Source organism: Rattus norvegicus, chromosome 5, assembly GCF_021556685.1.
Source record: "Rattus norvegicus strain SHRSP/BbbUtx chromosome 5, alternate assembly SHRSP_T2T, whole genome shotgun sequence".
Classification (NCBI taxonomy): domain Eukaryota; kingdom Metazoa; phylum Chordata; class Mammalia; order Rodentia; family Muridae; genus Rattus; species Rattus norvegicus.
Genome location: NC_141538.1, coordinates 170,429,375 through 170,996,877, shown reverse-complemented (window position 1 = coordinate 170,996,877; position 567,503 = coordinate 170,429,375). Strand labels below are relative to the sequence as shown.

General features: G+C 51.9%; 12 protein-coding genes, 6 long non-coding RNA genes and 1 other non-coding gene across 68 annotated transcripts in view; 9 read left to right on the top strand and 10 right to left on the bottom strand.

The window, feature by feature from the left end:
- LOC148006193 (uncharacterized) overlaps positions 1-1,350 on the bottom strand; it is a 12,058-nt gene extending 10,708 nt beyond the window's left edge. The window contains exons 1-2 of the long non-coding RNA XR_015621377.1: positions 1,134-1,350; positions 657-869 (exon numbers count right to left, since the gene is read on the bottom strand). This is a non-coding gene — a long non-coding RNA (uncharacterized LOC148006193). The remainder of the gene's footprint in view (positions 1-656; positions 870-1,133) is intronic.
- Positions 1-51,708, top strand: part of Prdm16 (PR/SET domain 16) — a 324,217-nt gene extending 272,509 nt beyond the window's left edge. Inside the window, 14 exon segments of one of the 15 annotated variants that reach the window (NM_001427303.2) lie at positions 1,900-2,037; positions 14,336-14,438; positions 20,483-20,693; positions 22,254-22,401; positions 22,904-23,057; positions 26,299-27,715; positions 30,380-30,464; positions 32,818-32,987; positions 33,605-33,682; positions 40,049-40,218; positions 40,468-40,642; positions 44,425-44,658; positions 45,412-45,586; positions 46,855-51,708. In NM_001427303.2, the coding sequence (NP_001414232.1) occupies positions 1,900-2,037; positions 14,336-14,438; positions 20,483-20,693; positions 22,254-22,401; positions 22,904-23,057; positions 26,299-27,715; positions 30,380-30,464; positions 32,818-32,987; positions 33,605-33,682; positions 40,049-40,218; positions 40,468-40,642; positions 44,425-44,658; positions 45,412-45,586; positions 46,855-46,989 (3,393 nt within the window). In that variant the 3' untranslated portion in view covers positions 46,990-51,708. 15 annotated transcript variants of the gene reach the window in all.
- A 13,641-nt stretch (positions 51,709-65,349) lies between these two features.
- Positions 65,350-87,460, top strand: Arhgef16 (Rho guanine nucleotide exchange factor 16). Of its 3 annotated transcripts, none has more exons than XM_087551119.1 (16): positions 65,350-65,619; positions 72,190-72,299; positions 73,581-74,192; positions 76,825-76,864; positions 77,712-77,881; positions 79,661-79,717; positions 80,192-80,352; positions 82,568-82,720; positions 82,822-82,951; positions 83,406-83,480; positions 83,657-83,749; positions 84,196-84,347; positions 84,637-84,825; positions 85,294-85,367; positions 86,203-86,304; positions 86,872-87,460. In XM_087551119.1, exons 3-16 carry the CDS (start codon positions 73,599-73,601, stop codon positions 87,009-87,011), a joined length of 2,130 nt encoding a protein of 709 aa, XP_087407245.1. In that variant the 5' UTR covers positions 65,350-65,619; positions 72,190-72,299; positions 73,581-73,598; the 3' UTR covers positions 87,012-87,460.
- A 4,980-nt stretch (positions 87,461-92,440) lies between these two features.
- Positions 92,441-193,333, bottom strand: Megf6 (multiple EGF-like-domains 6). 5 transcript variants are annotated; one of them, NM_022955.1, is given in 37 exon segments: positions 92,442-93,073; positions 95,456-95,584; positions 96,259-96,387; positions 96,480-96,608; positions 96,986-97,114; positions 97,266-97,394; positions 98,278-98,406; positions 98,912-99,040; positions 99,180-99,311; positions 99,406-99,534; positions 99,662-99,790; positions 100,372-100,500; positions 100,744-100,872; positions 101,209-101,337; positions 101,564-101,692; positions 101,781-101,909; positions 102,919-103,050; positions 103,163-103,291; positions 103,383-103,514; positions 104,022-104,147; positions 107,033-107,167; positions 107,259-107,393; positions 108,006-108,134; positions 109,683-109,811; positions 110,910-111,041; positions 111,280-111,453; positions 111,737-111,859; positions 112,415-112,534; positions 112,989-113,126; positions 113,288-113,410; positions 114,108-114,230; positions 115,311-115,436; positions 123,534-123,656; positions 142,687-142,809; positions 181,770-181,879; positions 186,625-186,762; positions 192,971-193,323. In NM_022955.1, coding segments are annotated over 37 exon segments (4,725 nt in total). In that variant the 5' UTR covers positions 193,090-193,323; the 3' UTR covers positions 92,442-93,005.
- Positions 193,334-206,317: 12,984 nt separating this feature from the next.
- Tprg1l (tumor protein p63 regulated 1-like) lies at positions 206,318-209,525 on the top strand. 2 transcript variants are annotated; one of them, NM_001110318.2, is made up of 4 exons: positions 206,318-206,760; positions 206,848-207,024; positions 207,639-207,792; positions 208,483-209,525. In NM_001110318.2, the coding sequence occupies exons 1-4, from the start codon at positions 206,486-206,488 to the stop codon at positions 208,675-208,677; spliced, it is 801 nt and encodes a 266-aa protein (NP_001103788.1). In that variant the 5' UTR covers positions 206,318-206,485; the 3' UTR covers positions 208,678-209,525. The 2 variants fall into 2 exon arrangements, with proteins under 2 accessions (NP_001103788.1, NP_001258014.1); NM_001271085.1 differs by lacking the exon at positions 207,639-207,792.
- Positions 209,526-210,030: 505 nt separating this feature from the next.
- On the bottom strand, positions 210,031-225,503 carry Wrap73 (WD repeat containing, antisense to TP73). The gene is made up of 12 exons (NM_001014262.1): positions 225,411-225,503; positions 222,745-222,897; positions 221,607-221,723; positions 219,463-219,535; positions 216,619-216,722; positions 215,991-216,077; positions 215,717-215,851; positions 215,517-215,594; positions 214,157-214,262; positions 211,491-211,616; positions 210,570-210,761; positions 210,031-210,321 (listed from the first exon to the last, which is right to left on the bottom strand). The coding sequence occupies exons 1-12, from the start codon at positions 225,477-225,479 to the stop codon at positions 210,176-210,178; spliced, it is 1,386 nt and encodes a 461-aa protein (NP_001014284.1). The 5' UTR covers positions 225,480-225,503; the 3' UTR covers positions 210,031-210,175.
- Positions 225,504-225,807: 304 nt separating this feature from the next.
- LOC148006192 (uncharacterized) lies at positions 225,808-228,672 on the bottom strand. Its single transcript, XR_015620568.1, has 3 exons — positions 228,568-228,672; positions 228,321-228,472; positions 225,808-227,625 (listed from the first exon to the last, which is right to left on the bottom strand). It is a non-coding gene; the product is annotated as an uncharacterized LOC148006192 (long non-coding RNA).
- Positions 228,062-310,301, top strand: Tp73 (tumor protein p73). Of its 4 annotated transcripts, none has more exons than XM_087550162.1 (14): positions 228,062-228,125; positions 263,405-263,488; positions 264,006-264,126; positions 284,924-285,166; positions 298,771-298,957; positions 299,408-299,523; positions 302,263-302,372; positions 302,574-302,716; positions 303,047-303,135; positions 303,887-304,014; positions 304,398-304,546; positions 305,265-305,403; positions 306,021-306,114; positions 307,275-310,296. In XM_087550162.1, the coding sequence occupies exons 2-14, from the start codon at positions 263,406-263,408 to the stop codon at positions 307,608-307,610; spliced, it is 1,938 nt and encodes a 645-aa protein (XP_087406288.1). In that variant the 5' UTR covers positions 228,062-228,125; position 263,405; the 3' UTR covers positions 307,611-310,296. The 4 variants fall into 4 exon arrangements, with proteins under 4 accessions (XP_087406288.1, XP_087406289.1, NP_001102166.1 ...); XM_087550163.1 differs by lacking the exon at positions 228,062-228,125 and adding an exon at positions 239,035-239,324; NM_001108696.1 differs by lacking the exon at positions 228,062-228,125 and adding an exon at positions 250,562-250,680 and having other exon boundaries at positions 307,275-310,301.
- Positions 310,302-312,888: 2,587 nt separating this feature from the next.
- LOC102551562 (uncharacterized) lies at positions 312,889-332,198 on the bottom strand. 3 transcript variants are annotated; one of them, XR_015620567.1, is made up of 4 exons: positions 331,818-332,198; positions 331,503-331,577; positions 328,954-329,115; positions 312,889-313,039 (listed from the first exon to the last, which is right to left on the bottom strand). It is a non-coding gene; the product is annotated as an uncharacterized LOC102551562 (long non-coding RNA). The 3 variants fall into 3 exon arrangements; XR_015620565.1 differs by lacking the exon at positions 331,503-331,577 and having other exon boundaries at positions 328,954-329,118; XR_015620566.1 differs by lacking the exon at positions 331,503-331,577 and having other exon boundaries at positions 331,818-332,197.
- A 105-nt stretch (positions 332,199-332,303) lies between these two features.
- Ccdc27 (coiled-coil domain containing 27) lies at positions 332,304-346,393 on the top strand. Of its 5 annotated transcripts, NM_001191063.1 has the most exons (12): positions 332,413-332,598; positions 333,213-333,339; positions 333,958-334,059; positions 335,081-335,235; positions 337,191-337,370; positions 337,986-338,078; positions 338,331-338,703; positions 338,865-338,995; positions 341,510-341,587; positions 341,844-342,056; positions 345,037-345,141; positions 346,178-346,393. In NM_001191063.1, the coding sequence occupies exons 1-12, from the start codon at positions 332,413-332,415 to the stop codon at positions 346,298-346,300; spliced, it is 1,866 nt and encodes a 621-aa protein (NP_001177992.1). In that variant the 3' UTR covers positions 346,301-346,393. The 5 variants fall into 5 exon arrangements, with proteins under 5 accessions (XP_087407109.1, NP_001177992.1, XP_087407111.1 ...); XM_087550983.1 differs by lacking the exon at positions 337,986-338,078 and having other exon boundaries at positions 332,304-332,598; positions 346,178-346,389; XM_087550985.1 differs by lacking the exons at positions 332,413-332,598; positions 333,213-333,339; positions 333,958-334,059; positions 335,081-335,235 and adding an exon at positions 335,451-335,537 and having other exon boundaries at positions 346,178-346,389.
- Positions 344,213-346,899, bottom strand: LOC120103048 (uncharacterized). Its single transcript, XR_015620563.1, has 3 exons — positions 346,525-346,899; positions 345,821-346,359; positions 344,213-345,045 (listed from the first exon to the last, which is right to left on the bottom strand). It is a non-coding gene; the product is annotated as an uncharacterized LOC120103048 (long non-coding RNA).
- A 222-nt stretch (positions 346,900-347,121) lies between these two features.
- On the top strand, positions 347,122-352,351 carry Smim1 (small integral membrane protein 1 (Vel blood group)). Of its 3 annotated transcripts, none has more exons than XM_087550786.1 (4): positions 347,122-347,182; positions 347,463-347,586; positions 349,226-349,430; positions 349,676-352,351. In XM_087550786.1, the coding sequence occupies exons 3-4, from the start codon at positions 349,321-349,323 to the stop codon at positions 349,800-349,802; spliced, it is 237 nt and encodes a 78-aa protein (XP_087406912.1). In that variant the 5' UTR covers positions 347,122-347,182; positions 347,463-347,586; positions 349,226-349,320; the 3' UTR covers positions 349,803-352,351.
- Lrrc47 (leucine rich repeat containing 47) lies at positions 351,504-361,169 on the bottom strand. 2 transcript variants are annotated; one of them, NM_001135666.1, is made up of 7 exons: positions 360,522-361,139; positions 356,201-356,653; positions 355,008-355,124; positions 354,149-354,264; positions 353,653-353,755; positions 353,032-353,121; positions 351,504-352,899 (listed from the first exon to the last, which is right to left on the bottom strand). In NM_001135666.1, exons 1-7 carry the CDS (start codon positions 361,137-361,139, stop codon positions 352,654-352,656), a joined length of 1,743 nt encoding a protein of 580 aa, NP_001129138.1. In that variant the 3' UTR covers positions 351,504-352,653. The 2 variants fall into 2 exon arrangements, 1 of the variants encoding a protein (NP_001129138.1); XR_015619940.1 differs by lacking the exon at positions 354,149-354,264 and having other exon boundaries at positions 360,522-361,169.
- Positions 361,170-364,417: 3,248 nt separating this feature from the next.
- On the bottom strand, positions 364,418-396,920 carry Cep104 (centrosomal protein 104). 6 transcript variants are annotated; one of them, XM_087660360.1, is made up of 24 exons: positions 396,511-396,920; positions 393,060-393,210; positions 390,913-391,086; positions 390,480-390,618; positions 389,339-389,401; positions 389,016-389,101; positions 387,523-387,691; positions 387,098-387,256; positions 386,017-386,232; positions 384,322-384,516; positions 383,479-383,646; positions 382,812-382,985; positions 381,161-381,337; positions 379,486-379,692; positions 378,663-378,770; positions 377,759-377,795; positions 376,850-376,916; positions 376,201-376,309; positions 370,774-370,912; positions 370,579-370,646; positions 366,812-366,902; positions 366,345-366,425; positions 364,689-364,828; positions 364,418-364,515 (listed from the first exon to the last, which is right to left on the bottom strand). In XM_087660360.1, exons 2-23 carry the CDS (start codon positions 393,170-393,172, stop codon positions 364,821-364,823), a joined length of 2,748 nt encoding a protein of 915 aa, XP_087516486.1. In that variant the 5' UTR covers positions 393,173-393,210; positions 396,511-396,920; the 3' UTR covers positions 364,418-364,515; positions 364,689-364,820.
- On the top strand, positions 373,278-376,284 carry LOC148006191 (uncharacterized). Its single transcript, XR_015620564.1, has 3 exons — positions 373,278-374,214; positions 374,457-374,567; positions 376,119-376,284. It is a non-coding gene; the product is annotated as an uncharacterized LOC148006191 (long non-coding RNA).
- A 133-nt stretch (positions 396,921-397,053) lies between the features above and the next one.
- Dffb (DNA fragmentation factor subunit beta) lies at positions 397,054-409,218 on the top strand. 8 transcript variants are annotated; one of them, XR_015620094.1, is made up of 9 exons: positions 397,054-397,257; positions 397,429-397,555; positions 398,954-399,142; positions 400,460-400,547; positions 400,983-401,062; positions 402,036-402,159; positions 402,859-403,029; positions 403,961-404,061; positions 407,922-409,218. XR_015620094.1 is itself a non-coding variant. In XM_087551411.1 (7 exons), exons 1-7 carry the CDS (start codon positions 397,075-397,077, stop codon positions 408,178-408,180), a joined length of 1,113 nt encoding a protein of 370 aa, XP_087407537.1. In that variant the 5' UTR covers positions 397,054-397,074; the 3' UTR covers positions 408,181-409,218. The 8 variants fall into 8 exon arrangements, 2 of the variants coding, with proteins under 2 accessions (XP_087407537.1, NP_445814.1); XR_015620092.1 differs by having other exon boundaries at positions 398,951-399,142; XR_015620091.1 differs by lacking the exon at positions 400,460-400,547.
- A 2,436-nt stretch (positions 409,219-411,654) lies between these two features.
- Positions 411,655-416,100, bottom strand: C5h1orf174 (similar to human chromosome 1 open reading frame 174). Its single transcript, NM_001009711.1, is given in 4 exon segments — positions 411,655-412,145; positions 412,630-413,067; positions 413,699-413,812; positions 416,046-416,100. Coding segments are annotated over 4 exon segments (669 nt in total). The 5' UTR covers positions 416,061-416,100; the 3' UTR covers positions 411,655-412,043.
- A 12,692-nt stretch (positions 416,101-428,792) lies between these two features.
- LOC102551503 (uncharacterized) lies at positions 428,793-440,982 on the top strand. Of its 5 annotated transcripts, none has more exons than XR_015620559.1 (5): positions 428,793-429,021; positions 429,728-430,075; positions 431,748-431,901; positions 436,768-436,837; positions 437,752-440,982. It is a non-coding gene; the product is annotated as an uncharacterized LOC102551503 (long non-coding RNA). The 5 variants fall into 5 exon arrangements; XR_015620558.1 differs by having other exon boundaries at positions 428,795-429,021; positions 431,748-436,067; XR_015620562.1 differs by having other exon boundaries at positions 428,795-429,021; positions 439,738-440,418.
- Positions 440,983-501,913: 60,931 nt separating this feature from the next.
- LOC120103342 (small nucleolar RNA SNORA17) lies at positions 501,914-502,047 on the bottom strand. The gene has a single exon (XR_015621617.1). It is a non-coding gene; the product is annotated as a small nucleolar RNA SNORA17 (small nucleolar RNA).
- Positions 502,048-567,503: the final 65,456 nt, after the last annotated feature.

Here is a 567,503-nt window from a genome sequence, read left to right as displayed (position 1 = left end):
TCCTGCCTCTCAGAGAGCAGCCCGACCCCCTGGGCTGCCCCCTAAGCTCAGAGAAGAGCACAGATGGGTTCCACACTTTGCCCACAGTGTGTGAGTCCTAGCGTTTGGGTTCTGAGAGGAAAGTCGGGACCCTAGGGCGGGGTTGTACACAGCGTGTGCTCTGTTCGCTGAACCACCTGCCCTCGGGCATCTCCCACCCCCTGCCTTCTTCAGGCACAAAACATAGTTGCTTCATGGCATCATCCACAGCCAGCCTGGAGTGATGAGTCCTTTGAGCTGATTGTGGGCCAAGAGGGGACATGGGGGCAAGTGGTTGAAGGACTCGGTCACTTAACCCATGTCTCTGCCTGACAGCGTCGGTGCTTACGAAAAGCTCCCAGGGAATCTGCTAGTCACCCAAGGAAGCACATGGGGTCCCGGGAGCAGGCAGTAGGGAGTGTCACTGTCACATACACTGTCAGTGTCACAGAGCCGTGCTCTGGGAGCTGCAGGATTTCCTGCTTCACATTCCAAGTTGCTGCTACCTGGTACCTCCAGACGCTCATTGCCACCCTCTGTCAGGAAGCCAGGGGGGCTCACTGATGGGTATCAGATGGGAGATAAAGCAGCCTGGAGCGGGGGCAGGGGGCGGGCAGGGGGCGGGGAGAAAGACTCACTTCCTAACAACGTGCTCAGGGTCTGACTTTGCAGCAAAGTCCTTGGGGACGAGGGAACAGACACGGAGTGCTTGGGGCTGTTGCTTCGTGCTGACTTCGTGCAGAGAGCTTTTCCAAAAGAACTCTTCCAGTGTCCGCCCCGGGTGTGCAAGGATCTTGAAAAGGTGTGCAGTGCTGAATGTGAAGGGACGATCCGAAAGGAGACCCTCCTGCCTGCCAGGATGGAGGCTGAGTGTAAACCGTCGGGGCGGAGGCCCTAGGCCACCTCTGATGGGTCCACCGGACTTGATTACCCCTGCCTGCTTGGACTCTATCCTACCCACCTGGTCACTCTTCCCACCTGGAAACGCCTTCCCTAGGACACCCCTGCCCTAGGAGACCCAAGCCACCAACATCCCTTCGGCCATCCTGCCTTTTGCATGCCCAGTTAGCCACCCCAGCTGCTGCTGGCTTCAAATTCTTTGAATTAGAGCTTACCACAGAAATGGGCAAAGCAGGCAAGAGCTGGGAGGGTCTATTGCACCTCCAGCTACCAGCCTGTGGTCCAGGTCTTCTTGCAAGCAACCCTCAGGTTGGGGGTGGGGAGTGGGGGAAGAGTTCAGCAAAGCAGTCTCTGAAGCCAACTTCAGAAGATTAGCAGCAACTAAAGACCAAGCAGAGAGAGCAGAAGGCTGTGAGGAAGCAGGACATCTGCGTGCAGGCCAGGGTCAAACTGAAACTTTTTTCCAATTGAGAGGAAACAAATATTTTTTCTGGCACTCAGGTGGTGCAATGTCTGACAGGAGCAGGTACACCCAGGCACACGTGTGCTCACATAGGCTCACACAACACAGACTCAGGTGCAGCTACACACCCTGATAACACCTTTCCCTTCAAACCTGCTTTTTCTAGCTCAACGCCCCCACCATCCTTAGCAGAGGGCTCGTGGCAGACACAAGAAGGCTCTGCTTTCTCACACCTGGTTAGCTTACTGGAAGGTTTTTTACCGTGGTAGAGACTCATCATTGCCTAACCTGAGGGAGAGCTAGCTACTCTGTTACGAACCAGAAAAGCCACCGTGCTCTTCTCTCCTCCAATCTCCCAGAGGTTCCTAGGACCAGCCTGGGTGGACAGAGCCTCTCCTTGCCTAGAACTGGCTGACGTCTTAAACAGCCTACTATCCGGCCTGACCCCTGAGGCCAGTGTGGTGTGACACAGCGTGCGTAGGGCGGGCACCACTGACCTCAGTTTGCTTCTACTCCAGCAGATCTCTGAAGATTTGGGCAGCGAGAAGTTCTGCGTGGATGCCAATCAGGCGGGGGCCGGCAGCTGGCTCAAGTACATCCGTGTAGCATGTTCCTGTGATGACCAAAACCTCGCCATGTGTCAGATCAACGAACAGGTAGGTTAGGCCGCTCACGGGGCCTCTGTGTCTGCAAACTGTCCTTGGGGACTGCACCATGGTGCGTGGGTGTTAAGATGAGGGTCAGCCGAGCCTCTGATAAGGTCATAGGTCACCTGCTAAGCTGTCCAGTCATAAGGGGTGACCATTTAACACCTGCCCAGCATGGGCTACCGGGAAAACTCAGCTGCCCCAGAACACCTCAGAAAAGCAAAGGACGGGAGAACTTATCTGAGGCACATGGCATTGGAGAACTGAAGGCGTGGTTTTAAAGGCCAGCAGGAGTAGACAGGACCTCGAGTCATGGGGTCCGCTTTCCCTACCAATGCCTTGTGGACAGGAATAAATGATCTTGCCTAAACAGCCCTGGTCAAACAAGGTTTCCAGAAGGGTCGGCACTAGCCGGTCTACCACCACACAGGTGCCTTCTACACCAGGCTAAGGGAAAATATCCAAAGCCCACAAGTCGTAACCGTGGCCTGACCTACTGCCAAGAAAGTGGTCTCACATTGGCAGGGCCTCCCATCTCTCTGGGAGTAAACCGAGCTGAGCTGTCCTGACTTAAGTCCCCTCAAAGGCCCAGGAACCTCCAGTTCTGAGCTCAGCTTCTCAGAGCAGAAACCCTCCTAAGTTCACTGCGTCCTTCAGCTTCATGGCTTGTCAGCGTGTTCGCAGGGCTGGGGTCCAGACCTGGAAGCCCATCAGGAGAGAAGACTTCCCATTCTTTCCACTGTGATGGGCACTGCATAGTCCCTTTTTGTAGCTGCAAGTTTGATGCTGCAGACTTAGTACCCCAGCAAAGCCACCTCCCATTCTCAGAGCACGGGTGGGTTCCTCTGGCTACCAGCTCCTGGGCAGAGCAGTTTATTCTGCCTGAGTCTTAGGGCTACATGGGAGATTTTGATGAGAAGCGGGGGAAAGGGGCTCCATTTACTTTAAAAAAAAAAGATTCGTGAAGACCACGTAACAAAGGCCCCATTCTTGTGCGGCCTCTGCAAGCTCTCTAAAGTGGTTCAAGGCTCTTGACTCTAGAGAAATATTTTGCATTTAAAAAGACAACAAGGAAGCTGTGGGGAGACCCCTGACCCTGCACACTGCCTCACGGAACTCCTCGAGAGCTTAGTCTCCTTAGATCTTGGGCTCAATTTGGACCTAGCAGTGGATCCACCGGACACCAGACACCTACTGGTTCCAGACAGCCAGGACCGGGGCCTCTGTCATCAAGACGTCTAAGACTTTAACTAAAACCATAATAGTGAGAGCAGAGAAAAAGGACTTTCTGACCAACTTAAGAGCACTGAGTACAGAAATAAATAACCATGACGTTAAAATGGAACATAGAAGGAAAAGCTCCAGCTTCTGCAAGAAAGAGGCAGGGTGACGGAATACTGGATTTCGGGTGCCACAGAGCTTGGGCATGCTCCTTCTGAGGCTCAGGTCTGCAGAGCACCCTGGCCTGGGGAGCACTGGGGGAGGGGTGCGGCTGGATGCAGGGGTGGCCTTCTGTGAGGTGCCGGTAGAGGTTTTGTTACTTAAGAAACAGATGCTAGAACTCAGGTGCCCCAAAGCAGGGAGGCGTGAATCTTGGTGGGGGCACAAACTCTTTAGAAAACACAGAGTAGGGTCCTGTCAAAGAAAAACTGGCCTGCAGAAACCTTTACAAAAGCCATTTCAAGGAAGCTCATTTCTGACTACTACCTTGTGGGTTTAGAGAAGGGATTGCCTGGCGGGGACTTCTCTCCTCATTTCAGACCATGGGCAAGAGTGCTCCAGGATAGGGAGATTTACAGCCTTAAACACCCTGAATCTCTTTAACTCAAAGCCACTGCATCCCCAACCTTGCCCTGCCCTATGCCCTGTGCCCTGTGCCCTGTGCCCTGTGCTCACACACCTGGCTATACTGTGTGGCTAGCATCAAGTCAGACTTAACTGGCTCCTTACCTGCTGGTTGTCTCTCCCATGTAGCCTTACAGTGTGAATTCTCCCTGGTTTATGGGACAGGTAATAAATAGTCTTGCATCAAAAGGAACCAGAGAGTTAGGAAAATGCCACCTTCTGGAGGGTCCAAAGCCAAAATCACCCCCAAACCTGGGGCATTTCCTGTTCTAAACCCCATGCTGAGACCCCTCCATTCTGGGGAGAACAGAGCCCCTTCCCCACTGAGACCCACAGACTCACAGCAGATATTCACCAGTTAAATTAAATGACTTCCTGAAAGGAAAAATACACTTCAAGCTAGCCCTTATTCTCCCCCAAAACAGACACAGAGAGTGCATATACACACACACACACACACACACATGTGCACACACAAACACACATGCACGTGCACATATACACACTTATGCATACACATGCACATGCACACACACGTATACATACACATATACGTATGCACACACATGTGTATGCACACATACCACATGTGTACATATATACGCACACACATGTATGTGTACATACACACATATGCATACACATACACATGTGCATACACACACACACACACACACACACACACACACACACGCCTGTCCCTCTATTACTCCCTCTTCTTTCTGCTCTCTTTCCTCCCAGAAGGCCATAGCCCCCATATAAGTATTTCTACTTCCTGGTCATCCAATGGAGATAGTTGTTCCCACAGAGTAGTGCTTTGGTCCTCTCTGTGGCTGAATAAAATTTCCTAGAGATCCAGGACTTAAAAAGATGCCTGAGGACAAGCTTCTCTTTGTGAAGGAAACACTAAAAAATGTCGGTAGTGTTTCTCAGATTATTTTCCCCCTCCCAAGAGTGTCTGCAAAGGCTTCTAGGCAGTTAAGAATGCCAGATACCCACAGACAAATGCACAATGCACGTGTGTACACATGGGGTCATGTGCATACCTAAACGTAACAACCATATGTGTGAACACACGTACTGTGAGCACACACATACGCACACACACACACACACACACACACACACACATGTACACACACACAGCACTCCCAGGATAGCACAGGCCCTGAAGGGGAAGAACCCATGACCCAACACTTGCATTGCAGAGATGGTGATGTGCTATCTGGGACATTTAGTGAGGAAAATACGTCAGATCAGAGATGAATAGGCCTTGTTTCAAGATTCATGATGCATGACCTCAGCTCCCGTATCCAAAAGAGATGCAAGAACAGAAGCTCCCAACATCTTAAGAGAAAATTCTGGGAGCTACAATTACCAGAAGAGAGGAGCTGCTGCATACAGAGGGGAGATGGCTCTAAATTGAAGACACAGGTCAGCATGGAGAACGGGAACTCAGGATCCCTAGGCCCTGTGCTATTAATGGTCAGGACTTGGGCTTGGAAGAAGCCTGGATTCCTGGAGTCCTGTGTCCTTGGGAGAGACGACATGTCTGCTGCATATTGAAGACTGAGGAAAGTGGTCTCTCATACCATCACGGGGCCACATCTGTCCCTACGGCTGCAGCAGAGATCCCTGACCCAGATAGGCACTGGAAGCCATAGCCTACCTCTCTTCTGATGCTGAGAGTCCTCTCAGCCCAGCCATGCGCCCTCACTCCAGCCTTACCTGACACGTTCAGACCTGCCTCTGGCCAGAAGACAAAGGTTATTTTATTGATCGTCTGCAGCCTTTTGGAGCTGGAGACACCGGCAGAAGTGAGACCAAGGCTCCAAGGGACTCCGTTCCCATCCAGCTTTTCTGAAACTTCCCTCCAAGGTGTAGCCTCCCGGTGACCTGCTGTGGGTGGCTGTGGAACCAGTGGCCCTTTACTCTAGTAGAGTCAGCCAGGGGCCATGCACCTGTCCCTCTCAGATCCCACCTTGCCCAGTGACGCCACAGGAAAGTGCTCATTGCCCCGTACCCGAGTTACCAACTGAGCTATAAGATTCCCCTCCTGGCGCTCTGTGGTTCTAAGAGTCCTCTTTTAAGGGTTCAACCTCAGGCTCATGAGAGGGACTTCTCATCATCCTCATGTCTGCCTGGGAATCTTCCTTATGGTTCTGAAAAGGGAGGCAGGCAGCTAAGGGAGACCATGCTAGGCCATGAGTATTCCTCCTGTACACACAGAGAGGACAAGATGGCCTTTGGTTAGCAGTACACCTGACCCCAAAAGATCCTGCTTTTGAAAATCAAAGGCTTTGGGCTGGTCCATCTGATCAGAACGACATAGCCACTGCAGAAGTCAGGGGAGTAGGGCTTCGCCCTGGTGTGTGGGGGGAGTGAAGTTACAGCCTTACAGCATTCCCAGATGCCAAGCAACCATTTCTGGGTGCTTTTGCTCTCTTCTAAGGACAAACAAGCACTCACAGGCATCCCAGTTCACTCTGGACACCTCAAGTGGAGCTCCACCCACCCTTTCCGACATGTCCTCTCTCTGGAAAATTCAAAACATCCAGGTCACTCCTGGGTGTGTTTTTTTTTTTTCCTCCTGCAATTATGAACAAATGGGTTGGCTTGAAGCCTTCAGGAGACACAAGCAGGGTCTGTTGCCGAATTTGTTTTAATGTTAAGAAAGTAAAAAGAAAGCTTGGAAATGCTGTGCCCACAGGAAGAAGCAGGGGTAGGCAGAGGTCTAGTCACAGAGGGGCTATTTTCCCTTTTTTGTGCACTGCCTCAGCGTGAGGGGGATGTGGATAGAGGAGCGTTTACTGGTCAGCAGGCTGAGGTTGGAGGACTGAGCGAGGGTGTTTTCCAGCAGCTCTGGGAGAGGCTGCGAGGCTCAGCCATGCTGCTCCGGCTTCTCACTTTTCCTCTCGTGGAGCAACACCCTGGTATTCCGTGGCAGGGTGAGCAGCCAGGATGCCATGCCTAGCCTAGCCTGTGGCTACGAGGCAGAGCCAACCATAGCAACGAAGCTCAAAGGGCAGGTCTGCCCCCAGCAGAACAGTAGTCCCTCTTGAGTGAAGTGTTTGATCAGGGGACCTGGTAAGGAGCTGTACATTCAAGTGTCCACAGAGCCGTCCCTGCGTCTTAACGAAAACCCTGATGCTGCTGGGGCCCAGTGGAGCCTGGTGGCCAACAGCTGCTCTCTCCCTTCCATTTCCCTCTCCCGCCACAGGACCTCCTTTTCCTGCAAGGTGCACGATACACTCAGGCTGATATTTGAAGCAGGGTCATCAGGCTCCGAGCCCCTGACCTTTCCTGGCTCCTTTTCCTTTCTCCCTACATCCTTTTAAATTAAAAATCATAATTTTTTTTTGTTTTGGTCCTTTGAAGGGGTAACTCCAAGTAGGAATGTGCCGTTTTCCCTTTGAGAACAAGTAAGGTGTGACTGGAGAATTTGTTGAGCCTTTCCTAACCAGTGAACAAAACATGTAAAACACTTAGTGCAGGATGGCAGGGTCTCTGCAGGAAAAGCACTGGCCACCTAACTCAATGACCTGAGTTCAATACCTTGAATCCAGTGGTGAAAGGAAATAACAAACTTCTGCAAGTTGTGTTCACACACACACACACACACACACAGAAACCATACACACACACACACCATATGCACACTCACACACACACACACACACTCAGAGAGAAATCATACACCCACCATACACACACTCACAGCACTCACAGAGAGAGAGAGAGAACCATACATGCACCATACACACACTCACAGCACTCTCACACACACCACACATACTCTCACACACACATACACACAAACTCCCATACACCACACACACATATTCACAGAAACCATATACATACACAGACTCACACACATATACACTCTCACACACACTCACATACACACATACCATACACACTCTCACGACATTCACATACTCACACACTCACATACACACACTCACAGAGATCATACACAGACTCTCTCTCTCTCACACACACATACACACACACATGCACACATACACACACAGAAACCATACACACACAGACTGTAACACACATACACACTCACACACAGACTCACATACATTCTCACACACATATACACACACAAACACACAGGAACACATACACCACACACAGACTCTCACACTCACACACACACATACACACACATTCACAAAACCATACATACACAGTCACATACACGCACCGCACACACACTCAAACTCTCACACATATACACGCATGATGTAATTTATACTTTTTTAAAAAAAACTTTAAAAAAATCACGTCAAAATTTGTTTTAATTCAGAAAAACTCACCATCAGGGGCTCTGCGGTCCAGAAGGATCCTCTGTTTTGAAGAGCAGTTAGGTATAAACTCAGCTTTCTGCTGTGGTGCTATAGTACAGCCATTTGTCATAGTTGATCTCCCATTAACTAAATGCAGTGCCTGTCGGAGGCCATGTAATGTTGCTGACTATTTAGCTATGGGCTAATTACTTTATATTTTTATAACCCTTATCCAGACTTTGCAACCAAGGAAGGGAAAAACAAATGTGTAGGGGTTTTTAAGTTTTCGAGTGGCAAATGTATTGTAACAAAATTATAAAGGCTTGGGCACAGGAGAAGCTGGCCCAGCCCAGCATGAGTGAGAACCATACAGATTTAGGACGGCCGATGAATATCGCCCTGGCCATAGAAAGGAACCACCTGTGCGTCCACGGTTTTAAACCCGGACTCCACTCGCCTCCTTCCGACGTCACCTGCTGGGGGTTTCATTTGTTAAAATAGTTGGAATCTAAGATTAAGCAGGCCCGGGAACTCTGGGGCTTTAGTCTTAATCACTTAAACAGTGTTTTTGGTACAGGCCCAGGGCTCTGAGGAGCTGAGAGATGGCGGTCATTCTGCACTGCTCTGGTTGTTCATTTGCGTGAAGAGCTCCTGGACTTGGAACTGATCCCAGAGCAGGTGTCTGTCTACCTTTGGGGGGAGACAGTCAGTCCCACCATTCTCTTTACGTACACGGAACCGAGTCTTCGTGTCTGGAGTGTGGCAGGGGGGGATAAGAAAACACTTGGGCTGAGCCAAGTATAGTTTACAAGTGAGGGTGTTGGCCCAAGGTCTGCTGGATGAGGGAAGCTGGGAGAAAGAATCAGAGGCTACACTTCGGGCTCTGTCTGTGTGCGTCCTTATTTCGGAGAGTCGCCGACAGAAGCTTGTCACCTCAGCGGTCGGGGAGACGGTTCCCACCCTCAGGTTCTTAGAGAAGGAGCAGCCACCACACGTTCGTTCGGTGACAGGTCCCCAGGACTGGGGTGCTGTGTTTTAGAACAAAGGCAGTTTGCTTCTTCCCTGCAACGCTGCACCCCAGGATACTTTGGGGAGGCGGTGGCTAGAGGGTATCAGACTCCTGGTTTCTTATTCTCCTCTTGTCTTGTGAAACTCGGTGGCAGCTCGCCTGTAATGCTAATGGTCGGGGGTCCGGAGCCGTCTAGATGGAGACTATGTCATAAATCAAGTATAAGAATCCTAAAGGTTGCAGTTACAGGTTTATTATGAGCCAGGCACAGAGGGGCCTAGAGCATACAGTGGGTGGCAGTGCACAAACATAGGATGCCACACCCCCGGCCCCCTCAACCTGGCACCCCTGCCAAACCCCCCCCCCAGTTCCCACCGAAGTTGGCCTTTGTTAAGGGAAGTCACCCAGCCCCACAGACCAGGAACTGGCTTTCTCAGAATTCCTGGCTGATAAGGCCTTTGTGCCACTTGAAACAGGTCATAAAAGCATGGGTTGGCTTCTGTATGTGCCTCCTGTGGTTGCCTAAGGCAGGGCCAAGACTTCAGGAAAGGCAGAGGCTGTGAAGACTCCTGCTCACTTCCTCAGACTCCCAGGCGGAGGCATGAGGAGACACCTCAGGCCCCACCCGGCCTCTGCAATTAGCACTAATAGGCACTGATTAATTACATAGGGGGCTCAAAGTCCTACCGGCCACAGTTACTGAGCTTAGTGCCTTGTGTCCCCAACATGTCCCTGACAGGGGCCCTGGTGGCCATTCTGTGAGGCTGAGGAAGGGACGGTTGTTAGCCCTGCTGTGGCTCTTGTTGCTGTGTCCATGCTGGTGGGAGGGCCCCAGCAGGCTCCTGTCTTCAGAACTGGAGTAGAGGTCCGTGGAACCCTGGTGAGCCCAGGAGCAGAGGTGTGGGAGGGTGTGGAGTCCCGGGATTCCCTGTAGTCCTCAGAGGGGATCAGGAAAGGGGACGTTGGGCAATCCCTAGAGCCAAAGTGGGGGTCAGTGAGGCCCAGTGTCCCCAGAAACGGGCTTGGGGTGGGCAGGAGTGTGTCCCAGTAGGACTGGCTACCTTCAGAGGTATCAGGAAGGAAAGTAGTGGCCATATAGCTCCCAGAACCAGAACCGGGTGGCAGAGCTCCAGGTTCCCGTAGCCCAGAGAGAAAGGAGTGGGGCGTATGTGGGGAGGAGCCTTGGAGGTCAGTCAGCCTAGCCAGGGGTGATGTGAGAGGCAGGCAGGCTGGGAGGAGTGTGGGTGGAAGGAAGGCGACTCTCCCCTCTGCCTTTACTTCCCGAGATAGCCTGGTAGAGAGGGTACACGCTGTGCCATGGCCGCCATGGCCACCACGGCTTCATGCATTCTGGGTAATCGAATTTTGCAGATGGGAGGAAGGCCGGCTGGTAGCAAGTTCTGACTCAAAGCAGGCCCTCCAGGGGATGTGCCTTCCTTCCCCTCTCTTTCAGCCCTGGTACCCAACCCTTGTGCTGCTGAGCCGTGGTCGTGAAGCCTGTATTTGCTGACCACTTCTGAATGCACTCTGTTCTCGAGCTTGTTAACGACTGACGCACACCCTCCGACTCAGGGGGCACCCGGGTGGCCGCAGCTCCTCACTCTGGGGCAGCTGTGGGTGTATGTATCCTCTTCTGAAGCAAAGCCGCTCGGAGTCTGACCTTCAGAAAGATAAGCTATTCAGCCGCCGTGTGATGACGTAAAGCTGAGATCTTAGAAACCACTGGCTTTATTCCAGAACTCTGCTTGATCCTCATTTCCAGCCTAACTCCCAAGTCACTACCATGGGTTGCTGTGTGGAGGAATGCCACACTGATAAGATCCCTATGTCCACCTGCAGGCCCCCACGTGTGCACTTCTGCTATCTGATGTTCTGGGAGGGACAGCCACTGGGCACTGGGGACCCAGTGCAGTTCCTCTATGGCCTTTAGTGACATCCAGGAGTCACTCTGAAGCTAGTTGCCTATAGCACTAAGTAGGGCTGTATTCTTGGGATGTAAGCAGCTGTCCCAGGGAGGGCAAACCTCTGCCAGAAACAGAAGAGTTGTTTACTGTTTGTGGCTGGCCTAGAGGGTCACCTCCCCTCTTGTCCCTGTGTCTAAGTTTGTCTTCCCTTAAAATGTTCTTTCTTCTCCCCTCCCTCCTGTCCCGAACCCTCCAGCAATGCAGAAGGCTAGCCTAGGGCAGCTGGGCCTCTGCCAGGCTTCCCCAGAGTAGCAAGTGTCTCTGGAGTATTTCTCCCACATCAACCAGTCCTAGCATCAGGACAGAGTCCCCAGCCATAGTAGGCAGTGAGTTACTGTGACAGAGAAGAGATTCCACATGTCTGACACTTCCAGATCCAGCTGAGCTCCTAGGAGGCCCAGGACCCCGCACAAAGACTTGGGCCTCTGGTGTCTCTGAGGCAGAGTGAAGTAGAAATTTAAGTGTCCTTTGGAAAGTCAGTTGTGTTGGATGGTGCTTTGCTGGGGCAGACCGGTGAAGGAACGTTTTGCTGAAGCAGACACAGGTGAAAGAATGTTCTGCTAAAGCGAGCATGTGAAAGGACACGTGATGAGGGATTCTTCGCTAACGACACGCATGTATCAGTCCGTAGTGTCGTTGAGCTGCGAATGTCGGGACTCCATAGAGAGAAGCCTCACCAAAAAACTTCTGGTGGTGTGCCGCAGTTTCTTGCCACTTCTGCAGACTCGGGCTGATTGGCAGAGTGATGTCAGCTGAGGCAGACGCACGTGCTGAGGCAAGACCCGTGGAGGACAGTGACGGCAGCTGAGCTTGGCTTGCTCATAGAGCTAGCTGTGCAGTGCTTGTGGGTCTCGTGTCTTTGTTGGTCTTCAGTTGGCTGAGAGAGGCACAGCTGAGAGCTTCTCTTGGCATCCCTGTCGGCCCCGGTCCTTCTTGCTGACTCGAGCCGAGGCTGAGGCCTGGCTGTCTCTGCTGGGCAGTGCCACCCCTGCTGATTCCTGTTTGCTATCCCGACTCTACCAGACTGGACTGCTGGTGTATCTGTTAGGTGTTTGGGATCGAGCTGCTGCCGGTGACTCCTGTGAACTGAGCAACACAGATAAGACGTGTTCTAAAGAACCTTTCTAAACAGGTCCACGTCCCTGCTTCTTTTCTTCTCTACTACCTCTGGTGGGTGGTGGGCTAGAAGGGGAGGTTAAAGTGCTTAAAAACCATCATTAAAAATAGGGTTTAAAACTTGAAGTCACAGGAGAGTCTGGCCAAAGTCAAGAAAGACACCCCCCAAACCGCCCAAACCCACGGTGCTCTGGAGACTTAGCCTCCCCAGCAGAAACGTCGTCATCTCCGCCACTGAAACAGGCTGGCTCTGGCTCTGGGGAAACAGGATAGCAAGCTGCTCTCTATGCTATCTACATGTCAGACCATTCTCTGAACTGGATACACTAAACGTAGCTGTCTCAGCTCCAGACATAGAACCTAGACCCACACACATGCACACACACACACACACACACACACATGCACACACACATGCACACAGATACCACAATACATGCACACAGACTCATACATACCACACACATACACAAAGCACACATACATACACACCACACATATGCACACACACACAGACACACTCATACCACACATACATACACAAAGCACACACACCACACAGATGCACACACACATACCACACATACACACACAAGCCCATACACAACACCATAGACACACACATATACACACATACCACATACATATACACACCACACACACACACACATCACACATACACACATATGTATTCACATCACACATACATACCACACATGCACATTCACACACCCCACAGTTACATAAACACACCCCACACATACATACATACCATACACACACACACACACCACACCATACAGTCTCCAAACCCATGTCACCTGCTGAATGCAGATCCTGACAGGCATTCGCTCCATCCTATTCCTGGCCTTCCTGAATGGCTACCACACTGGTGTAAAAATCACAGCCTCGCATCCTCACCCAAGAGCCTGTGCCCAGCTGGAAAGCACCTTCACAAGCAACTGCAACTCTGAGCCCACCCCTGCCCCCACCCCCGCCCCCAGCCAACCCTCCTATAGCCAGGTGTCTCCTGCTCACACTAACAAAGGAGATTTGAGAATAGACTACAGCACTCCAATGGGAAACCCCTGGTTGGTGTCTTGATGCAAGTATCACCTTTCCTTTCTATCAGAGCAGAGTACAACAAGCTAAGATGTGTTGTTTCTTTCTTTCACTCGTATGCTGCAAACGTTCCTGCATAGACCTTCTCCACTGTAGTTAGCAGCTGGATCAGGCCGGTGTGATGTCTCAGCAGGCATCACCAAGCCTGAGAACCTGAATTAAATCCTTAAGACCCACATGGTGGGAGGAAAGAACTGACTCACGGAAGTGGTCCTGTGAGCACCACATTTTGCCCCCAATACACACAGAAATAAATATAATAAAACCTGTTTTCGATAAAAAAAAATAAACAGTTTGGGGTCTGGGGAGATAGCTCAGCAGTGAAGAGATCTTGCTGTTAGAGATCAGTGGTTTTCAACCTTCCTAACTCTTCAGTACAGTTCCTTGTGCTGTGGTTATAAAGTTATTTTCATTGCCACTTTGTAACTGTAATTCTGCTACTGTTATGAATGACAATGTAACTATCTGAAATGCAGGATATCTGATACTAGACTCCTATGAAAAGGTTGTCCCACCGCCAAAGGGTCATGACCACCAGGTTGAGATCCTCTGTTCTAGAGGGTCTGTGTACCCACCTGGCAGTTTCGAAGTCCAGTTCCAAGGGATCCAATGCCCTCTTCTGGCCTTCTCAGGCACTGCATGCATACGGTGTATATACATGCTGGTAAAAAAGAAAACATGCATACACATAAAATAAAAATAATTCTTTAAAAAAAAATTAGGGGTTGGGGATTTAGCTCAGTGGTAGAGCGCTTGCCTAGCAACCGCAAGGCCCCTGGGTTCAGTCCCCAGGTCCAAAAAAAAAAAAATTTAAACATTGGTCAAGAGGCTTCCTCGGGATAGCCCTCTCTATGGGTAGCAGTGCAGTGGGGCAGAGGCTCTGTGGGCCCCTCGACGATGACAACACACAACTTGAGTGTTCACTGCTGTCTTTAACCTCTCTCTCCTAGATTTACTATAAAGTCATTAAGGACATCGAGCCTGGAGAGGAGCTGTTGGTGCATGTGAAAGAAGGTGCCTACTCCTTGGGTGTCATGGCCCCCAGCCTGGATGGTAAGACCCTGCTGAGCTGTGGCCCTGTGCATATATGTATATTTATGTACATATATGCATGTGTGTATATACATGTCCTCACACATATAGAAGCGTGTAGTTGATGCTGAGAGTTTTCTCTGATCATTTTCTATTTTACTTATGGAGGCTCTCTTTGAAACCTGGAGCTCACCAGTCTGGCTAGTCTGCCTAGCCAGGTGGCCTGAGCAACAGTGTCTCAGCTTCCTGAGGCTGGAAGTTGCAGGCGGCCAGCTGCACACCTACCTGGCTTTTATCTGAGTGCTGGGGATCCAAACTCTGGTTCTCATGCTCCCACGGCAAGCCTTTTATCCACCCAGACTTCACCCAGCCCCAGGAGGATGTCTTAAGTGTATTACAAACTTTCTGTAGTAAAAGGACCCCAACCTAGTTTGCCACTTGGGAGAGAAACTGGTCCGTGTAAGAGGGGAAGGAGCCAGGCTGTTTCCAGAAGCCCACCAGTAGTTACAAGTCCTAGAGAGTCACAGAGGGGTCGGTGTTTGGTCAGAACCAAGCTGAGGGCTGAAATGGATCCCACAGTGGGATGAGTCCTTAAGCTCCTCATACAAGTATGTGTCCAGCTGTTAGGGTGTGTCCAGCAGGTTCTGCCTGACAGTCTCTACCTGAGCATCTCTGAGGCAAGGGTAGAGAGGAAGCCAGTTTCACACACTCTGGGCTTTCGACACATGGATTTATACTCCATGTGGACTGCTTGGGGCCCTGACACAGCTGTCTTTTCAAGAAGGCCATGTTTGTAACGAAGTGTGGGTCTGTTGGCATTGCTCACCAAGGGGTTTCAGGATTCATGGCTACTTTCTCATGGGGCATGGTGGGGTGGAGGAGGGGGAGGTGTTGTTCCTGTGTGTACAGGAGAAGTACACTTGTATGGGTATGCATCTAGAGGTCAGAGGTCCACCTTGGCTGTTCCCCATTTGGTGCTCTCTCCCTTGTTTACTAGCCTGGAGCTTGCGGTAATTAGGCAGGGCTGGATGGCCAGCAAATCCCAGGGATTCTTCTGTCTCAGTTCCATTCCGGGCCATGCACGACATAGCAAGCGTGTTGCTCAGTTCTCTTTCCAGCCATCTTGTGTGGCTTTTTTTATTTTTCTAGGATGAGCTGCCAGTGGAACAGAAAAACACTGGCCCCTACCTGTTTTCTAGAGTCTAGAATAAATCCTGTCCCCTTCTCTGGGAGGCCAGAGCCTCGGATCCCCGAGGAGACACAAAGATTCCAGGAGCTGGATGCTCACTGGAAGTCTCTGTGACCACACCTGTGGACTCAGCCTCAGTTTATCTGTTGACCCTTCAAGCCCTCCAGTGACCGGAGCGCCCCCTTCTGGTGGTGGTGACTGTTTCGTTTTCCGTAGTCATACATATCTCTATGTCGTCAGACAAGACATCGGGGCGGAAGGACCATTTTACCAGCCAGATCCTCTCTGACTCCTCCCCTAAAATTTCATTTCAATCGGGCGGTCGCAAAAACAAAAACAAATTGCCGAGACTTGCACAGCAAGAGGGGAGGTTTGCTTTCCCTTTAGATGATCCTTGAGAGGGCCTGTGAATCTGGGCCAGCACCTGAGAACCACAGGAGATAAATACTCTGAGCCCAGAGGAGAATCCTGAGCCACTGCGTTTGTACGTTGAAACCCCTTTCTTCCGAAAGGTTCTTTTTGGGGCTTTGATTCTTGTCCCCCTACACACGCCTCCCACCCCCGATATTAAATAACCCGCTTTGAATTTTTTTCTAATAACTGATCAAACACTTGGGAGCTAATTACTTTCCACGCATAATAGCCTGACATCAAATATTTGACTTCCCTAACCTCCGCTGTCAAGATCACTTTTTTCACCACCCCAACAGCTACCCCACCCCCCACCCCAGGCACACACCCTAGTCAAATTCCGAACCTCACAGAAAGGGAATGCAAACGCGTCCCTCACTAAGATAATTATCATAAAAAAAAATCTTTTATCCCAGCCCTGGCTAAATGCAGCCAGCCCCTTTATCGCCGCAGGAATTTGGAGTAGACTCTTGAGCGCTTTTGAGCTGGAGTCGTAGATTAGGATGCGGGTGCCGCCGCGTAATTGTGAGCTCCTCGGTCTTCAAGCCATTAGGCAGGGATTTATTTTTTTCTGTTTCGTTCCCGTTCGGCCGGGGGAAAGTCGCTGATGGAACCTGAACTAGACAAGCAAGGTGCAGGTTTGACAGACAGGCACTGGTATGGGATCATTTGATGGAAGGTTAATGTACCCAGCCCAAGACCCACACCGCATTTAGGGTTTCTTTCCTTGTGCTTTTGTCGGGGATATGGAGGTCTGGGTCGGGATTGTTGGAATGAGGATGAAAACAGAACCTCTGTCTTGCCTGATGACAGGTAGGGGACAGCATTGTTCCCCCAAAGTTGGAGCCCTGTACAGATAGCGCTCCTCACGGGCAGCTGGATGGAAGGCACAGCCCACTCCCTGGTCACGAGGCCTTATTAAGTTTTGATTAGGAAGACTTTTTTTCCCCCCTTTTTCTGAGAAGTACTTGCCCTTTGGAGAAAAAGCAACCGTTTGCATTCAGACCATTTCTTCATTTACAAAGCCTCCTGAGGATCCACTTCCCCTCTCCAAGATGTGGCCATTGTGTCGTGGGCACAGAAAAGACTAGGGCAGTGATAGACATGACATCACTATAGCCCGTCTTTCGGCGGTGCCTTACATGGAATTCTGTGTGCCGGGAAAATGAAAAGGTCGTGCTGAGTGCCCCAGGTGTGTGCCCAAGGCTACCCGCTCCCTGCCTAGAAAAAATCTGAGAGGCTCTGCCACCCCACTCACCCGGGAAGACTAGACCTAGGCACATCCTGTTCCCAGCTCTGTCCTCCTACAGGGACAAGCTGAAGTCCAGAAGACACAGGGCCAGAGGAGAAGGGTAACTGCAGTCACCAAGGTCATTACCACCGTCCAGGGTAACTTCTAATTCATCCAGTAAGAATCCAGCTGAATTTTCTTATTGAATCCCTACATTTAAATGTTTAACCTTAAGGCCTGATAGGACGGCCCTTAAGTTTGATCCCAACACTCAGTGCTGAGGCAGACAGATCTCTATGAGTTCAAGGCCAGCCTGGTCTACATAGAGAATTCTAGGCCAAGCGGGGCTACGTGGTAAGACCCTGCCCACAAACGACTTTTTAAATTTAATTTAAAAATAAAATAATGTTTAAAGCCAAACTCCCAATCAGAACCAGAGGCCTTGGATAACCAGCAGTATGGTGACTGATGTCAGGTTCCTTTTCCTCACTGGAGGAAGACTTTTCCTCACTGTCAGACTTTTCCTCACTGAGTCTGGAAAGCATGTCTCATTCCTGACTCCATGATCGTCACATCCAATCCCTTCTGGTTCTCAGGAGCAGCTCTGTGGAGCCACAAGGGTTCCGTGAGTAGCGTGTGCCTGGCGTGCCCGGACACAGGATCCTCTCCTGTGGGGTTCTAACTCTGAATACCAGGGTTGGCTTGAAGGGTGGTTGTGAACACCTTCGAACTCTTGTAGGATCTGACCGTTGCCCTCATAACCCTCTGTGGGAAGTCAGAGCCCTGGTACCCGGCACCTCACTCCCAGACGGTGAAAAGGGCCAGCCGCAGCTGTGCACATGTAATTCCGTGGGGGTTTTTCTTCACCCCCTTTTGCTCCTGAGTCACCACAGGGTGTGTCTGTACCTGCTGTAGCCTGTTGTAGCTCTCGAATGAATGGCACAGAGACCTAATAAATTCATTAACAAGCTGCAGGCACTGTGTTGGGCAGACATTTAACTGTCTGTGGCTGCCGACTTTCCAGCAACATGGTCCTTCACCTGCAATCTGAGTCTTGCCCTGGCTCACTCTGCTCCATGTGTACCCTCATGATGAATCCCTAGAACGATCCCCCAACACAGCTAACTACCCTGGGTAGTTAGTCTGAGTGGAGGGTCTCCAAATATTGCCTGCCCCAAGAGTGCCAGCAAGCCTCCCCCCGGGCATTACTGTTCACAGTATTCACAGCCCGCTGCTCTGAGAAGAGCTCCTTTGAATTGCGTTTTATCCCTCGGTTGACGTGGAAGGTGGTTACTGTGTGTGTGGATCGCCTGGGCCTGCCTCCTCCCGACCCTAAACTGTGAGTTGTGTCATCCACCTCTGGCACCTAAGGAAGGGTTCGAGGCCTTCCCCGGAGATGTTAGGGGTGGAGATCTCCAAGCCAAGGCAAGAATACAATCCTTGTTTTCCCGGATCAGCACAGAAGGGTACACAGCACAGCTCAGCATGGCAGGGCTATGTGTAGGAAAGAATTCCACTGACCCAAAGGACCCACAGCACCTTCCTTCCACAGTTTCCTTTCCCCCACTGAAAAGAGGTCTGGGCAAGGTAAGCCGGTGGGGCCAGGCTGTCTGGCCCCTGGCATAACTGGATTACCTGGATCAGAAGTGCTGCCCACCCAGTCATCCCTAAGCACACACATGCCTATTCCCTGGCACCCAGATATTACCAGCAAGCACACTGGTGTCATGGTGGGTATCAGGGCACAGGCTCAGCGCACTGCACTCGTTTACCCGGCTCTGCAGGGTGCCTTGGATTCTGAAGACCCAGGGTTAGGATTGCCAGGTACAGCCTGCGATTACTACACTTCCACTCAAGGCAGCAGAGAGGCTCTCTCCTCAGAAGCCTATGCTGTTCTGGGCCCAGAGAAGCTAACCATATCCTGTAGAGTCGGAAAACAGCCTGTGGTTATGGTGGGAGTCTCTCTCTGATGGGAGATGGGGTTGGGAGCAGCACATCCCTGCCGTAACCTAAGTCCCTGCTTGGTGCTGGATACCAGGCCAGTCCTCATGACCATGTACCTTCCTACACATTTGCACCATGCACACAGATGCAAATATACCTCCCACATGCAAGCATATATAAGCACAGACACACATTCTCGCCTACAAATGCAAATCCCTAATACATGCCCATTCACACACATACAAACTTGTACCCACCTATTCACAATGGCATATAGGATGACAGGTCCATATATGTACACACAAATACCTCACAAACACTCATCCGTGTCTTTGTATGTATAGAACTCAAACATACATGCACACACAACCCATAAGAAGTCATATACAGAGTCACACGAAGGTGTTCATGAATGTATAATTTTTATGCATATATATGCACACTACATGTGTGTTCACACATGTAGTTATATGCATAAACATGTACCCACATTGATAAGTAGGTACACATATGCATGCATACCCACTCGATAAAGTCTTAGTGCAGACGCCTGGGAATGCCACACACACTTTACAAACATGGATGCAGTTCATGTGAGACGCTTGTGAAAACACAGTTGTATGAGCATACACATCCACCCACAAGGTCAGAGTGTGTCAAAATGCACACGTGCACGCTCACGTGTGCAATAAGCCCTCTGTGTGCAAGGTCTGAAAGCAGGTGTTCTCTCTCCAGGCCGGGTTGAAAGCTGAAGGGCCTGAAGCCGCAGCAAGGCGGGGCAGGGCATGGAGACCCCGCCCGGTTACAGCTCCAGGCTAATTGTTTGGTTTGGCACTGTGCTCGGGATGCTGCCTCATAAACTTAATAATAACTGCCCCCCTTTAATTTGTTTGACCTTGACGACAATAATTTATTATATGCGATGGAGTTCTGCCTTTTTTTTCCTCCTAATTCATAAACAAAGCTCTTGGCCTGGCTTCCTTCTCAGTTCTGAGGCAGGGCCTCCTTGAATCCACAGTGGCCGCTAGGGAGGCAGGGAGGAGCCTGACTTCGCTCAGTGTTTCCATGATGAAGGGATGGGGTCCTCCAGCGTGGCTTGATCTGTCCTGTGACCTTTGCACCCCTGGGCAGCCAGGACGAGGGCTGGAAGGAAGCTGGTTAGGATCAGCCCAGGGTGAATCGAAGCCCTGGGAAGGCAGGCAGTGAGGATGGGCTGGGTCTCTGGGCCCCTGTGGATCCAGGGGTGGGTGTCTGGCTCTCTTGACCACCTCTTTGCCCTCTGTCTTGCAGAGGATCCCACGTTCCGCTGCGACGAGTGTGATGAGCTCTTCCAGTGCAGGCTGGACCTGAGACGCCATAAGAAGTATGCATGCAGCTCTTCAGGGGCCCCGCTCTACGAGGGCCTAGGGGAGGAGCTCAAGCCTGAGGGCCTTGGCGGGGGCAACGATGGGCAAGCCCATGAATGCAAGGACTGCGAGCGGATGTTCCCCAACAAATACAGGTGCCACCTACCCCGCCTCCCATACCCCTTGATCCCCAGCCCACCTCCCTGTCAGGCCAGGGCTCTAGGGCTAAGAGACTAAGGGCTCCTGTATGCCACCGCCCTAAACGGAGAACCATGTGTGTCCACGTGGCTGGAAGCCACAGCCGGTTTCTGATTCTTACCATAAAGGTCCTGGTCCCCAGCGGGGAGACCTAGGGCAGGCCACGGGCACCACCGCTCTACACAGTCAGGGCTGTGGAGACATCTCGAAAGATAGAAAGAGTGCGGACCAGCTTGGGTTTGGCCACCTGGTTGGCCCTAGTGCTACTTCTGCAGTAAGGCCCCAGGCTGGGAGGCACGGGGCCACAGTACCCACTGTAGAGGGGACGTAAGTCAGCCTGGCTCTCTAGACATACACAGTCCTTCTTAGTGAACCCAGGAAAGATCGTGCAAGGCCTTCACTTGGGAGATTTGCCCACCCTTACCCCATGGCAGCTACCTGCCTAGGAGTGACTTCAGAGGTATCCTCAAAGAGAGCTTCAAGCTCAGCTGAGTGGCAGCCACACTCAGGCAGCTGGAGCGGTCCCAACCTGTCCTTCTCTGAGGCCAGGCAGGATTGAGGACCCAGGCACCAGGAGCCTTGGGACCTATATGACCCCTGGGACAAAAGAGCATCCTCAGCTGTGGGTAGGGAAGCTGAGACCTCTGGCCCTAAGTGGTCCGAGGAGTGGAGGAGTCTGGGAAGTTCTCCAGGCTAAACGCCCCTGCATTGAAGAGTTTGCTCGGGACAACCTCGCAAAGTCAGAGCAAAATCTCATCAGGCCGCTAACAGGCCTGTGATTACAAGGGATTTACCACCAATCCCATCACGGACTCCCCGGGGACAGCAGACCCTCCACCCCGAACAGATGACAGCGAATAAACGCGTGGGCAGATCCCGCCTGAGCGCTTAGCGGAGAACAGGGCTGAGGAGGGTCCGTGTTTTCTTTACATAAACACATAAATCACAATTAACAACGGGGAAAAGATACAATCTCTGGGAGCCAGAGGAGCAGGCGTTCCTGCTCTACGCGGATGGCTGGGCCCCGTAATTAACGGGCCGTGATATATTACTGCTTTGCTCATGAAGATTAACGGTCATCCCAGAGACAGAAGAGACAGAGTCCCCAGGGAGGAGGGGATTAGGAGTTGCTAGTGCGGCCGAGAGGAGCGCGTCCCCCCCACCCAGCCCCCAGCATCTGTTCTTAACACTGTGACATATCTCATTTAAGACCCTCTCTACCACTACCCACCGTACGTGCTCAGCCAGAGAGCTTCTCAGGGGGCTGCCTTGAACCATGGCCCTGTCTTACTCCAGGACTTACAGCAGTGTTGATACCCTGAGTCAACCCTAGGAAGGTTATCTCAGCCCTAGTCCCTGTGACCCTAGAACAAGGGAGGGTATGCATGCACTCCAATCCCCCTGCAGCGTGATGGGGCCTCCAAGGGGCCACATACAGGCGAACAAGCCATATGGGGTAGAGGACCTCTTCCTCCAGACAAACGGACCCTATAGTGATTCCCATCCCCTGTACACAGCTTGGAGCAACACATGATTGTCCACACAGAAGAGCGTGAGTACAAATGTGATCAGTGTCCCAAGGCCTTCAACTGGAAGTCCAACCTCATCCGCCACCAGATGTCTCACGACAGTGGCAAGCGCTTCGAATGTGAAAACTGCGTCAAGGTACCAGCCGCGCTCACGTGTATACGCTCCCTCCGCCCTACTTTGAAATGAGATGAGATGTCGTGGATTAGGGTGCCCTGAGGTCCTTAGGTTCTTCATGACTGGGGAGGACAGGAAGTCCCAGAGAATATGCCATCCAACAGCCCTGCAGGAAACAGAGGCAAGACCAGGGTTGAGTCTTCTGCAGGGCAGTCCTGTGCCCCTGCCAGGGTGTAATGACAAGGGTTGCAGGGGTGAAGCTCTCAGACCCGTGATCTCCCAGGACAGTGCTCTAGAAAACAGTGTATATCTTTCAGAGCCTCAGGGCCACTGCAGGGAAACTGAGGCCAGGAGAGATCCAGCACCTCGCTGAGGCCCTCTAATAATCCCTACTACAGCAAGAACCATCCCAGCTAGCTAAGTGCAGGGGCAGCAAGAAAGAGGGGCGGGGCCCAGCTTTCGTACCCCTAGGTTTACAGTGGAGTTCATTAGGGGCAGGTACTAATGGCTTCTATCTCCCCAGGTGTTCACAGACCCCAGCAACCTCCAGCGTCACATCCGCTCACAGCACGTCGGTGCCCGGGCTCATGCCTGCCCTGACTGCGGCAAGACCTTTGCCACATCCTCCGGCCTCAAACAGCACAAGCATATCCACAGCACGGTGAAGCCATTCATATGTGAGTGCCCAGCCTGGACCCTCTGGCCCCTGCTGAGGGTGCTCCTCCATCCAGACGCCTTTATAGCTGGTCCTGTGACACCATGGTGTTTCTCTGTTGGCTGGCCACCTCCTCTCCCCTTCCCACCTCCACATCTCCCCCATACCTCTGATGTAGGCAAGGGGTTCTCTAGTGATGGAGATTTCCGTAGAGGGGGTGAGTTATTGCTCATCCTGTGTTTTCACCCGGCTCTCCCTGGCGCCCCACCCTAGTCGAGCCCCAGCTGGACCTCTGAGTGTGACCGTCCCAGCTGACATGTTCTGAGCATCGTGTCTCTTAGGGAGCCCCAAATGCAACCATCCCTCGGTGTCATACACTGAACATGGCATCTCCTAAGCCTCTCCCGGCATCTGTGACCCCTCCTTTGTCTGTGGTCTCTGCAACCTTGCTTTGACCAAGGGTAGCTAACTAAAAGGAAATCCCCAGCAGTGGACAGACAGGCCTTATGAGCAGTTGGTGTGCGGTATAAGTCTGAAACTCGAGGTGCATCGCTGTGCATCCTGCGGACCATGGAGTGTGCCTGAGAGATACAGAAAGCTAGGAGAGGAAGCCATAGTCCGCTAACGGGGATGTCCAATGGTGCAGCTCTTCCAAGGAAGGATCTGTTATTTGAAGAAGAGTTCCCAGTGACCAGGCACCAGCCGCATGTCAGCAGACCCTGTGTCTACCTGACGATTGATACCTGGGTGTACAACCAATGTCTGGACACCCCACATCCTTACCTCACTGAGCAGAGACCGGGAAAGAAAGCATATTTCTGATCGGAAAGCTCAGATGTGCACGTGTGTATGAGAGAGAGGGTGGTAAAGAGAGAAAGTGTCTGGGTCACAGAGCCATTCTCATGGACACTTTCCAGAAAGGACTCTTGGAAGGAATGTGTATCCCTGTGAGAGAGTGTATGGTATGGGCTAGTGAGTTGACACTACTGTCTTACACACACACACACACACACACACACACACACACACACATGCATATATGCCAGTGCTTGTGCATACCTACACACATATCCCATGTGCATACATATCCCAGAAGTAAAGTGAACTTCTCCTGACCGGGGTCCCTTCCTGTTCTGGTAGCTTCATCAGGTTCTGCTCCTCATATACCCAGCATAATGTGGTAGCCAGGACACATACTCACTCTCTCTCCCTCTGCCCAGCGGCCATTCTTATAATCTAGGACCTACCCTTCCTGGGACTTGCCCAGATGTCTCTGCAACCCACATACCACAGAGCCCTCATCCCCGGTTGGAGAAATAAGTAGAACCAAGGGTCCCTCTGTCCCAGAAGGCCCCCAAGTGAGAGGCTTCCTTCGATGATGGCAGCAGGTGATATCTAGGTACCATCAGGGTCCCCTGGAGGCCCAGGAACATAACAGAGGTCTCAGGGGAGTTGCTTGTCTAGTCTGTCTGAATAACCTGAGCTTGGAATCTGCCTGTGGTTCCCTGTGGGCAACCAGGGGTAGGGGAAGGTTATTTATAGCCCACCTAAATGTGGTGCCTCTCCCAGAACAGTATCCCCAAAAGGGAAGATTTGATTAAATGAAGCGAAATTTGTCTCCTCTCAGCCAGAAAATGTCCTGCCATGATGACCAGGAGGGCAGGGCCGCTAATATAAATAGATATTGTGATTAAAGTGTGTGATAATCTCAGAGAAAAGACACCCCAGCTGAAGGCGCAGATGTAGGTTTGCAGAGGGCAGGAGAGCAAGAGACAGGCTACAATCACTGTTTCTACCATGCTGCGGAAACAAACTGTCCTGTGGGGAGAGTCAGAGAGGGTGGTGTGTGTGTGTGTGTGTGTGTGTTTGTGTGTGTGTGTGTTTGTATGTATGTGTATATGTGTGTGTCTCTGTGTGTATGTGTGTGTGTTTGTGTGTGTGTGTTTGTATGTATGTGTATATGTGTGTGTCTCTGTGTGTATGTGTGTGTGTTTGTGTGTGTGTGTGTTTGTATGTATGTGTATATGTGTGTGTCTCTGTGTGTATGTGTGTGTATGTATGTGTGTATGTGTGTATATGTGTGTCTGTGTGTCAGTGTGTGTGTCTGTGTGTATGTGTATATGTGTATGCATGTGTATGTATGTGTGTCTGTGTCTCTGTGTGTATGTATGTGTGTGTATATGATGTGTATATGATGTGTATGTGTGTCTGTATGTATTTATGTGTGTATATTTATATGTTTGTGTGTATATGTATGTGTGTATCTGTGTCTATGTGTATGAATGTGTGTATGTATATGTGTCTGTGTTTATGTATGTGTGTGTCTATGTATGTACGTGTGTGTGTGTGTGTGTGTGTCAGTGGGAAGAGAGAGATTAGAGATAGACAGGATTTAAGAATATGAAGGAATGTGCAGCATATACACATATACCTCTTTTTCTTTTGGTGAAAAAGGAGAAAAAACAGTGGGGGCTTTACTGGCCTCCAGTTCCCAGGCTTCGGGAAGATGACTGTGGAGTCTTCTGAGCCTCTGAGCTAGGGTGAGATCCAGCTGGTTTTGTCCTGCCCTGTAAGAGATCACCTGGTATCTGTCAGCCAGAGCAGACCCTACTGGACCCTCCAGGATGTCAGCTCTTAGCCAGTAGGGTTTCCATGTTTGAGAGCATAGCTACCCAGCCCTTTCCCTAAAGGTCATAGACAGAGCCTCACCCATACTTGGCCAGCCTCCAAACTGGTTAAACACAATCAGGAGCTCTCCTTTCCAACCCAGGCCCTAACTCTAGGGTTCCTAAGGACTGCTGGGACACCCTGGTGGCATCTGGGACAGAAAGGCAGAAAGCAAGGAACACTTTAATCTAGGAAGTAAGAATGCTCACCTTGTAGAAATAGCCATCACTGAGGTCACCACCTTGAGGCAAGTCGCATGGACGTTCTGAGATGCCATCTCCTAGCCAGTGAGACTGGTACTGTGTACCTGTGCTCTGTCCTCACCCAGCCTGAACCACAGACAGTGTCTTAGTCAGGGTTTTACTGCTATGAACAGACACCATGACCAAGCCAACTCTTGTAAGGACATGTGACTGGGGCTGGCTTACAGGTTCAGAGGTTCAGTCCATTAGAATCAAGGCAGGAACATGGCAGCATCCAGGCAGGCATGGTGCCGGAGGAGGCGAGAGTTCTACGTCTTTATACCTTCCTCTGTACCTGGGGTTCCTGGTGATCTCACTCCGCATCTGTGTTTTCGCCTCCTGTGGTTGTTCTAGGTGAGGTCTGCCACAAGTCATACACGCAGTTCTCCAACCTGTGCCGGCACAAGCGGATGCACGCCGACTGCAGAACGCAGATCAAGTGCAAGGACTGTGGGCAGATGTTCAGCACTACCTCCTCCCTCAACAAGCACCGGAGATTCTGCGAGGGCAAGAACCATTACACGCCGGGCGGCCTCTTCACCCCGGGCCTGCCCTTGACCCCCAGCCCCATGATGGACAAGACGAAGCCCTCCCCAACCCTCAACCACGGGGGCCTAGGCTTCAGCGAGTACTTCCCCTCCAGACCTCATCCTGGGAGCCTGCCCTTCTCGGCTGCCCCTCCGGCCTTCCCCACGCTCACACCAGGCTTCCCGGGCATCTTCCCTCCATCCTTGTACCCACGACCACCTCTGCTACCTCCCACACCGCTGCTCAAAAGTCCCCTGAACCACGGGCAGGATGCCAAGCTACACAGCCCGTTGGGAAACCCAGCCCTGCCCCTTGTCTCTGCGGTCAGCAACAGCAGCCAGGGCGCCACGGCGGCCACGGGGCCGGAGGAGAAATTCGATGGCCGCCTGGAAGACTCGTACGTAGAGAAGGTCAAAAACAGGAGCCCTGACATGTCGGATGGCAGTGACTTCGAGGATATCAACACCACAACCGGGACAGACTTGGACACCACCACCGGCACAGGGTCTGACCTGGACAGCGACCTGGACAGTGACAGAGACAAAAGCAAGGACAAAGGGAAGCCAGCAGAGAGCAAACCTGAGTTTGGGGGTGCATCGGTGCCCCCCGGGGCCATGAACAGTGTGGCTGAGGTACCGGCCTTCTATTCACAGCATTCCTTCTTCCCGCCTCCCGAGGAACAGCTGCTGACAGCCTCGGGGGCTGCGGGCGACTCCATCAAGGCCATTGCGTCCATCGCAGAGAAGTACTTCGGTCCCGGCTTCATGAGCATGCAGGAGAAGAAGCTGGGCTCGCTACCCTACCACTCCGTGTTCCCCTTCCAGTTCCTGCCTAACTTCCCCCACTCTCTCTACCCCTTTACGGACCGAGCCCTCGCCCACAACTTGCTGGTCAAGGCTGAGCCAAAGTCACCCCGGGATGCCCTCAAGGTGGGCGGCCCCAGTGCGGAGTGCCCCTTCGACCTCACCACCAAACCAAAAGAGGCCAAACCTGCCCTGCTCACACCCAAGGCCCCCCTCGTGCCCTCGTCTGGCGAGGAACAGCCGCTGGACCTGAGCATCGGCAGCAGGGCCCGGGCGAGCCAAAATGGAGGCAGCCGTGAACCCCGGAAGAACCACATCTACGGTGAACGCAAGCCGGGGGTTGGCGAGGGGCTGCCTAAGGTGTGCCCAGCACAGCTACCCCAGCAGCCTTCCCTGCACTACGCCAAGCCCTCACCCTTCTTCATGGATCCCATCTACAGGTATTGACATGGCCCTCCCTCGCTCTCCACGGGGCAACATCCGAGGAGCTAGGCGGGGACTCTGTTCGTCTCGCTTTCTTAACCTCCTAACTCAAGGTTCTTCTGTGTTCATTCCCTGGCATCAGGGCAGTGCCTCAGCCTGTGGGGATCCCATGCCCCTTCAAATGGAGCCCTGCTAGGAAGGCCAGGATCCCATCTCCAGGGTGTGTGTGGTTCCCTTGCACCAATTACAACTTAGGCATCTTCCAACCTACTTTGAGCCTTTCGGTTAGACCCTGTCCACAGCACCTTCCCTCATCAGCTGTCTTTTCTGGAGCAGGTCTCTGCCTCCCACAAAGGCCAGTGCACCCTACTCTGCCTTGAGCCCTACCCTGGAGGGTTGTGGGGTTCTGGTAGCCCTGAGCAAATCAAAGGAGTTACTGGTCCTGGTAGGGTGAAATTCTTGTCTCCCAGACACTGGTTCCAATGAAGGGCAAGTTGAGTCTGCTCCCTGATGTATGGAAAGGGGTTGAGCCTCCCAAAGAGGGGAGTGGGCTTGGAAAGCAAGGGTGGGTTTCATGTCTGATCCCCACTCCTGCCAGCATATAACACCCACTTTGCCATGGGAGGGAGTCCCGGGGAAGAAGTGGATAATCTAGCAGAGAGCTGTGCACTTGACATTGACCTTGTGTGCTTCCTCAGGCACATCGTGCACCTGTGTGAGCATGCATCAAGAGACTCTCAGGGAACAGGCCTGTGGGCCTGCTGTCTCCTTGGAGCTAGCCATGGTTTGGGGATGGAGGGGAGCGGGGTGATGGGCTCACAGTTCTTAAAGAGGCAAGTGGGTGAGGAAGAGATAAAGTTGTAAGGAAATCCCAAGTGAAGCAGACTACACAGCTGCCACCCAGAGGACCCGGCCTCCTCTAACACGGGTACCCACCCAGGGGACATGGCCTCCTCCCCACAGGTACCCACTCAAGCTTCTGTTTCCTGTCGGATTCTGGCTTTGTAATCCCAGGGAACAAGAATGATACTCATCAAGGTGCCTCATCGGGAAGTACCGGGGCTCCAGAGAGGGAAAGAGACGGAGACCGGTACTCTGCTGAGTCAGGAAGCAAGAGGCACCTGCTGCTCCTTGGGTTCATACAGGGCGTAGGTAGTTGGAGACAAACAGAGCCTTCTGGTTAGACCCCACGATGGAGGGAACTTTGCCTAAGCCTTTGCTTCTGCCCCCTGCCTACCCCTTCTACCAACTTGGGTGACCCTCCTACATTTTCCTGTAAGCTGCAAGGAACCATGGTCAGTCTGGGAAAAGAGAGTCATGGGAACTGACCACAGGGCCCCAGGGCCCTTCCCCCCTTATGGTCTCATGTGCTCTCTACTCATAATGTCAAAAGGCTAGGCTGAGCATGCATCCTTAGGACCTAAGGTCTGTGGCCACTAGAGGACTAGCTGTACAAGCCTCTGCAGATAGTTCTCTGCAAAATGGGTCCAATCCAGGTGGGCAAATAAGTCTGTGTCCACCCCGAGGTGAAGGCAGACTGCAGCCTGAACTGAAGGAGGGTCCTGCACTGCCACAGGCTGGCTTCAGAGAGACTCGTAGCTCAGCCTGAATCTGCTACCATCATCGGTGCCTTCCTCCCGTTATTGCAGGCATCCCTAGATGATTCAAAGGCTGAGCTCCTGTCATGAGAGACCCCCTTCCCTGTAGTGGATGGGCCCTGGTTCCCCAAGTGGAGCCCTAGGCTGACAACTCTTACCAAGAGCCAAGTGCCTCAGGGTTCATTTCCACCCCTTCCCCTGCCCCTGCCCCTCTGGCAGCCACATTGACTTGTCCACTGCTGTTCCCTGGAATGCAGGGGGACAAAAAGACTTCAACTGATGGAATGGGGCAAAATGACAAAAGGCCAGGGCCCAGGCAGGATGTGACTTAGGAATAGCTTGATCTGTTCCGGCATCCTCTGGAGCAAGAGGGTGATCAGGTTTGAATAAAACACCTCATGGGGCTTCCACCAACCGTGGGGGTGAAAGAGAGGACCGGGCTACCACCTGCTCTGACCGTGGAGATGTGTTTAGCAAGGTGTCACTGACACTTGAGGAAGATTCTAGAATTGCAGTCTCCAGCAGCCATTGGAGGTTTTCAGGTACAACCCATCTGGCTGCCCCAGGACAGAAATCAGCCCCACGCATTCGTCAGCAAAATAGGCAAAGTGGGCCGTGCCAGTTTCCAGCAAGGACAGCGTGTTTCAGGCATAGGCGACAAGCCTTGGGGTGATGCAGAGTAACTTGTGGGTGTGCAGGAGACCTCGAGGAAAGCCTCACGATATGGGTGTGCAAGCCAGCAGGCAGGAGGCTGATGCACACGGAGCCTTCAAAGAACGTTCTAGACTCCAGCATTCCAACACGTTCCAACAAACACAGGAGGTGGTAACTGAGGGGAGATGAGGTGTGTGGAGAAACCACTGAGTAAGTAAAGGAGCAGTTAAGGAACTGAGGTGTCTGGGTAAGGGAGCCTCTGGGGCTTGCCCCACTGGCCTGGAGGCCCATTGGCATTCAGGTAGGAGTTAGCTGGGTAGGCCCTGCAGTGGCCTCCACCGCGGTCTGACAATCAATCCGGCACAGGCAGGGTCCTGAGGAGCAAGTGGCTCAGTGGGGTATGTAACCCTCTGTGTTGCTGTCCAGCAGGGTAGAAAAGCGGAAGGTGGCGGACCCCGTGGGAGTCCTGAAAGAGAAGTACCTGCGGCCGTCCCCACTGCTGTTCCACCCCCAGGTAAGAACCACCCTGGGCCTCTGAGATTGGAGTGCTTAGAGACGCTGTACGAACAGGCCTCTGGGCCTTGGGTTTCTGGTTCCCAAGAGGCAGGGGGTGCTTTCTGAGACCCCACAGGTCATTGTGGACCTGGAGCACATAGGGGCTTCTGGTCCGAAGGAACCCCACATATGTGAGGGCCCTGGGCCCTAGGAAGGAATGTATGACTGACTGGTGCAGGCGCCAAGAGGAGCAGAGCCTTGGACACAAGGAAACAGATGCTGGGGCCAGTATTCCTGCAGTAGGCAATACCTTAGCATATTTCAGTGAAAGGGCCAGAGAGAGGGGGCTCTTTTTGGGAAGAGGCAGGAAGAAACCCTCCTAGGAACACTAATGTCCCTGCCTGTGCCCCCAGGCCACATGCCTCCTGGGGAAGCCACAGCCCAAGGCAAAGTCCTCCAAGTGTCCTGGACCCCTGTCCTCACTGCATGAGGTCTGTCCCCCACTGCACCCCTCCTAGGAGCTCCAGGTCACAGCCCTTAAGCCTCCCTCACTGACAGCGAATCTTCAGGCCAAAAATCCTGCATGGGGTATTGTTCTTCCCTGAGCTTCCCGCCTTGGGTAAGCCCTAGTCTGTGAAACCTGCACCCTGGCTGAGTTCACAGCTAAACTTAGAGCCTCCCATTGTTCCACTGGGCCTCAGAGTTTGGTTAATAGCTTCCCCCAATTTTCCCAGGCCCCGCTGGAAAAAGTCGACAAGGCAGCCAGGCACATCCGGTGTTTGTGTTTGTGCTAGGAGCTCACGGGAACGTCTGATGGGGCAGAGCAGACCAGGCAGGCAGGACCCGCCCGGCCTGAGGAAGAGAGGCCCGTGGGGGGCCAGCTGCCCATTGTCCCTACTGCCCACAGCTCCCATGAGCCTACATCCTCTGCCTGCCCTGTGTCCCAGGGCCAGGATGAAGAGGCAGAAAGGGGGTGACTTATGGTCACCAATTAAATGGTCTGAGGCTAGCTAGGTTGTCTTGTCACTTGGGACAGAAAGAGCCTGGTAACCATGCAAAAAGAAGGTTTCTACAAACCTATGGGAAGGTAAACAGTTCCCTCTGTGCCAAGGACTTCAGTGTCACCCTGAGGTCCCACCTTTCAGGTGTTGGAAAAGACTCTAGAGAGGCCAGGTAGCAGCCTAGACAGTAAGGCAGTTTCCATCTGCCCACCAGTGAGCATGAGCGCAGAAAGTGTGTGCGGTGTGTTCTGATGAGGGTCGTGCCCTCTATGAACAGGGCAAAGCCTGCATCTCTGCAGCCTGGGCAAAGCCGCCCAGTGGCCAAGGGGAAGCCCCACCATGGTGGCTGGGTATAGCATCCATCCATTTTCCTGTGGATTTCTGTGACAACCATACCGCTGTTTCCCCAGATACCAAATGTCTCCGCCACTGTATTCTGAGGCTTCCAAGTAACCGCAGTACAAAGACTCCCCCTTCCCTGTTGTCAGTGCCCAGCAAACAGCCCACAAGTCTGGTTCGGGCATCCCAACAAGGTGCCGAAGGGCTGAGTGGCTGGAGCCATGCGGAGGATTGCAGTCACATGACATGCTGCAGTCACATGACATGCTGCCTTCGGTCCACCGTGAGCAGCTGGGTCCCCGATTCTGACATCAGTGAACAAGGGCCTTGTGGGGATGGGGTTGGGGGTAGCACTAAGCAATAAACACTCCCCAGAGGCAGCTGTCCATGAACGAGGAACGTGGGTCTGGAAGTGATTGATACCTTGTCTCCTCATTCATCCATGGCCCACTGGTGTGGGCAGTGGGGCCTTCATCTAGGTCCAGTTTCTCCCAACGTTCACAGCACTCTGAGAGGCTGGACCTTTTCCCTCTATGCCTTCAACAGTCCCTGCCCCACCCCACCTTCCTTTGCTTTCCTCATCTGCCCCCCATCTCTGCCAGATAAAAACCTGCCTTCTAGGATAGACATTTAGCAGAGGTACGGAGAGAGCCTCCCATGGTGCGCCCTTGGCACAGGCAGGAGAAGTAGAGCTTCAAGGTCAGTGTCCCTGTCACCGAAACCTGCAGTCTCGATGGAGCCTGCAGAGCCTAGAGTCTTAAACAAGTTCTGCCTACTAGACTGAAAAGACCCACTCCAGATGACCCTGGGTTATAGTCCCAGTTCTAAGAAGGACAAGGGGAGAGTAAAGTGTGGCTCTGGTTCCAACGGCTATCTGAGGAATGGCTAGCCGAGGGCTGTCGAGAGGACTAGACATGAGGACCCTGGGTGTGCACTCTCTTTAGACAGGTGGCAGTTATGCTGAGTCATCAATTTCTCCCTCTCCACGACTGTAATGCTGAATCATCAATCTCTCCCTCTCCGTGCCCACAGATGTCAGCCATAGAAACCATGACGGAGAAGCTGGAGAGCTTTGCAGCCATGAAGGCCGACTCAGGCAGCTCCCTGCAGCCCCTGCCTCACCACCCCTTCAACTTCCGCTCCCCACCCCCAACACTCTCAGATCCCATCCTCAGAAAGGGCAAGGAGAGATACACGTGCAGGTGAAGCACTGAGGGACCCTTAGGGGCTCGTGGGAAGGGGCCGCACACACACCTGTGGCTGGGAACCTGCTTCTGGAAAAGCCCAGAATTTGCCATTACGGTGAAGCAGGGCGAGCGTTCTGGGGTGCCATCTGCCTGAGGTCGTGTTTGCACTGGAGTGACCTGGGTAGGCTTCTAGAACCATCCTCTGTGCTGTGTTATCTGGGCCCAGCATGGGGCTTAGCTGAGTTCAGAGGCCAGAGAATGTCTGCTCAGCATCAGCCACAAAACTAGGAGGGATGGTGCACCCAGTGCTGCAGCCATTGTTCATGGTGTCGGGAGGACATGCTCCCATCCCAGGCTGCCTTTGCTGATCCCAGCCACTATGGCCCCCAGACTGAGGGCAAGATGCTGATCCCTCTACTCTGTGCTTTGTGAGCTTGTCTGGGCTCAGGGCAAAGAGAAAATGGTAAGGATTTTCATACTGGCGAGACCCCAGGAGCTTGTCTGAACTCAGGACAAAGAGAAAATGGCAGGGATACTGGCAAGACCCCGTTATGAGGCCTTTGAGCTGAACTCTGGAGGGACAAATTTGGGCCACCCTTAAGCCTCTCCTACTTCTCTTCCCTCGGCCTCAGGTACTGTGGCAAGATCTTCCCCAGATCTGCAAATCTCACAAGACATCTGAGGACACACACGGGGGAACAGCCATACAGGTAGGAGCCACGCTGCATTGTTATCAGAGTTTCTGTGCACCCTTAGTTCCCTCCTTTCTGGCAAATACCTACATTTAGATAGACACACCCACAGCTCGGGGGCCACCAGAAGGACAGTGGACAGTAGCCAGAGATCTGGCTGTGACATTCTCTGCCATCTCTCATGTCCGGAGAAGGCAGGAACTACCCAGGAAATTTATGGAAGGTTTCTTCTGTGCTCCCAAAAGAGGATTCGAGAGAGCCTGTCTCCTGTAGCTAACATATCAACCAGGGTAGGCGATCAAAATCAGAGAGGGGTGTGACTTGAAGCTGGGGTCTCCACGGGTCTCTGGGAGGACCTTAGCTAGCCAGCCCCCATCTAATCTTGTCTGTGTCACGATGACCATCAGCCACCCCCTCCCCAAGTATGAGCTCTTAACAAACATGGGGTATCCTTGATTCTCTGCAGCAGCCCCGAGTGGGAGACTATGCATTTGTTGTTAAAGGGTCACCTACACGGTCTCTTGGGATATGTCATTGAAAGACATGGAGCAGCCTCCCAGGGGATCTTACTATCCCTGCGTCAAAAAAAACAAAAAAAAACAAAAAAAACAAAAAAAAAAAAAACCCTAGGAGCTACACCTTAAACATGTCCTGAGATTCTTCAAGGGTTGGAACCGATAGCCACTCCTACCCACTCTTCTGGCCCCAGGGCCCCTGTCCTCTTTGTCCTTGAGCCTTTGTTTTTGCACCAGAAAAGATCTGAGGAGGACGCCTTTTCTTGCTCCTAGCTCCCCATCAGGGAGTAGGCCTTTTAAAACAGAACTTGGGCAATTGTCACCCTGAGACAAACAGGGAAATGGCCACTTCTCTGCCAGGACCAGTTTAGCAACACATTCTGGGGTGTGTCTGGCTGGCTGGGGCTTTGGGAAAGAAAAAGACTGGCTTGCTTTTAGGCCAGTGACATTAGACTCCTATACTGTGCCCACGCATAGCTTATGCCACCGGGATGTAACCACGTGGTGACAGGACTCATCCGTGTGCCCCTCCCTGTGGCAGGGATCCCATGTGGGTGTGTACATGGTGTGATCCCCAAGCCCCACTCGGGTACACAGAGCATCCCCGGTGACCACCGGCTCACATCTGTGCCAGTAAACGACCGTTCTTTCTAGTTCTGTGTCCCAGGCTCCCCAGCCCTCCCTGACATGCAGCCCCCCTTGTCTGCTCTCTGAAAATAGTGACTTACAACTTAACAAAGGCAAGCAACAGAAAGATTTATTTGGTCTGGTCCTCGCCCAGAAACAAGCCCTGTGTTTTTTCTGTAATGAGAGCCGACTCCTGGACAGCGTGTAGCACTAAGAGCCCCCAGAGGGTAGGGGCCGTGTTTATAGAAGAATTTAATTATCATTGATTTCTTTCGCTCCCTCCAATCTGAGAGTTTCGACTTTGGTAACAATAATTGCTTTGCAAGTTTGTGTTGCAAATCCTGGCTTTATCTGGCTGGAGGCAGGCCTTCGCCAAGGGGTTTAAAGCGTGCAGCGTGCCTCTTGATACTGTCAGGGACTTTGCTTGGTCTTTCTTTGATAACTGGAAGGAGTTTAAGTGGGAACTGGAGAACGTATAGCCCAACCTAGCAATCCACTGCACAGGGCCCAGTAAGAATGCTTGGCTCCTACCTAGGTATGATGCCCACTTTAGTGTCCGTACACGTGTGCATGGTCACTGTGTGTACATGTGTGTGTACACATGTGGGTATATGTACCCTGCAGAGGCTGGGACTCTCCAAAAGGCAAATGAGGAGGGGTTACCTTGCGTTATCAGGAAGCCACTATAAGTTTCTCAGTTTCCCGCACGTCCCTGTGTCCTGACACGGGGTGGCCTCTGCTTTTCCTACACGTTCTAGACAGGGAACAGTCCTTAGCACTTCTCTTGGCTTTGACGTCTTTGCCTGGAGTTGGAGAAAACATACCTAAAACCACTCTTACGTCCTAAAAACTCCAGCATGTGAGTTTTACAGAACTCAGATTGCAGAGGTAGGAAGACCTGACCAGCTGCGACTGGGGAAGACCATTTTGCAAACATGAGACCTGCGGTCACATCCCCAGGACCCACATACAAGCTGAGCAAGGCTGTACGTCCCTGTATTCCAGTGCCAGGTGGGCCAGGACAGGAGGAGCCCTGGAACTTTCTGACTCGTCAGTCTAGCCAAATCATTGTGCTCTAGGCCCAATGAGAGGCCCTCAAAAACAAAGAACAGAAAAGCAGTAATGAACCACACTCGGTGTCAACCTCTGGACTCCACACAAATGTGCACACCTATGCCTATATAGTAGCATGCACACACCAGCACATACACAAGTATGCACACATGCACACACACACACAGAAGCACACACATGCACACGCACAGGCACACACACACACATACACAGGTATGCACACACACACGCACACACACATGCACACACAGGCACACACACAGGCACACACACACAGGCACACATGCACATGTGCATGCACACCTACACACACATAAATTTTTAATTAAAATTTTTAAATGGAAAAATTAAGAATTGAGAATAAAGGGGGTCTACTGGGGGTACAACTTTGATGTAGAGGCTCTCCTAGCTGCCGGGCACAGCCTGCATCATACTCAGATGCCAGCCTTCCGGGACCAACCTGGAGCTCCTGATCAGACCCGTGATTTCCGCTTTGTGAATGTGCACCTTCAGTCTCCTCCCCAGCACCCGTTCTGCGTCCTGTATTAAGAAAGCCAATGTGGTGTCCAGTGGAGGCTACAGGTGGCTCCTGCAAGACTCCTCGCTTGTTTTTATTCTTAGAACATTTTTCTTTTTTAATTTATTTTTTATTGGATATTTTTATTTACATTTCAAATGTTATTCCCTTTCCCAGTTTCCCGTCCATAAGCCCCCTATACTATCCCCTCCCCCTTTCTTCTATAAGGGTGTTCCCCCTCTCCAACCACCCCCCTTCATGCCTCCCCACCCTGACATTCCCCTACACTGGGGGGTGCAGCCTTGGCAGGACCAAGGGCTTCTCCTTCCTTTGGTGCCCAACAAGGCCATCCTCTGCTACATATGCAGCTGGAGCCATGGGTCTGTCCATGTGTAGTCTTTGGATAGTGATTTAGTCCCTGAGAGCTCTGGTTGGTTTGTGTTGTTGTTCTAAAAGATTTTATGTATCTCCTATGAATATACTGTAGCTGTCTTCAGACACACCAGAAGAGGGCAGCAGATCCCATTACAGATGGCTGTGAACCACCATGTGGTTGCTGGGAATTGAACTCAGGACCTCTGGAGGAGCAGTCAGTGCTCTTAACCGCTGAGCAGTCTCCCCAGCCCTTCTTAGAACATTGTTTAGCTCTCTTCTTTCCTTGCTTTTTAAATGACGTGGCAGTGGTGGTTGACGGTAGCCCTCCTGTGTCTCATCCCAGGGGCTGAGAGGCCTGGTTTCATCCTCTCCTGCCCTGTGCATCCCTGGCTTCTCTGGAACTGCCATAGGCATGGTCGCAGCAAGGTCCTGCTGGGCTGCCCGTGCCCTCTCCTCTCTGTGAGCACAATGGTGTGTTGCTTTATGCGGTGCAACTGTAAATTTCCCTAGCTGCCAGTCAGCTTATTCACAGTGCAGAACCCTGCTGCTGGGCAAACTCTGCTCCCTCACAGCCCTGGGGCTCTCTGCTCCCCTAAATTTCAAGTGGATGTCTCTGCCTGGGCCATTTATTTAGATTAGAACAAGGAGAGGCTAAACTCAGCACCCAGCAAGCAGAGCTCTGCACAAGCCTCTGCCTCTCCAACCTCCCTCCCCGTCCCAACATTCCCATGCTTAGGAGTCTGTGCCAGAGCTGCTGCCTAGAGAGCGGGACGGGGCGGGGGGGGGGGGGGGGGGCTGTCCGAGGGTCTCTGCATTTCCTAAGGAACCAAAAAAGAAAGAACTAACTATATGAACATGGACAGGCAGACCAGACCAGGGCTGCCCGAGTGACCTGTGGCATCTGCAGGGGACTCCTGCTGTTGAGTGAACTCCTAGTCTTATGGGCAGCTTAGCCTCAAATCAAATTTTCTTTTCCTGAGCAATCATCCCACCCCCCAAAAAAAGCAGGAAGAGCTGGGCCTGGCCCTGTCAAGGTGTCACTATGTTTTAGAGTGTGTGGGGAAAGCAGGTGAGAGGTGAAATTCCTTCCGAAAACGTCCCATCCACAGGGGGCTCCGGAGCGAGCAGGACTGAAGCCTGTTACTGTTCAGGCTATGAGAACCAACAGTCAGGCACCCAGGCATATTCTGCAGACGATCATGTGAGTCAGGCTGCTTTGCTTCCCAGGCTGTGGGAAGAAAGGCTGTGTCCAAGGACACCCAATGTGCCCTCGAGGCTACTCAGGACTCCCTGAGATACAGTAGAGCGGCCCAGACCTGTGATTAAAAAATCTGGTGATGGGGTTGGGGATTTAGCTCAGTGGTAGAGCACTTGCCTAGGAAGCGCAAGGCCCTGGGTTCGGTCCCCAGCTCCGGGAAAAAAAAAAAAAAAAAAAAAAATCTGGTGAGGCGGTTAATATAAAAGGAGCTGGGAGAGCCTGGCCTCAGACAAGGCTGGAGGCTGCGGGAACTGACTGAAGAAGGGAACCGTAAAGGGCGACACAAGAGCTCAGGGTTGGAAGGTCACACATGTGGTAGCCGCACCTGAAGGAACAGCCTGGGCAGGAGGAAGGACCTCTCTCAGAGCAGCATCCCTTTCTCTATCTAGGGTCTTAAACTTCCTCGGTTTTATGGGGCTTCCAGGGACCAGAGGACTCGCAGGCTCTGAGAGTCCAAGGGCAAAGTCAACTGCAGCCCTGAGGGTTCTGAACTCAACAGGGACAGAAACACAGTCAGATACTCCGGGGAGGGGCCCACACAGACCTCTAGTGTCTGTCTAGAGCTTGGCTCCTCCTGTACTGGATAGCACAATGCTGTAAAAGCTGCTTTGACACAGCCCCTCCTGGCTGCGCCCCTGGTGTCCTCAGGCACGTCCGCAACCACGTGACAAAGGCTCGTGACCAGGGTGCTACTCTACAGCCTGCCACCAGCCCCACATTGCAGTAGGGTAGGGCCCATAGGAATGCAAGGCTGCTGTATTTAGAACGATCGCACATCCATGTGGGTGAAAAAAAAGCCCCCCATCTTTGCCCTCACTGAGGCCAACATCACAGGCTCTGGCTCCAGAGAGGAAGGCAGCCTGTCTCACGGCACTGGCGCTGGAAATCTTATGTATTATGTTGTCACCCAGTAGGACTCATTTCCCAATTATGAAAGTATACAGTCACACAAACAGGGTTTTCGAGTGCTGTGTGCCTCCGAGATCCAGATAAGCACCCAAAGGCATTCTGATGGCCGTTTTTACATATATGTGCTCAAATACCTGAGCACACACATACACTTGTACACATATACTGCATGTATGCACACATATGCAGGGGGGGGGGGAGAAAAAAACACCACGGAGTCAGAATCCTTGCTGCAGGGTCTGCCTGTTTGTATTGGCCCTCAGGGAAGCCCTGTCAGCCACCCTGCAGCTCAGATTCCCACAATGCACTGCAGCTCAGACTCCCACAATGCACCGTGTGCTGCTTTTTCCGGGCATCCCACGTGTGCTGCGGAGCCTGGAAGGTCCTTTCTTAAATCACTCTCTGTTCTTTGCTTCGGTCTTGGTTTCTTTATCGTGGGCTCTGTTATAAACTGAGGGAGAGCAGGCCTCTGTTCTCTGATGTTAGGGCCACCGAGGTCACACCTGGAGGACAGTCACACAGCAGACATCTCTCACTGCCCACAGCTTCTAACGGTGGCGCCATGCTCTCTGGTAAAATGGTTTCCCAAGTGCTTGTTTGGTCAACCTAGTGGGAGCGTGGTATGCAATACTCTGAGCACACAGGAGCCGGTAGTAGCTTGAAGGATTCAATATAGCTACTAGCGGGCCTCAGCATCAAGACCACAGACCCAAAATCCCTCACCTGACCTTCAGGGTTACTAAGAGCATTAGGCCCCCAAGTGAAATGGGACTGGCCCAGGGTCTTCAGTCAGAAGAAGGCTGCTTTCCCATCTCAGGGTAACCAGCCAGAACAGCTTTCTGCACCTTTCGGTGGCTCAAGGCTGCCCTCTTGAGGCTGAATAAGGAATGTCATCTCGTACCGTATCTCAGCATCTTCCGCCCTCCACTAGAATGCTCAGGGATAGTTTAGGGGCAGAAATCCTAGGGCACGTCTGAACTCTCCAGCTGGGTAGTCAGGTGGCCTCAGGGGCTGCACAGTGGACACAGATGCAGTGGCGACAGAGGCCAGGCTATCTCTCACCGCACTTGATCTCCTCTCCTCTGAGGCAAGGCGCACCTGTTTTCCAGGTGCAAGTACTGTGACCGGTCATTCAGCATCTCCTCCAACCTCCAGCGGCACGTGAGGAACATCCACAACAAAGAGAAGCCGTTCAAGTGCCATTTGTGCAACCGCTGCTTCGGGCAGCAGACCAACCTAGACCGGCACCTGAAGAAGCACGAACACGAAGGTGCACCAGGTTGGTGGGGTGTGGGACTAGGCAGACGAGGGGCGTGATGGGGACATGGCGGGTGAGGAGCGTGGCGGGGAGGGACGAGGAGGGGCGTGGCGGAGGAGGGGCAAGGGAAGAGACCTGGCTAGGAAGGGCAATATGCCCTTCAGATAACTCTCTAAGAAACAGTTCCTGAGATCACCCCTAGTTCACATTGGAACTGAGTGAGGGCTAGATGCCCCGCAAGGATGCCCCTGACACTCAGCCCATCCACAGTGAGCCAGCACTCCGGGGTGCTCACGAACCACCTAGGCACCAGTGCCTCCTCCCCCACCTCCGAGTCGGACAACCATGCACTTTTAGATGAGAAGGAAGATTCCTACTTCTCCGAGATCCGAAACTTCATCGCCAACAGCGAGATGAACCAGGCGTCCACTCGAATGGACAAACGGTAAGGAAAATAAGCCAGCCCCGGCAGATCTAGACTCAGCTGCTCCAATGGTCTTGCCCAAGATGCATGTCCCCCTCCCCCCCGGGTGGCATTAGGTCCCATATGGAGGAGGTCCCAGGCTCTATTGCTAGAAATAAGTAGAGTCCTCCCCGCTAACCTCTCCATGTGCACACCTGCAACAGTTTTTCCACTAAGAGAGAGGGAGAGGGAGACAGACAGACAGAGACAGAGAGGGAGAGAGAGACATAGAGACGGTGGGAGGAGAATTCAACCAGGCTACAGAGGTGTTCTCTGACACCTCACATCCAAGCGTCAGTGTGTCCTTTACGTGGGGACTCTCCCTTCTGCAAGGACACTCCCATATCCCAGGAAATGAAACCGATCAGAGAAGTTGCTGAGATAGAGAAGTTCTCTAAACCCTACGAAACCCAAAGAAGGGTCTCCAGTTTTGTAGAGAAGAACCAGAGGCTCATAGAAGTGGCATGACTTGCTGCCTCAAAACTGGCCCAGGTCCTAGAGCCAGGACCCAGCCATTATTGCATGAGCCACTGTGGGCCACATGTCTGTGCCACCAGGGCAGCTTGCTCCCGTCTACTTTGAGGAAGTGAAGGAGGGTTCTCTAGAGATGTGTTCCCTCAGGCACCTGTTAGCTGCACCTCTGGTGTCTCTGGCGCTTTGGGGAAACTGTGAAGACCAGACCAGTCCACACCATCAGTGATGACATCTTGAACTCTATTGCTGCTCACAAGTCTGTGGTCTCTCGGGGCGGGGGGGTGTATGATTGCACATCAGGGCCCAGGCTACAGCCCACCAAGTGCCCAGGCATACACATCCTGGCTTTAGGCACAGTGCTCTGAAAGGAACCAGACCCTGTCCCTCAAGATGCCATGTCTTGAGAGCCACCTACTTGTCCAGCAGCTTGATGCCCTCCCCTTCAGAGGAAGCTGTGTGTGAGAAGGTACCTTCCCAGCAGGCCTTCCCTGATCCCTCAGAGAGCTAGAGGACAGATCCCCATTGCTGAAGGCAAGCTCAAAGTGTAGCTTCCACAGACCCCAATACTCTGAGTCACAGTGGCAGGCCAGAGGACCCTCCATGTGCCCAGCAGAACAGGAGACACTTGTGGAAGGAAGAGGAGAAGCTGTGCCCCATCCTCGCAACCCTAACCACATCATGGGTGCTCTGACAGAGCTCCCCGTATCTCCTCCCTTGCATTCAACACTGATGATAATGCGGGCGGACCAAGAGAGGGCCAACCCCTCTCAAACCCAGCCTGTTTTGCTAGCGTCGATGTCTCCCAGGTCCCACCAGCTTTGTCCTGAGAGCCGAGGAACTAAAGAGAGGTTCCCCATGTCACCACTGTTGTAAGAGTGAGTGTATATGAGGTTGCCCCTACTTGGCAGTCTGGTGCAGAGGGTAGCAGACTCAGCTGGGGCTGGCACCTACATTCTCTAGGTCTTTCTCTGTTGAGTCCTCCCTTTAGTGATCAGTGAGAACCCAGTGGCTGCCAGGCCATCCCAAAGGATTGTTCATGCGCTGAACTGTGTCCCCAAGGGCCACATGTAAAATCTAACCCCATCCCTCAGATGGTGACCTGGGACAAGGGTCTCCCTTGAGGTGATAGATTTATAGCAAAGCCCTACTGGACGGTGGAGATGCTTCTACATGCAACACACACACAGACACACAGACAGACGCACACACACACACATACACACACACACATACACACACATACACACACACACATACACACACACACACACACACACACACACACACACACACACACACACGGAGATATAGTGGAACCCACATGTTGACCAAGGACTGTGGGAGACACCAGATCTTATCTCTGATTCTGGGACTGCAAACCACCATCAGTCAGCATGCTAGCATAGCTCCCATCCAAGGCAGCTTTCCCATCTCCAAGAGAGAAGCTGCCCTCCTACTTGCTGACACCAACCAGCCTGTCAGGGTCTCTGCTGGACAGCACATACCACAGAGTAAGCATGCAAGAAAAGAGCCTTGTCTCTGCTTACAAACAGCAGGGCTCCTCCAGCCCCTCCCAAGACCAGCCGGCAGGTATAGCTTTACCATACCAGCTACCTTGGTGAGTGTGACACCCAGGGCCAGGCTGGGCTCCCTGCCCATGCCTTCTCTTCCTGTCCTTGCAACTGTGGGGACTGAATTCTCTCCCACTGCCACCGCACGGTGGCAGGATCCAGGCCCCACCTATCCCAGAGCCTTCTGTTCCAGGAAATGAACTCAGCATAGTCTTGGCTGGCCCCCAACACGGGTGACTAGAAGCCTGGGGCTTAGGGAGCCTCAAAACCTGTCAAGATTCCACCTGTCCTGGAGGCATGGTGGGAGATAGTGTCACGGGTGGAGTCAGCCTGCAGCTGCAACAGAATCTCCCCAGCTCAGTCCCGCCTACACAACCACAGCCTTAACACCACTGTGCAAGTCAGTCCACGAAGATGCCACCTTCGGTGAAAATGACCAGACCCCTCTCTTCCTCAAGACCACAAGCACTGCCTAGTCAGGCCCCTAAAGCTGAGTAGAAATGAAGGCCAGGAAGAGTTGGGGGCTCTAGACATGGGATCTAAGAATTGGTCGTCTTTGGCTGCGTCCATTGCTGGAGTGGACCTGTCAAGATAGCCACAGTTCCTGGCACACAGGTTATGGTCATTGACTGGAACCAAATCGGTGGTGTTCCTTGAAGGGAATAGATTTGGCTTGCTTACTCCTGTTAGTAAGGAGTCAGTGCACAGAAGTCTTTCCCAGGGCCTAGATGGGTAGGACTCCAGCTGATCTTGCAGAGGACTGGGATTTGCTTCCCCAGACCCACACCAGGCAGCTCACAATCACCTGTAACTACAGCTCCAGCTGATCCAACACCCTCTTTGGGCATCCGTGGGCATCCACACATCCACATACAAACATACAAAAGGATAAACAATTTTTTTTAAATAATCTCACCCAGAGGCTTGAGAACATAGCTCAGTTAGCGTCATGTCCGTTTGTTGTGCAACCATGAAGGGCCTCAATATAGATGCATGTGACTACACTCAGACACTCTGTGTGTGTGTGTGTGTGTGTGTGTGTGAGAGAGAGAGAGAGGGGGGGGGTGGGAGAGGGGAAGGAGGAAAAGGAGAGGGGAAGAGAGAAAGACAGACAGAATGACAGACAGACAGAATGACAGACACACAGACAAAGGACCAAGGACTAAGAGACTCAAAGACAGTAAGAGAGTGTCAAAGATCTGCTGAGGCTGCAGAGACCCTAGGGGCTGTTGAGTTAGAGCCTGGGCTTCAAGCCCCGACCCACATTCTCTGGCCCATCCTGGCAGTGCATCCTGTTAGCAGCAGCAGCCTAAGCCCAGCCCTCACTCCCCAGGCTCTGCAACCTTAGATCCTTGCAGTTGGCTGGGAGATGCAAGCATAGATGGGTAACGCAGAGTCCTGAGCAGGATGGGCTCTGGACACTTTCTCACACCAGTGTCCTAAGGGCACCTCGCCTTCCCAGACTACTCCTCAGGGACCCTCCCCTGAACCCCGTCTCTCCCTCAGGATGCCTCTGTCTCTTCTGGATTTCCCGGCTTTTCTCCATAACTCTTACTCCTCGAGGACTGAGCAGATGGTTGCCTTTGGACCTGTAACCACCTCTTTTAGTCACCACAGACACCAGTTCTTTTTGAAGGGCCAGGAAGGCAAACAGGGAAAGCCACCTTTGGTAAGAAGGAAGGCCCTGAACACGGCCAATTTCTTCGCCTGTCATTATAGGCCTGAGGTCCAAGACCTGGACGGCAACCCACCGTGTCCAGGCTCCGCCAGTGCAAAGCAGGAGGACGTAGAGGAGGAGGAGGAGGAGGAGCTGGAGGAAGAGGATGATGACAGTTTAGCCGGGAAATCACAGGAGGACACAGTGTCCCCCACACCTGAGCCCCAAGGAGTCTATGAAGATGAAGAGGATGAGGAACCACCCAACCTGACCATGGACTTTGACCATACCCGAAGGTGGGCGTAGCCGGGTGCCAGGGGGTGGTGCTCGAAGGTGGGTGTGGCCGGGTGCCAGGGGGTGGTGCCCAAAGGTGGGCGTGGCCGGGTGCGAGGGGATGGGCTGGGTGAGAGGACCTGAATACAAGGTGACAATTCGGGATCCGTGTCCCCCAACCTGGTCTCATCTCTGCCCAGCAGGTGCTACTACCACAATGCTTTGGCGCTAGGCCTAGGGTGATGCTAGCCAGAGTTCACGGCCCTGTGTCTCTGCTCCCTGTAGAGTGTCTAGAAGCTTGGAGTGGGGAAAAGGAGAGGAAGGGTGTACTCTGCTGACCCTGACTTGGGAGTCTGGCTCTGCTGCGCGGCTGTCTACATCCACCTAGGGCAGCAGGGCCCAGCACCCATGATTTTAGAAGTTGGGCAGGCCTGAGCTACTTCTCTATGTCCTAACTGTTTACCAGTTACTTTCAGCCTCAGAAAAATTAAAAGCCTCCTTCTGAACCCTTTATCCCTAAGACCGGATTGCCTGCTGCCCGTGATAATGTGTGCACGCACTCCTCCTTCCCGATCTCTGCCTGTCCACTCTCCTACATCTGTGTGGCTTCCTCTCTGGGTGTCCGTGTTGTCCATGTGTCTGTCTCCTTGTTGCATGTGGCTCATGGAGACCCGTGGCATGCATGCAGTCACGGGGACCGGCCATGAATCGCCAGAGAGATGCCACCAGTGGCCAAAGAGCTGACCCCAGGCCCCTTTCCCTGGTCCTTGGCGCAGGTGTGTTGAGGAGCGAGGAGGCGGCCTGTTAGCTTTGGAGCCGACGCCGACCTTTGGGAAGGGGCTGGACCTCCGCAGAGCAGCTGAGGAAGCATTTGAAGTTAAAGATGTGCTTAATTCCACCTTAGATTCTGAGGTCTTAAAACAAACCCTGTACAGGCAGGCTAAGAACCAGGTAGGTACCCAGCAGAGCCCTGACCCCTCCTCCCATTCCCACGTAGGCAGCAGGCAGCCCCCGGTGCCACCCCCCCCACCACAGGATACCCGAATGCCCTGGCTCTAGCTATCCCGTGGTTGACAGGCATTCAAATCCACAGCCCCCATGCCTGCTTCATTGTCCAAAGAGACAGGCCAATAGCTTCGAGCCCCCGGCAGCCTGGTAGAGCAGGTGGGGCTTTGAAGACAGATAAACAGGAGCTAGCTCTTACATCCAGAGCGGGGGCCGCTCTCCCAGTCTTCCCATCCCCAGTGGGAACATCTGGATCAGGTTCCATTCCACCAGATGCTAGGTCTCCTCATCTCTGGTCCGAGCCAGGATGGGTGACCACCCTGCTGTTTCGGGGACAGTCTCTGTCAGGTGGCCCCAGCTTCTAAGATGTAACTAACACAGGTCCTCGAGGGTGCAGGCTTGCCCCAGGCACTTTGCATGTTCGCATCTTGGGGACAGTGGCTGCAGGACTCTAGACCCCATTGTTGGGACATCTAAAGGGGCCTGGCTCTCGTTCCAGCCTTCTCGGCACCACCCCGAGATTTTTTTTCACCCCAACTCGTCTGCGTGTCTGTCTTCGTCTCTAACTAATTCTGTCCAGTGTTTGCTCCAAGGTGTAGGGGATCCAAATTGGGCATCCCCAGTGCCCACCTGTAATTCATGTGCCATGCTCCACACAGCCCTCAGCCCTGGCACCTCCTGCCCCGGGCTTGAAGCAGAAGGATGCCCCCATGGTTGTCTGAGGCCAGCAAACACAGCAAATCACCCTATGATCACAACAGCTCAGAGACACTACCCACTCTGCTCCAAAGAGTAGCTGGCCACACTCATCCAGAGGCCCCCCAGGCCTCCTGCCCACTAGACAAAGACAGTCTCCCATAGCAGACATAGAAGCCAAGGGTGGAGGGGGGACGGAGACACAGTTGCAGGGGAGCACCCCAAGAGGTCAAGAGATCTCCATGGGCACAGAGGGACTACTGTGAGTTCTGGTGTCACTCTGGGCAGGAGAGGTCCCCTCTGCTCGCATGTCCTCCTATGTCCTTCTCCCAAGCCATAGGAATCTAGGCCTCTCTAGCACCTTTGTTTCTGTTTCACTAGACAGGACGGTGGGGCAGGGTTGGATGGGGATTGGGGGCTGGACAGGCTGGGGACAACTGGTGAGCCAAGGCTCAGGCCTACCTATCTGGGATGCCCCTCATCTGTCCTGTGTGTGCTGTCCTTCCTCCTGCCCCCAGGCATACGCAATGATGCTGTCCCTCTCTGAAGACACTCCTCTTCACGCCCCCTCCCAGAGCTCACTGGATGCTTGGTTGAACATCACGGGACCCTCGTCGGAGTCCGGAGCCTTTAACCCCATCAACCACCTCTGAGGACCTGGAGGCCCCAGGGCCAGAGTCCAAAGCCAGGGTACCAGCTGTGGGAGACAGAGAAGGGGCCAGGGAGCAGCCCCCCACCCCCGACACCTTCTGCCTCAACTCTGCTTCCAACCCCAGCCGCCATGGCTCAAGCCCAGCTTCTCCAATGAAACTCAGAACCCGAAGGTCCCTCGAGTAGCCGCTGACTTTCAACACCTCTCAGACCTGGCCTCAAGGACATGATCTGCAGTGGGCACGGCGCACGGCCACCCAGGAGCTGCTTGCAGGAGCTGTGGATCAGAAAACTCATGGGCGAGGGTGGGGGGTCTCCATCCGGGCAGGAGCCAGTTGGCCACCTCCGGGCCGCCGCCTGGTATGAATGAAAAGATGGGAAAGAAGTGGGCAAGTGCTATGGAGAGAGACCTCGTGAATGATTTTTATAACAAGAATCACATGATTAACCCTTTTGGTAATCTTAATTGACTATAGAGTCTATTTAAAAGCATGTGGGTTTTAAAAAAAAAGACAGTATTTTTTAAAAAAAATCAGAAAAATGACTTGCAAAATGTTTTTTTAAAAGTAATTTTGCATTGCTTTGGAATGTTGGCTTATTGGCAAACCCACACCTGCAGGGGCATCCAGCGCGGCTCAGGTGTGCCCTTTATAATGTAGATAATGGAGAATTTCTTTCTTATCTCTGACCTGTTTGTACAAGCCAAGGTGATTCTGGTGCGCCCGACACGGGATAGGGGCATGGAAGCCACTCGGCTGAACAGGACGCTGACTACACAAGAATCCTTGGACATGGTGCCTGGCTGAAGGTTTGCAGAGGCCGGAACAGAGAGGTTGCCTTGCCCTGTATGGTCTGCAGAGGAATCCACGGGTTCCACCCAAGACACCCCAATTGTATGGGGAAGTCGGGAGCTAGTGGCTCAGGTCTTCCATGCCGGACACCTAAGGGTCTTCCCCTTTCAGCAGCCCTAGCCTGGTCTTGACTGCTGCTCTTCTGAAGGCCATATCCAGGCCTCCAGCCTTCAACCCTCCCCAACCCTGGCAGGATGCCCTCCCCATGGCCACCAAGTGTGGGAAGCCTGCTCCTCCACTCCAGGACACCAAGTACTACCTGTGCCTAAGACTCCAGATCAGCCGCGTAGCCGCCATTTCTGCTCTCTGTGTGGGTTCCTGGCGAGGTGAGGTCAGGAACAGGAGGAAGATCCAGGGGACCCTGCCACAGCAAAGGACAGAGACAGTACAGACACCAGGACCGGATGCCTCACTCCCTTGGGACAGTCGGGACGTGTCTACTTCTCTGCTCGGATGGGCTTTAAATTATCCCATAGGGGCCAACTTCAAATAATTTCTTTCCCTGATGGAATTTCCCTTAATCTGTATATAGCTTGTAATTTTTTTCTAATTCATTTCTTTCCTTATTTTATTTCTTCCTTAACAGTATTTTTTGGCATTGGACAACTTTTCCTGAAGAAATGATGTTAATATAAGTATGTGGTGAAGGACCAAAACCGTGTGATAAGGTCGTGTGCTGTGTGATCGGTGCCCAGGGAGTGGGGCGGTTGTTAATGTGCCAAATACCCCTGTGTCCCTCCCTCCAGGAGTCCCGCGGTCACCGCCGCCCACTTACCAGACAATCATATGATTTTTGTTAAATTTGAGTCTCAGTTACATTTTAAGACAAGTGTTCTATTTATTTTGTTGTTCGGAAGGAGAAAAACAAAACAAAAAAAAAACAAAACAAAACAAAAAAAAAAAAAACAAAAGGCAAGGAGTATCCCACCAAGATAAGAGGGACCGGAAACAACCCGGGTTGTCATTTAAAAAACTATGAGAGATTGTATCCGCGTCAGCAAACATGGTGTACGCGTGTCGGTGCCGTGGGCCTGCGATCCCCTCTGGGAGAAACTCAAACCTCCAAGCGCAGATGTTTTACACTTGCTGTGGCTGTTCTCGCACCAAGACAGTCCTCTTTGCTGATGCTGAGTGGTCCAGGCTATGCTGAGATCCGTGACAGAGATATCCCTGAAGACACCCCCTGCAGGTTGCAGTGAATCGCAGGGACATAACACAGAATAGTCCTCAGAAGCACATGCCTGAGGCGGCGGGGACACTCTGCAGAGGGACTTACCATGGTCCTGTGGTGAGGATTTGCAGGCCTAACTGCTCACGCTCCTCAACGGGACTCACGACATCCTCTCCATGGCGGGCTGGACCTCAGCTTAAAACTTCCAGTTTCCTCTAGATGGGAGCTAGGTGGGATCCCTGTATGAGTTCAACCTCAGATATTACATACCCCACTTTTGTAAACCCCAAATTACAAGCTTTCTTCTCAGAAAGAGCGAGGTGTGTGCTTTTTTATTTTTCCGCGATGTGACTTTCTCCAGGACAGGGAGTCTGTCTGAATGGGGGACCCCTGTGGACCTTTTTGGGCTCCCTTCTCATCCTCTGTCACTCCCAACCTCTGTCGACCTCTGACCCAAGAGTCCCAGCTGTGCTGAGTCAAATGCTTGGTCCCCCCTCCAACCCCCATGCACCCCCAACCTCAGTTTCTCCTGGACAGACATCCCCTTGGGCCCAGCACTTGGAGTTTGACGGACTCTGTCCTTGCTCACCACCCCCGACAAAGACAGCACTTGATTTTCTGCACTGAGTTCCCGACATTCTGCATCTGCTCTACATTGCCCTCAACCAGTGAGTTCTGCCCGCCCGGCCTCTCTGCAGTCTTACCGTGCCCAACTGGCTCAAGCAAGCATCAGGTACAGGAGAGCCTCTCAGGGTCAGGGAGCTGGACCAGGTGTGAGTTCAAAGGTCTCGGCCACCGGAGAACCAAACCCTAACAGGGCTGTCTTGTCTGTTGCCACACAGTGTAGAAGGGCAGGACAGATGTGCAGCCATGATTGCTTGCAGTGATGTTTTCCGTTGTTTGCACTTGCCTCCCCAAATAGAAGTTCATAAGGAGGCCTCCTAGCTTGCATTCCCTCCAGCCCCAGGCAAGGCCACACTTTGGCCCCGTCATTGCTGCCATACCTAGGATGGTCAGGTAGGAAATACGGGGCTTCCCTGTCCTGCAGGAAGGCAGATCCTGCATGACTAAGACCTCTGTGCAAACCCAGGGTGTAAGTCTCAGTAACCGGCGAGCACAACATGGGCCCAGCCTGCCCAGCCTGTGGGGTCCTACTTCCCAAGGCCAGGAGAACAGGTGATCTACCCAAACCCAGACTGACCTAACCCCTCTGCCTCCCAGAGTCCAGACTCAGAGCTCGTGGCTTCCTCTGCTTCATCCGCTTCCCCAGAGAGTGTTTGTGAAGGAAGCACTTGCTCAAATACATATCACGTGTTTTAGACGAGAAGCTCAAAGCACTGGATCACGGTCCCCTGTCCCTGCCCAAGTGACTGAGATCTACTGAGCTGTTCACTGTGCCATTCGAGGTAGGGAAGAGAAGGCCTCCCATGCTGTTGCCGGGATGGGAGGGTGGGGAGGCCTGGAACAGACAGCGCTCGCTCCTGCCGGTGGACACTGGGACACTCCTGTCCGTGGAGATCAGCCGGGTATCAAAAGCCATGAAGACTGTCCCTAGCCCTGAGCGATACTGTGACAAGACATTCTTGAACTCTTACCCAGACAAGTTCACTTCCCCCCCCCCACCATTCCAGCCATTGTCTGTCACCAATTCACACCGCCACTTCTAGGAGGGAAAAGGTTGAGCCGAAGGGAGGCAGCTTGAATCTCTAGGTGTGCGATCAATCGATTCCCTTGCAACTGGGAGAAGCTGGGGGTTTCCTCAGTGTCTCCCGCAACGTAGCTACTCTATTCAGTGTTGGGGAAGCGGGGCCCTGGTGTCAGGATACATAACTTAAAAACCTGTGCGTGTGGGGTTGTGTGTAGTGTGTGTGTGTGTGTGTGTGTGTGTGTGTGTGGGTGTGCATGTGTGCTGTGTATGTGTACTTTGAACCTATAGTATATAAATATAAATAAATAAATATATATATCCCTGACACCCGCGAGAATCTCCGACCTGTATGCGTGTTGCCATTGTTACATTCAGATCCCATTCAGTTTGTTTCTGTTTCTGTTTTCGTTGTCGTTTTTTTTTTCTTCCCCCCCTTCTAGAACTATATAGTGTTGAGAAAGGAATCAAATGTAAATGTCTGCTCTCCATATGATGTTAAAAAAAAAAATTAAAAAAACCATGGAGGAGGGGGCCGGCGTTTGCCCCGCCCCCTTCCTTTGTAAATTGCTGTTGTGTTGATAAGCTGTGCATGGCTCGTGTTTAGCGGTCATTACTGTGTCTGTTTGTGGAATTCTTATGATGAGGAGAAAATCCCGTAGATGCACTTACTGACTATGTGATTAGGTCTAAGTCAGGGCCAGGAGTCCCAAAAACGCCCACAAAAATTAAAAAAAAAAAAAAATTAAAAAAAAAAATGGACCGCAGTTCCTGGTGACTACGGAAATCGCCGTGGGAGAATCGTGAATCGAGGAGACACGACTTGAGAATAGTCAAAAGTGATTTTTTTTTTTTTTGGCAGATCTCATTCTGAGGCTTACGGCAAAGAGAGATGTACTTGTGTAGAGATTTCTGTAAGGCGAAAGCCAGGAGGGCCTGGCTTTGAGGTCAATGCTGTAGAATAGGTCTGACTGGATACCAAATGTAATCTTTCCGATGCTACAATGAATTTATACACGAGATTGATATGCAATAAATCTGTGTGTTTTTCTAAGTTCTCGGTGCCTGCAAGCTTCATTAAGGGGAGCCCTGGCCTCTGGAGGAGGATAGGAGGGGTGTGACACCTCCCCGCTCAGAAAGCTTAGACTCCGTGGGTCCGGGCACTACGCAGAGCCATCCTTCCAACCGGGGCACACGCCCTGCCAGTGCTCACTCGGTTCGTATCGCACCCAGCTAGGCCTGGAGCTGCCCCAGCAGACGAATCGGTTGAGCAAAGACCCTAGGGAGGCAGGCGAGCAGCCTCAGCCTTCCCCAGGGGCCTCTTTGGCCTCACCCAGAACGCATCTCTTTTGGAGGATCAGGGATAACCCTCTGTAGTCTGCCTCCTCCACTTTCTGAACCTCAACATGATTCTGCTCTGGTGGAGAAGCCTTAGGATGAAGGAACCTGAAAAGGTTAAATGCCAAAGGTCTGAGCGCAGCTGTCCCAAGTCAAGTCGCACAGGGCAGGCTCTGCTCTGCTCTAGGTCCTGCTCCTGCTGCTCCTCCCGCTCCTGCTCCTGCTCCTGCTCCTGCTCCTGCTCCTGCTCCTGCTCCTGCTCCTGCTCCTGCTCCTGCTCCTGCTGCTCCTCCAGATCCTGCTCCTGCTCCTCCTGCTCCTCCACCTCCTGCTCCTCCTGCTCCTGCCCCTTCTCTGCACCTCGTCAGGCAGGGCCAGCTCACATCTCTGGTGAACAGTCACACCTGCCACCATCCACCTTTGGTCAGGGTCTCTGGTTTCCCCCCTGTCTCTTGGCCCTCCTTTCCACTTTCTCCTTGCCCCAGGTGAGTTACCCATTCTCTTTTTCTTTTCTTCCAAAGCAGGCCTGGCTGGTTTGGGGCAGTAGTGCCAAGCAGTAAATGCTTTTGATGCAGAACCAAGGTTGCAGGCCTGCCTTCCAGCAGCCACCCAGGGTGACCTCTTAAGAGAACTTGTTTAGGGCTGCTGAGAAAGCTCAGAGGCAAAGGTGCTTGCCACGAAGCCTAACAGCCTGAGTTTGATCCCTGGGAATCCTCAGGATAGCAGGAGAGAATTGACTACCTCAAGTTTTCCTCTAACCTCCACACGTATGCCACGGCATGCACACACTCATACACATGCACACATAATGTTGCTTACTAAAAAGACCTTGTTTCGAGTGTCCCGGGCTAATGAAACTGACCTTGAACACACATGACGCCTAGAGCTGCCCTTTGACCTCCCACCACCCTTTGCCTTCTGTGTCCTTTTCCCTACCTTGTATGTTCAGTTGCCTCAGCATTCGCTCCAGCCACTGGCCTTGCCTTTGGCTTTTCCTCTTCTGTCAGACTTCAGTGATGGGGCACATGGGCCTCACACCTCCCACCCCAACTCACAAAGTCACCACCCTTCCCCAGGTGTTACACCAATACACTGTTGGACACAAGACAGGTATCTAGACTCTAATCAACAGCATAGAAGTACTTGCACGTGATTGGGCCCCAGACACAGAGGAACTCTGGACTCACAGCATCCTCTGCTCTTCCTTGCAGCTCTTGGTGCCTACGGCAGCCTGGATACATCCAGCACCAGTGAATGATTGGGTGGAGGAGTGAATGGTGGATGCAGGGATGGAATGGACAGGGCAGTGGAGGAGTGGACAGGTGGGTGGGTAGGTGGATGGATGGATGGATAGATGGATGAGTGGTGGGTGGGTAGATGGGTGGATGGGTAGGTGGATAGATGGATGGATGCATGCATGGATGGATGGATGCATGGATGGATGGATGGATGCATGCATGCATGCATGGATGGATGGATGGATGGATGGATGCATGGATGGGTGGATGGATGGATGGATGGGTGGATGGATGGGTGGATGGATGGGTGGATGGATGGGTGGATGGATGGATGGATGGATGGGTGGATGGGTGGATGGATGGGTGGATGGATGGGTGGATGGATGGATGGATGGATGGATGGATGGATGGATGGGTGGATGGATGGGTGGTTGGGTGGATGGATGGATGGATGGATGGATGGATGGATGGATGGATGGATGGATGGGTGGATGGATGGGTGGGTGGATGGATGGGTGGTTGGGTGGATGGATGGATGGATGGATGGATGGATGGATGGATGGATGGGTGGATGGATGGGTGGATGGATGGATGGGTGGATGGATGGGTGGATGGATGGGTGGATGGATGGGTGGATGGATGGGTGGATGGTGGGTGGGTGGATGGATGGGTGGATGGATGGGTGGATGGATGGGTGGATGGATGGGTGGATGGATGGGTGGATGGTGGGTGGGTGGAGTAGTAAATGATTTGCCCTTTGAACCGTCCCTAAACAGTGATTCTGGGACTTCCAGGATTTCCAAAATCTCTCCCTGGGACCAGGACAGGCTCTGATAAACATCAGAGCAAGGCTCTGAGGTTCCCTAATCAGCAGTTCCTCGGGGCTGCCAGAAAAGAAATGGAAGTTGATCTTGGCGTAAGATCCTCTACCCAAATCTGGGATGCCGATCCCTTACATTTTCTTAACACCATCAAGTGGAGGGCAGTGTGCATGGGTGGCACTAACTGCCTCAGGTTGTTTCCTCCCCACCATGATTGACGAACTGCCAGTGAGATCTTAAGCTTGGATGGTCAGCTTTGGAGCCTGCCCAGGATGGCTTGAAACTCTCTCGGGAAGTACATTTCCGTTCACTGTGAATCTCAGAGCTAACTGAAGGCCACACTCCCAAAAGTGCTTCTCCCAAATGGCATGGCAGTGACCCACAGATCCCCCATAATGGTGCTTCCCAGAGCTCACCACACTGGGGCTCCAGCGGAGTGAAAACTGCCCCATTTTGTCCAACCTGGCAGCCTCGTTCCTCATTAGCCCTGGAGAGAGGAAAACTCAATGGAATCTGAGAGGGGCCGATAATGGCTGTATTGTTGGGAGAACCCCAGAGGGAACGGGAACAGGAGCTGACAGAAGATTGCTGACAAGTGGACTTTGTCTTCTCACAGCCCAGTCCCCACATAAAAGACTGAGGAAAAAGGCCCCATTTTGGAAAGGGGGAATGGGGTATTAAGAGGAGGGAAAAAAATGTGTCAAAGAAGAATCTGTTTTCTGGGAAGAGAGGGGCTTTTCATTCCCCTTCGGCTCCCCTCTGGGCCAAGGAACTGCTGGCCATTTGCAGGGAAGCTATTTTAGGGAGCCCTAAACCATATTTCTCATGCAGCAAAAGTTTTCCACTATACAAACTGTGTCATGCTTTGGGGTACAGTAGCCACGGCCGGGGCTGTGTCTTTCTGCAGTGGAGAAAGCGAAGGCCTGCTGTGTAGACTGTCCAAGAGGTTCTGAAACATTAGGGGTCCCCAGTCATGAGCCTAGACTGCAGCCCTGCTGGGGAAAAACCTCATGTCTCCCCTCCAGGCTGGACGAGGCCATTCCACAACTCCACCTATTCCAAAAGGCAAAGGGTAGAGGAGAAAGTGTGTGTTGGCGGAGGAGGCTAGAACCAGATCCCACAAATCCAAGATAGAACCAATGGCCCTGCAGAGGGGCTGGAGCCCCCATGACCTGGTGAAAGGAGTAGACCCTAGGTGGGTTTTGTAGTTCTTGTGTTCTTAGCCCACACCCCAGAAAAACAGGCGGTTATAGAAAGGCAGAGGTGGCAGCGTGGATCAGGGACCAGGCTTTACAATGTGAATTCTTCAGTCAAAGCTACCCAATGCAGTGTGCTGTGTGTGCATGACCCCAGGCTCTGCAGGGCAGTGTGCTGTGTGTGCATGACCCCAGGCTCTGCAGGGCAGTGTGCTGTGTGTGCATGACCCCAGGCTCTGCAGGGCAGTGTGCTGTGTGTGCATGACCACAAAGCTCTGTAGCACTATGAATTGAACTTGGGTCCTCTGCAAGAACAAGTGCTCTTAAGCACAACCATCTCTCCAGCCCCAAGAATTAATATTTTTAGAGCTGTTTTAGTCTTACAACAAAGTTGCCAAGAAATAAGAGAGATTTAGCTCATACCCAGGCCCCTGAACCATTCCCAGAATGGACACAAGACCTATCAGTGACTAGTTTGTCACAAACACTGCCACGATGTCACCTGTACTTACTGTAGGGTTCTGCTGCTTATGTAAGACCTGTGGACAACTGTTTCAGGGCCATCCTTTCTGGGAACCCTATAGCAATTCCTCTCCATAATTTCTGATGACACCGGTCTTTTCACTTTCTCTATGATTCCATTGTTTCAGACTGTCGCGGTGTGATGTTCACGCAGCGTGCAGCCAAGCAGCCCGGCCTCTTGCACTTAGCAGCATGCACTTAAGATCCCCTGGTATTTCCCATAGTTGGACTATGCATATCTTTTGAGCACTGAATGATATTCCACACTGTGAGAGACCACAGTTTATTCATCCTCCTGACTGTTGAAGGACACCTCGGCTGCCTCCCATTAGGGCAATATAAATAATGATAACATAAACGCCTGAGAACTGGGGTTTACGTGGAATGGAAGTTTCCAACACCCTTGGGTAAATGACGAGGGTCACAACCGCTAGATCAAACGGTGGATGGATGCTTCCCATCATGGTTGCACAGACTGGCTCTCATCTGCAGCATGGGAGTCTCTACTGGCCCACACCCTCGCCAGCACTTGGTTTTGTCGGCTCTGACTTTGGCCATTTGGCAGCATACAAAGCTATCTCCCCGTCGGTGTGATTTTCAGTCTCCTTTTCTCCAGCGGAATGGAGCCAGTGTGAGTCACTGCAGTGTGGCTGACCCTCTCACATGGTGCTGAGTTGAAGGAGAGGGGCAATGCTATTTAGCTGACCCTCTGAAAAGGGCACACAAACGGGGCCTAGGTCCCCACCCCTAGGAACAGTGTGTGCCACCCAGTCCTGCCATAGAAAATGAGTCCAGAATTCACAGAGGTTCTAGTGTGACTACAAGGTTTGTGTCAGGTTGTCAGGGGCCTGCTGAGCCTTGGTCTTGTACCAGCCTCCCCTAGCAAGCCATCCAGCCCTCTGTGGAGGATCCCTGCGCCCCTCAACACTCAAGCTGCCCAGAAACGAATCAGAAGTCTCTTGAGAGAAACCGTGGAAAGGATAAAAAAGGGCAGAGGCGATGGGGAAGGGACAAGGGAAGAGGAAAGTGTGAAGAAGAAGACGGGAGATCGAGACCATGGGAGGAAGGAAGGGTGATCGGTTGGGCATATGATTCTGAGAAGTCGGCTCGGCAGCACCCCAGAATCGCTCACCCTTGGCTACCCATGTTCTGCTCAGATTCAGCCAGCACAGGGTTTGTGTGCAGGGATTTTTTCCATCTGGTATCATCCACAGAGTTCCAGAACAGTCCAGACGAGAACATAGACTTTATGGGTATGTGTGCAAGATGCCTAAGAACAAAGCCATATGTGAGATGGATATGTTTAATGTAGAGGGGAGAAAAGGAGAGAGGTTGAAACTGGAGAGTTGGGGCTGGAGAGATGGCTCAGCGGTTAAGAGCACTGACTGCTCTTCCAGAGGTTCTGAGTTCAAATCCCAGCAACCACATGGTGGCCCACACCCATCTGTAATGAGATCTGATGCTTCTTCTGGCCTGTCTGAAGATAGCTACAGTGTAGTCATATACATAAAATAAATAAATCTTAAAAAAAAAAAAAAACAAAAACTGGAGAGTCTGGGGGGGCGGGGTTCAAAGTCACCTGCAATGCTTTTAGGGCATGGGGGAAGGAGAGGGAGGACTTTTCTCACATTTGCTTCATCGTGTTGTAAAACAGCTATAAAAATTCCCCAGTAGTCAAAAATGGCCTGCAGACCTCTCGGTTTTGTCCAGAGCCTAAGAACGCAGCCAGCCTTTTGTCACTATTTGATGTTAGCTATGCTCGCCCTCATCTGGATCCCCTTCTGTTCACATATCGACGAGATTTCCATTACTAATAGCTCCTGGGTCCGATAGAATGCCTTTTCTCCACCTATGTGAAATAGCTCACGGCCAGCCTCCTTTATTGTGAATATGGTGAATGACATTTTTTTAAGACATGGAACTACCCTTGCATTTGAAAAACAAAGCCCGACTTGATTATTATCATCTACCGCACACATCACCAGATTTGACTCATTGATATTTTGTAAAAGCCTCTATGTTCATGAAATCTATTAGCCTGCAGTTCCTTGGGGGTTCTCACGATGTGGCTAATATTGACTTTAGGGTGATAGCAGGCACGTGAAGTGTAATCTGCTTCCTGGAGTCCTTGACACATTCTATACAAGGTGAGTATTATCTCTTCCCTTGGATCGGATGTTAAGTCGGATCCGCCAGCAATGTCTTCAGGGACTGGAGGTTTCTCTGCAAAAATTGTGTGTTTGTTTCTTTGCTCTTTGAGTACAGGTGCTTGCTGACAAGCCTGACAACTGAGTTGGGGCCATAGGGCCAACATGGCGGAAGGAAAGAACTGACTCCCACAACATGTATGTTCCCCACACTAAGTAAACAAATAAATGCAATTTAACTTCTAACTCTAATTCTTCAATAGATACAATTCCATTTAGATCAATTATTTGTGCTTGGGCCCAGTTTGATGGATAGCACCTTTAGAGGGGCTTGGCCATTTTCTATAAGCTGTTGAATCTACTGTAGTGATGTAAGATCTGTAGTGATGGCTCTCTCTTTCTCTGTCTCTGTCTCTGTCTCTTTCTCTCTGTCTCTGTCCCTCCCTCCTTTCCTCCCTCCCTCCCCTCTTTTTGAGAGGTCTCGGGATATCAATTCTATTGAGCTTTTCAAATCATATCTCTGCAGTTTGTTGGCTTGTTTTTTATCTTGTAGATCAATTTCCTATCATACTAGCCTCTGATAATTTATTATTTGTTTTCTTCTACCTATTTCAGTTTTATTTTATGTTGATTTTTAAAAATCTTTGAAGATAAAAGGGTAGACCATGGATTTCAAATATGTCTTATTTCTCAAATACAAGCATTTGAAACTAAGCATTTCCTTGGAGATCCAGGTGATATGGTTCCTGTCTTGGTTGGGTTTTCTATTCTGATAAAACACCATGTGACCAAAAGCATCTTGGGGAATGGAGAGTTTAGTTTCTTTTGCAGATTATAGTCCAGGGAAGTCGGGGCTGGCCCTCAATCGGCACAGGCCCTCTCTTGCATTTGGAACTTCTGCTGTGATTCAATTTATCGTACTTCCCAGATACCGGAGTTATTTTTGTCTTTAAATTAATATTATTTACATTTTTAAAAAATACCATTATTTTTGTTTTTAAAAGCATTCTTCAAAAAAATTTAAAGCACAGAAAAAAGATTACTTAATATTTATGCACATGCTTGCGTTACCTGGAGGGCTCCTATCCCGGTGCGGATCTGAGATTACATGCAGCATTTTAGTCTGAAAAACACTCCCACCAGCTCTTGCCCAGAGGGTGTGATGAGATAACTTCTCTCAACTTCCGTCTTTAAAAAAAAAAATGATATTTTTTGAAGGATATCTTCACCAGAAACAGACAACACGGATGACAAGATTGTTCTTTTCCGCGTGAGAGGTGTCCATCCTGCCCCTGGTGTGCAGACTCTGACACCCGATTGAGTTTTTTTCTCTACCCCTAATGACGCTCTGCCTGGCTTTTTATAAGTCTACCCAGCATGCATTGCTCTGAACGTCTGCTGTTCTGGGGCTCTTTGATTGGAGGATCTGTGATCTTTCCTGTTTCGATTGATGCCATCACTTGGAAAAGCCAGGAGGCACTTAGAGGCAGGCCCGTGCGCATGCGTGTGAGGATGCTTCTAGACTGGATTGACAGTGTGAGGAAGACCACTCTGGGCATGGAGGCGCCATGCGATTTACTGGGATCCCAGCGTAACAAAAGAGAAAGGGGGTTGAAGACCAGCATTCATTGCTCTCTGCTTGTGACTGTGGTTGTAATATGATGCTGCCTCGCATCCCTCCCGCCATGACTTCTCCACCATGACAAACTGTCCCCCAAAACTGTGAGCCAAAGTAGGTCCTTCGTTCCTTATGTTGCTTTTATTGGGCATTTTGTCCAGAAACAAGGACAGTAACTAATGCAATTGTAATTTGGAGTGTTTAGAAGAATGTGTGTGTGTGTGTGTGTGTGTGTGTGTGTGTGTGTGTGCCCTCAGGAACTAGAGAAGGGGATTGAGTCTCTTGGAATTGATGTTTCAAGCACCCCAACACTGGTGCTGGGACCCAAACTCAGGTCCTCTGGAAGAGCAGCAAGTGATCTTAATCGCAGAGCCATCTCTCCAGGCCCCAAATTTTGAAAGTCTTCTCATATGTATTGAAAAATATATTATTTTATACAATACATATCCATCACAGCTTTCTCTCCCTCCACTCCTCCCAGCTTCCCCCTCACCCGCCCTCTCCCCCTCTACCTCCTGTGATGGTTTGTATATGCTTCGCCCAGGGAGTGGCTCTATTAGAAGGTGTCGCCTTGTAGGAGTAGATGTGTCACTGTGGGTGTGGGCTATAAGACCCTCACTCTAGCTACCTGGAAGCCAGTCTTCTCTTAGTAGCCTTCAGATGAAGATGTAGAACTCTCAGCTCCTCCTGCTCCATGCCTTCCTGGAGGCTGCCATGTTCCCACCTTGATGATAATGGACTGAACCTCTGAACCTGTAAGCCAGCCCCAGTTAAATGTTGTCCTTATAAGAGGTGCCTTGGTCATGGTGTCTGTTCACCAAGGTTAAACCCTAAGACAGAAGTTGGTACTGGGGACTGGGGTATTGGCTGTGATAGGCCTGATTATGTTTTCGTTTGGAAGAATGTGGATTTGGGGACTTTCGATTTGGAAAGCAATTGAACGTTTTAAGTGGGACTTAATGAGCCATCCTAGTAGGATAGGATTATGGAAGACTTTGTTGCTTAGGGTGATTTGAAATGTGTAAACATGGCCCAAGAGATTTCAGTAAAGAAGAATTTCGGTATGTGGCCTAGAGACTGTTTTTGTGTTATTTTGGTGAAGAAATATGGCTGCTTTTTGCCCTTGTCTGAAAAGTCTGCCTGAGGCTAAAGTGAAGAGACTCAGATTAATTGCATTGACAAAGGAAGTCTCAGAAACGCCTATCACAGACTTTGTTCTCTGGTTAAGTCTCGTGACGAGTGTTTTAAGCAAGTGTAGCAAACTAAGAAAGGAAAAATACAAAATACATGATTTGAGTATTAAAGGGGCTCTAGGAAGTGAAACGGAGCTGAATCCTGTGTTGGAGGATATTAAATTGAATTAAGGGAGAAGTGACCTTGGGGCAAGATCCCACCCAGCTAAGTTTAGGTCCAGGCGTGATGGTACACACCTTTAATCCCAGGAGGCAAAGGGAAGCAGATCTGTGAGTTCAAGGCCTGGGACAGAGCAGGTTCTAGGTGAAGAAAAGCTTAAGTCCAGGCATAGTGTTACACTCCTGTTAATCCCAGGAGATAGACATGCAGATCTCTGAGTTCAAATCAGTCTACAGAGCAGCCAAGCTTAGGCAATGAAGGAGCTGGAGAGCAGAAAGTGATAGTGTAAAAGAACAAGGAGGGCAAGCAGCAAAACTCAGCAACTTTGGCCACGTGGCTCTGGCTTTAGAGTCAAGAATAGAAGGGACGACTGGGACAATTGATGCTTGGTCAGCTTGAGCTAAGAAATTAGTGGTGATTAACAAGAGACCAGCATCACTGAGGTGAAATCTTCAGGGAAGTGTTTTCTGAGAGCACAGAGAAGCTGTATTCCAGAGACGGCCAAGTTTGTACCTCGTGCTGCAGCTGTCCTTGGTGATGTGTAAGAGTCACCCAGGTGGGACTGGTTTTGAAGGTATGAAGGGGTCATGGAAAGCAGCTGAGGCTGGGCACTGTGAGAGGCCAGGGAAGGCCATTGGTGGAGGTGCAGCCTCAGTTGCAGTTGATGGCCCAGGACTGAAGGGGTCATGCAAAGAAGTTGAGGCCTCACACCATGAAGAGACCCTATGAGAGGCTATTGGTGAAGCCTTCTTTTGGCAGAAGACCCCAGGGTTTTGGAGATGACAGTACCATGAATGACCACCAAGAACAGCAGCAGCAGTGGAGTGGAGTCAACCAGAGCCTAGAGTCCTACAGAGGCTAGAGCTGGAGATGTGACCCGAGTCCTTTGGAGAAGCCCAGAAGCTCGTGTGTCGATCCCAGACATTGGAACAAGAAGCCATGAGACTGAAGTTCCCTTGGAGACCTCAAGATGTTAGAGATGCCAGAGCCGTGAGCTATCTGCTGAGGGAAGCTGCTAACGGGGAGTGGAACCAGCCCAGGAGAAAGAAGTGTGTTGCAGTCAACAAAGATGAAAAGGAGTTGAGATCTGAAGACGGCTTTGACATCAGACACGGAGATGGCAGAGTTTGGAGTTTGCCCAGCTGGGTTCCTGTCTGGCTTTGGGGATTATGGTTAAGCGATTGGATAGATCTATCTCAGAAGAGACTTTGAACTTCAGACTTATAACATTGGTGAGACTGATATAGACTATGTGGCTTTGACAGTTGTAGTAAATGTATTTTTGCATCATGCTATGTTTAGGTATGGCCCCTTAGATTCATGTGTTTGAACAAGCCTACGGGGGCCAGGGAGTGGAATGTTATGGTTTATATATGCTCAGCCCAGTGAGGGGCACTATTAGGTGTGGCCTTGTTGGAGTGGGTGTGGCCTTGTTGGAATGGGTATGGCCTTGTTAGAGTGGGTGTGGCCTTGTTGGAGTGGGTGTGGCCTTGTTGGAGTGGGTGTGGCCTTGTTGGAGTAGGTGTTTCACTGTGGGCTTGGGCTTTAAGACCCTCCTTAGCTTCCTGGAAGCCAGTATTCTTTTAGCAGCTTTCAGATGAAGATGTAGAACTCTCAGCTCTGCCTGCACCATGCCTGCCTGGATGCTGCTATGTTCCTGCCTTGATGATAATGGACTGAACCTCTGAACCTGTAAGCCAGCCCCAGTGAAATGTCCTTATAAGAGGTGCCTTGGTCATGGTGTCTCTGTTCACAGCAGTAAAACCCTGACTAAGACACTCCTAAAGACTCTTCAACTTTTCAAAAATGGTGCTTGAACATTACGGTTGAGTCATAAATGTAAGATGTACATCTCTATACAAACATATACATATATACAGACAGACACACAGATGACACACATAGACACACACAACTGGGCTCAGACACACGTGCACGCACACACGCCTGACAGACAGACAGACTGAGAGGGATAGGCACACCTGGCTATTGCCAGGTAACTGTGGGGCAGAGCCTAGAAGGAATGCTAACACAGATGTGTGCGTGCACACACACCTGGGCCCCAGACGCACATGCAGGGATAGTTTCAGGCTTCTTCCTTGCCCTCCTGACCTGAGACAAAGGCATGCAAGGCTTTTCCTAAAGAGAGAAAGGTGACCTCAATTCCAGCCTAATATCCTTAAAACACCACAGTCCTCCAGGAGAAGGCTAGACTTCAACTTCTGAGTCGTCGTCGTCGTCGTCATTGTGCGTCCCCCCCCACCCCCGTCACCCTCCCCCGCCTCCAGCCCCCAGCTCCCAGCCCTGGTCTGTTTTTCTGGGGATCTTTCTCAGTGCATGCCTTGCTATGCGCATTTCTGTCAGGCGTGGCGCTGAACACCTTTGGTCCCAGCACTTTCGAGTTAGAAGCAGCCAGATCTCTATGAGTTTGAGCCAGATTGATGTGCACAATGATTCCAGGTCAGCCTGGACTACACAATGAGATCCTGCCGCTAGAAAAAAAGGGGGGGGGTGTTTTTCATCTGCTGATTCTGCCTGCAGAGTCTGCATTTTTCCCTGACGTTAACTGCCATCTTTTAACTCTTTAGGAGTCAGATACTAAGGGGGCAGCGATGAAACAGTGCCAAGCAAGAGCTGACCTGCGAGATCTTGCTGGGGAGGATGAGTTTGGTGGGTGCAGTACCACATAATGGCCTCGAGGGGTCAGCAACGAGCCGCTTTTCCCAGGAGCCGTCTAGCAATGTACCACCTGAGACCAGGGGAGTTCTTCCTCCAGTGTGACTGACACCCGTTTGGGCCTGGCCCTGTGGCCAACTCATGCCCTGCCCGGGTGATATCACACCGGAAAGAGCAGAGGATGGCACAAGCAAACCACCCAGCTTCAGAGCTGAGGTCGGAGGCTGAGGGCATAGGAAGACCAGGGCACAGGTAGTAGCTAGGCAGGAGTGTGAGCAGGGCATACTCCCCACACTGTTGGCCAATAAAATGCCAACCCAGAGTCCCCGGCACCACCTGTCAGAGGACCGATGTGTGAGGTCACAGGTCTTTCCTGAAAAACAGATGACAGAGATGAGTCAGGACAGGGACTAGTACTGACTGTGTCTCAGGACCTCAGGTTACAGCCAGGTCACCAGACATCCACTGTGTCCCTGTCATACACAGCCCAGGGCTCTGCCTGAGGGAGCCACAGTAAGAGGTGGCTGTATTAACAGATAAGGTCTCCATGGACAAGCTTCTCGCCGTTTTCTCCTCTTGTTCCAGCATGGTTGAGGTTCTGCTCTGATGGCCATGCTCTGAGGTGTCTTGCAGATATCAAACCAAAATAAAATGCCAGTTGTAATGGTGTCTGCCTTTAACCCCGGCTCTCTCGGGAACCTCGAACAGCCTGGGGAGGGTGAGTCTGACTGACCATACCCGGCAGAGGCAGGATGATCAAGGGTCGGGTCATTTCAGTCCTGATCATCCTGCCTCTAAAAGGACCCAGCTCTGGGATGGGAGCTGGACGCTCCCACCCTCTGCCTCCACCCCACCCTGCTCTGTGCTCTGTTCCCCACCTCACCCCCCCCCACACACACACACATGATTCTTGGCCCTTGCACTCACTGTGACTCTTGCCTGCCCAACTCCTCTCTCCCTTGATCTGAGCCACCCTTGGGAGCTCAGGTTTGATGCCACTTTGGAGGGTAATGGTGCAGGCCCCATCTTCTCCCACACAAGGAGCCGGACCCCTAAAGTCCACACGGGGGACGTTGTTATGTCCTCATTCTTTTTTTTTTTTTTCTTTCTTTTCTTTTCTTTTTTCGGAGCTGGGGACCGAACCCAGGGCCTTGCGCTTGCTAGGCAAGCGCTCTACCACGGAGCTAAATCCCCAACCCCTACGCTCTCATTCTTGAGGACACTACAAAGACTTGGTATCCAATTTCCTGAGCTCAGGAGAATCACGGCTGGATCCGTGTGGCTAGCAGAATTTCCAGCCGTCAGAGTTCTCTGTAAAATGGGGTGGTAGTGGTGGATAGGGTAGACCACGAAGGGTGTTCTGGAAGATCCTGGCCAGAGCTGCCCTGAAGCAGCCGGGAGCAAAGAATGCAGTGGGTGGGGCCTTCTTTCAACAAACAGGTTCCCGCAGGCCTGGGATTTCTCCGAAGGCTTCCTGGAGGAGGCGTCTGAGCTGGGAGAGAGGCGCAGGAAGGAAACGGGCGAAGAAGCCAGAGGGAGGAGGTAGACAGTACCCGAGGGCGGACTCCGGCCTGAACCGCCAGAGGGGTCACGTGAACGCAGGCGGACCCAGGTAGTGCAGTGACGCAGCTGGCGCGGCCAGGTGAGGCGGCGGCGGTGCTGCAGGTGCGGAGCAGCCACCAGCGGAACCCACCTGGCTGCGGCTCCGCCCGCCAGTTCGCTCGCTCGCCGGCTCGCCCGCCAGCCTGCCGCGCAGGAAGTAGAGAGGGCGGGACCGGCTGGCCCCGGGACGCAGGGACCCAGCAGCACTACAGGCTGCACCCTCCCGGCCGCCCTTCCGCGGCGCGCACAGGTGAGCCTGGGGACCGAGAGTCAGTCGAGGGGAAGACCACCTGGGGCGCCCGGAGCACCTCTGCTCCACTCTCCCTCTCCGTTCCAGCTCCTCCCGACCTCGGGGACAGCGTCGCGCCCCGCCCTCTCGCTGGGGCTGCAAGCCGGGGATCTGGAGCCTAGCTGCCCTGAGCCACGGTCCAAGGGACACTTCGCAGCGGACCTGGTTAGACGCTAGAACGCAGAGAATCCTGGGAAGTCCTGGGGGGCGTGGAAGTGACTCTTCCGGGAGCTAGAAAGACGATCTGTTTAGATGGGCTCCAAACAGGAGGGGTCTGACCCCCTCTTGCCCTTTCCCCACCTTGGTGGCTAGTCCTCTAGCCAGATTCCACAGTGCCTTCCAGTGGGAGAGGGCTTCCCCGGAAAGCAGCGGGTGTCACTTACAGACTGGTCCGTGGTGGGCACCTGTCCCCAACCCCCTACCTTGGTCCCCATATCTGTAAATCAGGAGCAGAGATCTATTTTGAGGTTGAGCAAGAAAGATGAACCCTGGCATGAGCCGGGATCTGAGTTGGTAGCCGCCGAGATGAGATCTTAGCGCCCTTCACATCACGCCTGGAGCCCAGACAGGAGCTGGTGGCCCCTAAGTGGATGCTTCCGTTTGTCACTTGAGTGACCAGCCGCAGGGTCCCAGCTACCGTGTGGGGCCATTCGTGACTATATGCTGGTTTGCCCTGATAGCATTGACTTCCTATTCAGGTGTGTGGGCACCCGGCTTGAAAGTTGCTATTTGTGAATTCAGACAAGCAGCTTCAGCCTCCGGTGGTGGGCCTTGGGTGGGCCTCGGGGCCTCGGTTTATCCATCGAATTCGTTAGTTGAACGTGCCGCTGTTTTGTTCCCATAGGCTCACAGAACGCCTGGTAGAGGGAAGGGTCTTAGGGCTTCTTTGAAAAAGTAAGAACTCAGCCAGCCAGGGAACAAAAAATGGAGAGAGCTAGGTAGATGCTCCCTGACATGCCCTTCTCCAAGCACCTAAAGCCAGAAAACCCTGGCTGGTTGGTTGGGTTTTTTGTTGTTGTTTTGTTTTGTTTTGTTTTTTAAAGATTTATGTATCTGAGTACATTGTATGTCGCTGTCTTCAGACACACCAGAAGAGGGCATCAGATCCCATTACAGATGGTTGTGAGCCACCATGTGGTTGCTGGGAATTGAACTCAGAACCTCTGGAAGAGCAGCCAGTGCTCTTAACTGCTGAGCCATCTCTTCAGCCCTGGTTTTTTTTTTTTTTTAAAGATGTATTCATTTTATGTGTTTAAGTGTTGTGCACATATGTATGTGCACCATGGGTGTGCCCATGGAAGTCTTAAGAGGTCATTGGATCCCCCTGGGGTTAGGATGAGTTATAAGCTAAGCATGCGGGTGCTGGGACTTGAACCCAGGTCCTCTGCACGAGCAGCTGGTGCTCTTCTCTGTTGAGCCATCTCTCCAGCCCAGTAGCAAGAAACTTGTTAGGGTTATTCCAGGATGAGTATTCAGTGTTATACTTCCCACAGGGCAGTTACTCTTCACCCCCCATGTAAAGAAACTGAGTCCAGAGGTGAGACAGTTGCTTGAAGTTCCTGGGGCTTGTCTCTGCAGACAGACTGTAGCCACCTAGGTATGCTACATGGAAGGTGGTAGCTGCGTTTCTGTTTGACCACCTGGTCTGGAGGTTTTGGTTTGGTTTTAGTTTTGGTTTCCAGATCCATCTGCCATTGCCTGAGTTCTTTCGATCTCTGTGGCATCTTGCTCAGGTGACTGCCCCCACACACCCCCTCCCCCACTCCCAGCATCCTGAGTCCAGAATCCTGTCATCCACATCCAGTTCCTGGTTTGAGGACAACCATCTAGGTCAAGATAGGGCCTCAGAGCTTGGCTCCTCCCTTGTGCTCTCACCGGCTGGGGCTTGACCCAGGCAGGTTACATTCCCTCCTCTAATACCCTCCTCGGGCTTCTAACTGCCTGTGGGAGAAGTTTGGGGAGGGGCTGAAGACACAGCTGGCTAGAGGGCACCTTTTGTGGGCCCGCTTTTTTTTCAAGCTGGTGAGCTGGGCAGCGGAGGCCCTGGCCGTAGGCTCCTATCAGGTCAAGACTCTGCTGCCCCAGAGTCAGGAAGCCTGCCCTGAGCTTAGGCTACTTGGGCTTTATGGAACATGCAGGGGATGATAGGTGGGTATCTTGGGCTAAGACTGGATGCGCCAGCTAGGCGAAGAGTGGCTAGCTATGATCGGGTTTTCCCCACTTCAGCTCCGGGAGCATTTGTTCCACTTGACTGTTACCGGCTGCTTTGTGCTCTGCAGTATCCTGGCCTCTGGCCTCAGACTGCCAGTGGGTGTAATCAACAGAGATGTTACAAGTTGACTCCAGGTGGGCAAACTGCTCAGATGAGCCTCTGAGCTCAGCCCCCGCCCCGCCCCGCTACCGCCCGCCCCCGCCCCGTCCCGCCCCGCCCCGCCCCCAGTATACACCTGACAAATGGAGCTAGCTGGTGTGGGTTACAAACAAATTGCGACTCCAAGTCTCCTGCTCAGCCACGAAGGATCACCCATACACAAGGCCATCATTGTGGGTTGGCTGAGGCTGATCTTGCCAGGTAGATTGCCCAGCCTCGGAGCTGGTGATGGAGGGGCCTCCAGCAGGGCTTAAAGTCTCAGATCCAAGGTGGTTTGGGTTCCTATGACCAGCTGTAACCAGCTGCAACAGGCTCAGGCTAGGAAGAAATCAGGCTTAGGGGATTAGAAGGCAGCATAGGTACCCACAACATTTATAGGAAGCTGATCTGCCTGAAAGGGGAAGGGGGCAGTGGACCAGGTGCAGAGAGACAGAGCCATCCAGGACCACGCCCACAGCGGTCCCCTGAGCTGTCTGTCAAGATCTCACTGGGCTATAGGTTCTGAGGCCTCAGTCATGGGTCCATTTCCTGCCCACTCTGAGGAGAAACAGCTCGGAGTCACCTTCCTAAGGCACGTGGGTCTGCTGAGTGGCTCTGACCCAGTTTCTGCTCATTTTGATCAGAACCTCTGGGCAAGTTGGTTCTCACAGTGCACCAGAGCCTCTTCAGTGAGACACAAGGTGGGCCCAGGACAGAAAGTGCCAACATCTGTTCGGGAATTGAACTCCGGTGTTTGTGGGGGTACATGGAAGAAATTGTCCCTGCCTCCCAAAAGCTCAGGCTTAGGGAGGGAGTGGCCAGGCACCCAGTTAGAGCTTCTGTAGAAGGTGTCTTTGGGGGTGCTACCATGCTCCCTATCCCCTGAGCCTGGGGTGCTTTGGAAAGGGAGAAGACATGCCCCTGGCCCATAAGGAGCCTGCAAGACCTTACGTCTGGCTACTGGTGGGCAGCCATGGATGGTATTTTCCTGGAGCCCACTAGAAGAATCTGAGGCCCCTGTGTGCCAGGGTCTTGGTGAACCGAGAATAAGAAGCCAGCCAGTCTGGAGGAAAGGCTACCCCTCAGAGACATGGGCTGGAGCAAGGACACACAACCCCACCCCACCCCCAAGGACAGAGCCTATGCTCTTGGGTCCCATGGGCCTCCCATCGGCAGCAGGAGAAGCCAAAGCAGCTTTTTGAAAGTTTCATGTCTGAGAGAGCAAGGCCAAGGGGAGACAAGACAAAGCAAGACAGGGAGTAGCCAGCTGACGCCAACACTGTGCAAAAGAGAGCGGTTAACGGGAGGTGTTGCACCTGTGAAACAAGAACAGGATGTTTGGACTGAAGTGCAGTGAGGGGTGCGAGGGTGCGAGAAAGGTGGACAGGGAAAGTAAGTAAGAAACTGGGGCCGTCGATCAATCCGTGCTACAGAAAGGAAGGACAGTGCAAGGGGTTGCCTTTAAAAAAGAAAAATAGCCAGGCCCGGTGGCCTGGTGGGCAGGGCCGGAATCCCAGCACTTGAGAGGTTCAAGCAGGAGGAGCAGAGATTCAAAAGCTGCTTGGGCTACAGAGTGGGTTTAAGACCAAGCTGGGCAACCTAGCAAGACCTCGTCTCAACCAAACCAAAATTAAATCGTCATAAGGTGAGGAGGGCCTGGGGATTTAAATAGATCAGTGGTCTGGCAGGTTTCTGGCATGGGTGCCGTCCCAGGGTCGTCTCCCTTTGGAGGTGCGGTGAGGGAAGGGAATTAAACTGTATGCAGACACGGGCAGAAAAAATAGGGACATGCTGGCTAAGAAGTCTACCTGGCACCTCAGTCAGTCAGTAGATGGAGGACCCATTTACAAGGCTGGGTAGGGTACAGAGGACAGGTCACCGTCCAAGGAAGAGAAGTCCGGAGGGTACCAAGAGGCCTTAACAACAGCAAGAAGAGTAGAGGATGCTTCCAGATTCTAGAGGGAAGTTTAAGGCTAAACCTTCCCAGCCGCCAGTCCAGAGAGGAGGAGAGAAAGCCCCCTTCTGACAGTCAAAAATCTACCCCCCCCCCCGCCCGGCCAGGCTTGGTGGCACACACCTTTACTCCCAGCACTCAGGAGGGAGGGGAAGGCGGATAATCAGGGATGGATACACAGTGAAACCTTATCTCAAAAATTCAAAAAAAAAATCTGGGGCTGGAGAGATGATTCAGTAGTTAAGGTCACCCCTTCTTGCAAAGGACCTGGGTTTGGTTCCTGGCACAGACGTGGTGGTTCACAACTATCTTTACCTCCAGTTTCAGCGGCTCTTAACCACCCCTCCTCCCCCATTTCTGGTCTCTGCAGGCACTGAGCTTGCATGTGGTGCCCAGACGTGTATACATAGCATGCGTACATGTGTGCACACTCACCTAAAATAAGTAAATATTTTCCAAAAGTATTTAAAGTCATCAAAAATCCGCCCCCAACTCCTTCCTGAGACAACGCCTGGGTTTGCTTTAGAGGGTAGCTCCTGGTGGCCAGATAGCCAGAGCCAAGCCTAAGGAACACTACCCACCCACCCAACCCCCACCCTGAGCTACGAGAGCGCCTGGGAAGGCCCTGAAGTGTCATCCACACAAAGGGGCCAGACTCTCAAGGAGCATGGAGCTGAAAAACCGGACGGCGGGGGTGTGGGGGGAGGCAGAAATTAACAAGGGAGCTGGCTGGAGAAGGAGTAGGAATGGTTAACAACCAGGTCAGCCTCAGGTCCCCTGAGCGTAGAGCGTACAGCTATGCAGCCCAGCCCCCTCCAGACAGTAGTGATCAGAAGAGCTGCCTGGGGACTGGGCAGCTTTAGGATGTGTCCAGCAGGTATTTCACTGCTGTTTGACAAGACAGGTACCGGAAGTCACCAGTCCTACTCTCTGGGGTCCCAGACAGACTGTTTACCAGGCCTATGGGTGTGGGTGTGGTGCCAGCCTGGGAACAAAAGCCACTCCCAGGAATGGCTCACCCAACTGGTTCCCTTTGGGCACCTTCTGGCCCAGGAATGGACTTTGCCCTCCGCTGGGTGAGGCCACCGCCTGCCAGGGGCCACACTGTCCTGCAAGCATGAGCTCAGGAAGGATGGGTGTTTGCTGGTAGGAGAGGAGGCAAACCCTTCTGTGTGGTCTGTTCTTTCTTATTGAAAATGATCCCTGTGTAAGCGGATCGGCGGCGAGGAGTCCCGTTCTAGGCCATCCGAAGACAGCTAAGCTAACCTCTCCAGGCTTCGGTAAACCAGACAAATTTAATAAGGGCGTGGGACCCACACGTGTGTGACAGATGCCAGCTCCCGGGGGAGGCCTGGTGTGACTGGGACTTCGACTTGGAATGTCCTTAGGAATGCAACCTCCCTTGGGGTACTAGGCCCCAGCCTGCCCCTCCCTGGGGCCAGCTAGGCTCAGCTGCACACAACTTCTTGGGATAATTTTAGCCGAGAGCTAAATGCTAGAAGAACCGGGGGCTTCCGGGGGTGAGCTGCGACATGACCAGCCTCCTGGGTGCTTGCGGCTTGCTCTAGCTGTGTGGCTCAGTATGAGCAGCGTGGCCAGTCCTGCCCTGTCCCCTTCAAGGAGGGACTATGGGGCAGTCTTGGCACCGTTCTGGGGTCTGGAATGTGGGGTAGGATGGAGCTGGGTGACCTACCTGGAGCTCCAGGGTGGGTATGAGCTTCCTGAAGGCCTGAGAGTCCCTGAACCCATCCAAACAGCCCTGGTCCCCACCTGACTCAGGTCGGGTAAGGGGTTACTGTCCCTTCCCATCTAGTTCAGTCTGTCTGTCAGGCAGGGCAGGTAGGCACACCCCGCAAGCTGATCCTGGGACAGTGCCCAGGGCAAATGACAAGGGGTCATCGTGGCCAACGTGAGCCTAGATCCTCACTTGTGATGTAGGCAAGTGACGTGGGTTCCTTTAACCAAGACTCTTTATCAATTGGGCCTTGGGGTCGCGGGTTTTGATGAGATGGTCTCACTGTGTATGTGACCCAGGCTGGCCTCTAACTCAAGAGCCTCCTGCCCCAGCCTCTTTGGTGCTGAGATTTTGTGGGGTACCTCTAGGCTCAAGTCATTTCAACCTATACAGAGTTCTGAGCGCATAAAAGGCTTCCTGTGATGGCTTCTTTGTTTTTAGGGAAAAGGGGGTAGAGGGATTCTCTTTTCAAAAGGAAGTTTTCCCATGGAAACTCCCACAGAGTCTCTTGAGTGCTGGCCTGTCTTATCAGGGCAGTGTCAGACACCAGGGATGCTGTTTGGTTCAGAAAAGCTTTAGCTGCTGTCTTATGGCTCCTTGCAGCCACTTGGAGATGTTTTAATGGATGTCTGCATTTAGGAACCCGTTAGGATATCCTCAGGTGAGGACATTGTTCTTACTGAACCCATTTTACAGATTTGAAGATTGAAACCGAGAGGTGGCGTCTTTAATCATTGAGGACACCAGGTTTCCAGCCCCCCAACAGGGCAGCTCCTGACAAGTGTGGAGGACCCCCAGTCACGGAGGTAAGTGGTAGCGCTGTGGACAGTTGACCCTCAGCAGATTGGTCAGTGTCAATGACTGGTCTCCACACAATGCTTCCAGAACAGCCTTTATGCTGGTTCCTGCTGTATCCAGACCATAGCTCTGTTCACCTCAGTCTCTGGGATTCCCTGCCCAGGAGGGGCACTTCTTCCTCCCAGTCACCTCTCTCCTGTTAGCCAAAGGCAGCCGTAGACTGTGTTGTACCAAAGGAACAGAAAACGTTAGTGCTGAAGGAAATAGAACATTCTGGAAGCCACTGCTCAGGAAAGCCTGCAATTGGTAGGTTAGGGTGGCAGGCTTGGGGCAAGTCAATGCTGGAGTCAGAGACAGGCCTCTGTACATGGGCTGCTGGGATGGACCGGTGGAGTGGCTGAGGAAACACATGTCAGCGGTGGCTGTCTCCAGGCAGTGAGCCCCCACAGCCATGACACTCAGGCTCCTACTGTCTCACCTGTTCTCTGACCCAGGGTTCACCTTGGGTCTCCCAAGACCAGGATTGTGGACCCCAACTCCAGAAAGTACAAATGTGTATTGGAGAGCACAGTGAGGGTAGGCTTCGGAGCCAGCCTTGGCACTGTGGAAACTGCTTGGCCAGGAGAAGGGGAAGTAGCCAGGCTTTGCTTGGATCCTAGCTCTGCTGCTTCTGTTGTGAAAAGCCACTGAGCGGAAGGCCACGGTCGGGTGGAGAGTCCTCTCTTTCTACCGTCCATCCTGCTTGCTCTTTCTCATGTTCTCAGGGTTGGCGTTCCCTTGGCAAGAGTGCAGAGCCAGGCAGGGCCACGGTCACATCCACGGCATCTGCCACAGTCTCAGGAGACCATAGTTGAGCCAGGACCCCGTTACACATACACAAAGTGCCTATGTACAAGTAAGGGGCCCAGCCGGAATTCTGGTCCTGGTCTATGTAGCTTCTGGGCCCAGCCACAGATCTGCCCTGATTCGTACCCCTGCCCAGGACCTAGTAGTTGTATCAGGGATATCAGGGTGGTCCCTGAGGCGCATTCCAGCCACACAGCAGCAGGCCCTTCATCTCACAGAATACCTGTCTGCCTGAGGCATATAACCTCCATCCTCAGGTAAAGCCCAGCTATGCCATCTCCCAGGAGAAGGGTCCCGGTAACCAGCCACAGCGAGCCCTGTTCTCCCTGTCCTTGCCTGGGAGCTGTTAGGTGAGGATGTTAAACAGAATCAGGATTGGACACAGATAGGCTGCATGCAAAAGGCCCCTCTGAGCCTTTCACCTCTTGCTTGCCTCTCTCTAGGCCTCCTCTGTCACCAGCATGTCCCAGAGGCATTCTGACAGCTCCCTGGATGAGAAACTACTGGAGTACCGCTTCCACGCGGAGCTGCGACTCGACGCCAACGGGAACCCCGTGCCTGGACTCCCCATGGTCCGGGGTTCCTTGAAAGCCAGAGCCAACGCTGCCTTTGAGCCCGATGCCCCAGAATCCTTACAGCCGCCACCGCCTGGAGATGAGGAGCCTCGGCCCATCATCCTCAGCACACAAAGCCCTGCGGCCCTCAAGATGGGCACGCAGCAGCTCATCCCCAAGAGCTTGGCGGTGGCCAGCAAGGCCAAGACCAAGTCGCCCGCCCGCCACCAGAGCTTTGGGGCAGCTGTGCTCAGTAAGGAGGCCGCGAGGCGGACTCCTCAGCTCCTCCCAGCCCCCAGTTTCTCTCTGGATGATATGGACATGGACGCCGTCACAGGTGGGAACCTGAAACGCAACCTGAGGAACCAATCCTACAGGGCAGCCATGAAGGGCCTGGGGCCACCCAGTAGCAAGGAAGACTCAGTCCGCCTCGGCCCCAAGCTCCAGGCCCTCGCTGAGGAGGCTGCTCAGCCTCCTGCCCGGCACCCAGCCAAAAATAAGGTACGTAGGGGTCTGGCCTGACAGCAGGATGGGCAGTGTGTCTAGGGGCTCTGGGGTTCACAGGCAGGGAGCCAGCCTGGTCCTGCGTCCCTCACACTTGGCATCATGAATGGCCGCTGTTACTGAGCCTTGCTGGGTACAGGCTCCTGGGCATCTTAGTTTAACGGAATCCACGCGAATCTCATTGCTGCGGCTGGAGGAGGTTGAGTCAGGTTCTTGGGACTCTACCATCCCTGTTTCCATCCAGAGTGGACAACAGAGGGAACCAGCCATTCTTGAACCCAAGCAGGGAGCCAGTCTGTCTAATGACATTTTCAGCGAGGCCAGGCTCAGGCTGCCAGTGGGATAAGGAGGGTCAGTGGGTGGCCTGCTGCTTCCCTGCCTGCCCCTGGTGGGCACAGCTCGTCCCCTAACTATCGGGTAGACCAGGCTGTTCAGAAATAATGGGGTCCTGACTCTTTGGGTCTCCAGGTATCTGTCAGACAGACAGCCACTGGGCAGGAAGGCCATGGTCAGATAGTGCCCCCCTCCAACCTCCTGCCCCCTCATCCTGCTCATTGGGGTCAGATGGGAGAATCTCTGTTTAACAGTCATTCAAGGCTTCCCAGGATATAGAACTAAGAGGCTTCTGGGCCTCTCTGCCAGGTGTTTCCCTCGGATTTGCTCAGGGACATCCCAGGCACAGGGCTCAGCCAACTTCCATGAAGGGCCTAAGATGGGCCTTTTTGGCTTTTTTTTTTCTTTTTTAAATTATATGTCTATGAGTACACTGTCGCTGTCTTCAGACACACCAGAAGAAGGCATCAGATCTCATTACAGATGGTTGTGAGCCACCATGTTGCTGGGAATTGAACTCAGGATCTCTGGAAGAGCAGGCAGTGCTCTTAACCACTGAGCCATCTCTCCAGCCCCCTTTGTGGCTTTTGGACCCCTCACAGATTCCTAACACTTCTGAGTCTCAGTTTCCCCATACCTAAGTGAAGATGGCCGCCATCTAGCTGTAGCGTGCTCCAAAGACGAGTATGTGCCCTCTGTTGCCTAGAGCTACACACAGCATCATGGGAAGAACATGCTTAGAGCTGTTTGCAGCAACATGGGAAAACTATGTTTAGAGCTGCACTTGGCATCATGGGAAGTGCACACTTAGAGCTGTATGTGGCATCATGGGAAGAGCACACTTACAACCGCATACAGCATCATGGGAAGAGCATGCTTACAGCTGCACACAGCATCATGGGAAGACCATGGGAACAGCATGCTTAGAGCTATATGCAGAATCATGGGAGAGCATGCTTAGAGCTGCACTCGGCATCATGGGAAGAGCATGCTTACTTGGGCATCAGAACGATAGCCGCCAGCACACAGCTTCTATGAAAGCCAATAATGGCCAAGGCAAGGCCTCTGTCTGTGGTGCTGGCCACCATTCTTTCTCACACATCCCGTGCCACATCTATCCACGATGCCTGGGTCCGCAGGAGTGGGATCAGTGGCACCACCAGGCCTGCCAAGGTCTCACTCATCCATGGCTCAACTCAGTAATGAGTCCATCTTCAGCACCCAACCCTGAGCGTCTGCTGCCTGCCTCAGACTGGGGTGCCAACCTGGGACTGCCCCACGCCAAGAGGGCTGTGCAAGGGTGTTGAGGGCTGGCAGGTGACTGAGCAGGAGGCACAAGGATGAGAGGGCTCCCCATGGTCTCAGAACCAGGAGGGCTTAGGTAGGGACTGGGAAGGATTCAGAAGGGAAGAGAGAAGGGGTTTGGCGATGGGTGAAAAGGAGCTAAGCTAGGCTCAGCTGGGAGTGTCGCACACATAGAGACACGTACACAACACATAGAGACACACACATGGAGACACAACATACACAGAGACACTCATATGGAGACACTCAGACACATAGACATAACACACACACACACACAGAGACACAACACAGAGACACATACATAACACATAGAGACACACACTCACACAGACACTCATACCAAGAGACACACAGACACATAGACATAACACATACACACACACAGAGACACACAGAGACATAGAGTCAGAGGCTCACACAAAGACACACAAAGACACATAGGCACACAGAGACATAGACACACACAAACATGTACACACAGATAGAGACACACAGACACATAGACACAACACACACAGAAACACACGCATACATGAATACATGTGTAAGCGGAGTGTTTTAGGCCCCAACTGGTTCTAAGGAACCAGAAGCAACTTTCTTTCCTGGAACCAGTGTGCCTCTGAAAACCTAGTGTCCCAGCCAAGAGTGGGGATTCCCTAGAGCTCAGTCCTTCCAATTCCCTCCCTCAGTTTCTGAGGCCTCAACCTATACCAGAGCCAGACTAATCAGCAGCAGTCTGCATACTTTGGTTTTCTCCAGTCCCCTGCTCTATTCCCATCATGCCCCATTGTCAGGCAACTCCTGAGCTCCAACTTTTACCCATCATGGTCTCTACTTTGTGAAGCTAACGTTTAATGAGCACTCTCGTCAGCAAAGCCCACTCCCATTGGGCACTCTCTTACCATCTGGGCTACCATAGCAACAGAAAGGAAGCTGACCCACACCTCCTTCTCTACTGACTGCTGGGGTTTCTATTTCTTGTCTGCAGAAAACTTGGAAACGCGCAAACAAGGGCTCGTTCAAAGATGGTAAGTGGTTCCTGAGGAAGCCGAGGGCTGAGTGTGGCCAGGAAGGGCCAACCTGGGGACCGCATGGGTCTGAGAAGGTGAAGTCAGACTGGGCAGGACATTGAACACAGACCCCAGTTGTTGATGTGACTAGTAGAATTCCCTTGGGTCCCTATGTGACCCAAGGACAGACCAGCTCCCCACTATCTCGAGTATCTGATGAGACCTGGGTTCGATTATAGGCATCAGGCCTCCAGAGAGGCAGACGCTCATCTCTGTTCTTGGCATGGAATATTCCCAGTCTGAGGAATGCATCCTGGGTGCTGCAGCTTATGGGGAAGTAATAGCCTGGTTTGTTGTGTCTACCTGGTCCCACCAAGGCTGTGAGGCTTAGAGCCTGAGAGGTTCCAAGACACAGTGACTCCAGTAAGAATGTCCCTCCCTCCTGGTCATCTCTGGGAAACTCCCTGTGTGGAGCTGCAGTACTGTTCGGATCTCAGAACCATTGCAACTGCACGGGCTCAGAGGTGCCCTCAACCAGGTTGGCCCATGCCAGACTAGGCTGGTGGTATTGTTGGCTTTGGGCGGCAACCAGCATACTCAGGCCCCACCTGAGTACCCCAGCCTTCCTTCCTCTGTCAGACCAGGCATAGCTGGCCGCACAGGGCTCTGGTTGGTCCGCTTGGCCCTGACCTGCAGTGCTACATTCTACACCGGGCTGCTACACTCTTCCAGGCTGGTCTCGCACCACTGTAGGACCCAGTGGGTCACGGCGGAGCCTGCATGTTTTTGAGAACTTTGTGGGGCCTTTGGGAGGGTCATGCCACCCCCAGACCCTCCTGCAGACAGGTGGCTCTTCTCTCCCCAGACCCCCAACTTTACCAGGAGATCCGAGAGCGGGGTTTGAATACTAGTCACGAGTCTGATGATGACATACTGGACGAGCCCTCCAGCTCTGGGGGCACTCAGAGAGGGGACACCACCATTGTGGTTAAGACCTATCGCCCTGCTCAGCTCACCTGGAGCCAGCTCCCAGAGGTAAGGAGTCCCACACCCATCCTGAACACCCAAGAGGACCCAGGTACAGCAGGGGGCCCCCTGGCTTTCCTTCTCCCACCTCATGGTGGCCCAGGTCCTTAGAGGGAGTTCAAACAGATTCTAGAGCCCCAGGGATACACAGCTTACCCTCCACTAGAAGTAGAGCTGTAAAGTGAGTGTCCTCTGTCTGTGTGGCAGGAGGCCCTGCTCAGTCTGACCCAAAAGGAGCCCCTTTCCTAGGACCGTCATCTCTCTTGGGCAGGAAAGGGTCACAGAGAAACAGAGACTTAAGGAGGGTAGCCTCTCCACTCTCCCCACGTTTCCCCGCATCTGAAAATGGAGTCCTGTCCAAGCTTTGAGGGCTCAGTCAAAAGCAGGATCAGGGTGGTAGTCCCCAGCACACAGGGGCTACTGCACGAGGGATGTGGTAGCTGCCTACCACATGAGGCATGAGAGGCCTGTCCCCTGCAGCCTGTGGGTGTGGCAGGCAAAGGGATGGTAGACCTAGCTTTCCCTTCATTTCAATACAACAGAGTGTCTTTGCCTGCCTGTGGCTCATGAAGGTGCGGGACCCCAGCTGGGGAGGGCTACAGCAGGGCAGACTGTGTGCCTCACGAGTTTAAATAAACGTGCACAAGTATACATTTATTATTGTAGGTTGGTGCCAAGGCGATACATGATTGGACAGTAAAGAGTGGGTCGGGGACAAAATTTTTGTAAGGAAGGAGAGAGATCAAGATGGAGTCTACGGAGGGAGGATGGTTCTGATTTAGGTAAACTAGATTGATCTTTATTTTGTCTAGGTCAGCAGTTTGTATCTTTATCAAGTTGGCAGTGAATTTATTGGGTAGATGAATTGCGGATTGAAAAATTAACATGTAAACCTGCTTGCTAAATTACAAGTTTCTGGAACTTTGATTCTACCGGGCTAAAGAGGACAGACAGTGTGTGAAAGAAATGATTGAGAGGCAGTTGGGGCGTGCAGATCTGGTTCTGTTTCCTGCTTGGAGTGAGAACTGGCAGGGCCCGCAGAACGAGGTGTGTGTGTGTATGTGTGTGTGCGTGTAGCTTGCGGACTGTGTAGCAGAGTAGCAGCTGGGGTGAGCAGAAAACGTTCCTCAATAAATTTTAGTGCAACGTATTATCCTGCTAGGTGCTAGGAACCGGGAGCAGGGAGGAGGTGATTTCCCCCCACATCTGGGATGGGGCCCAGCACACTGTACCCCATAACATGGCCCAGTATTTCAAGCCTGACTTACCCAAGCTCGAAAGCTTCAGAGGGCCCACGCATCGTTGACAGCACCTCTCTCCAGCCTGTGGGTAGGAGAGTACAAATGGATCCAGTTCTCTGTTCCGCAGACACATTGTGTCAATCCAGCCTGCCCTGGCTTGCTGTACTGCGATAGGTATGAAGGAGCCACTCTAAGGCAGTCTGGGACCACTGGCCCCACGGGTGTGCAGAGTGCAAGTGATAACAGTCTGTACCTTCCCCTGACAAGACTCTGACTCAGCTGCCCAGGTGGAGTCTGACTCACTGTTCCTCTGGACTCCCTGTCCACCTTCCTGACCTGGCCTAGGGCTCTATAGATGGAGTAGCATTATCCCAGGAAGATAAGCTGAGGCAACATAGTTGAAAGTTTCTGATGGCGGCTGCTCTGCCTGGGGCTCCTCTCTCCGTCCCTCCAGTCTGCTCTGTCCTCCTGGGGGATGGGTGGAGGTGGGGACCACTTCATCTGTAGGACCTGTGACACACAGCTCATTGGCCCATGCTCTCCTCAGGTGCTGGAGTCAGGTATCCTGGACACACTGTCAGTGGAAGAGCGGAAGAGACAGGAGGTAAGGCCACCAGGTGCGGTGTGCTGAACAGGCTACAGCCCGAGCCCTTGTCCCTAGACAGGGAGCGGGCCACACAGTGCCCTGGAAATTAGAAACAAGAGTGGTAAACCCACCATCACCACACTACGTTGGCCAGGTACAACGATGGCTGAGGGCCGAACCCCTTCACTGCCTTCTAAGTCCTCAAGCAGCATCAGGGAAGGACTAGAGTCCTGGCCAGGGATGAGGAAAATGGTTCCATGGTAGAATGTTCACCCCTGTGTTCACTCCTCCCCACTTCCCCCCAAAGCAAAGTCCTGGCCACTTCTGTGCAGCTTGAGTTGGTGAGGCAGCAAACACAGAGATGTGGACTTGTAGCCTATGTGGGCAGCCATCATGGTAGCCCTCTGAAGGAGCCCCACACCTCAGTCTCCCCTCCCTCCTAGAGCAAGCATATCCATCATTCTGAGCACCGTCTTCTGTCTTCCCCCGCAGGCCATCTTCGAGATCCTCACGTCTGAGTTCTCCTATCTGCACAGCCTGAAGATCCTGGTGAATGAATTCCTACAGTCCCAAGAGCTGAAGACCACCATGACGCAGACAGAACACCACCACCTCTTCTCCAACATCTCGGATGTGCTGGCTGCCAGTCAGAAGTGAGCTTTCCTGTCCTTCCACACCTATGTCCCCTGGGTCCTCAAAGATGCTACTTTACCCTGCCTCAAAGATGCCTTTATCCCTGCAGTGATATCAGTGAGCTCTGGGTGTGCCCTGGGTTGCACCCGTCATGGGAAGCTTGGAGCAGCCGTTGGCCTGAGAGAAGGCATAACAACCTATAAAAGCCCTGGAGGGTTGGCTGTGGGGACACCATGATAGTGGGCATCCTAGACTCTCTCTCAGGAGAAGGGGAACACTTCTCTTGTGTATAACCCCATACTACCCATGGGTATCTCTCCCCAGCCCTGGGCAGCAAGAGAACCCACAGAATCTTCACCCACTCAGCCTGGTGAAAGCCTCAAGTTGCAACCCCAGGTCATGTTCTTCCCAGCAGTGTTTGGTGGCCAAACTGGGCTCTGGTTCGAGGGCTTATAATCAGAGGAGGTCCAAGCATGCAGCTGCAGGCTGATGAGGGTGTGTGTATCTTGTATGTACGTGCAAGCACGTCTGCATGCTCTGTACATGTGCATGCATGCGTATGTATGCTTGCATACTACCAGTGGATCTCTTGCCTCAACACCAGGCATAATGACTTCTTATATGTGTTTGCACACACTTGTGTGCATGCGACCTTGCTACTGCTTCGACCCAGGAGACCCCAGACCTCCCAATTCCTTTAGCCTTGGCTTCACTGTTTGTCCAATGAGGCTGGTGCCTGGGCCTCGGTGGGGTCAAAAAGAGTAGGTCACTGGGTGTTAGTTCACAGGCTGGGCCTTCCAAACAGGATGCTGGCTCCTGGGTGTCAGGATCAGGCCCACTCAGCCTGCTGCTGTGGGTGCCTTCTCCCTCAGGAAGTTTCTGAGAAATTTAGACAGGGGACGGGACTGTCACATCCCTGGAGACAGAGGCTTCCTGTAAGGGATTCAGCAGCTGGCTCTGGGAATTACCCACACATGACTCATTGGAGGGGAAGGGTCCCGGGAAGTGGGTGACCCTCATGCAGATTCCTGCCCCCAGTGTGGTCCTTTGATGCTGTGCAGCCTCTTGATTGTCCAGCATGGCCATCGCTGTCCTGGGCTGCAACTCTCTAGCCTCCTCCCTAGCCGTTCACAGTGGTCTCCTCTGAGAATTGGCGCTATTTCGGGCCAGTGGTGGGAGGCTGGCCCTTGTAGACCTTTCCAGGAAACCCTAGGAATTAATTCATTTCGGCTGAGTGGACTAGCCTGCCAACTTGTGCATGGTGGGCCTGTGTCCAGGTAGCCTTATCTTCTGTTCATTTATGGGGCCATGTGCTTCTGAGCCTCCCTACTAGAGTTTCCCAAGGGCCAGTGGCTCTCAGAGTGTACTTCCTTATAGGAAATGAGATCTGAGGATCTGTCAGGTCCAAAGGGCCCATGCCCATATCCAAGCCTGGGAAAGGTCTTCTTAGACACATGGAGTTCTCCCAGCTGCCTGAGCCAGGGCCTAGAGAGTTGGACATAGCTAAGGATCGGCCACTGACCCCACACACCAGGCAGCCAAGACCTAGAGATCCTGGGCAAACCTCTGAAGTCACTTGTTCACCTTGTTACCATCCTGCCTGACTCACTGGAGTCAGGCTAGAGGTTTCTCTGGGACCTCCGCCAAGAGCACAGGCCTCTCAGCTTGTTCCCGTATGGGCTGGACTCCGTGCGCGTGGACAGTTTGTGAAACCTTGCAGGGAACCTGGCTGGCAGAACCACCTCAGTTTCAAGAGCCATCCCTAGAGAGAGGTGGCTCTCCCTGGGTCCCTTAGGGCCCCAGCATATCATAGGATTGCTTGAGCTCACACCCAGGGACACGCATAGGGGTGGGTGTTAACAAAGGCAGTATGAAGAGCTGATCTGTCACAGGGTCCCCTCAGGGTTGCGGGACAGCCCTCTGAAGGAAAATGTGACCTAGCCTACACAAGGTTCTGCCTGACCCACTAGGCACCTGCTACATACTGCCTCCGAGAGTGGCCTGTGCGGCCATTTTTGTCTATATATGTGAGTCTGTGTAGGTGTGTGCACACGCCCACCAAAACTGAGGCTTGGGGCTGGGGATTTAGCTCAGTGGTAGAGCGCTTACCTAGGAAGTGCAAGGCCCTGGGTTCGGTCCCCAGCTCCGAAAAAAGAACCAAAAAAAAAAAAAAAAAACCAAAAAAAAACTGAGGCTTGGCTTCCCCAACCTCGCCTCACTTCGACGCTGCTGCAGGTTCTTTGAATCCCTGGAGCAGCGGCACAAAGCTCAGGTGTGTGTGGAGGACATCAGCGACATCTTGGAGGACCATGCCGAGAACCACTTCCACCCTTACATCGCCTACTGCTCCAACGAGGTCTATCAGCAGCGCACCCTGCAGAAGCTGTCGTGAGTGGGCCCTCTGTGCTCCCAGCCCACCCCACACAGGTCCGTCCCACCCACCCGACCTCCGCCCAAAAGTCGGAGTGACTCAGTGCCCCGTGTTGCAGGAACAGCAACACAGCCTTCCGGGAAGTTCTGAGGGAGATAGAGAAACTGCCTGCGTGTGGGGGCCTGCCCATGATCTCCTTCCTGATTCTCCCCATGCAGAGGGTGACCCGGCTGCCTCTGTTGACGGATGTGAGTACCGGGGAGGCTTGGGTGTTGCTGTTGCCGTGGGAACCCACCTGGAGGCTCCGCCTTCAGTGTTGCCTCTCTGACCTCTTTCCTCACACTCCCAGATCTGTCACTGGGTAATTACAACTCAGGCGGTGTGATTAATCTTGCTCACATGGCGGTCGCTCACATGATACTGTAGCCTGCAGACACACACTTAGGCATGTACACGTACACCCCGCACCCTACAGAAAGAGTGCTTCTGGGTCCCACACTGTGATTCCCCAGAATGGCAGGGGCAATATGTGTGGTACCAGCTCTCCTTGCCTGGCTTGGCCCCAGAGGTTCAGAGGCCACCTGTGGGCTGAGGACATACTGGTGGGCCCCAACAGGACCCTCTCTCACACTTCCAGATTCTGCCCCACATAGGGCCTTCCTGGGAGGGGCTCGGGTGCTTCCCAACTACTCTCTCCTCCAGACACTCTGCCTGAAGACACAAGGCCATCCCGAACGGTATAAAGCCGCCAGCCGCGCCCTGAAGGCCATCAGCAAGGTAAGGCAGCTTCTCTGACATGAGAGACCCTGGGTGGGGCAGGTCTGTGGTGCTGAGAGGAAAAGGGACTAGATCCAGGGAAGGAGGGGAGGCACCCTGAGGACTAATCCCTGTAAACTCAACCCTGGCACCCTGTGGACCAATCCGTGTAAACTAAACCCCGCTCCCGCATACAGCTGGTGAAACAATGTAACGAGGGGGCCCACAAAATGGAGCGCACAGAGCAGATGTACACACTGCACATGCAGCTGGACTTCGGTAAGGTCAAGGTAGGTGCCCCACCAACCCCACACCTCACTCTGCAGTCTACTTCTTAGGAGTCACAGGCTAGTGCAAGAGGCCTTGCGGGGAGTTGGGGAGGGTGGGGTCTGCAGGGGGAGGGAGGGCAGCTAGGGCTGTTGATCTTCTTGGGCCTTGGACTCCATGTAGGAAATGAGGCCTAAGCATCCCTGACTAAGAGCCTCTCCAGGACTGTCCCGGCCCCCAGCTTAGGCAGAACATTCCACAAATGCCCAGAAAATCAGGGCTGGCCCCGGCTGTCCTGTTATAGGTAGAACACAGTACCTTTGGGACAACTCAGTGGCCATCCATTAAGGTTCCGTCCTAACAGGGACAACAATCTCAATTCAGGGAGGCAGGGACTATCTCTGCCACACTACCCCCACCTCACTGTGCCCATTTCCTTCATCTGTCTGTCTGTCCGCTCTATCCCCAGTCCCTCCCACTCATCTCTGCCTCTCGCTGGTTACTGAAACGTGGAGAGCTCCTCCTCTTGGAAGAATCCAGTATCTTTAGGAAAATTGCTAGCCGACCCACGTGCTACCTGTTCCTATTCAATGACGTCCTGGTTGTCACCAAGAAGAAAAGGTAGGCACTGTTCTGCGGGTGTCAGGCTAGAGAACGGCTGGGATTTAGGACGAATGGAGAGCGGCTCTGAACCCCTCCGACCTTGGCATTCAGTGCCATACCTCAGTTGATCTGAGGTGGCTAGGGACTCTATCAGGTCTCCGCCTTCTGCAGGCTGGGGTTTCCCTCCTTGGCCTCGGAAGCTCCCGACAGTTCCGTCTCCAGGCCCAGGAGACAAGCATTAGGAGCACTTTTGTGGTCAACCGACCCTGGCAGAAAAGGCCCTGATGAGTCTCCTGTGCCCCCACAGTGAGGAAAGTTACTTGGTCCAAGACTACGCGCAGCTAGACCACGTGCAGGTCAGGAAGGTGGAACCCTCGGAGCTCCCACTGCCAGGAGGCAGCAGCCGCAGCTCTTCCGTGCCCTACCCTTTCCAAGTGAACCTGCTACACAACAGCGAGGGCCGCCAGGAGCAGATACTGCTGTCTTCTGACTCCGCGTAAGATACGGGGCTTACCTGGAGAGGAGCGCATGCGCAGGGGTGGGACATGCCGAGCTGTTTTCTGAGGGCTTTACTAGTCGGCCAGGCAGGGCCGGTAAGCAAAACGCAGCAAAGAAATGAATGGCTGTACTGTCCAGTAATCAGAGAGGAAGCTTCAAGCAGAAAAAGGGACGGCCGTGCACGTTACTGATGGGCGCATTGTGGAGGTAGCGCTTTGGTCTAGACCCCAAGGGAGGGAGGCAATGGGGCAGCAAACACAGAGGAACAGTGTTCAGCCAGAGCACACCAGGCAAAGGCCCCCAGGCAGGAGCATCCTGCTATCAGGCACCAACATTGATGCCAGGGGCTGAAGCACAGCAAACCTCAGGACAGTAGGCGAGGTCAGACAGGCAGTGATCATAGAGCAGGGGCTCATGGACCCCGAGAAGGAAGGAGGGCATCAACTACACTCTCTGTGCCCTCCAGGAGTGACCGGGCCCGGTGGATCACAGCACTCAGCTACAAGGAGAGACAGTGGCAGGGCATCAGCAACAAAGGAGGTGAGTGTGGGTTACACCACAGCCTGAGGTCCAAGGAACCATCTAGAACAAGACTGGGCCATCACAATGTCACCTCTGCTCCTGGGTGTACTCTTAAGGGGGAGAAGTCTATCTGTGGGTACCAGGTGCCTAGCCTTGGAAGGCCAGTTATCGTCCTAGGGAAGCTGTCCATCTTGTGCTGGGACAGCTGGTGCCCTGCGTCTACAGGAGGACTGCAGCGGGAGGGCTGCAGCGGGAGGAGTACTGCGGGGGTTGAGGGATGACTGCCTCAGGAGGAGTGCTGCGGGAGGACTGCAGCAGGAGGAGTACCACAGGGGTTGAGGGAGGACTGTAGCAGGAGGAGTACCATGGGAGGACTAATGGAGGAGGAGTACTACCACGGGAGGAGTACCACAGGGGTTGTGGGAAGAGTACCATGGGAGGACTGCAGTGGGAGGAGTACTGAGGGAGGAGTGCCATGGGGGTTGAAAGAGGACTGCAGCAGGACTGCCACAGAGGAGTACCATGGGAGGACTGCAATGGAAGGACTGCAGCAGGAGGAGTACCGTGGGGGTTGAAGGATGACTGCCTCAGGAGGAGTGCTATGGGAGGACTGCAATGGGAGGACTACCACGGGAGGAGTACCACCACGAGAGGAGTACCACCATGGGAGGAGTACCATAGGGGTTATGGGAAGAGTACCATGGGAGGACTGTAGCGGAGGGAATACTGAGGGAGGAGGGGTTGAGGGAGGACTGCCAAGGGAGCACTGCTCCGGGAAGAGTACCGTGGGAGGATCACTGCCTTCCCAGGGCAATAGAGTACTCTTGGCCTAGCTCTCTCCATTTCCCCCCAGAACTGCCCCAGGTGGAGGTCACCAAGGCATACTTTGCCAAGCAGGCTGATGAGATCACACTGCAACAGGCAGACGTCGTCCTGGTCCTGCAGGAAGAGGATGGTGAGTGTGGGTGGGGCCACACCTGACACGGCTGCAGAGTGTAGGTTGGCATAAGGACCTGATTTGGGGTGTGGCGGCACACGGCCGGTGGCATCCCATTGCCGGAGAAGCAGAGACATGCAAGTCTTAAGGGACCCTTCATCAGCCAGCCTAGCACCATTGGCAAGCTCCAATGGTGACAGAAACGGTCTCAAAAGACAGAGTGGACTGTACCTGAGGAATCGACCACAGGTGCACATGTGTGTGAATCCACACGCATCCTCCACACATATACACCACAGTCAGTTTCTCCAAAGGGAGGAACCACTACAGACAGGTACTGAAACCATGGGATCAAAATGAGTTCATCACTCTGGTCCCTAAGTGAAGCAAACAGATGTCTACTCCCCGAGTGGTGCAGTCCCCAACCCCCTCAGGAGCCCGTGTGGCCTTGAGCAAGGCCCTCCCTCCTTGGTCAGGAGTCAGGAGAGGTGGTCAGTTCCAACCATCACCCACACCCTAAAGCCCTCGAGAGCAGAGGCGGAGACGAGAAGGCTCCCTCTCTCATATCTTCCTGTCTGCATTCAGGCTGGCTTTATGGTGAGCGGCTTCGGGACGGAGAGACCGGCTGGTTTCCCGAGAGCTTTGCTCACTGCATCACCAGCCGTGTGGCCGTGGAAGGCAATGTGCGCAGGATGGAGCGGCTGCGGGTGGAGACAGATGTGTAGCTGGACAGCTCGGAAGCCAAGCTGTGGCAGACACACCTTCAATCCTCCAACCAGCAAGCCGAGCGGTCCTGCCTGCCCCCAGGAGTGGGCGGGGTTCATCATGGGACGCAGATCCTTCTCATGGGCTCACGGTTGAGTGCAGAACACTGAACTTGTATACATTCGCTTGCCTAAACACCTCTGAGGCAAGCTCCAGGGGCCCACATTCTGGAAAGAGCCTTAGCCTGGCCTCTCACTGGACACCTGAGCTACACCAGCTAACAGTGATACAGGACTGTTGCCTTCATTGAAGACACCATAGGGCCACCTGACAGCTGCACCCCTCCATCCCAGGTGGGACCAAAAGGGGCCGGTGCTCTGAGAGGACAGTGCTGGTGACAGGTGACCTGAGGTACCAGCAGGGATGTTGTGATTTACAGAGTTCAATAACATTAAAATATTTCTTTTAAGATTTTGTTTTACATGTGAGCCACCTGTCCCAGTGAAATCCAAGGAGACTGGTCTCATGTCTGTCCTAAGCTCTGGTGTCTACCACCCACAGCAAGGCTCTACTTGTGTGGTCAGGGATGGTGACAGCCAGACCTTGCCAGCTTAGCCTGGACCGGGCTCGACCTTGCTACAGAAGTGACAGGTACAGGTGAATCTCCCCTCAGTGCAAGGCACAGACAGTGATGACCCTCAGGCCTGGGGAAGAGCTGTGCACCCCGACATCTAGGGCCAGCCCCTCCCCATGGCCCAAGGCAGCCAGAAGAGCCCCAGGCTCAGCCTGACAGGAGTCCTCAGCAGGACAAGTCCTCACCCACTCACAAAAGTCTTTGCTTTGAAAGGAAGGCCAGGCCAGGCCAGAGTTCAGTGAGTAGGCATGGCTGAGTTGACGCTCTTGGGGGGGGGGTAGTACCTACCACCTCCTTCAACCTGAAAGAGATAAAAATCTCCATCTTCCTCACCCCCGTGCCATGTTTTCTTAGAGCTGCTGTGTGTGTGCGCATGTGTATGACAGCACACCGGTGGCTGGGGAGGGGTGTGTGTGTGCGCACGCAGATGCTGTGTGTACGCTGATGGGTGCCTGTGGCAGAAGCCAAGGCTCCCTGGTGTAAACCCACTTCCTGTGGCCTCTGGTTTGTTCCCTCTACTGACCCCCGAGGAGGAACAGGTCAAGGAGAAGCAGGCTGGCTATCACCAGGCACACTCAGTGGCTACAGATAGGTAGACTGGAAGGCTGAGGCTCTGACTCTGAAACCATTGTTACTACAGCCACCTGGGGCAGGTGACCCGCAAGTGGTGATGCCGAGGGACAAAGACAGTGCAGCCCCTGGGGGAGGGTGGCCAAGGCTAGCAGACAGTGGGCAGTAGGCAGACATCTCATACTAGCAGGTTATCTGGTATAGGCCCAGGTCAGGAAACCTTCCCCCAGTGACGGACAGCACCAGCCTCCTCCCCAGTTGCAGACAGCACATTCTCTGTGTTGTGGTGATACATTTCCACACTCCTCTCCAATATGGGGGTCATATGGGATACCCTTCCCACCTACTCAACTGGGGAGACTCTCCACCCCTCCTGTCCATCCGGGCTGCAGGGATTGCATATCACAGACTAAGAAGACCCCCTACCCACTCAGGGTCAGGTGCTTGCAGGAGGCCATCAAGGCTTCTAATATCCTAGCCATCTCTAGAGAGGCCTGTGCCCTGGTTGGGGATAAGTAGGACCAGATCAGGACCCCCGGGTGTCCTGAGCCACCTGCAGTGACTTTGCCAGTCATGGGTGCTTTGACGACTGCTGGCCTGAGAGAGTGGAAGACCAGAGCGCTGGCCCTTCATCTCAGCAAACCACGGTGCCCAGCCTGATATGAGCAGTGTATTGCGGGGTAGGACCTGAGGGGACACCTTCGCTTTCTGAGGAGACCAGAGTAAGAGGCATGTGATGCACAGAGATGGTTTGAATGCTGTAGACTATTTCCAGAGACAGGCCAGGCCTCTAGACTTTCCTCCAGGGAGTGTGGGAAATGGTCCGGCCATAAAGGTGTGCGTACAACTTCATCTTCAGCCTCAGGACTGCTGTTCCCCCCTGCACATCAGTCCTTCAAGTCCTTCCAGAACATTCCTGACTCTGCCCTGCTCCCTAACTCCTATCACCAGCGTACACAGGGCAAGGGTGTGTTTCTCTTTCAGGCCTCCTGGTGGCTACGAGAGGCACTAACATGCGGGCCTAGACCCCAGGAGCCCGGCATTCCTGCCTCACTTAAGACTCTGGCTTTGAGGGGTTGGGAATTTAGCTCAGTGGTAGAGCGCTTGCAAGCGCAAGGCCCTGGGTTCGGTTCCCCAGCTCCAAAAAAAAAAAAAAAAAAAAAAAAAAAGAAAAAGAAAAAGAAAGAAAAAAAAAGAAAAGACTCTGGCTTTGACCCCAAGAAAGTGAAGCTATAGTCAGGACTCCCACGCCCTTAGCCAGTTAGTGTGTAGGAGCTCTCGTTCCTGGACTTCTAACCTCTGCTTGTCCAATGACAGCTGCCACCTGACCCTAATGCCTCACCTGTCCCCAATGCCCTACCTGTCCCCAATGCTGTACCTATGCTGGGCCTCTGAATAAAGGCTGAAGTCAACTCCGTTCAGTTTAGCAATTATTCCTTCAATCATGCCACAGTGACCCACTATCTCTCTCTTTTTTTTTTTTTTTTTTTTTTTTTACTTTTTAAGAATATATGTTATGTGAAGAGGTGGGGCGCTTTGCCTAAATGCCTGGTACCCTGCTGAAGCCAGAAGAGGGTGTCAGAGCCTCTGGGACTGGGGTTGTGGAGGGTTGTGGTCCCCCATGTAATTGCCTCGGCAATTACTGAACCCAGGACCTCTGAGCGTCTACAAGAGCAGCGTGTGCTCTTAATGGCGGAGCCAGCTCTTCCGTGTCCTATATTTCCCCCATGTGGGTCCTGGGCCCAAACTCAAGTCACCAAGCACCGTTACCCACACTACCCACTGAGCCATCTCATCAGCCCTCAAGTTCCTTTAACCTCTACTTACACCGACCCTAGCATTTTTTTTCTTTTCCCAATTTGTGCCCACATTCCTGCTGCAAAGGTACTAGCACACAGCTGCCCGCCACATTCTTTGTTAAGTCTCTGCACTGTCTGTAGCTGCTTCTCCCTAATTCTTCCCACTTCACATTTAAAAACACATCAGTCTGGTCAGGCACGTGGCGCATGTCTGTAAGTAATCCCAGCACTTGGGAAGCAGAGACAGGACCTGAGTCCAAGGTTTACATAGCAAACTGGATTAGCCAGGGCTAACAGCAAGACCTCTCTCAACCAATCATCAATCAATTAGGCAATCAACCAACCATGGTTCGATGGGCTTGTTAATCTTCAAATATCGGCTTTCTTACCCGTCGCTAGTGATAAGAGCATCTGCCTAGTGTGTGAAGGGCCTGAGTTGGATCCCTCCCCTTTATACACATGTGTGTGTATGTGTGTGCGCCCATGTGTGTGTTCATGCATGCCTATGTGTGTATGTGTATGCATGAATGTGTATATATGCCTGTGCATGCAAGTGTGTGTGTCCATGTGTGTGTGTCCATGTGTGTTCATACATGTGTACATGTATATTTGTGTGTGCATGTTCATGCATGTGTATATATGCGTGCATGTGTTCTCATGTGTGCATTGTGTTCATGCATGTGTACATGAGTGTGTGCCTGTGCATGTGCGTCCATGTGTGCATGCGTGTGTGTGTGTGTGTGTGTGTGTGTGTGTGTGTGTGTGTAGCTACAGTGATTTGCACCTTGACAACAGTAAAACTCCTTCCTCATGGGCTGAAGAGATTTCCCAGTGGTTAGAGCAATACTACACTTCCAGAGGACCTGCAGTCAATTCTCAGCGCCCATATCAGGCAGCTCATACCCTGTAATTCCAGTTCCATGGGATCTGATGCCTCTGGCCTCCACAGGGAGCCTTGCGCACACACACACACACACACACCCTTCCCAGATCTTCTTGCTATGGTTGTATTTCTACCCAGCTGAGTCTTACAGGATAGATCCTGTGACTTTCTTTTTTAAAAAATGTAATTACATGATTTGTTGGGGAGTATATATGAGGAGGTCGGAAGACAACCGATGGAAGTCACCACGGGGGAAACAAACTCATGTTTTTAGGCTTGGTGGCAAGGGCCTTACCCCCCTGAACCACCTTGCCAGCCAAGATCATATGACTCTAAGCAAAGTCTGCTTTTTCTTTCCCTGTTTCTCTCTCCCTTCCTGTTCCTGGTGGACCCTGGTCCTCAGGAGGGCTAAAGTGGGCCATTCCATCTGTTACTTCTGCTGGCTACAACTGCTGCCTCCCAGCCTGTCACTCACAGCACCAGTGATACCCTGTCTCCAACTTCCCTTGCGCCTACCCTGTGGTGAGCCAGTCTGAGTTTGACCTGTGGTTTAGAAGGATAATTTCAGTTCTCCTCATGATGGCCATGTAGGAAATGTGCTGTGAGCTTTCCCATGGCTCCCTCCTGGCCTCTTCCTAGGAATATTTCCAAATTAGACAATGGGTGAAACTGTGGGTATGGTGATAGTTTAGCTGGGCATAAAAACCGTTTGGTTTTTCAATACCGGTGACAACATCTCCATTTCCTGGCTGTCAGCCTTTCCCTTGTAGAATTTCTGGCCAGTCTTGGTTCATAATCCCTTTGGGAAACTTTAGAATTCCTCCTCTGCTCCCATACTGCCTGCTTCACATTCACACAAAACTCTTCCCCATTCCATTCTCTGCTCTGCCGTCCCTCTGCCTTTACTCAAGTATCTGTACAGTGACCAACTGACCTGCTCCCACTACTGACCATCCCACTGAAACCCTTGAAGTGTCCCTGGAGGTTTCAGCTACCTTGGATGCAGCGGGAGAGGGAGGAGGCAGCCACCACCCAAATCCAAAACAAGGGGCTTCTTTGGGTGGAGCAGAGGCTCAGGTCTAAATCCAGCTCTCCTCTGATTTCTGCTGTTCTCAGGGCCCTTCAGCCAACCCTCCTGCAGGGTTCTGTGCTCTGAGCTACAGTTTGAGGTATCAGCCTCAATCCACAGGGAGCCCCAGCTCCTATGATGCTGTCTGCCCATCACCCTATTAAGGTGAGGGCAGGCTGTTCAGGTTAAGCATGAATTTCCTTCCACACCAGGCCTGCCCTGCTCCCAGTAGAACATTCTCCCTTAGTCTCTGGACAAGCCACCTTCTAGGTCTCAGAGGTCTCTCAGGCACCAGTGTGTTCTCTGGGACAATTCACCTTGACCAGTCACTGCCTCATGCCCCAGAGCCAGAAGCCAGGAAGAACCCCAATGTAACCAGAGTGGCACTCCCGCCATTAGAGAGGGGATACAGGAGGTTCCCATCCAAGAGCCCTCATGCCAGCTGCTCTTGGAAAGACCCACAGAGTCTACAGAAAGCACAGAAACGCAGGCCATGAGGACACCACTGTGCCTTTAACTCACTGGGTTTTACAAAACCCTTAATCCCACTTGCTGGCAAAGCCCCCCACCCCACCCCAAAGCCTTCTGCCTGAGTTCTGAGATCAGGCAGCTTCCAGCTGACCAGGGTCATAACGGCATGTGGAATTGCCCATAAATACCTTACATAAATACAGACTGGACTACATTTCCAGGTAAACAGTTGGCTGGCCGCAGCAGTCCATGGCTTAGCACCAGAAGGACCTAGCAGGCAGGTGGGGCCTTGCTTATCCCCACCCCAGATCCCTGAAGAGAGCCAGGATTCCACAGCGCAGCCTGCAGGGTCCCCATGTAAACAGCGGCCTGAGGCCCAGTCCACTTCCCTGGATTCCTTATGTTCAAAGGAGGCCTTCTTCCCCATGACCACAGAGCCCTGATGTGTGGCTGCGTCCACAGAGATCCATGGCTTTCCAGGAGAGGCATGGACTCAGATGTCCCACCTGCGTCTTCTCAGTCTCCAGCAGAGGCCTGGGTCCCTTGGGCTGGAACACAGTAGTGGACATCTGTGGGTGTTCCTCTGATTTAGTGCTTCATGGCCCTGCTGCTGGGGTGCTGGGGTGCTGGTCTGCTAGAGGATATCTGTGTGGGCACTGAGGACATGTGAAGAAAAAAAGGGTCAGCAACCAGGTGGGGTGGGAACAGCCACCCTCCAGGCTGACATTGTCTTCTTCACTCATCAACGAAGCCTGGTTAAGGCAGTAGCCTATACCCCCACGCCCCATGGTCCAGCCCCATCTCCAAGGTTCAGGTTCGGAAGGTATAGGGAAGCAGAAATGTTCACCCTCGTATGGGTCTCCTCCTCCGGTCTTAACCAAAGAGCAGCCCCTGGGCAAGCACCTATTGTCTAAACTCTGGGCTGGGAATGGGCTCCCAGGGATCTGCGTGACAGATAGCTGCCCCCAGTAATGGGGCAGTAAGGCCTCAGTCACCTACACTCACAGGAACCAGCACAACCTTCTCCATCCTACTATAAGCAGTGGGAGTGGGGGTTGAGGTCTGAGCAGCTCCGATCCTGCCAACTTCCAAGAGGGGTGGTAGCAGGGCTCTGAGGCTGGTGGGAAAGGCTTCATCAAAGGTTAATCTAATGCCACCCCAGGGAAAATGGCTGGCCCAGGAATCCCAATGGCCACAGTACCCTCCCCACAGTCCTATTTTCAGAGACGTGCTAAATGTCTATGCTCAATGCACGTGGGATACCCTAGGGTGTAGTACCACATTTGACCACCGGGGGTCACTGTGGGTAGCATTATGTACCCAGGCACCAGTCAGCAAACTACACCCTAACCCCAAACAGCTCCCTTGCATAGTGGCTGTTAACAGTTTGAGGCCGTGACCACCTTGGAGAGCCTAAAAGTAATTCACTTAAACACAGTATGCAGTCTACACTGGGGGTCGCCAAGCTGAGGACTCCTGAGTCTGGGTCCTCACCTCTACCATGACCCACACTGTAGAGAACCATAGCTAGCCTCCCTCCTCCCTCTGCAGAGATCCTTCTCAATACCTTCAGCAGACCATGGGGAGCCAACAAGAGAGCCAATAAGGGCTTGGGCTATCCGCAGGGGTGTGGTATTCCCAGCTCTGCCTTGCAGGTGGGAGGTACAGTGCTGCAGAGCCTTGGGGACAATGAGGGTCGAGGAAATACTGTCTCAGCTCTGCATGTGGATACACACAGGCACAAGTACATAATAAGTCATAAGTACACACATGGACTGGAGCATACGTGCCTGGCACAGGCATCCACAGGTAACACATGCATTTGAATTCAACCCAGTACACATACCTGGTGCATAGACATCACTGGAACATGCATATGTTCATGATGCACAAAAAAATGTTGGCACACACATAGACCTGAAGTCATGTACACATGGAGCATACACATACCTAAAGCACGCATATGCCTGAAGAATGTATACATGGGAAACATACCCAGAAAATGCATAACTGAAGCCCATGCACAACCCATAGAACATGTACCGTGAGCACACACCAGGAAGATGCATATCTGCTCTGAGGGACTGTAAGGTATGGAGGTTGGGGTACTGCACCCCTGTGGATAGCCTAAGCCCTTATGGTATCTCTTGTTGGCTCCCCTGGCCCAGTTTGCTGAGGTTTTGGGAAGGATCATGCATGTACCAAGAGGATGTGTGTATACACATCTGGAGTGCACACACACCTGGAGTAGGCACACACCTGGAGCATGCACACACCTGGAGTACACACATATCTGGAGTACACGCACACACCCGGAGTAAACACATACACCTGAGTGTGCACACACCTGGAGTGCACACACCTGGAGTATGCACACCTGGAGTGGACATACCTGGAATGTACAAATATCTGGAGTGCACACATACCTGGCGTACACACACACCTGGAGAATGCACACACCCGGAGTGCACACATACATACCTAAAGTGCACTTACACCTGGAGTGCACACACACCTTGAGTGCACACACCAGCAGGACACATATCCAGAGCGCGCGTGCGCGCGCGCACACACACACACACACACACACTCATAGTGCATGCATAGTTGCCCCACATGCTTGTGTCACTGCTCTGATGTGCTGGCACATGTGCACATGAAATAGCTCACACCACAGGGATGTACATGCATATACTGGCTAACATACATCTTTGCTCACAGATACGTGGGCATGCATGCATTCATCACCCCCATACTGAATGAATCACCCAGTCAGGCCTGCATATGGATCTGTGTCATCTGCAGTATCACTCTGGAGAAAGCATTGATGCTCTAGGCTGGCAGTGCAACCCGTTCCTGCCCATGAGAAGTGGCTTGAGGCCTACTCATCACCACGGGAGCTGTGTGGACTCTGGGTGCCAGGAAGGGATGGCCAAGTTTCTCACTGATCTGACTCCACCACTTGGTATTGGGACAAGAGGGTGGATGCATGGCCAGAGATGGGAGTCTTCGACTCCTCCCATGGGGACCTGACTCACCTTCCCGGCAAGTGGGTCCCATGTAGCTGTCCACACAGTGGCACTGCCCACTGATGGGGTCGCAGTCGGCCCCACCCCCGCAATCACAGCGCAGGGCGCAGCCCGGCCCAAAGCGGCCCCTTCTGCAATCTGTATAGGCAGGAGGTAGGAGAGAGAAACGTAAGCACCATCACGTCTGCCTGGACCTGCGTAGAAAGCTCAGGTGGGATGATGTCCTATGGGGAAGGAGCAGAGGAGACCGTGGGCCTCAGTTTCCCCTGAAGAGGATGACAGTTCCTATTAAAAGTATCTGTGCTCTACAACCTTGAGCTCCTAAATGGAGGAGCACTAGTCCACACGTATCCCTGCCTGGGGCCTGAGTTGGTAAAGCAGTAGCCACAGCTGCTGTCCCCAGGGCTGGATGAATCAAAAAGTCACTAGGTCAGTTTTGCGACCCCAGTGCGACAGCCCCCATCCTCAGGCAGTCTGGTCTGAAAGGGTAATGGCAACGACTGTTAGGTCAGGAACATATTTCTACCTCACTGGGGCCATTCTTGTGATAGCCAGACAGAGTCCCAAGACTCTAAGCTACCGCAGAGCAGGACCCTAGCCTTGGCAGCCCTGGTGGATGTCTATGCTTGTTCTGTATCCTGTTCTGGTCACTGCCACGGCCCTCAGAGGTTGCAGGATGAAGCAGAGATTACAGGAGGGCACAGTGCCTAGTCCGAGGCCTGGCATACATGCAGTCAACCCACAGGATTGATATTTGCTATTGGGGTACACCAACCCCCACGTCCCGTCCTAGGAAGGACCCCCACACTCACCCAGGTCACATGCGGCTCCTGTCCGCCCAGGCGGGCAAAGGCAGAGGCCGCTGATGGGATCACAGGGCACACCCGTGTCGCAGTTACACTGCTGCAGGCAGCCATCTCCAAAAGAGCCTGACTCACACCCTAGTAGAGGCAGTGGGATCAGTGTTCCCGTCCCCCAAATTAACCAAGACAGGAAAGGGTATAGGGGTCTGGTGGGGGCCGGGAACACTCACCCTTCTCACAGAACTGGCCATGGAAGCCAGCAGGGCAGAGGCACTGGCCACTGACAGGGTCACAGGGGGCTCCCTGTTGACACTCACAAACTCTCTGGCAACCAGGTCCATGGAAGCCGGAGGGGCAAGCTGGAGAAGGATCCTGGTTAGGCCAAGTCAAAGGCAGCAGAAACCCCTCATTTTCCCGCAGTGGGCAAAGGACCAAATTCCAAGAGCTGAGAGAGGCCCTTTCCTGTGTGTCCTAGCCTCCCTCCCTCCCTCCCTCCCCACTGTATGCTCCAGCATGCCAACCAGGGCTCACAAGGTAGAGGCATCAGAAGGAGCTGGCATGGGAGCCCATCTCTTCCTGTCCTGTGTGACCCTAAGCAGGCACCTCCAGCCTCAGAACCTGGTCATCCCATCACTATCTCTCCCCCATGAACAAGGCCTGAGAAGATGGCCACTGTTCTCATGAGCCAGGACCAGCCTAGATAGTACACACAAGGGAAGGGGACAACCCCACTCACAGTGTTCACAAGCTTGACCGTAGAAGCCAGGGCCACAGAGGCAAGCGCCCGTGGTAGGCTCACAGCTGCCATTGTTCTGACAGAAACACTCCAGGAGGCAGGCAGCACCATAGCGCCCAGCAGGGCAGGCTGTGCACGGATGGGACAAAAGGATTCTTAGGTATTCCCCGACCTGCTGCCTCTACACAGACCCACAGACCCCCAAACTCTGCCTCCTCCTCAGGGTCCAGAGCAAGGCTCTCCCTGTTCAATATTCAGTCCAGCTGCCCCTTACACTCACCGTGCTCACAGTGAGGCCCCATCCAGCCCAGGGGGCAGGAACAGCTGCCGTTGGTAGCATGACACAGGCCCCCATTCCTGCAGGCACACTTGAGTTCACAGCCCTTGCCAAACCGGTCCTGGGGACAGCCTAGGGGCAGATGGCAGGCGAACTGAGGACTCTGGTCAGGGTTGTACATGTACACAGACTGATGTTCATTCGACAAATGCTTCCTGAGCTGCCTGGAGCTGGTTTTTCCTTCCATCACAGAATCCATCCTTCATTCAGAATCCTGGGCAGCCAGCATGAGGTCTGATCTGAGGGTCCCTCTAAGATAACCCTGTCTTCAGGGGACTGTAAGTAAGCACCCGCACAGCCAGCAAGGAGTCAGGAAGGCTTCCATCACACTTCCTCGGGGCTGAGAATGTGTGCCCGGGAGACGTGTACCCAGGACCAGGCATGGCCAGCCATGTTTACTCAGAGGTGGCTTGCTGACTACTTTACACGCTGCTGTCTTTTCAAAGAGTGAGGTGGGACCTGGGGACATCCTGGCTTCAGCCTGGCCTTGGACTTCTAGTTTTTGACTACACCAGTCCTAGGCTGAGAACAAGGGTTCCTAGAACAGCCTTTGTGAGGACTACAGGAGGAGCCTCTAGTGTGCCCCTGGGGCTGGAGAAAAGGACCAGAAAATGTCCTTCCCAGAAGACATCGCTATCAGACTCGGGAGGGGTTCCACTGGCCACAGAAATGAGAATAGGCCACGAAATAAACCAGCTCTCAAGAGTGCTGAGTGGGTGGGGACCCAGTTGGCATGGGATGGCCAGTTTGCCAGCAGGGCAGACTGTCCACGTGGTAAGGGACTGATCCCCAGCCCCAAGGTTTCCAGGGAATTCACAGTGGCTGCGAGTATAAATGTGTCCCTGAGGAATGGGCACACCCCCTCCCGTGGTGAGCTCACTTCAGCAGCCTGCTCCATAGCTCGATGACACATCTGTGAGCTATGCACACGCTCAGCCCCCCAGCAGACACTCACCATGCTCACAGCGGACCCCCGTCTTTCCGGGAGAACAGATGCAAGCCCCCGACACCGGGTTGCATGCCGCCCCTTGCCCGCATGCACACACGTGGGCACAGCTGGGGCCAAAGCGACCCTGTGGACAGGCTGTGGAGAGGGGCAGATGAGTCGTTGCTTCTGCTTTGACCACACCCGTCCTAGGCTGTACTGGCCCCAGTGACAGGACAATAGAGACAGGGGTCAAACCACCAACTCCCGGCATCACCCATCTTCCTCCATGAATAGGTTCTGCTGGGAGCTGGGCCCCAGGCCACCTCTACAGAGACACACTGCCACAACACTCCAGCTCTTCCTCGATTCCAAATGGGAAAGGTCCCATGTGACCCAGGGGAAAGTCCCTTTCCTGGACAGGATGCTTAGACACGGGATTGTGCTCAGGTATCTGGGACAAAGCTAGCCAGAAGCCGGGGCCCTCTGTGGTCACACCTATGCCTTCCCAGAGCCCTCAGTGCCACTCTAGCTTAGATCAGCAATGGGGGACTCGAGAATTAGGGAAGCAGATGGGCAGGGGGCTGTGCTTCTATAGGCTGGCCCCACTCCCTTCCCTAGAATTCAGCAATACACTACCCAGCCCTGCAACCCGGGTCCTCACCAAGGCTGCAGTCGGCCCCAAGGAACCCAGCAGGACAGTAGCAGGCTCCCGTGGCTGGGTCGCAGGTCCCACCATTGAGACACTTACAAATGTGTTCACAGCCCGGCCCATAGCGCCCAGATGGGCATCCTGCAGGGAGAGAGAGGGTCTGCTACACAAGCTGGATGCGGACTCGAACATGCAGCACCCCTGAGCAGGCCAACCTTGGGAGCTGCCCCCTTCCCCTTGCATATCAGTGTCAGACAGAACCCCAGATCCCCGGACTCACTTTGCAGACAGCCGGTGCCATGGTAACCAGCGGCACACGTGCAGACCCCTGAAGCAGGGTCGCAGGCCCAGGTCTCACCAGGACACTGGCACAGGTGCTCACAGTCCTTTCCAAAGGTGCCAGGCTGACAAGCTAAGTATAGATCAGATAGGGTCAGGTCTGGCTTAACCCTCAGGGATCCCCCAGTTGTCCCTCACCACAAAACAGAAGTTAGGGGAGCACCTACCCTGCTCACAGCTAAGCCCAGTAAAGCCGGGTGGACAGCGGCACTCCCCAGTGACATGGTGGCAGGAGGCATTGGGTGGGCAGAGGCAACGCTGAGCACAGGCCTCTCCAAACCATCCGCGTGGACAGGCTGTGGGAAGCGTAGAATGGGGTGAGTTTTCTGGGAACTGGGCAGAGGGGAGCCCTGAGGTGCTTATGCAGCACCAACTTCCTCCCAGCGCCCTCCCAACGGTCCATGAACGGTTATCTCTGCTTACCCTGCTCACAGTGTGGGCCCCTCCATCCTGGAGGACAGAAGCAGGCCCCTGTGACATGGTGGCAGGAGGCACCTTTCCGGCAAGCACAGTGTTCCTCACAGTGAGCCCCAAACGTGCCACTGACGCAGGCTGTAGCATGAGAGACAGAAGGCTTGAGATTACAAATCCAGGGCCTCTGCCTCTCTGGAGGGCGAAGGAGAGGCAGGGAAGAGGCACTGGATTGCCCTGAGGCCCTCCTGACTTGGCTTCCCGGCATCAGCAGCCCCAGGCTTGGTTCTGAGCCAAGGGTTCTCTAGGCTGGGTCTGAAAACCGCAGTAGCTATGCAGAAGGGGGAACGGAGAGGGGAAGACTCAGAGAGGACAGATGGGTAGTATACAATCCAGTGTCCACTTGTCCAGACGCTGAGGGGGTTTGAGGCCTGGAGGGAGAACAAGGACCATGGGCACAAAAGCCACAGCCTGGGCAGCCTCTTGTGATCATAGAGCCTTGGGCGGTACAGGCTTCAAATCCAGAGACCACGGCTTTCTCGCTGAAGCCTCTCTCCAAAGTAGAAGCCAACCAGCCAATCAGAATAGCCTCTTAGGTCCAGCAGGAAGGCCCTGAACCCATTTAACTGTGGGCTACTTGGTGAGAACCAGCCCCGGTCCATATCTTCAGTAAAACTGGGTCACCCATGGCAGAACCTCCCAGCTTCCCGGACCCCACTCACAGCTCTGACACTTGTCCCCAGTCCAGCCAGCTGGGCAGAGGCAGTGGCCGGTAAGCCGGTCACATATGCCCCCGTGAAGGCAACTGCAGTTGAGCTGACAACCGGCTGCATAGTGTCCAGGAAGGCACTCTGCAAAAGCAGGGGTAGCGGTGAGGGTCTGTCTAACTTTCTGGGCTAGGGCTTTGCCCAGGAGATACCAGCTCCACCATCCTGCACCTTGGGTGGAAGGGAAAACACTACAGCCACCAGCTCCACCATCCTGCACCTTGGGTGGAAGGGAAAACACTACAGCCACCCCCCTAGGATGCTGCCCCTTTGACAGGATGTCCTTCTGTCCTGAAGGATGTCTACCACCCAGGCTAGATAGCTCACCGTTCTCACAGGCCAAGCCGGTCCAACCCTCTGGGCACGTGCACTGGCCCAAGATGGGGTCACATCTCCCTCCGTTGCGGCAAAGACAGGAATGCTGACAGTTCTTGCCATACAGGCCAGGAGGGCAGGCTGAGGCCCAGAAAGCAGAAGCAAGCCTCAGCATCCGGCCAGCAGAGACCTTTGCAGTCCCGTAAGTTTCCACACATCCCCAGAGCCCAACCTGACTTTCCAGTTGGAGCCTTACCAGGCCGGCTCTATGATGCCAGAGCCCAGGCTTGTCCTAGACCCACCAACTTAGCCTTAGGGGCATGACATTAAAGGTCACGGTCAAGCTCCTTTCTAAAAGCCATGCTGACCGATGAACGCGCTCTACCTACCCACCCATACTATGCACACACGTCCCTCATGGACCTACTGAGAGGCCATTACCCAGGACTGGACCCTGAACTCCCACGCAAGACTTACCCTGCAGGCAGGTGGGTCCCATCCAGCCAGGGGCACAGTGGCATTGCCCTGTGACAGAGTCACAGGAGGCCCCATTGAAACAGGTACAAATCTGGCTGCAGTTAAGCCCGAAGGTGAGGGGTGGGCAACCTGCAATAGGAGAGGAGCCGTCAGGAACAGAGCCAGGGGACTGAGTAGATCTGCCAGTGTTTCAGGGCCACCTCTCAGCAGAGCAACCATAAGAGCGGTGGACACTTGGGACCTCATGGACAAAGTGATGTTTTCAGTCAGATGCCAGGAAGGGGCCCCCAGCGGTGTTCCCTCCAGTGAAGGACCCATGCTCCCCACAGTACCCAGGATGAGCCCCCTTACATACTCTGGGCACAGCGTGGGCCCCAGCGGCCAGCTGGGCAGATGCATGAGCCGGTGACAGCATCACAGGGTGCCCCGGCAGAGCAGTTGCAGGCACTGTCACAGTCTAACCCAAAGAAGCCAGCAGGACAGGCTACAGACAGAGGTGGCAATCACAAGAGGCTCAGAGCCAGAGATCCTTGCCCAGCCTGCACTCAGGGGCTAGCCTGCACTCAGCTTACCATGTTCACAGAAGCTTCCCCTCCAGCCGGCTGGGCAGGTACAGGCCCCACTGACATGGTCACAGGCAGCCCCATGCTCACATCTGCACTTCTGCTCACAGCTGGGCCCATAGTATCCCTGGCGACACGCTGAGACACAAAGGCCAGTCTCGTGTCAGATTGGGACAGCAAATCTGGCCAGAGCCCCTGACGAAGAAGGCCCTCCCAACACTGGGGATGCCTGGCCTTACCACACACTCTCCCTACCCTTTCCTGAGATGGGAGGTTAAGAGTCCCAGCCCTTGTCTTTGGGATTCCAGTACGATCTCACCTAGGGCTGTCTCTAAGGCCAGTTACCCTGACCCACTCACAGCCCACATGCAAGTCTTGGAAGCATACAGGGGCCTAGGGACCCCCTGCTCCTCCTCCCTGGCTGGGACAGTGTAGGCAGAATGTTTTGTGCACTGTGTACAGATTATCCTTGTATCGTTCAAATGCTGGTTTCTCCACCCCTATATCTTGGTGCAATCCGGATGTGGTATTGTAGTGCTTACTCTAAGTCTCTCCTGTTTCAAGTTTGTGTAAACACTGCTCCTGTTTATTTGAACAATAAAAGCTGATCAGGGCTGGGCAGAAGAGAGAATAGATTCCAGCATTGAGAGGGAGGGAGAGAGGGAAGTGGGGGGGGTGATTCTCCATGATGTGGGGGTTAAGAAGACGTCATGGAAAAACACACGGTGCAGAAAGAGTCAAATCAATACTAAAATGAAAAGTATCTCTGGGATTTTGGCTGGAAGTAGCCAGATTAGTTTAGAGGATTAGACCAGATCAATGACTGGCCATTTCCTGTGCCATAAAGCTTATCAAATAAATCTTATAGGCTCTGTCTCATTTATTAGGGAGTTAGCCGGGATAGAGAAAAGACTAACACTTTCAAAAATGAATTCGCAGGACCTCCCTGGCTTCCCATCTGCTACTTCAGGTGAGCCTTAAGTCCCACTGACTGGTGGGAAACAGTACATGCACTAAGCTTGTGCGTGCGTGCGTGTGTGTGTGTGTGTGTGTGTGTGTGTGTGTGTGTGTGTGTGTGTGTTTACATGCATGTTCATGCCTATGCACACACTGAGAGAGGAGGTACAAGTGCCAGGCCAGTACTCACACTGCTCACACCGTGGACCTTCATAGCCGGCCTCACACAGGCAGAGGCCACTGACGGCGTCACAATTCCCATGGCCCGCACTGCAGTTGCAAGGGTGGATGCAGTCGGGCCCCCAGTGTCCACTGTCACAGGCTGCAACAGAGACCAGCATCACCCTGTGCAATCTGCACAGCCACGTCAGAACACAGGGCATCGGGGAATAGGGTCAAGGAGGTCGGGATCAGTGGACAAAGGACCTACATACCTCTCTGGCAGCTGAGGCCAGTCCACCCGGGGGCACAGCTACAGCGTCCGGTGGTTGGGTCACAATGCCCATCGTTGGCACAAGCACACCTCATCTGGCAGCCAGTCCCGTACCAGCCTGCTGAGCAAGCTGTTGGTGGTAAAGAGGGTGAGCTTAGCAGCCTGGTGTGCCCGCCCAGGGCCGCAGGCTGAGGCCGAGGCCAGACGCGAGTTATACTTACTGTCCTGGCAGCGGCTACCAACAAAGCCAGGGAGACACAGGCAGGTTCCAGTCTCAGGGTTGCAGCTGGCTCCGTGCTCACATGCGGGGCAGATCTCTTGACAGCCGAGCCCCCAACGGCCCTCGGGACAATCTAGAGCCCACACCCAGGGTTAGTTATTCTTTTCATAGCGCCCTAGCCGGCACACTGAACATACCGCTGAAGCTCCCTCTTGCCACAACCGGAAACAGACCACTGTTGCCGCAAAAGACTGCCCAGGAAAGAGGCAGCCTTCAGAGCCCCAGGGCTGCGGGGAACCCACCCATACATAAGTACACCCAACCCCAGGAATAGCTCAACAGCAAAAAGAGCCTGGTACAGATACAAATGCTCCATGCAGGGAGCGGATGGTCCAGGAGGGTACAGTGCAAAGCCACGGCTCTGCAGAGCAGCTGCAGACACCTCCCGTATCCCAGCTTGTCCCAGGATGAATCCCCGAAGAAACTATGAAGGAACCTAACACTTCAGGGTCAGGGCTAAAGTCCTAAATGGTCCATGACCACCCAGATCTTGGACCAGAGGTCCCTAAATATGGTCTGGGATGGTATTTTCAAATGCAGTCCAGGGCTGGGGCTGCCTGGGCATGTAGCTGCCACTCACCAGCTCCACAGTCCTCCCCAGTCTTCCCTGGTGGGCACAGACACTCCCCTGTGACTCGGTGACAAGGCGCTCCAACGCAGGAACAGGAACCCGAGCAGTTCACACCAAATGTTCCCACCGGGCACTCTGTAGCGGGGAACAGGTGGCTTCAGGCACTCTGCATGCAATTGCCAAGGCTAGGAACTTTCTCTACAGCTCCAGGAAGACCCGAACAGGTTATGAGGATAGAAACATGGTGGGGTTGGAGTTTGGGAGAGATCAGTCTGGACCATAGGCAGGGCAGCAGAGGGCCAGGCAGCCTGTCTTGTCTACCAGAAGCTAAGGTCATCTAGGACCCTGGAGAGCTCCCAGGAGCAAGGGATCACTCTTGCCCCTGGGTAGTCCTCCCAGGGGACCACCTCTAGCCAAGTCAACCAAAATGTGCCAGTCCAGTCCCCTCCCTTCACACCCAGCTCCATGGCCCCAGAGCTGTAGTCACTGCTGGCAGGATTAGGTTAGGAAGTGGTAACTGGTCCATACACGGATTAAGGAAGGACCCCAGATGTCTGGACCCTCACACTCTGCAACTCAAGTCACAACAAGGAATACAGCAGGGCAGGAATCAGGGTGTCCTGGACAGGAATGAACCCAAGAATGTATATGGCCACTCCCTGGTACCTGCTATGGCTCTGGGCACCAAAAAGCCTCATTTGGTAAAGCACCTCTGTGCTCCCTGTAAGAGCCATGCTCTCAGGGCTGGAGGAGAAGAGAGCATGAAAATGGAGTAGGAACTTAGGATGCATGGAAGGCATCCTGCCTGCTTAGTCTCTGCCCACTCTACCCTTCCCTGGAATGAAACGGCAGGCCTGATGCAAAGGTCCAGCAGGCAAGCAGCCATCACCAGGGATCGGGCACAACATGTGTGCATGCTTTAGGTGCCTGAGTATAACACACATACATGCAAACACATATACACACATGCACACGCGCTCATGCACACATACATGTGCACACACATGTGTGCATACACCACAGACATACACACATGCACATGCACACACACCACACACATGCACACACACACATTTGCACATGCATGCACAAGGGGCAAACACACAGCACAGACCAGGGAAAGAGCTCAACGCTGATGGTGAGGTGGTCCCTCAGAGCCTCGGGAGCTCTCCCCACTAACTGAGCATGGCCTGGTACCCAGGGCAGCAATACTTTCCAGACCTAATAACAAGAGGAGCCATTTCTGTAAAAGTCTGTATGTCACTTCCTGTGGTATGACCTCAGGGCACTGGAGGCTTTAATAAGTAAAGAAAGAAAAGGGGGTTCCTTTTGGTTTCAGTACAGGGGCCGACCCGAGGACTGGTGGGAAGGAGACTCCCCTGCACACCAGGCCTGAGATGTGGCAGGGAATCTGGAAAAGGAAGACATAGGCTTGAGGGGAAGAAAAGTGTGTGTATGTACAAAGGCACATGAATGTGTGACTGTGTGTGTGTGCATGTGTGTGTGCATGTGTATATGCGCGTGCATATATTTGTATGTGTGTGTGTTGTGTGAGTGTGTGTGCATGTGTGTGCATGTGTATGTGTGGGTGAGTGTATATGTGCATGTGTCTATGTGTGCATGTATGTATGTGTGTATATGTATATGTATGTGTGGGGTGTGGGTATGTGAGTGTATGTACATGTATATGTGCATGTGCATGTGCGTGTACATGTGTGTGTGTGTGTATGCGCGTGTGTGCGTGCTCTGGGTGGCTCTCTTAGGAGCCTCAGTCCTGTCCACTCCTCAGATGCTTGTACAAATAAGGACACTCAGAGCAGGTGAACAAAGCCTGAGACCATAGAGTCCTGAGAGGAGGTCAGGTCTGGAGATTCTAGACAGAGTTAGAAGCCCGGTGTATTCTCTCTCTTGTGTCATAGAGACCTGAGAGCCCTCACCAGGTCTCATCTCACAGATGGGATTCTGCCAAGCTGACCTATGACCCTGGCTGGTGATGCTGGGGACTTCTCTGCCTTTTTCCCCGACAGGGAAGGAAAAGGAGGGGGTGGCTGGTGGCTCCTGCATTCCTCTCCAACCTTGCCCACCCTAAACTGGTCACACTCTGGCCCTGAAGCCCCCTTTCCATCTGACCAATGGGTATAGACAGCCAATGCCAAGAGACGCTCACCCCTCCCAGCCTGTTGGCAGTGGCTATACTGACCCAAATACACACACCAGGGCCCTTTGCCCCCTCCCCCCCCCCAGGGACCTGTGACTACATGGCTGTATCTCCCCCTGGAAAAGAAGCTTTAAGCCAAACGTCTGAGTGTCTAGCCTAGCATCCCACACGTTACACAGCCTTAGCCTCACTTCAAGGATCCTAGCCCTCAGTACCCCGTCACATGTCCCCTGCCAGTATAGACCACAGCACCTTATTCTCCCTCCTGGTCCTCTAGAGCAAGCTCTCAGCCCATATGTGCTGGGCTGCCAACCAATCAGGATGTGATTTACCAAGCCACCTGCTCCCCAGCCCTGCCTCGTGCCTCCCAGTGACACCTAAGGACCCACGTCACAAATGTACCCTCTGGTCTTGAGGCCCATTCTTCTACCTGCTAATCGTCATTGTCGGGGCTCTGCGTCCACTCATACACCCAGGACTGCAAGTGCACAGGCAGAGTAGGACTCTCTGAAGCATCCCTGCCCCAGCAACCACTCTGCTCCTCCTCACACCTCCCGTCCTCTGGCTCCCTTCTCATCCATCTTGCCCCAGACTCCAGCACAGAGCTTTCCCAGGAACTTCAGTGAGGCCAGTCGTGAACAGTCCTTCCACAGAAGTGCTGGCCCTGAACCAGGCAGGCAGACCAGCTCCTTCCTTTAGCACCTCTACGACAGTCTGGGAACAACACTACCACTGAGCTAACAGTAGGTAAAGGGGCCATTTACACCCAGGCACTGGACCGGCAGCTTTTAGCCATGCACTTTCAAAGCTTCCTGATACAAGGAACCCCAATCACCGGAACCCCCAGGGGACAGTCACGCACCTTGGCCACAGTCTTCCCCCTGGTAGCCAGGAGGACACTGAGTCCGACACTCGCCACTCACAGGGTCACAGGCCACACCTGGCTGGCAGGTGCAATGGTGTCTGCAGCCTGGTCCAAAGAAGCCTGACTCACACTCTGCAGAGCGAGAGGCAAGACAGAATTGTGAGATGGCCATGAGGTTCTCAATGGCCTTGGGACACCCCCACCCACCCACCTAGAGACTCACCTGCCTGGCAGCGCTCACCCTGGAAGCCGGCCTTGCAGGAGCAGCTACCGTCCTTCGGGTTGCAAGACCTTGTGTGTGACTGCTCACAAAGGCAGTCCTCAGAACAGCCTGGCCCGAAGGCCCAGGGAGGACAGGCTGAGGACACAGAGCCGTAAGGAGCCTGCCTGCTACAGCACCCACCCCAGCCAGCTGGAGCCAGCAAGGGTGAGAAGGGTATGCTGCTATAGCCAAGTCCCTTTCCAGAACCTTCTAGGAATCCTGCCATATATATCTGTTCGTGGCCCGGAGACCTAGGGCTATCCCTAGGGTCTGCACAGCTGACATGCTATCCCTAGATCGTACGACTTTCCAGCTAAGACAAACCTGATTTCTCCTCTCAAGAAACTCTTTCACAGATATCCAACACTACCATCGCCCCCTCTTTCTGCGCTAATCCACCGTTTCCTTCCTTCCCTGAGAGTCAGTGTACCCAGAGATGTGAACTCTGCCAGGGGCTGGGGAGTTGGTTTTGTTGCACAAGCCAAGAGTGTCCCAGAAGCTCCCTAGGAAGTCTTGTCCTGTTTGCCTGCACTGCCAGATGAAAGCTAGGAGTCACGCCAGCCTAGGGTCAGTGCATCTGATATACCTGGAGGCCAGCACGGAAGTGATATAGGACTCTATATAGCTGATCTATAACCCCAAGCCAACCCATCCACAGAGGCTGCCACGGTGCTCCCCGTTCACAGAGACAGATGTAGAGGAACTCACCAAGGTGGCAGAAACGACCATAGAGCCCTGGGTCACAGAGGCAGGCCCCATAGAGGCGGTGGCACCGGCCCCGGTTAGCACAGTGGCATTTCTTACGGCAATGTTTGCCGTAGAAGCCCTTGGGGCAGCCTGTGGGGGACAGTTTAGTGAGAATTGAAGACAGAAGTTGGCCCACCCAGACATGGTCCTCAGATGAAGGGACGCTTTCAAGGCCTAATACCCGGGACAGGAGACGGGAGCAGCCATGCCCAGTGGGCACAAGCTCAACCTCCTGAGGAGGCCTGTTGGTTGGGCTGGCCAGTCCCGCAGAGCCAGCAGCACTGTGCACACTCACCAGCACGCAAAGCTCTAAGTATCCTGACCTCTGTCCCACACAGAAGGCTGAGCCCAACCCCCCCCCCTCAGGGAACATTGCAAAACCTCACCTGGTCAGGACCACACCCAAGCCCGGGAGGCCTCAGGGCTAAGGCTGCCCTTGACCCTCTGGCTCTGCCCTGCCCCATGTCCCTACCGAAAGGGACATAGATAATTGAATCCTTAAACACTGCCACATCCTGATCTCCAGGCTCTTGAGAAAAGAGCACCCCATTGCCCAAGGGGGCTCTCCAAATACAATGACAGAAAACATCCTTAGCTTGCAGGAAGGAAGCCCCGAGACAGAGAGAGGAAGGCAGTGAAGAGGTATGAGCAGATAAGGTCACAAGAAGAATGTGAGCCCAAAGTAAGGGACACCTAGGGTCTGAGAAACCAACACAAGGTCCCCAAGAAGTCTCCACCTCCAAAATCTGCCTGTCTCTCCCCAGAGGCCCCCCTCAACTCACTACACCGGTATATTTATTTCACTCACTGAGGTATGTGGTGGCTCTCCCCCCAGGACTGCAGAAGAAAAGTATCTGGGAAGTGACATAAATTCAGGTCCTACACCTGCTAATGTCCCTGAGGCAGTCTGGAGCCTGTCCTACCAAGAGATGGTAGGTGGTAGGTAGGTGGGTAGGTAGGTGTCATGTGGCTGCCTGGCTGCCCTATTGTCCTCACACTACCCTGGGGCCTGTGGGCTTGGTTCTATAGACTGTACCCTCTTGCTCAAACAGGGTGGGGTTTTCAACCTGTGGATTATGACCCCTTTGGAGGTCAAACGACCTTTCCACAGGGGTCACCTAAGATCACCTGCATATCGGATATTTATATTGTGATTCGAAACAGTAGCAGATTACAGCTATGAAGGAGCACTGGAAATAAATCTACGGTTGCAGCATGAGGAAGGTTGAGAAGCACTGACCTAACAGGAGCAGTTAAAATGGTTGAATAAAGTTCTGGACACCCAGAGATAAAGCCATTGCCCCTGAGAAGTTTATTCCCATGAACAGTGTGGAAGCTACAGCTAGACAGGAAGTTAAGCATCACCCCATGCAGCCACCAGCAAGGACAGAATTCCTTCTACAAATCCCAGCTGGCCACCACCCAGATCTGCTTGAATGCTCCCAATCCGAAGGGCTCACCCATGGAGTTGAGCCTCAACCTTCTATGTGTAAATCCCAGGAAATGGGCACACAGCCCCCTAAGGCTCTTTGTCCCCTTTCAGGCACAGCCTAAAGCCCTGGAGCAAGAATCAGAGTCTGCACCAAACTCCATATTACCTCCCTTTCTTTAGAGTTCCCAGAGGGGGGTTACACGCACCATCCTCACAGTGGGCTCCACTGACGCCTGGAGGACAGCGGCAGGCTCCCAACACCGGGTCACAGGTCCCACCATTCTGACAGGTGCAGGGAGAGCTACAATTCTTCCCAAAGGTGTCTGGAGGACAAGCTACAGGGGACAACAGGGAGACACCAGGATTACCAACCAGTAAGAACTCAGGTCCTCCTGGTACTGAAGACGGCCATTTTAAACAGCCTGGAACAGGAAATGATACTATCTGTACCTCTCATCCCCAACCACACTCAGGGCAGACATCACTAATCAATGGCTACATCATGACATCTAACACTCACACCCCCTGACCCTTTAAATCAGATGGCCTATTTCAGGTGATCCTCACATCCTGAAGGGCCTGCCTGGTGCCATCCTGGTCAGGAGGCCTTGGAAGGGATAAGGAACAGTGATGGATCCATTTCCAGGGTGCTTCAGCTACTAAGTTGTCCTATCAGATGGTTTCAGAGTCCCCACTACCTGTAGGAGAGAAGCCCGCCCACCGGTTCTCCTCCATAGTTGCCTCCAAAAGTCTTATCAATTTGTTGACCTGTCATTAGATTCCTGGAGACTGACTGGGTGCATCACGCAGCCCAGCCCCTCTGGTTCCCAGAGTGCACCATGTCTAGTGCAAGGGGTAGGGGTGGGGGTGGGGCACAGTCAGCAGACACTTATCAAAGGGAAGGAAGGACTGATAAGATAATGAATGGATAGGATTAATGGGATGGATGAGTAGGTGTGCAGACATATGGTTGGGTGGGTGGGTAGACAGAAAGATGGATAGACAGACAGATGTATATGTGGGTGGGTAGACAGGTGGGTGGGTAGACAGACAGATGGATGATAGGGTGGGTAGATAGATGGATAGATGGGTACATGAATGTGTAGAGGGATGGATGGGTGGGTGGATGAATGGATGGATGGACGGATAGATGGACAGATGATGGATGGATGGGTAGGTAAACAGATGGGTGGGTGGGTACATGGATGGTTGGGCGTGGAGACAGATGGAGGATGGATGGGTGTGTGCATGGGTAGGTAAATGGGCAGGTAGATGGATAGACAGATGGGTGGGTGGATAGACAGATGAACAGAAGGGTGGGCAAACATACTCAGATTCTTCTCCCCAGAGCTAGGCAGGGGGAAGCATACAGAATGGATGCTCACAGCTCTTGGGGTTCACAGACTCTGCCTAGACCCCACCAGCAGCCTCACTCTCATTGCAGATGATTCCAGTCCAGCCCTCTGGGCAGTCACAGCCGTCCTGGCCCGGGAAGCAAGTCCCCCCATTCCTGCAGTCATCGCAAGTTAGGCTGCAGTCATGGCCGAAGGAGTGATCCAAGCAGACTGCAGGAAGACAGGAAGAGGAACTAACCTCAGGCCCTTGGGTCAAAGAGGAGAGAGCAAGCCTCTAAGTTCTAAGATACAGGATCCCCACCCTGGGAGCTAGGGGCCGGTTGAGTCCTGGAATCGCTTACACATTGTGAGGGGTAGGCCCTTCTGGGACCCCTTAACATCGTAGGGCGGCCTAGCTCAGGAGCTGCCCTCCCCAAGGGGAAAAGCCAAGGGCCGGCTCATGTCTCACCAAACTTCTCAGTGAGCGTGTGTTCTCCACGCAACTCCGCTGCTGCCGCCTCCTCCTCAGCCCCATAGTCATCCTGGAAGAGTCGGGGCAGCTCATCCCTCAGCACCGCAATGTGGGGCAGGGGCCGCACAAAGGGCAGCTGGCCATCCAGGTCCACCACAGATTCTTCTAGGGCTGGGGGAAGGACACACAGGCCTCTCAGCCTCTGCTGCCCACTTACTCAGCAACAATACTGCCTTAGGTCTCAGCCCTTCTCTTTCCTTGTTATCGAGAAACGGGATGCCCCGAGACCCCCCTAACACTGTGCCCTACCTATCTATCACTTACGTGACCAGCCCTACAGCAGGAGACAGGACCACATGGGGCCCACAAGGCGGAAAGCCAGCTAGACTGCAGGACAGTGCGGGTGACTGGGAACAGCCACCCAGAAGGTAGTGGTGCCTAAGGGGAAGCTCACAAGTGCAGCCCCTGCGGTCCTCATCCAACCGGTAACCGGCCTCACAGAAGCACTGGAAGGAGCCCGCCAGATTAGAACAGTGGTGTTCGCAGCCACCGTGACCAGAGGCGCACTCGTCAACATCTGCAAACAAACAAGGCTGCTGGGGTTGTGCTCCCATGGCTGGAAACCTGGAGGACCCTTCCTGCCCTGCCTGCCAAATGACAAAGTCCTGAGTTCATCCCTCTAAGTAGCTGGTAACACTACCACCACCCCACCCCACCCCAGCCACAGTGACTGCTTTGGGAGTCTTGCCCCTCGAGAGTGAAGGGACAGCGGACATCTGCCACAGGAGAGCCATTTAAGGAATGTCCCAACTCAGTGAGGGGAGACTATAGGCCAGAGGGAGAGAGGGAGGGAAGGAGGAAGGGGCAACGGTGTGTGTGATTTAAGGAATAGGACTGTGTACAAATGTACGCTCCTGGCGCTATGTGAGACTGGCTAGCTGTATGTACGGCTTGTGTGTAGTATGTCAGATCATAAGCAAGTTTACATGTGGCCAGGATGGGTGTGCCTGAGCATTCAGTAGGCACTTAATCAATGTCCACAAGCGGGAAGCAGGTGGATCCCGCGTCCGTCTCAACAGGGCCAAGGCTGACCCCCTAACCACCCAGCTGCTTCCGCACGGCATGCGCTCACCCTCACAGCCACAGCCGTCCGTGTTGAGCCGGTAGCCAGCGAAACAGCTGCACTCATACCCACCAGGGGTGTTGGCACACGCCTGCTGGCAGCACGGAGAGTTGGCGCAGTCGTCGATGTCTGTGGGGCACACGCAGGAGACTACTGGTACCACGGACACACATACACCCTCCCGCAATCCACACAGCAACCACTCAGGCACGCCCGCTCCCTTGTGTACGTGTCTGTACGCGATCCTACCCGACCACGTGTGAGCCTGTACACAATCACTGGCACACTGCATACAGTCATGCATACAGCCACAGAACCACACACAGGAACAGTTCCATGGACACCTCTCCCCCTCCCCCTTACCCCCCTCCCCCCCCCATGCCAACCCAAGCACTCAGACTCCTTCTGAGTTGTGATGCAGACTCTTGTCAGCTCCCCTGCTGCTCCTGCTAAGCCCAGGCAGTCAAGAGCAGCAGAGAGAGGAGAACTTCCAAGCCATGGCACCAAACAAGTCCAAGACTTGCTGTAGCAGCAAGCCCTGGGGATGGAGGGGCAGGGCAGCCTGGAAGGAACCGGCTCGCACCGATACAGGTCTTCTGGTCTTCATCCAACTCGTAACCACGAGGGCAGGTGCACAGGGGCCCAGTGCTGGTGTGGCTACAGCCGTGGGAGCACCCGCCATTGCCAGCCTCACAGCTGTTCACAATCTCCATCTCGATCCCTGTGAGGACATCGCCGCTGGGATGAGGGGTTAGCATTCCCTCAGCAGACCCTGGGAGGGAACCCACGTCCAGGGCTGCCCAATTGAACCTGACTTTAGGGTCTTGGGGAGCCACATTAATGTCCCAAGCGTCCCCAGTCCACTCCTCACTGCCTACTCACGGTAACACTGCCGGCCATCGGCGCCCAGTTCATAGCCTGCGTGGCACACACACTTAAAGGATCCCTGAGTGTTGAGGCAGCCATGAGCACACTGGGCCAGCCCCAAAGCACATTCATCCACATCTGCAAGGGAGAAACAGGGAAGGGGTGTTAGGGGCTCCCGACAGTGGGAACGTGGTGGTGGCTGATGTCCCTGGGCACATTAACAGCTTCCTGGCTTGCATGACAGCATGCTGTCCCAATACCTGCCAGGCACAGACAGGGGACGGAAGAGACCGAAGTTGTGTTTCATATTGAGGGGTCTTTTCTCTTTCTTTGTTTTTAAATGTACGTGAGTACACTGTAGCTGTCTTCAGATACACCACAAGAGGGCATCGGATCCCATCACACCTGGCTGTGAGCCACCATTGTGGCTGCTGGGAACTGAACTCAGGACCTCTGGAAGAACAGTCACTGCTCTTAACCGCTGAGCCATCTCTCCAGCCCTGTTGTACAAATGGGTGTGTAGCTACTCACTTCCCCACTGACTCGCTGGGATACTTTCTGGGGTGTATAGGTGGCCCTTTTCCCCTCCCCCTTGCTTATCTCTCCTGCCCCCTAAAGGACTGGGTGCTGGTTGGACAATATAGGAAGTATGTCTAAGGCAGAAATCCGAGTTCTCTCCCTTCTGCAGAAACACTGCTGGGTTGTAGACAGCTCCTTGGGTGCCTCCCTCCCTCCCACCCACTGTCAAGGAGAGGAGACTAGTCATCACTCTCGGTCACCCAAAGACCCATCCAACAGGTGCCTCAGGGATGCTGGGCTAGACAAAGCATGCTACCTTCACAGGTTTTGCGGTCTGCAGCAAGCTGGTAACCGGGGTGGCAGCCACAGTGGGCAAGGCCCCGGAGTTCCTGGCATATATGCATACAGCCACCATTGCCTTCTGCACACGGGCTTCTCCCTGGACACCAGAGCCAGAGGGGTGGAGGCAGAGAAAAGAGATGGGGAAGGGGACTCTGACAGACTCAGAATCCCCCCCACACACCAGTGCAGGAATTCCTCTCAGCTCCAGCTTGTGCCATGGTCCCCCAGTTGTAGGCAGCTCTGAGTTCCTCCAATTAGTCTCCATAGCCAAGATTGTGGCTTCGAAGGCTCTACCAGAACAGAGTCAGTACCCCACTACACCCACAACTTTCAAGTGTCATGGCTCCCGAAGAATGGGCACCATGTTAGGAAGTGAGGCCTAGCTTAAGGCCATCCGGCAAGGAGGTGGCCAGCCCAAGTCAGCTCTGATTGTGAGCCTGGCCTGCACCTCCCAGAGCTCTTGCTTTGAGATACAGTGTTGAAACAGACACTGAGACTGGGAGCCCCAAACCTTATGATTCCCCAATCCTCTGACCCAAGGATCCCTCCCATATGGTCAGCCAAGCCTATGAACCCCCAAGGCCTGGTGCCCCTCTCAACCCTGTAACTCTCTCAGCCCTGTGAAACTCTCACCATTTTTATCTTCTAGCCCCACGGCTCCAGCTCTGTGATTCCCTCCATCCCTGAACTCCTGACAGTCCCAGCTGTGTAACCTACTCAGCCCTCTGTCCCCCTAATTCTGTGATCTCCCAGTCCTGAGACCCCATGCCATTCCACCCACGTGGCTGGCCTTGGCCCCCTCACATTGACACTTGCTTCCTACTGTGCTGGGGGACACCTGATGTGTCCCACTTCCACATCTGGGGGAGGGGACTGTGATCCTGCCCCACAAACTCCTTCAGCAAAGTCTTTTTCTCTTAGGCAAGCCCAGAGTCCCAGAGCATGCTGGCCTGGCTATCTCCTCCATCCAGACCCCAGACAGACATCTAGGGAACCACGGTGCTATTTGCATCCTGAGCCTCCTGCTCTGAAGACCTGAAATCCCATAGCACTCACCAGGCCTGCAGCTCAGGCCCCCAGCAGCCCTCACCTCCCTCCTCCCACCAGGCATCCTCACATCAGCTTCTTCCCTGGATCCTGGAGCCCCTCATTCGTTCTCCAGCTACACAATACTTACGCACACAGCGCCTGCCATCCTCTTGCAGCTGGTACTGGGGCCGGCACTGGCAGCGGTGCTGTGTCACTGTGAGCTGTACACACTGGTGCTGGCAGCCACCGTTTCCCAGAGTGCAGGAGCTGATGGCTGGGGACATGAAGAAATGAATAATTTAGATCAGACCAAGAGTACAGATCCTTGTTCCCAGACAAGCAGGGCCAATGATGATGGGTTCCCACATGAAACTGCACCAGCCTCCCCTTTGTTCTCAGTTCCCAGAAAGCCTGACTTTGCTTCCCCAACCGCCTACAGTACAGTGGATCTCTCTCTGTGTCTCTCTCTGTGTCTCTCTCTGTGTCTCTGTCTCTGTCTCTCTTTCTGTCTGTCTCTCTCTGTCTCTCTGTCTCTCCCTCCCTCTGTCTCTGTCTTTCTCTGTCTCTGTCTCTCTGTCTCTGTCTCTCTCTGTCTGTCTCTCTGTCTCTGTCTCTCTTCCTCCCTCCCTCTCTGTTTCTGTCTCTCTCTGTCTCTGTCTCTCTGCTTCTCTCTGTCTGTCCCTCTCTCTCTGTCTCTCTCCCTCCCTGTCTCTCTCTCTGTCTGTCTCTGTCTCTCTCTGTCTGTCTCTGTCTCTGTCTGTCTGTCTCTGTCTCTGTCTGTCTCTCTGTCTCTGTCTCTGTCTCTCTCTCTGTGTCTGTCTCTGTCTATCTGTCTGTCTGTCTGTCTGTCTGTCTCTCTCTCTCTCTCTCTCTCTCTGAATCCTCTAGACACAGCTCACTTAAGGACTGGATACAAGGCAGATCATCCCACCTTGACGGAAGCCCAGCGTTCCCCAGCACAAAACTTGAAACAGCCAAAGGCTGTTGAGAAGTAGATGGCTCGCTCCCTCACAGCAGGCTAGGAGGCAAGGCAAGATCTACCCTACCATCTTGGTCCTCCAGCCAGGACAAAAGGGCAGGTGTGGAGCCTCTACAAATAGGTGCCATCTCACCTCACAGGCCAGGCAGGCCACACCTCACACCCTACCAGAGTGTCCAGACTTCCCAGCATCCATAGGTCCTCAGTGAGACCATGTCCCAGAGGGCAGCACCCTGTCCCTCCTTATTGGACTGCTGCTGAGGTTAGAGGGGATGGGCTGGCCTGGTAGGTGCCTGAGCACTCCATGGATGAGATCCTTCACAACCTCAACTGCCCTGGGAGACGGGAGAGATGCTCTGCCTGGCGAGGCATGGAGGATGAACACAGAGCTTTCGCTGGCAGTGGCAGCCAGCTCCTGGTATGGATTTGGTTATGATGGAGTCTCTGGCAATGGCCTTGTGGTTAAAGGAAGTTAGCCCTAAACTCTGGAGGGAAGCCGCAAGAATGCTGTCCCTGGCCTGGGAGGTAAGGCTGTCTGCCCGCAGGCCTGAGCCCAGAGCTGTGTCAGCGAACCTGAGATCCATCACTAAAGTACTGTGGGTAGCGATGCTCAGACCTAAGATGCTACCTGGATATGAGGACACTGTCAACTTTAAGCAGTACAGTCCCTGGCCTAGCTTGGAGATATGGTTAATGACTGCCTAGGAGTTGGGGTCTGACACTGCTGGGGTCAGCATCGCAAGGCCCAGGTGCTGGCAGCTGCACGGACCTCGTGAGATGCCTCAGGGATTTGAGAAGGCTGGGCTTCCTTCAAAGCTAGCTCGCTTAAAAGCCACATTGCTCATACAACAGCTCTCCTCACATGAAGCACAGCCAGAGGAGCACGTGGAAGCCCCCCCCCCTTCTCTGGGGTGAAGCCAGCCGTGGGGAGGCAGTGACTGATCTCCTGGACACTCAGGGCCGCTGATAAAAGCTTCAAGGGAGAAGCTGCAGCAATTCCCTACAGAGCTGAGGCAAGCCCGACAAACTGAGCTCTTCCCCATCTCTGCTCTGACCCCTAAACTGGCTGTAAGCCATGCTGACCCCAGGCCTGGCTGACCTCACCTGAGTCAGCTGTTCAGCCACCAGCCCTCCCTCCTGAGGCGTCTGGGCCCATGCATGTGGCCTCAGCTGGCCCCACATTCCTGGGGGCTCTGTTTACTCGTGCTCACCACACCAACTGCGTCCCTATTCGGGACACGTAATAGGAACCAGAAGCCCCATCTGGCAGGGCCGGGTAGGCACAGGGGGGCATGATGTCTCAGCATCTCGGCAGGAAGCACCGTCCACCAGGAGGGAAAGGTACCTCATCTCCAAAGCAGCCATGCGGAGCCCACCAAGGCTGGCATTAAAGGCTTGGAATTCCAGTGCAGCTTCACACCCTCAGAACCACCCCCCCCCCAGCCCTTCGCTCCACAGGACTGTGTCTGCCCAGATGCTCCCAAGCTGTGCACACCAGGGCGCCGGGCCAGCATCACCCAGCACATCCTTTATGGATTCCCGGAAAGCTGAGCCAGGCAGATTTTTCTCCTCTCTGTGCTGGACTTCACAGCTCCAGGGTCTGTGTCTCCAGGCTCCTCAAGTTACTGAGGCACAGCTGTAAGACACACACTCAGGACCTCAGCCAAGACCAAGGCCAGAGGCTCCCATCTGGTTGTGGTGCTAGAAATCAGACCCAAGGTCAGACATGAGCAAAGCTGAGTGAGTGACCTTTGGGGCAGAGGTCAGGGACTGAGTGACCTTTGGAGCAGAGGTCAGGGATTGACCTCCCTGCAGGGAGTATGGGTACATACATACTCATAAACCAAATGCCTCAGCCAGAGTTGGTGAGACACTTAAAATCACCGTACTGGATATATAGGCAGGAGGATTGAGAACCTCGGGCCATCTCAAGCAACAGGGCAAGAGAGGTCTGGCTCCACAGTATCCCCTTTTACCCCCGCACTCGGCGGGGGGTGGGGGGGTCTGTGATCTGTATACAAGCCTGCAGGACCCAATGGTCCTGCCCCATAAACCCATTCCCCAATTCCCAAGGCATCACTTAGGCCTCTGCCCACTTCCAGATCAGGCAGAAATGACTATAGTATTAATGTCTGTGTGTTCCTCCACCACCTCCGCCCCTACCCCTTATATCTGCACCCACCCTGCCCCACCCCGCCCAACTCAGGCCTTGCCCCGCCCCATCCCACTTCCTCCTCTCCCCGCCCCTGCCCCGCCCCATCCCACCCTCTCCCCACCACAGCCCCGCCCCTGCCCCTTTCCCCATGCCTGTCTGGCCCGGTCAAGTCACAGGCTGAACCCCTCTGATACGACAATGTTCAGAGGCTGGGTCCCGTGCCTTAATTAAGGTTGGAAGTGGCCCCACAGATGGGGCTCTGACCGCACCAGGGACCAGAAGGTCTGACACCTTGCTTTTGGACTTGCAAACACAGCGGGGCTGCGGCTCCACTCACGGCCAGCAGGAGTCGCACTACTCAGGGTAGGGCGTGAAGTGCAGCGCTCTGAGGGAAGAACCCGTTTGGTGGAGGAAAAGCCCGGACCTCATAGAAAATACATTTCCCATAGGACAGAGGGCTGCTTGCACCAGCCTGTTGAACATTCTTGGGTGTATGGCACCCCCAACAAAGGGCGTTCGTCCAGTCTCAGGAAGCAGCACCTGTACTCCAACCTTAGATCTCGAGCCCAGGCCTCAGAGCTTGGCATCAGGAACATCCAAGGGTCATGCAGTTGGCTGCATGTCGGGTAGGAGAGATGAGACACCCACACTGGGCCTTGGGGTGGCTTCAGGCTGCAGACTATAAGCTCACCACTATGTATGGACCATACAAGAGCTAGGTTCGCCTCCAGCCAAGCCAAGCAACCTCCAGATCACCCTGGAGGTTGGGGCAGGCTGGAGTCCTCCAAAGCGTTTACCAAAATACTGGTGGGTTACGTAGATGGCAGATAGATCCCTAAGCAGGACCACTCCATATCAAAAACAGTGTCGGCCTTGTTGGTATTGCAGCTAGCCCCTACCCCCTTCAAGCTGGCACCACTGACACCCACCAAGTATGCCCCCTGTAGCATGCCATCTCTCTGCATTGTGGCTGCCTAACCTCCGCTGCTGGGTTCTGCACCCAGTCCAGGGTTTGTACTCTGTTTCCCGGCGTACTGGGTTGGGAAGAGACACCCAGTAGGGGCTACTTGACCTCAGTACCCTTGTCCCAATCTCAGCCTGTTTCCCCAGGCCAAGTGGAAGCAGTCCTTGCCCTGCGGAGAGCCAGGGTAGGATCATGAGACAGAGGAAGGGACTGACCATAGCAGCTGCTTTCTCTCTTCCCACCTCTCCCTCAGGCCAGGCCTCCTCAGGCTCCTCAGGGCTGGGAACCTGACCCCTTGTGCAAGGTGACCCCTGCCAGGTTTTGGAAGGACTGGGAAACACGGGCAGGGCTGCATCCACGGCTCCGTGGGGATGAGTTTTGCAGAAGAACCCGGCAATCTGCACATTTGAGCTGCTTGTGGCTTTGGCCCCAGACCAAGCACACTGCCAAGCAGCAGTCTCCAGGGTCCAAACAGCTTTCTTTGAGGCTTCTCCTCCAAAAAGGAGCCTTGAGGACAGACTGGACCCTGTAAAGTCCTTTACTGTCCCAAAGCCTGGAGAGTGATGACTCTGTGTACCGCAGGTGTATACAAGTAGGGACAGCCCAAGGGCAAGGCTGGGCAGCTTTCCTTCAGTCATGTGACTTTCCTTCAGTCATGTGACACTGGCGGCGGGACTACCGTGGGTATGTATTGGCAGCAGAGCCCCCCCCCCCCCCCGCCAATGGTGTCCACCCAGAGCCAACAGGTGTAAGATAAAGAGAAGAGAGGCCTCTTTTGTCATGGGGCTAAGCCAGCAACAGCCACGGTCCCTTAGACTGGCTCCATTTGTCTTTCAACCCAGAGGCCATAAAGAAGTTTCTGCACACAAGACCAGTGCCCAGGTCATACTGAAAGCCACTCGGCAAGCACATGCCCCTCAGAGCACCCCTCGGAGAAGGAGGGCTCCCCTTGTGCTGTTACGATACCCTGAGGCTGCCCCCACCCCCACCCCCAGAGCTCTGCAAAATGTCACGGGAAAGCAGGAACAACACTCCTGGACCATCAGCCAAACCACCACCCTGGGCAGGGCCTACTTTCCATGGCTAAGGAAAGAAGGAATTGGCTCTGGCCCAAGTACAGAAAAATCTAAGCAGCCTCAGGCCTGATTGTCCGTCCCCCTGTCCCCACCTCAGAAGTGAAGGGAAGACAGAGCACCCCAGGAGAATACATCCCAAATCATGGGTGGGGCACGCTGTTCCCACGGGAGTGTTAGTCAGGACAGAGGACAATGTTCTTACTATAGTGGGTTGGTAGCTTAGTCCTCAAAATTCTCATTTTTGTGAGCAGGGGAGGGAGGGCTCAGCAGTTAAAAGCACTGGCTGCTCTGGCAGAGGACCTGGCTTTGGTTCCCAGCATCCACTTGGCAGTTCACAAACATCTGTAACTCCTGGTCTAAGGGTTCCAACGCCCTCTTCTGGCCTGGAGGGGTGCCCGGCTTATGCATAGTGTGCACACTTACAAACACACACTCATACACATAAAACAAAATTTAAAGAGAAAATGGGAGCAGGGATCTTTCTGGTTTTTTATTTCTGTGCTTGGAGTGTTTGGTGCAGGGTGTGGTGGTTCATGCCTGAAATCCTGACACTTGGGAGGTGGGGGCTGGAGGAACGGAAGTTCAATGGCAGCTCTGCCTACAAAGTAAGTTCAGGTCTGGTGACACCTTAGGAGAAAAGAAAGGAAGACAGGGAGGGAGGGAGGGAGGGAGGGAGGGAGGGAGGGAGGGAAAGAAAGAGGGTGAATGGATGGAAGGAAGGAAGAGAGGGAGGGAGAGAGGGAAGAAGAGAGGGTGGGAGGAAGAGAGAGAGGGAAAGGGAGGAAGAGAGGGAGGGAAGAGGGGAGGGAGAAAGGGGGGAGGAAGGGAGAGAGGGAGGGAAGGAGGGAGGGAGGGAGAGAGGGGAAGAGGGTGGATAGATGGAATGAAGGGAGAGAGGGAGAGAGGGAGGGAGAGAGGGAAGGAGGGAGGGAGAGAGGGAAGGGGGGAGGGAGGGAGGGAGAGAAGGAGGGAGGGAGGGAGAGAGAGAGGGAAGGGAAGAGAGGGAGGGAGGATCAAAGGGAGGAAGACGCGGCACCAGAACTTACACATTTCCTATCCTGGTCTACCTTACCTGGCCTTGGAGGTGAATTCATGGCATGACCTCCATGGGGTCCTCCACAGGGCCCAAGACAAATACCACCACCCTGGCTCCCTCAGGCAACCTCCTCAGCCACACCCAGTGCTGCTCAGCCTCCTCCATCCCAAGCCAGCATCTCAGGGCAACCACAGCCAAAGCAGTTCCCACAGCGACTGGAAGGGCCACGGGATAGGGGTTGAGGGACACACAGGGGCTCCTAAAGGAAGCTCTCAGGAGGCCCTTCAATGTCTCTGGAACCTTCTCAGCCCCACCACCACCAACACCAGGGAAGGCAGTATCTGGTGGATCCAAACTGACACATCTAGGCTCGTCTCACACACACACACACACACACACACACACACACACACACACACACACACAAATTCATCACCCACAGCCAGATGGGAGGAACACAGAGAGTCGGCCGAGGATACAGGATGAGTAGGGACCATAGCCTCAGGGAACACTGGGAAATGTGTCTGTCACAGGCACAGCATGGGAACAGATAATGCTCAGGGCTTCCCAGAAGACCACCAGACACTTGCAGGGAGAGCAAGGTGTCCCTAAGGCAGAGGTCATCAGAGAAGAAAAGCCACCGTGCCTGGAGGAACCAATGGGGAGAGTTTGCACACTAGCATCTCTCAACAGAGACAGGGGCCATTATCCTGCTGTCCCCAGACAGAGTAAGCCAGGAGGCCATGATCTTAGGAAGCTTCCGTGTAAATCCCTTGCTGAAAATTGCAGTTTACAAAAGAGAGAGAGAGAAAGAGAGAGATCCTCTGAGGCGCCACATCCAACCAATATCCATCAAGTCAGGTAGGAGGGGTCAGGAGGCAGGCATGGGCATGTGGAAAGCGCAGAAGCCCTGAGAACCCATCCATTTAAACAGTGCTTGGGAGGAACAGTCACAGGAACAGTAAAGACCATCAGCTGCAAACACATGCCATGAGCCCATCCTTCTGGGGCCCCAAGGGTGCAGAATCTAGCATATCTGTCTCCAGCATAGCAATGGATGGTGTGGGCACAGGACAGAGGCAGGGGAAAAGGATATTCCTCCAGGGTTTCCTGAGGCCGGCAGCTCAGTACCTCTGAGCCGTACCACCGGTCACTCCGGGTCTAAGAAGCATCCCTCCTCTCTAACTGTTATGACGCATGTCGCCTTGTTTCTTGATCCTCTCAAGACTTTTCAGTGAGAGTAACAATAGAAGAGTGTTCTAGTCCTGGAGCCAGCAGCAGGGGGTCATCACTCACACCAACCTCCAGGGTCACCTTTCTATAAGGAGTACCCTGACTGGCAAGGGTGCCTAAGACTAAAGAACCCAAGCTACAGACTCCCAGAAGAGTCAGCAAGCAGGCACTGGGTTCTGGTATCACAGTTACCATGCCCAAAACACATGGCAACATTTCTGCATCTGCTTCTGCATCTGCTTCTCACTCGGGCAACTGCCTGGCTCCTGGAGTGGAGAGGACAGAGGCTGGGACATGTGGGTAATGGGGTGCAACCCCCTCCTCTGGGGGTTGGCACATTGCCAGCCAAGACCAGGCTGTTCAGAACTGGCCCAATCTGTCAGGGTCTCCAAAGTAAAAAGTAGGGGTGCCTTCCCCCAACCCCAGAACAACATAGAAACAGAGGGAGGGATCCCACTGTGTCTTACTCAGGGTGCCTGTCCCCAGGCCCAGAGTGCACTATGAAGCGTCCTTTGTCTAACCTGTGTGTTTCTTCAGCTCTAACCTGTCCTTGAGAGGCGGCTAAGCCCTTCCCACATGGCTAAGTCTCAACCTTCCTCCCTACCACCCAAGAGCAACCCAAGGGAGTCCACCACCCCATGTCTTGGTGGTAGCCCAGCTAGACCTGGTCTCCATCTCTTAACAAGACTCAGCGTGGTTACAGAACATGTACAGCCTGGGGACACAAGGACCTGGGGGGTTCAGCAAAGGGTGCAGTTAGGACTCCCAGGCAGCCATGCTCTGCAGGAAGGAGCTAATGAGTGCCAGTGCCAGCCCACTCAGGCCTAACTGGGCCCCTTCTGCAGATAGGAGTACATTCTAGACAGTGAGTTTCACCAAAGGATCAGAGCCCTGGCAGGTGACACTTATGCAGGCAGGTGACACTTACCCAGGCAGGTCCTGCCATCTGTGTGGAGCCGGAAGCCAGGTTTGCATTCACAGAGGTAAGAACCGGGGGTGTTCACACACCTGTGTTGACAACCACCATTGTGTGCTCGACATTCATCCACATCTAGACAGAGAAAGTGGAGTTACACGGGCTAGGCACACACTGGGACAGCAGACGACGCACGAACTCAAGACCTTCTCAGACTATCTATTTCCCTCATGACCCCAGATGTAGTCAGTGCCCATCTTCCATGGCTGGCATGCTCTGATAGAAGAGCTACCAGAGGAAAATTCAGCACGGGCCATTGTCTTCTTTATACCAAGGGCACACAACCCCAAGGGTAGGGCCAGTCCCGGGAGGGCTCCTAGGAGGAGATTCAGGGTCAAGCATGGACTCAAAGCATGGACAGTGTCTCTCTGTCCAGGCAACAGCCTCCTTTCTGTTTCTCAGTGCTTCCTGGGACCCGTCTACTAGGAGTGTACCCCTCACTCTGTGGTGCCCCTTCCAGGAGGATTTTCTGAAGTTTCTATGGTGAGGGCCACCAGGTATCTCTGATCAAAAAAATGGGGGTGTGGCAAAGAGCTGACTGTCTGGGTGACAAAGGGCTCACCTGGAGCTACATGAGGGTGACCTGCTCTGTGTATCTGTCACAAGAGGCAGAAAAACAAGGACACAGCCCCTGCTCCTGTTTTACAAGGCCAAGGTCACGTGGGTCCTGAGCTGATGTGAGAACACAGGCATCTGACATACTCGGGGAGACAGAAGAGCTGGGGCATGATGGGGGTTTCAGGCCCCACACTAGAGGAGTTGGGGTAACAACACCCATCTCAGGGGGTCCAGAGAGGAGTGGTTCCTGAGCTCAAATCCCATTACAGGAGCACACACAGCTCAGTGGAGGTAATGTCAGGGACTTTCTCAGCCAGCTGGTCTGTAAAATCCCTGACAGTCTGGGCATTCATGGGCGTCACTCCTGTGCCCCAACACTGAGTGAGGATACTTAAGGGTAATGACTGAGCCACTCTCTGCACCCTGGCAAGGGATTTTAAATCCTCCTGGGCCAGTCGGTGGAAAGTAATCAACCTGCAGGCAGCTGCGTGCTCAGGGGCCCTGCTGAGCACAAAGAAGGTAGCTTGTGAAGAAGCCCTGGGTTTGGGGCAAATGTTTCTCACCAGGACCCCTCTGTTAGCCCTCCGTACCCAGACATGCCAGCTACGGTCTCCCTGATCACACACCCATGCTAGCTCTCCACTGTCCATTGAGACAGGGACAGTCACCAGCCCCGCTCTGTGTGCAGCCGACTCCCCACAAGGGTGCCTGATCACTATTACACACCTGCCATGCACAGATAGGGCCTTTATCACTGTCCCCTGAGTACCTCTTAGGAGGGGCTGGCACACTGACTCCAGCTTCAATCGCTTCCTGGGTGTAAAGATGCTTCCTGGACATGGAGGGTGTATGACTGTGGGGGCGATAGCTTTTAACAGTGTGGGACGGAGCTGCGTATCATCACTACGGTTCTCAGCAGCCGTCCCTACCCCCCCCCCCCACACCCCACACCGGCACCACCACCCTCTAGAGCCAGTGTCTGGACACAGTAGGCCCATTCTAGGATGAAGGTTTGCCTGAAGCCCTGACAGGCTGGTGTCTTCTGAACAGAGACAAACCCTTTTACAGAAATGATTGGCACCCTGAAAGCAGGGCAGGAAGGACCCTGGGACCTAAACCCTGCTCGCTTCAACACAAAGTGGGCCACAGGGCGGCAGCACAGAGCCATACTCATCGTGGAGGACCTCTGAGGAACTTGCTGAGCCTGCAGCTGGAGCTTTGGCCGTGACCTGAGGAGCCACAGGTTCAGCAGCCCTCAAAGTTAGCATGGTAGGCTAGAGGTTCCCACCCAGAACACTACACAGCAAGATAAAAACTGCAGACAGGACTGAGCAAAGGACCTTGACTCGGGAGAGTGTTCCGGGCTATCTGGAGGGTCAGAAAGAGAGCAAGGAGTGGTTAGGTCTGCTGCCTCGGCACTTAGGAGGCCGAGACAGGAAAATCATGAGTTCCAGGCCAGCCTGTGCTACACAGTATCACCCTGTCTCAAAAGTTAAGGACAATAATAATCGACAAGGAAAGTCAGAATAGGAGGGTGGAGCAGGTATCAGAGACTAGAAGACATAGTGTGGACAGCATTGAGGATGGAGGACTGGCGGTGAGCCCAGGGTATGTTTGACCTTTGCCCTGGAGATGACAGAGGTTGGCCCAGGTTTGCTCTCTGCTTACACATCACTTCTAGCCTCTTTGGACTCCCATTTCCAGAGCCAGCACATAGTCTGGTGGTGGTGGTGGTGGTGGTGGTGGTGGTGGTGGTGGTGGTGGTGGTGGTTGAAGATGGGGTCTCACATAGCCAAGGCCAGCCTCAAACTCACTATGTAGCCAAGGATAGCCCTGAACTTCTAATCCCCTGCCTCCGCCTCCTGAGTGCTGGGATTGCAGACATGCACCACTGCATCTCGTTTTTAATGCAGTGCTGGGCTGCAGGCCTTTGCCTGTCGGGCAAGCATTCTCCCAACTGAGTTACACCCCCCAGCCTGGGTCTGCATTGTTTTAAGGCTCCGTGTGGAGACTGATCATAAGAAAACCAATACAGGGTACAGACAGCTCTGTTGTTTGATTCAGGTCTCGGGAGCTGCTGTTCCGTGAGACCACAGCTCCACATGACTCAGTAGTGCCCTGCTGGAGGTCACCTGCATGGCCAGGCTCGCAGTAGCTTTCTGTCCCCTGGCATGCACAGAGGCTAAGTTCCCTGGAATTTCTTATCCCACAGGCCTATGCCCCAGGACTATGCTAGACCTCCCACACATAGACAGTGCAGCTGGGGTCACACTGCAGTGGGACCATCCTGAGACGCCTCTGTAGCCCGGACACCCTCCTGCTAACCCAATAAGAACAGGCCTAAGCACCTACCAGCGGGACCCGGGAGTTGAATGGAACCTGCTTGTTCAAGGGACTACTTCTGGTGGCAGGCAAACCCACTGATTTCCTACTGAATTCCCAGGAGTACCAGAGAAGGGCCATCAGCTGGGGGATCAGGGGAGGTCATTTTAAGTAGTTCTACCCCACTCTGCTGTTGCCAGGCACTGGGGACTTGGCAGCCTCGGGGCAGGATAAGCTGCACATGCTAGCACTGCTGTACCAACCTGGGCCAGTTCCCTTGGGAGCTGGGAAAGCCTGTAAGGACCTGCTTGGCTGAGCCTGGTGGTGCTTTTGGGGAGGCACTAAGAATGCTATCGGGACAGACCAGGGGTACCAATCCTTACCCAACCCACCAGTTCCTAGCCCATCAGCACCTAACAGTCAGAGCTAGACAGCCACCAAATGTTGCCTCTGCGGAAACCACCTCAGAGTTTCTTTCCAAGCTCCACCATGGCTTCCAGAAAACACAAGGACCTCCAGGACCTTGCCAGCAAGCCCAACTCACTCTGCCAGGGGCCAAATGAGAGTTCTCTGTTGCCACAAACAAGACACCAGGTTCTCACTCTGATAGCCTGCTTCCTCCCGCTGCCCCTGGGAAAGCCTCAAAGCAAGGACTGGGCTCCAAGCTCTCCAAAGCCTGGACATCTCCTGATGCTATGCAGGCTCTCAAGGGCAACTCACAAGGCAGTGACATACCAGTCTGACTTGGGAAGGACCACTGAGCAAGAGGTCTGCTTGGAGCAGGCTATTGACCCTCGGGTCAGGCGACGCAGAGCCTCGAGGCTGACAGCATCTGGATTTTCCTTGGTGGGACTCTCCACGGGGACACACTACAATCCCGAGTCACATTCCTGAGGGTACCAGCTCCGAGCTCTGTATAGCCACGTGGAGGGAGGCTGGCTCAGACGAATCAAATCCCAGATCTCGGGGTGAACTAAATAAAAGGACTCCCATCCCAGCGGCTACTGGAGTCTTAAGCCCAGAGTCTCTAAGTGTTCTGCTGGCTGGAACTGAAAGGCTTGTTGGGAACATGATAACACCTACCACACTCACGCAGGCACCCCAAAACGTCCAACTTCTAGGGGCGTGGTCCCTGAGCACCTCTCTCCAGCCTGCCTTCCCACCTGACTCTAGAGTAGCTGCTGATACAGAGGAGGGGACATAGGAAGCTTAGAGCGAAAAGCAGGAATGTTTGCCTCCTCCAGTCAAGTGACCTCCCTGTTCTTTGTTCAGGATACATCTGGGCACTGTCTCAGCAGCAGTGACCGCTTGCTGGGAACTTCTGGTCCTGCTCTCTCCAACCCTGTGTGTGCTGGGTACCTGACACTGACAGCACTTGCTGCTCAACCACAGGACCTGGATTTGATTCCCAGCACCCACATGGGGCTCACAACTATATGTAACTTGGCTCCCGAGCATCTGACACCCTCTTCTGGCCCCTGAGGTCACTGCATATACAAACACATACATGCATGCAGACAAAACAAGCCCATCATATGCATGTAACATAAATAAATAAATTAGGGAGAGAGAGAGAGGGAGAGAGAGAGAGAGAGAGAGAGAGAGAGAGAGAGAGAGAGAGAGAGAGAGAGAAGAGAATGCAAAGGAATCATGCTAGGGTGGGACATCCTGATCCCACCCACCCCTGCTCCTGGGGTGCCCACCTGGCCTCTGGTCACTGGCGCTCACAGGATAGCCGGTCTGGCTCAAGTGGCATGGGTAGCAGTTCCTCCATAGATAGCGGTAGTGAGTGCTGGTGACACCCACCAGACTGCCCAGAAGCCACCAGAGCCTTGCCAGCCCGCCCCAGCCCCGGGACACCTCCATGCTGGGTCTGTAAAGCAGCAAGCAGCCTGAGTTCAGGGATCTTGTTCAGGGCTCCAGCTCCAGGCTCCAGTGCACATCCAGCGCAGACACAGACAGTGGGACACACTCCAACTCTGAGGCACTAAAGCTGTGTGCCGGCAGGCAGCAGCTCTGGGTCTGGCAAGCCCCGCCCCCTTTGCCTTTACGGTCTCAGCTTTCCCTCCACCCCTTGCAGGTAAAGGCCAAATCCTCAGACTCCAGAGGGAGCCACCCCCGCTCCCAGCCCCGCCCCAACCCCCCAGGGGGGCCATGCTGGTCCTGCCGCCCGCCAGCCGCCCCTTGAATTCCTACTGGCGCACTCACAATCAAATCAAGATCCGCACAAAACCGCAAGCACATACATCCACATCCACAGACACGTGTGTGTACACAGCACACACACCCGTCCAAATGCATACAGAAGACATACACACAGATATGCAACTTCAGACAGAGAGGCACACACAAACGTGCATGGACACAGTCGCAGTGTCCTGGCCAACACTGAAGAGAAATCAAAGTGGAGAATGAAGCCATCCTGGCGAGGCTGGGAGGCCCTGCTGAGGAGGCTTGGTGGGGAGTGAGAGGAGGCGGGGCAGGAGGAGGCGGGGCAGTGTGAGGCCCTGGTACAAAGCCAGAATCCTAGGCTTGGAGACGCTACCACCATCCCCCTTGCCCTCTGAGCCCCATCTCTTCTACCATCCACTGGGCTCCAAGAGGAGAGCCTAGAAAGAATCCCAGCTTCCCTCAGCACCAAGAGAGCTAGAGTGCAGTATAGATAAGCTAGGGGGCTACAGCCCTTTACACAGGTGAGAGTCCGCAGAAGATGCCTTCTCTAATTCTAAGAAGCCACATGTTCAGACCCTTAACCAGGAGCCCTGTAGCTCATCTTGCATGAGAGCCAAGTCTGGGATTCCAGCTTGAGCCTGCACCTTTTCTGATACACCCTCTCAATCACAGACTCCCTCCCTTTTCCCAGACCCTGCCTAAGGAGATGTGCCCAGCCAGCAAGCTGGAACTTGGATAAGATAGGATGCTTGGTCACCATGTAATCCCTGTTGGGAAGGTACTCCAGCTCTAAGCTGAGTCCCTGAACCAGAGTGGAAGGGCAGGACACCTGTCTATGCATACTCCCAAGCCCTTCTAGGCAGCCCACAAAGGAGGCAGCAGTGACATCCTAAGAGCATAATCTTCTCTGCTGGAAGCTACCTGTGTCTCTGTGTGAACACTACAGACAGTGAGCATAAGGCTCTGTTAGCCTAGCTGCCGGGAAGGAAGAGGGTTCATGCTCCCTGGGTCACCAGACTACGGGTTGGAAACATGCATGGTCCATCCTCTGACCCACTGGTCACATAAGGCAAAGAGAAGTTCCTGCTGGCCAGCAATCTGGAGCCTCCAGGAGAGGCAGCCTTGCAAGCCCACAATATCCCACCTGCCCTGTCCTTTCTGGAATCTGGGGCCCAGCCTACCATATCACCAACCTGCTGGGGCATGACAGCATAGACATGCCTGTCTGGGATCTGCTGGTCTGCGGGGTAAGCCCCCCTCTCCTGCCTTCCCTGAGTGGCACACCTCAAAGACTACAAACCCTCGCCTTGGGGTACTTCCAGAAACCTCCCCAAAAAGCAGGCTGTGGGCAGGGCTTGGATGGCAGGCAACTCTCGTAGTATGGCCCTGCTTGCTGTTCAACATGTACCCCCTTTACCAATGGAGATGTGAGGTTCCCAACCTGTATTCTGGAACCCACTGACTTCTGGAAGGTAGGGTGCTAGCTGAGTCAGAGCAGCACGGGATGAGGTACCCATCTCACTTAGAGAAACAGGACTCTCTAAGTCAAGTCATTTCACCAGTGAGTAATGAGCCAGGGCTTCCTCTGCTGGCACCCTTTGGGCTGAAGATTAGGTCAAGCAGCAGGCCAGGTGACACTAATTCCTGCTTAGGCAAAACACACTCTGACATCTCCCAAACCCATGCCCTGGAAGTAGGCCACCACTTACCTGGTGGGTTTTTGCTTGTTTGGTTGTTTTTTTTGTTTTGTTTTGTTTTACATGCACAAGTGTGTGTATGCCCACCCACACACACATGTGTGTATACATTTGAAACAAGCTACAGTTATCTGGAAAAAGGAACTTCAATTGAGAAAATGCCTCCATCAGATTGGCCTTCAGGCAAGCCTTTAATTAGGCATTTTCTTGATTAATGATTGATGTAGGAGGGCTCAGCTCAGCATGGATAGTACTACTCTGGTGGTCCTGGGCAGTATAAAAAGGCAAACACAGCAAGCCAGCAAGGGGCTATTATGTAGCAGTTTCCTAGAGATTGAAACACTCTATCCTGGAGAGACACTCCTAAGGATAGAAAGTAACAACTAAAAGGAGCTTCAGGAAGTCCCTGAAACTGATCAGATTTACTAAGCCCCTCCCTCCAAAGGGTAAATAAGACTGCTGAGAGTCACTCTCAGACAAGCTTCCTGGAAGGGTAGCTTAGGCCAACTGGAAAGGTACTTGAAAAGCATACTCTCCAACCGGTTGAACTGCCTGCAGGCTATGCAGTGTGTTTCGTTTCCAGCTTTTGTGAGCTGTCACCCATGCTGGGGTGGGCTTTTGCGATGCAGCTATCTTTGAGACATTTTTTGCAATCCCTCATCTATATTCCTGTAAGTAGCCCCCAATAAAATTTTTCTGTTTACCAACTTGGACCTTGATGGCAACTGTACTTTAGTTTGTTGTGAGCTCTCCTATCTGTAGACACTATGCAGGCGGCATCTCCTCAGGAAGTCTGTCACACAGCAACAGCTCTCCTCCACAGTCTCTGCTTCAGTTCCTGCCTCCAGATTTCTGTCCTGAGATCCTGCTCAGACTTCCTTCTGTCATCAAATATGTCCTGAGAGTTGTAAGCTGAAGTAAACCTTTTTTTCCCCAGCATGCTTTGGTCATGGTGGTTTGAAAAAGTGATGTCCCGCTCTCTTGTTCTTTGCTTCCACTCTCTCCCTATTCTCTCCCCGCCTCTCTCTCCACGTGCTCATGGCCAACTTCTACTTCTCTTCTCTTCTCTTCTCTTCTCTTCTCTTCTCTTCTCTTCTCTTCTCTTCTCTTCTCTTCTCTTCTCCTCTCCTCTCCTCTCCTCTCCTCTCCTCTCCTCTTCTCTCTCTCTCTCTCTCTCTCTCTCTGTATGTCTTTCTCTGCCTCTATTACCCTCCCAACTCCCCTCCCCATGCCCTGAATAAGCTTTATTCTATACTATACCGTTGTGTGGGAAGGAATGCCTCTGCATGGGCCTGAGGAGGCACCCCCTTCCCCATATCTCACCACACATCCACCAAAACACATCCCCTCTAAAAATTAAAAGAAAAGAAAAGAGATGTTCTCAGGCATTTGAATCCTTGGTCCCCAGTGGGTGGTTGTTTGGAGAGGATTGGGAGGTAATGGCCTTGCTGGAAACTGTATCACTGTGGGTGAGACTAAGGGTTTTCAAATGTTGCCACTTCAAGTTAGCATTCTTGGCTTCCTGTTCTTGATCTGGTTGTGAGCTCTCAGCTGCTGCTAGGGCACCATGCCTAGTTGTCTTCCCTATGCCCCATCCCTGCCATGACACCTCAGTTTCCTCCTCTATAATATAGAGTGACAGTGGCAGCACGTCCCTTCTGTGGGTGAAGGGTGGAGGTCAGGCTTGGACCCTTTAATAATGCCAAACCCTAATGCTAAACATTGTCAGTGGTAGTGTCCAGAGCTGGTCCTTGAAGAACCTGTCTTTCCCCATCACACCTAAGGATCCAGACAGACTGGACTGAGATGATCCCCAGCCATATCCATCAGTAGCCACGCGCTCACTGACCACCAGTGGCCTCTCATCCACACACCCTCAGCTACTGACTTCAGCTCCTACTGTGGCCCAAATGGGGACATTCATTCCCATGTCTTGCATCTGTATAGCCTGACCCAAATCGCAGCCTGGGGACAGGCAAAGCCACCCTACTGTCCCCACCATCTCCCTCGCTGTCATTAAACATATCCAGACATAGGACTTTGGGGTCTGGATGCTGTTTGGGAAATGCCTTCCCAATGCAAACCCGCTGTGGCTCTGCTTGTGGAATGTCTGTGTCAGCAACAGGGGCCACTCCCACCTCCAGCCAGCCCAGCTCCCTCCCCAAACCATCAGCCACCAGTCTTCTCTGTCTTAATCCCCCCACCCCCAAATGCCACTATGACTCCCCCAAACAACACTGTTTCCTTCGAAGCTTGGATACCCTCACCATTAATCTTTCCCTGCGGCTGGCCCAACTCAGATATCAAATACCCAAGTGCATGTTACTGAATCCCAAAGAGATGAACAGTACCCCTCGCCCCAAGGCTGAGCCAGTGTAGTACTGGGTGAGGTATAGCTGTATAAGAGCATGATGGCTGAGGGTGTAGGGGTCTCTTTAACACCTCCTCCAGGATCCTAGGAACTCAGAGATGACTCCAAGCGACCAGGCTTTCTCCCTCTACGACGCCCACCCATGTTCCCACTTGGCAGCATCCTATAGGAGCAGCTCTGGGTGGAACTGCTTGTGTAGACCTCGTGAAGGACCAAGCCAGTAACCAAATCCATGGCAGGCAGGGGAGGGTATAAACAATAAGAGGAAGCACAGACCTTTAGAGACAGTCCTAATGAGATCTAAATCTGATGCCCTAAGCCACCCCGTGGTGGGAGAGGTACTTGGTTGGGTAGCCATGGTGCCCATAAGTATCTTCATGTGCCTACTGTGAGAGCCAGTCCAGGCATGCTCCCGAGTGGACCTTAAGAGAGCTGGGGGGAAGGTCTTCCAGCCCATGCAGACAGAGCAGCAGCATGGACTGCCAGCCAGGTACATCCCCATACTAACTGCATCTCCAGCTGCAGGGAGAAGGGCCAGGAAGAGGCTTGGGACAGTTATCTTTAATTGTCAATATGACTCAACCCAGAATTATCTGAGAAGAGTCCCGAGGAAGGACCGTCAGAGTTGACCGGCCTGCGGGCATGTCTGTGAAGGGCTATCTTAATTGAATTCATCGCAGTAGGAAGACTCAGTCTGGTGTGGGAGGTGCCACCTCCTATACAGTGAGGCCCCAGTGGCATGACTGAGCCCAACGTGTTTGCAAGATTTTTTCTCTCTACTTTTGACTATGGACGTGCTGGAACCGGCTACTAGGACTTCTCTCAGTGACGGCCTGCAACCTGGAATGTTCTCTTAAACAAACCCTTCCCCCCATAACTTGCTTTTTATCAGCGTAGTTTACCCAAGCAGGAGAAAGGAAACCAGAACAGGGCTGGAACCTGCATTGGATCAAGACCTGAGCCTCTCTAACCCAGAGGACCCCCCCCCCTTATCCCTGAACCCACTCCTAGACCGGACATGCACCTGCTGGCTGTTCCTGACCCTTCACCTCCAGAGGAGGTCAGTCTGCCGGCTGCAGCCAAATACAGCTCAACCCACTTCCCTACAGAGCCCAGACTCCGAAGCATTCTTCCCAACCCCTCTCCTACTGTGCTGTGCGGAGGTCATTTCTAGAGCAGAGTGTGCCAAGGCCCCCGCCCAGCCTCAGAGCACACAGGGTCTGGCTGAGCCTCCTGGAATCACTCTGAACCAGTTTTCTGGTAAATCCATTACCAGTCCCTGCTCCTCACCCAAGCCAAGGAAGAAAAATGAATCCAGCTGCCTTTCCTGCCTGCAGCCATTCCTGGCAGGACCAGGTGGAAATAAGGGAGACAGGCCCCTCCCCTTGGCAATGGAGGGCCTCCTGGGAGAGCAGTTCTGACCCATGGCCTCCTCCAGAGGCCATACATCCCAAGGAACTCCAGACCCACATGAAGACCCCAAACGCCAAGAGGCACTGCACTTCAAGGGCCTGACAAGAGCCACCCAGGGACCTCAGATCAAATACCTCCAGTGTGTGTGATCACATTCTCAGTGGCTGCCTGTTGTTGTGTCTCTCTCTGTCCCTGTGGTTTTGTGGGACCCAGAACATCCTGATGGGTTACACTACCAAAGACACATTCTCACCCTAGGGGCGGTCGGCCATCTCCCGGGGCCCAAGGGAGAGCAGTGACCACAAGACAGATCCGAGTGTCACATTATACTCAGAGAAGGGGACAAACTGGCTCTAGTGACTAGGGAAGCTTCCTGGGGGAGGGAGGCCTGAAGTGGCCTTTGGAGAAGGTATTTTCAGGACTACAAAGCTACCTTGTCAGAGAATGTGAGCAGGCAGGTGGAGGTTGCTAGGCGATGGGGAAGAAGGGCCCTGGATACCAGGCAGCCAAGGTGAGAGACATAGACAATGACTGGATCCCAGGGCCAGGGATCCCAGGATCACATCAAGGTAGAAGGAACCAGGAGACTGTGGCTTGGGACCAGCAACCTGTCATCTATCTCCATGGCCCAGACCAGCCCCCCTGGCCATTCTTCCCTCCACCTGCTGGATGCTACGGCAAAGGTTAGCAGCCAGCTTTTGCTGGCCACCTGCAGGAGGCCCCAAATGCCACTGCCCCACAATACCCATAGGAATCTACTTGGTCGTTAATTCTTGTGGCGTATATGCTGCCTAGACTCTAAGGAACAGTCTGCATCCACATAAGATTCATAACAGTGACCTCTGACTCAGCAGGGTTTCCACTACTCAAATCCTTACACTGGGCCTGAGGTGGTGCATGGGTCTTCTCATAGCAGCTGATCATAGACATCTTCCCCATTCCCCTTGTCCCCCAAACTGACTCTGTCTAGAATGGTAAAGGTCTCTAGGGTCTGAAGTCTGATGGTTCAATGGAGTTGGGAACCCAACTACACAGCAGGGTGTGAAGGCGGGGCAGTGAAATTGAGAGGGGTGGGCGGGGCTTAAGACTCACTTCCCAGGGTGCTGTAGGGAAGACACAGAATGGGGCAGGGAAAATATCCCATGAGGCCCTGGGTGGTAGGTGTAGCCTTCATTCAAACCAATGCACTGAGAGAAACAGTAGCTAGAAGGCACGGCTGTACAGGGACAAGGTAGGCCACAGGCCACGGGACAAGTAGAGATTGGTCCAGTATAGAAATAGAGGCAAGAGACAAAAATGGAGACGAGATACTGCTGAGACTAAGTACAGGTTCCCTCTGCCCTCCATCCTGCCCCTGTCCCTACTCCTGTACTGCCCTTCTCCCTGACTCCCTCGCCCCAACTCATGTACCGCCCCCCACCCCCCACCACCCGACCCCGGTCCTTGCCCCCACTCCTGTACTACCCCCGCTCCCTCCTCTTTCCTGCCCCTCCACCTGTACCACTTCACCTCACCCCCGCTGCACCGCCCACACCCTTGCCCTTGAACCCACTGCCCCACGCTGCACCGCCCCCACGCCCACGCCACGCCCACGCCACGCCCCCACCCCATCCCTGTCCCTCACTCCCCTCTCCCTCCCTGGTCTTGAGGTGCAGGTCCTGTAACCAGGCCTCTATGCTCTGCCATCTGCTAACCAGGAGAGCCCAGTCTGTCAGCTTCACTCCCAGGAGACATGAGGGAATGAGTTGTTCTAGGTCGCACAAGACATGACCACTCTTCAAGGCAGTTTTAGTATCCCTGTTATCCACCAAATACTCATCAATTAAGGAGGAGACCTAAACCACTAGAGAGTAAAGCCTCAGAGGTACCAGGAGGACAGAAGAGAAGGATTGCCTGCATTGTCCCTTTCTCCAGCCCAGAAGATTCCTAGTCCCATGTAGAAGCTTCCAGAACCAAGGAAAGATCTTCCCTACGTCAACTGATGGTCATTTTCTCAGCTCAAGGGCTTACCATCCCGTGGGATACTGGCCAGGATTCCTACACCTCTTTGAGGCCCTCCATTCTACTGTCTGCTTCCTTTCCCTAGGCTTAGTTTGAAAACACAGCTGCTTGTAATTGGGGGGGGGGGGCTGTTTTTAGAAAACAGTCCCTATAGCCCCAAGCTGGCCTCAAAAGTAAAGGAAGGTGACTTTGAACTTCTGGTACTCCCCCTGCATTCCCTCCTGAGTCTGAGATTGTAGGTATAAACAATCAGGACATCAGGGCAGTCTTGGGGATGGAACCCAAGTCTCTGTGTATGTTAGGCAAGTGCTTTTAGCCCCAACCCTGGAACCGGGGGACTCTGAGTCATGCTGTCTTAAGTCAGCACTCAGGGGTGGGGGTGCGGGTGGGGGTGTGGGGTGGGGTGGGGTGGGGGGGATGCTTTCAAACCTTCATGACCCTCATGTCTAACTCTATTCTGCAGGTCTGCCTGAGCCCACAAGGACTTATGCCAAGAAGGGGGTTGGTGTTCACCAGAGGCTACCAGCTGCCTGTGCTGGCGTCCTCCAGATATGCCCCAGGGCCTTTGATGTTGGGGAGGTGGGACAGGCCTCTCCCACTGTTGCCATCGGGCTGGCAAGGCACTGACCTTAAAGGCTATTATTTTCTTGCCTTGGCCCCAATCAGGGGTTTACCTGCCAGTTTGCTCGCTGGAGGAATGGGTGTGAGCCAACATAGGAAATAAGAGCTTTCAACTCTCAGCACCTCTGATGGAGGAAGGCCTGGCCACGGGCATCTCTGGAAAACCTGCCACTGGCCTGGAAGGATCGAATTTGTAATTGGGTTTTCCGGCCATATCCAGACGACACCGGACTAGGAAAGCCCTAGTTCTGGCGCCAGAAAGAAGGGTGTGACTCTGTGGCCGGAAGCCCAGGTTCATGGCTGACCCTAGAGCCCACAGGTGTGTGGCCCCATCGCCAGTCTCGAGTTCTGTCTGTGCGGCAGGCCGCTCTCGCCACTATAGCTGAGTTCCTCATCTGACACACAAGGAACTGACTAATCACTAATCACAACTAACTAATCACTAACTTAATTAGATATTAAGCCAGGACAGGGGCTGGCATCTGGTGAGGCCCGCTCCTCCTTGTCGGCACTCGGGTCTTCCTTAGAGGGTAGATGGGGCGTCAGGCTTTAAGCTCTCTTATAATCGCCTCTCTTCATGCTACCACACCGCAAATTGCATGTAACATCCGTCCGAGTTCACAGAGGACATTGGTAGACACAAATGCCAGTTGTGTGCCAGGTACTGCTACCAGAAAGATGGGGAAGGAACACACGTCTCTTGTGTTCCCAAAGGCCTGGGAGAATGGAGGGATTGCAGTGGGAGAAGGGGCCACGCAAGCGGCCAGCTGGGCCGAGAACAGGGCCCTGCAGTCGCCAGTCAGCCCTGGGATCACCATCCCTGCTTGGGACCCAGCAGCCACTACTGATCCTCTCTGTCCTCAAGCTCAGCTCTTTGACAGTGGGTGAAGCTTGGGGGGGCTTTTCCTTAACATCTGCCTCCTTGGAAAGGAGCCTCCTTAGAATGATCACAGGGTCCCAGCATTGTGAGTGTAGGGTCACGGTTCTCCCTGTCCTCCCTGTCTGCTGAGGCCAGGCCACCCCAAGAAGTACAAGATCCACAGGTATTAGAGACTTGGGGAAGACTCTGCAGTAACACTGCTTCCTGGGGTCCAGACACTGCCTAGCAAGAGAGCCAGAGAAAGCTCTACAGGCACAGACACACAGCCACCCCAGGGGTCAGTCACAAGAATGGGGTCTAAAGGAACACTGCTGGTCCTCCCTTATGGATCAGTATAAACTGGCCTGGGTCCCTGCTGTGAACCTTTATCGGAGCTGCAATTCACTTCCCACGTTCCTTCCTCTCCCTAGGGATAAAGAGGACCTGGCGATGAAGCGATGAAGCTCTCGGGCAACAAGCCTGCATCAGTGGGTGTGACAGACATGGGACTGGAGCCACTGTGACAGCTGAGAGCGGGTGAGACAAGCTTCTTGGGAACCCTGATTTGGGGGAGCCTCCTTGGGGACAATGACATAGTGTCCATGAAGAGTTGGAGCCTGCGAGCTTCTCACGAACATTCCAAAGCGATCTCAGCTCCACTCTTAAAATCCTACAGCTGGGGGAGATGACAGGAGCCTGGGTCTTCATCAGGCTAAGCCTCCCTGCTACGGGGCATCTCTTGCAGAGTCCCAACCCCGCATGGGAAGGCAGGCCTGGAGACCTGAATCAGGAAGGGCTACCAAGCACCCCCCACCCCCTACCCCCACCCCATACTCCCATGAGAAGCCCCAGCCTCCATCCTGACAGCACTAAGAGAGAATAATTAATTCGCCCTGTTACAGCATCACAAGAGCCTTCAGGTCAGTGTAAGGACTGGACCCATTTTACAGATTGGAATGTTTTAGAAATGAACTCCAAGCCAGAGGGCAGCCGAGGCAGGAAGCCAGGTAAGGCAAACTATGGCCTCGGAGCTTGCCTGAATTTGACAGGAGCCCCAGGCCTGATGAAAGACCTGCCCCCCATTAGAACCTAGGTATAGAGAAGGCAGAGGACTGTGATCACCCAGGACACAGGCCAGCCCTCCAAGGCAGTGCTGGTAAGCAAGCAGAATCTCTCCCCCCATGATCTGCCTCTAAAGCTGGCCTGGTGGTTGGCAGGAGGGATGCTGGTCCTGGTTTCTGAGCATTTCCTGAATCCTCTAACGACTCACGAGCCAAGAGTCCTATGTGTCATGCTTTGCTGACAGAGGCCCAGGTTCAGACACACACCTTCCTGAGGGCTTAGGGAGATGCTCAACCCTCACTGGCACCAGAGGAGAGCCCTGGAGTGGCTTTGCCAATGCAAGACATACAGAAAGGAACCTTTTTGGGTCTGGAAAGATGGTTCAGTTGTGTTTGCCTCATCAGTGTGAAGACCAGGCAGGGTGGCCTCCATGAGTAGTCACAGATCTGGGAAGGGGGAAATGGGGAGACTCTTGGGGCTTACTGGCTGCTGGCCTACTTGGTGAACTCCAAACCAGTGAGAAACCCTGTGTCCCAAAAGGAAGTAGACAAGTATCTAGGAACACCACCACAGGTTGCACGCACGCACACACACACACACACACACACATATATACAAACACACACATGCAAACACACACATGCATACACACACATGCACACACACACATGCATACATACATGCACACACATACACGCAAACATGCAAACACACACACACACACACACACACACACACACACACACACAACAAACAAATGAAATAAGTTTCATTGAAAAGCCTGATAGGTCTACCCTACACAAGCCTGGGCCCACCTGTTCAGAAGGACTAGTCCAGAGCAGAGACCAGATGCCACCCAGCAACACAGAGGCAGTGGATAATATTACTATGGCCACCCAGTCTAGCTGAGTGGATTTGGCCCTGGCTCTGGCAGAGCCTCCTAGAACATGACATATACCAGCCTGGACCAGCTCTCAGGGCCAGCCAGGGCCAAGACACCTCCAGGCAGGCTCCCTTGCCGGTTCTGTTTCACGGCGACAAATCATCCCTCTTGGTAGTTTCTGAGCTCACCCTGCCATCCACTCTGCACACACCTCCCTGCATGAGCAAGCCAGGCAGTCCTCCCCTCCTGGGACTTGTTCATTTCCTGCAAGTCCATGCTCACACGCGCAGGCAGCTTGCGCCCCACGAGCTGTGCTGCCTCGTGTTTGCCAGAGGAGGCTGGGCTGGCAGGGGACACAGAAAGAGCTCAGCAGGCTCCTGGCTCTCAGCAGCCCCTTGGCCATGAGGTGACTTAGACCTCCAATCATCTGAAACTCGAAGAACTGGGGCATGAACCGGGGCAGGGGGTGGGGAGGCAGGGAAGAGGCAGGAAGAGGAGAGAAGGCAGTTGCTGCTGGAATGCAAGGTTTGAGGCCCATCCATGTCTGAGACACCATTCCGCCTCTGCCTAAGACTTGGTTCTTTGGCCATGCCCCCTGTCTCTGCCCACCTCTGCCAGATTGCAAAGACCTGGGCTACCGTTAGAGACCCCAAACAGAGACGCCAATGCCTCACACCGTAACACAGAAACAGGCCTAGAGGCACAGGCCTGCAATTCCAGCTTCTCTGGAGGCTGAGGCAAGAAGATCCCAAGTTCAAGGCCTGCCTGGGCCACAGAGCAAGGTCAGGAGGAGCCTGGGAAATTCAGTCAGACCCTGTCTCAAAGGCAGCTGCCGGTAAGGCTTAGTGGTAGAGAGCTTGCCTTGTACAAACAAGGCCCAAGTTCAGCATCCCCCGTGGATGGATAGCTTAGGCCTTAGGTCATTACCCTCTCTTGCCTTCTGTTACCTCATCCCTGGGGGCACGCAAGTGGGAGCCGGTCTGAATAGCTTGCTGGCATTGTGCTCAGCTCCCAAATGTCCATGTCCCACTCAGAACAGGCATCAACACAGCACACCAGGTCCAGAGCACATGCTACAAACTCCGGGCTTCTGGGAGGAAGATGATGGGACACGCCCTCTAAGCATACCTGAGATCATCCCTCTCCCAGACAGGGTGGGTGTAAATGGGATGAGAAGATAGCAAGTCTTCTCTGGGGCTCCTTAGGTCTTTGGGGGCGGGGGTCACCCTTTCCGATGGCTTAACAATACCTGTCTAGAACCCCACCTTTGTACAGAGCTCCCACCCAATCCACTCTCCCGGGCTATAGGAAATATGGGGGTCAGCAGAGCCAGGTTCTGATCCACTGCATCAAATGACCAGAGTCGGGAATGCTAGACAGAGAGGCCCCCGGGTGGTAGGAAGTACCTGCCTACTCCAAGCACCGTGGTGGCGTCCCGATGCTGAGGGCTTTGACCTACAATCTGATGTCCGTGTGAGGGGCTTCTGAGATGATTTCATGGCTATGATGAGCCTTCCGTGCAGGCTCTGGAAAGACCCTAGGCATGGCACCCCACTGCCCAGCCCCAGCCCCGGCAGATACTCTGGGAATCTGCCCTTGGGTAATTGCTGCCCGACAGGCGCAGACATCATCAGGCCGGGCACTGGTCAGCCCTACTGATGACTGCCACATACTCCAGAAGACAGACCAGAGGAATGCTGGGAGTCTGCATTGCCCAGCAGAGGCGTTGGCATGGTTTTCTGTATGCCACTCAAGAATGTCCCCAGACTCCCAGATACGGTGAGGCTCTGGGAAGAGTAGACAGCCACGTCAGACCAGCCCCCACCTGGGAAGCCATGGGGCTGGAGAGACTGATTCCACCTTGGGTGTGAAAGAAGCCAAGCCAAGGGGCAGGTGGCACTCGGGGCAGAAAAATAAACAACACTTGATTAGAGGAACTGGCTCACCGGAAGTGGCCCAGGGCCAGGCCTGTATCAGTCTTTCAGTTTGCTCCTTAAACCAGCTTAGCCGTCACCCCGTCCATTCAGAGGGAGATACCGCAGGCTTATAGTGACAAGGGAAGCTATCTGGGCTCTGTGACATGGGGACCAGTCAATCTCCCTAGGACATCTATAGGACACAGTGAGAGACTCTAACCCACAAAGGTCTTGAGCATTCGCTATGCACAGCCATGTCGCGGATACAAGAACGGGGTTGCAAGCTGCTTCCCAGGGCTGACTTACTAAGCCAGTTCAAAGCAGGAGCCATCTTTAATGCTTGGTTAACCCAAAATGCAAATCTCTGCTGGCAAGGTGACCTGCAAGCAGAGGGATGGGCTCTGGGGGCATCCACAGGGACCGGCTGCACAGGCATGGAAACACAGACACAATACTCATTAAACAATTGTCTGTCCTACCTCCCTTTAGGCTAGACATGTGGAGGGACAGCCAGAGGGCTGGGGCATGACACTAGTGTTTCAGCAACATTCCCCACCTCCAACCTCCTGCTGGTTACAGGAACAAGTTAGAAAGGAGAACATGGGAATCTATCCTCTAGAATGCCTCATGCAGAGCAGACACCCCCGCCTCAACGCCTCTCCAGACCCCAAGTCCGGCGGTCCAGGCCCCGACTTGTAGGCAGATGGCTCACAGATGGGCAGCTGAATAGCTGGAGATGGTGTGACATTTAGCTGAGGACATTCTAAGACGCAGACAGTGACCATCTGATACAGAGAGCAGAGGGCAGCCTGTCGACCCAGACCCTGACCACTGATGGCCTCAAACGCTCCAAGAGACTCAGCTGTTCAAACCAGCCCTGGGCTGAGATGTGAGGGCAGCCAGAGAATGCAGAAAAGGGAGGGGGGACTAAAGGGCTGGGGACAGGAGGGCCCCCTCAGCCCCCCTCCCTGCTCAGTTCCCTGAGTCTCTCCAGGATCTACTTCTGTCTGGTCTTGATTTTGCTGACAGACTGCCAGAACTGCTGGGGCGGAGTCACGGGGGCCGGTTCAGAGCTGGCAAGCTGCTTCCAGCCCCAGGCCTCTGACAGGCAAGGCTCCTATCAGTGTCACAGGGATGCGGGCCCTTCCCCCAGAGGGTCTTAGCTCCTAGTCCTAACTTGAGCTTGTCCCTGGCTCCCACCACCCACTTTGTCTAACAGACACGTCTTACCTTGGCAGGTTTTGCCGTCACCCTGCAGCTGGTAGCCGGGTGGGCAGCGGCAGTAAAAGCCACCCACAGTGTTACAGCATGGGCCCTCGCAACCCCCGTTGGCACTGGCGCATTCGTCCACATCTGCGGGGAGAAACGCAGATACGCACTTGGCCACGGAAACACGGTGTCCCCAAGGGATGGGAAGGAGGCATCAGTCAACAGGACAGACCCCATAGAGGGAGAGGAACAGACCCACAGTCACTCCACCACCCCCCACTCCACCACCCAAGCACCAGGGAAGCGGCTCTCCTAGCATCCAGGGAAACAGGTCTTCAGGACAGTATCTGAGCAGCCCCTTGAAGGAGATCTGACCTTCAGGAGCAGCTACAACCAGCCGTGTTGGCCCCAGAGCATCCTGTAGGCTCCAGGAAGGCCACCTGTGCAGCATTAGGTTTTCCTAAGAAACCAGCTTCCCTTTGCTCTGAAGCTAGGTGACCCCACACGATCCCTCTTCACGGAACCCTGACCATGGACTCAACACCCTGGTCACACCGTGACAGCTTTGGTCTTCCTTTTATGTTGTGATCGGGCAGAGCTGTGTCAGGTTAGGGAAGGCAGTGAGCATACAGCAGAGTTAGAGGACCATTACTGCCAGGGCCTGAGACCACAGCTCCTTTCCCTCTGATCAGCTCTTACGGGTACAGAGCACAGATGACCGCTCTGAGACAGCATCTGCGTAGCTGAGATTGAGGACTCCTAACAGGCTCAGACTTACATGGGAGAAACAGTGCTCCAGCCGCCGCCCGGTCTGGCCAGCCTGGGACTGCAGGGACCTTATTTATGAATGTGTAGACTTATCATGTGTTGAGTCAGTATTTGTGCCTCTGCCCACCCACCTGGTCATACCACCTCATCTGAGTCCAGGGAAGCTGGCCCTCCAGTGTCCCCAAACACAATCAACCTTAAGGCAGACTTAGGACAAGGGGAATCCTAACATGTCACAGGTACACATAGATAAGCCTTTATTCTACCTGACGTGTCCTGTTGCTAGGAGAGGAGCCAAACCCTTACCGACTACAGCAACACAGGAAGCTGGAAGAACCAGGTATGGGTACTCTCAGGTCTGAGATGGCCCAAAGCTTATCCAGTGGTTCCAGTATCTCGTCAGAAGGGTTCCTAGGAGAACCTCTCCCAGCTAAGCTAAGGGCCTCAGAGACACCGGCCGTCGCCTGAGGATGGTGGTGGCCAAAGGACACTGGCCGGCTGCCTCTGGATTCTTGGAACGCAGCCACCAGTCTAGCCCTGCGAAGCCAACGGTGGGAATTTCCTAGGAATTCCTGAGGAGTTACAGAGTCTCGGCAGAGGTCATGGCTGGGATGCCTAGGGTCCCCTGTCTGCTGGCCTGAGGAGACAGCACAAAAGCCTGGCTGGAGAGCCAGGGTATGAGCTAAAAAACCAGCTTAGGCCTGTCCTGTCATTCAGACCACTGAGTGGGAAACTAGAAGGGAAGCTGAGGGATCACGGGGACGACTTGAGGATCAGGGTCACAGTCAAAGAAGGTTCTCTCATAGTAATGTATGGATCCAGGTTAGGAAACCTCACAAAACCATATGTAGGCACCAGAGTAAGGATGCCCACTACAGCTCAGAACCTCAGGGGTCTTGAAAAACAAAAAAGCAAAACAAAATAAATAAAATAAAAGCAAAACACCCAAACAATATGAGCTCCAGAACACTCACCCTTACTCTCCCTCCCAGGTTTTGTCACAACCAGGAACCAGTGGAGCAGGGCAGAGTGGTCAGGTCCCTGGCTGAACACCCTCTATGCACACGGCCAAGGCCAGTTGGCCATCTGGACAGTGATGGAGACATTTCAGAGGTGGGGATGGCCAAGGAAGGTCTCCACACTACATTTGAAGTTCACAGTAAACTGCTCAGTAGAGAGAGCCCGTCACTCGTGTATAAACTGCCTCATCCCTGCATATGCTCAAGCCCTCTCCAGTGCACAAAACACCTGTGGGCACGTCCCATTTGTCACCTGGGAGTGCTGGTCTGCAAAGACAGGATCCCCAAGCTTTGGGAATGAGCCTTGAAACCTTCTCAAGTCAGTGCAGCTGGGAGGCTGTGACACTCATGCATACGTGGTGGCCTGGAGCAAGAACCCTCACAGCTGAATCCACCACTGGAGCCAGACCTAGTGCCTAGCACAGAGGTCCACCAAGTAGCTGCCCTTGCAGTCTGGGCTGGCATCACTCCGATGTTGATCTTGGGGGGCTAAAGATCATCATTTCAAGACAATATATGCAACCGCTGTGCATCTTTTAAAAAAAAAAATCCCCCGGGCCTTGGCATCCTTGAGTTCAGGAGGATGTTCCCCTACCACTGATGACTCACTAAGACACCTCCAAGGTTCACTAGGACACCCCATGGCTTACTAGGATGTCCCTGCAATGGGTCACCAGAACACCCCCAGGGGAGACCTTCACACTCCTCTTTGCAATGCCTAGCTGTCCGGCTGTCCCCATGTCAATCTGTCCTTGGAGCAGCAACCTAAGGATTCCTGAGAAGCCAACCCCAGGGGCTACACACCATGCTGCTCTAGTAGCATGAGACAGTCACGCTGCAGAAAAGAGATGGCAGGAGGGAGCTGGGGACAAAAACAAAGGGGCGGTGGTGTCACAGCTGGAGGAATACACCAGGTGCCACTGAAGCCTAAACCCAGATGGGTGATTTTTTTTTTTTTTTTTTAAGATTTAGAGACAGATCTTTATTTTAAACTCTGCTCTACCAAATTAGCATTTCCCACCAACTCGGGGAGCAGAGACCTTCACAGGCTTCACGGTCTTTTGTTTAGGGGCTGCCTTTGTGGGGGCCTTGGCAGCCAACATGGCTGTCTTCTTTGATATCTGCTTAGCCTTTTTTTTTTTTTTTTTTGCTTCCTTGGCAGCCCTGATAGCCTGCTCTCAGTGAGCTTTCCTGACTCCTGGTTTCTGAGTCCTCTTGGCCATTATATCTGCCCAGTGATGGCTCGCTGGAATTCGACCGCACGGTGGGTTCTTTTCTCTGGACCTTCTTCCTGCTGTACTTTCTATGCAGGACAATCCAGTCATCCAGGATCCCTCTGGGAAAGGAATGGGGACTCACATTCTGCATTAAGAAACTGAAAAACCTTCCGTAGATCCTGACTTAGTGCTGCCCCTGTCCCGGGTAGATCTTGTACCCGCTGAAAACGCACGGCACCGCCGCTTGATCTTCATGGTGGTAGACGGTGATTTTCATAATGTGAAGGTCACCTCAGTTTAAACAGAAAAGGAAATGATCCTCATACTGGGTACCTCCATTGCTTCTTGGATTCTCATGCAAAGGGAAAAGTGGGGCGTGGACCCCTCTGCAGCTCGGACCTCACTGTGGAGACTCCATGAATGAGTACCAAGCCACGTGGACACCTCAGCATCTCAGTGCTCGCCCTGAAGAGGCTGGCACACCCTCACCTGCCCATCCGTCAACATATGATGCTCCCGGGTATGGTGGTGAGGTTCTGAGATTGGCTGCCAGGACCAGGATCTGAGGGTCCTTCCAGACCTCAGGAGCGACACAGATGTGCATGTGCAGGACTCTCTCACACAGCAATCCCACCAAGCAGAGCCAAGGCTGTGGCAGGTGCCCGACAGACTCAGTCCTGCCGAACCTGGGCACAGCCTCCAAAGATGGCGAGACGCCGTGGAAACTTCTACAGGGGCCCGAGGCAAAGAAGAGAGCACGTTTCTAATAAGCACGGAGCACAGACAAACAGCCAAGGCCAATGCAGACCCCAGGGGACGGACTGCATGCTTGGCGCACTAGGCCATCATTAATCATCAAAGATGGTGGTTGGGAGAGACGGGGGGGACCAGCAGGAGGTGTGATGTGGGGGAACTCCTCTCCCCCTGGAGAAGTTGTTCTACCAAAAAACACTAAGAAAAGTATGAACACAGTCCCTGAGGCGGACATCTCTATCCACCCCTTAGGCCCCAACAGCAGCTGTGTAATAGATGGGCCTCTGGCAAGCCAGATTGGAATCCTTCCCTGGGGATATATGCCCCCATGCCCGGCTCCCCTTTCCTCTGTCAAGGTTAGCTTTCAACCTGTCATGCTAGCCCCAAAGGGTCTTCAGCAAACAGCACACGGAGGACCCGAGACTGCTGCTTCTCCCTCCTCACACATTCCACGGCCACACAGGATCAAGACAACGTTCACACAGTGTCCTGTAAGAAGACCAAGAACGGCTAGGGAGAATTGGTTGAGGGCAGAGGCTAGAAACTTGGAAGAAGGGGAGGTGTTGCCCCCCCCCACACACACACACAGGAGAAGCAGCCAAGTGGAGACGGTCCCTGCCCAGAGTCGCTATCTGGGAAACTGCGTCTTATAAGGTTTATCCTCCCTTCCCACTCCGCAACAGATGTAGGCTCCAAGAGCTAAGAGCTGGGGCAAGCGACATGCCACCGGTCTGTGCTGGACTCCAAGATGGACATCACCACAAGGTTACAACCCAGGAAACTTCCTCTGCACTGTAGTACCGTGGCTCGGTCCTACACACCCCACTTTACCAGTGGGAAAACGGCCTCCGTAGCACCTCACCCCACAAACCCAAACCTGGTCACAAAGGTGCCGATGACCGTGGCTTCATCTGTCCCTCCCTCTGCCCCAAGCAGCTAGCTGTCTTCTCCAGGCTCCAGGCTCTAAGCAGATAACTAGTGACCAGGACCCAGAGGCCTATGGGAACAAGATAGCATAAAAGTACCTGGGGCTGGGCCTGATGCCTGGGGGACAATGTGACCACAGTCTAGAATACATCTAGATGGAGCAGGGAAACCTGAAAAGGTGACCTGAGAGACTCCTGAAAAAACAGGAGAGCCTCAGTCGGGGAGAGCAGCCTCATCCGTCTAGCCCTGCCCCCCAGGAACCCCACAATTACTTTGCACCCCAAGCCAGGCAGCATTCAACAGCCCCCCACCAGTGGAGCTGCTCCCCTTTAAGCCCAGACAGTGGATGGAATCCAAACCCTCCTCACAACTCAGGCTTGGTCCAAGGATGGGTGTCCAGACGGCCCTGAGGACTGGCAGCAAGGCCCACCTAGCTGGCATGCTGGACTAGAGAATACAGTCTCTTCCAAAGGTACACAGGAGGGCCAACATGCACCCTGCTGGACTCTTAGGGCCTTAAGACTAGGGTTAACACACACACACACACACACACACACACACACACACACACACAAACCTTGATCAAGAGACTCATAGCCCAGAGGACCTTCCGCCTAGGCATAGCCTGCCCTTGGCTACTCTCACTCGGACCTCTGTAGATAACCTGATGACCTCATAGCTAGCCTTTTGGCATATCAGTACACCCATTCTAGAAATCTTGAGGAACAGAAAAGGGGGAGGGCTCAGCCAAAGGATGCCCCCCTCCAACATACACACATACACACACACACACACACACACACACACACACACACACACACACACACTGGCTTGTGAAGAATCGCTTCCCAGATCAGGAGGCCTTGCTATACAGAACATGTTCCGGGGCACCCAAAGGGGCTGCCCACGCCCACTGGATAGGGGGAAGACAGCCAGGGCCTCAACTTGTGAGCCTGTGGGGACAATGATAATACCCGATCCCTTCTGCCCACCTCAGGCCTCAGGCTGCTTGTCAGGAGCCAGGATTTATGAGGCCCTGCCTGTTCATGAGGCCAATAATCCCCTCTTCCTATAGCCAGGTGTCACCCAGACAGGCCGGGGCTGCTCCCTGAGTCTTAGCCAAGAGCTGATGCAGGCCAGCTGGACCAGAGTCAGCTACCCAGAGCTCCCGGGGGAAAGGCGAGGGGCTGCAGGTACAAGGGACTTCAGAAAGAACCCTAGGCCTGGGAGGCCTGGAAAAGCACCTCCCGTAGGAGGGGGTGGGCAGCCTCTCTGCTGTGCCAACTGAGAAACAATCTCGGGGACACCCCCTCCTCCGCCAACAACACTCCAGGAGGCTCCGATCTGAGGAGGATGCATTAGCTGGGCCTCTTTCCCACCTCCTTAGGAATGTTCTTCCTTAGGAATGTTCCACCTCTGAGTCTGGATGGGCCCCCTTCCCTCGGGGCAGCGGGACAATTGGGAACCTCTGTGTAAGCTTGCTCTGCAGGGCCAACATGCCCGCTCAACACTCCAGGCTGAACAAGCTCAGAGGTGTTGTTCAGGGTGGGGCTGAGCACCCGTGTGTCCCCCTCCACTCCCCATGGCCAGGAAGCCACTGTGCCTCCTTTCCTGTGTACCCTGCCAAACGCCACAGCAGGTGTCTGGCCTCAGGGATCAAAGAAACGGATCTTTTTAGGAAGAAGGTGGATGCAGGAAATGACAGTGACTGGGTAGTTAGCACCGTTGCTCAGCTGGTGACAAGAGAGGGCTGCTTTCAGGGGTGGCCGTCTGCGGAAGATCAGACATCAGACAATGAGGTAGGGTCTGGGGTGTTAGTCCAGCCAGATTGGAAGGGATGTGCATGGCAAATTCACGTCAGCAGGCGGAGGCTGAGGCAGTCTGGGCCAGAGGTTAGTAGTGATCCACACTGGGTCAGGTGGGGACTTCAAGGTACCCTGGAACTGGAGACACAGGTTCCATTGCTGCTGTCACAAAGTGCTCTTGAAGTGGCTTAGAGGTTAAGAGCACTGACTGCTCTCGCCGAGGACCCACGTTGGTTCTCAGCACTGATGTGGTCCCTGTAACTCCAGTTCCAGTGAACGCAACACCCTCTTCTACCCTCCACAGACATGGGCACATACACGCATGCATGCAAAACACTCATATAAATAAAATTTAAAATTCGATTCAAAATACTCCTAACCAGGTAGAGTAAACAGTGATTCTGTTCTCTCTCGCCTCTAACAGTCAAGGAGCCAACATTCCAACACTCAGCCAAATCAGGGCATGGGTTAGCGCCACGTTTCCTCTAGATCTCAGGCAGGTTTTTCCCAGCTCCTGTTCCCGCCACATCTTCCCAGCCTCTGCCTCCCAGGCCACACAACTTCCTCTCCGTGCCTAATCTCCATTCCTCCATTAAGCACCCTTGTAACGGCACACAGGTCCCTTGGGGAATCCTGGCCAGTTTCTCCCTCTCAAGATCGAAATTGATTACATCTTCCAAACCTCTGTCCTAAAGCCAGGGCTCCAAAATCAGCTAGGAATAGTAGGTACTGGCTTGGGGACTGCGGTTCCAAACCCCTTGGTTTGTTTGTGCTTCCTCAGAGCACAAATTGGATGGGCAGACCCCAAACTCTGCTAAGGCTTTCCTATATACTCCTTCAAAAGCAGGAGGGACCTAGGGCCATTCTCAAAACTATAGCCAAGGCACAGCAATGGGACGTTCATTCAACTAGGATCACTCAAGACATGACCTGTAGCTGTCTTCTGCTACTCTGTGGGTCTTTCTTTTCTCCACCCCTTTTCCTACTCTTTCAACCCCAAACACTGGATAAGAGAGAAAAAAAGAAAAGAGATCCCCGAATAAAGTCAAGGGTCGGAAAGGGGCAACATTACTGTTATACTGCTTCCTGTTGATTAGGGGTGTTGAGTTCCTTGGGGCAGGTTTGATCTTTGACGTCAGTATATCCAATTTCTTCTTGTTTCTTCTTTGTGTACAACTACTTAACAAACAGTGATCAATAACTACCAACAACCCATAGCCTCTTGGGACCCTAGCCTTTAAACACCCTTAGAAAAGTTCCCAGAATTCCAAAGGTCACACGGTCGCAGAAACCATCTGCAGCTGGCAAAATCACACCCCTGCTAGAGCATGAGGTAAATCATGGTCAGCTGCTGTGGACAGTCTGAAGCGGCCCCGTGTCCCCACACCTGTGGTTAAAACAAAAACACATACTATGTCTGTGCTTTTATAAACCAAAATTCCAGAATTGTCACTACCAGCCCCCTACCCACTTGGTCAGCCACCAAGCTACCTCTCAACTTGTCCCCCAAGCTGCTTCCAGGACCTGTAGGAAGCAGCCACTGTGGTCCCCTGGAGTCAAGGCCATCTGCTTGTACCCACATGAACGTCGGCGCAGGGTCCTGGACACCATAACACCTACATACACCAGGCCCAAGTCCTCTCTTGAACCTTGAACATTTCACGCCAAGGATGGTGTTTCATCATTACTGAGAAACTGGGGTTCCCTGGGCAAGAGTTCTGAACAGGCTTGAGCTCCAGGGGGACTATGGTGGTCCTCAAATCTTCATGATCCTTCACTCATTATCTCATCTTAAAATACAGGAACACAGAACAAGAAGACATAGTCAGACCACTAGAGTAAATCTATACAGACCAAAATCAGGAGCCACCGCAGCCCCATGGTCCTACCCAGGCCCAAGATAACCAGAAACAAGACTCAGATCATCATACCTGGTTGCAAGGGGACCCGGGAACTGTGGTAGGTCCCAGCAGCTGAGTCTCTTAGGAAAAGGTGGGGCCCTCACAGGGCTGCCTAGAACCCTCTCAACACCCTGGCTCTCAGGCCAGACACATGTCTTGGCTTGTGCCTCTGTTCCCCCTGGGGCTGCACTCAAGGTTATGCAGCGTGACTCTCAAGGAAGTGTCTGCTAGGTGGAGTGACGGGGAATAGGACAAGCCTCCCTGTACCTCTGTCAAGGAGACAGTAGTCACCAAGTGTGGGTACCCGCTGCTCACAGGAAACCTGCCTAAAATGTTCCCATCACCACCTGGGGAAGAGCCTGGCCCGTCCACTCCAGGTCTGCAGTTAGCATGCTAGCCCTCTGGGACTGACCCGTAATCCTAGAACCACATAGACCAAAGTCTTAACCAGCTGAGGCTGATCTCCAAGTCCAGCCAGGCCCAGCCTGTTACAAGTCACTGAGAGACAGAGATTTTGGCTGTATGTGCAGGCTGACAGCCTGTGCTCTGCCCTTCCAATTCTGACGGAGAAGAGGTTAGAGTGGCCTGTCCCGTATAACCAGAGCCTTATGTGAGACCCACAACCTTGACCCCATGAGCTCCCCGGAGGCAGGAAGTACCACTTTGGTTTTTATGAAGCACAGACAGTAACTGTTACATCCAAGACTTCATAGGGTAGGACTCAGCATTCTGTTACCCCTCCCAGAGGCAGCCTGCACCCCACCCCACCCTCCACCTACCCATGCAGTCTCACACTAGCCTCCTGCCTGCCATTCCAACAGTAAAAGCCCAGGAAGGGGGGAACTCTTAAGTCCTGGAACAGCCTGTGGGTCCAGCAAGAAACACTGTGTAGCAAGGGCCCGAGGGGCCAGCCTTCATCCTGCTTGGGTGCTTGGGTGGGGTACCACACACAATGGTTCTGGAGGCAGGGAGGCACCAGTCAAACTGCAGCAAGGCAGATAGGTTATGTGCAGGGCTCCAAAAATGTAAATGACCTGAGCTCGGCATACAGACAGAGCATCACACACAACTGCTCTCCTTGTGTTTTCCAGTGTTGGTTACTGCAGTGCTGGCTGGCCCCTGCCTGAGACAGTCGCCTCCCATCCCTGAGGCCTATAAACACGATGGTGCATCATCTCAGCAGGGCCGAGTGAAGTTAAACAGCCTACCCTCCAAGTTGTGAGAGGTCCTGTGAGTGGGACAGGAGGCAGGCAATGGGGTTAGAGCCAGGCATGGCACCCTGAGTCCGGGGACAGATAAAGGGACTGAATATCCATGTATAGGAGACCCCGGGAAGCTACACAAGGCCAGGTGTGACTTCCCCAAGGCCTCCAGGCCAGCCCTCAGATTCGGTGAGGGAACTTGTGCTGTAGAACCTCCGACCCCGCCCACCCCCACCCACTCCACTTGTGCCAGTCTGAACGGTAACAGAAAAGCTGATGTTGTCAGTAGGTGTGGATTGCCTTTAAAACAGAAGAACGGGAGCCAGAACTGGAGGAGCCTCTGCTCCGGGCTGGAGCTTGCCCTTGGCTCTCAGATCAGGAGAGGGAACAGTGCCCAGCAGAGCCGCTGTTGTAGCAAGCCTGGTTTCCACCATCTGCTTACCTTCCAGGGTAGTTATCGCTTTTCAGGAGTCCTGCCAGCCTGGGACAGCTACAACATTCCAGACTGATTCCCAGTGGACCCCGCCCCACCTTAACACAAACTAGTGGGAGGAGAGGCCGTCCAGTCCCTGTCATTCACTCTATCCAGATGCCTGGTGTCAGGAGAGCGAGGTGAGTTAAGCAAAGAATCTTGGGATGGCAAGAAGGCACTCAGGCAGTGCAGCCAAAGGGAAGAGCCTAGAGGGGCCTATGGGGGATGTCTTTTGGAAGGGGCATCCTTGGAGCAGAAATGGTTCAGAAGAAGCCAGTTCAGGCAGCTGTCCCAAGCATAGGGCAGCTGCTCCAGGGTGATCCAGTGCCTGCGTTTGTATAAGGATGCACACAAGTGAATGCTTCCCATTCTCTCAGAAAGCCAAGTGTACCATTGGAAGACACAGCAAAGATCCCTTCTAGTGGGAGGAGTGCTTCTACCGTGTGATTGGGTTTCTTCCCTAAGTGCTGGTTTTGATAGGTGAGTCCAAGGCCTATATTTGCTGGGATCCTCTGCTTTAGTCCTGAGGTATTGTGGGAGAAGTGTGTGTGTATGTGTGTGTGTGTGTGTGTGTGCACTCGCGTGTTCGTGTGTGTGCATGTGTATTTGTGTGTGTGCATGTTTGTGTACATGTGTGTTTGTGTCTGTTTGTGTGTGCGCATGCACATGTGCATGTGCATGTTTGTGTGCATGTGTGTTTGTGTGTGCATGTGTGTACATGTGTGTTTATGTCTATGTTTGTGTGCACGTGTGTGCGTGTTTGTGTGCGTGCGTGTGTGTGTGTGTGTGTGTGTGTGTGTGTGTGGCCTCACTGGATAGCAACCCAGCTCTCTAGCTTCACAATGCCACCTGGTAGCAACGCCACCCTGCTCAGCTTCCGACCTTTCACCTGAGCCTGTGCAGGAGATACCCCTTTCCAAATACCTCAGAAGAGCCCCCTTCACCATCCCTCCTGCACATGGAGGTGGTAACTCATCTCACTGCATGGTGATGCTTGAGACCCCAGAAGGAAAGCATCGGATGCTAACAGCATGTGTGCACAAGACAGAGGCATCCAGTCCATCCTAAAATAAGCTTCAGAGCGTAGAGAAGCCACTAATGAACCCTCCTCACCCTGGGTGGCTCTGCAGCAGATGATCGGCCTCACGCCACCGCCACAGTCTGCTCAGATACAGTGAGCTGGCACCTCAGCGTATGGGACCCTTCTTTATAAACACGCAGGCATCTGGGATGCCCACGGCCGCACACCAAACAGCTTGTGGAAGGGTGGAGACAGTCAGAGACCGAAGCAGTCTAGTCCATCCTCAGAGAACACAAGCAATAAGCAGCACCCTAAGCAACAAGCGGAAAAGCACAAAAGGGCCTTTTACAGGGGTCGGGGTGGGGCACTTTTCTCAGAGGACCTGAGTTCAATTCCCAGCACCGACAGCAAGGAGCTCACAGCCATTTGTAGGTCCAGCCTCAGGGAAAGGCAATGACTGTGGTATGTGTGTGTGTGTATATGTGGGTGGGTACATGCACACGTGCACACACCCACATATACACAAGTGAATGCCACAGCATGCGTGTGGAAGTCCCAGGAAAGTCTTAGGGATCTGTGTTCTCCTTCTGTTTTTGGGTCTAGGGACATGTTGACAAGCGTGAACCCTCTCGTCCACGGGATGGTCCTGTTTCCTTTCTCTTTCTTTTTCATCTTTTTTTCTTTTGTTGGGACAGTTTGGGGTTCGCAGAAAACTTTAGGAAGGGCAAGGTCCTTTTATGTCTCCTTACCCAGCTCCCCGTGATTCCCTTCTCAGTTTTGAGAATTACTGTTGTTACTCTATATTTATGGGTAGCGGGCTGCAGGCATATCTGTGCAACACATGTGTGCCTGGTGCCCAGAGAGGCCAGAGGAGGATGCTGGATACTCTGGGGCTGGAGTTACCATGTGGATACTGAGACTTAAAGCTGGCTCCTCTGGAAGAGCAGCCGTGCTGTCAGCCGCTGAGCCGTCTCTCCAGCTCTATTCCTTCCTTATTAATGTCACATCGGGGTGCGTCTGTGCAGAGGGCAGCATACCACCGTCACCCCAAACTCATGTCACATCGGGACTCACACCAGGAGCCCCACATTCCAGGACGTTGAACAGGAAGAAACACAGGTCCTCCGCTGAGGTGACAACAGCTTATTGTCAGCGCCCTCCACATCTCCTGCCTCCAAGCCCTCTCTTCCTGGTCCCCAGAAATCTTCTCACATTACAATTCTGTTTGTTTATTTCATGTGCGTGTCTGTGTGTGAACACTCAGGCCACAGTGCTCAGGTGGGAGTCAGAGGACAGCTTGCAGGACTCGGGTCTCTCCTTCCACCTCGTGGCTCCCTCCCGGGGATGAAACTCAGGTCATCACCTGCCCAAGCTCTGGCTGCTTTAACTTCTCCCCCTTCCAGAATGTCAGAAGTCATTAGCACAAGTATGTAGCCAGTTCAGTTCACTTCAGTGAACCATGCACAGTTGATGAGCCAGGGGTTTAATGATACTTTCCAACAGGAAGCTGGGGATGGAAAGAAGGCTGGGAGCCAACACACACACACACACACACACACACACACACACTCACACAGATACACACACTCACACACACATACACACACACTCACACAGATACACACACAGACACACACACATACACACACTCACACACACATATACACACACTCACACACACATACACACATACACATACTCACATACACATACACACACATACACATACACACACAGACACACACACTCACACAGATACACACAGAGACACACACATACACACACTCACACACACATATACACACACTCACACAGACACACACACATGCATACACAGACACACACAGACACACACACTCACACACATATACACACAGACACACACACATACACACATACACACACAGACACACACATACACACATACACACAAAGACACACATACATACACACATATAAACACACTCACACAGACACACACACACAGACACACACATACACACACACTCACACACATATACACACAGACACACACACACGTATATACACATACACACATACATGCACACAGAGACACATACACACACAGACACATAGACACACATATCACACACACATACACATGTACCTACATACCTCATGCATGCACACACCATGGTAACATCATACACACTAACATACCACACACATGCCACACACACATACAAATCAGACACATACAACACATACAGACAAACACACCCCATGCATGGCCTCTAGGACAACTTGGAGACAAGACATAGTGGCCCAGAAATAGCCAGTAAGGCCCTGCTCACCTGCCCAAACATCCAAGATCATTGGGTAATCTCTTTGGAAAAGCCACAGGCCTCCCACTGTGGCAGCCACAGGAGCAGCTAGGCAACAGCTCTGCTTGAGACAGGGAGGCTCCTCAACAGCTGGTTTCTCTCCCCGAGCCCCAGTGCCCTCAGGCCCACGCCTGTTCACAGTTCCAGGGTCTCTGGAAGGCAGGGCAAAAACCCAGCCCCGCAGTTCCAGGCATAAAGATGGCTCTGGGTGACATTCCTCAGAGGCTGCTAGAAGGGAAGGCCTTGTCCAGCAAGAGAGACAAACCTCACAGGGAACGGTAAGGTTGTGTGCAGTGGAGAGCACCACTGACTCTGGCCATGGGTCATGGAAGGTGCTTCCAACCTCCAGCTCAACATGGAGGGCAGCAGAGGGAGGACCACATTGCCCTCTAATGGAGCCTGAAGGCTGAGGAGCAACTCAGGGTTTCCCCTCAGCCAGGAGCTGAGGCCCAAGAAGAATGAGGGGAGACGTCATGGAAAGTCAGACACATTGGTGACAGGATGGGACAGGACCCAAAGTCTCCCATAGTCCTGAGACAGCTCAGGAGGGAGAGCCTCCAGACAGGGCCAGAAAGACTCCTGCTTCCTCCTTCCCTCAGCCCAGGACTCAGCCATCCAGGCACTTGGCAGAGGCGTTAGGAATCGTCGTGACCATGCGGCCACCTCACAGAAGGTGAGGCTGGGCCCCAGAAGGCTAGGTAGGGTGCATCTAGATTCTGCATGGAATAGATAATGCCCCTGGGTGCCCAGGGAAAGAGCCTCCACTTCCAGACCCCTGCAGCTGTGGAACCATGACCAAAACCAGGGGAGAGCACAGGCTCCTCAGGAGGCCTTCCCACCCCGCATTCTCCCCCAAACTGTCAGGTTCCCTGTTTACATAACCAGCATCCAAAAGTGTAAGAATGGGCTTGAATTTTTTTTCTTTCTTTTCCATTTGTTTCCCAGAAAACAAGACAAGATGTAAAAGGCTCAGAAGAAGCCAAGAACATTCCTCAGATCCCCCAAACGTCCAGGTCTTCACTCCCCGTCGTGACCGTGACTCCGGATTTTTCATTTCTCTGCCAGAAGGGCGGACTGTAACAGGGAGATCAACACCAAGCTAGCAGCACCCCTGGGGGGCAGCCAGGCATGATGGGAGCCCGTTTCCTACACGTGCCTCTGCCTCTACCTTGCTGTCTGTCCCGGTCTCCCCTTGTCACTCTGCAGGTTTGGAAGATCTCAACCCATGTTCCTCCCCACACACACAGTCTGGTGACCAACTATGACCAGCTTAGTTTCTGGGCCAAGAACTGGAGGGTCTGGGGAGCTCTTCATTCTCCTTTGGCCCCCTCCAGCAGAGCTCAGAATCCTGCCAGGGATAGGGCTGGGCCTGGCTGGGAACCTACCCTGGGTGTCAGACTTAGTCAGAGTTGGCCAGCTGGCCACTTACACTCCCCCGGTTTATGAGGGAGGGCTGCACACATGCTATCCTCTGGCCAAACTTGCCCTGTCCAGCACACATGGCCAGATCAGCAGCTCCTCCGTGCACTTGCTCCAGAGAAGGGCACTCTCTATACCCAGGAGCCCAGGACTTGGCTGAAGGCCTCTCCAGAGAGCCCACCCACACCTAATGGGGAAGCCACCCTCATCTGGTGATCCCACACCTTTCTTGGTCTCCCTGTCTGCTGACTAACCCTGATAGCATAGTCAGTATTGGCCCCAGGCTGGCTGAGTGTCTCTGTGATTGGCCTGTCCCATCTGCCCTCCTGCAGGACACAGGTCCCTGTGGACAGGTCACATCTCACACCTGTAGTAGAGCCATCCCTCTGACGTGTCAGGTGCACATAAAGGCCAACAGACACTTGTTAAGAGAATGCTTGTTGAAGGCAGGGAGGCTGAACCTGGATTTTAGTCTATATAGGATCTGATTTGGGCATAAGTTCTAAAAAAAGAAAAAAAAACACACTACAGGTGAATTGGAACTAAGAGTCGAGCCAGTGAGTGACATATTTGCTATGCAAGCATAAGGGCTGAAGCTCAAGTCCCCAGTGGTCATGTCAGCCCATCAGAAGACAGAGACAGAAGCCGTACTGGTGAGTGACCCTGCCTTAATGAGTAAGTGGAGGGTAATAGAGCAAGGCTTACGGAGTCATCTTCGAACCTGCAGGAACACAACCTACAACCCCCCTCCACACACAGACACATACACACATGCATGCACACATGCACATACATGCAGATACACAAAGAGATACAAACACACATGTACATACACACATGTACACACATGCACACATGGGCACACATGCAGATGCACACATGCATACACATGCAGATACACACACAGAGATAGGCACACACGCAGGTACATATATACACACTCAGACACACACAGATACACACGCACATATATGCAGATGCACACACAGAAACACACATGCACATGCATGCACACAGATGCACACACATATACATGCAAATACATACACATACACACATGTACCTATACATGTACATGCGTGCACACACAGACACACACAGATGCACACGCATAGACACACATGCACACAGAAACAAACATACACACACATGCATGCAGATACATACCCAGATACATACATACATGTACACACACACACACACAAAGAAAAGAGGAGGGGAAAGGAACTAAGAGGTAGAGAGGTTGGGGAGTGAGGGTTGTCCATTCTTCATGAGGCTACCTGGAGACAGGGTTTGAGCAGAGCAGACTCAGGCTGCACTGCCTGTGGGAAGGGAGGGCTGTGGCCCTGCCCATTCTGCTGAGCCTTGTACCCTGATGACTTGAGTCCTCTTCCTCGGGGCAATTCCCTGCCTCACCTGTTCACACATCCCCCAGCTAGCTTGTTCCTTCCCAAACCCTCCCCAGTTCAAGAAAGCTTCCGAAAACCTCCACACCCACACCACTGCCCTCACTGCCCCTCTCTACACCCTGGGCTCATCACCAATGGGGACTTACTTTCCCTGCCCCCATCACACTAGGTTTTATTTCTGTGTCCTGGACTACTGTCACCATAGACAAATCTAGCATCAGCCTCAACCCTAGCTACCATTTCCCCAGGTAACTCTACTGCTTCTCCCTGGACCTTCTGCTTCCCCACCCTCAGGCCCCCAAAACCAGAGGGAACCCCCAAAACAGGACTTTGTACCTTACTGTACCCTACGCCTGACAGACCTGTGACCAGCCCCTCCCCACCATGTTAGGCACAGACTCTTTGTCCTGATCACGACTGCTCTCATGACCCTAAATCCTAGGCAGCCATGAGCCTGCATTGACCTCTCATAGCCACCAGGGGGCACCAGCACACCACCCTGAATAAAAGGCACCAAAGCCAGGGGGACCCTTCAGAAGAGGATCTGTGAACCTCTAAATCTGCCCAGCGCTGGACCCAGCTTGGCTAAGGGCTCCTCTCTCAAGTCTTCCTGCCACCTAGAGAAAGGTCTTGAAGAGAAGCCAGGTGCGTCAGCTCTTGGGACAAGGGACTAGGGGCCAGCATCCCTAAGGAGAGCAGGCTTACTTTGGAAGTTCTAGACTCTTCCTCCAGAGGCAGAGAAGGCATCAACCAGGACAACCACAGGCACCAAGTCCTGTCCAGTGCAGTCCCCGGTCACCATGAGGCTATCTGAGCATCCAGGCCACGGGGGCTACACGAACCAAGGTCCTTTGAGAGGCTGCCCACTGGACACAGTGATTGAAAAAAAATCCCTTGGTCTCTCTCTGTATGGCCACAAGTACACAAACAGGTATTCCCACTCCGTAGAGCACACCCCTTCTCATTTCTGGGTGTTACCACACACAGCCACATGCCACCACGATCATGCCCATTAGCCATGGGTTCATAGGGGATGTAGTTAAGGTATGTCTTCCCAGACCTATCCCTCACCCCCGCCCAGCAAATTCTAGGTCTCACCCTGCATCCTGCATTCCTCCATCTCTGGCTTACAGACCCAGAAGCTCACAGGAAATAGCAACTGGTCAGGGCCAGGTTCCAATCCTCAGCACCTGACAGGCCCTGATCTGAATGAAGGTCTGATGGGGAGATCCTGAGTTGGCAAGGCCAGGAGGTGAGGGATGTTCCTACCACAGACTCCAGAAAAGCCTGCAGCCAAGCTTTCTCCACACACAGAATCCAAATGACTCAGATGAGCGTGCAGAACCGGGAGACAGAATACAGGGGGTTACAGACAGGGTGGAGACGTTTGTCCAAGCCCTGACCACTGTCCACACCAGCCCTGCAACTCAGCCAAGGGGAAGCAGGCCACCAGCTCAGCCCTGCACACATTCCCAGACACGAGGTGATGGACACTGACATCCTCTAAAGAGCTGTGTTTATGTCATTGCTGGAACATAACATAAACATCATCTCCATTTACAGAGTGGACGGGAGAATCTTACAGAAATCCTGAATGCCCCAGGATCCATGGGACGCCTGGCACACTGACCCCTGGCACTCTGACCCCTGGCACTCTGACCCCTGGCACGCTGACCCTGTTTTTTTTTTTTTGTTTTTTTTTTTTTTTGGAGCTAGGGACCGAACCCAGGGCCTTGCACTTGCTAGGCAAGCGCTCTACCACTGAGCTAAATCCCCAACCCCACGCTGACCCTGTTTTACAGGGTCACTTAACACCTATACAACTCTGTGTGATCCCACACAGAGTTCAATGGAGAGGCAGTGGGGGTTCTTCCTCTGCAGGAGCTGCAGAGAGGCTTTCCTATGTGCCCATGGATCACATTGTTCTGAGTACCACGTAGGTAGGGAGAGCCGTTCCTAGTGCCATACGCTCTCAGCTACACCTCCTAACTGAGGAGCAGCGTGCCTTCACCGTACCCTGCCTGCAATGGCCTCTCATCACCAAGGGAGACCCAGACACCACCCAGAAGCCATGCAGCCACAGAGGACTAGAGTAGACAAGCCGGCTACGGCATACACAGGAAGGCTCTCAAGAATGGGGATGCCGGGGTTGGGGATTTAGCTCAGTGGTAGAGCGCTTGCCTAGGAAGCACAAGGCCCTGGGTTCGGTCCCCAGCTCCGAAAAAAAGAACCAAAAAAAAAAAAAAAAAAAAAAAGAATGGGGATGCCCCTGGGAAACGGAGATGACTCAAGGCCCCGCAGCCAATCGGGGAATAAGGAACGCCGTTAAGAATAAAGTGGTATTGCAATCTGGATGGAGCCTGGGGGATGGGCACCCAGTAGTAGACAGGAGTCCACCATGAAAGCAGACAGACAGCCTCAATGGACCACTGATGTGTGTCAGGCCCTTTTACTGGGTGGGTGATTGGCCCACCCAGTAAACAAGAGGACCCAGTCAACAACAAGGACCCTGCCTGCCCTGTGCACAGTCAGTCCAAGGCACAGCCCAGACACAAAGGGAGGTGTCTTAGGACATGTAGCCACTTCCTCTCCCTGTGAGGAAGCGACTGTCCTGGGGTGCGTCTCCAAACACATCGGGGTAGAAAGGAGATGATGTCATTCTCACTGGCCTGCGGCCAGACCACACCTTTCCCTTTTCCTCGGCAGCAGTTTGGAAGAATCCTTGAGGGTTGGACACAGACTGCTGGGTGAACGAGGCCTTCTCAGGGGAGCCTAGAGGAAAAGGCAGGCCAAGTAGGTATAAGATAGGGGTTGAGGAAATGAACCCAGGAACCTGAGGGCCTGGGCTGAAGGAAGACACTGGACCCAGGGCTGCCAAAACGCATCTTGGATTCTCTCCACATTGGGGTTCAGCACCCAACAGCACCCACTGTCTACAAGTCTTCTGAGATGTCCAGTTAACCGAGTGACTGTGGGCTTGCAGGCCTCTCCGCCTCAGGGTTCCCATGTAGCAAGCACACTGCAGTTCCTCCTGAGAGCGGAGGATCCCTGACCCTGGTGGGTAGGGGAGTGGGCATATCCATTCAGGAAACAAGACCATGCTCATCACTCCAACCTGGCCTCGGAGGCTGGTGTTACTGAAACCTAGTGCCCAGTGCAAGAAGCTTATCTAAGGACAGCGCCTCCCTTCTGAGATCAGAGTCAGCCAGTAGAGGCCTCCACTCCCAGATTCAGGGGCCCACGAGCCTGCCATGGAGGACCAACCTCCCCACTGCTCTTGGCTCCAGAGAGATGCTGGCCTGAGCATGACCTAGCCAGCAGCTCCCTCGAGGTCAGCCCTGATTGGACGCTAACCATTTACGCAACCATCAGCACCCCAGTGTCTACTCCTCCTCCCACGGTACCTGTCCTGCTATCAGTTGGCCCAGATCCTCATGACGGTGTACAGGCCTGGCACCACTGGGCACAGAGGGCAGGGCCTTGCCCTGGAATGCTTAGGGCTAAGACCCAAAAGCAGATTCGGGAAGCCGCTGCCAGCCAGCTCCCCCACCTGCAGATTCCTGGTTAATTATCCTGCTGGAACAGGATACACGGACCCCGGGAATCTTGAAGATGAGCCATCAGCAGATTTCCCAGAGTCTGCCTCTCCAGCCAGTGCTGGCTGGGAATGGCCATGGCCAGGTAGAGAGGGTAAGTCAAGACGCAAGCAACCTTTGTTGTTTGAGCAGGCACGGAACCAGCTTCCAGGACGCTCTTGGAAACCTGTGTCTTCCGGCTGGAAGAAGCCAGAACCCCCTGCCTCTAGAAAGAATCTTTTTTTTTTTTTTTTTAAAGATTTATTTATTTATTATATATAAGTACACTGTAGCTGTCTTCAGATACACCAGAAGAGGGCATCAGATCTCTTTACAGATGGTTGTGAGCCACCATGTGGTTGCTGGGAATTGAACTCATGACCTCTGGAAGAGCAGTCGGGTGCTCTTAACCACTGAGCCATCTCTCCAGCCCTCTAGAAAGAATCTTAAACACACCCCCATCTCAGGCTAGGCCCCTTGGCGGTCTGTGGAGACTGTGATTCTTTCCCACCCAGAACACCCCACAGCTGTGAGCCCCCCAGGTCCATCCAACACTTTAAATCACCTGGGACTGGCTACCATGGACCAGCCTACGGGATCAGCTGATCCTGGGGTCCGGTGTAGCAGACATGGAGATACCTGGGCTGACAGACTAAGCTTAGGGGTTGGTGGTCCCTGTGTCACAGGTCAGGCAAGGCATCCAGAAAGGGACCTCAGAGCCACATAACAGGGACCTGGCAAGATGGGTCCACAGTGCCCAGCAAGCAGCCCAGGCTGGGAAGGAGGTGGTGCTCCTCTGTTGACCTCTGAAGCCGCCCACCCTCGCCCTGTGGTCAGACACTAGACTTGTTGCTTACTGTCCAACTGACTCCCGGACAGCTCTTTCCCAGGGGGGGAAACTGAGGCACAGTTGTCCCACCTTCCCAAATGTTAGGTGAGGTTTAACAGGTGAACCCCCTGGGGACTCCACACCAACAGGGACACTGGTGTTCACCGTACCCAGTGGCAGTCAAGAGGGCTCTGGCAACTGCACACATTTGCATTCCCTGGAACCTGGGGATGGAGGTGCTGAAGCCGGCTCCCTCCACGTGCCATACCAGGCAGGGTGAACCAGTCTGCCGCATTCCGGACACGAGGCACAAGTTCAATGAGCCACATAGGTGCTGCCTTTCAAGCCCACCCGCTCCTAGCCACAGGATCAAGGGCTTTCTCCTCAGAGGCCCTACTTGGCTCTGTCCCACAGCAGATCCAAACAGGCTCCACGTTAACTGACCACTGCTCAGCCCATACTTGATCTCCGTGGATGAGGAGGCCTTGCACGCACAGCCCAGGAAGGCAGGCTGAGGCCGGGAGCACTCTAGGAACGTCTAAGCTGTCTGCTCCAACGGCCTGTAGCACACAGGGAAATAGACAGGCTTTCTCCTCAGGTTTTAGGCTCACAGCTGAGTGTGCAGGGTGCAAAGCCCCTCTCTGCCTTGCTTGATCCACATCAGTTGACCAACTCCAGCAGACTAGCCTGGAGCTCCCAGCTCACGGAAGCTGCTGCCCACAGCCACTCACAGGTCTCCTGTGTAACGGACAGGGTTGGCCCCAGGCTTACTACTGAGTGGCCTCAGAGAGAGTCCTGAGTCTCTCTGATCAGGCAAGCTCAAGAGTCAGTGCATGCAGCTTCCTCCTGCGGCAGCCACAGGCTGCATCTATCTTGCTTACTCTTTAGGAATACACAACACAAACGGGCAAATGAGGCCAGCTCCTCTTGCTATCACTGGTTCCTGAGAATCCCTGAGTAACGAGAACATCGTGTTCAGGTCTGTCCGAGCAGCAGGCTGAGCAGCCTGGATGGCAGCCCTCTGTGTTGAGCACCACACATTCCAGGGGGGACTCGTGTTCCCAGTAACAGTGAGATTTATGTTTCATGGGGACCTTCTAGCAATGTCTGTTTGGCTTGAAGACGGAGAGGCCCTGGAAAGAGCAGTGCAGCCCACCAGGTAGGAGCACAGGAGGGAGCATGCAGATTGCAGAGTGAGCCATCACTACATCCCAAGATGCTGTCCCCAGGTTCGTCCTAATCAGTACCCAGGAAGTGAGAGAAAGCTACAACCACAGCCCTAGGCTGGCTTCTTCAGACTGACCCCGCTGCTCCTGTAACCATTGGTGCCTGTAATGTGGCTCCTTCAGTCCCTCCTGATGGGTTGCTTCCCACACAGGCCATGTCCACCTCAGAGGCAGATCTTGTGTCCTGTGAGCTTCCCAGAAGCTCTTAGAGGCTTGCCCTTCGACATCCCTTTACCAGCTGAAGAAAGGCAGAGCTGTGAGGGCATGAGGCTCAGGAAAGAGAAGAGGCCACCCACAGAGGGTAGAGGTTCTCCATCTTGTGCCTGGGCAACCACCCCTCCCCCACCCTTCAACTTAGTCCAGCCTTTCTTCTGCTCAGAATTTAAAAGCCCCCAGCCCTTATCCCAACCAGTGGGAGGTGTTAAATTGGCTCTGCGGCTTGACAGGTGGGCAGAATAACTCCACAGACACAATGGCTTCCAGGAAACCACTTACCAGTGGCCTAGGCACAGGCATGGTCCCTTAGCCTCCCAGGGATCCGCACCATACAGAGCTCCTGGCCACGGGGTCCTCTCACAATCTGGGTTCCATGACCCCAACCTTGCAGACAGACATGGGGATGGAATACCAGCCATTGTAGATCCCAAGCAACATAGGCACCCCTTGTGTGACACAGTATCTGCCTGCCACCCATGCACACACGGTATGATCAGGACGGAGGCACGCCAGGACTCGGTCCTGCATCTGGACAGTGTCTCCATGGTGCCTCAGACAGGGTCCTGTGACTGAAGCAGGGAAAGGACTAAATGAAAGGATTCAAAACACTGAGAGCTTTTCACATGTCCAGTCTGATAGGAGTGTCCTGAGACGGCCCAAGAAAACCAGGAGACTCGAACCTGGGGCAGCACCGAAACCCAACGGCCTCATATGTCCTTAAAGATGGAGCCTCCTGTTACTGCACCTGGACACTGTCAATCACGTGCATGAGACGCCAACCACCAGGCTGCCAAGGCCCAGACCAGGCAGCTTGAAAGCAGCATGTCTGGGAGTCGGCCTCTCACGGTGTCTGTTGTAATTATGTCATTAGAAGACCACCCATCTCTAAAGCCAGCCCTGGGAGACAATCACTCCAGACAAAGACAAACATGCTTTGTCAGGAACAGAGGGGAGGGGGCAAGCCTGGTTATTACTGAAACACTGGGAAAACATGACCTGTCCTCTGCTGACGCTGGGAAAGGTAGGATTTATGCAGAGGATCTGGTGGGGCTGAGCATAGCAGAGGGCCCGGAGCAGCCATATCTGTCTAGACCACTGTTCCCGTAAGCAAGGCCAGAGTGGGCCAAGTCAGAGACACCCACTCCTCTCTCTTCTCCACCTGGGACAGAGATGGTCTTGACCTATCGAGTCAGCAGGGCCACCACAGGCCACCAGCAATGGCTAATGCAGAAAGTGGGGCCTCAGGGATTTCAGGGAGTCATGGTCTTTGGGAGGGGCATGGAGTGCCAGCAGGCAGATTAAAATCAGAGGTGAGGCCATTCTGTCTATCTGGGAAGGGCAGCTGGAGGCTGGGCAGAGAGAAGGGTTCTGAGGGCCATCCCACGGGGAGAGGAGACCACAGCAGGCTTCGGGAATGGAATGTCTTTTCTTACTCACGGCCCTCAATGACCCGGACCTGAGGGTGGGTTGATGAAGGGTGAAGCCAAGAGGCATCTGGGCCCAGAACCCCCAACACCAGGGATCGGGAGCCACGTAACCTCCTGCGATAACCAGCACATTCCTCTGGTTCTATAATGACATGAACCACCTGTCAGAGGTTCCTGGACAGCCCATTGGCAGTGTTGCTCAGAGGGGAGGGTGTCAGTCCCTCTCAGGCAGCTATCACAGAGCTCTCTTGGCCAGAGATAAAATGTCTCTGGTTATCTCTGCTCTGAGAGGCCTGGCCCTCAGCGCGGAGCAGGCACAGAACACAAAAGGCTACACACACCCTGGAGGCTGGAGAGCTAGATCCTCTCAGAATGTGTAGGGTTCTCCAGGGTTGTCCCCAGGTGATGGGATCCGGGAACAAACAAAAAGAGTGCGCCTAGGTGTCCTCGTCACTAAGCTAGCTCTAACTACAAACAAGGGTTTGGCTGAACCCAGAGACAACGTAAGGATCAGCAAAGAGAACCTGGAATTACAGCCCATGCTGGGTCACCGGGTCACCGTAGTTACCGGCCTCAGTACAATGACCCCGTGGCAGGTGCTTAATGGAAAGAGCTTCAGTGACAGCCAGGGCAGGCCACTTGCATGTAAGAGAGGGAGGGACAAGGAAGGAGCTGTCCAGAGAAGCAAGGTCACTCCCTTCCCACCCTCCCCACCAGCCAGAGTCCCAGGGCAGCCACACCCGGGCCTCTGACTCAGGCTGGTGGCCAAAAGCAGCCCTGGGTGGCATCTGGACCTGAAGTAAGGGGTCAGTCTCCCCCCCCCTGAGACAGTGGAGGCATTGAGGGCATCTGGCAGGGTGGCTTTCCTTCTATTAATCAATTATCCCAGTTTAGAACCAGGCGCCCTTGAGCCACAGCCCACAGCCCAGGGCTCAATGGCCGCCCAAGACCTTCCCGGCCAAGCATCAAGTCTCCTTACCCCAGGGCAGCCTCTCGGGCCCCTCTAGTTCTCAGTCCTGGCACAGTGACAGAACCCCATTAGCTACCACAGAGACCACAGAGGAGTGACCTCCACCCACCCATCCACCCACACACCAGCTTCCCATCTCGTGACTCCGGAGAATCTCTCCCCAGTCCCTCAGTCCTCCTCGCAACTCCACTGCCCCTACCCCTCACGCTCTGAAAATTCACCCTGACCCCCGTCCCATTCCAAACCTTCCCAGGCCTCAGGCCCACCTCTACCTAGAAGCTCTATAGGCCATCCAAGTTCTGCTGGATGGCATTGCCGTCCCGACCTGGCCTCCCCAACATCCCAGAGACCGACCCTCTGAATCAGCCCATCCTTCATGGGAGAGGAAACCGAGGCCAAGGGGATCCCCAGAGAAAAAGCTCATCCGCCAAGAACAAGCCTGGCCTTGGGTCACAAAAGTCCATGGTTCCAATGGCTCCATAGGGCCGGCCACAATGGAGACAAGAGAGGGACAGTTGTCACCGTGCCACCAACTCCCAGGCTGAGCACAAGTTTTTGCCTGTCTTTTCCCTATCCAATGCCAGCCGTGCAAACACAGGTGGGCAGACACTGGGGTAGATGGAGGTGGTGCCAAGTCACCCACATAGAACAGACCCCACATGGCGATGACTCTGGGTGGGGAGACCAAGTGTGCATGGCTAGTCTGGTGGAACGGAGCCTCTGACTGACCCCAAAGCTCTGCAAAAGGGCAGGACATCATCTGGCTCTCCTCCCCCGCTTTCCTCATAGGACTGACCAAAGTGGCACAGAAGACAGAAGTCCTGGGGTCCTTCCTGAGGGAGAGGCAGCAGGCACCAGGTATGGTCACTCCAGCCATTCGTCCTTCAGTGTCACACTTTTTACCATAGCCAAAGTCCTTCTCACAGTGACCCTGCTTCCTGACCTCCACCGGGCCGGCCCCAGGCTCCACCTGTGCTGGCTGCTGACCGTCCCCTGCAGGACCGCAGTGACATCCCAAAGGCTGGGTGATGCTGGTCAAACGCATGCTAAAGGCGGCATGGGCCAACTGTGCCACTGATGGCAGCTACGATCGTGGAGAGAATCTGCTGCCCAGGGCCTGTGTCTCGTCTGCTGAGGTTGTCCCTCTGCTGCGGGCTGTGCCCAAGGCCTGTCTCTCCAACTCCACAGGCCTGCTTTGTGCTCCGGGGGCCTCCTGGGCTTCTGCAGACAGGCTTCCTGGCAGCCAGCATGTGGAACAATACGGCCAGGGCTGACTTGTGATGGGGGCGGGGAGGATGGCAAGAGGGAGGGAGGAGGAGGCAGAGGGTGAAGCTCTTGGGGGCCCCCCATTCCTTACGCTGCCCACGGGCACCACAAAGACCCTTCTTCCTCCATCCGCTCATTCGAAAGAGGAATTTGGGGGAACCAGAAAAATACAGCTTTTGTTTTCAAAACTGGAACCAATTATAATTTAGAGGTTAGTTAAATATCCCCAACTATGTTTGAGTCCAGGTCTGTAGTACCCAAATCCAGCTTTTGGAAGAGAGCAGGCAGAGACTGTGGGATTGGGTAGGGGTACGAAGCTGTCCCCAAAGCAGCTCAGAACTCACGCACCTGGCCCTGCCTGCTCAACCCTCATCCCTACAGGGCCCGTTCTGTACCGAGCACATTCAGGCCTCTATATCCAGCCCAGCACACTGCAGCTGGCACACCAGGCCCAACGGCTCTCATTCTGCACAGCTCGGTTTCACACAGCCAGCCGTCTCCAGCCCTATCACAGGGCACTTAACAACCGTCATCGTCAGCAGAGAGGGGTGACCACAAGAGATCGAACCTGTCAACTGTTGGTGTCCCCCTCCTGGAAAGGGCCAGGATGGGTCACTGGATCCTGATCTGAGAGCCTAGCCACTCCCTCCTGTGCCTCTCAGTCGTCTGCGTGCTATTCTGGCCTCAGTTGTGCTGAAGGAGTACACAGACTGGAAGGTTAACTGAGTGGAGGCATGCTAGCTAAACAACTCTAGGGAAGCTGTCCTCTGTGCTGGGTAAGAGCTTTCTGCAATATGGCTGCTTTGGTGCTGCCCACATCCCCCCTGAGTAACCTCTCACCCATTAGCCCAATAAACCCACTGTTTCCCCAAGCTGCATTTGACTTTGAGAATTACACTTCGGTTTGCCAGTGGGGGAGGCTGGAAGGAGGAGATAGGCGTTTATTCATCTCTTCCCAGAGAAGGAATTCTCACAAGCACTCCATTCTACCTACACAGCCTTGCACACCCAGACCTACCACCCAATTCTGCACACCCAATCCTGCACACCCAACCCTGCATACCCAACCCTGCACACCAATCCTGCACTCCATTCTACCTACCCAGCTGTGCATACCCAAATCTACAACCCAATTCTGCACACCCGATTCTGCACACCCAACCCTGTACGCCCAACCATGCACACCCAACTCTGCCCTCTGGCTGGACAATATGAGTTTTGGGATTACAGCTACAGAGCCTACCAGTGAGGCCCATGTCTCTCAGCGCCCCCTTTCCCATCAGCCTCAAACAGGCTGCAAAGGAGCTGGAAGAATCCACTAGAAAAGGCCACACCAAGAAGAGTCATCCCAACCCCATCCACATTCCTCTATCCACAGGCTACACACAGCCAGACCTGGTGCCTCAAAAAGGCTCAAGTCACCAAGCTGGCACACAGCAGCCACCATTCAAGCAAAGAGCACTGGTGCATGCCGCCATGGAGAAAAGGAAGGACTATGCAGAGGGATGCAGAAATACTGGCGTCCCTCCACATGTACAGCCCAGCTCCAGGAGCCTGTCTATGATCTGCTCTCTAGCCCTGGAGGGAAAGGAAGGGGCAGGCCCTGGATGCAGAAAAGCCCCCAACTCTTTAAGCCCTGGGAGACTGTCATGGCCTATGGCTAGTCAGCCCACCAGTCCTATGTCACACACAGTAACTCAAAATGTCCCCCAGTCATGGCCATACTGATCACAGCTAAATAGGACTTGTAGGTGGAACAAAATCCTAACTCATCTCTACAAGGTACCAAAGACAAGCCAAAGTCTGCTGTGATGTTTATATATGCCTGGCCCAGAGCATGGCACTTTTAGAAGGTGTGGCTTTGTTGAAGATGTGTCACTATAGGTGTGGCTTTAAGACCCTCGTCCTAGCTGCTTCGGAGCCAGTCTTCTCCTGTTTGCCTTCAGAACAAGATGCAGAACTCTCAGCTCCTCCTGCACCATGCCTGCCTGGATGCTGCCATGTTCCTGCCTTGATGATAATGGACTGCACCTCTGAACCTGTAAGCCAGCCTCAATTAAATATTGTCCTTATAAGAGTTGCCTTGGTCATGGTGTCTGCTCACAGCAGTAAAACCCTAACTAAGACACCTGCCATGCCTCTATGATCCATACATGGAAGTCTCCCTTGGCCATGAGGCTACTGAGTTACACATCTGTCAGAGACATCTAGGAGAAGCTATGGCAAGCAAGTGAGTTTTCTGGAGATGGCCCACTGTTTCACATGGCTGTGACAGGTGAGCTCTGCGAATGCAGGGTTCTTAGAGACTTCATCCCAGAATGACTTCTTGCTGCTGATATGCCTTTCTTGTCACTATTACATAGCCCAATGATTCCTGAGCATTTAGGCCACCCTATTGGGCAGATTTCCTGCAGAACCAATATGAAGATGTACTTTCATGTAATAATGCTATTTAAGCAAATTGATGATTTCATAATTCCTGATAATGGATTTTATAGAATTCCTTTATTGATACAAGTAATCCCAACCCCCCCCCCCATAGAATAAAATCTGCAAATAGAGCTCTGTAAATCTTCATATGTCAAGGGCTAATTTGCACTAGGGAAAAGAAGCAGGCTTGGAATGAATTTATGATCAAGGGAAACATTCCTTCTAGGTTAGGAACAAGTCCACTATCTGGTAACTTAAGGCCATAAACTGGAAGTGGACAACTTATTCTAGGTGCAAGGACAGGTAATAAAATATTGAATAGTCTATCTATACAAGACTTCAAAATAACGAGACACAAGGCGGATGATTTGTCTGTCAACAAAAACCGAGTTAAGACATAAAAATTATTGTTTAAACTTATAGTGAACTTACAAAGTTAGTAACAGATAATGAATGTTATCTGTTTAGTCGGGTATCAGTCTTAACGGAAAGACATGTAAACAATTCTGCTGTTAACTCGTCAAGCCTTATTGATTTATGACATTGATTTATAAACTTACTATGAACTTATGAAGGTAAAGGTGTTTAGAAAACCATGTAATCAATTATCCCAAGAAAGTATAAATACTAAGAACAACAGAAAAGAGGTGATTTTTGCCCTCCTGTTCAGTCAAGTATGAATGTCTCAGTGTGTATCTGAACTTTCTCTCTTTTCTCTCCTTTCTTCTCTTTGCTTTTCTCTCTGGGTCAGGAAGAGTTAAGGAACTCTAAGCCTCTCACCTGGCCAGCTAGAGGCCTGAGTCAAAGGGAAAGGAACTCAAGTAACTAAGCTTTTTTCTTTTCCTCTGCAACTATCAGCGGGAGTTAAATTGCCACAGGTCATCAGCCTTTGGCCCTCGGTCCACACTATGTCCCACCTCAGTACCTGAATGCTTGGGCTGGTCCCCAGCACACATCAGAAAAACAGCATTGAACGGGGTAGAGAATAAAATCTGTGGCTCCATAATCTTTACACTAGAGTATCAGTCTGGACTTGCAATTTCATGAAGCAGGAGGCCTAATATCCTGAGACCTCCATCCCAAAAGAGTCAAGGTGGCCACCCTTGGGTGGAAAACAGGTGCCAGCCAGACACTTGACTCCTTGGTCTCTGTTCAGGGGACAGGAAGGCCTGTCACATTAGCTCTAGTGACCAGCACCCAACAGCAGTCAGTTTTAGAGTAGGAGTCAGGGAACATGGCCTGCCCCTCTCTCCCTCCCCCTCCACCCCCTCTCTTGGATGCTAAGGCAGGTAGTGTCTTCCTGTTTCCTTCAGGCTGAGCCCAGCTCCATATTAAGGGCCTGTTGCCTACACTGTGTCCTCAAGAGTCCCTTGTCTCCCTCCCAGGCCTTTTCCCACTCCCTCCCCCAAAGAAGCATCTAATTCTGGAACAAAGAGAAAAAGAAATGGCTTCTAAACACTCCAACCAGACTCACTGCCTTGTCTTTGTGGGCATCACTAGGCAGTCCTTGCCAAAAGACACGACCTATAAAAAGTAGAGACCTCTATCCAGTGTACTGCAAGTTCAAGTGTGCTAAGTTCAAGTGTGCTCTCCCCCTCACCTCCCCCTCTTTCTCCCCCTCTCTCCTTCTCACTGTCCCTACCTCTCTCCCCTTTCCCTTTTCCTCCCCTCTCCCCCTCTCCCCCTCCCTCTTTCCCTCTCTTCCTCCCCCTTTCCTCTCTCTCTCCCTCCCCTTCCCTTCTCCCTTACCCCTCTGTGTGTGTGTATATATGTGCTGTGTGTGTTCTGTGTGTAGTGTGTGCTGTTTGTATGTGTGTAGGGTATGTGTATTGTATGGTGTGTAGGGTGTGTGTGTGTGTGCTGTGTGTATGTGGTGTGGTGTGTGTGTGGTGTATAGTGTATGTGTGTGCTATATGTGTGGGGATGTGTGTGTATGTGTATGTGGGTGTATGTGTGTATGTGTGTGTATGTGCGGTGTGTATGTGTGTGTTGTATGTATGTGTATATGTGTGGGGGTGTGGGGCGTGCGTGTGCGGGTGTTTGTATGTGTGTTATATATGTGTGATGTGTGTGGTATGTGTGGTGTGTGGTGTGTATGTTGATTTAGCTCAGTGACAGCGTATTTTCTCAGCAAGCATAAGGCTCTGGACGAAGTCCCCAGCATGGGCAGAGGAGGAGGTGGTGGAGAAGGGACCATCAGGTAGGCACTGTTGACCACAGATTACAGAAACGGAACACAGCATCAAGTATAGTGACACGCCGTGCGTCATGATCACTATGAAAACACCAACCAATCTGCTGAACACTGGGCTGGGCTGTGGCAGGAAGCCTGTCTGGAGGGCCTCCTCCTAGCTGCTGACTGAGAAGAGACCCTTGAGAACTCCCTCAGAGTCTGAAATGCAAGGTCAGGTGGAGGGACTTAAGATCACGTCCTCTGATGCCCAAGCAGGTGGAGGGACATTCTGAGTCCCCTGTAGTTCTGGGATCACTCTGGCTGATCCCAATTCCACCCCTGCTGACTCCATCATCGGGACTGCTGACACCTGAAACTTGCTGGGGCTGGTCTTGATCACATACTCCACCTACAGCCTCCTCTCTACCAGGAACCTTATACATAAGGAACCCACTTCAGATGCCCCGTGCTGTGTACTGCGGCTCTGGATCTCCAGGGAAGGGCTGGGCAGGAATCACAGTGTGCTAAGCCAAGCCCTCAGATGGGCCACAGAAGACAGAGGCGGGAGCATCCCCCTGCCCTCTGACCTCTACCTAGGGTCAAGCCACCCGCCAAAGCCCTCACAGTGAGGCCATACCAAGCTGGAGAGCCTGAGTTCTGTCAACAGGAAGGACGAGAGGAAGCTCTAGGGACACACACGTCATAAGGTAGAAGCCTACAGACCTCCGGCCCACCCAGCTACCCAACAGCATGATAGAGCAAAGATAGATAACATAACCCGAGCCTCCCGAAACGAAGGGCTCCATCTGACACTCAGGACCACGCTGGGCTCCAGGCGGCTGGTGTCTGTCTCCTCCTGATGGCATGGCCTGTGTACCCCACCATGTGCCTGCAGACCCCAGAGTGAGACTCATCTTCCCTGTCAGGCCATAGTCTCAGACTCCAAGCACAGTCACCATCAGTAGCTCCTGGAAGGGCTCGGGAGGATGACTCAACAGTGTAGCCCTTGCCTGGTATGTACAAGGTTGGGAGTTCCTTCCCCAGAGTGACAAACAGCTAACCTGACTAAGTGGATAAGTGAATGAAGTTCCTTCTCGCACCACCCTGCCTGCCTGAAGCATGAGGGAAATCCCTCATACCTCGGATAACAATGAGAGACCCCCATGTAGATGTCAAGCAGCTCTGAAGAGGCTCCCGGCTCTCACAGCTTGTCAAGGAAGCTCCTTTTCCTCCTACTGGGTTGCCCCATCCAGCCTTGATGTGGCTGTAAGTGCCTGGTCTTACTGTAACTTGTTATGGGAAGCCTGCTCCTTTCTGAGGGGAGGCAGAGAGAGGGGTCTGGGGGAGAGGGAAGGGGGCAGGGAGGAACTTGGGGAAGGGGAAGGAAGGGAAACTACATGGGATATAATATATGAGAGAAAGATTTTAAAACAAAATCTGCATCTAACCAAACTGTAAAACCTAAAATGGATGGATAAATTTCTTGATTAAATAAATAATTCTTTTTAAAAAAAAAAGTTAAAAAAAAAAAAAGTTGCCGTGGTTGTGGTGTCTCTTCACAGCGTTGGAATGCCAACTAAGATAGGAAGTGTGATAGAACACGCATATGCGTGCGAGCGTATGCCATACAAGTGGGCACACAGTTACACAGGCAGGAGTGGGTGAGGCATCTCAGTGTACACGAATCTGTGCAAGGCAGAACACGGCTGGTTCACCAGAGTGGACTGCAGTCTGGGTACATATGCATGGGAATCGTGCCATGGGAACCTAATAGGGGTGGGGGGTGGGGCCAGGGTGTGACTCTTGCCATGGGAACCTAACTGGGACTCTATGGTCATGCGACCCAAGCTACTTCAAGGAAATAACAAGAGAAGGTCACAGTGGCACAGCATGACCCTGTGGGCTCTGAGAGCAGCTCCAACATCCATGTGGAGGAGGAAGGGAAGCCCAGGTCCTGGGAGTTGGTATATCCAATTCCCACACTGGGGTGCAGCCAGAACGGAAACACAGAAGAAAAAGCAGCAGCTGAAGCAGGAAGCAGACGGGAGCTGGGGTCCAAGAGACCTTCCTGCGGCTCCTCCTGCATATCCCTGACAAGCCATCCAGAGAGACCTGGAAGTCCCAGGAGAAGACCTGCAGGAGCCACCTGCCTGACACACCAACAGCTGGACACCAAGCCCAGGCCTCATGCCTAGACATCCAACTGTCAGTGCCACACTGCTGGGACACCCAGGTGGTGAACAGGGTCAGGGTCTCAGTGCCTCCCGGTCCCCATAGTGACAAGTGCCTCCACCTGCCACAGATCTCAGAAAATGCCTGACTTTTTTCCGGACAGCCCTGCATGTCACCCTCTCTAGCACCAAGAAGGCAGCAATGGCCATGGAAGGCCAGGAAGCAAGGACGTCTGAGTGGTCACATTACAGTGTTCTCCAGACTACAGTTGCCAGGGCAGAGTCAAGAGCCTGAGTTCTCTTCCTGTGTACATAGGAACCAGGGTATGAGAGGCCCTGGGCGTCCAGCTTCTCGGAGATGGAGTAGGTCTGAGTTCCCATTTGCCCAGCTGCCTCTCTCTCCCTTGGCTACTCTGACCATATCCCAGCTCAATGCTAGAAAAAGAGTTCCTGCCCAGGCCCTACCTCAGTCCTCCACAGCTGTCTAGGCTCCCTCCAACCCCCACCACCCTGTTCCATTCTGCCCAGCGGTTGAGGCCCTGCACTATGTGGTCTGTTAAATGGAACTTTGTAGCTGGTCTTTGCTACTTTGTGGGTCCTGGACCCCAGATCATGGTTACCAGCTGTGAAGGCCAGTCATGCAAACTTGGCACAATCCAAAATCACCCTGGTAAGAGAGCCTGAGTGAGGAATTGTCTGGATCGTGTTGGTGGGGGTTTGGGGGGTGGTAGGGGTATGCCAATGAGAGATTTCCTTGATCCGGTTAACTGAGATCCACCCAGAATGTGGGCTGCATTAAAGTATTTCATGGACAAAATATAAGTCATAGCTGAGCATTGACAAGCATGTATGCACTCATATTCTCTCTGTCTGTCTCTCTGTCTGCCTTTCTGTCTGTCTCTCTGTCCCTGTCTCTTTGTTTCTTTGTGTCTGTCTGTCTCTGTCTGTTTCTCTGTCTGTCTTTTTCTCTGTCTCTCTGTTTCTCTCTGTCTCTCTTTCTGTCCCTCTGTCTCTCTGTCTGTCTCCTGTGTCTCTGTCTCTGTCTCTCTCTCTCTCTGTTTCTCTCTCTGTGTCCCTCTGTCTGTCTCTGTCTCTCTGTCTTTGTCTCTGTCTGTCTCTGGCTCTATCTCTCTGTCTGTCTCTGTCTCTCTGTCTTTGTCTCTGTCTGTCTCTATCTCTCTGCCTGTCCCTCTGTCTCTGTCTCTATCTGTCTCTCTCTCTCTCTGTCTCTCTCTCTGTCTCTCTCTTGCTCTCTCTCTCTCCTCTCTCCTCTCTCTCTCTGTCCCTCTGTCTGTCTCTGTCTCTCTGTTCTCACTCTCACTCCACTCTTTGCCATGCATGTAACTCATTGCTTCAGTGAACTGCCTGCCAGACTTCTCTACAGTGATGGACTGCAGTCTGGAGTTGAGAGCTGAATGAACCCTGTCTTACACAGGTTTCTATTGCTGTGATAAAACACCACACCCAAAACAACCTGGGAAGGGAAAGAATTGTTGCAGCTTACAGCAGGCTCACACAGGCGAGGTGTGTGGCCCCTGCTAGCACGGATCTGCTTTCTTATATAACCCAGAAGCACCTGCCCAGGGTGGCACGGCCCACAGTGAACTGGCCACTCCCACATCAATCATGACTCAAGAAAATGCTCCCCCTCCCCAGACTGGCTGACAGGTCAGTCTGATGGAAGCATTTTCTCAATTGAGGCCCTCTCTTCCTAGATGACACTCTTGGCTTGTGTCAAGTTGATAAAAAACAAAACAAAACAAAACAAAACCCTGAACCAGCACAAACCCTTTATCCCCTAAGCTAATTTTGTTTTTTACCATTTTATCAGTGAAACTAAGACTAGTATGGTCGTCACTATAGATGCCAAGGTGCCATAGCTGCTGCCACAGACAGCCACAAGGAGTCCCTTCCCTCCACCACCCTGACGCCATTCTGTTAACTTCGGCCTCATTCCTTGGTTCTGGAACTCCTACACAGGTCCACACAAGGCCACCTGCACACACAGGCTACCATGGATCTGGGCAGAGCTGTCCTAACCCCTAGCTTCATCCTGCTCCTGATCTGCCAACATACTTCTCACTGGAGAGAACCCCTTGCCCTCCCAGGAGGCTGTGTGCCCCATTCCTCTCTTCGTCTGTTCCACAACTGTGGAGTGTCGTGCCCACACTGGTGCTCACTGATACACGCATTGAGGCACTGTGCTGCCTTAATACGGTGCTTCTCTTTCTGAAGACAGCCCTTGTCTTCAGTTTGGGGTACCCTATAGTAGGGAATCTGTAATACATATCCTACAAAGAGCTGAAGGTCCAGAGGCATAACTCGATGAGTACAGTGCTTGTCTAGCTACAAGGCTTGACTCTCGACACCACATAAACAGGGCATGGTGATGCATGACTTTGATCCAGCACTCAGGAGCCAGAGGCAGGCATATCTCTGTGAGTTCAAGGCCAGCGTGGTCTGCATGGTGAATTCCTGGCCAGCCAAAGCTATAGATTGATACTCTGTTTCAGAGCAAGAGAGGGAGAGAGAATGAGGGAGGGAGAGGAGGAGAGAGCCCAAGGTTACAGATGGATACTCTGTCTCAGAGGTGTGCCTGAGAGAAAGAGAGAGACAGAGACAGAGAGAGAGAGACAGAGAGACACAGAGAGAGACAGAGACAGACAGACACAGAGAGAATGACAGAGGGAGAGACAGAGAGACAGAGACAGAGACAGACAGACAGAGACAGGGACAGCAAGAGCAGCACAAGCTGATTAGATACCTTGCAGAGTTCTTTCACAGTGCCCTTCATACCCCCTGGACCTGAGGCAGCCTAACATTTGGCCTCCTCAGCCCTGTGAGGCAACACTCCCCAAGCTGAGCTGGGTGAGGATCACCTTGGATGTAAGCGGGGGTCTAAGCTAGTGCCTCATCCCACCAGGTCTCTTAGGGAGTGGACACAGAGGTATGGGGATTGATTAAGGACAGGCACCTCGTTGGCTGTGTACAGAGTCCCCTCCTTCGGAGGAAGGGGGGGGGAGTCCTAACATAGACCCCCGAGCATCTATGGCTTAGCAGTTAGGAGGGTCCGAGCAAAAGTTGTCACCTACTTGGGATAAGAGTGGAATTCAGAGAAACAGGAAGCAGAAGGCAGAACAGCAAAAGGGGGTGCGGCCCAGCTGCACCCACGTCATGGGGCCACAAGGGCTCTCTCGGGAAGCCTGGTAATTGGCCCCAACACCCCACCCAGCACTTTTTCTTTCTGGTCACCTCCCAGCCACAATCCCATAAATGGTCCTGGGAGAAATCACAACCCGATTAGCGGCTTCCTGCCATTCTCTGGTCCCCATCCCTCTATCAACCCTACACAAACACCGTGAGGCTCAATGACCCACAGGCTGACACCGTCCTCCTACAATTTCCAGGTCGCATGAAGAAGGAAACTTCACAATGGCTGGGGAGGGGTTAGAGTTAGCAGCCAGGGCACTGCCCTTCCCACTGGAGGGAGCTAGAGGTGAGAGAGGAATGGGAGGTGTACCCCAGCCCTTGAAATAAATGTGAATCTACCTTTCCTGCATGAGGACTTCTGACCCCAATTAGTTCTCACTGTTCCCCATGGCATGCTGACTGGGAGGGAGCTGAGGGCAGGGGCTTATCTCCACAGCTGACTACAGGGACCTAGACCCTCTAAGGGCTCCAGGTCCTGACAGCATCCAGAGACTTACACTCTAAGGCAGAAGCCCTCTCCACCTGCACCCATCCTGGCCTCTCACTCTCAGCAGTGAGAAGCAAAAACAAAGATGGAAGGAGGCTTCCTAGCATCGGTCCCTAGGCCACAGGATGGAGAAACACAGAGCCGGACGGCTGTGGGGAACTTCTGAAAGTATCTGAGTTCCACAGACCTCACTAAGAAGGGAGGAGCTACCCTAAACAGCTAAGCCATTCCAGCAGGTAATCCCCAGGCCCTAGAGGTCACGGCTTGACATGGATCTACCTGAACCTTTAGCAAAGTGACCCCGTAGGCAATCGTCCCCACTGACAACAGGTATCTATCTGGTCATCCTTTAATAATAGCTGAACACGGGTTGGGGATTTGGCTCAGTGGTAGAGCGCTTGCCTAGCAAGTGCAAGGCCCTGGGTTCGGTCCCCAGCTCCGGAAAAAAAAAAGAAAAGAAAAAAAAAATAGCTAAACACTGCTTGAGCTCCTCCTGTATATCACCCAGTAGTGCTCATTACACCCGTGGTTCTGAGACTAGCATTGTCGTACCTGTCTCACTAGCCCAAGTCAAGGCCTTGGGGGCTTGTGACACACCCCCACAGGTCACAGGGCATGGAGGGAACTAAGCCAGGGCTCCCTGACTCCGTTGCCTGGCTCCTACAGGGTAGGCACCACTTGTCCCACATTCCTGCCTGGTCCAATGCCTCCACACGCAGGCCTACAGAGAGGCACGAGGGCATGGCTCACAGCATGATGCCAGCTCCAGAAGGACAGCTTTGAGAGGGAAACTCAAACTGGATATGGGACACAGACCATGACCAAACCCCCTGCCTGCCCTGCCAACCAGCCACTCCTGGGATACCCCTTACTATCCAGTTCCAACTCTACACCCCCCTCCCACATTAACCATCTGCTTACTCTCAGCCTCTTCACCAGGCCATGGGCGCCCCAAGGCTGGCACTGTCCCTAAGATCCCCACCCCCACCGAGCACCAGCACTGAGTAACAGCCTGAGAAAATGGCGGTCAAAGGAAGGAGTATTTGGCCACCAGGGGGCGTGCTGGGACTCCAGACCCTAGGGAGGGGACAGGCCCAGGTGGAGCCCTATACCAGCCCCTCAAGGATGGGAACCAGACGGTGATAAACAAGGAAGACAAAGAGTATCCGGATACAGAGATGCTGGATCATAGGCTCTGCCTGCCGGGACCATTAAACAAACAAGGAACTAAGAGAGTCCTCCGTTGAAAACAAGCTTCAAAACAACTAAGTGAAGATCAGGCTCTGGATGGAGATACTGCAGTAGCTCAAAGGCAGTGGGACAGCAGAACCCAACTGGTCTCCGGTAGTGGCCCAGGGGAGGTGTCAGCCTCACCAGTGCTAGGGACGCTGCTACAGGCCAGGAGGTACAAGCCACCTGAGCTCTCCAAGCTTCCACATGTGCGTGACGGCCTGGCTCATTCACAGACAATCAGCCAGACTCAGGACAGAGCATGTTTATGGCCACGCTGCCACACTGCCACAAATGACCCCCTTCCCCTGTCATAATGACCTCATTGACTACAAAAGCCAGTACCTGTACCCTGACTCCACCACACAGTAGGGAGACAGCCAGCCTGTGCAGATGGGTCGAGCCCAGCTTGGCCTGCCTCTGCCTACCCTCACCCTGAGATGTTCACCAGACCCCAGGTTATGACTCAGAGGAGACACAGGGCTACAGGCTGCCCTGCTCTCCTTGCCCACCCCACCAGCCTACTCAGAGTGAGCTCCACTCACCTCCCACCCAGCCATGCTCTATGCTCCCCTATTGTCTTAGTCTATTATTGGTGCCTCCTCTGTCAGGCCCACGGGACCCCACCTCAAAGCAGAAACTCGGGGAACTTCAATACCTGTGTCCCATACAAGCCACAGGAAGCAGGGGACACGGCAGACAGAAGAAAGGGAGATGCTGGTGTTGTGACAGAACACCCCAACCTGAGGGAGTGCTGGCCAGCAGCCCAGTCTTGTCACCTCCAAGCTGGCCTCCTGTCCTCTTCCCTCTGCTCCCTTCCAGAGAGTGACTCACTTCCCTCCTGGAAAAAGATCAGCAAGCATCCCTTCTCGGGTCCCTATTTCTCACTGGAGTTGACCTCAGGACAAGGTGCTAAGTTTCTAACGGTGGGGACGTGAGGGAGCCGGAATCCCATCACACTTAACCTTCGGTGTGGAGAGTGTGATTCCCAGACACACCAGTGACTTCAGAAATGATCATCCAGAGGAACTCCATTCTTGCCTGCCAGCCACCTGTCCCATACCTGCAGGCCACCTGTCCCCACATCACCTGACAGACACCTGTCCCCACATCCACCTGACAGACACCTGTCCCTACACCCACTGACAACCACCTGTCCCCACATCCACCTGCCAGACACCTGTCCTCACATCCACCTGCCAGCCACCTGTCTCCATATCCACTGACAACCACCTGTCCCATACCTGCAAGCCAAGGTCTCTCCAGCAGCTGCTACAGCCATGCTCCCTGGCCAGGAGCCTGTTCCTTTGTCCCTGGTATGGTTAGATGTTCGGGTCTGCCTTCTTCCCTCCTAAGGCAGCACCCAGTCAGCTCTGCCTCTCCCAGGTTCTACCAGACTATGCTGGGACTCCACTGTCCCTTTTCTGTCTGAACTCTGCTCCAACAGTCTTGGGAAAACAGAGCTGTGGTACTGGAGGTCCCTGGGTATTTCTCATGTGACTGGAGGCAGAGGCTAGGCATACAGAAGCCATGGGCCAGCACCCAGAGAAGCAAGGAAAGATAGGTGGATGTTCCTCGTGACACATGCCTCTGTTCAGAGTCTGCCCGGTACCGGTTGAGAGAGATTGACACTCACCTGAGAGGCAGCCTTCCTGGCCAGGCTTCTGGCTCCAGCCAGGGCAGCACCTGAACACCGTTCGGGCCTCTGTGGCATATACCTGCCTGTAGCTCATATAGTACACAGTCCTAGAACAGAAGAGACAGGATGTGTCGGTCATTATGGCGTCAGCGCTTGCTCGAGATCTCAGAGCACCCCAAAGATGGCTGCCTGCCAACGCAAGGTGATCAGGCTGAGGTGCCCAGGGAACTGGGACCCCACACACCAGTGCCTGGCTCCTTCTGTCTGCCTTCTTTACAGGGTGGCTCTTGACAGCCAATAGGACTACTGGAGACTCCATTCTTCCCACCCTTGCCTGCCTCAGCCTCCTTCCCTCGCTCCAGGGATGACCAGTAAGATGGATGGCTGCCGTTGCTGGATGTCAGCTCTGTCCAGTCTGGTCCCTCTGTCTGTCACTTCTGATACTAGGTTTAAACACCGACTCCCCCAAATCCATGCCTGCCTGTAGTGGGACTTGCCTAGGGAACAAAACCCATTTAACTCATCATCCGTTAAGATGAGGACTCACAGAGTTAGTGAATGGCACCCTGAGAATACAAGGAAAGCATGTGGGGATGAGGCAGCCGCTGACACCCCAAGATAGACATGACAGGACAGCCAAGGGCACAGAGACAGCTGTTCCCTCAGAACCTCAGCCCTATACTGGGACTCCCAACTTTAAAAAACTTGTCCTTTAAATTTTTATTTTGTGTGTGGGTACATATGTGGAGACAGTGTTAGGCGCCATTTGCTTTTTAAATATTTATTTATTTACTTATTTTATATATAAGTACACTGTAGCTGTCTTCTGGCACACCAGAAGAGGGCATCAGATCTCATTACAGATGGTTGTGAGCCACCATGTGGTTGCAGGGAATTGAACTCAGGACCTCCGGAAGAGCAGTCAGTGCTCTCAACCACTGAGCCATCTCTCTAGCCCATTGGGTGTCTTCTTAATGTTACTTTTTTCCACCTTTTGAAGCAGTTTCTCACTGAACCTGGAGCTCACCAATTGCCTTGCCTGGCTGGCCAGCAAGCCCCAGGGACCCACCTGACCTTGTCTCCTCAGCACTGGGTTGCAGGTTGCAAAGCTATGCCTGCCTAGTATTTTTTTATGTGGGTTCTGGGGATTCTGAGCACAAGTTTCTAAGGCTTGAATGGCACGTACTTTACCAGCTGAGCCCTCTCTCAAGGACCCTCCAGAGCTGGTTTTGGGCCACCTGATTTGTCAGCATTTGTCACAACAGCTCTAGAAAAGGAACACAGATCTCACAGCTCTGTACATGCCCCTGGGCTCCATGATTCCAAAACCTCCACGGTTATAGAGACAGACTACAAAGGAGGGACAAGACTACAAAGGAGGGACAGACTACAAAGGACAGACAAAGAGACCAGAGACAGTGTGGTGGTGGTGGTGGGAAAACAGGTAGAATAGTGTGACTCCTGCCTCCCCCACCAGCCTCCTTCCTGCAGGGTCAACAGCCACAGAAGCTAGGCCAACAGTCACAGGTCAAGGGCCCTCGAGGCCCCGGGGGAATGGTCAGGTGGCTCAGGCTGTATCTCCAGGTGACAAACTTTTTGGGACCAGCACAGCGGATAGTCATGTGGCCCTAGGCTCTGCCTAATAAACAGGCCTGAGGCCACTTCCCCGAAGCACAGACTCTCCACACAGAAACTCTGGGAGTGCCTTACAAAATACCACCTTGGCAGGACATGAAACCACTTGCCCGGACAGAAACCGACCCCGGCGTGAACAATATTTGGCAGTGACAAAGCACTTGAGCCTGGACATCGTAAATATTTATCCCCTTGCCTGGGTTGCAGACAGGGCTGGGCTACGTGCGTCTCCCCCCTCCCTCCACTCCTCCACAAGGCCCCGGAGGGAAAAGATTCTTGGAGAGGCCAGGCAGCCATGAAAACCAAGCCTAACTCACCTTCAGATGGCACCAGCTCACACAGAGGCTGCTGAGACCCTGTCAGAATGGAAACTTTGGGGGCCATGTTGGAATGGAGGTTTCCGGGGCCAGGTCAGATTTGAGGCTGCTGCAGCCATGTTGGAATGAAGGCCCATGAGTCTGGGCTTTCCAAGAGGGGTGCAGGCCCTGTGATTTGAGTGCCAGCTCCTTCCATTCCTTCTCCCTTCCTTCCTTCCTCTGGGTGACTCCTCCGTCACCCCTCAAAGGACCTCTCTATGTAGCTTAGAGGGTTCCCAGCCTGGTGACCTGCATGTCTGTCTGACCTGTCAGGAAAGACTCTCTCACACTGAGACCCTTGAACTCCCTCTGGCTTCACAGGCAAAAGCACAGCCTCACCTGTCGCAGGTGAGGCCACACAAACGACATCAAACGACTGTTACCTAAAGACAGAAGATGGTGGCAGAGGGCCACAAGGGTCACCTTAGCCTCACCCAGGTCAATACAGATGGGGAAACTGAGGCCAGAAAATGTTCTCAATCTAGCCAAGCGAATTCATTCTGAGGGGGCTGGGATTCCAGTGCATCCTGGGATGTCTGCCCCCCCACCCCCCCACAAGAGCTTAAGAAAAGGGTTCCCCCCAAAAAACAAAACAAAAACCTAGGGGCTAGGGGAAAGGCTCTGTGGGTGAGAACAGATACTGTGAAGGCAACAGGACATAATGTCAAACCTCCAACGTGAATATTAACGGCTGGGCACGGCTACCCATGCATGTGAGCCCAGCACTGGAGGAAGAAGTTAGCTATGCAGCGAGTTTCCATCTCCGTTAATAGGTCCCAGAGAAAGGGATAAAGACAGACAGAAACAGAGGAATCCTCTACAACAGCATGGTCACCTCATGCTCAAAACCTGACTTTATAATGTACAGTGATGTTCCTTGGGCTTGGGTACCACCGGAGCCCACTGATGACCCCACAGGTGGCTGAATTCAGCACTTGGCCAGAGCCCACTGCACCCAACCCCCTTGCTGTTAGACTTGACAGTGACACATTATCTGACCTCATTCCAGTATAAACACCTGGGACACTCGGGCCAAGCTCAGGGTACATCCCAAAGCGTGCTCCGTTCATGAGCCTAGGAAGAGAGACAAGACCCCAGGGTTCTGGGTGGAGATGGAGACCCGGATATGGTGGGGCTTTTCCAGTGGGGGGGGAACAATGTCCCATTGGGTCAGGCACTCCGGAAAAGGGAGGGTGGTCTTGGGTGCTTAAGAGGGATGAGCTGGAGGCAACACAGAGGGACAGCTGTCCAGATGAGGATTGGGGGAACTTCCCAGTGCTTGGGAAAGACAGCGAGAAAGACCTCAAGGCCTCAAGCATGCCTGAGTTTGCTATACATGGGGAGCTGAGGTGGGCCTCATTGGCGTGTGTACTTTCTGACCTCCATCGTTGGGCCTGTCATCCTCTATAGACACACAGGCAAATGACTCAGGGTCACCTCAGAGCAGGATGGGCGAAGGAGGAAAACAGGCTGTGTCCAACAAAGAGGATGCCCTCTGTCGGAGCTTCGTGCCCTCCCCCAACCTGGAGCTTAGAACCGGAAATGCCACATGGCACCCCCTACCACCACCTGGGGCTGAACTTCTGTGTTTCAGGCCAGTGGGTGGGTGAGCTGGGTAAGGATGATGGGGGAATCCCAGAACTTGGACACAAGCCATCTTGAGATATCCAGAAAACCCTGACTCAGACGCTATGTCAAATAACCATCTTCTATGCCTACCCACCAGTGCTCTGCCCCTCACACACACAGAGAGCCAGGGAAGGGTGGCCCTCCTAGATAGTAGGTCATCAGCCACTCTGGACCCTCTGCCAGCCTATGTCACAGACCCTCCAGTCACAGAGCCCAGGAGCTTCCAGCCATAGGGCCCAAGGGCTTCCGGCCACTGTGCCTTTCACCAGCTATGGGCAGGGCAGCGCAGCTCGGAGGAGCACACCCCACTTCGTAAACATGTACACACATGACCACGTGAAGGTTAGAAGGAGGGGTATAAAATGTTGACCTCTGAGAATGGGAGGCTGCTCCTTCCCCTTGGTCTCCTGACCCACAAGCCTGTCATTCCATGGGGGCAGAAACAGGCTGTGCTCTGCAGACCTGGGCAGCCCCACCCAGGTCACCCCTCACCCCTCAGAGGTAAGTACCACCTCCAGACATTGCCATGGGTGTCCCTGGCAAGGACTTTTTCCATCACTATCCTACACAAACCCTAACTGGCAGCAAATGCACGCTAATGCTTACACAGACCCTAGAGCCCCTAGGTCAGGCAGAGCAGGCCCAGGTGGGTACCCTATGAACCCCAGACCCAACAAGAGGAGCAGGGCTGAGACGTCCTGCTGGGCACAGTGCTTTTCTTGTCAGGGTTGCAGCCAACTCTACCACTTCCTTGATGCCCAGTCCAACGTCTCCACTCTGCACTGCTCTCCTGCTGCCCAGCTTCCCCTCAGGTAGGCCCTGCAGAGAACAGCTATGCAAAGGCACTCCTTAAGTTTGATTTTTTAAATAAAACATTGAGCAATACATTTCCACAAACTTGGGCACTAAGCCCAGGGGTCAGCTGGTTGAGTAGGAATCTCCAGCTGGAACCTAAGCTGGGCTGAGCTGGGACTCTACCTTTTGGCCAATCAGCACTTGTGTCCTGAGGGTCTGACCACCATGAGGGCTCCTCCCCACCCTCAAAAGCGACCCAGCCTGCCTGAGCAGGCCTGCTAGAGTCTGGGGGTTGGGTGGTGGTGGTAAAAGACCATGTCCTCAGTGAAGGGAACCAGGTGGAAGCGAGGTAGGGCCCCCATCCTAGCTGCCTGACCCTCGGCTGCTGCTGCTAGCCGAGAACTGGTCCCCATTAGGTCAGGATCTCCGCCGCATACCTGCGCTCTTGGCCAATACACCACGCCTGCTGTGCGCAGCCTGTCCTCCTCCACACAGGCACTATGCGACTGAAGGCTTGCACACAAGGCTGGCGGTGGCCCACCAGGGTCAGCTTCTGTTCTGCACACACGTGGGGCCTGGGGAAAAAAAGGACAACAGTCAACTTCTCTGCTGCCAACAGCCATGTCTCTGCGTCTATACTAGGTATACAAGTATCCCACACTAGACCACAGCACATTGCCCACCTAGCATCCACTCTGGACTCCAGGACAAGGGGACCAAGAAGGAATGAAGGGCCACAGTATCTTCCACCAGGATCCTAAGCTGCACAAGGCACTGTCCCTAAGAATCTTTAAGGAAGGCAGAATCTGCTGTCCCCTGTGGACAGCCCAGGAGCTCAGGGTAGAGGGGACCTGCAGGCCTTGTTGGGGCTCAGGCTTGTCCCCAAGTCCCAGGTTCCAGAACACCCTCCCTTACTCTTGCTACCTCAGTGTCTCCATGGCATCCTCAGACTACATAGGGGGATGTGGATGTGACCCAGAAGTAGGCGTGAGGGACAAGCAAGTAAAGAAAAAAAATGAAAAATCTGGCCACTAGCCACACCCAGGGCAGTGATTCTTTTTATGTTTCTGCCCTCGACTCAGCACAGAAACCAGCTTAGGGGAACGCAGTGCCAACGGTGGGTGGCCTAAGACAGCCCTCCAGTCCCACCAAGTAGACAGAAGGCTCAACCCAGTGGCAATCTGAGGATGTACAGCAAGACTTGTACACAAGACTCAGGCTCACTCAAGCCCGAGCCCCGAGGGACCAGAGGATACAAAGGCAAGTTGTGGGACAGAAGGCAAGACCCATGACTTTGGACCAGGCCTGGGATTCAGGTGAGAACCCCCTGCATGGCCCAAGGAATAAAAGGGAACATTCGGCCTGCATGACTAGGCTCTGAGCTCAGTCCCCAGCACAAAGGGCTACCAGGTACACTCATACAGACCAGAGCCGCTTTCCAATCTGGTGGGTTCTACAGAATGGCAGTCCTCTGCACACAGCCCTCCTCTGTCTCTCTCTTCAGGGCACAAGGTAAGCAGGGGCCACCATTCTTCCCACCCCAGCCTGAGGTCCCTGCTCCATCAGGAGACAGGGATACATCCTTGGCTTTGCCCCTGGCCTCTGCCTCCACCCCATACTCCTACATGGCCTCACTGTTCTCAGTGTCTGCTGGGTGCTGTCCAAAGTTCAGCGCTTAAGAGACCCAGACCACCCTAACCAGCAGCTCTGGCCCCAGACCAGCCGCCCCCAGACGGATCCTCTGACCCAGAGGCCTTTTATTTTCGCTCTTTCCCTGGCTCTGCTGGGTGGGAAGCCACCCCCGCAGGGAAGTGCGTGGACCAACTGCAGACAAGATGAAAGTGCAAGGCAAGCACCAGGGGCTCCCAGCCCTGAGCAGGTCTGCACCTGCCCAGCATGCAGCCAGGTCATCTAAACCTCATTTCCCATCAGTCACAGCATAGCCATAGGCACGGGGCTGCCATAACTCATCCCAAGACCTCCAGCGCGGGCCAGTCCCCATATACCTCCCCCAGTCTTCCAAACTTCCCATCTAGGGCTGAAGCTAGCCATGAGGTGAATGCAGGGCAAGGACTCTCAGGTCCCAGGATGAAACAGTGGGATCTGGGGTACGCTGTGAACCCCACATGTGCACCTAACTGTGGATGTGTTCTCTGTGGCCAGGCGGGAGCCCAGAAGCGACTGAGCAGTTGTGAAGTTCCAGAACCAGATGGAAAAGGTTTATTGCCACCTCAAAGAGACAGTGCCTCAGGGGACAGATCCCCACCCCCAACCCTCCGCCTTGCTAATAATGCCAGGTACCCTCTAGGCATCACCCCATGGGGTGCCCCTTTCATCACCGAAAGAAGGTAAGGTGACAGTGACCCCCTGAATTGTTTTATGATCATCTGGTAATCAGACAGGCAGCTGGACCCAAGACCCCGCCTCTTCCTGACCTCTGCTGTACCTCTCAGATGGCTAAGAGTACTGAATCCAGACTTCCAGAGGCCTTGTGAGCCAAGGGTCCCAGGCTAAGAATATAGGGGCAAGGCCAGGGCAGGGTTTTGCCCCAGCCGGTAGTCCCCACACAGGGAAAGCCCTCCTCAGCCTTCCCTGGCCTGGGTCCTGGCCTCACTTTTGATCCTTGTGGCTTCTACTTCTTGTGTCCACAGGAGACTGTCCTCTATGGGACCCCTGAACATATGGAAGTTCCTCTGAGCACATACACACACACACACACACACACACACACACACACAGAGAGAGAGAGACAGAGAGACAGAGAGACAGAGAGACAGAGAGACAGAGAGAGAGACAGAGAGACAGAGACAGAGAGACAGAGAGAGACAGAGACAGAGAGAGACAGAGACAGAGAGACAGAGAGACAGAGAGAGAGACAGAGAGACAGAGACAGAGAGAGACAGAGAGAGAGAGAGAGACCTGCCCCCTGGCTAGTGGCGAGATGTAGCTGATTGGAGCCAACAGAAGATGAGGCCTAAGAGACAGGACGGTAGTCTCTGTTTCCCTAGCTACTTAGAACTCTCCCTGCCAGGTGGTAACTTCTCCACTGTGGCCACAGAGCAGCTGTTCACCCCCTCTCTCTGGTCCCATCCCTGGTCACACCTCAGGCTGGTGTGAGGATATCTGTGACATATAGAGAATGTCACTGGCTCCAACCATGTGACGAGGGTCTATGGGAATCCACAGACAGGAGACCAACCTAGAGGCTTCAAAGCTCTTACAAGGGCTCAACAGGGTGGTTACTTGGCATAAACAAAGTGTTGGGGTGGCACGTGCTGGACCCAGTGCCTCTGCTAGGAAGTGTGGGCAGACATACACAGTGGAGGATGGGGAACTCTAGGGGAAGGGAAGCTAAGGGAGAGGCAGAAAGACAGCAGCCAGGCTCAGGCCCCGGAAGAATGCAACAAAGTCTCAATCTTTTCATCAGGTCAAAGTATCTTTCTGTTCCTTGCAGCAGCAGCACGCAGCTTCCCAACAAGGTAGGAAAAGGCCAAGCCCAAGCCACAAGGTGAACCCAGTGCCGTCAGAGGGAGGGGACCTCAGCCCAGCTGCAGAGCCATCTGCTGAAGGGAGGAGTGGGGCTCCAGGAAGCGGGCAGTCTTGGCAGGAGCTAGAGTCCTGGGATGCTCCTGGCAATGATGCCCTTCACCAAGGTGTGGAAGTGGGAGGCATACTGTTTCTATAGCTTCAGCTTTCTTCGCCTCCCTCGTGGCTCACCTCTGAGCATGTTTCCCTGGTCTAGGTACAGTTGGCACACTGGAAAGTGTCAGGCTTTGGGGATAGAAGCCCAGTGGTTGGGGCGCAGCCACACTCTCAAAAGGCAGCTCGGAGACCCTCAGGTGCCTTCTGCCAGGCCCAAGATCAGTACAGGATGCTCGGCAGACACGCAGTCCTTCCCCTGCTCCATCCCCCAACCCCGCTGTTCCACAAACACAGCACCACCTCTCTTTTGGGGTATCTGGCCATCCACAATCTCAACCTCCTCTTTAGGGAACTAACTTTGTTTGTGTGTGTGTGTGTGTGTGTGTGTGTGTGTGTGTGTGTGCAGGTGTGTGTTTGTGTGTGTGTGTGTGTGTGTGCAGGTGTGTGTTTGTGTGTGTGTGTGTGTGTGCAGGTGTGTGTTTGTGTGTGTGTGTGTGTGTGTGTGTGTGCAGGTGTGTGTTTGTGTGTGTGTGTGTGTGTGCGCGCGCGCTCAAAGGAACTTCCATATGTTCAGGGGTCCCAGAGAGTTAGAGATTAACTGGCAGAAGCCTCAGTCGCAGAGAATGTGGTTGTTTAAGTCCTTGGGGCCAGTATGCCCAAAGAGCGCCTTACAAGATGGAACTTGAGTTGTGGGGGGGGGGGGGTAGGGCTACTACCTGCCTGGGTAGTAGGAGAGGGTCAACATCATTAACTGATTCCAAATCCCTGGCACTGGGTTTCTTAGCATAGCTGCCCAAAGTGGGCTCCAGACTGGGAGAAGCCCCGTGCTGCAAAACTGTGTATGGACATGTGGCTGGCGTGGCCTCAGGCTGAGCTGGTCGGGGCTTCAACACACAGGCAACCCTCCTCTCCATCCTCAATGGGGCTGCAAGAAGCCTTAAGCAGTCTTGCCAACCCTAAACTGTTTGGCAATCATCCCCATCCCCATCCCCAGCTGAAGCAGGCAAGTCATACCTCCTCCAAGCTGAAAAGTCACTTTGAGGTAAAATCGAACAGGTGGCCATGTTCCACCCACTGTCTCTGAGCACCCACAGTCAGCAGCAGCCAGAGAATCACCCACACTCTTCCAGCAGAATCATGAAGGTCTACAGGGCACTGGACTGGGAGTGAGAGCTGCCCTACCCCTAAAGCCCACAGAGGCCTATGGCTTGCACACCAACTGTAGGGGGGTATGGGCAGGAGGACAAAGTACTATGAAGACTCTGTAGTTTATCAGATCAGGAAAACTGGCCAAGGAGGTGCCACAGCTGTGCCAGGCCCTGCCATCTCATCGCAACTCCCCAGGAGAGAAAGGCAGCAAGGCAGAGAGGATCAGCCAAAAACAAGTATTTCTAGGGACCTGGCTGCCTTCCCGGCACCCCTCCCCTGCTCCTCTGAGTTTCAGGGAGCTAAGGAGCAAACCTGCAAGTCACCTCTGAAACCTGGTCCTCGTGGTTTCCATCTGCTGTGTGTTCAGCAAATTAAATGGCTTCTCCTACAAAGCCCAGGGAGATACAGCCACTGGTCTGGCCAAATGAAACTGCTTCACTGGCCCAGCCAGCTAGAGGCCACGTGCAGATGCCCAAGAGATGTAAGCCTGGGGAAGGGAGCCAGGGGGTTTGCCCAACCTGGAACCCAGACCCAATCTGAGAGCAGAGGCTTATTGGGACACCAAAGGGCCAGCAAGTGAGTGCATAGAGACAGAGACGCAGGAAGAAGGGGAGGCAGTCTCTGGAAATTGCATCAAGAAGAAGGGACAGGCTCTCTCTCCCACTACCCACTCACAACTTAATTCCAACAGCGTTTTTAACAGCTAAAGGCTTCCTGGGCCCAGGTGAGCAGGACACAGGCAGCCAGCTCTTGGCTCCACTCCATCAGGAGAGGACAGAGCTTGGTGGGGAACCCATAAACGGCGAGCAACAGTTTCCACACGTGCCAGATTACATCCACCCACCTGGAACCTCAGGAAACCTGTGTCTGCAGCCCCTCTCAACCACGGAGGGGATGGATGGGCAGGTTGGCAGTCCTAGCCCACCGTGCTAATTGCAATAATAATTCCAGGGCTGAAGCTCCCTTTGGGCAAACTCAGGAGACATAGGTTGCTTCTGTTCGTGGGTGAGAGGACCCCAACTCAGATCCCACTTTCCTTTGTAATGGCCACAAAGACTAAAGCAAGACCCAGGGAGGAGGTTCCGAGGGCACCTGTCACATTAGGAAGCTTGTCCTCTTATTCCCCAGGGAACCACGGTTGTCCTCACTGCCGGGTACAGGGTGGATCCATCAGTGCCAGCCAGCCCTGGACAGAAGCAGCAAGTCTGTGGGTGAAAAGGTGCCCGAACTGGCAGAAAGGAAGCCCCAACGCTGGCCTGAAGGGTCCCTCGTCCACTCCCCAGGCTGCCCCAGCAGTCTTGCCAAGTTTGTAAGACTCCACCTTGCACCCTGCGGGGAAGGGCCGGTGGGGGCGGCAGGCCTCTCATCCGTACACCTCATCCACTTGGTCTCACTTCGCACCAGTTTTCCTTTGAGGCCAACAGAGAGATCGCTTTGCAGTTTAAGAGAGACCGCTAACCGGCCTGTTGGGGAATCATCTTTCAAAATTAAATCCGTCGCCGCTGGCTCCCTGACCCTCTCTTCCTGCCCATTCTAGTACTGAATTCCTTCTCCCGAGGCCCCAGAGCGCACGTGTTTAACACACAAAACAGTTCTGGCAGCCCCCTCTGGGCACCCCCCCCGCCCCTGCGCAGGCCCCCAGACCCCAGGAGACCAGCTTGAGGAGGAAGTGGGACCAGGCTGCTTCCTCTCGGCCGCCTCCAAGCCGGCTCCCCAGCTGGACCCTGCGCCGCAGGGGCTTGGATTCCTCACCACTCCAGAGTTCGGCATCCGTCTAAGTCTGCAGGACCCTTACTGAAGAGGCGGGAATCCGGAGGCTATGCGCCCTGCGGCAGACTCGAGGGCCCCAAATCCAATCCGGGACCCCCGGTCTAGACCATCCCCTCCTCAGTTAAAGCAAAGAGTCCATTGTTCTGTGGCCCCAGGGACAAAGCCCCGAGCTCTGTCCGGGTCAGCATCGCCGCCAGGAGCCTCGCGACTCGCGCTACTCACATGCTCGGCTGCAGCGGGCGCGGGGTTAGCGGCGGGGAGGCTGCAGGCATTGCGGGGAGCAGCAGCAGCGCCAGGGCCACCACGCGCCAAGCCGCCCTCGCCTCCGCCCGGACAGGCATAGTGCGCGCGGTCGCGCTCCCACTCAATCTTCGGCTCTTGGACTCACAGGCGGCCCTTGTGGCCGGGAGACCCTGTCTTCACGCGCGCCATACCCCGGAGGACAGCGGAGCACCGCAACCCAGCCGTGCCAGGTGCGGGACGCGAGGTTCCCACAGGTGCGGATGGAGCAGTTGCCCGGAGCTCCGAGACTTTCGCGCTCTGCTTGGCGCGGCCAGACACTTGCCTGGAGTGATGGAGAGCAAACTCGGAGCGGGACGCCCCAGACGTCAGGCCCGCCCGCCGCACGCCCCCCGTCCCGACCCCAGCCTCCTCCGGACCCCGCTCCCTCCCCCTTTCGGCCCCACCCCCAGCCCAGGCCACGCCCGTTCCGCCTTCGGCCCCGCCCAGACCATTCCAATAGGGAGAGCCCACTTCCAGCCCCGCTTCAGCCCCTCCCCTCTCCCGCTCCTGGTCCAAGCTTTAAGACCAAGTTCTCCTCCCAGTACTTTTCCCAGCAGCTTTCCAGCTTCACTTGCGCACCATCTCCCTGCGGACCTCCAACCGACAGGTCTGACCCCATCCAAGTGAACGATCCTATCTGGTCTGTGCGGCCCACACCTCGTAAACACCACTCTATCCTGATCCGGGACCTCTCCAAGCGCACCTTCTCGCAGTGGCGCTGCAGTCACCTTCCCTTGGCTCCCCCATCGGCGCCCCACCATCACTGCCCTGCCAGAAGCAGGGAGGGATTGAGGAGCGGGGAGGGCAGCCTCTGGATGCTCTGGGACAGTAGCGGGGTGGAGTGGGCGTGTAGGTCCCACCAGGCACCTGCACTGGGGTCTAAAAGGAGAGGTAACTCCCTGCTCCCGGTATTTGTCGTTCTTTAAGCCTGGTTTTGGTTTGATGTGACTTTCTCCGCGGCTATGGGCAGACTGACCAGCGCTAGACGTGGCATCTCTGATGCAGGACTTAGCACACACTCAGAGGGGCTCTTTGTGAAGTTGAGCCGGGAGAGTCCCCCGAGGGCACAGCAGCGGACCTCACTGGTTGCAGATAGTTGTGTGAGGATCAGCCGCTGCTTATCCTGCTGGAGAGGTGTGCCTACCTTTACATTATGGGTAGACCCAGCCTGCCCTCTTTCGAAGACTTCCCTCCTCCACCGTTCCCAGAGGAGTGAGGTAGTTGTTCCAGCCTCCTCTATCCCAGAAGCAAGTGGTTGAGGGGTCCTCTGATGTCCGGCGGGGAGGGGGGAGGGGGCTGGAAGGACCGCTGCAAAAGTTCCCATTTCGGAAGACTGGGTTAGGGTTAGGGTTAGGGTTAGGGTTAGGGTTAGGGTTAGGGTTAGGGTCACAGTACTGAGCAGGTGATGTCAGCTCAGACCTGCTGCTGGGGAACCACGGGGCAAGGAAGGGAGCAGAGCCCCCCACCTCAGTTTAGAAGGCTCAGGCTACCGATCTGAGCAGTAAACATAGAGGAGCCTGGCTTCAGGGTAAATAGAGAGGGGTGGGGAGGAGGGAGGAACAGACAGACAGATACTGGGTGGCAATGGGTCCTGGAACTTGCTACCTGATGCCCCAAACAGGACCCTAGTTTGCCCTGCACTGTTCTGCTGGATCTCGCCCTTCTGCCCAAACCCACCACCAGACAGACCCTCTCTGGATCTCAGAAGCTGACCCAAGCCCTCTGGGTGACTCCCAAGTGTCTGCACCCAAGAATTCATTCCATATCCCACCTCAGCCAGGGGCCCCCACTGTGGGAAGTACAAGGTTGTGTCTCTCTGAGCCAGGAACTGTGCACCAGGCCCATATGTTTATGCTTGTCCCTTTGTACCTCTCTCTCCTGGAGCTGGCTCGTGTGAATACTTGTGTGCGTGAGGGGATGGAGACCTGAAGAAGCTCACCACCTCCTCTGTGGAACCGTATCCCAGGACCAGGGTCTGGGGGTGAGTGGGTGAAAGATAATTCTGCCTCACAATCTTCTCTGGGGACTTTACTGAAGAAAGGCAATACAAAGTGAAACGACTTGCCAATTTCACAAAGGTATGTGGCCTCATACATGAATTCCTAAGCCCCTTCAATGTGAGGGTTTCCCTGGATCAAAGCTTTACTGACCCTGGGTTATTCTATCTCTGCCCATACCCTGTCCAGGCACCAGCTTCTCTCCCAGGTGAAGAGTCTTGACAGGTGTCAGGCAGACAGGAAATGAGGAACTTCCTGGTGGAGTCCTGTGGTTAAGAGGGCAGGTGTGTCCTTTCCCAGCTGTCACTTAAGGTGTGTGTGGGGGAGTACACATGGGCAAGGTGGCATCTATCCACTATCCCCAGACAGAGTCCTTGCTCTCAGTCAGGTGTAGGTAGATGAAGCATGGAGTTCATATCTCCAGGCATCTGTCACATAGACAGATGTTAGCTGGAATCTCATCCCAGCCCCAGAAAGACCCCTTTCCTTGTCCAGTCTGAGCATATGTGATGGTTGAGGATCTGATTGCCCAACACAACGGTGGAGCAGAGAGAACACTTACAGTCTGTCATTTTAAAAGTAATCAGGGGGCTGGGGATTTAGCTCAGTGGTAGAGCGCTTACCTAGGAAGCACAAGGCCCTGGGTTCGGTCCCCAGCTCCGAAAAAAAGAACCAAAAAAAAAAAAAAAAAAGTAATCAGGACCTGGGGATGTAACTCAGTTGGTAGAGTGCTTGCCCAGCATGCATGATTTCCTGAGTCCTATCTCCAGCATCCTGGGGAAGTAGGGCAGGATGAGTAGAAGTTCAGTGCTGTCCTGGGCTAGATGAGACCTTGTCTCAAAAACAAACACCCCACAAAACTGGAAATCAAACTGCAATGTATTTAAAACAGTTCTATAACTCACAACAAACATGTCTTTTACAGCTAACAAATTAAATGTAACAGTCTTCAAAAATTAGCTACCTTGTTGCCTTTTCATGATGAAAGGACAGCTGGTGGGACCTAATTATTTCAAATTGAGTCATGGGCTAGAGTGACAGTCACATGGTTAAGGAGGCCGTACAGTTCCATGAGGTGTGCACTCAGTATGTCTCTCCATCACTCAGAAATAAGTACAGGGGTGAGGCAAGGGGTGGGGGTGGGGAAGGGGCATGCTCCAGGTTCATCAAGTAGTTACATGATAAGGTCCTTATGTAAACATGTGTGTGAAAATAAATAAAGCACTTGGCTCAGGAAGGTGGCTGTGTGCTCCATTGTTGAATATTTCTCTCATGCGGAGTCCATCCCTGTGCCTTCTGTTCAGAGAGAGGATGAACTGCTAGCCAGTCACCTGGATACTACTGATAACCGTATTTTCTCCTAGCCCAACACAAACAGCGCCTGCTTCAGAGTATTTCCAGTGACTACATCCAGAATTATTGTACCAGTTGTCCTTCTTTGCTGGAACAAGATAGAGCAAGAGCTGGCCACTGAGACACTCTTGATAGTTCTGGGCAGTGCCTTTGCGAATCTGTATCCATAGGTCCGTGAAGTTCGTTCCTTGCTTTCCCCTGCAAATACTGCAAATACTTTTTAATTTTTTACTAGACTCATTCATTTATTGGGCATCACATGTGCCACTGTGCATGTGTGGGGATCGGAGGACAAGTTGACGGAGCTGTTCCTTTTCCTCTATGGTGTGTGCCACGGGAGTCAAACTCAGGTCATTAGGCTTGTCAACAGTCACCTTTACCTGCTGAGCCATCTCGTTGGTCTTATAATGGTAATTCTTGGTCATTATTCCAAATTAATTTAGAGGTTAACCTATTCAGTTCCTGTCAAGTTACATTGGAATTAAGCTGCAGCTGCCTTAAATGTGTTGTTAGGAACGACAGGATATCTGCAGTTAACTGGACTGTTGGCATGGCGCCCTCTTGTGGGCATTGGACATATTGACGACCACAGTGCTGGCTTCGGGAGGAGGGTGGACCTTCAGGTCCAGCATTAATTGACTAGGCCATGTGTCACATTCCACTTTAGGGTCTGATCAACCCATTCTGATAAAGAGCAGATTCTCCCTTGGGTCTGGAAAAACAAATCAATGGTTAAGAGAGCTCTCCCAGAGGACCTGGGTTTGATTCCCCGAACCCACATGGCCACTCATAATGCTTTGTAACTCTAATTCCTAGGGATCCAATGTCCCCTTCTGAGCCTCTGTGGCCATCGGACACCATGTGGAACACAAATCGATTCATAAAGCAAAACACTAACACACACAGATACACACACACAGATACACACACAGACACACACAGACACACACAGAGATTCTCTCTCTCCCTCTCCCTCTCTCTCCCTCTCTCTCCCTCTCTCTCCCTCTCTCTCCCTCTCTCTCCCTCTCTCTCCCTCCCTCTCTCTCCCTCTCCCTCCCTCTCCCTCTCTCCCTCTCCCTCCCTCTCTCTCTCTCTCTCTCTCTCTCTCTCTCTCTCTCTCTCTCCATCTCTTTTGAGACAGGCTGTCCTGGAACTCTCTCTTTTGACCAGACTGGTTTGAATATGCCTAGCCCAAGGAGTGGCACTATTAGGAGGTGTGGCCTTGTTGGAGTAGGTGTGTCACTGCGGGCTTAAGACCCTCATCCTAACTTCCTGGAAGCCAGTCTTCTAGAGGCCTTCAGATGAAGATGTAGAATTCTCAGCTCCTCCTGCACCATGCCTGCTTGGATTCTGCCATGTTCCCACCTTGATGATAATGGACTGAACCTCTGAACCTATAAGCCAGCCCCAACTAAGGCTGTTCTTATAAGACTTGCCTCAGTCACGGTGTAAAACCCTAACTAAGACAGGCCTTGAACTAAAAGACCCACCTGCCTCTGCCTCTTGACTGCTAGGATTAAAGCCACACGCCACCGTGCCTGACCTACATAGACATGTATTTATTTATTTAATCCTTAGCTTTCACGAAATGTGTGGTGTTCACACCAGGCCGGAGCCCACGGCTGCAGCACACACCTCCCAGGATCTTGGATTTTCCCTTCCTCAGCCCACCCTGCCACCATGCCTCCCACTTAGCAGTGTGGTAAAATGTCAGTGAGTCACAACCCTGGTGACACTCCGGGTTGGACTGTTTGGAAGTCCACCCCAAAGAGACAAGAGGCAAGGCTGCAGTTCCATTTTTTCCACAGTTCTCACTTTCCTGAAGAGCACTTTTCCCCCCTCACTAGCCTCGGTTGTGCTAGAGCTCACTATATAGACCAGGTTAGCCTTGAACTCACAGATCTCTGCTTGCCCCTCCCAGCTGCATGGATTAAAGCCCTGAGCAGACAACACGTTTCGATCTCCTTCTCTCATTCTTGGCTGGAAATAATTAGGATAGTCTTTGGCTCGAGGAAAAATAATATGGGGAAGAAGAGGACTCAAACCACAGTGCTAATTTCCAAAGCAAACCACTCCCTCCTTTCCCAGAACCATGCTGGCCGCCCTGCTATCCAGCCTAATGCATCTCAGAGTTGGGAGAGAGAGCCCTTCAGACAGAAACCCAAAGCATCCCCCGGCAACTGCAGAGACATTGGCTGCTGAGCCGAAGCCACCATCCTGAGAAAGCAGTCTATTGTTTTGTCTGAGTTTTCATGGCTGTTCCTAACAGGTGAGATGCTGATCTAATACCAAAGGTTGGCTCCACAGTCACTTTGACTCCAGTACTCACTCCATCAAGGAGGCCGAGGCAGAAGGATCAGGAGTTTGAGGCCAACCCGTGCAACATGTCTCTCAAAAAGCAAAAAAAAGAAAAAAGAAAGAAAAAGAAAAAGGAAACAGACGCCTAAAGTTTCTTCAGGTAGTCAGATGCACTGTGTTGACCGCAGTCACCCCTTTGTGCAGATGGCATCGTTAAGGAGTCAGAATTTGGAAAAAAAAATCAAAAGACAGATAGGGACAGTCTCTCAAGAGCAAAGCACGCACCTCATGCCCCATCCAAGTGCCAAACCACTCATTCAGAAGCCTGAGGCTCGCCCATTCCCTTCAGCGAGAGAGAAAAACCAAAAAGAAAGCCCCTCGGGTACATTGATTCGAATGGGCTGTGGCTCGCTATGGGGTCAGGGCGTATGATTTTGCCTGGGGCTCAGGCTTGACCCTGTAGACCACCAGCTGCCTGGCTCATACCGCTCACTCTGTCTCTGTGCCTTCCTGACCTTGAGCATGAAATAAAACACGGCAACCTCCCTGGAAGGGGGCTCCTGCTCAGTAGCTGAGCGTCCAGCCTGTCCGGTTTCAATGGGTGCATTAGCTATGTGCCCATTGTCTTAGTTACTGTTTCCACTGCTGTGATGAAACCCCATGCTCTGAAGCAGCACAGAGAGGAATGGGTTTACTTCTTCTTACAACTCTCGGGTCACAACTCCATCACGGAAGGAAGTCAGGTCAGGAACCCGAGGCAGGGATCTGAAGGCAGGAACTGAAGTAGAGGCCATAGAGAGATGTGCTTGCCACATTGCACAGCCTTTCTTATAAGGCACAGGACCGCCTGCTCTAGGGTGGGTGCGCACAATGGGCAGGGCCCCCCACCCCATATCACCAGTCAAGAAAATGTTGCACACGTCTGTTCACAGGCCTGTCTGGTGGGAGGCCATTTTCCTAACTGTGCCCTGTGGAAGATATGGGTGTCTACAGAGGGCCACTGGCTGCCAGCCCTGGAGCAGCCAAGTCCCTCAGCCTCTCTCTGTAAGACCTGATCTGGAATAGCAGTGGTCTCTATGCCACATGGAGGGCATAGAGGTCTCTAATAGGGCACACCATGCATGTACAGACTGGGCACGTCTTAGGACTCTCAGTCCCATGCCTGTCAGAATCAGAGAGGCTGCCTCAGAGCCTTTCAGGGTTCCAGTGTGGGGTTGGGGTTATGGTTCAGTTGGCAGAGTTGCCTATTATACACCAAGACCTAAATTCTACATAAATCCCCAGTTCTACATAAAACCTGAGACACACGAGGGTTTATCAAAAAAAAAAAAAAAAAAAAAGTAAGTTAAAAAAAAAAAAAACCTTCTGGCCCAGGTTCCTCCCACTCCCACTTGCTCAAGGGAAAACCAGAGGTTCGTTCTGAGGCCACACTGGTCCACTAGTGGACAGGCCTTGCATAAGGTCAGGCCTCCTCACTGAGCCAGGTGGACACTGAAGCTCTGGTTGGTTCCAGACAGAACCTCTTGGACTCAATGGGACATGGAACAGAATCGCCCTTCTAGTGGTATGGCAGCTGTTGGAAGATTACCATAGAAACGGTTTGTGTGGGCTGCCCAGGGCTGTAGCCAGACTGATCTGATTTCCCATAAGACCACACTGTCTGGAGCTGGTGTCTTTATGTCCATAGCCCTGTGTTTTAGGAACTGCGCTCTCTCTCTCTCTCTCTCTCTCTCTCTCTCTCTCTCTCTCTCTCTCTCGTGCATTTAACTCATTTTAAAAATTGCTTGCTTGTACGTATGTCCCACAGAGTGTGTGTAGAGGTCAAAAGACAATTTGCACGAGCTACTTCACTCCTTCCACTATGTGGGGCACGGGAATTGAACTCTGGTCGTCAGGTCTGGCAGCAAAGGCCTTTACCCGTTGAGCCATCTCTCCAGCCTGGGAACTGGGTTCTTTGACTCAGTTACTAAGGACAACATGGGAAGCACCATCGCAGAGCTCGGGGCAGTACAAGGATTACCTCCTGTGGCAAACTTCCAGAGGTGTGCACACCCTGTGCACCACCCAAAGTGCAGCTGGCTCGGGAAGAACCACGCACACACAATTCTCCATGTGCGTGTGCGGGGCCTGGTGCCAGCTCTGAAGGAGCCCCATGCAGCTCCGAGAACCCATCCCAGGACGCTCAGGATCCTCACAGGTATCAAAGGTGGGGTTCAGTCTTAGGGCAGAAGCATCCCAAACGGCAGAGCATGTATGAGGCTTGGGATCCATCCTCAGCACCTCAAAAAGGGGATAAGGGTGAGGGGTGGGGTCCCACTGATTTTGCAAAATTCTAAAATTAAGGAAGACAGTAATTTATTCTTTATAGCTGAGGTTCTGAGTCTCCTACAGGAAGATAAGGGCTTCACCCAGGACTTTAAAACATCCCGTACCTGCCAAGTTGTGACCTTCCGGGAGAGGCTGAGTGTGAGTGTGGGTAGTTGTGCCATCTGCTGGCCATTTTGAGAACAGCCTCTTGAAAATTCCTGGAAAAGGCTACTGGGCCTCAGGACCAACCCAAGCTCTGGGCCTCCAATACCATATTCCCTAGTCATCGTCATCAGTCCCTGCTGCGTGCCCCCACCTGTGACCTGTGTGCCCATGTGGGGGTCATCTAAATGCTTCATCGCTTGCACCTGCATGAATGCCCCCTTGCCGGCTGAATTATATGCATCTGCTAGAGAGATGCAAGTCCCAACGGTATCTGTGACTGTCACCATCTTTGGAAAACAGTCTGTGAACATGGTCAGGTCAAGAAGAGGCCATTAGGGTGGGCCTGTGCCAATGTCAGGGATCCTTTCAAACAAGAATGATGAAAGTTGGTCAACAGGGAGAGGCAGCCACAGGCTGAGGGACATCCAGCATGGCTGGCAACAGCAGAGGCTGGAAAGGCAAAGGAAGACATGTGCCTTCAGGTGTCAGAAGGACACACACACACCACACACACACACCACACACACACACCATACACACACACCACATACACACACACCCACACCATACACACACCACATACACACACACCCACACCATACACACACACCACACACACACACCACACACACACACCATACACACACACCCACACCATACACACACACCCACACCATACACACACACCACACACACACACCACACACACACACCACCCACACACACCCACACCATACACACACACCACATACACACCCACACCATACACACACACCACACACACACACCACACACACTATACACACCCACCACACACACCATACACACACACCACACATACATCATGCACCACACACACACACACCACATATACACACACACCACACACATCACACACACCACACACACACATCATATACATCACACATACACCACACTCACCACACATACACACACACCACAGACACACCACACATACACCACACCCACCACACACACACACACACACACATCATATACACCACACATACACCACACATACCGCACATACACACACACACCATACACTCCGCACATACACCATACACACCACACATATACCACACACACCACACACACACACCACACACACTATACACACACACCACACACACCATACACACACACCACACATACATCACGCACCACACACACACACCACATATACACACACACCACACACATCACACACACCACACACACACACATCATATACACCACACATACACCACACATACCACACATACACACACACACCATACACTCCGCACATGCACCATACACACCACACATATACCACACACACCACACACACCACACACACACCACACATATACCACACACACCACACACACACCACACACACACACCACACATACCACACCACACACATACACACACACACATACACACACACCACACACACACGCTGTGGTTCTGCATGCTTTGGTTGCTTCCAGAGGGTCAGTTTGTGGTTTGTTCTGTGCCCTCATGTGTCAGAACACCACACACACACACACACACACACACACACACACACACACACACAACTGTGGTTCTTCAGCTTCAATTGCTTCCAGGGAGCCAGTTTGTGGTCTGTCCTGGCAGCCCCACATGAGATATAATGGTATTTACTTCACAGTGAGAATACTGGAGACTCCTCAGGGTAGTAAACCTGAGACAAGACATTTTCACTTCTCATTTCTGCAGAAGCCAGGTTTCAGAGTGGACAAAAGGTCAAAATAGCCAGTGTTCACATTTGTCATTGAGAAGCCATGGTTTTGGCAGTCCCCAATCTGAAAGGATTCCTGACCCTTTTCCTCACAGGCTGCTCCAGAAAGTTGTCTCTCCCTCTTGTCTAGCATGATCCCCACCACAAATTCCCCATCCTCCTGGGACCAGAGAGTCTCCTCCCCTTCCTGACACTTGGGCTTTGACTTAGAACACCCTGACTTTCCAATCTTAAGCTGTACTGTGGCTGCTGCGTGTCCCCTCTGCTCTGAACAGGTACAGAGCACCTGCTGTGATTCTATGAATGCTCTAAATGCCTCACACTGAAAATGGACAGTGATGTTTATCTCTTACACCTAGGATTCATACATGCCACAGATCGACGTCTGCTTATTGTGTTTTGAAGAAGTTATTTTTAGTTTATGTGCGTTGGTGTTTTTTTTTTTCTGTGTAAGGGAAGTGGATCCTGGATTTACAGTTGTGAGCTGCCATGTGGGTGCTGGGGATTGAACCCCGGTCCTTTGGAAGGGCAGTCAGTGTTTTTAACTGCAGAGCCATCTCTCCATCCCTGGTTTATTGTCTTATATATATTTATCTATTCATCTGCCCCTCCCTGTCAGCTCTCAGCTTTATGGGTGTCCAGCACACTCTCTGTAGAGGTCTCAGGACCTCTGTGGGGATTCGTGTCACCATGGCTGCTCCCACCAACATCCTGGAGACCTCGAGCTGTGAGCTGGATTCTCTAGAGAAGCCACACTGTGAAAGGTCCAGCAGGCTGAGTAGCCCTCACAACTGTCAAGGGACAGACTACAGGTCCAGAGCCAAAATGATCTTGGGCTCTCATTCACTGATGTGTCTCACATGTCTTGGTGACTGTTAGAAAGACTTTGGGGCCATATTGTCATAGCAATCCATTAGCTCCACCAACCCAGGCACACTGCTGGCACCCCTGTGAGAGCAGGAGCTCAGGGACATCTTACATGGCTTTCCTACTAATATGGACGTTCCCCTCTGATGCAGGAGCATGCTATGTGTATGTGTGGTGGTGGTGGATTACTGCTTGTATCCCTTGTCTGAAGCCACCATGACCCAAACACAAATACACTCACCGGCCTCCACACGGTCTCTAACCAGTATCCCCCCCCCCCCCCCCTGCTTATCCCTGCCTTTCTACACCATTTTTAACAGCCTCTAGCTCCTCCCAGAACCCAGAGGACAGGGTCTCTGGATGTTCGTTTCCTTCTATTTCAAACTGCTCCCTGCCTGCTTGCTCTGCGTGCACCTTGTCCCAAGCGGAGGGGGCCATCTTTTCCCCAAGACCACCTGCAGCCCTCGCCTCTAGGTCACGATGTCTGAGTGCTCGAGCGCACTGTTGTCTCTCTAGCAGAAGCTTCAGCATCGGGTAGTGTGGGGCTGGGCTGAAGCTCAGGCCCTGCTTAGCCCCCTCCCTGTAGACTTGGCTCAGGTTGCCTACCCCTAAATCCCACGGCCTTGGTCCCCAAAGCTCTAGGTTCTGATCCACACACACATGGTTCCCTTCCTACCCACTGTGCGTGGCCCTGGGATCAAGGTTGCCATTTTCGGGCCTTGCATAGGACACGTTGGCAGCTGCCCCACGGCTCCTCCCCGGACATTAAAGAGCGGTGTTCACTGTGGCTGAAAGCACTGGAGGCAGAGGTAGCTTGGCTCTCTCCTCTCCAACTAACCAGAAGCCCAAGGCCCAGGGTCAGGGTGGAGCTAGAACACAGGCACCGGTCCAGAAGTGCAAAGTTCTAGCTAGTCCTGTGTTGATGACGGGTGATGTGTCTACTCATCTGAGATGGTGACCTGCTGACACCTTGGTAAGAATACCAAGGTCCAACTTGGTGAACCAATGGGTTTACTGGGCTTAGAGGACTATGGGTGAGGGGTTACTTAGAGCAAAGGCAACTCACAAGCTGTTGTGTCACCGGAAGCACATCCTAGTGTGGGTGTGGACTCCAGAAGATGGAGCCCTGGAGCTTTCAGAGTAGGTAGCCAGGTGGGTAGGTGTCTCCCCTCAGCAGTTCTGTTTATATATCCTTGTGAGGGACTGGGCTTCACATCTGGTCAATTTCAGGGACTTCCTGAGTGTTTCATGAGTTTCCCTCCAGATTCAGGGGGCTGTGTGGCTGCAGACACTCATCTGTTTCCTCAACCCTAGTGTGTACAACAGTGGGAGGAACTCTGCCTCGGTTAGAGGGTCCAACATGCCTGTCATAAGCAAGGGGGTAGAAGCACAAACCTTCCCGAGTACAGCTTCCACATGCACCTGTGCACACAGATACACACAGAGCAGTATGACAGGTGTGGTGTGCACAGGACTGTGACAAAGCACAGAAGGCAACAAACCCAGATCCCTGGTGGACTGCAAGTCTTGCCCAGGGAGGTGTTTTGAACCAGGAATCCAGAACTGAACGCAGTATACTGGAGGCAAAAGGTTTTGGGGGTGGGGGTGGGGTAAGAGGGAACGTGACAGGAACAGGGACGCCAGAAGTGACCCCCTGGGTGAGGATTTGAAGACAGTGCAATGGAGCATGACTTGGGGTCAGCGCTGTTCCTAGAAGGAAAGCTGAGTTCAGGCTGTCCAGCATCTGGACACATGGAGTGCCCTGGGTCATGAAAAGGCCAGGGGATGTGACCAATATGAACTCTCTACATACACCATCCACTTAAATGGAGCCATTATCCCACTGTGAACCTGCTGGGATGGAGGAAACGGGCTAGGAAGGGCTTCTGTCCCAGGGAGGAGCTGCAGGGCCCGAGTATCCAATGACATTTCCTTCCACCCCCCCACCCCATCCCCCCACAGTAGCACTCTTTAGTGATGTGGTAGCTTACTTGTGTGTTTTCATGCCCAATACGAACAAATGTCTGACATCCATCTCTAACCTACACACCCGTATCTCCACAGTGTGCATAAACCCTACAAAGCCACATCCCACGGTGCCCACACCCAAGGAATGCTGCGCACTCTTGAGAAGCCTCTATCTGGGCTGCCCTGACACAGGGTGTCCACAATCCTCAGACTCGTACACGCCCATGCCCACACTTCCACACACCCCAGGCACGCACAGCTCCCAGGTGCGCCGAACACCTCCGCCTAGCGCCACAGCCAGAAGCGCATCATAACCCCTGAGAAGGTGAAAGGCACCGAGCCAATGCGAGGACACACTGTCGGGGCAACGCCCCTCGCGCGAGCGCCACAAGCACCGCCTTCTGCGCGAGTCCAAGGCGTCATCTGTCCGGAACCCGCGACCCGCATTTTCTCGTAGCCTTTCCTGTAAACAGGAAGTGGCTCCGCTCGTGGAGGCCGCTTCCGGCCCGGGGTGGGCCGCCGTAATTAAGAACGGCAGCACGCTCGAGCCAATCGCAGAAGATGACTTGGCGAAAAGCCAATCGTGAGACGCAGCCGACGGAGCTGGAGGCGTGTCCAGAAGGCGGGACTTATGCAGCGCAGCCAACCACAAGGCGGACGAGGGAGGGCGGGGCGCGGCTGCTGACGGCTGGGCGGCGGCCGTCGGTGGAGCCGGCCGGTGGCGGCGTGATGCTACAGCTGCGGGACACAGTGGACTCGGCAGGCACGAGCCCCACGGCGGTGCTGGCGGCCGGCGAGGATGCGGGCGCCGGACGGCAGGGGGCGGGCACGCCGCTGCGCCAGACTCTGTGGCCGCTGAACGTCCACGACCCAACACGCCGCGCCCGCGTCAAGGAGTACTTCGTGTTCCGACCCGGCACTATCGAGCAGGCGGTGGAGGAGATCCGCGCCGTGGTACGGCCCGTGGAGGACGGCGAGATCCAGGGGGTGTGGCTGCTGACCGAGTAAGCCAGAGCGAGGGCGCTGTGGGGACACCGGGCGGAAGCGGGAGGTCGGGGCCCTTGGTGATGGGCGGTCTCTCTTCCCTCCAGGGTGGACCACTGGAACAACGAGAAGGAGCGGCTGGTGCTGGTCACCGACCAGTCTTTGCTCATCTGCAAATATGACTTCATCAGCCTTCAGTGTCAGCAGGTGGTCAGGGTGGCGCTCAGTGCAGTAGACACCATCTCCTGTGGAGAATTCCAGTTTCCTCCAAAGTCGCTCAACAAGTAGGTGCCCCAGCGAATCCTTAAGTAGTATTGTTCCACTCTCTTGTGAGGTAAAGGTCACAAGGAGGACCAGTAGAAAGGACCTTAAAGTAGAAGCTGGTGATTTCAGTGTGGCCTCTTGAAAGGGATGCTGGCACAGTTGGCCACTCTGCAGGCACTAAAATCCATTCATTTAAATACCGTTAAGATACTTGGAAGCAGAGCCCACTGTCAAAAGCTGTGTAGGGAATCTGGGAATTTTACCTCCAGCAGGAGGGAGACACAGGACATGTGCTCAGTAGTACTTAAAATCCGTTGCTAACAGCCACTCTTCAGGGGCTGGTTGGCTTGCTATAAAAGAATTATTTGAATAGGGACTCCACGAAGCGAATGGCTACAAACTTAAGCACCATTCAGTAACATTGAGAACAAACACGGCTGTAATTGGGCCGGGTTGAACTGTGTTACATAGGCGGTATACAAGACTCAGCATCACCAAGACATTGACTTGTTACACTTCGAAGGTGTGTGACATTGTTACACCAAGCCTCAGCTTCCCTGGCAATCCCTGAAACTTGGTGCAATGCCGTCTGTATTCCTGTGGTAAGCAAGGCTTTCTCCCCGTCCCCCATCAGGCGAGAAGGCTTTGGCGTTCGCATTCAGTGGGACAAGCAGAGCCGCCCTTCTTTCATCAACAGATGGAACCCCTGGTCTACAAACATGCCCTATGCCACCTTCATAGAACACCCAATGGCTGGCATGGATGAGAAGACAGCGTCTCTGTGCCATGTAAGCAGACCAAGGCCTGTGGTCCCTAGCAGTGACAGCTATAGGCCCCTAGAGTGTGAACCCTAAAAGTGCAGCTCCACAGTGGGAAGCTAGGTGGTGCTGTTTAGGAACAGGGAGTCCCCATCCCATTGCAGGATGCTCAGTCTGGATTGGGAGGTGAGCTTGCACACAGGATTGGTGAGGCTTGGCGAGGGCTGCTGGAGTACCAGGGAGGGGTGCTGAGGGGCACTGAGCACTGGACAGGTTACAGTAGGTCCGAGAAAGCCCTGTCACTTGGTGACATCATAGTCCAAATAAATTCCTCCATCTGTGATGCCGTCAGTCAGCATGTCTGTTAGCGCGTTAGTGCTTAGTGCCGTGCCACCTCAAAGCACGTGTGTCTGTAGAAAAGACTTACCGCCTGCTGTGCTGGCAGCACCTTGCCTCAGGCTGCCAAGTCCCTCGACTGCATCTTTAGAGATAGACTGGTACCCTCTAGACTGGACTTGAGGCAGGGAGGCAGGTCCCGTCATCCTGTTCACTCAGGATGAGCCACTTGATGACACAGCTTGTAGAACCCAGCCTGTCATCAGTGGTGTCATCAGTATGTGGTGTTTGGAAGGATTTGAACTTCTCAGAAGCCTCGTTTACCCGTGGAGTACTGTTGTCTTAGCTTGAGGGTAAGACTCCATGTTTATTCTCTCTTTAAAGTTGGAAAGCTTCAAGGCTCTCCTAATCCAAGCTGTCAAGAAAGCCCAGAAGGAAAGCCCACTGCCAGGGCAGGCGAACAACGTGCTGGTGCTGGACCGCCCTCTCCTCATCGAGACCTACGTGGGGCTGATGTCCTTCATTAACAATGAAGCCAAGCTGGGCTACTCCATGACCAGGGGCAAGATAGGCTTCTAGACAGCTGTGCCCCAGGAAACCAAGGTGGTGGGGACTCCGTGTGCCACCTGTCGACACCTACCGTGGCTGGAGGAACAAGGGCATTGTCCTGTTATGTGTCCAGTTAGAATAGTCAAGTGGACCGTGTATATTTAGTTGGATATTGGACACCTTGGCAACACGATCTCAGCCAGGCAGACTCGGCTGCCCCCATACCACTGTGTTCCTTCTGTAACACCATGCGCTCCCTCCTCCAGCATGCCAAGCACGGTGTACCCACCCACTTGTGCAGTGTTGACTGTTGAATACAGCAGAGTGCAGGGAGCGGCTTCCGCACATGCACACATTAACTCTCCCCGCCAAGTGCTCTATTTTAAAATTCAGTCCCCCCCTTTTTTTAAATGCTAACTATAATAACAGCCAGCAGACAGGTCACTAAGAAAGACAGTCTGCCTGGCCAGCTCCTAGTGAATATGCCTTTCTGTGAATGTTTGACTTAGGATCTCACTTTATAAATTAATGCAGGTTGTGGTAAGTAGCCCCTTCCGCGAGTCTTGGTGGTGGGTCTACATCATCCCGTCTCTGTTTAAAAGGGACTGATGAGCTGGGTTTCCAAGTGCATGCTTAGAGCAGCGAGCGCCCGGGAGCCTCGCTGAGCACCACTGAGCTTTGGCGCGCAGCCACATGCAGCTTGCCACTGTAGCTCTGGCCTTGCAAATACACTGTAGATGTCACTTTATACCTCTAGCTTTAAGTTAACCGGCATGGATGTGAGCAGAATGTCATGGCCTGTTCAAGAGGAAAGGTGACCTCAGATGCACCTGTCTTCAGCCTGTGCTTTTGTTCTAGTAAAGACAATTAAAACCAAATGGAGTTGCTCCTTTTTGAAGTTATTGTCACAAAAACAGGTGTGCCAAAGACTGTCTTGAGGCCTGAGGCTGCACCTGGCTGGCTGTGGACCCTTGCTAGCTCAGTCCTCCTTACAGAAACTCAGATGGCCACCAGTGTGGACATGCTGGTCTGTCTGCTTTCAAGGCACTTGTTAGAGATAGAGGCATGTTGGGTAGGCTGAGCACTTCCACTCTTCCTGGCAGGGACCCAGGCCTCCCTGCAGAACTTGCATGCAAGGCCAGAGAGACCTGTCCAACTGTTGTGGGATTCACAGCTCACATGGGGACAGGTGCAGACGTTGGGGCCTTGCAGCTGCAGGAGGGCTGACCGTCCACCCCTGTCCCACAGCATACTGACTGGAAGCGGCTCGGGAACAACAAAGGATGATAAGGCAGGTTGCTGTCATTACTTCAGGATACTCCATCCTCCCAAGACAGACCTTGGACCCCTGAGCTAAGGCCTTGAAGAAAAGGACCACCACTGTTCCAGGGATTAACAAATACCTATTTTACATGATAACTTTATACATATTTACAGAAAATTGGGCAGAATAGTCCATCCTGTCCAGAGAGCCTGTACAGCTGTTCCTCATATGGGGGTCTGCAGAGTCTGCTGCCTCAGTTTCCCTTCAGGTCCTAGGCATGCCATCCCGTTGTCCATAGGCTGTGCCCCTCTCCTTGGTCTCCAGGAAGCAAAGACAGAAGTGATCCTTACCAAGGAGGGCCAAGGAATCCCCACTTAAATGCCAGCACAGTCCAAGCACTGGAAAGTCACCTAGAGAGACAGGTGGCCAGAGGGTTAGGAAGTAGGACTTGTGGGGAGGGCGCCTGTGGATGAGGGAGGAGTCTGGTAACCCCAGGGCTGAAGACAAAGCCAGGAAAGCTTAGGGTGTAGGTTCCTGTCAGGGACACTCTAGGCAAGGCCCTGCAAGATATGGAGGGGCACCTTTCACAAATGCATGACATGGCAGATCAACCTGAGGCCAGCATATGCTGGACCACCATGTGCTGGCTTATGCTCACCTTCCCCGGGTACCTGCACCGACACACAGCCTGCTGGGGACCACAGGTACACCTTGCTTCCTCCTGTGCAGATGGCCAGCCTTGGTTGCCGTGGGTCCCACTGAAATGAGCGCACTGGAGACATATGCTCTAGGACCACAAACAGCTTCAGCTTCTGAATGTCCCAGATCCAGACAGCATTGGGGACATTGTCTGCAAGGAAGCAGAAAGAAGACACATGTGAGTGCTGGCCTCTGAAGCAAACCCTGCTGTTCTCTGGGACCAGCACCCAGAACAAAGGAAAGGCCGCCCAAGGCCACAACCCTTCTTTTTCCTGTGGTTTTTACATCTGTAGATGTAAAAAGTGCAAACAAGACAGCCCCCCCACTCCACTTGTTAGGGGATCTACATGAAGACCAAGCTGCACGTGTGCTACATGTAGGGGGCCTAGGTCCAGCTGGTGCCACTGGATCCCCTTCCCCTACCTGGGTTTAGTTGGGCCTCAGTGGGAGAGGATGTGCCTAGGTCTTGCTGGGGTGGTAACCAAGGGTGGGGGTGGGGAGTCGTCCTCTGAGGAGAGTGAGAGGGGACAATGGTGGGAAGGACTTGTAAGGGTGGGACTGGGAGGAGAGGAAGGAGGGGGCGCTGTGGTCAGGATATAAAGTAAATAAAAAAGACAAACTATCAAAAAGGCACGCACCCCCCAAAATGCAAATAAATCCAGAACCATAGAGGTCAGTGCTGGCCCTCTGTTCCTGCACAGTGAGGTAGGTGTGCAGGAGGGGGCAGTCAGGCAGCCAGGCAATGCTGTGCAGAATGTCTATTTCCACAGAAAATCAGGGAGAAGAGCACACAGCTGCCCCGAGCTGTTTCTCCATTATCTCTACTCTTGGTGTCAAGGGGCTGTGAACAGCGGACCCTGCCTATGAGTGTCACACTGACCATTTCTTGATGCCAGGAAGTAGCTGTCTGAGCTGAAAGCCAGCATCCCTACACCCATCCTGGGGTTCGCTCTGTCAGCTACCGGCTTCAGAGTCTGCAAGGAAACTGGTCCTGAGGCGATCTCATCTGCAACACCGACAGGGAGGAGGAGGACATGCTGAGGGCACGGGTCAAGGGGAGAGGGCAGAGAGAGAGGAAAGGAGTACAGGCTGCCTGCCTGCCGAGATGCATGCAAAGAACGGTTTGCCGGCTGGAAGGCTGAAGAGCACAGCTGTTGTTAAGAGGTTTAGTCACACGTCCCTAGGGGACAACAGTTCCAGGGCCTTCAGGGCCCCAAGTGGGGATAAGAGTGCAGTCAGGAGCTCCCAAGGAAGGGTATAAACCTGCTCAGGTCTGCTGTCTGAGCTACTCCCAGCTGCTTGGACATCTGGCCGTTCTAGCCGCTTCCAGCATCTCGGGGCACAGATGGTCCCCCTTTTCCAGCTGGGAGTCAGGGACTATCAACCAACAGATGCTTAAGTAAGTACATGGCACTGTGAGCAACCAAAACCCTGGCTGCCTGCCACCCTCCAAGCAGGCACGCCCTCAGAGACTACAGAGCAGGGAGGGAAGGCAGGCTTCCCAAGAGAGCACCTGTGATCTCTACGCTGCACACAGGAGGATCTCTACGCTGCACACAGGAGAACACCTGAGATCTCTCCGCTGCACACAGGAGAGCACCTGAGATCTCTACACTGCACACAGGAGAACACCTGTGATCTCTACGCTGCACACAGGAGAACACCTGTGATCTCTACGCTGCACACAGGAGAGCACCTGGGATCTTTATGCTGCACACAGGAGAGCACCTGAGATCTCTCCGCTGCACACAGGAGAGCACCTGAGATCTCTACGCTGCACACAGGAGAGCACCTGGGATCTCTCCGCTGCACACAGGAGAACACCTGGGATCTCTACGCTGCACACAGGAGAACACCTGGGATCTCTACGCTGCACACAGGAGAGCACCTGAGATCTCTACGCTGCACACAGGAGAGCACCTGGGATCTCTACACTGCACACAGGAGAACACCTGAGATCTCTACGCTGCACACAGGAGAGCATCTGAGATCTCTCTGCTGCGCACAGGAGAGCACCTGTGATCTCTACGCTGCACACAGGAGAGCACCTGGGATCTCTACGCTGCACACAGGAGAGCACCTGGGATCTCTACGCTGCACACAGGAGAGCACCTGGGATCTCTATGCTGCACACAGGAGAGCATCTGAGATCTCTACGCTGCACACAGGAGAGCACCTGGGATCTCTACGCTGCACACAGGAGAGCACCTGGGATCTCTACGCTGCACACAGGAGAACACCTGGGATCTCTACGCTGCACACAGGAGAGCACCTGAGATCTCTACGCTGCACACAGGAGAGCACCTGGGATCTCTACACTGCACACAGGAGAACACCTGAGATCTCTACGCTGCACACAGGAGAGCATCTGAGATCTCTCTGCTGCGCACAGGAGAGCACCTGAGATCTCTACGCTGCACACAGGAGAGCATCTGAGATCTCTCTGCTGCGCACAGGAGAGCACCTGTGATCTCTACGCTGCACACAGGAGAGCACCTGGGATCTCTACGCTGCACACAGGAGAACACCTGGGATCTCTACGCTGCACACAGGAGAGCACCTGAGATCTCTACGCTGCACACAGGAGAACACCTGAGATCTCTACGCTGCACACAGGAGAGCATCTGAGATCTCTCTGCTGCGCACAGGAGAGCACTTGAGATCTCTACGCTGCACACAGGAGAGCACCTGGGATCTCTACACTGCACACAGGAGAACACCTGAGATCTCTACGCTGCACACAGGAGAGCATCTGAGATCTCTCTGCTGCGCACAGGAGAGCACCTGAGATCTCTACGCTGCACACAGGAGAGCATCTGAGATCTCTCTGCTGCGCACAGGAGAGCACCTGTGATCTCTACGCTGCACACAGGAGAGCACCTGAGATCTCTACGCTGCACACAGGAGAGCATCTGAGATCTCTCTGCTGCGCACAGGAGAGCACCTGAGATCTCTACGCTGCACACAGGAGAGCACCTGGGATCTCTACGCTGCACACAGGAGAGCACCTGGGATCTCTACGCTGCACACAGGAGAGCACCTGGGATCTCTATGCTGCACACAGGAGAGCACCTGGGATCTCTACGCTGCACACAGGAGAACACCTGGGATCTCTACGCTGCACACAGGAGAGCACCTGGGATCTCTCCGCTGCACACAGGAGAGCACCTGGGATCTCTCCGCTGCACACAGGAGAGCACCTGGGATCTCTACGCTGCACACAGGAGAGCACCTGGGATCTCTACGCTGCACACAGGAGAGCACCTGGGATCTCTACGCTGCACACAGGAGAGCTCCTGGGATCTCTACGCTGCACACAGGAGAGCACCTGTGATCTCTACGCTGCACACAGGAGAGCACCTGGGATCTCTACGCTGCACACAGGAGAGCATCTGAGATCTCTATGATGCAGGATTGCCACCCCTTGTAAAAATCTCCCTGACCCAAACAAGCAGCCGCTGAGACCCATGTGGACAGAGGAGTCTCATCTAATAAAAAAAAAAAAAAAGTTTTCTCCCATGGAAGACACAGCCTTCTCCTGCTTACATTTGCTCTCTGAGGTCGAGAGGGCACCAGCCATTGCTCGGAGTGGTGGGAAGGACAGGTGGCCCAACCCCAGCTGGGAGATCTTCTCAGCTTCCTTATACACCACCTGAAAAACACGATGTGGCCATTAGCCAGTCTGTGCAAGAGCCAGGGAGCCCAGCGGGCTGTGGTCCAACTTAAGTGCCTGACACGGGGGTCTCTGGGAAGAGCAGCAGCCAGTCTGACCCTCTGCAGTGAAGGACAGCTCAGCTGCCACCTCAGTCCTGCTGGCCAGGCTGCCCACGTGGCTGTTCACATGGGAGACCAGGTCACACCTGTGCAGCAGTGGCCTGTGTGTGCACTGTCAGCGTGAGGGAGAAAAGCAGGCCGGGAGAGGACAGTGAGCGACAGCAAGGCTGTGGAGCGCAAATGGCTGGATCTTGGCACTTAGTGTGAATCTTAAAGGCCCGTATGTGGGGGAAGGCAGGTCATATTGGGACCTCTCGTCCTTCCTCTCGGTTTCCTGGCCAGAGCAGCTGTAGGTCAGCTCAACTCAGCTCAGCTCTGCCATTGGTCCCTACTACAACATGCTGCCCAAAATAAGTGGTGGATTGAAACCTCAGACATTAGGAGCCAAAACAAACCCGTTCTACTTTAACTTCAGGTTGATCCTGTCCCAAGTACTCTGTCGCAGTGACACGAGGCTCAGGCTAGCTCACTATTAGGTTAGGTAGGTACACCACAGTCCTAGGCAGAGATACTGCCATAACACACGGTGGAGACTTAGATGCACAGGCAAACATTGGCAGCCTGCTTGGCCGGCCTTGTCATCTCTAACCTGTGTTGCGGCCATGGTCAGCTACTGCTATTGGAGGAGCAGCCAGACTAAAGCCTACCCTTGCCCAGCTTCTCCTTCCTACAGGGTCCTGCTGACATAGGCTCTGGGGCAGCTAACTGAGCCCTGGGCTATGGCCCTGGCCCTTCCTTGTCCAAGGGAAGAAGAAATCTGTCCTTGGTCCAGACCACTGACAGAGGATAAGAGGACTCAACACTCCTGGGCTTCAGACTGTGCCTTCACCGCTGCACTTCCTGGTTCCTGGGCCTGGGCTGCCCACCTTCGTGTCGATCCACAGACCAGCTCTTCCGGCCCTCTCTGCTCGTCTGTGTGCTCTACTCTGGCAGGATGGCCCATGTCTCCCCAAGGATCTGCTGAGGACAGAGGTGCAGTCCACAGAGGAGCCTGGACTCCACATGCCCTTGACCAAGGAGGGGATGAGGGGCAGAACAGGGAAGACGACGTCACAGCAACTGAGGAAGGTCAAGGGCAGCTCACCGCACTGGAGAAGCCGCGGTGCCCAGGTGGAGGAGGACGCAGACTTACTGTCTTGGGATTATTAATGGCTGCAGGATGCCCAAACTCCGTGATCATCTTCCAGGTCACGTGATTTAGGAGGCGCACCTGGGAAGGAATGGTGAGAATGACTTGCGGGCAGCTCGCAGCCTGCCGGCATCCTGCCGCTCATGGAACTGGCCTACAGCTTATGGAGTTGGTGGCCTGCAGTGCCCCAAGCCACTCCCTACCTTTCCATCGTAGCTCCCAATGGCCAGGAACTGACTGCTGGGACTCCACGCCACAGACTTGATGCCCAGGGACCACTCATAGGCACAGTATGCTGACAGCAGGCGGCCGTCCAAGGAGTATAGCAGAACCTTGTACTGCAGGTGAGACATTTAGACGTGTCACGGGCCCCTGCGAGCAGCGCTTCCGCACCCAGCAGCTCACTGCACTGAGAGCACACAAGGTACCTGCAGGTGAACTCTCTTGAAAAAGGGTGCTGCTGGCCAAGTGCTATACCTCCAAGCAGGTGTCCCACGCTGCCAGCACACAGCCATTCGGGGCCCACTCGATCCCTGTGAGATCCTGGGTGTCTGTGTCAAAGTGCTTCCGGACAAGAGGAGACATGACAGTCTGAGAACATTTCCTTAGATAGGTGGTGTGCTTATTTTATAACATGCTCTTGGCTCCTGTGTCATTTTATGTGCAGCAACAGACAAGGTATCAGAGTGCTGTCCTGTGAGCGCACACAGTGTGCCAGCCCCTCTGGGCACGGCCTCGTCCCCTCATGCCATCCCCGTGGCACCTGTGCTGTTCTCCCCAGCCTTGCCTGGCAAGCCTCCCCAGTCGGCCCCTTCAGGTGTTCTCTAACACAGACACTGAAACGCATTTGTGGGCCTGAAGCTGTGGGTATGGATGGTGGATGCTCCGTGCCACAGCTCTGTGGCAATCTCCTCCCAGGGAGGAATTCCCTTACGCAAAGAAGAGGGTTCAAAGTCCATGTCAACATGCCAACTTCCAATGACCCCTGCCCCCTGGCCATAGAAACCCCATCATTCAGTCTACCCCAGGGCTTCGACAGCCTCTGGGATCATCAGGAACTCTGGTTTTACCCCACTTCCCAGCCAGCAGCAGAAAATGGCCCTACCCGGAGGAGCTGCCAGTCACTGCACACGAAGATGCTCACGTAATCTCTGCAGTCTCGCCTCTCCGCCAAGGCCAGGTAGCGGCCATCTCTGGTGAAAGTCAGTCCTGTGGGGAGAGAGGGTAAACTGGAACCAGAGTGTGGGAAAGCACCAGAGCTCGGCAGTGCGTTTTTAAAAGGGACAGGGAAGAGGACCGATCAAGAGAAGGGGACACTGTGACATGGGAAGCACTGTCATATGACAAGCACAGCCCTTAGCCCTCTTGCAGACAAGGAGAGGATTTATATAGAATCAGACCCAAGACCTGATCCTTAACCAGGCACAAATGTCACTTAGCGGGGGTGGTGGTGGGGGGTTGGGGTTCATATTTCACATAGGAAACGACAGGACACACCTGATGGTCAAAAACCAGCTTGCAGCTGCAAATGTGTGTGTGTGTGTGTGTGTGTGTGTGTGTGTGTGCGCGCGCGCGCGTGAGTGCGTGTGTGTGTGAGTGCATGTGTGCGTGAGTGCGTGCGCACGTGAGTGTGTGCAGCGGGTGTGTGCATGGGCAAGTGTGTGTGGGTGGTGGTGGTGCATGTGTGTGAATCCGTGGCAAGGGTACGTATGAGGGTTAGGAGGACAACCCTGGGTGTCTATCCCCATCCACCTTGCTTGCAGCAGACCTTTTATTTGCAACTGTACAAGCCAGGCTAGCTGGCCTGCGAGCTCTGGGATTCTCAGTCTCCACCTCCCGTCTTGATGTGGGAGCACTAGGATCAGACTTCTGCTGCTGTGTCTGGCCCTTCTTGTAGGTCTGGAGATTTGAACTCATGTCCTCCTGCTTGCACAACAAGCACTTCATACCCTGAGCCAGCTCTGCTACTGCATTTCGTTTTTGCTTTTAGATTTATTTTATTATTTTTAATAGTGGACGTATGTATCTGTATCTGTGCACAGCCTGCAGGGGGCCTGCTGAGGACGGCAGAGCCCCTTCCTGTTGGAGCTGAAGTTAGAGGCAGTTGTGAGCCTCCTGGCCTGGGGGCTGGGCCTTGAACTAGAGTCCTCTGGAAGAGCAGCACATGCTCTTAAGTGCTAAGCCATTGTCTGAACTTGTCATTTCAAATAACTAACATTAAAATGAATATTCAGGAATATCTACTTAAAAACATTAAGCAATTTTTGCCAGGCCTGCATTAGTGTAAAAAGCCTGAGGTCAAGGCCTCAAGAATGACAAGAACAGGGGGCTGGAGAGATGGCTCAGTGGTTAAGAGCACTGACTGCTCTTCCAGAGGTCCTGAGTTCAAATCCCAGCAACCACATGGTGGCTCACAACCATCTGTAATGGTATTTGATGCCCTCTTCTGGTGTGTCTGAAGATGGCTACAGTGTACTCATATAAATTAAAAATAAATAACAAAATCAAGAAAACAAAACAAAACAAAAAAACAACAAGAACAACTTCAAATGACAGACTAGAGGAACACCTTCACCCAGAACCAGCAGAACCAGACGTTCTTTAGATACAGTAACACCTAAGACCACAACAGACCTACAGTGCCTTTCTGTCCAACGTGATCTGTAAATCCTGTAACAACAAAGCAAAGAGGAGCACACCCACTGTGTGCCCCACACCCACTGTGTGCCCCACATCTACTGTGTGCCCCTCTAAAGTTGGTACTTTCTGGGTTCAAGGGCAGGCAGCACGACCACCCGCCATGCATTCAGCCCAGCCTTCCTCCTCCTCCCGGGGCAGTGAGGTTCAAATGGAAGGAAGGGGCTCCTTTGTCCTCTCCCTGTTCTGGGTGCTCAGAGGTGATGCCAGACAGATGTCATCCCCTGACAGAAGACCTAGTAAGCTGAGCTGGCATGGCTCACTGGTTAAAGACTTGTGTGGCTTTTCCAGAAAACTGACGCCAGAACCCAAAACTGTAGCTTCGACTTGCATTCACATTACCCATACACACAGGTGCACAAATGCACACACACACTCACAGATGCACATACACATGCATGCACACACGCATGCACACGCCTTAAAAATAAATCTTAACTAAAAAAAAAGTTAGTGAAAAAATGCTGACAGCTAGGCAAGCTCTACCAAACTCTAATGGAAACAGTGTCTGTCTGTCTGTCTGAATGGAGATAAAGGGTCTCCTCCCAGGACAATTTCTATCTACTTTCCACAGCTCCTGTTATCAAGGAAATGCATGGAGGGAATCTCACAGAGACACAGGGAGGGGGTGGCCAGTGATGGAGGCTGGGAAGAGGGGGTGGCCAGTGATGGAGGCTGGGGGAGGGGGTGGCCAGTGATGGAGGCTGGGGGAGGGGGTGCCCAGTGATGGAGGCTGGGGGAGGGGTACACAGTGATGGAGGCTGGGGTGAGGGGGTGGCCAGTGATGGAGGCTGGGGTGAGGGGGTGGCCAGTGATGGAGGCTGGGGGGAGGGGGTGGCCAGTGATGGAGGCTGGGGGGGAGGGGTACACAGTGATGGAGGCTGGGGGAGGGGGTGCCCAGGGATGGAGGCTGGGGGAGGGGGTGCCCAGGGATGGAGGCTGGGGGGAGGGGGTGCCCAGTGATGGAGGCTGGGGGGAGGGGTGCACAGTGATGGAGGCTGGGGGGGAGGGGTGCCCAGGGATGGAGGCTGGGGGAGGGGTACACAGTGATGGAGGCTGGGGGAGGGGGTGGCCAGTGATGGAGGCTGGGGGGAGGGGGTGGCCAGTGATGGAGGCTGGGGGGAGGGGGTGGCCAGTGATGGAGGCTAGGGGAGGGGTGCCCAGTGATGGAGGCTGGGGGGAGGGGTGCTGCTGCTGTGGCTCCTTCATTCACACTCCCTGACAGTTAGGAGACTGTATAGGGCAGACTCACCCTGCTGGCAGGCTTTGGGGTACTTGATGTAAGATACAGACTTGGTGCACAGGGACCAGACGGTTATTCGCAGCTGCCAGGGGGAAAGGGAGAGAAGGGATTAGGAAGCTTCCCATCTTTGCAAAGACCCTTAAAGCTGGAGAGGATAAAATGGACCACACTGTACACTCACATGAAGTTTACTTCAGTACACAAAGCAGCCATGAGAGCAGACTGTCACCAATCACCAGGTGACAACTGAGCCCACAGTGTGGGGCTGGGGAGATCTCAGGGGAAGCCTTACTGCTCAAGGGAGGAGTGAGTCTGGAGCCCCAGCCCTCCTGCCCATGCCAGGGGGTGTGGTGGCCTGCCTATGATCCCAGCCACAGGCAAGCTGCACTAGCAGAACTGGAGAGCGCTGGGTTCAAGTGACAGACATACAAGACTCAAAATACAAGGTGGAGAGTAACTGAGACCTCAACATCCACACATGTGAGCTCACACACACACCCAACATCCACAACACGTGAGCTCACACACACACCCAACATCCACAACACATGAGCTCGCACACGCAGGAGCACACACTCCCAACAATTTCAAAACACCCACGATGCAATGTCTCTTTAGTGCTCCTAGATTGGCAGCCATTTCAAATCCTGATGTAAATCCTCGGGAAGCTGCACACATCCCTCCACACCAGGCGGGCGGGAGCCTCTGCCACCACAAGTGTGTAGGAAAGGCCAAGGCCACAGGGTTCCTCACAACTCAGGTACCCAGAGCAGATGTAGCTGAGTGTGCTCCAGCAAGCCTTTCCTTACAAGGACGAGACAGCACCTACGCCTCCAGGAGGGGTAATGTACAGTATACCTGAGTAATCTGTGAACTGCTGAAAACCACACAGCGTCATAAGCATCAGGACCCCAAGACTCTCCAAAAAAGGAGAAAATGGCCTGTGCAATGCAGCCAAAGGTGCCCTCTGGAAGCCAGCAGGCTCTCAAGGCTGTAGGTGCTCTAGGAAGTGAGTGGAAGTGTCTTCCTTGGATCAGGCACCAGCAACACAATTCAACTGTCGTCTTCTTGTCTCATGGGAGGCAGGCCTCCCTCATATGGACTTCCCGCCTCCAGAAGGGTGCACAGTGATCTAACTGTCCTAACGTCTGGCTCTAAGCACGTGTCCACTCTCGAATCCGTCATGTTCACAGGGTCACCTCCTGGTCACCAAGCATGGCTGGTGGTAAAGGAAGTCGGTGGGACTTTTAAAAAGCTAAAATCTACAATCTGGGGATAAGGTAGGGCTGGTGACTACTTTAATCCCAGCAGTCAAGAAGCAGGGGCAGGCAGCTCTCTGAGTTTGAGGCGAGCCTTGTTACATGGTAAGCTCCAGGCCAGTGAGATCTTGTCTCAATACAACAAAAAGGGTGGGGACATTTTCAGGGTCCCCTTGCTATGACATATTCCTCCTCACAGGACACTGACGTTCACTTTGATGCCACAGGCACAGTGGCTATGACTAGCAGGAGGTTAACAGTGTCCCCAGGCAGTCTGTACAGTCTGCTCTCTGTTCAAATGCCCTTTTCAGTTCCATTTCAGTGTGTGTAACACTGAACAGAAGTCATTAAAAATGGTCCATAAACTTTACAGAGGGTAAACTTTGGGCCATTAACTGAGGGGCTGAGTTCAAGTCCATGAGATCTGGAAGCTGAACCATGGTCTGCAGAACTCCATAAGCATAAAGACTGCTGGCCAAAGCTGTCTAGAAAACACCCAAATAGGCCTCCAAAATGGCCGGGCCACATGTCCCTTTAAGAGGTTAGCATAAGCACTGCAGAGACCTGGTCCAGCCCCCTGCCTCTAACCCTTTTCTTTGTTTACACTGACTGTGCAGCAGGAGCATGCGTATGAGCACAACGTTCACAAGTTGTTCTCGCCCTCCACCACGTGCATTCGCGGGATCGAAGTCTGGTGGCCAGGCTTGGTAGCAAGAACCCTATCCACTGAACCATCTTGCCAACCCCTTTAATGTCCGATTTTTCTTTAAAATAGGATTTAAAAAATTCTACTGTTTATGAACTCTGACCTGAATACTGCTCCAGAACCCAGACTTTCACATTCCCAGGTTATTTTAGGCAGAGAACAGAATGGGCTACATTTGGCCAGCTTACGTGGAACTCCGTTGTATTCAGAATGTGGCGGCCGTCTGGACTCCAGCAGGAAGCGACCAGCCCTGCAGAGCCCTCGTCGATCTTGCAGTGCCATTCTGGCTGCTCCAGTGACCAGACCTTGATTCATAAAAGAGACACAGGATTGCAAACTGGCTGCGCCATGCAGGAAGGCTCCCTGAGGCAGAGGATATACCATCTCACTTCAGGTCATCCAGTGGCTACAAGCCGCACTTCTTGGTGACTTCACTGCATTGCATCTTTGAAGGGTCTGCTCACGTCCCCATTCCTATGACCTCATTTAGCTAGGCTTAGTGAAGAACTAAACAGTGCCTTCTAGAACCTAGAACTTTCTAGAACCCTGTCCAAGTTACTGCACTGCCACTGCCAAGACCTCCACTCTGAAAGAGCATGCTCAGAGACTAAGGACAAGTTACTGTTTTGGTGTTTGTTTGTTTTTCCACATCAGAAGTATTTGGATAAACTATTAGAGAGCATTACACTTTAAAAGAAAGCAACTCGGGCTGGAGAGCTGCCTCAGCACTGACTGCTCTTCCAGAGGACCCGGTTCAATCCCCAGCCCCCGTACGGCAGCTCACAACTGTCTGTATCTTCCAGATCTGACGCCCTCACAGATATACATGCGGATAAAACACCAATGCACATAAAATAAATTATATATATAAAACAAGAAAGCGACGCTGAGCCTCACTGTATTTCCCCCTAAACCTGAAAGAAGGTTGCAAAACCCAACTCCTTCCTAGTTACACTTCTGGGAATGTTTCCTAACTCTAGTTCTGCTACAGTAACAGAGTCAGACCCGTTAGTTATACATGCCCCTGACTGCAGGCACCTCATCCACACACGGGACACACATACATGCCCCTGAGTGCAGGCACCTCATCCACACACGGGACACACGTACATGCCCCTGAGTGCAGGCACCTCATCCACACACGGGACACACGTACATGCCCCTGAGTGCAGGTACCTCATCCACACACGGGACACACGTACATGCGTCTTATGTATATGCGGCAAGTGCCTGCCTACACACATCACATACCTAAGTGGCACACGCCTGCACAAGGTCCACAGACATGTAGCGCCCATCTGTACACCACTGATACATGGTACCCACCTGCACAATCCCCCGTCTGTACATGGCACACAGAATGAAGAGGGAGTCTGCTGACCACTCTATGTGCTGGATCTGGTCCAGGCATGTATACAACTGAAGGATCTGAAGGGTCGTCACATCCCGGACCACTAACCGGTACTGGACACAGGAAGCCTAAAGAGTGAGGAAGGGATAGTATCTCCTCTAGGGCAGGGAGCCTTGTCTTGGCCGCCATCTCCTTCCCTCCTGTTTCGTGTGGACCAATACTTAATGAGGCTCATTGCAAAATGAGTTAGAAAAAAATAAAAGTTGGAGCACAAAAAAAATTAAAAGTTCCATACTGTATACAATAACTAAATTATCATACTGTAACCTACAAATCTATACAAGTAAATTTAATGAAAAAAATTACTGACCAGGTGGTGGTGGCTCACACCTTCAATCCCAGCACTCAGGAGGCAGAGGCAGGCAGATCCCTGAGTTTGAGGCCAGCCAACTGTACAAAGTAAATTCCAGGACGGCCGGGGTTACACAAAGAAACTCTGTCTCAAAAAAGCCAGTGTGTGTGTGTGTGTGTGTGTGTGTGTGTGTGTGTGTGTGTGTGTGTGTGAGAGAGAGAGAGAGAGAAAGAGAGAGAGAGAGATGGTACTCACTTGTAATCACTGCACTGGGAGCTACTTTCTGAGTGTGAGGTCAGTTTTGTATATTATACCATATTCTAAATGCCAAGAACTTAACACTTGCCTCAGAAACAAGTGTGGACGCACAAAAGCCACATAAAACTGTGTACACCTGCTTAGAATCCTAGGTCCTACGAGGAGGCAGAGGGGACGCAGAGGCAGGTGCATGTGGGCCAGCTGGCCTGGTGTGTGCAGTGAAGTACGCATTGCACCTTGTCTCAAACAAGGTAGAAGGTAGGGAATAGCCCTGGGGGTTGTCCTCTGCCCTCTACATGTATGTTGTGGCACCCGCACACAGACACACTGACACACACTGACACACACACATGCCTATGGTGCACACATGGACATTTTTGGGGTTTTTTTTGTTTTTTTTTTTAAATGAAGCCACATTTGTCTTCTGTGGAAAGAGAGAAGGAGGACAAGTGCAGATCAGAACAAGGACCTATCAGAGGACTTGTATTTTCACATTTAAGAGTTTAGTGAGCTGTGACAAGTTACAATGGATTCCTTAGGAACCACTAAAGACATGGACATTGGAAACATGGACTTGCTCTGCCCAGGATTTAAGGCAAAGACTTTAAAGAGACAATTCTCAAGGGTTTCACAATATTTTCACGAGTGGGCAAATATCAGATAACTAAATGCAACTTCTTTGCTGTTCACTAAAACTTTCAGGACAGTAAAGCAACCCTAATCTCTGGAGGCATTTGGAAAAAGGTAAAATGTATCAATGTGTGCATGGAAGTACTTTCTCTGCTAAGCCGCCTCTATCCTGACACTTTCTACATTGTTAGGATGATACATAAGGAGGGGAAAGGATGTCTCAAGGCCTGAACAACACAGCAGGAATGAGAGCTAAGAATCAACATGGCCAGGCATGGTGGCATGCTCTGTTAATCCCAGCACTCTGGAGGCAGAAGAGGGCAGGTCTCTGAGTTCAAGGACAACCTGGTCTACGGACTGAGTTCCAGGACAGCCAGAGCTACAGAGAAACCGTGTCATTCATTCATTCACTGATTCATTCATTCATTCATGAATGGCACCCGTCAGTTAAAAGAGAATGATAGATTAATGAAAGGAAGCTTGTTAAAAATTAGGATTGCATTTGTATGTGAGAAGGGTCAGGCACTAGTCGAGGCTTATGTGGAGGTCAGAGGACAACATGAAAGAGACAGTTCTCTCCTTCCATTATTTGGGTCCTGGAGATGGGACTCAGGTCGTCAGGCTTGGTGGCAGGTACCGTTACTAGCCAAGCTACCCGACTGGCAGGGAACCACAGTCTTTATAAGACATGAGTTTTTCCTGATGGCTTCCTAACGTCAAGCGTCTGCCTACTGCGAATGCACAATGGTCGTATTGGTGTATTTTGAAACCTCAAATACAAACACTCATCTGAGCACTGTCCTGTCACCCAAAGAGTGGACAGCTAACATCCAACCCTGGCACTGAAAGTTATTTAAACCATCTGCATGTGATGGAGGAGAGGTCGTGAGTTTCACAAAGGAGGCAACCGTTCAACCAGCTCACCGGCGAGAAAACATACAAAATAACAATGAGCTGCCGTCCCCTGTGCCCTCAAATGTGTGAAAGCAGCGTCACCTTATCCAACTCTGATGAAGGGAAACTGGAGCCGGGTGCCTGGCACCCACCCAGCTCGGGCCACCTGCTCCAGGTCCTCCTTCCTTACCCTGACCACCTGCCAGAATAGCAACCCCACCTCCATCCCCCCTCTGCCCAGGCCACCTGCTCCACCCTAGTCACCTGCCTGGGTCCCTCTCCTGCTTCAGGTTCGTTTTCCCTGATCATCTGGTTCTCTCTCGTCCAGGCCGAAACCCCTCCGCCTGCCCCAACTCCCCACCTCCAAGTTCGGCCCGAGTCACACACACCCCCCACCGCCCCGGCCGCCCAGCTCGGGCCCCCTTCCCTCCCCGCTTCCACCCGCCCCAGACCCCTGCACGTGTCGCGCGCCCACGCTGAGGTTCCGCCCCGCGCGCCGCGGCTCACCAGGTACTTGCCGTCCGGGGAGAACCTGCAGAGCAGGCCCGAGAGCTTGAATGACTCTGAGAAGTTCATGGCCACCGCCAGCCGGGGCCAGCCAGGCCCAGAGGTACCTCCCGCAACCGCCGCGGGCAGCGGCCGGAAGTACGGGGGCGGAAGCGAGCAGCAGCCAATGGGAACTTCGAGCGGCCGCGCGGCATTATGGGGCGGGAAGTCCGAGCTCGCGTCTTAAAGGGGCCGAGCGCCTTTGAGCCGTAGAGGATCTCGGAGCAAGCCGCGAAACGGAAGGCTAAATTCTGACTATAGATGAATCACAATATAAGTATGTTCCCAAATGTTACCTGAGACATACTTAGAATAAAATACTCCCTTATCTGAAATTGAGATGTAACTAGACGTCTGTACGTGTGAACATACATTTATTTACATTAAATACGTACCTATGTGTAAGTATATAGTCGTATTTCGTATACGCCTCTTTAGTATAGAGCAAGTTTTTGTTACAGGGCTGGGAGTGCAGCTCAGTTGGCAGAGTGCTTGCTTAGCGTACATGAATCCCAGGTTTTGGTCCGCAGCGCCGCATAAACCCCCGCACGATTTGTGCACACTTTAAAAAAATTCCTACACCCGAAGAAGCCAGAGGTGCAAATGTTCAAGGTCATCCTCCGCTACCTATAGAGTTGGAGGCCATGCTAGTCTATGTGAGACCCTTTCTCAAACAGGATAAAGCAAAGCATACTGTTTGTTACAATTTATTTTTCACGAATAAGTATAAATACAGGTTTGCTCTGAGGTTTTCCTGAGAGTGACCACCTACAGCGTAACCTCTTGACGTTCAGGTGCCTCTCAGGTCTGTGGAGGAACGAATTCGAAGGCATGTGGATCACGTGGGTCGCCTCACCTTCCAGGAGGGTTAGAGTGTGGACTTGATTCGGGCGTGTGACGGGGTACCCGGGACGGCAGCCCTGCTGGGCATCTGTGGGACACAGCATTATCTGGGCTTCAGATCCGGCTCGCTCCCAAAGTGCTCAGCTCACGAAGCACCCCGAGTCCTGCGTCCCACAGGGCTCCCCATTCCCATCTCATTCGGGAGGTTGGATGTTCCCGTCTGCACCCAGCGCTTCCGGGGACCACTTTAACGCTCAGCCTCTGTCATGGGTGCTGGGTCCCGAATTCTGAAAGACCCGGACATGGTATTGCTCGGTCCACCTCATAGCTCCGAGCTTTTTCCACACCGCTGCTACTGACTTCCACGGGTGGATGGACGGATGGATGGACGGACGGACGGACGGACGGATGGATGGATGGATGGATGACGGTGCTTGCGCCGTTCGGAGAGAACCTGAGGAGTGGCGTGCTGTTTCTATTCCCCACCAGTCTCAAACTCTTGCTTGGTGTTCATCTTTATCCCCCAACCCGCAGCTTGCAAATAATCACTCCTCCTAGCAATTGGCCTGGCGCCAGGTCAGGTTTTTGAGTGCGAGGGAGATCCGGTCTGCACCAGCCCACCTCTCTTGCAACGCCACTAGCGGCACTAAAACGACTTCCAGGGATTGTGGGAACACTTGGGCAAGGGCCACCCTACAGAGCCGCTAAGGGGTCCCACAAGGACGCAACTCCTTCCGTGTGCCAGACTAAGGGCCTGCGTGCTAGATGAGGGCACGCGGGACAACTTACTTGCCCAGCGGATAGATGGCGGGTGGTGCAGTAGACATCTCTAGCCAGAATCCCCTGACTAACCCCGAGCCGCTCTGTGTGCGCAGTTGGTCATCCGTTGGGTATCGCCTAGGACACCAACACCATCCCGGTGCACTTTCGCAACCCAAGAAAAGACTGATACCCTGGGCTAGGAGATCCCGGACTGCGGGTCGTGGCCCCCGAGCTGTGAGTCCAGGAAACTCAACTTCTGGCTGCAGTTTTAAGAGTCGAACCCAGAGGGTCTGCACTTGACCCTCTTTCCAGGCGGGCTGTGGTCTCCGCCAAGCAAATCCAGGGGGCTTCGAGCCGTTCTCAGAGGAAGAGCCCCGCTGATGCTGGCCGAACCACAACGGTTCTCCTCCGGGGACTTCAGGGTTCAGTTTCGGTCGGTCCTCCAGATTCTTTCAGGCCTGGGCGAGCCATGGAAGAGGCGCAGCCACCACGCCAAGTGCACTCCTGCCCTGCCTGTGTTGCAGGCTCAGGGCAGTAGGGGGCAGCGAGCGGGATCGGGGTAGATGGGCGTCTGGGAAGAAGGCGGAGAGAGTCAGAGGGAGTCCAGGGCGTCCGGCGCCCTGTGCCCACCCCCTCGGCGCCTGCGCACCCTTCCTGGCGCCCCGAGCCCCGCCAAAGGTCTGGGTCCCATCCCGCTTTGCCCAAGCCTGGGGCAACTAGCGTACGGCCTCGCGGAGGAGATCCCGCTGGGGCTCGCTGGGCGACGCGCGCCAAGCAGAGGCGGGAGGAGCAGAGCCCGGACCCCGACTCGGGCAGAGCCAGCTGGGGAGGCGGGGCGCGCGTGGGAGCCCGGGGCCCCGGCGGCCGGCCCTCCTCCCGCCACGGCTGAGTGCCCGCGCTGCCTTCCCGCCGGTCCGCCGAGAAAGGCGCTAAGCCTGCGCCAGCCCCCTCGCCGCCGCCTCCCTGCCCCACGCCCATATAACCCGCCGTCCCGCAGCCCGCCCCTCAGCCCAGAGAGGAGGCAGCGCTGCAGCCCAGCCCTTGGCGACGCCGACGCCCGGCCCGGAGCAGGTAGGCAGCGCTGGGACCCGAGCAAGCGCCAGGAATCTCGCTCGAGGCTCCGAGGCTGGGGTTAGGGTGAGCGGCAGCCCGGGTGCTAGCCGCATGAACGGCCCCAGGGACCCCGCGTCAGTGGCAGGAGGGGCCCGAGTGGAGCTAGGAGTAGATGCAGTTGGCGCCTTGGCAACCCATGGACATGCCTCTTACCCATACTGTCCACCACAGGTGACAAGGGATCGCCATCCCCGGAGATGCTAGAGCTCAGGTCTGGTGCGAGGGGAAGTTGGGAGATGCGTGGGTATCCTACCTTACAAGGAATGCAAATCCCGACATCTGTAAGGCTGAAGGCCTTTCAGGTCCTGCCATGGAAGCAGATTAAAAGAGAGGAAAGCCAGCTAGAGCCCGACCTTTATGCTGGTCCCAAGGTGTGGGTTCCTGGTGGATTACTGCTCACCTGCTTCCCTAGTTTTCCAAGTAGAGAACCCTGGCTGCCCGCGCTCTCTCCTAGACCCGGCAGTTGCTACCTTCTCACTCTTGAGAGATGAGCACATCTGTAGGCACCTGTGCGCTCTCTCTCTCTCTCTCTCTCTCTCTCTCTCTCTCTCTCTCTCTCTCTCTCTCTCTCTCTCTGTGTGTGTGTGTGTGTGTGTGTGTGTGTGTGTGTGTGTGTGTGTATGGGAGGGGGGGGGGACTCAGGAAAACAGCGCTGACTTCTGAGCCCTGGGACACTTGGTTTCCTAAATGTGCTGAGGTCTGTTTATTAATTAACTGGGCACTTGGGATCTGGGTCACAACAATATTTGGGGGAAGGTTGCTGTTGTCTTTTCCTCATTTAAAAATTAAATTGTGTCTGTGTGCGCCCCAGTGCACTGGTCAGAGGACATCTTTAGGAGTCAATTTTCTTTTTCCATTTTATCAGTCTTGGGGCTTTAACTCAAGTGGCCAGGATAGGCAGCAAGCGCCTCTACCTGCTAGGCTTCACTGCCTCTGACTGGTTTTCGTGATTGTTGCCTATGTTGCAGTTTAACTTTAGGGAAAAATTCAACAAAGACAAAATGTATCCCAAATCCTTGGTGTGTCGCAAATGCTGACCGCCTCCCCCCCCCCCCGCGCGCAATCTTGATTTATTCAATAAAAAATTTAAAACATTACTTTGTGAACAAAAGGTCAGTTTTTAAAATCTTGTCATCCACGACTGTATAGATTGTGTATGAAATTTTAAAAATCAGGTAAACGGTTTCAAAGGAGTTGCAAACCCACTAACTAGTCTTGAGCTACTGGCGGGCCTATGGGAGCCTGCTTATCAAGCACAGGTTAACTACAGGATGCTAAGCAACGTTGTCCTTCTAGTGATAGCTCTGTGGAACAGGCAGGGTCTGCCCACTCTGATGGCCGCCCCTTGGGAAAACATTCTGGATTAGAAGTCAGATGCTGAATTCAAATACTCTCCATGTCCTTGGACCTTGAGCAAGTTCCTTAAACCCTCGGAAACTCAGCTTACTCATCTGTAAAATAGTCACAACAGTGCTTCTTTCAAAGACCTTATAGAAACCTGGTCAATTAGCCTTTGTAAGCAAAATGGAAACTGCTTGACCCTGGCTGGAGGAGAAAAAGACTGAGAAGCTTGTTTCCATAGAGGTAGAGTTATTTGTAGAAGGAGGAAACTGGCTAGGGGCTTGTGGGATGACTCCATGTGTAAGGGTGCTTGCAGCCAAGGGCAATTATCTGGGTTCCTTCCATGGAATCCATACTGTGGAAGAAGAGAACCTTGTCTTCTGACTATTACACATGCACTGTGGCACACCCGTGCGCATATACACACAGATAGAAAAGTAACCAGGGTGCTATATCCAAAAGTCCTTGGACGAGTGCTCCTACCCACCAAGTGGTCCACAAATGTAGTGACTTTGGGTCCTAGATTTTGGCTCTAAGTCTGGGTGGGCCAAGAACCCAGGCGAGGACTAGGAGAGGGCCAGTTCCTAGGTTTTGGAGAGATCATGGCAGTAAGGCAAGAATTTGCCTATGACCAGGGTGGAGGATCATGGCATCTGTCAGGAGTACGTCCTGTGATAAAGATGCTTCTGTTTCATATTTATTTATAGAATAAGCCTAACCCAGGTCCTGGAATGGGCTTCCAGTGCTGACACATTAGAAGTAAAACTAAAGTAGAGATGAAGAAGGGAGACAGGGCTGAGGGAGTTTCACGCCCCCCCCCCCTGCTATCCTGGGATGCACAAACCCAGGGCTCCTAGAACTCCAAAGTTCTTGTCATTTTTCATCATTGCATTTTTTTTCTTTTTTTTTTTTTTTTCCGGAGCTAGGGACCGAACCCAGGGCCTTGCGCTTGCTAGGCAAGCGCTCTACCACTGAGCTAAATCCCCAACCCCTGCATTAAAAAAAAAAGTTTCATGCACATCTCAATGAGAGACCATTTCTGTCACCAAATTCAAGGGTGATTTACCTCCCAGAAGCAAGCACAAAAGGCTGTGCACTTGGTGAATGGTGTTGGGGCACAGAGCAGAGAGAAATCCTCAAGACACTCTTGTGTGTTCCTTCTAAGAAGGAACTTTGAGGCAGCCTTTAGTTTCTGGTTCATCAAACACTAAGCTGATACTTTTAAATGTTAATGACACCAACTCTTCTGATACGTAACAATGTGGCAGAGGCTCCTGGAACTCAGATCAGTCAATCTTGTCTCTGTCTGGATGTGCAGCAAGGAGTGAAACAGATACATTTAGTCCAACTACAGCCATCTGGCAGCTAAGCCATATCCTCTGGATGGGACCCACCCTGCAGAACAACCCCTTGGTCCATCTGCCTTTGCAGACACTTTCTCTTTAAAAGTTTGTTTTTCCCTGTACTTGTTGCTCCACAGGGGAGGATCAAAGAGAAGGGGTTGCTTGGCAAAACTCTTGCTTATGAAGTATCTGCAGGAATTAGCACTTAGCACATACTGGCTGTGTGCTGGTATTAGGCTTAATAATTTAGGATTTTACTTTCACTTGTAATTCTCCAACATCCCCTTGATGTAGGTACTATAATTATGCCCATTTACAGATGAGGTGATGGAGGCTTTAGCATGTGATTCAAGGGGCCTGGAGTTGTGTCTTCACAGTAGGAGTTGAGATCTCCATCCTCCCAAGTCTCCATTTCCATCTCTCTTCACAAGGTTTAAGCCGCGCCACTTCTCTTTCTCTCCCATCTGACTACCACATGCTAGCATATTGTGGCGGCTCCTGCAGCAGGCTGGCCATGCTGCTAGAGGGCCCTGGGATGACATCCTTTTGTCCAAGCTGCATGGCATTTTGACAAGCAGGTGTCTACAGCCTGCCTGTGCTGTGCTCCAGAGGCAGATCTGTGGGTGTGTGGCAGGTCTCTGTGTTTCTTCCTCCTCCTGCGCTGCATTGCATGGTGGCTCTGTATGTCTATGGCCTGCCCGTGCAGTGGGTGGAGGGCAGGTCTATGGGTGTCATTCCCTGCCCAAACTGTGTGGCATGGTGGAACACAGATCTCTGTCTTCCTTCTTCCATGCCTGGATTAGATGTGATTTGATTTTCTCAGTCCTAGGCATAAAACGACTTGGGGTACCAAGCCAGGCATCGAGCTAGGATGGTCAAAAAACTGCCATCTGCTCTGCCCCGTCTGACATAAAAACAACATCACCAACAAGGTGTCTCTTTGCCCATTGCCAGGGGTCACAATTTTTTTATTGTTAAATTTTCACTATGTAGTTCTGGCTGGCCTGGAACTCTCAGATATCTACCATTCTCTGCCTCTTGAGTGCTGGGATCAAAGGCGTGCATTGCTTGGAATCTTGAGGGGATGAGGGTGTGGGGTTTCTGCAGGAGAGAAGTAGGTCTCAGGAACCCGAGGAGGAATGGAAGGTGGTTAGCAGTCTCATTGCCATGCAGACATCAGGGAAGGGACACCATCTCTGTTCTTGGCACTGACACACACACTCTCTCTCTCCTCTTTCTCTGTCTCTGTCTCTGTCTCTCTGTCTCTCTGTCTCTCTGTCTCTCTCTCTCTCTCTCTCTCCTCTCTCTCTGCCTCTCTCTCTCTCTCTGTCTCTCTCTCTCAGACACATTTGTAGATATTTGTTGCTCTGTCTGGTTTTGTTTTAAATTTATATTTATTCATTGTATCTTCATCTTCATTTGTATTTTGCCTGCATGTATGTCTGTGCACCACATGCTTGGTGTACCTGTGGAGGTCAGAAGAGAGTATCAGGCCCCTGGAACTGGAGTTACAGACATTCATGGACCACCATGTGGGTGCTGGGAACTGAACCCAGGTCCCTTGCAAGAGCAACAAGTGCTCTTAACCACTAATCCATCTCTCCAGCCCCATTGCTGATGTTGTTTTTACTGTGCTTTTTTGTTGTTGTTGTTGCCTTTTTTATTAATGTGGGTTCTGGCATCTGAACAGAGTTCTTCACACTTTCCTGACTGAGCAGTCTCACCAGTAAACTCATTTCTACCAAAGGTAATCCCAATGGACTTTTTCCCCCCAGAAACACACCTAGTCTTACTGAACTCCGTGTATTGGCATAGGTACAGTGGCATTGCTAAGTGGCTGTGCTAGTCAAAAGAGGAGTGTCAGAGCAGATCTCAGAAGTCTATGCTGGCAGTGGAGCTAAGTCAGGGTCCTACCATCAGAATCCATCTGCAGAGCTTCTCCTGCTAGAGATGCCTCAAAGATCCTCAAGGCTGATAGTCCCTCTGTCAGTTACAGTCCTTGTTATGAGACCATAGAGCCCTTGGCCAGGGACCAAGCCAAGCATTTCACCTATCTATGTATCTATGTATCTATCAATTATCTATCATCTGTCTGTCCATCCATCATTCTATCATCTGTCTGTCCATCCATCTGTCTATCATCTGTCTGTCCATCCATCCGTCTATCATCTGTCCATCTGTCTATCTATCATGTCTCTCTACCTGCCTATCTATCTATCTATCTATCTATCTATCTATCTATCTATCTATCTAATCTGTCTGTCCTTCTGTCTATCTATCATCTGTTCATCTGTCTGTCTATCATCTGTCTATCTTCTGTCCATATGTCTGTCTGTCTGCCTATCTATCTATCTACCTACCTATCTATCTACTATCACCTGTCTGTCCATCTGTCTGTCTGTCTATCTATCTATCTATCTATCTATCTATTATCATCTGTCTGTCCATCTGTCTGTCTGTCTATCTATCATCTATCTGTCCATATATATGTATGTGTGTGTGTGCACGTGTGTGTCACAGTGCATGTGTGATAGTCAGAAGACAATGCGCTCTTCTTCCACCATATGGACTCCATGGAGGGAACTCAGATAATCACTCTTGGCAGCACACGCTCTTATTCACAGAACCACCTCACAGACCCCGAGCCAGTTTTTCTTCTACAAATAACTCTACTTCTGTGAAAACAAGCATCTCAGTCATTTCCTCTTCCAGCCAGGGTCCAGCAGTTTCTGTTGTGTTTACAAAGGCTAACTGACCAGGTTTCTAGAAGTTCTAGATAGCTTCTTTAAAATTCTAGACATTTATACCCAGCCCGGGGGTCTGCCTTCGGAGCATGTGCTGGGCAGACTCTTTTCTAGAGTCTCTTTGATTGAAGCAGCTGGCAGAGGCTGTGAGGAGAGTATCCGTAGACAGCCGCTCACTGCTGGTGGCTAGAGAAATGACCTAAACTTAGAGTGTTCATCATCTGGGGGAGCGTGTCTTATGGTAACTAGACGTGAAAATCTAGACATTTCTATTTTAAGAAAAATTAGAGCAAAAAAGTCCTCTGTTTTAAGAAAAGTTTTGGAAAAGGCTCAGCAGTTGAGAGCACCGACTGCTCTCACAGAGAACCTGAGTTCAATTCCTTGCACCTACATGGCAACCCACAAACATTGTGACTCAAATTATTCTGACATCCATGGGCATGTGGTACGCATACTATGCACAGACAAAGCATTTGTACACATAAAATAGAATAAATAAATCTTTTTTTAATAAAAGAAAAACCAAAACTACAATAGGGAAGCAGTTGGATTTCTTGAGGTGTCATATAATTAATTAAATATTCATTTTGTATTTTATTATAAGGGGACCTTTTTTTTTTTTTTTGAAATCTTCCAGGCTGAGGGTTGCTTCACAGCTTCTGGAGTAAGAACTCATGGAGAGTTTTGCGGGGCCTGTCTGCAAAAGTTCAGCGAAATCATCAGTTAAAAAAGATGATAAAGAATTTAGCGTTGGACAATTCTTGAAATGGAGCTGGAAAGATGCCTCAGGGCTGAACAGCACTTGATAACTCTGCCAGAAGACCAGAGTTCTGTCCCAGTACCAGTGCTGGTGGCCCATAACTGCCTGTAACTCCAACTCCTGGAGATCTGACATCCTCTTCCAACCTCTGCAGGAACCCGAACACACATGCAAATACACATACATGAAAATAATAAAATTACACTTTAAACTTTTTTTCTAATGAAAGGAAGTTATCAGCCAGTCATCCTGGCACTCAGAAAGCAGAGGCAGGGAGATCTTGTGAGTTTAAGGCTAAGGTAGATACATAGAAAGTTACAGGTCAGCCAGGGATACATAGTGAAACTCTGTCTCAAAAAAAGTCTCTACAATGAATCCAATTTTAGACAATTTGAACTCAGAGATGTAGGGCACTGCTGTGATCCGAACACCTAGGATGATAAAGAAACTGGAGGCTGAGACAGAAGAGAAAGATTTGGAGCTTGAGGCCAGCCTGGGACACACAGTATGTCTATCTCTATCTCGTGTGTGTGTGTGTGTGTGTGTGTGTGTGTGTGTGTGTGTGTGTGTTCCTAGAGTCATCTGGGAAGAGGAAGCCCTAATTTAAAAAAAATGACTCCACTGGATTTGCCTGTGGGAAATTGTCTTGATTAATGATTGATACGAAAGGTTCCAGCTCACTGGGGACAGGGCCACCCAGGAGCAGGTGGTCCCATAGTGTAAGAAAACAGAGCCATGAGGAGCAAGTCTGTAAGCAGCTATCTCCAGGTCCTCTGTCCTCTGGCTCAGCTCCTGACCCCAGGTTCCTGCCCTGAGTTCCCCAGATGATGGAAACTGTAGCATGAAACAAACCCTTTCCTTCCCAAGCTGTTTTTGGATGTGGTGTTTAGCAACAGCAGTAGAAACCAACGAGGGGTTGGGGATTTAGCTCAGTGGTAGAGCACTTGCCTAGCAAGCGCAAGGCCCTGGGTTTGGTCCTCAGCTCTGAAAAAAAACAAAAACAAAACAAACAAACAAACAAAAAAAAAAAAACCCCAGCTCCGAAAAAAAAGAACCAAAAAAAAAAAAAAAAAGAAACCAACGAAAGACAATAGTTAACTTGACCACTGAAGAGTCTCTGTCATATCTCTCTCTCTCTCTCTCTCTCTCTCTCTCTCTCTCTCTCTCTCTTTCTCTCTCTCAAAGATTTATTTATTTTATTTTTATTTATTATATATTTATTATGTATATTTATTTTATGTATATGAATATTTATTTTATGTATATATGAGGATACCGTCTTCACACACAAAAAGAGAGCATCGGATCCCATTGCAGATGGTTGTGAGCCACCACGTGGTTGCTAGGATCTGAACTCAGAACCTCTGGAAGAGCAGTCAGTGCTCTTAACTACTGAGCCATCTCTCCCTTATCTCATTCCAACTTTTTATATCAGTTGAGTTTTTGTCTTTCCTTCTTCCTCCCCCACAGTCTGTTTTCCTCCCTGTCTTTCTTCCCTCCATCTCAGCCTGCTTTCCTGTCCTTCCCCCCCCCCCCCCCCACAGTCTACCTTCTTGACCTTTCTCTCCTGCCCCATTCTAAGCCCTTTTCCTTTCTCCTTCTTCCTTCCTCTTTTCTTTTTTCTGTAGCCGTTTTTGAATTAACCTTCAAACTAAAGAGGTTCTTTCCCTTGAATCTCAGATTTCCCTTCCCTTCCCTTGCCTCTGACTTTCCTTACCACAAAACGTCCCTGCCTCCTCTCGTGCAGAGTGGGTTCTCTTATAGCTTCCACCAGTCCAAACACACAGACCCAAGAATTTTAACTCTCTATAATTCCAACTCCCCGAAGAAAACAGAAGAGGTAAGCAACAGTGAGGCTTCACACGTGTTCTATTCATGGACAGCAAGTAGTGCCCAAGCGGCACAGAGTGTTTTTACTGGATGCTCTTGCCAGGACTGGGGTCTGATCTTGGCTACACACCAAGCTCACCACCATCAGTAACTTCTGTCCCACGGAATCTGACCTTCTCTTCTGACCTCTGTGGGCACCAGGAATACACGTGGTACACATAGATAGGGAAAACAATCATACACATAAACCAATAAAAAAGTAAATCTGAAAACTTTCTCAGAGATGTGGGCAGATATTCTTAAAGCAGACACATTGCGATTCCTAATTGTTGTAGACAACGTTGCTTCTTATACTTTTATTATTATTTTAGAGATTCATTTAATTTTATAGTTTCTAGCAATCGTGCTTGAATTATGAAAACCCAGGGAGAAATTTCATGAAATCTTCCCATTTTAAAAATGTTCATTTTAAAAGTTTAGGGTTTTTTTTTTATTACTATTCATGGGTATGTATGTGTCTGCTTGTGGGGTTGTGCATGTGAGTGCACGTACTTCCAAGCCAGAGAGGGTATCCTGACCCTCTGGAACTGGGGGTACAGGTGGCTGGGCACTGCCTGACGTGGAGACCAGGGAACATGGGTCCTATGGAAGAGCAATAAGCTCTCTTAACCAACGAGTCACCTCTCCATCCCCAGAGCTCCCTGTTTTTAAACAAAGCTAGCTGTTACCCGACTATACCTCCTGCTAAATATTTTTTTCAGCGTGTTCATATCAGGAAGGGTCAGAAAGGCAAAGCCCAAGAGAGGCACATTTAGTTTTGCTCATTTATTTCTGAGATGACCTGCAGACACTGTTGTGTGTCTGTCCATGCCTGAGTTCCTGCAAGGTTGGATGCCCCAGGCTTAGAGCAGACATGACCTGGGAATGCAGGAAGAGCAGCAGTCGTATGTCTGCCTTGTGTTTGGTATGAATGGCTGGGAAGACACGTGTATTAAACTTAAGCTAGCGCCCAGGCAGGTTTGGTGGTCACGATTCTTCTCCCTTGGCTTCTGGACTGAGTGATGCCTCAATTTGGAATTTTAAGAAGCTTTTCCACGTTTCATCTCACAGGAGACAGTTCTGCCAGACTTAGTCTCAGTGAGGCCATCTTCTGATAACAGGGTTGTGAAAAAATAAAAACAAAAAACGAACAACAACCCTTTCAGGCATTTTATTATCATGTTTTAGACAGCCGAATAGTTAAGTGTTCCTGGAAGTACTAAGGGTCTCTCTCTCTCTCTCTCTCTCTCCCTCTCTCTCTCTCCCTCTCTCTCTCTCCCTCTCTCTCTCTCTCCTCCCTTCCCTCCCTCCCTCTCTCTGTCTCTGTCTCTGTCTCATCTCTGTCTCTGTCTCTGTCTCTCTATCTCTCTCCTTCCTTCCTTCCTTCCCTCTCTCTCTGTCCCTGTCTCATCTCTGTCTCTGTCTCTGTCTCTCTCTCTCTCTCTCCCTCTCTCTCTCTCCCTCTCTCTCTCTCCTCCCTTCCCTCCCTCCCTCTCTCTGTCTCTGTCTCATCTCTGTCTCTGTCTCTGTCTCTCTATCTCTCTCCTTCCTTCCTTCCCTCTCTCTCTGTCCCTGTCTCATCTCTGTCTCTCTGTCTCTCTGTCTCTCTGTCTCTCTGTCTCTCTCTCTCTCTCTCCTCCCTTCCCTCCCTCCCTCTCTCTGTCTCTGTCTCTGTCTCATCTCTGTCTCTGTCTCTGTCTCTCTATCTCTCTCCTTCCTTCCTTCCCTCTCTCTCTGTCCCTGTCTCATCTCTGTCTCTCTGTCTCTCTGTCTCTCTGTCTCTCTCTCTCTCTCTCTCCTCCCTTCCCTCCCTCCCTCTCTCTGTCTCTGTCTCTGTCTCATCTCTGTCTCTGTCTCTCTATCTCTCTCCTTCCTTCCCTCCCTCTCTCTCTGTCCCTGTCTCATCTCTGTCTCTCTGTCTCTGTCTCTGTCTCTGTCTCTCTCTCTCTCTCTCTCCTCCCTTCCCTCCCTCCCTCTCTCTGTCTCTGTCTCTGTCTCATCTCTGTCTCTGTCTCTGTCTCTCTATCTCTCTCCTTCCTTCCTTCCCTCCCTCTCTCTCTGTCCCTGTCTCATCTCTGTCTCTCTGTCTCTGTCTCTGCCTCTGTCTCTCTCTCTCTCTCTCTCTCTACTCCCTTCCCTCCCTCCCTCTCTCTGTCTCTGTCTCTGTCTCATCTCTGTCTCTGTCTCTCTATCTCTCTCCTTCCTTCCTTCCCTCCCTCTCTCTCTGTCCCTGTCTCATCTCTGTCTCTCTGTCTCTCTGTCTCTCTGTCTCTCTGTCTCTCTCTCTGTCTCTCTCTCTCTCTGTCTCTCTCTCTCCCCTTCCCTCCCTCCCTCTCTTACTTGTATTGGAAACTCAACAGTAAGACTTTTATGACAACCATTAATATAAAAAGGTCATGTTCAAACAGGGATGTGCAGCCTGCAGCTCCTGTGACCACCAAGTTCACTTTTAGACAAGTGGGTGAAGACCTTGTGCACTCTCCCGTGGCTTCAGCTTGCTATTCTATGATGGATGTAGGGAAGTTCCCACTGGAAGGTATCCTACCAGCACTGACCAGGCGTGGAGGATGAGGGAGGACAGAGAGGCCCCTCACAGACCTGGGTCTCTCATTTATATGGGATCTTTACAGAGCTGGGGCCGTAAACCACCAAACTCTGTCTGACTCCGGCCAGGGCTGTGCCCCCAGCTGAGAGAGGGAGCAGAATGTCTGCCAATCACAGAGCAGAGTGCTCAGGACTCAGAACAAACTAAAGGGAGGATCTCATCTAGTTTGACTCATAACAAAACTGCTCTGTGCAGACACCAGCCTAACCAGGACCCAGAGTCGCTAACCTAGGAAGCCAGTGGATAGCAGCCTTCCAGGCTGGGGTCCATGTGCTGCCTAAGATGTTGTTCTTCCTGTAAATGACATAAAGGCAGAGGGGGAGACACTAGAATTGAGCTTGCTCATACCAATAGAGCCCAGGACTCGGTAGTAAGAAGGTGTCTGCTGTGCCTGGAGGCTCGGGGCTCCATCTCCTGCTCCCTAGAAGACTAGCAAGGTCTCTGACTGAGATCTACTCCCCACTGGATTCCTTCTGCTGAGCAGAGTCTGAAAAGGTAAAGACCATTTCTGTTCTTATTCCCACCAGACCCAGGTAGGAATGTCCCTCAGTCGGACCTCGTACCTCTCTGGCTGGCTTCCTGTTAGGCTTCCAAATCCCACAGCTGTAATGATCATCCAAGAGAAAGCAGATTCCAGCCATTGAGGTCTCTCCCCAGTCACAAAAGTATAAGGGAAAAAAGATTACACCAGAGAGGGTATAGGAGAAAAGTCGTGCCAGGTAAAGGTGGTTCTTCTTGAGTCTCAGAGAGAAAAGGTAGCTCAGGGGGCACAGAGGCTTGTGAGAGGAAGTGGTCGAGGAATATGCAGATATAATATTGAGTGTGTGCACATGTGTGTGCATGTGTGTGTGCATGTGTGAAGAATATGCAGATATAATATTGAGTGTGTGCACATGTGTGTGTGCATGTGTGAGGAATATGCAGATATAATATTGTGTGTGCACATGTGTGTGTGCATGTGTGAGGAATATGCAGATATAATATTGTGTGTGCACATGTGTGTGTGCATGTGTGAGGAATATGCAGATATAATATTGTGTGTGCACATGTGTGTGCATGTGTATGCATTTATGTGTGCATATGCATGTGGGCAAGGGATATGCAGATATAACATTGTGTGCATGTGTGCATGTGTGTGTGCATATTTGTGTGTGCATGTGCATGTGGGCAAGGGATATGCAGATATAACATTGTGTGCATGTATGCATGTGTGTGTGCATATTTGTGTGTGCATGTGGGTGAGAAATATGCAGATATAACTGTGTGTGCATGTATGTGTACATGTGTCCACGTGTGCATATGTGTGTGTGTGTGTGTGTGTGTGTGTGTGTGTGTGTGAAGAGGCATGCATGTGTGTGCATTGTTCCTCAGGTGGCATTCACCTTTTTTTTTTTTTTTTTTTTGAGATAGAGCCTCTCACTGAATTTCTCCATTGGGCTTCCATTTCCCCATGTCCACCTTCAAAGCACTGTGATGACAAGACCGTACTATCATGCCTGTTTTTGTTTTTAACGGTGCCAATGTTCCCCTCAAATTTTAGTGCATTTATTATATTTTACACACGCCACAGCATGCCCATGATGGTCAACGTGCAGTTTTACCGAGTTGGGTCTCTCCTTCTGCCGAGTGGGATCTGGGTTTCAAACTCGACATTCCAGGCTTGGCTACCAATGCCTGCTGAGTCGATCCTAATGACCCCTCACACCCCACTTAAAACACGAGTCCTGGGAATCCTACTCAGGTCCTCGTGCCTACAGCGAGTGTGTCGCTGACCCAGCCCCAGACATGACTTTGGTTTGATGATTGTCCGGAACGGATGTTGGGACGCCTTTCCTGATGTATGTGCCCTGCAGAGCTGTGCCATCTGCTCCTATACAGGGCCAGCTTCTCTGTGTTCTGCAGTCTCAGGGTCACCTGGGCTCACTCAGGGTGTCCAACAGGAATGCTGTGGAATCACGTGTCTCAGTGTCCTGCACACATGTGTTGTGCATAGACCTTAGAACTGTGGCTGAAGAAAGGGATGTGGTGCCAGATTCAGTTTGCCCAAAGAACCAGTACAGGATGGGGCTGGCTGGCACTGGCTCAGGGCAGACTGAAGGGTACAAAGGGCTGGTGACCAGTGCAGGATGGGGCTGGCTGGCACTGGCCCAGGGAAGACTGAAGGGTACAAAGGGGTGGTGGCACCTGGTCTTTTAGACCCTTTTGTGGGTTCTCAGCAAAATCCCCTCTTCTGCAAAGGAAGTACTTGTGTTTTCTCGGTGTGCTGGGCACAGGATGAGTAACAACCATGTTATTTGCATGATGCTTCTCTTCACGGTAGCTGTGCACAAAGGCCAGTGCTTTGTTTGTTTGGCAGAGGTAGGCTCTGTTTCCTCGGTTTACACATGGCGAGGCAGAGGGCTGGGAGGTCACTACAGTCTCGAGAGGCGTGGAGGGCTCAGCACGAAGCGTGATGAAGTTGCCCTAATAAAAGACAGAGAGATTCAGGCCTGAGCGGTGGTCCTAACGGCTGGGGAGACTGAGGCAGGAGAATTGAAATCTTTTTTTTTTTTTTTTGGTTCTTTTTTTTTTGGAGCTGGGGACCGAACCCAGGGCCTTGCGCTTCCTAGGTAAGCGCTCTACCACTGAGCTAAATCCCCAGCCCCAAGAATTGAAATCTTAAAGTAACGTTCAGCTATAAAGTGAGTTCAAGGCGGTCCTGGTTGACTTAGTGAGACCACGTTTCAAAGGGGAAAGTGAAAAGAGACTGGGGGGTAGCGGGGGTGGGGGGGGGATGTTGTACTTTAGTGTTGCAGAGCCCTGGGTTTGACCCCAGTACTGCACTGAGAGCAATGAGAAAGAAAAAAAAACCAAAAAAACAAAACAAAACAAAACAGATTCTTAACAGGAGAGTTCACAACGGATCCAGCACTAGTTTTTAGTGTTTTTTTGTTTTTTGTTTTCTTTCTTTCGGAGCTGGGGACCGAACCCAGGGCCTTGCACTTCCTAGGCAAGCGCTCTACCACTGAGCTAAATCCCCAACCCCTAGTTTTTAGTTTTTAAGAAAGATTTTACACTTTGTGTTTGATGTATGACCATATGCTTGCATGTATTTATGTATTTACTGTGTGTACGTGTGTGTATGTGTGCGTGTTTATGTGTATGTGTGCATGTGTGTGTATGTGCAGGTGTGTACGTGTGTGTACGTGTGTGTATGTATGTATGTGTGTGTCTGTGTGCATCTGTGTGTGTGCATGTGTGTGTGCATGTGTATATGTGTGTGTTTTGTGTTTGTGTGTATCTGTGTGTGTCTGTGTGTGTACATGTGTGTATGTGTGTGTGTTGTGTTTGTGTCTGTCTTCGTGTGTCTGTGTGTGTGTTGTCTCTGTGTATGTGTCTGTGTGTGTACATGTGTGTGTGTTGTGTTTGTGTGTGTCTGTGTATGTCTGTGTGTGTCTGTGTGTGCATCTGTGTGTGTGTCTGTGTGCGTGTGTGTGAGCATGTGTGTATGTGTGTGTGCATGTGTATATGTGTGTGTTTTGTGTTTGTGTGTATCTGTGTGTGTCTGTGTGTGTGCATGTGTGTGTACATGTGTGTGTGTTGTGTTTGTGTGTGTCTGTGTAAGTCTGTGTGTGTGTGTGCCCATGGGAGCGTGTAAGCCTATGTGTATGTGTGCTAGAGGGAGCCTGCCCAACTGAACCATGGTTAGAACACAAAGGTTAGAACAGGGAGAAGTCAATCCTGCACTGGGGGGGTCTACATCCCTCGGGGATCCTGTCCCCGAGAACAGGACACAGAAGTTCTCATGCTATTCCGGGTCAGGCTGAGAATTCACTCTTAAAGGTTTCATTGTATATAATATTGTGTTTTCCTACTGGCAGCTGTTGTACAGCGAGTGTGCATGCTTCTTTCCCCTCTGCTCCCTTTATTCCTTTAGACAACTCACTTCTGTTTTCTTGTCCTGCATGCGTACGTGATTTCACGCACATATGTAAAAAATCTAGGGACACAACATGAGAGCAAATGCCAGGTGCTTGCCTTGCTGAGACCGGCTTAATTCAGGAAACGAGATCGCATCCCATTGTCTCCACATTCATGAGAAGGACGTAACCTTCTTCTCCTTTGTGGCTGGATAAGTGTGTGACCATGGATAGTTGTCGTGGTTTCCTTGCCTGTTCCTCTGCTCTTGTGACTAGTGCCACACTGAGTGGTTAGCTCTCCCGTGTATTGACTCGGAGTCTTTGGGGTAGCTGTCCGGGGAGTGGTACCGTCATACGGTAGATCTTTTTCTAAAACCCTCCGACAGTGGCTTGCCTTGCCTCTGGCAGTCTGTGCTGTCTCCCTTCCGTTCATAGCCGCAGCAGCATGGGTTACTACTGTTTCCTGGTTGGTGTCTGAGACGGACTCTCAGCGTGGTTTTGATTTGAATTTCTCAAATCGCACCTTTTAAATACATCGATGAGCTCTTCGTACTACTTCCTCTTTTGAGGGCGGCCTCCTCACTTCCCATTTTTAAATACCAGGCTGCTTCTGTGTGCGTTTGGTTTTTACAATTGTTCGCTTCAGTTTTATGCCCGTGTAGGCATGTGCCCCTAAGTTTCCATCTGTGTGACACATGGTTCCAGGAAGGTGTTAAATTCCCTGGAGCTGCACATATAGGCGAATCCCAATCCCCGCAGATACAGACAGTTGTAAGTCACCCGATCCCGGTTCTGGGAATGGAACCAGTCTTGGGCAACAGCACTAAGTCCTTTTGACTGCTGAACCATCTCCGTAGCCCCGTGTTGCTTTTCAAGTTCTTTGTGTATATGACATTATTGTATGGGAAGGGGTGTTTTTGCCCGCATGTATGTCTTCTATGCACCATCTTTGAGGCCAGAAAAAAGAGTGTTAGGTCCCGGAACAACAATTACAAATAGCTGTGAGCCACCGTGTGGGTGCTACAGCTTGAATCTAGCTCCCCTGGAAGAGCAGCCAATATTTTTTGTTTTTTCCCTTTAAAAAAATTTTTTTTAAGATGTATTTATTTTATGTACTTGAGTACACCATGGCTGTCTTCAGACACACCAGAAGAGGGCATCAGATCCCATTACAGATGCTTGTGAGCCACCATGTGGCTGCTGGGATTTGAACTCAGGACCTCTGGAAGAGCAGTCAGTGCTCTTAACCACTGAGCCACCTCTCCAGCCCACAGCCAATGTTAACAACAGCTGAACTGATGCTTCCCAGCCCCTCTTTGTATGCTCTAGCTGTCAATCCTCTGCCATACTGACAACCAGGAATGACTTCCTCCCACCCTAGGCTGTTTTTCCCTCAAATAGCTGTTTTCCTTTCTGTACAAAGTCTTTTGAATTTCACGAAGTCTCATTTATCAACGGTCTTCTGCCGGAGGAAGAGGTGAGGGGCAGAAAGCACACACAGTCTGCCTACGGCTCTCTGGAGCACCACGGCACCACGTGCTGAGCCCAGTCCCAAGAGTCATGAGTCACTCACCTGCCTCCACACCAGGCTCTCCTGCAACCCTCCTGAGATCTTTCCTGAGCCACCGTGGACCACACCCGAGACCCCGTGTGGGAACCTTGCAGGGATACCAGGGACCTAGGAAAGTTAGCACAGCCTCCCCACAAGCCAGCTCCAGTACAGATAGATGCCTTGGGCATCTTCTTGACAACCAAGGTCAAGGCCTGGAGTAGACAGGACCTGAGTGGGAGACCAACGAGGGCAGGTTCAGCCCGCTCAGAGTTGCCGTATCTAAGAATGGGCTGTTCCAGTGTCCCTGCCCAGTGGCAGCTGCCAGATCCCTCCCATGGGGGCAGACGGCAGGGACTGTAATTGCTCACCTGATGCTCAGAGTCTGCCAGCCCTGGAGGGGTGTCTGGCTAGGCACACGGTTCCTCCTTGTAGGGGCAATAGGCATGGTGTACAGCTTTCAGTGAGTCCTTCCTAGAACGTAAGGAAGCGCCGTTCTCCCATTCTGAACTATATCCCGGACCTTAGGAATGACTTCCTAGCCGTCCCCTCCTCTGGATTTAGCTAAACCTGTGGGCATGGGTTTTGAGACCTCCATGCTCACCCACTCACTGATGTGAGACTTCCAGGTAGAGACTACCCTGCTCAAGGACAGCCCTGGTAGCTCTCAGCACAGCCGGTCCAGGGAAAGCCTTGGCCCTTATGGGGATTGAGGAGAGCATCCCAGGTGCCAGCGTTGGGAAGAGGACACGTAGGATCTTCATGGTGTCTCGGCCAGCAGCAGAGGGGGGCCTCACAGTAGAGATCTTTTGCAAAGATCACACAGCTGCCCTTGCTAGATGCCCCAAAGAGGAGGTGAGTTCCCCAGTGGCGGTGGGTACTTCCTGGCATCTGTGTCGCCTAGACCATGAGCAACAAACAGCTCTTTCACCAAACCTCCATTCTCTGGGGTCCCTGGGACTCCATACCTCAACGTACAGACTAGATTCGGCTCCTGCTCTGATGGAGAAGGAGGCTCTGCTGGTGATTGCCAGTGTGAGTTAGAGACAGCGGGTCCCTGATCGGCAAGATTGGGATTAGACACTGTGGCCCCCCTCCTTCCTGCCACCACCATCCTTGCTCTCCCCGTGGTCAACCGCCATCAACAGGCCTAATTACAACGGCCTCCTGGTACCTTTGCTTTCAGAATAAGACATGCTCCAGCTTGCTTCCAGGGCCCTTAATTTTTGATCGGGGACACCTCCTGGACTAATTATTTGGCAGTAATGAGGGAGGAGAGACGAAGTTGCAAAAGCATCCCCGAGCTTGTACAAAGAAGCTGCAAATTAAAACGCGAGGCGTCGGTAAACAGGGCGCTAATTGGATTAATGCGAAAGTGGTAGATTGGGATAAGAAGAGAGAGAAAGGCCACAGGCAGATTGAAGTCAGAGTAATTCCAGGAGCGGCAGCCCGAGCTCCCTCTGATAAGATGTGAGCCTCAGAGTTCGAGAGCTACAGGCAGGGCCTGCCCTTGATTGTAAAATGTACCTCTGTGTTTGCAAAAACACGTCTGAGTCATTCGCGCACGAAAACCACCTGGGATGCACGGCCGTTTCTGTACGTCCTGTCGCTATCTGACCCTTGAGTCATTCTTAGAGAGACCAGAACCGTTGCGTGCCAACCGCCTTTCTTCCCTCAGTTGTAATAAAGCCCTTGCCTTTTTGTCTTGTTCTTAAATTTCCTTTTAAATTGTAAGTAGGTATGTACGCATGGGTATGTGCGTGTGAGCAGGGATGCCATAAAGGCCAGAAGCCTTGGACCTGTAGTCGCAGGCGGTTGTGAGCTGCGTGGTATGGGGTGCTGGAAACTGAGACCCCCAAGTACAGTACGTGGTCCTATGTGCATGCTCCTGACCACTGAGCCATCTCTCCAGCCCCTCATTCCGATTTCCTCTTGGCGCTATTTAGTGCTTTCGGATTCCTTGAATCTTCAGCCACACTTAGGCGTGGGCTATCTAATGTAATCTCTCTCTCTCTCTCTCTCTCTCTCTCTCTCTCTCTCTCTCTCTCTTTCTCTTTCTCTTTTAAAGCCATTATGTCAGAAGGTGATAAAAAAAATATGGTGGGAGCATCCCGCTTCTGAACAGGCAGAGGTGGGCTGAACTTTTCAAGCCCTGAAGGGGAAACGTGTCCCCGTGTCCCAGTGAGCGCTGTCTACCTGTCTATGGTTGTTTCTCCTGGTATCTCAGGTTTCTGTAGGGCATCTGAATGGCCTCGCAGACCAGATGTGTCTCGCCCTCTGCCACAGTGATGCTTTACAGACTGGATTAACTCTGGGCTACTGGCCTCACTCCCAAGCTTGGCTGACACCTAGGCTGGGGGAGAGCCTATAGTTTCCATAAAAAATTTAGACAGGCAGCGTAGTATTTGAGTCATGTATGTTTTTAAAACGGCCAAGTGTTTATCCTTAGGATGAACCTTATCATAGAATCACTGCTCTGCAACGTCTCGGTTCTTGTGATTCTTATGTGAGTCAAAACTCACACCGAGTCCCAGGCTGCAAAAGAGAATTATGTTTGCACCTGTTTCTGAGTCCTACTGGTTCAACATAGGCACAGGCGGCACTCGAACCGTATGTTATTATTCTGGAGAGGGGCTGATAGCCACAGCCCCAGCCAGATTTACTGAACGGGGTGAGCCTTCAGTTTAGGAGCTTCCTGAATTTCTAAATTTGGAACAGGAATGTGGAGCTGGGGGGAAATAGTATTTCACTTAAGACTTTGTTTACCCATCCTGACCCTTTATCCATCCCCTTCATCTACCCACCAACACATTCATCTCCCATCCATCCCCCATCCATTCATTTATCTATCCTATCCTTCCATCTACGAATTCATCCATATCTTCATCCCATATGTCCATAAAGCCCATCCCACCTACCCATCCATTTGTTTGTCCATCCATCCATCTTCCCATCTGTCTATCCATCCACCAATTCATCCATCCATCCATCCGTCTATCCATCTATCCATCCATTCCTACATCCATCCAGTCTGTCCACCCACCATCCACCCACCCACAAACCACTATAAAAACATTCATCTCTCACTCATTATTGAGTGCCTGCTGTATACTAGGCCATGATCCGGGGCTAGACCATTCAAACTTTATACACTCAGCCTTTGCCATTCTGTGATACCAGTTTGAAGCTGAGATTTTAATTCTGCAGAGTGCAGGCCTCTTGGAGGTCCCCAGGGCATACCAAAGCATAAGACATTCCGTGTTGAGCACAAAAGCCAGTGCGACAAAGACACCCTTTGCTCCTGCTGTTCAGGTGTGAATGGGGATGGGTCTGGCAGTGGGGCAGGAGGGGCTGTGTTGGATCTGTGCCTCGAGGGGCCATCAGCAAGTAAGCAGGGTGGCTTCCGGTGATGTCCTAAGCACCTGTTCTCTGAGGCCACTTTGGGAAGACAGAAAAGGACACAGCCGACTGTATAGAAAGTCATAGGCAAATTGTGCTTAGGATCCAGGTCAGGTGTCTGTGGGTCACTGCAAAGAGTGAAAGAAGACGATTCAGAGAGGCTCGGTGAATGTTCTGTCAGGGCAGGTACAGTGGGCATTGTTCCAGTCAGGAACTGTATGTTACGTAAATCAATCCCTCAGCTTCCTCACTGGAAAACAGGTAGTAACCCTACTCACGGTGAAAGTGTAATGGTTGCGCTATGAATAGGTGTGAACGCTGAAATTCACGCCAGCGTGAGCAGCATCAGCCAGGGTGTGAGGTGTCCCTCACGTTCCCTTTGTGACTCTTATGTGCTCTCAGAACTTACTGAGTTGACGGTGAGAGAGCCGACAGACCAGACCGAAGAGTCAGATGAGACCAAGGATGGGTGCTCTGTCAATATCGAGCAGGTTGGAAGGGCAGGGAGTTTTAACTCGGCCTCTATCTGCCGACCTCCCTGGCCTTGGCTGTCAGCCAGCACAGCCTCTGACCTCTGGGAGTGGTGTCCTCTGTTTTTCTGAGCAGGAGCTGGGGCTACGACAAAGGCAGTCTTTCTGTCTCAGAAATGAGTAAATATTGACCCTAGGGCTTTGGGGGCCCTGGCCGTTGCCACTTAAGAATGATGCGGACATCTCTATTGGAAGCTCATAAGGGCTGAGCTAGTTGGGCAAACCTACTCCCTAAGGCAACCACATTCTACCGCCGGGAGCTCTTCCTCCTGCTTCAGGGCTGGGACAACCCCCATCGTCCTGCATGATTAATCTGGCAACCCAGTTCTGCCACGAGCAGTAATTACAAAGGTATATCTAAGATGGGAGGACGGGGTGCTTGGAGTAGCTGAGAGGAATGGAGGCCAGTCTCTCCAGCAGCCTCTGTGGAATGGGGGAGGGGACCCATACTCTCACACATTCATTTGAACCCATTTAGCTCTGTCTCCCCCATGCCCACCCTGTCCTGTGTAAGAAGAGGCACACGCCTGATGCCGCAATGATGGCAGCTTTGCCCTCATGAGCACTTCCGTGTGTGTGTTCACTCCCAAGCTCTCTCCACTTTCCATGGAAATACACGGGGGACATCTTTAAAGTCCGCACCTGGACACCATCATCGAGCCCGGTGCACGGTGAAAGCAGACCTTCAACGTTGGCCCCCTTTGAGAGAGATGAGGAGAAACACTTGTTGAATTCCCCAATTTCTTGCCCAATCCCGTCCCTTTACGCTACTGTTGTCCATTGCACAGTTGGACATATCTTACTTTCCAAGCGGTTTTTTCCAGTTAATTCTCCCTGATCCATTCCCTCCCTCTTTACCCAAGCCTCTCCTCCCTCAACATCCCCCCTTCCTTACGTGTTTTCATACCTACGCTCTTCCATTTCCCTGCCTCTCTAAAGGTAAGATGTATGAGGTCTCTCTCCCTGAAATGGCTAAGTGTTGACAGAGCAGATCACCATTGTGTGAGCGTCAGCAGGAAATCCTATGATACTAAAAAAAAAAATGTCAGCCGTGGGCACTGGAGAGGCCGCAGGGCCATTAGGAGTGCATGATGTTCCCTAAAGGGAACCAGTTTGGTACCCACACTGGGCAGCTAAAAAAACCACCCGCAACTCCAGTCCCAAGGGACCTGACACTCCAGTCTCCAAGGGGAGCAGCCACCGACGTGCACATATACTCACAATTATTGCTTTTCAATCTTAAAAATGGCTGCCGTGGAACGGGAAGCTCAGAGGTTCAGGCCTGGAAGGAAGCTCAGGAATTACGGCCGGCTGGCTCAGTGTCCCTAGGTAATCTCCCGCTGGATGTTTGTAAACCCCAAATTTGATGATGTTAGGCTTTGCCCTGCCAGCCAGGCTACTCCAGATGTCTCTACCGGATGTTGTGAGCTTCTGATTTGATGATCTCATGAATCGAGCGATAGAAATGTCTGTTGGAAATGGTTTGCCTTCCAGAGACAGGGTCTCACTATACAACCCTAGCTGTCCTGGAACTCACTCTGTAGACCAGGCTGGACTCAAACTCACAGAGATCTACCTGCCTCTGCCTCCTGAGTGTCAGGGTAAGTGGCTGCACCACCACACTTCCAGCAAGGGCAATGTTTTTGATGCATTTAGCTGTGGGCTGTTCTTGTTACAGAGATGGGGGCCAGCCTATACCAAGGCAAAGGGTTTTGGGGAGTCAAGGGAGCCTCCCCACTCACAGAGTCTGTTTCTGCAAAGCCTAAATGGTTTACCAATATAATGTGCATTCCAACAGGAATGTAGTCAGGTGCCCTCAAAGCCTGCACACCAGTGGTTGAGAATATGGGGTAGAAACTCTGAATTTAGCACTCCGGCTGCTCATCACCCTGGGTCCACAGCAACTGGAGTCTGGTGCAGTATGAACAGGACAAAGGCACGATTCTTAACATTTAAAAGACAGGTTCTTAGCCACCGCCAGCCAGCCTATGAAGGCCTGTGTTGAGATGATGATACACAGGACTTATTCCGAATTGCTCAGGGGAAGACAAAAAGCAGGGAGAGAGATGGGACCAAGGTGTGAAGGGGTCCATTATACCATCCTCTGATCCAGTTTATGTGCTTGAGACCATCGACAGGGGGAGCAAACATTGTAAGGGCTGCCCTCTGTGATTTCACCTCCCCAGCTCAAGTTCCCCAAATAGTAGGATCCTGCCCCCACTTTGGGGGTCACCAGGAGTAGGATCAAACACAGTACCTGTAATCCTGGTAGCCAATCCCCAGACCCAGGGCTCCCAGCTAGGCTCCACCCACAGGCTTGGAGCTGGCCACACAGGCCTCCCAGCTTCCGTAACTCCAATGTCATCACCTAGGCAACTGGACGCTTATGCCACTGCCCTGCCACTGCAAGCCACAGGACCTCCAGCACCTCTGCCCAAGTCTACGGACCCATCCAGGGCCCAGGTTCAGCCAAGGTAGGCAGGGGCTCTAAGCAGATCTGAAATCAGGGTTCTCTTGCTGACCTCCTTCCCGCACAGGGCAACGGCCTCAAGGTTCCAGCAGGATAGGGAAGCCCCTCCCCACCAACTCACCTGGTAGCCCAGAAGTAAGGCACTATGTAAGCAGGCCTGTGGCACAGGCAAGCTGGTGGCCAAGGGAGTCTGAAGAGGCACTGTCTGTGGTTCTGTGGCACAAGGCACCACGATATGGCACTTTGGAAAGTCGTCTGTACTGAGTCATCCGCAGGGTCTCTCTGGGCCCCTGTGCTATGGCAGCTCGGGATGGAGACAGAGGGGATTCCGACATCCCCCAGAAGTGGTTCTAGCTTCTCCTCAGCCTTCATTCCTTTGTACCACCTGAATCTCTCTTTATCCCATGCCCAAGAGATACCAAACAGCTCCCTGGACCCTCCAAGGCCACGGTTAGTCCTGCAGGGTGCTGCAACTGCCCAGAACTCACTGGCTTCTTCCTAACTCCCTCTCTGCTACTTAGACTCAGAGCCTCTTTCAGTCTCAGCCTGTGCCAGGCTTCCTAATCCTCACACGGCTGATCCTCAACATGTCTACATGCTGGCCTAAGTGTGGAGATGGGGCCTCAGCAGGCCCTGCTCCTGTCCACTTGGTCTGCTGTCCTGTGAGCAGGGCTGGATGTTCTAGGACTGGCAGACTCTACAGGGTCCTACCAGGATGAAATCTAGAGAGAATCCTGCATAAAAATGTGCATGAGGAAACACGTGACTGTGCATGTGTGTGCATACATGTGAACACCTCAGTTGTGTGGTGCGTTGTGGGCCAGTGTGCACATGCGGATTGAGAAGCAGAGTATTGGGAGTGTATGAGTCATGGCTTTTTGTGGTTTACCACCATGTTCTCTACAGAACCTAGTGGTGGCCCTGGAGCCCAAATGGCTGGAGTAGTGCCTGAAAGACAGATGTCTACCCCCAGTATTAAAGTCAGTGTCTCACTGTGTAGCCCCAGCTAGCTTAGAATTCACTGTGTACTCTGTACACATTGTGTGCATTCATCCAGATCTCTTCTATTTGATTGGTTACTTCCACTGCTGGCCCTGTTAGCATGCACCATATGCATGAGGCCCTCATAGCCTGAGACACTCATAACCTGAGACCCTCATAACCTGAGACTCCTCTAGCCTGAGACCTTGTTACCTGAGACCCTATGCTATGAGACTTCAATAGCCTGAGACCAACATAGCCTGAGACCCTTATAACCTGAGACCCTCATAGCCTGAGAAACCCATAGCCTGAGACACTCATAGCCCAAGACACCCATAGCCTGGACCCTCATAGCCTGAGACCCTATGCTATGAGACCTTCATAGCCTGAAACCCTCATAGCCTGAGGTCCTATGCTACAAGACCTCCATAGCCTGAGACCCTATGCTAGAAGACCCCTATAGCCTGACACCCTCATAGCTTGAGACCTTCATAGCCTGAGACCCTTATAACTTGAGACACCTCTAGCCTGAGACCCTCATAGCCTGAGACCCCCATAGCCTGAGACACTCATAGACTAGGACACTCATAACCTGAGACCCTCATAGCCTGAGACACCCATAGCCTGAGACCCTCATAGCCAGAGACCCCCCACAGCCTGAGACCCTATGCTACAAGGCTCTTGTGCCTACAGTGGATGCTGACAGGGTCAGCAAGAGGACACAGGACCCTGCTGGGTCACCCAAAGCCAGCGCTATTTCCTTGGGTCCCCAAATCTGAACTCCTAAGGGGCCAAAGCTCAAATGAGGAGGATACAGTTGCTTTTTTTAGTTATTATTTTAATTTCTCTATGCATTTATTCCTTGTATGCATGTGTATGAAGGCATGCGAGGCTATCCTGAGACTGAGCCCACGTCCTTGAGCTTGGTAGCTGGTACCTTTAGCTTCTGAGCCATCTCACCCAGCCCCTGGGGTGCGAGTGGTAAGTCTTCACCCCTGACAGCTCACTCCTGGGTTCGCCCAACCTTCCCTGAACTTTAAGGCCACTTGATCACACTCAATGGTTAACTCTGCCTCCGATGTCTGTTCGCTGGGCGCCGACTTTGTGCTGTGCACTTGCTGAGTGACTGGCTAGGTCCGTCTGTTCTCTGAGTTGTATCTGAACACACATGGGGTTTTGCTCTTGCAGCAGAAGCCATGGGGATACTTGAGGAGCCGGGGACTGTCCAGAGACCCCGAAGGGCGAGGTCAGTAGTTGTTCCCCGTCCTCAGATGACTGGTGGGGTTTTATCAGGCAGCATAGAGCCTTTCCTCACGACCCCTGGGGCTGAGGACAAGGGGTTCTGATGCGTTTGGCATCTAATTCTACCAGGTCAAAGAGCTCCTGGAACCTTCTCCAGGAGTGGGCAGCCCCTCAGAGAGGTGAGTAGGACAGGTCGTGCCTGCAAGAAGCCACCTTTCCAAATCCAAAACCAAATGGAAGCTGGGCCGTGAGGACCCACAGGTGGCTGAATTGCAAACACAGGACTGTTGGGCCCTTGGTAAGAGCCTTGCCCAGGAATCTCCCAAAAGCCTTTTATAGACCATCCGTGTGAGGAAGGTGTGACAGTTTACTTGAGGGACGAGAGGCTACAGACCCCACACACAGGAAGAGACGGGGACCCCTGAATGTATTGTTGAACTTCCTGGTGTTGGTCAGTCCAGAGATCCGAGGGTCGGGGTGCACACTTTAGGCTCTGTTTCTGACTGTGTCCCCAACATGGTCCTCACTTGCTCTACCTGCCCCCGCCCAGACCTGTCTCTGTGACCTGCAACCTCTGCACTCTGCAGCTCTGACAGGGAGTAGGGCTGCACGTGGAAGAGCTGGAGCCATGACAACCTGTTCTGGCCACCTGTACACAGAGTCTAGACAGACATCCACCCTGACTACAGGCTCCTGTCTCTCCTGACCATCAGCACCCTGGCCTCGATGTCCTCTTTCTGTTCTATCCTAGCTGGCTTGAACCAATCTTGCCACTCACTCCTCCTGCCCCCTCTCTCTTGGAAGCTCTCTCCACACTGCCAGGAGGGGGCTGCTCAGCTGTATCAGTGGGTCAAGCTCCTTTGAATCGCCCCTCTCATGCTCTTGGCCCCTTAGAGGAACTCACTTCATCAGCCCTGTCATACCTCCGACCCTCACCCTCCAAATTCACCAGACCCCTATTTCCAGTTATGGAGGCATAGGTAGGAGTTCAGACTCCCTGGTCTTCCTGGTTCTTCTCTCTAGCACTCAGCCCTTGACAGCAGCACAGGCTGATTGTTCATTCTGCCTCCAGGTAACCAGGTTATCCCTGACTCCCCTCTTCCACACAATAGAAACCAATTAGCTTTTTGAGACGCCCTGTGAGTGTGACCGTGCTCAGCAGGCTTGAGACTACGTTCAAAGAGGGGGCGAGACCAGAGTAGCTATGAATGGGCCAGAGACCAGATCAACGTACGTACGACGTATGTACGTACGAGGTACGTACGTTACACGCGTCAGTCTCCACTCACAGATGTGGTTTCTCACCCCCGCCTTTCCCTTGAAAGGGAGCCTGACTTGTTCTCTTCCACTCTGAGCCAGATACTAAAGGAGCTATGACCTGCCCGATTCTGTCGCTCCGTGCTCATCCGATTACGTCATTCCACCGGGATGGGCATGACAAGCCACAGTTACCCCTTTACCGAGGAAGGCACAGAGGCTCAGAGGGCCATGTCACCTGCCCAGGTTTGCACAGCTGGAGAGTGGCAGAGGGTTGTGTGGCCAGCGTAGGAAGGGCCCCAGCTTATGCACCTAGCAAGGCTGAAGGCCAGGGTAGGAAATGATGGGCTAGACGCCATGTGTCCCACACGTGGGTAGGGGCACCCTTGGATGTCTGAACATGGGCAGGCCCTTGGAAATGAGGGTTTGGGCTTCCCTGGGAAGGTGAGAGTGTATCCTGGAAATACTGTCACCTCCGGGGAGGGAAGAGTAGATAGACAATTGTGTGCCTCGCATGAGCAAATAGGATTCAGGATTCACTATTCACTCACTCTGTACGTCGAGGAGTTCGTGCTGCTCGGGTGGGGGTGCGGGGGTCAGCACGCTGCAGCGTTCATTTTGTTTGGTCTTGTCTGAGTTCCCACGTGGTGCCAGGTGACTTAGCATGGATGGGAAGTTTGGCCAACTATTGTCTCCTTCAAGAAGTGCAGGGAATGCTGGGTGACCTGAGGGATGAGGGCTAGTCTTCCTCTAGCCCGGTTTCCATTCCCTGGCTGACGGCCTGAGCCCAGGCAAGAGAAGGCAGCTGCCTAATGCTTCACATAGCACACCCTGCCCCACACGGGGCAGCTAAATTTATCTTCCTTCACCACTGCTTGGCTCCTCCAGCTTGGGGAGAGGCGACAGTTGCTATCTGGACATCCAGGGCCTCCCTCACCTGGCCAGGGGCCAAAGTGCCCAGCTAAAGGTTGGGATTCTCTTGTGAGGTGAGTAAGGGCAGGGGTTCAGCCAGTTTTCAGGTGGGTCAGGACCAAGATGGTTGCTGTACCAGCCTTGAGGAGGGAGGTACTTCTGTCTGTATCAGGTGGGACCCCAGTCTCTGCACAGCCTCCTCTTCTGGAGGCGGCTCTAGGGAAACAGGCTTCTGGGATCAAGGCCCCTAGGTGGCCAGGTTCTTGATGTTCTGAGTCTTGTGTCTGTGACACTGCCCAGAAATAATGCCATTTCAGGGAAAAAAAAAAGCTCCCTGGCCATGTCCCTGAGCCTGACACCGGCCCTCTGCCCACATGAGGATCTCCTGTGTCCCCTGGAGGAAAAGTCACACAGTGATTGAAATGGGCCCAGAGGGCCCCTCCTGTGGTCACCACAGGGACTTCTGACTTCAATTCTCCTGTCCACTGGAACAAACTACTAGCTGGGATGGGGGCGGAGACAAACCACAGTATCCTCGAGGTCATGTAGTCATACCAGGCTGGGAGAGTTTCTGGGGATTTCCCTGCTGACCTGAAGAAGGCCCCTGCCGTAGCCAGGAGGCCCAGTGTCATGCTGCTGAAGGTCCTGCCTCTCCCGTGTCTGGGCTACATGTGGACAGCCTTGCTTTAGTTTCCATTAAGAAGGGTGGGTATCGGGCTCCTAGAAAGCAGTGCACCCCCATGGGTGGGGTACCCCTTCCAGTCAGGCACAGGATGGTTCTGGGCATCTAGTATATCATAGGTGGTTGTGAGGCTGGGGCTAAGCAGGGATAAGAGGGGGTGGGGAGTGGGGGTAGCGAGAAAGGAGGCCCCCGCCTTACGTGACCGAGGTGTTCTCTATGGCCAAGTGACATCTGCGTCCCTACCTCCAGTCAGGTGACAGGGTTTGGGGAAGGAAGGCTCAGACTCAGAGCTGGCTAAGACAAAGGCTTTCTTGAGGATCCGCCACCGCCTCTGGCTTTTAAGGACAGTGACGGGAGAGGGGAGCTGGGAGAGCCAAACACAGAAGTCGCGTGTATCAAGGCCATGGTGTATCAAGGCCATGGTGACGGGGATGTTTGGGAGATCCCTGAGCTGGGCCCAGGCTGGAGGTTCTGAGAGTAGTAGTTCTTGCTAGGACATTGAAACGGTGCTCGTGGGCAGGGTGAGGTAATGGGAGAATCAGAGACTTCTCAGGGGCCAGAGGCGAAACCTGATTCAGCTGAGCCCTAGCTGAAATTCCGAATTATTCGGGCAAGTCCCTTGGGTCTCAAACATAGTTTACTCATCTCTGAACTGGCTGGGGGGAGGGAGCCCAGCTAGGCCGCTGCTGGGAATCTAGTTAGCATCTCTGGGCTGTCTCTGTGGAGGTCAGGGAGGTCTTCCACCACGCAGTCGTGAGTGGTGGAACTGTTTCCAGCAGATGTAAATGTCCACGGGGCACAAGTTCAGTCGGAGCTGCCGGAGCACAGTGGGGAGGCCTGTCCTTGGCTCCGTGAGCATCCACCATCCATGAGTGTTGCTTCCTACTTACAGCCTTACTCTCTTCTGTGTATCCTGGCACCACAGGCCTGACTGATGTACCCGCCCCCCACCGACCCACACACTTGTTGGGACCCCTTGGGGCACAGCAGGTCTGAGTTTGGCACAGAGTGTCTTTGGTAGCTTGCTGTGGTCCTGCTTCATGGTGTAGGCACTGCCAGGCCTGGAAGAGATCCAGCTCAGCAAAGGGAGGAGCTCATCTGAGTCTTTGATGGAGGTGGAGGCAAGGCTAGGGCAGGGCCAGAGGCAGCCCATATCCCAGCCGTGCCCACAGCCTGGCTGCTGTCAGAGCTTCTGACACAGTGGACCAGGCCTCCTTGGTATTTCTCCCCAAAGCCTCCCTCTGCCGATCCTGGACCTTCAGTGCCTCTCCCCGCCACAGTGGACGTGTGTTCTCTCTAGAAAACCTCAAGTCTTCATTAAAAAAATATACAATCCCAGGGCCAGTGAGATGGCTCAGTGGGTGAAGAGGCTTGCTACCAGTTCTGAAAACTCAAGTTTGATCCCTGGGACTTACAGAGTGGGAGGGGAAAACTGACTGATTCCCGGAAGCTGCCCTGTGACCTCTGAGGTGTGCACCTGCACGCACACGCATGCACACATGCACGATGTAGTTTTTTTTTTTTTTTACATCTGTGCTTCCCAACACTGATTTTGTTCATAACCTCTGACAGTTTCTCAAAACTGGCCTCTTTGCCATCACGACTTGATGTTTCTAGTGACTTTCCATGCGTACGTAATCTGTTCCTGTGGTGCCCAGGTCTCGTTCTTCTGGCGAACACATCTCTCAGCTAAGGCACGTGTGCCCTATGGAGAGGGCTCAGGTGGTAAAGTATTTGTCATGCAGACACAGAGACAGGAGAACTGTGGGAGCCTGCTGACCATCCAGTCCGGTTGAATCTGTGAGTTCCAGGTTCAGCAGGCAACTCTACCTCAAAAAAACAAGGTGGAGGGCCTGGAGAGATGACCCAGCAGTTAAGAGCACTGGCTGCTCTTCCAGAGAACTCAGGTTTGATTCCCAGGGCCCATTTATGACTCATAACCATCCATAACTGTAGTCTCAGGGGACCTAGCCTTTTCTGGCCTCTCTGCAGGAGGCCACAAGGAGCACACTTGTGGTATACAAACATACATACATACTGGTAAATATCACATCACACACACACACACACACACACACACACACACACAAGTGAAGAAAAAGTAGGGTGGAGAGAGCTAGAGGAAGACACAATGTGGACCTCTGACCTTCCCATGCATCTGTATTGAGGGATGTAGATTCATTGAAGAGGACCTAGAGTTCTAGAATTGATTTACTGAAGTGCAGTTTCTGATGACCCTCTCACCCTGAGGTCACACATACCTGAGTCCAGGGCCCCCTTTGATTGGCTCCTGCAGTGGCCAGCAGCAAACACTCCTAGTGGTGGCAGCAGAAGCCAGCACTGCCCTCTGGGTTGGGTTGAGGAGAAGAAAAGGCAGACCTGGCTGAGCAGGGAGCACCACCTTAGCAGGCAGGAGCACGGGGAAATGCAGAAGCCAAAACTGGCCGTGGCAGGAAGCAGGCTTTGCCGGATCTGAGGGTCAGTGAGAAGGCGCTGTGAACAACAAGAACTATGGGAACTATGTGGTGTTAGCTTTGAAGGTATAGCTGGTGCCCTCTATCAGGCGGTAACCAACAGTAACCAATGGCGTGTCCTGACCAGAGAGCTCCAGAGAGCTCAGGAGTCCTTGATGTCCCTCACCAAATCCGAACCCTGAGAGGGCAGATATCTCAGAGTGTGTTCGATCTGTCTGTCTGTCTGTCTGTCTTAGTTAGGGTCTTATTGCTGTGAACAGACACCATGACCAGTGTAAGTTTTTTTTTTTTCTTTTTCTTTTTTTCGGAGCTGGGGACCGAACCCAGGGCCTTGCGCTCACTAGGCAAGCGCTCTACCTCTGAGCTAAATCCCCAACCCCCAGTGTAAGTTTTATAAAGGGCAACATTTAACTGGGGCTGGCTTACAGGTTCAGAGGTTCAGTCCATTATCATCAAGGTGGGAACATGGCAGCATAGCAGCATCCAGGCAGGCATGGTGCAGGAGGAGCTGAGAGTTCTATTATCTTCACCTGAAGGAAGCCAGGAACAGACTGAGCACCCCCAGGCAGCTAGGAGGGTCTCCAAGCCCACCTCCACAGTGACATACTTCCTCCAAGACCACACCTCCTAATAGTGCCACTCCCTGGCCAAGCATATGCAAACCATCACTCTATCTATCTATCTATCTATCTATCTATCTATCTATCTATCTATCTATCTGTTATCTACCTATCATCTATTAGTCTATCTGTTATCTATCTATCATTTATCTAACATCTATCTATCTATCTGTTATCTATCTATCATCTATCAGTCTATCATCTATCTATCATTTATCTAACATCTATCTATCTATCTATCTATCTATCTATCTATCTATCTATCTATCGTTGTACAATTATTCTGCTCCATCCCATATCACTCTGCTGAAGGCCTCTCTCTGAGCTGGCAGCAATCTCTCTACCTATCTAGTTCCCAAGGCAGGTTTCCATGCCAGAAACACACATCCCAACTCCGTGGCGTCCCACAAAACTCTCCCAAATTCAATTCTCCGCATGAAAGAACACACAACACAATGACCTCTGATCCAGTTGATAAGATATAACTGCCCACCTAAACATAAAAACCCTGTACACAACCATCCCTTAAGAACATTCATAACAACCTGTAAATACACAGAGTGGAATCTTAACGTCAGCTTCCATGTTCTCTCCCCTGTGGCTTCTCTCTGTCCCTCCTGTCCCTTGCTCCTTTCCGTTCCAGTCTCCTCCCCTTCCCTCAAACTTTTCCCCCACCCATCCTTCCTTCTCGTCCAATGACAGGCCTCGTTCTATCTTGTACCTGCCTCACGTGTGACATCATCCCACATTTATCATCTATCTACATCTATATATCATCTATCTATCTATCTATCTATCTATCTATTCATTCATCTATCTTGCCTCTGCGCCCCTGCCTCTATCTATCGTATGTCTGTCTCTCTATCATCTATCTGTCTGTCTATCTATCTATCCAACTATCTGGTCTCTGCCCCTGACTCTGGTTCTTCATCTCTCTCTCTCTCTCTCTCTCTCTCTCTCTCTCTCTCTCTCTCTCTCTCTTTGTCTCTCCCTCCCTCCTTCTCTCTTTCCCTCTCTGTCTCTCTGAAGAGAGGAGCTATAACTTTGTAATATAGTAAGGCTGGATTCCTGGGTGTGGAAATTTTGTAGAAAAAGAGGAAAGGGTGACACGTCTGGGTGGTAGAGGTGGCCTCCCTGAGGGTGTGGTGCTCTCTGAGTTCAGAGCTAGATGCCGGGAAAGACCATTCGAGGACAAGGGCAAGAAGGCATGTCCCAGTTGAAGGGACAGAAGGACAGAGCCAAATACTAGCCAGTGGCCCGTGTGCACCCCATTGAGTTTGTCAGGACCATAGCAACCAGGGAGGGGCAGGATAGGAGGGTGAGCAGGGCCCGTGTCCATGGCAAGCACGTCGGGGTTCAATCTTAAGCATGGGAGGTTTGGTTGGATGCTCCTTCCTTGTGTGGATGCAGGAGGACCTGTTAGGCAGAAGGTATGGGAAGCAAAAGACTCGGCAAGGGGTCTTGGGGCAGAGCTGCAAAATCTGCTGAGCTCCTGTGAGTCTGGTGCCTGCAAATAGCCCCTCCCTGCCTCCCACTCCATTTCCAGGCACTGGGCACCTGCCAGTTTTTCAGTGTGGTCCCCGTCATCTCCTTTTGCTTGAGCTGACACAAGGCATGAAGAGAGAAGGACCCATATCCTCCCTTGCTTCCTCAGTCGACTGGCCATCTTCAGATAGGCCTGGCATTGGGGTGGCAAGCCATCATGGGTGTCAACACAGGTGGAATTACCAGCAGGGTGCTCCTGGAACATCCTGTACTGTGACACCCAGACTCCAGTCTAAGCCAAAGCTCTTGCGGCTATCTTCCTAGGCCACATCTATGATGGGACCTTTGAGGAGCGTGTGCTTGGAGTCCTCAACCTGACAGGGAGTCTCAAAGTGTCCCTTCCCACCCTGAGAACATCAGTGGTGGCAAGGGAACTTGGGAGACCATCTCAGGCAGTGTGATCACAGCAGGACTGCCATCCATTCCAGGGGCTGCCACAGAGCGCTCTCTCTCTCTCTCTCTCTCTCTCTCTCTCTCTCTCCCTCTCCCTCTCCCTCTCCCTCTCCCTCTCCCTCTCCCTCTCCCTCTCCCTCTCTCTCTCTCTCTCTCTCTCTCTCTCTCTCTCTCTCTCTCTCTCTCAAATACACACTTTTTTTTTTGGTTCTTTTTTTTTTCGGAGCTGGGGACCGAACCCAGGGCCTTGCGCTTCCTAGGTAAGCGCTCTACCACTGAGCTAAATCCCCAGCCCCCCCCCCCACACACACTTTTTAATTAAAAAAAAAGTATGGGCCAGGGAAATGGCTCAGTGTGGGTAAGGGTGCTTGCTGCTGAGCCCGATGACCTGAGTTGGATGCCTGAACCCCATGTCGTGGAAGGAGAGAATCCACTCCTCACAACTGTCCTCTGATCTCCACACTCATACCATGGTATACACACACACACACCACACCATCAATCATCAATCAACCAATCATCAATGCAATTAGGTAAAAAATGTAAGGAATGCCCTGAAATTCTCCTAACATATAATTAGCGTTTTATTTTAAAAGTATTATTACTGTTGTTTTTGGAGGCGAGGTCTCACCTAGTTCAGGCTGATCTTGAGCCGATGCTCCTGACTCAGCCCCACGACGGCTGGGATTGCAAGTCTACACCACTGCTGGCTTCCAAACAAAGCTTGAAGTGCAGCGACCGACCTCCGAGTTTACCTTGCCGCACAGCACAGTTTATTCCATCCCAGCCTATTTAATCCCCAGAAGAAACCCGGGCCCTGTGAGCCCTGGCTTGCTGCTGTACCATGCCAGGCTGGCATCCCCAACCTGCCTTCAACTCCCTTTGGAGTTCTGTTCCGTACCTGTTGCTTGGGCACTAGGTAGTTCAGCCCGGTTTTCGCAATGTGTCTCTATTGTGCTGTTTTGAATCAGCAGTTTGTTCCTGGTCACGGTCAAAATGCCACCTAACACATCTGGGTCATATCGTGTCTGGCAGCTCCTCTTCTGACGAATTCCCAGTCCCCCACCCCCACCCCGTCTGGTGAAAGTGAATAATGTCACTGTGAAAGGGACCTGGGGGTCTGTCCACTATGTGACATGAGCCATGTCCTTGCCCTTACAGAGTTTGGCATAGTCTGTGTAAAAGGGAGAAAGGGACCAAGTGGCCCCTGGGACAGGACTTCTAAGATGGCCATCCCACTCTGCCTGCCCATGCTGGTTGGCCAATGGCTTGTCCAAATCTTCATTATTGTGACGAATGGGAGGTGGGGAAAGTGGATCCTTATTGCTGGAGAAGAGCATAAATTATCTGTTAATTCCTGGGCTTATACTGATGTGGCCTTGGTCAAGGCACTTAAGGCCTCTGAGCCTGTCTTCTGAGTGAGGGACTGTGACATGTACAGGATACTTGTTCTGTGTCAACATCCCTTGCTGACTGACCCCTATGACGGGCCACCCTAGCTTGTGGCACTTCTCTGAGCACCCGTGGCCTGGCACGTGCCATCTCTAGATGTGTGCCACAAACCGCTATGAGCAGATGCCTGCCTGGGGTCAGACAAAAGCGACGGATCTGCCCTGCCAGCCCTGGGCAAGTCTGGACCTGCCTGCTTGGCAGCGCGGGGCTGGGCAGAGCTGGTTCCTAGGGCTTAGGAGGCTGCCCCAGGGAGCTGCTCCTCAGCTGTGGGCAGGTGGGCTGGGGTTTCCCTGCCCCACCCTCCCACAAGGATGAAACTTACTCTGCCAGAGTGCCCTTACCCTGCCCCCTCCTCCAGGGTGGCTGTGAGTGGGCGGAGCCTCCGTGTGGGAAATTGTGGGGAAAGAGGCTGAGGTACTAACTGGGGACAAAGTGACTCTGCTCCCCTTTATCTCCTTTGAGAGACCATCCAGAGGTGATTGATTGGGGCGACTCCCAGGCAACAGTCCTAGGACCTTGTCCTTAGACCCTGCAGGGTGAGATCCCTGGGGTCCTGAGTCCCACGGTACCCTGCTCGTGTTTGCGATACAGGCCTGGCTCCAGCAGGGGGCGCCCCACACACGCTCTTATTAAGAGGAACTGATGAAGTCTGAGCTGTCTCGAAGTCCAGGCGACAAGGCACAGACTTCCTCTGGCACCAAACCAACACCTGGCTTGACCTAACTCTGGCCATCCCTGTAGGCTCAGGACACGGTGGTGTCAGTCATGGCTCATTCTTGCAAAAAACTGATCCAAGACCATGGAGACTAAATTCACTCTCCCAACAGCATCCGTGCAGTGTTTGGGCGCATGCCCTTGTTACCGGTTTTCTGGCGGCAGAATCCAGGAATGGCATCTCTAAAACCCAGCTTGCCTCAGTCTCACTTCCTGGACCAGAGGACGGGCTGCTTGGGGGTGGGGTGGGGGTGGGGGATGGTAGGGAGGAAGAGAAGAGAGTGAGGCAGAGAAGAGGAAGGGACTCGGGAAGAGGGGGCAGTGTGGGTGGGAGGACTTAACGCTGGGGTCTCCTCGCACCATCGTAGGCAGCTCCTTCCACTTGGCTCTCCTGGTACTGAGGAAGGCAGGAGGTGGGACTCCTGGATGCTCACAGTTTCCTCCCTCTTCCTCCAGAATGAGCAACGGCGTCGGGGAGATGGCCCAGTCCTCTTCCTCCTCCTCTTCCTCCTCCACCTTCGAGCACCTGTGGAGTTCTCTGTGAGTATGGAGAACTCTGCCTTGCTGGGCTTGGTTGGCCTTGGCTGGCTTGGAATAGGTTGGAAGAGGGGTCTGCTAGGGTGGCAGCACCTTGTCCTGGGTGCATGTGACTCACAGTCCTGGCCTGTCCTCTGACCAGTTCTCTAGAGGGCTGTGGGCACAGAGACCGCGTATATAACACATTTTCTTCCCAGTACGATCAGGCTTGAGGGGCAAGCGGAGGGCTGGTGGGGATTGTGGGGGCCAGGTAGGAAAGTTTCAGAAGGCCGAGAACAGGGTTGGGGATTTAGCTCAGTGGTAGAGCGCTTGCCTAGGAAGCACAAGGCCCTGGGTTCGGTCCCCAGCTCCGAAAAAAAGAACCAAAAAAAAAAAAAAAAGAAGGCCAAGAACATATGATTTATCTCCTGGGACACACACATGCTATTAGGAGCCATGGGGTATCCTGGTGTCCTGAGCCAGAGGAGCACAGGGATTCTAGAGCAGACGCTAACATCCAGTGTCCTTCCCACACACACAGGGAGCCAGACAGTACCTACTTTGACCTTCCCCAGCCCAGCCAAGGGAATAGCGAGGCAACGGGCAGCGAGGAGTCCAACATGGATGTCTTCCACCTGCAAGGCATGACCTCCTCCGTCATGGTGAGTGGGGCTGTGCTAAAGAACGGACATCGGTAATAAATTCGGGTTGGCTCTTCTTAGGTGGGTTGGGTAGCCCACCCTGGGTCCGTCAGGACACTTCAAATTATAAAGGAGGAAATATATAATGGGCTTGTGTTGCTGTCAACTCCTAGGTAAGACTGGACTCAAGCATGCTTGGGCCCAGTGGCAGGCGGAGCTTCAGGCATGGCTGGATCCAGGTGTTTCCCTGCGGCCACCTCCTCTTTTGCCCGCTTGTCTCTCTGGTTTCGTTCCTGGGATACCTTTGCTCTTAGGCAGCCCCAGCCCTCAGAGAGAAAGGAATTGGGATTGTCTAACATCTTGAAGCCCTGTGGAGAGGGAACCCCTCTTTGTCCTTGGCCCAGAAAAACGTCTTTGTGTTGGTCTGAGTATGCTTGCTTACTGTTTCTATCTTTCTAACTGGCCCATGTCCCTATATCTACCTCTGGACCCGGTCAAGATGGAGGGCACTGGGGCAGGCTCTTTATATTCGAAGAGGAAGATGTGGCCAATGGGGACGGTGGTTCCACTCCCCATCTTGTGGGCTCTTTCCTGGGACCAAGAGGGATGCCAAGCATCCAGCCTTTGGAATTTGTCTCCTCTTGGCAAGAAGGTGAGACTCAGTAGCTGTGGGATTCTGCTCCTGCCTTGCTCTCTGGCTACCACTGATGAGCCCTGGTGGTGCCCAGAGCTGGAGGAAGGTGGCTGCTGCATGCAAGGGATGCGTGAAGACCTCTGCTCCCTAGGAAACTCCTTGAGGCCTTCTGTCCTCAGCATCCTCTCCTACTGGATCACCAAGGTGCTGGGATCCCACAGGCAAGAGGGCTGGGAAAGTGTTAGGCGGGGACTTGTTGGAGGAACCCCGCAAGCACATTAAGGAAAAGCAAAGCCCAGACCGAGTTGGCACATGTCAGCCGCAGAGGCACCGGATAGCCGAGCGTGTCTCCAGTGCAGCCTTCCTCCCACTAGCACTTGATGGGCCATGTGCTAGAGGGCCAGGCACTCTAGAGGGCAGCAGAGTGAGTGTGAGGCTAGACCCTGCTTGGAGGGGCAAGCCTGGTTACCTTGGGCATCAGTGAACAAGAGGCCCATGGGGCTCCAGTTGCAAGCATGAGAGTACAGCAAGGCCGAAGAGGCAGGAGGCACTATGCCCTTGCTCCCCTCTCTCTATAGAGGTGGCAGGTTGGACAGAGAGCCTACTGATCCCCTGTGGAACTGGGTGAAGACTCCCTCCTACAGTGCCAGCCCCAGGGGGTAGGGGTTCTATCAGGTGTCATCCTGGTGATACCCACTTCTCTGAGCTCTGGCTGTCCAGCCCTGATCTCTGCCAGCTCAGAAGCCTGTCCCAGAGTAGCCGGCTGTTCATTTTCATTCAATGCCGGTGGGTGTCCATTTTACAGGCAAGGAAACTGAGGCAGATGCTTTGGAAGGAGAGACAGGGGCTTGGGGAAGAGAATGGCCCCGCGGCATGGTGAGGTTGGTCCCTCATCCTGTCTGCCACTCCTTAGAGACATGATTCTGACACTCTTCATCTAGGAAACGTGTGCCCTCCAGTCTAGAGGGACAAGAGATGGCTACCAGGCTCCAGGGAGGGAGGGCCTTACAGAAAGAAGCCTGCCTCAGGAGTTCTGGAAGCTGCCTCCCCCGGTTTAAGTTACCCAGCCCTGGGAGGGCAGAGTGCTCAGAGACCTCACTGTGACTGAAGGGAGAAGCAGGGAACAGTCCCTGGCCCCTGAGGCTAGGGATGTGGTACCCACCCAGGCCCCGAAGATGCCCAATGTAAATATGCTGGTGGTGCTCTGAGCTCTCACCTGCTGGGACATGCTGCTCCTAGCAGGGGTAACACGGGTGGAGCTCAACACCTCCGCAAACGAGGGGCCCGCTTTCTCAGGTTGCAACATGCCTTGCAGTAAAGTCATGGATGGAATTCCTGGGTGCACAGCTCAGCTCCTAGAAGTGGGAATTCCCTGGAACTAGGACTTCCTGGCCTTGCTTCTGCAGGGTTCACCTGGCCCTCATGCCCAGCTCTTTCAAGACACAGCTACTGCTCAACAGCTCAACAGCTTCCTGTATGTTCAGAACTCCCAGCAGCCCTGATGGCAAACATCAAGGCTCAGAGATAACTAGGGCTGTGTGGATGCAAAGTTCCACAGCTCATCCGGACTGCAGGAAACTGAGGGCAAGGGCGGGGGGCCTGCAGGGCCTGCAGGGGACAGTGGGGGAACTGCAGGGGCTGCAGGAAGCTAGGGAGCAGGTGGGCAGGGGAATGCAGGGAGCGCTAGATATCGCACACCATGAAATGAGGTTGCTGAAGTTTGATCTCATAAATCACACGACTGATTACAGCTCATCAGGATCACAGAGGAAAGGGGGCAACCCTGCAGGGAGTATGCTCTCAGAGCAAGGCGAGGTGGCTGGTGATGAAGCACCTAGCTGTCATCTTTGGGTCCAGGGATGGAGGCAGCTATGGAAATGGCAGTTTGGGGTGCAGATTGTGGGAGTGGTTTGGGGACCTACAGGGTCCATCGTTGTTTTAGGGTATGGGAGATTGAGTGGAGGGCAAAGTTCCCATTGTAAGCACCAACTGTGTGCCCAGGGGCAGCAGGGGCAGCAGGGGCAGCAGGGGCAGCAGGGGCTTGACCTGGGGGGCAGAAATCCCATTTCCCACCCTCAGTCCTTTCTCTCTGCTTCCCTGGTTCTCCGTGGACCACATGAAGTGGACACCAAGAGCCAGAGGCTCGCCCAGCTCTTCGATTGCAGGAAAGGGACAGAGAACTGTTGCTCATCAGAGTAAAGGGGAAAGGGAGGCGCGTGCCCTGGGCGTGGCAGCAGGATCACTGCCTTTTCCCACCTCTCCACATCCCCCTCCCCCGCAGGCGCCCCCTTCCCGCTGTTTCTGGCGCCTTTCTCTGACAGCAGCTGTTGCGAACAGATGGGACACGGAGGGCTAAGGTGGTGCTGCAGCTGGCTAGGCGGGAGCTAATGTGCTGATCTCCCTGTGGCCTGCGGGAGGCTGAGCCAGGAGAGTAGATGCCCCGAGACCCCAAGGGGCACCCGAGGAAGCCTTGCTGGCTTCAAGGAAGGGGGCATCTCTCTCCTGTCCAAGAGAAGGACACGCATGGGCCCTGGGTATGCATCCTTGGGGGCGGGTAGGTCAGACCTTGGCAGGGAGAATTTACAGCGAGGGAAAGGTAGGGCAAACTTGGGGACCCCCAGTTCACCCACCACTTCTGGTGGTTTCTGGCCACCCTTACCTTGGCAAGCTTTGGTGGTAACGGGGTCATAGGTGTGCAGGTGACCCCCCAGTTACAGAGCCTCACCGAGAGCCCATTCCTCTCCCTAACTCCAAGGTCCAGGGGAAGAGGCACAAAGTCACTGGCAGGGACAGGAGATGGTGTGTCTGCTCCTGAATCAACACACCAGACTCGGGCACCTGTCTCTTGAGCATGCGTTGTAGAGAGAATGCCAGCGGAGAGGAGAGCTCCGTGCTGGACAGCCCTTTCCCTGGCCAGGCCTTCCCTCAAGGCTGACAGACTCTCAGGTCAGATGCTTCCTCTGGTAGTAAGATGTCAGTCAGTTCCAGCCTTAGTCCTTCCCTTCATGGTTTCCTCGAGGTATTTGTAAAACCAACATGACCGTTTATCGATGAGGATTCAGAGCAACTGAGGGGGACAGTTCCTCAAACCCCAATCTGGAAACCGAAGGCCATCTCTTTCGGGTTCTCTGGAGCAGCCTGGCCACATCTACTGAGGTGGGAGTTTATAAACCTGGCCCTCAGAATCCATGGAGGGAGGCTGCAGATAACCCTGGTCTCTCTATTGTAGACAGACCCCCGAACGGTGTTTCTCCTAAGATTGCCCTCCCCCCGCAAATTAGACTAGAAACTGACTTTATTGTTCATAGCTGACTTACGAGTGGTCTACCTGACTGCCTGCAGTGCCTGTGCCCCCAGGTAGTGTCAGGGTCCTCAGCACCTGCTTCTCTGTGTGCATGTGGCACCGGAGGCTCCTCCTTGCTGACTGCTCCCGGAGAACTCTCACAGCTGAGGTGGGAGCAAAGTGCTGCAGCCCTAGCCATGACCAGGCCTCTCAGACCAGCGCAGGGCTCAGTATGAAGTCTTTGCTGCCTCCGTGGATTCCAGAGCGTTGAGCAGGGTCTACAGCCACTGCCACAGCCCTCAGACCAAGCCCAGTTACTGCCCTGCAGAGGTAGAAGGAAGGTGGTTTCAGAACTTGGCAAGAAAGGGCTAGACAGAGGCTCTGTCTGCACACCATCCCTGCCTCTTCTTGAGCATTGTTAAGACTCTAAATGTGCTGGGGTTCAGGCTGTTCTTCCAGGAGGCCTGGAAATTCAGCACCAAACGCCCCCTTTTCACGGGACACGTTTCTGTCATAGACCGCTGAAGGTGAGACTTCATGGGTGGACCAGACCTGAAACTCAAATGCCCCCCTTCTCAAATGCCCCCCAACAAGGGGCAGTGGTATCCACCGCCCCCCACTAGGGAGATGTTTATAAAGAGCCCCTGACTGTGCAAAGTTCACCATGGCTGTGGTGCGTACTCGGGTGGTCCTTAAGGAATTTTCTGTGGTAGAGTGGCCATGTCTCTGCTTCCTGGGCTTGGCTAGAGACAGGACAAAATGCTGTCTGCAAGACAGTGTTACGGGTTCTTTGGCTCCAACCACCACTCCAGGCCTTTAGCAGTTGGCCATGTTCTCGGTGCATCTTTCCTTTATTCAGACCTTGGGGTGGTCCCTGTGGGTCTGCGGTTCCCTGGGAGGAGGCAGGTCCTCTCACCTGGGTCTCCAAGGCTGGCGGCACCATCTCTTCCTTCAGGGTGGCACAACCCTGGCTGCAAAGGTCTCCAGGACCAGGGCTGACCGCTCAAGCTTTAGAGCAGAGGCCGTTTGTAGGTGACTGCCACAGCCCCCCAGAGCACTTCGCTGGGTGGCAGCTTCGAAGGGACCTGGTGATAGTGTATGATCTCCAAGCCAGCCACTGACCCTGCATCCCCACCTGCTCCCCCTGCTCAGCCTCCTTGGTGCGGTCCAACACATCTCCGGGCAAGCTGAGGCCTGCCCTGTGCTGATGAATAGTTATGAGAAATAAAGGGGTGGGCCCCGGTTTGTTGTTGGATGCAATCAGTTGACAGAAATAAGGGAGATGGGCAGGGCGAGGATGCCAACTCTTAGCCCGCACGCTTCTGAGCATCCCTGGCTCCTGCCTTCCTAGCCACAGAGCCTCAACCCCTCCGTACACCCCACTGGGAAGCCACCAGTCCGCCCCTACCCCACCTAGCCACCCAGACTCATGCCTCGTCCCACGGCACACCAGCTCCTCAGCGTGTGCAGACCCCCACGAGTCTACCATGCTTTACGTCGGTGACCCCATGAGACACCTTGCCACGGTAGGTGTGACGTGCCCGGTATAGGGTCTGCTTAGAGGCCCGATACCATCCATCTAGGGGGGATCGGCAGGGTAATGCCATGGTTGGGATTCAGAGAGACGTTCTCTAGACTGCCTGCTGGGTGACCAGAGGCACTGGGTAGGCTGGAGAGTGGACAGGTTCTGGTTCTGTTCATCCTGGGGTAGCTCTTGAGGACCAGCAGCTACTGGCTGAGCAGGAAGTGGGCTGTGGGATGCCAGGCTTGGCTGGCATCTGGTCAGGGTGGGAGAGCTGCTGCCCAAGCCCCTGGGTTGGCTACTTCTGAAACGCATGTGGAGGCTGGTGGCTTTGGCCACACTCAGGGTCCCTGAGCTATTCTGTCCTAGGAACTCTGCAAAGAGGTCACCTTTGCTTTGGGCTTTGGTGTGGAGCGGCCCCACCCTGCCAAGAGCATCCTCACCTGGGAATTTGTTCACTTGACAGCATAGATGGGGCGTTTCTGGTAGCCAGGGGCTCTCCTTGATGTGGGCGTGAACTCCATGGCACAGACAGGCAGCGGGCTAGACCCAAGGCTCCCCGTTGCTCCTTTCAAGCAGGTACAGCCAGCTTGGCAGAGAATCGAAGGACAGAAGGATAGAAAGAGCCACTGCCTGTGCTTGGCCTGAGCCCAAGGGACTTGGGCTCATTTCCAGACTTGCCAGGTCCCTGGGGTCAGGCAGACACCAGGCTGCTAACTGAGCAGCCTTTATTGACCAGTTAAATTGGGGAAAGGGATCACATGAGCTCACCTGAGTTACGTGGTCCGATGCTCTTAGCAGGCAGCCCCCATCTCGAGGAAGCAGAATTAACATCAGAATACAGACGACAGCATCAGGGCAGCCCACAACACCTGGGTACAGGTGCCCACACAAGGCTATTTCCCTTTTAGGAGAACAGGGAGAGTAGCATCATTGGCACTTGTACTGTGCAAGAAGCCTTCGATGGCAGAGGTGTGTGTGTGTGTGTGTGTGTGTGTGTGTGTGTGTGTGTGTGTTGCATGCGGTGTGTATGTATGTGGGCATGTGGTATGTATGCATGTGGTGTGTGTGCATGTGTGTGTGCATGTAGTGTATGTGTTTGTGTGTGTGTGGTGTGCATGTGTGTATGTATATGGGCATTTGGTGTGTGTGCATGTGGTGTGTGTGTGTTGCATGTGGTGTGTATGTATGTGGGCATGTGGTATGTATGCATGTGGTGTGTGTGCATGTGTGTGTGCATGTAGTGTGTATGTATATGGGCATTTGGTGTGTGTGCATGTAGTGTGTGTGTGTATGTGTGTGCATGTAGTGTGTGTGTGTGTGTGGTGCATGGTGCATGTGTGCCCATGTGTGTACATGTGCATAGGAGGGACATACTGGCATAGCTCCAAGACATGCAATTCCACCTCTCCCCCCACCTTCACACCTGAAATCCAAGGAGAGGATGTCCTCCCCTCCCCCATCCATCTTCAGCCAGGTGATCTTTGCTTTATCTGTGCACCAACATGAAATATTGGATATGTGCTCCCTTGGGCACAACCTTCAACTCCCATGCCCACCTGTGGGCTGTGTAGTTAGTTTACTGACCTCAAGGGCATCTGGCTGCCATGTCGGGAATCCAGAACCCCTAACTGGTTAGTCTAGGAACCTGAGGGCAGAGGACTCTGGTACCCTTTTCCTCTTACAAAGCAGGTACCAACCATGGGAAAGACTGAGTGTGGGTTGAATCATGGTTCTGCAGGGTGTCTCTTCCTGAGAGTCATATCCAGAGCTACATGGATACCTGCCCCCAGGACGGCCACTGACTCTGGTCTTGGTGCTGCCACCCTAGGTCTCAAAACCAGTGGTGGCTACCATGTCATGATATCTTTGTGTATTATGGTGTGGTGTGGTGTGGTGTGGTGAGTGGTGTGTGTGTGTGTGTGTGTGTGTATGTGTGTGTGTGTGCATGTGGTTTGTGTGATGTGGTGTGTTATGTATTTATATGTGGGTGTGCATGTGGTTGGAGTGTGGTATGTGTTTATATATATGTGTGTGTGTGCATGTGTGTATGTGCACACATGTGGTGTTTATATATGTGTGTGTGTTTGTATGTGTGTGGATGCACGTGTGGTGTGCGTGTGTGTTTGTATGTGTGTGCAAATGTAGGCGAGAGGTGAGCCTTGGGTATCACTCCCCAGGCGCTGTCCTTGTATTTTGAGTCTCTCACTTGCACCTGGGGTATGCTATAAGCTGAGGACGCTAGACTGGGCTGTCTGTCCGTCTCTGCCTCCCAACACTAGAATTATAAGCAAACATCACCATGTCTGGTCTGTTACATGGGTCTTTTGGATCAAATGAGGCTCCTTATTCTTTGGTGGCAGGCACGTAACCGACTGAGCCATCTCCCCAGCCCCTGCTGTTTCTTCTTGGAGCAGGGACTCTGTGGTTTTCCCTTTATTGCTTCACCATGTGCTTCCTATGCGTTTGGCCCGGTGTAGCAATGCAGCTCGGGTTTACTGGGGCTCCAAGCTTCTTCCTCTGGGGGCTGGGCTGAGCCATCATCCTAACTGGGTAGGTGACTCGGTTTCCCCATTTCTTTGTGAGAGGCTCGTGTAGGAAAGAGCAGCCTCTCACTCAGAGAATATTAAATCCAGTGTGGACCGAGCCCTCGCCGTATGTTGCTCTGCCACACCTTTGTTGTCCCTGCAATTTGCAGCCACCTCTTGGGAGCCCACGGGCAAGAGCTGGCTTTGGAGACTGGACTGATTTTCAGGATGCCACCTTATCCCTGGACAGATTTTCTCACAAGTGTACCCTATCTTGGTTTGGGGGCTCAGTGTATAGGTTCGGGCTTTATCTCTGGTGCCCACTAGCTGAGGCTTTGAGGGAGTGAGGCCACGTGCTGAGACAGTTCCCTTCTCTGTAAGCAGGATAGTAGTTACTCTCATACCCATTCAGACCACAGAGATGAGCTGTCACATGACCTCTGGCTACGACTGTGCCAGCCCTTTATATGTCAGTGGAGGTACAGAGAAGCTGGCTGAGAGAACTGGGCATGTGCTCTTGCTCCTGTGACCCTCCCTCTCCCCTCCTCCCCCCTCTGAGGACTAAAGAGTCTTTGGCCAAGTGATGACTGCTTGAGTCCATCCCTGACACAGTGTGGGATTGGCTGGGAACTCCTGCAAACACTGAGCCCATTTACAGAGCCGGAAGGAGTCGAGGCCACTGGAGCTGGGCCTCCTAGATGGGAGAGGCTGCAGCTGACACTTCTGACACAGCCCTAAACGCTTAGCTCCTTTGTCAGTTTCCAGTTCTCTTGCATGTACACCACACACACACACACACACACACACACACACACACACACACACACACAGAGAGAGAGAGAGAGAGAGAGGGAGAGACAGAGACAGAGACAGAGAGACAGAGACAGAGAGAGACAGAGACACAGAGAGAGAGAGACAGAGAGACACAGAGAGAACAAAAGCCTCCCAGGATATAGTAAGGCAAGTGTGGGTGCCCTGGTTCTTCAGTGTCTTCTGTGTGGAGTGACGCTCTGCTCTATCTCTGCAGAACCAACATCATGGTTGTAGAATTGGTGAACCTGGTTGTCCTCCCCTCCCTCGACACCCCCCCAGCCCAACACACACACACACACACACACACACACACACGAACACAAGCACACCGGTGCACATACAGCCCAGGTCTGGGGGCCACCCTGTCTGGAGCAGGCTTCTCTGTGCTCCTGCAGACAGCACAGGTTTCTGGACTGGAGGAGCCCAAGGGGTTAGCCCCAGAGGGGAAAAGATAGCTGTGTTCCAGGAAAGAGCTGTAGGGCAGACAGGTGGAGCTGGCCTAGGTTCTAGAAAAGTCTGGTGCAGTGCTGAGAACTGACCACACGGGGGCAGCACTGAGACTGGGAGAAGCGATATGGTCCAGGTGAGGGCTGCCAGCACCTAGGGAAGGAGGGGTGGAGAAATGAGCTTGGGAGATTCAGCACTGGACTTGCCGACTGGCTGGTTGTCAGGAAAGCAGTCTGTAGGAGTGACCTCAAAAGCTTTTGACTGATGGCGATCTGCTGCAGGGGGCTGAGAAGTGAGATTGGGCTTTGCACTGCGGCTGTGCAGTGTTTGGGGTGCACAGATCAACAGATCAACAGATGAGGTAGAGAGAAGAAGGGAGAGGGAGCTAACCATCTGGCAGCCAGGACAGGGCATCTGTGGAGATGATCAGGGTTTGGAGGAACCTTCTGAGGACCAAGGCAAGGCTAGAGGACGAGGCTACAGTTGCCTTAGAAGCCCTGTAGTGGTGATCAGAATGACTGTAGGGTTCGTGTGAGAGGTAGGCAAAGAGCCTGAGCATGTGGGTGGGAGTGACCAGGTGGGCATGCAGATGTGGGAGGCAGGTGGTCAGGGTGGTGTGATGGACAGACACCTGGGTGGGAGTGGCCAGGTGGGCATGCAGATGTGGGAGGCAGGTGGGCAGGGTGGTGTGATGGAGAGACACCTGGGTGGGAGTGGCCAGGTGGGCATGCAGGTGCAGGGGGCAGGTGGGCAAGGTGGTATAAAGTGGACATGAGTGTTATTTAAGTCGGGGTGAAGGGGGCTGTGTTAAGAGGGAGTGGGAAACAATTCTGGGAAAGAGAGACACACTGAGGAGCAGCCTGGAAGCCAGAAGGGTGCTGGAAGCCAACATGGTGACCCAGGACAAGAGACCCCATTACAAGGTTAGGAAAGAGACCAGAGTCAACCCCATGGAGGAAGCGGATGACCCTGGGGAGGGTAGAACTAAGTAGGATTAGGTCTGAGGGAGAGGGATTAGGTCTGTGCGAAGTCTTCCCCTCCACTGGCCCAAACCCAAACCCTGGAGGGAACTAGCCTTGACCCCCAGCCCAACACCCTGTCTATGTCATCTCTGTCTCCAAGCGCCTCAAAGCTGCCGGTGCTCAGATGTGCACGGATCCACTGTCAACTGTCCTCCGCCACCAAGGGGACCGTGTGCACCTAGCCTATAACCCTCTCCGCGAACCCAGAAGTTATGTTCTCTCACCTCTCCTGCTGTGTCCATCACCCATTCACTTGCTCTGGCTACCTTTCCCTGTCACCCCACCTAGAACTATGTCAAATCCCGCAAGACCTAGAGATTAGAAATCACAGCAGTTCTTGCTTTTCCCAGAGCCCCACCCTTCCTGGACACCCGCTTCTGCCCTTTGATGGGCAGCATTCTCCCTAACTTCCTGGAGGCCCAGAGCTTGAATTCTGGTTGGCTGGCTGGCTTATTACTGTACTACGAGGGTAAAGTCCAGAAGCCTCCACCGAGAGATGCCAGGAGCCAGAATGAGCCAGTTGAGGGCCTGGATGTGTGGGCAGCCTCTGTCCCCACCGTTCATGGCCCATCCCCCTGCTTATGCTGAGGCGACTTCTTCATGGGGGGGAGGTGGTCCCAAGACAACATCACAGCCTCGCTATGGGTCGCTGCAGGTGACTCGGTGACATGCGTGAGCCCACATCAGTCTTGGTTAAATGTCGTAGTCGTCACGATCTAATTCCTCCGCTTAGCTGCTCCTTCTTTGTCCCTCGCTGACCTAAGCTCTAGGAAGAGCCTGGGAGGTCCCCGATGCCGGTCCCATGAACGGAACAGATGGACAGAAAGGCAGTGGGGTGGGGCGGGGCAATGCATGGACACCAATGCTGGGTTTCAGACTACGAGAATGTGCCAGGGAGAGGTGCTGGCAGAGCCATGCCCCCTCTCCCATCCTCTCAGACAGACACCCGCCTTTGCTGTTGGGGTATGCTTAGCGGTTTAAAAATTCGTGTGAATCACTGCAGCTCATAGATGGTGCGTGCCAAAGAGATGGAGGAGCTGCCTGGAGACCCTGGATCTGGAAGGCTCTGCTGCGTGATACCGAATTCCAGACAGTGCTGGTGGAGGGGTGGCCTAGGCTTTGTGGTGGGTCCTGTAGACACATGCCCAGCAGCCTAGTGGAGCTTCTGGGGGCATGTTTCCCGGGTTTGAGGTGTGGAAAGTTCCACATGGCCCTGGCATGGGACCGGGCAAGGCTCTGCCTCATCGGGCAGAAGGAGGGTGCTGTGTGCATACCTCTAGGGAGGCAGCCGTTCCCCCCATGCACAAGTCGTGTCTTGTTGACATTTCCATCCGTTTAATCATAGACTCGGGGAGACTGTGGGAAACACCATCAGGATGGAGGTCTCCAGCTAGCACACGGGCGGGAGAGGTGGCTGTCTCCACGAGGCCAGGGGGCTGTCAGTCACTAACCCCAGGCAAGCTGAACCCAGGCTCAGACATGCCTGCAGGGGAGGACTGGGGATCCAGAAGCCTTCTTACCCTTAGAAGAATCCACACAGCTTCGGCTGGTGTTTTGGAAGCAGGAGGACCCTGACTCCCCATCCCTCAGTGCTGGGCTCAGAGCAGAATGAGTGAGATTTGTCACAGGGTGGAGGAAGGGGGCCCAGGGGTGAGCCATTCCTGCAGAACACCGAAGCCCCACATAAACAGATGTGGTCACAAGGCCATGTCACGCATGCCCATGCTGGACGGGTGAATGAATGCCTCTTGACCCCTACCCAGAATTATTGCCCTAGTAAGAGAGCTGGAAATGCCATGGGGCAACAAAGCACTTGCTCAGGGGCTGGGCCTTAAATTGAGGGAATGGTGTTGGAGCATAAAGGAATGGAGACTGCCCTGTGTGGCCTGAGAGGCCACAGCGTATGATGCTCTGGCAGCTAGCTCCTTGCTCCAGTTCCTACCCCAGCTGCTTCAGTGAAAAGCCAGGGTAGGCCATGATTGTCCTGTCATGATGTGCAGAGGCCAGGGCGATCTTCAGAAAGAAGGAAAGAAAAGGGGAGGAGGGAGGGAGAAAGGCAAGGAAGGGAGAAAGCAAGAAAGGGGAGAGAGGGAGAGGGGGAGTGAAGGAAGAGAAGAGAGAAAGAGAGGAATAGAGAAAGGGAAGGAAAGAGGGAGGGAAGATAGAGGAAGGGAGAGAGGTAGGAAGGGAGGGAAGGAGAGGGGGAAAGGGAGGGATGGAGGGAAAGAGGGAGAGGAGGAAGGGAAGGAAGAAGGGAAAGGGAGGGAGGAAGGGAAGGAGAGGAGACAGGAAGAAGAGGGAGAAAGTGATGGAAATAAGACAGGAAGAAAGGGAGGAAGAGTGTGGGGAAGGGAGGAAGTAGATGCCTAGACAAGGTCCTCTTCTACAGAGGTCACTGGATTTGGGGGCAGGAGTTGTGCTCCAGACTCTCCAGTTGTCCTGTGTGGTCTATGAAACCATGTTCCCTCTGTGCACAGCAGGGAGCAGGGTGAGAACTCTGACCTTAAGACTCCCGGAGCAGGCCCCTGCTGTGTACTTGGGACCCTGGTATCATCCCTGTGAGCCTGGCTGAGGAGAAGAATTGGCTGAACTAGGATGACTGTCAGAGCTGCTATGGGCTCAGCATGACGTTGCTACACAGGAAATTCTCCTTTGGAAAGGGCATGATGAATCCAGGGTATGGAGATGCTGGCCCCCGCCGGCCAAGCAGATGAGCCCCTGGCTGGTGGCTGTGAATCGGGGACTGATCGGTGACTGTGGAGATGGATTTTAGTTCTTATTGGCTGGGGAGATCTGGAAGCTTTCCTGTGGGTTCTTAGAAGCGCAACAAGAGGGCAGTGCCCGGTCAGTATCCAACACACCTGAGGCCCTGTGTGCTACCATGCCCTGCTCTCATTTCTCTATGTGTACTGACTTCTGAGTCCCTCGGTATCACCACCCCACATCACCTAAGTGTAAACTGAGGCAGGGAAGTCACGGGAAGGGCTCTGTGTGAAGGAGGTGGGGGAGACAGGTGATGACACGGATAAGTTGGAAGGGAAGCCCAGAGCACCCAGAGCGGCTTCAGGAGGTAGGGTGCCTCGGCTGAGGTCAGCCTGCATCTCTGGGCCTTCGCATTTAAGTTTGACAGGCAACACGTTCAACAGGCAGGCTTTCCTGTGACTGTTTTTATTAGAGAAATAACCACCTCTCTGGAGAATTGGACGTAATGGGCCCTTTGTTGCTAAGCACTGGGTGTGGCCAATCCACCTCTGTGGTCCATCTTGGTGTTCTGGGTGGTGACAAGGGCTATTAAGGAAGCTGTGGTCAGAAAGGAGTTGGTGAGGAAAAGTGCCTGCTCCCGACCTTTAAAAATATGTTCTGTGTGTGTGTGTGTGTGTGTGTGTGTGTGTGTGTGTGTGTGTGTGTGTAAGAACAGATCGATGAGATCGTTTATGGGCGGGAAACAGTTAAGATGTGAGATGGGAGTCGTCGAGGTAAAATCATAGTATCCAACGTCTACATGTGAGGGCAGGAGCCCGAGAGCAGGAAGGCAAGAGTTTCCTTGTCTGGTCAGGACAGGAGAGTGGTGGAGAGGAGAGGATGAGGGGGAGGCTCTGCCCTCACTCCAGCACTGAAGCGCTTGACTGACTATGGTTAGGTCTGTGTGGGTATTTCAGGGTCTGTTTCCCTCAGCCACGAGTTTCTGGGCATCCACTTCCGTGCCACGTGCTAGTACAACCAGTACACATCCGAGAGTGAGGCCCCAGCTGCTGTTCCCCATGTCCGGTCCCCTCGCTTTATGGCCCTGCTCAGCTGGCTCTGGAAGCTTTGCTCCTTGTGAGCAGACAGCCTCTGTCCCTTCCTCACTGGGCCTTGCATTCCTGGGCTGGTGCCGGTGTGTCAGTACGGGGTGACAGAGCTCCTGGATTCTGGTGTCCTGGTAGTTGGAGCAGGGTTATTCCCTGTGAAGAGCAGCCATGGGGTTTCTTGCTTCCAGAGTCTTGCTCCCACAACCCTGCTACAAGTTATGCATGGGTTTCATCCCACTATACAGAAGAGAAAATGGAGGCCCGGGATAGATGTGAGCCCATACCCCGTTCTTCTCCTGCTCCCACTACCCGCCTCCCTGCCTGGACGCTGCTCACTCTGGACTCATCTGTCAATCTAGCTCAGCCAAGACAGAATGCTGAAGGACTGGGCTGGTATCGGTCATGCCTCTTGACGCCCAGGGTAGACAAGAGACTCAGGGGCCTTCCAACGGGAGCTTAGGGAGCTAGAGGACCAGTTGTGGGTGTTCTGTGCTCCATGAGCCTCTGCAATGGAGGTCACCAGCTTGCTGTTGTCACCCCAGGGCCATGAAGAGACCAAGGGAAACAAGGTGTGAGTGCTGAGGTCTGAGCCTCAGGAAAGAGAGTAGAGGCATTGATGATCATTTCCAGCAGGGGTGACTGGATGCCCCCAGCAGAACTATCTGCAAGAACCAAGAAGAGGCCCCTGAGACTAAGGGAATAAGAGCTTCCGGCCTTCTCTGTAGAGGGTGGGGCTCACAGGGACCCCATCTGCCTGAGCCCAGGATAGGTCTTACCTCAAGTGCTCAGGCCCTCTGGACAAAGTCCACTGAGTGGCACAGAGCCCTGGCAGTGGGGGTTGCGGTTTCCTCAAACCCTCATCCTCATCAGAGCTATTGTCCCCCCACCCTCCACCGGTGGCCTGGACACTGGAGGAAAGGCCACCCTCTGGCTCCATGATTCCCCCATTCCTCAGGACCTCTTCAGGTCACGCCCAGACACTCCACATGCAAGTGTAGGCGCATGTGTGCCTCCGCCGCAGGCCGGGCATGCCCTAATTAGCCCACTATCTTGGAGTTCTCATTGAAAGCAAAACAAACCAAAAAAAGTTTGGGTTTGCCCAGGTTCTTCCCTGAGGCCATGTGGGTCTTGTCTGGGCTTCCGGGGGGCCTCTGGGTCTGGGGGACCCCTGGGCTTCTGTGTAGACCTGCTTAGGCCACTCTGACAAGGCTCCTCATTTTCAACAGCGTGACGGGAGGCAGAAGTGGGGGGCCGGGCTGAGCACCACCGCCTGGTAATGAGCAAATGGTTTTCTTCCCGTGAGCCTCAGGAGGAGGGAGCCCTGTGAGGAATGAACGTCTACTACACGTTCCAATCAGAGGGGCCCTTGCTATCTTTGGGAGTCATGGCAGACACCAAAAGCAGACTGTGAGCAAATGGGAGGTGCCCTTGGGAATATAAGAAAAGCGCAAACACTGGAGAGCCAGCATTCACTAGACAAGGGGATGGACAGTTCTACTGAGCAGCCCAGAGCCCCCGTGGAGGCTTATTTCTCCAAGGGCCTCGGGTTCGCCACACCAGCCAGGTCCTGCACCCTGGTACTGAGGGCCTGCCTTCTCGAAGCACCAGGTCCCTCCTGCATAAGCTCCCACAGATGCTATCGCTGTTCCTTTTGGTTCAATGACTAAGTCCTTGGCACCCACCTCCAATCATTGAAGAATGCAGACAAGTTAAAATATGAACCTCACTGCCGTGGGCCTGCACCCTGCTTCTGAGCAAGCGAGGCAGGGCTCCCTGCCCGTCAGGGATGCCAGGGATTGGGCATGGAGGGGCTGCTGCTGCCTTCCACGGGTGTCACCACTTCTTCCAAAGCCCTTTGCTGGGAAGACAATGAACCCGGAGTTGCAGGAAGGAGGTGGCCCTGCAGCTCCATCCTGGGTCTGAAACAATGTAACCAGGTTCCGGGATGCCTGGAAGACAGGAACCATGAGGTAGAGCGGTGGTGCGTTTCTCCTCATTCCTAGACAGCGGCACCAGAGAGAGTGTCCTTCCTGACCATCACTTAGATGTGTGAAGCTCTCATCAGACCTATCACACTGTTGTTCATTCATTATTCATTCATTCATTCACTCACTCATTCATTCACTCATTCTTCTGCCACTTCGTTCTGACAGGAAACGCCTTAAGCAACCATTCCGAGCCAGGATCACGTGGCCCAGGTCAGCACCACTCAGGGAATGCAGTGGGTGGGATCCTGTGTCCACAGAGTCATCTGTCTGTGTGTTCTTCTGTGTCTGTGGGACTGCCTGGGTCCGCTAAATCCTTTGCACCTTCAGAATCCCTGTGTCTGTGGGGACCCGTCTCTTTAGCTTCAGCATCTTCAAATTCTAATGAGCAGGAATCCAAAAACATTTGGAAAAAAAATGCATTTATACTGAACATGCACAGACACGATTCTCCCCATCCCTTAAGCAGTGTGTTCTAATGGCTACACGGCATCTGCAAGTGGGGTAGATTTTGTGAGCCAGCCAAAGATGTGCGTGTGCAGGCTGTGTATAAATACTACGCCATTGTCTATAAAGGGCTTTATTTAAGGGTGTCTGTGGGTTCCCTGGGCCTGATCTCTCACGAACGCTGAGGGGCACGTGTAAAATGGGTACCATGTATGGAATTCTGAACATCGGTAGCTGCTTTCCCACGGTGAAAAGAGGGTCAGAGCTGTGGCTCAGTACAGGAGTGTTTGCCCGGTGTGTGTGAGTTCTGGGTTCAACACCCCCAGTACTGGAAAACAAAACAAGAAGGAAACTGGTGAATGTAATCAGAAATTTACTCCTGCCAATGTAGGGTCAGCACTGTGTGCATAGAGCGCTCGAGATTGGAATACTCTTCACACACCGAAACCCTTTGTAGCCATTGTTCCAACCTACAGGACTGTGTGACTCCTTACATATTCACAGTTCAGTCGGGGTGTAGGAGAGATGCCTTCCAGAGGAGAGAGCATTATGACAGGTCAAGTCCAACAGCATGCAGGTGCTTCCGCTGCTGTAGCCAAGGCTACCCCCTCTGAGTTCGGCAGAGACTGTGACAAGACCAAGGTAGAGGCTTCCCCCTGAGAGGCTGGGCTGTGGTCAGCGGCCTGTGGGAGGATTCTGAGAATGGAGGTGCTTGAGTGAGGGGCTGTGCTGGGCCAACCACAGTTCTGACTTTCTGTCACTCAAACTTCTACAGCAGCAGGAGTAGGACCGTGACCTTCCTACCAGGAGTCTGTTGGCAGACCTTGGGGTGGGTGGGGTCTCCTCAGCCTAGATACCCCACAGAGTGGGAGGTTTATGGCCTGCCTCTTTCTGAAGGGGACCAGCTGTCACATCCCATGCTCCCTTTGAATGGCCTTGGTGCTGGGAGAGATAAAGATCAGGTGCCTTCCTGTTTTAGGCAGCGTTATTAAGATGTAATTCACAGAGCATACAATCTTCTCACTTAAAACATACAATCTGGGGGCTGGAGAGATGGCTTGGTGGTTAAGAGCACTGACTGTTCTTCCAGAGGTCCTGAGTTCAATTCCCAACAACCACAATGGTGGCTCACAACCATCTGTAATGGGATCTGATGCCCTCTTCTGGTGTGTCTGAAGATATCGACAGTGTACTCACATACGTAAAATAAATCTTAAAATTTAAAAAAAAAACCATAAAATTTGGTAGGGGTTATAACTTGGATGGCAGAGTGCTTCTTGCCTAGAGTGTATGAGACCATGGGTTCAATTCCCAATACTGTAAAATATGGGTGCCCTGGTACCTGTCTGTAATCCCAGCACTCAAGAGGCATTGACAGGAGGATCAGGAAGGAGTTTAAGGTCAGCTTCCTGTATAGTGAGCTCCAGGCTAGCCTGGGCTACATGAGACCATGTCTCGAAAACTAAAAATAACAAAATAAGCAAGTAAATAATGAAATGTACCACCCGGCAGTTTTTGTCTGAACAGATGTGTGTGAGCATGGCTTCTAGAACATTCCATGCCACCAGAGAGAAATCCCGAGTCCTTCCATTCTTGATGTGAAGCCTTGCAACCTTTTGCCTCTTCTCTGCCTGGCTTCTGCCTCTCTGCATTTGCTGGTTCTGAGTGTTTACCTACATGAAGTCACGCTCTCTGTCTGCTCAGAACAAGGTTCTGAATCCCATCCACATTGTTACTATGTTACCACAACCCTGTGGCCAGTGGTAATTCTAACGTGTTTGTTCACTTCCCTAGGGTAGGGGTAGGCAGATGGGGCAGGTGGCCTGTGGCACAGGAAGTTGGAAAGGTGTGGGAAGGACTAGGGGGAAGATTTAGTGGTTGGACTTTGTCCTACAGACTCAGTCTCTCTGTGGGGGGTAGTTTTATACTATGGAAACTTTGTTCCGCTATACAGGGCTATCCACCCAAGTAGAGCCTTGCATATTGGACGAAGGTGTGTCTGAGCTTCCCCAGTGTCCGGGAGCTGGAGCCTCAGAGGAAATCTCTGCCTGATTCTTAGAGGCTCGGAGTGCAGAGGTCACAGTAGTGGCAAGAACTTGGGGTTAGAGAGATGGCTCAATGGTTAATAGCATTTACTGCCTTTAGAGAGGGCACACCTTTGGTTCCTAGAACCCACATGGCAGCTCGCAACTACCTATGGCTCCAGTTCTGGGGGATCTGATGCCCTCTTCGTAATTGAACTTGGGGTCATACCCTGTGTCCTGGAGCCAGGTTTGACCACCTATCCTCAGTAAGCCAAATGCCACATTAGGAAGTGGGACAAAGAGACCACTCAAGTTTGGCTTTAGGGAAGAAGTTGCTCATCTAACACCGGGTCGAGGTGTGGGGCAGACCACTGGTGAACTGTCACCAAGCTTCAGTCTTGGTGGGGGCAAGTTGTTAGAACTATGTGAAGCCTCTTTCCGAGAGACAAGCTTCCCTCCTGGGGCCTTTTCCTTCTCCAAATATGAGATTCCTGGAGGGAAACTCTCACTTCTTTGGGGTCCGTTGTTTTAAACTCCTGTAGTCAGACTCAAGTTTGGATTACCTTCATTTCTACCAATCCTCTTAGATCTTTCTGGCTGGCTTCTGCATAGGACACACGTATGCTGTGCACACACACATCCAGGCAAACAGTCATACACATAAATAAAAAAATAAATATTTAAAAAAAAACCGGGGTTGGGGATTTAGCTCAGTGGTAGAGCACTTGCCTAGCAAGCGCAAGGCCCTGGGTTCGGTCCCCAGCTCCGAAAAAAATAAAAAATAAAAAATAAAAAAAAAAAAACCAAACAACCAGGGTTGGAGAGATGGCTCAGTGGTTAAGAGCACTGGATGAACTTCCACAGGTCCTGAGTTCAATTCCCAGCAACCATGTGGTAGCTCATAACCATCTACAATGTGATCTGGCGCCCTCTTCTGGCCCACAGGCATAATGCAGGCAGAACACTAGACAGAATAAAAATTTTAAAACAAACCAACAGCTTCTTCTACTGTCTCCTGAACTGCTCTTCCTCCTGTTGATCAGTCCTTAGTAGGACCCTTCCTTCTGTCCCCAGCCCAACAAGGTCTTGGCCATCCTTGTCGGAGAACACTTCTTGTTCTGAGACTTCCAGGAGGCAGGCTGGTGGGAGGAGATGTATGTGCCGAGGTTCTGAGGCCTCTCTGAAGCGTGCAATGGGGGTGGGGTAGTAAAGGGGCTCTTGGCTCTGTCTTAGCACACTTCCACAGTCTAGTCTCCGCTACATTGCTGGTCAGTTGGAGCTGCTCAATCTGCCTCACACCTTTGGGCTCCTCATCTGTGATGTGGGAATAAAGACGGGGCCCACCTCACACCTGCTGGGGGAAGGGGGGGTCCATCTGAGCTTGCGGAAAGGTTTGTTGGCACAGAGAGAATCGATTAGGCGTCTACAATTAGGGACCCGTTCTGGTCACAGTCAGCCATTGAGTACTGTCTTCCCAAATCCCGCTTGCCGTCTCTGGGTGTAGACTGAATAGTCCTCCCATTCATAATTTGTTGAAATACCCAAGGCAGGAAGGCAAGGCCTCCTTAAAGCTCCGGGGAAAGGTGGCCTGTCCTGGGGTCCCAAGGGCAGAGAAATAAGGCTCCCGGAGCTCAGGTTCAACGAATACATGATTGGAGGCATGGGGGCTGCCTGGGCTAGCCTGGGAACCAGCAGGGATGCTTGGAGGAGCTGCTAACCCTGGGGGACAGGGGAAGTCATTATATTGGAGATAAGCAATCGCCTAAACAAATTCCTGTGGAGGTGGTCTCTCAGATCTCTGGGGACTGAACCACTGCAGCTGAGTCCATCACTTAGAGGGCTGTGTCTAGGAATCATATCTGACCTTCCAGGACACCCATGTTCCAAAACCTCGTCTGCTCCCACCCCACCCTTACAGCCAGGCTCCAGGCTCTCAGGTCTGTTCCAGCCTCTGAGCTGACCTGGGAACACGGTGGAGCCCAGAGGGGTCTTGGGCTGGGAGCTTTCCCAACCAAACAGCTCCTTTCCAGGTAGGTGTGCAAAGCCCCAATTCACCTTGCTGGCAGCTGGGTGGATCCCCAGAAGCCCTGGCACCCGGGAGGCGGACGGAGAGGGGCAGGCAGCAGAGGTGAATATGCGTTTATCCCAACACAAGTAGTGGCCTGTTGGGGTGGGGTGGGGGCCCCAGGAAATATTTGGGATGACTTGGAGCCGGCTGGCCCTTTAAGGCTCCTGTAACAAGACACCTCCCCAATGGGACAGAAGCTGGGGCTTCCACCTTAGCCCTTGTTTCTCCCCTCCCTCCTCCCCCTTCCTCGACAGGCCCAGTTCAATTTGCTCAGCAGCGCCATGGACCAGATGGGCAGCCGCGCGGCCCCGGCCAGCCCCTACACCCCGGAGCACGCCGCCAGCGCACCCACCCACTCGCCCTACGCGCAGCCCAGCTCCACCTTCGACACCATGTCTCCAGCGCCTGTCATCCCTTCCAACACCGACTACCCTGGTCCCCACCACTTCGAGGTCACCTTCCAGCAGTCGAGCACAGCCAAGTCGGCCACCTGGACAGTGAGTAGCTGTGTTGCCAGTGGACACGTGAAGGGAGGGCAGCAGGGTAGAATGCCACAGTCCCGGCACTGAGGTCTGACTGAGCACACGGGCTGTCCACACGGGGTTCCCACCTGGCCAGAGCCAGGAGGAGCGTTGAGCGGGAGGCGGGTCCTGGGGCTGGGCAGTGTGGGTGTGGCCACCCCTCGGACTTGTGGCCAGAGTCAGCCAGCCTCCCAACTGGGTCCGGAAAGGTCGGGGGTGTTGGTGCCAGTGAGGTCCGTGGGGCAAGGAGAGTGGCCTGTTTTGTGCTCAGTGCCTTGAAACTGGTCTAGTCCTGCACCTCTGCTGGAAATGTTGGGAGCCCAGAGGGGCCCTCATAGTTTGCTGGTCGCAGATTCGGGCTTTATCCTCATATCTCTCCATGCGTTGGTTTGCAACCGGATCTCTAGGTGCTGAGGGTTCTGTCCTTTCCCTGGTGCCTCTAGGAGCAGCCTGGCCTGTGGCTGGGATAAGCTGATGTTGGTAAAGTCCCACCCATACACTCGCTAAGAGTTGGGCAGGCAGCTGAGTGCTTTGACTTGCCCAAGGTGGAGTCTGTGCCCATTGCATAGTCAGGGAAACTGAGGCATGAGAAGGGAAAGCTGTGTGCTCCAGTTAACACATTAAGTGAATAGACGCTGGGCTTGGGGACACATGGCCGTAAGCGTCCTTACCCACTGAGCACCCAGGGTCTCTGTGGGAGACAGGGATGTGGGAGGAGCTGACTGAGACGCCAGGATGCTGGTCTGGGCACACAGGGCATTGGGTAGGGAGGACAGGGACCCCTGAACCTGGGACAGTTGGAGGTGCCCTGGGGGAGGGGACAGGGAACCCTGAAGGTGTGACAGCCAGAGGAGCACTAGGGGTTATCTCTCCAGAGAACAGAAGATGCCACAGTCCATGCAGTGCAAGCTTTGTCTCACCCCCACTTCCGAACAGGAGCCTTCCTCCCGAGGCTCTTCTTTAAAGACTAAGCCCCACAGATGTGGCTCTCATTCTCTTTGGAGACCGAAGAGCCGGACAGAGCCAGCCCTCGTAGGCACCCACCGATGTCAGTTGAGCTGGACTGGCTCTGGTCTCAGGCCTTGACTTCCTAGAGTTTCTTTTGGCTGCTGTTCTATTAGGGCTCCCCAGCTGCTGTCACCAAGTGAAGGTTCAGCCCAATTGCTGGCGCTCTGAGGGGCTTCAGTGGGCCAAGAGGCTTTGGTTACCTGTGATGCTGGGTCACTGTAGGCCCCGGGTGCTCCATTCTCCCAGACCACAAATTATTGCTGACTGAAGGGTGGTGAAGTGACAAGGTTCTGGATGAGACAGGAATGGTATAGTACACAGCTCTTACTCCTGTCCTGGGGCAGTGGAGGATACAATCCAACATGGTCTCCTAAAGTTGGCCTTTGTGTAGAACTACGTGCCTAAGGCCTGTTTCGCACTGCCTGTAGTTTGGGGGTGTTGAAGGGCACCTAAACTCTTCTTCCACCTAAACTGAGTGGCCTGGGGTCAGGCCAGGAAGCCCAGGAGACACACGGGTACCTCAGTCACATAGGGCTCTCTACACTGCTCTTCTACTTCCAAATGCATCCCCTCACTCTGTCTTAGAGTGAGGCAGGGTCCCATCTGTCATAAATGTCCGGTGGTGTCTGGAGGATGCCGTGTACGGGTTATTCCCTTCCTCTTCCTTGCCTGAGGGTGCTGATGGGGTTGGTCTTTGCCGTGCCCGTGGGTTCAGATACCTCAGATAGCGGGGGTTGGTCTTTGACAGGGGCAGATAGATCCCACTGTACTGCATTCCCCCTCCCACTTGGGTCCTCTGCAGTCCCCTCTGAGGTGTTTGACATCAAGTGTCCCATATGATGGTCTGTTTCCTGCTGCCCTGCTCTAACTGTCCCCATGAAGTAGTCTGGTGGTATGGCCAGACAGACATACCAGAGATCAGAGAAGGCTTGGCCTCCCAACCCGACCTTCACCCGGTGCCAGGGCAGCCCAGCTGAGCTGTCAGGCGGGAGGATGCTACTGCCTGCCCTCTCCCAGCCCTGTCACACAGGGGTGGAGGTGGGACCAACATTGATAATGAGATTTTTGGCACCTTGGCGATCTGGGAGCAGACACCCGAGGGTTTTTCTCGATGCCGAGAGAAGGGGCTGGCAGCAGTTGCTCTCAGCTCTGGGGGTCCAACTGTGTGGGTGCTGCCCAGACTTGCCACCGAGGCCCCTGCCACGCCACTGGCTGGTAACTGATAGATAATTCATATTTTTCTCAAGTACAATTCCATATTGACTGCTGCCTCCATTCCTCTCAGATTGGCAAAATCACCCTCCCTGGCCTCCAAGTGACCACAGCTGTTAATGGGGCCTTTGCACTGGAGCCATTGCTTAAACCACTGTGGGACTCTCTGAACCCAGAGGATCTGCTTGTCGTGACCAGCCTCCCTTAGCCTGAAAATCTGCTGGTGCAATAAGAGGTGTGGGCCTTTAGGTTGTGGCCCTGCATGTTTGTACACATATGTGCACCTATGTTTACATACATGCACAAGGTCCTATATGGCCTGGACACCTAGATACACAGGTGTGTGTGGTGTATGTGTGTATGTTATATACCTATGAGCACACGAGGATGTAAACATAAACGTGCTCATGGACCTACATACATGGGTACACAGATATACCCACATATACCGGTAAACATGCAGTCATGTGTGTACATATGCACTCACATGCGCATGCCAACAGATGTGGACAAGCATGTGAGCACGCACAATAGTCTCCCTGGTTGCTGCCCTGGGGTTCTGACAGCTTCTTTCCTCAGAAAGGCTACCAGACAGATGGACTGGCCAGAAGAGGGCTTGTGTCTGGTCTCAGGGTCCCTCAGCAGAGGAGGAAGTGGGACAAGGTCCTTTACAGCATGATGAGATGGGTGTCAGGCTGCTGTCCAGCACCAGCTCAGCCCCTTCACGCCGGCTTTGCCTCACTGAGCGAGACGGCCGTTTGCAACATTGGAGCCACTGAGAGACAGAGTCCTGCGGTTAGGCAAGAGGACCTGCGTGGACGGTAACCCTGGCCTGGTGTGGTGTCTGTAGAATCCCAAGGGCAGGCTGTGACACAGCCAACCTACTACAGAGGCAGCTGCAGCGGACCCCAAGAGTGAGTGCATGCTTGTGAGTGGCTTGGCTGCCTGGGAGCATCACGGACAGACAGACGGCCTGGACATGGCCCCAAGTGACCTTCAGAGGTGTGTGTGTGTGTGTGTCTGTCTGTCTGTCTGTCCATCTGCCTGTCGATCTGTCTGTCTGCGTCTATCTGTCTGTGTGTCTGCATCTGCCTGCCTGCCTGCTAGTCTGTCCTGAGAGAGAACCCCTACCCACCCAGCCACCCAGCAGTCCCTAGAGGGAAGCACAAAGCCTCTGTGAGGGATCCCTGGGGAGTGCAGGGCTGAGTCAACACCAATGGATTTTGAGCAAACTTTCCAGCCCCCTCGGAGGTTTGCAAAGCACAAGAACAGAGGAGGTGCCCCAACACGATTGTGGTGTCAATTGCGTTATCCTAAAAGTTTATGGAATGCATAAATGGAACTAATACCTTTGACTGGCACGGGGAGCAATTATGTATATTTAAAGCCTAGAGAAGAGTTCTAACAATGTTTATTGTGGAGATGAAACGTGAATTATTAGGGGAAACAAGAGCACTTACGGAGAAAATCGCAGCAATTGCTCATCTTGTGTCTAGCTTTGCCGGAGAGGACCGGCTGCCAGGAGGCTGTCCCCGGCTTGGGTCTGGGCTGGGTACCTGCATTGGAGATGAGTCTCTGCTCTCTCCATCCACTGGTGGCCTGAAGGACTTTGGTCCTCAGTAGGCACAGAGCCTGGAAACCCTGAACTCCTGGATTCAACCACAGCGGGACACTGGCAGGCTGGTCCCTGCAAGGATGCTCCCAGCTGAATGGTCACATCACGTACCTCCAGGGTTCTAGCAGGGGACAGGAAACAGGGCACCTTGGAGGGTAGGACTCTCTCCTGTGGTTTCCGGGTCAACGCAGGATTGAGTTCTAATTCACGTGTTACAAAGAACCATCTGTTTTTCAGGATTGGCTGTGTGTACTGTGGAGGAGGGGTGCTCCTGGTTCACTCCCCTGTTCTCCCCTCAGGAGAACTGGTGTGACCCTGGAAGGCCTAGAGCTAACCCTTCCTCGGGCCGTCTCACATCATCTCACGCCACACTGGGGAGAACTTTACAGGAGAGTGGACAGAGACCCGACCTGAGTGGGGTTGAGGAATTTACAGGAGAGTGGACAGAGACCCGACCTGAATGGGGTTGAGGGAGACTCCCTAATCCCTGTACTCAGTGCAGCTGATGCGGCGTGACATTTCAGGACCCCAGGTGCCATCCCTTAGCCTGCAGTAGACCCGCGTGCCTCCTTTCCCGACTTACAGATGAGGAACTCCGAGGGCAGGTCACCCATCAGCAAAGGGCAGAAATGAGATGGTGGCCCCAATGGCACATCCCAAGAGTTTGTGGAACTCTCTTTCTATCTGCCCTGCCCACTGCTCCAATTCCTTAGGGGTGGTTCTGGGACCCTAGGAGCTCGATAGTAAGGAAGTTCTGACACTCAGAGGCCCCACCTCCCCTGCCTCAAAGAAGGGGAGTTTGGCTTGTTCCTTAGCACCTAAAGAGCTTCCATCCACCCATGCTGGCCGGAGAGACACGCTGTCTGCCCACCATCCTCCCTGAGTGGATTCATAAATGCTATCTGATTAGAATATTCTAGAGGTGACCAAACTCCAAGATGAGGAGGCCAGCCAGCTCCTCATCATTTCTTTTGTTGATTCATAGTACATTTGCCCTGCCGGAGGGAGCCCTGCCTGCGTCTCAGCTCTACCAACGCACTTTATAGCCAGGAGAGAGGCCAGTGTGGGGGTGTCTGTCATAGGCTAAAGCTAAACGGGGTCTGGGTAACACAGCAAGGTGAGATCCAGGGCTGAACGGTGAACTGAGTTTTCCATACCTGCACCCTCCAGGCTGATGGTAGGCTATAGGGAAACGGCCCGAAGACACTGGCAGGCTGGTGTCTGCGTCTAAGGATGCTCCCCAGCTGAGTGGTCACGTCACATACCTCCAGGATGCCCTGTCACCTCCTCCTGGGAAAAAGGTCACAGCCACATCCAGGACCTTTTGCTCTTTCATGGGTTGGAGTATTCCAGGCTTTGAGAGCTGTAAGGAGAGACCCCGCCACTACCACTGATCAGTACAAGAAGTCACAGTGGACCAAGCCCGTTTCTCCAAGACCAGAGAGCAGGCTTCAAAGTCGAGCTGTGTGGTACACTTGAGGGCAGAGAAGCTCTTTGGAAAAATTGCTGGTGTGGCAGAAGCCATTCAGTGACCCAGATCCCACGCCTGAGTACCTGCCTCTCCACAGCTGTCTGTGAGGCACCAGCTCTCATGGTGCTCCTCTGTTCTGAACACCCTGGGAGGCCTCCTGAGCCTTAGGAGGGTGAAGCGGGGCCGTGCCATGCCCTGCACTGGGGCCTGGTTCCAGGGAGGCTCTCACTCTGCTGAGCTTTGCTCAGTGTAGGATCAGAGATTTAGACCCCAGAACGTCCCTGTCCCGTAGCTCCAAGGAAGGTGTCTAAAATTCAGTGACAACTTATATTCTTTTTTTTTTTTTATTCTTTTTTTCGGAGCTGGGGACCGAACCCAGGGCCTTGCGCTTGCTAGGCAAGTGCTCTACCACTGAGCTAAATCCGGAACCCCGAAAACTTATATTCTAACAAGCTACTGCCTACAGCACTGAAGAATGACTCCTTCACACACACACACACACACACACACACACACACACACACACACACACACACACACGTGCACATACATACATGCACACGCCTGCATGCATGCACACACACACTCACACATACATGCATGCACACCTTTGTCTCCCTGGATCCTAGCCATCACTAGAACCTGAGACTATGGAAAGTCACAGGTCCTTAGAGAGAGAACTGGCTAAGATCAGTGTTTCGGAGGGCCACAGCCGGAGTGGAATGTGTGACTGTCCTGTGATACCCTTGCCATCCTCATGCTGACGAGGTGGATCCTGACTGTGGGAGCTACAGTTGGGTAGGGTAGGGTAGGGTAGGGACGGGACTTCACCACTGACAGTCAACAGGAGATCCATGCTGTGCACAGAGCAGGCTGGCCACTAGCCTCCATGTGAATGCCTGTACTGGACAGTCCTGTGACCTGCACCCTAGCTTTAATCTCCCGTGGGAGCTTTTTCCCAGAGGCTGATGGCTGGTGGCCAGAAGAGAGGCTAAACAAGGTTGGCAGTAGCAGGCTGCCTGCAGGAGTTGCCAAGGCACAACTCTCCTGCTTGCTGGGTCAGGAAGAAGGGTGACAGGGGCGCGCTTTGAACTCACAGGGAGGGTAAGGCTATGGTTCTTTGGACTGGGTCACATGTTCTCAGACTACACTCTTCTCTTCCTGAAGTCCCCAGATGGGCCCTGGGTCCTGGGAAAAAATTAGATGTCTACGTTAGAGTTAGGGTGGTGACAGGACCTCCTAGGGATGTCTCAGAAACCCCTGAGAGTGGCCCTCTGTAGCTGGTGCATCATATAGCAAAGAAGGTCAGCTGCACTCAGCCAAGCAGCTGCCTGGAGCCTCCATCCACCCTCATGACTTGATGTCAGGGGAGACGCTTCCCAGTAAGACCAGGGCAACCCCATCTGGCAGCTTCCTCAACCCCTAGAAACACAACCGCAGCCCAGAGCTGCCTGTCTTTTCTGGCTTTGGTGTTCTACTTGGTCACCTGACTGCCCTCTTACGCTAACCCAGTCTGTCTGGACCCTGATCTCAGGTCTCTGACCTGGTAAGTCTGATAGAAACGAAAGACCAAAGATGGAGGTGTTGTTGGGTCCTGAGAGGACAGAACCAAACTGGAACTCACTTCTAAGACTTCTGTAACTGCCCACCCCAAAAATGTGTGGAGACCCCTCCCTACAGCAAGCCAACAGCGTCATAGCAGCAGATACAAGTTAGCACTGTGTAACTCTAGGACCCTTTAACACATTTCCTCCTGCGGTGCTGGTGGCCCCCAACCATAAATTACTTGTATTGCTACTTTGTAACTGTAATTTTGCTACTGTTATGAATCACAATGTAAACATCTGATAAGCAGGATCTCTGGTTTGTGGCCCCTGTGAAAGGCATCATGACACACGGGTGAAGAATGTCCGCCCTAGATAGTTGTAAGACTTGGATGCCTGGAGGTCTAGTCTGATACCTTCCTCACAGGGAGGGTTCTGTCCCCAAGGCTGTGCCCCTATGGGCACCGCTGCCTAACTCAATGTTTCTGACCCCTATCCTTTAGGGCTTCCAGTCTGCTCCACTGACTCTCAGGACTCTGCAAACCACTTGTCTAGTTACCTGGGCAGACAAAGAGACGCATGGGGCAAGGTGGGGTTGGGTAGGAAGTGTGAGACAAGATGGAGAAAGGATGTGTCTTTCCCAGTCCTCTCTGGCTCTGCTCTCCCTGGGCACCATCTCCAGGCGCCTCCACACTCTCAGCTGTCCAGGAGCTGACCAAACCCTGTCCTTTAAAATGTGTACAGATGTTTCATTATGTAGCCATGATTAGTCTCCTGACATTGGGGATCTAATTGATCTTCGTCTGTGTGGTAGCCTACCCCACCCCCCCACATCCTCTGTGCTCCATCCCAAAGGCTGGGGCTGAGGTGTTGTGTGTACTGCCTGGATCTTTCCAGGGGGTGCTCAGGGAAGCAGTCCCTAGCCCTCAGCCTTCAGCCCTCAGACTGTCATTAGCATGTGAAAAGGCAACGATGCTTGGACAGATCTCTGGATTTTATGAGCTATTGACCAGAAACTAGAGGTGCACAGCTAATGCAACATAACTGCTGGCTACTGACCTACCCCACCCAGATCAGCTGGAAACTTTTAGAAACAAAGTTAAAACTTTGCTAAAATGTCCAGGTGAAGGGTCAGAGTAGGAACCCTACAGAGAAAGAGGCACAGACAGGGCCCGTGTTCTCTCTCTGGTCTCTGTGTAGCGGCATCAGCTGAGCCTTCCTCTCGGATTCCCAACCACTGCCCTCTCCTACTCTGAGATGAGACTATCCAGCCCTCACACATAGGTCACAATTTTCTCCCCAGCCTGTGGCAGAATCTACTGGAAGGTTCTTGGCTCCTGCTGAGGCTAAAACGGACCTCAAAACCCCATGACCTGGGGCCCTCTGACTTCCCAGGCCTAGTGCAAAAAAGTACACTCTGTCTCCTAGGCCACCAAGGTGCCCATATGGCTCTTGCTCAAGGATGTGTGGGTCAGGCTACCCAGCTCCTGAGGAGTGCCCCAGCTAGCTTCTGGCCTGCCTCTCTATAGGGGAACAGACTATGGCCTTCCACGCGCAAAGCAGTCAGGCTTCACATCTGCTTCCCCAGTGTCCTTTATCCTTCTCCAGACCACTGCTTTCAGGAATAACTGCAGTCTCTTTCCTGCACACTTGGCAGGGGCGGGCACTGGAGCCTGGGCCCTCCAATGATGGGTTTATAGAACATGGACTCTCCTTGCCCTCAACCTGCATCCTGGAAGGAAGGTGCCAGTCTGGGTGACCATTGCCTGAGCATCATTCTCTCCGTAAAGCTGAGTTTAGAACCCTGCTCTTCTATCAGGGGCCCCGAAGCTGTGTAAGAGCTCACCCCTGCTCTCCTTCAGATGATCCCTGAATGATCGAGGAAATGAACAATGTTGGTAGCAGATTGTGCCAGCCAAGGCCAAGATGTGCTCACAAAGCGGCTGCGCCAGAACCTCTTCTTGGATGATGGGATCCCTGGGTCCGCTCCTCTTGCAGTAGCATTTCTTGAAGAGAAAGGAAAACACAGTGGGGAGCCACACTCAGGACCCCTGTTCCTCCAGATTTGAGACCCTGTGCCCTGCTCTGTGGATCTGTCATAGGGAGAGTAAAAGCCTGAGACCCTGGAGCTGATTCTCAAAGGGGTCCACAGCCCCGGAAACCAAAAACTCGCACGCACACGTGTACACACACACACACACACACACACACACACACACACACACACACACTATATAAAAGTGGGCAATGAAAAAAGTATTTTTGAAGAACCCCCACCACAGTCTTTCGTTCTGAATCTGTCCTAACAGATTCGCCCAAGCTGGTTAACGGTATTTGCGGTTTGCAAGATACTACATGTCCCGGGAAAATGACAGACAAGTTATTATCACCTTCCCACTGTCCTCCTGCCCAAACCTGCCTGTGCCGGGCACCCAGCTGCCGGGAGCGGGTGCGAGGAAATTAACAGCCCTGTGCCGCGCCCGCCCCCGCCCGCCCTCTCACCCACCGCCCTGCACAGGTCCTGCCAGGCTAGGGGCTTCCAGCCAGGGCCGGCCCATCTTGGACTGTGGGGGGGAGGGGGAGGGGGAGGGAAGGAGGAGGGGTCAGGAGAGCAGCCGTGGCAGAAGGGACGTCTACTCCGCTCCGATGTTGGGCAAAGTATTTCCTGCAAGCCCCGCGGAACACACGCATCCGCGCAGGCAAGTCTGGACGGCGCTGTGTCAACAGCCGAAGATAAATAAGATTTTATCAGCTCGGAATCTGTTGAAACACATCCATCTAGCGGTTCTAGGGAAGGAGAGGCAGGAGGAGGGCAGCAGGGGGGAAGCATCCCCACGTGACATCCTGGAAGCAGAGTCCGACCCTGAGGACTGGCCCCATAAACTCTGCGGAGGAAGGGGAGCACTGGCAACTTCCTACTCTCCCGGATACTCGGTATCCTGGAGTCTCCCCCCCCCCCGTCCCCCACGGCTGATCTTCTGAGGTGTGGGGAAGCTTTGGCATCTTTCGCTGAAACTCCCCACCTCTGGCTAAAATGGATTACCACAGATTTAACCTGTGGCTGGAGTGGGACTGGCAGGTGTGTGTGTGCCCCAAAGCCCGTGATCATTGGATTAGAGACGCCATTTAAGGGTGCAGAAGTAAAGGGAGCCCTGGATCTTCATGGGCTTGCGTTTTTCTTCCACCCTGATCGGGTGAGAGACTTGTCCCACTAAAGATGACTCTCCCAGCTCTGATTCTTCCTCTGAGAGGAGACTGTCTTGCGGCTGCTGCGTTGGTACCAGGGACAGCTCCGGGCCCTTTAAGCTCCTCCCCAGGGTGGGGCATTCAATATCTCATCCCTTCCAGGCCTGCTACTCTGCAACTTTGTTACCTTTCTCTAGACAGACCTCCTAGGGTCCCACTCCAGGCCCCGGAAAGCAGTACCACCTCATGGCTATCCTAGGACATCCGGAGGCACAGAAGCTGTCTTCTGAGGAGGATCAGGCCTCAGCTACCTCTGGAGTGGCAGTACATGGCTTGGGGGTGTAGTCAATTATCCTAGGTCCTCAGAGGGCAGTGACTGGGGAGGAAAACAACCCTCAGGGCCGCAGCAGGGCTCCAGGGATGGGCATTGTGGTCAGGCAAGGTTTGAAGCTTAGGTTGCTCAGGAGTGGGTGGGTGAGCGAGGTCCCTGCTCTGCCCTGAGCCAGGCTCCATACTCTTTCTCCCTCCAGGCATGTCTGGGCTCCCCATCAGACCTGACCTGCTCCTAGCCCATCTTGGTTCCTGGCCTGGTGGGTCTATGACCCCTTCTTAGGTCATGAGCTAGAGCAGTGGAGAGAAAGTTCTGAAAAGGCTACTGTAGGAGACTCCGTCAGATGTGCCAACCCACAAATTACCTTACCTGGTAATGATCTACTATGGCAGATAAAGAGGCCCCTCACCTTGCTGGCCCTCTACCATAGAGCCGGTATCTGGGGGTCCGCTGGTAAGTCAGTGGTAGACAAACCTGGAAGGTGGTCCAGTTTAGGGCAATCCAGCCCACATTCCTGAGCCGGAACAGGGAGCCAAGCGCCAGACTTCAAAGGCTAACCTCCTCTTGCTGCCCCTGGTGTCTTTGACCTCAGTGTCCTCCCACCCCTTGCAGGCAAGGCTTGATTCATGGGGTGTCCACCACCCCCACCCCCTCGTTCTATTTTCTTTAAGTAGCTAGGACTCACAAACAATGGGTACTCAGGAGACACATGGTAGTGCTTGGAACCGTCACCTTCACCACGAAGCTGCCTTGATTGGCCTCACGTTGAGTCTCTCTGAGCTCGGAACTAGCTAGGTTCCCTTCCCTGTCAGGAGGCATCTGAACCTGGGGCTTGCCGGGAGGTCTTCATTTGTGAATAAGCAAGAGGCCTGGGCACTTCAACATCGCTGTGTATGAATTTACTCAATGCCTGGGGATCCTCATACCGTGACCTTCATGTACCCCAAGTGTCCCTTCTAGGGAAGCTATAGTAAGTACAGTATAGTTCATGTGCTTTTTGCCAAGTATGGGCTGTAGATTCCCCCCCCCAGCAACTGCATGTTGCTGACGAAGGTCTAGGGCGGGGCAGGGAGGGGTGGCGTAGAGCCGTTTACTGGCCTTTCCCCAGATGCCTGCATTCTGAGGTGTAGACCACACACTTCACTCGAGGCACGACATAAGGGACATAAGTGATCAGGGCAGCTCGCTCTGCAAACTTCTCTAGGCCACAGAGAAACTCAGTAACCTGCCAGACCCATGCCCTTTATCTGCCTAGGGTACCAGCACTATCCTGCTACCCTGTCCCCAGCCTGCACAGATGGAGACCAGGCTGTGGTGTACTAACTTGATGAGAGGCCCTTTGCAGGAAACCAAAGCCCGGATATGGATCTGCAGGGGTCAGGTGTACCCTGTCCAAGTCACAGAGTCCCCATGTATCCTGGGGATGAGATTGTGTCTCTTCCTCCAGAATGTTAGGCTGGGGATCCCACATACCAGTGGTCAGTGGTCATCCCCACTCCCCAGAAAGTCAAACGGACTTGCCTGGTGTGGCCCTGAGCTGCTCCTTTGAGAATACAGGCCAGCTCTTTCAGCTGCTTGCTCTGTTAGGGCTCTCTCTGCTTTTCAAAACAATCCCTAGGGCCTCCCGTGGAGTCCCTGTAGTGAGTCTCTCTTGCTCTTTAAACAGGAGGGAAGGGACTACATCATGGTGCCTCTCCCTGCCTTCTTTTCACTGCGGCTGCCTATGTTTGGTATCTGCTATTTCTGTGCACCCCTTGTAGGGAACCTTAAGCCGATAGGGTTGGGGTGTCCAGGATCCCCCACTGTCCCTAGCAGAGGAAAGACTTGGTGTGTGAGCACTTCTCTGTTTTAACAGCTCTGCCATCTCTGGCCTCAGTTTCCTCGACTGTCACAAGGGAGGATGGCAAATAGGCGAACATTTTCCAGGGTAGCATAACTCATGATTCTGAGCAGGGGAGACTTGAGAGGGAAGTGGAGCTTCATTGAATTCCCTTGGGAAGGCCTGGAGTGATGGCCCAGAGGTTAAGAGGTCCTGAGTTCAATTCTAAGCAACCACATGGTGGTTCATAACCATCTACAATGAGGCCTGGCGCCCTCTTCTGGCCTGCAGGCGTACTGCAGACAGAACACTATGAGAAAGAAAGAAAGAAAGAAAGAAAGAAAGAAAGAAAGAAAGAAAGAAAGAAAGGAAGGAAGGAAGAAGGAAGGAAGGAAGGGTGGGAGGGAGGGAGGGAGGAAGGAAGGAAGGGAAGGAGGGAGGGAGGGAGGAAGGAAGGAAGGAAGGAAGGAAGGAAGGAAGGAAGGAAGGAAGGAAGGCAGGCAGGCAGGCAGGCAGGCAGGCATGAGGAGTCAGCAGGGGTTTCAGGAACCATAGTGGTGAGTCAGTTAGCAGGTAAATAAATGGGCATCTCGCTTTCCCATCCTGGATCAGGCCACTGGCTGTTGAGGTAGGATTAGCAGCATTGAGCTGATTTGACTAGCTCAGAATGGCACCCTTCTGCCTTGCATAGAAGAATCATTCCGATCCTGAGACTGAAGCGGTCTCAGCAGGGTCAGTGCAATCCTTAGAAGAGTGACCTGGGCCACGGGGGAATGGTAGCATCCCATTGTCCCTGAGAGATGTCCTGGTATGACCTCAGGTCCAGTCAGTTTCCAGGATGGGGAAACTGGGTCTTGCCTCGCCCAACTTCAGAGCTTGGCTGCCTGGACTTGGTGGCTTTCTTTGGTGATACAGTGCTGGTGACTGGTCTTGCCGGTCCAGAGTTCTCCATTGGAAGATAAAGGTGGAAGGGGTCGGCAAGCAATCCACTTACTGACTCTTAGAGTCATTCTTCTGCACAAGGTGGCGGGGATGCAATTCTGAGCTAGTCAGACCAGCTCAACGCTGCAAATCTACCTCTACAGCCAGTGGCCTTATCCAAGCTGGGAAAGCAAGCCCAGGACTGATTCCCACAGAGCCCCTCCCCCCACACCGATGTCTTACCCTTTATCATCCTTATGCAACCACCCACCACTCGCAGCCTTTGAGATACGGGTGAGATACATAGCCTGGCAGTTGCTGAGTGGGCACCAGGCACGCGTGCCCGTCTCTACATTCTGAAGTGTGCCTGAAGCATCTGGGAGCGGGCCTCATCAGAGTGCTTGGGACAGGGGTCTTGTGGAAGCATCCCGAACTGGGCTGCCATCTCAACCCGGTCCCCTTCTCTCCTCCAGTACTCCCCACTTTTGAAGAAGTTGTACTGTCAGATTGCCAAGACATGCCCCATCCAGATCAAAGTGTCCACACCACCACCTCCGGGCACGGCCATCCGGGCCATGCCCGTCTACAAGAAGGCAGAGCATGTGACCGACATTGTTAAGCGCTGTCCCAACCACGAGCTTGGAAGGGACTTCAATGAAGGTGAGCACCCCCTCCCAGCTGTGAGACCCTGACCTCTGCAGCACCAGAGTCACGGCTGAGAGAAACAGGCTAGTGTGTATAAGCAGCTCTCCCCTCACCAGGAGCCCACACCCCATCCCTCTCTCCCTTTCCTTGGCTCTGACTACAGCCCAAGAGGCTGATGGTCCAGCAAGGATGTAGCTTGGGAGAAAGTCCAAGGGGCCAGCTGACCCTGAGGAGCCTTGTGAAGCATTCCTGCTGTGTCCCTGGGAAAGCCTGTGACACCCCTAGGGTCAGATCTAGGGACAGCTGTCAGGCTCAAGGCCACCTGAATGAGGGTTGCACAGCTCTGAGTCTTGCCTGGGACTCTCACGGGGACAAGCCTTGTGGACTCAGTTCTGACACAAGCCTGATACAGGGGTAGAGGATGGAGGATGGGCCCCTCTCTAAAGCTGTGTCCCCTCCTGGCAGGACAGTCTGCTCCGGCTAGTCACCTCATCCGTGTGGAAGGCAACAACCTCTCCCAATATGTGGATGACCCTGTCACCGGCAGGCAGAGTGTGGTTGTGCCATATGAACCCCCACAGGTAGGCTGGGGGCCATGCTGGGATTTGAAGCCAACCTTTCAGGGTGGGGTTACCTAGGCCTCTGCTCTAACCTCAGCCTGCCTCTCAGGCCTTTTCCTGGAAGTTCATTTTACTGTGGGCAGAGAGCTTGGGCCAGAGCTCCAGCCAACTTCAGTTCTCTCTCTCTCTCTCTCTCTCTCTCTCTCTCTCTCTCTCTCTCTTCCCTCCCTCTCTCTGTCTCTGTTTCCATCTCTCTGTCTCTCTCCCTCTGTCTCTGTCTCTCTCTCCTGTCTCTCTGTCTCTCTTCTTCTATCTCTATCTCTGTCTTTTTCTGCCTCTCTCCCTTTCTCTGTCTCTGTCTCCATTTCTCTGTCTCTCTGTCTCTCTCCTGTCTCTGTCTGTCTCCCTCTGTCTCTCTCCCTCTGTCTCTCTGTCTCTCTGTCTCTCTCCCTCTGTCTCTCTTTCTCCCTGTCTCTCTGTGTCCTGTGTCTCTCTGTGTCTCTCTCTGCCTCTCTCTCTCTCTCTCTCTCTCTCTCTCTCTCTCTCACTCTCTCTCTCTCTCTCCCTCTCTCCCTCTCTCTCTGTCTCTCTCTCTTGTCTCAACTATATAACAAAGTATGGTCATATGACCTCCAGCCTTTCAACCCTGCCCTCCCTGGAGGGTCCAATCTTCAATCTTCTTGCTTGTTTCTCCCAAGTACAGCCTCCTAGACATGGGAGTGAGAGAGGGTCCCTGGACATCTCAGGCTCCATTTGCAGGGACAAAAGCAAGCCAGCAAGCATGGGGTGGTGGGTAGAGGATGGGCAATTCCATGCTGGGGACTAGGGATCATGAAAGGCCTCCTAGACCAGGCTAGGGGAGAACAGAGGATGCATACGGTGGACTGGACCAGGCTCAGGGGAGTAGGGAAGACGGACCAGGCTCGGGGGAGTAGGGAAGACGGAGGTGATGGGTTAGCCTGTGTGCAGAACCTTGGAAGTGTGGTGCCAGCTGGAGACGGGGGTACAGTGGAGGTGACCGGACATTCTGAACACTAAAGTACAGTGTGGAGGCAAAGGGCTCAGACCATAGGTGAGGGCTCTAGAGGAGGGAACAAAGCTGGAGGTGGTGGTTCTGTAAATAGTTAAGAGAAGGGAGACTGGAGGAGGCAGGCGTCCACTTTTGACATCAGAAGGGTGTGTGGTCACCATCATAGATCTGATATGAGGCCCAGTTGGAGCCAAAGGCAAGGTGAAGGGACTTCAGGACTGATGTGGGAGATATCAGGGCAGAGGCTCAAGAGGACTGCAGTTATGTCTTATCCCTGACCCACCCTCTGCCAAGCCCTGCGGTCCTTTGAGGCAGCTCTTTATATCAGTAGGACAGGGCTCCATGATGCACATACATACAGATACACACACACACACACACACACACACACACAAACACACAGAGAGACACACACAGACACACACATGCATACACAAACACAGATACACACAGACACACACACAAACACACATAGCCACAAATACACACACAGACACACACAAACACACACAGAGACACACACACACACAAACACACATAGCCACAAATACACACACAGACACACAGAGACATATACAAACACACACACAGACACACACACATATACAAACACACACAGAGAGACATACACAGACACACACACACAAACACAGAGCAACACACACAAATAAACACATAAACAGAGAGAGAGACACACACAGACACACACAGAGACATACACAAACACACACAGACACACACAAACACACACACAGACACACACACAGAGACATACACAAACATACACAGACACACACACAGACAGACATACGCAAACAGACACACACACACAAACACACAAACACAAACACACACATACAGACATGTGCAAACAGACACACACAAACACAAACACAACACAGAGACACACAGACACACACACACACCAAGAGCATCCTCCCCTCTGATCAGCTCAGTCTTGCAGATAAAGTAGGAGTCGCTTGCCCTCTAGTGGCTGGCGGGTGTAAGTTCTAAGAAGGGCTGGGGCTTAAGACTTTTATATCTAGCAAGACCTTTGAAACTCCATTCATTCCTCTGCCCAGATGAGTCCACAGTACTCAGCACACACATGCCACAAAGGCCCATGCACACACCCACTCACATACAGCCCTGACATTTGACCTCTGCCTGTGTTATGGGAGGTGGCTGTGGCAAGCACACCGTAGACTCTGTATCTCCCCTAAGAGCTGAAATGGAGCCAGCACAGCGCTATGAAGGCACAGATGGATCAGTGGGTGGACAGGGGATCTCGAGCGAGTGTAGATGGATGAATAGGGGGTGGGGGGGTATTCAGGCACCACTCACTGGTGGTGGACAGGAGAGTGGGCAAGCTGAAGTGTAAGTGGGTATGGTATGTGGGTGGGCAAGTGAATAAGTGTGTGTCTAAGTGTGTGGGTTGAGAGGCCATGGAGTGGGGTAGGTGGATACATGGGTGTGTAGACAGGCATTTAAGCAGATGGATGGGTATGCAGCTTGGTGGACGGTAGAGATACGTGGAGAGATGGATGGATGAGTGCAAAGGTGGGGTGGTTGGGTGGATGGATGGGTAGATCACCGAGAACCATACAACAGTATCCCTATGCCTACCCAGAACCAGGGCCAGAGGTGGCAGCTACGGGTCCTTTCTGTAGAAGGTGGGCCCTGCATGCTGACTGACGCTAAGCCCTTTCCCTGCCTCCCCCCTCGGACAGGTAGGAACAGAATTCACCACCATCTTGTACAACTTCATGTGTAACAGCAGCTGCGTAGGGGGCATGAATCGGAGACCCATCCTCGTCATCATCACCCTGGAGACCCGGGAGTGAGTCTGCGGAGGAAGGATGGTAGAGGTGGGGCGGGGACTTGGGCCAGCACTGGGGGTGAGGGGCGTCACAGACGCAGGAAGGGCTTGCTCTCCTTGGCGGGCACCCAGCTTCAAGGCCAGTTCCGAGGGGTCTGCAGAAGGGGGGCAGGGTCAAGAGTGGTCCCTCGGGCTCACAGTCACCCTGTGCCCACCCGACAGTGGACAGGTACTGGGCCGGCGGTCTTTCGAGGGCCGCATCTGCGCCTGTCCTGGCCGTGACCGAAAGGCCGATGAAGACCATTACCGGGAGCAACAGGCTCTGAATGAAAGCACCACCAAGAACGGGGCTGCCAGCAAACGTGGTAAGTGGGGCTCCCGGCCGCGGCGTGGTCGAAGGGTGGAGTCGGATGCAACTGGGTGTGAGAAAGATTACCTGTTCCGAGGGCACCAAGCATACCCTCATCTGGGGGTCTGAATGACTGAGGCCTGGAAGCCTCTCCGGCTGGACAGAGCAAGTTTGACCCAAGACATCTCACTTGCCTATGCTCTGAGGCTAGGCGCATGTGGGACCCTGGTCCAGCTCCTTCCGGCCTAGGTTTGCCCCATGCACAGACCACACCCATGGCAAGTGCTCACCTGGGCATCTCAGCCCTTGCTCTGTGGCTCATGTGCCTTCCCGACCTGCCTTCCAGCGTTCAAGCAGAGCCCCCCTGCCATCCCTGCCCTGGGTACCAACGTAAAGAAGAGACGCCATGGTGACGAGGACATGTTCTACATGCATGTGAGTGGACTCATGGCCATCAGAGTGGGCTGGGCGGACAGGCCTGTGTGTTCCCATTCCCATTACCCAAGGTCCCAGGCTGGGGACGTCCAGATGTCACGAGAGATGGGCGAGGGAGGTGCACTCACGCCCGAGGATTGAGACTGTGTCCCTGAAGGAAGTGGGGTTCAAAGGAGGCTCTGTTTGGAGTCAGACCCTGTAGGGCATGAACTCACTGAGTGTGAACATGCCAGCCAGGTTAGCTGTGCATCAAGGAGACCCAAGGGCACCCTTTATAAAGGAGAAACCTAGGGTGGCTTTTCAATAGGAATCCAAAGTCCTATAGGGTATAGCCTGTGTGTGTTTAAATCCATGGTCCTATTGGGTATAGCCTGTGTTTAAATCCATGGTCTATAGGGTATAGCCTACATGACTGGATGCATACATGGTACCAATCCCAGTGGTAGGATCACCATGCACTCTGAAAGAATGCTTTCTGTTTCCTTGAGTGTGAGCCCTCCTTTAAGACCTACAGCTGTTGAGCCTCCCTGCAGGGAAGAATGAGTGTGGTCTCTGGACCCTTAGGGACCCACTTCTTAGACCTGCTCCTGGAAAGAGGAAAGCCAGGGTATCCTGAGCGTTGGGGTACTGGGGAACTCCAAGTGCAGATCAACACTTTGCCACAGCCTGGGGTCCTCCCGAGGCTTCGACCAATCCACATCCCACCAGGGGTTTGGGGACCTGGACAGAGAGTATGTCTCTCCGTGCCCAGGTTCGAGGCCGGGAGAACTTTGAGATCTTGATGAAAGTCAAGGAGAGCCTAGAGCTGATGGAGCTTGTGCCGCAGCCTTTGGTTGACTCCTACCGACAGCAACAGCAGCAGCAGCTCCTACAGAGGCCGTGAGTGAACCCAGCCATCTGTATGGGGAAGTGGGAATATTCTGACCCAGCAGGAAGAAGGCCAGGAGCACAGGAGGTATGGTACCCTGGGCAGGACAGTAGGGCCAACACAACTCAGCTAGCACCTTCTCCTCCAGGAAGCCTTCTGGGACTTAGCCCACCTCCCCTGCCTCCCACACACTCTCGAGCCTTGAAAATGTTGATGGGGAAGGGGCAGGAGGGGCTGGATTTGCAGAAGCTGGTGAGGTGTTAGCTTTCTTCCTAACTTTCTCTTGAGAGACAGACTCTTCATCTGCCTGCATCCCCAGGTGTCCACAGAGGTGCCACGTGGGGGAGGGGTCACTTTTACCTCTTGTGAATGTGCACTGTTGCTTTCCAAGCAGGAGTCACCTGCAGCCTCCCTCCTATGGGCCCGTGCTGTCCCCAATGAACAAGGTACACGGTGGTGTCAACAAACTGCCCTCTGTCAACCAGCTGGTAGGCCAGCCTCCCCCACACAGCTCTGCAGCTGGGCCCAACCTGGGGTCCATGGGTGAGTCCCTGGGGCAGTGCAAGCCTTGTGTGGGCCATAGAGACTCAAGGGAGGGTCTGGGTGGATTTACAAACAGGCCCGATGGAGGATGGGGGTGGGGCTTTGATGGCTGCCTCTCTCTGCAGCTCCAGCCTGCAGAAGGACGATGGCTATGGGGGGAGGGGACATTCGTTCCAATCCCAGGGGTTCTGTGCCTGGGGGTTTGCAAGGCTGATAGAGTTAAGAACTCATGCCTGTCCTCTCTTGATAGCCACGGGATCTTGAAGAAGATCCCTGGCTTCAGTCAGCCTCAGTTTGTCCATCAGCAAAATGGCAATACCAAATCCCCTCATCTCAAGGATTATAGGACATGAGACTTCATTGAGGGGCAGCTGTAGGGAGCTGAGCAGAATGGAGTGTGGGTCTCCTCTGGAAGGTCCTTATATGGTTACAGATGGACACACTCCTGACACTGAGTAACACCCCCAGGTCTGTCTTGCTAAAAGGACCCTGGAACCTGGTAATACCCATGTGACAGCTGCTAATCCCCAGGTCACCTAAACTACATGCCCCGTACACAGCCACCTTCCATTTCTACCTCTTTGGAAGAAGGGTTGTACCTAGGGACTCAGACAGCCTTTACAGTGCTGTATCACACTGCCAGGCTAGACCACAGCCTGGGATACCCCCAGGTATGTGGAGCTTGCTTTCAGGCTCCTGGACCCGCTCTTTTGCTCAGGTTCCGGGATACTCAACAGCCACAGCCACAGCATGCCAGCCAATGGAGAGATGAATGGAGGCCACAGCTCCCAGACCATGGTTTCCGGATCCCACTGCACCCCGCCACCCCCGTACCATGCCGACCCCAGCCTCGTCAGGTGCGTGGGCGGGCTGTGGCTGGACCTGGGTTTGTGCTTCACCCCTCGACCCATGCCTCCCACTAACTGTGCGGTTCTTGCTGGAGAGAGCAGCCTTGCATGTGGCTCTGTCTGACCCTGTGTTTTAATTGCTTGGCTGGCCTGAGGGAGGACAGGCTGAGAGGGGCGTGCCTTATCAGGGGTCATCAGCAGGTTCTGAGAAAGAACCTTGGAAAGAAAGGTACTTGAGGGTCAGGCCCCAGGAGTAGAGGGGGTTGTGGGGGTAGGGGGTGTGGGGACATCCTCTTGGAGGGGGGAGGTGTAAGGAATATAAAAAAAAAGCAAACATACACACACACACACACACACACACACACACACACACACACACACACACACACACACACAGGAGCCAATAAAATAAGAAAAAAAACAAAGAAACAAACAAAGAAAAAGAAACAAAGTTACTTGAGCAGAGGCTGGGCCGAGACCCTGCTGGCTGGCCACACCTGCCCTGAGGGAGGGACCAGAAGCTTTGCCCACTGTTACAAGCAGTTAGTTCCCTCCCTGACACGGCCACTCCTGTGGGACCTGAGTGCACAGCAAGTTAATGCTACTCTCTCAAACCCTCTCTGCAGTTTTTTGACAGGGTTGGGGTGTCCGAACTGTATCGAGTGCTTCACTTCCCAAGGGTTACAGAGCATCTACCACCTGCAGAACCTCACCATCGAGGTAAACGCCCCAAGTCTCCCCAGAGGGACGGAGGCCCTGTCCCGAGGCACAGTGCTCTATCTAGGGTGACTAGCTGGGAGAACTCCCAGAGACTTTCCCACAAGCAATCAGATTCTATTCCATAGTCAGCAGGCTCAGGCAACGTGAAGGAGACTGGGTGGATACGTGTCCCGTGTCCCGGTTCCCGGCTGTGACCTAGGGCTTTCTCCCCTTTTAGAGCCTCCTGGTGACCCAGCCAGGTGACCTTTGATGTCTTAGACTGGGCTGTTTCCAGGACCCAATGTGTAAGAACTGTAGAAGCCAGAGGGGAACAGACCTAGAAAAAATAAATGGGTCCCCACGCCCAACCTACACCCATGGCACAGAACATTCTGGGTTGAATGTGGGGAAGAAAGCTTCTGGGAAGCTCTGGCGTTCTGTTCCGGCCTAGCTGCCCACTCAGCCTTGCTTTATCCTTGAGACTCAGCCCCAGGGTGCATCAGCCCAGCCCCTCCTGCCTCAGGACCTGGGGTGCATCACCTCAGCACTTCCTGTCCTAGGGCCTGAGGTATCTCAGCTCAGCACCTCCTGCCCGTCTGCCATTAACTGTTTTCTAGACTCTCACCCAGGCCGACCCAGGCCGAGTTAGAAGCCATATCTGTCCCCTGCCCAGGACCCCAGGCTGGACACAAGGACTTATCAGAGACCATGGGATCGGTGCCTAACACCTGCATCAGTGTGACCACTGACCACTAACTACCTTCCCCAGCCTTGAGTCATACACTAACCTTCATCTCACCAGAGCTTGACACGAAGGGATGGGCTTGGAGAGACTGCCAACTAATGGCTGCCAAGAGACCCCAAGACCAGGAGATGCATGGGTGGTCTTCTAGGTCTCTGTCACTGTTCTTACTGTGTCCAGACCCCTGGCTTGTGAGGGGGGCCCTCATCACTGTCCCCTCAGCCACCCCCATATATCATCTAGCTGTCCTAGAAAAATATGTGACTAGACACTCTGTGCAGGTGACCCTCATGCTGTCCCTACCTTGTCACCTACACAGTCAAGGTCTGATGGCCCCCTCGAGCAGAGGCTTCCTTGCAGGTAGGACGTCATTGGTGTGAGGGACACACAACCTTGTGGCTTCCCTTTTGTAACCTGAAGGTGCCCATCGCTCTTTCAGGACCTTGGGGCCCTGAAGATCCCTGACCAGTACCGTATGACCATCTGGAGGGGCCTACAGGACCTGAAGCAGAGCCATGACTGCGGTCAGCAGCTTCTACGCTCCAGCAGCAACGCGGCCACCATCTCCATCGGCGGCTCTGGCGAGCTGCAGCGGCAGCGGGTCATGGAAGCCGTGCATTTCCGCGTGCGCCACACCATCACGATCCCCAACCGCGGAGGCGCGGGTGGCGTGACGGGCCCCGACGAGTGGGCAGACTTTGGCTTTGACCTGCCTGACTGCAAGTCCCGTAAGCAGCCCATCAAAGAGGAGTTCACAGAGACAGAGAGCCACTGAGGGGCGTCGTACCTTCTCCTTCCTGCCTTCCTCTGTGAGAAACTGCCCTTGGAAGCGGGACCCCTCTGTTGTGCCCACGGAAACAGCAAGGGCCTTCTGCCAGACGCCATTCCTGAAGGGAAGTCGTTCATGAACTAAGTCCTCCCAGGAAACTTCTGGAACTGCCCTTAACTACACATACACAAGGGCAGGTTGTGGGCCAAGTGCTTAGACAGGGACTGTCCCTTTGTGGGTAGGTACACCATATCCATTCCCTCCTCCCCTCTATTGAGGACTCTGCCAACTCCAGGACAGAGCAGCATCCTTCGCTCGATAACCCTCTGCCACGAAGTATTCCAGCGTCTTCTGTTCCCGATAGCCACACGCAGCCAGCCGGGCCTCCCTGTCTTCTGCACTTTACGTGCGGGTTGATTCCACTGTGTTTTGAAGGTGAAGTCAGGGCCGGAGACATCCTCTGCAGGAGGTGGGGACACATCTGTCCCTGATGTAGGTTATTCCACCGTTCCTCCCTGTCTCCCGAGGCTTGGTTGCTGGGGTTAGGGAAAGCTAGACGGTGGCAGAGCAGAGGAAGAGGCTGGCCTCAAGCCTCCAGCCAGCACCCTGAACATGCTGGCCACAGCAGCCTCGATGAAGCTCTCCCCCGGCAGACAGAGGGACAGAATGAGTCTCAGAGGACTGAAAATTGAATTGTCAATATTTGATAAAAAAAAACAAAACAACAAACATTACTCTTCTACTTGGTGGGTCAGCTTGCTTTTTGCCCCCCTCTGGCTCTTTTCAGCATTTCCTTCTGAGATCAACCTAGCGTGTCCACCACACGAGCTTCTCAACAAGTCTTTAAAAAAAAATAAAGAAAAGAGTGTCAAGCCAGGAAGGGTTGGATGGGAGTGCGGGTTAGACCCCAGCTGTGAGGAACATCGGTTCTGCCCTCGCTAAGTGCTCAGAGTCTAGGCTCTGTGCCCAAGTGCCAGCCCATCCTTGTGGGCTGGAACTGGGGTGACTGCTGGAGGCCCTGGTCTTCCTATGCACCCCCAAGGAGTCAGTAGACTTGAGAGAGAGCTCCTTTGTGCACTCAGCCACTGAGGCCTTGTACCTGCCAGAAACTCTGTGAACTTCTACAATGAGAGCCCCCGGCAGTCGCTGCTAGGAGTGGAAGGAGCTCTTGCCTCAGGAAAGCCCAACTGCCTGCTGAGGTTCTGTGGAGCCGTTTCTCTTAGGCCTGGCTCTCATTAGCATGGCCCAACAGCTGCAGTGAAGGCCGTGGACTGGTCACAGAGTCAGCACTACCAGGACTGGCTTCAGACCAGGGCTGCCTCCTAGAAGCACAGGAGCAAATGTCGCCAACCTTATCAAGCTCTGCAAAGTTAGGTGGCTACCACCCACACCGTGCTTCATGAGTCTCTGAGGGGCAGGATTCGGGTGCACTTAGGGTTGGTGCAAACATCACATTGGCAGAGAACAGAGCTGGCCATGCCGGCCCTTCCAACTTGACAGCTTAGCCTCTGGGGGTCCTGCACCCAGAAGGGCCATAACAGCTGCAGCATCAGGCTTAGAGCTTCCAGGGTGCAGGGCATGGCCATCCCAGTAAGCGGTGACACACCTCACAGAGCCTGAGGTTGAACACATGCTTGTTGATGAGGAAGAGGAAGCTGAGGCTGGATGGAACTGAGTTCCCCGCTGCAGGCATCAGCTCACTGCAGAGGCATGTTCTCACTCCTGAGGTACACGCTGCCCCATGCTACCTCGGGGACTAGGCAGCACATGCTCACTCCTAGGCCTGTGAGCCCCACTGTGAGACGTGCTTGAGTTCTGGGGTGTCACGTACGTATGCCTCAGGCACTGTCCAGGAGGGGCCATCCTAAGCGCCCCACCACATGCTCCTGAAAAGACTTCAGAGGAGTGGCTGTCACCAGGCATCTGAGGAATGAAGACCCTATCTCTGGTGAGGACCTAGGGCTGTGTGTCTCCCCAGACCCCTGCCTCAAGTGCCAAAGCTGTCTCATGAGCTTCTGAGATCCTGACAGGCCTGGAGGGAACTGCAAAGGGCCATCTGCCAGGAAACAAATGTCACAGAGGCAAGGCTTGCTGTGACTGATTAGCTCTCCTCCGGGAAATGGCCTTTGGGTCTGAAACAAACTTTGTTCTGCAAAAGACAGAAAGCAAGAGGAAGAAATTTTCCAGTCACCAGGTTTCCCAGGAACACTGAAGTGCTAGTCTGGAAGCGAGTTTGGGGGTGGCCTGGAACACATCTGTTGAGCAAGGGCGGGTACCTCAAGGCTCTACAAGCCACTCCAGCCTCAGCCTGTACAACCCGTACGGTCCCAGGGAGCTTTGAGCATCCAGTTAACAGCCACTCCCATGCCCCTTCCCGGCCCTGCTGACCATGCCTTGGGCTGCTTTGAGCTTTGAGCTTACAGCACCAGCACTTGTTCCCTGGGCAAGAACCCTGTGTGAGTCAACAGTTGCTACTTAGAACAGCATTTCAGACTGGAGGCAAAAACCAAAACCAAACTGTCCACGTTTCAATGGATGAAATGCTTCTCCAAGCAGTATTGATGGATACAGTCCAATGACTCTATGAACTGTTTTGGGTGATGTCATCTTAGGAAAAAAATGTGTTATTTTTTTAGCTGTGTTTCAGTGGGATTTTTTGTTTTTGTAATATAATAAAAATCACATGTTCCCACGGTTGACTGTTGTAACTAACCCATCCCCCAGGCTTGAGAGGAGCATCATGGGAATGCTCAGAACAAGCATAGACAGGCAGGAAGCATGTGGCCCCACACTGGCCCGGCAGCACCCACTGGACTTCTGCATCAACCCTGCAACAATGCATGTGTCCTGTGGGCAGGAAAGGCGATATCTGGGGAATATCACAGACACCGTAAATGATGTGTAGTTGACACGTTTACCTTCTCAGCAGGATGGAGGGAGGAACACTCAGGCTCCTGTCGGCTCCACTCACGCTCCACTGCCACCGGGTCTCTGTGTGGTTCTCAGATTTCTTGTTTCTCAGACTGTGGACGTGTCTTAGCAAAAAGTAAGACTCCAAAAAAATCTACTCAGCTTTGAGGGTGGCCTGAGGCTGCTAAGAGTTGGACGGAGTTTAGAACAAGATAAGAGGGGCTGAGGTAAGATGGAGAGGGATGGGTTTCCTCCTCATCTCCCACAGCAGCCAGTGCAGGAGCATCATCAGTGTAGGATCATTGTCCTAGAGTCTCCATGCTGCCGGCCTTGCTAGGTGAGGCAAGATGAGGCTGGGTGAGACCAAGGGTGGTGCTGTGCTCTAGCAACAATGTTTCTTTCACACGGGCTCCCTCTTGCTCTACACAATGGCCATCCTCCTCAGATGTCTCATCCATCCCTAGGGTCCGCTGTGATAGACTGAAGAGATACATTGTACTTCTCAGTTCTCCCTGTGAGTGTGAAGCCATGATCTAATACCTTTAGAATTGGCAAGAAAACCAGCTCCTGTACAGTTGGGATTTGTGACTTACTGTGACAAATTACTACAGAACGTGAGGGCCCCGGTGCTCTGTTGGTCATAAGCCCAGTAGAAAGGGTTTAATATAATTGGGAAAGCCAATGCCTGCGTGAGTTTTAGCAGGTCTGAGACTATGTCATCTCAGGGGTCCCATCTAAGAGTTCCTCTGGTTTTTTGGTTTCCTAAAGGCTTCATAGAAGGGTTTAGCTATTCTGTTGAACTAGATAGAGAATCCAAATTCAACCACTGTACCCACAAGGGCCTCTGCTTATTGTCTTTTGGCTGGGGTCCCCATTGTTAAGATGAGACACTTACTGTGTGGCTCATGGTCCCAAGACCTGGACCTTCTGTGAAGAGATTTGGGCCTCTGAAAGAGAACCCTTTTTATCTTCTGTAGAGTTAGGATGGAGTCTAAATGATGGCTGCTATTCCCAAGGTGAAATGTAGAGGGATGACAGTTCTCTTGCTAGGGTCTGTCCATAAAGGCAGGGGCTAGCCTAAAAACCCTGAGGTACAACAGTCCCCAGGAGCTGCTGAGCAACCTGGAGAGAGGGGTCCCACCATTACAAGGAAAACAGGAACCTCCTCAAGTTGGACCAGGCTTGAATACAAAAGAAAGCCTCTCTTTAGATCTAACACCATACCCCAGGAGGTGTTGGCAGGCATCTGTCCCAAGAGGGTATACGTGTTGGGCGACTGGGCAGTTTCATTTATGGTCCTTGGGCCCTGGACCATTTCTGTAGGGCCCATCTGACTTCTTTATTGTTGATGTTCAGGTGCATCATGGAGTGTCACAGGATATAGAAACCCACTAACCAGGAATTTACAAAGAGAGATGAGGACATTGGGGACTTTCAGGAAATTTGTCCTTAAGAGCGGTTACATCTCTTGGTGATGCATCCAGGAAAGGAGGTATCCCGGATGTCAAAGGGAACTTGTCTGGTGACATAGAGATCTACAGGGAGGGTCCCTGAGTCCTTGATGGCTTCAGGCCACTACAGGACAGGGGACACAACAATGTCACGAGAGCCTCCAGACTATCAAAAAGCCTTGGACTTAACTGGACTTGACATTTAGATAAGACACCCTGTCTAGGCAGAGAGGATGGAGAAGTTAGGTTGGACCAGAAGGGAATGAACAGAAAGACATCGTCATAAGGATGGTAACTTCAGTCTCCCACATATCTAGGTTTAGTCAAGGTTCAAAAACAGAGATGATAAACACTGGAGTCCATGCAGCCTCAGTTTCCCATCAGTCCTCACAGAGAGGGTGGCCCTTCCTCACTGGGCTGCTCATATCCAAGAACAAAGTCAGGGTTGTCTGTGTATTTTCAGTGTTGGTGGCCTTGGGTGAAGGCTGACTGTTGTACAGGACTATCCTCTGAGGCAAACTGCCACCATCTTCACAGGAGTCCAGCTGGGCCTGCTTACCCAGACCCTCACAGCTGGGCTTGTTGGCTGTTTGTAGGGCGTGTGGATGCGCCACCCGATGGGCATAAGAACCGGTCAGGTGGGGTTTGCATGAGATCTGAGATGCAGGAGTGGATCGGTTCCCTCCCTGCCTCTAACGCCTGCTTTGGAACCATGACCCCCAACTGAGGTGACCACAGGCACTCAAGCCTGTAGCCTCTCCATGCTAATGAGGCATCTCCATAGCCTTACCCTTCAGTCAATGACCTTCCCTTCCTGGGTATCCTCCCATCCCTCCCCAACAATATATAATCCCTGGTTCACCCCCAAACAAAAAGTATGCATCCAAATCCACCCCCAGTAATGAAATATGAACAAGCAAAGATGACCTCAGAGAGACGCTTCATCAAAGATCGCCACAGGGAACGCCTTCACGCCTATGCACTCCCCACTGGCTCCCGACTGGACTGGGCTCCTGCTGGTCCTGGGCTCCACTTCCCCCTTCTGGCCTGGTGTGCAGAGGTGTTCTGTTGCCCCTAAGAGAGAGGCGGATTGCTAACTTCCTGTTCCACACTTTGCTTTGTCCTTCCCGAGCAAGTGTATTGGTGGCATCCAGACACCACCAGAGGAGAGGCAGAACTCAAGACCATAACTGTTGGCCATCCTTCTTGGAAGGAGTGATAGGAAGTCTCACGAAGCCCTCACCTCAATATCTAGCCCCCCTCCCCCAGTTCTGTGCAATCCTTCTCTAATCACATACAGACTTGGGGGGTCTCTGGGAAGAATTAAGGTGTACAGTAGGGCTCCATCTGCATGGCCATGGGAAACTACCACCCCTGCAGCCACCTTCCAGGATGCTGCTTTCAAGTCTCCTGTGTCCCTGCCCACAGCCCTGCAGCCATCGCTCTGTAAGAAAGTCCAGTGAATCTTTGGTTCCCTCAGTGAACTTTGCTGGACTTGCACCTCAGTTTGTGACTGGGACCTTAGGAAGAGGGTAGATATTGTTCCCTCCGGGGAGAAATTTTAGCCACACAGGCTTTCCCTCAGGAGAGGGGCACAGCCTTTTCACTTCCAATTTGTCTTGACTTTGCAGTCGCAATGTAGATATAGATGTTTGTCCTCAGTTGCTTTTGGGCAATGACAGCTGAAGTATTCTGGCTGGCCATGTTAGCTGGTAAAGATTCATCTCCAGGCTGGGTTAGTTCTCTGAGCCTGCACCAGGGTGGGGATGAGGCACTAGCTGCTGCTGCAGGCTGAGCTTGCCACATTCTCTCTTTCCTTCCTTAGTTTGGCCTTTCTGACTCTCTCCAGATCTCTTCCTCACTATTAAAGCCTTTGGGGCCCGGGCTAGTTCTGAAGCTTTTCTTCCATTCCTGTGAGTAGGTGATGATGAAGTCATTGGGTGGGTCCCAGCCCTGGGGCCAGAACAACTCTGCCTGATAAGAAACCCCATCCTTTGGACTAGCAGGAGGGGTCACCAAGGCCTAGGCCTCCTGGGTAGGCGGTGGTTTGAGGCTTGATAAAGGCTATGTGGCCTCCAGCTGTCCCCAGCCTATCCCAGCTCACAAGACTTGAACCAGGTGACCCAGATCCAGAAGTGGAGAAAGTTGGGAGGTTTGGAGGGGGGGGAATCACATTAGAGGAATGAGTCCTTAGCCAGGCCTAAGGATGTTGTGTGTGGCTCTTTACTAGGGGGTGGTACTCCTGTCCCTCAGAGGCAAGTTCTGGCCTGTTCAGGCACACCTGTCCCCAGGTGCCTGCCATCTTCGCCTCGGAGTCTCTTCTCTGAACCTATAATCTCTCTGCTGGTGATGTGTCTCCTCCCAGGGGACTGCCTTGATCCATAGACAGCCCTTCCTACCAATTTATACCTTTGAAAAACCAGCTTCTGAGCAAAGACAAAAATAGACAGTTTAGGGACAGTTTAGTTCTGACCGAGTTTTATTAATGAGATTCCTGTAACACCCAGGCTGCTGTTCTGCGGTGAGGAACGGCACAAGGGACGGGCGCTGCGCTCACTAGGTGCCTGGGTCTGGGAGCTGGTGTGCCAGTAAGGCTCACACACCTGCACTGGCTATTCTTACTTGTGAGTGCCTGGGGGATATTTGGCAAGCAGTAGTAAAGACCCAAGACAACAAGCAGAGCCATCAGGGACTCTCGCTTCATTAAATGAAACTTCCGGTGCCACCTGGCTGCTGCATTTAAGCCAGTTCCACACCTAGCTCCCTGTTTGTCTCTTGAAATAACAAGGCTGGGTTTACTACACTTAGATGTCTGTCCCAAGCTAAAGCCTTCCATAACAGCAATCATTGAGCCAGGCATCAACTGTCACTTCATATTTCTGTGACTGAGTGCAAGTCTGAGTGTTGTAGTGAGTGACCTCAGGTTTGCAGTCAGGCCAAGGCCAGAGTAGACACCGGAAGTCAGGCAATGCGTGAGTTTGTCCTTTATGCTGTGTGACAGTTTGGACTTCATGTATGTATATGCAGTATGTATGCATATCTGGTGCCTGTAGAGGTCAGAGGGCAACTTTGAATCTCATATAGATGTATGGGTTGTGGTAAGGTCTGTATGGCCTCCAGACCGATAGCGTGGCCTCCAGACCCACCTCATGGGTGCTGGGAACCAAAAACTCAAGTCCTCTGCTCTTAGTCACTCTGCATATCTCTTCAGCCCCGATATGTGACTCTAAAAATATTTATTTTAAAGCCAGGCATGGTGGCACATGTCCTTAATCCCAGCACTTGGGACGCAGAAGCCGGTGAGTTGGAGGCCAGCCTGGTCTACATAGTAGTTCCAGAACAACCAGAGCTTATGAGACTGGATGTCAAAAAAAATATTTTATTTTTAATTTTGTGTGTGTTTGTACATGTGCATGTGTGCGTGTGTCTGTGTGTATGTGTGTGTGCTTGAATGTGTATGTATGTGTGCACATGTGTGTGCCTGTGTGTGTTCATCTGTATGTGTGTACCTGTATGTGCATCTGTGTGTGTATATGTATGTGTACCTGTGTGTATATGTGTGCCTGTGTGTGTGCGTCTGTGTATGTGTGTGCCTGTGTGTGTATGTGTGTCTGTCTCTGAATGTGTGTGCATCTGTATGTGTATATGTGTTGTGTGCCTTGTGTGTGTATGTGTGGACCTGTATGTGCATCTGTGTATGTGTGTGTACCTGTGTGTGTGCATGCCTGTGTGTGCATCTGTGTATGTATATATGTGTGTGTGCCTGTGTATATGTGTATATACAAGTGCGTGCACATGCACATGTGCACAGATTCCTGTGGAGGGCAGAAAAGGACTTGGGACCTCTGCAAGAGTACAAGCTCTTAATGGCTAAGCCATAACTCCAGTCTCCAATGTGTCTTTCAAATGGGCAGGGTTTGTTCCTAAGACTGCTACCACAGCACAGAGCTGTCCTCAGAAATCCTTAGACGCTGTGCTGGAAGATTATAGAACAACTACCCAGAGAGGAGCCAGCAGGGTGAGGCTTCCCTCAGTTTCTGGGGATATGACTCCCCATTTCATTTTCTCTTTCTTTGAAATAATTGCTCTCAAGTGACATGGAATGTGGAGCATACACCCTGGGCCTCCCAGCTCCTTTCTTTCTCCCCCTTCACCCTCTCTCACCACACCACACAGTTCATATCTACTTTAATGTCATAAAGACATACATGACTTGATGTCTATGTAAATGAGGGAAGATGGTGCTTGTCTTTCCGAGACTGGTTTCATTCACTAAATACAGTTATCTCCACCTTTATCCATTTTCCTGAAAACACTAATTACTGTTTACGGCTGAAACAAAAACCATGAATGTCTACCACATTTCATTCTCCATACATTGTCGACAGCCTTCGCTGGTTCTGTATCTCAGCCAGTGTAAACTGCAAATAGCCCCATTTCCTACTAAAGTCTACCCAAAGAGACAAATACACACAAAAAGATCTGTTCTATAGTTTCACATTCGGCCGCAACATTTGTGAAGCATTTTGGGTCCTTAAGATGGTCTTGGGAGGTGTTCTAATTTTATTATTTCCATCGCCATGGTAAAAGCCACAACCAAAAGCAACCTGGGAAGAAGGAAAGGGTTAACAGTTTGCAGGTCTTATCTGTCTCTGAATCAAGTTGAAAAGTCAACTCAAGCAACCCAGGAGGCCTTTGGTTGCTGGCTCTCAGGCTCCTGCTTAGAGCTTTATATGGTGATGACACCCCCTAGTAGACTCCACCCCTCCTTCACCATGACAACAACCCTCACAGGCCAATCTTAATCAAGGCTTTCCTTTCAGAGGGCTCCAGGCTACTGAAAAGTGACAATTAGAGCCAACTAGGATAGAAGGGATAAACCCATGAATTTCCTTCAGTCTCCCCAAGCTCAGACAGACCACCAGTGTTGTCCTGGTGTTGTCCTGAGTATCTTGAGACAGATCCTTCTTTGTGTAAGCCTCCAGAACTCAAGACTCTCCTGCCTCAGCCTCCTGAGACAGAGAAGTAATCGGCAGGGACCCAAGCTTTTCCTTTTTCTCCATCCTCTCAGCAAGAGGGTCTCACCTTGCAATCTGCAATTCTGGATATTGGTTCCTTTTTTTTTTTTTCTTGGACAGGATCATCTTATGTAGCCCAGGCTAGCCTCAAACCTGTGGGGCTCAGCTTCCTAGGTGGTGGGATAACAGGAATGTACCATCACATTCAGCTTAGGAATTGCTTTAAATATTGAGGGGATGGGCTGGAGAGATGGCTCGGTTGTTAAGAGCACTGACTGCTCTTCCAGAGGTCCTGAGTTCAAATCCCAGCACCCACATGGTGGCTCACAACCATCTGTAATGGGATCTGATGCCCTCTTCTGGTGCACCTGAAGACAGTTACAGTGTACTCATAATAAATAAATAAATAAATAAATAAATAAATAAATAAATAAATAAATAAAAATCTTTTAAAAAAGATTTATATAAAAAATATCGGGGAAATGAATGGCAAGAAAGCTCTTAACCTAACTTGAGCAAGCCTATCTCCCGGACTTAAGGAGATCCCCAGAAACCCAAAGGTTCCTTTTTAACTGTTGGAAAATGTCATTTGAGGAGATGATGGCTAAAAAACGTCTCCATCTAACGGAAGATGTGCGATTATAGATCCGAGAAGTTAACAGGTCAGAGTTGTCCATGCTGCCCAGGGACTCCCATGGTAACGTCCTACAGGTGAAAGAGGGGAGCCCTCAAATCCTGCGCTGCGGGAACCCTCTCACGTGGCACCAACCGACTTTCAGAAGGAGAGGCACATCTACAAACGGAGCAGTGATGGCGTCCACACCGTGAATCTGAAGAGGACCTGGGAGAAGCTGCTGCTTGCAGCTCAAGCTATCATGTCTCAGTCAGGGTTCCTATTCCTGCACAAACATCATGACCAACAAGCAAGCTGGGGAGGAAAGGGTTTATTCAGCTTACACTTCCACATTGCTGTTCATCACCAAAGGAAGTCAGGGCTGGAACTCAAGTAGGGCAGGAAGCAGGAGCTGATGCAGAGGCCATGGAGGGATGTTACTTACTGGCTTGCTTCCTCTGGCTGGCTCAGCTTGCTCTCTTGTAGAACCCAAGACCACCAGCCCAGGGACAGCACCACCCACAGTGGGCTGGGTCCTCCCTCCTTGATCACTAATTGAGAAAATGCCTTACAGCTGGGTCTAATGGAGGCATTTCCTCAAGGGAAGACTCCTTTCTCTGTGACAACTCCAGCTTGTGTCAGGTTGACACACAAAACCAGCCAGTACACATTACCACCAAGAACCCTGCCGATGTCAGTTTTCTCCTCCGGGAACACCGGGAACACCAGCTGGTGAGCTGTGCTGAAGTTTGCTGGGGCCACCGGAACCACTCCCATTGCTGGCCAATTCATGCCTGAGACCTTTGCTAACCAGATCCAGGCAGCCTTCAGGAGGCATGGCTGCTAGTGGTGACTGATCCCATGGCTCATCACCAGCTCCTCACAGAGACCTCTTATGTCAACCTGTCCACCATTGCTCTGTGAGACAGACTGCCCTCTAAGCTGAGACTTTGCCATCCCAGGCAACAAGGGAGGTCACTCAGTTGGTCCTCTGTGGTGGGTGCTGGCCTGGGAAGTATGTGTGGCGCTGTCTATCTTGAGCACCTATGGGGGTTACACTTGATCTCTGCTTCTACAGAGACCCAGAGGTTGAGGAGGAAGAGAAGGAGCAGGCTGCTTCTGAGAAGGCTGTGTGCAACCAAAGAGGAACTCAGGGTGGATGGACCACACCACCTCCTGAGATTTTTTTGCTGCTCAGCCAGAAGTGGCAGACTGAGATCTGAGGGTGTCCGGGTACCCATCCAACAGTTCCCTTCTTGTTGGGGTTACGGAGGTCCTTGTACTCACGACACATCCCGGGAGAACCAGGAATGTCGATCATACAGGAGGGTCTCCTCAGTGGAAGAAATAAACACCTGCATTCCACCTGGGAAACTGAGGGTGGATTTTGTTTCCGACCGGGTGACCTTTCTGCTATCTTTGGAGGCAGACCTCCCCCACCTTTGTCTATAGAGGCAGACCTCACCCAAATCCCTCAGAACAATTATTCCAGACTCTTCCCTTCCTAGACTTTTATCTTAAGTTTCCAGTTAAACCCATCCTTAGGGGAGATGTCATATGCATTTGCATATGCCTACTGACCTCTCTGCTTTTGGTCAGAGACCATGCTAGATTCTAGGCCTTTTAGCTATAGAACCCACCTTCACGGTCACAAAGGGGTCTCTGTGACCCCTTAAGCTTTCTTTCTTCTCCTGGAACTGGAATGATGGTTGCTTGGAAATCTTTTCCCGCACTGTACTGTGTTTTAAACACGATGACAATGTACCCCACACCCCAACCCTCAAATCCCCCCCATCACTAGGCTCCCCAAAGTCAGATCCTGTTTGAGAAAGTCAGTCTGCACTGGGTTTTCACTCTGAGCTTCCCCTGGGCGGTTCATTTCCCTGTCTGATGCCGGCAAGAACTTCCTCACCTCCTGAAGACAGGAGTGCCCAGCCGACCGCTGAGGACAGACTGGTCAGTAGCTCCCACAGTGCAGGCTACCAGGATGGATGGAGCTGCCACTGAGTGGCTCTGAGCTGCTCTGCAGACATCCGAGCAAAGAAGGTTATTGGTGGGAGGAAAAGAATGTTCCTAAAAGCTGAGGGGGGAAAGCCAAATAGAACAGATGTTAAGGAACATGTACCCAATGCCTCAGAGTCAAATTACCGGAAGCCAGAGGACATGATGCTTCTGCCTGGGGCCTGCAAGATATGCTAAGTGAGCTAACATGACGGCTTCATGGCTAACACCAGCTACGCAGGTCTGATCTAAGTTCAGAACCCATGGTCTCTCCAAAGCTGCCCTCTGATCGTCACACATGAGCTGTGGCACATGCGTGTGCACACACAAATATTGAAAGACCCCAGCTTAGCAGCAGTAACGCCATTTTGCAAGGCTGTACTTAAGATGACTGGTTCAGAGAAAGGTTAGAACACTGAGTACACAGCGGCTGCCAAACAAGATGTGTTTGGTTGAAGGCCTGGCAACAGGACGACTGCAGTTGAGCACCTGACAATGAGAAAAGCCCCGGGAGAGGTCCCACACCCTGGTGGGGGGGCCGAGTCAGCCGTTATGTTCCAGAAAGGTAGCTAAGAAACTTGCCCCCGGGCTGAACCCTTGGGGGGCCGAGTCAGTCCTTATGTTTCAGGAAGGTAGCTAGGAAACTTGCCCCCAGGCTGAACCCTTGCCACATTAGAATCCACCAATTATATCCCTGTAACCATGCATCTGCTTCTGTATGCTTGCTTCTGCTCCCCAAAATCCTATAAAAGCCCATCCTTGGTTCCGTGGGGCGCGCCAGTCCCCCGAGTGACTGAAGCGCCCGCAGGTGCCTGTGCCTGTGTATCCCGACAATAAACCAAATCCTCTTGCTGATTGCATCCTGTGGTGTCTCGGTCTGGTCTTTGGAGTTAGAGGATCTCCATCCCGAGGGAAAGTTCTCCCTGAGAGCTTTTCATTTGGTGCGTTGGCCAGGAAAGGAGATCCTCCACCCAGGGACCACCGACCACCCACTGGGAGGTAAGCCGGCCGGCGTCTGTCTGTCTGTCTGATTTTGTCTCGTTCTGCCTTATTCTGTCTGTTCTGTGAGCGCTCAGCCAGGTCTGTTCTGTGAGCGCTCAGCCAGGTCTGTTCTGTGAGCGCTCAGCCAGGTCTGTTCTGTGAGTGCTCAGCCAGGTCTGTTCTGTGAGCGCTCAGCCAGGTTGTTTGGAATTTGGGCGGGACGAAGAAGGAGCTGACGAGCTCAGACTTCTCGCCCCGCAGCCCTGGAAGACGTTCCAAGGGTGTTAGGGGCCCGACTTTTCGGGGCCCAATCTGGGAGAGGAGAAAGATCCGGACTAACGGCACCTCTGTCTGTATTTTTGGCTTTCAGAGGGCCCCGGACCTTTGCCACCTCCATCTGACTTTTTGCTTTCAGTTTGGTACCAAAGCCGTGCAGCACGCCTGTCTGTTGTTTGTTTGACTGTTGGTGTTGTTTGTTTTCTCTGTGTTCTAATCTTCCTTAGAACTAACATGGGACAGTCCCTAACAACGCCCCTAAGTCTCACTCTTGATCATTGAGAAGACGTCCACGACCGGACACACAACCAGTCCATCGAGGTTAAAAAAATAAAAGAAAAATGACAGACTCTCTACACATCCGAGTGGCCCACTTTCGGAGCAGGATGGCCAGTAAATGACACATTTAATAAGATCATTATTTTACAGGTTAAAGATCGGGTTGTCCACGGACATCCTGACCAGGTTTCTTATATTATCACTTGAGAGAGTCTCGCCTTAAACCCCCCCCCCGGGCGGAACCCTTCGTGGACCCGAATTGGCCTCCCCTCAACCCCCAGCCTGTCCCCTCGGCCCCGCCCGGTCTGCCGGCCACGTCTTAAGAAACCTGTCCTCCCGGCAGACCCAAACTCCCCTCTCATAGATCTTCTCTCTGACAGGCCCGGCTGAAACGGAGGAGGCAGAGCCGCCGGCCAGATCAGTTGCCGGGCCACAGTCTGATAAGGGTTTCTCCCCTGTCGCAGGGAGATTGCGCAATAAGCGAGAGGTGATGCCAGATTTCAACCTCCCAGGCTTTCCCACCTAGACAGGGAACCGGTGGCCAGACCCAATACTGGCCGTTTTCAGCAGCTGACATTTACAATTGGAAACAACACAACCCTTCTTTCTCCAAAGATCCGGTGGCACTCACCGACCTAATAGAATCTGTTTTACTTACCCACCAGCCTACTTGGGATGACTGCCAACAGCTCTTACAGGCCCTCTTAACCTCAAGAAAAAAAAAAAACAAGGAGTGTTCCTAGAGGCCAGAAAGCATGTTCTGGGAGATGATGGGCGTCCCACCCAGCTGCCTGAGAAAATTGATGCTACATTCCCACTTAAGAGACCAAACTGGGATTTTAATACAGCTGAAGGTAAGGGACACCTACGCCTTTATTGCCAGTTGTTCTAGCGGGTCTCCGAGGGGCTATACGATGCCCTACTAATTTGGCTCAGGTAAAACAGGTATTACAGGAAGCAGGGGAAACTCCCTCCGCCTTTCTAGAGAGACTTAAGGAGGCCTACCGTATGTACACTCCCTATGATCCAGATGACCCAGGACAAATGACGAGTGTCTCTATGTCCTTCATCTGGCAGGCTGCTCCAGATATCAAGACTAAGTTACAGAGGTTAAAAAATTTGCAGGGCTATACATTACAGGATTTACTTAAAGAAGCTGAAAAGATTTTTAATAAGAGAGAGAATTGAGTCAAATCTTGGCCGCCGTAGTTCAGGGCCAAGAAAGGAAGGGAGATAGGGGGGAGCTCGAAAGGGGCTGAAGCTGGATAAAGATCAATGTGCCTATTACAAAGAGAAAGGACACTGGGCCAGAGAGTGCCCCAAGAAGCCTGGCGGACCCCAAAAGCCTCGACCACAAACCTCCCTCTTGGCTCTAGATAAAGATTAGGGAGGTCAGGGCCAGGAGCCCCCCCTGAGCCTAGGGTAACGCTTAAAGTTGGGGGGCAGCCGGTTACTTTCCTGGTAGACACAGGAGCCCAACATTCAGTCCTCACCCAAGCTTCAGGAAACAATACAGATGGACTACGGACCGCTGGGTTCAGCTGGCTACTGGTAAGGTGACCCTTTCCTTCTTACATGTTCCGGACTGCCCGTACCCTCTGCTGGGCCGTGACCTGCTCACCAAACTAAAAGCACAAATTCATTTTGAAGAAAGAGGGGCCCAAATAACTGGCCCCCACGGAACTCCCCTTCAAGTTCTAACCCTATGAACCGGGACAGGACACTGGCTTGGGCAGAGACTGGTGGGATGGGGTTGGCGCTCCAACAGCCCCCCTTAATTACAACTCCAGTCTCCATAAAACAATACCCCCTGTCACATGAAGCTTATCAAGGTATAAGGCCTCACATTACGAGGCTTCTAGATCAAGGCATCCTAATCCCCTGCCGGTCGCCTTGGAATACGCCTCTTCTGCCTGTTAAGAAACCCGGCACTGGAGATTATAGGCCAGTACAAGACTTGAGAAAGGTCAACAAGAGGATAGAAGATATTCATCCGACTGTTCCAAACCCTTACAATTTGCTCAGTAACTGTTCATCGATGAGAAACAGGGGTATGCTAAAGGGGTCCTAACACAAAGGTTGGGACCCTAAAAACGCCCTGTGGCCTACCTGTCTAAGAAATTGGACCCTGTGGCCTCCGGCTGGCCACCGTGCCTAAAGATGGTGGCTGCTATTGCTGTCCTGATCAAGGACGCTGGAAAATTGACTTTGGGACAGCCACTCACCATCCTAGCACCCCACGCAGTGGAGGCCTTGGTAAAACAGCCCCCAGACCGCTGGCTCTCTAATTCTCGCACCAAGCCTTGTTACTGGATGCAGAACGGGTTCAGTTTGGGCCCGTAGTCGCCCTCAATCCTGCCACCTTGCTTCCTCTACCAGAGGAGGCAGAACAGCATGACTGCCTACAAATCCTCGCAGAAGTACATGGAACCAGGCCGGACCTATCGGACCAGCCTCTTCAGAATGCTGACCACACATGGTACACGGATGACAACAGCTTCTTGGCAGAGGGAGAGCGAAAGGCTGGAGCTGCGGTCACTACGGAGGACAAAGTGATTTGGGCGAAAGCCCTGCCTGCTGGTACCTCCGCACAACGGGCTGAACTCATCGCCTTGACTCAGGCGCTCAAGATGGCAAAAGGTAAGAGGCTAAATATATATACAGACAGCCGTTATGCCTTTGCCACGGCACACATCCACAGGGAGATCTACCGGAGGCGGGGGCTGCTCACATCTGAGGGTAAAGATATGGCTAAAATTCTGGCCCTCTTAGAAGCCCTATTCTTGCCCAAAAGACTGAGTATTATACATTGTCCAGGACACCAAAAAGGGCACAACCCAGAGGCACGAAGAAACCGGCTGGCCGATGCCACGGCGCGAGAAGCGGCCATGAGCAAACAAATCTTGCCCTTAAATAGTCCAGACCAACCCACGCCCCCACCAGTGGGACAAACTAGTTGGGTTTATGCCCATGAGGACATAGAGCTCCTAAAAAAATGGGGGCCATCTACCACCCTCAACTAAAACAGTGGGTCTACAAAGGACTTTTGAATTGATCTCCTTTTTACATAAGAAGATAAAAACCTTACTAGATCGAGAAGAGATAAATCTGTGTTTTTTTTTTTAATTGGGACAAAGCGATACAAAAGGTGACTGAGAGTTACAAAGCGTGCGCTCAGGTTAACCTGGGAAGGACCATGATTGGACAAGGAGTTCGTCCTAGGGGACACCGTCCCGACATCCATTGGGAAATTGATTTTACTGAAATTAAATCAGGTATATATGGATACAAGTATCTCCTAGTGTTTATAGACACCTTCTCAGGATGGGTCAAAGCCTTCCCCACGAAGCACGAGACTACAAAAATGGTCACCAAGAAGCTCCTCGAGGAAATCTTTCCCAGGTATGACATGCCTCAAGCGTTGGGGTCAGACAACAGGCCCGCTTTCGTCTCCCAAGTAAGTCAGTTGGTGGCCAAATTGTTGGGGATTGATTGGAAATTACATTGTGCCTATAGACCCCAGAGTTCAGGTCAGGTAGAACATATAAATAGAACAATTAAGGAGACTTTATCCAAACTTACGCTTGCAACTGGCTCAAAGGATTGGGTGGCCCTCCTTCCCCTAGTTCTATATTGGGCCTGGAATACCCCGGGCCCCCATGGTCTAACTCCTTTTGAAATAATATATAGAACACCACCCCCATTTGTCCATTTCTTTGATTCAAACATTGCTGATTTTGCTGACAGCCCTTCTCTGAGGGCCCATTTACAGGCCCTACAGATTGTACAGAGAGACGTCTGGAGACCTTTGGCCGCTGCTTACCAGGACAAGCTTGAGCATCCGGTGGTGCCACACCCGTTCCAGATTGGAGACACCGTGTGGGTGCGCAGACACCAGACCAAGAATCTCGAGCCACGGTGGAAAGGACCCTACACCGTCCTCCTGACTACCCCGACCGCCCTAAAGGTAGACGGAGTCTCGGCTTAGATCCACGCACCACACGTCAAGGCAGTCCGGTCTGAGGAATTGACTAATCACAACACTACACCCCAGACATGGAGAGTTCAGCGCACTCCAAACCCCTTAAAATTAAAACTCCTACGTGGCTCCTCCTAGCCCTTTTGTGGCCTAGAGTCAGTGGGGGAATAAGCCCCCACCAGACAGAAATTTCTTGACCAAGTCGAGTGAAAGATTTCACTCAAAGTTAGCAAAAAAAAAAAAATGGGGGAATGAAAGACCCCAGCTTAGCAGCAGTAACGCCATTTTGCAAGGCTGTACTTAAGATGACTGGTTCAGAGAAAGGTTAGAACACTGAGTACACAGCGGCTGCCAAACAAGATGTGTTTGGTTGAAGGCCTGGCAACAGGACGACTGCAGTTGAGCACCTGACAATGAGAAAAGCCCCGGGAGAGGTCCCACACCCTGGTGGGGGGGCCGAGTCAGCCGTTATGTTCCAGAAAGGTAGCTAAGAAACTTGCCCCCGGGCTGAACCCTTGGGGGGCCGAGTCAGTCCTTATGTTTCAGGAAGGTAGCTAGGAAACTTGCACCCAGGCTGAACCCTTGCCACATTAGAATCCACCAATTATATCCCTGTAACCATGCATCTGCTTCTGTATGCTTGCTTCTGCTCCCCAAAATCCTATAAAAGCCCATCCTTGGTTCCGTGGGGCGCGCCAGTCCCCCGAGTGACTGAAGCGCCCGCAGGTGCCTGTGCCTGTGTATCCCGACAATAAACCAAATCCTCTTGCTGATTGCATCCTGTGGTGTCTCGGTCTGGTCTTTGGAGTTAGAGGATCTCCATCCCGAGGGAAAGTTCTCCCTGAGAGCTTTTCAATATAATGATAATAAACACAAATTCTAGACAGATGTGGCGACGCACACCTTTAGTCCTGTCACTCAGGAGGTAGAGGCGGGTGGGTGGATCTCTGTGAATCTGAGGACAGCCTGGTCTAGGTAGGGAGTTCCAGGACAGCCATGCAGAAAGACCATTTCTCAAATTGTTTCTCAAAACAAAATAAAATTTACAAATAAATACTTTTTAAGAAGAAAAGAAGTGCCAAATGACCTTTTCAGGCTGAAAATGAAGGGTCCTAGTACTTACTGAAGTGTATGAGACATTAAAAAGCTAGGCCTGGTAGAAAGTAGGAAAGTTATGGGGTTCCTGTGAAGAACCCTAGTGGCTTTCACAGCCTTACACCCACCGCCTCACATCAAGATTAAGCTAAGTACCAGCTTCCTGCCTCCAGTCAGGGCTAGGCCAAGTTCCATTCTCCTCCCACAGTTCTCGGGAGGAGCAGAGACATTCTTGGAAAACTGCAGAATGTACTGACATAATCACCTGACCCTCTGGTCCCAGATAGAGTTTGAGTGCATGCCATATGCTTGCTAGCCAATAGATTCAAAGGTCAATATGTTCAGCTAATAAGTTTAAACTGTAACCTTGCTGATGTAACCTGTACCCCTAAAAAGTATAAAAACTACTTGTTATAGCCACTTGGGGTTGCCTTCTAGTCACTCGCCACAAGAGGATGATTGAAGGTTGATCCCGACGTGCTGGAAAAATAAACATCTTGCATTTGCATCGAACTCAGTTCTTGTATCTCACTTGGGGGTCTCCTGGTAGTTAAGACTCACTTCAAGCCTCACAAAAAAAGATGTATGTGCATGCCATAAATGCAACCTTTATTACTGGATATAACTTGTCACGGAGGCTTGCAGCTGAATAAGCTCACCCTTTTTAGCTCTTGCTGTTCCGGCTCAAACTCCTCTCCAGGCTGACTTACTCAGTCTGGCTTTTCTCTCGGCCTCTGAACTGCTCTGCTTGGCTTCTAACTAGCTCTAGAAATCTTTTCTAATCTTCTGGTTCTTTCTCATTCTCTGGCTTCAGCTGTCTCTGCTGACCTGCAGGAAGTCACTAATTCAACTCCACTTTGTTGACTCCAAACTGAGGACTCCAGTCACTGCACTCAACTGAATTAACAGAGCTGACTGACTGGAACTCAGAGCTCTGTGCGCCTCTGTCTCCTGAGAACTGGGATTAAAGGCATTTACCACCATGCTTGGACCTAAGTTTTCCTTTACCCGAAGCTTGCTCTATACCAGGCTGGCCTTGAACTCAGAGATCTGCTTGACTCTGTCTCCTGGAATTAAAGATGCGTCTGGATTCAAGCCGGATAACACAGACCTAGAAGGTCTTTGAATGTGTTCCCTTGCTAGAGCAGCCATGTTGCTGGGTTAAAACTTCTCTACGGGTAAGCACAAGAAATTATTTTTACATCTTGATTTTTTTTTGAGAAGTTCGCATGACCTTTGAAAGCAAAAAGTGTAACCTTGCCTTTTGGTATATATAATATAGATAGATATAATACTTAAAAGAACAGCATAAAGAACAGAGGTGTGGCTGGGTGTGGTGCCACACCCCTGTGATTCTTGTACTCAAGGAGGCTGAGGCAGGGGAATCTCTAGTTTGAAGTTGGCTTGGAGACCCTGACTTGAAAAAAACTGAGAGAGAAATTAAGGATTTGTTTGTTAGCACAATCTTTTTGTTGTTTTGTTCGTTTTACTAGACAGAGCCTCTCTGTGTAGCTTTGGCTATCCTGAACATGGAACTCACTCTGTAGACCAGGTTGGCCTTGAACTCACAGAGATTCGCCTGCCTCTGCCTCCCAAGTGCCCGGATTAAAGGTGTGCACCACCACCGCCTGGCTGCAGCAGGTACGCTCTTAAGTAAAAAGTCAAAGATATACCTTTTGCGGCTCAGTGCAAAGTGTGAGGGATGTTTATAGGGGTGCGAGGGATGTTTATAGGGGTGTGAGGGATGTTTATAGGGGTGCGAGGGATGTTTATAGGGGTGCGAGGGATGTTTATAGGGGTGTGAGGGATGTTTATAGGGGCTCAGAGGGAGTGGAGCTCTGTAATGTGTTCAGCAAAACCTAGAAAAGGGAAGGGCAGAGGAGAGAACAAGTAATATAATAGTGACCAAAATCAGCCTCACTGGGAATGGCACCAAATATCAGTCGATGGAATCTGCCAAAGGGGTGGGGGTGGCATTAGCACAGGTTAGATCCAGCCTGTGTTACTCATGAGAAAGCACTTTGTTTGAATTTTAATTTTTTTCTTTTTTCTTTTTTTCGGAGCTGGGGACCGAACCCAGGGCCTTGCACTTGCTAGGCAAGCGCTCTACCACTGAGCTAAATCCCCAACCCCTGAATTTTAATTTTTAAAAAAGATTTTGTGCATGCCTGTTCGACCTGGAGATGCGTATGGGCACCGCACATGTGCAGTGATCACAGACACCAGAGGAGGGCACTAGATCTTCTGGGACTATAGTTAGGGATGGTTGTGAATAATCACGGGGGTAATGAACCTAGATTCTCTATGAGAACAAGCAGTGCTCTTCACTGAGGCTTAATCTCAAGCCTGAGACATGCGCTTAAATATAAAGGGACAAGTTGAGAATGAGTGGACAGGGCAAACAGACTGTGAAATGTAAACGTGTCCAGTAAGATAGACTGTGTGTATGTGTGTGTGTGTGTGTGTGTGTGTGTGTGTGTGTGTGTGTGTGTGTGTCTGTGGGTCTATCTGCGTGTCTGTTTGTATGTGTGTTTGTGTGTGAGTATGTGTGTGTGTGTATGTGTGTGTCTGTGTGTATGCATGTCTGTGTGTCTGTGTGTATGTGTGTCTGTGTGTGTTAGTGTGTATATTTCTGTGTGTATGTTTGTGTGTGTCTATATGTATGTGTGTGTTTATGTGTGTGTGTCTGTATGTGTGTGTGTGTGTCTGAGGGTTTTTAGGCATGTGATTTAGAAGAATGGCTTACAGGCTGTGGTCCACGTAGTTCAGCAATGGCTGTCTTCCAAGGGAAAAACCACAGATCCAGGAGTTCTTCAGTCCATAAAATTGTAGTCTCAGCAGTTTCAGTCTGCTGCTGGAGTACCAGAGGAGTCCTGGAGAGCTTCTGGTCATCAGTCTGTGTTGGAACCTGCTGAAGAAGTAAATTATAATACCAGTGAGGGGTGCCTTAGCAACAGGACACAAGGACTTGCTAGTGAGAGTGAGGGCAAGCAGGCAGCAGACAAGAGCTTCCTCCTTCTGTGTGCTTTCATGGGGGCTTCCACCAGAAGGTGTAGCCCAGAGTTAGGACGACTCTTTCCACCTTAAAGTATCCAATCCAGAAAACCCCCGATAGGCACACCCTCCTGCTGGAGTTTGATTGATTCTGACAGTAGTCACACCCAGATGTTCCAGATTGGCCATTATATGCAGAAAGTCAAATAGTGAATATTTTCTCCCATCTGTGGATCCTGGATTTTATGAATAGATCCATAAACTTATTTAATGCACACATAAAGAGATAGTAGGAATGAGGCTATCTGGGTAGAGGAAGAGGGCTAGCTGAGTGGGGGTGGGGAGGCTGAGGGCACAAGGCTGAAAGCCTTTAGAAATAAAATGTGGGGACTGGAGAAATGATACAGTGGTTAAGAGTATTAACTGCTCTTGCAGAGGACCCAGGTTCGATTCCTAGAACCCACTTGACAGCTCAGAATCACCTAGTACTTCATCTCCAGGAGATCGGATGCTCTCTTCTGACCTCCATGGGTATCAACGTGATGTATGTAATATGGTGCTCAATCATACATGCAGGCAAAACACTCATACTCATGTTTTTAAATTAAAGAAAATAATCTGACTCATTGTCAAAGATGCGTTGTTGAGTCAGGTTTGGTCCAGCTACAGATGATCTGAAAGTACTCAGACCCCTGGTAATTTCTGCTCGTCTAACTATCTGCCCCCCAAACTGCTAAGCTATGTCTGACAAACTGGAAGTTTAGAGTGGAAAATTACTCACAGCTGAGCTTTCTTGCAAGTCTGGTAAGTTTTACAGTAAACAGGATATAAGATGTAGAACACAGCTTTGGGTGGAGAAAGACAAACGTATGTGGCAGAGGGTAACCTAGGACAAATAGTGCTTCCAAGGCTGTCGGCTGTGTCAGAATGAGGCTGAATATCTCTTTCCCTGACACCGGCTGTCAGAAACTCATCGACAGTGAACACAGCTTCGTATGGTCTGTGAGAAGCACCCGACCGAAGAAGCAACGGCTGGTTCTCTGGGTGAAGAGTGGAAGGGTATGGAGTCCAGTCAGTAGTGGAAATGCACCATGGTTTTTCCAGGAAGCAAGGGGCACTCTTTTTATAGACTGAGAACTGGAGTTAGCACAAGTCTGTTTGTGGATGCCAATCTGAGTGTTCTCAACTTGGTTATGAGAGAGAGACAAAGAAAGAGAAAGAGACAGAGAGATAGAGACAGAGACAGATAGAGACAGAGACAGATAGAGACAGAGACAGAGAGACAGAGAGATAGAGACAGAGACAGACAGAGACAGAAACAGACAGACAGAGACAGAGATAGAGAGAAAGACAGAAAGACAGAGACAGAGAGAGATAGAGAGACACAGAGACACAGAGAGAGACAGAGACAGAGACACAGACAAAGACAGAGAGAGACAGAGACAGACAGACAGAGACAGAGATAGAGAAAGATAGAAAGACAGAGACAGAGACAGAGAGACAGAGACAGAGACAGAGAGAGATAGAGAGAGACACAGAGACACAGAGAGAGACAGAGACAGACACAAAGACAGAGAGAGACAGAGACAGACAGACAGAGAGAGACAGAAACAGAGACAGACAGACAGAGAGAGACAGAAACAGAGACAGACAGACAGAGAGAGACAGAAACAGAGACAGACAGACAGAGACAAAAAGAAAGATTTACTGGACTGACAGATGCTATTCTGCCTCCACCCTCAATGGTTGGGACCTAAAAGAGCTAGCAGAATCCGAAAGCTTTTCAGTCTCTCTGAAGAAGGTGATATACACCAATACGTCATCAGAAGCCCTTAAACATAGAGGTCGAGAAGCCCAGGACTCAAAGTGCCCAAGATTCAGCGTTCACGTGTCCTGCAACACAAACGTATTGCCCTGGAAAAACAGCAACACTCTTAACAAAAATGAGGCTGCAGAACACTCTAAACTTTCATCAAGGAAAACAAGGAAGGGATTGTCAGGAGATGTAGGCTGTCCTCCCTGAGAGCTTCTAAGTCTGAGCCCAGTAATGTTTTTAGTAAACATTGATTCTCAAATCGGGGTTTCTACCCCGCCTTTGATCATTCAGTTCCCAGATAAAAGACACACAACTTTTGCATGTATAGTAAGATGTTCATGCACCAGAACTGGACAGATATCTACCCTCTGTGCTACTACGTCCCTTTCCTATCAATAACCCAGAGTTATAACTGGTCAGGCTCCATCAGAGGCCGCTCTTAACTCCAATTGACCAGTCCTTGGGGCCATGTTTTCATGACTCACCTGACCTGTGGTGATTTCTCTTTCCACCTTCTTCTCCTCTCTTTTCTTCTCATGGTCCCACCTCAGACCCCAAGCCTGGGAACCAAAAAACCACCTATCTGTCTTCTGCCTGACTATAGGCCGTAGGCATCTTTTTTTTACCATCAGGAAGGGGCAGGGTTCATAGCATCACTTGGGTCTTTGTGCTGACTCTCACGTCCTTGGGGGGCAGCCAGGCATCGGGCTGGGGGCCAGTGTTTACCATTATAATACATAGCAAAAGACCAAACCTCAGCAGAGTAAAAAGGAGTGTTTAACAGGAGCAAATAGTCATACCTTGAAAGGAAATGGACGACCCGTACGGCTGAAACCCCCTCCATGACTTGAGCAGAATCGTGTCACTCTAGGCTGACTCCCCTCATCTTTGCAAAAATAAGACCAGCAGCGTGGATTTCATCCCACGGGGTCTCCAGCGCACTCAGTGTGAAGTGCGAGGCGCTGTTCCTCATGGTCCATTTGAAGTGTGCGAGAGCCTGGAATGAGACCCCCTGTCAGTGTGTACAGGGGATACAAACCAATAAAACAAGAGAAAACTACTACTCCTGCATCCCTGACGAACGAGGGGGGGGCTTCCTGGCTCTGGGCTCAGACCGCTTTTCTCACTCTTGTGACATTCTGAGATGGAGTGGGAATAGTGTTTGGGTCCCCTTCCGGATAGATCCTCTCTCTAAATTGCAGAAAAATTGAGAAGACTATGACCCTGCCCTGTTTCTATGGAGACATCTGTGATGCCACACACTGCTCCCGGGAGCTTTGGAAGCCAGTCTTTTCTTGCTTGGACCGCTCTGAAAAGTCAAGCTAAGATTGGCTTCCTCCCCCAATACGTGGAGCTGCGCACAGGTTAGTCAAGGACTTTGGTTCTGTCTTCTCGATGAAGCAGGAGAGCTTACCTCAGGAATGCAGCTCAACCTCCCCAAAGATCAACAAGGGCCTGATGGCGCTCCAGAGCATAGCCAGCCGGAGCTGGGGCGTAAAGAACTCAGAGAAGAAACCACAGAATACCCCTCAAAGCCTCAGCAAATCAACCCAGGCTGTTGGATGTTTCTACTGCAAAGAGGTAAGGGGTTGGGTGGGATGCCAAACTACTGGCTATGGCCACCACAGAGCTGGCTGCTCCTCCTTTTGCCAAAGGACCAAGGGAGCTGTCAGCCAGCAGAACTTGGTACAGGCTTGGTGGCAAGCTGCCACACAGAGCCCAGGAGGCCCGAGGACTGCAGCTTCTGGTGGGGTAGAGCCCTGACTGCCCTTGCCCTGCTTCCTGAAGGACCCGTCAGGGAGGTAGCTCTATGGAGTAATTGGCTTCCTCCTCTGAAGATCTTGGTCTGGACAGCCAATCTCAAAGGAGGAAGTCAACCCGAACTGAGCAAAGAGACCCAATCTGTCCTGAAGAAGGTCAGAGAGGAAGGTAAAAGGGTGAGAAGCCCAGAGGCAAGAGTCACCTGAACCCACCATTCACCAGGGGAGCCAGGGACGGTGACATCAGGCTCCATGACTTCCCAATTGGGTGCTGAAAATGCAGCCAAGCGTTGTCTCTAACATGGGGCTCCTGGTGAGCTTTCCAACTGGCCAGGAAAGGAGCGGAACATTGCCACGAGCCACAGCCTAGACAGGGCCCCTGCAGCCATACTGAAGGCACACCCAAGCATCTGCTCTCACTTCTCCTCCTTCCAGGACCAGATCAAGAAGTTCTCCAAACATAATGGCTTTGTGTCCGAAATGGAGGACATGAGAAGGGCCTTCCTCATGCGGCCTGGATGTCCCCAGTTCAGTACCAGGACTACGTCCGTGTCTCATGTGGGTAAGACCTCCCCTGCCCTGTACCACCAAGAGTGCCTGGAGAAACTTGCTGCCTCCCGAAACTCTTCAGCCTGTAAGGACCTACTGGTCATGGTTCTGAGATATCCCATGGGAGCAAAGACTTTCTGAGACCTATGCTGAGGCTAGGGGATGACCCACCTGAAGGAGAGACTCAAGAGAAACAGTTTTATCCCCTTAGCGATTATACCTTCCCATTTTGTTGTTGCAAGGCTGGTCAGAGTCAAGGCCACTGACCTGGGCTCCCTGACCTGCTTTTGCTCTGTGTCCCCATCACCAGCTTGGAGACTTGACTGTGAAGCTCTGGTCCCCAGCAAAGGGAACTGTGGGATTGTTGGGGGTAAGCTGAGGAGTCCCAGGACCCCAGGCTTGCAGGCTCTGATCTACATCCTGTCACTGGGCGCCACCTTTGGTCTGCTCAGAGGCTACATTGTGATCAGATGGGCAAGAGACAGAGTCTGTGTTTTGATGGAGCCCACGACTCAGGCTCAGGCCTCCATGGGAGGACTCACTTGTCTAAAGACCCCATGGTAGCCTCTGCTGCAGAGATCCAGGGACAGGGAGGACATCTTGTCATCTCTTGGCACCTCTCCCATTCCAGGTTCTGCCACCATGGTTGATCTTCCCTCTCCCAGCTCTGGAGTTTGGAAGATGAGTGAGGACCACCCCCTATGCAGGCTGGGCTCCGCCACCAGTGTGGATGGTAAGGGATCCCGAGGCCTCTGCCTGCCTCTGCTGGGGCCCTGGGGCAAGGAAGCTGCTCCTAGGAATACCTGCTGTGCCCGTCTGGAATTCTTCCCCGGATTGCCTGTCCCTCAAATGCTCTGAGACACAGGTTATGCAGATCCAGGCCTGCAGGACTCCACTCTCTCTGGGGAAAGACACTAGCACTGCTCCTTGTCTTTGGCTGAACTGCGGCCGGAGGCTGCATTCTCTGTCTTCTCTGTGCCAATGGCTTCTAGGCCCCAGGGTACCCCTTCCTTGAACAGAGACATAGGCTGGGATTTGTCAGAAGGTGAGATAGGCACGGTCATTTGAGGCAAAGACCTGTAGTGAACAACTCTCTCCAAGAGTGAGAAGGTGAAGAGCCCCGAAGTCTATAGCAGAATTCTGGGGGGTCGAGAGGGCTGGGTCATGGGTTAAGCAAGGGCAGTAGCAGATGGCCTCCTGTCCTGATTCCCGGACTCTGAGTATGTGCTAGGTGGGGGTGTGGTTTGAGTATATGCTAGTTGCCGGTGGGTAGATGTGGTGGTCCCAGGGGCAGCCTCACAGTCCTTTCTACATAGGCTTTTGGTGCCTATGTAGAATTAAGATTTTAATTTGGGGACTGGGGAGATGGCTTGGCGCTTAAGAGCCCTGACTGTTCTCCCAGAGGTCCCGAGATCAATTCCCAGCAACCACATGGTGGCTCACAACCATCTGTAGTGGGATCCGATGCCCTCTTCTGGTGTGTCTGAAGACAGCTACAGTATACTCGCGTACATACAAAAAGAAAAATCTTAAAAAAATTTTAATTTGGCAGTGGTGGCGACCGTGTACTCATATACACACAAAATAAATCTTTAAAAAATAGGTTTTAATTTGGCAGCGGGAGACAGCCAGCTTGCTGGACAGATGCTGGCTTCTGATGGAGGGTGGGCAAGGGCGGATACTATTAGGGAAGATTTCACAGCAGAACCGCAGGGAAGAATCCAGCCGTCCTCTGGCCTCTGCTTACCCCACAGGGAAGTTCTTTCCATCCAGCAGGAGTGCTTGTGAGCTCAACTACCCACGGAAGAGGAGCGAGCCCTCAGTTACGAGTCCCATCGGCAGCCCCACCATGGTCAAGAAGTCCCAGAGGACGAGAATGCCTTGGTACATCTCAGTCATCCATGAGAAGGTAGGGTCCCAGGATGTCCCCCATTGTCTTGCTCATCCCACAGTCTGACTGTGGCTTTAACACAACTCCCTGACACCCTACTTCTGCTGCTAGGAACCCAGTGATTGACAGCCACCTCCCTCCCACCCCCACGGCGCGTGCCCAGGGCCATGCACTGTGCCTCCTTCCTTGTCCCAGTGTGTGGCACTCTAAGACTTATTAATGTGTGTAGCCACCAACCATTCTGGGCACCTTCAGCCCAGAAGTCTCTGTGAGAGTGAGTTCTAACAATCTGAGAGACAGAGGCCGGCAAACACCCAGAGGTTTGTGTACAAACCAGCATGGACTGGTAGGATCTCTCTCTCTCTCTTTTTTAAATGCTTCTGAGAGTTTATTTGTCTGAGACTTTGCTTGCTGGAATTTGGCATCTGGGTTTCTCTAGTCTTGTTTTATAGAAACAAAAAAAAATGAGAAGCACTTAATCTAGGCTTTGGAAGACTCTAGGTTATCACCAATCCATCTGTCCGTTTTGCTTTCTGGAGATTAAACTGAGTCTTGCGTATGCTTACAGCCCCAACATCTTCTATCATCCTCTTGCTCTAAGACCGATATACTCGGGCTGGCTTTGATCCTACTTTATAGCGTAGGCCGGCCTTGAGTTCACTCACCATCCTCCTGCTTCAGCCACTCAAGTGAGTTGAGATTCCACGCGTACACCACAGACAGGTTTTAATAAATCACGGGCTCCATTTCTTTACAAGATGGGTGTTTTCCCTTGTCGTCTTCTGTGGCTTCCTCATTCCTGGCATGCCTGAGTCCAGTCGTGTCTCTCGCTGGTCAGCTGCTTTCTCTGTGATGGGCCTTCTCTTAGCTCCGGGTCGTGGTGAGTTTCTCAAATGTATTGCCTACTGTATCGGCAACTCAAATTCATGAGTTTGCTCACATATGTGCAGGTGCACTCGTGTGTAAAGGACCTTGGGTGTTGCTCTGAGGGTGCTGTCTGCCTTGTTTCTCCAGACAGGATCTCTCACTGAGTAGACTAGGCTGGCCCTAAGGATCTGCCCATGTCCATCATCCAGGTGCTAGGATATAAGTGTGCTCCCCCTCCTTTTTTTTTTTTAAATTTGAATTAATGTTACATTATTGGCCTTAGTAGAGACAGGTTTTCTTCCTTTTTTTTTTAAAGGTTTATTTATTTATTATATATAAGTACACTGTAGCTGCCTTCAGACACACCAGAAGAGGGCATCGGATCTCATTACAGATGGTTGTGAGCCACCATGTGGTTGCTGGGAGTTGAACTCAGGACCTCTGGAAGAGCAGTCAGTGCTCTTACCCACTGAGCCGTCTCTCCAGCCTGAGAGACAGGTTTTCATTTTCACTCTTTTTAATAAACCACTTTCGTGTGTACGAGCCTTTTGCCTGCCTGTGTGTCTGCGTTCTGTGTACGGTGCCTGTGGAGTGTCAAGAAGGTGGATCCCCTGGAACCGGAGTTACAGACGGCTGTGAGCCATCCTGTGGGTGCTGAGAATAGAACCCTGGTCCTCTGGGAAAGCAACCAGTGTTCTTAACCACTGAGACAGCTCCCCAACCCAACATCTATTTTATGTGGGTTCCAGAAAGCAAACTCAAGTACTTTACTGGCTGAGCAGCTCCTTGGCTCCCATTCTTCCTCCCTTCCTTGCTTCTTTCCTTCTGTCCTTCCTACTTCCCTTCATTTCATCCTTCTTTCCTTCCTTTCCTTCTTTCTTTCCTTCATTTCTTCCTTTCCTTTCTTCCTTCTCCCCTTCCCTACTTCTCTCCCTCCCCTCCCCTCCCTCCCCTCCCTCCCTCCCCTCCCTCCCCTCCCCTCCCTCCTTCCCCTCCCCTCCCTCCCCTCCCTTCCCTCTCTCTAGGACAGATAAACCTCCTCTGGGCTGAGAACTTGGTCTAAGAACTCTGTCTTGGGCATCCTGAGCTGCTCTCTTTCCCTTCAGGATCACTCTCTGCTCCTGATGGGAGAGGAGCTGCAGCGTTTCTCAGAGATGGAGACCCAGATGCAGAAGAAAGATCAGGAGATCCTGATGCTCCAGAAGGAGAAGGAGGCTCTGAGGAAGCAGCTGAGAAGCCTCCTCAGAAGCAAAGCCACAGAACCCTCTTCGGCTTTCATCAGGATGGTGAGCCTTCTGGCAGGCGCCCCAGAGAAGCACTGAGGTGTCCCCCAGAGCAGAGGCTCTGCCACCTCTGTCCTTTCAGGTCTCGGCCAAGGGCTGGGTGAGGCGGTCCATAGGGTCAGAAATGGTCTCCTGGTTGGTCTGAGACTTGTTATCTTTCATACCTGATGACCCAGCCTGCACTTAGGTGGGGGCAGACCTCAAGTGGGAGCAGGGAGGAGACTGGAGGTCGTGGACAGTACCTGGGGACCTTGGGAGAAACTGCCCACGCAGGTAACTGAGGCAGAACAAACAGGACTGCCCCTCCCCTCCATACCCCACAAGGGCTCTTACTCAGGCATGAGAGGACAGGGCATCCAGGAGAGCCACACATGATCACGGTGCCAAGTGTGTGCTGAAAAATGGTCTGGCGGGACCCCAGAGCCTAACTGTCCCCCAGGGCTGCTCCTTCACAGACCGTTGCCACTGGAGAGTACCAATTCCTCACTCTTCTCTACGGTCACCCACCTGTACTTGGAGAGACAGATGTTCCTCTCTGAGGGGATGGAGGGGGGCGCCTCACCTAGGGCTTTTGTGGAAGCAATCGGAGAGCCCGAGGTTCACAGCAGCATCTGATAGGAACGGTCCTTCGAGACGCCCTTGAAATTGGGGCGGATGAGCATGCTGAAGACCATATACAAAGAGGAGGATGAACTACAGCGTTGGATACAAGTACGGAGCCAGCAGAAGCCCCAGGCTCTCCCTCTCTGATCCTGTTAGGGGAGGAAGGGTGCTAGGAGGCCGCAGACTGGTGCAGATGAGGGCAGTGGATGAGTTCAATGCCCCTCCCCACCAAGAGCACGGGTCGGTTGTGTCCTGATAGGAGGAGACCAAGGCACTGGGTTGCTTCCTAGAGTTGGTACCTCTCCCCGCTACCTGGGGGCATCTGTGTCCAAGGCCCTTCTCTCTCTCTCTGCCTCCCAGATGCAGGAGGAGGCAGAAAGCAACAAGGAGCCAGGGAGCACCATAGAGGAAAAGAGCTCCGAGGGGCAGCCCGAGGAGGCTGCACCCACCAAGCAGAGGACCAGCCACAGCAAGACAGGGACTCTGCTGGAGGTGAGCCCTGAGGAGGAGGAAGAGGAAACAAAAGGAACTGAGGAGGATGAGTCAACAGTAGACGAGGAAGAGGGATTGTGGGAGCTGAGGGAGGAGGAGGAGCGTCGCCCCAAGAAGTCCTACTCCATGACGGAGTCCTTCGAGGAGGAGCTGATGGCCCAGCTGGAGGAGTATGAGCGCATGTTGATGGACTTCCAGAATGAGCTGGAATTAACTAGGTCCAAATATTCCCTGGCCACAGGTAGGGACAAAGGGCTGTTGCAGTGGGGGTGTGGACGCTCTTGTCTGACAACTCTGCAAGTGAGGAGGGTGGTGGGGAGGGGGAATGTGGCTTCCTCTCCACCGGGAGCTAACCATTGGTCCTCATTCTCCGGCCCTGCCCGTCTGCTCCTTTATTCTTAGGGGCCATCACATCTCTACAGCGGCACACTGACTTCCAAGAGTCTCAGCTGCGAAAGGTCACCACGGAGAATGAGCTCCTGGTGAAGGAACTCCGGGAACGGAAGCAGCAGATACAAGACATGACCGACAAGGTTGTGTGGCTATGCGCACAGCGGCTGTACCAAGCCTGTCTCGGTGCACACAGCCAGCAGAGCCCAGTGGGCCCAGGAGCTCGGGGAGCATGGCCATCCCTGGGAACCGCAGAACCAAGATTCCTACCTGGGTTTGTGGACAACCACAACCCTGCTGTCCTTTGGTCTAGAATATGTGTCCCTTTGTCCTGTGCCCTGGTAGCCCTGGTCACTTCCTAAAAATTCGCTGGTCTTTGAGCGTTGGGGCTAACTATGCCACTTTTAGAGGATGCTGAGCTATGGGGCCCCGAAGATAAAACATGAATTAGATGGGTGTTTCTCTACCTCCCAAGCTACTCCACAAGTGCTTCCCTCTCATATACCTCCCTCCCACAACAAGGGCTTCTAAGTCTTCCAGCTAATTCTCCAGGAAACTTCACCAAGGCATCAGATAATGCTCCTCAAAGAGTCCTCTTCATTGAGCCATCAGTGAATGTCTGCCTCTTTCCCTGGTTCCTCACCCAACCTCTGCGGGCAGCTATCCCTCTCCTCTTCCTTTGACTTCCTTGTTTCCTCTCATCCCAACTTGAGCGAGGGCCATGTCTGTGTACATCCCTGTAGCTGTTCCCTGAGACACACACTGTGTTTCACTAAGCAAATACTGGGGCTCGCATCCTGACCGTAAGCTTCTGCACCCAGGTTCTTCTTTTTCTTGATGACGGCCTGATGTTTCTTCAGAGAACATTTAGAAAGGAAGTGTGTCTGTAAAGCTTCAGGAATACAAGCCTTGATTCTACACACTGATAAGCGTCAGGTTGAGCACAGTTGGGAAATCCTTATCCCACTCTGCTACGAAGGTGAAGGGATTGTTCTTGTAGCTTACAAACAAGCCGATAGGAAGCCCAAGGTTAAAAACCCTGTGTCTTGAAGATTGTCTGTTGGAAAGCCGTGAGATACTGTCTCTGTACAGGTGTCCTGACACCCCTATTTTTTCCTACCTAACATTTTTCTTGATTCTCTGGGAGTTTGATATCATGCACCCCAATCACAACTCTTTCCCTGTCTTTCCCTGTCTGCCTGCCTTGTGACCTCTCCTGCCCAAAGAAGTAAAGATAAAAATAATTTTTAAAAGAAAAAAAGAGGGGGCTGGAGAGATGGCTCAGTGGTTAAGAGCACTGACTGCTCTTCCAGAGGTCCTGAGTTCAATTCCCAGCAACCACATGGTGGCTCACAACCATCTGTAATGGGATCCGATGCCCTCTTCTGGTGTATCTGAAGACAGCTACAGTGTACTTATATATATAATAAAATGAATAAATCTTTGAAAAAAAAGAAAAAAAGAGGGGTTGGGGATTTAGCTCAGTGGTAGAGCGCTTGTCTAGCAAGCACAAGGCCCTGGGTTCGGTCCCCAGCTCCAGAAAAAAAAAAAAAAAGAAGAATAAGAAAAGAAAAAAAAATCCATTTTTGTGTTATCTATCTCAATGGAGCCTGGTCAAATTCTTAGTGGCCTGTCCCTTAAATGGAACGGTCCTTCTCCTCCCACACTAAGTTGTGGCTTATTAACCTGGTGTGTCGTCGCACACTGTAGAGGCTTCGTGCTTCCAGGACGTGTGTCTTACGTTCTACAGTCTTTGTTTGCACCGCTGTGCATGTCTTTGCTCTAGTCTCTTTTCTGTCGCTCCGACACAACCTCCTGACAGAAAGCACCTTGGGAATCACAGTTTCAGTTTTGCTCCCAGGAGAGCGAATCCAGGTCACAATCCCCCACGGCAGCAACGTCAAGGCTGGATCCAGAAGCAGCTGAAATCCACAGTTAGGAGCAGAGAGGATGAATGAACCCTTGCTGGCTTAAAGCTCAGAAAGCCGTGCTTACTCCTGCATAGTCCAGGGCCCCAGCCAGGGAAGGGAACTGTCCACTTTTTGGCTTGGCCCTTCCCATGTAAATTAACCATCAAGACAACCTCCCTACAGTCATGCCCACAGACCAATATGGTGTCTATTATTTCTGTTAAACTCGATGCCCTGGGACTAGGCAGGTGACTACATTGTAAGACCGGCAGAGTGGCTGCCTGGAGTTTCTGTAGAGTCTTGTCTAGTCTTTGGGGTAGTCAAGGTTCCTTGAAAGCTAGGGAGGTGGAAGAGTGTCTTAGTTACAAGTAAAGTTTTCTTGCTTGGGTTCTGGGTCCACAGGCAGGAGGCTGAGAGCGTCCACAATTCAGCATACAAGACTCTTTACTTCCTGTAACAGCTGGCCACTGACCACCATTCCTCCCTGATGTCTACAGGACACTGAGTGTGAACAGTACTGTCTTTGGCTTCCCTGTGAACAGTCTGGCTTTCTTGGATCTGAAGTGTTGGACACCATCCAGCATTCAGCTCGCTGTGCCCTTGGGCCTCTTTCTCCTTCCGAATCCTTCTGGCAGAACCCCATAGTATAGTGTTCAGCCCTGGGAGGGCCAGGGAGGCAGGTCAGATGCCTGTGCTTCATCTGCCCTGGTCCTGGGATCCAGGCTGACTCCACTGTCTGCCCTGCAGTTCTCCAACCTCCGGGAGGAAAAGAAGCATCAGGAAATAATGGGGCTCATTGAAAAGGAAAACCTGACCCTCCGACAGGTGAGAACCCGGGCATCATGGAAGGCTGGGCTGGGCTACCATTCTCATGGGCCGGGCTACCATGATGAACAAGATAAGGCTGGAGCATCTGCGCAGTTGAGTTGGGTCTCTTCATCCGGACAGCACCTCACTTAACAGGACCCACTCTGGGGGTCTGGCAACAGCTGGGCTGGGTGTGGGGACCAGAGGTTGCCTCCACCTTTTGGGAAGAAGCGGTAAGGACCACTGATGCTCCACCCCTCCGGGTTCTCCCCAGAAAGTAGCAGACTTGAAGACAGAGCTGGAGAACAGTGAGCACACCATCGAGGAGCTGAACGCCCAAACCAAGGAGCTGGAGAATCTGGTCAACACAGACAAGGACCACCTGAGGCGGTGGAAGGAGTTGAACGATGACCTGCAGATGCGGAATGAGATGATCCAACAGGCAGAGCAGCAGACTCATGTGATCCTGGAGGCCACCCAGGCCAGGGTAATGTCCGTCCACATAGATCACGGGCCCAGCAGGCAAGGGCTCCGATCACAACGGCAGGGTAGAGCTGGTGTCTGGCTAGCGCTGGAGGAGGGAGGGAAGCCTCATGGAACATTCTGGAAACACAGAGGGTAAGGGAGAAAGTTTATGGAGAAAGTGGGTCTTGGGGTCAGCTACATAAAAAGGTGGGAGGAAGCATGATTGGGTCCATGCCTGCCCCCCATCCATCCTGCCGCCTCCCTCCTGCCCCCCAGTATATCTCCCTTCCTGCTTTTTCCTCTCTTTTCTAAATTGATTTCTTTTAAAACCCACCGAGTCCAGTTGGTACTGCCCACGTGTGATTGTCTGTGGGCATGGACAACCTATCATTAACGGCCAATAGTTCCTCAGCGGGGGTCCAGGGAGGAGCTCAGGAGCCCATTCTGCTCCACGCAGGAATTAAAAGGGAAATCCTGTGTATGTGCCTGTGTGCATCGGGAGGTGTGAGTGCAGATGCCTGCAGAGGCTACAAGTTTCAGATTTCTGTAGAAGTCGGAGGTACAGGCAGTGTCACCCCCTCCCCCCGCCCCACACACACCATGGGTGCTGAGATTCTGTGATCTGTGGTGGTTTGAGTGAGAATGGCCCTTACAGGTTCATAGGTTTAAATACTTGGTCCCCAGTTGATGGACATCACTTGGGAAGGATTAGAGGGTGTGGCCTTGTTGGAGGAGGATGGGCTTTAAGGTTTCAAAAGACTCAAGCCATCCCTAGTGTCTCCCTGTCTGCCTCCTACACGTGGGTCAAGATGTAAGCTCTTGTGTATGTTTGCCGTAGACCCTTGGCCCACCATCGTGGACGTCAGCTCCGTAAACCCCGTGGTCACATGAACACTTTCTTTTATACGTTGCCATGGTCATAGTCTTACTGCAGCAGCAGTAAGAGTAACTAGACAGACTCAAACCCAGGTCCTCTGTGGCGTACGACAGGCTCTTACCTGCTGAGGCACCTCGCTCTGTCACAGTCTATGCGAGAGTGTTTAGCTGGTTTGATCTTGTGCGCCTGACCATGGCAGCCGTGCATCCACACACGCAATGGCCGTTCACGGCCGGCCGGAGGAATGCTTCTCGGCTCCTCTCCTCATCCTCTGATACCCACATCCCTTCCACCCTTCCTCCTTGATTGTTCCTGAACCTCGAGGGTGGAGCAGATAGTCTCACCATCCCCGCTAGAGGGGGGGAGCTGGAGCAGAGAGGACAGGCAACCCAGACCTGCTTGCTTGGGAACTGGGCCCAGATCTTGCTGTCTTGAGCTGCTGCAGTGCCCTAAGCCCAGCACAGGGAAGTGTTTGTGAGGGATTCGGGCTGGGTGAGAAACTCAGTTCAGAGCTGGTCTTATGCAGTCCAGAGTGAAGGTAGAGGGGAAGACTGTGTGCATGCAGGCACAGACTTTGTGCAGATCTCTCCCTCTCACCCACCCATGTACTGGGGTAAGTAGCTTAATCCATCTCCGGCCTCTGTCCTGCTCCAGTCATCCCTCCTGGCCAGCTGGTGTCTGTTAGGAAACTGCTTCTGATTCCATTGTGGTCCTAGGGACAGCACTGGCCCAGAGAAGGTGTGCCACGTATCCTTTGCCGGTGCGTGTGGACTTGGTAGTGTTGGGCTGACAAAAATTCTGACTCAGTTGTCTGCAGGACATAGTGCTGATAGGTGAAGCTCCTGCAAGAGGGGAAACTGAGGCTGGATACCCCAGGCGACTGCTACCTCCAAGCCAGAGGCAACAACTGTGCAGCAAAGGCTGAGCCTGCAGGCTCTGGGTCCCTTGGGAACCTTGCATGGTGCTTGATGTGCAGTGGGCACCCAATGAAACCCAATCAGGACACGAGAGGTGAGCAATCCAGAGTCCATTAGCCTCAGCTACCAAGAGAGCTCTGGATCAGCCTGGGCTACGTCAGACCCTGTCTCCGGGGGCTGCAGAGTGGCTCAGCAGTTAAGGCTGCCCTTTCAGGTGACCCCAGTCCAGTTCTTAGCACCCACACAGTGGTGCACAAGCATGCATCCATCCAGTTCCAGAGGCCCCAGGGCCTCAGAGGGCACTTCTGGCACAGACAGGCTGGCCACGCCCTTCATAGACATGCAATAAAGATAGGTAAATCTTACAAAAAAAAGACCTTAGATCAACAGCAACGTTGCATGCATTTGGTGCACAGACATAACAAGCAGGCCAAACTCCCATACATATAAAATAAATGAAAGCAAAACAAACCAACAAACAAAAAAAGAGGCTGAGGCTTCCAGCGGCTGCTGGAAACTGAGGTTTAAAAATGTATTCTGTGGGGATTGGGGATTTAGCTCAGTGGTAGAGCGCTTGCCTAGCAAGTGCAAGGCCCTGGGTTTGGTCCCCAGATCCGAAAAATAGAAAAGAAAAAAAATGTATTCTGTGTGTTTGCCACTCTTATTTTTTTTTTAATATTTTTATTTGTATGTATGCGAGTCTGTATGTATATCCCTTCAGAAGCCAGAAGAGGGCATCAGCTCTCCTGGAGCTGAAGATACAGGTGCTGGGAACAGAACTCATGTCCTTTGCAAGTGCTCTTAATCACAGGGGAGCCACCTCTGCAGCTGCAATGACATTTTAAAGCCGTGCACAGGACTGGGAATATATCTTGGTGGTGGAGAGCGTCCCTCATTAGCATGTGAGAAGTCCTCATTTCCACATGTGTGCGTGTGTGTGTGTGTGTGTGTGTGCGTGCGTGCGTGTGTGTGTGTGTGTGTGTGTGTGTGTGTAAGAAGCATGTTGGTACGCTCAAGCTTCTGTGCTTTGGTGCGGGGCCACCCAAGGAACTGGGGTCTGATCCAGAGCATCCTAGCTCTTAGGTGAGCTCCATTTCCAGCTATGACACGCAGAAGCAAGAAATCCTTTCCTGGCCCACGGGCTCCCTCATGGCAGGGCCAGGCCTCATTCTGTAGCAGCGTGGGGTGCCTTTCACCTTTGTTCACAGCTCGAGAAGCTAAGGAATAAGATCATACAGGCTGTCTTCAGTGTCAGTGGGACCAAGAGCTTGTCCACCGAAATCTCTGATAACTACATCCTGGAATCTCTGCAGGTGAGGGGAAGTCGAGCCGTGTCCACACTGCCCACCAACCCAGGCTGAGGGAGGAGGGGAGGCCTGGGCTCAGTTTGGAAACCCAGCTCTCATCCTGCCTAGGCCCTGCGTGCACTGTAACCCCAGGACAGCCCTTTCCCCCTGGTCAACCAAGGGGATCAGGCCATCCCTGAGGATAGGTGTAGCATGTAGAACTGAGATGCAGCCTCGTGGAGGACGGGCACTCAGCTGCCCCTAACCCTCATCCCTGCATAGGGAGGGGAACAGGCTGCCTGCATTCTGGTAATGTCTGCCCAGCTCAGCTTCTTTGATGGAGCCTCCTCCATAGAAGCTACTGGGCCAGAGTCCCAGATTCCTCCCTCTTAGCCTCAGCTTTGCCAACTCCCATGGACCTAGAATCCCCCAAAGCAGAAGCTTTAGAGAGGCCTGGGGCTGCAGCAAGATTAATGTAGACTTCAGTGCCCGTGGATTGGACTAGTCGCCGTCCGCCAGCCTTTGGGGCTAATCCTAGGGCTGTGCGTTTCTCTGAACTGTAGGGTTTTTAAAGGGATAGGAGTGCCAACCCTAAAGGTATTGGGCACCAGAGCTCTGGGGATCGCTGAAGAGTGGCTCGTGGAGAGTGAGCCTGGGTCACTGCTCCCTCTGGTGGGGAAGGAAGTGGACAGGACAGAGAAGATACCTGAGGTCCAGTAGCTCTCTCTGTTAGGAATGAGGACAGAGCTGGAGAGGGACTGGATGGCATGAGATCAGACAGCTTTCTGGTCTGCAGGCACCTAAGGGGCAGGGACACACACCACAGAGGCAAAGCTCTCAGCCATTGTTTTTGTTTGTTTGTTTGTTTTTTGTTTTTTTTTTGTTTTTTTGTTTTTTTTTCCGGAGCTGAGGACCGAAGCCAGGGCCTTGCGCTTACTAGGCAAGCGCGCTACCACTGAGCTAAATCCCCAACCCTCAGCCATTGTTTTAACATGGGTTTGTAGCAAGTCCTGGGGTGGGTGGCGAGAGAGCTGAGAGGCCACCCATTGACTTTCTTGTCCAGAGGATCATCTCGGAGAGAAGTGACTTCTACAATCAGCTGAAGCAGAAGGGCGTGAAGGTGCCCCCGCTACAACAGTCAGATGTCTCCCTGCCCGGCAAGATCAAGAAGATGCTGTCCAAGTGATACGGCACACCCAGCGGAGGCCAGGGCCCTGCTGGCAAAGCCAGCCTGTGTGGTTAGTTCTGTGATAGAGAATTAAACGTTAGAGTTGCCACCGTCTCATCTACTTCTCTGGTACCTACAGGACCTCCTCCTCTGCACCCAGGTCATGTCCCCTCCCACTGCACACTCCCCTGGACCTGTCTGCAGGGAGAACGACACCTCCAGGCCCCTCTCCCAGATTTCACCTTGTAGAGGGCCAGAGGCTGGGCGTCCCCCCATCCTCCTTCAGATCAAACACTTCAGCTGGGCCATTCTCTTGCTACTCCTGGGGCCCCTTTGGAAAAAAGGGTGGGAGCAGGAGGTGGTACAGCTGCTGAGGACAATTCTTCCCAATCCTTGGGCTCCTGGTGTCTGTGGGTCACGAAGTCTGTACCACGTGCTCTGCTCCGTAGAGAGCTCACTCACCTGCTGCTCTTCACCCACATCTTGCGCACCCGCTCTTTCTGCTACTGCAGACCCCCTCCCCACCCCCGCACTGGGTGCCACAAGTTGTAGAGGGCCATCTCTGTCCTTCATCTGGGGAGCACCCAGGCTCCATCTGGGAGCATCGAGCTGAGTCTGAGCTCCAGTCCGACTCTACGAGGTTGAGAAGGACCTGGCGCCCTCTGCAGGCCTCTCGGGTAGCTTGCACGGTTCTGCAGCAAGCTGGGACAGCCGGAGGGGGTCCGCCCCTCCCCATCCAGACTAGACTTCCTTGGCGACCACGGGCTTTCCAGCCTGACCTCCCTCCCTCGGCCCCGCCCTTCAGACCCTGCCCCCTCCCCCGCCTCGGCCCCGCCCCCGTCACCCCAGGGGGCTGGAGACGAGTCCCTGGCTTGCGAGCGGCCCTAGCAAGAGGCACAGGTGAGTCGCACTCGGCAGAAACCGCGGCTTCCTTCCCGCGCAGCCCAGGGAGGTGGGCCTAGCAGCAAACCCCACCACTCCGATGTCCTCCGGGGCCAGAGCTTGGCGGGCCGGAGAATTCCTGAGTGGGAAGGGCTAGGGAGGCCTAACCACCCAGGGCTATCAGGCCCGGAACTGTCGGCTCAGCTCCTGTCCGGGGCCCGGGATCACCCTTGGGGCCAGTTCCTTCCATTCCTCTAGCTGACTGCTCCTCTCCCCGCCGCTGTTTTCTTTATTTAAGGCTCGAGGGACCAACCTTACCTCACATCCTGGCTTGCCCTGCTGGGGAAAGGTGGGGTCCGCTGGCCAGACCCTGACAACCTTCCCGAGCCCCGGAGGTTTCAGCCCTACCACGACTCGCTTTTGTAAGTTGGGGTCTCAGAGGTGCCCTGTGGGCAGATGGGTCTAAAGTGCAGCCGCACGCTGGATTCCCTCCAGAGGACACTCTGGGTTTGAAGGGACCTTGCAGGCCCTTCCTACTGTGTCTGTCACAGATTAGGGTGAAGGAAGCCTAGACGAGCCTGGTCCAAGGACCTCCCTGCTTTCTGGCGGCCTGTTCAGCCAAAGACAGTCGACAAATAACAGGATTCCACTGCTTCAGGCTTGAACAAACGGGGGAGACTCTCCTCATAACCCAGTCTACAAGTGGGTAGGTTTTGCTACAGATTTAGACACAGCCCTATCCGGGCCAGTGTTACAGGGCTATCCAGACTGCATATGTGGGTGTAGCTCCAACCATCACACAGGCAGGAAAGAGGTGGCCACTCTTAATTTTGAGAAAGCAAACGTTCCCTCTCACCACATTCCACTGTAGCTAGCACTTTGCTCACAGCTGGTGACACGGTAAAGGGGGGGGGGATGGGGCCTTTAACCTGTCTCAGTCTTATGTGGCTGCCTGGGGAGTGGGGGTGGGGGGCTAACACTTCGAGGTCCACCTAGAGGAAGGGATAGCCCTGTGCAAGCAGCTGGGGTAGTCTTTCTGAAACACTCAACTCCAGCAACACTCTGTTACCTCCTCCACAAGACGAGGGGCTGTCAAGATAGTGCCTTTCTTCCTCTCATTCAGCCTGGCATCCTGAGGTTCTGGAGACATTTCCTGCAGCCCAGTGGCCTGCTGTACCTTCAGGTACACAGGGTTATGTAGGATGGGCTGTATCCCCAATGCTCCAGCTGCTGGGAGACAGGGTCCTGGAGCTGGACCCAGGGAACATTGGGTACCCGGGACCTAACTTTATCCTTATCTCACAGCCCGAACTTCTAGTGTGTGCCCTGTTCCCTTTAGGTAAACAAGAGGTAACAGGAGAGGTCAGGGGGTAAGTGACATGCTAGTGTCCAGTGTAGGCCTGTTGGCAGTAGGCAGGAGCAACCATGCATGGCATTGTTGCCACTTTGACTCTTCCAAACCCGCTGTCTGTTCTTCCCCCACCCCCCGGGGTGGTTGGCCCTGGGGGAGGCAGGGATGGTTTGGTGATAGGAACCTTTCTGCTCTGGGCACTTGTGTATCTCTACTTCCTGCCCATCTACAGCCCTCTGGAGCCGGTGGGCCCACAGAAGCCCTGCGTGACTCCCCTCAGAGACAGCAGGCGGAGGAGAGGCTGAGGACAGCTGTTGCTAGGCCTCCTCCCTGGCTGGCTGGGCTGGCCGTACCAGACACCAGCCACTGCTCATCCCGCCCCTTGCCAGCCTCTCTGTGGAGAGCAGCTCCAGGCCTTATCTGTAGGGCTGGGGAGGAAGACGGTTATCAGGTTGTTGGCAGCTACACTTTCCTGGTCTCTAAGGGCTGCATTGGCTGTGTCTCCCCTGATAACTGTCTCTGGAGGGAGGGGAGCCCCTCAGCCCACGGAAGAGGCCCTGGTTGGAAGTGCAGTGGCTTACATTCCTGAGCGTCTTGGCTGGGCCACCACCCTGCCTCCCTGGGCTGGAATTCCTTCCTTATCTGGTTCTTCAGATGTGACCCTGAGCTGGTTTCTGATCTAAGGGGTAAATCCCATCCCCTCCTTCCAGGCAGACCCTCCCTTAGCGGGAGCTTCTGTGAGTCTGATCTGATACCTGCCTCATCTCCATTGTGAATTGCTGTAGCTCCACCCCAGGCCTACAGCATGCAGTCCCAGGAGAGTGGCGTTCACTACAGCAGGTGGGACAGCAGCAGCCGGGATGAAGTCAGCATGTCCGCCATGTCCAGCTCAGAGGAGGCCTCATGCTATAAGAGGTACAGTCCCAACGGGCCAGCAGTCCCCCACTGTACTGACCAGCTTTGTCCAAGCCCAGCCCCTGTGTCAGCCTGCTCAGGTGCCTGTGGCGCTGGGTAGACAGGTAACTCCCACCTCTAGCAGAGCACTCAGGTCTACTTCTTCCCAAGCCTTTTCCTGACCTAGCCCGTCGCTTCCCCACACAAGCCCACTCAGGAACCTCCCTGTATCCCTGGCTTGGGTTCACTGGCCGTTCTCATTCTAGGATCTCCCAGAAGCTGTGCTCTGGCAAGCTGGGGATAGCCATGAAGGTGCTGGGTGGAGTGGCCCTCTTCTGGATCATCTTCATCTTGGGCTACATCACTGGCTACTACGTGCACAAGTGCAAATAAATGCTGGCCCACTCCCATCCCGGGGGATTCCCTCTCATGTACACAGACATCTGTGCAGACCCTCATCCATACAGACCCCAGAGCATATGAAGACGCCAGTGTGCACTGTCAACATGGCTCCCCACCTCCAGCATCCACGGTGGACCCAAGACTGAAACCCTAGCCCGGGCAGCCACCAGAGGCACACAGGCTGGAGACTAGGCTCGGCTCCAGCAGGGCAGCAGGGGACCTCCCCAGGCTCAGCTCTGCACCCAGGATGCCCAGATCCTTTGGCCGATGCTAGGTGGTATCTTCCCCAGCCTAGGGCGTAGCCCCATCTATAGCTGAGGTTGGGATGAGGGGTTTGGGCAGAGGCGTGCGTGGCAGCCCTCAGGGGTGAGCTTCTCCCTGTGGGCTGGGCTCCTGGTTTGTTAGGCTTTCCAGATTCCTGATTGTGCAGGGAGAGCCCTGAATGATGATTGTAGCTCTTACCTATTTTTTCCAGGGGACACGGACAGAGCCACAGAGACAGGACCTTTCTGTGCAGGGCTCAAGAGAGGTCTTCTCATCTCAAACACAACATTGCTTTCTTTAACAAACAGGGCATGCACTCCATGGCTTACCACCTCAGGAATGGCCCTGTGAGAAGCTGGGTGCCCTATCGGCTGCCTCCCCACCAGCCCCCACTCACGGAGAGTAGACAAATCACTGCTGAAGAGCAGTGGGTGACAGTGCTGTCCAGCCAGGCGTGACTTGTTCCAGGCCTGACCCTCCTCCACAGCTCCTCCTGGTCTTGGAATGTGCCCCTCCTGGCTGGCCCTCTCCCAAGAACACAGAGGGCCCAAGGGTCAGGATGTGGCTGGACCTGTTCCCTCCTTACTGGACCACGTGAGGACGAGGCCCTGAACACTTAAGGGTACTGTGGCTTGATGGGGACTTTGGTCCCCTCTCCAGTGGCCTAGGTAGGACTTTCCTGGATCACACCTTGCTCCCAGGGAGATGGTGCCAGGCTTGCAGGCTGTGACCTGAGGGTGGAGGGCACAGCGGCTGCACCCATCAGTAGCCAGAGAAGGGAGGCCAGAGGTCAACCCCTGTCGCTCCCTGGCCAGAGAGGCTGGTATGGCTGGCCTCCTCATCTCAAGGGGTTCCTGGTTTGGACTGTCGTAAGCTTCAGTGGTCCTCGTGTGGGAGTTGGCAGTGGAACTACTCCAACTGGCCTGGACCTCTGTAGAAATCTGGGCTTCAAGTCTAAGACTGCTCTGCCCCCACTCACAAATGAGGTAGCCTGAGCTACCTCAAGGCAGGCATTGTGGAGAGGTCCCGGCAATGGACCCCTTAAGGCCTAGTGGAGCCCTTGTCAAGAGGCAGTCCTTGGAGCAGGAGCAGATGTATGGTGGGACAGGGAGAAGGTGTGTTCCATGCAAGGGGCAGAACGTGAAAGGAAAGGGAGTGTTCCGAGTCTCCTACAGTCCTGTACTCCTGGGCTGACAGCCACAGGCAGGCATCTAGCCACATCCTGTACCCCACAGGGTCAGGTGCTTCCAGTCCACTCCTGGCAACTGTGCAGTAACCTTTGGGGAGCTGCTCAGTGACCCCAGGGTCATCAACACCCCGGTGGAGGTTCAGGCTGCTTTCCTATGTATGGTGTCTGCTACACCAGAGGACTGGTGGACTGAACACTGTCCCTGGGAGACGCACATGCTAAGGCTGCTAATGCAGGGATTGTTACCAAGGGTTTTTTATTAGTTTTATTAGAACAAAGAGGCATTCTGCTTGCAATGTAAAAACAGTTCCAAAAATCTCAATGAGTCTCACACCGGGGCTGTGCTGGATGGAGGTTTGGGAGAGCAGGAACTGGGGAGAAACAGGGTGGGCACAGGGCAGCTCCACCCTAAACGCTTAGGTAAGTTTTTGCCACAACCACCAGCTTTGTCCAGGGTCTGCCATGAGGGGCCTGGAGCCTCACTAGATCTGGCAGCTAAAGGCTCTCGCATACCCTTAGAACAGAATAGAACCCGGAAACAACCCCAACAGTCGTTCTTTTACAGAAGATAGAAATTGTCCTTTGAGGTCAGAGACCACCACTGAGGTCTGGTAAGGCATGGGGCCACCAAGTCCTTTCTGCAGCTGGCTGGGTCCTTAGGATCAAGCACTGTGGCTCCAGGAATGGCAGCTGTGTGCTGGGTACACACCAGCACATGCACAGAGAGACAGGCTGTGTTGAGCCTGCAGGGCCTGGTGGGCGGCACTCCTTCCTCAGCTACCGTATGACAGTCCACACACCAGCCTTCCCACCCACTCACAGACCACTGGCTGGCTACACAGGACTACATGGGCATGGCTGACTTCTGTGGCCCCGGCACAGATGTGCCAACAATGACCAGCACTCCAGTTGGAAGCACAGCTGTGGAAGGCAGATGCTGCCCGAGGACCATGGCAGCAGCACTGTGCCCAGAAACAAGCTCTAAGACTATGATCACAACATGATGCTCTCAACTGTCTTTGCACAGCTGATGTTGAAAAAAAATGCTATTAACATGTTGTAGAAAAATAAATACCGTTCAATAGACTGCCTGCCATCCAGCCTGAACTTACAGGGCACAGCGCGCGCACCAGGCTTGGTGCCTCTCCTAGTTACTGGCCACATGATTCAGAACACTTTCAGCAGTTATTTGAATGATCCATGAGGACAGTAGACAGGAGGATCATACCAGAGCTATAACGATGACAGATTCACATCACACAGTCACCTGGACAAAAGCAGACACCTCAAAACACCCAGTGAAAGGGAGAACAACCACCGGTCACACAGACATCTACAGCACACCTACAGGAGCCACAGGTGGGCAGACTGATGCAGCCTGGACCATCGTCAGCGAACCACGGTCACATAGGGAGGGAGGGTGACCAGGTCGGCCTTGGATGGGTACACCACTTTCAAGCTGCCTTCCAGGTCCACCACTCGGACCTGCTCCACCACCAGGGGGCACTGTCCATCCTTCCCAGCTCTCGGATTCAAGTTGGGATCAGAAAGCCCATGGCTGGCATCAGTCTCTGTCCCTGAGAGCATGTCTTCCTCTTTATTTTCTGAAGTGCTTTTGTTCAGTTCTGCCATTTTCTGCAAATAAAAATAACCTTTTTAACAGAAGTGGCCCAGGAAGTCGGGCTGTGCTAACACGCAGAGCAAGCACACAGCTATGTCAAGGGTGGGGATGCCAAGCTGCCCCTAAGCTGGCCCCCACTCGCTCACCAGGACGAGGCTGTCCATGATGTCCTTGCAGAGCTGCAGGCTGGTGGCACTTGTCACTTCCAAGAACACACTGCAGGTTGTTCTCTTGATCTAAAGAGTCAGATTTCACAAAAGAAGTTATTGGTGTTTGGGCCCAGATGATCAATGTTCTCAGGATTTATAAGCAAAGCTACAGAAGGCTGGAGGTACAGCCTGCCTGACTTGGCTGCATGAAGCCTGGGATTAAATCCCAGCACTGCATACACTGGGCACGATGTTGCATGCCTGTCACCCTAGCTTTAGGGTCGGAAGCTCATGGTAATTCTTAGCTTATGAAAACCTGTCTCAAAACCTAGACTGTGGAGCTGGCTCAGTGGTTAAGAGCACTGACTGCTCTTCCAGAGGTCCTGAGTTCAAATTCCAGCAACCACATGGTGGCTCACAACCACCTGTGATGTGATCTGATGTCCTCTTCTGCTGTGTCTGAAGACAGCTGTAGTGTAATTATATATATCATAAATAAGTAAATCTTGAATGTGTTACAAAGGGCTCCAGCCTCCTCTCCACAGCACTTCTGTCATAAGCTACTGGGTGGTGGGCAGCCTAGAGGACATGAGCTCACCTCAGACGCCAACTGCCTACCTTTGTCTTCTCACTGTTTGTTATAGGAGGGAAAGAGATCACGTCTCCCTCGGCATCCACAAGACAGGGGTAGTTCTCCTTCCCATCCAGGAGGTGAAGGTATCTGTGGGAGGAACCCAGGCATGTGTGAGCAAGCCAGTGGGGAAGCTCAACACTGCAGACCCAGCAGGTGCAGCATCACAGCCCAAGTGTGCAGCTATGGACACCAGAGCTGCCTCGGCCCGCATCCTTGACCCTGGAGGGGAAGCTGGATAGAGGCCTTAGGTCTGACAACCTTGACTCTGACCCTATCACGGAGAGCCTGACGGTTGCCAGGAGCAGGACACCCCTCCCCTGGCCTGGTCCTTTCATGTCGGGGAACCAGTTCCTCTTAGAGGAGTCTGGGGAGATTCCCTCCCCATCTGGTGGGTTTTGAGCTTCTGGCAACTGTAGGAGCTGAGGTACATCTGAACATGGTAGCAGCATGCTGACCGCAAGTACTGACACTGACACTGACCTGTGCAGCCCTGAGACACTCTGTCTTTTCTTCTGCTTTCTCTGTTCCTCAGCCTCTAGCTGCAGCTGCCGCACCAGCTCCTTGGCCTTGGCCTCTTTCCGCCCCAAAGGCACAATCTGTAGGAGCAGAACCCACAGTTCATCCCGCTGTGGAGGCCACCTTTGAGCATGAGGGATGCTGCACACCTCTCTGCACCTCAGTCTAGCTGGGGAGATCTGGAAGCAAGACCCTAAGGCCCATCACATGTAACACACTGGCTGGCTTCACCTCCAGAGACTCCTCTGGTGATGAGGTGCACAACACTCAGAGTGCCTAGCTGAGTTTCACTTTAAACCTAGTTCAAAAACAGTAACTGTTTCTAAGGACCCACGATTGCCGAGAGCCCGGTGGGGGGGATAGGATTTAGCTGCATGAGCTGTTGACTCCGGCATGCAGCTGGCACCAGAGTCCCTTCACCCCGGGTCTCTATGCCAAGTTTAAGCTCGGAGGCTAGCAGCCTGGAGCAGCACCTTGGTGAGTCAGCTCACACTACAGGTGCTCTGTAAGTGGAACATAAACCAAAACCATTGGCTAGAAGTCGGTGAGCTCGCTAGACACGGTGGCACATGCCCTTAATCCCAGGACCTGGGCGGCAGAAGAACAGAGATCTCTGAGTTAAAGTCCAGTGTAGCTAGGACCAGAGTGAGGCCCCATCTCATTTGCACACTAAGCCCTGGGCCTCAGAAAGAGAGCAGAAACCATGTCCCGTGTGTGCACTTGCCTGCAAGATACCAGGTTAAGCTTTCCAGGTCCAACCCCAGCCTGTGAATCTGCTAAAGCAAAGGGCAAGTGCAGACAGAAGAGGTAGGTAAGTTGGCACCTTGAGGTCCTCTGGAGGCCGCGCTGCATACAGCAGGGGTCCACGCACAGCTTGTAGGTCATGGGTCGCGATGGTCGCTGCTGTCCTCTTCTCACAGAGGTCGTCATGGAGCTTCGTCTACAGAGGAGAGCACAGCAGAGGCTTCAGGGTCCCTGCTGTCCAGGGAGGCACCTTCATGTAAGCCATGAGCTACAGAGTCTGCAAGCTCGACACAGCCAAGTGGCCCCATCCGACACCTCTGTCTCCACCATGTGCTTCTCTGGTCCCCGCAGCCTTTCTGTCTCTTAGTTCTAGAACATGGCACTTACATTTTAAAGACCTTTCATTTTAACCTACTGCTTCATCTACAAGACAGACTGCAGGAATGTGACTAAGCTGGGAATGGCTGGGGACAGAGCACCACTGGCTTCCTCTGGTCTTGCTGGTATAGGCTGGACCTGTCTGCTGGGCACAAATGGAAAGATGTGCTTCTCATTCCTCACAGGAAGCAGATGCCAGAGGTGCCTTAGGGAGTGGTCCAGCCTGATCTACTCATCACCACCTTCCTTACCCTGGCCCTGGTTGTTTTGGTTTTTCGAGACAGGGTTTCTGTGTCCTGGCTATCCTGAAACTAGCGCTGTAGAGCAGATGGCCTTGAACTCAGAGAGCTTGTCCTCCTGTCCCTGCCTCTCAAATGCTGCGATTAAAGTGTGGGCCACCATTGCCTGGCTGTTATTATTTTGGAGATTGACTCTCTCTATTGTAGCCTTGGCTAGCCTGGAACTTGCTATGTAGACTAGGCTGGCCTCAAACTCCCAGAGACTCGTCTGCCTCTGCTGGATTAAAGGTATGTACTACCATACTTAAACACAGGAGACAATTTTAACATGGTCTGCAGAAATTAGCAATGTCTCCTAATATCAAACATAATCAATAAATTTATGTCCCAACTATGACAACATGTGGAAGCTTGTGGAGGAACCGAAGTCCAGCACATACTTGACAAGGGTGTGCTCTGGGGACCAAGCATCTACTGGGGATGGGCAGGGATCTTCTTCACCCTGAGCTAGAAAAACTGAGGCATAGAAACCCCCGTCTCCTGTCTGACTTGACTGCTAGTCCCAATGGTGTACCCAGCACGCAGAGTCCCCAAGTCTGCCTGCTGCATGCATGCCCACCCCACATGCAGCCAAGTCTGCCTGCCGAGTGCCCACCTGGGAGTTGAGGAAGCGACGGAGTGCATTTCCTGGCTGCAGGTCCATGCCTCTCACGACGGCCCCCACAATGTATGGACGCACGTCCCTGACCTCCGGGCTCACCCTGACTGTCAGGGGCGTGGGGTTCTCCGAGACGTGCAAGACCTTGAGCATCAGCCTGGCTGAGTCTGCTACTTCCTCCTCGCCCTCCCCACTCTCCCGACGCTGCTTCCGATCCCGCTTCTTCTTTCTGTCCTCCTTCTCAGAGCCCTCTTGCCGGCCCTTGCTCCGACCGCCACGGCCACCAGCACGCAGGTACTCTAGGATGGACTTAGTCTGGCAGCCACCCACCATCTTCTCCAGGCGCTTGTCTCGAAGCCTGTTCCCTCGAAAGTTGATCTCTTTGAGCTTGGGGCAGTCTGCCAGTTCAGCAGGGATCTCTGTCAGCTGGTTGTTAGAGAGATCCAGTGTCTGCAGTGAGAAGGAGAGTTAGGACAGCCAGGCTTGGACAGGTGACAACACTGAGAAGAACTGGGACAGTGGGTCTGGGCAGGTTAACACTTTCTACTGGGGTTCAGCCCAAAAGCCACAGGCAGGCTAGTCCGAGGGTTACCTGCATGGCCATAACTGCCCCCTGCCCCGCCCCTCACCCCCTTGGTTCACAGAGAATTCAACATGTCAGATCTGCAATTAGAGTACCACTCAGACCTGTCAGAAGAGGACAGACCAGGACCTCTTGCAATCTCAAACAGGCTCCCCAAAGGGTGCCCACCCATCTCTTCAATGTAATGACAAAACAGAGAAATACTAACAAACCCTCTCCCCACACCAAGCATGGCATCGCCAGGGGTACACGACCTCCTTTCATCTTTCATGAGGGTGGGCTGGAGAAAGGTAGTAAGTAAGTAGTGTTCATACCGCACACACAATGCCAGGGACTGTGGGAAAGAACTTCCTGCTGCTATTCTACTGATGGACAATGCTGCTGCTTTCAACACACTGGAAGAGTGGGCAGCCCTCCAGCCTCCAGGTTCCAACTGGAGGAGAGGAGCTCAATGGCCAGTGGGTATCAAGAACTCCTTCCCTAGGGAGATGTAAACAAATGCCTACCCTGCCTTAGAGAGCAGTTATGTCCACCTTGGGATCCAGTGAGTTTAATAGCTTTCTTACAGAACACGAGGAAGGGTCACTTACAGGAATCCATGCTGCTGCAGTTAACACAGCATGGACGATGGCTTCCCCAAATCACAAGGCCTCCTGTAACTGGGGTAAAGCTACATACAAGTGGCTACGAGGGACTGAGGTCAGTTCCAAGGACCCTCTCTCCTCTGAGGGACATCAATATCAGCACGCCTGATGGTGGCGCTCTCTCACAGCGGTCACAGCTGCTCTGATGAGGATGATGGCTGTTATGTCCAGAGGACTGTGTTTATACCAGGAAACCTGAGGCATCTGTTCGAGCTTCTTCGCATGCCTGGCCTGGAAGCAGTTTTGAGAACCATAATACACAAACACCTCTTTCTCAGGGCTGGTGGGGACTCTGGTCCACCTTAGTTTTTGTTCTTACATCAAGCACCATTCTGGAGGAGCCTGGGAGAGGCGTACAGCAACCATAGGTGATACCTCGCCTCTGTACTCAGTCTGTGGCAGCTGAGTTCTAGGAACATGGGTGTGGAAACAGGAGGATGACTGCACAGGCCTGACAGCTACTGATACATGTCTGCTCTGGATGGCGGGGCTGCTGAGCCTCTACCTCTGAAGCAGCAAGTGAGAAGGAAATCTGTTTGGCTCAAGGTATCAGGCTGCTTGGTGTGGAGAAGACACAGGACAGAGGGCCTCTGGACATACCACCAAGGTACAGCAGGCACTCAGGAGGCAGAGGACAACTATAGACGCTAAAGGAGAGAAGTCTGAAAGAGAGAAACATGGCCCTTGAGGGGGAAGAGGCCAGACAAGAGCAAGGCCTGCTTGGTGAATGCAAGGCAGGCCACCCCGCAGGGGAGTCACCAGGAGCCGCTCAGCTGGCCTTGTCCTTGATGAAGAGCTTCTGTGAATACAGACTCAGAGCGAGTAGCTTTCATCTTTAAGATGTCTCAGATTTGGGTATTCGTGTAAACATAATGAGGTATCTCAGACAGAGCTCAGGTTGAAGCAGAGGCCCAGCTGCTTTACGCACACCTGCACACAGATGAAGCAAGCTCATCAGTCTCTCAGTGCTGAGTGACTGCAGCCTGCCACATAGAATCGGGTTGGCATTTTCCACGGTGCAGTCACCAGCCTCAGATGAGTCTGGGTCTCAGACCTGTACCCTGTCACAGATCCACTCCCACTGGAGGCAGAGGCCTCTCAGGACTTAGCTGGCTCCCTAATATACACCGAGGACCACTGTGACACTGTCACACACCACTGTGACACTATCAGGAACCAAGTCATGGGGGGGCTCTGAGCCAGACTACCAGAGCCTGTCCTTCCTCCCAACCCTGTAAGGTCGCCAGCCCAGAGAACTGGCTCACTGGAAGCCTGATGGATGGCACGAGCCTTCTACAACAGTCAGTTTGCAACGGCCTGTCTGTACCCCTGAGTATACAGAACACCTGCACTCCCTGAAGGAGCCTTGTGAAAATGCCCATGGACGACGGTGGGATGAAGACACACTTCTCAAACACTGGACTGAATGACGTGTTTCTGCTTCCACTGTTAAAATGAAATTTACTGAAGACCTGGAAGAGCAATAAGCAGAGAAGAGGGATGGTGGCAGGGCTAAGTGTTCAGCACAGTCTCACAAACAGCCATCAGACAGGGGCATCATCCAGGGACGCCATCTGACAGGGGCAGGCCAGAGCAGGAAGCCACAGTCCGAACGCCAGGTGAGCATCTGCCCCGGTCCTGTGAGTTAGAGGCAGGTGGGTCTGGCCCACAGCCACAGGGTAAAGCGTCCTTGTGAGAAAGCTGATGCCTGCTCATGGTTAGCCAGCTCTTGGTGCCTGGAGGGGTCACCTTGTCATGGGAGTGGGGCCAGGGTTCTAAGGTCTGATGGGCGAGCACAGACAAGAAGCCTTCTGGTCCTCCTGTGTGGAAGGACACCAAAGGCTGAAGCAGGGCAGGTGTGCTAGCCTCCCAGTGCCCGCAGGAAGCTGTGAATGGCTGTGCTTGCGGCACATGGATGCCTTTCAGAGCGTGCCCAACATCTTACATCAGAACTTCCAGAGGAACACAAACCCCCTCTGCTGAGAAAGGGAGCACAACATAGCGGTGAGGCCCATGTGAGATGTCTGTCGTCTGTGAGACACACGCCAGGGACCACTACAATCTCAGAAACCACAGCGTGTCAATGGCTGACACAAAGACAGGTACCATATTACAACAGTCATCACCCTTCTGGAAAACCAAAATATCTGCTACATAGGAAGGCAGAACAGTGTACAGCCTGTGTCCTACCTCAGCCATAGGGATGCCTATGACACAGAGGACCAAGGTACCTCAGGGAGTCCCATCCCACAACCTCCTCCAGGAGATACAAAAACAAACAAACAAACAAACAAAAAACAAAAACAAAACAAAACAGAACAGGTGTCATCTTGTAGCCTCGCTAGCCCATCTCTTCACCCCACCAGAGGGTGTGTGTGTGTTAAACACACACGCGCATGCGCACACACACAGGCATAACTAGCAAAGTGAGCTCTGATCTCTCAAGAGCAAATTTACTTGCTAATCCATCATTAGGAAAGGGCTGCATAACTCGAGGATGAGAAGACAGGGACTCACTATGCCAAGAATGCAGGGGATAGGGGATGTGGTAGGAGGATTGACACAGTCAGATAGACAAGACTGGATGGTGGAGATCCTAGACTGGAGTGAGGTCTGGTTGGGGCTTTGCATTGTCTGCCTTCCCATCCCTCACTCAGCAGACAATGAGTACCTGGCAGGCGTCAGGCACAACAGGAGCCTGGGCCCACAAAGAGACCAATCTCTTACACAAGACAGACTCAGGAAACCTCTAGGTGTGCTGTTGGCTTTAAGTAGGCACTTCAGCTTTCTATGAAACTAAGCCACGACCCCACCCTCTGAACCTCTAAAGGCTGTTGTTACGAATGAACACGCCAATTCCAGTTCTCTCGTGTTTTTGTGACACACGCCCAACCACCCCACACCTGGCTCTCTGCTCTTGGATTTCTTCCCACATAAGAAGCCTAAAATTGATAACTTTCAAACTGCCACACGTTCAGAGACTCCTGAGTTCGCAGGTCTGAGAATGAGAAGACGGACCGGCTGCGGAGGTAAAGACATCCTCCAAGGAGGGACAGCAGGGCGCGTCCCCCTCCCCTCCGGCCTCACTGACCTTGAGCGAAGCCAGGTGTGCGATGTCTGGGCTGAGCTCCCGCAGGCAGTTGTCCGCAGCTGCCAGCTCACTAAGCAGGGGCAGAGCTCCTGGCCGGAAGAGTTCGGCGGGGAAGGAGTCCAAGCAGTTGCCGGTGAGGTTGAGGCTCTGCAGGCGAGGGGCGCAGCGCGCCAGGTCGGCGGGCAGCTCGCGCAGGCGGTTGCCGCTGAGGTTGAGGCTCTGTAGCTGCGGCAGACCCGGGGGCTCGGCGGGGCCCAGGCCCTCGCCCGGCGGTAGCGTCTCCAGCGCGTTGCCCGACAGGTCGAGCACGCGCAGCGCGGGCAGCGGCCCCAGCTCAGGGCTCAGGCCGGGACCCAGCGCGTTACGCCGCAATACCAGGCTGTGCAGCTGTGGCAGGCCCTGCGCAAGGCCGGGCCCCGGGGCGCGCAGACTGCCGCAGCCGCTTACCTCGAGGTAGTGCAGCAGCGGTAGCGTGAAGAGCCGCGGCGGCAGCCGCCCGCCCGCCGCCTTCACCCTCTCCTCCAGCCCAGGCCCAGTCAGCAGCAGCTCGCGACGTCGCTCGCGCTCCGCCAGCTCCAGCTCTGGCCAGGCCTCGGACACTGCCATAGCCGCCGCCATCACGCCGACCGTGCGCCGCTTCCGGAGTGCGGCGCCTTATTTCCGGCGGGTGCCGGAAATGATTATAGAGAACACACTAGCTCGCCAGAGAGTCTCGACGCAGGGGTTTGTGGGACGGGTGTGTGGAGCGGCTCTATTTTAAGCCCCAGCCTCACACAGGCTGTGTAGTGTGGATGTGGAGAGTCCTAGGAACCAATATGTTAGGTGGTCACCTTTCCTACCACCCAGATACCAACTAAAGACAATTATTCTGGGGATGTAACTTACTTAGTAGAGCTCTTGTCTGGCATGTATAAAGTTCTCAGTTTGATTCTCAGAGCAGCATAAATGAGGCATGGTGGTGCACACACCTGTCATCCCAGCACTCAGTAGGTCGAGGCCTGATTAGGAAGGAGTTCATGATATAAATCCTCGGCCCCATAGAAAGTTTGAGGCCAGTCTGGGCGACATGAGACTATATTTCAAAAATAATAAAAGAGGAAACGAGAAAGATTTTGTTAATGTGGCATAATGGAATGAGGAAAAGAGATAAAGGGCTCTCTGTACTGAGTGGTTTTACGTGTGTCAAATTGACACAAGCTGAAGTTATCACAGAGAAAGGGGCCTCAATTGAGAAAATGCCTCCACGAGGCCCACTTGTAAGGCATTTTCTCAACTAGTGATCAAGGCTGGGCCCGTTGTGGGTGTTGCTGTCCCTGAACTGGTATTCCTGGGTTCTATAAGAGAGCAAGCTGAACAAGGCAGGGGAAGCAAGCTAGTAAGTAATATCCTTCCATGGCCTCTGCATCAGCTCCTGCTTCCTGACCTGTGTGAGTTCCAGTCCTGACTTTCCTTTGGTGATGAACAGCAACACGAGTGTTAAGCTGAATAAACCCTTTCCTCCCCAGCTTGCTTCTTGGTCATGATGTTTGTGCAGGACTAGGAAGCCTGACTAAGACAGGATCCAAAGCCCACGCCTACCCCTAACCTCGTCTGTCTTCAAGGTACTGATATGAACCTTGGGACAGGCAACAAGAGATAGTCCAAATGGTAGAAACATGTCAGCCCAAGGCTCAATTCCAAGTACTGGGGTTTGGAAGTTAGGCACCAGTTTCAGGCCAGGGTCTGATCCAACCACCTTTATTATGTTTTGGTTCTGCAAGGCAATCCCAGAGGTTGAAGTTGTTTTATCTTCCAAGGAAGACAGCTAACAAGTTTCCATAGGTGCTAATTAACGCACCAGGGGGAGGTCTAGTGGTTAGAAATGGGTCAGGACAAACTCACTGCATTACGACAGGAATGTACTTGGATTATCATAAAATAATATGGAAGGCAGGCACATCTGTGGGTTAATGATTTTTTTTTTTTTTTTGTGGTTTGCTAGGAAACTGTTCAGGAAAACCCAGCCGGGGTGACTGGGGACAGGAGGCAGTCACAGTACTTATGACTCAGGATGGCTGCAGTTATGTCAAGAGGAACCCATGCAAATAGAAAGGCCTGGCCATCAAGGTTCTTTAAAAGAGAAGCAGGAGAGAAGGAAGCAGATAGATGGACAGTGCCAGCCTCAGTCTGGAGTTGTCACAGAGACAGCCCTTGGATTTGGAAAAGGCAAGCAAATGGGTTCTCCACTGGAAATGGACCTCATGCATGTCTTAGCCCACAAAGACCTATACCAGACCTCAGAATGGCAGGACTATAAAGTGAAGCCTCTATGTTGTGGGAAGCCACCAGGGTTGTGCTAACTTTCTAAGGAAGCATTGGGAAGTATTGTGTATTCAGATGCAATTATACTATCCCCCATCTTGGGTTTTAGACTGGGTTTAAGGTGTTTGTTCTGTGACTAAGTGTAAGAGTCCTCTGGAAGACACACATGTCTTTGTTGAAAGTCTCCCCCCACCCCTTTTTAGTCAGAGCTCTTCTAGTACTTGATGTGACTTGAGAAGTCACAAGATGTTGTGAATTCATTCTACGGGATGAATTCTCTGTTCTGTACATAGCTTAGTGTCTTTCAGCTTCTTGGTAGTAAACAACTTATTCTGACAGAACTGTGAAGTGTGGCCCTTGCCTGGCAGCTGGAGAAAACCCAGGACACTGTGACGTTATCTCGCTGAGTGAATTCTCCATTCTGCACACAAGAGGGCAAGCTCATTTTAAAACACTGTTTTAGAGACCCGGCTCTCCCAAGTCTCTCTCCTCATCAAAAGTAAGGGCAGAGCTACTCTACTAACTTCAGTGATGTACAACATCCCCCCTCCCTTCCTTCTTTCCAGGTAGGGCTGCATGTAGCTAGCCCAGGTTAGCCTGTAATTCAGTTGTAGCCAAAGGATGTCTTGGAACTTGAGATCCCCTGCTTTCAATCCTAACGTGCAGGGAGATAATCAATCCTAGGGTCTTGTGCACACTAGGCAGGCACGCCATCAGTTGAGCCCCATCTCCAGCCCTACAATTGCTTGCTCTGTAATTACTACTGTGAGCAGCATATAGTGGTGTCTGCCTTTAATTTCAGCACTGGGAGGCAGAGGTGGGTGGATCTCTGAGTTCAAGGTAAGTCTGGTCTACACCTTGGGCTCCAAGACAGCCAGGGCTGCATAGTTAGATCTGACTCAAAAACAAAAACAGGGCGGGAGAGATAGCTTGGTGGCTAAGAGGATTTGTTGCTCTTGCAGTGGATCTGGGTTCAGCTTCCAGTACTTACACGATACCTCCTAACCACCTTATAACTCCAGTCCAGAGGGCCTGGTGCCCTCGTCTGACCTCCATGGGCACCAGGCACACACATGGTGCAAAGCACACATATAAAGAATATAATAAAAAACCAATATCTATGTAAAAATTGTGGTGACAACTTTGACATTAAAAAACCTAGAAATATTAAGAATATAGTTTTGTTCCAGTCCCAGGTGAGGATGTGGGGCTGCTTCAGACTGTCCGAAGCAGCTGACTATGATTTATGCCGTGCTCTAGCAGAAGTGTGGTTTTGCCGGCTGGAGATGGTTTCTGCCATTGTGAGACATGTGAAATCCTGGGAACTTTGCAGAGGGGATAAATGCGAGGGCCCTGAGAAAACAGGGTGAGTGGCTGGTTGCTCAGGGGGGTTGGCTGCAGTTTGTCAGGAGTCGTGCTCAAAGAAGAAACAAGAAGAAATTAGATTCAGGGTGCTCCTTCTCTCTCACCCCCACCTCCACACCCTCATCCTTCCATCTCTCCTGTCTAGTGACAGGGAACGAGACTGGGGTGATAAAGGGTGGGGAGAAGAACCCACAACGTAGCAACACCCGGCTAAAGAAGTGTAATAAAAGTGACAAGATGCTGAGTGATCTTTACTGTATTAGTGTACACAAGGCAAATTAGCACATAAACCCTCAAACAGCAACAATAAAAATATATTATTCTATACCTGAAATAAAGACAAATAGAAAACTATGTTAAAACATTAAAAAGTTGCAAATTTTCATTAGAGGTATTTACATTTGTATTTTAGTATCAGATATGACACAATTCTTTTAAATTAAGTAGAATCTTTTATGAAAATAATATAAATAAATATTAAATATCCACAATGTAGCATACGTGAAGGTTTGAGGAGTGATCCACTTAGATATTATGAAGGGCTGGGGGTACGTAGCTCCTTCCCTGAATCAAGCACAGTGATGTGGAGCTTTGTGGCTGCCAATACTGCCTGCCAGTCACCTCTGCAGAAACTCATGATTCTGTAACAGGCAAAACATGAGAGCTAAAAATGAAGTACTCTTTGTTGCTCTGTCTTATTCTGAGCCGGTCTCACTCTGTAGCCCAGGCTTCCCTCTGAGCTTCTAACTTCAGCCTCCCAAGTGCTAGGAGTACAGGGGTGAGCCACCATGCTGGGTTAAAAATGAAGGGATTTACAGCATCTCAGGGTTACAACAGATAGAAACATTACAGGTATGTACTTCTGTCTAGTTCTGAGGTTAACTCTCCATTATCGTCTGTACTTTAAGGCAGGTTAGGAAACAATGCCAGCATCTCTGACCTGAAGGGCCACCTTATCATCCCTTGGCGCCCAGCTTTGCTTTCTTAGTCCTGCCCTGTTTTCTTGACACTAAAGGCCTCTGCTCTGACAGGAGCCTCCTCTTGATAGATCCTGTTCCACTTGATACTCTGAGCCAAGCACAGTGGGAGCCATTTGCCAAAAGCAGGGGTGAGTCCACGAGGTTAGCGCCCAGGGTGCTGCTCGGGCACACACACATCTTTATGGAGCTTGGTTCACATGGTTGGGAATTTTAAAGAAATATGCCCTAATTTTATAATATTCATGTTCTCAATCCTAGACATTTCAAAGGGACAGTTCCTCAGGAAGCAGGAACGGTGACAGGAGGGATGAGGACACGGGTGAGCCGCTGACAGCTGTGTTCTGAGGTCTGTGTCACTGATCAGTGAAGCACTTGTGAGCGGGCACTATGAAGGATTTGGGAATGTGGGTTCAGTTACATCACGGGATGTGACAGAGCTCTGGGCCAGCAAGGTATGTGTGACATCTTTGTGGGCTAGGCAAATGTGGAAGGCATTAATTTTGCCATAAGGAAAACTGAGGCTTGCAGGTGGGTTGTGGTCAGGTGCATGTAGGGTAACCAGGACACATCATCCAGCATCCATTCATTCAGGGCTCTGCACCCACCGAGGGAAGGCATCAAGGCAGGGCTGTCAGGGGGGCCACAGGGACAGGTACACAGTGAGCATCGGGCTGTGTGCGTAGGAGGGACCTGCTCTTAGAGTGGCTGTCTTTGCTTGATTTCCTTTATTGTTTGTCGCTGTATATAGTGTGACAACCTGGCAGACAGGACCACGAGAGACAGCACAGCAGGCCCAGTGTGGCTTGCTGTAGTCTTCTAGGGCCACCAAAGCCAACTTAGCCCTGTGCAAAGCCCAATGTGTGCTCACACCAGTGAGCTCCAAGTCTGGGGTGCGTCTTCTCAGTAGTAAGGGGGTGGGTGCTGTGCCTGTGGCATTCTGAGCACTGACAGAGGGCCCAGAACTGCGGCCACATTGGAAAGGGCTCTTTGGTCATATCATGTACTGTTCTTGTGACAGTAGACACTAGGACACAAGAGGCCAAGGGACGGTGGGCACAGAGCCCTGCATCACCATGCCAACATACTGGCTTAGAACAGGGAACCTTGCACAGCCCCTGGCGGAGACAGAACTGAAAACTCTGTCACCGTCTTGTGTGTGTCCTGCTGGAACTCTTACTGAGGCCTCCCTTTGGGGTGGGGATCTTGCTTCCAACCTTGGGTGCTGAGGTGCCTGACTTCGACGCCATTGGGCCTTTCCCTGCAGTGGAGACAGATGCACAGGACACAGAGCCACATGAGAAGAGGACTCTTATCTACAGGTAGGCTGTAGACCCCACCCTGATGTTGTGAATACAGGGAGAACCCACCCTGACGGTGTGAATGCTGGGAGAACCCACCCTGGATATGGAGAGAAGACAAAGGACAAAGGCATGACAGCTGTAGGGACATTGGTACCAGCCCCAGTGGGCAGCTTGGGGACAGTAGCATCCCTGTGAGCTGCCAGGAGGCATTTGTGGGGAGAAGCCACACCCTGTTAAACTTGGAGATGGAGGTAACCAGGTCGGCTGCACATGGACAGATACAGGATGCATTTCACACGACTGGAGCACAGTATGGGAGCCCTGCATGTGGTGCTCGCCTCACCTTGCTGCGGGGCTGGAGCCTTGCAGAGAATGTGTGTCTTGCGCAGGTTCATTGTGCAGCCAGCAGAGCCCATCAGATGAACCTTCCATGCCTGCAACAAAGGGAGGCATGACATGCTAGTCTGGTGGCTCCAAGGGCCCTGGGGTGCAACAAAGGGAGGCACGACATGCTAGTCTGGTGGCTCTGAGGGCCCTGGGGTGCAACAAAGGGAGGCACGACATGCTAGTCTGGTGGCTCTGAGGGCCCTGGGGTGCAACAAAGGGAGGCACGACATGCTAGTCTGGTGGCTCCGAGGGCCCTGGGGTGCAACAAAGGGAGGCACGGCATGCTAGTCTGGTGGCTCCGAGGGCCCTGGGGTGCAACAGAGGGAGGCACGACATGCTAGTCTGGTGGCTCCGAGGGCCCTGGGGTGATGCCAGAATAGAGCATCACTGTTCATGATGAGAGTGAGGTTCTAAACCAGCGCTAGCTTGGAAGCCTGGTTCCTGCCTTTCTTTGTCCTTAGTCTTACAGTCTGGTGAGCCTGCATCCTTGACAACTAGAACCTGAGTCCTGTGACCAGGAAGACTTATTCTGCCAGCTGCTAGGATGCACTAGGCTGTGGGCCTTCCCCGTCTGGAGCTGCACAAGGGTGAACACATAGGTTGGCTAATGGCTCCATGGCAGCCCAGGACCCCATGAATTCTCGAGAAGCCAGGGGAGGCCCAGTCTGCCCAGGCCCTGAGACAGGGAAATCATGAGATAGGAAATGGGTCTTGTCACACACAGCTAAATGGGGGATGTGTTGCACAGCACAAACAGCCAAAATATGGAGAGCAAGGAACAGCATACAGCTGCAGACGCAGAGGAAGGTTAGTTAGTCCATGGCAGATGGCAGGCATGGAGGGGGCAGAGGAGGCAGGCAGGGGTTGGTTGGTTCAGGAATGTTCACCGTGGAGACCAGATGAACAAAGCCCAGGGAAATGAGAAGAGTGGGAGTGGGTCAGTGAAGGCAGTGGGCAGTGGGAGTGGGTCAGTATAGACGGTGGGCAGTGGGAGTGGGTCAGTATAGACGGTGGTTGCAGTGGAAGTGGGTCAGTATAGAGAGTGGGCGGTGGGAGTGGGTCAGTATAGATGGTGGTTGCAGTGGGAGTGGGTCAGTATAGACGGTGGGCGGTGGGAGTGGGTCAGTATAGAGAGTGGGCAGTGGGAGTGGGTCAGTATAGACGGTGGGCAGTGGGAGTGGGTCAGTATAAGACGGTGGTTGCAGTGGGAGTGGGTCAGTATAGACAGTGGTTGCAGTGGGAGTGGGTCAGTATAGACAGTGGGCAGTGGGAGTGGGTCAGTAAAGATGGCTACTGAGATGACAAATGGAGGTTCTGGAGTCACAGACAAGCAGTGGAAGGCGGAAACTGTGGGTGACGATGGGGCCACCGCACAGCATGAGGTGGGTGGCAGCCTCATGCCTGATGCAGTTCTTAGAACAGGCCTCTTTACAGACATGAGGAAACCACCTACAGAACCCAGGCCCCATGCATGCAGCATGTCTGCAGCAGGTGTCCACACAGACAGCTTCGTCCTGGCTCTGCTCCTCCCTTGCCCTGGGTTCTAACAGAATGCTGGCTCTGGTTACTCCTAGGTACTACACAATGGCAGTAGGGCCTGGGCTCACCGACTCCAGTGTTGTCCAGGCTATCCTAGGGTACACACAATAATTTCCTGTCCTTAGGGCTTTTGAGGTTGTTGAGTCTACAGAATTGGAAACATGCTGGGTTGCCAAGAAGACAAGTTGAGAGGGTGCACTAGCTGGGTGTGGACAGGAGAGAGTGGTGTTTGTGCACTTGACGAATGACACATGTAGGTGTCCCAGCTCTGCCCAATGAGAGTGAGCAGCAGTGGCCTTCCTTGCACTGAACACCGAGGCCTGCAGAGACGGCCACACTCCTTAGTAGGGCAGCTGATTCCTGGACTGGGCGAAATGCTCCAGACAGGAGGACACTCCCCGAGGCTGAGTCAGCTCCAAAGCCTCGAGAGGCCAAGCAAAGGGACCTTTGGTATCCAGAGGCCATTACCCATAGGCAGAGCTGGCTGTGGCTCTGTACCTACTGTGGCCCATGAATTTATCAAGATGCTAAAAGCAGATAACCTAGTAGGCAGGCCTGTCCCTCTCAAAGCTGCAGTGCTCTGTTTCCATCCATCCTGCGTAAGCTCCCTAAGGAGGAAGGGAAACCGTGCACAGGGACTCCCGGAAGTCCTGAAAGTGCTCCATTTACTAGGCCCCCCTCCCAGTGCATCCAAGCCAAGCTGCACAGGCGACTCTGAGACCAGCCCAGCTGCTGAGAAGAGGTTTGAACCTAGTCACTTGGAAGTAACCTGCCAGCTTCTTGAGCTACCTGCAGGCTCTGCCCTGTTCCAGGTCCCCAGCTTCTGTGACCTGCCACCCATGCTGGAGTGGGCCTAGCCGAGTCATTTTTCTTCTATAAGTAACTCTTTACCCATATTCCTTTAAGTTATCCCAAAATAACTCAGGGTTCACCAAGGTGGACTTTGGTGGTACCCTGTACTGTTTTGGGATCCCCACCTGCAGTAAAAATAGATGTGTTGTGTCGTCTCAACACTCATGATGAAGAATGTTGGACTCCATAGTGTTTCCTGGAGCAGAGGTGGAGCCAAGGGCAGGCCTCTGGAGCTGCCTGGCATGGAGGGCATGGAAGGGCCTTAGCCAGGCTGACCATGGCAAACACAGCTCTGGCAGGCCCTGCCTCCCCCCCCCCCCCCCCCCCCCCCGTCCCTCTGGCTTGCTAAAAACCATTGGATTAGCCGGGCAATGTAGTGCACACCTTTAATCCCAGCATTCAGGAGGCAGGGGCAGGTGGATTTCTGTGAGTTTGAGGTCAGCTTGGTCTAAAGTTTCAGGACAGCCAAGGAACCAAAACCAAAACCAACCATTTGATTACACTCCTAAAGCTAGACACCAAGGTCTATCCCCTTATTTGGCCACTTCCTCCTCCTGAGATCGATTACCAAGGTCCAGCTATCAAAAGCCTCCTCAGTCTCACCCAATCAACATGCCTGATTGAAGTTGACCCATCTCCTCCTTCCTAACACGGCTTTCCCTTTTCCCTTTAAGAACTGCCATTTGCCTGTGGGCCACGTCTGTCTTCCTATATCCAGAGACACCTTAGTCCCCTCCCCTCCTCCTCTTCTTACCCCTCATTAGTTCCCTATCCCTTCTCCCTCTCCTTCCACCTCCTGTTTTTGTCCCTCATCCCTGCTCTCTGTCCGGCTGGGACAAATCAATCGCCTTTGTGCTGAGAACATGATCCTGGGTGTCCTGAGCCAACTCTGAGGTTCCCACAGGCACTGCCACTGCACTGAGCAGACAACCAGGAGGAGGGGGCAGATTCATGGCTGAGGTACCTCAGGCCCTGCATGCAGACCTGAACACCAGAGGCAAGGAACATGCCAACCCCTTGTCTGTGTCACCATCCTCCTTACACAGGACGGGGAGAGCATGGAACTGAGAAGGATGAGAACTATTTACCACCACGAGGCACATTTTGTTAGTCCAAATGGCTAACGGGCTGCAGACTCTATGATTCTGGTGAGCCTGCCCTACACAAGAAAGCCGTGACCAGGAAGAGTAAAACCACCAGTGCTGACTTCACAGTGAGCTGAGACAGAAGCTGACCTCTGCTAATTGTTACAAAGGCACCATCTGAAGCATCTGTCTGTCTGTCCACCACCACCACTCCCTGTTGCTCCCATCTCAGCTCAGGCCCTCTCACCTCTTCTCCAGGAGCAAAGTTCTCATGACACAGGGGACAGCGGTTTGCCACCTTCTCCGACTTGGCAGCTGAAATGATTTCAGTAAGAAGGACTTGGTTACTTAGATGAGCCCTGTGCAGGGGAAGAAGGCTCCATCTCTTCCCACGATGCCTGCCCATGTCTGCCCATGCCTGGGAGGACTTGGGCACACTCACGGTTGCATTCCTTAGTTTTGATGTGCCTAGGAAGCTCCTCCTTGGGGACAGCCTCACTGCAGCGGGGGCACTTCCCAAACCCGTCCCTTTTGTCACACTCTGTCAGCAGGTGTTCAGTCAGGCTGGATATCTCAACCACCTGTACCCAAGAGAAAAGGCAGAGTGACTTCTGTGGACATGCAGGACCCCAGACCAGGGCAGCTCTTTCAGGTCCTTCTGGTCTTTAACCCTTAGGGTTGTGGTCACACACTTTGTAGAGAACCCGTGTCCTTCTGCTCTCGTCACCATAGTACCATGTAAAGGACATAGTGGGGGGTGGGACTGCAGTAGATTGACTGTCCACTATGGCTCTGGGTTCAAATGCTGGCTCCCAGTATTTCTTACAATGTGTACATAAACAGGACTATCCCACCTGTCTAACACTCAGTGGGAATACTTTCCGCGTAGCCACCGCACCACATACTGCTGGAGAGGCCAGCTGTTCCCCTGGGGCTTTCAGAATCTGTGCTGCCAGGTAGAGGAGTGAGTGTGTACAGGGTGGCCCTGCCCTCTCACACTCCCCATCTTGTTTTCTTCCTTTGAAGAGGGAGACCCAGAGCAGGAGAGAAGTAGAGCAGGCCACGAACCCTAGGAGAGACTGGTAGGGGACAGTGGGAATTTAAAGTCCTCCATTAACAAGATAGCGGAGACAATGAAAAGACAGAGACATGGCAGAAATGAGGGAAGACAGGCGCACAGCATCGGGTGCACAGGTGGCTGTGTCCAGAGGTGGACGGTGTCAACTGACAGGTGCCTAGCAAAGACAGCTGGTGACCAGTGGACAAAGGATGCCACCCCGGTCATGGGCAGCAAGTACATGCAGCCCAGTGAGAACAGAGGTGCTCTTTCTCATTGTTGTGAGCTGTAAGGTAGCCAGGGCTCTGCAGTGCTTCTGGGTACTGGCTCAGTGGCAAAAGCCTGTCCAACAGGACCATGGCTAGACGTGCAGCCCAGTGCGGTGCTGTGGTCATGGCCATTGTAGAGCAGAGATCGCTGTGCTTATCTTGAACCCACTGTCATGGCAACAACCAAATATACTGGCAGCCTGTTATGCCATCCTAAGGAAGCCCCAGAGTAGCAGAGAAGAACTGGAAGGCCAAGTGAAGGTGACACTCCACTGGTGCCAGGAGCCATCGAGGAGAAGCTAACAGCTAGTAGGTGATCTTCCTGAGATGGTTCTGCCGTGGGCTGTGAAGTTAATGATGGACTTGCTTGTCTAGGCAAGGCCAAGAAGATTAAGTCTGAGGAGAGATTCCTGTTATTATATACATGCAAAGCAATCACTAGGGTGGCCTTGACCCACCCTTTTGAGCAGACCTCTGCAGACCCATGAAGATGCACTGTCTTGTAGTGATGCACTAGAGACAAACAGATGACTCTATAGAATCCCTGCCTCATCAACTAAACGTAGGGAGAGTTTCTAGAGATGGTCTTAGTTGCTAGAAAGATATAATAAAGATAGAATCAAGAATAGAATGTGCCCACTCCTCATGATAGTAAGTAAAGGCTGAATAAGAAATACAATGAGATTTCATAATGACCCTAAAAAGAGAAATAGACCTGGGGCAATTCTGTATTCGAGGAGAAACATTCAGGTCCAAGGATGAAGTCACAGTGTGTACTTTGATAAGGTGAGGCCTTGTGAAAACTGTTGCTTTGCACTTTTAATGAGTATATTATAATGAAACACTGTTTTGAACTTAATATTAATATCCTCTGTGACTCCCATTCTATGTAACATTTTATCTCTTAGGTAATTTTCTAAAGAATTTTTTGTTCAAAAAGGTATAAAAGATCAGAGAAAAAACATAAAGTAATAAAGTTGTTGGTTGAATGGTTTGGCTTGGGGAGTTCTGTTCCATCCACCCAAATGTGTCTGTGTTTTTCTATATGTACATATATATGTGTATATATGTACACATGCATGAATACTTGTGGAACTGATGGTAATAGATGGTTGTGCCCGGCCATAGTGTGGGTGTATGAATGTTTTAATGTATACATGTCACTGCATATCTGCCTGTACACAGCATCTTGATTTCTTTCCTTCCTCTCTGGTTCACAAAGAGTTAACCAGCTTAGCCAGAGAAGCTTCTGGCTGACTCACCAGAGAAAGGAGCTCCAGTCAATCCTTTTGCTTAATTCCCTGCTGCTAAGCTGCATGTGTTAAGTGCTAGATGTTAGCACATATTAAAGCACAGAAAGAGTTAAGAGTGAGGTTCCTAGCACAGAACAGTAAAGAGTTAAGCTTCCCTAGCACTTATTTAAGCATAAATAGAGTTACAGTGCTTACCAAAGTACAGAGTTAGAAAAGAAGCCAGCATTTTTGAACCATAGAATAAGCAAGAAAGTCTTCAGAATCTTTTGGAAGTTCTCAGCAAGCACTCAGTGTAGATAGAGAGCTAGAAGGCCAGAGACAGTCAGTCTTTAAAGTCATGCTGGACCAATGCTGTGTCCCACTTCTAGACCATTCCAGGCCGAGCAGGCTCCAGGCACACTGGCACGGCTTTTGTGAGCTCTCCCTGAGCTGGTGTGAGTAGCATCGGGAAGCTCACCAGCTCACCATGCTAGACTGAGTTGTGTTTTGTTGGTGTCCTAGGAGGGGTGAAGAGGCGTTTCTGTATATCCCCCAGGAAAATCCACATAGCAAATCAGAGCCTGACTGCAGACACAGACTCAAAGGAGAGTCTTGCATTGCCTGCTGTGGGTACTCTGAGCCATCTACAACTGAGGCTGAGTCGTCTAAAGCTGGAGTCTGTAGGGCAATCTTAATATGCCTGACCTCATGCAGCATAGACTGGCATGCTTTTATACAGGACATCCTGAAAATGGCACTCAATCAGAGAATATAGTGCATGCCTTCAAGTAGCACACAGGGGACAGCACTGGAAGCTGGCCATGGTGCTGCTCATCAGCTGGCTACTCGCTAGGGACAAGCAAGATGATGCCTGTGAGCCTATGTGAGATGGAGAACTTGTTAAGACCCTTCCTATGTACATAGACAAGGGAAACGCAATGGACTGAACCTCACAAGAGGAAATGACCCAGCAATCCCATGAGCCTCTGCAGGATGGATGACAAGGGGGTACTGCTGATCTGCCCACTGCCATGGAGGAATGAAAGGCAATGAGGTGGAAACCACTCCGGCTTCTTTCTAAGAGACCATCCCACTCAGTAAAAAGGTCTGGTATCCTTTTAAACAACCTAGAAAAATCATCAGGCAATGAGCAGTAACAGGGTGTGAGAGCAGAAAGCACCCTACCCCAGGAACTACTACTGGAGGCTACCACTGGAGGAAAACTCCAGGGCCAGGAGTGGGTTGCCTCACTACAGTCTGTTGACCAGGAGGCCGTTAGGCCACCCGCACCATACACACTGTTGGCCGCATACCAGAAGCATGTGGTAAGTCCCTACTGCTAATGACACCTCATGCTGTAGTAGAAGGGCACGGAGGGATTCAGCTAGGTCCTTCCCATTGGCTGCTTAGTAAAGCCAGGTCCGCTATGCAGTTATGAGGGAGAAGGGTCACAAATGATCCTGCAGATATGAACTCTGCTTGCTACACTGCAATGTGCCAGCCCTGTGGGTGCCATGGTAGCACAAGTTCTATGGTACAACCAACTGCACCAACTGCTCTCTGCCAGGTGAAGGCCCATGCTACAGCAGAGAACTCAGGTAAGCTGAGACCAGACCCAGAGTGATGACATCACGGGTCCCAGCCGGGAGGTGACCCCATGCTACAGCAGAGAACTCAGGTAAGCTGAGACCAGACCCAGAGTGATGACATCATGGGTCCCAGCCGGGAGGTGACCCCATGCTACAGCAGAGAACTCAGGTAAGCTGAGACCGGACCCAGAGTGATGACATCACGGGTCCCAGCCGGGAGGTGACTGCCCCATGTTCTTAAATAATATGTCTACAGATCGTCTTCCAAATATTTGTATTCACGTCTCTCGATCACTGCTATTGTGAGCTGTGGTCAAGGGAGTCTTCCTTTTGTAACGAGTACCAGCTACTTCAAAGGCTCCTAGCAGGACAAAACGCCGAGGGCACACACATCTACTGCTGTGACATATGGAAGGAGAAAGTTAATATGGCTGTTAACCTCAAAAATGCCTCTGCAGTTAACTTTTTCTGGATCTTGGCTAAGAGGAAGACTGTGTTTACCTCTTGACTTTGTCCCAGAGTCTGGTGAGCCAGATATGGGACAGAAGAGGGAGGTGCAGCCATTAGGGAGAGACAACCTAACCAGCGCCATAGATGGTGTCCATGAACCACAGTGTGGTGGATGGCACCCATGAATGAGCCACTAGGTTCATTCAGCCCTACATGAACCCCAGTGCCCTTGTGTGCTGGCCCCTGTCTAGGGAACTTATGTAAGTTTCTTTACACACACACACAGAGTTTTGTGTGTGTGTGTGCAAACATTTGGTTTTGGTTTCCACCTAACAGCATGGTAGCCCCGTGTTCAGTTTTACATTGAAGGGAATAATCTATGCCACCCCACGAGGCTCTGGGAATATAGCAGAACAGGGCAGAAAGAAGGTGAGCCTTGGAGGGAGATGTGGTGTAGCTATTTCCTCTGGGCTTATTGTGACTATTGGCCTCAAGGGGCAGAGGTTGTGGTGGCCTGCAGAGTACCTTGGCCCCACAGTTATGATGATAAAAACCAAATGACCCTTGTGATCGAGAGGTCTGGGTGACAGTCATAGACTTGTTAGCATCTCCCGAGGCTCCACCCTATTCCTGGTCCTACCTTGCATACGTGTGCTGTGCTGCAGTAGACGGTGAGTGAAGTTTGACCGTGGAGGTTAGGGGAGAGGGAACACTTTCCAGTGATAACAACTGATGAGTCAGACTTAGAGGACTATAATCAGCGTCCCAGCTGGGGACAGTGGATAGTTCTTTGTTTCCCAAGAGTAATGTAGTATGAAATGGCCAGCAGCAAGGCTGTTCCCAGCAGTCCTGAACTCAGTCAAACCATGAATCAGTTATGCTCTGTATAAGTAATATGCATGGCAGTAGGCAAGCCAGCACGGAGAACAGGGAGAGCATGGGCTACACACAGGACTGCACTCACACAGGGCTCCAAGCCACCATGGAGAGCACGGGCAACACATGGACTGCACTCACAGAGCTCCAGCAACAAATGCTGTGAGTGCCATCAGAGAGGGGCTGAGATGCATGAGTTGTGGCCAGGGAGACAGTGGCTGACACACCAGTCACTCTGGGCCGTAGCATGGCCTGCTCTGCTTTCCCGACTTCTCCAGTAGCTTCTGAGACCTGGTCTTTTTCTCAAAACCTAGGTGTGCTGACTGTGCCCTTGTGCTCAGCACCTGACTTGGCTGAGCAGTCACCTGCAGCCATGGCCCATGCCCAGCTCCTGACCTGCCTGCAGTGGTCGCATCTGGTCAGCATGAGGCAGTGTTTCCAGTAGTGGAGGTCCAGGCCCTCTTCTGTGAAGGACTCATTCCTCTCCCCACAAAAGATGCACAGACTGCAGTGAAACAGAAAAGATGGAAATGAAGGCCAGGCGCTGGCGTGACCACAACAACCATGACTGCACTCAACTCAGGATTCTCTGAACCCCTCCTGTCCTGGAATGCCTGTGTTCTGAGGGCAGGCTGCACCTCCTGGGAGGACAGCACGGCTCAGGGTTCCTGCACAATGCCAATGCCAGGAGAAAGGGCCTCACCAAGCAGGACAAAGAGCTTACGATGCCTGTGGTGTGAGCCTTGCTGGCACAGTCCTGAAGGTGGCGTAAGTCACAGCGGAGCTGGAGGACAGCTCAGTCCCTTAAAGACTGGACCTGCCCCTGGACACCACTCGTCAGTTTGTTGCAGCAGGATGGCCAGAGTGACTGTTGTGGGGTGAAGCAGGGACTGTGGCTGAGCCTGGCAATTTCCAGGCTCTGGGGTCAGGAGGAGGGGCTGAGAGTCGGCAGGGAACCCTGGGGTCAGGAGGAGGGGCTGAGAGTCGGCAGGGAGCGCTGGCCCAAGGCCTCCCCACACCTCCTGCAACCAAGTGCATCACTTACTTATCCAAATAGTGGTTATCTGGGATTTCTGGAGTGTCAGGTGGGGCAGCTTTCCTTCCTTGAGGGTCTGAGGAAATTAAAGAGCACAATTTAGGTAACATTTGGTTGAAATGTGTAAAATTTCAGTAAAAAATCATCATTTTAAAAATGATATCTAATGGTAAGGTGTCTGACACAATGTTTGTATCCAATTAGGGCTGCAGAGCCAAGAGGTGTTTTTTTTTTGTTTTTTTTCCTTTCTCTTCAGGCTCAAGTCTGGGCCTTGCACATCCCTTCACACCCCTGGTCTGAGAGCCTTGCTATGTAGTTCAGAGCAGTCTCAAACTCACTGTGGTGCCGTGAGTGAGAACGGTCCCCTCAGGCTCATGTGTCTGAATGCTTGGTCCCCGGCTGGTGGAACTGTTTGGGAAGGATTAGGACATGCTGCCTTGTTGGAAGAGGCGTGCCACTGGAGTTTGGTTTCCCAGTGTCTGTCTGCCTTCCTGTGCCCGTGGATCAGATGTGAGCTCTCAGCTACTGCTTCAGCACCAGGCCTGCCTGCTGTCATGCTCCTGCTATGATACTCATGGGCTTGCCCTCTGAAACCACAAGCCCCAAATAAACTTTTTCTTCTATAAGCTGCTTTACTAAGTTATGACATCACAGGAATAGAAAAGTAACTAAGACTCGTCATCCCCCACCTCACCTGCCATTCCCCAGGCTCAAGAGTGTGGCACCAGGCCTGCTAAGGAAGTGATTTCGTTTTGTTTTGAGTCAGAGTCTTGAGCTTAAAACTGGTGTATAGCCCAGGCTGGCCTCAAACTCACAAAAGACCTTCCAGTCTCTGAAGGCTGGGATTAAAGGTGTGTGCCGCCATGCTCAGCAAAGCCATGCTTACAGAGTTGAGTTGCCCTACTGGGATTTGCTCACCTTGATTCTTGAGCTTCACAGCCTCATTCTCCTTCTCCTAAGACACAAAGAGAAAAAGGTCAGGAGCGAGCTGCAGTGTGTGTACAGTCCTGGCAGGGGAGGAAGCAGCAGCTCCAGTCTCTCCACTCTCTTTTCCATATGCTCCTCTCACACTGGCCTTTGGTGGGAAGGTCTGGGGACCTTCAGCCCCTCTTGGGAAAATCATTTCAGACATGTTTGCCACTTTTCTACTTCTTGTTTCTTTCCCATTTGTATGGAGAGCAGTGTGTGGGACCTCTGCCCATCTCTTGGTATCCTCGGTGCATGGAGCTGTGGCCATAGGCACAAGTAGTGGAAACATCAGTCTTGGTGCAAGCACAGCGCTCAGAGGACCTCTCTGGGGAGTTGGTTCTCAATTTATCATGTGGGTTTCAAGGACTGAACTCAGGTCATCAGACCTGGCAGTGAGGCCCCTGCAGCATCTGGCCTGGCAGTGAGGCCCCTGCAGCATCTTGCCTGACCTCCCACTTTCCTTTTAACTTCAGGAACTTAACTAACTGCACAATTATTGGTCAGAGACCAACTCCAACCTAGAAGTTCGATCAATGCACAGAAAAGTTTCTACTCTACACAGAGCCTGCCCTGACAAGCCCTCAGAGAGGCTTCAAGTGCAGTGCCTGGTGGATTAACTTGCATCCCTGAAATCACACTTTCAGCTGCAGGCCACTTCCAGGGTAGGCAAGAGACCAATCCTTCAAGACCCACAGCAGCAGCGGAGTGGGCTAATAAAAGACATGGGACACCCTGGGCCCAGTCAGGCTTCTTTTATTCATCCCACAACCAACCTAAAGAAAGTAAGGGTGTCATCTGCACCCAACCACCCCCTCCCCCACACACACACACCTGCACACTCGGGTGACCTCACCTGGACTCCAGCCTGGGTCTCTCTTGGTGCTGCTGACAGGCCCTGTAGAGCCTTCGTCTCTTCTTTCTTTTGTTTTTCTGCTTCTTTTGTGACTACTCTTTTCTGGGTCTGGTTTAAAAAAAATTTTTTTTTTCCACATCAGAAGAGGTTTTCGGGGCAGGAGAGATGGCTCAGTAGTTAAGAGCACTAATTGCTCTTTTATAGGCCCTAAGTTCAATTTCCAGCAACCACATGGTGGCTCAAAACCATCTATCTGTATTAAGATCTGATGCCCTCTTCTGGTGTGTTGGAAGACAGCTACAGTGTACACATATACATTAAATAGATAATATAAAAAAATTAAATAAAAAAAAAGAAGAGGTTTGGGGGCAGCTTTGGACACTGGGAGACAATTTATAGCATTGAAATTTGGTGATAATATAACATATTAAAAGTAAATTCTCCAGTAATTTACTAAATTTTGTGCATTGCTAATTCTGCTCTTCCCAGACAAGGCAACGCTGGTCTCACAGCTCACAGGCAGGCTGTGGACAGGCAAGAGCCTTGCTCAGGGACCTGCTTCTTACTCAGACTGTGCTTCCCCACAGGGGCTACTGAAGAAAGAACCCAGCCATCTTTTTTATGTCTCAGGCAGCATGGTGCCCCCCTCCCTCTCTCCCTCCCTCCCTTCTTCCAGCCCAGCTTAGCCAGTGTTCCCAGCAATGCTCTTAGCTCAGCCTCTGAGTGCAGAGATCACAGATATGAGTCAGCATAGCTGGTTTATGTTCCAGGTCATTTCCTAAACACAGACTGCAGTCTCTTCAGTCCATGAAGGCCTACTCACCTTTCCTTCAGCCTCGGTCGGCCTGCCATCTATCTTAGCAAACCCCTCAAATATGGCTTTGTAGAGAAGGTTCCTGCGTGTGGTGCTGTCGTCTGGAGGAAGGTGCTCCAGGGTGAGGGCTGGGTGCTGTCTGTACATGTCCAGAATGATTCTGACTGCTGTCTCTCGCACCTCATATACCCTGTGCTCCAGGGCGCTCACTGCAAACTGCAAAGAAAGCAGTGTCAGCTCTGCAACTGATTCTCTGGGTGACAAAGTTAACTTCTCCCAACACAAAGCGACCTGAGCCTACTGTGAAGCCTTGGAAAATAAATACGAGGCCAAGAGGAGATAAGCACAGAGGGGTCAAACCACTGCTCTGTGCTGTCCTGGCACACAGCGCACTCATGTCCAGTGTTGTGCTTTGCTTTCTCCACCTGGTGGCAATGTAGTGCCAGCATTAGTCGGGTTGCAGTAGTTGGGACACTGCCCAGCCAAAGGGCTAAATTTTAAAATATTAATAAGCCTGTGTGTTATTACTTATAGGGCTGGAGGGTCCGAGATTGTCCTCTATGCCAGCGCCCCCCTCCTCCCACGCTTCTCAGGGCTCAGCCTGAGCCCACTCCAAGGTGCTACCCCACGCCTGGCCATCATCAGCTTTCCCACGGGGGCCTCACCTCTTCTAGTTTGTGGTTTTCACTCTGACATCAGAGCATTGGTCCACCTGTCCCTGGAGTTTCTCTGCCTGAGCATTTAGTCCGCATTGTATGGTCACTCTCATGGTCCTGTTCATGCATTCCTGCAGTCACCCTGTCCCCTCTTCCTGCAGTCACCCTGTCCCCTCTTCCTGCAGTCACCCTGTCCCCTCTTCCTGCAGTCACCCTGTCCCCTCTTCCTGCAGTCACCCTGTCCCCTCTTCCTGCAGTCACCCTGTCCCCTCTTCCTGCAGTCACCCTGTCCCCTCTTCCTGCAGTCACCCTGTCCTCTTCCTGCAGTCACCCTGTCCTCTTCCTGCAGTCACCCTGTCCCCTCTTCCTGCAGTCACCCTGTCCCCTCTTCCTGCAGTCACCCTGTCCTCTTCCTGCAGTCACCCTGTCCCCTCTTTTCCTATGTGTCACCAGGTGCAGCTGAATGGGATGCAGGCATCGATGTCCCATTGGTTTGCTTTGTTTCACTTGAGACTCTGGCCACACACACTATGGGTGTCCTGTACCATGGGTGGTAGAGCTCAGCTGGGAACAGAGGAAGCCTGTGAAGTCTGCAGTGGGTCTGGGTGGGAGACCAAGGCAGGCATGGCTGGTGTTCTCTGAGGTACTTTTAGGCAAATACATTTTTGATTTTCAGCTTTTTTTTCTGAGACAGCATCTCATGTAGGCCAGGCCGGCCTCAAAGTCACTATGTAGCCAATGATAACCTTGAACTCCTGATTCTCCTGCCTCTACCTTCTAAGTTCTGAGATTACAGAAGTGTGCAGCCAGTTGTATGTGGTGTTGTGGATTAAACCTGGGTCTTCATGCTTGTCAGGTGAGGACTTGGTCTGCTCCCCACTGGCAGTGACCCGTGCACTCTACCCTCTCGCCAGTTAGTGTAGAACAGCAGGGAGATCCTAACAGCTCCCACATGCTCTCAGTAGATGGCCCTGTTCTACACTGTGGTGCTGGGGCCGGCCAGGGTCAACCACACAAGGCTGGCTCACCTTCATCACATTGTCCACGGTGAAGCCTGAGCCCTCAGTGCCCAGGTCTCTCAGCAGCCGGGCCAGGAGGTCCACCTGGCTCATTGCCAGATGAACGGAAGCATTGGTCTTCAGCGGCTGCACCAAGTAAGACGGAATGAGCTGGAGAGACCTCACCTCCTTAAACAAGGCCATTTCCTACAGGACACAGCAGTTTGTTAGCTGTTAGATAAAGGCTGGAGGCCATTTAGTACAATCAGCATGACGTCACACTGAAGAGCGAATAGAGCAAACAGGGAAGTGAGGGACAGAGACAAGCGTGGGCGAGCTGTGAGTGGGGCCAGTGTCACCCTGTGTAAGCTGGGTGCTATTCCTTTCCCTGAACATTAAGCTTCTTAGTAAAGGTAGATCTTAGATTCCCACATTTTGAGAATGACAGGTGTCTCGAGTCTAGTATGGAGCTCACTTAGAGGATCCCCAAGTCTGCTGGGTGGCTCACCCCTGTGATCCTGGGCGTGGGAGGCCGAGGCAGGACACATGAAGCCCTGCCTCATACTAAGAAAAAAAAACCAAAAACCCACCTTCCTGAACTAGACGGCTCATCAGAAAATTTAAATAAAGCCAAATATACTTTCGTAGCACTTCATAAACTGTGTCACCCCTCCTGCCTGTGTACATATGTGAAATTTTCACATATGCAGCCCACAGTGAGTGGTGGGCTCGGTGGGAGAATGAACACAGAGTAAATGGCGGTGTGTCCATTCTTGCTCTCTTTTTGTTAAGAGTCCTCTGGGTGACTTCACCGAACTTATTCTGTGAGCATGTGTGGGTGAGAGTGGATAGCAGAAGTTTCCTTCAACCCTGTGTGTCCGGCTCAGGATTGAACTCAGGTGGTCAGGCTTGATGGAGGACACTTTCACCCACTGAGCCATCTTAGAACCCTTTCTTTTTTTTTCCCCCAGAGGACTGAACCCAGGGCCTTGTGCTTGCTAAGCAAGTGCTCTACCACTGAGCTAAATCCCCAACCCCTTTAGAACCCTTTCTTTTGTTTGTGTGAATACATGTGTACATACATGTGTCAATGCATGTTGGCATGTGTGCATGTATGTTGAGGCTCAAGGTTGATTTCAGGGATCTTCCTACATAGCTCTCCCACTTTATTTTGAGGCAGGGTCTCCCAATCAGACCCAGTGACTGCCGATCTGGCTAGCCTTGCTAGGCAGCCTGCTCCACGGATCCCATCGGCACCTTCCAAGCCTAGGACTGAGGCAAGCCACCATGCCTACCTGGTATTATGTGGGTTCTAGGGATCTTAACTGTGAGTTAGCAGTGGCTTTAACTGCTGAACCACCTGCCTGGCTGTATACATCCCTCACTTCCATCTCCAATGAGCTGGGTGTGGTAGCAAGCCTGCAGTCTGCGTACTTGGAAAGCTAGTGCAGGAGATCACCAAGTCTGAAGGAGCCAGCCTGGGCTCTGCTCTGCAGTGAGCTCTAGTCCAGCCAGCATTATAGGATGAGACTCTGTCTCAAAACAACAACGCGAATGTCTACATAGAGTTTGTCCCTCCAGCACTAGGGGAACAGGGGAGCAGGTGTCTGAGGCTTTGCAGTACAGAAGAACCCTGCAAGGCAGTCAGACAGCAATAAGATGAGGAAGGGGAAGTTCCGACCTGGATGAAATTCAAGGCCATGACACGGAGGCGGGCAGAGGAGTCTCCAGTTCTGGCAAGTAAAAGGGGGATAGCTCTCTCCACACAGTACGTTGTGTCAAGTTTGCCCAGCTTGTGCTTGGGAATATACTGTGTAATTATCATCTTCAGCAGTTTCAGTGAAGCCTGAAAGACCTGAAGAAAATGAGGGAGACAGATCAGCTGTGAACTGGGAGCTCAAGAGGAAGGCAGCAACAAATGTGAGCCTTAGACGATACACACATGACACACATGCTTCCACACATGGCACCCCACACCCAGAACCCTGCACCCCACCTGTTACCTCAGCACTTGATGCTGCTGACCATGTGACATCATGAGCTACACCTAGTCCTCAACCTGTCCTGTCTGGACTGCTCATTCTAGAGCCTGCTCAGAGCTGCAGAAGCACTCATGGCCCTCCGGAGAAACAAGGAGAGCTGAGTGCTGTCCGAGGGGACTCAGCCTCTCTGCTGAGGAGGATGGGAAAACAGAGGCTGTGCAAAGCTGAGGAAATGCTGAGGCAAGGATGGCCTCTCCCACCTGTCATTTACCCTGCCTCTTGCTGGAGAACCCTCCTTCCTGGTCTCACTGCAAGCTAAGTCACGGTTTTATCAGTGACCTGGGGACAGCTGGCTGAGGGACTTACTGAGGTTACAATGTCCTTTATGGCTCTTCTGATGAGAAAGACAGATGCTCTGAGCATGTTTTTCAAATCTTCCTTCTGGGTTCCAACAGGCATCTCCATCAGCCTCTTGTACAATGCCAGCAGTGCATCTTCTCGGCAGGACCACATCTTAGAATAGGCCCCAGCCACCTGCGGGAAACAGCAGGCTCGCTTTACTTCAGGAGGTGGGCTGTCCAGCACCACAGGCACCCTAGGCTGCCTGCCATCTTGCACTTTAAGGCTCTTTCCTAGTAGGGAGCTGTCTGCAAGTGGAGCTGTGTTAATGGGAAGTGAAGAGCTAAGAACCTGCACACCGAGGACACTGACTCCTGCAAACTGACCTCCGCATGTGAACAGCAGGAGGTGCACATGACACACTCGTGCACAGGCACAGAGACACACACACACAGGCACATAGGCATACAGACTGATACACAGACACACACACACAGAGACATACAGACTGATACACAGGCACAGACACAGACACACAGACACACCTAGACATACAGACTGACACACAGATACACAATATAGACATACACGCTGACAGAGATATACACACAGTACACACGCACACACACGCACACACACGTTAAACAGAGTAGCAAAGAATGCAGCTGTCAGGGTTGGGGATTTAGCTCAGTGGTAGAGCGCTTGCCTAGGAAGCGCAAGGCCCTGGGTTCGGTCCCCAGCTCTGAAAAAAAGAACCAAAAAAAAAAAAAAAAAAGAATGCAGCTGTCTTCCCTTCTCTCTGTGTGCTAAGTTGTGTGCATTCGCACATGTGCGTGTGATTGTGTGCACAACTTGGTTTTCCTTTTTTACCAAGGCTTCGCCTAAGGTGTCGATGGCAGAGCTGGCTTCTCTCAAAGCCTTCTCTGTCAAGGGCTCTGGCTCCGCTGAGACACCCCGTCTCCGGACATCACTGTCTGCCTCTCTCACTTCTGGCTCTGCAGATGGTTCCTCCAACTGCTTGCGAGTGACAGGAAGAGGCCGTTCATCATAGGGCAGGGCTTCCACCTGTGAGGTGAGCAGAGGCGAGCACAGTGCTGTGGGGCTGTGGGGCTGAGGCTCTGGGTGGGGGCTCTGCCCAGGACACCTCCTCCACAGCCTATGGGCTCCAGGGCGAGCAGGCTGCAGGGATCACTCTGCTAAGTATTCGGAGCATCAGATTAATTTCTACAATGGATTTTAACTGGGAAAATCAGATGCAGCCTCCGCCCCATCTAAACTGCAGCCCTTTCAGTTCAGCCAGCAAAGGCCCAGGAGGAAGAGCTGTTATTTCTCAGACCTATGCAGACGTTCTCCTACTGCACGGCACGGAGCGGCGAATATGCACGTTTTCTGGGGGCCTCAGAGCCAGCGCAGTCTCCCAGTGAAGCCATCTGTAAGGAGCTTCCTCTGGGGTGCTCCTTGGGGAGCAGCTGCCATCCCTGTCTTTGGTCCTCCAGCACCTAACTCACCATGTGCCTTTCCTGCTGCCCACACAGCAGCAAGGACGGACCTTCTGCCCTCACAGCCATGTCCCGTCAGAGACAATGGCACAGAATTAAAAAGGAGAGAACACAGTGGTGAGAGTCAAGAGGGAGAGCATTCCTGACTGGGTCCTGACACACGGTGACAAGTCCCTGACCCTTACGAGACAGTATGAGTGCACACCCGTGAGAACATGTTTCTCAAAGTCTGAAATCACATGTGCCAACCCTGAGCCAACCCTGAGCCTTAACCAGGCTGCAGAGGCATTGCTGCTCTAAGCTGACACACGAGCACGAGGCGCTATTCTGTGCAGTGACATGCTCTGGGAGCCTGGTGGGGCCAGCAGCACAGGCATCCCCGCTTCAGAGGCTGGCATGTGAATGAGGGTGACCTGGCTGGCCCGAAGTGAGGACCCCGAGGAAGACAGGAGCTGGAGAGCCAAGTGATACAAAGAAACCAGGTTTCTGAAGAGACTTGAGCCATCGTGCTCCGCATTAGAACCATCAGTACAAAGCCCACTTTCTTGGTTCCCTGTTACAATGCTGTTCTAGAGGCCTGGTGACTGAGGCTGCATGGTGCTGTGTGGAAAGCACATACAGCAGAATTTACCCATTTATTCTGACACAGGATGGCTCTGTGGCCTTGGGCATCTGGTACTTGCTCTGTAGTCTAAGCTGAACTGGCAGCAACCTTGGAGAGCTCCAGGCATGCACGTCTCATCTCACACATGCTTGCTTAGACCTTGAAGCAATGCTTGAGGCATTTTATACAGATGTACACATTTTCTTTCAGGAAAAACCAGGGGCTCGAAACAGACTTTGTGAACCACAGATGATGGTGCAGACCCAGACAGAGGCTCTGGCAGCTGAACTACAGCTGTGTCTCTCACGGGGTGTGGCCAACGGGCTTTTGCTTCCTCTTGCTTTGCTCTAGCCAGTGTCCCAGCACCCTCCTGGATGCAGGGAAGGCGGCCCTGAGGCAGGCAGGTACCTGTTCTGAGATTAGCACCCAGGATGCCCCATACTGTTGATGACAGTAACTTACATGGCTCCTTGGGGCAGGGCCTGCAGCAGGTGGGGACCGATCCACTGCTGAATGCCGAGGAGAAGATGCCAAGGGCTTCTCCTGGAGGATGGGGCCAGCACATGTGTCTTCAGCTGCCAGCTCTTCTGTGCGAGGGAGTGAGGACACTGCCTTCCAGTGCTGGGGACTGCTGGGAGATGCAAGGGGCTGGAGGGGCAGGGCGAACGGTCTCTGCATCTGGAGGGAAGATGGGACAAAGGGTGTGACTGCTGCAGATCATCTGACTGAAGAAAGGCTGGCATACCAGAAAGTAAGAACAGCTCACGAGCACACAATGGGCCGCTCTCAGTCCCAGGACCATGGCATCTCCTCAGCTGTGTCTGCCACAGGTATAGTGCACACTACAGAGCAGAGCTATATACAACTTAACATGGCCATGGGTGCTGTGCAGTATTTACCAATACATGTGCGCTAGAAGCACAATGGGCAAGGCCCTGGGCTCAGACCTGGGCCTGCAGTTCACAGCCTGTCAACAGATTATGCACAGTGCTGACAGGCAGGGCTGCCTGGCAGGGTCTGCCCCAGTAACACCCTAGGATTCTCACTGGTCTGTGTTTCTACCTGGAAGGCAGGCAGAGGCATGCACCCCATTAGCACCAGCCTGAGGCTGGCAGCCTAGAGGGACTGGTGAAGTAGGGCAGACTGTACTCAGCACTGAGCCCCCTCCACCTGTACTCAGCATGATGCCCCTGTCCCTTATCCGCCATGTAGTCATCATCTGCCTGCATGAACTATAAGATTAGCAATAGAGTGTCTTGCAGAAGTCTGTCTCCACTCAGTCAGACTACTCCAGTGGGTTTCACATCCATGAGCACGTGGTACAGGTACCACACCCCATACATATGGAGACCAGTCTGGAGGGATCCCAAGGCCTTGATCTTCCTGACTCTGGCCTCTGTGAACTCTAGAAGATCCCATCACAGCAGAGACCTGCTGATTGCTCAAGACATGGAGTACCTGCCTGAGCTCTCGGGGAGCCTGCGTACAACCCTGATCAGCCCTTCTCTCTCCCACGTGCCCCCACCCTGTGGCCCATTCTGACCTCTGGCTCGCCCTGCAGAAGGCCATGTAGCTCCAGCTGCTCGTACACCTGGGCACGGTAGCGAGCCATCTGCTGTTTCTTCTCCTTGGCCAGGTCATAGTCTTCCTTCTCCACCGCACGGCGCTTCTCCACCTCATAGCGCCCGAGGCGCTCACCGACCTGCAGCACACGACACGGGCATCTGCTCTCATAGGACACAGGACAAGTGTGGGTGGCTGGGGGGTCTGTGCCGAGTGCTGTCTCAACACCTGGCACTCAGGAGCCTCACACAGGTCAACGCCCAACCCCCACAGGAGCAGTAAGCCTCTGGCTCACTGGTCCCCAACTGTAGGACTAGGACTCCATCTCCGCTCTCAGCCTTCAGGAACCCTTCTGCAGAGGAGACCCAGCCTAGGCAGATGAGGCCATGTTCTCAGGAGCTGTACCTTCTGCAAGTCAGCGATGGCTTGCTTCAGTTTCTTTGCATGGTCATAGCGCTCCTTCTTGGCTGCTTCCCGCTTCCTTTCATCCAGCCTGCGGATGATCTGGGCGACTTCAGGGTCTTGGTACATGTCAAACGCCAAGTCATCGAGTGGAGAGATATAATCAGATCTCCTACGGAGAGACGGTGAGCCCTCAGGTCAGGAGAGTCAGGAGCTCATGCTCAACACAGGTCAGAAGGTCAGAAAAGGTGACAGAGCTGTTCTCAGGGCCTCCCTCGAGAGGGAGAAGACTCAGAGAGGTCGGTCCAGCTGCAGCCATGAGCTACGGGGGCTCCTGCTCCCAGTGCTTCACTGGGCTGCATGTGAGGCCAGGTCTCAGGTACACTCAGCACCCATGACCTGTCTGTGCTCATCATTGTTATTCTTAAGTTTTAAGCATGGCAGGAATTAACTGCTCTGGGTGAGAAGGTGCTGCAGTAGCATGTGCCTGGCCATACTGCACATGCTCAGGGGACCAGTTCCAGGGTCTTACATCTGTGACATCAGCTGCATAAAGACCCAAACGCAAGCTGTGACGGGCATATTATATGTAGGTTAAGTTTATATGAGTATTATCTGTCACAGAGAGTTTAGGTGGGAACCGTGAATAAGCTCAAGCAGGATCTGGGCACAGGCTGCATTTAAACCCCCAGGCTCCCTCCCTTCTGCTGTCCTCCACCCTCTACTCAGGCCCTCTGCCTGCCAGCCCCGTGACTGTGATACTGTGACGGACAGCTGCAGCAGCTCTGAACATCCCTTCCATCAGTAACATAAGGGTTGACACAGCGCACATCAGCTGTCAACACTGTGCTTGCAAGGCTACACCACTTTGCCATGATGTCCCAGAAACCAATACTAAGGTTTTATTTTTAAAAACCTTACCAAAAAATAAAAAAGTCCCATGGTGCCACAGTCAGGAACACACCCACTCTTATGCAACACCCCAGGGCCAGGCCAGGTTCTCTCGCACAGTGAATTTCAGCACTAACGTTCGGGCAGGCGTCTCACAGCCTGTGCCTCTGCCTTCACAGACCCCGGGGGCCAGGCAGGCCAGAGCAGGCGCAGCACTAAAGGTGGAAGCTCTGCCAAAGCACGCAGTGGTGCTGTGGCTGCCACGTAGGCTCAGGCTGCAGGGAGGGCAGACACCAAGGCGTGGCCACCGGCAAGGAGCTGACTCGTGGGACAGAGGTGAGGGTTCGCTTGGCTCTCCGGTAGGGCCTGAGAGCTAAGGCAGGGTGGACAATGTATCACTGTTCTCAGGGCCCTTTGCTAATCACGGACGGACACACAGAACTGAAGCATCTCTGAGCAGCAGCAGTGTAGGTGTGCAAGAGGCACACTCATTTAGTCTCTGAACAGACATAAGACAACCTGACCAGTGGCTCCTCTGCGCTCACCTGACCTAGCCAAGGAGCTCTGAAGTATCCTGTGGAGGAATGGGGGGGGGGGTGTCTTACCCAGCAAAAGTTCCATCTAGGGCTGGGTCCTCAGGATTGTGGGGACTGTGGCCCAGGTAGTGGTCGATCAGCTTCTCCCTACAGGTCTTTGGGAACAAAATATCTTCTTAGACTCTCAGTAAACAACGGACACAACAGTCTTAACAGAGAGGTGCCAGCAAGGCTCAGTGGTCCTAGTCTTCGGCATGAGCAGCTAAAATTCTTGAGGAAAGTGGCTGCTAAGATGTCTGACACTCAATCACAGTTGTATAATGGCTTCTGAACTGACACACTTTGTGATGAGAAATGTATTTTATTTTTAGAAATGAATCTTTCATACTTACAGTATTGCTTTCATCGCCCAAATCTGCAGGGTCTCCAATGATATTTATTGCAACCAAAGCCACCTAAGAAACAGTTAAACACCAGAAATTAAATATGCAGTGTTTGCGATGCCCTAAGCCCTTGCCAACCTTGCCTGCGGTGTTACCAGGCAGGAGAGGATGGTGTATCCTCAGGCGCACTGGCAGTAAGGCCCACACTCCTGTGGACAGCTGAGGTGCTCAAGGGCATCGCAGAACTGCTGTTCTACTGCTCCACCAAGTGACTGCAGATTGCAAATCTCTAAACAATAATGGCTAACCTAGAGCTTTACCTGCGTCTCCCAGGCAGCCAGCATGAGTGTGGAGCTCCGTCCCTACTAACTTAACACAGCCCGCTTCACCTGGGGCCTGAAAAGTTGCTTCTCTTCCCCACCCATCATTGTGGCTCAAGCTCCTATCAGTTCCTACTGGTGGACACGTGCAGATGAGGTGGAAGGAGAAAAAACATTAGAAATGGCCGCTCCAGTTTCCTGTGAGGCCGTGCTACAATGAATCTCGTGACATAGTTCTGCCTCACAGCTCATTTGCTCGCTAGGACAAAGTGACCTGCTGGCTTGCTCCTGTTCCCCTTAGAGGGTCAGCGGGTGGTATAAATGTGTGTGTGCTTACAAGGCTGTTTGGACAAACTTGATTTCCCTTTTCAGGGTGGGAGACGTCCTGAGCATGCCAGGCAAGCACTCTGCCACGGAGATGCACCCAGCTTTCCCTGCTCTCCAGTTCACTCACTGACAGCAGGAAAAGGCAGCAGCACAGCTTATGCAGCTGGAGTGGAGTGTGCTGGGGACCAAGCACTGTCAGCTGATTTCCATGGGCACTGGCCTCGGGCAGCTCTGAGGCCTGAGCTGTCAGCTGACAAGGCAACAGGCTGCCAGTCAGTCCTACATGCTCTCAGCAAATGAAAACACGAGAAGGGAACAGTCAAGAGCACCTGACTGTGCATGGACAACACCTGACCAGTCCTCTTACAGAACTGTGGGGTGAGGTTACTACAGAGGGCAGGGCATGGGCAGGGCTGTCAGGACAGAGCTTCACACACACACACACACACACACACACACACACGGGGGGGGGGGAGGGAGAGGGAGAGAGAGAGAGATCTCACCTGATTATATACGTTGTACTTGTTGGCGTGGTTTTGGTGAAAAATGAGTTTAAGAAACTGCCCCACAGCGTCCACATAAACAGACTTGAGTTCCCGGGCTTTGCAGCCTGTCTTTTCATTGTCACAGAGGGAGACATAGCTGAAAGGAAAGTCATGGCTGAAGTACTGTTGACAAATCCATCTCCACTCCCACCCAACCCCACAAGGCCTGCCGTAAAACCTAGGCACCTTGCAGGCTCCACATAATCGGCCTCAGAAAAGCCCCCTCCCCCGCCCTGAGCAGCTGCTGCCGCTGACCCCACAGGTGTGGGCTGTGCCCCTTAAGCATATGAACCCCAGGCCTGTGGTGGGAAGGTCACAGAGGGCCAAGAGGCACAGTCCGTGGGGCCGTCATACTCAGTGCCACCACTACACACTGGAGTTGCATTCTTACCCCAGTCTGCGGAAGCGCTCTGCTTGGTATGGCACCAAGTACTCGGGCAGGCTCTCACTGATGTAGAACTCGACTTTGCTGGAGATCATGTACTGGTGAGCCAGCAGCTGCAGCTTCCTTATTCTGCACCGCTCCACCATCTGCAGAACGATCTCTTGTGGAAACTGGCAGAATCTGAAAGCAATCACAATGCCTGCCTGAGCCTTCCTTCTGCCTGCTTTCAGGCAGGGGAGTGTGAGGCCCAGCATGGCTCATGTGTGGAGCCTGTATCTTAATGAAGACCTTCTACGGCCAGGACCTGAGGCTGGCTGGCACCTGAAGACCTAACCTCAGGCTGCTGAGGCTGATGGCTGAAGTGGAGCTTGAAGCTGGTAGGGCAGACCGACCACTCTTATGGGGCTGTATGAGCAGGCCCAGCAGAGCAAGGCTTCCCACAGGAACCCGAGGACTTGAGGGAAGCACCTGCTTGCAGGACACCGGGCTGTCAACTTGCAGGAGGCAACTCCTGGACTTGCTCAGTACTCCATGGGAAGCTGAACTGAAGCTTCTACCTTATCAAGGACCTACCCACTGCAAGACTTAGCTGGAGCACTCCTGTCAGCAAGGAGCACACACAGGAGGCAGGGCCATGACTCAGCAGTACAGTGTGTTGAAAGGACAGTACTGACATGCATTAACTGGCAGGCACTGTTGGCGTGTGGAACAAAAGGAGCTCTGAAGGATGGGGCAGTCAGGGAGGGCCCCCTCCACAAGTATCAACATCACTGTGCCTGGTGACACGTGTGTGTGTGTGTGTGTGTGTGGCCATTGCTGGCCAGGCCTTCTCCCCCATCCCACACAGAAGACCTAACTGGGTGAGGCTTCTATGAGTGTCTTCACGAGTACAGCCACTTCCACTCCCCACAACCAGGGAAGCAGACAGCCTGGACAGCACTAGCACATCACCCTGTGCTCACCTCCCAGTCTCTGACGTCTACAGCTCAGGGAAATGCCCTCCCACTGGGCTACAGCCCAAGTCTGCCATTCAGACACATGACGGGGCAGACTGCTTCTGAGCCGCTCAGCGGGTGAGTGTGTCTGCTGCCAACCTGAGTGTGATCCCTGGGGTCCAAAGGGTGGAGAAGGAACCAAGTCCACAAGTTGGCCTCTGATCTCAACACACATGACACACATGCAGTTGGCACACACATGGACAGACGCACAGTAAGTACAAAATCACCTGGAAACTGAGGCCGGTGTGCAGGCTCAGGTTACCAGCACATGCCATGCTCTACTGGAGACTCTTTCTCTGGAGACTAACCCTGATCCCAAGGCTCTCGGGAAGACATGGCAGGAACTTACCTCATCCTATAGGTGCCACCTGTGCCCACCCCTGTGCCCATCCCCGAGCAGGCTTCCTGTAGCTCATGCTGACAGCACCTTGTCCATTTTGGTGACAGTTCGTTTAAGCATGCTTTCCCTTGCCTCCTGGCCAGGGTGCATACCCTTTCCTCTGGTGTCCTCTGGCAGCATGTTACTAAATGAACGTAGTTATGACCTTAAAGAAACACCACGGCAATGGTCAAAGTGCCATGTTACTGTGATTGCATAAATATCACCACAGAGGAAGCCCCACGTGTCTCTTTAAGAACCTTCATGGACTTGTAGGGCAGGCATAGCTAATGTTGCAGATCTCTGTAGAGGGAAAGGCAAAAGAGAGTGTGGAAGCTTCACCTCTCGAGGCTTAAGGGAGGCAGGAGACCATTGAACCGGGAGCTTGGGAGGAGAGTGGTTGTGGCTGGGGCCACAGGCCTGGCCTAGCCGGTGGCACCTGCATTGGTAGGGGTGGAGGACAGCATGCCAGGGCAGGGTGCCAAGAAGCTCAGCACTCACAGACCCAGCAAATGCCCTTCTGACCCATCGGCTTTAAGTCTCCCATCTCTTAGCTTAGGCACAGCGGGGATGGAGGAGGTGCTGCTTACCGGGTCCTCTCAGAAACTCCAAGAGAAAAATGTACTTTAGTTTTAATTATTTAATTTAGTTTTCACTATAATGTACCAAATAGCCCTCTAGAGATGCATTTCATATTTTCAGACCGGGAGGTATAAAGCCTACCATGTCTCAGAGTCAGGGGTGTGCTCTTAGCCCCGCCCTCAGCCCAGCCTTACTTTGGTGACCTCCACCCACTGACAGTTGGTGCGTGGATCATTAGTTCCCGGGCGCTGAAGCCATCTTCATGTCCAGAGGAGCTGACCACTACAAATCCAATCTTGTGGGGCATTCTGCACACACTTGCTGTCCAGAGAGCAGGGAAGACTTCTGTGAACGAACCCAACTCCGGGTTAGACGTACATGTCGTGTTAGTTTATGTCATAAAAGGTAAGCTACAAAGTGCTGAGAATGGCCCACCCCCCTGAAAGGGCTAGTGTGTCTACAGAACCTTTTAGACGGATGCTCTAATCCTGCTCCTGGTACCATTTAAGCTATTTTGATTTTCCTGGAAGTCTGATTTGTGCTGCAGGCTGAATTGCATCCTTACTGATGACCCCCATCTTTGAGTGTGACCTAATTGGGGTATCTGCAGATGGGATCACATTAATGATACCTTACTGGGGGAATCCAATGTGGCTGGGGTACTTTAAGAAGAGGAAAAGGATCTGGGGGTAGGTATCACTGGGGAATAGTGTTTGCCTATTGTACAGAAGACACACACATGCACACCTACCACTCTAGAAACACATGCACACGTGCACTCACACACTTGTACACACACCAAACAACCCCTCAATAAACACACCCAAGAAGTGGAGGCACAGACATACATAGGGTAGACGCCACATACAGACTGAGACTGGAAAGATGTTTTCAGAAGCTAGAAAAGATCCAGACCTCAGAGGCACTTGTCTCTGTGGCCACTTTGATGCAGGCCCTCTAGCCCTGAAATACACTTCTGATGTCTAAGATTTGTGATACTACCGGCAAAAACCAAAGCTTTTGGTAGGGTGCAGTGTCTTTCCCCATAATGGGGAAAACTAAAGACTGGTAATGAGCAGGGAAGGACTAATTGTTAGTGGAGCAATAGCTGCCTTGTGTCCATTTGTAGCCCTAGGAAAAGCAGTGTAGACAGATTGCAACAGGGCAGAAGCAGCACAGTTGGGCTGAGAACCTGACTCAGGGCATTTTAAAGTGTAAATCAACGACAAGCTGGACCAGGATATCTGCTGGCTCCCAGACCCTGAGAGTATGTGGACAGCCACCCAGAGAAGCCCAATAAAGCACCATGTCCCCTCCCCCTTCTAGAAGGGAACAAGCAGTTGTCAGTCTCCCCCTGAATCTGGGAATTGAAGCTGGGCAAGGATGGGCTCTGGCTGTAAGACAAAACTTTAGGTTTTGGCCCTCAATGGAGGTGTGGGTGCAGGCAGCAGGGGCAGCTCTGGTGACAGGCAGCAGGGGCAGCCCCCATCCCCAGTCCTAGTGAAGAAGAGAAGCGCTGTTCATCCTAACACAGAGTCTGCTGGAAGCTAAGCTGCCAAGCTGAGGGGAGATATGGCTAAGTTTGAGGGTGTTTGAGGAGAAACAATTGGCTGAATGATTCCTTCAAAGTGACTTTTGGGGAACAGATCTGTATCCTAGCTAACCCCTGTCATTTGGAGGATGTGATGCTGTGATGTCTACTTTGCTGCCTGGCCCCCTGCTCTCTGTGTTGGAAAACAGCACAAAGTGAGCTTGGCTGTGGTGACTGTGCACTTCCCTCCAACCTTGGCTGAGGCCTGATGACACTTTCCTAGGCTTGGACAGTCCATGACTCCCACACCCCTGCACAGCAAGGTACATGAATGGGAACACGTGTTGCCCAGAAGAAACTGGTGACACTCAATTCCAGGACGATCTAGAGGCCGCAGCAAAGGAGTTTTCTCCCCACAGAGACTCCTAGCACTAGAGTCCAGAGCTGCTGAGGCCCGAGGAGGGCCTGCCCAAGTGGTGCTAACCTTGGGTGGTGGCACTGCCAGAGAGCAACACACAGGTTCCCAGATGTGATCATACTGAGGGCCTAAAGTACGTATGGCCCCTTAGTTACTTCTCAGTTACCAAGCTAAGCAAGGTGCTGAAGCATATGAAGGGAAATCACTCCTCCTAACACAGAACAAAGAAGTTCAGGGCAAGTCCCCTGTGGCTGTTACAGCAGAGTGGAGGTAACCGACACACAAAATAGTCAAGAGCAGTCACATGCATTGCCGGGTGACTTAACATTCCTCTCCTTTGACCTGTGAGACCATACTCCTAGTTCATGCAGGTTCTGAACCTAGGGCTGACTTCCCTCAACTACCATCCTCCCCTTTAGCACCAAGGGCAGCACGGTATGAAGGCTTACTGGTTTCCACCCTTCTTTCTTATCCCTAATCCAGATGGGGACAGCTGCCTGCTCCACCTATGCTCCTACCAGATAAACAGTCTTCAAATCCAACTTCAATCACCTCTCGCCAGGTCTTAATTCCAAAACCTTAGGCAGCCCCCATATAGGAGTAAAAGTGCTAATTCTGTCCTGACACCTTGTTTCCCCAGTCCCAGTTCTTATCTTGGATTTTTTTTTTTTCATTTTTATTTTTGGGACAGAGTCTCTTATTTAGCCCTGACTGGCCTGGAACTCGTTCCGTAGTCTAGACTGGCCTTGAACTCACAGAGATTCCCCTGCCTCGGCATCCCAAGTACTAGGATTGAAGGCATGTGACACTATGCCCGGTTATGACTTGAATTCTTAGAGACTAGCCAAATCTAATGAGCGTCTCCAATTCCTTGACCAGATATCTCCAAGACCCTGTGTCAGGTATGGTATCACACCCCTTTGATACCAGCACTTGGAAGATCTCTGAGTTTGAGGCCAGCATGGTCTATATGTAGTAGTTCCAGGGCTACACAGTGAGACAGTCTCAAGAAAGAGGAAAAGCAGGCCCGACTCCCTTTGTCAACAGTTGTGCTCAGCTGGGTCTGTCTGTGGGGTGCATAGAGACTTACAAACAGAATGTTGATACAAGTCTATCCCCAATAAAACCAAAACAAATTATTGGTACTGAGGACCCCTGCAGAAGGGCTATTGTGCGGGCAGTGTGACCAAAACACCGGGGCCTCAAAAAGGACACCTGCAAAAGCATTCATTTTCTGAGGGAGACTTTTCACCTCCTGTTCCTTCCCTCCCCACAAAGTCCACCACAGATACTTTTGGCTCTATACAATGCTGTTACTAGCTGGTTACCAGAGGCCTGCGGTGTTCCAGCTACCCCTAGGGCAGCCACAGTCAGCAGTGTCAAGTGATGTTTACCCTAGCAATTGCTTATAAACTAAGCCCCAAATCTTCTGTTTGGTTGTGAGCTTACCCTGTCATCTTTCCAGCCCTAAGCCCAAACTCAAGGTAGCAACTTCCAAACATTTTGTTACAAGGATACGGAGTGTTTCCAGTTTTCTTTTCAAGAAAAGGTAAATGTTACAATATTAATAATCTTGAGCCAATTAATTTTAAAGACTGAGAGTGCTTTAGAGAATCTTCAAGCTTAAGAGGCTCGACAAGTCAAACCCAGCGAATAAACAAAACCCCCAAACGACATGGATTGAAGTGTAGCCTACCCGGGGCCAGAGTTACAGCCTTCAGTCTCGTGGCAACTGGTCCTGTTCAGTAACGCATGCAGAAGAGGACAAGGCGAAGCTCGAACCTGATTCCGCACACTAAGGCTGACTGCGCGGCCGAGAGGCCTGGAGCAGGCACTAGCCGCGTCCCTCCAAGGCCAGGTGTCAGGGAGACTCCGCCCCGGGTGCCTGCTGAAGACCGCGGCCGCTCGGAGACACAGAGCACCGCGGAGAGGAGGAGGCGGGCCGCTGCGATGTCGGCCTCCGCTACCTTCCGAGGGGCCTTGGTCCAGCCGCCCCCACCCCGGGCCTCTGAGGCGAGGGCAGCCGAGGAGCAGCCCGGGCTGCCTCTGCCCTGGGCCCGGGCCGCAGCTGAGCTCCCATGGCAACCAGGCCGGCCCGCGTTGTACGCCTGCGCGTCTGTCCACCGGCGCCTGCGTGCGCACTCAGGCCTCGCGGATTCTGGCTGGGGACAGGTCCTGTAGTAGGACGTTTCCGGTTGCACCTACTTAGGTAGAGAAAAGGGTTCCGGGTCGTGCCTACGTACTACAGTTCCGGGTCGGAATGTTACAAGGGTCATCCCCCGTGTCCAGTGCAACCAGAGTCCGCTACGGCAGCTCTGCGATGTGCGCGGTGCTCCCCCAACCCAAATGCGTCAAGTTGCGAGCTCTACACAGCTCGTGCAAGTTCGGCGTGGCGGCCCGGAGCTGCCAGGAGCTGCTGCGCAAGGGTTGTATCCGCTTCCAGGTGGGTCAGGGATTCCGGGCCAGTACTGCGGGGTGAGGACCTTGTCTTCTACCCGCACGATTTCCATCCTCTTGGATGGGCTTGAATGGGCGCTGGGCTTCTACAGTACCCAGAGCTGACTGTTTGGAAGCCAGGACTGTGGTGGGACAAGCTGATCTTCTTGCCCTCCAGCTCCCGGTGCCCGGCTCCCGGCTGTGCATGTACGAAGATGGCACGGAGGTGACCGACGACTGCTTCCCGAGCCTTCCCAACGACTCTGAGCTCCTATTGCTCACCGCTGGAGAGACCTGGCACGGCTGTGAGTAGGAACACTTTGGAGATGGGAGGGACCTACACGGTTTATGATATCAGGTCAGGGGCACTGAATGCCAAAAGTTTTTGCTCAAGAACTTTGTTTTTAATTTCGAAACTGCTAAGGGCAAGGGGGAAGAATTGAGAATGGGCAAGGTGCAGTTGTGCTGGGCTGTGCTGGGCAGGGCAGGGCAGGGCGGGGCGGGGCAAGTGCGGCTCTGTTCACCTTTGTTTGGGGCCTCTGCGACTGGTGAGTGCTGAAATGCTCTCAGGTATCCTGGTTTTCATTCATGCTATCTAGGTAGGTGTGATGGCAGCTCATTGTAGTCTTAATCCAAATTTCCCCAGTGGCTAATTGGATTGGGTACCATCTTCCTATGTTCCTATTTGCTGCCTGCAGGCACTCTACGGTGAGGTGATTCTTCATGTCTTTTGTGTTTCTTAGTCGGATTTATAAAGCTGTTTAAGTATTTACCCCACCTCCAGAATATCCTGGTTATGCATTTGATGTAAGATAACTGTGGTTTTCAAATACCTCTTGCCGTGTAGTAGGTTTTCATTCTCTTTATTGGAACCAAGCTCCAACCACCGAACTAACTGGCCTCGCTCCTTTCACGCTCCCTACTAGAGCAAAAAGTTGAGATTTGCAAGGGAAAGGGGGGGGGGGAACAAGGTTACATGCTGCCAAGGCGGGCCTTAAGTTCATTCTGTAGCTAAGACTGGCCTGAAACTTCTTCCTACTACTTCCCAACTGCTCGAATGCCAAGCACATGCCCCCAGAAACCAGCTTCCAAAGTTCTGACCTTGGTAAATCCAGGTTATCACTTGGCTGTGCATTTGCACTGTCCAGGAGCCTCTTGTCCTGCATCTTCTGCATCCGTTGGTATCACAAGAACGTACTTCTTCAGCTTGTTAATAACACAGTGGGTCTCACTGAGTTCTGATTACAAACGAGACCTGCAGCCTCATTTGGCTGTGGTCTGTGCTTTTTAAGTGTTACTGAATTCTGTCTGCTCCTGTTTGGTTGAGATCCTCAGCAGAATGCACTTAGGGCTTAGCTTGCTGAGAAAGGTCACCCCTTGGTACTTGTGCAAAGACTCCAAGGAACAGTAGGGAGAGGGTTTGGGAGGCCTGAAAATGGGGTCCTAAGGGGATGACCAAAGGAGGTGATGGGTGGTGTAGAAGAGAGAAGGCCAGAAGACAAAGTGTGCTGCTTTTCTAGGATCCCACAACCCTCACCTGACAGGAGGTGGCCAGAGGAATGAAATTATAGTGTCACCCCAGTGGGGGTATCAGTCCAGGGAAAGGGTGGGTGGCACCAGAGTCCTGACATCTGGCAGTCTCTGGGGCCGAGTGGAGCCAGAACAGCATGAATGTGTTTCTGTTTGCCTCCCGGTGGTAGCAGATGTGAGTGACATCACACGTCTCCTCAGTGTGTTTAACGAGCCACATGCCGGGGTCATCCAGGCTGCGCGGCAACTGCTGTCAGATGAGCAGGCCCCACTGAGGCAGAAGCTGCTGGCCGACCTTCTGCATCATGTGAGCCAGAATATTACTGCAGAGACCCGGGAACAGGACCCATCCTGGTTTGAAGGTATGCGGGCTGGGATGACCATGGCGGCCAGGGAGTCTGGGGCAGGCAGGAGAGGGCCTCTTTGGAGCAGAGAGGCTCAGGGAGATCTCTGTCTATTTCAGATCCCAATGCTTCCCAACCGAGGGTGGACTGGCCTCTGGAATGAGTGATAGCAAAAGGTGTCCGTGGGAAAGTATCTAGCCAGGACTCGTGGGTGGAGGCAGTGTCTTGGGCAGCCTGGAAATGCACGGAACATAGAATTTGTCACCTTACCATTTGAGGGAGAGGAGAGAGTGGTGGGGGCTGAGGAGAGAAGGGAGAGAGAGGGGTAAAGAGGAGAGAGAAAGAGATAGCGATAGAGAGAGAGAGAAAGAGAAAGAGAGTTAGTTAAAGGATAACTGAGTAGCATTCTCAGGAATACTATTTATCTCCTGCAGACAGGGTCTCAGTGGCTAGAGCCTATCGGTTAGGGTAGACTGACTGACTGGCCAGCAAACTTCTGGGACCTCTCCTATATACTTCATACCATCCCTAGGTCATTTAAGGTACCCGATGCAGTGTAACCCTGGGAAGTAGTAGGTGGCTTGGTCTCTTAAGGAATAATGACAATAAAAAGCAGGGGAGATGGTTCAGTGACAGTGCTTGCTACTTAAGCATGGTGACCTGAGTGTAGATCCCTAGCCCCCATGTAAAATCCAGGAGTGGCGGGCGGTACACGTCTAACCTCAGTATTGGGGGGACAGAGTCAGGAAGATCCCTGGGGTTTGCTGGTTAACCAGTATTGCTCAGTGAGCTCTAGGCTTAGTGAGAGACCCGGTCTCAATCGGTAAGGGTCGGGAGTCATAGAGGAAGACACCTAGTGGTGACCTCTGCCCTTTGTATGTGCATGCAGGGTAAGTGCACCTGCACAGATGTGCGCACACACACGCGCGCACACACACACACACACACACACACACACACACACACACACACACAACTTAAATCCTTTCAAACAAAGGACAATCCCCATACTTAGTTCATATGTGAGGATTTTTTTTTTTTTTTTTTTTTTTTTTTTTTTTTGAGACAGGGTTCTACTGTGCAGCCCTGGCTGTCCTGGAACTCGCTTTATAGACCAGGCTGTCCTCAAGCCCAGAGATCCACCCACCTCTGCCTCCCACGCGCTAGGATCAATGGCATGCGCCACAGCGCCTGGCCAGATGTAAGACTTTTAAATGGTCAAGGCCTACGGTTGGGTGAATCTCCCGTGTAGCAGTTGAGGGTGCAGTTCGAGGGGCTCAGCATGTCCCAGCACCTGCACCTCGTTCTGTCACCGTGACCAGCGTTTGCTTTCAGGGCCTGTTTCACTCGCACGGCCCAAGCTCTCCCTCTCCGGTTCCAGCTCTATAATCGGGACACCTCCACGTGTCGTGTGGCACCTCCCGTGAGTGGAATCGTATGGTGTTTGTCCCGCTGCTCATCCCTTGCAGCATGCTGTCCTTAATGTGCGTCTGTGGGTGGCCAGTGTCAGAATGAACGCCCTTCCTTTTCAATAGTAGCATCCTGTTGTACCGATGGGGCAGCACCGTTGTCCATTCTCCTGTGGGTGAGCACTTGAGTCGTTAAGTCCAGATGGGGCTAACTTTAACTGAAGTCTGAGGGTTTAAGGACCAGCCTAGCAGAAATCTGTCAGTGACTTTGTTACCTCATAAACAGTTCGCCCAAATGGAGAGCTCACGCCACTTTCAGGCATCTCTGCGGGCGATGAGGCCTCCAGGGCTTCCCTCTGCCCCTTTTTAGTTTGCTCAGCTCCTGAGCTGTGTGAGACGCAAACCAAGAAGGTCTCCCTCTGGATTTCAGGGCATCGCCTTTCTTACAGGTTTGGAGTCTCGATTCAGGAATAAGTCTGGCTACCTGAGATACAGCTGTGAGAGCCGGATCCGGGGTTACCTGAGAGAGGTGAGGCCACGTTTAGGTCATGCTATGAGTACTCTGTATAGGATGGGGAGCCACTGTATGGTTGTCACCCCTCTGCATATGTGTAAGGCTGCTACCAAGTCAGCAGACTTGGTAGGCGTGTGTACCTCCCCGTCCCATGCATCTGGTCTCTTCTGCACTTTAGCCTCTGGCGCCGTTGTCCAGCAGGCATTAGAACCTTTCTGGACTGTGCCCTTTGGTTAGGGTCAGGGGCCTCAGCCTCAGCCTTAGCTCCTACTCACCTTGTGTTTGGCAGAGGGTATGAGGTGCCGGTCACTGGGAATGGTTTGCCAGGTGAGCTTCTGGGCCTTTCCGCACCGGGCCCCGCCTGGCTCCCTTCATCTAGATTGGGTGGTTTGGGGACAGGAGCTTGGCTCTTGCGGATTCTTCTTCTCCCTGCTTTCCTTGTAGGCACATTTATCAACAGAATCTTGGGTAACTTCACAGGAGTTGGACAGTGCCATAGACCTAGGGCTTCCCCATGTCTGTCTTTCACACTGTGTCACCCTTGAGCTTCTCGGATCCTTCGGATGCTTGCTTCCTTCCTGCACACCCTCCACCAAGTCTTCTGACCCTGCTGTGTAGCTGGAACTAAGTGTTAGTGCCTGTGGGGAAACCCGAGGTGTGTGCGCGTGTTCACACAGCCCCCTGCTGTGTTGACGCTTCCCCTCCCCCATATTCCACGGGTGTGGAGGACCTGCCTGACTAGCTGGCCTCAGGCCCCGACCACCTTGGTTGTTCTCTTGCTACTGTGGCCACTGCCTACCTATGCTGTGCCTGCCGGGCTCCCAGGCTATGTCTACGCTGGGCCCGCCTGGCTCCCAGGCTGTGTCTGCCCTGGGCCCACCGCTGGGCTCTGCACTTACATACCTCTCAGCCATCGTCCATGCTGGAGATAGGTCTCCACGTACCGTCGCAGACAGTGGTGCCCCATGCCTGACTGCTTTGCTTCTAGGTGTCAGGAGCCAAACCCAGGCAGACAGGAGGCCGAGAGAATACACAGAGCTTGAGTTTGCTGGACAATCAAAGCTTGGCACGTGCCAGCAGAGGCCTGAGGGGCCAGGCAGCTGAAACAGCAGGTGTGGGCTCTGTTTGATTTTAAACCTTCCGCCTTCCTCCTCTGCCTCCTAGAGTGGGATCAGCTTGGCCACCGTGGTCTGTTTTTTTTTTTGTGTGTGTGTGTGTGTGTGTGTGTGTGTGTGTGTGTGTGTGTGTGTGTGTGTGTGTGTGTGTGTAAGGCTCCTCATTGATTGGCAGGTAGAAAGTGCTGCGGGGGAGGGTGTGTGATAAAGGCACCTTGTGCTGTCCCTGTGGCAGACTGCTAGCTAATCTTCTGGTGCTCTGTGCTCTGCAGCCTTGGTGTCTGCCCTGACATGACCTAACATTGTTTTTTTATTTTGTCTTTTTTTTTTTTTTTTTTTCGGAACTGAGGACCGAACCCAGGGCCTTGCGCTTGCTAGTCAAGCGCTCTACCACTGAGCTAAATCCCCAACCCCATGACCTAACATTGTTGATGTCTTGATCCTGATACCTACCTGCAGGCAGCAGAGAGTGGGCCTGATGTTGTTTGGTTCTCCCAGCCTGACAGATCACATCGTTGATCCATCTCGAGTGCCCGGAATGGTTTTCCCAGGCAGTGTTAGTTATGCAGTGGTCAGCTGCTCTCCCTGTAGGCCTGGGCTGGGGCAGGTTCCTGACGGCCGGCCCTCCGCATCGCAGGCCTTAGGGCATGGGCAGGGCATGTCTCAGGCTCATCGATGCCTCTGGCTGTCTTGCAGGTGAGCGCTTACATCTCAATGGTGGATGCAGCAGCCCGGGAAGAGTACCTGCGGGTCCTCAGCTCCATGTGCCACAAGCTCAAGTCCGTGCAGTACAACGGCAGCTATTTCGACAGAGGTGCAGAGGCCAGCAGCCGCCTTTGTACCCCAGAAGGCTGGTTCTCCTGCCAGGTAAGCCTGCGCCTTTCGTTCTAGGGCCACTAAGAGTACCAGTGAGCACAGCCCTCCTGGGGTAGGAGGCCCGGAGGACGGCCAACCCAAGAGGAGATGCTGGTGGCCCCCACAGTCACAGGAAGGTGGGGGTTGGGGTGTGGCGCCGTGGGAGCACAGGAGCACACTGGGAATAGCAGGTCCGCACCTAGGAAAGGACGATGTCTCTAGTAACAGGGACGGAAATGCCTTCTTCTTTTGGAAGCTCAGAGGATAAGATCGGGGGTGGTAGAATGGCAGGGGGCAGGTAGAATTCCAAGGACAGAGTTTAAAAAAATGTTCATGTTTGGGTGCTTTGCCTGTGTGTATGTCTGGGCACATACGTGCCTGGTGCCTAGTGGAGGCCAGAGTCAGATCCCCTGGAACTGAAGTTACAGGCAGTGGTGAGCCACGCGTGGCGGTGGGAGTCAGACCTGGGTCCCCCAGAAGAACAGTCAGTGCTCTTCATCACTGAACTGTCTCTCCAGCCCCAAAGAGAGAAATTTCAGTCTCCACCAAAACCAAACAATTTTTGTTTTTGAAGATGGAGTGTTACTGTGTAGTTAAGGCTAGACTTAAGCTTTTGTGTATATGTGTGTAATGTTCGTGTGCACACGCCATGGATGAACCACACCTGGCCTTCACACAGGCTGCGGGGATCACACCTGGTTCCCACGCTTATGTGGAAGGCACTTTTTCCTCCTGAGCCACCTCCCTGGCCTGAATGTAAATCCTCCTGCCTTTGCCTCCCTGTGCTGGGGATAACAGGTGCTGACACCGCCTGTTCAGATGTCTGTTGGTGAACTAAACATCTTGTGGGGCCAGTTCCTTAGCAAGCTTGATGGCCGGGAAGAGAGCGGGAAGGGTCCTCACTGCTGTCTTCCCAACCCCTGTCTGTTCTTGCTCACTGCAGGGCCCCTTTGACTTGGAGAGCTGTCTCTCCAAACACTCCATCAACCCCTATGGCAACAGAGAGAGCCGGATCCTCTTCAGTACCTGGAACCTGGACCATATGTAAGTGTATGCCGCCAGGACTCAAGTTCTCTAACCAGAACCAGCCCAGCATTGTGGGGTCCAGTGCCTGCTCAGCATCTCAGGTCTGGTGCATTATACCTGTGCGGTTCAAGCCCACATGCTTCACGGGAAGGGTTCTAGAGAGATGCCACTGCCTTACCAGCTGTCCATGCCTGATGCTAAGCTGCCCCTCTGCCCTCCGTCTGTCCCTCTGTCCCTCTGTCCCCGTCTGTGGTTGGATATGGTGGCCTGGCTCTTGATGGCCAAGTTTTGGTCCCCAAGAGGCTGTTGCTGTGTGTTTGAACTGGAGGAGCCAGCTCCAGGGTGTGGTATGGGAAGGCAGGGCCAGCAGGATGGTTTCACAGCGGGGCAAGCTACAGTCTCTTCTGTTGAACCCGGGTAGGGCAGTACCACATTTCTGTAGCTGTGGTACTTTCTTAACTGTAACTACCCTTGACCTTGCTTTACGAAGGCAAAGTGTTCCAAGTACCCACAAACGACTTCTCAACTCTTGATACCAGAATAACTAAAAGCTTACAAAAAGTGATTGTAGCTGAGGACCCACCCCTTGATCCCTCTGTGCTCAGTGCCCTGTCCCTGTTGCCAGGGAAACACTGTCCTGCAACGTGCCTCATTAACGCCCTGTTCATGTACCGTAACCTTTACCCGGGTGTGTGCCGCCACTCTCTGGCTCTGCACCATGTATACATCCACACAACTCAGGGGAACAGCCCAGACGTCTTCACTTCCCGCAGACTCTGACTTCACATTTGTTCGCCTGCCAGGCATTCAGGCCATTCTGAGTACTCGCCGATATCCAGGGCTGGGATAGACGCTCTGAGATGAAGCATTAGTTTCCCAGTTCCATGCCCGACAGTGTGATCTGTGGACTGGCTGCACCCAGAGCTGGTGAGGAATGCACTCGGGCCCCACCCAGCATCACAGGGGTACCCTGGGGCCAGTGCACACTCCAAATGAGGGACTGCCCTGGCTCCGACCTCCAGTCTCTTTGGGGGAATTAATGACTGTGGTCACCTTCGGAGTGCTTCCAGACTTTTCTGGCTGTTCTCGTGATTGTAAGTCAGTTCCGGCCCCCACCACCACTCGGTGTCACTGTGCCCCTGCATCCTCCTGCCTGAGGTGGGCACCCACTTAGCTGCCTCTGTGGCTCTCCGCCACCACAGCTCTCAGGCTGCTTCTCCTCGCTTGCTGTTTACTTTTGTCCTGGGCACTAATTCTTTCCTGACTGTTGGTGTGACAGACGTCGTTGCTGTATTTTGGGCGCATTTCTGATGTCTCTTATCACGACCAGATAGGGCGGCTGTGGTGAGCCCGAGAAGACCAGGCTCCCCCTCTTGGGGTCTGAGGTACCGTTTGCAGCACGCCGGCTGCAGGCCAAAGTGTGCACAGACCCTGCGATTCCTCCTGCAGGTGCAGGGGCATCTGCTCGCCCCCGTTGTCTGCAGCTGCCTCTGCCCTGCGCTTAGGTGCAGCTGTGTTGGATTTTATTTTCACTTCTAGTTTCTGCCCCTTTGGGCTTTCTCTTTGCTCTCTAGATTTGCCTCTTGTGTTTTAACGAATGCTCAAGGCTGCTTCTGTCCAGCTGCTCCCGAGGTTGGTGTTTCGGGATCAGGGCGGCTGCCCGTTCTGATGTGCCTTTGGCCTGTCTATCTGTCTGTCTATCTGTCTGTCATTTCATGCTGCTCTGCTCATCCTTTCTGGGCTCTGGTATCTGTAAGAGGCCAGGACTCTGGGTTTCTGTTACCATCACGGGGGTTGGGAGGGGCTCCTGGTATCTCTTGTCAGCGCATTAGTGGCAGCGGCCATTTTTGCCTTGTCTAATGGAGATCATCCTGTACTGGTCCCTTGTCCCGGTGTCGAGACATAGTGGCTGGTTCAGCATGTGTTCAATATTTTGTTGCACGAATAAGTGGGTTTCAATTAATCTCATTTGCCATTTGCTGTACCTCCTGTGTGCCTGGTCTCAATGTGCATCCTGGGCCTGTCTGTCACCTCTCTCTTCCAGGCCTCTTTTCTCAACGTTGCCCCACCTGACCTCAAACTTGCACAGTGGTCACATCATCATGGTCACTGCCTACTTACGTCTCCCACTCCTCTGCTCACCGCCTCCTGTATCTCCCTGCTCCTGCTCTGAGCTGCCAATGAGCGGTCCTAGCACTTCTGTAAGGAGGGTCCCTCCCTCTTGCCACTGCTGTCACTGAGTGCTGGAGAGGGGCTGTCTCACACTGAGTCTGGGATCACAGGCATCTAGGTCTCCTGTGTACTCCGTGAGGGAGACCGATCCCTGTTTCCTGGTGGCTGCCATGGAGCTGCTGCCAGTGGAGAATGGCTTGATTTATTCCCCTTAACTGACAGCAATACACACCAGGGACAGACCTTTCCTTTCGGCCCTGCCGTGACTCGTCCTCCATTCTGCAGAGTTCTGATTCTCCCCTGCAGTCTCTTGGATTCCCGTGGGTGTTCTGGAACCTTCTTGCCGCCCACCCTCTTTATGCTGGGTCTGCTTGCATGCTCTGGCTCAGTGCTGCTGTTTTAGGGTAACTTCCCGCTGTGGACCCAAATGTGGTCCCTCCTATCCCAGACACACATTGCAACTGTCACCCAGTGAGACCACATCTGGAGATGGGTCCTTTGGGAGACAGTTAAGGTAAAGTGAGACCATAGGGTGTGGAGTAATCCAGGGAGAGCAGATGTTCTTGTGAGTGGGAGAGCATGGGGATGTTCTCATTGCTATATGAGGACAGGCCAGGAAGTGGACCCTGACCAGACCAGACCAGACCAGACCACTGTGAGCCTGGGCCAGACTTCCAGGCTCCAGAACATTGAGGAGATAAACGTGGGGGAGGCCTTGCAACTGTGTTTGGACCTGAATTTCTCTTTGGTGACCAGTCTTCTGTTGTGGCTTGTCAGTGCCTCTGCGGAGTAGATCTAAATTTGTTCCTTATGGAGCCCCAGTTTCAGTGGCTCTGAAGTAACATGACATTGTGCTTGCTTGCCATGTCTGTGTCACACTGGTCATACATGTTTGGCTTATGTGCCTGTGGGAGACACAGGCCTGGGGCTCTGTGGGCAGCTGTGTAAAATGGGTACATGAACAAATGGAGGTCAGCAGAGGCTGACAAGGGCTCACGCATGAGACTCTGCTCTGCTGAGTAGCATTCGAGGGACTCTGGCCCAGCTTTCCCGTCCTCTTCAGTAGGGTAAGCCGTGCCCACTACTCAAGTTTGCAAAGGAAGACAAGCAGCATTGACTCTGGCCACCACAGCCCATGTCAAGGATGGGCCAGTGTCAGCAGCCTACGAAACCTGGTGCTGGGTTCCTCTGCTAACTCATCCCTAAGTCCTGTCCATTTCGCTGCCACTGCCCTTCTAGGCTGTGAACCTTCAGGGTCCTCACACCTCGTCTTAGGGTTTCTGTTGCTGTGATAAACACTGACCAAGAGCAGCCTGGGGAGGAATGGGCTTATTTCACTTTAAAGCAGTCAGTCTGTCATGGAGGACAGTCAGGACAGTAACTCAGGCAGGCACTGATGCAGAGACCACGGAGGAGCACTCTTTCCTGACCTGCTTTTTATTCAGCCCAGGGCCATCAGCCCAGGGGTGGCACCCACAGTGAGCTGGCCCTCCCACAGCAATCAATCATTAGTGAAGAATTGCTTCAGCCTTTCACACACACCCATCTGATAAAGTCATTTTCTCGGTTGAGGTACCCTCTTCCTAGATGACCCTAGCTTGTGTCAAGTTGACCCAAACAAAACAAAACAAAAAATGGGAGAGCGCAGGGCACCCTGTGGCATGTGGCACTCACAGCAGAATGGCTGTCTCCCCCTGACTTGGCAGAATAGAGAAGAAGCGCACCGTGGTGCCCACGCTGGCTGAAGCAATCCAGGACGGGAGGGAAGTGAACTGGGAGTACTTCTACAGCCTGCTCTTCACTGCCGAGAACCTGAAGCTAGTGCACATCGCCTGCCACAAGAAGACCACACACAAGCTGCAGTGCGACCGCAGCAGGATCTATCGGCCTCAGACAGGATCCAGGAGGAAGCAGCCCCCTCGGAAGCAGCCCCCTCGGAAGCGCCCCCCTCGGAAACGCCAGTGACACGTGCCATGCCCTCTTTGAGGGGGCTGCAGTGGTAATGGGGGCCATTATGCTTCATGCTTTGTCACTCCAGAAGATTCAAGGAAAGTCTTTAGGAATCTTTCCAAAGGATCTGGTTTGTGTGCCTCCTGTTTGCTTCCCCAGCCTCTGACAGCCCAGTGCTCACTGTGTTCCCATGGCAGGGTCTTCATGCTCATGGCCCCAGGGCTGAACTCTGCCACTGTGATATGAGTGGGAGCTGCTCTGTGCTGAGCTTTTATGGCCTCTATTTCTACTGCCAATGGCAGCTCTGACTACATGCCTCTGAAAGAGATGGTGCTTTTGGGGTAAATGTGTGCATTTCATAACGAACATGCAGGGCGTTCTCTGCTGAACTCTTTAAAATGGCAGAAGGTGGGAAGCCTTCCAGATGTCTCCTGGCGGGAACAGCTGGCTGTGGCATTATCTTGTGCCACACGAAACTGATGCTTTTAATGTGTTAAATAATGGCTGTCATGAATCTCATGACTCAACACTGCTACATGTATGTGTGCACGATTGAAGCGGGCTTAAAATTTTATGTGGAGAAATAGGAAGCAGTTAAAAGCACAGATGCCTTTACCCGTGCAGAGAACGACCCCGAACTCCTGATCCTCCTGCCTCATCCCCAGAGCTGGGACTCACCTGGTATTTGTTTTGTAGATGTGTGTCAGCTAATGCACAGAGACAGTCTGAGGAGATGCCACTCTGTGGAAGCAGTAATGGGGGATTCAGCAGGGATGAGATTGATCACCAAGTACAACCTCCTACACCATGTATCTTATAATACTTTTTTTTTTTTTTTCCTGAGACCCGGTCTTACTATGTAGCTGTGGCTGGCCCAGAGCTCACAGTATAGACCAGCCAGCCTCTGCCTCCTGAGTGCTGGGATTAAAGGTGTGTGCCACCACAGCCCAGCCTAGGTGTATTTTTGAAATAGGCATTTTATATATTTTGTAATGTTTGAATTTTTATAATTGCCATGTAATCACGAAAACAATAAAGTGTTTCTAAAATAGACATGTCAAAAAAAGTTTGAACATGTTGAGGAAGATGGGGCTAAGGGGGAGGTATCGGCAGCAGAAATTGAACAGTTGCTCTAGGTAAGTCCGTCTTCACAGATGGCAGGGCGGTGCCCCAGGCAGCCGGGTGGAGCTGTCAGAGGACCCAGCTGCTTGTCTGTCATGGACACACGCTCTTCAGTGTGTCTTACTCTGCTTTTGTACCATTTCAAACACCCTGGGACATGCAGGGGTCACTGTCCTCTACCAGGATCGTTGTCAGGACTGGGGTCTCTGAAGTTTGACGTGTGTGTGTGTTCGCGCATGTGCACATGTGCACACCTGCCTGAGTATATGCAACTGCACCTCTTGGATGCAGGTGCCAGGTCAATATGACTGGATACCTTGGAACTGGGATTGTAGGGGGCTTTAAGTTATAAGTTATCATGTTGCTGCTGGAACCCAATCTGGGTCCTCTGCGGAGCAGCAAGTAGAAGCTAGACCTTCTCTTCAGCCTCAGGTTTGCCATTTGTGGCCATCTGTCACCCATGCCCGGGACTGCTCTGCACCCCTCCTGACCTGAGGTTCTGTTTCCCCAGTGGAATGCAGAACACATGTTGCAGCCGGAATGAAAAATGAGCTTTGAGTGAAAGCCAGAAGACTGACCTAGGTGGGATGTGCTTTCCTGCTTCTGGGCCCTCAACCTGTCAGTGGTGGAGGTGGGCACCGAAGAGAAGTATCACAGATAAGAGTTGTCACCCAACCCTCGACTCCAGGATAATGTAGGCAGTGAGCCCCAGAAAAAGTAAACCAAAAAATAGGTAGTGACACAGATGAGCTGTCTGCCCCGTGTCACTGTCACACAGTGAGAGATGGCAGAAGCCTGGGACCCACGAGAGTGTAGGGAGTCTCAGCTGCACAAGTTGAAGGGCAGTGATCAAAGGATTGAGGGGGCAGGGTGCTGTAAGCTACTGCCAACTCTTTAGGGTGAGGGGGTGACTTTAATTCCTGATCGAGGCAGAGCCACCAAAGGCATCTAGGGATGCTTCTGGCTTAACCCTGAGTCCAGTGAAGGACCTGTTCTCAGGAAGCTCTCCCAGAAGCTGGTCCCATGTGCCTTGAGGAACTCTGTCTGCCCCAGGACCTGGCCCATTTGACCTTCAGGGAGACTGGAATGGGAACAGGCCTTCAGCAAGGTACCAGGAGACTAACCTTTGAAACTATCCAGGGCCTGACTGTGCTTATTGTCTGGGGAACTTGGAAACTCACACTCGTTTCTTCTGGATCATGCCCTGAGACTCCCTTTAGCCCCCCTCACTCCCCTAGCTGCTAGCTTCTGTTGGTGGCCAGCCCCCTGCTGCATTCACTGGTTTCTGAATCCTGGGAGTCTGGCTCCTAACAGTGTGACACTGGGAAGACACAATGTGCTTGTCTCACAGGTGCCCACAACTGGACCCATCTGCAGGGGCTGAACTGGTGCTGTCCCTTCCAGACTCTGAAAGTTGTAATAAGTCACTCTTGTGTGCAAACCGCACATGGCATGCTTGTGGAGGCATGGAGACAACCTTCGGAGGTCGGTTCTTTCCACCATGTGGGGTCTAGGCAGTGAACTCACATCAAGCTCGGTAGCAAGTGCCCTTACATGTTGTGCCAGCTCGGTGGCCTTGTTTAGGTTCTGTCTACTCTTGAGCTGTTTTCTGTTGCTTCTGTGGACTGTAAGCACACACACAACCTCTCCCTGTGTCCTTTGGGCCTGATATCCCACATCCATCACCAAACTTTCAGAGGATGCCTGTGTTCTCTTCAGGACAGGGCCAGGGGCTCAGATCAGGTCTGTGACTGCCTCCATCTCAATGGGCCCTTCCAGATCCTCAGGAAAGGGTTCCGGTAGCCCCCTGGGGTGGATAACTGCTGAAATGGAGCGGACTGTATTCACACCACAGGGCCAGTAAGGACGGGAGAAGTGCTACCACTGAGGCCTGTTGCAGGCTTCTTCCTGCGCCATATCTGTCAGCGGGGTGGACTAAGGAAAGCAGGAAGGAAGCAAGATGGCCCTGGCGCATCTGTCCCATTGGTCAGCATGCTGGGATTAAGGATGTGCTGATTCCGAGTCCTAGGCAACCACACAGCTGTCTTTCCCAGGGGCTGGCATCTAAGGCTGTGCACTATTGCCCAGAGCTATTGGGGGATGAGTGCAAGCAAGTGTTAATCAGTGGGAACTGAGGTCACGGGTGTGTGTGTTCCCTGAAAGTTCCTTAAAGGCCTGGAACCCTTATTCTCTTACATAGGAGCCAAGTTCAATTCCCAGCAGCCACCTGGGCAGCCTCCACCGCAGAGCAGGGCAGGGGCTGCTGCACCACTTGCTGGTCAAGGCCTCTACCAGGGGCCTTGCCTTTCCTGCTTGCTAATGGGCTCAAGAGCTCCCAGCCCAGGACACAGTTCATTTCCTCTAAAGTAATTTTCAAAATATATTTTATTTCCTTCTCATATATACTTTGCAAAAACAAGGTAAATGGTTAGCTTCACTCAGAAACAGGAGTCCTTCCACATAAACAATTCATCTGCAGTGATCAGTCTGGCATGGAAAGTAAGCTTGTTACCAAAACCAAAGCACTCAGGAATTCTTGTTTCCCACGGCCCGGCCCCATGCCCTCGTGGTGTGGTGTGTCCATGAAAGAAGACACACAGCAGCGGGGGCAGCAGCCTGTGGTTGTAAGGGCCCTGCCGCAGGAGCCGGGCATCTGTGCCAGTGACATCCATGTCAAGTTTGCGCTCAGTTAACAACGTGTTCTCTTGAACATGTTGTACAGAATTTTAAAAGTGGCTGTACCGTCCCTGCCACTTCTACCCCTCGGCATCCTCATCATCATCTTTGGCTCTGAAGTGCATTTTTCTGAATTCTCGTCTGCTCATGGAAGGACAAGACGAAGAGGCTGGTGGCAGATCCTTAGAGGGGAAGAAAACATGATTTCAGTCTTACGTGAGATTGCCAGGGCACCCACATTTGTATCTGACCAGTCTGCTCACGGCTCTGCAAAGCAGGCCTGTTACAGACACAGGAAGTCTGTCTAGGCGGCGGACCCTTGGTAACGGATAGCAACAAACAAGGTCACATGTTGACAGAATTACAGATCTGAATTCCTAACTCTGTGAGGTGCAAGACCCACCCAGGGGGCTGAAGCGAGGGGCCCTGGCTTCCCAGTCTTTCAAACAGAGCTGCTTCCCAGCTTGTGAGCCTATGTGCGTGTGTTATGTGTGCACACGCACATGTGCATGCGTGCTTCTCCATATAGCACATAGCTCATTTTTTGTCTTCTTGTATTAACTGATCAGTCTGTGTTGTGTATCATGGCAGGCACACAGTAAGCTGGGAGTGAGGAGTTGTAGTTTGATGCCAGGCTCTGCAGGAGAGGCAGGAAGCAGCACTCACCTGCATAAGCTCAACATTCCCGAAGAAGCGGCTCACAGGCATGGGCTGGTTGCTGTCATCATCTAGAAAGACGCTGCTGTCCATCTGAAGGACGGGCACAGGCTCCGCCTGACTGGCAGAGCTGTCATGGGTCTCCTGGGCTGCAGCAGCACTGCGGGGTGCTGTGGGCAGGCCCTCTTCAGCCTTTACTGAGGGTTCCTCACTCACCGGTTTGGAGCAGCCCTGAGGAGGCGCTGTGTTCTCTGGTGCTGGGACAGCAGCCTCAGCACCGTCCTCTGCGAACTTATTTTCACAAGGGGCCACGGGGACCACTTTTGGCAAAGAAGAAATGTCACTTTTAGGGTCAACTTTTTGTAATTCTGCCTTCACAAGGTGACCTTTGTCATACTTGAACTTTTTGGAAGTCCGTCTGTCTGTAGCCTTGTGTGATGAGGAAGCCTGCCAAGAAAGAGAGATGTAAGAGAAAACCAGACCCATCTAGCAGAGGCACAGGGCTTACAGTTCCAGAGCCTCCCATTTCTCCACCTGAGACATCCACGTGCAAAGCCACAGGTCCCGTCTGTTCTGCTGCTAAGGGGCGGGGCAGACTGGAGGCCAGGAGCTCCAGCAAGCTGCTTTCCCAGGCCTCTTTCTTTTAAAATGCAGGTTGCTTACTTTATAGTCATCAAAGGAACAAGCCAGACAGCTTAGAGCATAAAGGTGCCTGCTGCCAATATTATAAGCACTGATTTAGGGATGGGATTCCTTAACTCAGCAGCCACACTGTCGAGACTTCTCTCACCGTATGAGAGTCCTTTCCTTGTGCCCCGACTATTCTCTCAGCTCCAGGAGGGAATCGGGTAAGAGCTGTCTGTACCTTAGTGCCTGGGTCACTAGCACACTTCCATACACACGTGCACGGTGCACAAGGGCCAAGAGATCAGCTATACTGCAAAGAACAGCACTGCCACACGGACTCTGGGATGTTTCCCAAGCTGTACACAGCAGCAGCCTCTCTCTCACACAACACATCTGGGAGTGACAACTGCAGAAACGAGCGGAGCCCAGGCCTTGGTGTGGTGAGGCTCACCAGACATGTTGTTTTGGCAGACGTGGAGCTGGCGATGTCCCCGGCAGAGGCCAAGCTGGTAGAAGAGCAACTTCGGGCCCGAAGGCGCGCTGAGGACCGCACTCCACCTGTGAGCTGGATGAGGGTGAGGCTCAGAGAGTGCGTGTGTGGCAGGGGCCAGCCCGGGAGCCTTTGTGGGTGCTCAGCTCAGTCCCGCGCTGCCCACGTTCCCTCACCTGCAAGCAAAGATGGCTACACCCCCAGCTGGTTCGACCCAACTAGACACAGGGTTGAGCATCAGATGACTCGGTGGGAGAGGGAGTTTGCCACAAGGTGTGTTCAACAGCTAGGACCCAAAAGGTGCAAGGAAAGAACTGTCTTCTGTACGCTGTCCACTGACCTCCACATGGGCTGTGGTGCATGCCTACTCATGCACACCCCCACAAACACTTAATAACACCAACAACAGTAATAAACCAGATGCAAGCCTGGCTGTCCAGCCCTGGGGCTCAGGATCATCAGTCAGTCCCCCTGTCTTATGTTTCCAAGACCCAGCACTACTGAGTGGACGCGAACTCATACCAACGTGCCCCAAGTGTGAACTCCTTTCTTGGAAGGCTCTCAAATTCTTATCTGGTGCCAAAGCCTGTGATGACAGTAACACAGACACAGAATCACCAGCCCCTGCACTCTCTCTCGACCCTACCCCAGTCTCATGTCTTACATGATGATGATGATGTCCTGGGGGTAGTCCTACTATGTGCTATGGGCCCAGCCCACCTTTATTTATGTTTTGACTTTAGTACAGGGCCTTATGTGTCCCAGGCTGGCCTCTTGCTGTGAAGATTATAACCATGCGGCCCTGAACCTGCCCATGTTTCCCAAATGCTGGGATTACCACTGTGAGCTGTGTGTTAGGCTTAGGCTGCTCAGGGAAGTAAGCTCAGAGTTTCACGCATGCCAGGCAAGCACCCAACTGTCCCATTCCCAGTCCCACCCCTTTAATTTTTTTTTTTTTTTTGAGTCAGTTTGAGTAAATTACTCTGACAGGTCTTGAATGCAAACTATGTCTGTCCTAGCCTCCTGGGTGCCGGGGTCACAGTCTGGTGTCATCTCACACAACTGCCTCTTATCTAGAACTCCCTAGTAGCCTAGGCTGGCCTTAACTCACACACCAGCAGACATGTAAGGGACAACCAGAAAGGTGTTTGAAGACAGAATGGCCAAAAGCCGCCTGTTTGTTGAAAACAATAACTTATGTGTCTAGGAAGGAGGGGAGGATAAACACGCAGACAGACCACCTCCTGGGGGCACTTCTAATCCTGGAAGAACAGTAAGAAACAACCCCCTACTCTGCTGAAACAGTGTGAACCATGGTAAGAACACCCACACCCAGAAAACCTGTAAGAGGAAGGCAAGAATAAAGGAATTTCCAGATGCAAACTGGGGGGCTGATTTAGAACCACTGAGAGTTCGAGCTGAAGCTAGTGACACCATCAGTAATCCAGGCATACAAAGGAGCACCCCCTCACCCCAAGGAAAGCCTCTCTATAAAATACCTTAAACACACTTCTCTCAAAAGGCAAAAGAGGAAATATCCTAGCAACAGTCAGGCATTAACCAAAGGGGAGTGTCCAAGGGGCCCTTGCTGGCAGATGGCAAAGTAAGGATTATAAGGCGGTACTGTCAACAGACAGCTAACAGAAAGTGGGGAAGAGAACCTCACAAGAGTTAGACCCTTCTATGTTTCACTGGAATCGAGAGCACAGAGCCACTCAAAAACTAAAAAGCACAGCAGAGAACTATTAAACCTTAATGAAGTCTACTTATGCAAAAGAGAGACAGCAACCAAGACCACTGACACGGGCAACAGCTACTATCAGCCAGGCTACACACAAATGCCCGCGTAACGCCAGCAATAGGCAGGAACGTCAGCCTGGACTTTGGTCGGTGGTGGACGGCTGACACACTTCAGGATCACCGTGCCGGGCCAGAGGCCCTTTGCAGCTGGGGTTTAGGTCCCAGTCACCCTCCCTCGGGTCACACTGCCTGTCCTCTGCCCAGGTCACGTACGACACGGGCTGGGCTGCAGCATGCCCATCTGTGGGCAGAGAGAGGGGACAGGAAGTCCGGGCTGCAGCCCGCAAGGCAGGGAACAAAGCACGGGTCCCGGTGGCCGTCACCCCGGGGAGCGAGCCTGGAGCCCCGCGCTTGGGGTAGGTGGAGGTGCACATCACCCCTGGGGCCGGGGGGGAGTGCGGGTTCCCCTCCCAGGGGCGGAGCTCGAGGCCGAGAGGCGCCCGCCCCACGTCGGCTCCCCGGGGAGAGTGAGGCTCGGCGGCGCGCACCCCGCCTGCGGGCCCCTCACCTTCCTGCTCCTCATGAGTGAGCGCCCCTGCCCAACGCTCCTCCGCCGAGTCTCAATCGCGCGGCTCTGAGCGCGCGCGCGTGCGCTTGTGGCGCCGCTGCGCCTGACGTCATCACCACGCGACCAAACATGGGCCGGCGTCTCCGGACCACGTGCCCACCACGGTGCTGGTTCCGGTAGAAAGCGGGCGGCGCGCGCCTCCCCGACCGCGAGCGGGGGGGGAGGAGCGCCGGAAGTCGAGCGAGGTTCCCGCCATGCTGGGAAGGGGCGCTTCCTCCGTGCTGATGCCCGCGGGGTCTGGCTGCCATGTTTGGAAAGGGCACGTCCCTGAGGCCCCCGTCGCCGCCATGTTTGAGAAGGGTGGCTTCCTTGCAGTAGGCCTCTCTGGTCTCACGTCTGAGGGCATCTGACAATCTGAGTGTGATCTGAGACCCGCATGGTGGGAAGAGAGAGCAGACTCTTGCTAGGCATCCTCTGACAAGACTGACACACTCTCCTGAGGTTGATAAACTTTCCAGAGGTTGACACACTTATTCCCCTTCACAAATAACTGTAATAATAATAGCAAAGACAACAACAACGATAATAAATATAATTAGTTTCAAACACACATGAAGCCTTTGGCCTCAGTCTCTGTTCTCGCTGCCCGCTGGATGGCCTGGACTGAGAACTCTCTAGTCACAGTACTCACAAAAATGAAGCAGACAGACATCTCTGTTTTGGCATTTTTAGGATGAGACCCTGGAGGCCGGAGAGTAAACTGCTCTAGGGTTCCCTCACATCCTTGAAGTCCTTCAAGTCCTCTGCTCTCCCTGACCAGCTCTCTCCAAACCTGCTCCTCTTCTGCAGTGCAGTAAAGGAGACAAGCGGGTAAAGACACTGTCTGCACTTAGGAACTGCGCAGTCTCCTCTGTCTCCAGAAAAGCCCCACTAAGTAGTACAGATGGACGGATCAGGCTGCTGGTAGATCAGGCTTTGGGCAGGGAGCCAAGCACCTTGCCACTTCAGCATGCTGGTGCCCTCTGCTCACCCTCCTGGTTGGCGTTCCCTCCTCCTCAGCCTCATGCATCTTCACTCACGACGCTTGGAAGGGAACTGGCAGATGTGTGACTGGCAGGAAATCCATTGGAAAGGAAATTAATATAATCGCAGCCCGCCATTAAAAACCAGCATGCGCTGTGACACAAAGAACCTGCCAGGTCGTCACTGTGGTTAATTCTAAGCAAGGACAGGGATTTCTCTCTGTCCTTCAGAGTGCTCGGGAGCAACCAGTTCCTGGATCTGTCGTGCTTTGGGATTGGTGTCGGTCAGGAAATGTACTGCTTTGAGGCTAACACTCCCAAAGGCTCATGGCCTTGGTTTGTTATAATTTTATTTAAAATTTACTTTATTTTAAGTGTGCTCTGCCTGCCTATATGCATTGCGTTATAAGAGGATAAGGAGAGAGGGGTTATATGTTCTATGGAGGTCTGGGGAAAGGGGGTGCCTCAGTGGGTCCATACTGAGGCATCCCTTCCCCCCGAGGGACCAGCCACACAATGGTATAGTATAGAATAGAGTTTATTCAGGGCATGGGGAGGGGAGTTAAGAGGGTAGTAGGGCAGAGGGGAGAGAGAGAGAGAGAGAGAGAGAGAGAGAGAGAGAGAGAGAGAGAGAGAGCGCAGGAGCAAGAGAGTGAGGTGGGGGCAAATAACCTCTTTTATTCTCTCAGGCATACCTGGCTGTTGCCAGATAACTGTGGGGGTGGAGCTTAGATAGAATGCTAACAATATGTCTGCACCACTTGTGTGCCTGAAGTTCTTGGAGGTCATAAGATGGCTCTGGCCCCCTGGAATTGGAGTTATGGATGTGTGCTAGCCACATGTGGGTGCTGTGAACTGAACTCCTGTTCTCTGCAGCAGCAACATAGTTATACTCTCTTGTCCCATCACTCCCAGATAGGATGGGAATGGCGTTCCCTCAATTGCTTCCCTGTGTGATCCTGACATTGTGCTCTTACTGGCACAGCCAACCAGCACTTCTGTAAGTCTGGACTGGAGGGCCCAGCTGGACCACCTTCCCTCTAGCCTGGTAATTGCAGATGTATGCCAGGATGATCTATGCCCGAGAGCTTGCTGGAACTCTTCTGATTTCCTCACTGCTCCCAGAGTCAAGGCCAGTCTTAAGGATGGGGCCTGTGAGGTCATGTCAGGCACCAGCAGTAGACCCTGGGTGGGGCCTTGCTGACTGTGTGAGGGCCTCTCTCTTTGCTGCCTGCCATGTCTTCTTAAGGCAGGACACAAAGGCAGGGAAAGCATGGAGACATGAGAAGGGGAAGCAACAGTTTCAGGTTGCCATCATCTGGGGGGAAGAAACTGTTGCTAGCAAAAGGTTCACTGTTGGTAACATCTGTACCTAAAGCAGAGGAAGGCTTTGCCATTCCCATGGGTCTGAGGGGCTGGGGTCCCTGACATGGCTCTGCTCATCTCAATAACACACGTTTGTTGAGAACTACATTCACTCCCCACACACCATACCCTGAACAAAAGAATAAGATGTTCTCCCTGGGCTGGGTGTGGCGGCACACACCTTTGATTTCAGTACTTGGTAGATGCAAGTGCATCTGTTGGAGTTTGAGGTAGCCTGGTCTGTATTGTGAGTTCCAGGCCAGCCTGAGCTACATAATGAGACCACTAAAAAGATACTCCTCCCCTACTGCCACCAGTAACTCTCCTTGTGTTGTCAGTTTCCATTCAAACATATTCTACAACATAGCTGGGTACAGGGTGAGGGGGGCGGCTAACACTGGTTTTGAGTACTAGATTGTGTCCCCTGAATGAGTATTTAGGGAATAACTCCTATTTACCATATGTGCTGACCCATAATTAGGTCTGAATATAATTAAAACCACATGTGTCTCTTGTTATGCTGTGTTCCGTTGACATCACTGGGCAGCCTGCTGCTTTCTTAAGGGAAACAGAGGAGCAGTGGATCTGGGACAGAGGTGGTAGGGGTTGGGGGAGACTGGAAAAAGTGGAGGGAGGGAATGTATTTTATGAGGGAATAATAAATAAAAAGACCAGACCCATCATGGGTAGTAAGCCCTGGCTTATACAATCCAAGCCTGTCAATTAAAACAGAACTGTCCTTAGTGTGCCCCTTAGCAACAAAACTCCTTTCAGACCTCAAAAACAAAGGCCTGGACAACTACCCAGGGAGCTTGCAGCTCTCTTTGTAATATATGTGACTTACACTGTTGCTTTTTTAAAAAATTAATTATTTATTTGCATATCATCAATTTATTACGAAAAGGAGATGTGGACATGATTTACATGATGAGATATGTCAGAACTTTGGTGAAAAGGGCAGCTTCATGCCCAAGAATATCACCAGTTCCAAATGAGAAATAACTCTTGTCATCCAGGACCACGCTGGTGCCTCCATGTGCTGGGAAGAACTTTGTCTCCGACTTTGGCTGAACATCTCTGCTCTTTCTTTAGCACCACATCCCACAGCTACTGTGCCATTGCCTGGAGAGCTTTTCTTTGAAGATTTTCTGGAGGCATAATGTTGCCTGGTTGGTTAGTTCCAGTTACACCCCTTAAGCCAGTGCTCTGTCAGACCGTGGAAAAAAAAGCCTTTTCAGTGATCATCCTGCTATGATGCTCATGGTTGCACATCTGCCTTGGCTACGGCAGTATGACAGGAAGGACAGATCTGCAGTCTAAGTCTCTTGACCCATGAGTGGCCCAACCCACGTCAGGAGTGCTCAGTCCATCATATTAGAGACAGTAGCTCTGCCAGGGAGCAGACAGTGGTGGTCAGGGCTTCCTAGGCTTTTCCAAGCTGCCATAAGGTAAACATTTTGCTCATGAGTAAAGTTTGGTAACAACTTTTCAGTCTGTATTTTCTTCTGCAATGTGAAAAATACATTCAGTCTTTCTTCAGGGCCACTTAGTTCCCAACAATAACAACTCTGAGACTAATTAGCTTTGGCTCGTTCCCTGACTAGCTCATAACTTATTTAACCCATTCAAATTATTCTATGTCTACCACGAAGTTAGTTACCTGTCGTCAGCTTCATGTGTCCAAGTCCTGGGAGAATCCTCTTTATTCTGCACTGAGTTCAGCTCCTTGCTGGTTTACATCTGTCTCCTCAGTGTTCCCGGGTTAATCTCTCTTTATTCTAACCCGAATTCTTCAACTACCTGTTGGTTAGTTACCTCTCCTTCAGTCCTAACCTGCTTCCTGCCTTTTGCTCATGAATCTCTCTCACCTCTTACTATTTCCCAGAAGCCCCTCTCTTCTTGCCAGTGTCCCACCACCTATTTCCTGCCTCAGCTCATTGGACAGGATTTTTTATTGACAGGTGACGCTTATAAGAGATTTTTCTCTGCACTGCAATTCTTTCATTATGAACCTGCAAATACCTGGTCCAGGCAGTGACCCAGGTAACAGATGTCTGTGAAAGACAGAGGGAACTCCTCAGGGTGTGTAGGCCACAGCTTGGAGTTGTGTGTCCATCCACAGGCTGTGGTGACAGGTTGAATTTTTCTCTCTTCTTTCTGTCCCAGAGCAAGGCTCCTTCACTCATTTCCTTACATTACCAAGCTCTCCCTGTGGGTCTGGGATGGAGGATGTTACATTGTTGCTGACTGAGTCCTCTCTCATCCCCTTTACAGCGGTTGGGTCAGTGGGGATACAGGTGCACTGAAACGTTACATAAAGAACTCTGAATGTTTTCAAGGTAACAAGAGTCATGGCATTGTGGATATGTTACATAACATGATGGTGTCAGACCTCCCCAGGTCAGGTGAGGTCTCTTGGTGACCTTTTGTCACCTCTTTCTGGCCTACCAGGAGAGAGCAGTAAGGATTCTTTAGAAACAACTGAGGACTGGTAGTGCTGCTCAGTTGACTCTCTCCATGAGGTGACAGGAGCTGCAATGGGTGGAGAAGCTATTCTGGACAGCTTTCTACACCTCTTCCCTGATTCCTATGTTAGTGTGTTAAGATGCAAATCCATATAGAAGCAGAGCCAGTTGCTCCCCAAATCCCCAAGATCCTCTTGTCCACTTCATTTCTTTGGTTGAGATCAGCTATACACCTGACCACCCAGGATGGGGGAGTAGAGGATTGGCAGGCACCACCTTAGTGGAAGGACATGGTGTTTGTATAGCACTTGCAGGTGGTTTGTCTCTCACATGGACCAGGAGTCTGTGGAGAACATGGATCCAGCAGAGTGGCTGGGGAGTGCTGGCTGAGCCCCGGTAATACCCACAGTCCCATCTAGGTGAGCCCTCTGCCATGGAACCGAACCCCCAGTTCCTTTCCTCCTCTCCCAGCTCCATGGAGTCTAGCCTCATGGGTGTGGTCCTCACGTACCAGCCTCCTAAGTGCTCTCATAATAATATTTGTGTGGCAGACGGTGATGACATACAAAAATGACGGAGGGTCGCAGGTTCTGGGGAAGCTTTGTATGCGTGTACGCGGCACAGGTTCACTGATTAAACACTGTGTGTCCACCTGCTCAGTGTTTGTCAAAGACAAACACTGAAGGCCTGAGGAGAATGTTGAACTGATTAGTAACTGGTCAGTAGCCTCATTCACTGGGGCACCCAGGCCAGAGCACATTTCATTTATGCTGGAAAATGGAGTCCTCTGAGATGACGGAGTGTCTCTTGCTCTCTGACTTGTGTGTTGTAGTGGCTGGTGGGATGGCTTAGAGGGTAAAGGCAGTAGGTGAAGACCTGAGTTCAATCCCAAAATCAGCATAAGGGAAGGAGAGAATTGGGTCTGGCAGGTTATCCTGTTACCTCTCTGTGTGCAGATACGTATACACACATGCATGCATGCACACACATACACAAGCACATGCATATCCACACCACACACACACACACACACACACACACACCACCCACCATTACACCCACACACAAATGCACTCTGAATAAATGTAAAAGTTGGGGAAAACACAACACAGATAGAAAAGCCCCAGAGAGAACACCCGCAGAAGCTCACAGCCCATTTAAAAGTATCTTCTGCTTGTTCTGATAAACGTTTTCCTGTAGGCTGCCCATCTTCTGAGCTACAGCAGGATTGCCTTCTGCACTGAATCTAGGAGGAGGCACTGATCCCACACTTTGCTGAGGTTCTGAGGTAGAAGGGAGGTGAGTGCCTGTGGTGTTTGGGCAGCTTTAGTTGTAGACTAATCAGTAGCCTGTGACATTTAAGTGTTTGAGTACAAGAAGCCGTTTTCTGCTTCAGGTAGCCTAGGACGCGTCAGGATCAGGGTCCTGCTGTGGGTTCCACATTGGTTCTTGCAGCATCGCTTCGTGATCCGTGACGAGGGCCGGTTGGTATCAGGTGCCCGAGTTGATGGCTCCACAGCCTGCTTGCTGACTACTCCCAAAGTCCCCGGCCCCACCTGACCTTCCCGTCTCTCCTCTGCTTGCAGGGAACCAGAGGTTCCGGGTTCATCTCACCGTCAGCCAGGTCAACCAGGAATGCTCCCCAGTGGCTTCCCACCCTCCCAAACTGCCGTTCGCATGTGATTGGTTCATCCGATGAAACGTCACGAAGCCCTGCATCGAGTTTAGGCATGAGGGGTAATGTCACAGACTACACAGAATGGGGCAGGCACAGGGCTTCTGGGCATGCTCAGGACTGCTGTCTACTTGGAAAGCCTTGGCATTCACATACGGGCAAGCACATCATGGCACACGTCATGGGGCCGTGGCTTCGGCAACTGTCAGGTTCTGCCCCAGCATTGTCAAGGGCATCATCCTTCATCCCATAAAATGTTCACATCATGAGCTCCTGCATCCTCTGGACACAAAAGCTGAGACTCTCCCAGCCCTTTGCCAGCTCTGCAGACACAGTGCAGTCGACCTGACCCTTGAATAAAAGGTTTGGGGTTTGCAGAGCTTCAAAAAGGCCGTTTCCAGCTAAATAAAAACAAACACCGCTGTTTTGAGAAACTTTGGGCACACAGGAAGAAACACAGATGCAAAGTCCTATTTTGAGGGTACCTTGCCTTTCGGGGGGTGGTGCACATGAGACGCTGCAGAGCTCCTGTGATCTCATTAGATGGGAACTGGGCCTCAGACCTCGAAGCTGCGTGGGGTGAGTCAGCCTCAAAGCAGCTACTCCTGCCTCTCACTCTGAGGCTCCCGCCTCTGCTTGCCCTTTTGGCTCATTTGGGTAAACATCAGTGACACGGTAGGGACAGCTGCCGGAGAAGAGGATTTTGCGGGAGATGTGATGATCATTAACTGGTTGTTTTCTTTCCCTCTGTGGCTGGGTAATGACATTGCTGTACCCAGGAAAAGCAAGTTCCAGAGCATCTGCCAGTGCCACAAGCCTCTCCTCTATCAACCCGGGGTACAAGCTGTGTGTGGTGTCTCTTGATAGTAATCCCAGTGCCGGGGGAAGCTGAGGGGAGAGGATTGCCTCAACTCTGAAACAACCTGGGCTACACAAGGAGTTTCTGGCCAGCCGGGGTAAGAACATGGAGGGTTGGTAAGATGGTGTCATAGTTAAGAGAACTCGCTGCTTTTGCGAAGGATAGGTCAGTTCTCAGCACCCACACCAGTGGGCTCAGTACCAGCTTTATTGCCAGTTCTAGATCTGACAGCTTCTTCTGGCCTTGGGCACCCACACATGTGGCATAAGCATGCACACACACACACTCACACAGGAAGGGACACACATGCAGGAAGGCATATACACATGTGCAGGAAGACACACACACATACACACACAAAGGCACACACATGCAGGAAGGCATATACACATGTACAGGAAGGTGCATGTACACACACACACACACACACACACACACACACACACACACACACACCAGAGAGTGGGTAGCAATGGGAGGCCACCTTCCCACTCAAATACTTTTGCTCTTGGGGACTGGATGGGTTTCGAACAGCACCAGCATCCACAGGAACAAGAAGGCCCAGGGAGGAATCTATCCATGTCCATACTGTGAGTTTGCCCTCCGTGAAGCTGTCCAGAGGTTCCCCTGCAAAAGCACAGCCATAGGCCACAAAGGTGAGCAAGAGGGACCTCCAGTAAACCAGGGTCCTTGATGAGGCCACAGGAGTCTCTGCTTCTCCATGATGATGTGGGTGGCATCTCTCTGTTCACTGCGGTTCCCCTGCAAAGAGCAAACCCTGACTCCTTGAAGGGCATTTGCTTGCTGAGATCTCTGTGGCAACAATCTAGCCCGCTGCTTCCTATAAGCCAGAGCAGATCCAGGGCAGTGCGTCTCAGGCAGCTAAATGCTGGATAAATGACACTGTGTGTTATATGGGCAGCAGACCTGGGACTACCTGCTGCTGGTTCACAGTGGCTAACAGGTGTGAAATAATGTCGCAGATATAACCTTGCCTCTCAGGTCTGGTCTTGCCAAAGTTATTGGGTCTCTGGCTGCCTCCCAGCTGTCTCGTGAAACAATTTCACCTTATCTGTTGGAGTGTGAGCTTCCCTCCTGCTACACAGGTTTCTTTTTTGCAGAGTCTGGGCATAAAGTAGGGAGGCACGGACTTCCTCCTTATCTGGCCCAGAGTGTCAGCTCCTGTGTGTAGGTTGCAGCTAACAAGGTTTGGGTCTTGTCTTGGATTTTATGGCAACCATCTGGAATTCTTGGACATTCTCAGACTAACTCAGCTGGCTTGAATTTAGAAGCAAAAGGGGGTCCACCTTTGATTTTTCATTTTGGGGATATCGTCATTAAATATTCCAGAAGGTAGGATGAGACTAGACCCAGATGCTGGAGAAGTGGATTTCTTCTCTCTCTCTGTCTCTCTTGCACAAGAGTTCAGACCCCCTGCAAAGATAAAGACACAGTCAATACTGCACACAAGACTTTTGAAACCAGTCGACATGCAGAGTCCCCAAGATCAAACCCAGGTTCCACGTCCTCAGAGGGACTTGTCAAAACCCGACGGTTGTTACGGTCTCAGAGACGGTTTCTTAGGAGGACAGAACATAGGGTAAGACTGACCGTGTTGGGGTGGGGATGGGAGTGAGGGTGGGCTTCAGGAAAGGACTCAGAGCAGAACATTCTGTGCTGTCTCCCAGGGGTCATTCTCCTGACGGATGTGTGACAAGGCATAAGACTCACGTCTGGAGTTTTATTAAGTTGCCCGAGGAGACCTGATTGGTGGCTACGAGTGGCTGTCACAGTCTCCCCATTTTGACTGGTATTTGTGACCCGATGTGTCCTTCTGGGTTGGCCAATTCTGCATTTGGTGTGGCTCTTACCACCCTAAATAACATTAGTCTATCCAGGGTGACCCAACTCTCCAGGCAAAGAGTGTGGATTCTGCTGGAGCATCTTAGGGGTGACGTTCCGTGGAAGCTGAGGACAAACGCAGGGTACTATCTGGGATAACTGGCATTCTTCACCTTACCCAGCCCTCTAGAGCACAGCGCACACCAAGGGGAGGGGGAAGATGAGAGAACACAGCCCTGCTGGGTCTCTAATTCCCCTCTCAGAGGTTGCCTGGTGCTTTCTTCTCTTACTTTTTCTTTTTTTTCAACCTCTGCTGAAATTCCTGCATGCCACATGCCCCTGATGACAAAGGGGAATTTTTTTTTTTTTTGGTAGAACGTTTTCCTCTGAGGGAAACAGGCACCCTGCCTTTCTCTCAGCGAGAGAGAAATGTTCTTCTGGATACTTTTAAAATTCACTAAAAAAAAAATCTTTTGGCTCTTTTGCTAAGGGGAAGCAACCTTCCAACAGAGAGACACACAGATAATGTCCTTTGAATGTGGGCACAAAGCCTAAATCAGGCCCCAGGGGACACACACTTGCTAATGGACTCCACCCTCTCTTAGAGGTGAAAAACTAGCCTCTCCCTCCCTAGGGCCCCTGGAGCCCCAGTTGGGCTTCTCTCTTCCACCGCCCTGGCATGACCTCAGGGTGGGTGGATGGCCAACCTTCCCTGTCAAGCTATGATATGGATCAAGCTATGAACTCATCCAGTTGTGGCTTCTGTGAGCCTCCTGTGTTCCACCCTGAGGCGGCAGGGGAGTTCTGTCGGGGTTGGGGGGAGGGTGTTGTTATTGTTCTGCACATAGCATCCCTCATGCCCGTGTTCTCTGTGGGTACCCACAGGCTGGGCACTGCAGTAGAAGATGTTCTCTGTTCGAACTCTGGTGGGGTGGTTGGGAAGGATGTTCTCACAGTGCTTTAGACTTTGCAGCAGGAGGGACTCCTGACACAGAGACTGCAGTGTCCCTATCAAGCTCCCTTGGTATCCACCTGTTCTACCTGAGTCTTTATTCTTAGGGTTCTCTCTCTCTCTCTCTCTCTCTCTCTCTCTCTCTCTCTCTCTCTCTCTCTCTCTTGTGTGTGTGTGTGTGTGTGTGTGTGTGTGCAAGCATGTGTGTACACGTACACGTGCTATCACACATGCAGGCTGGGGCCAGAGATACAGACTAGAGGATAAACTACTAGATCCCAGGGTCTCCTGAGAGGAAAGCAGTCTTAGACTTTGCATGATGCCCCCACCTTGGAGGCTCAGCCTGGGGAGTGCCTGGGGAGTCTGGGACAGCAGCAGCCGCGGTTTGAAGAAGCGGTCCCCGATGAAGTTATGGCCATCCTGTGGCTTGGCTCCATATTGATAGGGACAGAGATAATCATGTCTATGCGTTTGGATTTCATATGGCGTAGGTCAGCACTAGTTCTGTGTGACACCACGACAGTGCCCTACGGTACACACTGTCTATCTTTCGTGACGCCATCAAGCACATGGAGAGAGGGTACCTCACCCAAGATCCCCTGCAAGTAGGTGCCAAGGTCACACAAAGTGCTTTGGACCCACTGAAGCCTGTGTCTCTGGTCACCAACACCAGGGGGCAGGATGAGACAGGAGAACAGGCAGGCTGCTGCAGATCTGCCCACCTCCCATCCACTCTAGTGACAGCCTCTGAGATCCAACCTCTCAGGTGCCCTAGAGGAAGTGGCACGGGCATCAGGTGAAGCACAGAGAAAGCAGTTCCTTTCCCAATGGCTTCCAGAATCTTCCGAGAAGGATGGAGACAGGAGTAGAAGAAACATCTGTAGAAAATGTGAGTCTTGAGCATTGGGGTTCCTGAAAGGTCCCAAGAGAGGGAGCATCAAACATGTATCAGCAAGAAGAGGCAATGTAGAAGCCTGCAGAATTGGTACCCCTCTCACAAACCACGCCCACAAACCACGCCCACAAACCACGCCCACAAACCACGCCCACAAACCACACCAACAGCCCCCGAGCCTGTCTGCCGATATCTGGTCCGGAAACCATCTTCACTTGTGCTCTCAGGGCACATGTCTGACTGCCTTGGGTTTCTGGATGCCTCGTGGTTTTGCTGGGGAAATTACCTTCCAGTGCCATCCCTGGGTGGCCTATTCTCGGGTCTCTTGACTCTCTCAGCTTTCCCCTTCACTGGCAGCAACACTGTCCTGCACGCGGAAAAAGCCCAACCCCTTCACTGAGCCCTCTGGGCAACCCACTCACTGGGCTCCGGTCCTCAGGAGACCACAAAGGTTCAGGACCCCAGGTGGGTCCTCTGGCATCCCCTTCTCCGGAAACCCCATTCTCATGGCACCTACTAGGGTTTCATCTCTTGAGATCCGTTAAATCACTGGGAAACGCTCAAGGGTGTGCTGGTCTACACCAGGCTTAGAGTTACACAGCTCGGGCTGAGCCTTGGGTGGGATGAGGTGCGTGTCTGCGTGTACACTCTGTTGGAGTAGTCCTTCCTATCTTCCTATAAACCGTTTATTCTCCCCAATGTCTTTCTCAGTGTTACCCTTCTTTCTCCTGTCTCCAGCCTTCTTCCCCCCGGCTTCTTGGCCATGACTCCTATCAGGAAGTAGTCCGTGTTCCACCCAAGCCTGCTGGAGGACTCTCTTCCACCAGCCTGGACCCTGCCTCCTGTTTAAGGAGGCTGGAATGAGCTTTCGGTTTTTTCAGAGCCTCTGGAGTGCTGCTGGAGAGACCCACTCTTACATAATGTGGATTGTTACTGCACACTTGTGCGCCGGTGAAGCATAGCCAGGCGTGCACACCTCAGTACCTTTATTCCAGGCCTTCCCTTGACCAGGCACAGAAGCAGATGGAGTTAGATATACGGGTTGACTGTGGATACAGCCAGCAGTATGGGCACAATGGGTACTAATCTATAGGAGGGGTAAGCTGGCACGGGCTCACTTCTCCTAAGACAGGAGTCCATGCTGGGTAAGGAAGGGAGTGTCTATAATTCTGAACTGCCATCCATGTTGTGGGGTCAGGCAGTGCCCCTGAGTGTTGCAGGAGAGTCGGCCATGAGACTGTGAGCAAAACCAAAGCAGAGAGCAGAATGGAAGGGTGTCTCTGATTCAGTCCTAGCCCAGGCTGGCTGCTGCCTATGGGTCAGGGCAGCTGGCTGGGGCCCAACTGCTAATGCAAATGCAGATGTGGCACGGCTGTCCCATGCCTAATAGTACATGTGTTACCAGGGGCGTCTGGGAGAGCCCAGTCCATAAGAATGGAGTGCAGGGTGAAACACACCTAAGCTATCACGCTGGTTGACACTTAAGTCACTTAGGCCAGGGCACATGCCTACCGCTTCATCTCCCCAGCCCCATGCAGAGCGCTGGGTCATACATCCCAGTGTGCCCTGAGTGGTCCCAGGGTGAGGTGATTTCTTTTGTGTGCCCGGTCCTTTAAAGGATCTCCAGTCGCTAGTCAGCTGGCCCTTTAAGAGAACTGCTTGACCTTCAGTGTCATTGCCTCTTAGACTTCTGGGAACAGGAGAGGACATGAAAACCCAGCAAAGGCTGAGAAAGGAAGACTAGGTTCCAGGTGGCAGAAGAATAAAGCCAGAGAAGACAGTTGATGCAGGAAGAAGAAGGACTGGATAGGGCTAGAGGAGAGAAGACAGTCTGAGAAGAGAGACTGAGCAGAGTGGACATAGGAGACTGTTGAGCCTGGAGAAGCTGAGCTGAGCAGAAGGTGAGCTGAGCCTGGAGAAGCTGAGCTGTGCCTGGAGAAGCTGAACTGAGCAGAAGCTGAGTTGAGCCTGGAGAAGCTGAGTTGAGCCAGGAGAAGCTGAGCTGAGCAGGAGAAGCTGAGCTGAGACAGGGACGATATTGTTAGGAGGCAGTGGAAGGTAGATTGGGTTAGCAGAGTGAGAAGACAGTTGGCGACAGTTGAGCCAGGAGAAGCTGAGCTGAGCAGGAGAAGCTGAGCTGAGCAGGAGAAGCTGAGCTGAGCTGGAGAAGCTGAGCTGAGACAGGGACGATATTGTTAGGAGGCAGTGGAAGGTAGATTGGGTTAGCAGAGTGAGAAGACAGTTGGCGACAGTTGAACCAGGAGACGCTGAGCTGAGCAGGAGAAGCTGAGCTGAGCAGACAGACTAGAGCAGTTGCTACAGTTTGGAGCAGCTGGTACTGGGGAAACTGGGCAAAGGGACTGTTTAAGCAGACTGTTGGGTACTGCGGGAGGAACAGTTGGAAGGAACTTTTGGAGGGGCTGGGCTGGAATCTGGAGGAGGACTGGAGGGAGTTAAGAGAATTGGTTGCTGTTTGTAAGAAAAGGAGGCATTAAAAAGGTTTAAAAGAAAAAAAAACCAAAATAGATAAATTTTTAAAAAGCCCACACATTTTACGCCAAGGAAACATTTTGTTAACTTGACAGCCATATTCTCCTTGGATTTCAGGTGGTCTGCAGGATCTCTGCCACCTATGGAGGGTTCATGACACCCTTGTCACTAGGCTGTCTGCTCTCTGGTGTCATAGGCTCTACCCCTCAGAGCTCTGGGGGTCTGCAGTCAAAAGGAACTCGGCTGCCTCATCTCCCGTCTGTGCAGATGTGGGTTTCCTTGTGGATGTGAGGCCCATGTTGGCCTTTCCAGTTCCCATTCTCCGGCCCTAACTACTGAGGCTCTGAGCACCTTGGGGTTGAGTTTCTCTTCTGGCCTCAGGTCATCCCTGCGTCTGGCTGGAACCTGAGCAGGACTGTGTCCCTGGTGCCCTAAAGCTGGCTGATCAAATATCCATCTGACTCTGTAAGTGACTTCTACTCACTTCTGTGAGAGGGATCTACTATGAGGAAGTAGGGGCTTGGGGGGGGCTCGGGGGACCATGAGGGGCCACCCCTATGTCTGAAATTTGGTACTGTCTTCTGTCTGGCTCCTGGCTACACTCTTTGGAGACTGGCACTGATATCTGACCCTTAGGCTCCTAGGCACAGTTGGCTCTGGTCATCAGACCACATCAGAGGCAATTGAGTCACCTCAACCTCGTTGCCCCCAGGAGCTTCCTTTGATGCCTGTCCTGCTCAGTAATACACTGTTCTCAAGCACCGTCAAGGAAATGTTTCTTTGGTGGCCATCATGCATAGTGACATTCTGTCCTCAGGGACCCCAGGGCTATGCTTGATTCCCTCTAGAGACCGTTGGATATCCCTCTGGAGTTATACTTCCCACCCCACCATGTTCTGAGAGTCCTAACCTTCCGTTTCTTATTCAACATGCCTGGGTCAGACTCAGACCATGGTTGAAAAACCTGCCTCTGCCCTGTCCTGGGCTAGATAGACAGACACACTGTGGCCTCTCACAAGCCAGAGAGCTGGGGAACCCTAACCCTAACCCTAACCCTAACCCTAACCCTAACCCTAACCCTAACCCTAACCCTAACCCTCACTTGGCCAACACTGTGTCAGCCAGGCTGGGAGCTGCATACCCCAGAACCTGCCTCCTGGGGTGTCTGGGAGTTCTGGTGAGACCGATGTGAGAGCTTCAGGGTGGATTGGTTCCCAGGTGGCCAAGGGTCAGCTGTGGTGACATTGGACTCAATAGATTCATCAGTCCCTCCTCAGCGTCCACACCAAGGGGACTGCTTTGGGAATAGACATCCATTTTCAGCTCCCAGGACACCTTCTGAGTCTCCACCTGCTTCTAACCTTCAGGTTGCAGGGCCATGGTTTCTCCTATCCCCTTTCTAAGTCTTCCAACCCCTACCGTTCTGATTTCTACATGGAACCCCCTTCCCCTAAATCCACACTGCATTTCTCAGATCTCTGTAGGCATGGGGACAGAGCATGGGGACAGAGCTCTAGGAAGGGGTACTGCTCCTCATAAAAGAGATGTGGAAGCTGCAGAAAAGTCTGCCCCTCCACACACCCTGAATCTCACTGCCACCACCACAGAGCATTTTAGTATACAGTCATGGGGTACAGTCCTGAAAGGAAGGAAATCCTGGCTGGGTGCTGCAGGTGTCTTATGCCCACTCCTGATGCTTCCTTCAAGGTGAAAGCGGCCCCTTCATGGATTATGGCCTCTTGTCCTGGGTGGACTTAAGCCCATGGTGTGCTTGGCTCTTCAGATATAGACAGAATTCAAGAATACATGAGGTGATAGGATTGGATCCCTCTCCCTGCTCCCTCTGAACCAGGTCTGGGTGAAGCAGTGAGCCATGCAGTCTCCCCAGCAATGGAGCCTCTTGCTAGGAGGGTTTCACTAGGTCTGCTCTGGGGCTGAAGGCCTGTTTGGATCTCTCCCCAAAGCTGTGAATGCAGCAATCAAATCAGTCATTGCAATGGCCCGTTGACTCCCGTGGCTCATTCTTTACCTGGCTTGTAGCTTGGGTTGGAAGATAGGTGGTGTCATTTGGGTCTCTGTATTAGTCGTGACTGTCTAGAGTCACAGAACTTATGAAATGTCTCTATATTATATTAAGGGAATTTGTCATAATGACTTGAAGTCTGTAGTCCAACTGCCCCAACAATGGACAGCCGTGAATGGGAAGTCCAAGAGTCTAGAAGTTGCTCAGTCCCACGAGGCTAGCAGTTTCAGCTGTTCCTCCGTAGAAGTTGGTTCCAGCAGAGGTGCTGGTGAGTAAATGCAAGCAGGTGAAAAAGAGCAAATCTTCCTTTTTCCATCATCCTTATGTAGGCCTCCAGCAGAAGGTGCAGCCCAGATTAAAGGTGGGCACCACCATGCCTGGATCTGAAACTTGCTTTGTCTCAAATTGGCCTTGAACCCAGAGATCTCCTTACCCCAACCTCCTGGGACTAAATGCATGTATTACCTTGTCTGGGCCTAAGCTTTTCACGGCCACTATGCCTCATGATCTCCATTTCAAGATCCAGGCCAGATGCCTGTGTCTTTCCAGCCTCAAGATCTGGATCACAGGTGAGCCCTCCAATTCTGGATTGTAGTTCATTCCAGATGTAGTCAAGTTGACAACCAGGAAGAGCCGTCACGGGGTCATCAGAGGTCTCAACAGAAGTCAGGCTTCGAGACAGCATTTTAAAGGATCAGTGTTTCCTCCTGCCTTGGTGTCTCTGTCATTGTAAATGAACTACTGGACCTGGCAGTAGCAAACCCGGGTTTGAATCCGGGGGCCGCCTCATACCTGCTGTATAGCCTGGGCACCCATGCCTTTCCCAACCCAATGTCCCTACTGTGAAGCCAGGAACTGTGAAACTCATCATTGGCTTATGAATCAGGTGGGGTGCACTGAATGTGCGGGTGCCCTGTCAACATGGCTATCCTGCCTGCTGACCTGCAACATCCAACCAAAGGTCCCCCTTTGTATGTGCCCTGGCAATGGGTACCACATGCTTAGCCTTGAAACCCCTGTCCAACACACCAACAAAAGACCAGCCCAGGAAAGAACTGGGGTCCCTTCATGGCTACAAGCAGCCTCTGACTTCTACAGAGGGTCAGACAGCCATGCTCAAAAGGAGCAGCAGCAGTTTGGAAAAATGTCCCAGGTGAAGCAACAGGTCTAAGGGTCATCCTGTCACCCCGGGCAACACCCCAGGGACCACACTATGTGGGAAACCACAGGCATCCTGCTGAGCCAGGAGGTGGCTCAGGAGAGCTCATCTCTGGCAGTGAGGATGGTTAGAGACAGCAGATCAATCATTTTTGTCTGTTTTTCTTCTCTGTGTATGTACAAAAAAGAGATAATAAAATCTCCCAGTAAAATTAAGTGTTCCCAATAAGGATTCTAAAAGCGGTATGTGAGGGTTTAATAGGCTGTTTTGTTTTCGTTTTTTCCTTCGGTGGCCCATCGCATGACAGCCGACAGTAGAGATTGGATGGAATGTAGTATTCATTCCAGACCCAGATCTGACTTAAAAAGTTCAGCTCAGCTGTTCAACAGCCCTGTGAACTTGACTGCAGCATCGCTTAATCCCTTTGAGTGTCAGTTTCCTCATCGACCTTGGGGTAAGGGGAGAATAGGGCTCTTTGAATTCTAGGTGAAAACGCAAAACAACTCAAACTGGCTCAAGCTAAAGAAAGGGTCAAAGCACATCTCCTTCCAACCGCAGGTTCCAGATGCCATTTTTCCTAGGCTTCAGTGGTGTTTCCAGATCTCAGAGCTCACTGCCAGATCCCAGCCTCTCTGGGCTGGTCTGCCATTCCTGTGCTCTGATTGGATACCAGGCCCCACCATGAGCCAATCCTCATTGCCAGGAAATGGCTGGAACCTGATTGGTCAGATCTGCCAAGGCGCTGAGGGTGGAGTCAGTTCCACCATCTTGAAGTCTTCACAGCCAAAAGTTGGTGGGTGCTCCCTAGGGTGCCCAAACCCAACCTCATAGATCACCACGCCTGCTCCCATATAGAGAAGTTTGTGCGTGCTGGTAACAGGGGTTGCCATATAGTGGGGCTCTGTCGGGTCAGTCTTCCTTTCCTCACATTGGGGGCGATCTGTTCTTTGGGACTCACCAGGGGCTGGTCACATGGGTGTGTAGGTATAGAGGTGAGGTGAGGAGGGGTGTGGGCATTCAGAAGGGGTGTCCTACAAGTAATAGCCTGTTCCCAGAAAGAGGGGTTCAGACTTTGTTTCCTAGGCAGACTGTGCACAACTCTCGTGGGAAGGGCGTAGAGGAAACATCTGGATGGCGTCACTGCGGACTCTGCAGGTGGGGGAGTTAGCACTCAACTTCCTTTTCTGGGATAAGCACCTGTGTGGAATGGAAGTCAGCGCTTGGAGGTACTTGTGAGACCCACGGAGCATGTGTCCTAAGAACCGCCTGAGCTTCTTCTAGATGGAATTCTCTCCTAAAACCTTTGCTACAAACATCCAAACGTATGGCGTTAGAGCAGGTGGTGGTCAGACAGCTGAGAGGAAGAGCTTGGAAACGGGGGCTGCTGGCGGGATAAGGGATCATCACACCGGGCTCACTAAGGAGGCAGAGGCCTTTCTGAGTGGGTACAGAGAACTCGGTGCAGAACGTTCCTTATCCGCTCAGCAAGGTCCTCTGCCGTTTCCCTCCCACCTCTGGACCCCTATCCAGACATTAACCAGCTACAAAGGGATCAACTTCTACAGTGCTATTTGTGGCTTTCATGGCCCACGTGGGTCTCCTACTTGGTACAGAGGATGCCTTTGTGTACCAGGAGGGCCAGCAGAGGAGGCCGGCCCCTCCTGCCATTTAATCCCAGCCCACAGCATCAGCTGCCTTTGCAGGGACAATTCCTTTCCTTTCCAAATAGGGACTCAAAAGCTGTCCGTGTTTCTTGCTGCTCCCATACCTTCAGAGCTGTGGTGTGTGTGTGGGGCAGCTGATGTTCTTCCCTGCCCCAGGAAACCATTCTACGGGAACAGGAAGCACACGGGAAATGGGGATTGGGTTTACCTCGAGAGACCCACACTTCTTTTAGTTGATCTGGTGACTGACACAAGTTGGCACAGTGGCTGGCCCCACAGGACCCCAGCAGGCAAAGGCTGACCAATTACGGTGGACTGGGCGCTACTCACGTTATAAAGGTGCTCGGACTTCGACGGACAGACATAATTAGAGGAGGATGTTTGCACCCAAGCCACCTTCCTCGCGCGTACTGCAGATGGAAGAGTATATGGCTGTCTCGGAGGAAGATGAGTCCCAATCATCCTGTACAAGCTACTGTTGGCTGCCCCATCCTTTCCGTATCTTGCCTTCTATATCTCCTTGGCCTTCTGCCTTTTCTTGGTTTCTGGGTCCTCACCCTTGCGCACCACTTCGCTGGGTGGACTCTGCATATCCGAGAGTGTATCGTATTGTTAGCACCTGTGCCACACCTGCCAGGTGCTCATTGGCTGGCACTGACCGGCTCAGCAGTGAAGGTTTGGGGGTGACACTGTGCCACAATGTTCCAGTGGCCTTAGAGAGGGCACCCACCCCTGCCCCTCTCCTTTTGGGAAGGCTGCAGGCCAGATCATGGCAGGAAGGTTTCTTAAAGCCGCCTTGAGTGTCTGGGAGACAGTGCAACCAAGAGGTGCTTTTTCTGAAAATTCAAGGACCTGGGTTTGAACCTCAGAGACCTATGAGAAAAAAAAAACAGCCAGGGTGTGTGGTTCTAATCCCAGAGCTGGGGAGGTGGAGACAGGAGGATGCCTAAGACTTGCTGGTAAGCCAGTCTAGCCTACTTGGCAAGTGACAGACTGTAACTTTAACTTATTTTTAAACCTCATTTTTAGCTATGGTTCTTTAGTGCCTTAACTTCCCTGGTGGTCCATGATCCACCAGAGATAGTGGGAAAGAAAGGATGGGAGGGGGAGTGGACCTGTTTAGAAAGGTTCTTTGGAGCAACTCCTGTCTGTGTTGTCTGGAAATCAATTCAGTTCACAGGTCAGCAATGGCAGCTCCATCCACTGGAAAACACCTCACAGATACACCAGCAGTCCAGTTCTGTAGAGTCAGGTGAGCAACAGTGGTGACACGATCTGGCAGAGACAACCAGGCCTCAGCCTCGGCACCAGTCAGCAGGAGGGACCAACAGGAACACCAGGAGAAGTTCTAGGCGGTGCCTCTCTCAGGGATGCGAAGATCAGGGAAGACTGGAGACCCACAGGAATTGCACGTCTAGCTGTACCAGCAAGCCATGCTCAGCCGCTGTCACTGTCTGTTGAGTCCTATTTATAATCTCCAAAGGTCACGTGTCCTCCACGTGCATCCAATCTGCCTGAGTCCACAGAAGCGGCAACAAACTGCAGCTCACCACCAGAGATTTTTTTGGTGCATTTCTCTCTATGGAGTCCCAACAAGTGCAGCTCAACCATGTAAGGCAGACCAGTACATGTGTGTTGTTAGCAAAGAAATCCTTCATCACGTGTCCTTTCACACGCTTGCTTTAGCAGAACATCCTCTCTCTCTTGTGTCTGCTTCAGAAAAGCATCCCTTCATAACTCTGCCTTAGCCTTTCACACCTGTATCCACTTTAATGAAGCACTTCACGTGTTTGCCACGGCAAAAACACCATCCAACTGACTTCCCAAAGAACCCTTAAGTCCCCACTTCAACAGATCAATGTGAGACCTGTCTTAGGAAACAGTGTGGGTATCATCCCAAGAGAGCACTGCCTGAGGTTGGCCTTTGGCCTCTATATGTAAATGCACACACACACACACACACACACACACACACACACACACACACACACAGAGAGAGAGAGACAGAGACAGAGACAGAGAGACAGAGACAGAGAGACAGAGACAGAGAGAGATACAGAGACACAGAGACACACACAGAGACAGAGACAGAGAGACAGACAGAGAGACAGAGAGACTGAGAAACTGTCTCATACAGAGACAGAGACATAGGGAGAGAGTTATGTACACACATACACACACACATACAAAAACAAAATCAATAAAACCTTGCATTGATTGAATGCATCAGAATGTTAGCCACAACTTCTGGCTAGAGTGGAGACCTGCAACTTCTGATGGGTAATAACTCCTGTCTCATCTCTTCCTCTAGGTCATGACCACATGGGCACATTCACTTGCCAAAATCCTTTAAAATGTTAAACGTTCCACAACTCCAACAGGTGGGTCTTTTTTTTTCTTAATGGATGTAGTGGGAATGGCCATGAGATTTTTTTTAAAGACTTATTTTATATAGAAGTACACCGTAACTGTCTTCAGACATACCAGAAGAGGGCATCGGATCTCATTACAGATGTTGTGAGCCACTATGTGGGTGCTGGGATTTGAACTCAGGACCTCTGGAAGAGCAGTCGGTGCTCTTAACCACTGAGCCATCTCTCCAGCACTGGCCATGAGACTTGAATGAGGTGGTTCATATACATCTCGTATGTGGGTCCTGGGGATCTGAACTCAGGTCATCACAGGTGCACAGGTGCACATGTGACTTATGCACTGAGCCATTTCCTAGCCTTCTAGTGCCCTTCCTACCTTGTATCCCAGACTGAGAAATACAGTCACTTGGGTAGTTCTTAGTCAAGGTCTCTATTCCTGCACAAACATCAAGACCAAGAAGCAAGTTGGGGAGGAAAGGGTTTATTCAGCTTACACTTCCACATTGCTGTTCATCACCAAAGGAAGTCAGAACTGGAACTCAAGCAGGTCAGGTAGCAGCAGTTGATGCAGAGGCCATGGAGGGACATTACTTACTGGCTTGCTTGCCCTGGTTTGCTCTGCTCAGCTTGCTCTCTTATAGAACCCAAAGCTACCAGCCCAGGGATGGCACCACCCACCATGGACTGGGTCCACCCTCCTTGATCACTAGTTGAGAAAATGCCTTACAGCTGGATATCATGGAGGCATTTCCTCAAGGGAGGCTCTTTTCTCTGTAATAACTTCAGCTTGTGTTAAGTTGGCACACAAAACCAGCCAGTACAGGTAGTCACAGCATAGACCGACCATTTCCTGTCCACCACTCACAGGTCCCAGGTGGGAAGGTTGACATTGGCTGAGAGCAAGTCTGTTTCTCTCCTCACAGACGCATGGATGTCTATAAATACCTGTGGAATGACGTATGGAGGACAGCGAGGTTCCTCACAATCAACCTTATGTTGCTATAGCAATGCCGTGGACTGGTAATTTATGAAATGAAACACTTCCAACAGCTCTGGCAGCTGCTAGAGCCAAGGCTGAAGGATGGCTCTTTCTTTGAGGCAGGGTCTTGGTAGGTAGTCCTTGATGACCTCAACTTAGTGTCTCAGTTAGGGTTTTATTGCTGTGAACAGACACCATGACCAAGGCAACTCTTATAAAGACAACATTTAATTGGAACTGGCTTACAGCTTCAGAGGTTCAGTCCATTATCATCAAGGCAGGAGCATGGCAGCATCCAGGCAGGCATGGTGCAGGAGGAGCTGAGAGTTCTACGTCTTCATCTGAAGGCTGCTAGCAGAATACTGATTGCTAGGCAGCTAGTAGAAGGGTTTTGAAGCCCACACCCACAGTGATGCCTCTACTCCAACAAGGCCACACCTAGTCCAACAAGGCCACACCCCCTCCAACAAGGCCACACCCTCTCCAACAAGGCCACACCTATTCCAACAAGGCCACACCTCCAAATAGTGCCACTTCCTGGGCCAAGCATATTCAGACCATGACACTTAGGATCTTCCTCCCTCAGCCTCTCAACTGCTGGGACGACAGGCATGTGATGCCCGCTGGGTGTGCTGGTTAGTTTTAGTTTCGTTTAGTTTCATTTAGTTTTTGTCAAGTTGACACATGCCAGGGTTACCTGGCAAGAGAGAACTTCAGTTGAGGACATCCTCCATTGGATTGGCCTATGGACAAGACTCTAGGGCATTTGCTTCATCAATGATGGATATGGGAGAGCCCAGATCACTACAGATGATGCCACCCCTGGGCAGGTGGTCCTGGGGTCCTGCTCAGGGCCCACTGAGCAGGCCAATAAGCAGCACCCCTCCATGGTCTCTACTTCACTTCTCACCTCCAGGTTGCTGTGTGAGTTCCTGCCTTGGCTTCCCTCCATGATAAACTATGATGTGGAAGTAAAAACTAAACTTTTCCTCCAAGGTTGCTTTGGTGCCAGTGTTCAACACAGCAGGGGGAGGCAAGCCTGGACGGATGGCCATGATAGAGGCTTCTGTAGAAAGTAAACCATGACAGTTTCTACAGGAAGTGAACCATGATGGATGGCCACAATAGAGGCTTCTGTAGGAAGTAAGCCATGACGGATGGCAGCGATAGAGGCTTCTTTCTGTGTCACTGCTTCTCGTCACGGTGGAGGAGGCCACCACAAGGCTGGAGAAATGTGTCCTCTCATCTCTATTCCCCTACTATTAACCCCTGGTCCCATCATGGACCCTAACCCAACCGCCTGGCCTTCTCTAGCCCCCATTACCTCCAGATAGCATCAACATTCGAATGTGGGGACTAAGCTTTCTATATGTAAGCGTTGGGGACACATTCAGGTCACAGCACTGATGGTGACGATTCTATTAGCAATTTGACACCATAACAAAAAACCACACGCAGAAAACCACAGCAAGCACCACTTAGCTGAGCGCACTCAGTGCAGGCATCCAGCTCGCCCTCCTTCTTGACTGACTGCAGGTGCAGTGTGATTGGCTACCTGAAGTGCCTGCTGCTGTATCTTCCCCACAGTGATGGATGACGTTCAAACCAAAATAAACCCTTTCCACCTTCACGGGGCTCTGTGCCAGGTCTTTGGTCACGGCCACAGAAACATGTTTTGTGTAATTTTAAAAGGCCGTTTTTAATGGCCAGGCACTTTGAAGCCTCCTGTGGCTAATGTGCCCTTATCCTCACTCCTTGCTGAACGTCTCTGAATCTGTCCTCACCTTAGCTATGTTTCTAATCTCCTGCCTGCTCCCCAGACCCAGATGGGGAGGCGGCCAATGGCCATTCCACCCGGGTTCTCGCATGGCTGGTAGCTCTTTCTCCCTCCAAAGCATGAATCCTTTTCCTCCTTTCCTGCATCTTCTAGTATGCCTGCGGTAAACTGGAAGTCTTGTCTTGTCGCGCGCCCAACGTCTCGCCAGCATAAACGACACGTGGCAACAGGATTCTTCTGCGAACAAGCCTTCACTGTACAGCTCTCTTGAACAGGGACAGGGGACCACGAGCGGCAAAGTCGCTCGCCTTATATACACAACAGTATGCTAATAACCTCTCAGGGATTGGTGGGGCACGGGTCACTCCACTACCACCCCACTATCACCCCCACCAGCATGGTACCGCCCCCCTCATTAGCATATTACCGGCCAACTGACACCAGGTGCAAAACCTGCGCATGCGCAGTACCGTTGTTCACCACTGGAGGGGGCGCCCTACATTGTCTTTTCTGCCCAGACGTTGGCCTCTAGCACCTTTATTGATTGATCAAGAACCAATTAGGGAACAGGACCTTTGGCGTTCATTCAGAGCATTCTTCAGATCAGAGTGTCAAAACCACCCCCTACAGGTGTGGCCTTGTTAGAGGAGTCCTGTCATTGGAGGTGGACTTTGAGGTTTCAAAAGTAGATATCCCAGTGTCTGCCTGTGGATCAGATTGGCTTTCAGCTACTGCTTCAGTCCCATGCTTGCCTGCTAAAGGAACATGGGGGGTGATTCATGGACTCTAAACCTCTGGAACCATAAGCCCAAATAAAACATTTTCTTTTCTAAGTTGCCTTATAAGTTGCTTTGGACATGATGTTCTGCCATGGCAATAGAAGAGTAGCTAAGACCCTCCCCCCTCAGCGCTCACAACCCTTTAGACTCTTGGATTTGTATTTCTGGCCCCAGAGACCCTGAGGGAATCAATTTCTGATGTCTTAAGTTTCTACTGTGTCTGGGGTGGAACCAATATGGTGGCCTGGATCTGTACTTTATTTTGGTTAGTTTTTTTTTTTTAATCAGTTTGACATAAGTTAGAGAGTCATTTGGGAAGAAGAAACCTTAGCAGGAAAATGCCCCCACCACAGTGGCCTATGGGCACTTTCTTGATTCATGATTGATGTGGGTAGGGCCATCCTACTGTGGGCGGTACCTACTCTGGGCAAGTGGCCTTAGAATGTGTAAGAAAACCAGCTGAGCAGGCCATGAGACCAAGCCAGTGAGCTGCATTCCTTCATGGCTTCTGCTATAGCTCCTGCCTCTGGGTCCCTGTCTTGAGTTCCTGCCCCAAGGTCTTTCGAGGACAGACTATGATGGGAAACTGTGACCAAAATAAACCTTTCCTCAAATTGCAGTTTTAGTTTTTTTTTTTTTTTTTTTTTTTTGGTTCTTTTTTTTGGAGCTGGGGACCGAACCCAGGGCCTTGCGCTTCCTAGGTAAGCACTCTACCACTGAGCTAAATCCCTAGCCCCGGAGTTTTAGTTTTAAATTCCGTTTGTTTTGTTTTGAGACAGGGTTTCTCTATGCAGCCCTGGATATCCTGAACTCACTGTATGGACCACGTGGTCCTGAACTCACAGAGATCCCCCTGCCTCTGCCTCCTGAATGCTGAGATTAAAGGTGGTCATGGTGTTTTATCACAGCAGTTGAAACCCCAACCGAGACACGGTTCATTGCACGCCGTGGAACAGCCTTGACCATCGAGTTGTTGACAACGTTGGCCGCATAGTTGCACACGGTGTAACAGCGTTGACCAAGTCATCTTCACTCCCTGTGACTTCCATCCTCTATCCAGCTGCAGACATTGTGTGGGATAGGGCTCCTCCCATTTCCTCCTTGTTGCTAAGTTTGATGGGAACGTCTTCACATGTTTAGCCCCGTGTCTTGGCAGAGTCCCAGCATTCTGAGTGGCAGTGTACCAAGTGCACAGTGACAACCCAAAGCCACTTTTCCTTTGCAGCTCCATTTCTAGTCTGCACATGGCTCGTTCTTATATTTTTGTCAATGGGATCAGGTGATAGTACCACTCACCTCATGCTGAGGGGAAAACCAGGGAATACCCATGAAGCCCGTGACAGAAACTGGCCCAAAGATGGTCAGTCAGCAATGGGCCCAGTCCTGCCCAGGCAGGCCATGACTCCAGGGCTCTCTCTCATTGACATCTTCCTCCTGCCCTTTCTCAGGACTACACCCTGGGGTCAGGTAAGGATGCAGCCTCATGCCAGGTAGCTTTCTCTGGGCACACAGAGGCCTACAACGTCCCTGGATGCCATATGTTATGAGTCAGTGGGCAGACTACTGACTGAGGGGCATGCCCAGGCTGGGGTTAAGACTGAAGCAAGGATAGGCCAGGCTTGTCTCAGAGAGGGACTAAGAGTGTTGGGCACCAGAGAGAAAGCATCTTTGTCACATTTGGGCTCCCAGTAGTGTTTAGAAACCCAGACACACAATACAGGGCCCTGGGACTGGGAACTTATAGCTGCTGGTTGAGGAAGAGTCTTGGAGGGACAAGGGGCAGAGAAAACTGTTTGTTGAGGAGGAGGAAGAAGAGGAGGAGGAGGAGGGGGAGGAGTCGTCATCCTCATCACATCAACCACATGGCCTGGACCATTTGGAGACATCCTTGCTCACTGAATGCTAAGCTCCCCTGGTGATGGACATATTGCTCATGTAAACACACTTGTAGAGTCAGAGAGATCAAGGGCACGTTTGAAGTTATTGGATACCCTGACAGCTGTGCTGAGCCAAGATGGCCTTTCCATGGGGCCTTTGTGGAGACTCTTCCACAGGGAATGACCTCAGGACAACTTCAAGGATAGCCAGGGAGAAAATGCTACAGGGGGACTCACCTCTCTTCTCCCTTGGGGGCTCTGCCTTCCTCAACCAGTGATGGTCTTAGTTTGTCTGCATTCAGACCTACCTGGGAGCTCCTCAAATTCTTTGGGTGCTTTCCTTAGCAGTGTCTCTGTGCCTAACACTGCCATGACAGTGTGGGTGAAGGTGACAGGTGCCTGTCTAGCTGCTGGCACCTGGGGGAGGAAAAACATGGATGGATGGATGGATGGATAGATGGATGGATGGATGGGAGGATTTGATTTTAGGCCAGTGGGAGGAATGTGTTTGTAGGTGCTGTGTCTCCTCCACAGGTTCTGAAATGTGGCTCCTGTGTTTGGAGGTTCTTGAACTCCAGGGGTGTGTGTCAGTTGTTGGTTTAGCAGTCATCCATGTGACCCCCCCATTCAGTTTCCCTACACCTCCATATTAAGCTTAAACCTGGACTTTAAGGTTCACAGCCCCAAGCCAAGCTCATGGCTGCTCTCCCCAGGCTTCCCTTTGATTGTGTCCCACCTGTCTGAGGATGTTCTGTCATTTCACATGCCCCCTCCCCAGGACAGTTCAGCAAGAACACCTGCAAGTCACTCTTGGTCCTTCCAGAAAGGGAAGAGCCCCCAAGTCTCTCTGCCAGCTTGCCTGCCCCGGGTGGCCCTTAGTGTCTGCACATCTCCAGAGCCAAATGATCCGCACATGCCTCTCTACAGACAGATGACAGATGTCTTGCTTGGCTGAGACCATCTGGAGTCCTCCCTTAAGCCCTGGCAGTTTGTGTACCCAGCAGGTGCTTAATGTGTGTGGAGTATCCTCCCTCTGGGCTGGGCCTGTCTCCAAAGCACCCGCCCCATGGTCCACTGCAGAGTCCCGATGGGGTCTTTCCCTTCATCCAGACCTTGGGTTTCCCCAGGGCAGAGGCTCATTACTCGTGTTCGCTCCCTGCTGTTCAGGTTGCCCAGAAGGATGGGACGAACTGGAGCGTTCTTGGAGTTCAGTTCTTTCTCCCCGAAGGCACTAGGATGCGGAAGGAATCTCCACTTCCTGCTTCTTCAATGTCGAGTCTGATTGACGTCGTTCAAACCTCTTTCCCTCAGCCCGGGCCCATCATCTTCATCTTTACCTGTCTCCTCTGCCTGTGAATTGTGTGTCTCTGAGGTGGAGGGCATCGCTTCCTGGTGGCGGTTCTGATGGCCCCTACTCAGAGCTGCCTGCTCCCACCGTGGCAGCCGGAAGCACCACTTCCGTGGCTCTGCCCCAAGACCAGCTATAGTCCCTGTAAAGTCAGGAGACTCATCGCAGAGTGGACAAATCATGTGCTTGATGCCAGAGCGCCGGAAGCCAGCAAGGAGTGGAGAGGGCCGAAAGCTAGGACTGATAGGGAACTCATGAGGTCTCGTGGAATACTTGGTTAGCTAATGGGGGGCAGGGAAGAGACCACCTACCACTCTGTACTGTCCCCTGCTACTGCAGGAGCACATGACAAGCGAACACTGTTCCATAGGCCTTTGTTTGTTTATCAGGGCCGGGGATCAAACACAGAGCCTTGGACAAGCTAGGCACAAGCTCTTCCATAAAGCCACATTTCGAGCTCTCCCATAGATCTGTCACATCCACCAAGTCCCCTCTGCAATATTCAAAGGGTCTATCATTAGGACAGGTCATGCCTGGAGGTCTTCACTCATCTCTACATTACAATCCATAAAGGGTCCAATGTAAATGCCATGCAAATCGAATGCAAACGACATGCAAATAGCATGTAAATCCAATGTAAATGCTATGTAATCCAATGTAGAGTCTCTGTAAATAGTCGTTATCCTGTATTGTTTAGGGAATAATGACAAGAGGAAAAAGTCCCTGTGCCGACGCGAATTTTCTTCTTTTTAATTTTTTTTTGATTGATGCAGGGTATTTGTACATATTCATGAAGTACGACAAGATGTTTTGATTCACGGCTACACTGGGTACCAATCCACTCTGGTAATTAGCATATCTATCGCCTAAACATTTATCATTTCTTTATGGCGACCGGATTCAAATTCATCTCTTTTAACTATTCTGAGATATACAACACGCTCCTGTTAATCACATTCACCCTGGCTCCGCTGTCAAATGGCTGTACATAGTCCCCTATCAAACACCAGCACCGCAAGCCTCCCACCTCTGCCCTCCCCTGCCCAACTCTCTTTACTCTCTGGTCACCACTCTATTTTCTCAGTTTCTATGTGAGCAATTGTTTTAGATTATGCTCACGTGTGGATGCAATTTTTTTCTGTGGTTTAAGTTTTTATAATTTATTTTATGTGTGTGGATGTTTTCCACTATATGCGCCTATTGCAGGGCATGTATGTACATGTGTACACACATATATGTATAACTGTGTGCATGCTTGTTGTCCCTGAAGGGGTGTCAGGTCTCCTGGAACTATAGTTACAGATGGCTATGAGCTGCCAAGAGGGTGCAAGGAACAGAACCTCGGTCCTCTCCAAGAGCAACAAATGTTCTTAACTGCTGAGCCATCTCTCCAGCCCTATTCTCATTTGTGTGCTTTGTTTTTGGGATCTGAGGCTGTTTGAACACGTGGATGCAAATTCATGGATCTGGAGGTCAAATTGCAAATTTACTTCCGTATCAATCTACCTGTCTCATCTATCTCTTTTTTGAAAATAAACTTATTATTATTATTATTATTATTATTATTATTATTATTATTGTTGTGTGTGTGTGTGTGTGTGTGTGTGTGTTTGTGTGTGATGTGGGTAAGTGTGGCCATTCACCCACCCTGATGGAGGCTGGAGGATAATTTTTGAGTCAATGCTTTTACCCTGAGCAACTGGATAAAACCCAGGTTTCCAGGCTTGTGTGGGAAGTGCCTTTATCCACGGAGCCATCTTTGGGTCTGTCTGTCTGTATGTCTGTCTGTCTGTCTGTCATCTGTTTGTCTATCTACCCATCTGTTATCATCTAGATCTCTTATCTATCTAACACCTCCTATGTATGTGTCTTACTGTTCTGTTTCTGTGAAGAGACGTTACGTCCAATGCAATGCACATAATAAAACATTTAATTGAGGGCCAACTTACAGCTTCGGAGGGTTAGTCCATTATCATCATGGCCTGGAGTGTGACAGCAGGCAGGCACACATGGTGCTCGAGAAGTAGCTGAGAGCTACATCTTGATTTATAGGTAGTAAGGAGGGAGAGGGGGAGGGGAAGACCTGGTGTGGGCTTTTGAAATCTGAAAGCCTGTTCCAGTGACAAAACTCCTCCAACAAAACCACACCTCCTAATCCTTCCCAAAGAGTTCCACTAACTGAGGACCAAGCATTCAAATATATGAGTCTATGGGGGACATTTTTATTCAAACCACTATAGCATGTATGTATGTATGTATGTATGTATGTATGTATGTATGTATGTATATGTGTATGTGTGTATGCATGTATTGTTTGTGTGTATATATGTATGAATATATATGTGTATGTATGTGTGTGTTTGTGTTTGTGTGTATGTATATATGAATATGTCTATGTATGTGTATGTTTGCATGTATGTATGTGTTTGTGTGTATATATGTATATATATGTATGTATGCATGTATATATATGTATGCATGTATGTGTGTATGTATGTATGAATGTATGTAAATATGTGTGTATGTGTCCATCAATCATCTAACATATCTATCATCAATCACTCATGTATGCATTTATCTGATTGATAGTTTATGCATGCATGTATGCTTTTGTGTATGTATATAGTTATATCATCTAACTCATTTAGCTACCCATTTATTTATTTATCAATATCTGTCCATCTATTATCTAATCATCTATTATTGATCTTATTTTTCTATTACCTATGTGTCTATTGATCATTTATGTATGTATGTATATATGTATGTATGTATCTATCTATCTATCTATCTATCTATCTATCTATCTATCTATCATCTATCTGTCTTATCTATCTGCCTACCCACTTGTCTATCTAAGGTTTATTCTGAGACTTGGCTTTCATGACTATGTAGGCATGAAGTCATGTGATCTGTTGCCTGCAATTTGAAGACTCAGCAGACCCATGTGTAGTTCCGCAGGAAGATCTGGCAGGGGTGGGAGGGGGAGCTCCAGAGAGACCACATCTGCCTTCCCTCTGCCCTTTGTTCTCTATGAGATGGGATTAGACCCCATCTCACTGGGTGGCATCCACCTATCTTTGCTTCATCTCTCTCCCCATTCAAAGGATGTCTGTTCTGGAAACACCTTCATAGACATGTCCACAGTTCCCCAAGATTGCAGGACATCTCCTGACCCAGTCAAACAGAAGCATAAAACTAATAACCGCATTGATCATCTCAAGGGACCTACCGTGTCTACCAGGTCCCCCTTGCCACAGATTCTAGTGACTGAAATGGGAACATGTTTGGGGGGAGGGCACAGCCTTGGGAGCTCTGTTTAAGGGGCATCTGTCAGTGTTCAGGATCACATACAGAGTCGGAGAGTTGTAGCAAAGGAAGGGCTTGCTTGGGCTGAGGGCCTCCACCTGGCCTGTAGCCCTGGGCAGTTCTCACCAACAGCACAGATACATTATCCAGCAGTGTTTGTTGAGGAGATTAAAATTGCATCTGTCTGTGAACGCTCCTGCCCCCAGCACCTGCCTGGGACAGAAGTGGCTGCTGTACAGAGAAGCTCATTAAAAATGAAAGCACGATGCTGATTTTCACCAAACTTAAATTACTTAAGCTAGCGTACGCGAATAAATATTTCAGGTGGCAGCTTACAAGTACCTACCGACATCGTCTGGTGCTTGGCCAGGGGCGGCTGTGAAAGTTGCTGCTTGTCCCAGCTGGGACTCAGAGGAAGTCCATCTGTAGCTCCACTGATGTGCCCACTGGGCCATGCTTGGACCCAGCTGCAAGTCACCTTTGTTCAACGTAGTAACTGGTTAAGTGGGAGGTTGTCAGAGACTCAGGGCGCGTGAGACATCAGCCGACCAACAGTTGTGAGTGGCTTTCTTATGGAAACCATGACAGTTTGGGAGCTCACAGTTGCTCCATTCCTCTGGTGGCTGGTGCAGAGGCTGGTGGGGCCACGTCTGCCAGGTGGTGGCAACAGAGTCTCATTGCGGTATGTCTGGAACATCCACCATGGGCACAGGACATCCCATGGCTTTGAGCCCCTTCTCTGCTTCACTTTCTCTAGCCTAAAAGTCACAAAGGACTCACTTTCAGGGGTGCACACCAGGATATGTGAGGGGGTGTAGAGACCCCAGCAGCCCAGATGTGGCGAGTGAGGCCTCTTCCTACTTTGTGACACAGGAGCCATCCACACAGCTGTCACTGAAAATGGCCTTTTCACTTCTTAACACAAAGGGATAGATTATGGTGTATGGTCGCTTCTGTACCCCAAGCTGAAGGCCCATTCCCCAGTACCAAAGAAAGATATGATTTGGAAATAGAGTCCTTGCAGTTGATGTCAGTTAACATGAGATTACTAGAGTAAGCCCTCAGTTATGCAAACATGAACATGTACATGTGCGCACACAATCACAGACGCCCAATCACCACCACACACAGACGCATACAATACACACACACACACACACACACACACACACACACACACACACATATTCAGAAACACTCATACAGATATGGACACACACAATCACAGACATACACACACAAAGAGACATAGATACACACAGAGAGACATGAGACACACACTTAGATCCACAGAGATACAGAAGGTCCACACTCATGGGCTGACAGGATCTTTACCCAAAATGCAACAGGTTGGCTTGGAGGCTGAGGCCTGCACCAGGAGAAGAGCAGACCGTGGTCTGCAAGCGGGGCGTGGTCTGAGATCAGGGCGTGGTTTGTGAGCGGGGCGTGGTCTGCGAAAGGGACGTGGTCTGCTGTGTTTTCTCAGAGTTTCTCCGAGATCCTATCTGGTTCACCTAGCTGAAATCAAAGCACCTTACCCACCGCTCTCTCCATGCTGCCACATTTGGATTTGGGTCGAACCATGTTTGGGTTAGACGATGCTTTAGGAAGACCTGAAAACTCACAGCTGACCACCAAGACACTGGAATCTGCCTCAGCCTCAGGGTGCCTGACAGCATTCAGTGTGGGTGGACCTGACTCCCACCTAATTTGGGACAGGCTCTGGCCACGGTTTTCCTCTGCACGTGACAGGCAAGTGGACCTCAGAGTATCCAAGATTCCTTCTCTCCTTCTGTAGGAGCTCTGGAATTACAGACACTCGTGTTGTTCTGCCTCTGGCCTTTGCACTCGCATCTCACACTTTTGTGCTGGGTGCTTTACCCACACAGCCATCTCCCCAGTACCTCACGTTTCTTTGTACGCCTAGAAGTTGTCGCTGGGTATCAGATTTTGACCTCGGGCTACGGTTATTTTTGGTTGCTGACAAATTACAACAGCAAGAGCAAACCCCCACCAAATTCTTAAGTTTTGTCCTGGGATGTAGTTAAATTTTTTTTGAGCACAATTTATCCTTTCAGATTTTGCCTTTGGGCTTAGGTGGGAATAAACTAGTATCCCACCAGGGTGAATCACTCGTAACAATGAGCATCTACACACTGCCCCAGGAATTGTGAGGATTTTCCGGCTGCCCTGTGGGAACGCTGATACTTTCACACTCTGGAGCGAAGGCTCAGGGCGTTTCTTCAATCCTTTCGCTATCCCTCCGAGCCCTTGGTTCTTCCAGACATGCGCCAGTTGTTGCGTTGGTGGGCAGCTCTGCTGTCTCAAGAGTCCTCCGTGCAATTGACTCCTCTCTGCTGTACCCTCTTGTAGACTCAGCTCTCATGGTCTCCCTGGATGCTGAGCTGTGTCTTCCACTCAGGGGTCTGTGGAACTCTGTCGGTTCCCTGATGCTGCGCTGTCTTACACTGTGAAGACTCAGGGGCTTGCGTCTTCTGTTTGCTATTGCTGAGGAATCCCGGCCTTGGCAGCCCATCTGGCACAGCCGACACCCATGACCTCATGTGTAGGTTGCTTCGTTATTTTCACTGGGAGGGAACATCCAGTCTCTGTTACTATATGTGATGAGACACACCCGTGCCTTGATGGCTGAGAAAATGGCATGAAGGCTCACTCTGCCAGACACGCTGCTGAGGACTTCATTTTTCCTACCTGTCACATCTTCCCAGGGATTTGATGAGGTATCACTGTCACGCTCTCCTTCACATGAAGCAGCTGATTCTTGCCCAGGGTACTCGGCTCCTAAGTGGCCAGTACCTGGACCACACTGGTATCCAGTTCCACTAGAGTGCTGGTTGCAGACCATGGAGTTTCTGAGGCTTTGTGCCAGACCCCTCCAGAGAGGCCGGGGCTATGTGTGTATCCAGAGTGGGCGGGGCTATGTGTATCCAGAGTGGGCGGGGCCATGTGTGTATCCAGAGTGGGCGGGGCTATTGTGAATCCAGGGCGACCAGGGTACCTGTGCATAAACTTTGGGAGCATTTTGTGATAGTTCTAGGAAGCTATGCACAAACTTTTGGTCTTCACCTTGATCTAGTGTGTTTTCTCTCATACTTTGTTACAGCGTATCTTCTGGCTTGGATGTTCCTAAGTGTGGATACATCTGGCCTCCAGAAGTCCGTTTGTCCTTTCACTATATATGTGGAGACATCGAGGGTTATGTGGTTCCTCTTGTTAGAAATGACACTGGGAAGGTACACGGGTCTAGCTTCAGTCCAGCTACAAATGAACAGACACTAGACCCCTACTGACGTCTACTAGTCTGTTTTTCACAGCTAAGCTGTTCTGAAAGGTCGTGTGAGTCTGATACAGTTTAAAATAAGCAGGATGTAAAATGGAGAGATGAGCAAATGCCTGAGGTAAAACGCGTTAGGTGTGGAGGGAAAGACAAGACTGGATTGAACTCTCTTGGTTACGCAGCCAAAGAGGAAATGGTGGAAGGACAGTGAGTGAGGGTTTATAAAGATCGTCCTCAGGGGGCTGAAGAGGTTAAGAACATGAACTCCTCCTGCAGAGGACCCAGGTACAGTTCCCAGCACCCACATGGGGGCCTCACAGCTGTCTGTAACTCTGGTTCTAGGAGATTCGATGCCTCCTCTTCTGAAATCAAGAATCCCATGCCCACAGCCATCCACAGACACAGGGAAGGACAAGAGTGAATTTTAGGAAGGTCGTTCCCTCCCTCAGTCAGCTCTTCTGCTGGGTCTTTCCCTACAGGAATCTCCAGTGCTCTAATTACATCACAACCCTGTGCTCACAAGTCAATGGGGAAGTAATCTAGTCACAGAGTCAGACCTGCCTCCTCTGGGAACCTCTGGAAGCTCCCTGAGCTCTGAGCTCTTCAGGCCAGCCTCATCATCACCCTGCTTTTCTCCCCCAGTTGTGGGTGTTGGCTAATTTGTCTGCCATCTCTCCTGAGGCTCTCAGCGCAAGGGGCAAAGGCCTTTATTTGGATTTTCATTTCCTGTGTTAAGGAGAGTGGAGGGCATGGTTCAATGAGAATGAGGGAAGAATCTAAGACTTGGAACAACAAAGATAAGCTGGACCTGACACCTGACAGACCTCTGTAGACACAGGTTCTGAGCCAGGGTGGGTTGTGGGTGCATATGATCAGGGCTCTAGTCTGTCACCTTCTGGCTGAGAATACCCACAGAGAGAGAAAGAGAGAGAGAGAGAGAGAGAGAGAGAGAGAGAGAGAGAGAAAGACAGATAGAGAGAGACAGAGAGAGACACAGAGATAGACAGAGAGACAGAAAAATTCCTTCTGGCTGGCTGAGATCGTCCACAATGAGAGAGACACACAGAGAGACACAGAGAGAGATAAGGAGAGAGACAGACAGTAAGACAGAGACATAGAGAGACAGAGAGAGACACAGAGAGATGCAGAGAGATTTCTTCTTCTGTCTGTCTGAGATCACCCACAGTAAAACAGAGAGAGAGAGAGAGAGAGAGAGAGAGAGAGAGAGAGAGAGAGAGGAGAGAGAGAGAGCCCATAGTGAGAAAGAAAAAGAGAGACAGAGAGACAGGGGCAGAGAGAGACACAGAGACAGGGACAGAGACAGAGAGATACACAGAGTCAGGAACAGAGACAGAGACACACAGAGACAGGGACAGACAGAGACACAGAGACAGAGATGGAGAGAGACAGAGACAGACAGAGACAGAGAGATATTCCCTCTTCTGTTTCTTCTGATTGACTAACCCAGGCTATGTGCTTGCTCCTGGACCTATAAGAGGCAACCTCAGAACATACAAGCTTATTGGCTGAAATAATCATGGACAAGGAAGTGGGCAGATCGTGCTTGTTGAGCTGAGCAGGAGTGAGGGGCAGACACATGGGTAGATCATTCAGGCTTCCATGCTGGGTTCCTCAGAGGCTCATCCAGGGCCTCAGGAGAAACTCTACATCCTGGGTCACCTTTATTCCATGCAAGAAAAACTTGTAGGGGTCCAACAGCAAGCTTTTCCTTAGTGCCCTGTGGAGTCACTACAGCTCTGTGTCAAGGCTGTGAATCACGTCCACCTGGGGCCTTCCCAGGTTCCCCTTGGGAAGGGAGATGCAGAGACGCTAACAAACTTGCCCAAGCCAAACAGCTGGCCATTGGGGCTGTCCCTGCCCCGTCTCTGCTCCAGACCAAGGCCCTCCTTCCTCCGCTGATGTTTCCCTCCTAGCCTGGTGTCCCCTCTTTCCACCTTCCTTCCTGTCTACCTTTTCTCTCCTCCATGCCCTCTCCTTCTGTCCCTGCCCTCTACCCCACTCCCTCACTCCTGCTCCTCCTCCCCCTTTTTCTTATCCTTTCTCTCCACCACCATCTCTCCATATCCTCTCCATTCTGCCTTCCTTCCCTCTCTCCTCTGCACCGCCCTCTGTGCCCTTCCTCTCCATCCCTCCCTCTTTTCCTCTCCCCTCCCCCTCCATCTCTCTCTTCCCTCCTTCCCCCCTCCCTGCCCCTCCCCTTCCTCCTCCATCTCTTCCTTCTCACCCTCTTTCCCTGCCCCCTCCCTTTCCCCTTCCCCTCTCCTTTCCATCCCTCCCTCCCTGCCTCTCCCCTCCCCCTCCCCCTCCCCCTCTCCCTTCCATCCCTCCCTGACACTCCCCTCCCCCCTCTCCTTTCCATCCCTCCCTTCCTGCCTCTCCCCCTCCCCCTCTCCTTTCCATCCCTCCCTCCCTTCCTGCCTCTCCCCCTCCCCCTCTCCTTTCCATCCCTCCCTTCCTGCCTCTCCCCCTCCCCCTCTCCTTTCCATCCCTCCCTGACCCTCCCCTCCCCCTCTCCTTTCCATCCCTCCCTGACCCTCCCCTCCCCCTCTCCTTTCCATCCCTCCCTGCCTCTCCCCCTCCCCCTCTCCTTTCCATCCCTCTCTCTTTGCCCCTGGAGCCAGCCGCAGCTGCTATGTTTGCCACCATGCCTCTCAAATCACCCACCAATGATCGGAAAAATGCAAATAAAAGCAAGATTATGATATTTTTCGTAAATAAGCAATGTAGCAACTCAAATCTGGTTTGGGCTGTCAGCCGAATCCACCAGAGAGATATCGGTGTTGAAATTTGCGTACATTCTCGTGGAACATTTATTGTGGAATGCTGGGTTCCAGAAAAGCTCTCCTATAAATTATTCATTATGGAATCCAAATGAACTGCCAAAGCCCTCCCATCCAAGGGCTGCCATTTTTACTTTTTTTTTTTAAACTCTTTAGCGAGTAACACTGTCCATCAGGGAGGGACACACTTAGCCTGAGAGGTGGGTTGTCTGGTTCAGGGGAGCTGACCTCATGCTCAGCTCTTTCAAGGAACCTTGGTTTCTTTGAAAGGATTTCCACCGTGGTTGATGCTAATGTCCTTTCTCACCCAGGAGCCTGGTGGTCTCAGGGTTGCTGGGTGACGGCCTCCCAGGTCCTGCCCACAGACACTCAGCAATTGCTGGGGTTGAATTGTGTTTCCACCATGTTGTAGGTGTGGATTGGGGTCCAGAGGGCACGCCTGTGATTTCTCAGTTCTGTGTCTAGATACATTGTATCTGTGACGAATACATAGTGATGGAAACAGACAGCTTGCTGAAGGAAGTGGGATGCGGAGGTGGCAAGAGGTCCTGAATTCCAATCCCCAGCACCGGTGTAAGAAAAAATAGCTGAATGTAGCCAGGCACCCCTATAGCTTTAATGCTAGGGGTATCGGAGAAAGGCAAGGTCCTTAGAACTCATCAGCTAGCCAGTCTAACCAGTTAGTAAGCTCCAGATCCAGTGAGAGAGCCTGTCTCAAAAGACAAGGTAGAAACCTGTAAAGGAAAACACTGATTTAAGCCTGGTTCCCACACACAGGTAGGAAAGTGGGATCAACCTAGGATACACCAAAATTCTGTTACATACATACATACATACATACATACATACATACATACATACATAGACAGACAAACGTCTAACAGGCCCACGAGATGGCTTGGAGGTTGAGAATGTTTGCTATTGTTGTGGAAGACTAGAGTTCAGTTCACAGCACCCATATCCGGTGGCTCACAACTACCTGAAACTCCAGGTTCAGGGGATCTGACCGTCTTTTCTGGCCTCTGTAGACACATGCTCACACATTTGTGTAAAAACACACACACACACACACACACACACACTACACTCGTAATAAAAAAAGGAATTTTAACCAAAAATTTAAAAAACAAATAAATACTCTAAGTCGGGAAAGGCTGTGAGATGCCCCGTGAGCCAAGGAGAGTCTCAGGAGAAGCTGTCCTTGCTGCCCAGTGCTCTGAGTCCTTCGGTTTCCAGGGCCAGGGGCCAGGGTCTGTATGTTTAAATCCCTCAGTCAACGGCCCTGTCATATCCAGAAGGTGATTCAGAGTCAGAATGGGCTGTGGCTCACCTTCAGAATCTAGGGCCTGGTGTCCCAGTGGAGGGATAAGGAACTTGGCTTCCTAAACAGCCCCAGGATCTTTCTGGAAGCCAGAGCTCGGGGAGAGGGAGGCTTAGGCGGGCGCTTTGCCAGCATCTCCATCCTTCCCCTCGGAAGAGTAAAGCTGCCTGTAAATATTTGCAGGATTAATTTCACAAGTCACAAACGAGTAACTGCAGGCGTGAGAAGCAAGTCCCACTTGCTCAGGACAGCACCTCAGACACAATGCTCTTCCCAGCCCTGCCTGGTCTTTCGTGCTTGGTGTCCGTGATGCGCCATGACTGTCTTGTCTTGTGACCTCTCAAGGACCCTGAGGTGGCAGAGATTGCTTTGCCTAGGGACCCAGAGCCTCCCATGTACCAGCCCTTGGGGACAGGTAGGGTTTATCCACCTAGACAGCCCAGGGCCAGAGAGCACTTACAGCTAGGGGTGGAGGGCAGGGGACACATCAGCTAGAATTACAGCTGGCCAGGTAGCCAGGGGCCTCCTTTCTCGTTCTGCAGGCATTCCCATGGGAGACCAGCTGCTGACTGAGTCATGATCAAGTGTGGCCAGTCTCCTACAGCCCCTTGGCCTAGTGCAACAGGAAGCCACTTCTGTGCTCCTGTCCAGGCTGTTACTTCTCAGGGGACACCTGTTCTTACACACCACTGATCATAGAGTAGGGCTTGGCCATGGCTTTGGGGCTCTGCTCAGGCCTTGCAAGGCTTTAAGGTCTATCCATGATGTTGAGGTCTATCCTGGGCTGCGGGATCTGTGCAGCACTGTGTTTGACTGGGGCTCATCCATCTGCCTGCTCTGACCCTAGCCTTCACCCAGACTGCTGTGCGGCCGTGGTTTTTGGCCTGGCCTTAGGCACACATCTCTCCCATTTCTTGTGGCCAGGATTCAAAAGAATCATCTCTCTGTTTGTTTTTTTTTTCTTCCTTAATTGGTGTTGTTATTTGAGTACAGTTTGGGTTCATAGAAAGATTGACCAGAAGTCCTCCCCTGTCAACAGCCCCCATTGCAGTGTCCCATCAGACAAGGCAACTGGTGCCTCCCCTCCACATCATTGTCATCGTCCCTCAGGGTCCATGGATGACATGGGAGCCACTGCCTATGCTCAGAACACACACACACACACACACACACACACACACACACACACACACACAGAGACACATTCATATACACACATGCACACACGTGCACACACCAACACAGAAAGTCACACGTACATATATACAAATACACACACAAACACACGCACATGTGCATGCACACATGCACACACACGCATGCATACAAACACACACATACATATATATATATATATAAATATATACACACACATACACACATGCACAGACAGACACATGCACACATGCACACATGCACACATGTGGGCACATACACCAGCACATGTGCATGTGCACACACAAATACGCACATACATATATACAAACATATACACACAAACACACACACACACTTGCATGCATGTACACACAACCATATGCACATAGACACACATACACACAAGCACACATATGCACATGTGCATGCACACATGCACACATACATGCATACAAACACACACATACATATATAAATATATACACACACACATGCACAGACAGACACATGCACACATACACACATGTGGGCACACACACAAGCATTCGTACATGCGCACACACAAATATACACATACATATATACAAACACATACACACAAACACACACATACACGAATGCATGCATTTACACACATCCGTATGCACGCACAAACACACATACACACATGCACACACATGCACACGTGCATGTGCACATACACACATATACACGTACACATATGCACAAACACACAAGTGCACTCACAGGCACACACATGCACAACATGCACAAACACACAAGTGCGCACACACACACACACTCCAGACCTCTAAGAAAGGGAGTGTTTCCTCCCATGTGGAAAACAAGCCTGACAGGCACACTGCAAACCGTGACAGCCCCTTCAAGCCCAGAGCTGCTTGATGTGGAGTGGAAGAGAGAAAAAGACAATTTACAATTGCAAATTGTGACTCCTCTCTGCCAGCTCTAGAGACAGATGGTGAGGATGCATTCCAGGAATGGATGAGTCTGAACGCCCCACTGAGTGGCAGAGGTGTGGCTCCCCACAAGGCCACCCAGTGCTCCCAATCTTGATCAGCTTTCGGGAGGCACCTGTTAGCACCCCCTCCTGTCTCCTCACCGTGCCCCTATCCTGCATGCTTACTACCCTGTAGGGGTCAGAACTTCAACCCTACACTAGTGCTGAAGCCCTGAGGGACAGGTGTCTATGCCACCAGGAAGCTGTTGGTAGACAGGGTTGAGGGAGACAAGTCTCTGCCTTCTCATTGCTTCTCAAATGAAGGACAAGCAGCCAGCGAGTCCCTGCAGCTGCCAGGACTCACTCCATCCTAAACTGTAGCAAAGGATGCTCCAGTATAGGAGTGCAGGAGCTGGCTGGGCACAGGGAGGAGGAGCCAGGGCCTTAGCTCTTGATAAACAGCGACCTGCAGGAAGTTTGGTGTGTCTGGCACCACATGACCCTGGCCAAAGGAGAGGCCTCCAGAACACGCACACGCCATTCCTTCCAGAAGCAAACGAAGGCTCTGATCCACAGAGGAGGGAGCACAGAGGGAAGGGTCACCTTACCTAAGGCACTGCCAGCCTCAAAGCTGCTCAGTCAGTGACCTCTGTGGCTGTTTAAAGGACTGTCCCAGCAGAGATGACAAAGGCAAGCCCCTCCCTGAAGGGTAGTCACAAATCAGAGCCCTGGCCACAAGAAATGGGAAAGATGTGTGCCTGAGGCCAGGCCAAAAACCACGGCCGAACAGCACTCTGGGTGAAGGCTAGAGTCAGAGCAGGCAGATGGATGAACCATGGTCAAACAGTGCTGCACAGATCCCGCAGCCCAGGATAGACCTCAACATCATGGATAGACCTTAAAGCCTTGCAAGGCCTGAGCAGAGCCCCAAAGCCATGGCCAGGCCCTACTCTATGATCAGGGGTGTGTAAGAACAGGTGTCCCCTGAGAAGGAACAGCCTGGGCAGGAGCACAGAAGTGGCTTCCTGTTGCACTAGGCCAAGGGGCTGTGGGAGACTGACCACACTTGATCATGACTCAGGTCAGCAGCTGGTCTCCCATAGGAATGCCTGCAGAACGAGAAAGGAGGCCCCTGGCTACCTGGCCAGCTGTAATTCCAGCTGACGTGTCCCCTGCCCTCCACCCCTAGCTGTAAGTGCTCTCTGGCCCTGGGCTGTCTAGGTGGATAAACCCTACCTGTCCCCAAAGGCTGGTACATGGGAGGCTCTGGGTCTCTAGGCAAAGCAGTCCATGACACCTGATTTAAAACCTTCTGGGGCAGCCATGGTGTGCACATCTACCATCCCAGTGTTCTAAAGGCCGAGCTCAGTGACCGCTCCCCTGCGTGAACACTGGTGCTTTCCGTGTAGCATCTGCCCAGTAGGAGAAGTCATGCAGGGAGGATGATCTAGGAAGTGGGCTAAAGCAGAAGTGATATAAGTGACCCCCAAGAACTTCCAGTGGGTCACCTTCCTCTGCAGTCGAGGCCGTTGGGATTACCACACTCTCTTATACCCCCCATCCCCCCCACCCCGGTCCTTCTTCTGCTCTAGCTCAAGTGGCAGCAGCTGGGTGTGTGTGTGTGTGTGGGGTGCCTCACCCACCAGCTGGAGATCTGTTTCCCCAAAACTTAGGGGAGAAAGCCCATCTCCTCAGAGGCATGGAAATGTCATTTCCCTTGTAAGCCAAACATTTTAGATTATCCTCGTTTAATTTGACTAATTTAGGAGAAGAGCTGAGATAATTTGTCAGCATGGCATAGTCTCTTGGAGAGACATTAATATTCCGATTCCAAGGGGGATGTGTGAACTCCTCAGCTACAGATAACACCATTATATTCTAAATTCTTTCCATGAATTAGTACAGATGGCTAAAAATACTCCCCCTTTAATTAATCTTCCTAACAATAGTTTTGCGAATACAAATAGATTATTAGTCCCATTCGAGAGAAGGGGCACGAAGTGAAGAAAAGCCAGATTGGATCCCACTACAGTCCTGCAGATGGGTCTAGAGGTCTTGGAAAGTACTGGGCCTCAGGGAGACTTAGGGTAACAGGCCTAGGTATAGAAATGGGACATTGTGCCGCTTATTTCTGCTTTAGTCTTGTGCAAGCTTTCAGATTGACTATTTTTTTCCCGGGTAATCCAAAAAGAGCTGTCTTTTGCCTGAGAAGTCTGGACTGTATTGAGATTCCTGGTGCCACTTCCACATCTGCCTAGGAATCCTTTGCCCTTTCAGTGGCAACCAGGTGCAAGGGAATGTCTGTTCATTTCAGACAGGGCATTAGAGACAGACTAAAGAAAGCATCCTTCTCAAGTCTAGCTTCATGAATCGTTGAGTGAGTTTTGGGGGAGGTTACTAATGGATGCATGGGTGACTCAAAATCACCCTCGTCACTGCAGCCTGATTGGTGGCTCAGGAAAGCAGCACCCCCGGAACTCCAGGAAAGCATCACCCTTGGAACTTCCTGCATGCCTTGCTGCTAAGAAAGTGGGAGAGTCTTCTAGCATTCACTGCTTATATGGCCTTGGGTGAGACCCTTGTGGATCCTGTAAGTTTCAGGGCCTTGTGAGTTTTGCTTACCTCTTTGTTTCACTTACTTCCCGAGTCTTAGGATCCTCTCCTTCTCTCTCATGCTGGAGTTTGGAGCATGCTGGGACATTTCTTGGCCTCAGTGTGCTAGACCCAGGATCCTAACTAACATGCCACATGCCCAACTGTTAACCCAGGTCAGGTCTAGACAGAGGCTTCAAGTTAGTTCTCATGCCAATGAAGATTAAAGCATGGATTCATAGGAGCATGTAAAATGAAAGCGAGCTTTATTAAGGAGAGTTACAGCTAGGTGTGGCAGGGTGTCCCTGTAACCCCAGCTCTCTTATTTCTACCAGGTGGGTCCTAGGAATTGAACTCAGGACTCAGGACAAATGAAGGCATCTCACTGACCCTACATTCCCTTGTTTGGAAAGAAATTTTGCCTTGTGCAGCTTCTCCCCACTCTGTTCATCATCCGAGGTGGCTGGATTCTGTGTGACAAATCTTACAGAACAGAGACAGGCATCACTATAACAACACACCTCAAGCAATCACCTTTCTTTTTTTTTTTTTTTCTTAACTTGAGTATTTCTTATATACATTTCGAGTGTTATTCCCTTTCCCGGTTTCCGGGCAAACATCCCCCTCCCTCCTCCCCTTCCTTATGGGTGTTCCCCTCCCAACCCTCCCCCCATTGCCGCCCTCCCCCCATAGACTAGTTCACTGGGGGTTCAGTCTTAGCAGGACCCAGGGCTTCCCCTTCCACTGGTGCTCTTACTAGGATATTCATTGCTACCTATGGAGTCAGAGTCCAGGGTCAGTCCATGTATAGTCTTTAGGTAGTGGCTTAGTCCCTGGAAGCTCTGGTTGCTTGGCATTGTTGTACTTTTGGGGTCTCGAGCCCCTTCAAGCTCTTCCAGTTCTTTCTCTGATTCCTTCAATAGGGGACCTATTCTCAGTTCAGTGGTTTGCTGCTGGCATTCGCCTCTGTATTTGCTGTATTCTGGCTGTGTCTCTCAGGAGAGATCTACATCCGGCTCCTGTCGGTCTGCACTTCTTTGCTTCATCCATCTTGTCTAATTGGGTGGCTGTATATGTATGGGCCACATGTGGGGCAGGCTCTAAATGGGTGTTCCTTAAGTCTCTGTTTTAATCTTTGCCTCTCCCTTCCCTGCCAAGGGTATTCTTTTTCCTCATTTAAAGAAGGAGTGAAGCATTCACATTTTGATCATCCGTCTTGAGTTTCGTTTGTTCTAGGGATCTAGGGTAATTCAAGCATTTGGGCTAATAGCCACTTATCAATGAGTGCATACCATGTATGTCTTTCTGTGATTGGGTTAGCTCACTCAGGATGATATTTTCCAGTTCCAACCATTTGCCTACGAATTTCATAAAGTCGTTGTTTTTGATAGCTGAGTAATATTCCATTGTGTAGATGTACCACATTTTCTGTATCCATTCCTCTGTTGAAGGGCATCTGGGTTCTTTCCATTTTCTGGCTATTATAAATAAGGCTGCGATGAACATAGTGGAGCACGTGTCTCTTTTATATGTTGAGGCATCTTTTGGGTATATGCCCAAGAGAGGTATAGCTGGATCCTCAGGCAGTTCAATGTCCAATTTTCTGAGGAACCTCCAGACTGATTTCCAGAATGGTTTTACCAGTCTGCAATCCCACCAACAATGGAGGAGTGTTCCTCTTTCTCCACATCCTCGCCAGCATCTGCTGTCACCTGAGTTTTTGATCTTAGCCAATCGCACTGGTGTGAGGTGAAATCTCAGGGTTGTTTTGATTTGCATTTCCCTTATGACTAAAGATGTTGAACATTTCTTTAGGTGTTTCTCAGCCATTCGGCATTCCTCAGCTGTGAATTCTTTGTTTAGCTCTGAACCCCATTTTTTAATAGGGTTATTTGTTTCCCTGTGGTCTAACTTCTTGAGTTCTTTGTATATTTTGGATATAAGGCCTCTATCTGTTGTAGGATTGGTAAAGATCTTTTCCCAATCTGTTGGTTGCCGTTTTGTCCTAACCACAGTGTCCTTTGCCTTACAGAAGCTTTGCAGTTTTATGAGATCCCATTTGTCGATTCTTGATCTTAGAGCGTAAGCCATTGGTGTTTTGTTCAGGAAATTTTTTCCAGTGCCCATGTGTTCCAGATGCTTCCCTAGTTTTTCTTCTATTAGTTTGAGTGTGTCTGGTTTGATGTGGAGGTCCTTGATCCACTTGGACTTAAGCTTTGTACAGGGTGATAAGCATGGATCGATCTGCATTCTTCTACATGTTGCCCTCCAGTTGAACCAGCACCATTTGCTGAAAATGCTATCTTTTTTCCATTGGATGGTTTTGGCTCCTTTGTCAAAAATCAAGTGACCATAGGTGTGTGGGTTCATTTCTGGGTCTTCAATTCTATTCCATTGGTCTATCTGTCTGTCCCTGTACCAATACCATGCAGTTTTTATCACTATTGCTCTGTAATACTGCTTGAGTTCAGGGATAGTGATTCCCCCTGAAGTCCTTTTATTGTTGAGGATAGCTTTAGCTATCCTGGGTTTTTTGTTATTCCAGATGAATTTGCAAATTGTTCTGTCTAACTGTTTGAAGAATTGGATTGGTATTTTGATGGGGATTGCATTGAATCTGTAGATTGCTTTTGGTAAAATGGCCATTTTTACTATATTAATCCTGCCAATCCATGAGCATGGGAGATCTTTCCATCTTCTGAGGTCTTCTTCAATTTCTTTCCTCAGTGTCTTGAAGTTCTTATTGTACAGATCTTTTACTTGTTTGGTTAAAGTCACACCGAGGTACTTTATATTATTTGGGTCTATTATGAAGGGTGTCGTTTCCCTAATTTCTTTCTCGGCTTGTTTCTCTTTTGTATAGAGGAAGGCAACTGATTTATTTGAGTTAATTTTATACCCAGCCACTTTGCTGAAGTTGTTTATCAGCTTTAGTAGTTCTCTGGTGGAACTTTTGGGATCACTTAAATATACTATCATGTCATCTGCAAATAGTGATATTTTGACCTCTTCTTTTCCGATCTGTATCCCTTTGATCTCCTTTTGTTGTCTGATTGCTCTGGCTAGAACTTCAAGAACTATATTGAATAAGTAGGGAGAGAGTGGGCAGCCTTGTCTAGTCCCTGATTTTAGTGGGATTGCTTCAAGTTTCTCTCCATTTAGTTTAATGTTAGCAACTGGTTTGCTGTATATGGCTTTTACTATGTTTAGGTATGGGCCTTGAATTCCTATTCTTTCCAGGACTTTTATCATGAAGGGGTGTTGAATTTTGTCAAATGCTTTCTCAGCATCTAATGAAATGATCATGTGGTTCTGTTCTTTCAGTTTGTTTATATAATGGATCACGTTGATGGTTTTCCGTATATTAAACCATCCCTGCATGCCTGGGATGAAGCCTACTTGATCATGGTGGATGATTGTTTTGATGTGCTCTTGAATTCGGTTTGCCAGAATTTTATTGAGTATTTTTGCGTCGATATTCATAAGGGAAATTGGTCTGAAGTTCTCTTTCTTTGTTGTGTCTTTGTGTGGTTTAGGTATAAGAGTAATTGTGGCTTCGTAGAAGGAATTCGGTAGGGCTCCATCTGTTTCAATTTTGTGGAATAGTTTGGATAATATTGGTATGAGGTCTTCTATGAAGGTTTGATAGAATTCTGCACTAAACCCGTCTGGACCTGGGCTCTTTTTGGTTGGGAGACCTTTAATGACTGCTTCTATTTCCTTAGGAGTTATGGGGTTGTTTAACTGGTTTATCTGTTCCTGATTTAACTTCGATACCTGGTATCTGTCTAGGAAATTGTCCATTTCCTGAAGATTTTCAAATTTTGTTGAATATAGGTTTTTATAGTAAGATCTGATGATTTTTTGAATTTCCTCTGAATCTGTAGTTATGTCTCCCTTTTCATTTCTGATTTTGTTAATTTGGACGCACTCTCTGTGTCCTCTCGTTAGTCTGGCTAAGGGTTTATCTATCTTGTTGATTTTCTCAAAGAACCAACTTTTGGTTCTGTTGATTCTTTCTATGGTCCTTTTTGTTTCTACTTGGTTGATTTCAGCTCTGAGTTTGATTATTTCCTGCCTTCTACTCCTCCTGGGTGTATTTGCTTCTTTTTGTTCTAGAGCTTTTAGGTGTGCTGTCAAGCTGCTGACATATGCTCTTTCCTGTTTCTTTCTGCAGGCACTCAGCGCTATGAGTTTTCCTCTTAGCACAGCTTTCATTGTGTCCCATAAGTTTGGGTATGTTGTATCTTCATTTTCATTAAATTCTAAAAAGTTTTTAATTTCTTTCTTTATTTCTTCCTTGACCAGGTTATCATTGAGTAGAGCATTGTTCAATTTCCACGTATATGTGGGCATTCTTCCCTTATTGTTATTGAAGACCAGTTTTAGGCCGTGGTGGTCCGATAGCACGCATGGGATTATTTCTATCTTTCTGTACCTGTTGAGGCCCGTTTTTTGACCAATTATATGGTCAATTTTGGAGAAAGTACCATGAGGAGCTGAGAAGAAGGTATATCCTTTTGCTTTAGGATAGAATGTTCTATAAATATCTGTTAAGTCCATTTGGCTCATGACTTCTCTTAGTCTGTCGACATCACTGTTTAATTTCTGTTTCCATGATCTGTCCATTGATGAGAGTGGGGTGTTGAAATCTCCCACTATTATTGTGTGAGGTGCAATGTGTGTTTTGAGCTTTAGTAAGGTTTCTTTTACGTATGTAGGTGCCCTTGTATTTGGGGCATAGATATTTAGGATTGAGAGTTCATCTTGGTGGATTTTTCCTTTGATGAATATGAAGTGTCCTTCCTTATCTTTTTTGATGACTTTTAGTTGAAAATTGATTTTATTTGATATTAGAATGGCTACTCCAGCTTGCTTCTTCTGACCATTTGCTTGGAAAGTTGTTTTCCAGCCTTTCACTCTGAGGTAGTGTCTGTCTTTGTCTCTGAGGTGTGTTTCCTGTAGGCAGCAGAATGCAGGGTCCTCGTTGCGTATCCAGGTTGTTAATCTATGTCTTTTTATTGGGGAGTTGAGGCCATTGATATTGAGAGATATTAAGGAATAGTGATTATTGTTTCCCTTTATATTCATATTTGGATGTGAGGTTATGTTTGTGTGCTTTCATTCTCTTTGTTTTGTTGCCAAGACGATTAGTTTCTTGCTTCTTCTAGGGTATAGCTTGCCTCCTTATGTTGGGCTTTACCATTTATTATCCTTTGTAGTGCTGGATTTGTAGAAAGATATTGTGTAAATTTGGTTTTGTCATGGAATATCTTGGTTTCTCCATCAATGTTAATTGAGAGTTTTGCTGGATACAGTAACCTGGGCTGGCATTTGTGTTCTCTTAGGGTCTGTATGACATCAGTCCAGGATCTTCTGGCCTTCATAGTTTCTGGCGAGAAGTCTGGTGTGATTCTGATAGGTCTCCCTTTATATGTTACTTGACCTTTTTCCCTTACTGCTTTTAATATTCTTTCTTTATTTTGTGCGTTTGGTGTTTTGACAATTATGTGACGGGAGGTGTTTCTTTTCTGGTCCAATCTATTTGGAGTTCTGTAGGCTTCTTGTATATCTATGGGTATCTCTTTTTTTAGGTTAGGGAAGTTTTCTTCTATGATTTTGTTGAAGATATTTACTGGTCCTTTGAGCTGGGAGTCTTCACTCTCTTCTATACCTATTATCCTTAGGTTTGATCTTCTCATTGAGTCCTGGATTTCCTGTATGTTTTGGACCAGTAGCTTTTTCCGCTTTACATTATCTTTGACAGTTGAGTCAATGATTTCTATGGAATCTTCTGCTCCTGAGATTCTCTCTTCCATCTCTTGTATTCTGTTTGTGAAGCTTGTATCTACAGCTCCTTGTCTCTTCTTTTGGTTTTCTATATCCAGGGTTGTTTCCATGTGTTCTTTCTTGATTGCTTCTATTTCCATTTTTAATTCCTTCAACTGTTTGATTGTGTTTTCCTGGAATTCTTTCAGGGATTTTTGCGATTCCTCTCTGTAGGCTTCTACTTGTTTATTAATGTTTTCCTGTGTTTCCCTAAGTGTGTTCATGTCTTTCTTGAAGTCCTCCAGCATCATGATCAAATATGATTTTGAAACTAGATCTTGCTTTTCTGGTGTGTTTGAATATTCCATGTTTGTTTTGGTGGGAGAATTGGGCTCCGATGATGGCATGTAGTCTTGGTTTCTGTTGCTTGGGTTCCTGCGCTTGCCTCTCGCCATCAGATTATCTCTAGTGTTACTTTGTTCTGCTATTTCTGACAGTGGCTAGACTGTCCTATAAGCCTGTGTGTCAGGAGTGCTGTAGACCTGTTTTCCTCTCTTTCAGTCAGTTATGGGGACAGAGTGTTCTGCTTTCGGGCGTGTAGTTTTTCCTCTCTACAGGTCTTCAGTTGTTCCTGTGGGCCTGTGTCTTGAGTTCACCAGGCAGCTTTCTTGCAGCAGAAAATTTGGTCTTACCTGTGGTCCCGAGGCTCAGGTTCGCTCGTGGGGTGCTGCCCAGGGGCTCTCTGCAGCAGCAGCAACCAGGAAGACCTGTGCCGCCCCTTCCGGGAGCTTCAGTGCACCAGGGTTCCAGATGGTCTTTGGCTTTTTCCTCTGGCGTCCGAGATGTGTGTGCAGGGAGCAGTCTCTTCTGGTTTCCCAGGCTTGTCTGCCTCTCTGAAGGTTTAGCTCTCCCTCCCACGGGATTTGGGTGCAGAGAGCAATCACCTTTCAAAGAGGAAAGGTCTGTGTTGGCTCACAGTTTCAGAGGCTCAGCCCACAATAATTTGACCTGTTGCTGTGGGTCCATGGTGAGGTGTAGCAAGGCGAGGGGTGTGCTGGAGAAAACTGCTTCCCTCACAGTGGGTGGAAAGTGAAGAGAGAAAGGACCCAGGTTCTCAGCATCTCTTCAGGAGCATGACCCCAATTACCTAACTTCCTCCCATTGGATCCCACCTCCTGATGGCTTTCCTCATCCCACAAGCACCACAAGTGGACAAACCGACTCTTTAACACATGCCATCAAGGGGCGTTCAAGACCCAAACTCTAGCAATACTCTAGCAATAGTCATTATATAACATGCCCACAGTAGGTTGTCCTTTCTTATATCAATGATAGATTAAGAAAAATGTCCAGTAGATATGTCTACACACCAACCTGATAGAGGCAATACATCAGCTCTCTCTTGCCAGGTGTGGTTTAGATTTGTGTCATGTTGACATAAACTCTGACGTCATAGTAACATGAGGGCTGGAGTTTGGATCTACAGGATCTGAATAGATTCTACACAGGCTGATGCCTGTAATCCAAGCACTCAGGAAGTGGAGGTGGAATCCTAGACCTCCTAGATAGACTAGCTCGATTGGTGGACTCTGGATTCAAGTGAGAGATCTTAACTTCATATATAAGGTGGAGTGCAGTGGAAGAAGGTGTGTAACGTCAGCCTCTGGCCTCCACAGACACACATTTATGTAGATATGTGCCCCAAACCTAAGGACATGAACACACACACACACACACACACACACACACACACACACTGTATTAGTCAGGGTTCTCTAGAGTTACAGAATGTAAGCGATGTCTGTCTATATTGAGGGAATTTATTATGATGACTTAACAGTCTGTAGTCCAACTCTCCAACAATGGTCAGCTGTGAATGGGAAGTCCAAGAGTCTGGTAGTTGCTCAGTCCAGGAGGCTAGTTGTTTCAGCTGCTCTCCTGTAGAAGTAGGTTCCTACAGATGTGCTGGCAAGTGAATTCAAGCAGTGAAGAAGAGTGAGTCTTCCTTCTTCCAATGTCCTCATGTAGGTCTCCAGCAGAAGGTGTGGCCCCGATTAAAGGTGTGTGCCGCCATGTCTGGATCTGGGACTTGTATTTTCCCAGGCTGACTTGAACTCAGAGATCTCCTTGCCTTAGTCTCCTGGGATTGAAGGCATGTACTATCTTGCTGGGATGTACTATCTTGCCTGGGGCTAAACTTTTCATGGCCACTATGCGTCAGTATCTCCATGCCAAGATCCAAGTCAGACACTTGTATCTTTGAGCCTCAAGATCTGGATCACAAGTGTGCCCTCCAATTCTGGATTGTAGTTCATTCCAGGTATCATCAAGTTGACAACCAGGAATAGCCATTGCACACACACACACACACACACACACACACACACACACACACACACACACACACATTGAATACTGAATACATGGTTTCAAAAGAGATAGGCCAAGGTGTAGTTATTACACTGTTTGCAAACACATTTGAGGAGCGGATGTATAATCCATCAAATGCCAGTGGCAGGTCTAATTAAGCTCAGAATTCTGAAGGAGAGAGGACTAAAGTATGCTGTGTGTCCTCAGCCTCTCTTGAGACATAGGATGCCTAAGATTCGTCTGTCACAGAGCCCTGAGTTCCGGGAAGCTGCCCCATGCAATTGGCAATAGCTGTGTTCATGATGGAAGGAGGTGCTGTGTGCTGGCTACAAGAGAGTGAAGGTTGATGTGTGATTTATTACCAGACCTCTGGCTAAGAACTCTGCCTTGGCCCCCTCACTATTGTTGGCCCATGGGGAGGGGGCAGAGGAAAGGGGTGTAAACCAGTGTCTTAGTTACTTTTCTATGGCTGAGATGAGACGCTATCCAAGGAAACTTATAGAAGGAAGAGTTTATTGAAAGCTCCTGGTTTCAGAGGGTGAGTCCGTCACCATTATAGTGGGGAGCACGGTAGCAGGCAGGCACCGTGCTTGCATGTGAGACAAGGACCAAATGGCAGAAGGAGACTGTGATGATGGTTTGTATATGATTGGCCCAAGGAGGGGCACTACTAGAAGGTTTGGCCCTGGTGGAAGAGGTGTGGCCTTGTTGGAGTAGGTGTGGTCTTATTGAGTAGGCGTGGCCTTACTGGAGTAAGTGTGTCACTATGGGTGTGGGCTTTAAGACCCTCATCCTAGCTGCCTGGAGGCCAATATTCTGCTATCAGCCTTCAAATAAAAATGTAGAACTCTCATTTCCTCCTGCACCATGTCTGCCTGGATGCTACCATGTTCCTGCCTTGATGATAATGGACTGAACCTTAGAACCTGTAAGCCAGCCCCAATGAAATGTTGTCCTTGTAAGAGTTGCCTTGGTTACGGTGTCTGTTCACAGTAATAAAATCCTAAGACAGAAGTACTAGGAAATAGTGTTGGCTCCTGAAACCTTAAATCCTGTTCCCAGTGACACATCTCCTCCTACAAGGCCACACCTCCTAATCCTTCCTAAACAATTCCATCAACTGGGGACCAAGTATTCCAACACATGAGCCTGTGAGGGCCGTTCTCCCTTAAACCACCACAGCTTACCCAGGAGGATACATCTCACTGCCACCCACGGTCTATTCACAGGGCACAGAGACATGACTAGCTTGGATGTCAACGGTTAGAAAGGGGAACCCTGTATGGTGACTGACTGTTCCATGGGAGGAAATGAAACTTCAAACTGCTTTGATGACCCATTTGAAACCAGAGCAGAGGGACTAATGTCCCCATTGACCTGTGACCTTTCTGTGTGGTCACAGGGAATTCTTGGTGCAAAACCAGGGGTTCTGTATCATTATGGCCACAAGAGCGGGGCTGACACTAAGAATGTAAACCCCCATTTTCTCTGGCATTGTGGATTGAAACGTTATGTTGATGATTTAGTCCTAGCCCTCCTGGGTGAGCTGAGTCTGGAAATGGGGCAGTTATGGTTTGGATTTGAGATGTGCCCTTTGCCCCAAACCCTAGCTGAGTTACTGTTGTGGGAGGTTAGGGAAGCTTCTGGAGGTGATAGCTGATGAGAGGAAGGAGGTCTTTGCGTGGGTTCTTGAAGATGCACCACCCCCTATGTGCCCTCTGCTTCCTGACTGTCCCTGATGTGAATGTCACATTCTGTCATGGTGTCCTGCTCCAGATCACAGGAGCAAGTGACCAGCAAACCTCCCAAAATCACAAGACAAATGATCCTCCCTTTAAGTTATTCTCAAGAGTTTGGCCACCGATACACAGAAACAAACAACACAGTTAACAACAGAGCTAGGATGAGGTCACTGGAGGGAATAGTAGTCCAAAATGACCAGTATCCTCCTAGGAAGAGAAAAATGCTGGATTGACAGAGGCACGTGGCAGAGTCATGTGGCAAGGCTGCAACTGGGAGGATACTGGTGCAACTGAAGGATGTTGAGGATTTCCAGAAACCACTGGAAGCAGGGAGAAGCCATGGTGGACTCTCCTAGCCAGAGGTCACCACCTCAGTAAGCTGGAGGGACTCCTGTCCATCTGCATTCCACTCTAAACAGCTGCCATTGCCACTACACTCTCCGTGCTCCTCCTCTATGCTCTCCGAGCACTCTCCGTGCTCCCCCTCTGTGCTCCCCCTCCGTGCTCCCCCTCTGTGCTCCCCCCTCCGTGCTCCCCCTGTGCTCCCCAATCCATGCTCTCTGAGCACTCTCTGTGCTCCCCTCTGTGCTCCCCAATCCATGCTCTCTGAGCACTCTCCGTGCTCCCCCTCTGTGCTCTCTGACCTATCTACCATAGCCCTGGCGATATCTCCACTGTACCTGTGACTTCAAGACCTGCCGAGACCCATATTTTAGACATCCAGTTCCCAGACCCAGGGCAAAGTCATCTCCTGTTTTACACTACTCAATCTGTGGGACTCTGTTACAGCAAATACAGCTAATGCATCCATGGTTGCCTGGCGGGATTCTCTGCAGATATCTGTTTCTCACGCATCTCCTTTTCAAGCAAACGTGCCCAGCCCATCACACACCTGATATGAGCCCTGAAATGTGCTGCAGTCAGAGTTACAGAGTGTATGAGAGACAGTGAGATGGGTATCTAAGGTCCACATGCTAAGTCCAGAGGTAATGTGATACTGTTGCCACGGTTACCACAGGTAGGAGTCCTGGGAACAGTGGCACATCCTAGCAGAGGCAGCGTCAGTGCACCTGGAGGAGATCAGGCTGTAATGTCCCAGGTAGCACAGAAGGTGAGGCAGCTCCTCCAGGTAGCTGCGTTTGTGAGGTATAATGAGCACTGAGTTGCTCTTCATGGCTGGATATAGAGTTCCAGAAACCAACGAGGAAGGGGAATGGGGGGCATAGATGTTAAGGAAGGGCCACTTTGGGAATGATGTGTAAACCTAGGTTGAGGGACAGTGAAAGATGCCCTGGTTCCTGGTTGAGGAGGCTTGAACCCCAGAGACACTGAAAGGGACGGTAAACATTTCGCCCGACTCCCAGGAAACCAGGCTGGTCACTAGCCCGCAGCCCTCCATAGATTTGTGATCATCAGTCATGTAAGGGCAATGCCCCAAGCCCCTTAGCAGGTAGAGGACATGACCACAGGTCCTGTAGGCTCAAGACAGTTCTCCATTATAATGAGGTACCTAAAGGCCTGGAGGTTTAGCCAATGAAACTTTCCTTCCCAGACACTCCTCCCTGCAAAAGGTACTTAATCTCAGGCCCACCCTGAGAAGTGGGGTACGGTTTTACTCATTCACTTTCTGCCATGACAATAAATGCCTTGAAACCTTGGACTGCCTCTTTTCATGGGATCTGCCATGGGATCTGCCAGGGAAGCTCCTCCCCTACAGAGCCGCCACCTAATCTCCCACAGAAGGCCTCCCTGTTTTCCCAGTGGCAGCTGCCTCCAAGCTCAAGCCCACAGCAGTCAATCCAAGGACTCCAGTGGGACCAGCCAGCGTGCTCCCTCCTATTTCCCCCCTCGGCTCCAGGCTAGACCCAGCACCACAGGCCCCCACTCCATTATCAGCTCCTCCGTATCATTCCAGCAGTGCCCGGATGCCCAAGAACCTGAGGACCTATGGCCCTGGCCTCCTTGCAGGCCTGGGGAACCCTGAGCCAGCTCCGTCTGTGTCCCGCATTCAGACCGCCCTTCTCCATCCCCGGAGCAGTGTCCTGTGGCTTCTCACAGCCCAACACCCACCTGTCAGTAGGCACACTCAAACTTCCTGTATCTGGCCTCCCCAGAAAGGGGGATGATGTAATGTCTTACTGTGTTTTAAATCCTTGAGAACATTCTAAAAGAACATAGGACACGTCCTGAATTATTGACACCATGTCAGCCTTGACCACCTGGGTTGCCTAAGACACAACCCCCTTTGCTCTAGACATCCTGTCATAGACACTCATGCTCTGGGTGGATGCTCACTGTGGAGAGAAGCTTCATCAGCTTGTTTATCTTCCAGCTCCCAGGCATCCCCTTCTGAGGGTTCTCCCTAAGTGCGGGGCATTCTACGACATTGCAGTGGACACTGGAACAGAATGTGGAGTCAGAAAGTAGCAGAGGTAGCCGGAACCTGCCATGCCCACAGAATTGATCTCACCCAGGGAACCATCCACGCCTGTGGAACTGTCCACGAGAGCAGTGCTGAAATCTCTGGCCAGTGGGCTGCTTGCTGCAGTTCACGCATTGGCGGACTTCAGAATCACGTGTGTTCCAGATTTGCCCCAATTCGCCACTGTGGTGCCCAAAAGGCACAAGCGCACAAGATGCAGAGAGACGTGCGAATCAGCTAACTTGGCTGCTGTCCCTGGTTCTGAGAAGTGGGAACTGAAATCTGGCATTTCTGTCCTCCGCTTGCTCTGGGTCCCTCACAGCCTTCATGGGCTGTGCTGCTGGCTGACACCAGTGCCTGACTTTGGGGTAATGAGGCGAAGCAGAGAACACTAAGAGGATGGAGCATCACCTCCCTCCCTAGCATCAAGCGATATCAGTGTCAGCAATTAGGAGCCTTCCTGACTCGTGAGGGGAGAGGGACCTTTCTTTTTCCTGCTGGATGGTTTGGCAGACAGAGTCAAAAAGTCTTAGATGCACTCACATAAATGTCTCCTTCTCCAGACCCAGGGTCTCAATCTTTCCCCACCAGTTTTCTGCAGGGGCCTAGGAGACCCGTTAGCGTGTTCAGCCTCTTTGGCAGGCCTCCCACCCAGTTATGCAGGCCTGATGGACAGCACCAATCTGCGCTTGGACTGTTGATCTCATGGAGTCACTCCCACATTGAGGGCAGGCTCTGGTAGGTCACTGGTGGACGTGGGTAGGTCTTCAAGTCTAAGCAGTTAGAGAACCCAGCACACTCTTTCACTCCAACAATTCTCCTTGCTTCCGCACACTGGTTGCTCCAAAACCAAAGATCTCCTCATGCCTGTGCCTCCTAACACACTGCCACAGGAGAATTCCCATCAGCTACGCAATGCTCACACATCACATGTAACTTAAGTGACATCAGTGATGACATTATGATGGGGTCTTTGCCGATAACTGGCCAGATCCACATTGATAGTTCCACGCCAAGGGTTTAATGCTAAATAGTCTTGAATATTCTGGTGTGTGTGTGTGTGTGTGTGTGTGTGTGTGTGTGTGTGTGTGTAGCACTCTGGGACTCCATGGGAGCAGAGCCCCAGCTTAGAACTTGAGTGTAGCCACTGTATGGTAACCATTACAGATGAATAGAGGCAGGGAAGTCAAGGGTAGACCAGGGCAGGGTGGTAACTCATTGAGTTGACTGCAGCTACCTAGTGGACTTGGTCTAATGATTGGTAAATAAAAATGTCAACAGCCAATAGCTGGGAAGGACAGAGGCATTTTTTTTTAATTTCCCCGGCTTGGGACCAGGAGAGAGGAAGAGAAAGAGAGGAGATCCTCCACTTGGGGAGAATGTGGAGGAGAAGAGAAACCATGCCTGAGAGGACAGAGAGGCATCACTTCTATGGAGAGGAGCTGGGAGAGCGTGACCCAGAGTACAGCCCAGATGGGCAGCCCTCTGAGTCCAGAGCAGTCAAGATAGAATATAGAGCTTAGTAAGTAATAACTCGGGATTATTGGCAGGAGGTAGATTAACTGCATGGAGGTTAGGGAGTGACCCGGCTATTGTGCTGATTAAGGTGTATCAACATATAAAGTGTGTGTGTGTGTGTGTGTGTGTGTGTGTGTGTGTCTTTCATTCTGGAACGGAAATCATTGAGACGGGTAGACAACCAAGCCTCTGCTGGGATTTATTTATTACTTATTTAATTCAACACAGCCGTTTGGATGAGTTTCCGTTCAAGGGAGGACCCTGTGCGCACCATGTATTCCCTCGAACTAGTGCCTCTGATGGAAGCGAGGCTGGGCCTTTCACCCAACAATTCCTACCCCAGTGTTCCATCCCCCCGCCCCAGAACCCAGGGAAATCTCTCCCTTACTTCCAGACTGTGCCAATATGAGGTAGAGTAAGTCTCTCCCAAGAAGGCTGCAGGCCCTCAGAGAAGTGGGCCCAGCGAGAGGGGTGGGGATCTGTCCACCGCCATGGTGCTGAAGTCAGGCCGCTTGGGTTGTCCTTCAGGATGTGGGTCTGTATCCCAAAGCTTCTACATGTTTCTCACTTCAGAAGCCTGGACCTTCCTCACCCGCTCTCCAGGTCTTTACTGGTCAATGATGATTTTCCCACCCATGGGCTTGAATTATTAGGGGCACTTAGCTTATGTACCCAGATAGCAGAGGGTAGCACCCAAACTGGGCACCTGTTGGCAACCTGTTGTTGACTCCTGCTTGTGTCAGAAAGACAGAAAGGTGCTGGCCAACCACTGCGTGGCCCATGAAAAATGCCTCCCATTCGAGCCCCGATTTTGTATTTTGGTTGAGTAGTCAACCAGATCCCCAGGGGATGTCAGGCCAGGATGCTGTAATCCCTGGCTGGGATAAAGAGCTGCTGCCCCAGTTTCTTCAGTCTGGGCTCCTGGAGACAAGTGTCAGCTGTTTCATCAGAAACAAAGCGCTCCCCTGGGGGACAGTCGGCAGTTCACCTGTGAAGGGTATCTCGGGCTCCTCCACGTCTCCAAAGCCTGTCCTAGTTTATTCTTCACCGGCTTCGCCCTTGAGTGATACATCTCCCAGCCAGAGAAGAGATGGGACTCTCACCCCTCACGAACAAAGGGCTGAGGAGCTCCTGACGGGCTGCAGACAGCTCTCTGAGAAATGAGCCGTAGGTGTGACCTTGCTGATGGCAGATCCTCTTCACTGATAGGACAGAGAAGGCTGTGGGGGTAACACGTGGGCACAGGGGATACTGGTGAGCAGGGGCGCCACGTGCAAGGGTGGTGGCGGGGTGATTCTGGTAGCAGTGAGGGAGCAAGGCTGGGTGGAGGGTGTGAGAGTTCAGATCAGCCCCAAGTGGAGGGTGTGTGTGTGTTTGTGTGTGTGTGAGTGTATGTGTGTGCCTTGCATGTGCGTTTGTATAGGTAGATGCACGCATGTGTGCATGTGGAGACCAGAGGTTGACCTTGGGTATTTTTCAATAATAATAATAATAATTTTCATTAAATAATTAATTTTAAGAATTTTGTGTGTTTTGCCTGCATGTATGTCTGTGTACCAAATGTATACCAGGTCCATGTGAAGGTCAGAGGAACATGTTAGATCCTTGGAACCGGAGTTACAGATGATCATGAGCTGGGAATTGAACCTGGGTCTGTAGAAGACCAGTCGGTGCTTTTAAGCTCATCTCTCTAGCCTCTCCTCCGTGTTATTTATTTATTTTTTTTGAGACAAGGTCTCTCACCAGCCTGGAACTTCAAAAGAGGCTAGTCTGGCTGGCCAGTGAACTGTCTGCCTCCTCAGCTCCGTGGCTCCCTTGCCTGGCAAGCACAGCTGTGATGATTCACCCCACATCACCTGGCACCTTCAGGCAGCAGGGAGGGATGAAAGGGTGGCTTCAGACTTGGGGAGCTCCAGGAGCAGCCTCCCTCTTTGATCTGTCTGTTTAAAAAATTCTGTCCCTGCTGTAGCCTCCCTTCAGGTTCTTTCAGTTCTGCAGGATTTCCAAATCCTCCTTTAAATAAAGATCAAAAAGGGAGCCAGCTGCTGGCCTCGGTCTCCCTTTCCTGCTGGCCATCAGTCTGTCGGGATTTGAGTTGAAAGTTCTGGCGAAGGTCCCCTGAGGAGGAGGAATACTAGGCTGGGGATTCTGAACCCTTCAGAAAACCTGATCACCGGTTGACAGTCCAACCCCAGTCCACCTTTCTCAGAGCCTCTAAATAACTTGCTACGGTGGGCTAAGCACAGGGATGTCTGTGATTCCTTCAATGCCCTAGAAGGTCGGGTGGGGGGAGGGAGACACAGGGATTGCTTTCTTTTGTAGGCTTGGAGCTGAGACGCAGAGAAGCAAAAGCAAGCTGTCTAAGATCACACAGCGAGTCTGATCTGGGGGTCGGATCCTGGGAATTTGGATTCCAACTCAGGATGGAGCCACTCTGTCTCTTTGCCCAGGGAGTGATGGCCCCTCTTCAGCCTGTCACAGGTTCCTGCATTCAGTGTTGCCTGGCATTTTGGATTCTTAGCACATTTTGGGGGACAATGCTACATGCCAGGTCTGGGGGACCCAAGGCAAGGAAATGGAGCAGTCCATGGGTAGCTGGTCACCCACTGTGTCTGTGTACAAACAAGGAAGAGATCCCGGGTAATTTTGTCTCAGGGTTAGTAGCAGGTTAGACATGGAACTGAAAAGCAGTTTTTCCCTTGGTTTTAAGAGAAAGACAAAGAGAACTGAGCTCACCAGCCTGAAAGGCACAGCTTCTGGCTTGCTCTATACAAGGGGAACAGGGGTTCCAGCCTGGCTGTGTCATGAGCAGTGGAGGAGGGGAGTCAGAGGAGGCAGATGCTGGCTTGCAGTCACCGGAGAGAGTCACTCACAGTGTGGCCTTGAGAAGTGGGAGGAATGCTGGGCTCATGCTTTCTGCACATCTGGCCAACTGATGTTGGTACAATTACTCCTTGGCCAAAATCTACTGAGCACCTACGCCCCACACTCTGCTGTCCAGATAGAGTTGGTGGACAAATAGGGTGCAGAAGTGTGCTTCAGGTTTCAGGAGGAGCAAGGAGCAGAGAGCTGGAACTGATTGGGGATGAGACACAGTGCTATCGAGACTATGGTGCTTGTGGGGGCCACACCCCAGGGACACAGATGATGCCCACACCGTTTCCACCCGTCCCCCCATCCACACATCTGCAGGACTTTGGCCAGAAGCCATGATGGTTTTGATCAGAGGAGCAAGGCCACGTGCTAGGCTACAGGACCTGGGGCCTCCACTAGCAGGGATGAGGAGGGTGTCAGCTTCGAGGGCTAGAATAAGGGCTCTGTGTGGGCATGTGCAACGCAAGAGACTTATCAGACCTCCAGGGAGAGGGGCCAGGAGTTGGCAGGAAGGAGCTGATATTGGAGAAGATGGGACACGGAGTTGAGAGATTTGAGAGCAGGACCAGGCTGTATGGTCCCTCCATGGGCCCAGTGTGTGAAGAGGGCAAGGAGCTTCAAGAGTGAGATCCGGGGGACTCCATATCAGGACACAGGGTAGGAGAGTCTGGAACTGGTACTTGCCTTTGCCATCGAAGGTGTGTTCCTCTTCTCCGGAGGGGCTTCTTGACTCTGCTCCTCAGTTCTGCACATTCTCAAGAAGGGTTATTTTCCTGCCTCCAGCCTCAGGGCCATTGATCTCCTGAGTCTGGCTAGAGGCCTCTTGCTTTGTACTGTGGCATTCCTGTGTATCTGTCAGCTTCTGCTGCGTAACAAGTGGCCTGGAAACACAGCTGTTGTAAGATCGAGAAGCACAGCATTGGTTGTGTAGGCCGGACTGGCTCCTGCTGGCTCATATACCCCTTGCCTATGCACGGCCGGGTGTGTGGCTCTAGCTTGGGCAGACTGACATGGGAGGAAAGGCATGCATGACTGGATGTTGAACGAGCCCCCTTGCTTTTCCTAGACTTGACTCTTGTCTTTCAGAACCCTTGCTCGGCCTGGATGCAGAATGGCCTTAGAGATGGCAAGACCAAGAGTGGGGAGGGTTGGGTCTGAGGTGTGGCTCAGCTGGGAGAGTGCTTGGTTCATGAAGCCCTGGGTCCAATCCTCAGAATTACATAAACCAGCCACCGTGGCATGCACCAGTAACACCAGCCCTTAGGTGGCAGAGGCAGGAGTATGTTTGATATCATCTTCTACATAGTTAGTTCAAAAACTCTGTGTCCCCACACTCCCAAAAGTAGTAGAAGGGTTTTGAGAGAAAGGCAGGGACACCCTCCCTGGCTTTGAGAATATGGGTTGAGTGTGGGCTTCCCTAGGAGGCTGGGATCCAAGGGTTGACAGTTCTTAGCAAGCATTCAGAGTAGGCCAAGGCAATATGGATTCACTCCAGCTCTGCACGTACAACCCAAGCTCTCTGAGGGTCAGGGCCCACAATACCACTGTGAGACCTAGGCAGCATGGGTGTGGTGCTGCTCCCAGATCCTGGTAGCAAACACGGTGAGGCTCCCCAGCCACACTGATAGGAGCCATTCATTCGGCCCATAACCATTAGCACACGGGGTCTCCTCCTCTATGGGGATGTGTCATTGTTTTGGTTTGTATATGCCAAATTGAATCATGTTCGCCAAGCAGAAATCTTGGTGGCTAACTGTTTATTCGGCTAGACAAAGGGTATCTGGAGGGAGGCTAGAGACACAGATGCGTGGAACTATTGGCTCTCTCTCTTGCTTGGCTGGGAGATGGGGACACTTTTACTAACTACTCTGCAGGCTCATAGTGTGCACGCCAGCTTTTATTAGATTTCAGAGCCCACATTTGTGTCCTAGTAATTGGATGCAGTGAAGTTCCTCTACTCTGAATGGCACTAGGAAGACGCTTATCCAGGATGATAGAGGACATGTGTGAAGTAGAACTGCATGGCTTGAGCCTGCAGCCAGAGTCATAGCTGTTCCACGGACCGAGAGAAGCCTTGGCTAGCATGTCCTACCTTTCTGGGTCTCCCGAATTGGAATGCTGATCCCGGGCTCCCTCCTGAACCAGACTTGTCTGTCACTCCTTGCTCAGAGCTCCTGTACTAGTTGGTTCTGTGTGTCAACTTGACACGAGCTGGAGTTATCACAGAGAAAGGAGCCTCAGCTGAGGAAATGCCTCCATGAGACCCAGCTGTAAGGAATTTTCTCAATTAGTGATCAAGGAGGGAGGACCCAGCCCATTGTGGGTGGTGCCATCCCTGGGCTGGTGGTCCTGGGTTCTATAAGAGAGCAAGCTGAGCAGGCCAGGGGAAGCAAGCCAGTAAGAAACATCCCTCCATGGCCTCTGCACCAGCTTCTGCTTCCTGCCCTGTGTGAGTTTCAGTCCTGACTTCCTTTGGTGATGAACAGCAAAGTGGGAGTATAAACTGAATAAACCCTTTCCTCCTCAGCTTGCTTCTTGGTCATGTGTTTTAGAAACCCTCCTAAGACAGATTCTAAGATAACCCTGGTCTGCAGGGAAAATGGGATTCAGGCACCATACTGCTGGTGTTTAAAGGTCTTGGAGCTTATCGCCTCGAGTTTCAGAATGAACAGGCTTTCTGTGCCACTGGCTTGGGAAAACAGCTTTGTCTAAGTCAATTGTTAAACACTGGATTTTAGAGTCCAGCAATGCCTTTGGACTATTCCTTGATCCACCTGGGGGAACTGAGGCTCAGAGAGGACCAGCAGCTGGTTCGTTCCAGTTTTGGCCTGTGTTAAAGGTCATGGATGCTTCCCTCTGTGCCTCCAAACTGGAGATGGAACCCCTTGTTTTGCTACTATGTATGAAGCAGCTACTGCCTTTATTTAAACAAGTTTCTATTTGAAAGGCAGTGTGATCTGAAGGAAGGTCCCTGGACGTCATCTACCAACCCTTTCCCCACCCATCTGCTTATTCTTCCTTCTGTCCATTTATCTATCCATCCATCCTTCCATCTGCCCACCCACTAATCCATCTAACCATTCACTCAATTTCCTCCATCCCCCTATTCACGACGAATCATTCATATCTGCAACCACTCATCTGAATTCCACCCACCCATCCACCCATCCACTCATCCATCCATCTATCCATCCATCCACCATCTTCCCAACCACCAGTCACCTGTGTATCATCCATCCACTGGATCTGCCTCATCCATCCATCTACCCATTTATTCATTACCACACGCTCTCTGTCTGAACAGCAGAGAATGTGGTAGGGGGAAGTAGAGTGTCTCTGCTTCACAGAATGCACAGGTTTTGGGGATGCTGACTAGGATGATCTGGAAGGGCTTCTCTGATCAAATGCTGTACCTTGAAGGGTTTGAAGAACAAGAAGGTGCTGGTCAGTCATTTGGAGACAGGAAACCCTCTGAGCAGATCCTACTCTTTGGCCTGGTAGAGCATTCGGCAGGCTCCTTGTCCCTCTGACTTTAGTGTTTCCTTTACCTCACCACTATCCCTGTCCTACTCATTCTTGCCATCCTGAGGCGAATGTTGAGAGGCAGCTGGTGTGAGTGGTACATAGCTCTTGCTCCTTCCACTTTCTTCTTCCTCCTTATAGCAGGTGAGTTCATCCTCAGGGTCACTGACTACATTGTGGCCAGCTATCATACTATCTCTCTCTCTCTCTCTCTCTCTCTCTCTCTCTCTCTCTCTCTCTCTCTCTCATACACACACACACACACACATACACACACACATATATCACACACACAAATGCACATGCACACATGCACAGAGACACAGACATGCATACCAGGCACACACACACACACACACACACACACACACACATCAGTTACACAAACACCAGACATGCACACACCAGACACACACACACATGCATACATATACACATAAACACACACACCACACATACATGCACACACATGCTTTCATCATACACAAACACATGTATGCACACACATCCATACACATATACAGACACACAAACCAGGTGCATACACACACACATCCACACATGTATATATCATAGGCAGGAGTTAGACCCGAGAGGCGAAAGCTACCAACTTTTGTAAGTTTACCCTTTGAATTTGGAGAGACACATTCCTTACGAATTCTGCCCATATGTACTCAATCAGGTTAATGTCCACAATCCTTTCTCTGCTGGCTGCAAAGAAGGCAAATTGCTACCCTCATTGTGGGGAGTGCAGGATCAGCCACTGGAGGATTTCTAACATACAATAATTCCCAAAATTAGGATGCTAGGTTCTATGCCCAGTGATTGTGTTACCTAAACTAAGATTACGCCGTGTTTTCCTTCTCTTAAGGACCCACCTGGGTTCCAGAGAAAGGTATGGCAGTAAAGCGCGGTGTGCAAGGGTGTACCCCAGCCAGCTAAGGGACTTCGGAAGTGTGTGGCATGCGTGGCAACAGCCAGCCATGGGAACTTATTGAGCCAGGAGGAGAGAGTGATTTGGGAGCTCTAGAGAGACAGAGCCAGCTTGGGTGAGACAGGCCCTGGGTAAAAGGAAAGAATGCAGTCTTGGCCTGTCTGCTGGGCTGGAAACAGACTGAGGCTGTTGGCTGGTGCCTAGCCGGAGTTAGTGTGGGGTGCAACAGACGCTCTTCATGGCCATGCCTGCCCTTCTGCTCCAAGGTATTTACCACAGAAAATACTGAAGCCACAAAAACATTGATAGGAGAGAAGGAAGGCATGCCCTAAGCCTCTCTAGTCACATGATCAAAATATATTATATGTGATCATATATTGTACAAAATATGTGAAAATGCCTAAAGAAACCCATTATTATGTATAATTAATATATGTTAATGAAAAACAAGAAATAGATTAAAGTAAAGCCCACCAGAGAAGCATTTCTTACCCACCAAAAGAAAGCCGTGCGAGCGAGCCTGTGATGTTGAAAAAATTCACTGGGGGTGGCTTCATCTTATTGTTTACAAGAAAACAGTTTCTTCAGTCTCTTCATTAGGCCTTTTCCAAGTGCAAACCCATTTTCAGGATATTACTTGTATTATCAATGTTTTCATAAGATAATTTTGTCTTTGTGGAATGACAGTCATTTCACGTTCGTTTACGTTCTACTAGGACAAAACAAAATTCAATATTGAACGCGACAAAATCAAACCAAAACAACAACAACAAAAAAAAAAATAAAAAGCAAGCAGCTCAGACTTGGGGCAAACTGCGGCCTCGGGGTTGATAAGACTTTGTGGCTCCAGGCTTAGGAGGCAGAGGGTGGAGAATTTCAAGTTTCAGGGAAGACCTTGTCTCAAAAACCTAATTAGTCTTCCTCTCCCTTTCCCTTTCCATTTCCCTTCCCCTCTCCCTTCCCCTCCCCCCAATATAAACAGCCCCTCCCAGCAGCAGCAGTAGCAGCAGCAGCAGCAGCAGCAGCAACCCAAAAACAATGGAACCTTATGGTCCAGTGGTTAGGAGTGAGGACTGCTCTTACAGTCCTGAGTTTGGTTCCTAGAACCCATGTCAGGTGGCTACAGGGGATCGGATACCCTCTCTGGCTTCCAAGGGCACAAAGGAACTTCCTGTACACATATGAACACACTCACACCATACAGATACAGACATATGCACACAGACGAAGACACACAGACACACACATTGAGAGAGACAGAGAGAGGCAGAGACAAAGAGAGACAGAGAGAGAGAGCTTTTGATTAAAAAAGACAATGAAACAAAATATAAAAAAAGAGATAAGTTCCAAGACCCCTACTAGCAGATGCAGGTATAATTAAATTGTCCCCAGGGCTAAAGGAAGCCCCACAATTGAGGTCCCCCTGGCCACACCTGGAGCAGTTTCTAGAAGCCCCAACCTTTTTCTTCACTGTTTCTTCTGGCGCCTTCCAGATGTGTCAGACAATACTAGTGCAGGAACTCTTCCTGCCCAGGGGAGGCAGGCTGGGGTTTGGATTATCTCCTCCCCACAGTCAGCTGGACTGAGGGCTCCTCTGCTAGGGTTGTGCAACAACATCCCCCCTACCCACAACCCCGGGCCCACCGCCAACTGTAGGTCACAGGAGGTTAGGACTTAAGGAAATGTCTTATAAAGCAGCCCTGCCTCGCATCTTCCAGCAGGAGGAGGTGTGCACTCTGTAAAGAAGTTCTCCGTCTGCTTTCTCCAAGCCTCCTTGGGGGACCCTCCAGACAAACCATCATAGGAACACCCAGGCAGGGCCCACTGAGCTCAGAAACTCTGCCAGCTTGTCTTTTGGTAATGGGCTGGCGCAAGGCTCATAAAACCTGCCACCTTAAGGCAGCTTGGGGACCACTCTTTCTCCATGCCCTGACTCCTGCGTAGGCCCAGCCACAGTCCTGCCGCCGAGTTGACTGGTGCAGTCTGAGAGCACTGGGCAGCCTGGAGTCAGTCCTGTCCCCCACCTGCCCCAGCCTCCGCACTTTCTAGCCCGACTCCAGGGCCTGTGTGGGTCCATGTCCTAACCAAGGAGCCGGACATCAGTGTGCTCATGCTTGCACGAGCTTTTCTCTATGGTGACAAAGTATCATCATAAGGAGGAAGGTCAGTTTGCTTCACAAGTTGAGACGTCAGTCCCTCCTGGAGCAGGCACTTTGTGCCAGGAGGCAGGGCAGGTGAACGCCAGCACTGGGCTATGCCTCTTCCCATTTCCTTGCATCTGAGCCGCAGCCCGTTAAGATGACGTCATCATGCTTGTGGGATGATGTCACCACACTCACAATGTCATTCCCTACTCAGGTAACCCTGCCAGGGCTGTGAGCTACCCACCTCCTGGGACGATCTAAACCCAGTTTGCTTGCTTGGCCACAGGACAGACTGTCACAGGGCCCTGTGTTCCTGGGATGCTTCAGAATGCTTGGCATTCTGGGAAATATCTGGGGGTTCCCATGGAAACAGACCTGTGCCCCATGCCCCACAGCAGACAGCCAGAGGCAGAGTCAGGCGAGCAGACAACAGTGCTCCTTTTGTTTTCTCAAAGGACAGCAGGGAAACTGAGGCCACAACTCTGGAGAGCACAGGTTGGTGGTCGTTCGACTGACGGAAGCCACTGTGGGAGCTGCTCCCTGTTCAGAGGCTGCTTCCTGTAGCTTGCTGCCGAGTGGACTTCCTGCCTGATGTATTTCCCTCCTAAGATGAATAAATGTGACTTTATGGGAATTTAGTAACAGAATAAACCACAGATGGAAAATCAAACACTTAGAAAAATCATTTAATGTTTTTATTTACTCCGTGTGAGAAGCCACCAGCTCGGGCTGCAATGGGAGCTGTTACGTAATTTATGGCCACAAAACCGATCCCTAACGCATCATACTCAGAGGCTTTGCAGGTCCCCGAGGCGCCCAATTCATATTCAGTTCTAGTTGGGCAGGATGGATGGCAGAGGGTGCAGAGAGGGGAGCTGCCTTCTGGAGTGAGCTGAGCTGAGCTGAGCTGAGCTGGCAGGGACCGGAGGTAGGCGCAGGCTCGCAGTGGCGAAGCCCTCTGCCAGGGGCGGGTTGAAGTTTATTTTGACATTGGCGGTGTGTTATACAGCCAAAGTAAAAATAAACCTATTGCTCAGGAAAATAGACCTCTTGCCTCACACCATCGTGATGCCATTTGCAACACAAACGTGAGAACTCCACCGCAGAGATATTTGATCAAATGTTTTGACCACATGCACTATTAAATCCTTCCTGAAGAGAGGTTGCCAGCACTCTGGGGCAGCTATAAATGAGCTTATCACCTGAATTGAGTTTGTAGTTCCCACTGGGGACTGTGCTTGGACAGGTGGTCTTGGCTTGGGTGCAGCTGGGCACCTCATTTGCCAGCCCTCTCACCCCCAACTCCCCTTCCTCTCCCTAGCTCCCTCCCCATCCCCCTCCCCCTCCCCTCCCCTCTCTCCCTCTTTCTTCCCCTCCCCCCTCCCTCCTCCTCCCCTTCCTTCCTTTCTTAGCTCCTCCTGGCTTCTTTCCTTTGTTTCTCCTTACCTTGCTTTTTCTCTCCCTTCCCCTTTGCTCCTTCCCCTGGCTCATTTCAGCTTCCTCCAGGGCTCATGCACACAAGCTTCTAATGGTTTTTACAAACCTGTAAGACGAGTGTCATTGGTCTTAATTTTGCAGATTACAGATAGAAGGCTCTGAGGCTGAGAAATATGGCTGTATGTTTAACATGTGACCTCCAGTGCCAAGGCTGGCTTGAATCTCCCCCCATCTTGCTGACTTCTGTGTGGCCGGAATAGTGTTCCCCAAAGTCAATAAGGGTCACTGTGAGGCCATTAGTTGGAAGGAGGTCATAGGGGAGTGGGCTGGGCCCTAAATTCAATGTCTGGGGTCTTTGGAAAAGGAAAACAGACTATGCATCCAGTGAAGGTAGAGATCAGATAACCACATATGTCCAGCAATGACAGAAGCCAGAGGAGGCATGGAATGGACCCTCCTTCATAGGCTTCAGGGGAACCAGCTGCCACCTGTTTTCTTGCAGGCTCCCAATGGGACAAGGCTGCCCTGGTGAAGCCTGGCTTGCGGATACAATCTCTGTGTGGTTCCTATTCATCTGTGACCCATTCCCCCCAAAGTCGCATGGCTTAAACTGGGCAGGAGGCAACTGGTTCTTGAAAGATTCAGGGAAGACCTGAGATGGGCCATCTCACCAGTGAGAAGGGGCAGCCATGCTCTGACTCTGGGTAGCAGCCTCCAGGTTGTAGGTAGGAGAGAGAACAGAGCTAGTCTTGCATGTTGATGTATGAAACTCACAAGGCTGGGGCATGTCCGCTCAGAGATGGGGACAGCCTAGAGCAGTTTTCTTAGCCTACTTTGGGGAGGTTCTTGTGTGATTCTGTGATCCCTGAGAGGTCTTAGGTGAGGAAAATGAAAAGATGTTTCAGAGTAACACTGAACTCAGATGCGCCACAATGTTGCAAGGGTCTCCTTAGTGTTTATAGTTGCAAAGTTAGATTGTGATGAAGTCTGGGTTCAGCCTGTTCCTTGGGTCACCTGACACACAGGAACCACTTGAGTGGTGCAAAGGTACCTCACATCCTGCTTTTGCCTTAGGAACGGCGTCTTCTCTAAGTCCCCTCCTGCCACTTCCATGGCTCTCTGTTCAGTGCTCAGGGGCTTGCACTGTTGAAATTCTCAATTTAACCTATCTGACCTCCTCCAGGGCAGGGGTACAGGGAGGGGACATTGGCAGCCATGAAAATGGACAACTGACCAGATCTGAGGAGCCAATGCAGACACACAATTGTGCTCCTGTTGTACAGAACACAGCCCCTGGGGATGATGTTGGGGGCACAAGGAGCAGTGGCTTGTATGGTTGTTGGGGTGCCTTCCTCTCTGGGCGAGTGTGTCAGTGATTGCCCTGCAGTTGCTTCTCTGAATGGCCACAAGCTTGGTGGTCTAAGCTAGTAACCTTGTATTCACTCACTCTGGAGTTCACACATCCAGTTGTGATGAGTGGTGCTCTGAGAAAGAAGCCCTTCCACCACCTCCAGACCCTGCTGGTTTATAGTGGCTAACGTTCCTTGGCTTGTGGCTACGTCACTCTGGTCTCTGTGTTCAGGGTCACATGGCCATCTCCCCACCATCATTTATCTTATGAAGACACCACCCCTGGACTTAGGGACACAATGGCCATCCAGTGTGACTGCATGGTTTCCTTAATGAATCTCTTTGCTTACCTACTTCACATCAGCCCCCTTTCACAGGCTTTAGAGGTTGGGACTTGACAGATTTTTGGGGGCCACCTTTCAGCTGCCTTGTCATGTTTTGACAAAGCCTGTTGGGCCTTTGTCCATGATGCAGAAATCTCATCCTATCGAACAGGTCCGTGGAGGGGCTCAGCATGGAACCTGGTGGGCTGGTTGGTTTTTGTCCAACTTGACACAAGCTAGGGCCATCTTCAACTGAGAAAACACTTCCTTCAGATTGGTGTTTGTCTGTGGGACATTTTCTTGATTAACAATTGATATGGGAGGATCCTGACCACCGTAGGCTATGCCATCCTTGAGCAGGTGGCCATGGATTGTATAAAAAGGGGCTGACCAGGCCATGAGAAGTGAGCCAGCGAGCAGGATTACGCATGATCTCACCTCTGCTTCAGCCTCTGTCTCCAGGTTTCTGCCTCCCCTTCATGATGGGCCACTCACTATAAGCTGTAACCTGAAATACACCCTTTAATCTCCAAGTGGTTCTGGTCATTGTGTGTGCATCACAGCAGTAGAAAGACACCTAGGAACTGCAATTTTTAAAAAAGGTTTCCTCTGGCAAATCCACACATGTGGGAGCTTGACGGGAGTGACTTACAGAATCAGAGACAGGACACAAGCAAAACAAACAAACTTTTAGTAAACCAAAAACCAAAACCAAACCAAACCAAAAATAACAAACACCCCCCCCCCCAGATAACAATGACAAACGTCTCTCCCTCCTTCCCTTCTTCCCTCCCTACTTCCCTCTCTCCCTTTCTCTTATAGCTGGTCTTAGCTACTTTGTGGGTTCTTCTTTTTCCCACCCTCTATCCTCCCCACTATCAATCCCTATCACTAGATAGGAGAGAGAGAGAGAGAGAGAGAGAGAGAGAGAGAGAGAGAGAGAGAGAGGAGGGGGAGAGCTCTGAATCTTGTTTCTTCTTTGAGAACAACTACTAACAAACCACAGCCTTCCCTCCACCTCTCTGGGCCCTAGCATTTATTTATACACCCCCTGAAAAGTTCCCAGAATTCCAAATGTCACCCAACGACAGAAACCATCTTCCCTTGGCAAAACCACACCTCTGCTAGAGCGTGAGGCAAACCATAGTCAGCTGCTGCAGACAGTCTGAAGCAACCCCTTATCCCCATACTTGGGACTAAAACGAAAATATGTTCTTATAATGTTTCTGGTTTTTTTTTTTAAAGAAACCAAAATTCCGGAATTGTCACTACTTTCCCCTCCCCCCTCTCTTCTCTTTAAGTCGGGGTCTTGCTCTGTAGCCTAGGCCTGATGCTAAGATTCCGGGCACATACCATTTGACGTCGATTACATTAAACGCGCAATCATGTCTTACTGAAGGTTTCTTGTTGTGGCTCTGTGACTACCGGGGAAGTCTTTGCTGCTACAGCCAACCAGCTTCAGAGTCTGAAAGTAGTCTTGGGGAAAACTTCCAGAACTGGAAGAGAGACACACAGACCCATGGGAATGGAGGCTGAGAGCAGAGACGTGCCTGTAGGCAGAGACATGATCAGCTGGGATCCCGAGTCCGAGGTGGGGTCAGCTGACTCCAGCAGCCCACACTGGCTTCTGACTGTCCTGTGATCTCTGAGGTAGGTAGCTGGTGCCCCGTAGCCCATGGACACACCCCGGGGCCAGGGCCAGGCTGACTGGAGCCAGGACAGAGGGCTTGGGCTTCTATGCAGGAAGGCATAGGCACACAGGTGTGGATTTATTTTGCTTAACAGTTTTTATGTGCGTGCAGCACGGTCATGGCCAACACGGATCTGTGTCTAATTAAGGTCAGATGAGCTCCTCCAGCCAGCGGAAGATAAAATCTCTAAGTGATAAGAAGGCGCCCTGCCGATTTAATTGGCAGCGTTTTTTCTTTCTTAGTGGTCCATAAAACAGCAGAGTGTTTTCCCATCAATAGAGCCCTACCTAGAAATATTCTAGGTAGAACCGAGGGCTGCGCACAAGCTGCATGGGCTCACTTTTTCTTCTTGTCCCAGCCTTAGAAGGTACTGGATGAGAAGGGAGAGACTTAACCAGGGGCCTCCAGGAGGCGGGGTTGGAGGGAGGCTAGGGGGCGGGGCCTGAACCTGAAGAGAGACCTCTGCACTGGGGGGAGAAGATGTTTGGTTACAAAGTGTCCTGGTAGATTCAGTTGTCAACAGGGTCAAGACACACTCGAGGGATTCTCAGGGGACTGCACAGATCAAAGTGTCTTAATGCAATGCCTGTGAGGAATTGTCCTGATTGTTGATTGATGTGGGAGGGCCCAGCCACTGAGGGCAACACCATCCCTAGGCAGGCGGACCTGCTCCGTGTAGGGAAACTGGCTAAGTACGATCCTGGGGCAAGCCTTGGATTGCTCCAGTAAGAGGTGTTTCTCCATGATTTCTGCTTGGAGTTCCCCATAATGGACTGTGGCTTGGTGGTGTAAGGGGAAGTAAGCCCTTTCCTCCGTAAGTGGCTTTTGGTCATGGTGTTTAATAAACAGCGACAGAAAAGCAGATTAGAACACGGGCCACTGGGCCACAGCAGCAGCCATGATCATCACATGTCAAGTAGTCCACACAGCACGTCCCAGTGGTCCTGGGAGAAGCTGATACTTCCTGGATAGACGTGTAGCAGAGAGAGCAGTAGGCAGTTGCCAGAAAGGCATGGAGCTGCACTGCAAGCAGAGATTCTCTCTCAGAGTCTTAGATGCTCGCGGCTCTGAGATGAGGAAAAGGAAGGGTCAGATTGTGGGTGCTGTGCGGTCCCACTGTGCACACTGGGTGTTCTGTGTTCCCACTGTGCACACTGGGTGTTCTGTGGTCCCACTGTGCACACTGGGTGTTCTGTGTTCCCACTGTGCACACTGGGTGCTCTGTGGTCCCACTGTGCACACTGGGTGCTCTGTGGTCCCACTGTGCACACTGGGTGCTCTGTGTTCCCACTGTGCACACTGGGTGCTCTGTGGTCCCACTGTGCACACTGGGTGCTCTGTGGTCCCACTGTGCACACTGGGTGCTCTGTGTTCCCACTGTGCACACTGGGTGCTCTGTGGTCCCACTGTGCACACTGGGTGCTCTGTGGTCCCACTGTGCACACTGGGTGTTCTGTGTTCCCACTGTGCACACTGGGTGTTCTGTGGTCCCACTGTGCACACTGGGTGTTCTGTGTTCCCACTGTGCACACTGGGTGCTCTGTGGTCCCACTGTGCACACTGGGTGCTCTGTGGTCCCACTGTGCACACTGGGTGCTCTGTGTTCCCACTGTGCACACTGGGTGCTCTGTGGTCCCACTGTGCACACTGGGTGCTCTGTGGTCCCACTGTGCACACTGGGTGTTCTGTGGTCCCACTGTGCACACTGGGTGTTCTGTGGTCCCACTGTGCACACTGGGTGCTCTGTGGTCCCACTGTGCACACTGGGTGCTCTGTGGTCTCACTGTACATTCTGGCTGCTCTATGGTTCCACTGTTCACACTGATCCACACTGGGTGTTTTGTGGGCCTACTGTCCATACTGGGTGCTCTGTGGCCCCACTGTGCACACTGGGTGCTCTGTGGTCCCATCGTGCACACTGGGTGCTCTGAGGTCTCACTGTACATTCTGGCTGCTCTATGGTTCCACTGTTCACACTGATCCACACTGGGTGTTTTGTGGGCCTACTGTCCATACTGGGTGCTGTGTGGTCCCAGTGTCCATACTGGTCTCTCTGGCCCCTGTAGGTGGCTATCCTCACATTCTGTCCTAATCACCTGGTGTGGTGTCAGGAATCTCCAGCTGAGTCCTCCTACCTCTTTTGTGAGACAGGGTCTTACTCCAGCTTCTGATGCTTCTGCTTCATTCTCCCAACATGCTGATGTTACCGATGTGAGCCACCATGCCTGGGAGGTCATTCTTACATGTGGAAGGAAAGAGGGACCAAGGACTCCCATTTTTGAGAACTTAATTACCTTCTATAGCCCCTCCCCGTCACACATGGGATGGTGGTGGTGGATATGAATCTGTGAATCAAGGATCAAACATTTAGTCTTTAGCAGATCCCAGGGACTGACAGATCCTCCTGACTCCCTGTGATGGCTTGTATAGGCTTGGCCCATAGAGTGGCACTATTAGGAGGTGTGGCCTTGTTGGAGTAGGTGTGTCACTGTGGGCATGGGCTTTGAGACCCACATCCTAGCTGCCTGGAAGTCAGTCTATTGCTAGCTGCCTTTGGAACAAGAGGTGGAATTCTCAGCTCTTCCAGTCCCACATCGTCCTGGGCACCTGCGTGGATGATAATGGACTGAACCTCTGACCTGTAAGCCAGCCCCAATTAAATATTGTTCTTGTGAGAGTTACCTTGGTCATGGTGTCTGTTCACAGCAGTAAAACCCTAAGTAAGACACTCCCCAAGGACCAACAGACCCCAAGTCCCACTCCCACAATGCCATTCTCTTTATGGTCTCCTTTCTCTTTTGGAGTGCTTAGGCAGACAGAGGGATAGACCTAGGGTCTTGATCATAGGACTGCAAAGTCTCGGAGCATTCAGAGACTGCTCATTTTTTTTCTGGTGGGGACACAAAGTCCAAGTTACTTCAGGGTCTCAGGTATCTGTAGTGCATCAGACCCTAAACAAGGTCCTGGCTTCCATCCATACTTTCCATCAGAATCTGATTCCTCCCTAAAGCAACTGGGGCTGTCCCGGCTTGGTACCCTGGTAGTCTCTGGATCATCACTGATGGGGCTTGTGTGGGGTTTGTGTGGGGCTTGTCTCCTTGCGTTTTGCTCATGCACGGATGGCTGCAGCACTGCCCCATGGGGTGCGGGAGGTGACAAAGGTGGTGTGGTCATGTAATGGACCCAGGGCGGATTCTGCTACACACAGTCCACTCAGGGCTGTTGTCCTGGGTCAGTTCTTCATCAGTACGTCTGGGACAAGATGGCCTCTGGGCCACCTGGAAGTCACTCTGGAGCCCCGGGAGCCTCTGACACTGAGAAGACAACTCAGAGACTCCAAGCTCCCACAGGTGGTGAGGAGAGTAACCTGCTGTATCTTACAGCTCACATTCTTGTTAAGATGCTCTGCAGTGGGAGGAAGCGGTGACCATCTGTGGCCGTGCACAGAGGGTTGTAGGATGCAGGGGAGGGACGGAGGGCTGGCGGCCACTGTTTCTGGCAGAGTAGTCCCAATTTGGCCCTGATCCCAGACCCGAGGCCCAGGAAACAAGATGGTACTGTATGGCGCACCAGCTGATGTGGATTCATTTGTTTGCTCATGCTTCCTTCCCTCCTGGGCTTTGAATGTTGTCCAGAATCAAGCTCAAAGCACAGCCTTTGAGTAGTTACAGGGAGGGCCACATAGAGAGTCTGCTTCAGCTGTCTTTCATGTTTACCACCAAACTCCTCCAGAATGAAGCCCCTGCTCCAGTGAGCCGTGCTGTGTGCCTAGACTGGAACCCCCTGTGCCCCTTCCCTTGGACCCATATCTTCCCCACTACCCCTCTTCCCATGCCGGGACCAGGGTCCTGGTCTTTCACCTGTCCAGTCCACCAAGTTCTGGTTTCCTGAGCTGTAGAGACCTACATTCAGCAGTCAGTTGCTATGTGGAGGATCCCAGCTAGTGACATCGTATTTCTTTATAGAGAAGAGGTGTCAGTTGTTCTTGGGATGTATAAGGGACTCCTCTGTGAAACCTGCTGAGTTGGTGCGCGCAGAGGTCAAAGACAGCTGTGGTGGCATGGGCTTCTTCCTGCCTGTGTTGCTGGGTGTCTGTGGTTTGGCCCGGGCTTAAAGTTACAGGGGCAGCTTATGCCACCTGTGGATCCTCTCAGAACCTGGCCACCATCTTTTACTCCAGAGAAATGTCAGTAGGATTTCTTCCTCAGGGTGTGGGTATCATTCCAGGACAGCAAGGGACAAATTGCAGCCATGTGGGACAAGCTCTTGTTCACTCTCCAAGTGCCCACTGAGATCACCCTGGGTCCCACTAACTCAACATAGCAACTGGCAGCTGTGTAAGACCAAAGTTCTTTCTCTATCAGAAACATAAACCTGGGCCCAGAGAGGTTTACAAAGTCCAGTAGCTAACACACAAGCCTTGAACCCAATGCTGTCAATTCTGGGCAGGGTCATGGCTCTTTGGATTGGACTCGGGTCTCTTGGAACAGGGCCAGTGCTGTCCGGGATTGACGCTGATGCATCTCTGAGGGCCCATCCACATACCTGATCTACTGCAGGACAGGTAGACACAGATACAGACACTCAGACTGTGTTTGGTGGCCAGGCCCAAGTCTCAAGAGAATAAATAGTTTTACAGCATGCCAGTGGCAGGGGACGGGGGGGGGGGTAAATGTTAGAGTAAAGCTTGAATTATTCACATTATAGAGACATACTGTTTAGGACAGACAAGGCTAGTGACTGGTAAGTGGTAGGCATTTAACAGAGGCTTTGGGCCATAGAAGAAGTGGGAGGTACACATGTCCCTGAGGAGAGAGAAGGAATAGAGAGGGGGGAGGGAGGAGGGGAAGAGAGAGAGGGAGGGAGAAGGAGGTGGAGGTGGAGGAGGCAGGGAGGCAGGGAGGTAGGATAAGGGTTCTCATCTTCTTGGCCACAGTCTGCAAGGTATTAGGGATGCTGTGTGAGGGAGACATCTCTACTCTGGGGCTGAGGGGGTCAGGGTGGAAGCTAAAAGTACAAGATCCTGCCTCCTTCTAACTCTCATGCCAAAGAGCAGTGTGTCAGAGTTGGGACCCCAGATCAGTGTTGATTGACACAGGTGGGACCCCAGATCAGTGTTGATTGACACAGGCCAAGCCTGCTTCACAGGCTGCTGGAGGTTGGAGCAGTGCTCAAACCCTACAGCCCCTGCTCCTGCGGACTTCCCCAGGTTTGGGGTAGTTCTCGAGAAGAGCTCTGTCTGGTCCTATCTGGGGTCTTCTCATCAGACACCTGCTAGAACACAGACACCAGCTGACTCTTACAGTCCCCCAGAGTAGTGATTCCAGTCCCGGCTCCGGTACTCACAAAACATAGCCATCAGACTGTCAATCGGGGTGGAGTTGGGGCTGTGAGTGGCAGTGGAGGAGCAACAGGAGCTGATAGAGGAGTGTGGAGAGAGGTGATGGCAGAGCAGAGCTGCTCCAGAGGTTTGGGGGGCTGCGGTGCCCATCCCCATAGTCCTGCTGTGGCCCCCAACTGCTCCTGGCTTCAGCTCTTTGCTTGATGATCTTTTGTGTGAGGATGATCACCATGTGGTGGTCCAGTGTGTGTGTGAGGGGGGAGGGGGAGAGGGAGGAGAAGGGGGAGACAGAGGGGGAGGGAGGGAGAGAGAGAGAGAGAACTCAGTCTTGGGCATGTATGTGTGATAGAGAGAGAGAGAGAGAGAGAGAGAGAGAGAGAGAGAGAACATAACATCACAGTTGTTATATGCCAATGCTCACACAGACTAGTCCTGTTGCAATGTGTGTGTGTGTGTGTGTGGGTATGCAAAGATGTGGGTATCAGGGAGTGGCATCATCGAAGGCAATCTTGCTGAAGGATATCTGCTTACAGGTCCATCCTGGAATGATGCTAATTCCAGTCCCTGTGACCAACATGTACCCAGGCAGTGGATATCACATGACTGAACCTCTGAGGGACCATCCATAGGGGTTTGGTAGTCCCCACGGTGGACTGTGATGTGAAGGTAGGGATGTCAGAGTATGGAGTATCTCATTGCCCTGCTCTGCATATCCTGACCCCTAATTACCACACCAGCCAGCCCTTCTGGAGGGCTTCATCCCTCCTGCACTACAGCGGTACGATTTCTCTAGTACCGGACAGCTGGCCATGAACCCTTCGCTCTCCGTGGATAGAACTGTGTGTTGGCAAGGATAGGCTCTTCCTTGCTGGTCCTCGGCAGCTCTTGTAATCTTTATCTTCAGCTGCAGTGGACAGAGCAGCAGTGGGAAGCACCCTCTGGTGTCCCAGCTCTGTGGCCTCAGTCACTGGGACCTTAGCCCACACCAACATGAGTCGTAGCTTTCCTGAAGGTGAAGGGAGTTGGGGTTCCACAGTTCTGGACAGCAGCACAAGAGCTTCTGGTGTTGGGGTGTCTTAAGACTGTCAGCCTTTAAAGCTATTGCCTCCCACTGTCATTGTTGCTGAGGTGGCTGACATGGTGGCCTCTTCTCTCTATTGTTAGCTCCTGCTGTTGGTCAGCAGCATCAGTGTCACTCACATGGATGAAAACTCTGCTAAGGTAAAGTCATCTGTTGTTCTGGAGCTCTCGCCTTTTCCACGGCTCTGCCCCTGCTATCCTGTTTTCAGGGCTGAAGCTGCTGCTTTGTTTGTGTTGACAGCTTAGCCAAGATCACTGGAAGCAGGCAAGAGAATGTCACTTGTAAGGATCCTTTCCTGGGGTCTAATATAACACAGTAATAATGCAGGAAAAAAGGACATCTCCAAGGCAGTGGAGAGTTAGCCAAACAGCCTGCTTACATAGTTAAGAAAGGGTGTTTGTACCAATCACAGCCGATCTCCATGCAAGCCAAGGCTTGCAGTTCCACTAACCACAGCAGACCTTTATGCAAATGAAGGCTTGCTGCTCCACCAACCACAGCAGACTTTTATGCAAATGAAGGCTTGGAGCTCCACCAACCACAGCAGACTTTTAGGCAAATGAAGGCTTTTGTTCAGGCTAGTGATACATTGTTTTCTTTGTAGCAGTCCTAGCAGTACCTCTGCTGGGCCAACAGGGAAAGTATTCTCACTGTGGCCCAGGTGGAAATGGTTACAGAGTCTGGTGGACACAGTTGGAACAGTCCCTCTAAGGGCTGCCCCTTCAGGAGCCAGAGCTGTGCTAAGGTAGCTGCAATTGTTGTGGAATCCTTGAACAATAGCTTCCTCAAGGCATCTGTAGAGTATCCGGCATGGTAGTGTTAGCACAAGGCTTTGGGTGACTACTTGACAGATGGTCCGTTCCTTAAGCCAGACAGGGCACCAAGGAGGAGGGGGTCCAACAGCTGCCAATTCTGGAGTCGAATGACCTCATTGTTCAAATCTTTGCTTATTCACATGAAAGTAAACGTGAGAAAAATGCTTATAGTGATAAATTGTTAACACTGGTGTTGTTCTCGGCAGTACTTGACAGTACTTTAAAAACACCGATTCCTGGTCAGTGCCTCAGGGAAAGGCGGGCCCCAACCTGTCCCAACTGCAAAGTCTAAGGGAACCTTAACCTCTGCCAAGAAAAGTGACAGGAGGGTGCGGATGCAAAGCATCCAGTGTCCCCAGCCTTTCCTGATCTCGCTCTGTGTTAAGTGTGGGTCTCAGGCTCTACCTACATGTTGTGGCTCCTTCTAAAGGCAAAGAAATGAGAGGAAGACATGTCTCCTTGGAGCTGCCACAGAGTGGGAGAATCGTGGACACACATGTCTGCAGGGGTGAGGTGCTGGGGAATGGAACTCTTGCCTCTGGAGCAGGCTGCAGCTCTGAAAAGGAGCCATCATGAGAGCGTGTTGGTCTATCTGGCAGAGCTGGTTAACTCAATGTCTTGCCTTCTTAAAGGTAGACTATTTGCTATTTTGTTTGCTCTCCCTCACCAATGTCACTACATGGCAGACAAGAGGCAGGGAGGCTGGCTTCACCACACTCACACCCTTGGGGTGGCTCACATACAACCCCCACATCCAGGGTGAGCTCTACGGCTGCCCAAGGGAGGTGCAGGGTCTGTTCTCCCGAGTGCTACAGGTGATGAGGGGCAGGGCCAGTTCTCCCTCTCTTATGGCCCCAGGGTCAAGTCTCCCACCTGCCACAGGTGGTGACCGATGAAGAGGGAGGGGACGAGAGTATCTCTTTTTTGTCCATGCCACTGGATGGGAGATGAGTGGTAGGGCCAGCTTACATCGTCCGAGCTGGATCACTTGCAACTCCCACAATGTGTGGCTCTCCTGAGTATGGCAGTTGGGTAGGGGTGGGGTCAGCTCTCCTGCTTTTAATAAGTAGGTTTTGAATAATAGGACAAGTCTACGTGTTGTCCAGTCTGTGTTATCGATCATTTGGACTCTCCCTTTAGAAGCTGATGGGAGACAGTCTGTGAGAGTGAATCACCCAGGCTTGTTTTGCTTTGTGAAGACATTCATGTCTCAGCTGACGAGAGGTTTTCCCGGGTCAGATCTAATCGTTATAGTTTTTGTTGGTATCCGTATCTTTTCATTCCCTGTAGATACATAAGCACAACCATATCTTCACCTTAAAACGATTGCAGGTTTCCATTCTATTGTCAACACAACCTTAGAGTAGGTTGGGTGGCTTGGTTCCTCAGGTTTTTTGTGATAACCCAGTGTCTCTCAGCTGCTGCTGTTCCTTTTCACCAGCGTTAAGAAGATCAAGAGTTAACAACCCATTATTTAGTCCATCCTTGGGGGGAGGGTTACTTTCCCTCTTTGACTAATAAGCATCTCTTTAAAGGTATAATTGGCTTTTTCTGTAACTGCTCGTCCTGTGGGATTGTGTGGTACACCAGTAACATGCTTGATAATTTAACATGTAAAGAGTTGTTTCATTCTATTAGGTGCGTATGAAGCATCATCAGTTTTAATTTGCACAGGTATCCCCGTAATTGCCATTATTTCCAATAAGCGCATAATAACACAATCAGTCCTTTTTAGACCTTAAAGCGGTTGCCCATCGAAACCCTGAGTATGTGTCAACGGTATGGTGCAATAAATTCTGCAAAATGGAAAACACCCATCTGCCAGATGTCATTTCTTTTAGTACACCTAGGCTGACAACCATCAGGTGACAGAATTTGGTTCTATAAAGAACCCATGGGGCCTTTTTAAAAAAATTATCTCTTTGTCTTGTTGCCAAGCGATAGAATCTTTTTTCTTTAATCCTCTTCCATTAATATGATTTTCATGAAATTCTGAGGCGTCCAACACATTTTCTATTGGTAATTGGTCAATTTCATCATTTCCTTGAGTTAATGGACCAGGCAAACCTGTATGAGACCAAATATGAATAATATATAATGGATAATTTCTGCTTCTGATGACCTGTTGTAATTGTGTAAGTAGCAAAGCTAATTCTGAGTTATCAGGTACAAATTCAGCAGTCTCTTTATGGAGGACAACTCTTTCTGCGTATAAAGAACTAGTGATTATGTTAAGAGATTCAGGATAATCTAACAATACCACAAGGATTGCATATAATTCTGACTTTTGGCCTGATGTATACAGACTTTTGACCACCTTGCTTATTTTGCCTGATTTAGAACCTACTGTTCCTATCTTGCTTGCATCCATTTAGAATGTTGCTGCCTCTGGAACTGGTGTTCTCTTTACAGTATGTGGAAGAATCCAGTTAGTTCTTTTTACAAACTGTATACATTTGCTTTCCAGATTGAGTTCTTAAATTAATTTGGCTCAAATAGTTACTACAATCTCTTTGCCAATCTTTACTGACCACCCACAATGACATGATCTCAGTATCAGTAAGGGGTACTATAATTTTGGTCAGATCTATTCCTGACAATGGGCATAATCTTATCAACCTTTTATAATTAACTCAAATCTTTTCTATATATGACCTCATTTTTTTCTACTTTGTTTAATCCATTCCATAATACTATCTTCCCTTTGCATGATGAGCCCAGCAGAAGACTGAATTGAAGGCAAAAAATGACCAAAATACAATCAAGTTTAGAATCAATTCAGTCCACATAAGTTTCTTGCAGGTTTTGTTCTACAAGAATTAACTCGTTTCCTGCTTCAGCTATTAGACATCTTGGACTGTTTAAATTCGACTCTCCTTGTAACGTTTGAAACAAATTACTTAACTCACACATACTTAATCCAGTTGTAGACCTCAGCCAGTTAATCTCTCCCATTGACTTTTGAAAATCGTTAGTTTTTTTTCAATTGGTCTCTATGGATCTGTACCTTTTGTGGTTGAATTTTTGTTGATTGATTTTTATAACGCAGAAAACTAAGTGAATCTTTGCATGTTGCAGGGGAGCAATCTGTAACCCCCAGCCCGGCAGAATTCTTTGTGTTATCTTAAATATATTCTCTAAAACACCTCTGTCAGACTGAGCCAGCTGGGTAGCACCCATGTAATGATAAGTGATAGACTGAGGGAATTGCTTATAAATTATTTATAACAGTTGATGCATAAAATACTGACATAAAATTGGACTATTTAACATTCCCTGTGGAGTACCTTCCAGTGGTATCACTTTAGGGGGTTGACTATAATTCAAAGTAGGTACAGAGAAAGCAAATCTTTCCTTTCCCGCTCATGCAAGGGTATTGTGAAAAAGCAATCTTTCAAGTTAATTATTATTATAAGCCATGATTTCGGTAACAAAGATGGTAAAGGAAGTCCGGGTTGTAAAGAACCTATTGGTTGAATTACTCTGTTAACTGCTTTTAAATTCATTATCATTCTTCATTTACCTGACTTCTTTTTTACAACAAACACAAGGTCATTCCATGGGCTGGTAGACTCTTCTATATGTTGAGCCCCTAACTGACCTTACCAGTTGTTCAAGTGCCTGCAATTTATCTTTTGTTATGGGCCACTGCTCTTTCCATACAGGTCTGTTTGATAACCATTTGAGGGCAAAGCTGTTGGTATGTCAGCAATAGCCCCTTTTATAGATTTGGAAATTCAATCTCTGTTTTTCGACCATGAGCACAGCTTTTGACTTTTCTTGATCACCCATATCAATACCTTCCCCAGGAGCATCTATCATATACCTCTAATTTCTTCATTTGCCTTCCCTGGTATTGCATGGGTATTAATTTGAATACCCCATTATAGTAAAAGAGCCCTTCCCCATAAATTTTTGGGCATGTCAGCTACATATGGTTTCTATTTCCCTGTTTGCCCTTCCAGTCCCACAGAGGTAATTCATTGGAAAATTTATCTTATTTGTGATAACTTACCAATTCCTATAAATTGTGTGTAAACCTTCTGAGGTGGCCAATCTAGATCCCAAGACTTTTGGGAAAGTTTATTAACATCTGCTCCTGTATCCACCAAACCTTTATGTCAACACCATTCATTTCTACTATTAATTTAGATCTTTGATCATTAAACACTGTTTGCCAGAACACACCTTTTCCAGCACTCCCAGAAGCCCCTGTCCTTTCTATTGGAGCATCACTGTCCTTGATGTACACAGACACCAATTGAGCAATTCTATTCCCTGCATCAATTTGCATCTCCTTTATCACACTTGCCATAATTTTTATTTTTTCCTTGCTATCCCTATCTACTACACCTGAATGCACAGTAAATCCTTGAGAAGTTAATCCACTTCTTCCCAAGATTATTCCCACAGTCCCTGAAGGTAAGGGAACGTACACACCAGTGGTTAACTTATAACATTCAACTTTTGGGGATAGGGTAAGAGGCATACCTCTGGCCAGATCCAAAGCTGCATTCCCTTCTGTAGCATGTGCGAGATCAGAAATACTTAATTTTGATGTTCTTGCCTGCTTGGTACTTTCTGGTTGACCAAAGGAAGATGGTTTGGGTTTTTTTATTGCTGGGCCTTGAGCTGACAGACCCCTCTGCTCATTTCCCCAGGGCAAGAGGTTACCTTGTATGTCCTTCTCAGACTGGCAATCCTTTGAGCAATGTTTGCCCTTTCTGCCATAGTCACAATACCCAGGAAACCTTAGTGGTTCTTAGTGACCAGAACCAATTGTTCCCTTTTTTGAATACTATATATTCTCCAGAGTCAATGGTATTTTGAGCTCTGAATCTTCTAGCCTTACAATTTCTTTGGAAACGGCCAAATTCACCACAATTAAAGCATTGGGTATTTTGATTGCTAAGACTTCTAGCTACGGTTTACCCTATGATATTAGCACAATGCTCCTGAAAACCAATACCAGTTCTCTCTCTCATCCATCCATCTACTGGAGCTCCTCATGCTTTCAACAGTCTGATTGCTCTCTTACATTCAGTGTTTGCACCTTCAAAGGCAAATATTTCTGCTAATGACTGTCTGGTTTCAGGGTCTGATGTGGCCCTATTTACAGCTGAACCCAATCTCTGTAAGAAATCCCAGAATGCTTCTCCAGGTCCCTGTATTACCTTTGTGAATGAGGTAGTTTCCTTTCCTGGCCCCCCAATCATAGCCCAGGCCCTTGAAGGTGCAACACGACATTGTTCAATTATACCTTTATCAGATTGGATTTGTTCTTGTAAATAAGCATGATGCCCTTCACCACACGGTTGGTCTTTAGTAACATTTGTCCCCCTTGCTTAATTCCATCGTTCTGTTTTTGTGGCTTTCTGCTTCCACCAGGACAACCCTTTAATTGTTGTCCAGCTTCTGGAACACCTGACATTAATCAATTCCAATTTGGGGGGATAACCCTATGCTGTGCAGCCCAGTTATTTAGTATTTCTTTAACAAATGGAGAGTGCAATCCATACGACACCATAGCCTCTTTAAAATGCGTTAGATCTAGCATTTTTATCAGACACTAGGTCAACTCATTATTGGCAGGAATACCTTTATTAGCAGACTATGCTGTACCACGCCTGGGAAGGCCTAAGGTGCCTGTGTAGCCCCAAGCAAATCTTCTGGTGGCACACTCAGCCCAACACTTTTCAGCCGTACAATTTCCTGCTCTTCGTGGCCCCGGTTTCACAGAGGTGCTCTAGGTGCATGGCAGTGAAGTGTGGGGCAGTGTGAGATGAAACTTTATCTCTCAGCCTACTTCCCTTCCCCTTTTCATCTTGTGGTACATTCTTGGTCTCAGACATCAAGTCTGAACCCTGTTTTCTCCTTCCACTGGCTCTTTTTTTTCTTTCCCAAGCACTTCTACCTCTATTCATAAACTCTCTGCATGCTCAATCAACTCTGTAATCTCTTCTAACATAGGAGAATTATCAGCTTTCTTTTCAATCTTTTTCAAAAGTGTGTATGTGAAAACCATGAAACAAAACCAAACTTCCCCCTCCAGGAACAAGGTGGTGGCCCACCCTGCGACCATAGCTGCTATTTTGCTAACCTCCTTGAAGAACATTGCTAACCTCTCATAACCTGAGCTTTCCTCTAATACATTTAAAGCAAAATTACCCATTATGTCTAAGTCCTGTTGGGTGCCACGTGTAGGCTTAGATTTTTCAAAACCTACTTTAATTTTTTTTTTTTAGTTTATATATGTGACTATACTGTAGCTGTCTTCAGACACATCAGAAGAGGGCATCGGATCCCCTTACAGATGGTTGTGAGCCACCATGTGGTTGCTGGGAATTGAACTCATGACCTCTGGAAGAGTAGTCAGTGCTCTTAACCATTGAGCCATTTCTCCAGCCCCCTCAAAACCTACTTTTGATAAGGATTCTCAAATGCTTCAAGCCCCCTTCTAGTCCACCATCCAAAGGTAGGGGACAAGAGGTGGTAAATAAGACAAGGGGATGTAGACCTGTTCAGAAGTAGTCCTACAGGGGGCTTCTAATCTCAATTTGTCAGGATACCAGCAATCCAGTTCAGTAGTGTCACCAAACATGAATCAGCAACAGTGGCATGACTCAGCAGAAACAGCCAAGACGGCAGGAGTCAGCAGGAGTCACCAGGACCAGCAGGGACTCTAGGAAAATTTCTCTGCTATGTTCCCTCAATGAAGCAGAAGTCAACAAACACACAAGAGCAAGAACTGTTTATTGAGTCCTATTTATACTCTGTCCAAACCTTTCCTCCCACAGGTCATGCCTCAGCAAAACACCATGTGAGTCTGCATCCCATGACATATCCAGCAGCTTCCACTTCACATGAGCCATTGGGCTACCTCTTCCAAGATGCCCAGGTGAGGCATGGGGCCAGTTCTACACAGCCCTCAAATATCAACATGTGCCAGGGAAATAGCTCAGATCAGGGATGTCCACCTGGCCTTTGGTGATAACAGACCCCTGCTGCTGCAGGGCCACAGACCCAGATGTGGCCCTCAGTAGCAGCATAGGACAGGACTACACCATGGTTCCAGGTGACATCACAGGCTACTCGAATCAGGCTGTTCCTCACTACCCTTGAGTCTCCAGATCTGCCTCTCTTCATTGTGCCCACATCCTTCTGTTTTTCTTTCTCTTGTATTTATCCACCATTTACTTGTTCATAGTAATGGTGCCCAGGGTCTCTGAGTGTCTGGGGTCATCTCAGGAGTGGTCTCAGGAGTGTTAAACCCTGCTGGTGCATTATGGTGCCATGCAGGGGCATCTAAGGCATGGTGTGTCCCTCAGGCCTGCATGGTGCTGGCCTTGTCTCTGGTTGGCTCCCTGTCTGGGCCCCATCTTGGGCTTGCTCCTCACCCAGTCCACACCAGTGGCCCTTTGCAAGGAGTGTCTGGCCCAGGCTTACTCCTGTCCTGGGCCCATGGTCTCAGGAGAGGTTCTTCTAGACTCTGGCTTGCTGCCTATCCTAGGAGCTTGTCCTGCCCTGCCTGCCTGGCACTGGAGTGATGATCACCTCAGACTTACCTTTCTCAGGGAGTAGGTGTTCAAAGGTCTGAACACTGAGTGCAAACATGGCTTCTCTCCTCTCTGACAACTACTGATGTATGTGTGACACAGCAGTAATACCTGCAATGTCTCTGGGGACAGGTATTTTCTTTTTTTATGCATATGAGTATTTTATCAGAGCATATGTAAGTATGTATGTATGTATGTATGTATGTATGTATGTATGTATATACAGTAAGTGCATACCTGGTGCCCTCAGAGGCCAGAAGAGGGCATTGTGCTCCTTGGAATAGGAGTTATAAACTATCGTAAGCCACCATGCATATGCCAGGAACAGAATCTGGGTCTTTTGCAAAAGCAGAGAGGGCTCTTCACTGCTAAGCCATCTCTCCAGCCCCTTCTTTTATATTTCGAGTCAGGATCTTCACTTGCTAGTCTTTTATGTCAACCCGACACATGTTAGAGTTACTTGGGGAGAAAGAATATCAATTTAGAACACACCTCTGTACGATTTCCCACAGGTAAGACCGAGGGACATTTTATTGACTAACGATTGCTGTGGGAGGGCCCAGCCCGTTGTGAGCAGCGCCACCCTTGGGCAGGTGCTCCTTCAGCATATAAGGAAGCAGTCTGAGGAAGCTGCAGGGAGCAAGCCAGTAAATGGAGTCTCTGCTTCAGTTCCTGCCTCCAGGTTCCTGCCTTGAGTTCCTGCCCCCACCTCCCTAGGTGATGTGTGTCTTAGGGTCTTATTGCTGTGAACAGACACCAGGACCAAGGCAACTCTTATAAGGACAACATTTAATTGGGGCTGACTGACAGGTTCAGAGGTTCAGTCCATTATCATCAAGGCGGGAGCATGGCAGGATCCAGGCAGGCATGGTGCAGGAGGAGCTGAGAGTTTTACATCTTCATCTGAAGGCTGCTAGAAGACTCACTTCCAGGCTGCTAGGATGAGGGTCTTAAAGCCCATACCCATACTGATACATCTACTCCAACAAGGCCACACCTCCTCCAACAAGGCCACACCTCCTAATAGTGCCACCACTCTCTGGGCCAAACATATTCAAACCACCACATCTCCTCTCCCCCTCAGTCCTTCTCCCCTCCCCAATCCACTCCTCTTCCCTTTCTCTTCAGAAAAGGGGAGGCCTCCCATGAATGTCAAACAGCTTTGGCATATCAAGTTGCAGTAAGACTAGGCCCATCTTATTCTTTTGAGGCTAGGTGAGGCAGCCCAATTAGGGGAAAATGTCCCAGAAGCAGGTGACAGAGTCAGAGACAGCCTCTTTTCCTGACCTTAGGGTTCCCACATGAAGACCAAGCTACATCCCATTCATGCTATCTGGTTGGCAGTTCAGTCTCTGTGAGTCCCCATGGGCCCAGGTTAGTTGATTTTCTAGGTTTTCTTGTGGCGTCCTTAACCCCTCTGCATCCCTGGCTTTTTACATGGGTGCTGGGGGGTCTGAACTCAGGTTCTCGTGATTATGTGCTAGGCTCTACTGACTGAGCCAATTCCCACGGCCTCATATTTCGTTTATTAAATTAACAGAAAATTGGGGTTGGAGATTTAGCTCAGCGGAAGAGCACTTGCCTAGTGAGTGCAAGGCCCTGGGTTCGGTCCCCAGCTCCAAAAAAAAAGAAAAAAGAAAAAAAAAAGAAGAAAAAAATTAACAGAAAATCATTAGTGTAGTCTATAATAGGAAATTGAGGGTGAAAGAGAGAAGCCTCTTTTTCAATCTTGTTGGATTTAAAAAAAAGAATCTAATCCAAGCGTTTGAGATTCTAATTGCATTGCTGTGGGCAACTCTGAGTCTGTGAAGAGTTAATTTATGCACTGCCAGAGTCTCACATCAGAGCTGTCTCACTGGAGGGTGCTTGGTGACATCCTGTGGTTGAAGTTGATGGCTCCGGTGGCACCGGCTTTTTTATGCCTGCTAAGAGTGGATGGTATTTCTGTCCCTGAGTCCTCTTGGCCACTTCCATGTAGAGTTTCAAGGGATATGTTTGTACAACAGCTAATCATTTGAAAGTGCTGTCCAGGGCTGGAGAGATGGCTCAGCCATTAAGAGCAGTGTCTGCTCTTCCAGAGGTCCTGAGTTCAAATCCCAGCAACCACACAGTGACTCACAAACATCTGTAACTGGATCTGCTGCCCTCTTCTGGTGTGCCTGAAGAAAGCAACAGTGTGCTCACATATATAAAATGTGCTCACAAACATACAATAAATAAATAAATAAATAAATAATAAATAAATCTTTTTTTTTAAAAAAAGGAAAAAGAGTGCTGTCCATGCCATTCATAGCAGGGAGCTGCTGACTTTCTGAATTTTTTTGGGGTGTGTGTGTGTGTGGAGACATCAGCTATGGGAGGAAAGCAATTAAGAATGTAAGAAAAGACCAAAGCCCCAATCTGACATTCTAAATAAGGAAGATCTAGCCACCTGACGTGTGAATATGCCTGCCAGTACAGCATCTGTGAACATACAACGAGGTAAAAAGAAAGGGGACAAACATAGATTGGTCACTGTGACAGCACAGTCAGGGAACAGAATGAGGGGACGTGAAGTCTGAGCCACACAGAGAGAGCCCTCCAGACAGGCACAGCACCTGCCTTTTCCTGTGCACACACCCAAGTCCTAGAAATGGATTCTACTTTCACAAGTGGGCGAGGCTCAGTGAGTGGTTAGGAGCTAACAAAACAACCATGTTGTCTATGCACAGAACGGGACATCGGAGAGCCCAAGAGCTGGCTCAGGAGCTAAGACTGCCTCTTGCTCTTGCAGAAGACCTGGGCTAGATTTCTAGTACCCATGTGGCAGCTTAAAACCTCCTGTCCCAACTCCAGTTTCAGGGGGATCTGCTGCCCTCTACTGGCTCCTTCAGGCAACACACACACACACACACACACACACGAGTACTCATGTAGACTAACATTTATGTACACAAAATAAAAATAAATAAAACTTGAAAAAAATGAAATTCGGCCCAAGAAAAGAACATTTTTTTTAAAAAAAATTGGTTTCTGAAAGAACAGAAAAATTTATCAATAAAATTGTTTTTTATAAACAAACACTTGTCTTTAAGGGAAAGAAGAAACTCATAGAATATATGATAATAAAATGGGATTGGCTAACTCAGTGACGCACACTGGTCAGGAAATGAAAGAGGAACTGACAGGAGCTGAGCAGTTAGCAGGCAGAGCAGGAGGGAGAGCCAGGGAGGCTCCCGACCCTAACCCACCTGGTGAACTGAGAGAGGTGATCACAAGGGAACAGTGAGAGTAGGCAAAACCTACTGAATAAACCCTAAATCTAGTGTAAGGAGTAAACATGTTTCAGCCTGGGCAACTCTGAGAAATACATTCCTGTGTTTCACTTCCCTATCCTCCCTCCATCTTCCCAGGACCCTCGATTCCCTGCCCATGCCTCTGTCTCCCCAGAATTTTACTCTTATACACTTTAAAGAAGATTGGACTTCTGAGAAACGAAGGAGAGAGAGGGAGGGGGAGGGAGGGAGAAAGGGAGGAAGGAAGCAAGAGAGAGAGGGAGATGAAGAGAGGGAGGGGGAGGGAGGCTGAAAGCACACAGGATCTGAAATGGCACCACAAACAGACATGACATTTTTATAAACTTGACCCATGATATGGGCAAATAAAGCAGATGTCTGGAACACACGGGCAAACCGGAAAAGGGTAGATGGTAGCCAGAGGCTGTCTGCCAGGGAAGGCCTAAGATTGGAAGGCTACAGAAATTTCTGCAACATTTCCTTTCTTCCTTTCCTTTCCTTGCTCCCTCGCTCCCACTCTCATGTAGGCGGACAGGGTCTCATTAGCCCAGGGTAGCCTTAGACTCTCTGTAGCTGAGGACGACCCTGAACTCATGGTCGCCTCTGCCCTCCACCTCTGTAGTGCTGGGATTTCAGATGTGCAGGGCCACAACTGGCTTCCGCAGTCTTTTCTAGGAAGAGCCGATTTCTATTTCTATACAGAACATTTGGACAGCATTTAGACGTAAAAGTTCTTTTATTAAAAGTAGTACAAAACATGAGTTATTAGAACCTGAGAGTGGTTCTGAGTCAGGAAACAGAAATGATGATGCAGGGGCAGCTGAGAACCTCTCCCTGTGTTTATTCTCCACAGCCCCAGCCAGGCAGGGAGAGCAGGGGACAGGCTTATTGCCCATGTCTTGGTTGGAGCGCCACGGATAGAATAAAAATTAACAGTACCATGGCTTGAATCACAATCAACAGAAATTCGTTCCTCAGTCCTGGGAGCCTGGCGTCCAAGGTCAGAGTGCTGGCAGGCATCAAGGGCTATCCTGCTGCCCGATTGCATGGAAGAAGGACGCTGACCCTGTGTGGCCTCCTCATCTCTTAAAGGTCCTGTTTCCTGACACTGCACCCTAGTTTCTTTTCTGTTGCTGTTGTAAAATACTCTGACAGAAAGCAACTTGAAGTGGGAACTTCTGCTTTCTTTGGACATGTGAAAGAGTGTTTCACTGAAGCAGACACAGGTGGAAGGACGTTTTGCCGTAGCAGACACATAAAAGGATGTGTGATGTTTAGAAGGAATATAAATATGATGCCAGAGACAGGGACAGCTGGTGCACTGGTTCACTTTGCCCCACCTTGCTAGTCTTCACTGACGACAGGCATGCATTGGCTCTCCCTACATTACACTGCTGAACTTTGCTTGTGGTGACTTTATAGAGGGGGAGCTCCCCAAAGAGGTTCCTGTAGCTTCTTGTTGCTCCCTTGGACTCAGGCGATTGGTGAGCCTTGTGGTTTCTTCTGGATTGATTGCCCTTGCTGATTCGTGTGCAGTGTCTGCCGAGCGGACAGGAGTGCAGTTGCTGGTCTATGTTTAGAGTCTGCCTAGTGTACAGGACTGAGAACAAGAAAGACTGGAATCACACCAAAGAAATATTTTTAAATAGGTCCATTTTCCCCATATTCTAATAACCTTTCTTTTCTACCACCTCTGGTGAGTGGTGGGATAGAGGGGAGGTTGAACCCTTATTAAAGTAGGTTGGGGGGTTGGGGATTTAGCTCAGTGGTAGAGCGCTTGCCTAGGAAGCGCAAGGCCCTGGGTTCGGTCCCCAGCTCCGAAAAAAAGAACCAAAAAAAAAAAAAAGTAGGTTGGAAAAAATATATGCCTACATCGACTCAGGGCAGAAGGGTTTATTTTAGACCACAGTTCCTGGTCAAACTCTAACATTGTGTGGAAATCATAAAAATAGAGGCTTGAGATATCTGGTTGCATCACATGCACAGCCAAGCGTGGAGAAAGAATGAATGCATGCATGCTCACTTCCTTGTTCCCGAGTCTACTTTACCAGTCTAACACCATTCAGGGTATTCTGGCTAGGGAATAGTGATGCCCTCAGTGGGCCAGTCTTCCTAGGGAATAGTGATGCCCACAGTGGGCCAGTCTTCCTAGGGAATAGTGATGCCCACAGTGGACCAGTCTTCCTAGGGAATAGTGATGCCCACAGTGGGCAAATCATCCCACATCAATTAACAATCCTCCACAGTCATGAAGGAGGTCACCCTGGCCTAGGCAATCCCTCACTGAGACTCTTCCTAAGGTGATTTTAGATTTTGTCAAGCTGACGATTAAAGCTATTAGCATAATTACAGTGATAGCTACATTTCTGTGTGAATTCTGAAGAGGATAAGCCCCACAATCATGGCAGTATCTGTTTATATAAAGACGTGGAGCCCCTCAATTCCGCACAGTACATCCATCCTGAACCTGACATGACACCAGACACACAGCTGTATCCTCCATGGGTAGGAAAAATAAAGCTAAAAGAAAACGGAGGAAGGACTTGTACTACTCATGACTAGGAATGTCTTCAACAAAGTAAAAAGGCGTCTGTTTTCCACAAGGAAGCAATAGATGTGTTTCAGAGTTCACTTCTATTAAGTGAAAGACAAAACAAAACAAAGAAAACAAAACAAAACAAAACAAAACCAAAAAAAAAAAACCCCACAGGAACACAGCCAAGCACTTGAGAGAAGGTGTCTGCAGTTAAACACTGACAGGGTAGCAACACCCACAACATGTGATTGGCAGAGGTGAAGAGAGAAACCTCTCTGGAAACCAAGGATGAGGTATGGACTGTTGATGGTGAGGTAGGGAGGCTGCTGCACCCATGAGGAGAAGCTTATAAGCATTACTGATCACATTATCATAAATCAGGCTGCAGACAGCTCCAGAACTAGGTGAGCCATGACCTATCCTGGGGGCCATAGGAGAGGTCATGGCAGGGAGAGCATCAGTGTGGAAGATGTTCTGGGAGGACCCTGGGATATTTTCACACATGCCAATTGTTCTATGTGGCTCAGAGACACAACTGTGGGGCAGGAGACCATGGGGTTAAGCCGGTATGTCGGCAGCACTAAGGGTCCCCCAAGATGTGCCGTCAGTGGGGATGTACTCAGGGGAAACATGGCTGCCGTGGTGTGCAAGCCACACATGCACAGTTGAGACAAGAACCTGAGGATGTAAGAAATTAGGAGTGGCCATGTGGCCATTCCACAAGAGCATGTCTCAGAGGACAGAGTGACATTGCACAGGAGAATGTCTCAGAGGACAGGGTGACATTGCATGGGAGCATGTCTTAGAGAACAAGGTGACATTGCACAGGAGCATGTCTCAGAGGACACGGTGACATTCCACAGGAACATGTCTCAGAGGACAGGGTGACATTGCACAGGAGAATGTCTCAGAGGACAGGGTGACATTGCATGGGAGCATGTCTTAGAGAACAAGGTGACATTGCACAGGAGCATGTCTTGGAGGACACGGTGACATTCCACAGGAACATGTCTCGGAGGACAGGGCGACATTGCATGGGAGCATGTCTTGGAGGACAGGGTGACATTCCACAGGAACATGTCTCGGAGGACAGGGTGACATTGCACAGGAGAATGTCTCAGAGGACAGGGTGACATTCCACAGAAACATGTCTCAGAGGACAGGGTGACATTGCACAGAAACATGTCTCAGAAGACAGGGTGACATTGCATGGGAGCATGTCTTGGAGGACAGGGTGACATTCCACAGGAACATGTCTCAGAGGACAGGGCGACATTGCATGGGAGCATGTCTTGGAGGACAGGGTGACATTCCACAGGAACATGTCTCAGAGGACAGGGCGACATTGCACAGGAGAATGTCTCAGAGGACAGGGTGACATTCCACAGGAACATGTCTCAGAGGACAGGGCGACATTGCATGGGAGCATGTCTTGGAGGACACGGTGACATTCCACAGGAACATGTCTCAGAGGACAGGGTGACATTGCATGGGAGCATGTCTTGGAGGACAGGGTGACATTCCACAGGAACATGTCTCGGAGGACAGGGTGACATTGCACAGAAACATGTCTCAGAAGACAGGGTGACATTGCATGGGAGCATGTCTTGGAGGACAGGGTGACATTGCACAGGAACATGTCTCAGAGGACAGGGCGACATTGCATGGGAGCATGTCTTGGAGGACAGGGTGACATTGCACAGGAACATGTCTCAGAGGACAGGGTGACATTGCACAGGAACATGTCTTGGAGGACACAGTGACATTGCACAGGAACATGTCTCAGAGGACAGGGTGACATTGCACAGGAACATGTCTCGGAGGACAGGGTGACATTGCATAGAAGAATGTCTCACGGAATGGGTTGAGAGTGGGACAAGGAACAAAAGCAGGAAGTGCTTGTCTGGAAAGTGAGCTGGCACATTTTCAAGGTTGTGATAAAGACCAAACAAGAAATGGCGAGGGAGTAATGACCTTCACCCTCTGCATCTGAAGTCTCAAGACAGGGGAGTTGACTAGCAGAGAAAAACAAAAGGTAGAGGGCTAGAGAAATGGTACCTCAGTTAAAAGGACAAACGACTCTTTTAAAAGGACCTGAGTTTGGGCACCGATGTCAAGTGGCTCACAATTGCCTAGACTGTAGCTCCAGAGGATTCTGGCGCCCCCTTCTGGCCACTGAAGAAATTGCATTCATTGCACACACACGCACGCATGCACGCACGCACGCAGGCACGCACATAATTAAAAATAACATAAATATTTCCAAAGGGAGAACAAAGGGTCCAAAATAGGCTGTCAGGATTGTTATGGGTTTACTTACATCAAACAAACATATTTTTGACAACGGGTAATTTACCCAACTATCGCACTGCACGTTTTATATTTCTCGAACCGATTACAAGGCAATCACAGGACTTCACAGCTATCGCAGGAACACAGTGAGATGCAGGGGGATCGGAGGGCTGGATCCCTCATTAAATGAGTCACCGCCTCGTTGGTGTATGTTTCTGTAATGATGGCACAGCCTTAATCCTTCCGACCTCTGTGAATGTGAACCCACAGCCGAGGGTCACATGACCCCCACCATGTCCCTGTTCTCAGGGTCTGGTGGTTTCTTGGCCTATGAGAAGGCCACCCCAGTGGCCCTTAACCCTTCATAGGCATGGCCAGCAAGAGTGAGGAGTTGGTCCCTGGCTTTGGAGGGGTCCTAGAATGAACACACGATCTAATCCTTAACAAGAGCCCTTTGACAACCATACTGACTGTTACCTTCACCCCACACTTCAGCAATGCACAGACCTTGTAAACAGTTCTCCAGGGACCCTCATTGCCCCCAGTATCAGTCCTCGAGGGCAAGTGGAGTAGAGACAAGGGATGGCGGAAGCCTTGTGAGCATGCCTGGTAATGGCGACACTGGGATGGGTTGTGGGGAGACAGATCGACTTTACTTGGGGCGAACCGAGGGTTACATAGTTTGGGAGACAGGGGGCTGAGTGGAATATCCAGGATGGGCTAAGGCCATTGGCTGAAGGCTGAAGGAACCAGAAATGCCTTATTATCGAGGGGAGGCCTTCCAGGAATCTCGAGTGCTAGCTGAATGGGTTATTATTCAGAGAAAGGAAGTTGAACCTGTAATCTAATTAAGGCTATGTGACACTCTACAGGTAGATTAAGGTCAGTGAAGGAGAAGCCCTGCTGGTAAAGGGAGTTCTCCATTTTGCACCAAGCCCAAAGGCCATCCTGACAACGGTAGATTTCAACCTTAATTAGCAAGGGTTTCCCACAGCACAGCACGCGTGGGACTCTGCCTAGTGTCTGCGGCAGCTTACCATCGGCTACAGCACTCAGCAGCGACGGTGGCCGAGTTTCAAGGCTGGAACCTGGACACATGGGTGCTTGAAGACTTCCTTGGACAACTGAGCACTGAACTTGGTTTCTCTTCACAGGAGGTCCTGACTAGGAATCATTTGTGGGCTAGGAAAATGGCTCAATGTTTAAGAATGCTTGCTGGCGCCATCACACGAGTGCCTTTTACTCCAGCTCCAGGGGATCTGATGCCCTCTGCTGGTCTCCATGGACATTACACACTTATGTACACACCCACCCACAGACACATCCACACCCACCCACACACACATCCATAATCCAAACGAAATACACGTTAACAATGCTCATCACGGTGAATACACGTCTATGTAAGTGCACACGCGGGCACACACGCAACGATACGCGTATGTGCCAGAGTGCACACAAAGCACCGGTCTGCAAATGCACACACACACACAGGAAGCCATGCACAGCGCGTCCTTCTCCCAGCTTGGGGGAAGGGCATGGAACTCAGCAATCCTTCCTGCTCTACTTCTTGAGCAGAGATAAGATAATGTAGATAAATTCGTTCATTATTTAGTCTCTTTGATCGAGCACGCCAGACTCCAGAAGATGAATTATGGACAAGGAGACCTTCCATTTTTCACTCAGAGTCCAAGAACTTCCAGCCCCGGGCTCTGCCAGAAACCACACGGTGATGGGCGGCTTGTTATTCTGCCTTCGAAGGATGCCTTCCCTGTACCGCTCTGCGGATGTGTCTCTCAGATCCGTTGCTTGCCAAGACTTCAGACAGAGGGTACTTGGGCGCCCATTGATGTGCTCCGCTTACTTAAAGGCCATGTTTGTGAGTGGCAGTGTTTGCGTTTGCCTGTGGCTTGGTGTCTGTGGCAACTCGAGAGAAGCTGGCAGTGCGTAGAGGGTGGAGCAGGCTCAGGGATTCCTGCTGTCACCATCCTCTTTGCTGTCACGCAGCTGCGTTAGCAGACCCAGAACGCAATGTCTGTATGATCTAGGGTGGCCGGCAATATCCGTCCTTGTGGATGGCCCCGATGCCTCCCTGAGCTGAGGAAATGTTGCAAGCCTCACCATGGGAGGTAAGACTGAAGGCAGACATGGCAGTGTCCTTATGCCCTCAAAGCTTGCCTGGTGGTAGGAGCCATTCTCCTAGCTGTCCTTGAATGCACCTCTCTCTCCCAATGACCTTATGACCCATGGACCTATTAGAACTCCAGAAGCCCTGGTCACTTCCTCAGAACAGTGCCCTCTGCCCACAAACGGGCCTGAGCTGTAAGTTTATGGGCCGCCACACCCCTCTTCCACCTTATCTAGTCGTCTTCAGTTTCACCTCGAGTCTGTCAAATGCCCACTTCCCGCTCAGCACCTCCCCTGGCTGGACTCAGCATCACTCCTGGCTCAAGTCCCCACCCTTCCTGGTCTCTTTTTTTGGTCCTGACCCATCCGTTACCCACTCCCCACTCTGAGTCCTTGGATACATGGATACTGTTATCTGTCCAGTAATATCTACACTGTGAAAGTCCTGGCCTCCTTCCCAGGCCTGACTCTGCACTTGCATGACTATGCAGGCCATTCCCGAGTCAATCAGGTTCCATGAGAGCTGCCCGGTAGCCAACACAGCACCCAGCTTGCCCTCTGGTTCCTTAATCTTCTCAGCCCATCCCACAGCTGTGGCCTCCCATCCCACGGCTCCAGAATGTCCCTGAGGCTCAGAGGACAAACCCTCACTACTGACCTCACACTCCACACCACAACCTCTTCCCACAGCCTTGGACACACATCTGCCTTCAGTTTGGCTCTCCAGGACCCCACTCGTCAGTTCCCTGCCCTGTATCTGCAGCCAGGGTCCTGGTTGAAGTCTGCCCCAGACAGACAAACATCCTATGAGGGTCTGGCCCCTTCTTTTACCTCCTCTCCTGTGAGAGTCTCCCATATGATCTCCTCTGCACTGCACTCTACAAAGGGCCACAGTGGTTGGAATCCAGATAGAGCCACCTTTTTGCTGGCTGCCTCCCTTGCTGAGGGGGCTAACCCAAACCACTGTCCTGGCCTTCGAGGTCCCAAGAGCCTCCTGCTCTTCTCTCTGTGGAGCAGATGGGGAGGGTAGGAACATGGAGAGGCACCTCTGTGGCAGCTGGAGTCTGAAGTCCATTCGGAGGTAGAACTGTCTCCTTCAGAGACCCTGACTCTTCTCTTAAGTCGTCCTTCACCTGATGGGATGGGGCCAACTTCACTGTGGAGAGCTACCTGCTTTACCCAGAACACAGTGGTTCAAATATCAGCTTATCAACTTGTCATAATTGTGTCGGGGACATCCCATCCAATGTTTAATCAGATGTGCACTGTGGCATTGGGAATCAACCACGGCACGAGCATGACCCTCAAATGGGGAACACACGGAATCCTGGGGCTCCCCTTCCCCTCTGTAATGCTTTTTGTGGCTCAGTCTGACCTCGAACTTGCTGGGCAGCTAAGGATGTCCTCAAGCTCCCACTCCTTCTCCTAGTTCCTGGCTTTGCAGGATCAGCACTACAGCAAAGTACTGGGGAATCAAACCCCTGCTCTCTTGGGGGTCTTGGGGAGTGTCCATTGTCAGGAGTCTGCTTCCTGGTGGGTACGGGCAGTGAAAGACACATCTGATAGGGTCAGGAACAGGGTACAGACTGGGACCCTGCAGGCCTGGTTTCCCTTTTTGGATGTAAGTGACATTGCATTCTTCTGCACCGTTCTGAACTGAGGACCAGCTCTGCACAGCCGAGGCAGAGACAGCCCCGCTCACAGGCTTCTCTGGAATCTGATTTCCTGTGCACATTTGGTATAAGTGATGTCTCCAGGATAGGCTGAACAGGACCGGCTTGTTCTGCCCATGAGAACACTCAACTCCAGGCTGAAAGTCAGAACGAGTACATAGAGATGTGTCCCCATCTGCCTGCTTGGATTCCTTGGGGGTTGGCTCAGGGTCTGGAGTCAAGGTGATGAGTACCCAGGGAGTGGAGAGGAGCCTCTGATGAGTGGGCAGGAGGAGGCAGCCAAGGAGAATCTGGCCCTTAGGCTGCTGAGGGATGAAGAAAGAGATGGAAAGGCGCCCTCAGGATTCATCATGGAGGCAGAGGAGGGGAAGGGCACCTTGGGAAGAACAGTTGGGAAGGGCGCTTGAACATCAGAACCACGTGTGAGAGAGCTGCCTCAGGAGCAGGAGATGGAGTTGGGCGCTGAGACAGGGTCTCTCCTTGTCCTGAGTGGGCTGGGGGTGGGCGCTGACACCGGGTCTCTCCCTGTCCTGGGTGGACTGGAGCTGGGCACTGAGACAGGGTCTCTCATTGTCCTGGGTGGACTGGAGCTGGGCTCTGACACACGGTTTCTCCCTGTCCTGGGTGGGCTGTCCCTCTGGCTCTCGGGGCCCAGACTGGTAAGGCTAGCAGATCTCTTCTTGATCCCGCCGCTGCTCCTCCGCTGGAGATGGTGACATTGCGTGGACTCGAGTTTCTCCTGGCAGCTCGAATTAATTTCACTTTATTTGGACCATGATAGATTTTAGTGGAAGATAACAGCAAACCTTTGGCAACCTCAGGCAGTTTAATAACCAAAACCTTTGATTAAAAATTTTAATAGTCTGGAGTGATGGAATCACATGAGACAGAGAAAAATGAGGCCTGGCCACATGCTGCGGCGCTCACACTTTCTGCCCGAGACAGACAGGAAATCTCTTCTTAATTTTTCTCCCCAAAGGAACGCCAACCTCAGAAAACCTCTCTCACAAGGTTTTCTCACAGAATCACCACTCACTTCTGGGGCTTCCTTCTTTGGCTCTAGCCATAGCCCTGGCTGGTTTCTCCAAGAACAGGTTGGGGTGAGGCTGAGTCTCTGTGGACATCCATCAGACTGTTGGGTGGTCCGTGCGGTCGCCAATAGAAGTCACCTCAGACTGAGTAGTTCTCTTTCTGGTCTGGGAGTTCCTGAGGAGTTGGGAGGGAGGTGACCATGGGCTAGGCTCCCTCAGAGGACGTTCAAGAGAACCATCACCTCTTTGAGCTTCTGGTGGCTGTTTGGTGACACTCCGGGCTCCGTTGGATCCTTCTCTCCTGTCTCTTGGAAGGGCACTTGTCAGTGGGTATACAGCTGTCCATGGGTACACAGCCTTTGGGGGTGCCATTCAACACACTTGAGTTCTCCAATCACCTTGGGACAAGGGAGGACTCCAGACTTCTCCTGTGTAAGAGAAGCATGGCGGGATTCACAAGGCTCCTGCACTGGCTGGCTTTGTGTGTCAACTTGACACAAGCTGGAGTTATCACAGAGAAAGGAGATTCCCTTGAGGAAACTCCTCCATGAGACCCAGCTGTAAGGCATTTTCTCAATTATTGATCAAGGGGGGAGGACCCAGCCCATTGTGGGTGGTGCCATCCCTGGGCTGGAGGTCTTGGGTTCTATAAGAGAGCAAGCTGAGCAAACCGGGGGAAGCAAGCCAGTGAGTAACATCCCTCCATGGCCTCTGCATCAGCTCCTGCTTCCTGCCCTGTGTGAGTTCCTGTCCTGACTTCCTTGGTGATGAACAGCAATGTGGAAGTGTGAGCTGAATAAACCCTTTCCTCCCCAACTTCCTCCTTGGTCATCATGTTTGTGCGGGAATAGAAACCCTGACTGAGACAGCTCCCATCTGGAGTTGCTGGGGCTGCTGACCTGGCCCATATGGAGGAAGAGGTCTTGAGGACATCTTAGGCATCTGCCTGGCTGGTGGAGAGGGGCAGGCATGCAGAGGGATGGGTGTCCGCATCTCCCAACCTCATGTACTGAACTGCAGTGTGGTCTGTGGAGACTGAGGCTGTCTGAAGCGACAGGGGTGGTAGATGAGGTCAGAGGAGTCCACACTGGGGTTCAGTTGCCACAAAAGAGGCCTCTCCATGCCTCTCCTATGTGGGAAACAGAGGGAAGTGTCTGCTTGTGACAGGAAGAGCTCTACTAGGGACTGAAGGTGCCATGTTTTCTCTGGACATCCAGGGGTATGGATTCATGAGGTTCTTGGAAGCCATATTAACCAAGAGGGAGGAGGTCATCTTTCCTGAAGGAGAACAGATACCTCAACTGCCTTTCAGTTTAGGTCACCTCAGTGCTCTCTCTTTCCCCTTACCTGTCTGTCTGTCTGCCTGTTTATCTATCTATCTATCTATCTATCTATCTATCTATCTATCTATCTACCTACCTATCTATCTATCTATCTATCTATCTATCTATCTATCTATCTATCTATCATCTTCCTATCTATCATCTACCCACCTGCCTACCTATCATTGGTGACCCAGGTGACCCTCCAGTAACTCACTTACCCCGAGGGGCACCAAACACAGGCTCATACCCTAGCTGCCAGCAGCACCATGGACTTTAACACTGAGGAACAATTAGAGCTGGAGTGGGTCATCTCTGATGTCACAGGACACTCGATGATCCACACCGATGATCCAGGCAGAGCATGCACAAGGCAGGATTTGGTGATCCACACTGATGATCCAGGCAGAGCATGCACAAGGCAGGATTCGGAAGCAGAAACATGTTAACGACTGTCCATCCTCAGGGGAAGTGTGGTCACAGGTGGTAACTCGAGGTTCGATTTCTCCCATCTCTGTGTTCACATTGATGAGGAGTTGTGTCACAGGGCTAGGGGTTTGGCCTCAGAGAACCCCAGTGAGGCGAGGGTAGGGAGGATACACTAGCAGTGTTCATAATGCCACTAATCGGAGCAAAGTCATCTGAGGCTTGGACCTCTGTAACAGGTACGGTTGACATCCTTCAGGGTGGGGTGTGGCTCTCAGGACAGTCATTCTGTGCTCTGCGGGGCTGAGGCTGGCCAGGCTGTGAGGACACCGAGTGACTGAGGCAGGGGATTGAATGATGATTAGTGGTCATCTGGGTGGGTTAGGGTGTGTGGGAGCTTGCTGTGGGGTCTGATGTTCTGCCTGGAGTATTTGGTAGTTAGTGTGTGTGTGTGTGTATGTGTGTATGTGTGTGTTTGTGTGTATGTGTATGTATGTGTGTATATATGTGTGTGTATGTGTATATGTGTGTGTATGTGTGTGTATGTGTGTGTTTGTGTGTATGTATTTGTGTATGTGTGTGTGTGTATGCGTGTGTGTGTGTATGTGTGTATACTGATGCTGCTTGTGATGGTTATGAGACGAGTGGACCCACACACCATCATCTCAAGCTTCCCTGAAGCCTCCTTCAGTACAGACTGAGTGCCACCTTGCTAAGCGTTGTCCCCACAGGCATTAAACGGCACCCACGTGCCTTGCACGTATAGCTGCTCCTTTGTCTTTCCTTCTCTTGCAGTCACTGGTTACTCTCTGTCTCTCTGGGTTCCTTTTGTCTCTAAGTTTCCATGCACAGATTGAGGACATCATCCTGGGCCGTGGATGGAAGGGTGACTTTGTTTCCCTGGTCAGGGCAGCTGGTGGCTTTCTTTCCCCTTTGTTTCTTTTCCTCTCTTTCATCCTTCCCTATTTCTCTCCCTCCCTTCCTTTCTCCCTTCCTCCCTCCCTCTCACCTTCCTCTTCCCTCTCTTCCCTTCCTCCTCCCTCCCTTCCTTTCTTCCCTCTCTCTTGCTTTCCCTCCCCTCTGTCTTTCCCTCTCTCTCTCTTTCCCTTTTTTCTCTCTCCTCCCTCCCTCCCTCCCTCCCTCCCTCCCTCCCTCCCTCCTGCGTATCCTTTTACTTTCTCAGGGTCTCATGAAGCCCAGGCTGGCTCTGACCTGCCTATATAGGTGCTGATAACTGGAAGCTCCTCATCCTCTTCTTCCCAAGTGGGATTTTAGGAAACCACCACCAGGCCTGGAAAACTGTTGAGTTCTAAGTGGCGACATAAACACATCATATCCAATCCCTGCAGAATTGGCCTCATTCTAGTTTGCTTTCTGTTAATGTGATAAAACACCAAACAAAAACAACTTGGGGAAGAAAGATTTGTATGTCTTATACTCCCATCATTGAGGGAAGTCAGGGCAGGAACCTGAAGTCAGGAACCGAAACACAGGCCATGGAAAAACACCTCTTATTGGCTTGCTCCTCATGGCTAGGGTGTGGCTCCCCATGGCTTGGGCATGGCTCCCCAGTCTGCTTTTTTATACAGCACAGGGATGGCATCTCCCACAGTGTATTTGGGATCTTTCACATAAATCATCCTGCAGAAAACGTCCTGCAGACTCGCCTACGGGCCATCTGATAGAGAGATTTTCTCAACTGAGATTCCCTCTTCTGGATGACCCTGGCTTGGGTCGGGTTGACACAGTCTACCCTGTGCAAGGCTGGAGGGGGCATCTCTAAATCAGGGCACAGAGCGGAGGCTGGGCAGAGAAGCCTAGAGCCTTTTCTTCCTTCTCCCTGGACAGACCATTTTCTCTTCAAATAAATTTGAAATGTCCAGAGCACTTCTCCTGGAAGGAGATGCTCTCTCTACAGAGGTGGGGTGGGGGGTCTGGCCAAGAACAAGCTGGCTGCGGTGCCGGCTTTCAAAGCAAGCACATTGGTCCCTGTTGTGGGAGCTTCAGGAAGCCCTGCAGCCTTGTCCCCAGGGAGATGGAAAGCCGTGGTCCCCGTGGATCACGCACAGCTTGACTGTCACAAAGCCTTGCTCGGTGAGAGTAGACCTACTTTAGCTGAGACTCCAGAAAATCCTCTCAACTCCCACAAATGGATTCAGGGACCCGGTGACCTGAAATCACCCTCAGCTCTTGTTGGGAAAAATCACTTTTCTGTGAGAGACTGGAGCGGCTTATGGTGCTTTATTCTGTTGACTCTGTGAGGCAGGATGGGGCAGCAGAGAACTGGGAAATCAAATGAGCTTGTACTTGGGAATGGGTTCGGCAGAGTCTGTTTGTCTAGGGCTCGGCTCTCCATGCCTCTTCCCTAGTGCTCAGTTAAGGAAGGGTGGGGGAGACCGTACTGGATGGTGTTAAGAGGCAGGATGGAAACTCAGCTTAGCCGTTTTTTGTTTGTTTCCCCTTTTCCTTTGAGTCTTCACGGTCCTCTTGAAGGGCTGTGTGTGTGTGTGTGTGTGTGTGTGTGTGTGTGTGTGTGTGTGTGTGTGAGTGTGTGCACACGTGCGTGTGCCCGCCCTGTCTCCGGCCATCCTTCCATGACCGGGCTCAGAATTTCCCACAGTTGTGGCAAACTTAGCCTGAGGACATTGTTGTCTATGGAGATGAGGGTGGCCGGACCAAGGTCATGATCTCTCTGCAGGGCCCTTTGCTATATGCCCATTTGAGGACAGGGTCTGTGTGGCAGAGAGCTAGCCTAGGATGGTTGTAGCCAGGGGTGCTGTGTCTGTGGGTCAGTTTTCACATGGGACCCTTCCAACTGGACTGAAATTCTTCATTGTCAAGACACCATGAAGCAAGCTGCACCTTCCAGGTAGGGACAAGAGCCGACCTTAGGATGCAAGGCCTTTATATTTCTTTCCAGCATCCGTGGTGGTGAACCTTACCATGTGTTAAAGGCTCGACCTTGTAGCCTATACCCTTCCAGCCTGTCTGTGACCATTGAAGGGGACTGAGCATGTAGAATTCCAGGTAAAAGCCAGAGAATATCTTTGAGTGGACCACGAGGACCTAAAGATACCCGAAGAAGCCTGGGCAGGCATAACATCTTCCTAATATCTAATAACCAGGGTTCAAGGAAGTTGCCCACGAAGGCACCGAGACCCCTGCTGGCCATAATCTCAGCCCTGTCAGACACCAGCATACAGGTTTGGTTGATGGCATTGACTCCATTCCCCAAGGAGCTGAGATCATCCCTTCCTCTCTCCCTGCTGGGCTAATTCCTGACTCCATCAGGGGCTACCCTCTGCTCATCTCCTGGAAGATGTCGTATCAAACAGGCTACCCGTAGCTCGTGCCGACCACGGCTTTCCATGACATGGCGTTGTACTGTTCTTACCGGGCACTGTGTTTTTGGGTGAAGGAGTGCCGGCCTCTCTGTTGCTTCCTTCTTGGCATCTGGGAGCTGCACACTCAAGCCTCATCATGTCTCTGCTCAGAGCCTAATTTCTCTTCCTCAGTCAGGAGCCTGTGTTCTGGGTGGGATGAGAAGGCTCTAGGGGACAGACGCTGGAGCTCTGAGTGTAGTTTGAGAAGTGCGATGGCTCAGTTAAGCCTAAACGGTACTCTCAAAGTCAATTTTGTCTGGGTTTAAAACGGGTCCCGTGCTGTGTGTTTGCAGTGGGCCAGCCTCCTCATCATGGTTAATTAAGCTAATTTGAGTTTAGCTTGTCCTTACCAACAGCCCTAGGTGATTCAGAGCAGGAAGGAGTCAGCTTGGTGACTGAAAGCACTAAGAGGGGGGTGTCACTGATGGGTGATTGGGGTTCCCAGGCCAACTGGCCTGGAGCTACCTCGTCCCTCTGCTTCTGTTCTGCTGCTCTTCTGTGAGAGCCAATTGTTCTTCCACACCCAGTCCAGCCATTCACAGCTCTGAAAAGCACAGGGGCTGAGCGATGCTCTCTTCTGAGGCTCAAACATCCAAATCAGGAAATTTAATTTTGCCAGCAAGTGAACTCCTGCCCCTGGGGTCCCCTTCCCCCACCCCCGCCTCTCTGAAAGCTTTCTTTGAAGAACAGGACACTTCTTCACATGGGAACTGCACATGGGGACGGCCATTGAGCTTCCTCCTTCAGTGGTGCACAGTCCCAGGAGAGAGGCAGAGAGCAGGAACGGGACACAGGAGCTTCAAGGCTGCCACTGCTGGCAAGCAGAGGGAAGAACTGCTTGTTCACAAGCACCTGAAGAAGCCTCCATTGCTCAGAGAAGCCAGGCTCTCAGGGCAGCCTCTGGGCTACCAGCTCCTGGAGGTGACCTGATGTCACTTTATGCAGTGAGCCCTAGAATATATGCTTCTTTGCATCTGTGCAAGAGCTGTGGGAACAGCAGCAATGCCTCTCACCCCTCTCCTGAGGGGATCACGGGCTTTCTGTAGCGCACATCTGACCCAGGACAGAGGTGAAGATTTGTGGGGCTTTGAACAGCACCTTGAGGTGGTGTGATGGTTTGTGTATGCTGGGCCCAGGAAGTGGCACTATTAGAAGGTGTGGCCCTGTGGGCGTGGTCTTACCGGAGTGGGTGTGGTCTTATTGGAGTAGGTGTGGCCTTGTTGGAGTAGGTGTGGCCTTGTTGGAATAGGTGTGGCCTTGTTGGAGTAGGTGTGGCCTTGTGGGTGTGGGCTTTAAGACCCTCACCCTAGCTGCCTGGAAGCCAGCATTCTGCTAGCAGCCTTCATATGAAGATGGAGAACTCTTAGCTCCTCCTGCACCATGCCTGCCTGGATGCTGCCATGCTCCCACCCTGATGGTAACGGACTGAACCTCTGAACCCGTAAGCCAGCCCCAGTGAAATGTTGTCCTTTATAAGAGTTGTCTTGGTCATGGTGTCTGCTCACAGCAGTACAACCCTAACAGACAGGTGGTATTGCTGACGTTGAAGCTCTGGCAGGCGAATATGACCAAAGTGAGCGGTGATAAGTACTCAGGTCTCCGTGGTAGGCAGCCGCCTGGCCATGCTTCTCTCTTTGCCTGGGCCTCATTGTGCCCCCTGGTGCTGGGCCTAAGCTTCGCATTTGGAAAGAGGATTGGCATGGATGCTTTTGTCTCCTGACCCCCGTGACCAGTAAAGTAGGCCCTGTGCACAGAGGTCCTCTCAGGGTCTGGGCATCGGGCCATGTAATTGGAGGTTTGGCTGGCTAGCCAGGCCTGGTCCTGACCTGGGAGCTGAGCTATGTCAAGAGGAAGACCCATCATCTCTCCTCAAAATTACAAGCCCAGGACACAGGCAAGCAGAGTGAAAGCTAAGCTTAGCCTGAGACACACATGAAAGATCCCACGCAGAGAGACCCTTACTCAAGTCTTGGGAAATCTCGGACCCCAGACACAGAGCATTGAGTCCCTGTATCCACACTTCCCTTCTATCTCTGTACATAGCCAGCACTCTAGGACCAAGAAGCTCTCCAGTGGCCCCTCTTGTTCTTTCTTGGGCAGTCCCTGACCCAGTGTCCTTTTTCTTTGCATTAGGCACACTGATCTTTAGCCAGGAATTCTCTTCTGTTGCCAGGTACTATCTTCCTAGGTTCTCTAACTACTGTGGCCAGTATATGTTCCTCTCTTGTCTTTTATCTCTCTTTAGCTCTCTAACTTTTTCTCTTTTTTTGTCTCTTTTCTTCCCTAGCTTCCTGTTCTTTTTACCTCTTTCTCTGTAACTTGTACTAACTCTCAGCAACTTAACTTAACCCTTCAAATTTTTGTAACATTCTCTTTATATCTTTTCCTTATCTTAGCCAGATTGGTGGGGCATTTTCTAGCCCCTCAGAGACCCACCCTTGGAGCCTGGTGGCAGACCTGGCACACCCTACCTTAAGGCATTTTGAAGTCAACAGGCAGAAGTGAAGGCCTTCCATCCGTGTCTGGAACATTTTTTCTGGCCTCTAGTAGGATTCCGTCTTTCCTCGGTGGTAAAGAAGACCTGTAACAGCTACTAACAAGCATCTTAAATGGGATGGTGAGAAAACAAGGGAATCTCGAGAATAGAGGTCCACTGAAGAGGGCAAATAGCATTTAGTCACACAGCTAAGCCAGGAGGCTTTCTTGGACAAAAAGACCTTGTGTCTGTGAAACAGAAAAGTGAGCAGAGGGGCAGTCTATCTGTTACAGGTTGTCTCTCTGGACTTAGATTTTCCCTTAAGGAGTACTTCCCTTTAGTGTCAGCTCCGTGGCTTTATTGCTCAAGAGACCCATCCTCTAAATGGCACTAGGCTTCTAGTAACAACTAATAACAAAAGGATGGAGAGATGTTAGAACTTGGGTGTTAGATACTAAGCAGCTGACAAAAGAATTGTAACCAGTTCACCTGGGGCTTTCAGGACCTCAGTAGCAGCCCTTTACCAAACTTTTTCAGTGGGCTAAAGGCCCATGGTAAAGAAAACATTAATCCTGACCTTAGCCACAGCCAAAGCCTGAATTTTAAATTTTGACTGGCAAAACAAAACAAAGTTCTTTACAGTTTGTTGTAGATTTTTTGAAACTATTTTAGGGGCTTCTCTGTCCCCCAACCTGGGACATTTCGACCACAGGGGCAGGAACTGGCTGCTGTGGGGATAGGATCAAAGGCATTCTCCATGCTAATGATGACCAGTGAGAAAAGTAATTTAATGTTGGAGACTGACTCCTCTCTTGGAATAGGGCCAGCAGATAAGGCAGGCTCCCTAAAGAACTTCTCTTAATGAGCGCTCTCTTTCTGTGAGCAAGAGTTGAAGGTCTGGTCACTAAAAGCAGAAATTCCTTTCTTGTTCTTGTTTTTCTTAGAGTCCCCTACCTCACTTTTAGCCTCTTTAGATCATTCTTCATGTAGCATTTCTAACACAGCCTGTCCCTTTTTTATAGCCTGTTGACAGCATTTCTGATCTTTTAGGCAGCTATGCACTAAGTGCCATACCGGCTGAAACTCCGCCTTTAAGATTCCTTGTTCTCAAGCAAAATTTAAATCCTTTTCTAGCTTATCTCAGCTGTCCACCATGAGATTCCCAGAGATCGCGAACCAAGGTGTAGTAATTCACTAAGAAATCTCTCTATAGTGTTTCTTTTTACCTTAAGCCTTTTCCTTTTAAACAGCTCCTGAAGAGCCAGAAAAATTGGGTGAGACTTGAGAAGTCCCCATGTTCGCTGTAGCAGCTCCGCAGCTAATTTTGCTCCCTCCTACTGTGTGTTGCGAGCACAAGCACAGATAAAACACTATGTTTTAAAAATTAACGTTGGCTATCAACCAACACACCTCCACTAGAGCAGGGTCAATAAAATTAAGTTTTTTACTCACTATACTTGTTTTATAGCAGAAGGCCTAATCTGGGGAACTTTTTTATTTACGAGCGGTTTCTTCCTCAAGGTTTTTGTTAATGTCTGTTTACACAACTGTTAACAGCAGCTAGGTTGGTCAAAGGGAGTAAAGGGAGGGTCCTCTCTCCTTGGGGAGGAGGCTCAAGAGAGAAAGACAAAACTCCCTGGCAGAAAACAATTTTTCTCAAGCAAATTATTTTTAACTTTTAACTTAAGCACCAGGAGGACCAAGTAAAACTCTTTGACGAACAAAGCAAACAGTTTCATGATTTCAAACACAGTCATCAGTCCAAGATTTCAATTTAAACACAGTCATCAGTCCAAATTCAAACACAGTCGTCAGTCCAAAATTCAAAAACGAAACAAAAGCCAAAAAGACACTCGTCAATACCACAGAAAACAAACCAGACAAACAAGACCAAGACAAAGCATCCTATAACCAATTTTCACAGATGCCTGGTACCTTCAGTACCTGGCCCAAACTACAGCTTAACCTTAGCTGCTTCTGGGATACCAAACACAGAAACAGAATACAGACAACAGACACTAACACGTATTCCACTTCCACTCTCTAAGCACTGACCAGAGTGAGACTCTACGTCCACTCTCTAAGTACTGACCAGAGTGAGATTCCACTTCCACTCTCTAAGTACTGACCAGAGTGAGACTCCACGTCCACTCTCTAAGTACTGACCAGAGTGAGACTTCACCGGTACCGAGACACACATATATACACACACGGCGGAACCAAAACAGAGACAGACACAGACTGACAATTGCGGTGCCGCTCTCACAGAAACACTCAGACAAACATCCAACTCACCTCCAAGGGGTCTTCGGAGTCTGGGGTCATCACGGAGATCCCGGACGAGCCCCCATTATGAAAAATCCCACGCAGAGAGACCCTTACTTAAGTCTTGGGAAATCTCGGACCCCAGACACAGAGAGACCATTTTGGATGTAATAAGCAAAGGCGAGGTTTATTACGGAGACCTATTACAGAGATCTCCGGGCCGACACGTATCCCGCGCAGGAGACAGAGGTGTCGGCCCGGAGATCTCTGTAATAGGTCTCCGTAATAAACCTTGCCTTTGCTTATTACATCCAAAATGGTCTCTCTGTGTCTGGGGTCCGCGATTTCCCAAGACTTAAGTAAGGGTCTCTCTGCGTGGGATTTTTCAACACACACACACACACACACACACACACACACACACACACACACACACACACACACACACAAAGTTCTTAGTAACCTGGAGTCCCCATCTACAATGGGCCTGCATATACATCCCTTCCACCAAACCCTTCTGGTCACTGTGACAGAGTGCCCTAAAACCCTCCCAAGTAACTCCTCTCCTATGGTTGGTTTCCATTCAAACCAGTTCTGATCAGCTGGAACTGGTTTCAGGTGCATGTTCAGGAGGAGGGTGAACTGTGTCCTTGAATTGGACTTTGAGGGGGAAACCCCCTCTTTGTTGCCTTACGTTTATGGCTGAGCCTGTGTGTGGGGCTCAAATGCTGATACATTACAGGACAAAGGCGTTCGAGGTGAAGAAAGGCTTACAGAACGCAAGCCTATCAATTACAACAACCACTCGCTCCTCCTGGGCCCACAGGAAGAAGTCTAAGGGAGTGGCCAGGTCGCTTGAGCACTCCAGGTCTTGTAACCCGCTGCTCCCTTGTATCCGGCCTGGACTTGGTTTTGTTACTTTGTGATTTATGCTAACTTCAACTCTTTCAACAGAGGCTGTGTTAGTTACTGTTTTGCTGCCTCGACAGACACTGTCTTAGGGTTCTCTTGTCGTGGTAGACACCATGAGTAAATCAACTCCTAGAGCAAAAGGCTTGTGTTAACTCACGCTGCCAGCTCACACTCCATCACGGGAGGGGGGAGCGGGGGGGGGGGGAGTCAGGGCAAAACTCAGGCAGAACCTGAAGGTTGTACGTGAGGTAGAGGCCGTGGAGGGGGTGCTGCTCTCTGTCTTACTCCTCAGAACTTCCTCAGCCTGCTTTCTTGTTTATCCCAAGACCACCAGCTCAGGGGCGGCACTGCCTCCAGTGAATTGGACCTCCCTCATCAAGCGTCAGTTAAAACATTGTCCCACAGACTTTTCCACTGCCCAATCTGATGGAGGCGTTTTCTCAGCTGAGGTTCCCTCCTCATAAAGCTTGTGTCAGGTTGCAAAAAGAAATACAGACCCCTTGTCAATTAGTTCCCAGATGCGTTGTCTAAGGACAACACACACACACACACACACACACACACACACACACACACACACACACACTGCTATCCAACTGTGACTTTTCCTTTCTTGTTCATCCCCCAAATCTCACATTAGTAACACTATAAAAACATAGCATGACTTTTAAACGTCTCACAGACTTTAAATTTTTTTTTTCACTTAAAAAGCACGAGATCTCTTTAAAATCCAAAACTTCTTTAAAAGCCCCAAGTCTCTTTAAAAATACTCCAAGTCTTTTCCCTGTGGATTCTTTTAAAATAAAGGAATGAAATAAAAGTGAAATACTTAAATAAAAGGAAACCGATCTCCACAGCGTAGATAGCTAATTCCCGATATCTGGAACTCACCATCTTCTGGGTCTCAAAGATGTCCTAGACCAGTCCCTTTGTGTTCTGGTGACCCTCAATTATGAAATTGTCACCACTGCTGCTCCATAGCTGTAGTTTTGCTACTGTTCTGAATCATAACTTAAATATCTGATATCAGATACGCGACCCCTGTGAAGGCTGAGAACCAATGTCTTAGATGGTTTCATTTCTCCGGCTCTGCCGACCGCATCACACAGAGCCTGCCTCATAGGCTCGGACTAGTTCCACTCCACAGTTGCCGCTGTCCCCGTGGGCGTCGCATGCCACTGGCTTCTCCACTGCCACTGGGCTGCGCCTTCACCAACAGTCTCTCCTGGGCTCTCTTCCGGGATTCTTTGCTCCGTGGCTTCTGCCTCAGTTCCTGCCCTGATTTCCTTCGGTGTGACCTCCATGTTGTAAGATGAAATAACCCTTTCCCCGAGGTCGCTTTTGGTTATTGTGTTTTATCACAGCGAGAGAAACCAAATTGAGACAAATACCTCGAACAAGGGCAGCTTAGTGATGGAAGTGTTTATTTTGGCTTATGGTTCTGGGGCGAGAGTCCATATGAGCAGAGGAGGCCCAGCATGAGGTGACCTGGTGGAACAGAGAACTGGCTGAATGAATCATCTACAGAAAGGGAAGAGGGAGGGAAGGAGGGAGGGAGGGAAAGAGAGAGAGAGAAAGAAGCCGGGTTGAGGTTATAGACTCTCAAAGCCCGCCCCTGAGGATGCCCTCCCTGAAGCAAGATTCTACCTCCTGAAGGTCCCCTGACATCCCAAACAGGCCACGTGTTCAAATACATGTAACGAAGGGGCACATTTCTCATTTAAACCGCAGCATTCCATCCCTGATCTCCTGTAGGCTCATGGATAGATCATGATGCAAAATGTGTTTCGTCCAACTTCAAAGGTTCCCATAGCCTTGATGGGGTCATCACTGTGCAAGAGACCCAAAGTCCGAAGAACCTGGAAATACCTAGTCTCAATACAGCATGAGAAATTCCACTGCCCCAGCTTTAGCAGCTACCGAAGGGAAATGCTCATCCTGAAGGCATGTCATGCGATTCGATCCCAACTATCGGTGGCCATACAACTTTCTTTTTTTTTTTTTTTTTTGGTTCTTTTTTTCGGAGCTGGGGACCGAACCCAGGGCCTTGCGCTTCCTAGGCAAGCGCTCTGCCACTGAGCTAAATCCCCAACCCCGCCATACAACTTTCTTACTTAAGGGACCCAGGGAGTGTGGGACAGTGAAAGGCACTGTGGTTCCCGGTTGAGGAGGCTCAAACCCCAGAGACCCTGAAAGGGATGGTAAGCTTTTGGCCTGACTCCCAGGAAACCAGGCTGGTCACTAGCCCACAGTCCTCCATAGATTTGTGGCCATCAGTCATGTAAGACCAATGCCCCAAGCCCTTCCACAGGTAGAGGACATGACCACAGGTCAAGTAGACTTAAGACAGATCCCCATTATAATGAGGTACATAAAGGCCTGGAGGCTTAGCCAATAAACTTTCCTTCCCAGACACTCCTCTCTGCAAAAGGTATTTAATCTCAGACCCACCCTGAGAAGTGGGGTACAGTTTTACTCATCCACCTTCCGCCAGGACAATAAATGTCTTAAAACCGTGAACTGTTTCTTTTCATCGGGATCCACCCTGGGGGAGCTACAGAGAAGGCCTTCGCCTACAGAGCCGACACCTAATATCCCAGAGAAAGACTCCTTGTGCTCCCAGCAGCAGCAGCCACCAAGCTCAAGCCTACCACAGCCAAGCCAAGGACTCTCCCATGCGGGATCAGCCAGCCCTGGGCTAGATCAAACTCCTCAGCCCCCACTCCATTCTCAGCTCTTCCCCCACCAGCCCAGCAGTGCCTGGATGCCCAAAAGCCTGAGAACCGATGGCCCTGGCCTCCTTACAGGCCTGGGGACCTCCAAGCCAGCTTTGTCTGTTTCCTGTGCTCAAACTGTGCTTTTCCAACCCTGGAGCGGTGTCCTGTGGCTGCCCTATGGCCTGACACCCACCCTGTGGTGGTGTGGGGTAAACATGGTCAACTTCCCCAGTCTAGCCTTCCTGAGCGGCCTGAGCCCTGTCTTGGAGCAGAGTGGGACCCAAATTCATCCTACAGGGAAGGTTCTCCAACATCTGGCCAGACAGGTGCCAGACTTGCACGGAGCCATATTGGATTTGGGCCTAGCCGCTTTTTGACTGCATGGTTCAAAGTGACTCTGGGCTGTTTGGCCACAGAGACTCACCCCGAAGATGACTGCCATAAATCTTAAGATTGTTGGATAAAGCCTCTCCCATGAATTTACGGCACAGGAGTATAACATTCAAGGGATGCCTCAGCTCGAGCAGATACCAGTTATCTCCTCAGTCAACACCCAGTGTCTCCACCACCTGACCTCATCGCCTGACTTCTTTGCCTCCAGCTATCACTGCCTATACCCTCATCTCCCCCTCCTTCATATTTCACAAAGGTCACTCCCCCTACCTGAAAGCCTTAAAAGCTGCAATGTTCATCCCAATAAACGAGACCTTGACAACAGAACTTTTGCTTGGTCTCCTTCTTCTCTTCACCCCCATTTTGGCCCACAGGTAGAAAGCCTCTTCGGGACCCTGAATAACTGGGTCCCCGCGGGCGGGGACAAGTGGCGCCCGAACACAGGGACCCCGAAGCAAGGCCGACTACAGGACGATGGAGATAAGAGAGCTGCAGCGGGAATCAAGGACTCTTCAGGCCGCATCGCTCGTTCGTCGCTGGAGAGGGAGGTAAGGACCGGTCGAATAATTGTCGTCTAATTGCCATGGGGAAGGTATGGATTTAGGAGGCTTGTTTCATAGGAGAGATCAAGCGCTCACTCAGGGAGAGAGGATTAAGAGTTAAGAAAAAGGATTTAATCAAGTTTTTTTGTTTTATTGATGAAAGGTGTCCCTGGTTAATTTTAAGCAGTGTGGGGCTAGCTTAAGTAAAACTTGTAATAAAAAAGAGACAAGGTAATGGTAAAGTGTTTTTGCATATGCGTTCTTTTAGAGTTATATTTTAGTCTTTGGATCCTGACTAGAGATAGTTTACACCCTAGACATGAGAGAGAATGGGTTTGGGAAAAACAGTCCTCCCGGACTCTCCACGGATGCTTTGGAGAAAGAGAAAAACTTTTCAGGGCTCTCCTGGGAACAGAAGAAAGGCAGGAGACGTCCTGCCTCTCTGCTGGCTCCTATTGGAGAAATGCTTATTTCTAGTTCTGGGTTCCATAGGTAGGATATGTGGGTCCCTATCGTGGGACACCATCTAGTTTTTTCCCTCTATGTCTATTGTGTGTCCTTGGTGCACCAAGCTATCCATGTCTGTCAGTTTATGTCTGTGGTCTTTGTTTCTCGTTGTTTAAATGTTTTATGTTTCGTGTTCAAAAGAAAAAATGATAAAAACTTTATCTGCCAGTCGTTCACACCTTGACTTGGTTTTAACTCGTTTCAAGAAGGGAACAATGCATAAAGAACAGTTTCAATTTGCTTTTGGAGCCTACATCTGTAGCTAGAAGCCTAAGTCTGCTGGACAAGCTCCCCAGGGGCTGGCTAAATGTTTATACTAGCTGATCCTAAAGACACCAGGAGCTTCACAGCTTAAAAGGTGTAACATTGGTAACAGAAAGTTGGCTTAAAACTGTAATTTGGATATGAGCCAACCTAGGGAAACAGGTCCAAATTGAGGTAATATTTTTATGGAATTCTTATTCTAAAAACCAGGCTTCTAAAAGATTTTAGGGCAATGTCTCTTTGTTGAGGTATTGGAGACCGCACCATTGTGCGTTCACATGTAGGAATTGGCAGTCATAGCCAAAGGTGTGGTTTGCCCTAAAGTTACTGTATTTTGATGCTAATTCCACTGCCCCAAGAACAGCTGCCTAGTCACATACTCAGAACTCAGGTGACTTTCCAAAGTTGTGGTTGTGCTCTGGTGTTACAAAGAGATCTTAAAGATTGTGATTAAAGATTGTCAGTGTTACATTGACTAACTCAAACTTATTTATAATTAAGAAAAAAATCAAACAGGTAGAGATTGTTACAGGATTTAAAAAGGATTGATGAGGTTTTAAAACTTGTGAGAGCATTACAGCTTGTTTGCTTATCCAACTGCCATTTCAAGATAGATTTAGAGGATTATTTTTATACAATTTGTTTACGTCCTGGCGATTGTGAGTTTTCATTTTGTGAGCTTGCTTATAATTTTAGAGAGCCCATAAAGTGATATCATTAAAATTTTTACTAAAGAATGGCTAATAGCCTTATATTATGTAATTTTGTCGCTTCTTCAATGTAAGAAGTTAGAACTTTAAATCTTTAAGTGTATATAGAAATTTTTACTGCAAACTTTTGCTCTCTAAATGAGCTTTAATATTTGGGGAGTAGCTGTTAGACTACTCCAGAAAAGAGTATTTAAAACTAATTTTAAGCTACTAAGGATATGTTAGTTGGCTAAGTACCTCACCTTACCAGAGGACTTAGGTCTTTGTTTGTTATCCTCATTGGAGATAAAGCTTCAGTTGTGTTAATACAGAATTGTAGGCTAGAGTCATGGAAGTATTTTAAAAAGCCAAACAACAGTTAATTGGTTATTACAAAATACTGATATTTGGCCTATTACATATACAAATTTTTCAAGCAAAATTGATAATTTTACTCTTTACATGTTTTTGTATTTCCTGTATATTTGTGCATACAACCCATAGGAAATGCGCTTACTGTATTTATAGGTGGTTCATCTAATGAAAAGGCTACATGTATGATTGGATCACTTGTTTATTCTCTTGAGTTTCTGCTGCTTCAGCACAGATTATTAAATTCCTGGCTTTAGCCACTGTTTTTATAATGTTAAAAAAATCAAGCTTTCAATTCACATACTGATAGCCAATGTGTGGCTTGTGGTTTACGATTGATTTCAATTACTTAATGCTTTATTAGAGACAAGTTTTCTACATGAAATCAGTGAGTGATTTCAGTGTAAATTGTCTGACAACTCACTGTCCTTTCAGTGCTCTGGCTCAGACAACTAAACAAAACCATAGACCCAGCTCTTTGAAAATGGTAATGGAGTTGATAACACACCCTCTTGAAAAGAGGAAGACTCCATTTGCTTACTTTCAACTCCCAGCCTCACCTTGCCGGCTCAGGGATTTCTAGTACAGTATTTATAGGATTTGGCATCTCTAATTAATGCTTATGTTTAGGTAAATAAAGCTGGTGAGGGGCTGGAGAGATGGCTTAGTGGTTAAGAGCACTAAGTACTGTTCCTTTATAGGCCATTTAAGAACTCAAACTGGATTGCCTGGACACCTTACTTAGCAAGGGAGGACAATGATACCAGGCAGATTATAGGCCTTATATAGAAACAGTTAGTCAAAAAATCTCATTCTTTATATATCCAAAACAATAATGCTGGAGACAATAATTTGGTATAAAAGTCAATTTATAAATACAAGTGCTCAGTGTCCTCAATTTAATCCTCAAGGACTTATCTTAATAAATAATATTTTAACAATATTTTAATAAATAAAAAGGGGAGTTATCCCTGTATGCTAAAATATGCTCCTTTTATTTCAATTTTAAAATTTGGATGCCAAGGAACACTGAGTTTATGGCACCCTACAACTAGGCATACTTCTGCCAAGGTGAAATAGAAAGATCCACATATTGGCATGATCCTGTTCAGATATTTTATATGGGGAAGAGGGAATCTTTGTGTTTTTTCTACAGGATGCTACAGGAGTGTGCCAGCTGCCCGAGTGGCTGGTGAGACTTGCTGATCCTGGGAGCATGAAGATTCAGCTCTCCTGGTTCGGGTCCCTGGAGTCATTCCTGTGTCCTTGGAGGAATATGGAGGATTCCCACTCATCTTTTGTCATCACAGAAATTCTGGCGTTGCTGCAGTCATTGTGTCCCGTCCCACCACGGCCTGCGCTCCGACCCTCTGTGCACTGTTGCTTGGTGGAAGCTGCTGTGGACTAGGGAACTCTGCCCTGATTCTGCAGATCTCAGACATGGTTCCATTGCCTGCTGGTTGTTCCAGAGAAGAATGACCGATCCTGAACTGTCCTGGGAAAGATCTTGTTATTTTCGCTGCTATTGTAGCAGCCATTTACCGCTGCAGCCATTGTGTCTGCAGTGTCTGGAGCTACCCTCTCCCAATCTATTGTTAAGCAAGCACAGTGGGTGAACTTTCTGGAGTAGTTGCTAACAATTGGGAATTCTAAATTTTATTACAGGAGAGGCTTGACTAGGTCCTTGGTGGTATGGCCATAGCAGCTGAGGAGAACCAGATGAGGTGCCCACTACTTATTGGGAGAGGCACAATCTCTTATATTAATGCCATCTGGCTCCTGCTCCATCGCCCCTGGGCTCAAGTAAGAGGAATGAGAAGATGATCCAATGTAGCTTTCCTCAGTGACGGGCAACTTCCTCTGACCCTTGACCAATCTAGACATGGAGCCTTGAGGGCGACAAGGTGGTCCTATGACAGAGAGGCTGGGGTTTGAGAGGTCGATCCTAAGACAGAGGTGGCTACACCCCGTTTAAACGTGCGGGCCGGTCAAATGCTCCTCTGCCCAGTTTCTCCCCCAATAACACACACGTATAGCCCAGAACGGTGTGTTACAGCATAAGTTCATTCCTAGCCATTGGGGTGCAGTCCTAACTGCGAGAGTGGCTTGCCATGGCCGAGCTGGGCACTCTGTGAGGCATGTCTGATCTCTCTCAGACCACTACTTCCACCTAATGGTTTTTTTTTTAAAGAAAAATGGGGGAGATGCACGGAGCCATATTGGATTTGGGCCTAGCCGCTTTTTGACTGCATGGTTCAAAGTGACTCTGGGCTGTTTGGCCACAGAGACTCACCCCGAAGATGACTGCTATAAATCTTAAGATTGTTGGATAAAGCCTCTCCCATGAATTTACGGCACAGGAGTATAACATTCAAGGGATGCCTCAGCTCGAGCAGATACCAGTTATCTCCTCAGTCAACACCCAGTGTCTCCACCACCTGACCTCATCGCCTGACTTCTTTGCCTCCAGCTATCACTGCCTATACCCTCATCTCCCCCTCCTTCATATTTCACAAAGGTCACTCCCCCTACCTGAAAGCCTTAAAAGCTGCAATGTTCATCCCAATAAACGAGACCTTGACAACAGAACTTTTGCTTGGTCTCCTTCTTCTCTTCACCCCCATTTTGGCCCACAGGTAGAAAGCCTCTTCGGGACCCTGAATAACTGGGTCCCCGCGGGCGGGGACACAGACTGAAGCCTCTTTCGTTTGGAGATGTCATAGGGACCTCAGAGATCAGAGGTGATAGACTGAAACAGTGGGTGTCCATGCAGGAAGATAGTTTCCACTGGCATATACATGCCTGGGTTCACTGGAGGAGAGGGGAGATCCTCAGGGATCAGACATCAGGAGGAAGAACAGTATCTTCACTGCATGGTAATCATGGCCTGGTGAAGTTCAGGGACAGGGTGTGTATGAGGACTTAACCCTCACCCCAGCATCTCTCCTCTCTTTCAAAAATCCTGGGGTTCAATTGGGAAAACATTAACATCTACCTCAGGCACTTCTCTACTGCAGTAGAAGCTATGGTGCATCCTCAGAGCAGTGACTCTAGACAGCAGGTACGCCAGTCTCCGTGTCAAGGGACTACTCCCACCTGTTCTGTGGAACCTTCTTCTGCATGGTTCTGTTTTACATACACTGGTGAGTGGGAAACCGTGTCCTGTCTCCATGCACATGTGACCTGCTCCAGTTGGGAGACTGGCCCTTCTGTGTATTTCTTAAATTTGGCAAGTGTTCTTTCTTGTGGCTGAGCCAAGGGGGTTCTTGTGGGTTCAGGGCTGGAGCAGGAGATGGTAGGATGACAGTTGGACTCATAGACAGCTGTGGGCGACTGTGGGCCTCTGACGGGTTGATGTGCCAGCAGGCTAGATGTCAACTGAACTAGGTGACTCCCTTGGAGACGAAAGGGGAAGGGCCACAGGCTTCGAACACAGTGACGGACAGCACAGCAGCCAGGCCCCCTCTCCTCATTTGCTTTTGCGAAAATGGCACCAAAGGTGGATGCCGTGACTGTGTCTCCCAAACATGATGAAATCAGACACCAGGAGGATAGCATTGGAGATGGGAGCTTGAGGGCCGTGAAGTCATGGGGGTGGAATACACAGCCTCATAACAGACACCTCAGACTCTGTGCCTGGCCCCTTTACTCAGGGGGAAATGTAGGGAGGTGACCGAGGACTGAGGAGCCCTCTGTAGACTGGTTCTTCGGCACTCTGACTTTGAACTTCTGATCTGTGGGTTTTGCAGATCCGGGGTCTCTGAGTGGTGCACTCAGAGACCCCTTCAGAAAGGGAGACATCCACAGAAGGTACAGGGCACTCTGCACCCTGCCTTGTAAACAGCAGTGCAGAGATGATCTGTCAAAACACTTCCGGGAGTTGGTTACCAGGCAGCCAGTGAGGGGAGGCTGGCGATTTGCATATGCAAATTATGCAGGACCAAGCCAAGAGATCTCACTCAATGCCTTTACTTGCGTTTCAGAAGTCCTTGTAAGGGGGACAGCAATGCCCGTTTTGGGATTACAGTGTTACTAACAGTGGCAGCAAGAGGCCAGACAGTGAAGTCCACGGTGAGGTGATTTTTAAGTCTAGGCCTCTGCCACGCTTCATGTTGGATGCGACGAAACGGAAGCTGGGATTCTGCCTGGGTCTCAGAGCCCTGGGGTCTAGTGGGCACCCAGTCTATCCTGGACACGATGAAAATGCTGGAAGGCGAAGGTACCCTGGGCTCTCACCTCACAGATGTAGTGGGAGGCTCTGTTCCCTCTCCCTCCATTCCTGCAGAAGCCGGTTGGGTGGTATGGGAGTGAGCTGCTGAGCTCGGTGTAAGTCAGGGCTATGGGCGGCTGCCAGCGCTGGCCCCACTGTGGTCTCCACAAGGCAATTAGCTTGGAATTGAATTGGGAAGACTGATTTCCTTAATAAGTGATCGCAATGCCGTTGCTTGTCAGGATCTGGAGCTAGAAAGAGATATTTTGTCTGGCCTTATCCTGACTTCCTGCTGGGAATCACGTGTCTACCTCTAGGCTATGCACGTTCTCCTGGGCCAGGGCTGACTCACCCCAGACCCCTGAGGTTGTTCTCCAGGGCACAGCTGATCATTCCGAGAGAGGATACTTTCAGCAGTTCAGGCTGATTCCACAGTCCCGAGCCCTGCCTTGTGACTGTTCTGCCTTTGGTGCTAAAATTTGGTGCAAAAGTCAGAGGGGCTGTCCAGGTAGGAAAAGGGGAGGGCTCATGTTTCAAGACCCACAAGTCAGTGGAGATAGTAGGAGAAGGACTCCAAATCCCAGAACCCCGAAGCACCCGAAATAGGGAGATGGCCCACTTAGTAAATCACTCTCCTTGCAAGCATCAAGCTTGAGTTCTGGGATCAAAAGCCACTTAAAAAGCTGGTATACAGGCTGGAGAGATGGCTCAGTGGTTAAGAGCCCTGACTGCTCTTCTAGAGGTTCTGAGTTCAAATCTCAGCAACCACACGGTGGCTCACAACCATCTGTAATGAGACCTGATGCCCTCTTCTGGTTTGTCTGAAGACAACTTCAGTGTACTTATATATAATAAATAAATACACTTTTTTAAAAAAGCTGGTATACATCCGTGATCCAGTGCTGAAGGGTCAGAGACAGGAGAAGGCTTGGGGCTAGTGAGTGAGCCAGTCTACTGAAGACCAGTGAGTTCCAGGTTCAGTGAGTGATCCTATCTTCACACACACACACACACACACACACACACACACACACACACACACACACACACACGGGGACTATTCAGAGGTTCTCAGAGTGAGATGCTGGAGTCCTAGGGTACAGGGTTGCTGGTAGCCCACTCTGGACCAGCAGCTGGCCTGGCTTTCCCTAGAGGGTAGGGCCAGCCTGCCTTTGAGCAGTTTGGGCAGCAAAATGGTCTTCTGCATCTTGAGCCACGGCCTGAGAGTCCTCTACTGTGTGTTGGGGCAGCATGGTCTGGAACAGTTTCTTCTGGAGAGGCTAGATCTGTGTCAACCTTACTCTGGCATCCTCCTGCTCCTGAGACTTAAAAGGGAGGGCTCCAGCAAGGTTGTAGTATCAAGATGGGGGCCATCTTTTAGGAAGCCAGAGAATGAATGACATGAGTCTGTAGCTCTTGATGGTTAGAGCCAGAGCTGGGAAGGGCTGGAGATCTTCCCACCCCATGCTTTCAGATGTCAGAACAGGCCCTGGAGCGAAGGCTCAGCAGTGAACAGCGCTTGCTGCTCTTGCAGAGAACCTGGGCTCTCTTCCCAGCATCCACATGGCAGCTCACAAACATTGATAATACCAGTTTCAAGCATCTGATACCTTCTTCTGGCCTCCTCAGGTACCAGACATACACATAGTGCTCAGTGTACAAGCAGGCAAAACACCTGTACATGTAAACTAAAAACATCTGTCTTGGTTAGGGTTTCTATTCCCGCACAAACATCATGACCAAGGAGCAAGTTGGGGAGGAAAGGGTTTATTCAGCTCACACTTCCACATTGCTGTTCATCACCAAAGGAAGTCAGGACTGGAACTCACACAGGGCAGGAAGCAGGAGCTGATGCGGAGGCCATATAGGACTGTTACTTACTGGCTTGCTTCCCCTGGCTTGCTCAGCTTGCTCTCTTATAGAACTCAGGACTACCAGTCCAGGGATGGCACCACCCACCATAGGCTGGGTCTTCCCTCCTTGATCACTAGTTGAGAAAATGCCTTACAGCTGGATTTCATGGAGGCATTTCCTCAAGGGAGGCTCCTTTCCTTGTGATAACTCCAGCTTGTGTCAAGTTGACACATGAAACCAGCCAGTACAACGTCTAAAAGGGTTTCTGTTAGAACATCCCCCAAGGAAGAACCATCAATAAAGGAATCTCATGAGAGTGTGCTCGGGCTAACACATCCAGGCACAGGCACTGCCCACTGAGCCCAAGAGCCCCCAGGTTCCAGGCTGAAGGCTGAGAACCAGAGTTGGAGCTTGGAGCCTGTGGCCACGGGGCATGGGCAGGAGAGAGGTCTCAGATAGCCGTACTCAGACAGCCTCAGGTCCGCCTCCTCTTTGGGTCTTTCCGAAGGTTTCCTATTTCATCTCCAGAAAGAAAAGTCCTTTCTGGAAGATCCAGGTGGGCAGGAGGGTTGGAAGAGTAGCCCTGTCGGAAGGCACTGGCTCCAGGATCCCACACAGGTACCAAATCGTCAAATACTTAGAAATGATGTAGCTGTGCCACAAGCCCCCATGCCTGCCCCTCCCACTCCCCCACGATGGCGTGTACGCTTACATTGTAATCCAAAACAAATCCTGCTCTACACTTTAGTGGTTTTTGTTTTCTTTTGAGGAGAGGGGTTGCTACATTGTATTTGAACTGGACTCCTTCATTCTCCTGCTTCGACTTCCAGAGTAGCTGGGTTGACCGCCCTGCCCTGAAGTCTGTATCATCTATAGATTTTTCAATGCTGTCTGCTACAGTGAAAGAACTCTGAAGCTACCCTGTGCCTAGAGGCTCGTGTCAGGAGGAAGGGTCTCTAAGTGTTTGGGAGTATATGTTCGCTTCCTGAACATTTCCCATCTCTGGCTGATTGAGTCCACAGACGAGGAGCCTGATGGGGTGGAGGGTCAGCTGTAATTTGTCACAGCCACCGCAAGGAAGGCAGGCTTCATATTCATTCATTCATTCATTCATTCATTTTCATTATAGCTGCAGTTTGTGCTGCTAGTGAGCATCTTGTGCTGCAGGGTTCAGAGTTCATGGGCTCTCGATGAGAAGGTCGCTCTTTGTGAAAGGAAAACGCACGCCCTCTTGGGGTTATGTGATAGAAGGTGCCTGGGACGCCTCACAGAGCTGGTGAGACCCCAGGGATTTAGGAAGGGAATGGACACTTCTTTAAAAGATGCTCTCATGCCAGCAGCCAGAGAACAGCCATTACCAGCTGCCAGGCTAGCAAGAGCAGCTGTGATATCCAGCCAGGCTTCTCAAGAATCCTGCATACACAGTAAGGAAAGGTGGAGACAGTCCCCAGGAAGGCTCCCTGGTACAGGGGTGTTCATAGATCCTTCTCGAATCTCTCACAAGTCTGTGACAAACCCTTTGGTCTCTGACAAAGGGTTTTATTGTCTATAAAACTTTGGCTTGTCAGCCAATCAAGTTACAAGAAAAAATTACAGAAACAAAACAAAACAAAACCCCCAAAAAGGTCTGGTAATGCTTTAAGTGTGTCTGTGACTTTGTGTTGGTGTGAGTTGGACTCAAGCAAATGATTCATTTCTGGGGTAAGGTCTTGGGTGGGTCTTGAGCTCCGTGTCCCTCTTTGAAATCTAGGGGAAAGACCAGAGCTTGGGGCTGAGGGCCTGGAAGAAGAGCCTTGGGAACACCAAGGTCTTCCTTAGCAGGGGAGGGGCTAAGAGGAAGCCTTCTGGGGAGGGCTCACTGCGGGTTGGGGTGGGGGGCCAGTCTTGTCTGCTGAAGTGAGGAGTTTTTTGGCCTGTAGTGAGCGCCCAGCACAGCATGCCCCTTTGAAATACCACTGGGCCTGGAACATTCTAACCATTGTTCAAGAAAAAAAACCACGACCAAGCTCCATTCATTCATCTTGAGAAAATTGTCCCAGTTCTTGACACGTTGTATGGGACAATTTAATAAATAAATAAATAAATAAATAAATAAATAAATAATAAAAACACAGCTTTGAACCAAACCGCCCAATTTGTTGAAAGCAACCTGTGGCGTTATGACAGATGTGATTTTGACTAATGAGAGCTAACCGGACGGGAGCGGGGTGTTCAATTATGAATGAGCTAATTACAGGAGCACGGTGCGTTTAGATTGCCACCCCAGCTCTGCCTCTCTCCCTCTGACTGGGTCCAGCCTGCTCGTTAGGATAATTAATGAGACCTCAGCCTTGCGTTTATTTCGTCAGGTACAAACTACCACTTAATTTTCTGACCTGCTATGTACCATGTGGCTTGCTTGTGGTGGGCGGAGGAATCCGAGGGATGTGCTGTCCCCTGGGGTCTCGGGGTTTAATGAAAGCTCTTCCCCTTAGCTTCGCAGAGCAGAGTGCCCCTTCCCATTAGCAGGGGCGATTTTAGCACAGATTTCCAGAGCACCTTGTGGACACTGGCCAGGTGGAGACAGTCAAGGTTGAAGTCCTGGGGGTAGCTTTGTGAAAAGCCACCTCTAGACAGTGGCTGGGGTTGGGGGCAGTTGCTGGCACAGGGTCTCTGAGTTTCTGGCTGAGGGCTGACCTGTCTGGCAGTGTTAGCCTCTGGAAGGAGCTAACCGAAGGGCCTTTTCCTTCCTTTTCTTTACAAAGGTAAAAATAGCAGCCAATCACATCACACATTTATAAAGTTCGGGCACTGAGGCCTTTTACCTGAATGTGCTATTTAATCCTTGGAGCCTTCACGTCTGGTGACATGCAAATGACCAAATTCAGGCCGAGAGGAGCAGAATAATTTGTCTAGTCTCCCAAAGCTTCCAGCATCAGAGGCTGGAGTGGATCTGAGACAGGCAGACTTCAAAGCTCCCATCCTAACCACGCTGCCACACCACCTGCGGAGCGATGCGGCGGCGGGGGGGAGGGGGCGGGGGCGGAGGCAGGGCGGGGGGCGGGGGCGGGGCTCTAGGGAGCTGGCCTCGTGCAAAAGAACGAGGCTCTTCCCCGCCTGCATTTGCACCTTGGGAGTAAGTTTAACGCTGCTTCTGTGGCCGGCTGTGCTAGCACCCTCACCCCACACTGAAAGTGTAACCGAACTTTCAAGAGTCACCATAGGTTCGCCCTAAAACTTAAGGCTAAGGCTATCAGATCACAGCTTTTGTCTTTGCAGCTGAACAAACGTTGCCCATTACATAGGCAGGTAGTGGGCTGTGAGTTATTTCTGGTACAGAATTTCCTTTGAAGAGTCTGATTCCCTTTCTTTTGCTTGCATGATATGCTTATTAACATGCCTTTAAGATTCCTCCTGCCTCCCTGTGACTCTAAGAGGTCTCTGGGATTTAATTTAAAAAACCCCGACATAATGTCCTCCAGCTCGTCCCGTTTGGCTGCAAATGATAGGATGTTGGTCTTTCTGTGGCTGAATAATATTCCAGTGCATGTGTGTGTATGTGTATGTGTGTTTATGTGCATGCTTATGTGTGTATGTGTATGTGTGCATGTGTGTGCATGTGTGTGTATTTGTGTGTATGTGTGTGTAGGTATGTGTATGTGTGTATGGGTTTATGTATGTGTATGTGTGTGTACATGTGTATGTGTGTGTATACTTGTGTATGTGTGTATGTATCTGTGTATGTGTGTGTCTGTGTGTGTGTATGTGTGTGTGACTGTGTGTATGTTTGTGTGTGTGTGACTATGTGTATATGTATGTGTATGTATATATGTGTGTGACTATGTGTGTATATGTATGTGTATGTATATATCTGTGTGTGACTGCGTGTATATGTATGTGTGTATGTGTGTATGTGTGTATATGTGTATGTGTGTATATGTCTGTGTGCATGTGTATGTATATGTGTGCATGAGAGTGTGTGTATGTGTGTGTGTGCTCGTGCGCACACACATGCTTATTTGTTGTTTTGAGAAAGGATCTCGTGTAGTCTGAGCTGGCTTCAAATTCTCTCTGTAGCTCAAGAAGACCATGAATTCCTGATCCTCCTGCTTCCATGTTTTATTTCCCACGCTCCTGTCAATGACATTTAGACTGACTCAGAGTATCTGGCTGTTGTGAATACTGAGGCAGGAAACACAGGCAGCAGGTGTCTCTGTGACCTGTTGACACTGTGTCCTTTGAGTGCACACTCCAAGGTGACATGCTTTGATTTTTATTTTTAAATATTTTACTTTTTAACTCTGAGTCTGTGTGTGGGTATGTGCACATGAGTTTCAGAAGCCAGAAGAGGGCATCAGGCCCCTTGAAGCTGGACTTACAGGTGCTTGTAAGCTGCCAGTCATGAGTGCTGGGAAGCAAACTCAGGTCTTCAGCAAGAACGGTGTGTACTAGACTCTGAGGATCATGCACCCTTTAGTTTGAAGGGACGGACAAACTGCATTTGGTTGGTGGAGGGCGCTGTTGGTAGGAGAAAACACAAACAGGCAAACCAGATGTAGCTCTTCCTGGACCTGTTCTCACAGTGTGTGATGCTGTGGAACACGGGGAGATGTCACAGTAGCAAACGCTGTGGCTGCTGTGTTGAAAAGCTAATTAGAACTATCAGAGATGCCAGGCTGGGCCCCTGAATATCCGGCAATGCCTGCTCTTGGGAGTGATAATGACAGGACCCAGTTCTTAGCCAGTGATGGCTCTAAGTAGTCATAAAGGTGATGAAACTCCACAAGATCCCCAGCAGGATGGAACAGTTTTCCTACCCACCTTCCTTGAAAACAAACCCCACCACGAACCTGAAGGAGCGATCCCATGACTCCCTTGGCTCAGGGATCCCATGACTCCCTTGGCTCAGTGATCCCATGACTCCCTTGGCTCAGTGATCCCATGACTCCCTTGGGTTAGGGATCCCATGACTCCCTTGGCTCAGTGATCCCATGACTCCCTTGGCTCAGTGATCCCATGACTCCCTTGGCTCAGTGATCCCATGACTCCCTTGGCCCAGGGATCCCATGACTCCCTTGGCCCAGGGATCCCATGACTCCCTTGGCTCAGCAAGATGGTGAGTCTTCAATGCTCTCCCAGATCACCCACCAGAAGCTTCATGTCACTCTCAAGTGGGGCAGGGAGAGGGAGAGGAGAGAGGGAAGGAGAGAGGGAACAGTGTGTGTGTGGGGGGGGGAATGAGTCACACAATATAAAGAAAGAGAAGAGGGTGCAGAGACCAAGAGAGAAGACAGAAAAGACAGGGAGATAAGAGAGAGATACAGAAAGAGGGAGAGAAGGACAAAGAGGGAGAAAGGGAGAGTCCCGGAGACTAGAGATAGCGATTTACATGAAAAATACAGGTAGAGTAGAAGAGACAGAGAAGCAGAAGGAGACAGAAATAGATGACAGACAAAGCAATGCACATACACACATGCACACAATCATGTGCACACATATGATCACACATGTGCACACACATGCACACACATGCATACACATTTGCACTCATGTGTGTACACACATGCACACACACATGCACATGGACACACATGAGAGAGAGAGAGAGAGAGAGAGAGGCTTGTAGTGTGTACATCCCAAAGATTAGAGAACAATCAAGCTCTCTTCTTGAGTATGTGCCGTAGGGAAGGTCTCTGGGCCTTGGAGCAGCCTGACACACGTCTCTGTCTTTAGCCTCACCCCACATTGATACAGGTGGGAGGAAGATGGTTGCCCCAGGGCTTGTGTGAGCCTTACCTCTTGGTCATTTTCTTGCTGAGCCCTCTTGGGCTTCTCTTAGGTTCCTGTGGAAGGGCCAGGAAGATTGTGTTCCTGATTCCCGCCCGGTGGCCCTGACCCCTACCCAGCATCCCTCCTCTACACACCCAGTTCCCAGTTCACTCATGTCCCCGAAGCCCGTGTGATTACATCCTCCAGACATGGGTGTTTTCATGGCTGTTGCTCATGGCAGTGGGAGTCTGGCAGTAAACATAATTTATCGGGGGAAGGGGCGATGTTGATGAATCCCTGCTTATTGCAAACAGTAAATTGAAGGTGAGTACTTCTACCTTTATTCCCCACCCGGGGAGCAATAACGGATCACGGAGAACTCCGGGGAGAAGAGGGACAAGATACGGAGCAGTCATTCAGTTTGCTGGTCTTTCCAGCCACCTCATAAAAATTAAGGAATAATTTTTCAAAGAGATAAGGGCTTTAGGGACAAGAAAATCAAAACAACCAAATTGTTCCTGCCCGGAGGAGGTACATGCGGGATGGGAAGGGATTTCTTTTCCCATTTTTAATTTACAAGAACCTTGTAAACTACAAATTAAAGGAACAACAGCAATTCCAAAGGCTTGATTCATTAAGCCTTTATTTACCCCAATGCCTCTGAAGAAAAATCATCTGCCTACTGAGTGTGAGTTATGGGCTTAGAGCTGGTGTCTTCCCCGGAGATCCTCAGACCCTTTGCAAGGTGGAGAGGCCGTGTGCCCAGCAGAGGTGGTGCCTCACAGATGCTCAGGGCATTGTCCTTGTGGGAGGACAGACTCAAGACCTCTATCCCAGACATTTACTCCTCGCCTTGGAGATTCTTCATCAGTTCTCATATCCTTGACTCAGTCAGCCTAACGCCACCACCGTCAGCCCCGTCCACCTCTCCTCCTCCGAACTCAATTATCTACGATAAGCCTTGGTCCAAAACTATCAAACGGAAAAAAATCCCATCTCTCTCCAGCGAGCTTGAGAGTGCTCTGAGCCAGAGTCTGCACCCGTGCCTTGCATCCTCAGATCCCGGCTGTGCAGGTGACAGAGCTGCAGTGAATGTGACTGGGTTCTGGCAAAGCCACTTTCTCTGTCCATCTCTAAAATAGAGCGATGTTCTTGTCTCTGGCTCAGGAGTGAGTGTGGAGTGCGAGTCTTTTGCCCGGATACACTGAGGGCTGTGAGGATGAAGATCGGGCTGGGCTGGAGAGTGGGGGTGAGCAGCTGAGCTTGGGAGGAAGTCCATGAGAAGTGATGCCTTGGATCAAGGTGTCAGAGGCTGTGGGCTGCATATTGTAGGCAGATGCAGGGTATAGCCATGGCCTCAGAGTATGTCCTCATGTTCCAGAGTGATGGGATTTCTCGTAAGGAAGAGCATGGTGGTCCTGCAGTCAGACAGACCCAAACAACTGCTCAGTACTGAGCCATGAGCTCAGTGGGCTTCCTGGAAGGTACTTCTCTCTCGGGTCTTCCAAAAGGGTCAGGATAGGTCAGGTATTTGAGTCTGTGTCTGCTTGTGGCTTATATATCATGCTTCTTTCCCTGAGGGGGTCCAGAAACCTTTGGAAGTACGCATCAGTGCCTCCTGGATCCCAGGAAGCCGCCTCAGTCACGGCCAGCCCTGTCCTCACGCCTCCGCCTTACGTGTGATTAAGTTATTACCCCATTTGTTTTAAAGACTTGTCTTATCGCCTATTTACAAGACTTATGGGTTTCTCATTACAGCCTTTGATGGGACTCAAGCTAAAGCACTTGCTGTTCACTCCGTCCAAGCTCTGCCTATAAAACGAGAGAGTGGAAATGTGTAGGGACGAGTGGAGTTTGCTTCAGGTCTGCAGGGCCATGTAGGTGGCATCCACCCACCTTCTTGAGAGATTTATCGACGTTATATGCACTGAGCTGTTGTGAATCTCCCAATGGGTCTGAGGGGGACCAGGTGGGTACGAGGCACATCTAGGGGCTGCAGAGACGGCTCAGTGGTTAAGAGCACTTGCTGCTCTTATGAAGGACCCAGATTGGAGACCCGACACCTTTGCCAGGCGCTCACGTTGGTTTGTAGTTCCGGTTCGAGAGAGTTCCACACTCTCTTCTGGCTCTATGATCTCCACGGGCTCTGCAAGCAGGTGGAGCGCGTACAGACAACAGTCACGCGCATATAAATTAAAATATTAGTGTAAAAAGAAGACTCAGTAAGAATCACCTAAGTGAGAGAAGTGTTCTCTCCCACTGTAGAATGCTTTCCTGTTGCTGAGGTAAACACCATGACCAGAAGCAACATGGGGAGGGAAGGATGAATTTGGTTTGCACACGGTGATGAACGGAAGCAGATGCCAGGGAGGGACGCTGCTTACCGGCTTGTTCTCCCTGGCTCGTTCAGCTTTATTTTTTTATAAATCCCAGGAGCCCACCTGCCCAGAAGTGGTACCACCCACAGTAGGCTTGGCTTGCCCATATCAATCATTCATTAAGAAAATGCCTACGGGCTTCCCCGTGCGCCAATCTGATGGAGGCATCTTCTCAACTGAGGGTTCCACTCCCCAGATGACTCTGGCTTGTGTCGAGTACAAAAACCAACCAGCAAATCCCCCAAGAGCCTTCATTCTAGTGCCAGCTTCAGCATTCGAGGGTCCCTGGGCCGCTGCTGGGCTTGGAAGGTCACTGGGAGGACATACAGATACGGCTGTGCACTGATACTCAGGACTAGCATTTCCCCAGTACAAGGACTCAGACTAACATCAGCTGAGGGCTCTGAGGAGTGGGCAGAGTCCTGCAGGCTCCCTGTCTCCTTTCTCCAGAGAAAGGGACAGAGTTCCTCTGTGAAGCTACGTCCGAAAAGTGTGTGGAACACCCCCTTGTGTCCCCACACCCGCTGAGCTCTGTGGTCTCTGTTCGTGGGTCAGTGTCCAGTTCTGGCACCTCAGAGCTGTGGCATGTGCAGAGCCAATGACAGAGCAGGGTTGGGCCAGCCCCTCCCTTTGCAGATGTCCTCCCTGTGGCATCAGTGGCAACTCTAGACTCACACACACACCTGTGTCTAACTTTCAGTCTTCACTGCCACCCATAAGCACCACAGCCACTCTCCCTCTGTGGCTGTGAACTACATACAACATGCCTGAGAGCTTCTAAGTGCTCAGCAGGGCGGCTGTCTCGCTTTCCCAGGTCTCCACCATGTGCACATGGCCTTGGCTCTCAAGGGTACGCCATCATGTCTGTCCATCTCTCTGTCCTGCAGGGAGAAGCTGCCATGACTCTCCTGCCAAGCTTCTCCGTGGCTCTTGAAGACTCCCCCTCCAAACCTTCACCCGGCGGTCCTTCTGTAGGATTGGAGATGCTCTAGATAGGGTCGCTCAACTTCCTCTGGACACCTGCTGCTTTTTACCTCAGCACCAGGGCTGCTGAGGACCGGGGAACTCAAGACCCAGATGTTGTCACTGCCAGCTGTGCTTTGGCGGTGGCGGCGGCGGCGGTGGCGAGGCAGGTGGGTGGATGGTCCTGCTGGGATCCTGTCTGTGACATCTGGACTACATGGCCTGGTGGCAGTTCTTGTCCTGGGGAGCCCCAGCGGAGCGCTCGAGAGGAGACTGGATGTCTGAGCAATTGTCCTTTTAACGCCTTTCCTTCCTCAGTCTGTTTCCTTGAGGCTTCATTAGCTCTTTTTGGGTTTTGGTAAGTTTCAGGCACCATTGAACGCAAGATCATTTATTTTATTAGGCGATTTATTTTCCGGTTACATTTTTAAAGGTCAATTAATCAATCTGAGAGGAGGGGTGGGAGATGAGACTCCAGGCTCCAAGGATCTCCCGGGATCTGCCCAGCAGCACTGAGCCCTTGGGTTGAGGTGGGATTCTTTCCCCTTCTGACTTGGAGAAATGGAGGGAGGGAGAAGACTTAACCAGCACGGGTGGAACGTGTTGGCACACTGCAGAGAGCCCCGGCTCTCCTGTGCCCCGCCTTGGAGGAGGGAGCCATGACAGAGAATAGAGAAGTTGACCGAAGAGGGCAGGAGTCTGTGGTCCCTCTGTCCTGAGAGTCCCAAAGTCAGTGCTGAGACAGCCTCTACCGCAGAAGGAAAATCCACGCAGTCAGTCCCCAACTGCAAAACCAAAATTAGCCTTCCCCGTGCTTCGTAAATAATAAATAAAATGGTAAATATTCAACAAGAAAGAAACACGCTTCGAGCCAAAACGGAACTGTCAACTGCTGGCTTCATCCACTGCAACACATCAAACTGACTTCACCTCTGGATCTCTACGAGGACCCGGGAAGGGACGAAGTTCGAACCCCTCTCTTCCTGGGGTGGAGTGAAGCCAGGGGCACCTCTAACTTCCCGGTGGGTGGGACAAGCCCACTCTCAGGAGGGAGGAGACAGTGTCCTCCCAGAGTCCTGGCCCTTCCCAGGCAGGCAGTTTTCTCCCGTTGCTGAGTACTGTTAGAACCAATGATCTATACTATGAAAATGTCCTCGTGGCCTAGAATAGAGGCTGGCTCGATACCTGCAATCTCCCCCACTACCATGCTGACACAGTTCCTGGGTTACAGCCACAGACCTGAACTCGTACCATGTGGTGCCCCTGACAGCTTGTCTGAAGTGACGCTTTGACACCTCCATTTTGCTGCCATAGTCTCAGAGACAGTGGGAGCTTTCCCACGGGCGCTCTACTGATCCTGGTGTCACCATTCAATCCCCCCCCCAATAGAAAAAGTACAAAGAATTAGTGCCACTCCCGTGGGCTGTTCAGGGATGCCACCATGCTTTTAACAGTCAAGGTGCTCTTCTTGGTAGACTTGGGTGTCTTTTCTCGGGTCTGATGGTGGGATGATCTGTTCATTAATAACGGACACAATTAACTGAACAGATGGAAACACAAATACCACAGCTTAAGATAATCAACTGCAGACGGTGCAGCAGACCGTAACACCTAGCGGGTGTGTTGAAGGTTTTGCGCACATGGCAGAAGAACAACTTAAGAGAGTGTGTTGGAGAGCCCGTCAGATGGCCCAGCCGGTGAAGGCTCTCGTTACCAAGTCTGATGACTTGAGTTCAAGACCCAGAAGTCACATGGTAGAAGGACAGAACGGCTCCACAAGACAGAATAGGTCTGACCTCCACACACATGCAGCACGGCATCCTGTCTGTCAGTCAGTCAGTCAGTCTGTCTGTCTTACAGCTTCAGAGGTTGAGCCCATTACCATGGCAGGAAGCATGGCAGTTTCCAGGCAGGCATGGCACTGGAGGAGCTGAGAGTTCTAGATCTTGATCCAAAGGCAGACAGAAGACTAGCTTCTAGGCAGCTAGGAGCAGGGTCTCCAAGTCCATCCGCACAGTGACGGGCTTCCTCCAACAAGGCCACACCTCCTCCAACAAGGCCACACCTACTCCAATAGGGCCACACCTCCAAATAGTGCCTCACCCTGGGCCAAGCACATTCAAAGCACCACAGGGGCCATCTTTGATTCTCATGAGCACAGCGGATTGACAGGAAGATCAGTGTCTATCACAGTATGTACAAGTGTGGAGTGCCACTGAGTTGTCCATAGGGTCGGATGCTATGGAGGGCAAAGAGAACATTTACTTGGTGCCTAATGGCACATCCTATCTAAAGTACAGCTTCACTGTTGGTGGGTGAAGTGGCTGAATTCCAGCATGGTGACCTAGGTAAATGCCTATGGCTGTCATGTGGTGGAGTCCAGCCTCAAGCCAGAGTTTGCAGCCACCAGACCCCATCTCCTGCCTCTCCAAGACCACAGGGGACTGTCCGGAGGAGCTCAAGACTTCAGTTCCTATCTTCCTCTGCTCCTCTTCCTTACCCCAGACCCAGCTGAGCCCCACAGGCATCCCAGCCCTCAGTTGCCTCTTGAAGGCCTTCTGTGGTTCTGGGAGCTCATTGCTGGGCTCCTGCACTGTCAGAACTCCAGCTAACTGCCTTTAAGACCTGTGGAGCCCAGGGGTGTCCTTCACCAGCTACGACTGACAGAACACTGTCCCTAGACTTAGATTTGTCTTTACGCTGACAACCGACTGGTGTTTACAGAGGGCAGCTATGAGGGCTGCAGCTGTCCACACAGGAGGATTCAGCTATGGCCCCTACCCTAGGCAGAGCACGTGCCTATGACAGAATTCCAAGTCACACACTTCTGCCCTGTGCTGCTGAAGGGACAACGGAGTGTTCCCAGGACAGCAGTGGTGGGACACACAGCTGGGAAGGTGGGTGAGACTTCTGCAGGGAACCTGGCCATGCCCCAACAAGCCTCCTGCTGGAGTTTCCCCAAGGGTGTGTGTTGTGTTGGGGTTTGGCCCCTGGATGGCCCGGGGAGTGGGACCCCAATCTATATTAATGGCATTTTAGATTAGCCACAGATGCGTCTGGCTTGTGTCCTATGTGTGCAGTAGGGACAGGGATGTGAAGGGGAAATGCTAAAATGTAAATAAAAAGTAAAACAGATAAAAACACAATAATGTTAGAGTGGGGGGGGATGGAGAGGAGGAGGAAAAAGGGGAGGGGTCTGCATTCATCCAGCTCCAGTTTCTCACCTCAGTGGGGCCCTGCTTGTGGAAGAAGTCAAGGCAGAGGCTCTCCTGGGTGAGCCTGTGTAGGGAGTGAAAGGGCAGCCTGAGCCCAGCCCAGACCACTGTTTGGCTGAGTAGGGATCAAATCTGCCCTCTCACACTTGGGTTGAAAAGGAGAGAAGGAAAGTGTTGGGTACCCTGGGGGGCTGGGGTGGGGATCAGTGTGGCCTTAGGCAGGAGCTTTTGAAGTGAAAAGCTGTGGGGTTGGCCTTTGGTGCTCTATCCCTGGCCTCAGGGGTAGGGGTGGGGGGTCCCCTCACCACTGAGATTCAGAGGCACCCCCTCCTTTCCTCACCAACAAGCTTGGTGGAGGTTTGCTGAAAACCATTTTTTTCAGAGATTTTTTTCTTCTTCTGATATCAGCTTGGAGATGTGGGAGCCAGGGCCAAACTTTTCCCAGCAAGGAGGTTCCTTTTCCTGCCCACTCTGGGAATCTTTATAGCTCCAAGCTTTTCTCCTGCAGCAGGGTGCTGACCTCAGTCTCCCAGGCCCTGAAGCCTCCAACAGAAGCACCTCTTACAAGGGTTGGCTCTAGAGCATGTGGACACATAGGCTGGGCAGCCATGGCTGGGAGGGCTTCCTTCTAGGCTGAGTTTGAGCAGCTCCAACCTACCTACCCAGCTTCTGAGGTAGAGAGGCCATCTCTGGGAATCTAAATGTAAAGAGAGTCAGGTGCAGGGCGGAGCTTTCCAGAAGAAATGGCTGTGTGAGACCCCAGTCATCCACCCCAATTCTGACTCTCACTTTCTCAGTGAGATGGGACGTTGTTCATGTTGTTGGTTGTCCTGACTCTTCACCATGCAGTTGAGCAGGGGACAGGGCTCTTGGAGACTGTAGCCCACCGGGGTGGGCATCTGAACACACATAGTGTCTTAGTCAGGGTTCCTATTCCTGCACAAACATCATGACCAAGAAGCAAGTTGGGGAGGAAAGGGTTTATTCAGCTTACACTTCCACATTGCTGTTCATCACCAAAGGAAGTCAGGACTGGAACTCACACAGAGCAGGAACCTGGAGGCAGGAGCTGATGCAGAGGCCATGGAGGGATGTTACCTACTGGCTTGCTTCCCCTGGCTTGCTTAGCTTGTTCTCTTATAGAACCCAGGACTACCAGTCCAGGGATGGCACCATCCACAATGGGCTGGGCCCTCCCACCTTGATCACTAGTTGAGAAAATGCCTTACAGCTGGGTCTCATGGAGGCATTTCCTCAAGGGAGGCTCCTTTCTCTGTGATAACTCCGGCTTGTGTCCAGTTGACATACAAAACCGGCCAGTATACATACCCAAAGCCAATTGTATTAGCTACTTTTCTGTTGCTATGGTAAAATACCATGACCAAAAGCAACTTAGAGGGGTAGTGGCTGGTTTACGGTTCCAGAAGGACGGAGCCTGTTAAAAGCATGCCGACTCGGGGATGTGTGGAAGAAGGACCAGAAGGCCGTAAATGCCCAAAGCCCGCCCCCAGCGAGGAACTTCCTCGGGCAAGGCTCCACCTCCTAAGGTTCCATGACTTCCCAATGTCAACATGTACCAGGGACCAAATGTTCAAAAAATTACCTGAGCCTGTGGGAAGGGTGAGCCCTTCTCGTTCAGACCATTGCACTAATCTTTGCCTCTGCTACCAGAGCCAGCCATGTTGACCCTCTGCAATTCTGTAGGAGACACAGTGAAATTTTGAAAATCCCGGAGTCGGTGACCCAGCAGCAGATACACACGGTAACATTCGCGGAAATGGTAATTCTCAGGCTCTCATTTCTAGGGTTTTGTAGAGCCCAGCCATTGGTCAGCCCTTAGCCATGACGCCCAGGTCAGTGTGTGCAGCTGGCGGTGGCTCTGGGTCTAGGTCCTTCCTGAGTAGTTTGGGCTGCTTCTCTTCTTGGCTTAGAGGAGTACTGGGCTCTGGGCAGTCTCTCGGTCAGGCATTGAACACAAATGTTGTCTATGTAGTCTCTCTGTCGGACATTGAAGACGAGCATGTGTCTGTGCAGGCCCCCAGGCGAGCATATCTGCTGAGCCTTCAGGTATGAGAGAAGCTTCCTCCTTGGGCTTTTCTGCATACCTTGGAGTGGGAGGGAGTTGTGGGCCTCATACTTTCTGAAGGCACCTCCTGCCTAGGTCTCAGGGACTGATGAGAACATCCTTCTTCTCAGATTGGGATGGATGGCGTTCCCTGCCCCCAGAGAAACCATCTAGTTGGCAGGACATGGTACCGAAGAAGGTAGACCCTGCCTGTAGTGTCTAGAAACTTCCTCAGCCATGAAATGTGGGCAGAACTCATCACGACAAGCCTCGTTTTCCAGAAGAATCCATCCCGTGACCCATGAGCTCCTCTGGGGCGGCGGCGTGTTTTGCTTTTCAGCTCAGAGACAGATGGATGAGCAGGCGAGGGAGCGTGGCAGAGTCATCAGAAAACATTGAGGAAGGCCTGGCAGGACACAGACTCGGCCGCTGCAGGAACCAGCCAAGGGAAAGCAGAATTCAATGAGCACGGCAAAGACGTGAATGGAACCATGTCACCCAGGACGGCCCTTACGGTCACCGGAGTTCACAGATGAAGGGATAAAGTGGGGTCTTGGGAGCCTGGCTATAACTCCCTCACAGCAGAAGGATTTGTTGAGTGTCATGCTGGCCTGGGAAGAGGAAGGGTGTGGTGGAACAGGGTTGAGGCAGCCTCTAAATGGCTATATGACAGGTTGACAGTGACCTTGGCTCTCTCGGTTAGGAGGCTGTAGGAGCAAGCCCTGTCCCCAAAGCTGAGCTGGACCAGAGGGAGACAATAATGCTTCCTCTGTGTGTATAGGCCCTGACCTGTTCAGTGGGTGCCATTCTGAAATGAGAATACTGCCCAAGGCAGAACTCTGGGCAGCAAGGAGGGCTGGAGGGGCGGAGGATCTGCAGGTAAGCTGTCAATCTAGATATTTCTATCACTGGCAGACAGCCTGGAGGAGGGAGGCTTGGCCCTGCTGAGAGCACACACTCCAGACTGCTCTCCCCACTTCTTAGCCCAAGGGACAACAGTGCACCCTAAGAATGGCCTTGCCTGTGGGACTGGCTGATGGTCCACATGGACACTTGACTCAGGCAAGTCCGTTAAACCCTTCCCTTGAGAACTCTGAAGTAACGGCAGCTGGGGAACTTGAAACAGTCTTTTGTGTGGAGGCAAAGACACACCAGGGCCATCTGGGTGTGCAGTTTGAACCTGTGGACCAGCACGGAAAGCTGGTCTGCACTGGGAGAAGAAACGGACCACGTGCTCGGAGGAGATAACACAAGGATGGCCCCAGCACTCTGCTTCCTAGAACAAGCAGTTCCTGGGGACCACATCTACTCCTTGCTCCTTCTGCTATCTGTGCCTTGGGTTTCAGGGTGGGGGTTTAGGTGACTGACTGACTGACTGACTGACTTTGGGCTTTAGGTGGAGCAGAGAGAGAGGTGGAAACCCTTGAAACGTGCAATTCTTCTCATGACTCTAGATTCACTGCCCAGGGCCTGCCCAAGACGATGCTCTCTGGATCTGCATTTATCCCCAGTGAGTTTTGTACTTGGTCTCCTCCCTAGGCTGAGGCCCATGCTTCAAATTTACATTTAGAATTGTGGGTGGGGCATGGGGGAGGTTGGGGGTTTAGTAGGAAACAGTTTGCCTAGGAAGTGTAAGGCTTTGGGTTTAGTCCTCAGCTCTGAGAAGAGAGGAAGAGAAAGAAGAGGAGGGGGAAGAGGGAGAGGGAGGGAGGGGAGGGGAAGGGAGAGATGGGGAGGGAGGGAGGGAGAGAGGGAGAGAAGGAGAGAGAGAGGGAGAGAGAGGGTGAGGGAGGGGAAAAAGAAGGAGGAGAGGAAGAGAGAGTGGGGGAGGGAAAGGGAGGGAGGGGGAGAAGAAAGGAGAGGAAGGGAGGGGGACAGGAAGGGGGAGGAGAGGGGGAAGAGAGGGAGGGAGGGGGAGGAGAAGGGAGAGAAAGAGAGGGAGGGAGAGGGAGGTGGAGGGAAAAGGAGAAGGGGAGGGGAAGGGGAAGGGAGAGAGGGAGAGGGAGGGAGGAGAGGGAGGGAGGAGAGGGAGGGAGGAGAGGGAGGGAGGAAAGGGAGGGAAAGGTAGAGGGGGAGGGGGAGGGGGAGGGAGGGGAGAGGGAGAAGAAGGGAGAGGGAGAGAGGGGGAGGGGTCAGGGAGGGAGGGAGAGAGAGAGAGAGGGAGAGAGGGAGAGAGAGAGAGAGGGTGAGAGGGAGAGAGGGAAAGAGGGAGAGAGAGAATATTGCAAAAGACCAAACAAAACAAGCCAAAACCAGCTGGATCTGTGACCCTTATCTCTTGCCTTGGACTTTTTGGCCTAGAGCTCAGAAAACCTTCTGAAGAACAGACAGAGATGTGTGGGCTACTCTCCCACAGGCCAGTCAGCCACTGACAGATGTCCCTCTGCACATCTCTGAGGAACAGATGACTTGTAGGGACGTGGACTTTGACACCGTAGCTGGCAGGACTTGAGGCAAAGTCTTCATCACACGTACAAGAGGCTGGGATCTGGGAGATGAAAGCGGCCGGATGGACATGCTCCTCCAGCACAGAATGTGCCTATAAATGGTCAGCTTGCAGCACAGAGCATGCAGGAAGGTTGGTTGGAGACCAGGGAAAGAACACCACTCTGGAGTTTTGGGGATCCCAAGGCCAACTCTTCTTCATCACCTGGGATGGAGGAAGGCCCTTTGGTACCCGGATGCCACAGGAAGTAGTTAGACGTCACTGAATGATGGGAACCCTCAGCAGTCAGAGTTGCCGGTGACGTAAAAGATGACTGGGCTCACTCTTCCCTGTTGATCTAAGACTGGCCAGTGTGGGACCATCTGTGTTTGGGTTCAGTTCTTAATGGCTTTCTTACACTGTGAAGGGTCTGATTCCCACACCCACGGCTTAGGGTCAAGCTCAGGGCACTCCCAAGGCCCCACTTTGGCCATTTCCCTGAAGTCTGCCTGTCTGAGGCTCTCCTTCTCAAACCTCTGACCAGACAACCACTGCATCCCCCCAATAGTGTTCTGTCAACCCAGCTGGCACCACAGGCTGTGGAGAGAGGGTTCACCTGTCTCAGGGCTACCACATGCCCAGTCAGGAGCCTCCCTTCTCTCTGGGTCTGGAGGCTGTGGGCTGTCACAATGACTGCTGTGCTTAGGACAGTGGCTTCACACCATGAGCTTGTTGGGGGAGGGGCATGAGAAGAGCCAGTCCCCACTGGCTGTTTAGGCGTTCATATGGGGCTTAGGGCTGTGTGGCGTTCAGCCTAGAGGACCCTGGTCTCCACCAGCACAGGGGCCTTTGCATGGTCTTTATTCTCCTGCTGTTTGCCTTCCTAGGGCTGGAGGGACTCTGCCTTGGGAGAGGGTGCAGGGCAGAGCCCACTTTCTCCCAGAGCTCACTTGATGTGGGTGTATGGATCCCTCTGGGATCCCTCATCTTGATGGTGATGCCACAGTGCCCCAAGGGTGCATTTCTCACTAGAACATCTGAGGTCCCCCCCGAAAGAGATCATCCTGGGGCATCAAGAACCATTGCTCAACATTCAGAATGTGGAAACACTGGTCTGCCATCGTTACCCGGAACTGAAGCATAGCTCCTATCTCACAACTCAGAGCTGTGAGGTGAGCAGCCAGGGCACAAAGCCATACAGACTCCAACTCCCAGGGGGAAATCCTGGGTCCACATGGGTCCAGGGCTGGCAGACCTTGTCTGCCTTAGACTTGGGTACCCCGCTGAGGCTCATTCCTTTCCTCAGCCCCATACACTTCCCTGCTTGCCTTGTCTCCACAGCAAAAAGCCCACAGCTGGGGCAGTTTGGACAGCAGAGCTCCCATCTCTCATGGTCCAGCCTGTAGAAACCTAAGGTCAAAGAGAGGGCGGTTGCTTCCTTCAGAGGCTGTGAGGATGATTCCTTGCTATGTCTCCATCTTGGTTCCTGGAGGCTGCAAACATTCCTTCTAGAATCCTATCTCCCTGACCTTAGTCTCCGTCTGGTGTCTCTCTGTGTGTCTGGCTGTCAAAGATCTCAGAAGCACTCAGTTCTCTGCTCTGCCTTGTTCTTACCGATCACCTCCACCAGACCCTTCTTCAAGTAAGCGCAGGCTCCCCGCTGCTGGGAACTTGGACTCGAGCATGTGCTCTTTGGAGGGGAGCGTAGTTTGCCCCGTAGCCGGAATATTTTCTTGCAGAGTGGCCTTCCTTACCCCATTTGACTCTGGGGTTGTCCATGGGTTTCCTTCAGCCAGGAATCGTGAAGAGCTGTGACCGTCCACCTCCAGGAGAATTCTTAAATGTCCATGTGTGGTCTAGCCCTGCCTCCTCTGCTCCCAATCTCCACCCAGGGAACAAGGGGTCCCAGGTTTTGAGAACTTCAGCCAGGGTTCTAGGAAAACGAAGCAAAGCAGTGCTCCCAGGGCCCCGCGGAGGAGCTCTGCTGTTCCCCGAGAGGAAGCTTCCATTTTTGTACCAGCTCCTGAGGTATCAGGGCTGTTTGTCCCCACAGTTCCAGCTGACTGTTACGGTAATTGTCAGCATAAGTAATGGCCGCGGGGAACGACAGATGCTCCCGGAAGCTGGCGTGACAGAAGTACTTAGAAGCGCCATCACACACCGCGAGCAGATTCTATTATTTTAAATACCGTTACTGCTAATAAGAGGCACTCGGCATCGGCTTCACCGTGATTTGATTAGCGATCCACGCGGAGTCATGAGTGTGAGACTCAACTTACGCGTGCCTTCCGACCGGGCAAGGCGGCCTCTACTGTGGGATGCAAGAGGCATGGACGGTGGATTTGACAGGATGCCCCGGCCCAATTTCCAGAGAAGTAAGCGAGATGGCAGCTTGGATCTTGGTAGGTATCGGGAGCACTGGGCAGACCCTGTGTTCAATGGGTCACAAGGAGGCCATGTACTGCAGCCCCTTGGCATTTAGAGTCTCTCTAGCTCCCAGAGAGAGAGCTTACCTCCAGATGGCTTGAGTCTACAGAGGACTCATCTCCTTGCTGCTGTCTCCTTGTCGAAGGCTTGCCGAGGAGGCCAGGCTTTTGATTCCCGTGTAGAGAGCTATTCGGAGTGTCTTACAGGGATGGTGTGGAAAGATGGGGAAGGAACTGTCACCTCTGGGGCTAAGTGTTACTCCTGGGTTCCCAAGAAGGGCTCGGAGAGGAATAGCTCACTTCTTACTCTGACCTGTGTTTTCCCTTGACAAGCCAGGAGGAAAGGTCCTCACTGTTAGCAAGACTCTGGCACCTTCCTCACAGTAGGGCAGCCAAAAGAACACAGTAGGACCACAGAGACACCAGGACTTGAACCCTGGGTTTCTCTGGCTCTGAAGTCCTCACACTATGGCTTATGAGATGAATGGATAGTGAGATTTTTTAGGGACCCAAGGGAGTTTCTTGCTGTGAATTCTGTTTCAAATGTATGTAGAACTCAGGGCTCGGGTTAGTGAGCTGGGTCCATGTCTACTTTCCACCTTGCTGTCCATATTCACTTTAGCAGGGTGGATGGGTCTGATTAGAAATGTCCCACGGTGAGAGGGTGGGGGAGGGGCTTCCTTCCTGCAGCAGCGCGGCTCTGCTCTGGGGCACTTGGCAGCAGATTGTGAGAGCATGATGCTTCTCGGGTTAGGAAAAGGAGAAGCCATCTGCCTCGGAGACTCCAGGGATGCTAAGAGTGGAGGGGTTGGGGGTGGGGAACCTTTAGACTGGGAAAAGTGAAGCCTCAGGGCCCAGAAAACACATGTAGATGTGGGGGTGAGCAGGGAAGCCAGTGGGTAACTGAGTGCTTGGGAGACCTTGCTGGCTAGGTAGTGGATAGCCTGGGCATAGTCTGTGCCCTTGACCCCTCCTACAAAGGAGGCCTGTTTCCAACCTCATCCAGCTTAGAGCTTGCGGTTGCTGCCTCCTTCCAGGAGTCACACTTGGCCTCAGGCGCTCATGAGCAGGGCAGGCTGACTTGTTTCAAGAGCTGGTGGGAGTGTGTTGTGAGGGCCGCTGAGCAGTACTGCCACGTCAGGCAATGCCACAGGGCAGAGGGGATGGCAGTGGAAGGAGAGGCCTTCAGAGTCGGGGGTCAGGATAAAGGGTTAGGAGAAAAGCCCCTACTGTGAAGAAAGGAGCAATTTCTGTCCTTGACAAGGAGGGTGTCTTCTCCGTCTGCCTTATTCTTTGCTGCACTCTGGGGATGCATCGAAAGTGAGGTCTCCTCATGTTGACTCCCAAGAGCTTGTGTGTTTGTGTTCATGTGTGTGCAACTGCGCTCGCTTGCACGTGTCTACTTATGCATGGGATCCAGAGGTGGTTGCCTGGCGTCTTCCTCGATGGCTCTCCGACACAAGGTCCCTCACACCACGTCTTGTGTGTACAGCAAGGCCGCCTGCAGGTTGAGAGCAGTTTGGGGACAGGTTTGGCTCCTGCAGTGACTGTGACCGGGACTCACGGCCAGAGAGCTGGAGTTTGTAGACAGCATGGGGTGTCCGTAGGACTGGTCCTTCTGAGGGTTCGGAGTGAGGGGAAGAATCTGTCCTTGTCCCACTTCAGCTCACAGTGAATGTGGCCCTTACTGCTTCTTGAATTACAGGCAGTCTGGTCTCTGTCCCCTTCATCATGTGACCTTTGCCCTGTGGATACATACCCCTCCTCCTGTTTTCGAAAGCCACCATCATCAGGGTCCCCTTAGCAGTGCAGCCTTATCCTGCTTACCTAAGTCCCTTTCGAAGACCCCGTCTGAGGATTCCGGTGCAGAAACGCCTTGCTGGAGTCTCCTCGCTGTGCAGCTCAGTGACTGTGGGAAGACTGGCTATGAACGCAGTCCGCTCTGCAGGCTTGGGCACTGGAGTCAGAATCTTGCTTCAAGACTTTGCACATTAGACCGGCCCTCAGCGATGGGTCAGGTCAGCCGCCTGCCTCACACTTTACTGGGCTCAGGTGGGTAGGAAAGACAGATCCTTTTCTCTCCGCTCCAAGGCCAATCCCCATCTTGTCCCTGTGTGTTTAGTGCATCTCCTTGAAGGCTCTCCTCAGGAACCTAACTCAAGAGATCAATGACCAATTCTCACGTGAGCACAGCCTCTGCTGAAGGCCCTCTCCAGACTCTGTAGCTCTCTACTCTGGCTCATGGGACCGAGATTGGTTTTTCTGAGCTCTGGAACACAAATCAATACGTTGTAGAGGCGTATGGTCCTAGAAGGACCCTTTGACTACGTGGCCTATCAAGTGTGGATTACTATTCCAGCCACTTAACAAGTTACTGGCAGCTGGAGGGCCCTAGGAGAGGTGGGTGCCCCACAGACAGAGCCCGAGAGCTGCAAAGGGAGAAAAGCCATCGCTTCTTAAGCTTTTAATTGAGAAACTATTCGGGCCCTGCGGCTCTGCAGATGGCCATCCTTCCGTTTAACCGATTCTTTCAAAGTCACTGCCGCAAACCTCTTAGGACAGCACAAAGGGAGTCTGAGTTCAAAGGTCGCATCTTGGAGATTGGGACGAGGTTGCTGGCACGCTCAAGTAAACTTAGTACTTGGAAGAGGCTTATGTGTGTATGGGTGTGTGTGTCATAAGTTCAAGGCCAGCATGGGCTACAGAGTGAGACCCTATTCTCAAAGGAGCAGGATCTTGGGTGTGGCCCAACAGTGGAGATCACATTTAGTATGCACAAGGCTCTACTGGAGTTTGTTCCCAAGTCCCAAGTCTTGGGAAGCAGAGAACAGAAAATCCCCAGGCCCCTGGCTCAGGGGAGCTGAACCTCAGAGCTACTCGGCATCTCCTGGTGTTTTGGGGAACACAGAAGAAGCCGGAAAAGAGAAAATGAGCAGGCAAGCAGCTGGGCCCAGCAGCTGTCCTCAGATACCGGTTTGGTAGCATGTCAGCATGTTCTGCATCCTTGGTGCCCCTAGAGGAGTATGTGTCCAACCCTCACACATCATCCCCATTCCGAGGCTATACACCAATATCTCCCCAAAGCAGGTAAGTCCCCTGGGAAGTTCTGGAAGGTGGCTTCAGGGTCTCACAGTGACTCAGAGCACCGAGCCAGTCCTCAGGGTGTACAAGTGGCTCCCAAGAGTCCTGCACAAACAGAGAAGAATCAGTGAGAAGCAGGGCTCCAGGCTCCGCTCCATTCTCCTCCTTCATCTGCTGGTGACCATGGCAGGCTGCTCACGCTCTCCAGAGCCCAGCCTCACCGTCTGGAAGATGCACACGGTGCAGCCATGCTGGTTCCCTACAGCCGCAGCATGGGGGCAGCAGGCCTCCTGCAGCCTGTGAGGTGCAAGATATGCTCAAGCGTGTCTCATGGCTCTCGCAGCCAGTGGTCTGTATGGGATGGTGTTGGGACATTGCACCTCAGCAGCAAGATATCACTCGAGGTCAAGGCAGAGCAAAGTCTTGACCTGAGGAAGGGAAGGCTGCACCAGAGGCTTCCTTGAGGTTGTTATCTGGAGAGACGGGTTTGGAGGTCCCTCAGCAAGTGGTGATGGAGTCAACATGGGGCCACGTCCTAGCCTCCACCCACCACCAGGACAGACTCACACCCTGACCTCATGGGGTCATTGATAGACACTGATGAAATGCCTACTGCTTGCAGAGTGCAGATGCCTCAGCCAGAAGGTGGCTTGATGCTTGGCCTGCTGCTGTTTTTCAGCACAGGGGGGAAATGTCAGCTATCCCTGGTTAAAACTTTAGTGCCTTTCAGGGGCGTCTTTCTGCCTGAGGGAGAAGGGGTCCTGGTTGGATTCAAGCCAGCTCTGTCAGGACGCCTTCCAGCTCCCCCAGACTGGGAAGTTTCTAGGCTGGAGTAGAGAGGGGATATTTGGAAAGAAGGGATCCAGTGGTTACCTGGCGGCCTCTTTGTGGGAGTCCTGGGCAGTGGGTGCGGACTCTGGAGCGCAAAGAAGCTGGAGGTAGGTGGAGCTTCCTGGATCCGGACCCTTGGCTCTCTCCTGTGAGTGGTGACATGTTGTTGCCTGGTCATTCTCAGACCAGTGCTTTCTATGAACTTGGCTGGTCTCAGAAAGGCTGATGCTCCTACTTGCTGTGTAGCTGCTGATGGGGACAGAACAGGGAGCTTGGGTGTACCTCCCTTCTTGTGTCTGTGTAGTGAGAGAAGGACATAGCTGCAGGTGTGACACTGTGGTGCCCTTCTCAGGTGTGGAGCATGGGAGGGCAGAGCAGTTTATGCAGTCCCTCCTGTGGAGCCCTCTGCACAGCAGGAAAGGACTCCCGTCTCACTCAGCTAGGAAACCGCAGGCTTGGGAACTTGGCCATGGCCCCAGCCTGTGGACTCATGGGGGTTTCACTAGGTCTCTCTGCTCAGAGTTACAGCCTGCTTCTAAAGGTGAAAGATACTTTCATTGTTCCCAGGGTATGCTGGGCAGGTGGGGGCTGGGTGTGGGGAGGGATGAAAGGTGAGGTGCTTCACCAAGCACAGGTCACAGAAGTGTGGCTAAGCTATGTCTTCCTTCTGAAGACCCCTGAGTTCTCTGTGGAGAGAGAAGGTAGCATACCCCCTTTGCCTGCCAAGCAGACTTCAGAACATTCTTTGTGAAGAGGTGAAGACAGTTGACAGATCTCAGATAGGGATCCGGCCAAGTTTCTGGTTTTTTTTCGATTTTTGCTTTTTTGGTTGCTGCTTATTTGTTTTTTTTTTTTTTTTTTGTTTTGCTTTTGCTTTTGTTTTTAACTAGTTCAGCATTCTCCATATTCTGCCCTCTGCCCGTGTAGGTGCAGTAGGAGAGCCATACAGGACGGCGCAGTTTCAGGCTGGGATAACAAGTCAGGACATGAACTTGGGAAGAATCTGAAGGAAGCAGGCGGAGGTGATGGACATGGAGCAGAGGCATCCCCTCTGGGGATTGATTAGGCACGCAGTCGGTGTCTACACAGAGTAGCCAGGGGATCTGAGCAGGGTGTTCCTTCAAAGACAGTGAGGATAAAGTCACAGGAGTGGGAAAGCTGCTGAGGTGTGTGAGACGCGTTCTGGGCGTGTCCTGTCCTTTTGGAATGGGGTTTTACCGGAGGGCTGTTGGGAACCATAGGAAATGTGGGAAGATGTTGAGCCTGGTGGGATGGCATCTACTTAGGGCTTCGTCTCTTGGCCACTGGGTGGTGCTGTTCATCTCTGGATTTCCGCTTTTCGCACAGGATTTGACCTTGACCCCTGGGGCCGGTTGCACACTGTGTAAGTGCTCGTATAAGGTAACTTGTACTCATTCATAAGTCACTATCTGGGCGTGCCGGAGTAGACTCTGAACCTGCTGGAGGTCCCACGTTTTGAGTTGCAGGTGCCAAGACCAGATGGGGCCTTTTGTTTCTCTGACCTCTAGGCACTATGTCGCCACGTGCATAAGAAGACTACATTTCCCAGCCTGCCTTGCAGAGATTTCCCAGGACCTGTTGGCTTTGTCTGGCCAATGGGAGGAAGGGGAAGGTCTTGAAATAGAAAAGTCCTGAGTTGAAGATTACTTATGAGGGCTAACCCATGATTCTGCTTTAGTCCCACTCAGCTGGGAAGCTGCAAATCTGAGGCCATCCTGTTGCTGCAATTAAAATACTGACCAAAAGAAACCAATGGAAGGGGCTGGTTTATTTCAGTTTATAATTCCAGATCTCGCTCCACCACTGGGGGACGTGGAGGCAGGCAGGCCGCTTGCCGTTCCACAGAGCATGACCGCAGATCAAGGAACTCACTTCACAGCAAAGAAACACAGTAGGAACCACGGAGGATGCTTTTGCTGAATGGTTCGCCGGCCAGCTTATACTCATAGCTTCCCTCTACAGCTGAAGCCTAGGGGTGTGTCACCCACAGTGGGCCGGGCTCTCCTTTATCCGTTAACAAGGCAATCACGGACACCCTGCCTGCTAATCTCACGGGGGCAGATTCTCTTCTGAAGCAAATAGCTCCTAAGCTGTGTTGACCATTAAAGTGGATCAGGACACGCATGACGCAAGGGGTTGGGGCGGGGTCTCTTGTGTGAAGCTGTATAGCGTTGATTCGTACTCTTGAGAGCAACTAGCCAGATTTCACTCATTGGTCATTTTTCTAGATCCTGCCTTTCCAAGATGGCCGAGGGGACAACAGGGCAGATGTGACAGGTACCAACACTCAAAAGGGCAAGGAGAGAGGTGATGTCGTGGTTTTACATCAGGAAGGGGGCTTGGTTGGTTCTAACATCTGCCCAACAGCCAATTAAAGGACACAGTGTGAGAAACCAGCCTGTCTCCATCTTGGGCTTCGAAGCCGTCTTATAGTAAAGAAGAAGTAGGTTCGTTTGTGTTTATGTTGTGAATAGCAAGTTATAATATTCATGTAATAAATATTAAATTATGATATGATATGTTTATGTAGTTGGTACAAGGATCGGGCTATGCCCCACCAGGAACCTTAACTACAAATGGTTTTGTTCTGCCTTTTCCAAGAAATGTCAACTGTGTCTGCCTTTGTTTCGGGAGGTTATGATCATCTTGCAGTCCTATCTCTGTTTCAAAAGGTTGTTATGACAACTTGCTGCTGTGACCACCTTGCTATATTCTGCTGCTAGAACCCTGACGGTTTGCCTGCCAAGCCCCCTCCCCCCATTTGGAAACCCCCTACTCCTGAACGATAGAAACTTTGTCTTTAACACACCCAACGCCGTCCTCTTGGACCTCGCCTCAGGGGGAAGCTGCCTCTGTACACAAATAAGAAAGGAAGCCTTAGTGAATTTGTCCATGATGGTTTGTGCCGCTGGTCTTTCTCCTCACGTCTTTGGGATTAGCAAGTGGTCCTCGAGTCTCCCCGGGGGATTGTTCCTGACCAGTATGGGTGGCAAAGCCTTTGGATGCTCACCTCCCATATAAGGAACGGTACTATGCTTATGTAGCCTACATACCCCAGAAAGCACGTTCCATGACCCCTTGATGGTCTGAGTGCTTGACACCACACAGTGAACTCGAGGAGGGCCTACCAGCTGCAGCTCAGGGGCTACGGACAGGGAGGCCGTGCTCTCAGTATGGATTATTTGTTCCCTGTTCAGTGCAGGGCAAGAATGAGAGCCAGGCATTTTGGTTACAAGGCCATAGGTCTCCATATAGCTCTCCCATACCCTCTCGGATGTAAACCCTGTTTGTTTTCCCTCTCCTCTGATCCTCTCCCTGCCTAAGCCCTTCTACCTCCAGTGTACCCCTGTCTACTCTAATGTCAAGGGAGGGTCGGTAACATTTAGGGAAGTGACTTTCAGTATCTCATGGTACAGCAGGGGCCCCATACTGCCTTATGACAGCAGCCCCACCCCCACCCCTTGCCGTCCCACCTGTGAGGGGACGGCTGGAATCTCGGCACAGCTTTGACAATCAGTCTGTCACAAATGTTGTCTTGTTCAAAATATACGAAGGCAATATGATTCCTGAGGGACAGGGGATTGTGAAGGCTGTCTCGCAGGGCTGTAGACTTTCTTGCTCCGGTGCTAAACCAAACAAGAAGTAGTGAGTTTTAAAGGTGAGTTGCAACTTGGGAACCCTATAAATACAACCCTCCCCCCATCCCCCGGTCACATAAAAGCTCATTCTTTGAGTGACTTCTCTTTACCTGTGTGCGGTTTGTAGAGGAGGACATGCTTGGGTAATTTGGATGTAAAGTTTGGCTGTGCTTTGGGCCTCTTCCACAACAGCTCTTTTCCTAATTCAGCACCAGGTCACCACATCACTGACATCATCACTTTCTCTGCCAGGACGCCTCTGGGTCTTGGGCGGCTATCAAGCTCATGGGCTCAGACGTGATCTTCATGTTGCTTGGAAGATGGACTGAACTGAACACCGTAGGTCTCTTTTGTTCAAATGACAGCCTCATTTCATACACTTTGGGAGAGTGCGGTCCAGGTCTGCATAACCACAGCTTGGCTCCTGGCTGCTCTTTCAAGTATAAATTAAAAATGGTGCTTCCCAGAAGGGGCTTTGCTGAGCTCATGGCTCCGGGCTTTCCCCAGACAAATGTTCTCCTGTGCCTTGTGCCCAGCGTGTCTAATGCACAGTCCCTGTTTGGTGTCGTAGAATGTTAAAATGGTACCAACCCAGGGTGAATGCTTAAAAAATGAATGACTGTTGCTGGCTGTCGAGCCCAGGCTGGGCTGTGTTACCCATAAGCCCCTATCCATGACTTTACTGCTCGCAGTGTACATGACACTGATTGGCACACTCTGCTCACCAATTCAGGGATCTGCCTGGGGACAGCTATACCAGCCTATGGCATCAGTGTCTGGGACAATGGCTGGTCCTACTGTGGCCGAGTGCTGGATGGTTTATTACAGGGATGGGACAGGTCTTTTGGAATCAGTTCAGTCTTCTTCATCAAGGAGCAAGGGTTGACCAGATGGTCCCGTGAGTCCCTCTTGGACTGTTGTGGAGATGTGGAGGTATTCATTACCATTCACTATTAAAATACCTGAGGGAGAGGCATGGTGCCTGGGGCTCAGTCTGTGGTGGAGGGAGCTTGCAGAGCACTTTCCTACACTGGACCTGGAAGGGGAAGGTTTCTTACTGGTAGTATAGTTGGCTATAGGTCTCCTGGCTTACATCACCACCCAACCACCTCCTCGTGCTGGCTCCCTTTAATGTCTCCACAACCTCCTGAGACACTTGTTTTCAGAGTGGCCTGTGAGTTTCCATCTAAATGGCCACCCTCCCTCTGCAAGGTGCCCTTGTGACCACAGCTCTGAGAGCCTCTGTGCCTGTGTACCAGCTGAGTTCCCATCCCCCTCTTCTGTATACGTGTATATGTGTACATACGTGCATTTGTAATCATCTTCTACAAAGGCTTCTTCCAAGGGTGAGTCCAGGCATAGGAACCCATGCAGCCACGTCTATGGTTAGCACAGACTCATGACGTGCTAAAGTGAAAACCATTCAGTAGCAAGCACTTCTGGGAGAAGCAAAAGTATGCGCAGTCTGTGTGGTCTCCATACTGATGTGGTGAAGACCTCTGCAGTATGCCCATGGCTGTGGTATGCCTCTGACCATCGAATTATGACCTGGTGTCTTCTCAGGTAGACCTTGCCTGCTGGTTCAGTACCAAGGTCAGAGGCCACCATTGCCCTCAAGACCAGTGTGCACTTGGCTCTTTTTGAGGCCTCTCCATCCTTCCCCAGCCTTCATCAGTCAGAAGCCTGGCAGGGGCTGAATCTGGAGACCAAGGGGGCAGTGAGTCTTGTCATCTATGCCCCTGGGAGGAGGGGAGAGGAGGGAGGAGGGACAGGAGAGGGAGAAGGGGAGGAGAGGGAAGAGGGACAGGGGAGAGAGGGGAGGGAAGTGTGGAAGGGATGAATATGATTAATGTGTAATGGCATGAGTATGAACAAACCATGGCCAGGTGTGGTGTGGTGGTAGAACAAGATTCACCTCCATAGGCTCATGTATTTGACTGTTTGGCCCTGGCTGGTGGAACTGTTCGGGAAGGATTGGGAGGTGTGGCCTTTTTGGAGGAGGTGTGTCATTGGGGTGGACTCACACCATTCCTAGTGTCTGCCTCTCTGCCCCATTCTTGTGGGTCAGATGTGAGCACTCAGCAGCTACAGCACCAACACAATGTGTGCCTGCTGCCATTCTCCCCGACACGCTGGTCATGGACTCGCCCTCTGAAACTGTAAGCCTGAGGAAAATTCTTCCTTCTGCAAGTCTCATTGGTCATGGTGTGTCTTCACAGCAGTTGAGAAGTGACTACGATGCGTGCTGGATGCCGCACACTGCAGTGAGACTCTGCAGAGGTGGAGAGAGGGAGGTGTCTGGGGATCACTGGCTGGGAGTCCAACCAAATCAGTGAGTTCCAGGTTTCATGAGAGACCGTTCTCAAACAAATGCGGTGGACAGTGACTGAGGAAGACTTTGACCTCTGGCCTCAACACACATGCACTGTACACACACACATACCACATGCATGCACTTCACACCACACACACACACACACACACACACACCACCACCACCACCACCACCACCATACATGCCACATGCACAGACACCACACACACACCACACACTCATCACACACACACATTACATACATATGCACTATAAACACACCACATACACACACTCAACCACATACCACATACATGCACTCAACCACATACACCACACATCACACACACACACACACACACACTGCACACAACACCACACACACACACTCAACCACACACACCACATACACACCACACACTACACACAACACCACACACACATACTACACAACACACAGTAGCACACATATATACATGCACTCATGTACACACAAACACACACCACACACATACTCCTGAATGCACACATGCACACAAACACTACACACACCATATACACACTGACACACACCACATATACCACACACACACCACACACTACACAAACACGCATACACCACACACCACACACACCACATGCACATACATACAGATACAGCACAGATGTGCACACGTACACACATGCATGTACGCATGCATACACACATGCACACACTCTCTTCCTCTCTCTTATACACACACACTTTTTCTCTCTTACACACACACACACACACACACACACACACACATATACATAAACACATGCACCTTGAATTCTAGACATTTGCAAAGCCCAGTGTTGACTGCTGAGGCAGAGATTTAGGTCCCACCTAGAGTGGAATGTGTGGCCCTTCTTGTTCTTGGTGTTGTACAGCTTATTTCTTAGGATTCGTCAGTTTACTTCTGAACAGTGTCAATTAGGTGTATGGCCTTCCTGCCTTCTGCAATCAGGTGAGGTGGAAAACCAGGTACAGCTCTGAGGTCAAGACCAAGCTCCCCATTCGCACCCGTAAATGTGTGTTTCTGCTTCCACGGGTGAGCTAAACATCACGACCAGAGCTGCTGGGGAGGAAAGGATTTGTTTCAGCTTACAGAACATCATGGCAGGAACCCAGGGCAGGAACTCAAGGTAGGAACCTGGAGACAGGAACTGAAGCAGAAGCCATGGAGAAACACT

Excerpts from the sequence above, each read along its gene's own strand:
- Arhgef16 (XM_087551119.1), top strand. The coding sequence starts at position 73,599 with ATGTCCCAGAGGCATTCTGACAGCTCCCTGGATGAGAAACTACTGGAG. Across the intron at positions 84,826-85,293 it reads CTGCTGTCTTCTGACTCCGC|GAGTGACCGGGCCCGGTGGA; the intron begins GTAAGATACGGG and ends TGTGCCCTCCAG. Across the intron at positions 86,305-86,871 it reads GGTCCTGCAGGAAGAGGATG|GCTGGCTTTATGGTGAGCGG; the intron begins GTGAGTGTGGGT and ends GTCTGCATTCAG.
- Megf6 (XM_087550960.1), bottom strand. The coding sequence starts at position 193,089 with ATGCCTGTCCGGGCGGAGGCGAGGGCGGCTTGGCGCGTGGTGGCCCTG. Across the intron at positions 100,501-100,743 it reads CGGCTTGGCCTGTGAGAACG|AGTGCCTTCCTGGACACTAT; the intron begins GTGAGCTATCTA and ends CTGCTTTTGCAG. Across the intron at positions 99,535-99,661 it reads GGGCCCACACTGTGAGCAGG|CCTGTCCACGCGGATGGTTT; the intron begins GTAAGCAGAGAT and ends CGCTTCCCACAG.
- Tprg1l (NM_001110318.2), top strand. The coding sequence starts at position 206,486 with ATGCTACAGCTGCGGGACACAGTGGACTCGGCAGGCACGAGCCCCACG. Across the intron at positions 206,761-206,847 it reads GGGGTGTGGCTGCTGACCGA|GGTGGACCACTGGAACAACG; the intron begins GTAAGCCAGAGC and ends TCTTCCCTCCAG. Across the intron at positions 207,793-208,482 it reads AGACAGCGTCTCTGTGCCAT|TTGGAAAGCTTCAAGGCTCT; the intron begins GTAAGCAGACCA and ends CTCTCTTTAAAG.
- Wrap73 (NM_001014262.1), bottom strand. The coding sequence starts at position 225,479 with ATGAACTTCTCAGAGTCATTCAAGCTCTCGGGCCTGCTCTGCAGGTTC. Across the intron at positions 215,852-215,990 it reads CGTGGGACACCTGCTTGGAG|TACAAGGTTCTGCTATACTC; the intron begins GTATAGCACTTG and ends TCTCACCTGCAG. Across the intron at positions 211,617-214,156 it reads CTCGACCTCAGAGAGCAAAT|ATGAGATCGCCTCAGGACCA; the intron begins GTAAGCAGGAGA and ends TCGGTGTTGCAG.
- Tp73 (NM_001108696.1), top strand. The coding sequence starts at position 250,565 with ATGTCATCACCTAGGCAACTGGACGCTTATGCCACTGCCCTGCCACTG. Across the intron at positions 304,015-304,397 it reads CAGCAGCTCCTACAGAGGCC|GAGTCACCTGCAGCCTCCCT; the intron begins GTGAGTGAACCC and ends CTTTCCAAGCAG. Across the intron at positions 305,404-306,020 it reads GCCGACCCCAGCCTCGTCAG|TTTTTTGACAGGGTTGGGGT; the intron begins GTGCGTGGGCGG and ends CCCTCTCTGCAG.
- Ccdc27 (NM_001191063.1), top strand. The coding sequence starts at position 332,413 with ATGAAGCAGGAGAGCTTACCTCAGGAATGCAGCTCAACCTCCCCAAAG. Across the intron at positions 333,340-333,957 it reads TACGTCCGTGTCTCATGTGG|GTTCTGCCACCATGGTTGAT; the intron begins GTAAGACCTCCC and ends CTCCCATTCCAG. Across the intron at positions 345,142-346,177 it reads ACATCCTGGAATCTCTGCAG|AGGATCATCTCGGAGAGAAG; the intron begins GTGAGGGGAAGT and ends TTTCTTGTCCAG.
- Smim1 (XM_087550786.1), top strand. The coding sequence starts at position 349,321 with ATGCAGTCCCAGGAGAGTGGCGTTCACTACAGCAGGTGGGACAGCAGC. Across the intron at positions 349,431-349,675 it reads GAGGCCTCATGCTATAAGAG|GATCTCCCAGAAGCTGTGCT; the intron begins GTACAGTCCCAA and ends TTCTCATTCTAG.
- Lrrc47 (NM_001135666.1), bottom strand. The coding sequence starts at position 361,139 with ATGGCGGCGGCTATGGCAGTGTCCGAGGCCTGGCCAGAGCTGGAGCTG. Across the intron at positions 356,654-360,521 it reads CACACCTGGCTTCGCTCAAG|ACACTGGATCTCTCTAACAA; the intron begins GTCAGTGAGGCC and ends TTCTCACTGCAG. Across the intron at positions 353,756-354,148 it reads AGTGTCTCAGGGCTGCACAG|ATACCTTCACCTCCTGGATG; the intron begins GTCAGTGTCAGT and ends TTCCTCCCACAG.
- Cep104 (XM_087660358.1), bottom strand. The coding sequence starts at position 393,172 with ATGCCCCACAAGATTGGATTTGTAGTGGTCAGCTCCTCTGGACATGAA. Across the intron at positions 391,087-393,059 it reads AGTGGGTGGAGGTCACCAAA|ATTCTGCCAGTTTCCACAAG; the intron begins GTAAGGCTGGGC and ends GATTGCTTTCAG. Across the intron at positions 389,402-390,479 it reads AGTACAACGTATATAATCAG|GTGGCTTTGGTTGCAATAAA; the intron begins GTGAGATCTCTC and ends ACTGTTTCTTAG.
- Dffb (XM_087551411.1), top strand. The coding sequence starts at position 397,075 with ATGTTACAAGGGTCATCCCCCGTGTCCAGTGCAACCAGAGTCCGCTAC. Across the intron at positions 399,143-400,982 it reads GGACCCATCCTGGTTTGAAG|GTTTGGAGTCTCGATTCAGG; the intron begins GTATGCGGGCTG and ends CCTTTCTTACAG. Across the intron at positions 404,062-407,921 it reads ACCTGGAACCTGGACCATAT|AATAGAGAAGAAGCGCACCG; the intron begins GTAAGTGTATGC and ends CTGACTTGGCAG.